Consider the following 576,716-nt stretch of genomic DNA (forward strand, 5'->3'; position numbering starts at 1 on the left):
AACTGAACTGCTCCCTGGTGCTTCTCGAATGACTTGAGAAAATAATCTCGGATCTTCACATGAACTGCTCACCAAACATTATTCCATGAACTGTATTTGGTATAAGCTGTCACTTTTATTTCTAGATTTTATGATTTGTGAACAGAGTATCGAGTACTTGTCACCCGTTGCTCAGTATCTGGATAAAGTTGATGTGTCACAAATAAATACGATTTCAAAATATATCTATTTTATGAGGAAATAGATACAATGCGATGTTTAGTTATATTCCAGATGTATGTATAATGTCGTTTTACCATGTTTATAGTTCTAGTTTCGGGACGTGGCAAAATGTTGCAGATGTGATGTTAAATTTAACTCCCTCACTCTAGTTTCTCATTGATATGTGATACAGGACATTGAATGTAAATATATGGCATTTACCATATTCGACGTAATAAGCGCCCCGCTCTAATAAGCGCCCACGGCGATATTTGCTGATATATTGGCTGGTGAACAATCCCAATTAGCACCCCTTCCGATTGATTGATCAATGTACACAAGACTTATTTATTCGCGTATAATACGCACTCGTGTGTTATATGCACCCTTAATTATGGGTGATTAAATTCTGGGAAAATATATCTGTCGTACATAAACATTTCAGGCTGTCACCATAAACCACGAAATTTATCTTTCAACTCTGTTTTTTTCACCAAAATAATATTCTAATAAGAGCCCCCTATTTTTAATTTTGAGAGCGCCCTGGGCGCTTATTAAGTCCAATACGGTGATCATGTTTGTTTGAACATATTGGGTGCAAATAAAAGAGAAATCCCAACATGACTGTGTGCTTAATAATCCGTCAGTAAAGACAAGGACATAAAGGTGATGCAGTGCATATACTGCCAAGTACCAGTCTTGGAAGAAGGGCTTGCTCCTTTGTGACATGTTGTGAACAGTTACGAAACATGTCATTATTTAATTGGTTCGTTTCTGTATTTCAAAATGAGAACCCTTTCTGTACTCGAACATTTTCATGGGAAAATTTATGCAGGATACAATTTTTGAAAATGGCTTTTCTATTTTGAAATACAGTCAGCAGTGCTGAACTCTTCTCCTGGTGGAATGTATAGTGAGCAGTTTCCTAACTCTGTAGATAACTTTGATTCATGGATCCCAGTAATTATTGTGATATCTCGTAAATTATGTCTCGTATGACGTCACACAGCGGTACTTGTACTTTTAATTATACCCCGGACAAAATGTCGAGGTATATAGTTATACCAAGATTCCGTCCGTCTGTCCGTCTGTCGGTCCGAAAACTTTGTCCGCGCGACTTCTCTTAAACTATTCAGTGGATTCATCTCAAACTTAGTACATATAATCTGTTTCTTATGGATTGGTGCAGTCAAAAGAAAAAAAATGTTTTTATTAATTTTCCATTTTCTTATGAATTTTTCAATCCCTAATGTCCATCTGAAGACTTTGTCCGCACGGTTTCCCTTAAACTATTCAGTGGATTCATCTCGAACTTAGTACATATAATCTGTGTCATATGGAGGGGTGCAGTCAAAAGAAAAAGATTGTTTTCATAAAGTTTCCATTTTTTTATGAATTTTTCAAACCCTAACGTCCGTCCGAAAACTTTGTCCGCGCGATTTCTCTTAAACTATTCAGTGGATTCATCTCAAACTTAGTACTATAATCTGTGTCTTATGGAGGGGTGCAGTCAAAAGAAAAAAAATGTTTTTATTAATTTTCCATTTTTTTATGAATTTTTCAAACCCTAACGTCTGTTCGAAAATGTTGTCCGCGCAATTTCTCTTAAACTATTCAGTGGATTCATCTCAAAATTAGTACATATAATCTGTGTCATATGGAGGGGTGCAGTCAAAAGAAAAAAAATTGTTTTTATTAATTTTCCATTTTTATATGAATTTTTCAAACCCTAACCAGGGTTTCCCCTGATGCAGTATTCTTGCGTATATGACTCTCAATTAAGGAAAAATACGTCCAGAAATTAATGACTGCGTCATGACTGACTCAATTTCAAAATATCTGTATTGTTTACCAGCTTTGGAATGAAAATATTAATACTACTCACCTGAACTTAATTTATAAACATTTTCTGAAGACAATATATGCAAACATCTTAAAATTTACGTCTAGTTTTTAATTAATCGTCGTTTCAAAATATATTTATGCATCAAAGTGAACGTAACTCTCACACTCCATGTGGCTTCGATGACAGCACGTGATGTAAACAAAGGAAATTCCGCAAATGGACAAGGTTTTTCATGTTTCGGCATATTTTCTCACTAAAAGTTAACCATGACATATGTTTATCTAGATGTGTAGACTCGTAAAAAATGAAACAGAAGAAAATATTATCATTGTTGCAGTGAATAATGTGACTTGGCACGGTTACAGTATGTGGTTAAGCAGAACCTATGGAACAGGGTAAACAGAAGTTGTAAGTATCGGAGGGACACATGTTTTTGCCGAAATTTAGGTAAACATTATTGAATGAAATTTTAAATAAAATTAATAAAATAGATGACAAACATAAGGTCAGATATACAGAGAACACATTTTTATTACCAGATAGTGTAACAACAGGATTAACTTGCGTAATTCAATTCGGATTTGTTATGCTATTTCCGATGACGGATCATGACAGACTGAAGAAAAGTCTGTGCGTATTATACACGAGAGATATCTTTTTCAGGATTTAATAGCCCATAATTAGGGGGGTGTATTATACGCGAATAAATATGGTATATACGAAATGTAAAGCTTTGGGCGTGTTTGTTGTTGCTAATAAACTGTATTCAACCAGAAAATATTACGAGTGTTCACAAGTCTTCAGTTCAACTTCACTTTTGCACTTGTTAACACACACTCCCATGCCTTGCTGACAAAAATGTTCTGGATTGCTGCATTTCACATTAGTGTAGTAAAACCAACATTGAAATAAACAGCCTAGATCACTAATACATGCACCAAATTTTAGGTTCACAATGTGAAAAAAGAAAAGGGGGTCGGGGTGGCATGGGTGGCATGGGTGGCCCAGTTGTCTAAGGTGCCGTGATTCGCTGTGCAAAGTTGCATCCCTTGGGCATGCCAGGAACCTATGATTGTGGGTTCGAATTCTGGTGTGCTCTGATTATGTTTCTAGGTTTGTCAGCACCATACCTGTGCTTGTGGGTTTCACCGAAGTGGTAAACGTCTGAGACATGCATCACTTCGGGCTTTCCTCCCACATTAAGCTGACACGCCGCGATATAAGTGGAATACTGTTAAAAGCGGCGCTAAACCAAACTCACTCACTTTAAAAAAAAAAGATACTGCTAGCACCAGACTCCTCACATCTCACCGCCTGCATGTCTAATTGTCACACACAAGCTGGGCTGTCATACATAGAGATATATTACTACAACTGGTCCACTAATCATGGTGATGTCACATTTTGTGTGCACATGAATTGATGATGAATGCAAATGGTTTCGGTAAACAAACTTTTCAGTCACGAGTGGAATCTTCAGAATTTTCTTTAGTTTAATAGATGAATGAAATAATCAGTGAGTATTCAAAATGAAATTGCACGTTTAGACCATGAATTTGGTGCACATTCTTTATATCCATGAATCATATAATGTTGGAGGCGTCACGGGTGGCCCAGTTGTCTAAAGTGGCACATTTCACTCTGGAGACTTGCATCCCTTGATGTGCCAGAAACCAATGATTGTATGTTCAAATCCCAGATCCATCCTCAGGGATGGAAACTAGCACTATCCAGCCATCCTAGACCAGTTTTGTTAGTGTTATAGGTATCCTGTGCTGGTAGAAGTTCAATCATTTTGGGGATTATTGCTGTATGTTATCACAATTTGGGTAAGTAGACATTCTTCGTTAATTTCAATCAGCGCCCTGATTATTTTGTCAGCATCATACCCATGCTTGTGTGTTTTGTCATAGTGGTAAACATCGAAGATTTGCATCACTTTGGGCTTTCCTCCCTCTTGAGTGAATGAGTTGAATTTTATGCTGCTTTTAGCAATATTCCAGTAATATCATGGCGGGGGACACCAGAAATGGACTTCACTTTGTACCCATGTGGGGAATCAAACCCTTGTCTTCAGCGTGATGAGCAAATGCTTTAACCACTCGGCTTTGCCACCACCATCCTACCTCGTAAAACTGATAGCTGTGATGTAACTGAAATACTGTTTAAAGCGGCATTAAATCCAATTACCGTATTCGATCTAATAAGCGCCTACGGCGATAATTGCTAACATATTGGCTAGTGAACAATCCCAATTAGCACCCCTTCCGATTGATCAATGTACACAAGACTTATTTATACGCGTATAATACGCATTCGTGTGTTATATGCACCCTTAATTATGGGCAATTAAATTCTGGAAAAATATATCTGTCGTACATGAACATTTCAGGCTGTCAGCATAAACCACGAAATTTATCTTTCAACTCTGTTTTTTCCACCAAAATAATATTCTAATAAGAGCCCCCTTTTTCTAATTTGGAGAGCGCCCTGGGCGCTTATTACATCGAATACGGTACTCAATTTTCATCACGCTGTGATAACCTAAATACTGCTCAATGGGGCTTGTAACCCTGCTCAAGGACAGGGTAGGCCCAGTCATCTAATGCTGCAATTTGCTCTGCAGAGTTGCGTCCTTTGGGCAAGCAAGAAACCTATGATCGTGATTTGAATCCCAATTCTCTCCGATTATGTTTCTAGGTTTGTCAGCACCACACCAGTGCTCGTGGGTCTCATCAAAGTGGTAAAACATCCAAGACCTGCATCACTTGGGGCTTTCCTAGTTGACATGCTGTGATAGGACCCAATTGGGTGGATCGATGCTCATGATGTCAATCACATCAATCACTGGACTGTCTGGTCCAGACTCGATTATTTACAGACCGCCGTCATACAGCAGGAATATTGCTGAGTGCAGTATAAAACAACATAACAACAAACAACAAACAGACCCAACTCACTAAAACCCACCTCACACACTCAAACCCACCTCACACACTCAAACCCACCTCACACACTCAAACCAAACTCACACTCAAACCCACCTCACACACTCAAACCCACCTCACACACTCAAACCCACCTCACACACTCAAACCCACCTCACACACTCAAACCAAACTCACTTGGTTTTTTGGCCAGGATGGAAACAACAAACAACGTGAATAAAGCAAATGTTTATTACACATACTGCACATCACAGGTTCAACAACAAACAACAATGTATAGAATGGACCAATGTGGCTGTCCACTTGTAGAGTATCGGGGAAGCATGCAGTACATTCGCTGTGAAACCGTATCTATGTAAACCGCTCCGCTTGTACAATCTGACACCTACAGGTCGCTAATACAAAGCCATGATTCACACCTTCATAAAGTTATAAAGTTCTACTAAAAATCTGGTGCTCAAATTGCACTTAGCTTCACAAGCTCCATCAGATGCAAATTACTGACTATCATGGACATTTTCAATACCAACTAGCTCTCAAACCATTTATACTACCCAACAGAAGTTAAAGAACACCTGATACTGTCAGACTGCCTCCGTGGTCTAATGGTAGAGCGTCCGCCCGGAGAGCGGAAGGTCCGGGGTTCGATCCCCAGCCACGTCATACCAAAAGACGTTGAAAGATGGTACTTGTTGTTACCCTGTCTGGCGCTCGGCATTAAGGGGCTAAAACAAGGACTGGTCGGCTCGGAGTCAGTATACTGTGTCTGAGTTGGGTATTCATGTTTAACTGCGGCATGGTATCTCAGTGTGCTAGCACTATAACTCAGCATCAGTCCGGACTAGTACAAGCAGCCACACGCACACGCACACACACACGCATGCACGTCGCTATATAAGTGCAATAATCTTGGACGCGACATTGAACCCCATTTCACCTCACCTCACCTGATACTGTCGTTATGGGGTGCATCAGATGTTCTGTAACTTTTTTGGAGTAGTATATCTTCCAAGTACACCAAATATTTCAATTCACAAATGTATTTGGTCGAAACTTGACGAATATGTAAACACGAAAGCGTTGAATTTACTACCTCGATCTATCTAAAAATAGTAACAGCTGCCAAGGCAATAAACTTGACCCCTTCGTGTTTTTAGACTCCTACATTTAAATAGGAACGGTTTGGCGGTATTCTAAGGAGAATGGTTGGGAACAAGGAACATAAAAGTTTCCATGATATTCTGAAATTGTACGAGCTTATGAAGGCCAGTGCAGTGTAGAATGTTATGAAGGCGTGAATCGCTGTATATGGGCGGCCAGTGGATGTCAGATAGTGTAAAAGAGGAGCAGTAAATACCGTATTCGTCGTAATAAGCGCCCACGGCGATATTTGCTAATATACTTGCTAGTGAACAATCCCAATTAGCACCCCTTCCGATTGATTTGATAAATGTACACAAGGCTTTTTTATTCGAGCCTAATACGTTTGTTATATGCACCCTTAATTATGGGTAATTAAATTCGGGAAAAATATATCTGTCGTTTATAAACATTTCAGCATAAACCTCTTTGAACTCTGTTGTTTTTCACCCAAAAAATGTTCTAATAAGAGTCCCCTAATTCTAATTTGGAGAGCGCCCTGGGCGCTTATTATGTCGAATACAGTACCTACAATGTCGCAGCTAGCAGTAGACTCTGACATAGCTCAGGACAGTGTGCCATCTTCGCAGAAGAATCCTGTCTCGTGGAGGTGGAGTCAGTGTACATGAATAATAGGATTGATATTATGCAAAACTGCCAGTGAAATTATATTGATACAAACATGTCGATCATGTTTAAATCTGCTTTTTAGTTTTTTAAGTGCATCTAATCCAAGGTGTCACCGACAGTAAGTAAAATATCTAAACTCTGGAATGTTGACAGAATACATAGCAATTCACCTGTACATTGTGAAGGCTTGCGAAACATGATAATATATAAATTTTCATTATTGATATTTGGGTGAGAAATTTGTTGAAATAAGCAACTGGAATCTCAAGGTCAAACCTGGTGTGATAGAGGGCTATAGAATACAATACAGATACTTTATATATTTGGATAAGTAGCCTTCAAAAGTTTACTTTCTCTTGGACAAGCAAACATTTTTGTCTTTTCTGTAATTTGCAATTAGGAAGGTCACAGGTGGACCAAATTGCTTCAAATCACAATGCAGAGTTGTGGCCCTTAAATGAGGCAGGATCTGCATGTCTCTCTGGACTTTGCCCCTGCATTTAGCAGGCACTGTGATATGAAGGAGTTACAGTGCTAGATTCAACTGCCTTGCTTTGTGACCAGCTGATTGATTATGTTGTCTTGTTTGTATCAATATAATATTCACTACCCTGACATGGATTTTAGTAACAAACAATGAAGCCATTTGGAAACACTGTATTGGGAAGAACCATATGAATAAGATGTAATACATTGTATGAATGACATGTAAAATAATTGTTCAATAAATGTATTTGTTCATAAAAATACATCAGATTTGTTTTTCATATACAAGTGTCAGTTTGGTCAGTGAAGTGTTTTTTTGACTGTAGTTTCATTTTCTATGATTGCTGCTTTTAAAAATTTATTTTGATTTACCATATTCGCTGTAATAAGCACACCCTACTAAGACTGAAGATTAACAGTTTGTACACTACAGCTCCTTTGACATTTTTTAATGTTGACTACAGTTTTCACTGTGACAAGGCCATGGTTCTAACCAGAAAGAATAAGGAATTGTTTAAATGAAAAACACAAAAACAGGTTGTTTTGGTCAAGGGGAAGGGGTGGGTGGTGGGTGGTGTGAATATTATTTTCTATTATGCATATCAATTCACAGCAGTGATTCACAGCTAAGATTCAGGACATCAAACATGAAACACTTTTGTCACAATGTCTTTGCTTCTACAGCATCAGTGAACTGAGCCTCGACTATCCTGGGTATTTTATCTCCATTCTGTTTTCTAGATACCCTGGGCCCACTTGCACAAAACGATCTTAGCGCTAAGACTATTGTAAGCCTATGTTAAAGTATGGGAGTTAACATCATCTTAGCGCTAAGATCGCTTTGTGCAAGTGAGCCCTGGACCCATTCATAACCATAGCTTCGTTTGGAGTCGAGTGAGTGAGTGAGTATGGTTTTACGCCGCTTTTAGCAACATTCCAGCAATATCATGGCGGGGGATACCAGGAATGGGCTTCACAAATTGTTGGAAATCGAACCTGGGTCTTCGGCGTGACGAGCGAACGCTTTAACCACTAGGCTACCCGACCACTCCTGTTTGGAGTTGAGTTCAAATGACATGATACTAATAATATCCAGCCAATCAAATTACCCTCTTCTTTCTTGATCGAAACAAGTTACAATATCATGAGTGTTTGCCTTGCCTATCCTATCTTAAATATTACCCTGCTTAAGTCATTTATAACAATTTTCTGATTTGAATAAATGTATCGAGGACTCCTATAAAGCCACAATTTTGAAATTAGATCTATGCCATACTCTTTAAGAAGTAAGTGGGAAAGTTTGGTTTTACACCACTTTTAACAGTATTCCAGTTGTACAACAGCATGTCATTTTATTGTTGAAGGAAAGCCTGAAGTGATGCATATCTCAGAGTCAGCCATTTATGACTTTGGTAACACCTACAGCACAGGTATGGTGCAGACAAAATCGAAAAATAATCGGGGGGAACCGGGATTCGAACCCACAATCATGATTTCATAGAAATCAATTTCATTGGTTGATGATTTTAAAGCTCACAGGACCCGTGAAGATCCGGGGTAGAATAGGTCTTCAGGAACCCAAGCTAGCTGTAAAAGGCGACTTTGCTTGTCGTAAGAGGCGACTAACAGGATCGGGTGGTCAGACTCGCTGACTTGGTTGATGCATGTCATCGTATCCCAAATGCGTGGATTGATGCTCATGATGTCAACCACTGGATTGTCTGGTCCAGACTCGATTATTTACAGGCCACCGTCATATAGCTGGAATATTGCTGATTGTGGCGAATTTAATTTCCCATAATTAAGGATGCATATAACACACGTATTATACACGAATAAATAAGTCTTGTGTGCATTGAACATTCGTAAGCAGTGCTAATTGGGATTGTTCACTAGCCAATATAGTATCAAATATCGCCGTGGGCGCTTATTAGAGCGGGGAGCTTATTACGTCGAATACGGTAATACTCAAGTAGAGAATACTTGAAACAACTCAGCCCTATATTCATGATGCATGTCATCGTATCCCAAATGCGTGGATTGATGCTCATGATGTCAACCACTGGATTGTCTGGTCCAGACTCGATTATTTACAGGCCACCGTCATATAGCTGGAATATTGCTGATTGTGGCGTTAAACAACAAACAAACAATCAAACAAAAATCAAAGCTCACAGGCAAGAAATACTGAGATAAGAGAGACTGAGATGTCACTCCTAAAACGAAGCTATGATAGTGAATGGATGTTATTATCCAAAAAGAATAGATGTATACATTGGGGATGTACCGGTAACAATCTTTTTATTGGTGTCTTGTCATATGCCATTGTGTGCCAGCAATGTTGCAAGCAATCTGCTTTTGTTGCAGCTTAACAAATACATTTACCTTATTCGACATAATAAGCGCCCAGGGCGCTCTCAAAATTAGAAATAGGGGGCTCTTATTAGAACGTTATTTTGGTGAAAAACAAGAGTTGAAAGATCGTAAATTTTGTGGTTTATGCCGACAGCCTGAAATGTTTATGTACGACAGATATTTTCCCAGAATTTAATTTCCCATAATTAAGGATGCATATAACACACGTATTATACACGAATAAATAAGTCTTGTGTGCATTGAACAATCGTAAGCAGTGCTAATTGGGATTGTTCACTAGCCAATATAGTATCAAATATCGCCGTGGGCGCTTATTAGAGCGGGGAGCTTATTACGTCGAATACGGTAATACTCAAGTAGAGAATACTTGAAACAACTCAGCCCTATATTCATTACGAGGAAATAAGTCACGTCAGATGCACATGAGAGTATACTCAGGTAAATGTTGTGTTTTCAAAAGTTGAAAACAAAAGCTGTATTCTACTTAACTTTTCTGATTTTTTCTCCGAATGGTCCCTCCAACTGATCATGGAGACAAGAAAAAACATGACGTATGGTATAGCCTTTGAGAGGGGAAATGAAAGCAAAATTTTCTTACCTGTCTTTCTAGATTAATAGAATTATTACAATAAGGCCACCCATTTTTAATTTAATATTTTACAGATTTATTTCGGTTTTCCACATTAGGGCGGTCGAAATAAAAATAAAAATAAATAGCTATGTCAATCATTTACTTATCAATCTCATTAAAATCAGATCTTAGCTCTCCATACCGCTAACACAAAGATATGAGGACATCCCATTACAGCTCATGTCAGACCAATCTTGCGTGAACTTTGATTGACCAATGGAATGACTGACAAGAAGTCAACATTGGCCAATCAGAAAGCAGCCTACTCATGCTTTACGGCACTAATTTCAACATATTTTGACAAATTCTCGATTAACAAAAACTAAGAGCATGTTTTTCTTGTGAAACATTGAATGGTTATTTCAGTACAAGCAGCTGATCATGTTAATTAATCAAGTTCCCACCAACCATCCAAAGATCAATAATTCTTACAAAACTTCTACCTCTATTACATATCGGCCATAAATCCTATATTTTGGCTTAAATCAAACAAACATTTTCAGATTTTCAACAGACGTCCTCTTCACTGTCAATTAAACACAATTAGTTGCCGCCAAGTTGTCTTGTAAGTTTCCCACCAACCATCCAAAGATCAATATTGGTTTAATACTGACAAGAGGAAAGTTATTGGTAAATTTTCCTACAGTTGGTTTTGAATTATTTCTTGTACCAAATAAAAAGAAATCACAGTTCCCTATTCAGAAAAGAAAAACGTAAGAGCATGTATTCACCTGAATACTCCATAATGTGACTACAAACGATACAATATCTGCCATTTTGTTGTTAAATTATCACAGAGGTTGAGGAAAATGTTATGTACCCAGAGAAATCCTCATCTACAGACATGATAAAACTGACTGTCCAGTTTGACAGAAAACCTGTATTGACACCAAAAAGGGCCCATGAATGACTTGTGAGGTTAACTATTCAGTATTTTATACTTTTTGATAACTTGCCACTGGCCGTGTCCATAGGTACTGACTAAACCATAACACCTGGCACTGGGTCACTGAAGTGAGGACTGAGGATTGTTTTACGCAACTTTCAGCAATAAGGTTTAGGACACCAGAAACGGGCTCCATGCGTATTCATGTAGAGAATCGATCCCGGGCCTTCGGGGTGATGACTGAACGCTTCAACCACTAGGCTACCCCATGCCCTCTATGTCATGGTAAGTGCAGTTGGACAAGACTGGATAAAGAGGGAACCAAGCCCCTTGCATCTCATGGTATGAAGTGATGGATTTGAGGCCATGGTCAACACAGCTGGTCTTCTGGGAATCTGACATACTATGAACTGCATGGAGTGAGTGATTATGGTTTTACGCCGCTTTAGCAATATTCCAGCAATATCACGGCGGGGGACCCCAGAAATGGGCTTCACAAATTATACCCATGTAGGGAATCGAACCCGGGTCTTCGGCGTGACGAGCGAACACTTTAACCACTAGGCTACCCAACCGTCCCCTGAACTGCATGGACTGGGCAACAAGTTGAAAAAGTTGTTTATTTACAAGAAAGATCATATTTTGGTTGGTGGTATTTTTGGGGTGGCGGGCAGGTCTCGAGAAAAAAGAAATCTGTTGCCTTGCATAATTCAAAGGAATATGACTGCCATTTTGATAGAATAGCTTTGAGCCTTTACGCAAACCAAAGCCTAGTCAATAATAAGCATAACATCATGGCATTATAGTGAGCCCATGGCAACAAAACCTGTCCCTGGGTTTCTATGCTATGGCGTTATTGCGATCCCATAGAGACAGCATTTATCCCTAGGTTTTCATGGCATTACTATGATCCTATAGTCACAGCACCTATCACGAGGTTTGCATGTTGTTATAAAATGGTATCACTGTGAACCATAGCTACAGCACCTACGCCTTAGGTTTGCATGGCGTTACATGAACCATAGCCGCAGCATCTAGCCTTATGTTTGCATGGCGTTACTATTATCCTAATGCCACAGCACCTAGCCTTAGGTTTGCATGGCGTTACTATGAACCATAGCCACAGCACCTAGCCTTAGGTTTGCATGGCGTTACTGTTATCCTATAGCAACAGCACCTAGCCTTAGGTTTGCATGGCGTTACTGTGATCCTATAGGCACAGCACCTAGCCTTAGGTTTGCATGGCGTTACTATGATCCTATAGCAACAGCACCTAGCCTTAGGTTTGCACAGTGTTACTGTGAACCATAGCCACAGCACCTAGCCTTAGGTTTGCATGGCGTTACTGTGATCCTATAGCCACAGCACTAGCCTTAGGCTGGCACAGTGTTACTATGATCCTATAGCCACAGCACTAACCTTAGGTTGGCACAGCATTACTATGATCCTATAGCCACAGCACCTAGCCTTAGGTTTGCATGGCGTTACTGTGATCCTATAGCCACAGCACCTAGCCTTAGGTTTGCACAGCGTTACTGTGATCCTATAGCCACAGCACCTAGCCTTAGGTTTGCATGGCGTTACTGTGATCCTATAGCCACAGCACCTAGCCTTAGGTTTGCATGGCGTTACTGTGATCCTATAGCCACAGCACCTAGCCTTAGGTTTGCATGGAGTTACTGTGATCCTATAGCCACAGCATCTTGCCTTAGGTTTGCATGGCGTTACTGTGATCAATAGCCACAGCACCTAGCCTTAGGTTTGCATGGCGTTACTGTGATCCTATAGCCCCAGCACCTAGCCTTAGGTTTGCATGGCGTTACTGTGATCCTATAGCCCCAGCACCTAGCCTTAGGTTTGCATGGCGTTACTGTGATCCTATAGCCACAGCACTAGCCTTAGGTTTGCATGGCGTTACTATGATCCTATAGCCACAGCACCAAGCCTTAGTTTGCATGGCGTTACTATGAACCATAGCCACAGCACCTAGCCTTAGGTTTGCATGGCGTTATAGCATGGGGTAACTGTGATCCTATAGCCACAGCACCTAGCCTTAGGTTTGTATGGCGTTATAGCATGGCGTTACTGTGATCCTATAGCCACAGCACCTAGCCTTAGGTTTGCATGGCGTTACTGTGATCCTATAGCCACGGCACCTAGCCTTAGGTTTGCATGGCGTTACTATGAACCATAGCCACAGCACCTAGCCTTAGGTTTGCATGGCGTTACTGTGATCCTATAGCCCCAGCACCTAGCCTTAGGTTTGCATGGCGTTACTGTGATCCTATAGCCACAGCACTAGCCTTAGGTTTGCATGGCGTTACTATGATCCTATAGCCACAGCACCTAGCCTTAGGTTTGTATGGCGTTATAGCATGGCGTTACTGTGATCCTATAGCCACAGCACCTAGCCTTAGGTTTGCATGGCGTTACTGTGATCCTATAGCCACGGCACCTAGCCTTAGGTTTGCATGGCGTTACTATGAACCATAGCCACAGCACCTAGCCTTAGGTTTGCATGGCGTTACTGTGATCCTATAGCCACAGCACCTAGCCTTAGGTTTGCATGGCGTTACTGTGATCCTATAGCCACAGCACCTAGCCTTAGGTTTGCATGGCGTTACTGTGATCCTATAGCCACAGCACCTAGCCTCAGGTTTGCATGGCGTTACTGTGATCATATAGCCACAGCACCTAGCCTTAGGTTTGCATGGCGTTACTGTGATCCTATAGCCACAGCACCTAGCCTTAGGTTTGCATGGCGTTACTGTGATCATATAGCCACAGCACCTAGCCTTAGGTTTGCATGGCGTTACTGTGATCCATTGCATGGCGTTATAGCATGGCGTTATAGCATGGCGTAACTGTGGACTCTCACATACACATTTAAAGGGTTCATAGTGCAACAGAAGTAACAGAAAACAACAGGAAAACATTTGGTCCGTGGCGCCAGTGTCTTGTATTTCCCCAAGGAAACAATGTAACACTGGGTCCATGGACACAGCAGCAATCACATAATGGCATGGTGTAACAGCAACAATCAGTCCATGGTCGACATGGCAACACAGCAATGTAAAAGAGCATTGGGTCCATGGTTGACAAAACGCATTTACATGGCCTAAAATAACAAAATACACTACTCAAAAGAAGTAAAAGAACACCTGATTCTTTCAAATTACTAATGCTTACATAGTAACTAAACAAATCGGGTTTTCTTTTTCTTTTCTTGAGTAGTATAGAATTCAGTGAAGCAGATTAAATGAGAGCAATGTTAATATACAAATCCTTTGTGGCAGCACTGAATGGCATGGACACAGGAAATCAATGTTTATCAACAAGACAATTTCTAAAACAACACTACATCACCACATATTGCAGATCTGAATAACTTCAGATATCCTGAGATCCAAACAATCTTTACAACGGAAATTTACAATTATTAATCACAACAAATAACATTCTTGTATTCAGTTGAATATTTGTACAATTTACTTTCTTAGGTCAACAAGGACACAGATACTAGACTATTTTGGTTAGTATCTTCGTGACTAAACTAACATACACATGGCATCGTCAATGAAAACAGGGAATGAAAGACGAAATGAAGGAGTGCTTAACTATTGTAGACAACAAACTGTGGACGTCTCAGACATGAGACAACCCAGTAATTGTGATTCTTGTCTTGATGAGTAATACATGTATATCACTTTTTGATTTTCTGCCTTTTACAAAGATCAACTGCCCCAGCTGAATATCAATGATGGTTTTACGCCGCTTTTAGCAATATACCAGCAATATGGCGGGGGCAACAGAAATGGGCTTCACATATATCCGATTAGGGATTTGAACCTGTTCCTTCGAGGTGATGACCGAACACTTTAACCACTAGGCTACCCAACTGCCCCCAGTCGAATATGAAATTGCAGATTCAAAAGATATATATTGTTTATGACCATATCATTTGCAATGTCAGCCCCAATATCGCGGGACTATATATATTCTTTCATACTTATTATATCTGGACAATTGTGAAGTAAGGATTATGATAAAACAGGCAAGGTAAAATAATACTGTTCATCAACCCCAAAATGTCTAAGTTTTAAATTGTCGACTCCCTGACGCTCTTCATGTAAGTATATTGCAGGTTTGTAAAATCCCATGTTTTTCCTAGGAAGAAGAATTGGTAAAGGTTTGATTTGATTGATTGCGTCGCTCAATTTTCTTGCAATCGTACCAGATGCTGAACAACTCCATCTCAATATGTTCCTGGATATTTGTTGATGTGGTCCATGAAAAGCCTTCAGCCATAATGAACAGTCCAAAGTCCGTCCGAGATTCACGATTACATTTTTTGCTATACATGTCACATACCATGGTTACATAATGGCCTCCATTCTAAAACAGAAGCAGGAAAACCTGGCTCGAGACATTGCAATCAATCTGCACACCCTGACATCCTCAAAGATAAATGTGACAGAAGTCATTTTGCCCTTTAGTGTGTCCTGTGTCACGTCATCACCTAATGGAGAGGAAAATCCAGAACTGCCGTTTCTTCATATTCAGTTTATCTTCCTCTTGTTTTCAAACTTGTATCGGCCAAAACACTGATCTCAATGAAAGACATCATACTTTATAGAGAATCATTCAAATTCAATCTGGTTATAATTTTTTAGGACCTAAAAAAACTTTTAAGGAACTTAAAAACCTAAAAATAAGTTGGATAAAACCTAAGAATAAGAATGAAGCAAGTCTACCAAGTCATTGCCACATCAGATGATAAGTAAATTATGCTAATATACTCCTCAATGTTTGTTAAGGACCAAAATAGTCATCTTTAGTCAAATATTGAGCAGTACATTTCATTATATCCTTCAGCTATAGCAATACTAATAATTATCGTTTTCAAGCACAATGCCAGTCATAATTTCCATGACCTTACGTATATATTTCTTGAATGAAATAAAAATAACCATACTCATCTATACAAACATTTTGTTGTATTTGATTCATCTTTACCAAGTCTCATTGCAATAATAAACATCTCGGATGAATCATGTTTTTAGTTTGCTAAATGTCCATCTTCTTGGGATGAGAGGTGACGGTCTTGGTGAGGATTTGATTTTCTTGAAGTTGTTGTCACTAGCAGATCGTGGCATACCCTTGGGAATGTCTAAATGTTCAACCGATGGAAACCGCAGCAATGGGGCTCTTGACAAAACTTCAGAACTCCTTGCACATTTTAGTTTTTTCTTTCCATTTGACTGATCTTTATCGTCAGTTTTGTCTGAATCAAGGACAAGATCACTCCTCGTGAGCCGATGCTTTGTATTTGGGGTTAGTGGCATTGAACTCAAGATGCCATCATCATCACTAATACTGATAACAATTTCAACTTCTTCAGCAACAGCAGTCACATTTTCTGCGTTTTCATTTTCATGAATAGGACAAGCAATTAACTTATTGTTTTCATTAGCATCGCTTTCACCTTTGATTTCATCACAACAACTGGTCTCTTGAGTATTTTCTCTTATTATTCCAGCAGACTTATCAAACACTTCATCACTTCCACAAGAATTGTTGTCCTCCATCTTGTTTTCATGTGAAGAAAGTCGGCCATTTGTAATCAAGGGAGCTAACTCTACCATACTGCCATTTCCAACTTTGTTAGTTGTCCCCCCTGTTGTTTCTCTGAATTTAAACAGCCCTCTCCCCTGAAACAAGGGACTACCCCGTGGCGTTTCATTCTTTTGTCTAACACTGACTATTTTTCCCTCTTTCATTATCACGGAAGTCCCATCTTGATGAATAATTGAAGTTCCGTTTCCATGTTTAGATGCATTTCGCATGAGTTCTGTGACACTTTTTTCCCTCTTAAAATTTGCCCGAGGATTTTTCTTGATGTGACTGTTGAGACTAGTCGTAGAATGGTACATAAACTCCGTCTCGGGGGAGGAAGGGGAACGCGCAGTGCTCCGTCTACTTGAGAAGAGGTTTGACAAACGTCGAAATGTCATCATCCCACCGTCGTCATGTAATGTGTCTGTAAACACAAAATGATGCAAATATTACATTGGACTTAACAGGGTAGCACCATACACACCATTTTTAATAAACACACAATTTGATACGCATAAAAAAAACCTTCATTACCATCATAAATGTCATTCCAAATATTTGAAAAAAAGTTTTGCTGAAAAACAAACACATGATTAAAAAATAAAATTCAATATAACCCATAACGTTGTAATAATAGGTATAAAAATCTAATATTATTTTGTTACCTGTCATAACCACGTTCAATAAATATCCTGTATAATATTTTTTAATTTTAATAAATTCAATCTCTCATCAAAACACAAATATTTTTACTTTTGGTACCAAAAAATATTTGCAAGATTCTGAAAGGATATGAAATACCTACATGCAAAAAAGGAGACATAAGTCAATATTATATATGATTGATAAAATTATCACAACAAAATTCGCATTCGATGCAAAACAGAAAAAATAATCTATTGAAATAAAGTATTATACAACACTTAAAACACTAACGAAGCAAAATCATCCTCAACATAAGTACATAATAAATACCAAAACCACAAAAAATAATTGTCATGCATAAAGAAACATCCATTTGTAATATGTATATAATAAATATGAAATCATAAATATTCGAGGGCAATGAAAGTCACCAACTCAAATAATAAAATAAAAGAGAAAAAACAGGCAATGACTGTAAATAAAAAATATACAAACAAAATGAAGTACCATAAGTGTTACCACAATATTCATAGTGATCCAAGCTTATTGTGATCACAGGGCATCAATGAATGGACTGCTTTGAAAAAATCAATGTCACTGTGTTAAATATGTTTGGGTCAGGCCAGACGAATTACTTGCTTACATGTCTGTCTGTGACATTCAAACCATTTAAAGAGAAATATAGAAATGATATAATAAAACCAATGTGTCGTACCCATGGTAACTTTCTTTTCTCAAAATTCACAGCTTCATTGACATAATGACTAAGTTTGTTCTTTCCAGCTCATTCGAGCTAAGATTCACTGGCAAAAATATGACCTTTTCCTAAAATAAAATGATCCAAAACAAGAAACTACCATATTAAATGGCACAATGCAGTAATAAATATACGTCTAGTCATTTAAAAAACTTCCAGTACAGATGATATATATACCCCCCAACACCCCAAAAAAGCAACAAAAAAAACCAACAACAAAACACACCAAAAAACAACAACAACAAAAACCAAAAAGAAACCATGTAATAAGCAGGTCTGGCTGTATCTCAAAACACTAATTTCATCAAATCACATCAGTATACCTATTACATCAGACTCGCATACTAGCAGCAACAACATTAATGGTGATATTACGTCGCAGAGTCGCAGAGTGACAGAGTTGCAGAGAGGAACTCAGTGTCTCTGTTTATTCTCACAGTATTGGAATGAGATCACAATCAATAAGATGCTGACTAATGTGGTGTCATGTTGTTCTCTTCCTGGGTTGTTCCTTTACCTTGTTAAGGGCAACAGGTGGCTACATAGCTGTGCCTCCATCTGGGCCCACTTGCACAAAGTGATCTTAGCGCTAAGATGATCGTAACTCCCATACTTTAGCATAGGCTTACAATAGTCTTAGCGCTAAGATCGTTTTGTGCAAGTGGAGGTTACCTTTGGATGGGACCTTAAAGCACTGGCTTTACAGCTCATCAGTGCTTGCTTCGTGTGGGAGTGAGTGAGTGAGTGAGTTGGGTTTAACGCAGCTTTTAACAGTATTCCAGTCATATCACGGTGTGCCAGTTTAATGTGGGAGGAAAGCCCGAAGTGATGCAGGTCTCAGACGTTTACCACTTCGGTGAAACCCACGAGCACGGGTATGGTGCTGACAAACCTAGAAACATAATAGGGGCGAACAGGGATTGAACCCACAATCATAGGTTTCTGGTAAACCATGGGTATGGTGCCGTCAATTCTAGAAACACAATCAGGGTGAATCTAATGATTGATGATTGACCTCAATTGATTGTTGATTGTCCATAAACCTTCATCCCTGCATAACCAAAAATAAACACACAAATTGTTGCGCCTTCGACAACAGGGCCACCGGTTCCCAATGGAGTGACTGTGGGTGTGGTCGCCTATCATCGTCTGTGATACTGACTATTTGTTTGTATGCCGCACTCAGTACTACTAACAACATTCCAGCAATATAACAGTGGGGGACACCAGAAATGTTCTTCACACATTGTACCCATGCGGGGAATCGAACCTGGCTCTTTTCGGGAAAAGTGACTATGCTTGTCGTGAGAGGCGACTGACGGGATCGGGTGGTCAGACTCACTAACTTGATGCATGTTATCGTATCCCAATTGCGTGGATCGATGCTCATGATATCCATCACTGGATTGTCTGATCCAGAGTTAATTATTTACAGACCGTCATAAAGCTGAGTGCGGCGTTAAACAACAAACAAGCAAACAAACAAACTCATGTCCGAGAAGACTTTGTCCACTTTATAAAGACGTTTCAGGGTATATACTTACTCACCTGATGAAATAGTAAATATATACTCCGAAACGTTGTTCCTCATAATTAAGAAGGCGACATCCATTAACTCTCTTCCTTATGCGTCTCCCTTCTAAATGCCATTCAAAGACTTGACACTTTAGAATGGGTTTGCAGTGGCAAGGGGCTTCATACACAATGATTCAAAAAATTATTATTCAAAGCTTGAAAAAAAATATCTAATTCATCAAAAATAGAAAGTTAGATCACAGGAGTCCGTATCTAAAAATAGACGCCCTCATGCATATTCATGACCATCTCCACACGCAAGCCCAGGCTCACGAGATGGTCATGAATATGCATGAGGGCATCTATTTTTAGATACGAACTCCTGTGGTTAGATAAATATAAATGAACCTTAAAATGGTTCTGTTTATATTTTGATTGTGGCATTCTGCAAGCAAGCATCAGTCGAATCAGTAAACCACAACAAAAAAGATCTCGTGATTCCTGGAATCATAAACATATTCATTTTCCATTTGCTAGACACAATATCATTTCCAAATTTATCTTCAACAAATCCATTTCATGTTTGACAGCATTGGGATGAAGCCTGTTTTCTTATGAGGTTTATATTAACTGCTTAAATGTTTAGAGAGTAAAGCCAATTGTTTAGCCGTAGGATGCATTCTACATAAATATTTAAAACTTATACCTGCGTAACACCCTACATAAAACAGCAGCTGGCGAGCCCTAGGGTTATATAAAATCTTGAACAATTCCTACATTCAAGCTCACTTCTTCCATGAGAATTCCCCGAGAATCTAAAACAAATGCTTTCAAAGAACACTTTCCTCAAGGACCAATCTTTGTCTTTCATCGTCTGAAGTCTCATCCTGAACCAACATTGTAAAGTTCAAGCAGCTGTGGTGTCATAAAACAAAGTATTTTTTACCAAATGCCAGGAAAAGGGAAGATTAACTGGTGGGAGACATCAGATATACAAGACACAGATTTTGTCATACAGAAAGACAAACATATTTGTATAATCATCATTTTCTGCACACATCATAGCACACTTTCCAAAGAATTGCTCAAATCTCCTTAGATCATGACAGATCTACATTACTATTAATATTGGTCAATGGATCAGTGTGCACTCAATTTTCATTCTCAGCTCCCTGGGGGGTATACAACCCAAGCAGCCTATGAGGGGCTAGAAGGTGAACAGTCACATTACCATCTCATCCTACCAAGTACCCAAGTCATCTGCCTTTGGAGACACCATGTGTTCCATGTGCTTTAGTGTGGGGCAGGACCGAAGCCTTAGAAACTCTCAAGAGTCAAACGTGTGACCCATCCAACAACTTCTGGCAACTGTCCCTGCTTAACTTGATTTGTGACCTGTACACTGTACACACTGGCACATACCATCATTCATAGACACACACATTTTCACTCAATCCTGGCTCTACATAATGGGCAACTGTGACGATCTGGGTTAGAATTTGTCTTCAGCAACCCCTACTTGTTGTAAGAGGTAACTAACAGGATCTGGTGGTCGGGCTTGCTTTCTTGGTTCAGGCATGTGATTGTATCCCAATTGAGTAGATTAATTACAGACCGTCGCCATATGGCTGGAATATTGCTCAGTGTGGAAAAACCAACCAACCAACCAACCAACCAACCAACCAACCAACCAACCAACGCTCTACATAATAGTGAGTGAGTATGGTTTAACGCCACTTTCAGCAATATTCCAGCAATATCACGGTGGGGGACACCAGAAAATGGGCTTCACACATTGTACCCATGTCAGGAATCGAACACGGGTCTTCGGCGTGACAAGCGAACACTTTAACCACTAGGCTACCCGACCACCCCCCCCCCCCCCCCCCCCCCCCCCTCTACATAATAGGCATTATTTTGGCTACATGTACATTATCAACTTTTGGATTCTACATTGCCCTGGGTGGTGAGTTTTATTTGTAACAGGAGACACAGGAATAAAAATACAAATTAATAGTTTCTATGACATTTGTTTTCTGACAAATTCCATATTTTAACCTCTAATATTCTCCATTCATCTCAAAATCTGACTATTTCCATTTGTTTTTATTAATGTAATAATAAATTAGAAAAAAAAGTAATTAAAGGTCTGTGATACTGATCACCCAAAAATATTAAAAAAACATTTTATCATTCCAATACCAGATGGGTCCTCATCTCACTCATCAGTGATGTAGTTGACGAAGACATTCGCAAATCTTGAAAATACATTACGAACACACGCAATAATCAGAAAGACATTTATCATATCTGTACGTGCATTAGTAGAATCTCCTGACTGCTGTAGGTTTTCTCACATAATTTGATAATTATGACCTGGGTCCTTGCACAGGACTTAATTAGGGGAACAACGATAATTTGGAAATTTGTCAAAAATCTTTATGAGAAGAAAAACAGTTTGGAATATTCAGACTGCGACTACATCACGTAAATGCAATAAACCGCATGGCTTTCTGTCAAAAACATCTCTCTGAGTGGTGGTGATTTTGAGGCAGCTAAGTGTCGAGTAGGCAAGATTTCCAACCAATCAAAAAACACTTTGGGATCTACACAGAAAAATGTGTTATGAATTTGGCTGGGAATTGCTGTTACTGCATCCTCTCCACACTTCTTAGAGTGATGAACGATGGAGGGACTCTCTCTCATAAACTGACATTGGACGCTGATGTGCTGATGGATGTCTGGGTTGTTGGAATTTGTTCACAGTGAGTGAGTGAGTGAGTGAGTGAGTGAGTGAGTGAGTGAGTGAGTGAGTGGATGCTGTTTTATGCTAGTCAGTAATACTCTAGGTATACTACTCAAAAGATTTTGTTTGTTTGTTGTTTAACGCCGCACTCAGAAATATTCCAGCTATATGACGGCTGTCTGTAAATAATCAAGTCTGGACCAGACAATCCAATGATTGACATCATGAACATGGATCCACGCAATTGGGATCGATGACATGCATCAACCAAGTCAGCGAGCCTGACCACCTGATCCAGTTAGTCGCCTCTTATGACAAGCATAGTCGCCTTTTACAGCAAGTATAGGTTGCTGAAGACCTGTTCTATCCCGGATCTACTCAAAAGAAGTTATGGACCACCTGATTCTTTCATATTACTATCATGACCACAGTCATATGGAAGAATCAGGTGGTCCTGAACTTCTTTTGAGCAGTATATATTATATGCTGTAAATAAAAAAGGCTATACACAAACCAATGGTTGATACAATTGTTTTGTTTGGTTGTTTTTTTAAGGCTGCACTCAGCTTTATTCCAGCCATATGACGACAGTCTGTAAATAATCAAGTCTAGACCAGACAATCCAGTGATTGACATCATGAGCTTCGATTTATGAAATTTTGGTACGATGACAAGCATCAACCATGTCAGCGAGCCTGACCACCTGATCCCGCTATCTGCTTCTTACAACAAACATTGTCAACTTTTATGGCAAGCATGGGTTGCTGAAGACGTATTCTACCATGGATCTTCACCGGTGTAATTGACAACAAGCAAGCTGCTGATGACTATCAATAAGGTCACACATCATAGCCATCAGGTCCTTGTTAGCTGGCATTAGACCACCCACTGTATCACCAAGGCTCGCATTTCACATTTCAGTAAACCTACACTCACCCCTGGAGCCAATCCCATGGTTCTCGTGATCTCAAATGACCTTCCCCTGATTTTAATCAGCCAATTTGATTTGCTGTGCTACTCACAGTCTAACGGACCAATCTGAATTCGAGGTGAGGTGAGGTGAGGTGAAATGGGGTTTAACGTCGCGTCCAAGATTATTGCACTTATATAGCGACGTGCATGTACGTGCATCAGTCCAGACTGATGCCGATTAATAGTGCTAGCTCACTGAGATACCATGCTGCAGTTTACATGAATACCCCACTCAGACACAGTATACTGACTATGAGCCGACCAGTCCTTGTTTTAACCCCTTAATGCTGAGTGCCAGACAGGGTAACAACAAGTACCATCTTTTAACGACTTTTGGTATGACACGGCCGGGGATCGAAACCCAGACCTTCCCCTCTCCGGGCGGACGCTCTACCACCACACCATGGAGGCGGTCTCTGAATTCGAGTTACAAGCCAGCCTTAATGGTTTGCGATATCAACAACACGGTGGCCAGTCCCATTGATTATGATATGTTATGAGAAATTCAACATTGAAAAATTGACTGACATGCAACAGAAAGCCCTCAATAAACTTTTAGATGGGAAGGATGTCTTCATGTCCATTAAAACTGGTGATGGTGAGTTTACCCATTTCGTTTCCTCATCTTGACATTTGATTTGTTGGGAAAATGTTACTGAACATCAAGTGCAGGTAATTTGAGATCACAAGATCCACGGGAATAGATCCAGGGGCACAGTGGGTCTATTTATTCCTTGACTCCAATCATAGAGAATGGGGTACTGGGGACCTATTCTGTCTTGGACTGTGATTTTAGAGACAAGCATGGGGTACTGGGGACCTATTCTGTCCTGGACTGTGATCTTAGAGACAAGCATGAGGTACTGGGGACCTATTCTGTCCTGGACTGTGATCTTAGAGACAAGCATGAGGTACTGGGGACCTATTCTGTCCTGGACTGTGATCTTAGAGACAAGCATGAGGTACTGGGGACCTATTCTGTCCTGGACTGTGATCTTAGAGACAAGCATAAGGTACTAGGGACCTATTCTGTCCTGGACTGTGATCTTAGAGACAAGCATGGGGTACTGGGGACCTATTCTGTCCTGGACTGTGATCTTAGAGACAAGCATGAGGTACTGGGGACCTATTCTGTCCTGGACTGTGATGTTAGAGACAAGCATAGAGACAAGCATGAGGTACTGGGGACCTCTTCTGCCCTGCTGTCCCCTCAGGGAGACAAGTTTGGGGTACTCAGTTTGGTAACCCACCACCCTAACATAACAGTAAAATATTCTGGCATTTGCATGAAAGGGCTGAAACCGATTTCATATGTTGATCTTCTCATCTCCAACATATCCTCAATGTCTTCTTTAGAAAGATCTGTGCATCACATATGATAAAATAAAATATATAAATGGTAATTTGATCCCCATAAAGGACAAAGATCTGAAATTGTCATGAAGTAAAACCTTTTTTATATTCTGTTGGGATGAATGAATGATTACTTGTTACAATGATACACATTTTCACCATTGTTGAAAGGACAGACAGGCATGCAGGTTATCATACACATATGAAGGCAATCAGCAGACAACAGATAGCAAATGGATTTGACAGAGGTCAAGGAAACAGATGAAGGTGACATTGCAGACGTTCAGACGATTTACTGACCAACTCCATGTGGGCCTGGAGATGAGTTGAATAGAGTTGGTTATTTCGAAATAGGCTGGTGCAGACGATTAGCAGACATGGTACAGATATAGAGACAGACACAGAATAAGGAGACTGATAAGGGGACGACTATTCAAATATTCTGCAGGTGCCTTGCGTGTTTGTCAGAGAATATTTTGTCCATCATTGCTTGATGACATACAATGTTTTTTCTCCTAGAGGAGTTGAAGAATTGCTTTTTTTCAAACAGATTTGATTTCAGGAAGTCCAACAAACAATTATGTTTTGTGTGTAAAACTGGAGTCAAAAATATTTTCAGAATATTTGTGGGAAAATATGATTTAAAGAAAACCCCAAACACCCAGGCCCCAGAACATAAAATATTGTCAGTAGAATAGCATGCAGTGGTTATGGGAGGTATATTACACTGGCTGGTCGACGGACAAGTACAGACAGACAGACAGACAGACAGACAGACAGACAATCATACTGCCAATCGAAGAGACACCTTTGAAGCCAAGACAGTGTTTTGCAGACAGTGCGGGGAGCTAAGACGGTGTTTTGGGTTGTTGTAACTCTCTCGGTGCATCCTTCACCTCCCCTGCATGGAGCTCTGCAACAGGAGGGCCACGTTACCATAGCAACACACATACAGAATGGGTGGGAGCAATCAACATTGCAGCCAATTATATAAAGCATGCAGGGAAATAGGATACACACCCAGAAACTGCCTTACCTTTCAACAAGCTGGTGCACAATTAGTGTAACAAACTTGAACATGTTTAACTTTGTAGTCTTCATAACTGGGCTTTTGTATCATGTCCCTAGGAATGAAACTCATTCACTAGATGGCAATACAGCTCAATATACACATTTAAACACGATGAAGGTAAGGCGGGGACAAGTCTAAAATTTCAACCCGGGTACCCGACCTGCTCTTACCCGACCCTACCTGGGTATCCAGTGTAGGTCTCAAGTTGGTACAAAACGTTCAATTGGGACGTTTTTACTGGAGCCCAGGCAAATTTAGATACACTGAAGCTGAGTGAGACTTTGTCTTTACTCAAACACATAAAAATCAGAAGGAATATGTGCATAGTCAGAACGAAATGCGAACATTAGCGAATTGTACTTAACGTTACCATGGAATTTTATTGTCATTGTAAAAAAATATATATCACATGACTAACCATGGGTCCTGGTTCTCCTGTGGGTCCCCGGGTCCTACTCAGGACCCACCCGACCAGAGTACCCGATTTACCCATCCCAGGTCTAGTCTACATTACCAAGCCACTTTCATGCTGCGTTTTTGCTTCTTTTTTGTTTGTTTGTTGTTTTACGCTGCGCTCAGCAATATTCCAGCTACATGACGGCAGTCTGTAAATAACCGAGTTTGGACCAGACAATTCAGTGATTGACATCATGAGCATCAATCCACGCAATTGGGATCGATGACATTCATCAACCAAGTCAGCGAGTCTGACCACCCGAGTTAGTCGCCTCTTACGACAAGCATAGTCGCCTTTTACGGTTGCTATGGCTGCTATTCTACCCCGGATCTTCATTGGTGTCCGAAGTAAAAATATCTTATTTACAAAAAGATAAAACTACTATAAACATAAAGGTGTGCTACTATTTATTTATTTCTTGAGGGTAGTTTTCAATTTTTTATGAAAAATAAAGAGGAAAACATTGGTCTGAAATGCTCAAATTGAATTCCAAAGCAATTCTGGCAGTTGACCAAGAGGTCACCCTGACTGTGTTAGGTATTGCGAACAATCTGTCTTGAAATACCAAAATTGATAGATCTTCATGAATCAACAACACAACAAACCTTGCTATGACAATTACCAGTCAAAACAACAATATTTGATTAATGGTCCAAAACAAACAAAGGCATCAGCCCTGTCAAACCTGACTCATCACTACCATGAAGACACACAGACCAACAAATCAAGAGAACACTGTTTATGGACCACTAACAGATGGCCAAAACACATCTCTTCACTTTCAAGAACATGAAAACAATAGCTTGGCTACCGACGATAAACTAGCAGACTGGATGGAAGTGAATAGAAAAATACAGCTGGGTGCGAAGCCCTCCTACGGGGGATATTTGAGTGACTCTTTGTGTTTTCTCTGTCAGTGGGGAGTTAGATTTGTTGACAAAGTCAGCTCAAATTGGAATCTTTTCTTGGTACAGAACCCTTCAACATATGGAACTTAGACGGATCAAAGACTTGCCTTTCTCTGAATGTCGGCATCACCTGACATACAAGAACAGTCCTATCTTACCATGCTATAGGGTTGAACTGAGGTGTGAAAGAGAGAAAAATTGAATAGTGTTAAATAAAAAAGGGAAATTGACTTGTCGCAGTTATTGAACAATGAGATTTTTACTGTTTGAAAACAATATACATCAAAGGGAATCACTATTGATATTTTTTTAGGAATAAAAAACATGAATATCGATTCAAATGCTCAAAATGTCCACAATATTAAATTACACATATTGACTTTGCACACAAATACTGTTCTCTCAGGAAGTCTAGCATGTTCAGAGAACAATTTTGATTTAAATGATCCGTGTCTTATGTACGTGGAATATTGCCGACTGTTGTGTTTAACAACACGCACGCACGCACGCATCTGCTCTCAAATACACCCAAGTGACCAAACCTGTCATAGATCTAACTCATCCAAACCTGTCATAGATCTAACTCATCCAAACCTGTCATAGATCTAACTCATCCAAACCTGTCATAGATCTAACTCATCCAAACCTGTCACAGATCTAACTCATCCAAACCTGTCACAGATCTTACTCATCCAAACCTGTCATACATCTAACTCATCCAAACCTGTCACAGATCTAACTCATCCAAACCTGACATAGATCTAACTCATCCAAACCTGTCACAGATCTAACTCATCCAAACCTGTCATAGATCTAACTCATCCAAACCGGTCATAGATCTAACTCATCCAAACCTGTCATAGATCTAACTCATCCAAACCTGTCATACATCTAACTCATCCAAATCTGTCATAGATCTAACTCATCCAAACCTGTCATAGATCTAACTCATCCAAACCTGTCATAGATCTAACTCATCCAAACCTGTCACAGATCTAACTCATCCAAACCTGTCACAGATCTTACTCATCCAAACCTGTCATACATCTAACTCATCCAAACCTGTCACAGATCTAACTCATCCAAACCTGACATAGATCTAACTCATCCAAACCTGTCACAGATCTAACTCATCCAAACCTGTCATAGATCTAACTCATCCAAACCTGTCATAGATCTAACTCATCCAAACCTGTCATAGATCTAACTCATCCAAACCTGTCATACATCTAACTCATCCAAATCTGTCATAGATCTAACTCATCCAAACCTGTCATACATCTAACTAATCCAAACCTGTCATAGATCTAACTCATCCAAACCTGTCACAGATCTAACTCATCCAAACCTGTCATAGATCTAACTCATCCAAACCTGTCATAGATCTAACTCATCCAAACCTGTCATAGATCTAACTCATCCAAACCTGTCACAGATCTAACTCATCCAAACCTGTCATAGATCTAACTCATCCAAACCTGTCATAGATCTAACTCATCCAAACCTGTCACAGATCTAACTCATCCAAACCTGTCATAGATCTAACTCATCCAAACCTGTCATACATCTAACTCATCCAAACCTGTCACAGATCTAACTCATCCAAACCTGTCACAGATCTAACTCATCCAAACCTGTCATAGATCTAACTCATCCAAACCTGTCATAGATCTAACTCATCCAAACCTGTCATAGATCTTACTCATCCAAACCTGAACCTATACAAACAAACAAGATGATCAGTTAAAAAATGTCTACAGATCTCTGAAATATTATTTCAAACTTCAGCTTTTACGCCTATTTGATGATATCTTAACATGGATGGGTATCAGCTGCTAATTCCTGTGTAACATGTTTAGGCACCTACTGAACCATATTGATGGCTTTCTGGCTGCCTAATGTCCTGAATGAGGCTGCCTATTCAATTAATGTGCAATACAATTGCCTCACTGTACTCAACACAGGAAGAGTCATCCCACAATAGCATCGTAAGAGAAAACCATAAAGGACATGGATCATGAAATTTACGGTAAAATATGAAAATTGTTCTCATTCAAAGCTGATATATCAATTATCTTAAATGATGGACTGTCCTGGTAACTACTATTACCTTATGAGGAAAATACATTGAAAATACATTTTAAAGTAAAAATACCCATGTTCTTTAATTAAATTTAAAAATATCCTCATAGTTCATGAGATGGAATACAACTTACTGAAGGGGTTTGTTTGTTTGTTTGTTTGTTTGTTTGTTTGTTTGTTTGTTTGTTGTTTAATGCCACACTCAGCAATATCCCAGCTATATGATGGCGGTCTGTAAATAATCGAGTCTGGACCAGACAGTCCAGTGATTGACATCTTGAGCATCGATCCATGTAATTGTGATACGATGACATCCATCAACCATTATTCCATTAACTGTTCTAAGAAATACTAGTAATAATAACATTCCATTTTGACAGCAGGCAGTAAATATGGACCAGAAAATCAAGTGATTGATATTGTGAGCAACAATCCACACTGTCATGGTTACACAATGGCATGCCCTCAGCCAAGTCACCAAGTCAGAATCAGAACGCCACTTTCTCAAGCTGTATGGCACTAGTTTCAAACTGGTGACTTCCATTCCAGACTATACTTTGAAAAATATGTTGACAAAAGTTCTTGATTCAAAATTTAAAAGGGGCGTTCGGGTAGCCTAGTGGTTAAAGCCTTCCCTCGTCACGCCGAAGACCCGGGTTCGATTCCCGTCATGGGTAAAATGTGTGAAGCCCATTGCTGGTGTCCCCTACCGTGATATTGCTGGAATATTGCTAAAAGCGGCGTAAAACCAAACTCACTCACTCAAAATTTAATAAAAAAACAAAAGGATATTCTGGAAATTCTAATAGATTGCCTAGATTGTATGGCAGTACTTTCCACGGGACATGTTAAGTCCCTTCAGTTCAATTATTGTTCCCACTGAAGTGGGATAGATAATGATTCTGAAGGAACCTGTCGTACAGCCCGTAACTGTCGTGACCCGTGAGGATTCGGGGGTAGAATAGGTCTTCAGCAACCCATGCTTGCCGTAGAAGGTGACTATGCTTGTCGTAAAAGGCGACTAACGGGATCGGGTGGTCAGGCTTGCTGACTTGGTTGATGCATGTCATCGATCCCAATTGCGTGGATCGATGCTCATGATATTAATCACTGGATTGTCTGGTCCGGACTCGATTATTTACAGACCACCGTCATATAGCTGGAATATTGTCCAGTGCATTCAGTGTAAGGTACATTTTGGCATGTTCCCCACTAGAACTGTCGAACATTTGCAACATACCAACCACAAGTTTGTATCTCGAATTAATGATGTAAGGCGCGATTCTCTGGATATTTACAATATTTTCTGAATGAAATAGATCTAGGGGGAGTAATTCCAAGTTTGTTTTCTGTCGTCTGCTATTTTTCTATGAATGTTAAAAATTAACGAAGAGGACAAACGCCTAACTGTGGTACATGTTGTCAAGCCCAGACAACATAAACTATCATAGATGGCGCATCAACCCATGTCTCCTTCGAGACCGGTGGAAGATTTATAACATTAGCCCTGCAAAAGAAGGTGACACTGTTCTTTTTCTTCCCTAGTCGTACAAGATTCATACTTGCCAGGTGATTTCACCATGGAATCATGCTGTTAACATAACAACAAGTTAGATGAAACTTACCTCTTCGTTGTGCCATATTAATGAGCGCATTACGAAAGAAGGACTGATAATTCATGCTTCAAAGGGCTTTAACAAATGATAATGAAGAGAGGTCGCTACAATAAACCGCGGAAACAAAAACTGAAGCTGAAAACCACATGGTGCATCCACTAATAGTGTGAGGTAATACTGAACTAAGGATGTTGAATAAACAAGAACTAATGAATCAGATCGCTGAAAATCACACGTGTTGACAACCAAGGGAGATAACTCTACCTGTCATTGTTGTTCATTATCGTTATCTTGGGGTTCTGAGCCGCAAGAAAAACAAAGCATCAATTAATGTTCTACATATGAATATCCAGTTAACACCTTCATAAAGTGTTTTAGGTTTCTAATCATGAAATATTTAAAATAGCACACGAAATAGTTAAATTATTTTTTACATGTACATTGCAAACTGTATAGAAAGTTAATCAACCTTCAATGACATCACCAAATTAAATATGCGCATAAATCTGCATGAATATTATAACAAAGTAAAAAAACATTACAGTGCGTAAACATGCAAATCTATATGGGACCTGAAAATAAACAATTCTACAGTTATATGGCAACAAAAATAATCAATTTGGGAGGAACACTTACAAAAAATAGCTGATGTATAATGCCGACCTTAACTATTTGCATATTTAAATGAACATATGCAACAGTCATTGGTTTGTATATAAATCAAAAGGAGAAATAAATCAACTACACGCTTGTTACTGGGCTGCAAAAAATATACATGAATACAAATACTGTGAGTAATTCATACGCAAATAAAGGGTTATGCAAATTATTTATTAAATTTGGTTATTTAGTTTATGTGACATGCAAAAACTGATGCAGCCACGTCCATCACTTAAACTTAACAACCATGTTCTTATATTAAATATTAAATATCCTCATAGTTCATATCATGGAATACAATAAAGTGAAGGAAGCACCACGATATTACATAGTACTCATTTCAGATTAAAAATTATTTCATAAATTGTTCTATTTAATACTAGTTTTAATACATCTTTAATACATCATAAAAATATATGTAATTTGATGAAATTTGTCTTTCATATAAATGCATCACGAAAGTATGCATATTCTAATAGCCTACTTGTTAGAAATGAGAAAATACAAAGCCATTTTTCAGGACAACTCAAAAATGCCCAAAATTATGATAACCCTGTTTATGCTGTCTTCAGTGGTACATTGTCCAAGAAACATAATAATTGGTCTTACTGTTACTAAAAGCCACATGACCAATGGTCACATTTTGAGGCAAAAGATCTTGTTTTGTCAAATTACTGAAGTACATATTGTTAAATGTATACAAAACATAAAAGTAGGTCAAGATTAAGCATGTCCAACATACTGGCAGTTTCTATGAAATACATCCCCCCCTGCTCAACCACCCCACACCCAACTAACCATATGTCCAAAATCAAAAATAGGTCAGGGTAACCTACATTGCATAAAATAGGTTTTGGACATGTGGAACAATTATTACATGTACTTCAAAAGTAGGTCACAGTGACCCACTACAGATATAATTAATCATTATCTTTTCATCAGTAAGATATTAGTCCAATGAAATCATTACAATAGCCATTTTTCACCAAAAGAAATTCCAAAAATAGCCAGAATAGGGCAAAGTACCCTTCGAACATGTTTCAGTGATAAGGTCATGGTCAAGGTCAAGGTCAAGGTCATGGTCAAGATCAAGGTCAATGAAACCCACAAAACCAGAATATTATTTATGAAAATCATTTCAACAGCTGTCATGGTAATGGCCATTTTTCAAATAAAAATTTGAATGTAGCTATCTAGATAATGATTACAAGTTCAAGCTGAAAACTGCAAACCTACCTTATTCGTTTGACAAACAATATAACCTGAAACATTCATCTGTAACCATGGATTTACAGTGGAGGGGATAAAATAATATCAGACAGAAATATTTATATTTTAAGGACCAATAAGAGCGAGATTGAATTTTTGTTTGAGACAAACAATTATTTTGTTTATGGAGGATCTGTTTAAGGAATATTCTGGTAAGTTGATATAAAGACAAAAATAGCTGAAATAATCTCAGTGCATTCCCCCAATATCGTGAGTGAGTGAGTGAGTTGGGTTTAACGCCGCTTTTAACAATATTCCAGTTATATCACAGCGTGTCAGCTTAATGTGGGAGGAAAGCCCGAAGTGATGCAGGTCTTAGACGTTTACCACTTCGGTGAAACCCACAGGCACGGGTATGGTGCTGACAAACCTAGAAACATAATCGGGGTGAACCGGGATTCGAAACCCACAATCAAAGGATGCAACTCTGCACAGCGAATCGCGGCGCTTTAGATGACTGGGCCACTCGTGCCCCCTCCCCCAATATCAAATGGTCGGTCTCTTAGTGGTAGCCAACCCAGTTATAATTCATTCTCAGGAGCCATAGTGGACCCCTTATTCCCCGCTGTAGCCTCTTGACATGACACACGCACGTAAACGATCTGCTTTCCATCCCTAAAGGGAACATTAATCATCTGCAAATTTCTGATCTATAATCAAGTGAGTTGTAACATTGAAACCAATATTTGGCTTGCACAGACGGTTTCAGAAATTCATGTAAACAATTCAACCTAATTACAGATTTTATTTGTTCCCTAAATCAAAATATGAAGAATAATTTTGAAAAATGCGATCAAAACAATTTGAAAAAAGATTGTTAATAAGTTGAAATGTCCCAATTTTAATTGTTTACAGTTCTTAATTTAGTCAATACATTTGTCTGATGACTCCTCGCCATCTGCAAATCAATATTATACTCATGGGAAGAAATAAGGGAACAGTTGTAAAGGAAGCATGTGTTTCACAGAAACAAGCAGATGAAAAATGGCGATAGGGCCATATTACCAAGAGACGTGGTTATGCATGTTCCATTGGAAAATCATGAAAATGGAAGAATTTGTTTTAATGAAATAAAAATGATGATGATGATGATGATGTTGACGATGATGATGATGATGATGATGGTGGTGATGGTGATGATGGTGATAAGAAGATCACCCAAACCCTCTTTGCCGCATTCATTTATTTTAATCTGTTTAATAATAATAATAATTACAGCCAAAATTTTTGTTCCCTTATTTTTTTCCAGAAGCAAATAAAGAACATGGCGAGATAAAAAGAAAGATATGCTGCACAGGCTAAAAATATCCTCACACCTGAAATAAATTTACATGGTGTCTCTCTGAAATATGAAACACAAATATGGCACATACGTGAAACAGGGTAAAACAACACGCCCAACAATTGTACTTGTTTAATAGACTCAAGCTTAAAGAAAAACTCTCACTGAAGCACGAGGGCACAAACACAACAGCGAAAACACCTCTTCAATCATGCATGTATAAAAGTCTCAAAAAAGCACAGCAGCTTAAAAGTCCTACATATACATTTGTACCATATACTCACATGACTACACTTTGTCATGAAACAATGTAATATACATGATACACAGGTAGTTTTGATGAATATATTGTTAGTTCTTACTACCATGCCACTACCGACACCACAAACAGGGACTGACCATTTTATAAGGAATACGTAAGGATAAAAAAAATACAATACAATTTATTTTTTGGTCATCCTTTCCAGAGAGGCAGTTTCATTGTTTGCACCCATGATAAAATTGTTTTTTTACAGGCATTTAAATGCTCATTTTGAAAAATGGAGCAAATCTGGAGAAAAATTACGAAAACATAAAACAGTCTGTCCTCCACATAGCTTTGACTGAAAAAAACCGAAGTATACAGAATTAAATAATAGCGCCTGCAATACTTTGATTTCAAGGCTTTAATTTCAGTACCACTGAGAATAGGTATGGGGCTGACAAACCTAGAAAAAATAATTGGGGCAATCTGGGATTTGAACCGAGAAACTTAAGTTTTCACACATCTAAAGGATCTAACTCTGGACATGGTTTAGCAGGCCCTTCGACAACTGGCGAGGCATGCATTGTGATCTAATAGTCTAATATGTATAGTGGCTTAATTCAGACAGGCTCTAAACACACCAAAATGTGTCTACTTCAGCTACAAGCTATAGCATGCATTGCAAACAAAAACCAAAACGTGACAGGAGGCCAGAACGCTGCTTGCAATTTCAACCAGCTGAAACTGATGATACTTAACATAAAGTGCTTCATCCTTAATGCATAGACAAGAAATAGCAAGGAACAGATATGACAATAAGTGAGCACGATGACGTGTCCTGTATTAACACTGTAAGCCACAACTCTGGGAACGCGGTGGATTACAAATGTGACTTGTTCTAACCTTCGCGAGATAAATTGGAAAATTTAACGGCAATATTTCATTTGTATTGAAATTTGAAAAGAGTGAATGTCATTTTAGGCCACAATACTGCAGCATTATGATGTCAGCTTTTAATAAACCAAAATAAAGGATAAACCAGTGGATATTTCTAAGCAACCATCCACGGCATTGATACATGGCAGCCAATCAACCAGGTCCCATATGCCTACTAAAGTACTCACGGAAATGAAAAAAAAACTTTTTTTTTTTACCTCAGATCTTAAATAAATGCAGTTAATATACAAAATATGTAAATATTCAAAGAACTAAATTAGTACTACATGTGTAATTGGGCCGTGGCACAAATACAGCGTATCAAATGTTTTTTTTGCCTTTTTACACGTAAAAGTGTGTAAAAATGTGAATAAAACAGACTATTGTGAAACAGGGCATAACCAGGTGTAAGTAGATCAAGGTGACCTATGACACCTTGACGACAGGTGAGAACAGATGCAGAATGCCTATAGTCTGTTTCTGCTATGTCAATTTGGACTTAGTTATATTTTTTAATGTTGAAAGTGCCGACAAATTACCTCCTGTAAAGTACATTTTGTATTGTTCGCTGAGATCAAACTAGCAAATCCAGACTAGTACTTTTCGAGTTGTTTTGTTATTTCGTATTTACAGCTACGTAACACTTTGTGTCGATTTTTAAATTGAGAAAAACAATTTTTTTTCATTTCCGTGAGTACTTTAGTTGACTCTTGAGACCAGTATTTGGTATTTGGTTTTCCTCCGTCTGGATTCTTATTGGGAAAAAGACACAATTATACCACCAGGGTGTGCTATGTCCATTGTTTCGGAGAGTTGTTACTCTTCGCAATGAACATGCAACATGCCGAGGTTTGGCCGATTTAGACGAGCTGGGAGGTGGCCATGGTTCATAGGATTGCATTGCCATGTAAAATGCATTGCGTTTGTGACCCCTGTGGTTCAAGTAGGTTATCGCCCCGCCTCGAGCATTGAAAGTTCAAATCACCCTTTAGGAAGGTGTTAACCTACACTTAAACAAGGTGAATAATTTCAGGCAAAATTACCATTCACTTTGTTTGTCGTTGGTATCACGCAGATATCCATTCAGACGACAAAATGAAAATGATACCTGATTGGTCATTTAAGCACCCATTCTTTGATCTGAAACTTCGACAACACTGGAAATTATTTGTATATCCTCAAGAGTTGTGTGTGTGTGTTTGTTTGTTTGTTTGTTTGTTTGTTGTTTAATGCCACACTCGGCAATATTCTCCAAGAGTTGTGGTTACAGAGAATACAAGACATAACCATATTCCACCTGGTTCGAGAACTTTCGACTGTAGTCCCATGGTGGAGCAATCACCAAATTTTCTTGAATGGCCACCTGAAAACATTTACATGCTTCATTCAAATACTTGGTCAACCTTTCCATAAACCTTTCTTAAAGGAGGAGTTTCCATGCTTACTATGAGGAATAATGTCTTTCGGTAAACTTTTGTTCGAGTCAAGTCTGGCGAAAATTATCTCCTCATTAATGGTAAATGAAGAACCATTCATTGGCCATGAAGTTAGATGAATCCCAGTTTGGTTGGTTTGTTGTTTAACGCCGCACTCAGCAATATTCCAGCTATATGATGGCGGTCTGTAAATAATCGAGTCTGGACCAGATAATCCAGTGATTGACATCATGAGCATCGATCAACGCAATTGGGATTGATGACATGCATCAACCAAGTCAGCGAGTCTGACCACTCGATCCCGTTCGTCGCCTTTTACGACAAGCATAGTCACCTTTTACGGCAAGCATGGGTTGCTGAAGACCTATTCTACCCCGGATCTTCACGGGTCTCATCCCAATTGGGTATTGGATGGTATAAGGGACTGGCGACATCCTGTCCATGGCCAAAGCGTGATGAAACGGAATGATGTTTCTGGTTTAAAAACACTGGTGTGGTTTTTCTTTGAAGGACAACTAATCTAGGATTAAACATTATGAAATATTAGCTCTCAAACCACCGGACATTTATGTACATTTAGTCAAGTTTATAGATTAATATCTTCAAAAGACTGTGTCACTAGACCAGGGAAACCTGTATTATTAATGGTGGCCTTCGACTGTGGGGTAACTATAAGATCACGATAGGAAAATAATTATGAAAAAAATACGAACCAGCGAAAAACAGTGAAGATTTGTTACATATAATTCTGTGTTGGTTGCTCTCAAAAAGCATTCCCTTGTTTTGAAAACCAAATTTTCATTATGGTTATATATGACCTGGTTGTCCTCTCAAGAAAACATACCGGCTGTACTAAAGCTATACACAAGCATGGAAACTTCTCCTTTGAATTTGCAGTGAGTCAAATATGCTGACCAATACTACACTCTCAGTTTGGTGAAGGGTTCTAACAAAGGATGAACAGGACCTAATAAAATGTTTCCAATAAATAATTTGCAAAATATTTTGAATTCTCTTTGTATTAAGTTTACTTTTCTATATATACACCTGAAAAAAAGTAAAGCACACCCCTTCTTCATTTTAATATATCTTGACGCCATGCATCTTTCGGAAAAAAGTACATACCATATTTACCGTAATAAACGCTCCAGGTGTTTAGAAAATTCAATAGAGGGTGTTTATTAAAATCATACCCAAATAAATTTTCCATGCATCTTTCCAAAATAAGTACATATCATATTTGCTCTAATAAGTGCCCCAGGTGTTTAAAAAATTGACAAAGGTGGCGCTTATTAAAACCATACACAAACTAAATTTGTTGTTGAGATTGAGAGGTAGAGAACAAACCTCAAACATCCATGAAACTAAACGGTTACTAACAGTTACTAGGAGAGCCACATCCCTTTCTTCACTGCTATGTTTACTATAATAGTGAGTGAGTGAGTGAGTGAGTTTGATTTTACGCCGCCTTTAGCAATATTCCAGCAATATCACGGCAAGGGACACCAGAAATGGGCTTCACACATTGTACCCATGGCGGGAATCGAACCCGGGTCTTTGGCGTGACGAGCGAACGCTTTAACCACTGGGCTACCCGACCGCCCTACTATAGTAAGATCAGTAATGTACCAGAAAAAATTGATTGCCATGTTTCTCAGGGGACGTACGGTAATTAAGCTATTCCATTGATTTCATTTTGATAAATGTTTAAGATCTCAAAAACTGACTATTTAACATGGAAATATTTAATATCAGTAAGCAGTGATTATCTTTTTCCCAGGTGTATATTTTTCTTTTTATCTTGATACCAGACCTTCAACAAAGGAAGAGTTCAGCCACATCAAATAATTACAAGTCATTCCACTATCTTAACAAAGGAAAGTAAATGTTCCAATCCACACACCCCCCCACCCCACCCCCCACCATCCGACTTCCAATAACTCAGAAAACCTCAAAGTCTTCAAGAACAGCTCAACATAATCTAGTCACCCTGCAATGCAACACCTGCATTTACCAACACCGTATTCAACTATTTGATGCACCAAACACAGTCTTGCCAACAGAAATATGCAAAAAAATACACGCTTGATATACCATATTCAACGTAATAAGCGCCCAGGCGCTCTCAAAATTAGAAATAGGAGGCTCTTATTAGAATATAATTTTGGTGAGAATAAAAAACACAGTTGAAAGATTGTAAATTTTGTGGTTTATGCTGACAGCCTGAAATGATACAAAAAATGTATGTGTGTATTATACAAGACAGATACATTTTCCAGATTTTAATTGCTCATAATTAAGGATGCAAATAACACATGTGTGCGTATTATACACGAATAATTAAGTCTTGTGTACATCGATCAATCGGAAGGGGTGCTAATTGGGATAGTTCACTAACCAATACATTAACAAATATCGCCATGGGCGCTTATTACGTTGAATACGGTATACGCAAATATTCTTCTTAACAGACTGAACAGTTCACTAGATTAAACTGATTTGCCACACCCTTTGCTTGTAGTGAGTGAGTGAGTAAGTATGGTTTTACGCCGCTTTTAGCAATATTCCAGCAATATCACGGCGGGAGACGCCAGAAATAGGCTCCACACATTGTACCCATGTTGGGAATCGAACCCAGGTCTTCAGCGCGAAGAGCGAACGCTTTAACCACAAGGCTACCCGGCCACCCCTCCCTTTGCTTGCAATTTATATACACCCAAGGCTCGATTCCACAAAGCTATCTTAGCACTATGATTATCGTAAGCCTATGATAGAGTATGGGAGTTACGATCATCTTTAACACTAAGATCCCTTTGGTAACAGGGCTCTCATTTGGTTGATTACTGTTTCCGTCTCAACACTGCTTGAATATTTATCAATATTTGAAACAACAAGTAATTAATTGTTATGGCTATACTACCAGGGTAAACTATATATTAATATATGTATATACATTATGAACAATATCTTCTACAACTATGCATATAATTATACACAAACATGAAAGGGAGGCAGATATTGTATAACAAGCTATATAGCATGTTCCAAGTGTACAAATACGCGGCACATTCTCGCACAATCAAGACGTCACAAATGTCGTGTAAGATGAACAACTTGCAGTTGCGAAACATTCGTTTCTATTTTATTTACAATTGTCCAAAGACGGAGCGAGAAATTTTAAAATGGGGTGTATTAAATAAAATCTAGGCTTTATAATATTATACTGAGCGAGAACAATTGGGGATCATGAATTTTTTGGGGATATGTTTTTGTCGTGCGCACACAATGTCATAAAAATATCCCCCAAATATTCATGATCCCTAACTTTTTTTTGTTCAGCATATTATTGTTGTACTGACAGTCGGGATTTACCTAGGATATCGCAGTGGCTGATATGAGGGCAACACAATGTCAGTAAAAATACACAAATAGGACAAATAATGTCTTATTTGTGGTATGCTAAATGTTTTAAACAGTGATTCATTGCTAAAATAGACCCGTGCAGATTCCGGGGTAGAATAGGGCTTCAGCAACCCATGCTTGCCGTAAAAGGTGACTATGCTTGTCGTAAAAGGCGACTAATGGGATCGGGTGGTCAGGCTCGCTGACTTGGTTGATGCATGTCATCGATCCCAATTGCGTGGATCGATGCTCATGATATTAATCACTGGATTGTCTGGTCCAGACTCGATTATTTACAGACCGCCGTCATATAGCTGGAATATTGCTGAGTGCGGCGTTAAACAACAAACCAACCAACCAACCAACCATTGCTAAAATATTTTCAAATTTTAGAAGCAAGGGTCTGTTCCACAGAACAATGAGTGAGTGAGTGAGTATGGTTTTATGCCTTTTTAAGCAATATTCCAGCAATATCAATGGCGGGGGACACCAGAAATGGGCTTCACATACGTGGGGAATCGAACCGGGGTCTTTGGCATGATGAGCGAACGCTTAAACCACTGTGCTACCCCACGGCCCCAACAGAACAATGAGGTTTTTTTAATTTGCCTGGCTAGGTACTCACAGGAAAATCCTAGATAAATCCACTGACAGGTTCAAATCTGATTACTGAAACAACCAGCAGAGATCCCCCTGATCTCTAGCTCCCCTTTAGATCTAGTAGATGTGCTATATGATTATACTGGCCTAGGATACAGTTTGTTAAGTTGTTTAACACCAGTGGTTTTGTCATATTCAAAATGTCTTATTTACATAATTGTAAAAATAGATGTCAGGTTTATGATTTGATTAACAGAATTGCATTGAGCAAGACTCTCAAACCATGTTGATGAATCTTTTTTCCAATTTAATCTGAGGAACAGTGCTTAACAAAGTAATGATTAATCAACAACATCCAGTACAACACCATGCTCCACCACAACAACATCATCAACACCATGCTTGTACGCATCGTTCGATATTCTGGTTTGTCTGTTAGTAAATTATATTTAGACTTGCATTGGAGTGTGTTCAAAACTGATGTTATCGTCGATCTCCTACCAAAGAATTGAGAAGTCCTCAATGGAATGGAGTATATCCTTGATCAAAACATTACAAAATTGCATCAGATACTACTCAAATAAAGTCAAGGATCACCTGTTTCTTTCATGTTACTATAGTTAATCTGGCATGGCATAGGGTGATCCTTAACTTATTTTCAGTAGTATATTACAATGTTCACGGGTTTGAAAAGAGTCTACACAGTGTTTTGAGAAGCACAAAATCCACTTTTTCTCATTAATCAATTATCACTAATTTGACATATTAAACAACTAAAATATAAATACTCAAAATGCATCGATCATGTATGCAAAGGATACAACATTAGCTATTATAAACATTGGAATTTCAAATTTCATTTTCACAAATGGTACCAATGATTGCATCTTCCCTAGGCAAGGGAGTTTAATTACTCTAACAATCCAGTTGCTATGCAAATCCTGTAATTCACCAAAATCTGCACTGCAGTTTACAAACTGGAAGTCGATTTCGTTACATGATTTTGATTGGAATCGTTACTCCAGCCTAAATAATACTCAATAATTACAGCTTAGTTCGACAAGGGTGGAAACATGTGTACTGACAACTTAACGTCAACAGATATTTTCCAAATCTTTTCATGTTTTTAATAAAGGCGCTAAGGTGATTTGATGCACTTCGGGAAGAAAGGCGTGTTTTACAAGACAAGATCTTGATTATAAATCATTGGGCCTGTTTTATTACAAGGTAGATCTTGATTATAAATAACTGGGTGACGCCATTTTGTTTGAAGCAAATGTATGTGATACGAGAGGTGGAAACTGATTGGTCAATAAGAAGGACATAGAAGGGACATAACTCGTACTAGCCACTGGTGGTGCTACGACCGAACACAGACATTCCAGCCTAGCTCGGCAAGGGCGGAAACTGCACTTCTACAGTCAGTTAACTCCCTTGTTTCGTGAAGATGCAATGATTGTTTCGGATAAATTTTAAGATCTGCAGTGTGATACTTTCCACAAGGGTCCTGTGACTGTATTTCAATAAAGACAATTTTGTGAAAATGAAATGCTATTAAAAAACACCAAATCCTCTTCTAAGCCACAAAATGAAATGCTAAGGCCATTATAAATTAATTACAAGATATATTTCATCCAAGCCTGCCCCGATACCAAAAACCCTACTCACGCCAATTACTGACCCGAAGCATTACCTACATAGAAACTTGCTACTGGTGAGCCTTCCATTGACCCTTGATACACATACATCAAGGATTGACAAAGCCACTCGTCTGATCGTCCAAGATAAGTGAAAATCCTGCCTGTCTGTTACAAATTTTGATGAAAATCTAATAATTAACTTATCGTGGCCTGAGCAAGGAATCGTGACTAGAAGAGGTAGTATGTAACGGTCAAGACATTTTTTTTCAATGACAGTACATGCCAAGTCATCACCAAACCACATCACACAATGAGAAAATACAACACTACATGCCCTTCACCTTGGCATTGCACACGAAAAGCGGGTACAGTCAACAGTGGAGTCGGAACGTATCGTTCGTATCGTTCGACATCGAAGTGTACCCATTGGTCCTGAAGATACACATAATACTACACCTTAAACAGAGCTAAACACAATCTATCCTCAATCAGGGCATGCAACTAAATTCCTTTTGCCCCTAGTGTGGATAGATATTCATAATTTCAGACTGATGCTGATTTTGAAAATTATGTTCAGAACTCTGGATACTGTTTTTGATTTCACAAATATGAGATAATATTCATATAATTTCATGTTTGGACAACATGGACAAGTCCACCTTGCGGAATGTTTCTTGTAGCCAGTGTAATCTGTGATTACAGACAACCAAACTACCAAATTCCAAAATGGTGCCAAAATGTCTCAACCTTAAACAGTCAAACCCCGTTATCTCAAACTCTGTTTTCTCGAATGTACTGATATCTGGAACCTAATCTACAGTCCCAACCACCTCACTATAGAAATACATATACATTTGCTTATCTCGAAATTGAGATAAAAACATATTGAAACTTGGTCTGGGTCCCAAGTTGACTTCACAATAGTATTTTGTACTTTTATCTTGAAGTTGGCATTTGCCCAATAATCCTACACTAACATCTGGTCTCTGAAATGAACATATTTACTGATAAAAACAGTTGTTAAAATTATAGTTATGAAATTTAATAAAAAGTAGCCAAGAGACTCTCTTCATTTCTGATACTGCAGTAATCTAGACTTGCTAAACATTAAAGACTTGCATTGGCTATATTGGATATGACAGACTTACTAAAACATCCAAGAATATCTAGAACCTTGCGTCACACATCTAACATCGCTGATAAAGTGCAGTGCAATTTGAACCATTTGTTCACAAAATTACAGACTATAAAGTGCTTGCTGTTACTGTATTGAACGTAATAAGCGCCCAGGGCGCTCTCAAAATTAGAAATAGGGGGCGCTTATTAGAATATTATTTTGAGTTGAAAGATCGTAAATTTCGTGGTTTATGCTAACAGCCTGAAATGTTTACATACGACAGATATATTTTTCAAGAATTTAATTGCCCATAATTAAGAGTGATATAACACACGAGTGCGTATTATACACGAATAAATAAGTCTTGTGTACATTGATCAATCGGAAGGGGTGGTGATTTGGATTGTATACTAGCCAATATATTAGCAAATATCGCCGTGGGCGTTTATTAGATCGGGGCGCTTATTACGTCGAATACGGTATGCCTAATAAGGTACATGAACGCTGTACATAATTTATCACAACTGTTAAAAATCATTTACGGTGAAATACATTTCCACTTGTCATTATATACATGCTTTGTGTTTCTTTTGTATGCAATAATATTGCTATGTATAATACTGTTACTTGATCTGTCAGGATGTCTGGATATCTCAAAGTTACAACCCCCTCCCCCGATAGGTTTGAGATAACAGGGGTTCGACCATACACATTACACTCAAGTTCTTCAAGGACTCAATTCTCATATACTGACGTTTTCAAAAGTAACCTTGCCTTTTATCTGTATCTTGTCATGTGGGTCTGAATATCAGTCTGCAATTTTTAATCTTAAACACATGCACATATTAATATCATAAATCCTGTAAAACAAAATGAAAAATAAAAAACTATCATCCAAAGAAAACCCCAAAAATTAACAAAATTCAGATGTGAAAAAAATATGAGAAACGTAACCACACGTTTACAGGTGTCAGAAAACGATTGCTGTCACTGCTAACATATTAAACACATAGATGACATGTTCATCATGCAATAACAAATGAACTTAGCACTAAATCAGAATGAACACGTACTGACAATATTAATTGACGTGTTGAATGTATGTGCTTAGGTAAAAAACTGCATCCATTGCACAAACAAAACTAGTGCTACGTGCAGTTACAACTTCAACATGAGTACAACAGTCACTGTGTTCCTCACACTTATCTCGGTGTTAATAGATGAATGTTCCCACTTTTTGTCTGTAGTTACCGTTCCCCACTTTTATCCCCTTATCAATTACACTGCAGTTGTCAAGTTTTATACGGACTGTTCCCGAGTTTATCACAAAGTTTATATGAAATGTTCCCAAGTTTTATCCATCCGTTTTTAAGTAGACGACTATTCCCCAGTTTACCACAAAGTGTACATGAAGTGTTCCCCAGTTTTATTCATACATTTTAAAGTAAATAACTGTTCCCCAGTTTACCACAAGATTTATATGAAATGTTCCCCAGTTTTATTCATACATTTTAAAGTAAATAACTGTTCCCCAGTTTACCACAAGATTTATATGAAATGTTCCCCAGTTTTATTCATACATTTTAAAGTAAATAACTGTTCCCCAGTTTACCACAAGATTTATATGAAATGTTCCCCAGTTTTATTCATACATTTTAAAGTAAATAACTGTTCCCCAGTTTACCACAAGATTTATATGAAATGTTCCCCAGTTTTATTCATACTTTTTAAAGTAAATAACTGATCCCTAGTTTACCACAAAGTTTATATGAAACGTTCCCCAGTTTTATCCATACATTAAACAGATGACTGTTCCCCGGGTTATCGCAAAGTCTACATGAAATGCTTCCCAATATTATCCACACTTAAACATAAGCAGATAACTGTTCCACTGTTTTACAACAATATCAACTGAAATGTTCTTCAACTTTCTCAATAAACTAAACTAAACTAAACGTTTCTGAACATTCACGACTATAAAATTTAAAATATTCCTATGTTTGATAAATAAGTTAAGATATATGTGCCCTGGATAAAGTATATGAACATTTCACAATTTTTGCCCAAGTTTGGACCAATTGTTGTGATATGCTACCTATAAGTTGCGATGTCTGTTCCCCTGTTTTTAGTTAAATAGACAACAATTCCCCAGTTTTATCATATCAATTTTAAGATGTTTTTGTGCTGCAAAATATTATCCCAAGACACACGATTCCTAAGACTAACTAAAGTCTATCAAAACTAAACTACTTCTAAAGGTTCCAGGCTGCAAATAAGTCTGATATTAGTTGTCTGTTCAATAGTATCTACAGATCATGACAATATATGCTTCCGTGTCCTTAATGCATGACGAGGATACATACCAAGTCTTTATTTTGACCCCCGTCTTTGGTTTACCACATATACTATATGTTGGAGAAAAACAGTTAAAAATCTCATTCTTAAAACATTAACTCTTCCAATCTAATAAAATAGTGAAAATAAAAAACATATTTAAAAAATAATTAATTGACAGTCTTAACCTTTCATCCCTTGAGTGACACCATTGCTAGCATCAGATCTAAGAAATTGTTTCTAGTTTCAGAAGCCTTACTTTACTTGTTACAACATTCAACATTGAGTAGGTGAGGTGAGGTGAAATTGGGTTTAACATCACGTCCAAGATTATTGCACTTATATAGCGACGTGCATGTACGTGTGTGTGTGTGTGTGTGGCTGCTTGTACTAGTCTGGACTGATGCCGATTTATAGTGCTAGCCCACTGAGATACCATGCTGCAGTTTAACATGAATACCCCACTCAGACACAGTATACTGACTCCGAGCTGACCAGTACTTGTTTTAGCCCCTTAATGCCGAGCGCCAGACAGGGTAACAACAAGTACCATCTTTCAACGTCTTTTGGTATGACGCGACCGGGGATCGAACCCCGGACCTTCCGCTCTCCAGGCAGACGCTCTACCTCTAGACCACGGAGGCGGTCACATTGAGTAGGAATCCAGAGAGTCGGGGCATGTTGATTTATGCACAGTCAGCATTATTCCCAGAAATATACCGCAGCTTGTCAATAATTGAGTCTAGGACAGGTGAACCAGTGGTTGATAATATGAGTACCAACCAATGCATCAGGGCATTATGACAACAGGACAAAGATTGTATGTATACCTGCTTTCCTGGTGAATAATACTGATAGGAACATATGGACAAAATAAATGCCATCATTCAGACCAGACTCAAAACAAAGCTACAGTATATGAAATAGTCCTTGGTACTTATAGTAATAGAACTGAGACATACTCACACACATAATGAGTGAGTGAGTTGTGTTTATCGCCGCTTTTAACAGTATTCCAGTTATATCACAGCGTGTCAGCTTAATGTGGGAGGAAAGCCTGAAGTGATGCAGGTCTTCGACGTTTACCACTTTGGTGAAACCCACGAGTACGGGTATGGTGCTGACAAACCTAGAAACATAATCGGGGCGAACCTGGATTCGAACCCACAATCATAAGCTTCTGGCGTGCCCAAGGGACGCAACTCTGCATAGCACATTCCGGCGCCTTAGACGACTGGGCCACCCGTGCCCCCTCAGATATAATAAACTGCTTGTGTTTTTATAATCTCACAAGCTATATTCAAGACTAAAACTACAGACACACATTACTGAACGAGTGAGCAGGGTTTAATGCCAATTCAAACAGTTTTTCTGTTATATCACAGCATATCAATTTGATGTGGGTGAAAGCTCGATGTGATGAACATTTTAAATGATTACCATTTTGGTAAAACCCACGGGCATGGGTATGGTGCTGACAAACCTACAAAAATAATCAGGTCGAACAAGGATTTGAACCACATCATAGGTTCCTGGCAAGCCTAAGGGATGTAACTCTGTACAGAGAATTCTGATGCCTAACACGACGAGGCCAGCCTTGCCCGAACACATTATGAAAGCAACTTGCAAAACTAATGACTTTCCAATTACCACAGGGATGAAAAGTTAAGATATAGTCAATAGTATTTACAGACTTAACAACCCTGACGTTGTTCAATAACATTTTGATAGAATTAATTCATCTTTCTTTTGTTACAATCAATTAATTTCATACCATGTCCTTCTGATGAAACCTAATGTCTGTGAAATCAATTCAAGATTATTATTTCACAACTAGTCATCTCAGCAACTCACCAAACAACATGGTTAAACAAAAAAATCAAATGATTATTTTTTAGGTCAGGGATCATCTCAAAATTTCATAAACGAATATTAGACATACTTTTACATTCAAACCAAACAGCATAATTTTTAGAAATATTATTTCAAAGTGTAGAACTTATGTTTTTGTGTGGATAATTCCATCATGACAAACTGAACAATATTTGTTTGACAATAAATCAACAATTGTGTTAGTGTTACTGGGGAGCCGTTTATTACATTTGCTCAAATCTAACCGGAAAAGCTCTTACCATCAGTGATGACATATTGTGGGTTTTGGCACAATATCTCTTTGTATCCTTCTCGGAACGATGGACTGCGGAACGCATAGATGATGGGATTACAGGCGCTGTTAAGATAGCCAAACATGTACGCCTGTAAAGGAGAAAAAAATGATAATTAAAAGAAGTTGAAACTTATCAAAAAATTTGTTTTTACTTTTACAGGTGAGAGAGGATATGGTTTATAGGCACTTTTCAGCAATATATAATTCCCTCAATATCACAGCTTTCTTTCAAGTTACTCAGCAATATTTCAGCTGTATGGTTGCGGTCTGTCAGTAACCGAGTCTGGATCAGATAATCTAGTGATTGATATTGTGAACAATGATCTATGCTGTTGGGGTATGATGACATGCATCAACCAAGTCACTGAGCTTGATCACTTGAGCCACTTGGTTGCCTGTGACGACCAGCATAGGATGCTGGGCACCTGCTCTAACTGGAATTCCTCATGGAGTCATTGGAAACTCCAAAGTCTTAGATGTTTATCACTGTGGGTGGGTTGGTGAGTGAGTGAGTGTGATTTTGCGCTGCTTTTAGCAATATTCCAGCAATATCACGGTGGGGGACACCAGAAATGGGCTTCACACATTGTACCCATGTCGGGAATGGAACCCGGGTCTTCGGCGTGACGAGCGAACGCTTTAACCACTAGGCTACCCGACCGCCCCCACTGAGTTTGTATCATTGTCTACAGTGTTCTGTGTCACTGACTAAATAAACAGTCTGTGAAGTTATTGTTGTTGACTTATTTACATATGAGAATTGACTTCAATATATTTTTCCATTTAGGAGACATAACGGTAAAATTCTGCCGGCACCCTTTGCGTGAATCTGCTAAGAGAACTTATACAGTATGCACACTGGTTTTTACGTTGATACTTCTATAAAAGCAAAAAAAGTCAATTCTTAAATGAACACACGTTGAAGGAAAATTTAACGAAAGACCTACATTTTCAAAGACAATGGGCCATTTTAACATTGTGCTGTATGGGCAAGTGTGGTGTACTTCTGGAATATTTGAAAATTTCAGATACAGAGCCCATGTCAGAAACTTCCTAGAGTGAACCCTCCATGCATCAACCAAGTCAGCGAGCCTGACCACCCGATCCCGTTAGTCGCCTCTTATGAGAAGAATAGTTGCTGAAGACCCAATCTAGCCCCGATCTTCCCAAGTCTACTCACCAAAGGATTAATGTAGATGGAGAAGTGCTTCTTGTCCTTCAAGCTCGTCACATATATGGTGTAGATGTTGTAAGGTATCCAACAAGTAATAAAACACGCCAACACAATGAACAAAGTGACCGCCACCTTTTTCTGTTGAGCAAGTATCACATCTTGTTCCAGTGTAGTATTTTCCTGAAGCCGTTTCGTGTGAGCCCGTATTACCTTGAACATTTTTAAGTAGCAGTACACAAGAATTAACAGCGGAATAACAAAATTAGTTATCAAGATAATAGCATGGTGGGTGTAGGTTCGTACATCGTGGGGATATACAGGGCCGCACTGGGACGTGCCTTCCTTATAGGTCACGTTGTTCAGTCCTACGACCGTGATGGTGCCACTCACTCCCGCCCAGATCCATGTAAATGCCATCATCAGGAGAACACATCGTAACGTAAAAGAACTGCTGAACGGACGCGTTATTGAGTAGTACTTGTGAATACTGATGTACATGAGAGTATGAATGGATGCTACTAGACAAAAAGGGTTAATGAAACCGTGAATCACACAAAACTCATCTCCAAACTTCCACGTTCCAGCGAGGATTGTCGTGATGGCTGCTGGCATCGCCAGACAACCAACAAGGAAGTCGGCCACCGCCAAGTTCACCAAAAACAGGTTGGTCCGAGTTCGCATCCCACGGTGTCGGACCACTACCAGGATCACCATGGCATTTCCCACGACTGATAACAAGGCGGACACACACAGAATTGAGGAGACTATCGAAGAGAATACAATTCCCCATTCCCTTTTAACCGGATCTGTGCTGTTAGCCGATAAATTCCCCCAAACTGGAGTCGTGAAATTTTCGTCAAACATTTTTCGATTTTATGTTCCTTTATAATAATTCACACATGGATTTGCGCTTTACTTTTGATAATTCCACAGCACCTACATCACGGACAAACAGGGAAAATCAAGATCAGATATTTCATAAATCCATTACAGATGCATTTCCTCAGAAAAACTCTTGCATAGATAATTCCATGAATCCATTGAATGTTTGGAATCTTCCAGTGGAATACTGTGTTTAACAGAGATCAGAAACATGCCATTTCAACAAATTGATTGACAGGTGTCACTCAATGTCATTACAACTCTGTAGATGTCACGACCTAGATGTGTCAATCTGCTAACTGTATCGCCACATCCCCGTTTCCGATGATGACTCCTTGTCAATCCATCCTCCGAACCGTCCTCTGCTATTTGCACTAATAACACAAATTGATTTCCAGCGACAAGATAATCTACTTCATTAAAAGAAGCATTTCCTGAACGAATCCATCAAACAAAATCAACCGAATCATCCAATCGTCACACTTTTCTCAACTTTTGTCACGATTCCTCGTCTTTCGAACAAAGCGATATTCTCCTGAGCCACCAATGAGTGTCAGCTCACATGACACAAACTATCCTCATTCATGAAGAATCAAAATCAGCTAATTTTCCAAACGCTTCCGCAGTGTCACAATCCAATTCCAAATCACTTTTCCCACAATGCCTCACACATAGCTGTTCATGAACCCAAAGTAGAGAACACGATATTGCGACTTGATATCCAAACTTCACCGGACGTCCTCCGTTAATACCTCGCGAATACCATCAAGTACTGTTCATCCTTCTCTGCATCATCGATGTATTTGCTGTGTCTGTAGCTGCCAATCATCGCAAGTGACGACGGTTAGCGCTGAGTTCAGTCACAAGTAACCCAGTCCATGGTCCTGTCGCTGCCCATCGCAATCTGTCGAAGAAATCAAACATTCATCACAATGCATACTGGGAGCCCAAACACATTGTAAGTCATAATTAGCAGTTACAAAGGGCTGCCAGCCCTACACTGAAATAAAAGCCTTATGGCCCTCAATAACATATTGATTAAACCCTATCGTCCCATTGAAAGATCGCCTTGATACATTAGGCAGGAGTTTATCATAGCTCTTAGTGGATAATGCTTGCATCAAATCTGTATTTAGAAACCTCTGTCACTGGTAAAGCATTGATTTCGGGCAAAACTTTGACATCAGAATTTGTTGTCGATTATATTCTGTTTTATGTAGTAAGAGGAAGATGTGTGTTATGTAATTAAAATGTTTTTCATCACTGGTAATGACTTCGATATGAATGGTGGAAACAGTCCTCACTAGGAGGTGATTATTTCAATAGGTCATCTTTTGTATAAAAGACATGTTGAAGAGGGGTATAAAATATATACCGTATATCGCTGTGTATAAGGCGAGTTTTTCGTACCTAAAATGAGGGGGTTAAGAAGGGGGGTTGTCTTATCCACGGAGTCGAAGATCTCACATTTTTTTCCACTGGCGATGTCAACCGGCATCCGATAGCCAGCCCAGCATTTGACAATAAAACTTCGCATTTCGTCCTAAATAACTGTTCCAATAACTATTTCCATACATAAACATGATTTGTATCTCTTTTCCTTGAATAAAGTTTAATAATTTCTGCAAATAAAGTTGAAATGACCCTTGCCTCGATGCAGATTGTCAAACCATCTGACACGGTAAAACAATATATTTATATATATGATGCAACTCTTAGGTGAAGTTGGTGAGTGAGTGAGTGAGTGAGTGAGTGAGTGAGTGAGTGAGTGAGTGAGTGAGTGAGTGAGTGAGTGAGTGAGTGAGCCAATGACGACCTGGGGACCTGTTTTAACCTGAAACCCTCATGGAGTCAATTTTTGGAGATGGATAAAACGTCAATGCCACAGAAAATTCATTCTCAATTATCTGCTGAAACAGATTCCATTTGGCGTAAAAGGCAAAATAGAGGTGAAAATGATGTGAATGGATCACTGAAAATCAGTGATGACACCAGGTGTTTGACAAAATGGATAAACATGTCCGACGAAAGCCCAAAGTTATGTAGGTTATAGATGTTTAACACATGCACAGGTATGATGCTCACAGATAAGGATAATAAAAACAGTTTCCAATGACAAGCAGATCCTGGTATGGCTAAGGGAGGCAACTCTTCAAAGTGAGTGGTAGTGCCTTAATACCATTCAACCACCAGTTGCGCTAGTGATTACATGACACAATCGAGACTACTTGAGCTTAATCATGGGAACCCATTTTAGAGATTTAATTTTAACAGATTGACCAAGCACAAACCCTCCAAAATCTGAGATTAATTCAAAATTGAATTTGTCTATCTGGTCTCATTTGGTCGAGGAGAAAAATAGAATAGATGCTTCTGTTCAAACTGCATCTGTTCATGTCTTCATCTGTTACTACAGTAAACTACGTTTATAACGAACACGCTTATAATGGACTGACGGATATAACAAACATTTTTTTTGGTCCTGTCAATTTGCTGTGTATATTCCGTACATTTGCTTATAACGAGCTACGGTTATAACAAATTAAAATTAGTGGTCCCTTTGAGTTTGTTATAACAGTAGTTTACTGTATAAGGGTAATGCTATTTTTCAGGGCATTATCATCTCCAGAAGCCCGAGGTCTTCCATTACCTGCCCGAAGAAGGAGGGCAGTTGAAAAGACCGAGGGCTTTTGCAAATGATAAAGCCCTGAAAAATAGTGTTACGATTATTATAGCTAAAATGGATAGAATTTTTTATCTAATAAACTTAATCAACAATATCGGTTTTGAAACATTTAGTGCAATCAACACGAATTTCACTGAACCACTTTTACAAATATGGAAACGTCATAGAACAAACCAGATGACGTCACTATTGAACGTGAGGTCACCTTTCCCTATCCTATGACGTCACCTAACAACGGACGTGATAATGACCAATTGTCAAGCAATATGAGGGCATTATCAAGTTACAGTGGCCCGCTCATTTCTGATAACATGCGGGCAGTTTAATGATAATTCTCTCCATAGCCATAATTAGCCATAATGACAACTATATAGTGGTATATCTGGTCAAACTCTGCAAGAAAACAAACCCTTCTCTTCCAAGAGAGTAAACCTCATTATGCTTTCGACCAACTGGCCTGATTTTTTTTAGGACAAAAATCTGTAAAATCCCCCAAAACCAAAATCTGGTCTTATGTTATCTAAACTAAATTCTTGTTCAGAAGAATGATCTCGACTGGTCACTCATTTCAAGTTCATGAAGAAGAGACCTGTGTTAAGTTAGACGAAAACAATGATTCCACTTCTGAAGCGAACTTGTGAGTGAGTGAGTGAGTTGGGTTTAACGCCGCTTTTAACAGTATTCCAGTTATATTGCGGCATGTCAGCTTAATGTGGGAGGAAAGCCTGAAGTGATGCAGGTCTCAGACATTTACCACTTCGGTGAAACCCACGAGCACGGGTATGGTGCTGACAAACCTAGAAACATAATCGGGGCGAACCAGGATTCTAACCTACAATCATAGGTTTCTGGCGTGCCCAAGGGATGCAACTCTGCACAGCGAATCGCGGCGCCTTAGACGACTGGGCCACCCGTGCCCCCAGTGAACTTGTGGTGGCGAATACGTCCAGGGTATTAATACCTGATACACAATACCTGGATAATCGAGGATCAAGTCAAACTGGTTTGTGAATAACAATTCTCTCATTATGAAATGAATATCCAGAAGTGAGAGGACTTTTTGTAGGATGTGACAATCAATTAACCAATCAGGCATTAAGACACGCATCTCCTAGCAACCATTGTTACTAAGTCAAACAGAAACATAATCCTTCATAATAGGAAGTGGGAAAATCCCAAACTGGTAATTTCAAAGCAATGGTGGTTTTTCTAGAAATGACAATAAAACTGGCGATTTGCTGAGGAAGGAAGTCCATTCATCGATAAGAGATATTGGTTTCAGTTTGATATGAATGCAAACCTTTGAAGTATCAGGTATCAAAGGCTCTGATAAGACATACAGGGTTGTTGTTTTAAAGGACAAGATTGCAATTTCATGGAAAAAATATTGGAAAATATTAAGTGTTCTTTTGCCAAATATTTCTACAATATTTCAATAGCAATTACATTGTTGGAAATAATATTTCATTCAGAGACACCAAATGCAAACATTTAAGGCTCACTAAATGGGGGTCAATTAAAATCAAATTAAATAAAAATGTAAAAATTGTAATACTGGTGAGGTACCGTGGGCTTAACACTACTTATGGTCATTGTTTTCTTTGATTAGGGGCTGGGGCGGTCGGGTAGCCTAGTGGTTAAAGCGTTCGCTAGTCAGGCTGAAGACCCGGGTTCGATTCCCGACATGGGTACAATGTGTGAAGCCCATTTCTGGTGTCCCCCGCCGTGATATTGCTGGAATATTGCTAAAAGCGGCGTAAAATCATACTCACTCACTCACTGATTAGGGGCTGACCATTTGATATTTTTGTGTGGAAGGGGACAGATGGGGTTTTGTTTCGAGATTAGATAGATTTTTCAGCTACAGCTCTAAATGGTTGGTCCCTTGGTATAACGCCACACAATATACCTTGAAATAATACCACACTATACACCATGATATAATGCCACATTATATACCTTGATTATATCCCTTGGTATAATGCCACACAATATACCTTGAAATAATACCACACTATACACCATGATATAATGCCACATTATATACCTTGATTATATCCCTCGGTATAATGCCACACAATATACCTTGAAATAATACCACACTATACACCATGATATAATGCCACATTATATACCTTGGTATAATGCCACACAATATACCTTGAAATAATACCACACTATACACCATGATATAATGCCACATTATATACCTTGATTATATCCCTTGGTATAATGCCACACAATATACCTTGAAATAACACCACACTATACACCATGATATAATGCCACATTATATACCTTGGTATAATGCCAAACAATATACCTTGAAATAATACCACACTATACAACATGATATAATGCCACATTATATACCTTGATATAATACCACACAATATACCTTGATTATATACCTTCATATAATTCCACACTATATACCTTGATATAATGTCACACAATATACCTTGATTATATCCCTTGGTATAATTCCACACAATATACCTTGAAATAATACCACACTATACACCATGATATAATGCCACATTATATACCTTGGTATAATGCCACACAATATACCTTGAAATAATACCACACTATACACCATGATATAATGCCACACTATATACCTTGATTATATCCCTTGGTATAATGCCACACAATATACCTTGAAATAACACCACACTATACACCATGATATAATGCCACATTATATACCTTGGTATAATGCCAAACAATATACCTTGAAATAATACCACACTATACACCATGATATAATGCCACACAATATACCTTGATTATATACCTTCATATAATTCCACACTATATACCTTGATATAATGCCACACAATATACCTTGATTATATACCTTCATATAATTCCACACTATATACCTTGATATAATGCCACACAATATACCTTGATTATATACCTTCATATAATTCCACACTATATACCTTGATATAATGTCACACAATATACCTTGATATATCGTCACACAATATACCTTGATATGCCACAATATATACCCAATATAATGCCACACAATTATACCTTCACATACTGCCACACAATATATCTGGATATATTGTCACACAATATACCTTGATATGTCACACAATTTACCTTGATATGTCACACAATATACCTTGATATAATGCCAAACAATATACCTTGATCTAATGCCACACAAAATGCCTTGATACAATGCCACATAATATACCTTGACATAATGCCACACAATATACCTTGATATAAAGTTACATAATATACCTTGATATAATGCCACAAAATATTCCTAGAAATAAAGTCACACTATATACCTTTACATTATGTCACAAAAAATACTTGGACAAAATGCCACAATATATACCTTGATATAATGTCACACAGTATGCCTTTATATATGTCACATGATTTACCTGATTTCAAATTCAATTTTAGTTCGTCTCAGAAATCCTCTGAATCTCACTCTGTTATTTCATAATTTCACTGTCATTTCACTTGAAATGTGTAACATCTGTAAATACAGTCCTCAAAATATCTCAGGGCCTGCAGGAAAACTGTCTAGTTCCTATGGAATAAACATTTTACTGTGGACCTAATGTGGACCTTGTATGAGTGCATTGAAATCTGGGCCACATTTCACCAACTGATGTCAGTCAAGGTTCAAGTACACAGTGGCAGCACTAAGTTCTCTCTGTAAATGTAAGCATTGTCTATCCTGGCTGAAGTGTGGCAGCTACGACTGGTCTAGCGCTAAGCACTCTCTGTGCATGTCCCAGACCTTCTGAAACACCTATGTCTATCCTGACTAAACTGTGGCAGCTACGACTGGTCTAGCGCTAAGCACTCTCTGTGCATGTCCCAGACCTTCTGAAACACCTATGTCTATCCTGACTAAACTGTGGCAGTTACGACTGGTCTAGCGCTAAACACTCTCTATGAATGTAACCATTGTCCATCTTGGCTGAAGTGTGGCAGCTACGACTGGTCTAGCGCTAAGCACTCTCTGTGAATGTCTCAGACCTTCTGAAACACCTATGTCTATCCTGACTAAACTGTGGCAGTTACGACTGGTCTAGCGCTAAACACTCTCTATGAATGTAACCATTGTCCATCTTGGCTGAAGTGTGGCAGCTACGACTGGTCTAGCGCTAAGCACTCTCTGTGAATGTCTCAGACCTTCTGGAACACCCATGTCTATCCTGACTAAACTGCGGCAGTTACGACTGGTCTAGCGCTAAACACTCTCTGTGAATGTAACCATTGTCCATCCTGGCTGAAGTGTGGCAGCTACGACAGCTCTATACTTAGTACTCTCTGTAAATGTCCCAGACCTTCTGAAACACCCATGTCCATCTTGGCTGAAGTGTGGCAGCTACAACAGGTCTAGCGCTAAGCACTCTCTGTGAATGTCTCAGACCTTCTGAAACACCCATGTCTATCCTGACTAAACTGTGGCAGTTATGACAGCTTAGCACTAAGCTTTCTCTCTGAATTCGCCCATCACCCTACAGACATCGGCAAGAATACACCAGCTCCTCATTAAAGCCAAGTACTTCTCTACCAATTAGGAAGGAACGTCCCAAGGCTAATATTTCCTAAATGACTCCTGTCATTCACATACTACTTTCTCATTTCTGATTAATTCTGACGATCTGGAGTTTCAGATGTGCAAATCATTTAATAGGACGTACATAATTCAGGTGAGAAAAGTCGAAACTTTGGCAACTGCTTGCTTGTCAGAGTAATCTTGCAATGGTCCCTTCACTAGAAGGCTTGTGTCTTGCTGATCAAATTGAGCAACAACTGTTCACCGTCACTGACATCTTTAGGGGGTTGTGCAAGCTCACACTGTACACAAATGAGACAGCTAGACATGGTTGCAACGTTACAGGGCCATCAGGCAGAGACTCGAAGTCTGAGAGACAAGGCTTGGGAAAAGGGCAGTACTGGCCAGTTTAATTCAAGTCATTCAAACACCAGTGTGTTCATCTGTTCAATCACATTTTGTAATGTGAGGTGAGGTGAAATGGGGTTTAACGTCGCGTCCAAGATTATTGCACTTATATAGCGACGTGCATGTACGTGTGTGTGTTTGTGTGGCTGCTTTTACTAGTCCGGACTGATGCCGATTTATAGTGCTAGCTCATTGAGATACCATGCCGCAGTTTAAAATGAAAACCTCACTCAGACACAGTATACTGACTCCGAGCCGACCAGTCCTTGTTTTAGCCCCTTAATGCCGAGCGCCAGGCAGGGTAACAACAAGTACCATCTTTAAACGTCTTTTGGTATGACGCTGTCGGGGATCGAACCCCGGACCTTCCGCTCTCCGGGCGGACGCTCTACCACTAGACCACGGAGGCGGTCTCCATTTTGTTATGTACATCAATCAGACATTTCAGAATCAGTTTAATTTCACAGGGACACTGTTTTCATTTTACACAATTTACAACAAATGCCACTCTGAAATTGGGCAATAGACATCACAAAACAATCTTATCATTATGGCTTATCTTATCAGTATGTTCAAGTATCCTGAGTTACAACCATCTTCTCGGTAAGACCTGGGCCCAGTTCCACAAAGCCATCTTAGCGCTTAGGTGATGGAAACTCCCATACTTTAACACTGGCTTACGACAATCATAGCGCTAAAATCGCTTTGTGGAACGGTGCCCTGGTCCCAGTTCCACAAAGCAATCTTAGAGCTACGACATAGTAAGTCTATGTTAAAGTATGGCATTTACGATCACCTTAGTGCTAAGATGGTTTTGTTGGACAGGGCCCTGGACATTGATCAGAAAGGCAGCGTGAATGTTGTTTTATGCCTCAGTCTGTAATATTCTATCATGGCAGCCTGGGAATGGTTAAGTCTGTACCAAGCATGAGCAACAATCCAAGTCACCAGAGTACAATGACACACAATTAGTCAGGTACTGGTCACCAAATCAAAGAGATCATCCAGCTCTCAAAGTAACCTAGTCAGGAGGCCATGCTCTGAATTGACGCTCAGTTCAAAAGGCTAAATACAATGTGGCCATGCTTTGTTGTTTGTTTGTTGTTTAAAGCCGCACTCAGCAATACTGTAAATTAATTGAGTTTGGACCAGACAATCCAGTGATTGACATCACGAGCATCGATCCACGCCATTGGGGTACAATGACATGCATCAACCAAGTCAGCGAGCCTGACCACCCGATCCTGTTAGTCGTCTCCTACGACAAGCATAGTCGCCTTTTACGACAAGCATGGGTTGCTGAAGACCTATTCTAACCCGGATTTTCACAGGTAAATGTGGCCATGTAATGTATAAACCTAGACTCAAAAGATGCTAATCACCGTTATTATTCCTCATCTCCATTGTATTGAACACTTAATGTCAAACAACCTGAACAAGCTGTTATTCCTATTGTTTATAACTTAGTCCATGTCAGCCTTGGCAATACAGTCAATTATTACTCAGGAATTTGAGTCGAGTTTATAGTGACACACAACATGAGCTTATGACATGTATGAGCATGTGTCTTTTATACGCTACATCTAGTCTTTATTTATTGTTAAGTATGTTTCTTACAGTTACAGATTCACGTAATTGGACTATGGTAGTTATATTTAGAATGCAAGGGCAGTAACTCGCACCGCACATACCATCTACGCATTGCGATGCGCATGTTCCTCGGTTGTTTTGTTCACAATCGTCATTGTTCTGTTTAACACCATTGTATTGAAGTTGAAGGGACCAACGTAAATAATTCGAGTTATCCGAGGTTTGACACAACCGAAATTGATGACAAAAGAAGGAATACACAGGGACCAAGATCTTTTGGAAATATCTACCTGCGTAAATAAAACTGGAATATATCACACTCTTCCTTGATGCTGTGTTCCATCAATCCCATACATCATATGCGACCCACCAGGAGAAAAGGCACCTCATGGTTGCTAGGATACAATTGTGCTGTGACGTCAGAAAGAAAGACGTTTGAGGTCAACTTACTTCTGTTAAAATCACCAAACGAGGGGACTGCACAAGAAGATAAAAACATTGTGTCAAAACATTTCAGCATACATGTCTACCTTCAATTGACATTATTTCTAAAAACTGCGATTATTACACAGTTATAAGCAGGGGTCCGGAAAATTTAAAATCCCAATCGGACATTTACATTTATGCCACGCCCCCTTCAAACAGCGTATTTTAGTACGACTTTTTACACACAAATTACAAGTTGTTACGTATTCATAATATGATGAATTATGAATTGTTTCAATTTAAATTGTTTAATTCACCGGACAATTAATAACAAATAATATCATTTTAGATATATATGGAAAACATACGTTTGTTTCTGTTATAATAACGATCTGTTAACGTTGTGAACGGTCTAATTAATATTCATGAGTCTGCTCAAGTGTACGCGTTGTAACATTTGGATCGAGACTATTATCCCATATTTGGTTATCACGTGACCTCACGGGAAAAGTTTTTTTTAAAACTAAAGATTATTTAAAAACAAGACAGATAATATAATCATAAATCCTAAACTATCGTTGATAGCAATAGTTATTTGAATACTTTTTCATCTGTACTTAATTTAAATGTCCGGTAAGCAATATTTTAAACCGGACATTTGAGATTCCCAATCGGACATGTCCGGCGCATATGACGGTTTCCGGACCCCTGGTTATAAGTCTGAAAATAGGACTTTGCAGAAAATTAGTCAAAATGTTTGATGCTACGTAACAATTCTCTGTAACAAATATGAATTGACGGTTATGGATTGTATTTCTGGGGTCCTAAAATACTGTTGTTTTGAAATATAATACTAAGTCAAAATGTGATTTTTTACCCATAAGGTGCATATCAATCCCTGCACATAATAACACTGTTATGCAAGCACACCATGCTCGTCAGTGACCATCGTAAGTCTACCTTACAGAAGGTGGTCATGGCAGTCAAACCAACATGCCCAGGGCCCCGTTCCACAAAGCGATCTTAGCGCTAAGTCAATCGTAACTCCCATTCTTTAACACTGACTTACGACAATCGTAGCGCTAAGATCGCTTTGTGGAACGGGGCCCAGGGCTGTTCCACAAAGCGACCTTAGCGCTGCGACTGTCGTAAGCCCATGTTGAAGATTGGGACTTACGATCACCTTAGTGCTAAGATCGCTTTGAGGAACGGGGCCCAGGAACCTGTTCCACAAAGTGATCTTAGTGCTAAGTTGGTTGTAACGCCCATACTTTATCATAGGCTTATGATAACATAGTGCTAGGATTGCCATGTGGAACAAGACCCAGGGCCCTAAAATTGTTCCGGAATCATCATCAACTCAACGAATGTGTTGTGGTCATCACACGTCTGACCTCTGACCCTCTGGTATTGACCAGCTTGGTTGACTATATCGAATTTGTAATGACATACTACTTGTCTCAAAGCTGAATTCGTCTTCATCAATATTTGTGGAAGTTATTGTCCCAAACCAAGCATCACACAATTTCGGCCTGGCCATGTGATCTCTGACCTCCACAGTGAATATATATTTGCCTGGTTACCGAAAGTGACCTGTATGCAATGAATGATTGATCAATGATTGATCAATATTTGCTCAATTTATCATCCCAAAACCAAAGATGGTCACAAGATGACTGATGACTAACCAGCGTGTATGCCTACCTTGAAGTGTAGTGACATCAATGTATACAAAATCACAATGAAAACTCATAATCAACTCAAAATCAGAAAAAGATGTTATTAGGTGCTCAAGTCGATCTCTAAAAAATGAGATGTTATTAGGTGCTCAAGTCCATCACCAAAAAATGAGATGTCTCTATGCACAGTTTTTCTTTAAACCAACACAATTACTACTTAAAAGAGGTATCTCCATACATTGTCATTACCTGGCTCGATACCATTAATGTCTGTTCTGTCATGAACCACATAAAGAACTTAATAGATTTTCATCCCGACTCACTACAAAAGAAAATCACCAGTACCACTCTTTCTTCAAGTAATGAATACACCTAGACGTGCACAAGTCTCTAAGGAGTGAGTGAGTGAGTTGGGTTTTACGCCACTTATGACAGTATTCCAGCTATATCACAGCATGTCACTTTAATGTTTGAAGAAGCCCAATGTGATGCAGGTTTACCACTAATTCCCAGGAGCTTTGAAGATCCAGGGTAGAAAAGGTCTTCGGCAACCCATGCTTGCCGTAAAAGGCGACTATGCTTGTCGTAAGAGGCGACTAATGGCATCGGGTGGTCAGGCTCGCTGACTTGGTTGATGCATGTCATTGTATTCCAATTGCGTAGATCGATGTTCATGATGTCAATCACTGGATTGTCAGACCCAGATTATTTACAGACTGCCATCATAAAGCCGGAATATTGGTGAGTGCAACATTAAACAACAAACAAACAAATTCCCAGATTACATAAATAATGTAGTTCCTATAAAAGACTGGCATCCTAAGATACTGTTGGCTTACCTAGACTTGCCTATTATAAGGACAGATTTATTTTAAGTCCATGGACTTATCATTCAGTACAGTCTTGGAGCAAGGCTAGAGAACACTTTATACACAGTCTTACCAGCTTGTATGTTTCATGGGAATCACATCCCTTGACAGCGAGGTGATGTACTGGTACACACATGCCTTCAACAGTATATTTGAAACAAATTACCAAAAATAAAATTCCTCCCAACACACAGTTTTGGAAAATTTGGATGATTATCTAATAAATATTTATTGTGGCCTACTGGAATTTAGTGTTTCCTGTACTAGAAGAAAGAAAAAATCCATGCATTCGTCACCACGCGCCCCTTTCCGTAACCTGCAAGAAGACTTGTCCCCCTATCGATGAATGTTATGTGCGAAAATATGACAAACCAATCAGAATGCCCATATGACTTCAAGTTCCTCGTCAAAGAATCCCTAAGAAATAATTTTTGATTTTACATATGTCTTGTATCTAAAGTTATACACAGTTAAATGTGTTCAATCATACTGTATAATTCTGCACGCCCCGATGTGCTTTAAATTGCATCTGAAATATATATAATATATGGGGGAAAATATGTGAACCATCACGCAACGAGTTGACAATTGTTTCAGGTATGCCCATTTGTGTTAAGACGGAGCCCGGTCACAAAAATGGCCATGAGAAGGGGCACGAGTCGCTATACAGCTTGTGAGTTGGTCACGAATGGAGGAAATCCATGAGAAGGTACACCATGTTCATAATGGTCTTTCAACTCAAGTCATGTGTTGTTTAACAATGAGTCTGTACTCACTGCACTTGTGCTGACAAATCAAGCTTGAAAATCACTGAATATGGTATGAGTTGTTTACAAATTGTGACTGTTACCCTTCTCGCACCTCAAAAGACTGCGTGGGTTGTATACTCCCCAGGGAGCCGAGAATGAAAATCGAGTGCACACTGATCCGTTGACGGAGGTAATAATGTTGTGCTTCGAGCAAACTCCATGGTGTGGAACTGACATATTATAATCTACATTATAATTATTTGTATTTTTATCATGATTATGATTATTATTATCATTACAAATTAATGCCTGTTTTTGGAAACACCCCTATTTGCTACTTCAACTTATTATCATTATACTTTTACTCAAATCAGGCAGGGTGATCGAAATAAAAACAAAATTTTAAGAATGAGTGAGTGAGTGAGTGTGTATGGTTTTACGCCGCTTTAAGCAATATTCCAGCAATATCACGGCGGGGGACACCAGAAATGGGCTTCACACATTGTACCCATGTCGGGAATCGAACCCAGGTCTTCGGCGTGACAAGCGAACGCTTTAACCACTCGGCTACCTGACCGCCCCTTTAAGAATGAACTAATACACAGCTTTCAAATGGCTGTGTGCAAATACAGGATTCAGCAAGGGAACCAGGCCATGTTTATGCAGAGGATAAAAAATGAAAAGTCAAAGGTCACCGCCCTGATGTTCGGACAGATGGACACACAGACAAATCTCCCCGCCCTGCTTCATGACGGGATAATAATAATAATAATAATAATAATAATAATAATAATAATTTACAGATTAAAATAAACAAATCCTCATTGCTGCATTTATTTATTTTATTCTGTAAATAATAATAACAACAAGGCCCACATACAGCCTCTAAAGTATCCAGCCCAACAAACCTGATCTTGTCCTTTTTAATAAATCCATTGAACTCATTTATGTCATTGAATTTTTTGTCCCTTTTGACACTAATGTGATTGACAAGATTCAGGAAAAACATGGCAAATATGCAGACTTCGCGTTCGAAATGTCACGCTTGCATCCCAAGAACAAAGTTGTCCGACTCCCGAACTTCTCGGTGCCTTAGGTTTGGTACCTCCCAATCTGTTGACTGACATTGGGAGAGACCTGGGTTTGCTACCAGGAATACAGCCCTTCTGACAATCTGGGTAATGCAGAAGGCTGCAGGGTTGGGGAGTCTCCACATTCTCCGAAAACTTCTGGTTGGGTTTGACTAGGCAGCGCTTCCTGGGAGAAGTCCCATTTTCGCTGTCTGGGCTGCGTGTAGAGGGGGGCAAGGGCCCTGAGCTGATGATGAGCCTGACTGTGCCAGGATCACCCATACCCTCTTTGCTGCATTTTTTATTTTAATCTGTACATAATAATAATTATAACAATAATAACAATAATAATAATAATAATAATACAAAAAAATCAATAAAAAAAATCTTAAAGCATGCTCAAAGGTACATAATTTGGAAATGAATGAAAAAGACTTCACTTACGAACACAAATGGCGTCTAAAGTCCATGTAACTACAGACAACACCAGGTAGGTACATAACCCCTTACGTTTAACCTCCTTGTGTGTATTCACTCACCTTCAACTGATATCTATGTTTGCGAAACTTATCATGCTAATGCATATGACCCCGAAACAGCCCATGGTGACACACGTGTAGTGAAAACATCCCAAAATACACATTCAATATTTCAGTGTAACGTTCACACAAGTCACATAGGCTAACAGAACCAGGATAAAGGGAGGGTATTGAACATTTTGAATATATTCAAATTAATTTCACTTTCATAAACATGAGATGTATGTATTTGTGAATGTCCCATTTGACTTCTATGTACTCTTGTTTGTTTGTTTGTTGCTTAATGCCGCACTTAGCAATATTCTAGCTATTAAATAATCGAGTCCGGACCAGATGTCCAGTGATTGAACACAAGAGTCATCAGAAAGATGACATATCCCCCCGGCAGCTGTCTGTAAAGTAACAACAAATAAATGTGCTATTCTGTATTCTGTGTGTTTTTTTTATGCAAACAAATGACAAATTACAAGAAACAATGACTACAGCGTACAGTCACGAAGTCATCTATATCCCCCGCCCATTTAACACGTTATGGTCCCAAAGCAGGTAAGTGACCCAACATTTCTTTTAGCCCATTTCAAAATAGCTGCAATGGAAATTCTAAAATAAACATTTCTAAAACTTATTAACTTCCTTAATATCAAATGGCACCAATTCAGTATGTGCAATGTTTGGCAAGGAAATATTTAACAGGTTATTTGTTTTACTCCATAAGTGAACCCACCCTATATTAAAACTTAAATCCATCTTGTTGCCATGGGAACATGCAAAGTTTTGTTAGAAAGTTTTTAAAAAGGTTTTGAGTTATGCTCCGGCAACGAACTCTACCCTTGAGAACCTAAGTCCAACTTGTTGCCATGGAAACGTAAAAAAAGAAATTGATAAAATTCCTAAATAGCAAAAGGCACAACTTCAGTGTGAGACTGATGGATTTGCCAAGTTTCGATCAAATACACTGAATGGTTTTCGAATTCTGCCCCGGAAATAAACCCCATCCCCAATTGAGTCTGTGTCAAACTTCATTCCATAAAAATTAGAAAAATCCCAAAATATCAAAAGGGGCCACTTCAGTATGTGCCTGATAGATTTGCCAAGTTTCGATCAAATACACTGAATGGTTTTGGAATTCTGCCCCGGAAAAGGAAATGATTACGGACGGACAGATGGACGGACAGACAGACTGTCTGATCGCTATATCCCCCCGCATTATATGCCGGGGGGATAAAAATGAACTCGTGACCACGCAATTGGGATACGATGACCTGCATCAACCAAGTCAGCGAGCCTGACCACCCGATCCCGTTAGTCGTCTCTTATGACAAGCATTGTCACCTTTTACGTATTCTAACCTGGATCTTCACAGTTCTGTTCTATATAACCTTAACAAGAGATTAATTTGGCCCTGGGGTGGAGTCAAGTGTTAGCTTGTTGCACTGAAGGCCTGGGTTCAATTCCCCACATGGGTACAATATGTGAAGCCTATTGCTGGTGTCCCTCACCATGATCTTGGTCACACACTGCTTAAAATGGTGTCGTGAGTATAGTTTTATGCCACTTTTAGTAATGTTGCAGCAATATCATTGGGGGGGGGGGGGAGAGAGAGAGACACCAGACACCAGAAAAGGGTTCACACATTGTACCCATGTGGGAAATTGAAACCGGATCCTCGGCCAGAGAGCAAATGCTATAACCACTAGGCTATAAAACCGCCCATAAAACTGGTGTACAACCCAACACATAACACAATAAATGGTTTAACGTCACGTTCAAGATTATTGCAGTTATATAGTGACATGCATGTAAGTGTTTGTGTGTGTGTGTGACTGCTTGTACTAGTCTGGACTGATGCCGATTTTATAATGCTAGCCCACAGAGATACCATGCCGCAGTTTAACATGAATACCCCACTCAGACACAGTTTGCTGACTCAAAGCCGACCAGTCCTTGTTTTAGCCCCTTAATGCTGAGTGCCAGACAGGGTAACAACAAGTACCATCTTTTAACATCTTTTGCTATGAAATGGCCAGGGACAAATTTGGCAATAATATTCTCTATCATGATGTCCTGCATAACATGTTTTGGTCTGGATCAGGCAAACTACACTGTTAAGAAACTAAACCAGCTGAGGTTTGAAGAGAGGGCGAATGTAGCTTTATGCTACAGTCAGATAGTTTCAGCGGTGGACAATAAATAATCAAGCCTGAGAGAAGCAAGGGGACCAGTGGTTGACAGCATGAAGTACAATACACATCGTTTGGGTAGTGACACCCAATCAACTAATAATCACCATGGTAACCAACTGACCCTCAATACCGAAGTGTTCCAACCATCACGGGATTAGTACTTGGGACCTATGCTCAAGGGAACAAGCATAGGGACCTCGGGACCTCAAAATAAACAATTCTCTAACCACATCCATCTAATAAATATTACAGTGAGTGAGTGAGTTAGCATGGTTTTACGCCGCTTTTAGCAATATACCAGCAATATCATGGCGGGGGGACACCAGAAATGGGCTTCACACATTGTATCCATGTAGGGAATCGAACCTGGGTCTTTGGCGTGACGAGCGAATGCTTTAACTGCTAGGCTACCTGACCGCCCCAATAAATATTACAGCCACACTGATCAACAAAGGTTGTTGTTGCTTTCGGGGCGGTCGGGTAGCCTAGTGGTTAAAGCGTTCGCTCGTCACGCCGAAGACCCGGGTTCGATTCCCGACATGGGTACAATGTGTGAAGCCCATTTCTGGTGTGCCCCGCCGTGATATTGCTGGAATATTGCTAAAAGCGGCGTAAAACCATACTCACTCACTCACTGTTGTTGCTTTCGGTGTTTAAGAGGTCGCCTTCTGCCTTAGCAATTTGAGCCTCTTTGGGACTCATGTGTGTGAGTAGGGTACATATGTCTCTTGTGAGTTTAAGTACTGATAAAATTTCTGTTTTTGCACTGATAAGATTTCTATTTTCGATATTGATCGGATTTCATTTTTATATCTTTGGCTGCTTTGTCTATAGACATATAGGTGAAACAGATTCATATTTAAAAACACTTCCTGGTTCGGCTACATCATTATCATCATAAAATACAAAACATCAAACAAAATACAAATATATACATCTATTGCAGCACGAGACTCACCCACAAGACTAAGACTGCAACACAATTGTCAGAATACAGTGCATAGTACTTACACCAGTAATCTTGGCAAATCAGGCAATGGCAATTCCAATCCACATGCTATCACACCAATTACTATAGAAAGTTGTGACCATGAAATCCGATGCCTTGTTTTGTTTGGACAATACCTAGCAGCTACCACTCCAGTAAAGCTTGCATGCTGTTCAATCTTATCTTGAATGAGATGACATGTTTTACAAGCCATTAGGTCTAACCATGTGGTTAGATTGACGTGCAAGTGAGTGTAAACATTACATCATGTATCTGGGTCACGGCTCACTGCCGATGTGGAGAACACAGTGTTTGTGTCCAGAACGCATGAATGACTAGTATCCCGGTATGCACATTAATAGACTTCTAGTCTGGCGACATGACTGGAAATTATGTCATAAATGTTTTTGTACACAAATCCTAAGCAAATCTAGATCAAACGAGTGAGTGAGTGAGTGAGTGAGTGAGTGAGTGAGTGAGTGTGTGTGTGAGTGAGTGAGTGGTTGTTTTGTTTAATGCCGCACTCAGCAATATTCCAGCTATATGATGGCGGTCTGTAAATAATCGAGTCTGGACCAGACAATCCAGTGATTAATATCATGAGCATCAATCCACTTAATTGGGATCGATGACATGCATTAACCAAGTCAGCGAGCCTGACCAACTGATCCCGTTAGTCGCCTTTTACGACAAGCATAGTCGCCTTTTACGGCAAGCATGGGTTGCTGAAGACCTATTCTACCCCGGAATCTTCAGGAGTGAGTGAGTGAGTGAGTAGGGTTTAAGGCCGCTTATAACAGTATTACAGTTATATCACGGTGTGTCAACTCAATGTAGGAGGAAAGCCCAAAGTGATGCAGGTCTCAGACGTTTACCACTTCGGTGAAACCCACGAGCACGGGTATGGTGCTGACAAACCTAGAAACATAATTTGGGGCAAATCGGGATTCGAACCCACAATCACAGGTTTCTGGCGCGCCAAAGGGACACAACTCTGCACAGCAAATCACTGCGCCTTATACGACTGGGCCACCCGTGCCCCCTAACTAGCAAATGAGTGAGTTGGGTTTGACACTGTCTAACATTATTCCAGTTATTTCAGCTTCATGTGGGAGGAAATATATAAGGGAGAGATTCGGATTTGAACCGATAATAGGTTATCCTGGCGTGCCCAAGGTACGCAACTCTGCACACTGCACAATGCACAATGAATTGGACTGGGGGGTGAGGTTTGATTGGTCACATGTATTTCTTGATGTCCCAAAATGAATTATTGAAATAAAAAAGGGAATAAATAGTATACCAGCTCCTCATAAGAGCCCATAGCCATGAATCTGAAACTCCTGTCTTCTGATTTTCCCGGTTAGATATACCGGCCTGCAGGGATTCATGGGGAGAGTCTATAGGCCCCCGGTGCCCTGTTATTTTGAGTGAAAGGGCTGATGTTCTGTAGCCAGCAATATAACACTTTTATCACCACAGTCTGTAAAACGATCAAGTCTTTTACTAGAGCCATGAAACTTTTATGGATAACATATGTGTTTCTGTTACAAAAAGCCTATGCATTTAAAACTTCCAATTTTCTAAATGCCTATCAAAGACTTAATCAAGGCCGATATTCCCATATTGATACACCTTGGGTCCAATAAAGAATGAGTGAGTGAGTCTGGTTTTACGCACTTTGAACAGTATCACAGCATGTCAGCTTTAATGTGAGTTGGTTGGTTGGTTGGTTGTTTAACGCCGCGCTTAGCAATATTCCAGCTATATGACAGCAGTCTGTAAATAATCCAGTCTGGACCAGGCAATCCAGTGATTAATATCATGAGCATCAATCCACGCAATTGGTATTGATGACATGCATCAACCATGTCAGCGAGCCTGACCACCCGATCCTGTTAGTCGCCTTTTACGACAAGCATAGTCACCTTTTAAGGCAAGCATGGGTTGCTGAAGACCTATTCTATCCCGGAATCTTCACGGGTCGCTTTAATGTGAGAGGAAAACCTGAAGTGATGCATGTTTCAGGACAAACCTGGAAACATAATCTGTCCGAACAGGGATTTGAACCCACGATTGTATGTTTCTGGCGTGCCCAAGGGATGCAACTCTGCACAGCAAATTGCGGCTGTTTAGACAACTGGGCCATCTGTGCCCCTAGTAACGAATGAGTGAGTTGGGCCTAACACCGCTGGCTGGAAAGCTAATTTGGCACAGGTTGTTTGTTGGTTTGTCGTTTAATGCCGCACACAGCAATATTCCAGCTATATGATGACGGTCTGTACATAATCAAGTCTGGACGAGACAATCCAGTGATTGACATCATGAACATCGATCCCACGGCACAGGTTGTAGTTGTTGCCCACTTTGGTGCATGAAACCCTCAAGCAAGGGTGCTGACAAACCAAGGATCATAATCAGAACGAAACAGGGATTCAAACCAACAATCACTGGATCCTAGGGCTACCAAGGCATATAACTCTGCACAGCGAATAAAACCACTTGCCTCACCTGGTCATGTCATAGGGCAGAAAACATATTTGATAAGTACCGGTACTTCTATATATTCTTGATCAGATGATCTAATCTGATGAGTGTAACTGCCAGAAAGCTTATCATGTGTGCAGCAGTCTACTATAGAATTTACACCCCCATTCATACACTCCCATCCTACAGATTAAATGCTAACCCCTGAGGCAAGATTGTTTGACTAACCCTAAAGACGTTTATAAGGGGGTGAATTAAAAGCTTCCCTAATTAGGACAACTCTGTTTGCACTAATCCCAAAAGAGGTCGTAAAGGAAGATGAGAACAGTGATGGAGACCACAGGGTTAAATGAGCTCCTGTGAGGAAAGCGAGTGAATGTTGTTTTGTGAAAAAGTGCGCAATATTTCAGCTTTATCACTGTTATCTGTAAATAATGAAGTCAGGGCGAGGAAAACATTTGATTAACTGTGGCTACATATCTCCTCATCCGTAACACACATCCCCTTCAAATTACCTTCAACAATTAAAAGAGTTTTTCTATATTTCACAACTGGAGGCTTAGAGTCTGATCGTTCTGTTAGAAAAGTCTGTCATAATGTAGGATTTACAGTAGCCAGACTCCCAGTCCCTAGACACTAATACAAATGACTCCAACTCAAGTCAAGAATGACTTGACCGCCTCCGTGATCTAGCGGTAGTGTGTCCACAGACACACACACATGTCCATGCTCGTCACTATATACCTTATACGTGGAATAATCTTGGACGTGACGTTAAACCCCATTTCACTTCACCTCACCTCGAATGATTTGGGAAACGATCATATGCATCAACCAAGTCAGCGAACCTGACCACCTGATCCCGTTATATGCCTCTTACGACAAGCAAGTCGCCTCTTTGGGTTACGGAAGACCTAATCTACTCCAGCTCTTCACGGAAGTTATACATAGAAGTTTGGGATTTATGGAAATAAGGATGGGGAGGTGTGGGTAACATTTTATCAGGTGTACAGAAAAGACATCCTTACTTCCTTCTGGACTCCTTCCTTGTCGACTTTTACCATCTCCAGCAGCCCCATCACACATCTACACCTTGTCTTGGTATGTTGTCTCAACACACTGTCCAACAGACGCCACCGTCACACATCTACACCTAGTCCTGGTGTGTTGTCTAAACACACTGTCCAACAGACGCCACCGTCACACATCTACACCTAGTCCTGGTGTGTTGTCTCAACACACTGTCCAACAGACGCCACCGTCACACATCTACACCTTGTCTTGGTATATTGTCTCAACACCCTGTCCAACAGACGCCACTGTCACACATCTACACCTTGTCTTGGTATATTGTCTCAACACACTGTCCAACAGACGCCACTGTCACACATCTACACCTAGTCCAGGTGTGTTGTCTAAACAGGCTGTCCAACAGGTGCCACCATCACACATCTACACCTTGTCCTGGTATGTTGTCTAAACAGGCTGTCCAACAGCCGCCACCGTCACACATCTACACCTAGTCTTGGTATGTTGTCTCAACACACTGTCCAACAGACGCCACCATCACACATCTACACCTTGTCCTGGTATGTTGTCTCAACACACTGTCCAACAGACGCCACTGTCACACATCTACACCTAGTCCAGGTGTGTTGTCTAAACAGGCTGTCCAACAGGTGCCACCATCACACATCTACACCTTGTCTTGGTATGTTGTCTAAACTGGCTGTCCAACAGACGCTACCATCACACATCTACACCTAGTCTTGGTATATTGTCTCAACACACTGTCCAACAGACGCTACCAGCACACATCTACACCTAGTCCTGGTGTGTTGTCTAAACAGGCTGTCCAACAGATGCTACCAGCACCAGGCAGGAAGTAAACATTGACCAACTGCCCCAACCTGATGTAGCCATGACGTAAGCTGTTAAGGTCCAGCTGGGGACCATGTGTAACATCACTGTGGCTAGCAGTCTTTCCTGTTTGATGAGAGGATTAACTGTAGTGGCAGTATCCTACACCATCTGTCTCTCTGTAATTAGGTTCGAATTGGTCTTCGGCAGCCCATGCTTGTCATAATAGGTGACAAACGAGTCAGCAAGAACGGATAGTCAAGTCCACACTTGATAATTACAGACCACCGTCATACAGCTGGAATATTGCAGAGTGGAGCGCAGAGTTAAACCATGGACTTGTATAATATAGGTCCGTGGTTAAACAAAGAAAACATGACGACCACAAAGCTACCCCACAGCTTCAGTGAAAGAAAACCTGACGACCAAAAAGTTACCCATCAGCTCCAGTGACTGGGAGACCCATGAAGATCTGGGTTAGAAAAGTCTTCAGCAACCCATGCTTGCCGTAAAAGGTGACTATGCTTGTCGTAAGAGGGAACTAATGGGATCGAGTGGTCAGGCTCGCTGACTTGGTTGATGCATGTCATCGTATCCCAATTACGTGGATCGATGCTCATGATGTCAATCACTGGATTGTCTGGTCCAGACTCGATTATCTACAGACCGCCGTCATATAGCTGGAATATTGCTGAGTGCGGCGTTAAACAACCAACCAACCAGTGACTGTCTACATCACAATGAACTATGACAACCCAAGTCACTGAACCTGACCACTCAATACTCTTGGTCGGTTCTTATGACAAACATGACTAACTGGCTATCTATTCTCCCAGAATCATGATGTGACAATGATATTCCAGCGAAACACAAAGAATGAGAAACACATAGCCCTATGTAAAGTTCCATACCCACCCCTTAAAGGTAACTAATTGTGTTGTCTGGTTCGTCATTGCCACAACAGGTACGACAGAAATGTACCCCGGGTACAAGTCAATGTACACCAACCAAAACACAACACATGGTGCACTTGCAACCGAACCTACAGACTTGACTATTTATATACCGCCCTCATATAGCTGGAATATTGCTGAGAGCGTTGTAAAACAACAACAAACAAACAAAACACAAACAGACAGGAAAAGCCCTGGTTTTAATGTTTCACATACTGTATATCTTATTCAGGGCCTCGTTCCTCAAAGTGATCTTAGCGCTACGATGATCGTAAGCCTTTGTTAAAGTATGGGACTTTCAATCACCTCAGCGCTAAGAACACTTTGAGGAACGGGGCCCAAGCCTTATATCTCTAAAAGGGTATCATTATCAGCACTGTCACAAGATAGGTTGGGGGTCTTGTTCTCTATCAGAATCCCAATGGGATCAATCGCATCTCTACTGAATGGCTCTTGAGGGCCCTCTTCGTACACCACCTGTGATCCACTATTGACACAGGCAACAGTGAACGGCTGTCATGTGTACAAAAACAGCCTGATCAGAGTCCTCATATTTCCCACTTCAGTGATAAATCTGTATGACCAGAGCATGAATATCTTCATTGCAAGGCACACAGCACATTTCAACCGGCTATGACACAGTTATCCCACTGTGAGTTTGCCTAAGACCTCTACTGAGTGACTAGACAAGACATGCACTCAGGAACAGATGAGACATGTAGTTACGATTTTATATATTTCCTGAATGAAAATACAACAAATATTTGTCCTGCAATGACACTGCAGAAAATGCACGTCATGTGTATTATGTGTAAATATTGCAGGTTACTTTGACTGCTGTTAGAACCTGCTCAGCTCTATGTCAAGACTCCTTAACACGTGACAGTTGTGTAGTGCATGTACTGTAAGCCAGTACTTGGGACAGTATTTCCCCTCAACACTTAACAGTTGTGTAGTGCATGTACTGTAAGCTAGTACTTGGGACAGTACTTCTCCTCAACACTTAACAGTTGTGTAGTGCATGTATTGTAAGCTAGTACTTGGGACAGTACTTCTCCTTAACACGTGACAGTTGTGTAGTGCATGTACTGTAAGCCAGTACTTGGGACAGTATTTCCCCTCAACACTTAACAGTTGTGTAGTGCATGTATTGTAAGCTAGTACTTGGGACAGTACTTCTCCTCAACGCTTGACAGTTGTGTAGTGCATGTATTGTAAGCTAGTACTTGGGACAGTATTTCCCCTCAACACTTAACAGTTGTGTAGTGCATGTACTGTAAGCCAGTACTTGGGACAGTACTTCTCCTCAACACTTAACAGTTGTGTAGTGCATGTATTGTAAGCTAGTACTTGGGACAGTACTTCTCCTCAACGCTTGACAGTTGTGTAGTGCATGTACTGTAAGCCTTTACTTGGGACAGTATTTCCCCTCAACACTAACAGATGTGTAGTGCATGTACTGTAAGCCTTTACTTGGGACAGTATTTCCCCTCAATACTTGACAGTTGTGTAGTGCATGTTCTGTAAGCCAGTACTTGGGACAGTATTGACATCATGAACATCAATCCACACAATTGGGATTCGATGACATGCATCAACCATGTCAGTGAGCCTGACCACCCGATCCATTAGTCGCTTCTTACGACAAGCATAGTCGCTTTTTACGGCAAGCATGGGTTGCTGAAGACATATTCTACACCGGATCTTCACAGGTCTTGTGATATTGGTGGTAGTGATTGATTGCAAAATGTCAAGGACAGTATTTGCAGTATGGCCAGTGAATAAAATGAAGTCCTACACCCAAGTCAGCATTTAGCTTAATGACATATCATACCCGTGTTATTTTCAGGTGAACAATTGACTTGCCTTTGCACATGTTTGTGATGGGTGCCACCAGGGGTGTAGGATATGCCCACCTTTCACAAACACCTGGTATCATCACTTGTTGATAGTGGATTATTAAAACTTGCTCATGATTGAGTCAGAATCGTACAATCGACTCTGCTTTTAGCAGCGATTTATTATAATATGTAACATGTTTTGTCGCTTTAATTATTTATGACATATCATGGCAGGCTGCTACACATGATCAGTAAACTAATGGTCGACAGTATGAACATACATCCTTTTTTCTTTCCTGGACAATGACATCCTCAACCAAGTCACAGGTGAGAATGTTGTTTGACACCTCACATTGCAATATTTCCATCTATAAGATGACAGCCCGTAAAATATTTTTCTGTTGTGGTTTTTATTTCAAGCAGGGATTTTATCCAGGACTCAAATGAGTGTCCTTGACAGTTAAAAAAGGAAATATTCTTGTTTATTTAATATCAAAAATTTAGTTTTGAAAAGAATCTTAATGTTGGATTCAATACAATTATGTAACATTAAACCACTTCCTCTTTATTGGTCATGTTTTCACATTGACTTAGACATCTCATTAGTTATAAATATTGACATTAATTAAGAAATTGTGTATTCCCATTTGGGATTTTTTACTGACATCTACTGCAGACTCACATCAGCCTCTTGGCAGGTCTAAATAAAACCATGACAAGAATTCATTTCAGAGCAAAATACACCCTATTTATTTTTTCAAATTTGGATTTCAGTATCTTTGAAAACGAAGAACATATGTTCAAAATAACCTAATATATCAATCAGGAATAATTTGGTAAAATCTGACATGAACTGCCTGCGATGTGCATGAACCAACACCAACTGCCAAAGAAGGATTCCCATCGCCTATAGGAAAAAAGGCTATCAGATGAAAAACATCAATCCAAATTCCATATCAATCATTAATGCCAATAAAGCCATTCACAGAAGTCAGATCTTATTACTGATACAAGTGTCAAATGTCCCTGAGAACTGGCCCCATTACATAGAGCACCTCTCCATCAATGCGTCCAGTTTTAGGAATCACTGGAAACATTAAATGTGACCCTTAATGTGTGAAAGCCAAATCAACTAAATAATTTATTTCAAACATAAGACATTCCAACAGTGGAAAATAGATTGTGGTCGTCATATCCTTACTTCAAAATGGATTATTTGGATCAATCGGTGTCCTGACCATAGCCCTTAATACCATCCTTATATCTTAGTCAAATATTGACCCTAGCCTAACACGATGACCCCAGACTACATGGAAACACTTAACACTGATAGCTTAAGTAGGTAGTACCTCACTTGTGAGACACATGATCTGTTTGACACACCGTTTCATGGTTTACTCAGCAGAGTGGCCCAGTGATTACATATTTGGAAATAGTCATGTGGAAAGTAATACATCCAGATCATAGCTGTGCAGAAAGTAGTAGATTTGTTTGATAGTTGTGAAAATAGTAACATATTTGTAATGTGGTATGTTTGATATATACTGGTTTAAAATCCTTCATATGCATGAACAAAATCTCCCTAAATTAGCTTATAACATGCTTCTACAAATAGATAACATGGGAAAGAATACTTGGACATCTGAGAAATCTTTTATTTTCGCATGGTTTTGGTTTGATATGGCTGTCAGTCAGTTGGAAATGAAAATATGTTTCTTAAAGAATTTTGAAATTGGTCTGTAAATATGTTCTACCCAGAATGGCATTTCACATTAGAGGATAGTTCACGTTATGAATATTACAAAACTTTAAAGACTTTACTTCAACCAGAAATGTATTTATCAGTACTCACTACGGAAAACTTAAGAAAACATTTAATTAAATATTGACTTGGTTTACTAGACCTATTTGTAAATGAAGGAAGAAAACTGGCCATTATAAAACTGAAAAGAATTTGTCCATTATGTTATCTAGGGAGAGAAAATGAATTCATTTTGTGTTTGTCGGTCCATTTTACAATGATCTTCAAAGAAAATACATAAAAGATTATTTAATTGCAATGTCACCGATAAACACCTTTGTAGTTATTCTGACAACAAAGGAATCTAATATATTAAATCTCTCTCTTTATATTAAGCATGCATTAGCCAAAAGAAATGAATTAATCAAACAACGTGTATATCCCAATGTGTAATATTTATGAATGTATCTACATGTGTAACTCTCTCTTGTATATGGACCGGAGGCCTTTTGTACAATAAACTTCTTTTGACTTTGACAAATTGGTTACACAAAAGAGAGGCCAAGTGATTACATATTCAGAAATAGTAATGTGGAATGTAATATCTCAAGATCACAGTTGTGCAGAAGGTAGTAGATTTGTTTGATAGCAGTAAAACAACAAGAAATATTTATGAGTGGTATGTGTGACAGATGATTTACTCAGCAGAGTGGCCCAGTGATTACATATTTGGAAATAGTCATGTGGAACGTAATATATCCATATCAACTTCTAAAAGAAAGAAAGATTAACATTATTAAATTACATGAGACATAATTGCAGTTACGAGAAAGAAATATCGTTTGACATATTAGCATTTAGTGATTAGAACTAAATGCCTTTATGTTAGGCTTGGCACAGTTGCTAATATTATTACAGCGAAATACCTTCATTCCGTGCGGCTACGTGCCGTTTTGCATGGTGCCATCGTCTCTGGCCTAGATCCGCTCTTGGCACGTCCGGTAAAGGAGCGTTTGTTTATATTTTCTATGACCTGTTGTAGCGTGGCATCAGCTCACGCAGCACTTGCTCTCCAGCTTTCAGCCGTACAACACATAGTTATATTCGCGCATTCATCTATAGTTCGTTGCAATTACCATTCAGAATGCCACCAAAAAGACGGGCCGCCTTAAATCACCGCCTCGTAAGGAGCGGGAAAATAGCCAGGAGGGAACCAAGTGTCCGGCAAGCGACATCGGCTACTGGTAAGTCACGGAGATCAGCTAGATCTCCATTGCACGGACCCCCCTTGCCAAGTGTACAAATAGCTGCTAACTTGCTAGTTGAAGCAGATGATTCGGACAATCCAAACGTTCTCCCGCGAGTCGATCACGGAGACATCGAAGAGCCCCAACAAGTGGGATCGCCCGTTCCGTCGATGTTAGCTATATCGAGCCAACTCAACAGCATACTGGATATGCTAGGCAAACGGATGGCCCAAGATACTTCTCGGAGCTTTACTGGCATGCGAGGGGTAAGTACCAATGATCTGGGGGTAACGGGGTCGGTGGTGTCAAGAAATCCCGACGTGTTGTCATTTAGCAGTGCACACTCGGGCGAGCCGGGAGTTTCCCGTGACGTCACACCACGTGCAGAGTCAGGAGCGGGGTCAACCAATCAGGGAACAGGGGATTCCCTGACCTTCCAGGCGGATGCTATCAGCGCTCACGTCCGTCAAGTTGTACGGGAGAGAGTATGGAGAGGGGAGTTTGTGGAGTTGACTACATTGTTGCCAGGCGCACAGTCGCATGACGATGACGATGCATTTAAGATGCAGATGGATTCGTCGGGTAATCTGCGATTCTCGCCGGCCAAGCCGGCTAACGCCAGGGCATTAAGCATAGGCCAATGGACGTCAGCTTTCCACATATATATGAGCATTTACGTGGTGAAACATTTTTGTCAGTCCACCATACAGGGCATGTTGGCATACATGGAAACAATCCGTAATGCCGCAGTCCGCTCCGGGGGTTTTGGCTGGTCAAACTACGACCAGCAATTCCGACACCGTATGGCACGAGACCCAATTCGGGAGTGGGGCAAGATAGACGGTGAATTGTGGTTGAAGCACATGACACCGACTATGTCCCGTGTTCAAGAAAATAAGACTGAACGCTTTACAGTGCCTTTCAGCAGGGGCCGTGACTTTACAGTCAACGCATGCTGGGACTACAACAGGTCAAGGTGCGCCAGGCCAGAATGCAAGTTTATTCATAAATGCTCCAATTGTGGCGAACAACATCCCGCCTATTCTTGCTTTCGCGCAAAGGGGGGTCGTAGACCCTCGGTGCTTGTGGCGGGGTGCTGGTGGACTGCATTACAAGTTACATTTGGCGTCTTGGGATACATCCCAAATTATAAATTATTTAGGATAGGGTTACCCGCTTTACAGCAGGAACCAATTTATCCATTCTGCTTTACAGCAGATGGCTTAGTGTCCGCTTTACAGCGGATGGTCAGCTTGGCAACAATAGTTGCCCTCGCTCATGGTTTGGCAATGGTACTTGCCTGGCAGCGATAGCTGCATAGCAACATGGGTTGCTTGGCAACGGTAGTTGCAGGGCAGCGGGCGCTGCATTGGTAAGCAACATGGGTTGCTTGGCAACGGTAGTTGCAGGGCAGCAGGCGCTGCATTGGTAAGCAACATGGGTTGCTTGGCAACGGTAGTTGCGGGGCAGCGGATGCTGCATCGGTAAGCAACATGGGTTGCAGGGCAGCGGTTGCTGCAGTTGGGGTTGCTTAACATGGGTTAAGCTCATTGCCGTAGTCCACCAGTACCTCCACATCCGCGACCATTTCATCCAATTATATCTCTTGTCTTAATTTGAAGCTCCGCTATCATGCATGATGGCGGAGCCTGTCATAATGGAGCCATGTACTTATATAACATTTACTCAGCAAACCGGTCATGTGATTGTATAATGGGAAACAGTTTTATGGAAAGTAACATATCCAGATAACAGTGCAGAAAATAGTACATAGTACAAAACATGGCACTGTGAATGGCAATACACACTTCGGAAATCTTTCTGAAGATGTTCAAATACTTGATAACAGACAAAAGTGAAAGTGGGCACTTTGTACATTAATTTTGGTAAAAAAAATTTGATTATTCTTGGTGAGCTCCATATGTGGAAAAAACCAAAGACACGATAATGTGGTGGTCTGACGGAAATCTGAACTGCTGCAGAACTTAGTCAGGTTCTTGGGTCATTGTTTACACCACTCTCCTACCCAGAGTTCCTTGCGGCTGGCAGCCAGCCAGCATAGTACCTCTGCCACAGGCCAGCGCCATGTGACGATTCGTCACATCTTTCACAGTCCATTCAAGATATTGAATATGCTTTTCATCCGTTTCATGTATGACAAGTCAACACATTTTCATAAACAAACGTCAAAGAATGGTTACGGTTCATTAAGAAAGTATCCTAATACGTGAAAATCTATTTGTTTTTGCGTAGTTATTCTTTGTTTACATTGGTTGTAAGGCTCCACGTGCTGTTATCGAAGCCTAACGGAGAGCTGGCGATACGGTCTTTTTGATGCATAAATATATATTGTCATGCAACTCACTGTCGCAGTTGTAGTAGCATATCTATATAATTATGCAAAACAATATGTTAAGCGACCCCAAATACTTGCATTAGTCCGTTCTACATTGATTTCTGAAAAAGCGCATTTGTTTACAAACAAGAGAAAAGTCCGGTCACATGATATGCAAATTAGCCTGTGGCAGTGGTGTTATGCTGAGTCACCACTGCGCCGGAGTGTGTGTTTACACATGATGACCTCGCCAAGAGGATCTATTTGTGTAATAATGCTTTGGGTATATGACTACATATTTTACTGAAGCTGTATAATTGTGCATATTCTGAAGCCTAATGTGCTGCTTATAGACAGTTGTGTAGTGCATGTACTGTAGGCCAAAAATGGGGACAGTATTTCCCTAAAAGAATGCATAATTCTACCGTATATGACCATAGATAAGCCGAATTTTGAGGATTAGATAAAAGATTTTGAGAAAGGGGTCGGCACATGAAGGTTGCACATTCATCAAACTCTTTTTTTGTTGGTTGAAAAAACTACATCATATTGCTTCAGGTGCATTGCTTCTTGTTATGTTAGATACAGTTTTATAAAGATTACCGTGTGTATTGTCTCATAAACTAAGCCGGAAATAGCAATCAGCTGTACACACGTTTTCTCCCAATCTACTGACAATTATGATATTACCCAATAATATCACAGAAATGAATTTTGATGCAATGATCGGAAAAAATAGTATCTTGACAACTATTTTACTACCACCCTGAGACAATCAAGCGATGGACCAGGCAATCCAGTGACACAACAGTGCATTTCCCGATTTTGTTGAAACTAGAAACAATATGTTATATATTAAAAAAGGGAAAAAACAAAACTGATATGCATAATTCTCAGATAGCCTAATATAACGAGAGGTGGGGGCGGTCGGGTACCCTAGTGGCTACGGCGTTCGCTCGTCACGATGAAGGCCCGGGCTCGATTCCTGACATGGATACAGTATGTGAAGCCTATTTCTGGTGTCCCCAGCTGTGATATTGCTAGAATATTGCTAAAAGCTGCATAAAACCACATTCACTCACTTCTAGTTTTTTATGCATATCCCTTTGATTGCATATCAGAAATAAATAAATAAAACATGCATGCTACAATTGAATTTCTCTTAATCATTCACACAGCCACACGTTTTATACAGTCATGCCCCGCTTATACAGACTTCAGATATCCGGAAAGCTCGGTTCCCAGACGATTTTCATTCAAAACGAAATAATTACTATATAAATTTACCCGTTTATACAGAAATTCAGTTTCCGGTACCGGATGGTCATTTTCATACACAAAACACTGAAATGCACACAAAATTGTCTCACTTACCCGGACAATACACTTCCGCTGGTGGTAATCCTTCCGCTGGTGGTAATCCTTTGATTCGTGAGAAGTCAGTTAACCAAGTGACACTGAGTTACGTTTGAGATGAGCTTGTTTATTGTACATGTAATCCAATTCGATAAATATGGCGTCTGTCAGCAAGTTTGGAAACCATCAGTAAGCACTATGGCACTGAATTTCGACATACCATAGGAAAGTCGACAATTGGTGACATTTTAAAAGACAAGTCGTAATGTGCCCGTTAATGTAACTTTTCCAGTAAGAAGCTGGTTTCAGTTATACGGAAATTCGTTTATACGGACGAATTGTGAAATGACGCAAGTGTCCGTATAAACGAGGCACGATTGTAATGAGAGGAGGGGGCGGTCGGGTACCCTAGTGGCTACAGCATTCGCTCGTCAGGCCGAAGGCCCGGGCTCGATTCCTGACATGGATACAGTATGTGAAGCCTATTTCTGGTGTCCCCAGCTGTGATATTGCTAGAATATTGCTTAAAGCTGCATAAAACCACATTCACTCACTAATATACTGTGGTGGTGATCTGGAAATCATCTAGTTTTTTATGCATATCCCTTTGATTGCATATCAGAAAAGACATGTCAGTTAAATAAAACATGCATGCTACAATTGAATTTCTCTTAATCATTCACACAGCAACACGTTTTGTTGTCGCTTGGAGTCTCACAGTGAACGATACTTCTCAAAGAGGTTAAAGAACACCCACATTTTCCATATGACTACAGTTAATCTGTCATGGCCTCTATCTGTAATGGTTTCTATGCTCATAAGGTGCAAACACAATATTTTGCTGCAGTAAAACACTGATTAATGCCAAAATATGACAAATTAATGCATCAACATTCTGCAAATCTCTCAAAGCAAATAAAACCAATCAATATAAAATAACTTCACATATATAAGGGGGCAGGGTGGCCCAGTCGTCTAAGGCGCCACGATTCGCTGTGCAGAGTTGCGTCCCTTGGGCACGCCAGAAACCTATGATTGTGGGTTCAAGTCCTGGTTCGCCCTGATTATGTTTCTAGGTTTGTCAGCACCATACCCATGCTCGTGGGTTTCACCAAGGTGGTAAATGTCTGAGACCTGCATCACTTCGGGCTTTCCTCCCACATTAAGCTGACCCACCGTGATCATGATGTAACTGGAATATTGTTAAAAACGGCCTTAAACCCAACTCACTTACATATAAACTAGTATCAATAACAAACCCTTACATGTGATACACACATACACAAATATTTTAATACCCTTTCAATCATAAAAAAGGGTATTGCTCAGTAGCATTGAATCAGGTGTTGCACAAGTAAATAAAAGAATCACCTTATGAAATATTAATAATGAATTATCGGCACAAGAGCCTCCAGTATAAATACTGTAAACATCAAAATATACCTTCAGAGACGATTTCCACATGTTTCAAGTCTGCATGTATCCAGATGCTTCAGTTGTGTAAGCTGTTCCAATATAAAGACTTCGGCAAACATTCCCAAAGCAGCTGCCAAACTAATTTAATCTACTAAGAAAAGCATGAACTCATCGGCGACTCACAATGAGCGGGTTCCAAGTGCAACAGCATTATCACAATACACTATAACAGTTCATTCACAACTCTGTCCGCTCAAAAAGTGCACCGAACTGTCAGAGCCCTCCAATCATCAAGGAAGCCATAAATCTCCAGGAAATAGGAGCATTCACAATGAATATCCTGACATACAGAAATGGCCTGTGTTGTGTCAAGAATTTGATCACACATCCACACAAGTCGAGGCATGTACTGTCTGAACTTAAACATTACCTGCATTGATGAAGTGAGCCTGTGATAAAAAAACATGCATGATCTCCATCCAAGTTGTGAGACATGCAAACACTCCTTTGCAGAAACCGATCTAATAATGCACTTGTGGGCTCCTCAGTCAGCCCTACCACCCAAGACACTGTACGGAGCTGCGATATCCATCCTATATTGTTTTTTATCCTTACCATTTTCTTGTAGCTAAAGTTGCCAGGGCTTGGGCACATTCTTGCCCTTCACATGGTATGGCAGACTAGAAACTTCTGTAATGCTATACGCTAAGTGATAGGAACTTACAATCTTCAGAGTTATCTCCCTTGTTTGACAGTACCTGCTGCAGTATATATAACACCTTGATTAGAGTACAGATGTCTGTTTATATGAGTCACAATCAAAGCATGAAATTGTATGAAATTGGTTTCAGTTTTTATGGTTTTATAGAGGTGGTGTTTTGGTGGTGTGGTGTGGTGTGGTGTGGTGTGGTGTGTTTTGGTGGTGTTTTGGTGGTGTGGTGTGTTATGGTGTGGTATGTTTATGTGGTGTGGTATGTTTATGTGGTGTGGTGTGGTGTGGTGTGGTGTGGTGTGGTGTGGTGTGGTTTGAATTGTGTGGTGTGGAGTGGTGTAGTGGCGTAGTGGCGTGTGTTGTGGTGTGGTACATGCTCAAATATTAGCAAATACCAACCCAAAAACTTGAAACTCTGCCCTTTTCACACATTTCCCCCTTATATCTCCCATTTGGGGAGGTTGCGAGGTGAAACAGGGTTAAAAGTCATTAATATAGAGATGTGTCTACAATTTGCTTGTTGTAAGTCCAAAACATGCTGTAAAAGAACCAAAGTCATTTTCTCATTCATGAGGAAATGCTACACAGCGGCAAGGATTTGCAAATATATTCTTTACCCCGGTCAGTGGATCAGCGTGCACTTGATTTCAATCTCAGCTCCCTGGGGAGCATACAACACAAGCGGCCTGTGAGGTGGGAGCAGGTTAACGGTCACATTACCATCTCATCTCACCGGGTTCCCGTTCACTGCTGGGTGAACAGAGGCACATTTCAAACAAAGTCACATGCCCAAGGACACACCACATGTGTTACATGTGTTTCGATGTGGGGCAGGACCAAAGCTTTGGAAACTCCCAGTAGCCAAGCTGCGGAACTGGGTCACCCATCCAACTGCTCTCTGAGACAACAGCTAGACAAGCACTTAGTCAATGAAAATACGTATTATAAATAATAATAAAAAAATTCTTCAAAAGAACCTTTCCTAGACTTGGTTGGTTTGATCTAGACTTGCCAAGGCTTTTAGTATATTTAAATACCTGAAAAATATAAATTCAGCTTGATTTGTGTGCTGTACACAAGACCATATGGTGATCAGCTGACAAACCAAACATTGAACAAAGGAGGAGACACTACCTGTCTCAAGGCTTTGGAATCCTTTCCTCCTTTAACAGACTCTTCCTGTCCATGATTGAAAAAACCCAAGACACATAACATCCTAGAACCACCTTGTTGTGCAGGAGTTGATGTCCCCAGACGGATCCATCTTGACCCTGCGTGAGGTGAAATGAGGTGTAGGTGAGGTGAAATTGGGTTTAAAGTCGCGTCCAAGTTTATTGCACTTATATAGCGATGTTCATGTACGTGTGTGTGTTTGTGTGGCTGCTTGTACTAGTCCGGACTGATGCCGATTTATAGTGCTAGCTCACTGAGATACCATGCTGCAGTTTAACATGAATACCCCACTCAGACACAGTATACTGACTCCGAGCCGACCTTGTTGTAGCCCCTTAATGCCGAGTGCCAGACAGGGTAACAACAAGTACCATCTTTTAACGTCTTTTGGTATGACGCGGCCGGGGATCGACCACTAGACCAAGGAGGCGGTAAATGAGGTGTTGCATAACATATATGATTATTGCACTTCCATAGGAATGTGTGCATGCATGTTTGTTGTTTGAGCCCATTAATGCTGAATGACAGGCAGGGTAACAACAAGTGTCATCTTTTAACGTCTTTTGGCCTGGGATCGAATCTCCGACCTTCGACTCTCCGGGCAGACGCGATTAGGTGCCTCACTCTGGCAGTGTGGGTTTGAATCCCGGATGGGACTCAACCCAATAAAGCCTTAGACGACTGAGTCACCCGTGCCTCCTCTTTGCAAAAGAACAAAGACAATTTGATAACAAGAAATTAAACTTAGCTGATCTTTCCAAACCATTATCAAGCTAGGTCCAGTCACATGTGTTTAATTTCAGGTAGAATTTTGATGTTTTTTAATGTCAAGTGCCATCCCACTGCGAGAGAGATTAGAAGCACTCAGTTCATCCAGGATACTTGTTGAGGTAAGGACCAGTATATATACGTCAGGTTTCTTATCAACAGTCCATACCAAAACTGTTACCCCCATTGAAATCTGTATTTTTCATCTTTGACACAAATTATATAAATATTTACTGGTAATTTGAACAGGATACAAATTCTCACCAAATTAATGTTTTATTTTGGTATGATTGGACAGAAATTATCCACTTCTGAATAAGCAGACACACCTAGCTGCTGATTGGCCATTCAAACCTGCATTTCTTCCAAGAATAATCGTAAATTAAATCAGAAACCACATCTTCATCACAAGCATGAGACTGCCATAATTGTGTTTCTGATGAATTAAGATTCTGGCACACCTATGTCAGTGTTCCCGTTTACCGGTAATTACCAGTTTTTTACCGGTAAAATTAGGCTTGGACTGGTAATTCATGTAACTGCCATTACCTGTGGACCGGCAAATAAAGTACTTATAAATCTTTGTTGTTCAACAAAACATTGGTGATATTCATATAAGTACATTTTTCGTACAAAGTCAGCTTGTCTGTTACCATCAGCGTTTCCACTTGTCTATTTCTAGGTTAAATATCCAGTTGTAGTGACTTCGTCTCAAAATATTAAAAAATAAGGCGAAAATTGTGACTTAAGTTTGTGTGAATGACGTATAGATCTAACTATGTTACTTCAGAGATGACATCTTTGCACTGAGGTGAGGTGAGGTGAAATGGGGTTTAACGTCGCGTCCAAGATTATTGCACTTATATAGCGACGTGCATGTACGTGTGTGTGTTTGTGTGGCTGCTTGTACTAGTCCGGACTGTTGCCGATTTATAGTGCTAGCTCACTGAGATACCATGCCGCAGTTTAACATGAATACCCCACTCAGACACAGTATACTGACTCCGAGCCGACCAGTCCTTGTTTTAGCCCCTTAATGCCGAGCGCCAGACAGGGTAACAACAAGTACCATCTTTTAACGTCTTTTGGTATGACGCGGCCGGGGATCGAACCCCGGACTCCGGGCGGACGCTCTACCACTAGACCAAGGAGGCGGTAAATGAGGTGTTGCATAACATATATGATTATTGCACTTCCATAGGGATGTGTGCATGCATGTTTGTTGTTTTAGCCCCTTAATGCCGAGCGCCAGACAGGGTAACAACAAGTACCATCTTTTAACGTCTTTTGGTATGACGCGGTAGGGGATCGAACCGCGGACATTCCTCTCTCCGTCTTTGCACTGAACATGAAGTTGAAAGAATTAAAACCAAATAACTTTCATACGTTTTTTTATTTGTTGAAAGCTGGGACTGGCAAAAATGAGTGGGGACTGGTTTATTTTTAGAGTTGTCAGTCAACAAGGACTGGCAGTTTCAAAAGCCAGCCGGAACACTGCTGAGCAAACAGGGCAACTCTTGCCTACCAAAAATAAGATTCACAACCACATAAAACAATAACCCATATAAATTATGCAAAAAGATTTGTACAATTGGTGACAAAACATTTCCATAATCATAAGAAATCTCATAAGAGTCCAACGTACAACATTATCATAAGCATGTGTTTATGAATCACTATCAGACAGTGAATGAATGAGTTGGGTTTAAGGTTGCTTTTAACAGTATTCCAGTTATATCACGGCGTGTCAGCTTAATGTTGGAGGAAAGCCCGAAGTGATGCAGGTCTCAGACGTTTACCACTTCGGTGAAACCCACAAGCACGGGTATGGTGCTGACAAAGCTAGAAACATAATCGGAGCGAACTGGGATTCAAACCCACAATCATAGGTTACTGGCGTCCCCAAGGGATGCGACTCTGCATAGCAAATCGTGGCGGCTTAGACGACTGGGCAACCCATGATAGTGATCAGATAGTGATGATACCAGGTTTTCGCGAAAAGGTGAGTGTATCCTGCCTGCCTTATGTATCAGTGGCACCCGTCACAAACACATGCTGAAATCCTCAGTACCCTATTCAAAGAAACAATATTTACTCCAGATCTCAGATGTAACATCTTTCAGGTCTCAAGAACAACATTAAGAGTGTTATTTAATCCAATAAATGAAATTATTTTGTGTATTCATTGTATTAACTTAATAACCCTTGGTCACAACAAACGTCCGCTCCTGTCGTGTCCATCTCTCAGGAGAGAACACAACTCAATCAGACAGAATACCACGCTGATAACATCAGTTGAGCAAGTGTATTAACGTATCAATATGGCACCGATTCCCAGACAATTACCTCTCAAAGACATGGCAGCTAATCTGAGAGTGTCTGGGAATCTGTCAGGAGCCTAACCCCAAAGGAATCGAGCCAAACTATTCCTCATCTAGCCATTAGCTATTGGTGTGTAGGTGTCTCTTACTGCTGAATACGATAAATGAGTTTGTTTGGTTTAACGCCTCTATGAACAGGATTTCATTTGCTTCATACACGTGAAGATCCGGGTTAGAAAGGGCCTTCAGCAACTCATGTCTGTCGTAAAAGGCGGCTATGCTTGTCATAAGAGGCAACAAAGGGGATCGGGTGGTCAGGCTGGTTGTTGAATGTCATTGTATCCGAATTGCGTTGATCTATGCTCATGATGTCAATCACTGGATTGTCTGGTCGAAACTCGATTATTTACAGACCGCCGTCATATGGCTGGAATATTGCTGAGTGTGGCGTTACAAACAAACAAAACAAGTTACATCATGGCATGTCAACTGGATTAAGCGCCACAAACAGCTTTACAGAGTTGTGTCCCTTAGGCATGCCAGAAACCTGTGAGGATGGGTTTGATTCTCTGATTTGCCCTGATTATGTTTCGAGGTTTGTCAGCACCATCCCCATGCTCTTAGGTTTCACCAAGGTGGTAAATGTCCAAGACCTGCATCACTTCAGGTTTTCCTCCCACATAAAACTGGCACTTAAATCACCAGTGGTACAATACTCAGAAGCCCTTTTGAAACATGGATGGATCAGAGCTGATACTCACAGAACTTTTCTTCAGAGTATATTTTTAATGGTCCAACCGTCAGAAGGATAAAGGTTGAAGTAGCATCGCATCTGTCATAGTCTAGCTTGACAAATTGTATAAACCAGCAAATGGAAATGGCTTCACTTGAGACGAAGAGATGAATCCATTAAATGTTTAGCTTCCCTTGACTGCCTGAGCTTCTGTGCAAAGGAAATTGGTCTAACTGGATTAACTATGGCTGTCTACACAGCGGAAGAATAGGCAAGAATATCAAGTGAATAAACCAGGTCTTCCTCTTGTCTCAGGGATGAAAGCAGAAAACAAATCATGTGAATAATATTTATCTCTGTGTTAAAGGGGCACTGGGATGGGCCAAATTAGAAATGCCAGCAAGTTTGATTCATGTCTGCTAAACCCACTTGTTTGTGCTTATTGAAATATTATTATGTACTGTATTCGTTAAGGGCATTTTGAAAACTGGCAAAGGTGGCTTATCAAAACCATACAAAACTTTGTTGTCAATGATCGAGCGGAAGTGAACGAACTTAGTTCAAATGTCGATATTTTATCAATAATAGTTACCCACTGCTGTTTTCAGTAGAGAAGCTGTAAAAGATACCAAAATGACTGCCAAGGACATTTTTGGCCTTACGAGTGGGTGATCAGAAAGATTACTTCTGGTAGTCACGGGGCGCTTATTGTAGCAGGGGAAATACGGTATAGAAGTGATGCAGCTGATGATGACAAAGCCAGTAGTATGTCTCAGTTTAACACATGACAATAACAAAAACATCCAGATATGGACTGGAAACTGGTGCCAGGCCACTGAGGTGATGTAAAATGGAGTTTAAAGTCGAGTCCAAGATTATTGTACTTAAAACGTGCAGGTGTGTGTGTGTGCTTGTACTAGTCCAGACTATTGCCGATTTATAGTGCTAGCCCACTGAGATACCATGCCGCAGTTTAACATGAATACCCCTCTTAGACACAGTAAATTGACTCTGAGCTGACCAGTCCTTGTTTTAGCCCCTTAATGCCGAGTGCCAGACGGTGTAACAACAAGTACCATCTTTTAACATCTTTTGGTATGACGTGGACGGATCGAACCCCGGAGCTTCCGCTCTCAGGGGGGCGCTCTACCACTGGACTATGGAGGCGGTCTTGAACTATTTTGAACAACGTGCAGTATCTGAGCAAAGTGAATGTATGATCAAACTGTTGCTACCAGAGTAAGATGTTCTGTTGTATGTGTCTAGCCATATAATGGTTTCTAAATGATCCTTTGACACACAAAAGATAACGCAAAATACATCCGTTATTGTATGCTTTGACAGATAAGAAAGAGTAGGTAAACAAGCCATAGGCAGATGCATGGAATGGACGCTTTAGAAGCTAGCAGCTGATGATAGATAAGGAACCATCTTTATAGGAGAACAACCATATAATATTCGGGAGGGTTGCCTGTTTTTTTTGTTTGGACATGATATTTTTCAGTCTGCACTTCAAGACACTTCTCTGAAAGGAGTAAAATAACAGTTTTCTTTTGAGCCAGAGCAAATAATTTTTCTCTGTGTGTGTATGTGTGCGTGCTTGTGTGCAAATGTCTGAAACTTGGGGACAAATCTTCCAGTATTTTCAGGCCCCCCCCTCCCCTTCAATTAACATGGAAAGTTTTTGTGTTTGTTTGTTGTTTCATGCAGCACTCAGCAATATTCCAGCTATATGACTGCAGTCTGTAACTAATCAAGTCTGGACCAGTGATTGACATCATGAGCATCAATGGAATACGATGTCATGCATCAACCAAGTCAGTGAGCCTGACCACCAAATCCTGTTAGTCGCCTCTTACGCCAAGTATGGGCTGCTGAAGACCAATTCTTACCCGGATGTTCACTGGGGTCAAGCATAGGTTGCTGAAGACCAATTCTAACCCGGATCTTCACTGGGGTCAAGCATAGGTTGCTGAAGACCAATTCTAACCCGGATCTTCACTGGGGTCAAGCATAGGTTGCTGAAGACCAATTCTAACCCAGATCTTCACTGGGGTCAAATAGGTTGCTGAAGACCAATTCTAACCCGGATCTTCATGGGGGACAAACATAGGTTGCTGAAGACCAATTCTAACCCGGATCTTCATGGGGGACAAGCATGGGTTGCTGAAGACCAATTCTAACCCGGATCTTCATGGGGGACAAACATAGGTTGCTGAAGACCAATTCTAACCCGGATCTTCACTGGGGACAAGCATTCTGAGGTCACTGAAGACCAATAGTAACCTGGATGTTCACGGAAATAATGAGGGTCTACAGTGAGACAGGATGTAGATGTATATCAGTTTGGTGAAATGCCAAGGCAGGGAGTGTATGGCATTGATCACAGCTAGAAACTAAATGAGGTAGGACATAGGTAGATACTTAATCAGGTTGGTCACAGCTGGAGATTATATCACACAGGACATAGGTAGACACTAAATCAGGTGTTCACAGCTAGAGACTAAATTGGGTAAGACAAAGGCAGACACAATATCAGGGAAGTCACAGGTCACAGCTTGTTACTTCTGGAGACAATTCATGACAATTATTTCCTCTCTATAATACACAAGATTACAACATTGACCTTCTGTTGATCAGGCTGATAGACAATATACGTGGCAATGCCAGTCAGCCTGTGCATGAGTGAGTGAGTATGGCTTTATGCTGCTTTTAGCAATATTTCAGCAATATCACGGTGGGGGACACCAGAAATGGGCTTCACATATTGTACCCATGTCGGAAATCGAGCCCGGGTCGAGCGTGACGAGCGAACGCTTTAACCACTAGGCTACCCGACCGCCCCCAGTCAGCTTGTGCCACAGCGTACATCATCAAGTCATAAACATGGGTGAAAACTGCTTCCTCCACATTAACCTTGACAGGTGTACCGATATCATCAGCGTTTTATGTCAGAGGAATATCAAACCCACATCGCAATCTCCTTGAATCTTTGCTGTTTCCTCATCACCATCTTTCAGTCAATCGTTCTCATAAAAGAAAATGTACTTTTTATCAATTTGATGTAATCAGTGGGTTAACCCAATGACTCCAAAAAAAAGATAAAAAAAATATAAAAATAATTCAAATTGATAAAATTGATAAAAAATAAGATTTAAATTGAAATATAAAAGAAACAAGAAAACAGTGTTATCACTATCCCCTGCCACGGGGCTCATTAGAAGTTTGTTTGTTCATATAGTAGTTATTGAAGCTAATGTTAACTATAACACAAGAACGGTTTTCGACGTAATAAGCGCCCCGCTCTAATAAGCACCCACGGCGACATTTGCTAATATATTGATTAGTGAACAATCCCAATCAGCACCCCTTCCGATTGATCAATGTACACACGACTTATTTTTTCACGAAAAATACGCACTTGTGTGTTATATGCACCCTTAACTATGGGCAATCAAATTCTGGAAAAATATATCTGTCGTACATAAACATTTCAGGCTGTCAGCATAAACCACAAAATTTATCTTTCAACTCTGTTTTTTTTCACCAAAGTAATATTCTAATAAGAGCCCCCTATTTCAAATTTTGAGAGCGCCCTGGGCACTTATTATGTCGAATACGGTATAATAATAATCATACCAATCACTGTTGATATAATAACAACTTTCTGGAATCATATGAACGAACCCATTGACTCCAAAATATAACCCTAGTCACTCGGACACTATCTACAACATAATGAGCTAAAAGCGTACTGGATTAATTGTAAGGAAATTCCAGCATTCCGTCATGACATAGAGTGTCCACCCGGAGAGCGGAAGTTCAATGGTCAATTCCCTGCCTGTGTCATACCAAAAGACATTAAAAGATGGTACTTGTTGTTACCCTGTTCGGCATTCACGGGATAAAACAAGGACTGGTCGGCTCGGAGTCAGGATACTGTGACCTATGATACTATGATTCAAGGTCAACAGAGTCTATTTAGTGTGTTCTTGTCACATGATCATCGGACTGAGTGAAAAGCCATTATTATCTATGCAAGTCACTATGTGAGGAAAAATGGGGTTTACAGCACATCCAAGATTATTGCACTTATATAGCGACATGCATGCACATGCGTGTGAATGTGTGTGGCTGCTTGTACTAGTCCGGATTGAAGCCGATTTATAGTGTTAGCACACTGAGATACAATGCCGCAGTTTAACAAGAATACCCCACTCAGACACAGTATACTGACTCTGAGCTGACCAGTCCTTGTTTTAGCCCCTTAAAGCCGAGCAAGTAACAACTAGTACCATCTTCTAACGTCTTTTGGTATGACGTGGCCGGGGATTGAACCCCGGACCTTCCGCTCTCCTGGCGAATGCGCAAATCACTATGGCACCAGCTATTTATTGTTCTTGGATTTTTATTTCAAGACATACAACTTTTTTCTCTGAAAGGAGAAACTGAACGATTTCTTGTTGTGTAAGCAGGACATCCAGAAAAATGGTTGGTTACCAGGATGCAGCTGTGCAAATATCTGTAAGTTCTTCCGCTGAATTTCAACCCTTCATTCACGAGTAATTTTCCAATTTGTTCACAGGGTGAAAGACAGAATAAAGAATACAGAACTTACCATATATATGTCACCATGCCAACACCAGACCGGCGCCAATATCACAGTACCATTTTCGAACTGAAACCAAGACAGGAAATAATCAGTGTGAGACTATAAACTAACATGAGTATTCAATGAAAACCCTACAGAGGCTGGAATCAGACATCATGGCCCCAAACAAGCATGAACTACATCAAGCAAGGATAATTAGAAATACAAACCTAACCATTTAACATTCTGGATGTTTGACAATATATACATAACCTTGTTAAGGGCTGCTGAGTCAGACATGGTGGCCCCTAACAAGAACACAAGATACTAATTCTACATAATCTCACAATGAACAAAATGATATTGTGATGGAAATCATTACATATCCTGGTTCAGGGCTCATGATCTGGACAGTAGGGCCCTTATGTAGTGTAAAGCTGATTAACTGAGATGTAAAACTGAAGCATTCATAATTATGCCTGACTAGTCATATTAACCGAACAGCATGACAGAGTATTTCTGTCACAACAGCCTTCCCTGTGGAGGATAACTGAATGTTTTACATGATTTATTTAAAGAGAAACCTTTCTTATCGTACCGAAAAGGTCAAAGCTGAGTTTCCTGTCATTCCCGTAGAGCAAGTTTCCTTTTCATTCACTCATATTTCATTTTTGTTTTTGATCATAAAACAATGTACAAAATTCCCCAAAATTTCACTCAGACAACCAGACTGCAGTATTGCAAAGTTACAAGATGAGACAAAATTTTGCCAGTCTGGAATTTTTGACTAACGAACAAAGTAAGAAATGGGATACATAAGTATAATACTGTTAAATTTTAGTTCACAGAAAAATACCCTTTTCAAAACTGACCGTCCATCAGCAAAATAGATTGTCTCGGACTGTCGGGCAGGTGGGAATTTTAAACATTGCATCAAAGTCATGAATTCTTGTGTCAAACGCATAGGAGGTGCAAGGCTACATTTTCTTTTTTCATGACTTTCGGATATCTTGCTAACCGACTAGCTTGGGTAGATTCAATCAAAACCACAACTATATGCAAAGCTCAATATATTTGTGTTTATGTAACATAAAGTACACCGAAACACTTTGAAAATGCATATTCACATTTTTGTAATTTCTGACAAAATGGCCACAAAAATTGAATTAAGTTGTGTGTATTTTGGCATGAGATAAAAAATAATGTAATGTCACAGTCATCGGTCTGTCATGTACATATTTACGGCTAAAATCGTTTTCTTGTCTTTCAGGTTAAAGTTGATTATGCGTTTTCATTGTGTTTCAGTAAAATTTGGGACATTGAATACCATCTTCCCAAGGCAAGAGAGGCAAGGCAAGAGCGTGGGTATGGTGCTGACAAACCTAGAAACATAATCGGGGCGAACCAGGATTCGAACCCACAATCATAGGTTTCTGGCGTGCCCAAGGGACGCAACTCTGCACAGCGAATCGCGGTACATTAGACGACTGGGCCACCTGTGCCCCCGCAGGCATTTATAGAAACTAGAGCGGGGCGCTTATTACGTCGAATACGGTATAACAACCGCTGCCGACGCCAGCAGGCATTTATAGAAACTAGAGAAAATCATGGGTAAGATATGTTCTGAGAATTCAATAATCTAAACTTGGTACAAATTGATTTATTAAGAGACGTGAACTTTAAGGAACCTGAAAGATACACAAGTACCAACACGCCCACACATCGGAATAGTGCTAAAAGCTTTGTAGGAGGGACCATGTCAAATCTGAGAACTTTGTTTGCAATCAGCATTCACGTCAGCCCTTAAGGGACTGACAAAATGCTTGACAGATGTTCTTCTTGCATAAATACACACTGATTCTTTCAGTAGTTTGAGGCAGGAAAGTGAATGTGATGTTTATTATGACAAAATCTTCGTTTGTTGTTTAACAATAAATTCAGCAATATCCCTGCTTTATGCCAGCAGCCTGCAAAGAACTATGTCTGGACGAGACAATCCAGTGTTTGACCACCTTTTCCATTTAAAAGCCTTGTAAAACAAGCATTGATTATCAAAGGCCAATTCTAACCTTGAATCCAGTGATATTATGAGCAACGATCAGGGTACAATGACAAGCATCTAACCACAGATCCACTAACATCCCTCGTAATGCAAGAACAGATTACTGGGACCAATTCTAACCTTGAATGGGAATACTGGGAGTGTGACATAAAAAATAAAAACATAATTCAAGAACTACATAAAAAAATAAAATAAAAAAATTAGCATAAAATGTCCTTTATTTATTGGAACCCATAATGGTAAGCACACAAATAATTCCCATTCCCACTTTTGACAAGACCCCCTCAACATCATCAACACTGAATGTAAGGGATAAATCAAGACCTGCTTGAGCCCGTACACACAGACTGGACACAATGCAGGGCTAATAGGATATGCATCCCACTCCTGTAGTGGACCTAACACAATAATATGAAATAAGAAACGAAAATCAACAAGCAGCCTCTCATGAAGAAAGAAATACGAGAAAAGCCTTAAATCTTTAACATTAGTCTGGGAACCTTATCTGTTCAATGACGTATTGTTCTGATCACCTCACTGCATAGATTATTACCTGCACTGAGCAGCTGTGACCTGAGGAATGATAATTTCATGGAGATTTATTTCCACCAGCAGGGGTTGTGTATTGTTCGTTTGGCTTTTCCACTGACCTTATATCGTTTTTAATAACTGACAGTTATTAAAAGTCTGATGACTTTTGCGAGAAGCCTTTGTGTACAAATCACATATCAATCTGCAGAAAGTCACCAAATTCTCACGGTGATATTATTGAGTCGTTACATTGGTGTTAGATTGGAATTCAGTGAGTGAGTGAGTATGGGTTTATGCTGCTTTTAGCAATATTCCAGCACTATCATGATGGGGGACGCCAGAACTTGGCTTCACACATTGTACCCATGTGGGGAATCAAACCCAGGCCTTCAACGTGATTACAAACGCTTTAACCACAAGGCTACCCCTCCGCCCCCAAGTGAGTGAGTGAGCAATATTTCAGTTATATCGCGGCGCCTTAGACGACTGGGCCACCCGTGCCCCCTCTGGAATTCTGGAATAACCTTTAGCGGCTCATACATCTACAAACGTACGAAGTCTCAATCGTATCCAGGCCACTTAAGGGGGCACGGGTGGCCCAGTCACCTAAGGCGCCGCGATTCGCTGTGCAGAGTTGCATCCCTTGGGGGTTCGAATCCCGGTTCGCCTCGATTATGTTTCTAGGTTTGTCAGCACCATACCCGTACTCGTGGGTTACACCACAGGAGTCCGTATCTAAAAATAGACGCCCTCATGCATATTCATGACCGTCTCCACAGATGGTCATGAATATGCATGAGGGCGTCTATTTTTAGATACGGACTCCTGTGGTTACGACGAAGTGGTAAACATCTGAGACCTGCATCACTTCGGACTTTCCTCCCACATTAGCTGACACGCCACGATATAACTGGAATACTGTTAAAAGTGGCGTTAATCCCAACTCACTCACTCCAGGCCACTTAAAGGTTGACCAGAAGCTTAGGAAAACATCAGTCTAATTCAGTTGCAAAATAATTATGATGATGGTGACAATATGATGGTAATAATCTAATTTCACCACCCATCACTAATGGGTATGCTGAAACCACTGGATGTGTTATTCCAAAGGATCAGTGCGCATGACAAAGGTGCCGACACTGATGAAAACATGTTGCCTTAATCTTAAGCCTTATAAATTTGTTAAGTCCAGGGCCCACTTGCACAAAGCAATCTTAGCGCTAAGATGATCGTAACTCCAATACTTTAACATAGGCTTACGATAGTCTTAGCGCTAAGATCGCTTTGTGCAAGTGGACCCAGGACTAGTGCAAAACTTATTTTACTGGCAGACGTGCTAGACTGAGACAATAACAAGGAAATAACCAACGAGTTACAAGAAAATACAGATTATCTATGCTGAGGAAATGAATAGTGTTAATAATGAGCCTTTGGAGAGGTACTTTCAGCATTCATTCACGAGGGACAGATAATCCGAAATTCTGAATTATGAGTAGGTTATTACATACACAGTAAACTACGGTTATAACGAACCCAAAGGGATCACTAATTTTAGTTTGTTATAACCATCGTCCATCATAATATTCGTCAGTTTGTTATAATCGTAGTTTACTGTTATTCATTGACATTTTAAGACAGAAACCAAGAAACAGCATATGAAATGTTAACCTTATAGATAAACTTCACTAAAGGCAGGCATTGTTCAGATGACGTAATGACGTAATGTAATCGGGAACAATGGATGACATCTCCACGGTGGCCCATTAGGGACATGGAGTCTGCTTTTCAATATTTTGATATTTCACTTACATTTATCATAACCTTTGGCAAATTAACACTCTTTGTCATACAAATATGTGATAAATCATGTATAAAAACAACCGAAAACATGGAAAATGTACTTTAAGTAGCTATTGAATCGCTGAAATGTGAAGCAAAAATGTCAAAAACTAAAATGAAAATGTCAAAAACAAAAACGAAAATGTTAAAAACTAAAATGAAAATACAGAAAACTATTTCCACCGCGGTGATAACAGTCCCACCGCGTTTTTTGGTTTTTGACATTTTCATTTTAGTTTTTGACATTTTCGCTTCACTTTTCAGCGATTCAATATCTTCTTTATACATGATTAATCACACATTTGTATGGCAAATCGTGTTAATTTGCAAAAGGTTACGATAACAGTAAGTGAAATATCAAAATATTGAAAAACAGACTCCATGCCCCTTATGGGCCACCATAACATCACATAACATTTATTGCAACAATGAAACACTGTGACACCCTATGGCTTCAACTGACCAATCAGCATTGAGAATCGCTAAAATGCAAATGTGAAAATATTGCAGACAATCATTCTACCCTTATGGCTAATATTACAGAAATAAATAACACCAAAATTACCCAAACCCTTACACCTGAGAGCTGGGATACCAGTCCACTAAGGGCAAAGCGATGATATTCCCTAAGTCATAATACATCACTCCTATCCGTGCATAGGATCATCTCCAGGATTAAAGCCAATCCGTCCGAACCAGTTCCATTATAAGCGATGTCTGTCCAGAACAATAAAAATCCCACAAAGCCATATAATCTTTGCTTGGTGAATTTTTTCAGAGGAACAGTTCTCAGATAACTCACTTCTTCCCATCAGCGCTAATACATTCCTCCTCAGGGAACCCTACAATGCACTGGGGAGATCCAGAACTGACAATCCTCCCACTAAAAATCCAATTTCTCCTACAATACGAGGGAGTGGTATATGTTTAATTTTGTTCTCCAAATGAGATTACGTTGTTATGGCCACTTCATGTTAGGTTTTACATAAAGAAGAATCCTGGTGATAATAGCATTGTAGTTGTGTTTATGGCTCTCCCGAAGGAACAGATGAGCGATCAATGACTTTTTTTTATCCTCCTCAAAGCAACAGTTCACGCTGGATGGCAGATCCACAACAGACATAGCATACGAAAAAATGAATAAATATTGTTTTATGTCCCATCAGCAATTTCCCAGCAATATGCGGCGAGGCCATAGCATACGAAAGTGGGAGGCTAATTTGCCAATGCACTGGCTGTCATTCTTGATATCTTGGACAACTGAAGGATCTACCATTTAATATTCAAAACATGCAATATTTTCTATGAAAAGAGGAACCAATTGACAATTTTTTTATTGACTATTTTTAAAAAACCCATATTTTTTAGGGTAATTGAAAGGAGAAATTATAATTTCCATTTCCTTCTGGAACATGATGTTTTTTCATAATCTTAGACCTCCACCCCATGTTTCTAGTTTTGTCAGCACCATACCCATGGGTTTCACAAACGTTATAGACGTCCAAGACCTGCATTACTTCAGACACTTCATGTACGTTGATATTACAAACTTTCACACTATGATACAACTCGAGTACTGTTCAAAGAGACAATAAACCAAACCCCGAGGGCTGCATGTCAATCTTGCTGTTGTGAACTAGTCAGACCCATGTTTTACTCAATCCCGAAGGATAACAGGACTATCTTGTGCTTGGTACCAAGGATTAAGACCAATGTCTTGCTTGGTACAAAAGGTTAAAAGTTTTGGATCTTGCTCTGTAGTAGAGGATAAGATACCCATATCTTGTTCCATAGCGGAAATAAGAGAGCCACATCTTGTTCTATAAGAGGATAAGATACCCATGTCTTGTTCTATAAGAGGAGAAGATACCAATGTCTTGTTCTTTTAAAGGATAAGATATCCATGTCTTGTTCTATAAGAGGAGAAGATACCCATGTCTTGTTCTATAAGAGGAGAAGATACCAATGTCTTGTTCTATAAGAGGATAAGATACCAATGTCTTGTTCTATAAGAGGAGAAGATACCCATGTCTTGTTCTATAAGAGGAGAAGATACCCATGTCTTGTTCTATAAGAGGAGAAGATATCCATGTCTTGTTCTATAAGAGGAGAAGATACCCATGTCTTGTTCTATAAGAGGATAAGATACCCATGTCTTGTTCTATAAGAGGAGAAGATATCCATGTCTTGTTCTATAAGAGGAGAAGATACCCATGTCTTGTTCTATAAGAGGATAAGATACCCATGTCTTGTTCTATAAGAGGATAAGATACCCATGTCTTGTTCTTTTAAAGGATAAGATACCCATGTCTTGTTCTTTTAAAGGATAAAATACCCATGTCTTGTTCTATAGCAGAGAGAGCCACATCTTGCTCTATAAGAGGATAAAATACCCACATCTTGCTCTAAAGCAGAGGACAAAATACCCATGTCTTGTTCTATAGCAGAGAGAGACACATCTTGCTCTATAGAAGAGGATAAAATACCCACATGTTGCTCTATAAGAGGATAAGATAACCATGTCTTGTTCTATAGCAGAGAGTGCCACATCTTGTTCTATAGAAGAGGATAAAATACCCACATGTTGCTCTATAAGAGGACAAAATACCCATGTCTTGATCTATAGCAGAGAGAGCCACATCTTGCTCCATAAGAGGATAAAATACCCATGTCTTGTTCTATAGCAGAGATAAGAAAGACACATCTTGCTCCATAAGAGGATAAGATACCCATGTCTTGTTCTATAGCAGAGAGTGCCACATCTTGCTCTATAAGAGGATAAAATACCCATGTCTTGTTCTATAGGAGAGATAAGAAAGACACATCTTGCTCCATAAGAGGATAAGATACCCATGTCTTGTTCTATAGCAGAGAGTGCCACATCTTGCTCTATAAGAGGATAAGATACCCATGTCTTGTTCTATAGCAGAGAGAGCCACATCTTGCTCTATAAGAGGATAAAATAACCATGTCTTGTTCTATAGCAAAGAGAGCCACATTCTGCTCTACAGAAGAGGATAAAATACCCATGTCTTGTTCTATAGCAGAGAGAGCCACATCTTGCTCCATAAGAGGATAAAATTATCATGTCTTGTTCTAAAGCAGAGATAAGAGAGACACATCTTGCTCCATAAGAGGATAAAATACCCATGTCTTGTTCTATATCAGAGAGTGCTACATCTTGCTCCATAAGAGGATAAAATACCCATGTCTTGTTCTATAGCAGAAAGAGCCACATCTTGCTCTTTAGAAGAGGATAAAATAGCTATGTCTTGTTCTATAGCAGAGAGTGCCACATCTTGCTCTATAAGAGGATAAAATACCTATGTCTTGTTCTATAGCAGAGAGAGCCACATCTTGCTCTACAGAAGAGGATAAAATACCCATGTCTTGTTCTATAGCAGAGAGAGCCACATCTTGCTCTTTAGAAGAGGATAAAATAGCTATGTCTTGTTCTATAGCAGAGAGTGCCACATCTTGCCCTATAAGAGGATAAAATACCCATGTCTTGTTCTATAGCAAAGAGAGCCACATTCTGCTCTACAGAAGAGCATAAAATACCCATGTCTTGTTCTATAGCAGAGAGAGACATATTTGTTCTACAGAACAGGATAAGATACCCATGTCTTGTTCTATAGCAGAGAGAGTCACATCTTGCTCTATAAGAGGATAAAATACCTATGTCTTGTTCTATAGCAGAGAGAGCCACATCTTGCTCTACAGAAGAGGATAAAATACCCATGTCTTGTTCTATAGCCGAGATAAGAGAGCCACATCTTGCACTACAGAAGAGGATAAAATACCCATGTCTTGTTCTAATGCAGAGAGTGCCACATCTTGCTCTATAAGAGGATAAAATACCCATGTCTTGTTCTATAGTAGAGAGAGACACATCTTGCTCCATAAGAGGATAAAATACCCATGTCTTGTTCTATAGCAGAGAGAGACACATCTTGCTCCATAAGAGGATAAGATATCTATGTCTTGTTCTAATGCAGAGACAGCAATGTCTTGCACTACAGAAGAGGACAAAATACCCATGTCTTGTTCTATAGCCGAGATAAGAGAGCCACATCTTGCACTACAGAAGAGGACAAAATACCCATGTCTTGTTCTATAGCCGAGATAAGAGAGCCACATCTTGCACTACAGAAGAGGACAAAATACCCATGTCTTGTTCTATAGCCGAGATAAGAGAGCCACATCTTGCACTACAGAAGAGGATAAAATACCCATGTCTTGTTCTAATGCAGAGAGTGCCACATCTTGCTCTATAAGAGGATAAAATACCCATGTCTTGTTCTATAGTAGAGATAAGAGAGCCACATCTTGCACTACAGAAGAGGACAAAATACCCATGTCTTGTTCTATAGCCGAGATAAGAGAGCCACATCTTGCACTACAGAAGAGGACAAAATACCCATGTCTTGTCCACATGATGCTTCATATGAACATTATGTAGAGCTCCGGACCCAGTTTAACACAATGATCCCAGCAATGCTGCTGGTGACCGTAATTTTACAATGACAGTGGTGAGAGTCATAGCCCTAAGATGGCTTCCTGGAACATGACTCAGATCCACACAAACAGCATTTCATACAGCAGCTCTAGCAAAACTTGGGGGAAAACATAGTGACAATCAGGCAGGAACACTGAACGTCTCTCACCTGAACGTCAAAGGGAACACCTGAACGTCATAAGGAATAGACTTGCAACTCTGACGTGGGAAAATCCTCAACAAAGTGAAACTTGTTTGGTGCTATCAACCCTTCTTTCTTTCTACACTGGTTGAGAGGTCACATCAGTTGAGAGGTCAGATCGTGCTAGTTCTGCACACAAGGTAATATAATCATACTAAAAACAGTTGGGTGGAAGGAAGGTGAAGTCAGACCTCACAAACGTTTTGGATCGGCTGCCAAAATTATAGGGCAGGTGTTCCAGTGAAACAAGATCACAATTGTAGGAGGCAGCACTTCAATGAAACATTATGGGATTGTTCCCGTAGGTGGCAGCACTTCCCTGCTGCATGATGGGAACATATTGACACTTCCTATCTGAGTTTATAGCCCATCCTAAACCTGCAATGATAATAAAGTGGGCAGACTTTGTCTGGCGATAGTAATTACAAATGAGCAGATAAAAAAACAAAGAAGTTTTTTTTGCAATCATTGCAACAGCATCAGAGGAATATTATTTGTGTTTTGTAATCTCTGCTGCCTATCGCAGCATACCAAAACACTGATAGCTATGTGTGTGTCTGGAGATAGTCGTAATGGGAATTTCATCAGGGATTAAATACCAAGTTGTTGAAAACATATCAACAAGTAAATTTCTTCTTGGGAAAAACTTGTGTACATATCCTGGTAAAACGGTAGTTCAAGATAAGACCTGATTGTTTTCAGAGTCTATTAAAAAAATACTACCATAGTGACAAGGAAGGGGTGGGTAGAACTCCATTATTAGATCTCGTTCATGCCTTGTGGGTGGATAGTTTTGAGATCGAAGTTCCATTTTAGTGAGTGAGATTGATTTAACGCAGCTTTTAACAGTATTCCAGTTATATCACGGCTGTCAGCTTAATGTGGGAGGAAAGCCCGAGGTGATGCAGGTCTCAGACGTTTACCACTTCGGTGACACCCACGAGCACAGGTATGGTGCTGACAAACCTAGAAACCGGGATTCGAACCCACAATCATAGGTTTCTGTCGTGCCCAAGTTCCATTTTAGTTCAGAGATTACCCTTGGGTTTTCGCCCCACACCTTCTCTTATCATAAACATAGTGAGTCGCATTTAAAACCGTTTGGATCAGTACTTATATTACTTACTGTATTTTCTTGAGTATAGTGCGCACCCATGTATAATGCGCACCCCCCTCTAGCGGGTTCAATATTTTGGAAAAAAAGAAATTTGAATATTATGCGCAGAAATTTTTTACACCGTACCCTTTCAGCGAAGTCCAGCAAACGAACGGGTGCTGAGAAACTTCGTCAGTACAAATTCGAAATTTGAGATAAAAAATCACCAGACATGTTTAATTACCGTTTAAATAGTAATTATTGTTCTGCTAGGCATTGTTTTATATTTAGGGATTAAGATTACCGTGCGTATTTTCTCGTAAACTAAGCTGGAAACAGCAATCAGCTGTACACACGTTTTCTTGGAATCGACCGGTGATACGGTCAAGACACACCCAATGATATAACTTTATAAGATTTTTAATGCAAGGATCGGCAACAATTGTATCTGAAACTATTTTATTTATCAGGAATAATATATTCCATTATTTTCTTAATTATATGCAACCTTTACTAAACATACTTCAAATAATAATAACCCTAAGCGAAGCAGCTGACCGCTATTCCCGGGTATTATTTTTTACATGGAACATGTCTGACCAGTCACCGTCAAGGCTCACGCGCACGTGATCACGTGATCGCGAGAATTTCATGTTGACATAGAATCGTCAAACAAAAACAAATATGACTTTTGACGAGTCAAAGTATGTCATTTATGATATATGTATCCATTCTCTGTCAACTAAAGTTTGTTCCAAGGCGCCAATAGCGGTATTCTGACCGTGCTTGCTGTTAATAACGGTGAGTTGTGCGATCTTCCGATCGCTTCACACACGATTTCGCCGAAATTAATAAAAACAATATTATAAGGAATTTTGAAAAAAATCAATGAAATAAGTTACAAACATAAGTCCAGATATACAAAGAACACTTTTTATAGCCAGACAGTGTAATTACATAATTATTTTGCGTACTTCAGTATGGATTTGTTGACATTGTATTTCCGGTGTATCGTGCTCACGGTAATGTCTTTCCATGGGGGAAAAAAACATCCAAACTCATAATTCGTGTATAATGCGCACCCCCTTCTACACAGCTGTGTTTTTTCGAAAAAAAGTGCGCACTATACTCAAGAAAATACGGTACATTTTACATTACCGTATTCTATGTAATAAACACCCCGCTCTATTAAGATATTTGCATATATATTGGCAAGTGAACATTCCTAATTAGCACCCCTTCCTATTGATCAATGTACACAAGACTTATTTATTCGTGTATGATACGCACTCGTGTGTTATATGCACCCTTAATTATGGGCAATTAAATTCTGGAAAATATATCTGTTGTGTATGATACACACATATCATATACAACATAATAAGCGCCCAGGGCGCTCTCTAAATTAGGAATAGTGGGCTCTTATTAGAATATTAATTTGGTGAAAAAAACAGAGTTGAAAGATCATACATTTCGTGGTTTATGCTCACAGCCTAAAATGTTTACATACGCCAGATATTTTCTTCCAGAAATTAATTGCCCGTAATTTAATTTAAGTTATATTTACTTTTACACTCAAAACACTGGTTATTAGAGTTTACAAAAATTAAAAAGTTTGAAGAATGATTTTGGATAATAAACAGAATCTCTCCGAGTACCTTATGCTATCAACTATAACAAGACAAGTCAATAACAGTTTAAATTTCTGAGGCTTGCCAAGTGTCGATATAGTTGATATCAAAAGACATTTGGATGAGCTTCTCTATACATAATTTTGTTCATGAATACATGGTATCTGATTAGTTCTGTCCAACTATTCTACATACAGTCTGACTCACTTGTTTTAGGATCAAGGCTTGCCATAGTTTCAGTAGAATCGGTGTCTAGACTGTCTCGTTATTTCACAGCTGGAATTTTGAGAGCTTTCTCTTCAGATTACATTCACACATAATGAAGGCAGTACATACATGATTAACCTGTAGTTTGCATATTAAAGACTTTGTTTTGTACGGAGCTTAACGGTTCAAAGAAGGCATGCCATCCATACCATACATTCTAGATGAGACTTGTGACATAATCCATTGACTATCCCAGGACACAGACTCAATACATGTATAGAGAATCTCACCCGAGTGTCTTTTGATATCAAATATATCAACACGAGTTGATAAAAGTGGAAAAAGTTTGAGGCTTGCCGAGGATTGCCACTTTTATCGAGTGTTGATATATTTGATATCAAAAGACGCGAGGGTGAGATTTTATTTATCATCCAACATCATTCTTCCAACTTTTTCAGTTTGTAGAAAGTATTAAGCAGTGTCTTAAGTGTAAAAAGTACTGCTAACAGCTTAAGTAGCAGAGCCATTAGTGATGTCATTTGATTGTGACGTCATGGTAACCAATGACGTCACAATGGTCTGAAAAAAGCATTGTGATGCAATTTCATTGCAGCGATATCTACAGTGTAGATATCGCTTGGTCTCACCCAAGCGATATCTCCTGTGGGAGCCAGTTTTGGATGATAAATTTCTCTTTCCATCCTGAAAAGAATGTCTTGTGTCAGGAACTCGTTCAAACAGATAGGTTGTGCTTCTTGAGATGGGTGAGTGAATGAGTGAATGTTTCTCTGTTTCTAGCATCATACCATGCTCATGGGTAGTGACAAATCTAGACTTGCTTTATTTAGGGCTATAGCATACAGCAAGGGCTGGGCGGAAGGGAAAATATTATGGTTCAGGGACTGTGAGACAGACTAGCACACTATCACAATGTCAACTCAATATTTTACACAGTGACACTAGTTTTGAATAAGGGACTGGTCATGTATTATGGGGGAGGGGCGTGCGCATTGGTCTTAGGACTGTATCATATTTTTCCCTGACACCCCTCCCAATGATAAATGCTGCGAACCCTAAATAATGTTCAAATTAATAATGTTTGTATTTTGAAAAATAGAACTGTGTCATCTTTTCATGTGATAAATTTTAGAGCCGATGTAATGGCTTAAACTACTTCTCCATCTTTGGCAATACTGCTATTCACAAAACCTTCCACTGGAAGAGTGAATACTTGTAAGAACATCCTCCGAAACTATATAGTCTCTCATACAGCAGCAACTTCTCACACAGATGAAACAATAACATCCTATAACTACCAAGAAAATCCACAATTCTACTGAAAATGAAAATTCTTTTGGCTCCTTGTGTTCCTCATAATAAAGAAGTTGACATCCATATATTCAAGTGTTCCTCATAATACAGAAGTTGACATCCATATATTCAAGTGTTCCTCATAATACAGAAGTTGACATCCATATATTCTCTTCCTTAACTTCTTTGTATATATGGATGTTAACTTCTTCTTCCATATATTCTCTTCCTTGTGTGAATCACTTCTAAATGCCTTTCAAAGACCTAACAAAGAAGTTGATGTGCAATCACAGCTTAAGTATCATGTCTGCCACTTCGCAATGCCTATCAAAGATTTACACTAACCATAAAGAAATATTTGGAAGAAGATTTTTTCATCCCATGTTTCCTTCAATACACCCACACATTCAACTACTCACTCTCATGCAAGAATGCACATACAACCATAATCACAGGAGCATGGAAGCTCCTTAACGAAACCCAGGTAAACAAGCAAGGTATCACGTTTCTCACTTCTCTGAAGTCCTACAGCTCGTACTTGATGTCAGATCGACTAATTGCTAATATGAATCTAAAGATATCCCGCAGATTTATGATGTTAATACAATCAAGGCCTACGCAGATATAATTAGAACATCACGTTGCGATAATTGTAGGACCTCAGGAAACTTTGATGCTTCCCTGCAGACCAAACTTCATCCGACCCTTGCAGCTCATTTTCATCAGCTGCGACACATCTTGAATCTGACCCCTGCACAATCTTCAAGCATCATTAATCAGCAAAGCTAATGTGCTTGAGCAGTATTAAAGGGGTACTACCACTGCTTTAGACTTATAATCCATGTTTGTTTGTTTGTTTGTTTAACTCCACACTCAGCAATATTCCCGCCATATGACGACAGACTGTAAATAATGTCTGGACCAGACAATCCAGTGATTGACATCATGAGTGTGATTTTCTTGCGTACACAAACACTACAATGAGTATCGATATATCCCCATGTTATAGGTTTTAAGATGCTTAAGATACATAGATTGTTTCCTCGCTTGTCACAAGAAGAAACATAAAACATCTCACTCACTTATAAAAGACATCTTTATCTTAAAATCAAGCCATCACATGAGTATTTACAATGCCTGTGTGATGCCACAACCGTCGTTATAAAAGGAGTGCTCGCAATAAACATGGCCATCTGAAAATGTATGATGTCCGAAAACATATAATCCGACAATATATATACGCAACTGGGATATAATGTCATGCATGAACCTAGTCAATAAGTCTGACCACCTGATTCTTTGAGTCTTGTCTGATGACAAGCATAGGTTGCTGAAGACCAATTCTAACCCATCTTAACTTAGAGGGAGAGAAAGAAGGAGGGGAGTGGAGACAAGCATGGGTTATAAAGACACATTATAATCCAGTTTTTATGACACAATAAAGGACAAGCCTCGGAGGATCTGCGTTATTTAAGAAACTAGCAAAACCTTTAGAAATTCTTATGAAATTTATCAGATGTGTTCATTTGAATGAGAACTAGTCTGTTCATTTCAACACTTCCAGGTTTTGGACAGCACTAACAGTACAGGTTATGGTATGTGTTGAAAAGGCTAAGAACAGAGCAGTGGTAGAAACTAACAGTTTTCTTCAACTAGTCCTTATAATGATAACATATAGCAAAACCCTTAAAAAGGGCAAATTTCTACTAGTCCTTATCATCCCTTAACCATTAGGCAGTTTGGCAAGGACTTTAGTTGGTTGGTTTGTTGTTTTACGCTGCAGTAAGCAATATTTCAGCTATATATACGGCGGTCTGTAAATAATTGAGTCTGGACCAGACTTCCAGTTATTGATATCATGAGCATTGATCCACGCAATTGGGATCGATGACATGCTTCAACCAAGTCAGCGAGCCTGACCACCCGATCCCATTAGTCTCTTATGACAAGCATAGTTGCCTTTTACGGCAAGCATGGGTTGCTGAAGACCTATTCTACCCTGAATCTTTACGGGTGCAAGGACTATCGGACTATAAAGTGCCAATTTCTAACGCTGTAGAGCTTATTTAACCTCATCCTGTCTGTGTTTTCTAATGCTGAGTCATATGGAAAATAGCTAGGTAGATTCACCTCTATTTATAGTATAGAATGGTTTTGATTAAACTTAAAGCAGATATGACTCAATAATGATGCAGGGCTACCAGTGCTGGTGTGTTGAGTCTTACAGTGATTGGCAGTGTCAGAAAACAAAGAGAGTATGGTTTTACAATCGTAAGGAATGGATTATAAGTTCAAAACTTAACTCCCAGATTAAATAAATAATAAGAACAAGTTGTCCCTATAGAACACTGGCATCCTTACATGTACTATTGGCTTATCTAGACTTGCCAATCATAAGGATAGAGTTACAAGACATCCATGGATTTATCATTTAGTACAGACTTGGGGCAAGGCTGGGTTTCACATTAAAAGCACTATACCAGCAACAGCACGGCAGGGGACACCAGATATTGATTTCGCACATTTACCTATGTGGAGAATAAAACCTGGGCCTTCGGCGTGACGAGCGAACGCTTTAAACACTAGGCTACCCAATGTCCAAGAAAACAAACGGATGCTTGAGTCCTGGGTTTAATAGTGTTTAAACTTAACTTTAATATTTACCTTGAATATTTTCTTAATCCATTTTAGGGGTGGTCGGGTAGCCTAGTGGTTAAAGCGTTCGCTCGTCATGCCGAAGACCCGGGTTCGATTCCCGACATGGGTACAATGTGTGAAGCGCATTTCTGGTGTCCCCCTGCCGTGATATTGCTGGAATATTGCTAAAAGCAGCGTAAAACATACTCACTCACTCACTCAAGTGGTGGAATAGAAAAGAGCATGCTCGATTGACCTCAAAAGTTGTGAAATGCACCAAGAGCTGGGGCTGCAGAAATATTGCTCGACATAGAGGGAAAGTTGACTATTTGCATCTGAATGTGAAGGCTGGATCTGTTGGGATATTGAAAACAAAAATGAAATTCGAGGTGTTAGTTAAACGCTCAAAACATTTCCAATGTCAGTTCAACCTTTCAATCTCCTTTTTTGTCTTGTCAAGGACTATCATTGTCGTAAAACCATACTCACTCACTCTTTATCCATTTTAAGTCTAGATGTACTTGTGCACTGTGTCACAGTTCCAGGTAAGCTGTGTATTTGCATAAAATAAACAAAATAAATCACCATAACTCAATTAAGTTTGAGTTGCTTGTATACAAATATGCATGAAAAGAAATACCTCAAAACCCTACAATGTTCGCAATTACCCAATGCAACCTTTTCAGTTACCCATATATCTTTACAGATCTATACTGACTGACTGAAAGCGGGCATCATACGTACATAAACTCTACTGCAGTGCATAATGCCAAAGATCTATATCTCTCTTACTGTAGTACAGACATGGGTGTCGCTGTTGCGAGCTTATGCGACATGTGACACACTTGGAGCAGCACATGAAGACATACAAATTAGAAGTCATCTGAAAACAATTTAGACAGAGATATTTTTCAAAAAGATCTACCATATTCGATGTAATAAGCGCCCTGCTCTAATAAGCGCCCACGGCTGCTAATATAATGGCTAGTGAACAATCCCAATCAGCACCCGTTCCGATTGATCAATGTACACAAGACTTATTTATTCGTGCATAATACGCACTCGTGTGTTATATCACCCTTAATTATGGGCAATTAAATTCTGGAAAATTATATCTGTCGTATGTAAACATTTCAGGCTGTTAGCATAAACCATGAAATTTACGATCTTTCAACTTAAAATAATATTTTAATAAGCGCCCCCTATTTCCAATTTTGAGAGCGCCCTGGGCGCTTATTACGTCGAATACGGTCTTCACTGGTTTAAAAATATCCAATACACTGCACCCCAGGGAGTAAAAGGAAATTGATATCCAGTGTGTATGTTTGGCTGTTTGATGCTTAACGCCGCACTCAGCGATATTACAGTCTTGCTTGACAATGGTGTAAGGATCTGTATCGAAATGTCGCCTCTACAGTAAGTAAAAAAGTTGTTATCTGTAAATTGCATCTTCTTTGTCATCCGTCAACTTCTAAATGATGCCCATCAAACAATTGATGGTAGTATGTAAATAACTGAATCTGGACCAGAAAATCCAGTGATTGATATTGCAAGCAACAACCACACCCTTAGGGTATAAAGACATGCAATGAATCAAGTCACCGAGCCTGACCACCCTTTCCATCTAGTGGCCTCTAATGGCCAGTCAAGGCCAAGGATGCTAGGGGCCTATTCTAACTTTAGAACCACAGGGTCATCAGAACCCAATGTGACCAACAAAATGTGAGTCATTACTTCATAGCTCCCCAAACCATCTGGTTTCATCCATTTAAAAAAAATCCAGCAATATCACGGTAGGGGAGTGAGTGAATATGGTTTTACGCCGCTTTTAGCAATATTCCAGCAATATCACTGCGGGGGACACCGGAAATGGGCTTCACACATTGTACCCATGTCGGGAATCGAACCCGGGTCTTCGGCGTGACGACGAACGCTTTAACTGCTAGGCTACCCAACTGCCCCTATCACGGTAGGGGATACCAGAAATGGGCTTCACACATTGTTACCTGTGTGGGGAATCAAACCTGGGCCTTTAGCGTGATGAGCAAACACCTTAACCAAAAGGCTAACCCCTAACCACCACTTTTTACCATACACCACACAGAGCAGCTTTGACATTACCAGTATCCTATATGTAAAAGTATGATGGAGCTATTTCCTTCATAAAACAAATCCTTCACTCATTACTACAACATGTCCAATCTGTGAAACATGATTAGGGTATCCTCCCACAAGCTCAACCACACGGCGCCACCGATACCCAAACTAATGAACTCCCTGGTACGCCAATCCCAGCAGCATTAGAGGAAATATTCCGCAGCGCCATCATAACGCCCGAGTTACCTATCTCCAGTAACACATGTCTATAACCTGTATCTACATGCTGTAACAATATCCAACAAAATACGAACACCACTGACCTTGTTGATGATGGGGTCGAGGCGAAGAAAGAAGGAAAGTAAATAAACAAACGGGGAAATATCAGCACTTTCGGCCCAGGGGAGTGGTTTAACCAATACCATGGTGAACTGGTGCTGGATACAGAGGCTGTTTGTCATAGTTGATATGGTGCCAAGAGTACAAGAAATGCTTGATGAAATTCTGTCTTCTACAAGGAGCTCTGCTGTCCCATATGTTTTTAATATTAATCATCCATATAATTCTTGTATGTGCTTAAAGCATTAATTCTAGGGTTTAGTGGGCAGAACCAAAGCAATGATAATTTTGTATTCTCTACGTTACAAGGAGCTTTTCCATCCTTTGGTCTGTAATGGTAATCTTCCATATTATGGAGTTTTAATTAACTCTAGTGTAATTTGCAGGAAATATTCCTATTTAGAAGGATATTGTTTTGTGATAAAACTGTCAGCAGGTCATTACCGTGAGGTCAGAAGGCATTCCTGAGGCAGTATCATGAGAGTGAGTGAGTGAGTGAGTGAGTGAGTGAGTGAGTGAGTGAGTGAGTGAGTGAGTGAGTGAGTGAGTGAGTGAGTGAGTGAGTATGGTTTAATACTGCTTTTAGCAATATTCCAGCAGTATAACGGCAGTAGTATCATAAGAATAAAAAATCAAGAATTATTATTGTACAGAACACCCTCATAGGACAGGGTACAAACGAGCTACATTTGGGAGTAAATATAAATATCATATGAGCATCTGAACAAACAAATCTCATGCCTGGCCAGTGTAGGAGGAACTAAGTTTGCATCACAACCATATCGTATTCCCTTGAGAAATCTTCAATCTGGTCAGAATTGACCTGCTGTCTAATGGACTGTGACAGACACCAGCTGTAACCAGGACAGAGCTATGTGGTGGAGGATCTGAGGCAGGAGGTATGAAATAGATTAGTTGATTTTCACATATTTTCTGCGAAGTTCTGCATTCCATTTGGATAACATTTCGTATCTTGAGACTAAGTTTTAGTCCAGGCTATTTAACTACCCTCTCCTTACTGGTTTATATTTACATTTTGTCCTTGTGATTTTTTGTTCTTAGATTTGCATATAAGTAAGAAATTACATTTTAGTTGTTTGGTTGCAAATTTGTAACAAATAGAAAAAATGTGGGGGATTTCACAGAAATGTATGAAAATCATGAACAAATGGTCAATTTCCATTCATCAAGTAATCTCTACCAATAGAAGATAAGACCAATGAAGATCCGGGGTAGAATAGGTCTTCAGCCATGCTTGCCATAAAAGGCATCTATGCTTGCAGTAAGAGGTGACTAACGAGATGGAGGGGGGGGGGGTCAGGCTTGCTGACTTGGTTCATGCACGTCATTGTATCCCAATTACTTAGATCGATGCTCATGATGTCAATCACTGAATTGTCTGGTCCAGACTCGATTATTCATAGACTGCCGTCATAAAGCTTGAATATTGCTGAGTGTGGCGTTAAACCAAAAAACAATAGAAGATAACAGGGACAGTATAACATATCTGAACAAGATAAGAGGGTGGGTTTAACTGAATGATCAAACTACAATATACGTTAACCATTACACAAATTTGGTAACACGGATCTCACAACATATCGACATCCTTAAAACAGCCAGGATGTTGTCAGATTGTTTTGAAAATTAGGGCTGTATCGGAAGTACAGAGGTGATACCCTAAGGATCTCCAAAACATATTTGGAATTTGGGGACTTCGGCCAGCTTAAATGTATGCCCATGAATTTCATTTTCTTTCTGTCACTTTGTCCAATTTCCTCCCACCCCTACCCCTGGCCTTTCTTTGTCTGTATAGAGTGAGTGAGTGAGTTGGGTTTAACGCCGCTTTTAACAGTATTACAGTTATATCGTGGTGTGTCAGCTTGGGGGGAGAGCCCGAAGTGATGCAGGTCTTAGATGTTTACCACTTCGGTGAAACCCACGAGCACGGGTATGGTGCTGACAAACCTAGAAACATAATCAGGGCGAACCGGGATTGGAACCCAGAATCATAGGTTTCTGGTATGCCAAAGGGACGCAACTCCGCACAGCGAATGCCTGTGCCTTAGACGACTGGGCCACCCGTGCCCCCTTGTCTGTATTGAGATTACTGCGCCCCGGGATTGCTCTTTCCGCAGATACCATACTTTTAGGGATTTCTGACATTGGGCTTGAAGTATAAGGGGTTAAAAATCACTGAAAGAGTTGATCTTTTCATCACGTTAAAGGGCCAAAAAGTCATTATTCGGTGGTTCTGATTTATTTTACTGACACTGTTAATTGCACATTTCCAAGAGCTGTCCATATATCTGTAACACATCTATAACCAAACAGGGTCAATTGAGTTAGTGAGTGAGTATGGTTTTACACCGCTTTTAGCAATATTCCAGCAATATCACGGCGGGGGACACCAGAAATGGGCTTCACACATGTCAGGAATCGAACCCGGGTCTCCGGCATGACGAGCAAACGCTTTAATCACTAGGCTACCCCGCTGCCCCCCAGGGTCATGTGACCAGCCCCAATGCATTATGGTTAGTACTACCTTTGAACCCGGTTTGGATGCGCAGAGAGCATAACGTAATTACCCTACCACCATCTCTACAGGTTGTCTTGGTACATCCTTCTACACAATCAAGCTTAGTCACCATAGAAACGGTTCTACACAAATTAATTCCCTAATACCTTGAAACTGATGAAACTATTGACTGTAGGTGTTATAAGTGCATTTTGCACAAGAGGGAAAATCATTAACATCTGCTCTTCATAGGGGACTTTGGAATGAAGCCGTTTTGCTTTGATTGAGTTTGAAGCAGTGAGGTGAGGCAAGGTTTCCAACTTTGTCTGCAGCCCTTTATTGAGTTTTAACCTCCTCCGTGGTCTACTGGTAGAGTGTCCACCCGGAGAGCCGAAGGTCTGGGGTTCGATCCCCGGGTTGTCATACCAAAAGACGTTAAAATATGGTACTTGTTGTTACCCTGTCTCTCGTTCGGCATTAAGGGCTAAAACAAGGACTGGTTGGCTCGGAGTCAGTACACTGTGTCTGAGTGGGGTATTCATGTTAAATTGCGGCATGGTGTCTCAGTCGGTTAGCAGTATAAACTTGACATTAGTCCGGACAAGTTCAAGCAGACCCAGACCCAGACAGACAGACAGACAGACAGACAGACAGACAGACAGACAGACAGACACACACCTGCATGCATGCATGTCACCATATAAGTGAAATAATCTTGGACTCTTAAACCAGTGAGCACATCTAAATCTTGCCAAAGCACTATGATATTTCTTTACAGTTATATAACTAGATACTGCTCAGGATAAAAATGAGATTTCAACAAAATAGCTCTTGCTATCAGCCACTGGTTTGCGTAGCTCTAAGAGGATTATTTACAGACCCATAGCTTGATATCTGTCCTGCACCATGATTGTGGAATATATATTTTTGTTAAATATTTTTTATTAAAAGCCGAGGCAAGTCTAGATCAAACTAAACCAAGTCTAGTTTCCTATTATTAAAACGCAAGGCAAGTCTAGATCAAACTAAACCAAGTCTAGTTTCCTATTATTAAAACCCAAGGCAAGTCTAGATCAAACTAAACCAAGTCTAGTTTCCTATTATTAAAACCCAAGGCAAGTCTAGATCAAACTAAACCAAGTCTAGTTTCCTATTATTAAAACCCAAGGCAAGTCTAGATCAAACTAAACCAAGTCTAGTTTCCTAATATTAAAACCCAATGCAAGTCTGGATCAAACTAAACCAAGTCTAGTTTCCTATTATTAAAACCCAATGCAAGTCTAGATCAAACTAAACCAAGTCTAGTTTCCTATTATTAAAACCTAATGCAAGTCTAGATCAAACTAAACCAAGTCTAGTTTCCTTGCTTCCACATGAAAACAGCTGAGGAGGAAAGGCTCTTTTGAACAAAAATGAATTACAATTATTTTAAATAAATGTTTTCATAGACTTAGTGTTAGTCTTTCAGCTTGCGTGTGGGTGGCGTAATTCATTCATGAACCCTTGACATTAAATTCAAAATTATCTCAACCTGATCCGAAACAATTATATTCTGAGGAAACCTGTGATATCACAGTAAAACAAGATCCTGGGTAATTAACGACAACATATCACAAATCCACGCCAAGTTTCATCAATCATATAAAACATTCATGATCAAATAATACAGTGTACACTTGTTACGTACAGATAAGATTAGTCTTCATCAACAGTTTACTTTATCTACGATGCTTTCCAAACAACTTAAATGGTTTGGAATTTACAAAAACACCTTTTTTCAACATCCCAATCATTGGGACTGGGAACCTGCTTTCATGTTGATGAAGAGGCACTGCACTTGATTCTCCTGGTGTTGTGAGATTGGGAAATATCAAAAGAAGTCCAAAACAGAAATAAATGGAGTATTATCTTTCCCCGTGCTGATAAACCTACATAAATAACTCTCACTCCCCCACACGAGCCATCCTGTTTCATGAGACTCGCCAAGAATATCTTTCCTGGAACTCAAACATCCAATAATTGCCAAAAATATCTTTCCTGGAACTCAAACATCCAATTATCATGTTCCATATGTCATTGATGTGATGGTGAATTGAATTTGCTTTCTCGTATTTCATGTCACACTTTTGCCTTGCTATGAGCAAGTTGGGTTTAATTCTGGTTTGAGGTGGTGAGGTGAGGTGAAATGGGGTTTAACGTCGCGTCCAAGATTATTGCACTTATATAGCGACGTGCATGCACGTGTGTGTGTGTGTGGCTGCTTGTACTAGTCCGGACTGTTGCCGATTTACAGTGCTAGCCCACTGAGATACCATGCCGCAGTTTAACATGAATACCCCACTCAGACACAGTATACTGACTCCGAGCCGACCTGTCCTTGTTTTAGCCCTTTAATGCCAACGCCAGACAGGGTAACAACAAGTACCATCTTAAAACTTCTTTTGGTGTGACGCGGCCAGGGATCAAACCCCAGACCTTCCGCTCTCCAGGCGGACGCTCTACCACTAGACCACGGAGGCGGTCAATGCTGGTTTGAACAGTATTCCGGTTATATCACCATGTGACAGCTTGATATGATGCATGAGCTTTTTGTTTGTTTGTTTGTTTGTTTGTTGTTTATAGCCACACTCAGCAATATTCCAGCTATATGACGGCAGTCTCTAAATAATCGCGTCTGGAACAGACAATCCAGTGATTGACATCATGAGCATAGATCCATGTAATTGGGATCAATGACATGCATCAACCAAGTCAGCGAGCCTGACTGCCCGATCCCCTTAGTTGCCTCTTACGACAAGCAGGGTTGCTTTTCACAGCAAGTGTGGGTTGCTGAAGACCTATTCTACCCCGGATCTTCACGGGTCGTAACCCATGAGCAAGGGTATGTGGAGACGGACCTAGAAACATCATTGGGGTGAACCGAGATTCAAACCCACTCATAGGTTTATGGGGTGCCCAAGGGATGCAAGTCTTCACAGGGAATTGATGCGCCTTAGACGACTGGGCCACCTGTGCCCCGGCCTTGCTAGGAATGGAACTATTGAATTAGGTCAGTTAGTGAGTTGGGTTTGATGCCGCTTTTAACAGTATTACAGTTATATCGCGGCGTGTCAGCTTAATGTGGGAGGAAAGCCCGAAGTGATGCAGATCTCAGACGTTTACTTCTTCGGTGAAACCCACGAGCACAGGTATGGTGCTGACAAACCTAGAAACATAGTCGGGGTGAACTGGGATTCGAACCCATAATCATAGGTTTCTGGCGTGCGCAATGGACGCAAGTCTGCACAGCGAATCGCGGCGCTTTAGACGACTGGGCCACCCGTGCCACCACTGTTGAATTCAGTGTTGTATCAGAAATTTTCACATGATTATTATGCCAAATTAATTGACGGCTGATTTGATAATTCATATACCTTGCCTGATATGACAATACAAACTAACTTTCTTTCAAACATTTTTATTGCAAACTTTTGCAAAATAATACTGAACACCCTTCTATTAATTCTATTGACAATAAATTTAAAACAAATTCGTAATGTTTTCTATTTCATTTTTTATTAATTATCAACGTATACACATAGAAAAAAAATTTCTGACGAAATTCCTTATCTGTTAAAAATACACACCTTGCGTTGATATCACCAAATGTGCAAAAACTATCTGATCCAGTTTAGATAGGAGAGAGAGCATGGTGGTTTGGGAATATGATTTGCAATGCAGGGACTCCAGAGTATTTCTAACACATGGTTTCGCTCAAGCTCCATTTACTAATAAAATAGGAGAGTCTTACCCAGAGCCAGAGAACAGAAAGCAAGTTGATTATCTTATCAAAATAAAACACCCTCTTCGGAAGTAATGCGTTTCTATTTCAGGGAAATATTGTTAAATATTGGCTCCTTATGCTTTTAATGTTGAGGAAATTACTGGCTGCTACGCTATCTTATCAATTTAGAATATCATTCTGAATAGTGCTCCTTCATGTGTTGTAGCAAACGTTCTTAAATAAGGCCTCCAGCATTTCTATATTCAGTAGCAGGAGGACATCAGAATGAAGGCTCTTTGGAGAAGAATCAGGTGAAGAAACGCGAGTTAAATGGCAACAGTGGTAATATATCAACTTTGCCATCATCAACTCATGCATTTCAACAGAATCCTTCCTGAACAAAATACTTGGTATAATATTTTTTTCCCTGACAAAAAAAAAAAAAATTGTATTTTTTTATATTAAAAGACATCAACTGGTCCGAATCAACTTCATGGAAGAGAGTAATTTCTAGCATGATGGGTTTGAAAAAACAGCAAGCCATGTGCAACTTTTGAAAAAAACATGTTCTAAATACAACCAAAACTTCAATGACTTTGGCAGGACACACTGTACAGGGCAAGAACCTTCAGCAGGTCCAGAAGCCTTGTGTGTCAAATTGGAAACGTGTTATAAAGTGCCTGACCAAAATGGAGAGCTTTAATTCCATCAGTTTCAGAAAAAACAGACGATTCCTGTTTGCAAGTGCAGAAACATCAAATACCCTCTGGCCTCTTCATTCATCACTCTGCTTAAAAAAGCATACCTCCTAAACACATATTGACACACTAAAGAGAGTGTCAATACAAATTCGTCAAGGAAACATTTCTGAATTTGGATTTAAAAAGTTTCGGTTCATGAACCTCCACCTTGTGAGTTTACAGCAGAATTAATCCTAGGATAAAAAGAGGACATGATTTGTGTGAGTGAATGTTGTTTGAAGTAAATTCTTTGTTGTTTACACCCCACTCAGCAATAATCCAGCTCTATGATGGCAGCCTGTAAATACCGTATTCGATGTAATAAGCGCCCTGCTCTAATAAGCGCCCACGGCGATATTTGCTAATATATTGGCTAGTGAACAATCTCAATTAGCACCTCTTCCAATTGATTAATGTACACAAGACTTATTCATTTGTGTATAATACGCACTCGTGTGTTATATGCACCCTTAATTATGGGCAATTAAATCCTGGAAAAATATATCTGTCGTATATAAACATTTCAGGCTGTCAGCATAAACCATGAAATTTACGATCTTTCAACTCAAAATACTATTCTAATAAGGGCCCCCTGTTTCTAATTTCGAGAGCGCCCTGGGCGCTTATTACGTCGAATACGGTAATCGAAATTAGGACCAGGCAGAAACAGTGATTGATATCATGAGCAACAATCCATGCTGTTACACTGTATAACCATCCTATGCATTACGTCGCCTCTTACCAATTTTAACCTGAAATCCAACGCCTTCCCAATTTAGCCGCCTCCTACAACTAGCAATGGGGTACTGGGAACTAATTCTCCCCATCTCCCAACAGGTATACTCTTCATTCGTCACCACTCGCCCCTTTCCGTAACCCGCAAGAAGACTCGTCCCCCTATCGATGAATGTTATGTGCGAAAATACGACAAACCAATCAGAATGCGCGTATGATTTCAAGTTCTTCGTCAAAGAATCCCTCAGAAATAATTATTGATTTTACATATGTCTTGCATCTAAAATATACCAAAGACACAATTAAATGTGTTTAATCATACTGTATAATTCCGCACGTCCTGGTGTGCTTTAAATAGCATCTGACATATGTATATAATATATGGGGAAAATGTGTGAACCATAACACAACGAGTTGACAATTGTTTTAGGTATGCCTGTTTGCGCTAAGACGGAACCCGGTCGCAAAAATGGCCACGAGAGGGGCACGAGTCGCTATTCGGCTTGTCCCTGAATAACACGAGTTGGTCACGAATGGTATACTCTTAAGTGTCGTGGATGTTATCAGTCTTGATAGGTTTCCAACAAAGAACATTAACATCCCTATTTGTATTCTGACTCCAAACCTCTACATCCGTTTGGCAACAACACAAGCGCCACAGGTGCATTTACAAATAATAACTTCAAACTGATAGTTCCAAAAGAACAGACTGAGAATTGAAAACATCCTGTAACAAAACTCAAAACTCATCCCATCTATATAACTTCTGAAATTGTAATACGCAAAAATGTGTTAAGTGTTATAAAAGCCTTGAGACAAATATAGTCTTGAAAAGACGCAGATCCTTGGAGACTCATAAACTCTACTCAATAAATACAAAACTTGCTAGTGCCTACAAGTAAGAACCGACGCAGTTCCATCAACTTGAGAAAAACAGCATAAATAAAAAACGTAGTTCCGTGTTCACAGGTGCAGTGATACAGATATCAGCTGGGGCACCTTTCATAAATACCATATTCAACGTAATAAGCTCCCCGCTCTAATAAGCGCCCACGGCGATATTTGCTAATATATTGGCTACTAAACAATCCCAATTAGCACCCCTTCTGAATGATTAATGTACACAAGACTTATTTATTCGTGTATAATAGGCATGTGTGTGTTATATGCACCCTTAATTATGGGCAATTAAATTCCTGAAAAATATATCTGTCGTGTAAATAAGCACACACTTTTATTTTGGGGCTGTCAGCATAAATAATCAAATTTACGATCTTACAACTAATTTTGAGGGCGCCCTGTGCGCTTATTATGTCGAATACGGTAGATAATGATGCATTAAAAACATTGCAACTGTACTGCAGGTCACCATGTAGTGAGTGAGTGACTATGGTTTTACGCCGCTTTTAGCAATATTCCAGCAATATCACGGCGGGGGACACCAGAAATGGGCTTCACACATTGTACCCATGTCGGGAATCGAACCCGGGTCTTCAGCGTGACGAGCGAACGCTTTAACCACTAGGCTACCCGACCGCTCCAGGTCACCATGTAAGTAGTCAACAGTTTAAAAAACAAAGACAGGTATAGAACAAAGTTACTGTTACTATTGATATTCAAATATGTTCTGCGTTAAGGCTGATAACTAACACTACAACCTATAATATTTATTACATGCCTATTGACCACTGCATAATTCTTCTTCATATCATGTTTGCTGGGGCTAAAGAAGCTATCAGGATTGCTGGGTGTCATTTCTTACTTTATCATTGCACCATCACCATCGATGTTTACATGCTAATCATGCCAACAACATCATTGTTTACATGCTAATCATGCCAACATCATTGTTTACATGCTAATCACGCCAACAACATCATTGTTTACATGCTAATCATGCCAACAACATCATTGTTTACATGCTAATCATGCCAACAACATCATTGTTTACATGCTAATCATGCCAACAACATCATTGTTTACATGCTAATCACGCCAACAACATCGTCATTTACATGCTAATCACGCCAACAACATCATTGTTTACATGCTAATCATGCCAACAACATCATTGTTTACATGCTAATCACGCCAACAACTTCGTCATTTACATGCTAATCACGCCAACAACATCGCTGTTTACATGCTAATCACGCCAACAACATCGCTGTTTACATACTAATCACGCCAACAATGTTTACAATGCTGCTGCATCCCAACAACAACCCATGAAGATTCAACACAACAGGTGCAGCTGCACCAAATGTAAATCTTCATACTTTTGGTTCACAATGATGTGGCTTATAAACATCCCCCATCACAAACAGAATCCATCTAACAGGCTTCTTCACCCATGTTCCAGATTATGGGATGAAGCTGACATGAAATCTCTCCATCCCTTAGGTATTTCAACTGTCAACTTCACTCAGCATATTCAACACTGATGTCTGACAAACTTACCGACAAAATTCTGTTCTGAAGTGAATGAACAAATGCAACAATATTTGAGTATCCAATTTTGGATTTCTAGTATTATCTTTGCAACAATTAGCTGTTAGAATCTTTTGACTGTGAGATGAGAAGACTTGTTTATTTACAGACAAATGACCATGTTGTATTAAGTTTCCAAAGTTGTGGGCAAATGTCGACATGGATACAAACCTAGCTTGTTACCAAGAGTTAATTGAGAAGGTGTCCTTTACTGCTGTGTCTGCTGCAGTGGTGTCTGCTGCAGTTGTCCGGCACTCTACTTTTTGTTCTCAAATCATTGCTGCAAGACCAATGTGAACATTGTCCTTTAACTATTCTGTCAAACCAGTTCTGTTCCATTCAACCAGAGCTGTTGTCCTCAAAAATGTTTTGTTGAACCAGTGCTGTTGTTGACCTAAAAGTTCCATCAAAATGTTGTCTTCTAATGGTTCCAAACCAATGCTGTTGTCTTCTAACGGCTCCAAACCAATGCTGTTGTCTTCTAACAGTTCCAAACCAATGCTGTTGTCCTTCTAATGGTTCCAAACCAATGTTGTTGTCTTCTAACTGTTCAAAACCAATGCTGTGTCTTCTCACGATTCCAAACCAATGCTGTTGTCCTCTAACGGTTCCAAACCAATGCTGTTGTCTTCTAATGGTTCCAAACCAATGCTGTTGTTTTCTAATGGTTCCAAACGATTGCTGTTGTCTTCTAATGGTTCCAAGCCAATGCTGTTGTTTTCTAATGGTTCCTTCAAACCACTGATATTGTCTTCTTATAGTTCCAATTTAAGGCTGTAGTCTTCTCATACCTTCAAACCAATCCCAAACAAATTTGGAAACCCCTTCTGTCTGTAATAACCTCAAGGATCAATCCAGAGTGTGTGTGTGGCTGCTTGTACTAGTCCGGACTGATGCCGATTTATAGTGCTAGCCTACTGAGATACCATGCCGCAGTTTAACATGAATACCCCACTCAGACACAGTATACTGACTCCGAGCCGACCTGTCCTTGTTTTAGCCCCTTATTGCCAAGCGCCACACAGGGTAACAACAAGTACCATCTTTTAACGACTTTGGTAATACCAGACTCAGCTGGGGATCAAACCCCGGACCTTCCGCTCTCCAGGCGGACGCTCTACCACTAGACCACGGAGGCAGCCTCTTGTTACATGGCCAAGACATGGCACAGTGTGTTACAGTGCCAGACCTTCCGATTGGCAAGGTTCTGAGTGCACACAGTACACTAATCTGATCGAGCATAATCATATTTTTTACATTTTTCACCATCAGGGTTATGCTGGATCTCATACCTTGGTGGCAGACATATATGTTGATTGAGGCAGTCATAAAGACATTATCAGGGGAAGAGATGTTAAGTGCTAGTGTGAGAACATTGAACATCTGAAGACTTGCCTTGGCACATGCTGTAGTCGCACTGAAGCATCTTGGTAAAACATCTTGTAAAAAACAGGAACAGAATCTTGAAGGTAGGATATCTCATTCAGCTGATGTGGAATTATTTGGTTTGCGGGTCATCCAAATACTGTAAACAGCTTTATTTCTGCGCTGTTAAAATATTGCGAATACCACACCAAAGACAATACTGCGACGAGATATTTTTGCGAGTTGCCGTGTTGAAATGACCCCTCGATTACCAAACAATAGACAGCTTCTCTCCGAAACTAGTTAATCTGAGCCGGTCGTAAATGTTGACTGGAAGGGATTGTGACCAATTATCAAATACGATAATTGACTCAACTCAGTGTCATGTCATGTGTGGACAAAATTGTAAAGGACACTGATGCAATCAAGCGAGGTTGGAAGAAGTCAGGATTACTGTGAGGTAACAGTGACACTAATTGGTCTGTTTACACTGTCATTTGTGATGTATTGTGTGACCATTCTGCATTCATTTGTGTTTTTAACTTATTGAGTAACTTGTGGTTCTGGTTGATGATTTCAACATTTGATGACGTGTTGCAATGAATAAAGTATGTATGTATTAGTCATACTTATTTTTGTGTTTTTAATTTTTGCAATTGAGTCTCGTTCGCAAAACTCGCAATAATAAAACGGTCGCAAAAAATTCCCTGTTTACAGTACCCTATATTCTTGATTCCAAGAACAAATTCTGCTTCTTTTTAAAAACTGGCCATAAATCATTTTCCCTTTAAACTATGTCTTTGCATATGTTGATAATGTTTAGCGTGTCATCTTACGCATGATCCGTGTTTAAGCCAGTCTAATATGACATCATTCAGTTTGGAAATCATCAAGTACGATATCTTCTCCTTTTTCCAGAATACACTAATGTTAGTTTTACACATTTACTACTTCATTCATATCGACAAGCATGGGTATGATGCTGACAAACCAAGAAACATAATCAGGGCCAATTAGGAATTCCAACCCAGATCGTGGTGTCACCTAAGGGAAGTAACTCCGAACAGCCGACTATACAGTCCTTTTAAAGTACTGGTTATTTATCATTTGCACTGGAACCTACTTTTTTGTATATTTTCATGACCTTGCCTGTGAACATGTCTTACATGACCAGTGATCATAGGATTCTGGCACACCTAAGGGACATCACTCTCAACAGCTGATTATACAGTCCTTTTAATAAACCTACTGCCACTTTTGCCTATTGTGTTGTGGGTATGTTCCTATCTCGTAGTAACCTTGAAAACCTTGTTTGAGATACTACCTTAAAGTGAGACCTACTCAAAGGTTTTCTATTTGAAAAGACCTAGGTTTTACAATTAACGTTTTATAAATTGGCCTTTGGATGCGAATATAATGTTGATTTTTGATTGGTTAAAAGTCACATTTTTGGGGACAATTCCTAGACGTGAATTGAACCTGCAACCTCACATATCATGTTAAGTTTTCTAACCCACTGTTTTCCCACTGAGCCACTGCGTACGGTGATGAAAGGGTGTTCAATCTTACATGTCATGACGCTAGTTGTGTGCTTGCTGCACATGGTCTTTCGCACGCTTTGATAGCAACACACTGTTTTGTTTCACTATAGGGTAACCCGATGTTTTCTTATTTTATCTGGTATTTCTTGCATTTAGACGGTTCATAAGTTGAATAAAACACGCATTCTTGGTTTTGGTTGAAAAAGTAAAAGCTCAAGCTCGGACTCAGGCTTTTCCATCGCTCGCAGTTTTACATTTTTGAACAAAACCTCAGTGTTGTATGTTATCCTTAGCTTACTAAGAACTGGTTATTTATCATACACTTAAAAACATTTTTTTTAAATATTTTCATGGCCTTGCCCTGAACCTATGTTACGAGAACCTCCACTGATACCACCCAGGAAAGTAATAACTCAGTAATGTGGACCCTGTTTGTCTGGAAACCCTGTAATGTGACCAACAACTCTTGGCAATAACTATTTCAAATAAAACGGACATAAAGTACATGTGATTCATAAATAAAAAAAATTGGTTAATGTGGACCATTTAACCAGCAGCAGTACTGTCTGGTTTATCAAGGTTTCACTGTCCTCTTTAACATGAAAAGCACAAAGGGAGACAACTAAAACTTGACATCATGGTCAATCATCCACTGTGCCCTTCTATCCAGAGTCAGTTATGATTAAAGTAAGGCAAGTCACACAGTACTGACAGACCCATGATAAAACTCACAGCAAATCAGGGATTCAAACCAGGATCAGCACATCCTGGCATGACAAAGGGACACAACACAACAGCACAGCAAATTGCAGCACCTTTAACCACTGAGCCACATGGGCCCCTTCCCAGCATAAGACATCATTAAAATAGCATAAAGTACTCGAGTTTAATATCAAATGTTTAAGTTAAAAATTAATCCATACAAAATCCCTATAAAAAACGCTATCACTTTTGTAAAAACACAAAAAGATAAACCATTAAATCATAACAAATCGTTAAAAATTATTTCATGTTGAAAATATTTAAATGACATCCGCCGCTATAATGTTGTCCCTCATGTGAAAATTATTAACAAAAATCAAATAAAATTCTTCAATTTCTCCCAAGAAGACATTATGCTTCATGGTGCATCCTTAATTGACGTCTATTTTCAGCTTGCTCTACTTCAGAGGGCTCCATCAAATCAATCTGCACAACTTCTTTTGTGTGGGAACAAATGATGCTGATGTTATTTTTAACCCCTGACATCTGGCCAAAGTCTTTTAATCTCAATAAAGGATCCTCGAGAAAACCAATTTTATTTCATTTCGATTATCTTATTTACCCAGCGGCTATTTCTTGTTCTGCACTGACCGTATTCAAACACTTTAGACTCACACATCCCTTCACAGTCCTGAAAAAATTCCATCAATGAATCTTGTTACCACTTTTCCATTAAACCTTTATGCTGTAAATCATATTTACATACCGGTAGTAATATGGGTCTTATTCGTGTAATCATCATTTACAATTTCACTTAATATTCCTTGCTATAAAAATTTGAGAACATTTATCTGACTTTGAAACTGAAATTTCAATCAATGATCTCCCAACTGTTAACGGCAATTGAAGCAATTTTTACAAGTTCTGAAAATTGAAAAATCAAATTGCATGATTTTCCACAAATTCACTTAAACCATTCAAAATTCCTTCCATCTTGATCTTAAAGATATTCATGAAAAACATATTCTATCGACTCATTTCAGGCTAGAACACAAAACAATCACGTTATGCTTTTCACATAAAAAAGTTTTGCGACTCTACAAAAATGATTCTAACTTTTACTCAATCTCATAAGAACATATGCACATTTATTGGTTTAATCACATTCCAGGATCTAATTATTTGCGATATTGTATGAAATTTGATCATGGTACCGCTCCGTTTAACTTAGGGGATTGCAACGGATGATGAGCAAGCTTACCGAGAGTCACAATTTGATGAAATACACATCCCTGATCTGTCAATATTATGTCTGGAGGTTGTCTATTACAGAGAAATAGTTTCATATGAAGAAGACATTTCCGTCAATCAAATAGACATATCACCTAAACTGAAAAATTTGTAATATTGTTATTTCACCCCTCATATAAAGGCAGCATTATTGACAGTCAGTCTGGGGGCTGGTAGATGATAATTTGAATGTCTTGTAAAATTACATTTGGATTCTGCAATATTATTTTAGACAGAAATATGCCTTCATAAATGTATGTATAGACTTCTCGTCAAATCCAAATATAGTATCAAAGTGTTTCTGGAGAAAAAAACGATGGAATGATAGAATATCCACTTGACAGAACATTTGGCTAAAATTCAACTGTTAGATACTTTAGAATCATTTTGAATCCAATGGTTAGATTGGGGTGAAATGATACAGCAAGGTCATGATATGATACATATCATGATACATAGGTCACGATACGATACATATCATGATACATAGGTCACGATATGATACATATCATGATACATAGGTCACGATACAATACATATCATGATACATAGGTCACGATACAATAAATATCATGATACATAGGTCACGATACAATAAATATCATGATACATAGGTCACGATACAATACATATCATGATACATAGGTCACGATACAATAAATATCATGATACATAGGTCACGATACAATAAATATCATGATACATAGGTCACGATACAATAAATATCATGATACATAGGTCACGATACAATACATATCATGATACATAGGTCATGATACAATACATATCATGATACATAGGTCACGATACAATAAATATCATGATACATAGGTCACGATACAATAAATATCATGATACATAGGTCACGATACAATAAATATCATGATACATAGGTCACGATACGATACATATCATGATACATAGGTCACGATACAATACATATCATGATACATAGGTCACGATACAATAAATATCATGATACATAGGTCACGATACAATACATATCATGATACATAGGTCACGATACAATACATATCATGATACATAGGTCACGATACAATACATATCATGATACATAGGTCACGATACAATAAATATCATGATACATAGGTCACGATACAATAAATATCATGATACATAGGTCACGATATGATACATATCATGATACATAGGTCACAATACGAATTGTATCACGATACATAGGTCATGTACAATACGTATCGCGAAACAAATATTTACGTCAAATCGCGTGGAAACTTCTTGACTTTTATTATTCCAGAGCTGGTTCAAAAGGAAAAGCTTGCTGTAGACACGTTTGTAGTTGTTATTTGTATTATTGAACTGGAAATACTAATTACTGCACACTTTGCAAAATTTGACTAACAAAAAATCTGGGGAGAGGGGTGTGTGTGTGTGTGTCATAAATCAAGCAAATTTAGCAAGTGTATCATCTTGTATCGATACAGAAATAAAAGGTACTGTGTATTGTATTGATGCATGAAAACTAGCGATGCATTGCATTGAAGTTCTCTTGCATTGACAGTCTATATTTGCAAGTTTGTGCAATTGTTATTCTTTCATGGATGTCCCAGAAATAAAGTTGTCTTCTTTAAAAATACATATCTACAAAACAAAAAGAATAAATTCCATATGGAGCCCAGAACAATCCTTAATTTCAGGAGCTGGAGCTGAGGCAATCTAGACTTTAGTTGGATGTTGGACTCCTTTGCAAAACATTTCTCTTGGGTCTGGGAGGCTGACATGTTTTGCAACAGTTAAAAAAGGATGATTTAAAGAAATGCTGCATTTGCATGAAAATATTTATCTTTTGATTTATATGTTTTGTTGCATGTCATTGATCCCAATTGCGTGGATCGATGCTCATGATATTAATCACTGGATTGTCTGGTTCAGACTTGATTATTTACAGACCGCAGTAATACAGCTGGAATATTGCTGAGTGTGGCGTTAAACAACAAACCAAACCAAAACCTAATTAATTCTTTGAAGCGAAGACTGAGGTCTGACGTATGATTCTGTAAGGTAATACGTTATTAATGCTCAGAAGCCTATAATTTTAATTAACGAAACAATTCCATCTGTATTCTGTAGCCATCGATTCCTTGACTTCAGCGATAGTCTAATGAGGAAGGGATTAATTCCTCATGTGGCACCTAACACTCTGGTACGAAGACTCAGTGGACAAAATGAATGAGTTCACACAACCAGTGTTGAAAATAACTCAAATGTAACATGCCAGACAGACTAGTTATTAACTCGACAAAACGATATCCTGCAGTAACTATCTCTAGCCAACTATTACAAGTCCCTTTGGCTCCAAATGAGAACGATGATTGCAAAACAACACAAACTAGAATAGCCTATTAAATGTCAACATGGTTTGTGCTGTTCCTCCTACCATTGTGCCCCCCTCCGTTCAAGATGTCAACCCGACACATAACAGTGAATGAGTGAGTGAGTTGGGTTTAACTTCGCTTTTAACAGTATTCCAGTTATATCGCGGCGTGTCAGCTTAATGTGGGAGGAAAGCCCGAAGTGGTGCAGGTCTCAGATGTTTACCACTTCGGTGAAACCCACGAGCACGGGTATGGTGCTGACAAACCTAGAAACATAATCTGGGCGAACCGGGATTCGAACCTACAATCATAGGTTTCTGGCGTGCCCAAGGGACGCAACTCTGCACAACGAATCACGGCGCCTTAGACGACTGGGCCACCCGTGCCCCCTGTTTACATAACAACATGATAGTTTCTTAAACAACTTTTCCAGTGATGGGATTAAAAATAACAAACAGCAGATATTGTTTGGTACAGAGTATTCAGTGCCGTGTAGCCTATTGACATTTAGACTTTTCCAGATTTAGTGTTTTTTGCAATTCATCGTTCGCATTTGGAGCCAAACAGACTGTTGGCCAGGGTTTCAACACTGCAGTTTTTTCAATTACATATCAACGCGTTAGATATATATACTAAAAGCAGAGTCGATTGTATGATTCCGACTATGAATCACTGAGTGAGTGAGTGAGTGAATATGGTTTTACGCCGCTTTTAGCAATATTCCAGCAATATCACAGCGGGGGACACCAGAAATGGGCTTCGCACATTGTACCCATGTCGGGAATCGAACCCGGGTCTTCGGCGTGACGAGCAAACGCTTTAACCACTAGGCTACCCGACCGCCCCTTGAATCACTGTCAAAGATGGATGACACCTGCCGTTCCGTTGAAGGATACCCCATCTTGACTCCAGTTGATGAGCACAAATATGGTGCTGGCAAACCAAGGATCTCAATGATGGGGATGTGGGATTCGAACCCAGGACCCTAGGTTTCTGGGATGCCTTTGGGCACGTGACTCTGCAGTCAATAAGAGCACCTACAGCGTAGCATGTGGGCTAATTGTGAGTGAGTTGGGTTTAACGCTGCTTTTAACAGTATTCCAGTTATATCATGGCGTGTCAGCTTAATGTGGGAGGAAAGCCCGAAGTGATGCAGGTCTCAGATGTTGCCACTTTGGTGAAACCCACAAACATGGGTATGGTGCTGACAAACCTAGAAACATGATCAGGCGAACCGGGATTCGAACCCACAATCATAGGTTTCTGGTGTGCCCAAGGGACGCAACTCTGCACAGGTTAAAAAATGAAAAAGAAATACTTAAATTTTGTTTTCTCGAAAGGATTCATATTTTGTATGTTTGAATCACATGTTAAAAGTTTGGGCATTAAAATGTTGTAGGAAAGCTTGAAAATAATGACAATTAGTGTATTGATCAATAATTTGGACAAGTTCTGCAATTTTTCTGCAATTCTGCGGCAAGTTACATTTTCTGAAAATCTTTCTGCAATCGTGGAATTGCAGCATTTGTCAAGGACTGACAAACACATGCTTAACATATAGTCGGATTTAAATAAAAGGTACGGTTATAAATCACATCTACAACTGAGTAAGCCTTAAGATTGCTTAAATGGACAGGGCTCTGCCCTGGAGTCTGTATTTCACAAGTCATGACACCAGACGATCAAAATACCAAATTTTGGCATTATACACCAGACTGACACTGAGACAGTAGAAAATAATCCAGGATCTATCAGGTGACACCCGACATCCTAAAGGTCAAGACTCTCAACACAATGTACAAGCGTCTAGACGTGCATTCCATATAATGAGCACAAATGGTCCTGTTGATATTTACAAGGCAACAGAGGTGAAAATTCAATGAACAATCAACCTGCGACATTTTGTAATGTATACCCACAGGACTACTACAAGAGGAGGGATTCCAGCCCGGTGCACCACTTCACGAGAAAATGCAGTAATGTGCAAAATTGATGCAACGCCATACGACAGTTGACACACAGATGCAGGGAGACAAAAGAAAGTGATGACACTTGGATTTGACAAGCACAACATTTGTTTTAGGATTATTTCCCTGTGTGATGATATGACCTTTTGTATCAGCAACTTAAGGAAGCCTGGAGGATTAACCGGAAGAAATTATCCAAATTATCCAAATTAGGAATCTGACGTACAAGTGCCCATTGAGTTCCCAGAGAGTTGAGGCGGTGGGTTAGGCTGGAGGTTAAAGTATTCGGAAGAATGGGTTCAAATCCCAACATGGTAACGTATGATGCCACTTCTTGTGTGTGAAATGTGAAGAAATTATCCAAATACTCATCCGATTAAGAATCTGACGTACAAGTGCCCACTGAGTTCTCAGAGAGTTGGGGCAGTGGGTCAGGCTGGATGTTAAAGTATTGGGAAGAATGGGTTCAATTCCCAACATGGTAATGTATGATGCTACTTCTTGTGTGTGAAATGTGAAGAAATTATCCAAATACTCATCCGATTAAAGTCTGACGTACAAGTGCCAATTGAGTTCTCAGAGAGTTGGGGCAGTGGGTCAGGCTGGATGTTAAAGTATTCAGAAGAATGGGTTCAAATCCCAACATGGTAACGTATGATGCCACTTCTTGTGTGTGAAATGTGAAATGGCTGGAATATTGCAAAAAGTGGCTTAAAACTGTTGATATGTGTTTACAGGAGCACAATGCTCTGGAAAATTGTCAGTAGCGTCAAAATTCATTTTAACACCCATTTCTTATTCTAGTATGTTAAACTAACACAAAGCCTATGTTTTATTACAGGAATCATCCAAAAAAATCCTGTCAATATTGTTATTCACAAACCAACAAATTGGTTGCAGCCTTCAGAACATCATATAATCTAACCCTTGCATGTTGCGAGAAATCCCATTTCTGCCACAGCAGTTCTGCCAACACTTGTTCTTATTTCAAAGGAAAAGGGATATAATTCTTTCAAACACTGCATGCTCCATTAGCAGACATCAGATAAGCTTGTTAATAGACTGGAGCTGGTTTCCTTATCTCCTCAACAACACCCACCCACCCTCAGGGGCAATCCTATAGATAATGTCAAACTGGATAAACACATCCATCAGTCTCCCACAGCCCAGATCAGCCAAGAGTTGCTGCCAGACTATATTACATACAAATTGAACCTCCCGAAAAGTTTGGACTTTTTTTTAGACTTGCACAAGTCTCTAAGGAAAGATTTCATAAGAAAGTATCAGTAGAAATTTAAATAATTTTGTTCATTTATTTGTTGTTTAACGCCACACTCAGCAATATTCCAGCTATATGATGGAGGTCTGTAAATAATTGAGTCTGGACCAGACAATCCAGTGATTAATATCATGAGCATCGATGCACGCTATTGGGATTGATGACATGCATCAACCAAGTCAGTGAACTTGATCACCTGATCCTGTTAGTAGTCTCTTACGACAAGCATAGTCGCCTTTTACGGCAAGCATGGGTTGCTGAAGACCTATTCTAACCCTGATCTTCACGGGTCGAGTTTTAAATGAAATTAACAGCAAGATTAATAACAACAATACAGTTACTTTTTTCTTTGAAATACCTTTTGTCGGCTTATCTAGACTTGCAAACGACCTAGATACCAAACTGGAATGACATGAATTGTTCATTTGCTTGCTATTTTGATACCACACTCAGCAATATCACCAATGGTTGATATGATGAGCAACATCCTAAACTGTTTGAGTACAGTGACAGTCACAATCACCATCCAACAATCTGATCCAATTTAGTCTCCTAACTAAGACAAGCAGTAGAGTGCTGGGGAGCTACCGGTATTCTAACCCCGGTCCCATGGGACATATTCTAACCCTGGTCAAATCGGACATATTCTAACCCCGGTCAAATGGGACATATTCTAACTCTGGTCAAATGGGACATATTCTAACCCCGGTCAAATGGGACATATTCTAACCCCGGTCCCATGGGACATATTCTAACCCAGGTCAAATGGGACATATTCTAACCCCAGTCAAATGGGACATATTCTAACCCCGGTCAAATGGGACATATTCTAACCCTGGTCAAATGGGACATATTCTAACCCCGGTCCCATGGGACATATTCTAACCCCGGTCAAATGGGACATATTCTAACCCCGGTCAAATGGGACATATTCTAACCCCGGTCCCATGGGACATATTCTAACCCCGGTCAAATGGGACATATTCTAACCCTGGTCAAATGGGACATATTCTGACCCGGTCAAATGGGACATATTCTGACCCCGGTCCCATGGGACATATTCTAACCCAGGTCAAATGGGACATAGTCTGACCCCGGTCAAATGGGACATATTCTAAACCTGGTCCCATGGGACCGGGGTTAGAATATGTCCCATAGGACCAGGGTTAATAATAATCAAGTCTTGGTCGCCCCAGTGGTTGATATTATGGGCAGTATTCTAAACTGTTTGAGTACAGTGACACACTATTACCATCCGACAATCTGATCCAATTTAGTCTCCTTCCTAAGACAAGCAATAGAGTGCTGGGGATCTATTCTAACCCCGGTACCATGGGACATATTCTAACCCCGGTCCCATGGGACAACAACGATTTCCCCCAAATATTAATTAAAACTTATGTGCAATATTCTGACCCAGTCAAATGGATTGTATTCTAAGCCTGGTTCCATGGGACATATTTTAACCCCGGTCCCATGGGGCATATTCTGACCCCGTCAAATGGGTTGTATTCTAACCCTGGTCCCATGGGACCTATTCTAACCCCGGTCCCATGGGATCATACTTTACTGTAGCCAAAGAACACATTGTGTTTTAACAGTATCAATATGTCCTGCTGTTTTGGAAGGGAGAGTTAAGGCTATTCATGTTAACAGGGCAAATGGAGAGACGATTGATGGACAAAAACAATGACTTTCTCTAACATGGATGATTCTGTGATGATCAATCTATGTTATTGTCCAGTGGAAATGACAGTGCGATGATCATTCTGCGGAAAGATTCCTGGAGATGTCTTGAAATGGTGTTAAATACACCATGGGTATACTTGGGAGATGGCACCGGAAATTGGTTTATCAATCAACTTGTCTTCTACAAATGGAGCAAAACATCACCAATAGGCTCTGTAGCTCACTTGTGCAATGTGTTGACCTTCAAATTGAGTTCATAAATAACAAGTACCGTATTTGACATAATAAGCACCAGGGCGCTCTCAAAATTAGAAATAGGGGGCTCTTATAAGAATATTATTTTGGTGAGAAGAAACAAACAGAGTTGAACGATAAATTTCATGGTTTATGCTGACAGCCTGAAATGTTTATGTACGACAGATATATTTTTCCAGAATTTAATTGCCCATAATTAAGGGTGCATATAACACACGAGTGCGTATTATACGCGAATAAATAAGTTGTGTACATTGAACAATCGGAAGGGGTGCTAAATGCCAATATATTAGCAAAAATCGCTGTGGGTGCTTATTAGAGCGCGGCGCTTATTACATCGAATACGGTAAGTATTCCCTTATTCCATCACAAGATGGAGACTACTTCCTTCTGTTATTACTTACAAATGCAGATTATAGTGGGTGAGTGAGTATGGTTTTACGCCGCTTTTAGCAATATTCCAGCAATATCACGGCGGGGGACACCAGAAATGGGCTTCACACATTGTACCCATGTCGGCCCAAAGCTTTAACCACTAGGCTACCTGACCGCCCCAATGCAGATTATAAGATGAATTTGTTTCTATGTCACAAAAGCAATTATTTTCCCTCATGTATGACATTTATAACAAGAGTGATATTTATGACATGAGGGTAATAATGTCTTTATCTTATAATGTCACTCTAAAAATAATCCACGTTTAAGAAGTAATTTCAGTAATACCATAACTAGAATCACTCATGCAAAATTAAGCATCACAGGCCTTGTGGTTCAAAGGAAATGTCAAAACTATAAATGTTTACAAATGACAAATTGACATTTGAGTGAGTGAGTGAGTATGGTTTTACGCCGCTTTTAGAAATATTCCAGCAATATCACGGCGGGGGACACCAGAAATGGGCTTCACACATTGTACCCATGTCGGCCCAAAGCTTTAACCACTAGGCTACCTGACCGCCCCAATGCAGATTATAAGATGAATTTGTTTCTATGTCACAAAAGCAATTATTTTCCCTCATGTATGACATTTATAACAAGAGTGATATTTATGACATGAGGGTAATAATGTCTTTATCTTATAATGTCACTCTAAAAATAATCCACGTTTAAGAAGTAATTTCAGTAATACCATAACTAGAATCACTCATGCAAAATTAAGCATCACAGGCCTTGTGGTTCAAAGGAAATGTCAAAACTATAAATGTTTACAAATGACAAATTGACATTTGAGTGAGTGAGTGAGTATGGTTTTACGCCGCTTTTAGAAATATTCCAGCAATATCACGGCAGGGGACACCAGAAATGGGCTTCACACATTGTACCCGGGTCTTTGGCGTGACAAGCAAACGCTTTAACCACTAGGCTACCCGACCGCCCCCCTGGTACTAGTACGTTTATGTGTAAGAATGGGAGTTCTGAGCATTTGTCCACTAATATCATGCCATGTCAACTTAATAAAGACGAAAGCCCAAAATGCTGCAGGACATTTACCACTTTGGTGAAACCAACAAGCATGGGTATCGCGCTTACAAACCTAGAAACATAATCGGGGTGAGTTGGGATTCAAACCCTCACGTCTGGCATGCCCAAGGGACGCAATTCTGCAGAGCGAAATGTGGCACTTAGACGACATGCCCCTTGTGGAAATGGGCCCAAATGGAACTACAAGGGTAAGCTGAAGAAATACACTCCCTCACCCCACCAAAATTATTTCAAAATAATTGTTTAATGTGAAGTTAACATGAAATACAGCTTTTCCATTGGATGAGTGAGTGAGTGAGTTTGGTTTAACGCCGCTTTTAACAGTATTCCAGTTAAATCACGGCGTGTCAGCTTAATGTGGGAGGAAAGCCCAAAGTGATGCAAGTCTAAGAAGTTTACCACTTCGGTGAAACCCACGGGCACGGGTATGGTGCTGACAAACCTAGAAACATAATCGGGGCGAACCGGGATTCGAACCCACAATCATAGGTTTCTGGCGGTCCCAAGGGACGCAACTCTGCACAGCGAATCGCGGTGCCTTAGACGACTGGGCCACCTGTGCCCCCCCCATTGGATGAGAGGCGAGTCACATGTTCATAAGGTTAAACATTCACAAACATAAAAATGACACATTTTGACGTTCATATGTTTTTCATGAGACTGTATTCTTGAAATGAAACTCTGACGGACTACTTCCACATACCTGGGGGAACCCATACAACATAATATTGTGTAAAGATACATCCTTCGCGGTAAAAAAAATAGTGATATAAATAATGAGCAGAAATTGACTTTGACTTTGTGTGAGTTCATTCAAGTATGATTCTTGATAGACTTCATCGTTCAACTTCAAGTTCAACAATAAAACAGTTTGGCCCTCACTCTGTGAAGGTTCACACTCCAATGAACTCACACAAAGTGAAAGTCAGTTCTCAATTAATTAAAGTCCCAAAAGTGCTCTGAAAATATCGAGAACACATTCGAACAATATACTTCCTGCACAATTCAAGTCTGATCACAGGAAACAGGGTTAAGCTACAGTCTGTCAGAACCATGGCCATATATAAAATTAAGAGCCAATTTTCTTCAAAGCTGATGACAGTAACGATTAATCCAGTTCCAGAGCTTGATGTCAATGAAGTGCTGTTTTCCTGTTAATCTAATTAACACAACAAAAACCCTTTAAAATCAAATAAAAGGAATAGATTTTGTTATTTTCCTTTTCAACACTGAAAGATTGGGTACTGTCCTGCCTTGAATCATTTCTGTTGTCGATTGTGTTGAGTTATTGCCAAAAAAACACCAAAATAACATTTTCAGTTCCTGCTGTGGATGAATTAATGTGCAAATCAACTGGTTAAAAAACAAAGTGATATTTTCATCAGGAAACACAGACGCTTCAATTCAGCAGCATACAAAGAGTCAACGAGATTGCATGATCTCAAGTAAAAAACAGTTCCCCATTCAATGAGCATCAAATGGAACAGCTTAAAAGCCATCTGTTTCTCCAGCTTCTCGTACCAGGGTCTTGTAAGGCAACCATAAGACCAGACTAAATTATGTTCCCTGTATACCACAGATTTTGTAAAACCTTCAAAATATAATACGGTTTGCAAATATGCTGTTTAATAGGGCTGGAACGAGTCCTAATTTTCTACCCGGGTACCCAACACTCTATTATCTGACCCTACCCGGATATCCACTATAGGTTTCAAGAGTTGGGTACAAAATGTCTGATTGTGAACTGTTTTACCGCAGCCCTGGCAAAAATTATTTAGATACACGAATAAAATGATCTGATCATGTATACTCTGTGGTTGATAGACGCTTTATCCTTACTCGAACATATAAAAGTCAGAACGAATGCCTGCATAGTGAGAAAGAAATGGGAACATTAGCTATACTTGTAGTGTAACCATTGAGTTTGATTGTTAGTGTCATTAAACAGTATATAACGTGACTAACCACGGGTCCGGGTAGTCATGTGGGTGCCCGGGTCCTACTCAGGACCCACCCGGTCCGAGTACCCCAGTTACCCGACCCAGCCCTACTGTTTAACATATTTTTGTTGAATCTCCAATTTGAAGAATTATTTTAGCCTTAATTTACCAAAATTATATTTGATAGTTTATATTTTCCCCTTCTATCTGTTGGATTATTGACTAAAAACACCCAAAAGAACATGAGACAGGTCTGATCTATGACTTGGTCAAGGGGTAATATATACACAGTACAGAGGTCACAGATACGGTCAAAGAGGTCAAACATATATGGTCAGGTGGTCAGGTGGTCACACATACACAGTCAAGTGATACAAAATACAGAAAAGAAGTAAAGAAGATCTCAGACGTTTACCACTTCAGTGAAACCCACGAGCACGGGTATCGTGCTGACAAACCTAGAAACATGATCGGGGCGAACCGGGATTCGAACCCACAATCATAGGTTTCTGGCGGTCCCAAGGGACGCAACTCTGCAAGCGAATCTCGGCGCCTTAGACGACTGGGCCACCCATGCCCCCTATATAGTCAAAGAAGTCACATATACTCTGTAAAGTGGTCACACACATAGTCAAGAGGTCACAGATATAGTCAAAGAAGTCACATATACTCTGTAAAGTGGTCACACACATAGTCAAGAGGTCACAGATTTTGTCAAAGAAGCCACATATACTCTGTAAAGTGGTCACACACAGTCAAGGGGCTTCAGATTCCAAGTTAACAGGTCAAAGATAGACAATCAATCAAGCGGTCCCAGATACTCAATCATAAGGTCAAATACACAGTCAAAATCACACATACCCTGTCAAGGGATTTTCATACAAGACCATATTCAAGAATGAATTACGTGAAATCATTGATGTGTTCTTCGTGTTTTCGAAGTGTCAACTTGAATCACACAGTTTAGCAAAATGAAATCTCAATGTTTGAATGTAAAGCAGACTAAGTGTTTGGCAAAATATCTATGGCAAAGTATGCCGCTATCTTGGATGAAGATAAAATAAACATACGACAGGATGGGGTTATCTCAGATTTACGACAAACCTAAGATATCTCAGGGCTACGATAGTTTCGAAAGTAGGCGGGGTGGTCGGGTAGCCTAGTGGTTAAAGCATTCGCTCGTCACGCCGAAGACCCGGGTTCGAATCCCGACATGGGTACAATGTGTGAAGCCCATTTCTGGTGTCTCCCACCGTGATATTGCTGGAATATTGCTAAAAGCGTCGTAAAACCAAACTCACTCAATCACTCGAAAATAGGCTACGATAGCCTACGATTTCCTTGCGATAACTTTACGATAATTTTAGGGCTACGATTGTTTCGAAAATCTAGGCCCTGTAGTCTTCATTTCTCTAACCTCATATGAATCCTTAGAGAGCTACCAACAACAGGCTTGATGCCTGTTATTAAATCTTGTGTGGCACAGTATCAATACATACCTTACGGTTCTATTAGTAAACCAACAGGCTCGGGCAAAGGTGTGTGGCAAGTATACCAACGGGGACACATATTCCTGTTTAGGGCTGGGTAACAAATGGAGAGGCCCTGATTCTGTATTTACAAAGCAAATGTACCAATACTGTTAAGTGTATTTGTTTTGTGGAACTTTACACCAGTGACATCTAGATATTGTCAAGTTCCACATTCACCACTCTATCTTACATACTGTATTTACCGTAAAAGTCTGGGTGTTTAGGAAATTGATAAAGCGGAGTGCTTTTTAAACAATAGCGACCCAACCCTTTCCGTATTCTTAATTTTGTTTGTTTGTTTGTTGTTTAACGCCGCACTTACCAATATTCCAGCTATATGACGGGGCTCTGTAAATAATCGAGTCTGGACCAGACAATCCAGTGATTGTATCATGAGCATCCATCCACGCAATTCACACAGGGATCGATGACATGCATCAACCAGGTCAGCGAGCTTGATCCCCTGATTCCGTTAGTCGCCTCTTACGACAAGCATAGTTGCCTTTTACCGCAAGCATAGGTCGCTGACAACCTACTCTACCCCGGAACTTCACAGGTCTTTATTCATAAGAAATCTCTTCCAAAAACAGTGGCTGATACAATTTCGAATATATCATGAGCATGTGTTTATGAATCACTATTAAATTGTGATGACACCGGGTGTTAAGGAAACGGTGAGCATATCTGCCCAACCAATTTCACTCATCATAAACACATGCATGGGCAAGTCAATTGTTAACCTGAAAAAACATGGGAATATATGGCCAAATAAGGAATTGCAGCAGACATCATTTTTGACACTGATGCGTCAAATTTGGAAATGTCCACCCTATGTCTACCATAAAACTTTGTGAAAATTTTACTGAGGCCTTGAATGGTATGACGGTCTATATGAAATCTTGGAAGAAAGAGTATGCTCGATTGCACCTAAAAATTTGTGAAATGTAGACCCCAAAGGCTGGAGCTGCAGGAATATTGTTCAACATTCCCAATGCTCAGTTTCTTGACATGCTATTTCCCATATTAACATGACACGGGTAATAAGACTTTTGAAACAAGAGTCATCAGGAGATGACATATCCCCCCTGTTCTGGTGCAACTCGGAAATGGAATTTCACTACTTATACCCACTTTTGGTTCCTAGCCATTGGCTTCCTTCAGTTCAGTGAAGAAAAGAATAATGCTGTTCAGTATTTTTCAAAATCCCAAATCATCAAAGCCACCATTTCACTACTAGTCTGATCTGTATAGCAAGTTTCATCATGAAATATTCAACGGTTTTAGATTTCTGCTCTAGCACTACCCTCAGTCATGTACCCTGGATCTTCATGGGTCCTAGAGGTTAATGACCAAATTTTCATAGAGAAAATGTCCTGCTTTCACACATGTTGCTTATAAAGATGTCCAGAACTAGACTGGAAATGGACCATTGATTGATTTGGCTGTACCAGCCCCACACTCAGGCGCAGTGGTGACTCAGCATAACACCACTGCCACAGGCTAATTTGCATATCACGTGACCGGACTTTTCTCTTGGTTGTAAACAAACGCGCTTTTTCAGAAATCAGTATAGAACGGACTGAAGCAAGTATTTGGGGGCGCTTTACATATTGTTTTGCATAACTATATAGATATGCTACTTCAACTGCGACAGTGAGTTGCATGACAATATATATTTATGCATCAAAGTGACCGTATCGCTAGCTCTCTGTTGGGCTTCGATGACAGCACGTGGAGCCGTACAACCAATGTAAACAAAGGATAACTACGCAAAAACAAGTACATTTTCACGTATTAGAATACTTTCTTAATGAACCGTAACCATTCCCTGACATTTGTTTATGAAAATGTGTAGACTTGTCAAACATGAAACGGATGAAAAGCATATTCAATATCTTGAATGGACTGTGGAAGATGTGACGAATCGTCACATGGCGCTGGCCTGTGGCAGAGGTACTATGCTGGCTGGCTGCCGGCCGCATGGAACTCTGGGTAGGAGAGTGTACCAGCCCCACACTTTGTAACACATATTCCATAGTGTGCGTGAACTTTTAACAATATCTCATTTTTTCAAACAGAAGTGTCAGATAACATCAACATTAAAGAGATCGTAAAAAGAAATATTAATCTGCTTTGAAAATAGTCTAAGCATGGAAAACTATATAAATTGCAAACTGGTGAAAAAGTTGGTGCAAATCTCATCCTGGTCCATCTTTCCTCTTGAAAACATGTACCTTTTGAATATGAAATGGTGATTCCCTCTAAAAAACATATCGGCTGCTCAGGATATATCCTGAATAATTATTTTCCAGACACAAAAAAAAACTTTTCCATATAAAAATAAGCCTCCATGTAAAACATGATATTTCACAGGAAATATCAATTTGCCACTTTCATAGCGTTTGGGCAACATGGACACTTTCAAATAAGGAATCAGATTAAAAGTAAATTCTGAAATTATTTCTCCATCATGTCTGGTCCACCTACAGTTGATGAAGAGGAAACAGAAATTACATCAAATAACCCGCACCATGTTATCATGAAGCACACTCAGGCTGAATCAATACATCATTCCATAACGGCTGGTCCCGGAAGAATTAAACCGCAATCAATGTTAAGGGCAGGGGACGCAGTGGCGCTTTTGCATTATTTCAACAAGGCTGTTATTCCTGATGAATCAAAACCTGTCACAAACAAACCGCAAAAGATTAATCTAGATTCATGATGATGATGATGACGATAATAATAATAATGATGATGATGATGATGATGATGATGATGATGATGTGGTTATAGAAATGTTTAATGTGGTTAATAGCATGAGCAAACTGCTACATCAATATTATCAGAGGTGGTGATGGTATGATGATGATGATGATGATGATGATGATGATGATGATGATGATGATGACGACGACTTGGGCGCTTTATGTCATCAGAAAAAATAATTAAATGTGAAATTAATGCACACGAAAGGTATCAGTATCTCTTAGATAAGCTAACTTCATTTGTTTCTGAGAAAACTTGTCCGCATTGGACATACTATGCGCTAAGAAGAATAACATGGATTAAGAGCAATAACTCTGTTAAAAAAACAATTTAAGGGACAAAATTTCGAACCCAGTCTAAAAAAAATGTATCTGTTAGATAAGCTTGCAAACTTTCATTCACGTAACTTTCTGAGAAAACATGTCCCCATTTCACGTAGTATGCATGAAGTTGAAAAACACGGAGCAAGGGCCAAAACTCTGTAAAAAATGAATTTACGACACCAATTTTTGAACTCTTTTTAAGATCATGACCAGTAACATCAGTGTGTAAAATTTCTTTTCTGTGACTAACATAGTTTTGGAGAAAATTTGTCTCCCTTGAGAAGCGGACGGATGAACGGACAAACTCAGTTCCTTTTTCCCCAGCCCTGCTTCATGGTGGGGGATAATAATAAACACAAATGGTAGGTCACCTGGTTAATAATAAACACAAATGGTAGGTCACTTGGTTTTCATGTATATTCAAAAAATTTAATAACACACCATGTCATCGTAGAGCTAGGCTAAGGGTAGTTTTAACCACATTAAATTTACCATTTTAAACCTCATGCTGTAAGTTCAGTTCCTAATTTGATTTAATGCAGTTAGTTATACAGGCAACCTAGCTCTAAAATAAACCATTGATGATGATGATGATGATGATGATGATGATGATGCCGATGATGATGATGATGATGATGATGATGATGATTATGACGATAATTACAATTAATAATAAAAATAACACGAAAAAGAAAATAATCTAGTGTGATTATCTCCTATCATATGGACTTAATAACTATTTAAATTGATAGAATGGATGGTGAGTGAATAGAAATATATGACCTTAGAAGATGGGCTACTGAAGCCTCTATGTGCCCTGGAAGACCTATCACGCAATGATTATGATGATGATGGCAAAACATGAAGTCAAGAATAAAAACCAAGAGCATGTGTCTCAAACAATACAATATTCTGTCACAGATTTGAAATGAATAAAATAAATGTTGAGATCAATTTGATATCAACATTTTTAAACCATCCTTGCTTTGAAACGCATGCCCAAAAACACAAATCCCTCATCATAAAAAATACATATTTCTTGCAGTATTTCTCTACCTTCAAACAGCCATTGGAAATAGGTCACTAATGGCCAAATAACAATAACCTCAACAGTCTATCATGTGAATCCCATGGGACAAGCTCGCAGTTAGCAACGTACAGCTTTAACCTTAAAGGGACAACTTAGAGGAGAGTATAAGACCCTTCAAGCAATCTTAGTTCCCTTGGAGAGAATCAATGACTGAGACATGGAGACTGAAGATGGCTGTATGGCTCCGATAATGTCCCTGATTGCCCTATCTTGCACCACTCTCTGCACCTACTCTGCAGGCGAACGCTGAGTCGGTTCACATCGCCCAGACGAATATTTAGTTGGATGTTTCAGCTTTGTTGGAGTATCTACAGGGAGACAGTAAATGGAAATGTTAACAGTTGTGTAACACGATGTTGTAATGGACGCTGTTTGACCGGTAAAGTTGACGTGAGTGAAGAGGAATCGGAGTGGAATTGAATTGGTGAATCAGATTTTGTGTGAGAACTTCTTGTGCTATTTATCCTCATCTTCATTGTCATTTCTTCATCATTAGCATCACCATCATCATCTTTGCCATTGTTATCATCATCATCATCATCATCATCATCATCATCATCACCTTTGAGACTGTCATCATTACCATTATTGGCATCATCATCACCATTATTGGCATCATCAGCAGCAGCAGCAACAGCTGGAGGCTAAATAATCTATCAAACACACTACCTACTGATGGCGACTTAAGATTTGTCTCATTAGATGCAGCAGCAACCCCTGTACTACCATGACAAAGCCATGGCTACAGATGGACTGCAACATTAAATTCAGGACCTGCTCACACGAGGACAAAGGCCTCAAGCAACTATTAGGGCAATGACCCTTAACATCTCAATGGAACCATCAAGTCCAGGCCCCTGTATGACAGGCACCATTGCCTGCAGGTCCTTAGGGTTCTGAGCTGAAGACAGGCCCCTTGAGAATCTTGCTCTTGACATGGTGGGCTTGCTCTTAAATTAGGGTGGTCTTCATCTTGAGCAAATGGTGGTCTTGATCTTGAGAAAATGGCGGTCTTGCTCTTGAGAATATGGTGGTCTTGCTCTAAAACTATCGTGAGAATATGGATCCGGATCTTCTGCTTTTGAGAATATGGTGGTGCTGCTCTTGAGAATATGGTGGTCTTGCTCTTGAGAATATGGTGGTCTTGTTCTAAAACTATCGTGAGAATATGGATCTCCTTCTATTGGGAATATGGTGGTGCTGCTCTTGAGAAATATGGTGGTGCTGCTCCTGAGAATATGGTGGTCTTGCTCTTGAGAATATGGTGGTGCTGTTCCTGAGAATATGGTGGTCTTGCTCTTGAGAATATGGTGGTCTTGCTCCTGAGAATATGGTGGTCTTGCTCTTACACTATGGTGGTTTTGCTCTTTTTCTGTGAGACAATCAGTCTGTCGATTGCTCGCCATGCCAGCCTCAAAGTACATCAACTCAGCATGAAAAGAATGTGGCGTCACAAGTAAGTGACGTGACAAGCAAGTGACGTGGCAAGCAAGTGACATATCAAGCAAGTGACGTATCAAGCAAGTGATGTGCCATCAGTCCTAATGTATATGATATTTGTACAGATCAACCAACCAACTGGCATCAGTTTTTACAAGTAGCAACTGGCCAATCAGACACCTAGATTCTTTAACGAGTAGAGACAATATCCAAGACAAGTTTCCTATTGCCATGCCTCTAGTGTTGAAGTATTTTTATGGGGAAAGAAACATGAACAGCATGTCATCTGAATACATCAAATGAAAACCTAATGGAGGACTGCAAACCGTAGTCATTCTAGATTCCATTGAGCATATTTACGTTAGATGTAGGTAATTATCATCTAGATGGTGGGAAGCTACTGGAATCTTGGCATGCGATCAGACACACTGCTGGATGGGTCTGTCCTGGGCCCACTTGCACAAAGCAATCTCAGCGCTAAGACTATTGTAAGCCTATGTTAAAGTATGGGGGCAAAGATCATCTTAGCGCTAAGACTATCGTAAGCCTATGTTAAAGTATGGGGGCTAAGATCATCTTAGCACTAAGACTATCGTAAGCCTATGTTAAAGTATGGGGGTTAAGATCATCTTAGCGCTAAGACTATCGTTAGCCTATGTTTAAGTATGGGGGCTAAGATAATCTTAGCGCTAAGACTATCGTAAGCCTATGTTAAAGTATGGGGGCTAAGATCATCTTAGCGCTAAGACTATCGTAAGCCTATGTTAAAGTATGGGGGCTAAGATCATCTTAGCACTAAGACTATCGTAAGCCTATGTTAAAGTATGGGGGTTAAGATCATCTTAGCGCAAAGACTATCGTAAGCCTATGTTTAAGTATGGGGGCTAAGATCATCTTAGCGCTAAGAACCTGTGGAGATATGAAGCTAGGCCAATATGGATTTGGTTGTACAGTCCTGTTCAAAAAGCAGCAATCTATGTGGGTGAGTGAGTGGGGTAGGTGAAACTAACTAGGTGAGTTGATTGGTGAGTTGATTGGTGAGTGAGTGAGTGAGTGAGTGAGTGAGTGAGTGAGTGAGTGATTGAGTGATTGAGTGAGTGAGTGAGAGTGAGTGAGTGAGTGAGTGAGTGAGTGAGTGAGTGAGTGAGTGAGTGCTGACTGATTGGGTTGATGGGCACAGGTTTTAAAAACAAGACAGCAGCCCCACGAAACCACTACTGACGTTTGCATGGGTCTGGATTCCTAATTGAAACTCGGGAGTACCCATCAGACACAGCCACACCAACACAGCCAGAACACCTCATCTTCGACCATTGGATCGGAAAAGACAACACTTCCTTCTACACAACACACCTGGAACACGGCCACAACAGTTTAAAAAACAAAAGGAACTATAAAGTATTTCAGCTCTGACATATATGACAAATCACACTTAATACCAGAAACTGTGGGAGCATTACCATGTTATCAAGCAACATATTATAAAAACAGTGTTGGGCAGGATCTACATTTCAAGCCCTTCCAAGCCACAAATAGCTCACACTACACTTCTTGCCATGAGAGTTATTAAAGACTTTTAAAATAAACAGATTAATTTTTCAGCAGACAAGGCAAATTCCAACCGAGCAAATAAGGTTCTATGAACAGCTTACACTTAACCTTTTCACAAATATAGACACCCACTTTTCTTACCAACATATTTTAAGTACTTCAAATATTTGCAAGCCTTTGGTGTTCCCAGTCTAGCCTTTGATACAACAGCCGCCTTAAGGTTCTTAAACAAACTACAAGCAATCAATAGTTGCATCGAAAACAGCATCAGAGCGAAATGGACATTCATCCATGATATACAATATCAAGGATATATCAAACCCCTGCATCAGATATGTCTGTATAATAAAACTGTACCAATCAATTTATCATCCTACGACACGATATGTCAACATTCCTACTCCTACGCCAATGACTTTGATTCCAGGTTTCAGTCTAAATCATTCCAAACATTTCTATAATCCTTTCAACTTTTCAGTTATATCAATAGTTTTTGCATTTAATCAATTATCCACCAAAAATAATCAGACAGCAGGCAAAGGTTTATGATGGTACTGAATCAATTTATGTGGCAATAAATTGATATGAAAGTTTCAGAAATGATATATCACAAGCAAGAATCACATTTGGCACTAGATAACTTTGATGGCTATTCTTTGACAGGAATGAAATATATTGTAAGAATTCAGATCCAGAAAGATGCAATAATTACCCTATAAACATCACAAACTATACAAGACCTCTAAAACTTTCTTCTTTAGGGTACTTGTTCACATTCTTAAATTTGAACATTCAATTTGATAAAGGCAAGATTTAATTTCAGATGAAAAAACTTTTTTGTTTCCTTCCTTGATGTCATCGACCTTCTTGCATCTACAAAATGAATATGCAATTTGAGAAAGACAAGATTTAATTTCCGGCTTCAGTTTCAAGTTGAAATCAGATAGTCCCCACTGTGGGGCTCGGAGTGAGTATGGTTTTACGCCGCTTTTAGCAACATTCCAGCTATATCACGGCGGGGGACACCAGAAATGGGCTTCACACATTGTACCCATGTCAGGATTCGAACCCTGGTCTTTGGCGTGACGAGCGAACGCTTTAACCACTAGGCTACCCGACCTCCCCAGTTTTAAGTTGAAATGTCATCGACCCTCTTGCAATTTACAAAATGAACATTTAATTTGATAAAGGCAAGACTTAATTCCACATAAAAATATGCAATCCAGATAAATAACAAACTGGTAAATTGGATTCTGCAGTAAAACCCTGTTAGTCCAGACTGTAGTTTCTGGGGAAATCCTGGTAAAAGAATGATTAGTAAGTAGTGAGTGAGTGAGTGAGTATGGTTTTATGCCGCTTTTAGCAACATTCCAGCAATATCACGGCAGGGGACACCAGAAATGGGCTTCACACATTGTACCCGTGTTGGGAATCGAAACCCGGGTCTTCGGCGTGACGAGCGAACGCTTTAACCACTAGGCTACCCGATTGCCCCGATTGGTAAGTAGTGATGACCCTACAACTACATATATACATTCCCAACACTAACAAGCATGAAATGCTCATATTCCCAGCAAATATTACATGTCCAGTTGAGTGCAAGGCATAGAGCCCCCTGGGAATGAGCATTACCGCCATTTTCAGTCTAAGTCAAAGTCGTTGCTGTGGGAACTCGAAAAATAATTTTTCTAAAAATCCCAAATTATCAAAAGGCACCAGTCTACCACAAGACCTATCTATGTCCCAAGTTTGGTGAACAAATATTGTATTGTTTTCAAGATCTGCTCTGGACACGAGCACTACCGCCATTTTCAGTCTAAGTCAAAGTCGTTGCCATGGAAACTCGAAAAATAATTTTAAAAAATCCCCAAATCTCAAGTTACCAGTCTACTACAAGACCTATCTATGTCCCAAGTTTGGTGAAGAAATATTCTACGTTTTCAAGATCTGCTCTGGACACGACCACTACCGCCATTTTCAGTCAAAGTCATCTGAAAAATCCTGAACTATCAAAAGGCACCAGTTCACCAATAGACCTATCTATGTGCCATGTTTGGTTAAGATATCTCTCATGGTTTTTTAGTTCTGCTCCGGAAATGAAACATGACGGACAGATGAGCGGGAGGACAGATGGAAGGCCACAGACGGACAGCACCCATTCATATCCACCTTCCACTTTGTGGCGGGGAATAATAATGTGGGTCTTGACGTTTCCAGATTAAGGTATATGGACTATTTGTTTGTTCGTTTGTTTGTTGTTTAACACTGCTCTCAGCAATATTTCAGCTATGGGGCAACAAGTGAAGGTATGGTGCTGACAAACCAAGGATCATAATTAGAGTACTTCTAGGATCCGGACCAGTGAAGATCCGGAGTAGAATAGGTCTTCAGTAACTCATGCTTGCCATAAAAGGCGACTATGCTTGTCGTAAGAGGCGACTAACGGGATTGGGTGGTCAGGCTCGCTGACTTGGTTGCAGCATGTCATCGATCCAAATTGCGTGGATGGATGCTCATGATATTAATCACTGAATTGTCTGGTACAGACTCGATTATTTACAGACCGCCGTCATATAGCTGGAATATTGCTGAGTGCAGTGTAAAACAACAAACCAACCAACCTTGTGAACAAGCAATATATCAACAAAATATCCTTTCAACAAACCTTATGAGAAAAATAATCAAAACAAATTATCAATTGCACCCTTAATGACAACCTCAAAATGATGGACAACATGCTTATTTTCATCATTTTATCATCACCAGACAAGGTTAACATTTAACTGAGGATACAGTGATAAAAAAATTCTTACCTTCATGTAAACAGATCCCCAAACAATGCCACACAAAGTTTACACTAATGCATCACATATGCCCCAACCGCAATCAATGAATCGCCTTTAAGAAACAGCAGTCAGAGAGCTCGCCGAACTACCACCTCCAGCCAAACGGCAGCTCTGTATCTCGCAGCTCCGTATCTCACGGCCGACCTGCAGTTATACCAACACCATCCCACGAGCAGAACTCTTCACTAATGAGCAAGAACACTCCACATCATAAATCCACGTCTCTCCAAGACATTCAGCCCTGTGCTTTTATTTTGGAATAAATAGTTCCTGGAAGGGAATGGTTGGGTGGGATGTTTGCATCCCATGATTGTGGTTGTAACCTCACCTACCCACTTTGCTAAACTCTGTTGTGAGCAGGCTTGTCATTGGACACCTGGAATTGACAGGATAACGAAATACCTGACAAATCGGTAATCCTGGTGCTCAGACCTCAGAGGAACAGAGTTGAATGACCTGCTGATTACACGGAACTGGTTTCATTCCTGTGTCAGGATGCTAACTTGAATGTGGAAAATTTAAGTTCTTGGGCATGTGTGGGTGGGTTTGGGTTTAAAAATAATCTTGACACAGTTACAAGAGTTCTGTATTATGAGTTAGTATGTAAAGTTAGACTTGACTTTAAATGTTGAAAAACAGCTGTAAAAACCACGTTTTCTATTTAGCTTGGTACGTGCTTGCTTGATAAACAAAAAACAGACATGATAAAAAAGTTAAATAACTGTGATAATACAGATATTTACAAGAGTTGAGGTGAGGTGAAATGGGGCTTAATATGTTCTTCAAGATTACTGTACTGATATAGGACGTTCTCTCTCTCTCTCTCTCTCCATCTCACAAACCACCTTTCAAACAGATTACTGTACTGATATAGGACGTCCCCCCCCTCTCCCTCTCTCTCTCGTGCCATCAAACCACCTTTCAAGCAGATTCCCCCCCTCTCTCTCTCTTTTTCCATCTCTCTCTCTTTCTCTCTCTCAAACCACCTTTCAAGCAGATTCCTTTCTCTCTCTCTCCCTCTCTCTAAAACCACCTTTCAAACAGATTACTGTACTGATATAGGTCGTTCCCCCCCTCTCCCTCTCTCTCGTGGCATCAAACCACCTTTCAAGCAGATTCCCCTCTCTCTCTCTCTCTCTCTTTCCATCTCGCTCTCTCTCTCAAACCACCTTTCAAGCAGATTCCTCTCTCTCTCTCTCTCGCTCTCCATCTCGCTCTCTCTCTCAAACCACCTTTCAAGCAGATTCCTCTCTCTCTCTCAAACCACCTTTCAAGCAGATTCCTCTCTCTCTATCAAACCACCTTTCAAACAGATTACTGTACTGATATAGGACATTCCCTCTCTCTCTCATGGCATCAAACCACCTTTCAAGCAGATTCCTCTCTCTCTCTCTCTCTCAAACCACCTTTTAAACAGATTCTCCGCCCACAAAACCATGGAGGCGGTTCCAGTAAGGAAGAAATACAATCAACCATTTGCACTCAGTAAGTGAGGTACCAAAGCTGAAGAACTGACAGTGCCTGCAGTTGCTCTCCATGTCGTAACAACGTTTCACATCCCAATGAGTATACTCTGTCTGATAGCGTTTCATCATTCTGACCTTTGTGGGGTGTTTTCTTCAATTTCAAGCAAGGTTTGGATACAATTAGTTTAACTATGACAGAGAAAAGTCTCACAAACAACTTTAGGAAACTATAAGTACCAATGTTGTTTTCCAAATTTCGTGGTCAATGTTATGTCAGTTTGAGTGCATATAGTTTTACACCCCCTTTAGCAATATTCAGCAATATCATGGCAGGGGACACCAGAGATATATGTTTTCAAATTTTCTTGGTCAATATGCAAAGATCATGAGTGAATGTGTGAGTGTGGTTTTACGCAGCTTTTAGCAATATTTAACAAAATCACGGCAGGGGATACCCAAAATTGGCTTCACACATTGTGCTCATTTGGGGAATCAACCTGGGTCTTCATATTGACAAGCGAACGCTTTAACCAACAGGCTACCCTACCGCCCCTCAAAGGTGCATGAGAATGACGTAAACAAATTTCTTGAACTAAAGGTTTGGAAAAAAATCTAGAAACAAAAATAACATAGTTTCTATTAAATCTTCTTATATATTTATCTCATATATCTGTCAGTTCCAGAAACTAGCCAGTCCCTCTTTGATTCTTACACAAGGAAATGTTTCACAATTGTTCTCATAACTCTTTGTGTGATCCTTGAAGAGATCGGATAGGGAAATGTTTCATGATTGAAAAAAGTGCCTCCTCATAAATTAGGTTAGCCTTGCTCCAAGGCTGTACCGAATGATAAGTCAATGGGTGTTTTGTAATTCTATCCTTATGATAATCAAGTCTAGATAAGCGGACAGTACAAGGTCTAGCGGAGCCAGTCTCCAAAAGAAGGGACAACTAGTTATTATTATTATTTGTATGATCTAGAAATTAGGGTGACCTTGTGAAATGTGGCTTTATGTGAACTCGGGCTGGTTCCTTGTGAAATTATGTTGGTTCCATTTGAAATCATTATGTCTTCTTTCGAAATTATGTTGGATCTTTATGAAATGATATTAGCTTCAAGTGAAATAATGTAGGATCTTTTTGAAATTATGATGGCTTCAAATAAAATAATGTTGCATCTTTGTGAAATGATATCAGCTTCAAGTGAAATAATGTTGGATCTTTTTGAAATTATGATGGCTCAAATAAAATAATGTTGCATCTTTGTGAAATGATATCAGCTTCAAGTGAAATAATGTAGGATCTTTTTGAAATTATGATGGCTTCAAATAAAATAATGTTGCATCTTTGTGAAATGATATTAGCTTCAAGTGAAATAATGTAGGATCTTTTTGAAATTATGATGGCTTCAAATAAAATAATGTTGCATCTTTGTGAAATGATATTAGCTTCAAGTGAAATAATGTTGGATCTTTTTGAAATTATGATGGCTTCAAATAAAATAATGTTGCATCTTTGTGAAATGATATCAGCTTCAAGTGAAATAATGTTGGATCTTTTTGAAATTATGATGGCTTCAAATAAAATAATGTTGCATCTTTGTGAAATATTAGCTTCAAGTGAAATAACGTTGGATCTTTTTGAAATTATGATGGCTTCAAATAAAATTATGTTAGATCTTTATGAAATGATATTAGCTTCAAGTGAAATAAAGTTGGATCTTTTTGAAATTTTGATGGCTTAAAATAAAATATTGTTGTAAATCATGTCAGTTCCATGAATATTAATTTGGTTACCAAAAAAATAACAACAGGATGACAAGATTGCTCCTTCCCCAATTATCAAAAAAACAAACAAACAAACTTTAAGTCTGACTCAAATACAACCTATTCCCAAAAAGACAACTAAAACAAATTCTATAAAAGACTATCGATGCCTGTCACTGCTGGCAGTACAAACTCTGATTATGAGCTTGCGTCCATGGTTAAACTTCATGTTTAATCTCTATGGTGATAAAAGTTGCCGTCAATATGACATCAACTGACAAATCAAATGTTACACGATCATAAAATGTCATCTGCTACAGAACTGTCGCGACGGTGGTAGCCATTCGAGACAATCAAACACTGAATGAACTACTCACGGATGATAAAGGCCAGAGCATATATCTACTATTCAGATGGAATCCTACTTTTCAATTTTCACTCAGAGGGCCAGGTGCTCAGGCCTCTTCTGCTGCTGCATTAAAATAATGAGAGAGTTTATGCTTTACGTCACATCGGCAATATTTCAGCCATATCGTGATGACTGCATTAAAATAAACCCCATGACTACGGGTATACCGCTGACAAACCCAAGTATCATAATTAGGTTGAACCAAAGATCAGCCGATCCTGACACGGCTGAAGGACATACATTTGAGCAAATCAGCAAATGAAAATCATTATTAGGGTAAAGTTTGTACATGCAAAATCCATCATACAGTCACAGGTATGTTTATTGTGATTTGAAACCTCCGACTGAAATCAAATCATGTACTTTCAATAACGATAGAATAACATTTAAAGCTACATGTTTTAAAGAAGACATTATCTTACCTCTATGTCAGACTGTTTATTGCTTCACGTGATCTTGATAAAATACTATGTGGGACGCAAAAACACATATACACACTTCAGGATACTGCTGCAACGAATACTAATACCCCGACAACAATGAAATAAACGCTTTGAAAAAGGAATCTAGTACAAAGTGACCCACTCATTTATGAAGTGAGTATTAGTTCCAGGTTTGGGTATCAGTTGCTTTCTTCCGTAACGGATGCGTACTTCCCTGTATTTTGCAAGAACAAACAATACATAATAGTTGACAAATTGTATCAAGTACTTATTGAAATTTTGCTCAAATCAAACCTATACTTAGAGGCAATTTCAAAATAACGCAACAAAGAAAGTATTTACTTTAAATTAGAACATCACGGTGGGGAGACATCCGAAATGGGCTTCACACATTGTACCCATGTAGGGAATCGAACCCGGGCCTACGGCGTGACAAGCGAACGCTTTAAGTACAAGGCTAACCTCCACCCCTCCCAGATCTTGTTTGTTTATTTGTTTGTTTGTTGTTTAACGCTGCATACAGCAATATTCAAGCTCTTTGACAGCTGTCTTTAAATAATCAAGTCTGGACCAGCCAATCCAGTGATTGACATCATGAGCATCGATCCAATTCCTTACTGCTGCCCACCCATGCTCACCCCTTCTAATCCCAGCTCACTCTTGCTCAACCCTGCCAAATGTTTCTCAACCCTGCTCACTCTTGCTCAACCCTGCTCACTCTTGCTCAACCCGACTCTGTTGTTCAACCTGCTCACTCTTGCTCAATCCTGCTCTGATGCTCAATCCTGCTCTGTTGTTCAACCCTGCTCTCTGTTGTTCAATCCTGCTCTGATGCTCAACCCTGCTCCCTCTTGCTCAACCCTGCTCTGTTGTTCAACCTGCTCACTCTTGCTCAATCCTGCTCTGATGCTCAATCCTGCTCTGTTGTTCAACCCTGCTCTCTGTTGTTCAATCCTGCTCTGATGCTCAACCCTGCTCCCTCTTGCTCAACCCTGCTCTCTGTTGCTCATCCCCGCTCCCTCTTGCTCAACCCTGCTCTCTGTTGTTCAACCCTGCTCTCTGTTGTTCATCCCTGCTCTCTGTTGCTAAATCCTGCTCTGATGCTCAAACCTGCTCCCTCTTGCTCAACCCTGTTCTGATGCTCAACCCTGCTCACTCTTGCTCAACCCTGCTCTCTGTTGCTCAACCGTGCTCACTCTTGCTCAACCCTGTTCTGTTGCTCAACCCTGCTCACTCTTGCTCAACCCTGCTCTCTGTTGTTCAACCCTGCTCACTCTTGCTCAACCCTGCTCTCTTGCTCAACCCTTCCAACTGTTTCTCAACCCTGCTCACTCTTGCTCAACCCTGCTCACTCTTGCTCAACCCTGCTCTTTGTTGCTCAACCCTGCTCACTCTAGGTCAACCCTGCTCTCTGTTTCTCAACCCTGCTCACTCTAGGTCAACCCTGCTCTCTGTTTCTCAACCCTGCTCACTCTTGCTCAACCCTGCTCTTTGTTGCTCAACCCTGCTCACTCTAGGTCAACCCTGCTCTGTTTCTCAACCCTGCTCACTCTTGCTCAACCCTGCTCTCTGTTGCTCAATCCTGCCCTGTTTCTCAACCCTGCTCTGTTTCTCAACCCTGCTCTGTTGCTCAACCCTGCTCTGTTGCTCAACCCTGCTCTGTTGTTCAACCCAGCTCACTCTTGCTCAACCCTGCCCTGTTGCTCAACCCAGCTCACTCTTGCTCAACCCTGCTCTGTTGCTCAACCCTGCTCACTCTTGCTCAACCCTGCCCTGTTGCTCAACCCTGCTCACTCTTGCTCAACCCTGCTCTCTGTTTCTTAACCCTGCTCTGTTTCTCAACCCTGCTCACTCTTGCTCAACCCTGCTCTGTTGTTCAACCCTGCTCACTCTTGCTCAACCCTGCCCTGTTGCTCAACCCAGCTCACTCTTGCTCAACCCTGCTCTGTTGCTCAACCCTGCTCACTCTTGCTCAACCCTGCCCTGTTGCTCAACCCTGCTCACTCTTGCTCAACCCTGCTCTCTGTTTCTTAACCCTGCTCTGTTTCTCAACCCTGCTCACTCTTGCTCAAATATGCTCTGTTGTTCAACCCTGCTCACTCTTGCTCAAATATGCTCACTCTTGCTCAACCCTGCTATATTCCTTCCCACTTCTGCCAACCACTCCCAAACCCCTTCCAATCCCTAAACACCTGTGAAGATGCAGGGTATAATAGGTCTTCAGCAACCCATGCTTTCCGTAAAAAGGCAACTATGCTTGTCGTAAGAGGCGACTAACAGGATTAAGTGGTCAGGCTCGCTGACTTGGTTGATGCGTCATCCTATCTCAATTGTGTGAATCGATGCTCATGATGTCAGCCACTGGATTGTCTGGTCCAGACTCGATTATTGACATGCCAGTGTCATATAGCTGGAATACATCTGAGAGTGGCGTTGAACAACAAACAAACAAACAAACAAACAAACAAATGTGATTTAAGATTTTAACATGAAGGAAATCATGTCATTGGACACACCTCAGCCACAACACACACATGGGCCAAGTGACACAGGAAGGAAAATCATTGATCTTGGAGCTATGTTTAGCCACACCACAAATATCATCACAATACAATAATATCCCTGACAACAGAAAAATTATCTTGGGAATGTTTCAATGACAAATAAAAATTCTGCTTCCTGTGATTGTCTCACTTACTCCTATTGTGACATCATATCCATGAACTGTTGAAACCACAAAAGGTTTTATAGATTGTTTAGGGAACAGGTGGCCCAGTCATCTGAAGCACCGTGATTCGCTGTACAGAGTCACGTCCTTGGGCACGCCAGAAACCTATGATTGTGGGTTTGAATCCTAGTTCGCCCCGATGTATGTTTCTAGGTTTATCAACTTAATACCTGTGCCCATGGGTTTCACCAAGGTGGTAAACGTCTGAGACCTGCATCACTTGGGGATTTCCAGCGAAAGGCTGACACACTGTGACATAGATCGAATACTGTTAAACCCTATCCTCACTCACTCACAGTAAGCAATCTTGTAGCTATGGCCCTCATCTGTAAATAAACTAATCCACTCACTCACTCACAGTAAGCAATCTTGTAGCTATGGCCCTGATCTGTAAATAATCTAATCCACTCACTCACACATAGTAAGCAATCTTGTAGCTATTGCCCTGATCTGTAAATAAACTAATCCACTCACTCACACATAGTAAGCAATCTTGTAGCTATGGCCCTGATCTGTAAATAATCTAATCTGGACCAGACAATCCGGTTTTGCCATCATGAGCATCGATCTTAGCAATTGTGATATGATGACATACATCAACCAAGTCGATCCCGTTAGTTTCCTCTTACAACAAGCACGAGTTGCTGAAGACCAAGAGTGTTCATGACTTCACAATAAGAGCTAATAGACTTGCAGACAATAACTAGTATTTAACCATTATGATGACTTGGCACTATTGTTGCTGCAGCTGATTCTGAGCCAGGAATTCACTGAAAAAACTGATACAACTATAGGTCATCACACAAGTTGCAGATAAATCATATATCAACTACCGTATTCGACGTAATAAGCACCCAGGCTGCTCTCAAAATTAGAAATTGGGGCTCTTCTCAGAATATAATTTTGGTGAGAAAAAAAAACAGAGTTGAAAGATTGTAAATTGAAATGATGCAAAAGTAGAATCTGAGCTTATACTATACTATATATATAATTTCTTGAATTTAATTGCCCATAATTAAGTGTGCATATAAGACAAGAGTGAGTATTATAAACAAATAAATATGTTGTGAACATTGATCAATCGGAAGGGGTGCTGATTCGGATTGTACACTAGCCAGTATATTAGCAAATATCGCCGTGGGTGCTTATTACGTTTAATACAGGAAACCATGCTTTAAAATCACTTAAATATGTTGTTTCTGGAAGTAGAACCAATAAGTCCTGTTGACTTATTCTACAGATGCTGATGTTTTCTCCTTTACGGACGATAATAGTTCCATAATAAACAGAACTGTGTGTTACTTAAACTTGTTATTCAACTTAATCACTCGCCAATTGAGTAAGTGAAGGTGTGCGTGATTGAATGATGTACAATGCAACCCGTCAGCACATATTCCACATGATGGTCAAGACTGTACATAATCGCCCATTGGCTGATGGGATGAATTATTGAGTTAGGTATTGTGCCAATTTTAGCAAAATTACCCTACTGACCACCCCCCATTTCATGCCCCCCCCCCCCCCCCCCCTCCCCCCCCCATCCTTCACCCCTCAAGATGGAGGTCATGACATAAGCAAGACTATTTGATTTGAACCAGAGCAATTACCAAAGAAACTCCCCTAGCTTAGAATCCATTAACATAATTAAGTCAACATGGAAATTTAGAAACATCCTTAATTCAACATGAAAAGTGCATTAGTAGTAAAATCACTCAACAGAAGGAGTACAGAGGGATGAAAGGGCAAGAGAATCTGTTCTCACATCAAACCATTCTTAATCTTTACTTTTGCAAATTATTTTTTTACAGCAAAGAAAACAGTAACAAGGGAAAAAGTGAGCAGTGCTCATTACTAACAGTGTCTCCCCTAAAAGTACAGGAACTGTACCCCCCACTGGAAAAGAATCCATGAAGTAGTTTTCAAGTTATAGGTCACGCAAATGTTGAGTGAGTGAGTGAGTTGGGTTTAACGCCGCTTTTAACACCATTCCAGTTATATCGCGGTGATGCAGGTCTCAGACGTTAACCACTTTGGTGAAACCCACGAGCACGGGTATGGTGCTGACAAACCTAGAAACATAATTGTGGCGAACCGGGATTGGAACCCACAATCATAGGTTTCTGGCGTGCGTAAGGGACGCAAGTCTGCACAGCGAATCGCGGAGCCTTAGACGACTGGGCCACATGTGCCCTCCACAAATCTTGAAGTACAAAAGAACATTCTAAGTTCGAAACATGTAAAAATTCATGTGACTTCAGAAAATCAACACACCAAATCAAACTTTGCACTGCACCTCTTCTTTTAGCATGGAAACTGCTCGTAACATTTGAAAAGAGCCCACATAGAAGTTTCCAAATTACAGGTCGCACAAATGTTTAAGTAAAAAACTTTCAAGTAAAAATATGAAAAAAGCTATATTTTTTCAGAAATCCAAATATTGAAATCAAACTTCGAACAACACTTTTCCTCATGGTATAGAATGTATTCACCAAGTTTGAAAATAATCTATGCAGCAGAATTCAAGTTATAGGTCATACTCAAAAATGTTCTTGGAAGAAAGGTCTGACGGAATTCATTGTATAACTACCCCTGCACTGTTAGGTCAGTGCCCCATTCCACAAAGCCATCTTAGCGCTAAGGTGATTGTAACTCCCATACTTTAACACTGGATAACGATAGTTGTAGCGCTAAGATCGCTTTGTGGAAAGGTGCCCTGGGGTGTAAAAAGGTTTAATATTCATTTTGAGTTTCTGAAAAAATAAAGACAATATGTTGGAAATATTTTATTTAGCCCATTGATTGATTTTTTTTAAATGTCTACTGTTATACAGAAAGACAATTGAGTTTAAGAGATAAAATTGTTGATGTTTTCTTAAGAAGCAAAAGTGTTCTACATTTGTTACAGTGTTGAGCAAACTGTGTCTAATGCAAATTTGAAGAGTATTTCAGTATTTCTACATGAAAGCTTCTTATGGAGGGAAAACTGATGTGATGATCAAAACCTTTATTAAAGCATGGGTATGGTGCAGACACACCAATAATAATTTTCAGGACAGATCTGGGATTTATATCCCTGATTAGCAGATCCTGGCCAGGCTAAGGGGCACAACCAAGTGGTGTTTAAAACGTATGTGAAAGCATAGGTTTGGTGCAGAGTACTGCAGACATAACAAAAATAATTTTCTGGACAGATTTTGGATTTTCACCTTGTCAGCAGATCCTGGCAAGGCTAAGGGACACAACTCTGCACAGCAAAGTGCTGTCCCTTCAACATCTGCTTACACATGTATCAAGGAGCAAAGATCTATGTAACTCAAGACTCAGTCCTCCAGACCAATTTATCTTCCCAACAATTAGGAATTTGTTGCAATGCATGTGGCACACGCTATCCCACAATTAAAACCCTCTATCTCCCGGCTGCTTCCTACACAGGCCATCACCTGCATCTTTATCAGCATCAGTGTGAGTAGTGCCATCAATTAATCATTCCACCTGAGTGTCAACAAGCTCATCAAAGTGCTCGCTTCTTGTGTCTCCCATCAAGAAATGTTTACTGTATTCTACCCAAAAGAGCATGCACATGGAATTTCTGGGAACAGATACACCCAGCCCATCCTGCTGTAGACCCACCCACCCACACCCTGATGCAGACCCACCCACCCACACCCTGGTGTAGAGCCACCCACCCACACCCTGATGCAGACCCACCCACCGACACCCTGGTGTAGAGCCACCCACCCACACCCTGATGCAGACCCACCCATCCACACCCTGGTGTAGAGCCACCTACCCACACCCTGATGCAGACCCACCCACCCACACCCTGACGCAGACCCACCCACCCACACCCTGATGTAGAGCCACCCACCCACACCCTGATGCAGACCCACCCACCCACACCCTGGTGTAGAGCCACCCACCAACACCCTGATGCAGACCCACCTAACCCACACCCTGGTGTAGAGCCACCCACCCACACCCTGATGCAGACCCACCCACCCACACCCTGATGTAGAGCCACCCACACCCTGGTGTAGAGCAACCCATCCACACCCTGATGCAGACCCACCCACCCAGACCCTGGTGTAGAGCCACCAACATGCCCTGTGGTAGACCCCCCACCCTACCCACCAACACCCTTATTAAGGCACCAAGTCCATATTATCTCCTACACCCACACCAGTCTCTAACAATTTTGCCTAAATCCATCAAATATTAATTTTATCATTTCTACAACACGCTCATTCCAAAGCCTTATAATTCATTTCTTGTAGCTCGCTCTGGGTCCTTGGCAAACACAGACACAGTATTCAAGAACGTGAGGCTGTGATTTCTATCCAGCCAAATATTCCTTGTCATGACTTCCTCATCATGCTTTTCCATAGGAGGTCATTTTCTCTCTGTGTACTTTAGAAATGGAATAATTGAGCAATCTTGTTGCTGAACACAACCATGAAATTGCTGAAGACTTCTATGAAGCCATCAAGCATTTCTCCTTGCGCGTTTATTATCTTCACTTCCCTTCTGTACAGAGCGGAGCCATAACATGTGCTGATTGAAGTTTGAGGTCAACTGTCACAAAATGGCTGTTATTACTCGGCCATTTTGGTTTTATATAAAAGTCAAACTTTACAAGTCTTTGTATTTTTTTAAAACGAAAAAGGATTGTATCTGAAAGCTCAAATTGTGTGAATAGAATCTCTGACTGAAATTCGACTACAACGATTCTTGGGAAGAATATGTCAATGTCTTTCATTCGTCTGTGAGTTGGGTTCACCGCCGCTTTGACAGACCTGGAAACAATCAAGGGGGACTGGGATTCGAACACATGTCATAGATTTCTTGTGTAGCCAAGGGACATAGCAGCGAATTATATGACTAGGCCACTTGTGCCCTCAATTCCATGTTGAGAGACCATGATAGTGATTTGTTGGTTGCACCGAGTACTGATTATAAATTGCCATATTTGGAAGGGAGCCCGCCCACCAATAGGAGTAACTCTTGACCGGCTGACCGAGTCACTGTAACCCTACAGCAAATGGTTGAGGTGAGGTGAGGGGAAAATGGGGTTAAACATGACGTTTACATTATTGTGCTTGTATAGCAATGTGCATGTGTATGTCTGCTTGTACTGGTACTGACTAATGCCGATATTATAGTGTTAGCACACTGGGGTTCCATGCCACAGTTTAACATGAATTCTGAATTCAGACACAGTATACTGACTCCGAGCCGACCAGTCCGTGTTTTAGCCCTTTAATGCCAAGTGTCATGCAGGGTAACAACAAGTACCATCTTTCAACGACATTTGGTATGACGCAGCTGGGGATTGAACCCCCGACCTTCTGCTCTCTGGGCAGACACTCTACCACCAGACCACGGAGGCGGTCACAGCTAGTTGAGATAATTTGGTGATAAAAATTGTGTGCTGATGCCAAATTGACTTTGAAACCAAACGTGTCAGTCAGTTCTTACAACAAGAAAGGGACAGTTAGGACGTATTCTTTGACATTATCAGCGGTATTCAATAGGAATACTCCAAGAGTTCCTGTATGTTTAACGTCGCGTCCTAGATTATTGCACTTAAATAGCGACTTGCATGTACGTGTATGTGTTTGTGTTTGTTTGGCTGCTTGTACTAGTCCGGACTGATGCCGATTTATAGTGCTAGCTCACTGAGATACCAGTTTTAACATGAATACCCCACTCAGACACAGTATACTGACTCCGAGCCGACCAGTCCTTGTTTTAGCCCCTTAATGCCGAGTGCCAGACAGGGTAACAACAAGTACCATCTTTTAACGTCTTTTGGTATGACGCGGCCGGGGATCGAACCCTGGACCTTCCACTCTCCTGGCGGACACTCTACCACTAGACCACGGAGGCGGTATGCGACCAATAGCTTGTCATATGAATAGTGTCTGCGTAAGAACACCTTTCCAAAAAACATTGTCATTCGAGTTGTGTAACAGATTGAAATAAAGAGTGAGTGGATGGGTGGAGTGAGTGAGTGAGTGAGTGAGTGAGTGAGTGAGTGAGTGAGTGAGTGAGTGAGATTTATGTTAAACCTAGAAACAGGATGACAGAATCTGATCAAACTAGTGTCAAACCGTGGACTGCCAACTATACACTCAATACTCTGCAATTTATTCATTATCAGTAAATTATTTGTCAAAATTTTAATTTATTTTGTTCCCCGACAACCTATATTGAACTTTGAGCCAAAAAGGTTTTTAAACCAACTAATGTAAAAAAGGTATGTAAAAAACAAATTGTTTCACTGATAATGGTTACCATTTATGAGATGTCTTGATGAGGTGTACAGATAATCAAATAATTTTTGTCTGACTGAAAAAAAAAAAACATTCGCAGGAGATCTCAATAAAAAAACCCATTGTTCTAATTATCAATTTAGTCTAAATATCAAGCCGAAAATATACACCTATTAATGAAAAAAATAATATTACTTGCGATCATTTAATTCGAAAGTACTGATCGCTTCTTAGCAGGACAACTATTTACATCTAATCATCTAAAACAATAAATAAATTCAATCAACATTTTTTTACTGAATTACCAGACTCAATGCAAATTCTCTTTCATCAGCCCATTAAATGATCAATAAATAGAAAGTCCTGTTTTTAATTTGCATTTCCTCAATTGATAAATTATGAGCAATCAAATATTTAGTATTAAATCACACAAAAGTAGTCCTTGGGGAACTATTATGTTGAATAATCAATGACAGTATCTAAGACAGATATTAGATTGAGGCCATGTGTTCACTGGCAACGGAAATGAAACTAGGTATTGATTCTGCTAATGAAGGACATAATAGTTTTCTATATTACATTTTTTACTCAATAATCGTCATGGAAACAACAAACAATTTTTTTAATCTATTTGGATCCTATATGTACCCCAGATTTGGTAGACGAATATTCATGTTTCAAAAAGCATAATGACCAAACAACCAAATAAATTTGGATCGAAATTTGAAATTTCCGCAATTGACAACTTTTCAAATAAAAAATGCAAAAAGAATAGTTATTGTGTGGAATTCATATATATATATATATACATATTAACTCTTAAAAAAAAGTAGGGGATCATGAAATATACACGTTCATACAAGGTATTTAACCAAAGATAAGTGTTAATTGATGACAAGAACGTGTATGTCGGTAAAAATTAACTCCAAATCACATCCTATAGTTTGCACGTATCTCATGTAGGGGATCATGAAATATACACGTTCATACAAGGTATTTAACCAAAGATAAGTGTTAATTGATGACAAAAACGTTTTTGTCGGTAAAACTTAACACCAAAACACATCCTATAGTTTGCACGTATCTCAAGCAGTAGAGCCACACACGGGTGTCATTCCTAAATTTGACACTTTCAAGGAAGGTCTATTAATCTCTGTGGACCATTATTTTTGTCAATCTTATAGATTCTGCTTATCATACAGTTGCGATTTAGTTGATTTCATTCATTGTTTGTGTATGAACTCTTTAGGCCAGGCGTTTTATATTTTTCGGATGCCATTTTGAGAAACTAAAAAAAAATCAATCAGATTTCCTTCTTTTTCCCCTGCCAATACCTGCGTAGTCAGTTATTTTATTAAATTCATATGTTTTTTATCAAAAGGTGATAATAACAAATAAAATAACTGACAACGCAGGAAATCTTATTTTTTTCCTTTTTTACATTTTCTAAAAAATTAGAGTTGGTGGGTCCGTAATCCGAAAAATATAAAACGCCTGGCCTTAGTAACACTAGTGAGTTGCAGCAAATAAATCGACAGTGAATTGCAGCACTTTCGACGACTGGGCCGCCCATATCCCCTGGGTAATACAATGGTAATACCATGGTAACCAATGACGACTTACGACTTATTACATATGTCCCTTGTGAAATAATTTTGAAAATTGCCTTGCCAAGCATTAGAAATTACATAAGCAAATAGGATTACGTGAGTTGGGTTTAATAGTATTCCAGTTATATCACAGCGTGTCCGCTTCATGTGGGAGGAAAGCCAGAAGTGATGCAGGTCTTAGACGTTTACCGGTTTGGTTTGTTTGCTTGATGTTTCATGTCGCACTCAGCTATATGACAGCGGTCTGTAAATAATCGAGTCTGGACCTGACAATCCAGTGAATGATAACATGAGCATCGATCCATGCAATTGAGATACAATGACATGTATCAACCAGGTCAGAGAGCCTGACCACCCGATCTGGTTAGTCTCCACTTACTGCAAGCATGGATTGCTGAAGACCTATTCTAACCCAGATCTTCACGGGTCTTGCACGTTGGTGAAACCCAAGAGCGTGGGTATGGTGCTGACAAACCTAGAAACATAATCGAGGAGAACTGTGATACTCAAATAGGATTCCTTGTGAAACGTGAACAGATCGGTCATATTCTTCAATCAATCAAATGGCGTCATTGATATGTGATTCCTTACTCGACTTAGACGTTATGATTCAGTTACATAACAGATGTAAAAACATGTACGACCAGCTCAGTTACATTCAGCAATATCTGTCGTCACTGATGCATGATGGGGCTTGCATTGTGTCGAGTGTAGTGCCATATGGGGATTATTATGATTGATAGGGTTCTAAAATGTTTTGCAATGTTCCTGGAATATCAAGGCGGAATTACAACTCACATTGAACCAATCTGCGGAATCGAATCCAGGCCCTCGGCATGATGATCAAATGCTTTAACCATGAGGCTACCCCTACACCCCTGACGCTACTGCTGCTGCTAACGTCAAATTTGAAGATGAAGATGATGATGATGATGATGAGAATAATTATTGAGATAAGTTGGAGATTATGATTATGATGAAGATGAAGATGAGGATAATGATGACGATGATCATGATGATGATGAAGATGAGGATAATGATGAAGATTATGATAATGAAGATGAGGATATTGATGAAGATGAGGATAATGAAGATGAGGATAATGATGAAGATGAGGATATTGATGAAGATGAGGATAATGAAGTTGAGGATAATGATGAAGATGAGGATAATGATGAAGATGAGGATATTGATGAAGATGAGGATAATGAAGATGAGGATAATGATGAAGATGAGGATAATGAAGATGAGGATATTGATGAAGATGAGGATAATGATGAAGATGAGGATAATGATGAAGATGAGGATTATGAAGATGAGGATAATGATGAGGATAATGATGAAGATGAGGATAATGATGAAGATGAGGATAATGATGAGGATAATGATGAAGATGAGGATAATGATGAGGATAATGATGAAGATGAAGATAATGATGAAGATGAGGATAATGATGAGGATAATGATGAGGATGAGGATAATGAAGATGAGGATATTGATGAAGATGAGGATAATGATGAAGATGAGGATAATGATGAGGATAATGATGAAGATGAGGATAATGATGAAGATGAGGATAATGATGAGGATAATGATGAAGATGAGGATAATGATGAGGATAATGATGAAGATGAGGATAATGATGAAGATGAGGATAATGATGAGGATAATGATGAGGATGAGGATAATGAAGATGAGGATATTGATGAAGATGAGGATAATGATGAAGATGAGGATAATAATGAAGATGAGGATAATGATGAGGATAATGATGAAGATGAAGATAATGATGAGGATAATGATGAGGATGAGGATAATGAAGATGAGGATATTGATGAAGATGAGGATAATGATGAGGATAATGATGAGGATGAGGATAATGAAGATGAGGATATTGATGAAGATGAGGATAATGATGAAGATGAGGATAATGATGAAGATGAAGATAATGATGAGGATAATGATGAAGATGAGGATAATGATGAAGATGAGGATAATGATGAAGATGAGAATACTGATGAAGATGAGGATAATGATGAAGATGAGGATACTGATGAAGATGAGAATACTGATGAAGATGAGGATAATGATGAAGATGAGGATACTGATGAAGATGAGGATAACAATGAAGATGAAGATATTGATGATGAAGATGAGGATAACGATGATGAAGATGAGGATAACGATGAATGTGGATTATGATGAAGGTGACTATAACAAGGATGTAGACTACGATGATCATGGTGGACACTGACGTTGATTCACATGGACATGAAGTTGCTCTTAGTGATATGGTGTCCATGCATTAATCCTCTATGCAATATTGACATTAACGACAGAGGCTGAGATTATTATTGAACCTCCAGGCGCTGACCACGTAATAACATACAAGAATCACCATGGGGCTTCCTGACCTGCACCATCAACATTTTTTCATCCAAATTTCTGTCTGACCTTTAACTGAGTCTGTTGGGAAATCATGCTTAAAGGAAACTTAGAAATTTGTATTTTTGCACAAAGGCATAACATTTCTTTAACTACAGACGTGACCTTTGATAGTGTTTGCAGATAAGCTGACAAAGAATGGAAAATGTAACCAGCCTCTTTAGGAAGATTTAAACTTGTCCCAAAGTTGGTTCACGCTGCTAGCTTACCGCTTTTAGCCAACGGCATCACCCAAAAAATGTGGTGTAAAACGGTATCACATCCGGTCCTGATGTGCATGCATGGCATCCTTAAATACGAACATAATTAATTATGACGGATGTCTCCACCAAGTTTGTTTTGTGAGAACAAACTGCTCTGCTGACGTTTTATTTTGATAGAGCGAGTTTACTTCACAAACAAACTTCAAGTAGTCCACTATTTGATCTGCATTCAATACTGAATACTCAATATACTGCCATGCTATTTATTGTCCAATACAACCAACAAGACATCGGCCTCCGCCTGTCTACTCGTTAAGTAGATGGGAACCCAGGCAATACAAACTTTCTAAAGGCTTGGAAGCTCCAGTACAGGGCTGTCTTTAACATAGTTATGGGTACCTTCTTACAGGGGTAAAAATTATCTTACTTTTTCCAAATTCACAATTGAAACAAAAAATAAATTTGGATAAAAAATACAACTCCAACTCATTCGACAACAATCCATTATTAGCTCACTTAGTTGAGTGAGTATATGCCGTGGAGCGCTGTCCGTCCGCCGATAACTTTTGTATTGATGACATTTCCTCTGATCAATGGAGCTGAAGCTTTGCATGGTTAATTCCAGCTATGGTGTCTCTGAAACTGCTCACAGGATTCTGATCTGATTTGAAACATGGCCGCCATGACGGCCATATTGAAAATGACATTATTGGCCATACCCCAGCCATTTCCGCTGTATCATCATGAAATTTGATAAGCAGCAAGGATGTGGTTTTCGGAATAGCATTGTTTTATCCTGTTTCGACCTGTTACCTCAGATATATCCCTGTTTTTCTTGTGTTACTCAATTTTCAACATCTCTTCTGAAACGACAAGGCCTTTGGATCTGAAATGATCCCAGGTATAGTGTAAAAGTGCTCACAGATTTAAGATCTGAATTTACACATTTAGAAACCCTTCAATGGCCATCAGCTGGCCATCTGCTTTCAAAATGTACTGAAATTTGCTATAAGTGAAGTCAGTAGGGGCACTTAACATGCATGTTCTGTCTTATGCAATGTTCTGACTTCTGACCTTGATTTAACCTTTGCAGCATAGTAGCTGGTGCCAACAAAGTGAAAATGCTGTCTTGGGCAATATAAATAAAAGTAGGTGCAAAATTATCAAATTATCTGCACACTGTGTCATTATGCAAAATTGTGAATTTACAAAAAATTACAAATAAAGTGAACAAAATAAGACTTTCCAGATGTTAAAAAGAAGAAACATGGTTTTTTTCCAATTTGACTAGTTTGTCAGTTAATACTCAGCTGGCCAAAGCCAAAACAGCCATTGCTTTGGTTGTCAAGGCAAAGACTAGGGAACGACGGCACTTCAAAGTGCGGTCTGTTTCTTGTGACAAACTACTTAAAAGCAACATGACCATGAGACCTGACCCTGGGTCAAACCTGACCATGAGACCTTACCCTGAGACCTGACCCTTGGTAAGACCTGACCCTGAGACCTGAACCTGGGTCAAACCTGACCCTGGGTAAGACCTGCCCTGAGACCTGACCCTGAGACAAGACCCTGAGACCTGACCCTGAGACCTGACCCTGAGACAAGACCCTGAGACCTGACCCTTGGTCAAACCTGACCATGATACCTGACCCTGAGACCTGACCCTGGGTAAGACCTGACCCTGAGTAAGACCTGACCCTGGGTCAAACCTGACCCTGAGACCTGAACCTGGGTAAGACCTGCCCTGAGACCTGACCCTAAGACCCGACCCTGAGACCTGACCCTGAGACCAGACCCTGAGACCTGACCCTGGGTCAAACCTGACCATGATACCTGACCCTGAAACCTGACCCTGGGTAAGACCTGACCCTGGGTAAGACCTGACCCTGGGTCAAACCTGACCCTGAGACCTGAACCTGTGTAAGACCTGCCCTGAGACCTGACCCTGAGACCTGACCCTAAGACCTGACCCTGAGACCTGACCCTGAGACAAGACCCTGAGACCTGACTCTGGGTCAAACCTGACCATGATACCTGACCCTGAGACCTGACCCAGGTGGGTCAGACCTGACCCTGAGACCTGACCCTGAGATCTGACCCTGAGACCTGACCCTGAGACAAGACCCTGAGACCTGACCCTGGGTCAAACCTGACCATGATACCTGACCCTCAGACCTGACCCAGGTGGGTCAGACCTGACCCTGATACCTGACCCAGGTGGGTCAGACCTGACCCTGAGACCTGATCCTGAGACAAGACCCTGAGACCTGACCCTGGGTCAAACCTGACCATGATACCTGACCCTAAGACCTGACCCTGAGACAATGATTCGTGACAAATATATTTTTTTCTTTCTCCAATATTTGGAGCAAATTTTTCTTTAACTCATTATACGTACCGTATTAGACATAATAAGCGACTAGGGCGCTCTCAAAATTAGAAATTGGGGGCTCTTATTAGAATATTATGTTGGTGAAAAACAACAGGGTTGAAAGATCGTAAATTTCGTGGTTTATGCTGACAGCCTGAAATGTTTATATATGACAGATATATTTTTCCAGAATCTAATTTCCCATAATTAAGGGTGCATATAACACACATATTATACCGAATAAATAAGTCTTGTGTACATTGATCAATCGGAAGGGGTGCTAATTGGGATTGTTCACTGGCCAATATATGAGCAAATATCGCCATGGGCGCTTATTAGAGCAGGGCGCTTATTACGTCGAATACAGTATTTGTGCCAAAATAAGGTTGAAGTGTCATCAAATTATTACTTCACAAGTCAGGTGAGCTTCAGAGCCTTGTGGCTCCATATTTCATTATTTCACTATGCAGTCATGTATGATCCAAATAAATTAAATGTTTATATTATAGAATCATGAAAAGTAATATTGAAATTGAGGCGTACCTCTGTAAACTTGAGTTTAAAACATTTAGAATTGTACTAGCACGATTTAGATGTTCCTCTCACAACCTGTATATAGAGACTGGTAGATATAATCACACTGATAGAAGAGACAGAATATGCATATTGTGCACAAATTCAATTGAAGTTGAGTTTCACTTTCTCCTGGTATGTCAAGCTTACAAACATTTACATGATAAATATTTGCCATTTTTCTACTGTGTACTACCGAATGTCCATAAGTTTGTAGATCTTTTAACTTCATCTAATGATACTATGTTATGTAACCTGTCAACATATGTTTATCACGTGATGTCACATAGAAACGGAATTGTTAGTTAACAACCACGTCACCTACATGTAAATACGCATTGTATTATAGGCCTGTGGCCTTTTAAGTACTGAATAAAACTGATTGAATGTGATTCATACAAAACTTGAGCTATAAAATTTAAGGCCTTTCTAACACCTCGAACTTGGTAGCCAAATTCAAAGCCTTTTCAAGGCAATTCATCAAAGATAAGGCTTGCATTGCTGAACTTCAAACCTAGTGTTGTTGGGTTCAATAACCCAAATGCCAACATCTTCCCACATCCAATCAAGACACCATTAATATTTGCTTCTTACGACAAGCAAAGTGAAAATGCTGTCTGGGGCAATATAAATAAATGTAGGTGCAAAATTATCAAATTATCTGCACACTGTGTCATTATGCAAAAATTGTGAATTTACAAATTATAACAAATAAAGCAAACAAAATAAGACTTTCCAGATGTTATGAATATAAGGCTTACATTCAAACCTAGTGTTGTTGGGTTCAATAACCCAAATGCCAAAATCTTCCCACATCCAATCAAGACACCATTAATATTTGCTTCTTACGACAAGCAATATACAGATCTTGCTGGAGACTTAATCTAACCAGGTCCCAGACTTTGAAATTCATGCTAGTCCACTACCCAAGACTACTAAAGTGTGCAGAAGAAAAACAAAAGTACAAATCCAAAGATTGTAGTTCTCACTGACTAGTAGCTGAACCAATTCTCAATCCTTCAATTTTGTTATAAATTGTGACTTAATAAAGGTGATAAAACTGTTCGATTGTTTAACGCAACACTCAGCAATATTCCAACTATACGTCAGTCTGTAAACAATCGAGACTAGATTAGACAATTCAGTGATTGGCATCATGAGCCACGATCCATACAAAAGGGATACAATGACATGCATCGACCAAGTCAGCGAGCCTGACCCCCCGATCTCGTTAGTCGCCTCTTACAACAAGCATTTTATGGCAAGAATGGGTTAATGAAGACCTATTCTAACCCGGATCTTCCTGGGTTACCTGTTGTAAACAAGGTAAACAGGTAGTCCTGCACCATGTCTGTGAAATATATACATTTTCTAAAACAAAACCAATCTAGATTTATATAAAAAAACATCCACCCAGCAGTCTGAAATCAGCATCAGGTAAATTAATTGTTGAACTAGATACAAACTTTTAGGACTAGTGAAATAAGGAACAAATGTTATATTTTGGGAAAACACAGATTCCAGTACATTTTTGGGTTGAGTCCCATATTGGATTCGAACCCACACTGCCAGAGTGAGGCAGCCAGGACACTTGTCAGAGGGGTACACAAAGTATGTGAGCTGGACTACCAATTGCCGGACTATCATTTTTGAGGAAGCCTTGGTGGCAGAGTGGGTTAGATCGGTGACTTTGTGTGCTGGCGATAAGGTGCCTCAATTTGGCAGTGTGGATTCGAATCCCGGATGGGACTCAACCCCCAAAAGTACTAGAATCTCTTTATTAAGAAAGTGTTATCCCAAATATTACATTTGTTACATTTGACCCCAATGGCATTGTGTGTTCATTGTAAAAAATTCCATACTAGCACTATGGATATCCTGAAATCCCCAAGTTGCTAAGGCTTAGGCTACATGGTTATTTTCAAATAAAATATGGACATATTGAGATGCTGCACTTACCTCAGACGAGTGATACAGCTTACATGATCACCATGGCAATGTCCTGCTGTGGCAGAGTCCACTTCCTGACTGTCGGCTGCCGCTCTCACAGTAAACAATAGTTGTCCTGTGAGCAGTGTCCGATTTCACAACTAATCATTACTGTAATCCAAGTGGCATTTCCTGTAGCGAGAAGATCAGCGTTGAGTTACATCTGACCATCTTAATCAGAAATAAGGATGCAGAAACCTCAGAGTGACAATTCAGTGGGGAGTGGCAAGCGAATGAGAAAGGTCAGCAGAATGCCGATGGTCACATTGGTTGGAGTGAGTGAGTGAGTGAGTGAGTGAGTGAGTGAGTGAGTGAGTGAGTGAGTGAGTATGGTTTTAGGCCGCTTTTAGCAATATTCCAGCAATATCACAGTGGGGGACACCAGAAATGGGCTTCACTCACACTGGTTGGAGGATTATGAAGTACTGACCAAATAAAACAGTGGTTACTAGCATGAGCAAACTGCTACATCAATATTATCAGAGGTGGTGATGTGATGATGATGATGATGATGATGATGTTGTTGTTGGTGATGATGATGATGATGATGGTGATGGTGGTGGTGATGGTGGTGGTGATGATGACGATGATGATGTTGTTGTTGGTGGTGGTGGTGATGGTGGTGGTGATGATGATGATGATGATGATGATGATGATGATGAGGGTGATGGTGGTGGTGAACTAAGCCTTTCAAGGATCACCTCATTTTTCTTACAAAGGACCATCAGAATAGTGCTAGCAGATTTTTGTCTCATATTGAACAGAGTGGAAAATTATGGTTTGAATACATAAAAGCAAATGTGTGGAATATAATTGATTGATCCTGGAATTCAACCATTAAACCAATGAATACTATTAGATTCAACCGATGCCACACCACTTCTGCTATTACAAAAGTGTTCACATTAATTGCTCACTAAGTCAAGGCAGAATGGCAATAAACCTGCTGTGTTATTATTTTAGAGGTTTCAAACTCCAATTTGAAACCTCTGGCTTAAGCATTTGGTTTCAAGTGTTTGAAAGCTTAAAAGTTTAAAAAACCCTCTTGGTTTCAAGTCTCAAATCTATATCTGAAACCCTTAAAATGAACACACAATATGTTTATCTCCTAATTTAAACTCCATCATCCAATCCTTGGTTGATATGCTAGTAGTACACGGACAAAGTAATTGTCTTAAACGACAAACAACAAGAAATCCAGCGCTAGTGCCATATGGGCTGGAAAAGGAAAACAAACGATTCCTCTTGGGGGCAAAGGTCATTTAATAATGCCAAATGTTTAATCGAAACATAAAACCTCCAAACCCCCCAAGAGGATTAACCTGGTGAAAGTTCTGTGGTTTGACTTAGTTCACTATCCCTGCACTGAGAGATTGAGCAAGTTTCTCATGCATTGCATCATACACTGTAACATAGCGCTCATATGCATTGGAGCGCCAATCACCACGTAGCTTTATCAGCAAGGGTGGAATGCCAATGTCAAATGCATAGGAACATCCGCCTCTGCGGAAAGAGTGACCGCTGTATGCACCAGAATCATAACCACATTTGTCCACATAATATTTCAATGTTTTAACAAAACTTTTGTAAGTTAAACTCTTGAGGACTCCACTTCTGTCCACATATGAAAACAAAGGTTCATTTGAAAGTTGAAGTTCTTCACTATATTGTGAAAGCAAATGTTCAAGTGCTTTAACAGGACAAAGCACAGAGTCGGGTACCCTAGCCAGCGGTAACTTTAACACTCGCTGACCAAACTGTATAGTTTTTGTGTGTCTGACAGTAATCATGGCACTATCTTTGTCAGGAGAAATCTTGGCATCGTGCAGACTCAAGTAGGTCTGCTTTCTTGAACCACTGCCTCTAGTTTCAGGGAGCATGGTAGATTTCCTCAAGAAACAGAAAAACGCAATGATGCAGGCTGCCTAAAAAGCTACCAGGAATGGTTCTGACATGTCCATATGACTGTGCATCCGCCTTAGTATATCTGGTGTTATAGGAAGTTTTTGTTTCGTTGGTGAGCCTTTTAGTCTTAAGATACCTTTGTGCAGGGCCTTTTGTTCCCATGTCTCCAAGGGTTTGGTAACCCCACCTCAAGATGAAGCAGGCGAATGATATTCATATATCCTGGAATACTAGTTGATGAAAGGGATCTTGTTAGGAACACTCTGTAAAGCAGTACTGTCATGCGGTCGGCTGGAACTGGTGTCCTACTAAAGTACAGACAGAATCTCAGATATGCAGTTTTCATTGAGGAATATGTGCGCTTAGTAGTTTCGGCATATGTTGCCCGTCGAAACTGCTGCATCTCGCTATATAGGTGTCGCCACTGTTGAGCCACTTGCCCTGTAGATAGGACAAAGTTAGTTTGGATACGTGTGAGGATGCTGGCACTAGAATATACTTCCTGTAACAAGTTTCACAACACAACCAATAGAACGGAATAAACTGTATTGATTTATAAAGAAATGTAACATTGTGCAACCTGCTCAGAGAGTCAGCTGCAAGGTTATCTTTGCCTGGGATATATCTGGCTGAAAATTTAAAGTTATACACAGCAGAAAACCAGAATATCTTGCGCAGCCAACGCATGGCTAATCGGTCACGACTAGTACCTTTGTTAAGGGTATGCATAGTATAAGTATTGTCTGTGTAGACAATGATATGTTTGTCTGTCCAGGTTACACACCAGCGTTTGACTGCTAAATACACAGTGAACAACTCTTTCACATTGATGTGTAAATGTTCAACAAATGGGAAGTCTGTATGCCAATTATAATAGACCCAGTCAGGGCCGAAACATGCTGCGCCACCATCACTGCAGGCATCCGTGGAGAACTTTGCTGCGGGCACCGGTTCATTTTCATTAAATTTCACAGTACCATTAAAACATTCACAAAATTCATGCCACCACTTGATATCAGCCTTTGTGCATACATTCAGCCTGGTATGGTGATTGGGTTTTTTAAGGGTATTACATAAGTCAATTAATCTGCGCATAAATGTGCGCCCTCCATGAACTACCTGTGCTGCCCAATTCAATTTACCTACAATTTCCTGAAGTTGACGCTTTGTTGCTTTCTTTTTCGTCACCCACTTCCCTAATATGTGCTTCAAGTCAAGCAATTTATCCGCAGGTAAGGATAAGGTACAGGTAGTAGAGTCAATCTCTATCCCTAGGAAAGTCAGTTTCTGAGTAGGTTCAACCGTTTTGCTTTCATTTATAGCAAAACCTAGATCAGTCAATAATCTTCTCAATGTCCTGAAGGCTTTCCAACACTCAGAGTTTGTTTTTGCAATGCATAGAAAATCATCAAGGTATACAACTACCACAAAACCTCTGCGCCTTAACATTCTACGAACAGATGACGGCTAAATATCTCAGGGCTCTTGGAAGCTCCAAATGGGAGCTTTGTGTCAATCATGTAGACTGGAAGTCTTGAGTTTTTGAACTGCCACAGCAGGCCGGTAGCTTCATAGCAGTCAGGATGTAACGGCACCACACGGTAAGCATTTTTCAGATCCAGTTTTGCCATGTATCCACCCCTCGTCAGAAGTTTGATTGCTTCGTCAATGGTTTGATATTTAAAAGATTGTGTCGTTGCATAATCATTGAGGCTGAGATCAAATGGTCTAGAGCAATCATGAATTAAGCGTACCTTCCCAGTGCCTTTTGGTATTGCTCCCAAGCTACTAACAAGCTTTGGTTTTCTGTCTACAATAACATAATTGCCTCGGCTGATTTCCTCTGAAATTTGGTCTTCAACAATTGTTCGTACAGACTCATCTGTGGCAGACTTGTAGTTTTTACAAAGAACATCACTAATTGTTACATTTTTATCAATAATCCAGAAACCATTTTTGATCCCATCAATCAAAAACTCACAATCACTGTCCTCTTCTAATTCCCTTTCCCACACGTCAGTACAGTTCCCTATTGGGCTGGAGACTTTATTGTTTATAGGTACGAAACCGTGGTGGGATATCCTGGTGTTCAAACTGGGGATGCCTTTGCTTGCAGCCTGGTACTATACATGTGTGTGCATACTTGCAGTTTGGGAACTTACAACCCGAGGGGTGCTGGTAATTAATGCAAATGGATCTGCCTGACTCATCTGTTGGACGATTGTCACTCTGAGAGCTGGAATGGGCATTCTGAAATGAGTTTGCTTTTCAGGGTTGGAATGTTCTCTTTTCTAAAAAGTAGAATAGGTCATGGAACGATATTTCACTCCAGCCGCACTGGGTCTGTGCTTGTCTCAATCTGTGTGCGTTGTCAAGAAGCATAACTGAAGGGATAGTATATGTTTGACAGAGATCCCCAATTTGAGCTGTGTATTCCAGATAGTCCTTAATTTCATCAATACCTGCTTTCCTGTGGTCGATCAATTTTGACAAAATACGGACATTGGCTGAAACCCACTGTGATAATGGCACATGTTCTGGAAGGGGTTTCCCCCTCGACGACCTTAGATACAGCTGTGCTGACCCATCACCTACTATAGGCGTCTCTTCGCTGGTCATTGATGACCTGGGCTTAGATACAAAGTCAGGAATTAGAAGTGGTTTCTCACCTCGTCCCTGTAGTGAAGCATTTCCGGGTTGTCCCATGTCTAACGATGTGGTGTGGTCTAGGAAGTCTTTGAGGTGTACATCCGACAAGCTGTTTACAAGGTCACTCAACTGTTTGTCACCCGCAAGTGTTTTTGTTGTGACAGGCGACGGCAGCGACTGTACTGGTTGCGGCGATTTCAACTGTTTTATTGCTTGAATTAGGATGTTCCGCTGACCTACGGACAATCTTAGTTCAGTAATGTCATCTAGTGACATCAAGCACAACGCAACTGGACTATCAATGTCTTCGTCATTCAAAATTTGTGCGGTCTTACTGTTCAGATGGCTGTCACTGCACCATTGTCGAAAGTCGAACTGACTTGGCTGTTCGTTTCCTTCGCCTTTTTTATTCACAGACATTCTTCTTTGAGTGAATTTAAACAAACAGACTGAGAAAAATCACCTGCACAACGTGTAGTTTGCAAGTTACGTTTGGCGCCTGTGACGTGTCCCTTGCAACAATAAAAAACAAATACCGCTTACAGCATAATCAGCAACTGACAGTCTGGATTGTCTCCCCTTGACTGTTAAATAAATGGACAGTAAATCAGATGCCATGGCATTGCCGTTTAAATTAAAATAAACTAAGGTTTATTTCTCACGAAACAATTTCAGTGTTTTTTTCCAAATCCAGATCCCTGTCTCTCTGGCTATGAAAATCATCAAAACGGAATCTGAAATTGGTCTGGCCTTATAAACGCACTCTCTAGGCCTTAAATCTTTCTCTCTGACGGAAATATGGAGCAAATGGGTCCTCCTGTTTATTTCCTGCTTCAAGTCATGCCACGTTATTTATCATGCTATTTGTGACCATACAAATACATGCTATAACTGGTTGTTGAGGGCAACAGTAAAGACATTACCGTATTCGACGTAATAAGCGCCCCGCTCAAATAAGCGCCCATAAATTTTATAGCTCAAGTTTTGTATGAATCATACATGACTGCATGGTGAAATAATGAAATATGTAGCCACAAGGCTCTGAAGCTCACCTGACTTGTGAAGTAATAATTTGATGACACTTCAACCTTATTTTGGCACAAATACCGTATTCGACATAATAAGCGCCCTGCTCTAATAAGCGCCCATGGCGATATTTGCTAATATATTGGCTAGTGAACAATCCCAATTAGCACCCCTTCCGATTGATCAATGTACACAAGACTTATTTATTTGCGTATTATACGCACTCCTGTGTTATATGCACCCTTAATAATGGGCAAATAAATTCTGGAAAAATATATCTGTCGTACATAAATATATCAGGCTATCACATAAACCATGAAATTTATCTTTCAATTCTGTTTTTTCCACCAAAATAATATTCTAATAAGAGCTCCCTATTTCTAATTTTGGGAGCGTCCTGGGCGCTTATTCGATGAATATGGTAGCAGGTATGACTCAGACTCTGTCTTTCTAAATCCTAATAACAGCATTATATGAAGCAAGCCAACAGCGCCATAGGGAGAGTTGAACAGTAATTAACATTCCACATAGAATTGGTCCACCATATTTATGAACCGACGATTGACCATATTTTCTTGAGTATAGGGCCGCCTCCGTGGCCAAGTGGATAGAGCGTCTGGCCAGAGAGCGGAAGGTCCGGGGTTCGATCCCCGGCCGCGTCATACCAAAAGACGTTAAAAGATGGTACTTGTTGTTACCCTGTCTGGCGCTTGGCATTAAAGGGCTGAAACAAGGACTGGTCAGCTCGGAGTCCCGGCTGTCTCATACCAAAAGATCTAATAGATGGTACTTGTTACCCTGCCTGGCACTCAAATTTAAGGGGGTAAAACAAGGACTGGTCAGTTTGAAGTCAGGATACTGTGTCTGAGTGGGGTATTCATGTTAAACTGCGGCATGGTATCTCAGTGGGCTAGCATTATAAATCAGCAGTAGTTCAGACTAGCAGACGCACGCAAGCACGCACCACACGCACATCTGAGTGGGATACCCATGTTAAACTGCAGCATGGTATCTCAGTGGCTAGCATTATAAATCAGCAGTAGTCCAGACTAGCAGACACATGCATGCACACATGCATGCACACAGGCACGCACGCAGGCTCGCAGGCACGCACGCAGGCACGCACGTCACCATATAAGTTCAATATTTTAGACGAGACATTAAACCCCATTTAACCTCTCCTTCAGTACAGTGTGCACCCAAGCATAATGTGTGCACTTCCCTGAAGGAGATTCGGTATTTTGGAGAAAAAAATAATTTTTCAAGTATTTTGCACATTAAAAAAGCTATCATATCCATTCAGTGAGTTCCGGTAAACAAACAGGTAAACGAACAAATGATAAAAATGTGAAATTTGAGATAAAACATCACCATACATGATGATTTAAAACACTCAAAAAATTGTTTAAACAAAACACCCAATCGTCAAGTATTCAATCAGCTGAATGAACCACATGACATCTGATTTCAAAGTCCATACTTGTTGTGGATGACAAAAAGCCACTTTAACCTAATACCTGTGTTTATACAACAACAACTTTGATTTCACTCAGTGCAATTCAAGAGCATAAAAACGTCAAGTCAATACAGAAACTAAAGACACTTTGTACTGCCATATCGAGTCAAAGCAAATCAGCACGGGAATAAGTGCAACAGTGTCAGAGCACCACAATATATTCCGATGGCATGACTTCCTGCCATGCTGGTACATAGAGAGGGCATTGATGTGTCAAAGAAGTGAACACTGTTTGGGGTAGATATTAGTCTGTCTTACAGACCCTGATACAAATATATCAAATACAGCCAATGCAAGTCTATAATGTTTGGTAAGTCTAGATTACTGCAGTATAGTCTGTCTTACAGACCCTGATACAAATATATCAAATACAGCCCATGCAAGTCCATAATGTTTGGCAAGTCTAGATTACTTCAGTATACTCTGTCTTACAGACCCTGATACAAATATATCAAATACAGCCCATGCAAGTCTATAATGTTTGGCAAGTCTAGATTACTGCAGTATATTCTGTCTTACAGACCCTGAAACAAATATATCAAATACAGCCCATGCAAGTCTATAATGTTTGGCAAGTCTAGATTACTGCAGTATAGTCTATCTTACAGACCCTGATACAAATATATCAAATACAGCCCATGCAAGTCTATAATGTTTGGCAAGTCTAGATTACTGCAGTATAGTCTGTCTTACAGACCCTGATACAAATATATCAAATACAGCCCATGCAAGTCTATAATGTTTGGCAAGTCTAGATTACTGCAGTAAAGTCTGTCTTACAGACCCTGATACAAATATATCAAATACAGCCCATGCAAGTCTATAATGTTTGGCAAGTCTAGATTACTTCAGTATAGTCTGTCTTACATACCCTGATACAAATATATCAAATACAGCCCATGCAAGTCTATAATGTTTGGCAAGTCTAAATTACTGCAGTATATTCTGTCTTACAGACCCTGATACAAATATATCAAATACAGCCCATGCAAGTCTATAATGTTTGGCAAGTCTAGATTACTGCAGTATAGTCTGTCTTACAGACCCTGATAAAATATATCAAATACAGCCCATGCAAGTCTATAATGTTTGGCAAGTCTAGATTACTGCAGTAAAGTCTGTCTTACAGACCCTGATACAAATATATCAAATACAGCCAATGCAAGTCTATAATGTTTGGCAAGTCTAGATTACTTCAGTATAGTCTGTCTTACATACCCTGATACAAATATATCAAATACAGCCCATGCAAGTCTATAATGTTTGGCAAGTCTAAATTACTGCAGTATAGTCTGTCTTACAGACCCTGATACAAATATATCAAATACAGCCCATGCAAGTCTATAATGTTTGGCAAGTCTAGATTACTGCAGTAAAGTCTGTCTTACAGACCCTGATACAAATATATCAAATACAGCCCATGCAAGTCTATAATGTTTGGCAAGTCTAGATTACTGCAGTATAGTCTGTCTTACAGACCCTGATACAAATATATCAAATACAGCCAATGCAAGTCTATAATGTTTGGCAAGTCTAGATTACTTCAGTATACTCTGTCTTACAGACCCTGATACAAATATATCAAATACAGCCCATGCAAGTCTATGATGTTTGGCAAGTCTAGATTACTGCAGTATAGTCTGTCTTACAGACCCTGACATCAATCCAGAGTGAGTGAGTGGATTTTGTTAAATGCACCTTCAACAGAATTTCAGTCACAGTGCCAGCTTGATGTGGGAGGTAAGCCAGAACTGATGCAAGTCTTCGGACAGTAAATACTTTGTTGAAACCCACAAGCACAGGTTCATTGATAAAGAAAACAGGGTTTAGGCCACCTTTGAGCCCACAAAAATTCAACTTTCTTTGACATTAAATTCTTCCTGGCCCCTGACTGAAGTATTGAATTCTCCAAAACTATAGACTCAAAGAAACTGCAGTCCCTATAATACACACCAACTGAAGAACGTTCCTGGGAATGTTCCTAAATGTTACCAAAATAGCATATATCTGTACCTCAAAGCTCTACTACCCTACTGGCAAAGTTGTATAATGAAAAGTAATGGAAGATAATTTTGACATTATTTCCGTACCCCGATGATAACCGATCCGGTTAAGAAGAATCCAAATTCAATTATCAGTCAATTTGGTAAAAGCTGAGAAATGCAGACCTTTATGGATTGGTGTAATGTATTCATTACTGCAGCCCCCTGACACTGATTCGACTTTGTTGTAGACGTGCTTTCTTCCGAGTGACAGATCGAGATACAAGAATTATGAGATTCCTTGTCCAACATTTCATGTCTTCCTTCACCTGGTCTCATTATCCGCGAGCTGTTTGACATATCGCGACAAGTCAATACATTGAATATTCATTGTGTGGCACTTGGTCGAGGGTTCCGTCAGCAGACAGAACATCAAATATAGACGACGGAACTTTGATACTTGTGATCAGGGGTGATTAGACATGTAGTAGACGATCTCTGTGTACGTGTCTATCAAAACGATCTCGGCGTCATTTAAGGCGAGGAATGACTGTGTTGAAGTATTAAAGGCTGTTGAAGGTGATGGGAACGCAGATGAGTGCTTCCAAACTAAATCCAACAATTTGGTTTGTCTGTTTCAGGATAGCATGTTTATCAGAATAATTTCAGTTGCTACAGGTGATGTGATGTGATGTGATGTGATGTGATGTGATGTGATGTGATGTGATGTGATGTGATGTGATGTGATGTGATGTGATGTGATGTGATGTGATGTGATGTGATGTGATGTGATGTGAATGAGCTGGGTTTAAAGCCGATTTTAACAGTATTACAGTTATAACGCCGCTTAATGTGGGAGGAAAGCCCGAAGTGATGTAGGTCTCAGACGTTTACCACTTCAGTGAAACCCGCGAGCGAGGGTATGGTGCTGAAAGACCTAGAAACATAATCGGGGCGAACCAGGATTCGAACACACAATCATAGGTTTCTGGCGTGCCCCCTCTCACTCTGTCTCTCTCTGCGCAAGAGTGAGTGCAGGTAAATGCGGCTAACTTATCACCAATGCAGCAGGTGCAGGTTTAATTCCCTTCCTGGTTACCATAGGTCAAGCCTGTACAATGACCCCATCTGCCTCCCGTTTACACTGACAATAAAACGACCAACAGACAAACAAACCAGGACCACCAATGACCAACGCTCTCGTCATCCCCATGAGGTATGTTTCAAACTCATTTAATTGACTTATCACAAGACAGAAGCAATCCCATGATGGCCTGCAGTAACTTTCCCTTGCCCACTTCCAAGCCTTGAAAGCTTAGCACTGCCTTGGCTAAACAAAGTGAGGGATAATTGTCATCAATCCTTATTTTCAATGACATTGACAGGCGCTGGTAAGCATCCAATTCCTACAAATAATGAGACCAATTTATAATTATAACCAGAGCTTGGTGCAACAGGACTGTATCTACTTATGTGTCCTGAAAATAATGAATTGTCACATTATAGAAAGCCATATTGACACTTGTAAAATGTTAAACCATCTTTATTAGTTTTCTCCTTGTGAGCCAAATGAATTCGCATCAGGTATTCACAGAATGTACAAAGACATAAGTATTATTTCTGTTTGTGTATTTTTCCCTGATGCTGAAACCCACTGACCCAGTGGTTGTTGTTTTTGTGGCAGCAATGGGATGCTAAAACCCACCGACCCGGGGGGGAGGGGGGCACTTTTTCCTAGTAAGACCTCATCTCGGGTATGAGGTAGGTAGGTTTCTGAAGAACGATTCTGACATGGATGTTCATGGGGGTAGACAAAAGCATGGGTTTTTAAAGTACGATTATGACATGGCTGTTCATAGGGATTGGCAAGCATTGGTTGCTGAAGAACAAATCTGACACAGATGTTCATAGGGGTAGGCAAGCATGGGTTTCTGAAGAATGATTCTGACATGGATGTTCATAGGGGTAGGCAAGCATGGGTTTCTGAAGAATGATTCTGACATGGATGTTCATAGGGGTAGACAAGCATGGGTTTCTGAAGAATGATTCTGACATGGATGTTCATAGGGGTAGACAAGCATGGGTTTCTGAAGAATGATTCTGACATGGATGTTCATAGGGGTAGGCAAGCATGGGTTTCTGAAGAATGATTCTGACATGGATGTTCATAGGGGTAGACAAGCATGGGTTTCTGAAGAATGATTCTGACATGGATGTTCATAGGGGTAGACAAGCATGGGTTTCTGAAGAACGATTCTGACATGGATGTTCATAGGGGTAGGCAAGCATGGGTTTCTGAAGAATGATTCTGACATGGATGTTCATAGGGGTAGACAAGCATGGGTTTCTGAAGAATGATTCTGACATGGATGTTCATAGGGGTAGACAAGCATGGGTTTCTGAAGAATGATTCTGACATGGATGTTCATAGGGGTAGACAAGATTGGGTTTCTGAAGAACGATTCTGACATGGATGTTCATAGGGGTAGACAAGCATGGGTTTCTGAAGAACGATTCTGACATTGATGTTCATAGGGGTAGACAAGCATGGGTTTCTGAAGAACGATTCTGACATTGATGTTCATAGGGGTAGACAAGCATGGGTTTCTGAAGAACGATTCTGACATGGATGTTCATAGGGGTAGACAAGCATGGGTTGCTGAAGAAAGATTCTGACATGGATGTTCATAGGGGTAGACAAGCATAGACAAGCATGGGTTTCTGAAGAACGATTCTGACATGGATGTTCATGGGGGTAGACAAGCATGGGTTTTTTAAAGAACGATTCTGACATGGATGTTCATGGGGGTAGGCAAGCATGGGTTGCTGAAGAACCATTCTAACCATGATCTTTGAGAAGGTGGACACGCATGGCTTGCTGAAGACCAGTCCTAACCAAGATCTTCATAGGGAAGACAAGCATGAGTTTCTGAAGCCCAGTTCTAACCATCTGAAGTCCTTTCAGAAATCACAAGAGTTTGCCACTAACATGGCTATACCCCCCGCCCCTGTTGCAGAATTTATGACATAATTAAATCTAAACAAACCCTAACCTTTTTTAACCGAGGTGGAACTTGTCATGGAAATTGTAAAAAAAGAAAGAGTTTGGAACCTAAGTCCATCTTGTTGCCATGGAAACTTAAAAAAATAAATAATTTCTAACATTTTTGAATAGCAAAAGGCACCAGTTCAGCATGTACCTGACAGACCTGCAAAGTTTGATGAAAAAATATTGAACGGTTTATGAGTTATGCTCCGGAAACGAAACGTGACGGACGGACGGAGCCCGTTTCTATATCCCCCGCCAACTTTGTTGGGCGGTGGATAATAAGGAAAGATTAGGGTCAGTTAAGACAGGACCTTAGCAGACACAATCTATTGAGTCCTTATAACAAACACATTGAGAATGTAAGCACATAATTAACACTGCAAGTCCCAGGGAACACAAAAAGTAAATGCTGGACAGTTTGGATCAAACTTGTAGACAACATCTTACACATAGCTGAGAAGTCTATTCTGGGCCCCGTTCCTCAAAGCGATCTTAGCGCTAAGGTGATCACAAGTCCCATCATAGGCTTACGATCTTCAGACCATGATCTTCAGACCATCATCGAAACCCTGTCTATAACTTGCTATAAGCTTCTGAGCATGTACAGTAATATGTCTCCCTATGCTCATGCCTTCCACACCCCAAAAGACCCAGACCTTTAAAACTGGGAGATCCCCGGATTTCACATCTATCCCTGAGTTCACAAAACTGCTTAACCTTGAACCTATTTTTCAAGAAATTAAAACAAGAACTATTTTAATCAAGTCAAGTCAAGTCTTTTAACTCCTCCAATATCAGGTTGGTTGGGTAGCCTAGCGGTTAAAGCGGTCGCTCGTCACACCAAAGACCCGGGTTCGATTCCCAACATGGGTTCAATGTGTGAAGCCCATTTCTGGTGTCCCCTGCCGTGATATTGCTGGAACATTGCTAAAAGCGGCGTAAAACCATACTCACTCCTCCATCATTAACTTCAAACTGATGCTTTTCTAAGTAACAGACCATCAGTAAAGTCTTCGCTTTTTAGACTCCTGCATCTTGTCACATGGACCTCGAAAATCTATAAAAGTGATGTAGATAACTGTTGGCTACTGTGATATCTATACCTGGATCCTGTTGTTTTGCTGCTTCCTTGAGTAGGCTACAGTTTTCTCTGGTCCCGTGTAGCCTGAGGTGAGGTGAAATTGGGTTTAACGTCGCGTCTAAGATTATTGCACTTATATAGCGACGTGCATGTACGTGTGTGTGTGTGTGGCTGTTTGTACTAGACTGGACTGATGCCGATTTATAGTGCTAGCTCACTGAGATATCATGCTGCAGTTTAACATGAATACCCCACTCAGACACAGTATACTGACTCCCAGCCAACCAGTCCCTGTTTTAGCCCCTTAATGCCGAGCGCCAGACAGGGTAACAACAAGTACCATCTTTTAATGTCTTTTGGTATGATGAGGCCGGGGATCGAACTCCAGTCCTTCCGCTCTCCAGGCGGACGCTCTACCACTAGACCATGGAGGTGGTTCCGTGTAGCCTGACACAGAAGGACTCAGTCAGGGGACAATGAACAAGAGAGAACTGGATTCTCAGAAACAGATATAAGTATCACTGCATAAATGTCAGGACAATGAACTCAGTTGAAATCCATATCAATGTTGTCTTTAATTAAATCCAGTCACTGATACCAACAGCTCACCTCACCCTTTGCAGAGGTTGACAATGTCCCGTCCAGTTGTTTAATCAGTGTGTTCACTTACTCTGGTAGATGCACTAATGAAATATGATTGAGAGTCCAGGTGTCATCCCATCATTTGGCACACAGGAATAATTAATTTAGTCATTCATTATTAAAATGAATTCATCATCGTTATGATATTGACACTGGTGTGTTAATTCCCCTCACATCCTGGATGTGTTGTTTAACGTCGCACTCAGCAATATTCCAGCTATATGCAGTCCGTAACTAATCAAGTTTGAACCAGACAATCACATCCTGGATGTAGTTAGGCCAGGTTTCGCTGAAATATGGCGTCAGTCTTACAGAGTTTTGGCTACATAGGCCTTGTGAGTGAGTGAGTGAGTGAGTGAGTGAGTGAGTGAGTGAGTGAGTGAGTATGGTTTTAGCACTATTCCAGAAAAAGCATTGGGGGGGGGGGGGGGGGTGTTTGCACCAGAAATGGGCTTGACACATTGTACCCATGTGGTGAACGAACCCAGGTCTTTGGCATAACAAGCGAACACTTTAACCACTAGGTTACCCCACCACCCACCTTTGTAGTTCAAAGAAGAGACGAAAATGCAAAAGTTAACAATAAATGGACGACACCATGCCACACTCTAAGTTCCACTGGACTTTCTTGTCAGGTGACACAAAAGTGTGGTCAGTACCGTATATGACCGCGGATAAGCCGACCCCGTAGATAAGCCAAGGTGTTAACTTGACCATTGAAATATGAAAGAAAATGATATGACACGCAGATAAGCCGAACCAGGAATTGAAAGGCAAAAAACACTGCGAAGTCGGACTGCAAGACATGTGCCAGTACTCGCAGATGTTCAAAAATATAAGATGAATAACGCTGTAATTATATTGAAAAAGTCGTTATTATTTCTAATAAAGATTTAACAAACCAGTCATCCACTTTCATAATGTGGGAAGCTGTTTCTCGTGGGTTTTTTTAATCTCATAATGATCGTTATATGTTGCCATCAACAACGAAGCGTCATTTTGTGAATCGGTGTATATAGAATTATGAACCCGTGAGAAAATATATCAGCTAGAGCGAAGACTTGCAGTTTGAATTCAGGATCGTAAGCATGGCGTTTTCGTTTCAAACTCATGATGAAAAGGCAGTCAGTAAAAATATACCAACTTTTATAACCCCCTTTACACCACTATTGTATGTTAATCCAATTGAATTAAATAAACTATCATACTATGAAGACATTGAATGACCATCACTTACTCACAGGCTTCTCCAGTTTATTAAACTAATCTCTCGAAAACAAAGGAATTAAGCCCCTACTCCCAACACGATCGCTAAGCACCCACAACTTGAAAATGTTTGTGTAAACAACATGACAATACCAATCGGCCCGTTATTATCAATGCTCATTTCCTTGTGTACCGTGTTGCTTTTTAAACAACAGGAAGCAATCACAGTGGTCACCGTTTGTGACGTCACAGGAAACAGCGCTATCACATGTTTTTGCAAATGGCGAACGGAATAACTCGCCAATACAGTTGTTTATTTGCCTCTTTCAATAAAGGTAGACACTTGTTCACTATCAATTTATGAACTTTGCAAAACGTACGTAATAGCTATTGGCGATTTCATCTGGGGATTATATATTACAGCTGTGAATTACATATATTGTTACATGTAATGATTGTGGAGTTTACGAAGAACGATAAACTTTGAACATTCAATTGAAAACTTATTATCGGAAGTAGTAACATGCATAACATTTTTTTAATAATGACAACATTGGTGTATAATAATAACTTTATTGATAATTTATAACAATAATGGCTCTAGTCGTGGCAACTTCCAAACTTTCGGGAAGTTGTGATCTATCGGACCGTCATTCAGGCGATGTTTCTGACAGATCACGATCTGAAAAATACTATCATGAAAGTGTATCCTGTGGATAAGCCGACCCCTTTCTACAGAATCTTTTTTCTGGTCCTCAAAATTCGGCTTATACGCGGTCATATACGGTAGTTAGGTTTTGGGTGACTTTGATAATTAATTGGGTTGGTGGTTTGAAAAAAGAAAGAAAATCTGGTCTCATGCTTCTGGTTGTTTAAATAATAACTTGAATTTGACACCAGAGACTCAAATTTCGGCATTATTTCTGTTTCTAAGTATTAATAATTGTACCAAGAGTGTTTCATATCTGCACACTCGGTACACCAACAAAAGGACTTGGGTTTTACATTACAGGGTGGGTGATCTGACGAGCCTTTGTTTATGCTAGGATAAAGGAAGGTTTTTTCTACACAGTCAATTTGCTTTAGGGGCCAAGTTTGTTTGTTTGTTTGTTTGTTTGTTTGTTTGTTGTTTAACGCCACACTCAGCAATATTCTAGCCATATGATGGAGGTCTGTAAATAATTGAGTCTGGACTGGATAATCCAGTGATTGAGATCATGAGCATCGATCCACGTGTTTGGGATACAGTGACAAACATCATCAATAAGGTCATTTAGCCTGACCACTTGATCCCATGGTAGCCTAACAGTTAAAACATGGGCTCATAATGCCATAGACAGGGTTTCAATTCCTATTGTTAAATACCAATGTAGGAATTCCATTCCTGTAACCCCTACTGTAGCCCATACTGTGATACATGGATGGATTAAAACTAAAAGCAGCTTTTTATGGCCACAAAGGGTTCTTGTTTAAAAATAATATACTGCTTGTGTACAGTCCCCAGAGGTGTAACGATTGATAAATCAATGAAATACAACTGTCTATTGGCCAAAGGCAAGCTATAATTTCAATAGTTAACATGGCAGCCAACAATCAATTGTATTGACGTACATGAAAATTTACTTCACCGCTTGTTCTAACCAACATACACCTTGTTTGAAGAAACTGATAATGATCCATTCAGAACTTGTAATACTGTATTTTCCCTAATAAGCACCCTGTGTGCTTATTCTATGAACTGGTGGGTAATGAAGGCCTAATATAGACCTGGCCCTGACCTGTTGTATGCTGCTTTGTACCTGAAGCTTATTGGAGAGCGCCGTCTATTGGAGGCACAGCGCTTTTTAGGGGAAATACTGTAAAAATACTTTAAATCAGTGTAAATCTATGTTCAGTTTATTTCGCAACAACTTTCCAAGCAGTCTATCAAAACAAGGATATTTCAGCCATACTAGGCTTTGAAGTCAAATACTGCAGCAAAATTTCGAAGAAGGTGACGATTTTCATGACAGCTCAATGATACCATTGTGGTACCATTGTGCTACTATTGTGTTACCATTGTGCTACTATTGTATTACTATTGTGCTACTATTGTATTACTATTGTGCTACTATTGTATTACTATTGTGCTACTATTGTGTTACCATTGTGCTACTATTGTGCTACTATTGTATTACTATTGTGCTACTATTGGGCAAGCAAATTGGGCAAAAAATTGTTATCTTGTTTTAAACTTGTACTTTCTTAAGAGTTATTATTTTCACAGACTCTGAGGTTTGTTAACACTGCATTCATTGCAAGAATATATAAGTGAGCATTAAAACTGATTATTGGACCTGATGTCAGTGAAATACAAGTCACCCCAACAAAAGCTATAAATAAACAATAACAATGCAGTAACAGGAACTGGCAAATTCCTTTTTCCATTTGGAAACTGTACTGACACTGATGCAGACTTTGTTTGTTTGTTGTTTAACACCACACTCAGCAATATTCCAGCTTCATGACATCAGTGTGTAAATAATCAAGTCTGGACCAGACAATCCAGTATTTAACATAATAAACATCGATCCAAGCAATTCGGATATGAAGACATGCATCAACCAAGTCAGAATCTGACCACTCTGTTCTGTTGGTCCCTCCTTGTGACAAGCATGGGTTGCTGCTGACCAATTCTAACCCAGATCTTCATGGGGACAAGCATGGGTTGCTGAAGACCAATTCTAACCCGGATCTTCACGGGGACAAGCATGGGTTGCTGAAGACCAATTCTAACCCAGATCTTCATGGGGACATACTGAAGACCAGTTCTAACCCAGATATACTCAGGGGACAAGCATGGGTTGCTGAAGACCAATTCTAACCCAGATCTTCATGGGGGACAAGCATGGGTTGCTGAAGACCAATTCTAAACCCAGATCTTCATGGGGGACAAGCATGGGTTGCTGAAGACCAATTCTAACCCAGGCCCTCACAGTGACAAGCATGGGTTGCTGAAGACCAATTCTAACCCAGATCTTCATGGGGACATGCTGAAGACCAGTTCCAACCGAGATCTTCATGGGGGACAAGCATTGGTTGCTGAAGACCAATTCTAACCCAGGCCCTCACAGTGACAAGCATGGGCTGCTGAAGACCAATTCTAACCCAGATCTTTATGAGGAAAAGCATGGGTTGCTGAAGACCAATTCTAACCCAGATCTTCATGAGGACAAGCATTGGCTGCTGAAGACCAATTGTAACCCAGATCTTCATCGGGACATGCTGAAGACCTTCTAACCCAGATCTTCATGGCGAAATGCTGAAGACCAATTCTAACCCAGACCCTCACGGAGACAAGCATGGGTTGCTGAAGACCAATTCTAACCCGGATCTTCACAGGGGACAAGCATGGGTTGCTGAAGACCAATTCTAACCCAGATCTTCATCGGGACATGCTGAAGACCTTCTAACCCAGATCTTCATGGCGACATGCTGAAGACCAGTTCTAACCCAGATCTTCATGGGGGACAAGCATTGGTTGCTGAAGACCAATTCTAACACGGATCTTCACAGGGGACAAGCATGGGTTGCTGAAGACCAATTCTAACCCAGATCTTCATCGGGACATGCTGAAGACCTTCTAACCCAGATCTTCATGGCGACATGCTGAAGACCAGTTCTAACCCAGATCTTCATGGGGGACAAGCATGGGTTGCCAAAGACCAAATCTAACCCAGATCTGCACGGGGACAAGCATGGGTTGCTGAAGACCAGTTCTAACCCAGATCTGCATGGGGACAAGCATGGGTTGCTGAAGACCAAATCTAACCCAGATCTGCACGGGGACAAGCATGGGTTGCTGAAGACCAAATCTAACCCGGATCTGCACGGGGACAAGCATGGGTTGCTGAAGCCCAGTTATAACCTAGATCTGCACGGGGACAAGCATGGGTAGCTGAAGACCAGTTATAACTCTGACGTTCACATCAGGGACCTTAAGGGCCCTGTCCACATAAATCTCTAGTGTTGTAAGTAACACAGTATTGTAATAGTAGAAAGTATGCCACTAACATTGTTCTTCCTCTTCATGTGGCTTACCCAGTCTCATCTTCCCGAGGCAAGAGCATCACTGGCCTTCTTTTATCAAAGTCTTGTTTCAACCCTTGCCACATCCTGTGCTAAATATGATTGGACTATCGCACATATGGATCAGAGAACGTTTCACAAAATCAACATCCAAAAGTGGTACCCCTTCGTTTGAAAGTGATTTCCAGCAGCCTGTCTTTGTCGACACGACTTTCCATCATTTAACGCACTTCTAGACTCGCACATGGTCCCATTCTATGTTCCAAGTCGCATACACGTAAAAATTACGTAAAATATGTACGTGAAACATCATGGCTGACCCAAGGATGCAGCTTTACACACGGAAAATGTTCAAACTTCAACATGAGTAGCATATGTTTCCATATCTATAATTTATGTATGTACATAATATCATTTAAGGTCTGAATTGAATGTTTTCTGCATTATATAAATATTATCTATGTATAAATACTATCATATCAATCTTTCACAATGGCACACATCTCTGTTATTTGCAGTATGAACGCATGGCATTTTTTCCCAGGGGCATAACTCTCATCCAAACTCTTAACTCTAACCAAAAGCTCCATCAACATTATGTTCATGATCATTTCTTAAGACTAAAACTCGGAGCTTGCTGCTTGTCCAGCTGCTCTAATTAGAAGCAAAATCAATGTATGGAAAACTCTAAAACAAATTACAGCCCTCACAAATCACTGAGGACTACAATCATTCGATATATTTAATTATCCTCATCACAATTTAGTAGTCTCGGACAAGTGGACAAGCAAATCAAATTAATGGTGACCTATTTTACGTATTGAACATATCAGAAGTCCAGATAACTGTTTGAGCAATTGAGTTTTTACTCCAGGGTTTCTATTTCAATTGGGTTATTACAACTTCATCGGGTAACCAATATTTTTTCACTCATCTATTTATAACTCTATTGGGGTTTTCCCAAAAAAGAGAGAATATTTTAAGTTTAAAAAAAAAATGAAATAATGTTTTTGATGTATATAACCATGATAACTTCTAAATATATAGGCTTGAGCTCGTAACTGTGTACGGATATTAGCTCCTTTGTACGCATGCTGAAAAACCTTTAATGGGTATTTACGGGTGCTGTTTATATACTTTTGAGTTTTTCATTTAATGCATGCGTTTCTGTATGCATGTCAATTGAAAGTAATTGGGTTTGGAATATTCGGTGGGGGGAGGGGGGGTATTTTACGCAAATACACAGCGTTTCTGTAGCTCTGACATATATACAGACCAACGCAGCATTTCTGGAACTCTGTGCCATTCTGGTAACTTGTAGAAATTATTAAATAATGTAATTGCCACTTGTTCATAATGGAATGCATTATCACTAACTATCTCAACTCTCTATTAGACACCAAGTGTGCCAATCGACCCAACATAAACTGGAGAGGCCCGCCACAAGATTGATCCAGTGCTATTTGTGGGACACTTTGATTGGCGACAGGAATCTTACTGCCAGTAGGGATGGTCTTGTTCAGCTTTATGGGCTCAGAAATGCAATGAACTCTGACGATTGGGAAAAACAGCTGCTGTGAACAATAAACAATTCAAGCGTAAAGCATAACAGCCCCTACTCAGCAGCCATTTTTATTATGCCTCCAATGAGGGGAGGGCTTGAACTTTATGGGGAAGAAAGTGTTGCCACGGTGACTGTGATGAATATATATATTCCCCAGCATCTCCAGCAACTCTAGAAAGGTATAAGATAACACATGCTGGTATGAAATGTCCATTGCCAAGAAATGTTTTTAATTTTAAAACAGTATTTCATTTGGTCATGATTTTAAATTTTACGATTCAGCAAACAGATCTGCACACTCTGAATATTTCAAATCAGAACATTGCGCTGTGATGAAAAGTCTGTTCTTGTAAACTAAGTATCTATTAGGGGTCGACTCTTAAGACCAGCATAGGTTGCTGGGGACCCATTTTCCCCATGGGGACTGCTAATCGTGAAAGCAGACTAAAATGGTTGGTTGGTTTGTTGTTTGACGCCACACTCAGCAATATTCCAGCTATATGACGGCAGTCTGTAAAAAAAATCGAGTCTGGACCAGACAATCCAGTGCTTGACATCATGAGCTTCTATCCATGCAATTGGGATACGATGACATGCATAAACCAAGTCAGCGAGCCTGACCACCCGACGGACTAAAATGAGGATTGGGTGTCTGAATGTTGCTAACTTTACCCTTTTGGAGTGGATCATTGCTCAGTCTATCAACCACTGGTTTGTTTGTCCATGGCTTCATTATATACTTAGTACATAGATGTAGCTGACAGCAGCATAAAAAATATTCATTTCTTCATTAAGATTGTTTTGTTTGTTTGTTGTTTGACGCCGCACTCAGCAATATTCCAGCCATGTGACGGCGGTCTTTATATAATTGAATCTGGACTAGACAATCCACTGGTTGATATTATGTGCATCGATCCATGCAATTGGGATACAATGACATGCATCAACCAAGTCAGCGAGTCTGACTACCTGATCCCGTTAGTCGCCTCTTACGAAAAGAATGAGTTGCTGAAGACTAATTCTAACCAGAATCTTCACCTTCAATAAAAAGATGAACAAGGACCATGAGACACTGATTCCAACTCATCGTTTCCAAAGAAATCTTGCAATGTGTAACAAAATCTGTCAAATCTTCATTCAAAACATCAACATGAACTCAAAACAAACCATCATTCCAACAAAATTAGCACCATAATATTTTGAATCTGATGCCTTTTCACAACAACAAATCCCCAGGAATGATCTAAACCGGGGGAATCCCCAAACACATATGCTCAGATCAATATTTGGGGGAACAGGGGGCCTGGTCATCTAAGATGCCGCTATTCATTGTGCAGAGTTGCCTCCCTTGGGCATGCTAGAAACCTATGATTGTGGGTTAGAATCCTGGTTCACCCAAATAATGTTTCTTGGTTTGTCAGCAACGTACCCATGTTCTCGGGTTTCATTTTATCACTTTGGCTTTCCTCCCACATCAGGGGGGCACAGGTGGCCCAGTCATCTAAGGTGCGGCGATTCGCTGTGCAGAGTTGCGTCCCTTGGGCTCGCCAGAAACCTATGATTGTGGGTTCAAATCCTGGTTCGTCCTGATTGTGTTTCTAGGTTTGTCAGCACCATACCCGTGCTCGTGGGTTTCACCGAAGTGGTAAACGTTTAAGACCTGCATCACTTCGGGCTTTCCCCCCACATTAAGCTGACACGCCGCAATATAACTGGAATACTGTTAAAAGTGGCGTTAAACCCAACTCACTCACTCACTCACTCACTCACTCCCACATTAAGCTGACATGCCTTGATGTAACTGGGACACAGTTCAAACCAGTTTTAAACCCAACTCACTCACTCACACTCAGATAAGCTCAGATCAATATTTTGTGAAACAGTGAGCGTGTGACAGAATTCTGGCCCCTTGCTCACCCTCGTCAAGCTCCTCACAGTGATAGCATATTCCCAGTGGGTCCTACACTATTGCTGCCAGCAGTCACAACTCCCCACTGTGCTAGGCCCCCATGCACGTCACTAATCTGAACTCGCAAACTGTTTTGTTTGTTAGTTTGTTTGTTGTATAACGCCGCACTCGATCAGCAATATTCCAGCTATATGACGGCAGTCTGTAAATAATAAAGTTTGGACCAGACAAACCATTGATTGACATCATGAACATTGATCCACTCAATTTGAATACGATGACATGCATTAACCAAGTCAGCGAGCCTGACCACCTGATCCAGTTAGTCGCCTCTTTCGACAAGCCCAGTCACCTTTTACGGAAAGCAAGGGTTCCTGAAGACCTATTCTACCCCAGACCTTCCCGGGTCTCAACTCGCAATAGACTGACCGTTGTTCACAAACAAGTGATTACTCCTGAAGCCAAATACTCTTCCCCAGCTTAAATATTTTGTTTGTCAATTTGAATTTCTATTTCATTTCAACTATGTAATTAGCATAGTGGCAATGTAAGGGGAAAGTGGGTGCTTTTCCGTTCTCAATCCATTTAACTAATGAAAGAAATAAATACATCTGTCAAAAAGCAAGCTCATCAAAACCCTTTCCCGAATTCATGATAAAGGCATTCCCAATTAATAAATTCAAAACAATATGAAACATTGCTACAATCAGTATTTTAATCAGTATTAAACACAAAGAATTTAAAATTCCAACTTCTAAATGCCTCTCAAAGAAGTTCAAAGAATTTGTTCACACAAGACATCATACATCACAGCATTCACAATGCTTAACAAGGAAACTAACCTAAAAAACAGGCAGCCAAGCTTTTCTCAAATAACAAACTTTCCGGTTCTTCGTAAGCATGTTTTTCTAGCCCTCTGTGTCGCCGATCTGGTCCGTCTACCACTGTGCCTTCATGGCGTTGCAAGTACCATAAACAGCAGGCAGACTATTCAGTCAGACCCAAATATACTCAAGCATTCCACTGTATACAAAAAGTTTCAATCAGCTATGCCAGGCTATTTACCTGACACAGAAACCAGGTGGAACACAGCCTGATGATGCCTGGTGCTGACACTGAGATGGAGTAAACCGTTGGGAGTTTCTTTTTTACAATACCGTATTTCCCATACTTACAGTCTACTTCACACAAACCAGGTGGAACACAGCCCGATGATGCCTGGTGCTGACACTGAGATGGAGTAAACCGTTGGGAGTTTCTTTTTTACAATACCGTATTTCCCATACTTACAGTCTACTTCACACAAACCAGGTGGAACACAGCCTGATGATGCCTGGTGCTGACACTGAGATGGAGTAAACCGTTGGGAGTTTCTTTTTTACAATACCGTATTTCCCATACTTACAGTCTACTTCACACAAACCAGGTGGAACACAGCCTGACTATGCCTGGTGCTGACACTGAGATGGAATACCACTCACTTTTTCTTACAATGCTATATTTCTTATACATTAAGTCGCAGGATAAATTGTATTCAGAAATCAAGTGGCACTTTGGCTGCTGATGCCTGGTGCTCACATAGAGTGTTTTTGCAATACCATATTTCCCCTTCATTAAGGACTGGTTTAATTGTTCAGAGAAACAAGGCAGAAATCAAACGCCTGGTGCTGACACAAAGATGGATTAAATCTCACTCAGTATTTTCACAATCACACATCTACAATACTCTAAGTTTTGCGACATTTGTAGGTTAGAACATGGAAGACTTCTTGACTTCTAGACAATAAGAACTGTGAGATCTTTTTGTCTGGGCAATTAAAACTGGGAGATCTTTTTGTCTAGACAGTTAGAACTGGGAGATCTCTTTGTCTAGACAATTAGAACTGAGAGATCTTTTTGTTTAGACAATTAAAACTGGGAGATCTTTTTGTCTAGACAGTTAGAACTGGGAGATCTTTTTGACAAGACAGTTAGAACTGGAAGATCTCTTTGTCTAGACAATTACAACTGGGAGATCTTTTTGTCAAGACAATTATAACTTAGTGATCCATTAATTTGAACTTTTACAACTGACAGATCTGTTAATCTGGACAATTACAACTGGGTGATCTCTTCATCTGGACAATTTGGCTTGTGGCCCAAACAGCCAGAATAGCGAGGCATCATTGTACAGAAATTACTAAGAGCTGTTTAAAGTGCCCTGTAAATGAAGTAAAATAATTTAACTTTCACATTGCTGTAAGAAAATGTTTACTGCAAAGTTCAGTTTTGTTTCACGTCTTATTCACCTCTTGAGAAGTTGAAGAAAATAATTGTTCAACAACTAGAGGTACACGGTCTTTTCACAATGTGGATTCATTTTGTTTGTTTGTTGTTTAAAACGCCACACTCAGTCTGGACCATACAATGCAATGTTTGACAATTAGGATACGATGACATGCATCAACCAAGTCAGCGAGCCTGATCTCGTTAGTAGCCTCTTAAAAGTTATGACAAGCCCAGTCACCTCTTACGACAAGCATGGGTTGCTGAAGACCTATTCTAACCCAGCATCCCCCAAGGTATGATACTAATCAGCCAGCCACAGCAACATAAGTTCTGCCCATACTAAACAGCCATTATGACCAACAGATCCACACTTTATTCCCTTGCTGTCAACTATCAGTGCCCTTTCTGCCCAGACACTGGGGACCCGTGAAGATCCGGGATAGAATAGGTCTTCAGCAACCCATGCTTGCAGTAAAAGGCGACTATGCTTGTCGTAAGAGGCGTCTAACAGGATCGGGTGGTAAGGCTCGCTGACTTGGTTGATGCATGTCATCATATCCCAATTGCGTGGATCGATGCTCATGACATCAATCACTGGATTGTCTGGTCCAGACTCGATTATTTACAGACCATACCTGGAATATTGCTGAGTGCCACGTAAAACAACAAACCAGACACTGGGTTATGTCAACCTCTGAATCTATTCCAATACACCAAAATCACTATCAATGGACTTTCTATTGATGTAGAGTAAGTTTACAACTAAGCAACCATTATGCCTCTGTCTTAGATAATGCCATAGCACAAGTCTGAGAATGCAAATTCCAAAGAATCCCGACTGCCTTATCTCACAAGCTTTATCTGTCTTCTCTCGAAAATTACAGTTCTTAAAATCACAGAATGAAAGCAAGACCTTGGTCAAACTTGGCCATGAATTCTAACAGAATATAAACAATAAAATACCACCACTAGGAATGTTGAAGAGAACCCGCCACAACCATGCCACCAATTCCTGCAGGTTTTCCAGACACCATAAACTCCCAGCAGTGCTATCAGCTTCCATACACTGTCAAGCATGGCCAACAGGCTCCACACACTGTTCCAATTTGCCAACAGGTGACCACAAAATCGTGTTTCATGTTTATTGCTCTTTTTATCCGCTATTATTAACTCATAACTATTTTTGTTCCTGGAGACATTAACACTTAAATTATGATGTAAAATAACCGCCTGTTTAAGACCTGTCCTTTCATTGAAATACACAGAATCACAAATACACAGAGACATGATGCTGGCTCACCATACAAAATGGAAGCAGGAAATATTTCTACCAGTGTATATGGTATATTAGATGGTATCTTTATTGGAAAGGTATGCCAGCATTTTATATACAAAGCTGTCCCATTAAGTCAATAGGATCAACTTACCAAACACAGAACTACCGGATTTAACATATTAAGAGCCGTTATGGAAAATAGTGTGAATGAAAGGACAAATTTAAAGTTTACAGTTTAAATTTGGATAATGATTAGTACCATGAAGGTCTGAAAACATTGAAATCTAACTTATTCTCTAAAATTGGTTTTTTCTTCCTTCTAAATGAAAAAAATATTTCTATTTTTTTTTATGATTGTTTTAAGTTAAATATACACTGGTGACATAATCACCATGCAAGTCAAGGTCAATGTCAAGGTTGTTGTTGAGTGAGGTGTGTTTAATGTCACTCTGCGGAGAATTTCAGTTGTATCACAGTATGTTACATTATTGTCAGAGAATACCCACAAGCATCCCCTGAAGATCGGGGTAAGATTGTTATTATAAATTTTTGATTGGGTTAGAATTGGTCTTTGTCAGAGTTGACTAACGGGGTCCAGGGGTCAGACTCACTGACTTGATGATGCACTGTATCCCATTTGTGTTGATTAAGGCTGAGAATGTCAGTCACTGAATTGTCTGGTCCAGACTTGATTATTTACAGACCATTATGATATAGCTGTAATATTGCTGAGTGCAGAGTTAAACAACAAATAAACAGTTCACCTAGAATCAAACCTGATGAAACCCTATCAATGAATTGCCACACCCCTGGGCCACTCGTGCCCATCCTGTGAACCGGGGAACTCTTCAATTAATAAAGATAAGAAAAACATATTCAGAATATATTTTGCAAAAGCAGATGCCCACCAAAAAGTTAATAGTTTATGCATACTTGATATATGCAGTATGTTTGTATTACTAGAGTGAACGTTTGAGTGAGAAGTATGTTATTTTCTGTAAAAAAAACCAACTAAGATGTACTGATAAGTTGTGCTATGTGTCATGGGCTTTCTGCTACCCTGGGCAGAAGCACATGTTATGTAACAGGTAATTCTTTTTGAAAACAATCAAAGAAAAAAAGTTAAAAAAACCAATGAATTTAAATAATTCTTCAAAATTCTTTCACGAAAATTACCAGCAGATGCAGATGCTGACATCCCACCGTGTGAGTGAGTGAGTGAGTTTGGTTTAACGCCACCTTCAACAGTATCACAGCTACATCACGGTGTGTCAATTTCATGTGGTAGGAAAGCCAGAAGTAATGCAGTTCTCGGACGTTTACCACTATGGAAAAAAAACATGAGCATGGGTATGGTGCTGACAAACCTAGAAACATAATCAGGGAGAACAGGGAGTCTAACCCACAATCCTAGGTTCCTGGAACACTTAAGGGAAGCAATTCTGCACAGAAAATGAGACAACTGGGCCACCTGTTCCCCCCCCCCCCCCCCCACTTTAAACAAACTTCGTTGTTTCTTTGTTAAACAACAAAATAATAGAGTCGAGACCATGCAAACCAGTGATTGATATCATGAGCATCAATCCACGCCATAGGGGTAATCAACAACATCACTGTGCCTGAGCGACCCGTGAAGGTCCAGGGTAGAATAGGTCTTCAGCAACCCATGCTTGCCGCAAAAGGCAACTTTGCTTCTCGTAAGAGGCAACTAACGGGATCGGTGGTCAGGCTCACTGTCTTGGTTGAAGCATGTCATCGATCCCAATTGCATGAATTGATGCTCATGATTTCAATCAATGGATTGTCTGGTCCACACTCGATTATTTACAGACCTCCGTCTTATAGCTGGAATATTGCTGAGTGCGGATAAAACAACACACCAACCTACTGGCCTGTCAGCACCCATTTAGCTGCTTCTCGCACCCAGCAGAGCTTGCTGGCAGAGCTCCAAATAAAGCTGTGCACTGGCATAAATATACACAAAATAAATCACCATTAACTAATTAATTTCAGTTGCTTGCATAAAAAATCTATTAAAAAAACACAGCAGGATAACAACACTGTTCGTAATTACCAAATGCATCCTTTCAACTTGTAAACTCAAATATCTTTAAACATCTTCATGTACTGATCGAACACAGGCATCACACACACATGAACTCTAATCTACTGTTGTGAATAATGCATAAATAAGGTGCTTATTGTTAATTAAACATGTATATTGATGTTGTGAGATCATGTGACATGGCTTACATGCTTGGGGCAGCACACGAACATGTACAATTAGAAGTGACATGAAACAGCATATTAAGCTGGATTATTTACAAAAAAAATTCAAATATGGACCCAAGGAGAAAAAATATTGAATACCCAAGGAAAACTATCAATACCCAATGCGAATTATATGTTGTGTGTCAAATACTCAAAGGATCAAAACATTATTTAGAGCTCTGTTGCAAGGACCAATTCTGACCCGGAATCTCCACTGGCGAGTAATATTACTTTATCATAGGGTGAGGTGAGGTGAGGTGAGGTGAGGTGAGGTGAGGTGAGGTGAGATGGGGTTTAAAGTCGCGTTCAAGATTATTGCACTTATATAGCGATGTGCATGTACGTTGTTGTGTTTGTGTGGCTGCTTGTACTAGTCCGGACTGATGCCGATTTATAGTGCTAGCTCACTGAGATACCATGCCGCAGTTTAACATGAATACCCCACTCAGACACAGTATACTGACTCCGAGCCGACCAGTCCTTGTTTTAGCCCCTTAATGCTGAGCGCCAGACAGGGTAACAACAAGTACCATCTTTTAACGTCTTTTGGTATGACGTGGTCGGGGATCGAACACCGGACCTTCCGCTCTCCGGGCAGACGCTCTACCACTAGACCACGGAGGTGGTTTGGTGCACTGTTGCATCGTGAGTTTTCTTGTGACAATACAATTTCCGAAATGTTTTTTTTCTGTATGGTTACAAGAAGATACGTTGCTAAAATATATCACTTACATGTTTTTCACCCCCATCCTCATCCCAGCATTTTTGACAGTTAAAGATCGTAAAATATTTTGAAATTAGCTATTTAAGTTCACAACTAAAAACAGCCATTATGAACAAGTGTCTACAGCTAGCTGCTCCTTTGTAATCTCCTCTGAAATATTAAAAGTCAAGAATTTTCCATGTGATTTGACATAAATATGCGTATCGCGATACGCATCGTATCATGACCTATGTATCGCAATATGTCTTGTATCACGACCTAGCTGCATCGTTTCACCCCAACTATATTATGGACATACAGATTTGATCGACGTTAGGTGGCCCAGTCGTCTAAGGCGCCGCGATTTGCTGTGCAGAGTTGCGTCCCTTGACACGCCATGATATAAGTGGAAAACTGTTAAAAGCGGTGTTAAACCAAGCTCACTCACACACTCACTCATTGCAAGTCATTGCATCCCTATTGCGTAGATCAATGCTCATGATGTCACTCACTGGATAGTCTGGTCCAGACCGCTGTTATAGCTGGAACATTGCCGAGTGTGACTTTACACACCAAACAAACAAGAACACAAAACTTATTTTCAGAGTTTTATACAAACCACGTCATCAATATGACCGACATCCTGTGCTACATCCTCTGGGAGTGCCATAATCTTACCCTCTTGGTTTCAAATCCGAGATTCCTCAGATCTGTGTCGGACATAATTGTTATTTCCGACAAACCATGCAGGCTGGTAAAAACGTAACCAGCCATCTTGAAAATTTCAGGACCCTTTGTATATATATACAAGCAAGAGTAGAATTCATTTTTCTCAGATTTACTTAACTCTTCACGATTTAACACATTTACAAAGGCAAAGTTATCTCTTGCTCCAAGGTATGTGAGTCACATCAATGTCTGATTCAAAATTATCAGTTTCAGTGTAACAATTTAATTTTCCACTAGACAGTCGTCAAATAGTAATAAATTTCACACAGGCTGACAGAAATCTTAAAGATCAGCTACGGGATAGCTGCATGCAGCTGTTTTCGATAATGCTGACATCCCACCTTTTGAATACAACATCTAACAAGCATAACGGTCAAAATGACATGCTACGGATACCATTATATTCTTGAAGAAGCAGAATCTTGTTTATTTACAACATGATTTCACAAAGAGATTGCTGCAAAATCACTTCCCCTTTAGAGACGTGATACAACCCGATGTTTATGAATGGTTGTATTGGGTGTAACAGGAAGAGCTTTCTTTCTAACCTTCTGTGAGATTTTGTTTACCTTCTTTTCATTGGTGGGGGCACTGGTGGCCCAGTTGTCTAAGGCGCCGCGATTCGCTGTGCAGAGTTGCGACCCTTGGGCACGCCAGAAACCTATGATTGTGGGTTCGAATCCCGGTTCGCCACGATTATGTTTCTAGGTTTGTCAGCACCATACCCGTGCTCGTGGGTTCACCGAAGTGGTAAACGTCTGAGACCTGCATCACTTCGGGCTTTCCTCCCACATTAAGCTGACACGCCGTGATATAACTGGAATACTGTTAAAAGCGGCGTTAAACCCAACTCACTCACTCACTCACTCTTTTCATTGGTCATTTGCTGCTCTGAAATCAAACAGTTCATGAAGTGCTTGTGACCAGAGATCCGGAAATTTTTTTTGTCAATCGGACATTTGCACTTTGGTCATGCCCACCTCATATGTATGTTTGAACAAAAAAAATAAACTCAAGCGTCACTTTCAAAACATATATAGTGTTCCCTCACTATTCTGGCCTTTAATACTTCGGTTATAGCGCGCGGCAACAATTGGCTCACAAAATTGCCTTACATTTTTTATAAACTCAAGGTTTCCACTGACACTATGTTTTTACCCCATCTCAAAAAACATTATCAGCTGATCACCGCAAGCATGTAACACCGGAAATACCAGTCAACAAATCCAAACTGAAATATGCAATCTCATTATTATGCTATCTGGTTAAAAAATTGTGTTCATTGTATATCTGGACTTAAGTTTGTAATATATTTTATCAAATTTTTTTTTCATTCCATATTCTTCAGTTAATTTTGGCGAAATCGTGTGTGAAGTGATCGCTAGATCGCACAACTCACCGTTATTGACAGCAACCACGGTCAGATTACCGCTTCTGACGCCTTGAAACAAACTTTAGTTGCCAGAGAATGGATACATTTATCATAAATGCCATACTTTGACTCGTTAAAAGTCATATTTGTGGCAATGTGACTCTTATATGTCAGCATTACATTTTCGCAATCGAAATACATGTAGCGCGGGAAGTCCAAAGGGTGATTGGTCAAATTGGTCCATACATAGAAATATCCTGCAATAGCAATCAGATGTACCAAAGTGTTACGTTTATGGTTCTTATAATTATAAATGTATATAGTAAAAGCCGCAACTAAAATAACACGATTTTAAAAAATATCATTCCTGATAAAATAATAATTTCAGATACAGTTTGTTCCGACCTTTGCATCAAATTTCTTTGAAGTTGTATAATTGGGTACTTTTTGACCGAATCACCGGTAGATTGTTGCGAGAACGTGCGCACAGCTGTTTGCTATTTCCAGCTTAGTTCATGAGAAAATACACACGCTAATCTTAACCTCTGCATATAAAACAATGCCTTGTTCACCTGAATTCGCTGAAGGGATAGATCTACGATGTGTTTTATAGGCTACAACACTTGATAAATACATAGATCTAATATATAGAATTTCAACCTATCGGGATGTCGGTCAGTGTGCCTGTGGTGATTGATGTTGACCGAATTTTAGAATGTCCGGTTTGCGCTATTTCAAATCGGACATTTTGCAGTCACAATCGGACAGGTCCGGTGCACAGACCGATTTCCAGATCCCTGTTTGTGACAAAGATAGAGACAAAGAACAGGAAACAGATTTTGCTGGGCATAGTTTTCAAGGAACTCAATTTAACAGTAACAGTAACACACTGAAGAACAGCAACTGTTTTTTTAAGACCTTATACAACAATGACAGGAACTACTGAAGAACATAATTGTAGCAGGATGTAATTATTGTGCATTTTAACTTACATATTTTAAATTTAGGAAATAATTGAGTTACGTATGGTAGTAGCTCCTTAAACAAACCTGAGCACTCTCTACTGATCCTTAGTTACGGTATGGGGTGTAGTTAAGTAAGGTCTTTAGTGCTCTGGGCCCTGTTCGACAAAGCCATCTAAGTGCTAAGGTGATCGTAACTCCCATACTTTAGCACCGACTTACGATAGTTGTAGCGCTAAGATCGCCTTGTGGAACGGTGCTCTGGTCCAGCCGCAGCTTGGCCAGTGATTGCTTACAGCTACTGATGTCAGTAATGAAGTGTACAGTAGCATTTTAGTACACTTGCAGGTTTACGCCGCAATATTCCAGCAATATCACGGCGGGGGACACCACAAATGGGCTTCACACATTGTTCTCATGTCTGGAATCGAACCCGGGTCTTTGGTGTGACGAGCGAACGCTTCAACCACTTGGCTACCCGACCGCCCTTAGTACACTAAGTTTTGTGTCAAAGCGACTGATTTACGACAACCATTGTCTGAATGAACATTTAATTCCAAAGGCTCATTACCCTGGAGCCATGACATCTATATGCCTTGAAACACTTAATTGCCATTATTTATTAGATGCTAATCCTAAATGTTAATCCCCATTGTATTGTACATCGACTGTCTGCCATCATGAACGAGATGTGCAAGTATGTCACTGATGAATAACTGTTGTTTATATTTATGACTTACTAAATGTCAGGTGACCTTGGCTATATAAGCCTTGGTACAGAGATGAAAATCAGAGAGAGAGATGGAAAGAAGAAAGGTCTTACCCTTAGCCTAGTATGGTTAGGCTGGGTGCTCCGGGGCACCGAGACAACAACCACTATCACTATGTGCTGACCTGGCACATAATGTCTTTTGTATGTATATCTCTACCTGTATAAAGTAAAATTGTATATACCGTAAGCCATCGTCTCCAAGTTGTCACTTCCTACTGAGAACCGTACGTCGACCCCTTGCATATACGAGTATGCAAATAACATTAATCAATGTCACATTAGCGCTTTGTTAATTGTATTAGTGAGTTGATTATTATGTACATAGTTCTATGATAGTGTTGGTACATGTCCTGATATGTACCGGGTAGTGCATATCAGGGCTGGCACGGGTAACTCGGGTACTCAGGGCGGGTGGGTCATGGGTAGGACCCGGGTACCTACAGGACTACCCTGACCCGTGGTTAGTCATGTGATAGATTTTTTAATGACAAAAACTCACTATAGCTCTTTCTGACGATGCACACATTCCTTTTGACTTGTATATGTTTGAGTAAAGATAAAGCTTCAGTCAACTTCAGTGTATATGCATGACCTGATTGTTTGATACATGTATCTGAATAGTTTTGGCCAAGGCTGGGGTAAAAGAATCCCCTTTCAGACATTTTGATCCCAACTCTTTGAGACCCGACGCAGGTACCCGGATAGGGACGGGTAATAGGGGGTGAGGTACCCGGGTAGTAAATTTGGACTCATCCCAGCCTTACTGCATATACATATATATATTACCATATTCGACGTAATAAGCCCCCAGGGCGCTCTCAAATCTGGAAATAGGGAGCTCTTATTAGAATATTATTTTGGTGAAAAAAACAGAGTTGAATGATACCGCTGTTACAATGCCATCTTGGTGGGATGGAGAGTGTGTGAAGGTGAAGCCCCAAGTTGAACCCCGACAGTGACGGTGCGTACAACTGACTGACTGAGTATGGTTTTACGCCGCTTTTAGCAATATTCCAGCAATATCACGGCGGGGGACACCAGAAATGGGCTTCACACATTGTACCCATGTCGGGAATCGAACCCGGGTCTTTGGCGTGACGAGCGAACGCTTTAACCACTAGGCTACCCGACCGCCCCCGGTGCGTACAAAGATGTCCCGTCATCATGACAGATGCGTGGCGGAGGTAGATTGTGACTCCTATTGACTTTAACTGTGATATGTGTTCCGTGACAGATTGGGCACGTACTGTAAGTGAAATTTGAGCAGACATTTCATTGTTGATGTTTTGTTTAAACTGAGAAAAACTCATCTTCCCAAGGCAAGGGCGTTATCGGACTATAAAAGTCCAGTTTCCACCCTTGCCGAACTAGGCTGGTGGCTATGACGAGTAATGTTCCTTCTATGTTTCTCCTATTGACCAATTAGAATCCATCTCTCATTTAACTTGCATTTGAGTCAAACAAAATGGCAGCGCTCAATCAAGATAATCTGCTCGTTAATAAAGATCTATATTGTAATAAAACGGGTCTTACCCTGCGAAGTTCATCAACTCACGTGAGTACCTTCATAAAAGACATGTAAGAATTTGCAAAACATCTGTCGACGCCCCAATGGCGGTACACATGCTTTGCAAATCCTGCAGTCGACCAAAATTTGTACCTTGTAATCCATGTTGTTTACGAACCATATGTCTAGTTCGTAACTTGATTTTGATTGGTATATCCATAGACTCGTTAGTTCAGCCAAAATGTTACTCCATAATTGCAGCCTAGTTCGGCAAGGGTGGAAACTGGATTTTTGTAGTCACTTAATTCCCTTGCCTCAGGAAGATGAGAAAGACTGCGCACTACCATTCATACCATAAACACATAATCATCATATAAGATTGTTTCATCAGCTGAGATTGTTTCTGAAGATTGCAAGCATTGGTGATTTACACATAATATTATTAGTCCATGTTAATACAATATGTTTGTGATGTTTATATTTATTAGTTCTGCAGAATATATGTTTGTTCCGTTATTGACCAGTCTGCGACTGGGTTTAGTATTTACACAATCTCATTTAAATCAGACCTAAGTTCTCGCTACCGCTGAACAAAGATCTGAGGACTTCCCATTAGGGGTCACGTCAGAACGACCTTTCATCTGACCAATCAGAGCATTGCTTACCAGATAATGAAAGTGACAGTCGGAATGTGATTTCTAATCATGCAGACTCGAAAACTTTAACTCCGAACGATAGTTACGGGGTTTAACGACTGAATCCATACAATCTAGACCAACTGTTAGCCATTCCAGAATGTTCTTTTGTTCAGGTTTCAAATTTATAATCGAGAATTTGTCAAAATATGTTTCGAAGCGTAGTCGCCAATTTGAAATTAGTGCCATAAAGCACGAGAAAGCTGCCTTCTGATTGGGCATTCCATTGGTCGGTCAAAGTTCGCGCAAGGTCGGTCTGATGTGACCCGTAATGGGATGTCCTCAGATCTTTGTTTAGCAGTAGCGAAAACTAAGATCTGATTTTAATGAGAATGAGTATTTACAGCACTTTGTATTGCCTGCTGCCATCATACTTTGTTAGCATATGCTACAACCTGTCATGTTTGACTAGTTAGTTTAGATTAATAAGTTTACATATTTAGTTAGTAATAAATTTTGTGTATTTTGTGGAAGGATGTAATTTCCTTACCTCCCTCATATTAGTGAGTGAGTGAGTGAGTGAGTGAGTGAGTTGAGTTTAACGCCGCTTTTAACAGTATTCCAGTTATATCGCAGCGTGTCAGCTTAATGTGGGAGGAATGCCTGAAGTGATGCAGGTCTCAGACGTTTACAACTTCGGTGAAACCCAGGAGCATGGGTATGGTGCTGACAAACCTAGAAACATAATCGGGGCCAACCGGGATTCGAACCCACAATCATAGATTTCTGGTGTGCCCAAGGGACGCAACTCTGCATAGCGAATCGCGGCGCCTTAAATGACTGGACCACCCGTGCCCCACTCCTACATATTAAACAGTGGTTAGTATTACACTGGTTTATAATGTAAGGTACAACACCACACATATATCTGTCTTTTGGTCTGTGAAAACTTGGGTTTGTATATACCGTATTCGACGTAATAAGCGCCCACGGCGATATATGCTAATATATTGGCACGTGAACAATCCCAATTAGCACCCTTTCCGATTGATCAATGTAAACAAGACTTATTCATAATACGCACTGCTGTGTTATATGCACCATTAATATGGGCAATTAAATTCTGGAAAAATATATCTGCCGTACATAAACATTTCAGGCTGTCAGCATAAACCACGAAACTTATCTTTCAACTCTGTTTTTTTCCACCAAAATAATATTTTAATAAGAGCCCCCTATTTCTAATTTTGAGAGCGCCCTGGGCGCTTATTACGTCGAATACAGTATTATGGGTTAACTAACTTGTGCACATTAAAATTTTACTAATTTATAAGTATTAATACTACCACCATTCAGAACAACAGCCACACACAACACATACAGTCAAGTCTCGTTAATCTGACATGGTTGGTTGAATATGTTGGAATAACGAGTATGTCCGAAAAACAAAATTAGGCAGTGTCACCATTCATGATCGAAAATCTGACAACTACACAATAGATAACAATACAAACACATAATAGAATAAGGAACAATTCAGAGAGGTTATCATGGGAGTGTGTTTGGGGATAGTAAATATCCTGTATTTAGGAATAAACATTGTATTTAGCAAGCCCTGGCAACATCTAAAATATTAAAAAAGTAAGTTAGCACGCAATGTACTTGTGGATTTCTCCACATCCTAGTGCTGGGTCGATAGTATTACAGTGTTTTGCTATCATTTAGTTTGATTTGTCTTGTAGTTTGATATTTCATCCTTGAACCATGTCTCAGTCGTTATCTGAAGGACTTGATTCCTTTCTTGAACGTTTCAAGGAGTATAAGGTGTGATACCTTAAGGCAAGACTGAAGATGAACTGTGTGTGGGCGTGTGCATGAGAGTGAGTGAGTGAGGTTTTACGCCGCTTTTAGCAATATTCCAGCAATATCACGGCAGGGGACACTGAAATGGGCTTCACACATGATACCCATGTCGGGAATCGAAACCGGGGCTTGTGCATGAGTGTGTGTTTGAGTGTGTGTGTGAATGTGAGAGTGTGTGTGCATGAATGTGAGTGTGTGCATGAGTGTGTGAGAGTGTGCGTTCGTATGTGTGAGTGTGTGTGTGTGAGAAAGTGTGTGTGTGTGTGAGAGAGAGTGTGAGTGTGAGAGAGAGAGAGTGAGTTAGTGAGTGAGTGAGTATAGTTTTAAGCCGCTTTTAGCAATATTCCAGCAATATCATGGCGGGGACACCAGAAATGGGCTTCACACATATGTGAGAGAGAGAGAGAGAGTGTGTGTGTGTGTGTGTGTGTGTGTGTGTGTGTGTGTGTGTGTGTGTGTGAGTGTGTGTGTGAGAGTGTGAAAGTGAGTGAGTGTGTGTGTGTGAGAGAGAGAGAGAGTGTGTGTGTGTGTGTGTGTGTGTGTGTGTGAGTGAAAGTGAGTGAGTGTGTGTGAGAGAGAGAGAGAGAGTGTGTGTGTGTGTGTGTGTGTGTGTGAAAGTGAGTGAGTGTGTGTGTGTGAGAGAGAGAGAGAGTGTGTGTGTGTGTGTGAGTGTGTGTGTGAGAGTGTGAAAGTGAGTGAGTGTGTGTGTGAGAGAGAGAGTGTGTGTGTGTGTGTGTGCATGTGAGAGGGGTGTGTGAGAGAGAGAGAGTGTGTGTGTGTGTGTGTGTGCATGTGAGAGGGGTGTGTGAATGTGTGTGTGTGCGCGTGTGTGTGTGTGTGAGAGTGTGAAAGTGTGTGCATGTGTGAGTGTGTGTAAGAGAGAGTGTGCATGTGTGTGAATGTGTGGGTATGTATGGTGTGTGGTGTGAAGTGTTGTTGTGTGCATGACTGTGTTTGGTTGGTGCATGCGCGGTTCGTGAGATCTATTCATGAAGCTACAAGCTGCCCCACTGAAAGCCCGATGATGTCGACATATTGGATATACGTGCCCAGTGATCACCTGGCATTTGTAGCCCGAGACAAAGGAAGGATGGGCCATCAGCAGCAAATGTCAAACGATTTTGTCAATCACAGGAAATGACAGTTGCTAATAATGGCAACGAAAGTGATTTAATCTACACAATATCTAAAAGCGATTTTGCTAAAGTTGTATTGGGAATATTTGATAGAGTTTCAATACAAAATACATAATAAAGGTCCACCGGTTTTAACAAACCAAAAAATCTTGTATGACATACTAGCTTTGTCTCTTTGTGGTAACAAATCTGGACAAAACACTAAAAAGGCTAAAAGAAGATTTTTTAAAAATAATTTTGTGGTCAGTTTAATATGCTGTGTCAATGATTATTTTCAGAGCAAAAAATATTATTTTGGTTTTGCCAGGTAAACAAATTTTGTTTGAATATATCATGCCTGGATTAAAATAGAAACGTGTTTACTTCCCCGGCATTGCTGCACTTTGCCTGCCTACTGGTAAGACAGAGAGGAAAAAGAAATGGCTGCATTCTATATGATGGTGGTCTGTAAATAATTGGGTCTGAACCAGACAATCCAGTGACTGATGTCATGAGCATCGATCCCGCAATTGGGATACAATGATATGCATCAAGCAAGTCACTGAGTTGGACCACACACTCGATTTAGTTGCCTCTTGTGACAAGCAGAGGTTGTTGGGAGCTATTTTCTTAAGAGGAATCCACATTGGTCCTGTCAGAGAGATATGAGATGAGAGAGACGGCTAAAAAACATTAGGTTACTCCCTTTAGATCCTCCAGAATTACTCTCAACAAATACATTTAGGCCCAAGTGAGTGAGTGAGTGAGTGAGTGAGTGAGTGAGTGAGTGAGTGAGTGAGTGAGTGAGTGAGTGAGTGTTACGCTGTTACTGGACATGGCGTTATCTCCCATGGGGAGGGATGTCTGCCAGGAAGGCGGACTTGGAGATTGGAGCAGTGATGTAATTGTCTTCCAGATTACTAGTCCTTGTTTTTTGTACAAAAATACCATCCTGTTGGAGTGAGTGAGTGAGTGAGTGAGTGAGTGAGATAGTATGTTTTTTGTGCGACTATAGCAATATTCCAGCAATATCACACGGCGACGGACACCAGAAATTGGCTTCACACATTGTACTCATGTCGGGATTCGAACCCGGGTCTTGGTGACCAAACGCTTTAACCACTAGGCTACCCGACCGACTCCTGAGTCTAAGAAACAATGCAACTATGGGTCTGTAATACATTATTGCTCCAGGGGTCATGAGGGGTCTGAGGCACTGCAATACACTGTTCAGAGTTACCAGAAACCTATGATCGTGGGTTGGAATGGTGATTTTCCCCAAACCAGTGCTCGTGGGTTTCAGCAAAGTGGTAAACGTCTGAAACATGTATCACAACACCATGCCTTGATGTAGATACTCGTATATATAACATGCACCACTGCAACCTGGTATTGAAAAATGCAACCTCATTCTCATGTCAATATGCACCAAGTGCATGTCAAAACATTTCAAATGTCACATTAACCCTTACCTTTCCACACAACAATGATCTTTGAACACACTCAATACCTTTAAGCTTTAGGAACCATTTCATCTACATCACTACCGTATTTGATGTAATAAGCGCCCCACTCCAATAAGCACCCACGGCGATATTTGCTGATACATTGGCTAGTAAACAATCCCAATTAGCACCCCTTCCGATTGATCAATGTACATAACACTTATTTATTCGTGTATAATACGCACTCGTGTGTTTTATGCACCCTTAATTATGGGCAATTAAATTCTGGAAAAATATAATTGTCGTATATAAACATTTCAGGCTGTCAGCATAAACCACGAAATTTACGATCTTTCAACCCTGTTGTTTTTCATCGAAATAATATTCTAATAAGAGCCCCCTATTTCTAATTTTGAGAGCGCCCTGGGCGCTTATTACGTCGATTACGGTAATCACTGTGTTATGTGTAATTTGTCAGGCTATCTTGGGCTGGATGCTGTCCAGCAGTGAGTACTTCAAGGTCATCTGCATATGTTCCTGTCACGTTTTACAGCAGTACGTCATTAATGCATGTATTATCATGACGTCAGAGATCTGAAATTTTATATATTATGACTAGTTTGTGCACGTTAGTTTCAACTTTCATAAACTTATTGGATCAGGGTGCAACCTGGATTTGTGTGGTGCAACTAGGTGTTCATGACCACATGCACCTGGTGCAAGTTAAATCAAGTACCGTATTCAACATAATAAGCGCCCACGGCGATATTTGCTAATATATTGGCTAGTGAACAATCCCAATTAGCACCCCTTCCGATTAATCAATGTACACAAGACTTATTTATTTGCGTATAATACGCACTCATGTGTTATGTGCATACTTAATTATGGGCAATTAAATTCTGGAAAAATATGTCTGTCGTACATAAACATTTCAGGCTGTCAGCATAAACCACGATATTTATCTTTCAACTTGGTTTTTATCACTAAAATTATATTCAAATAAGAGCCGGGGTGGTCGGGTAGCCTAGTGGTTAAAGCGTTCGCTCGTCACGCCGAAGACCCGGGTTCGATTTCCGACATGGGTACAATGTGTGAAGCCCATTTCCAGTGTCCCCCGCCGTGATATTGCTGGAATATTGCTAAAAGCGGCGTAAAACCATACTCACTCACTCACTCACTCACTCAAATAAGAGCCCCCTATTTCTTATTTTGAGAGCTCCCTGGGCACTTATTACGTTGAATACGGTACTTTAAATTGAGCCCTGCCTTGGGCAATCCACATCAAGCTGAGTCACCATGATAAAACTGAAATACTGTTCAAAGCAGCATTAAGCTAATCTCACTCACTCACTCACAAATGTCCAGAGGTATCTTCATGTCATTTCATACAAGGCTTTTGGTTCGGTTCGATTGTTGCTTAACGCTGCACTCAGCAATATTCCAGCTATATGATGGCGGTCTGTAAATAATCGCGTCTGGACCAAACAATCCAGTGATTGATATCATGAGCATCGATCCAGACAGCTGGGATCGATGACATGCATCAACCAAGTCAGCGAGCCTGACCACCCGATCCCGTTCGTCACCTCTTACGACAAGTACAGTCGCCTTTTACGGCAAGCATGGGTTGCTGATGACCTATTCTACCCCGGATCTTCACGGATTTCATACAAAGTGATGAAGTTCAAATTCTTTATCTTAAACTGTTTCATTCCCATTATATTTTCCTTTTTCAAATTTAAACATTTTTTCAGTTATTCGTGAACATTTTGATAAAAATATCGAATTTCGGCTTATTGTTATTGTTAAGTCCAAATCTGGAAATAAATTATAGTCTCAAAGTTTGCTAATTCTTAAAAATAATCAATAGTTTTTCTATTATAAACACTATTAAAGAACCATAATTGAAAGAAGTGATATCGGCTTAACAAAAGAACTGTTTGTTTGTTTGTTTATTTCTTGTTTTAAGTTGCACTCAGCATGGTACATGGGTACAATGTGTGAAGCCCATTTCTGGTGTCCCATGCCGTGATATTGCTGGAATATTACCAAAAGTGGCGTAAAACCATACTCATTCATTCATTCATTCCAGCTTTATGACAGCCAAAAGAACAGAAATGTTTATTCATAAAATGGTCCCCAAATCACTTCAGTGTTCAGTACATACCAATCTTTAGTGTATACAAACTGATCTACAATTCACACAGACCACTCAATAGAAGTTAATGAACACCCAATTCTTTCATATTACTATAGCTAATCGGTCATGCCAGGACAGACTAACCATAGGAATATTACACGAAAGAATCAGGTGTTCCTATCTTCTTTGGTCGAGCATATGCGATTAATCTAGAAATAAAGAGACTGAACAATTTGCATGCAATATTTCGTTCTGAAACACGACAAAACTAACCTGTACTTTAGAATAATCCGAAACTGAAATATTCCCGTTCACACACCAGAGCAGCAACAATTAGAAAATCTGTATTTCCGTCATGCAGTCATCATCCCTCTTGCTTATCTTTATCCTCCATAACTGTCCTGGATGCTTACATTTCGCAAAACGTAGTGACCTTTGACACGTGACCTTCTTCTGATTACATCAACCACAAGGCTGCGATGCTCCTCACTTCCTGTTAGTGTTTGGGTCATGAATTTCAAGTGGCGACTCCTTGTAAAGTCTGCCTTTCATAACAGTCGGTAAGCCACAATACTTTGTGGGCAACAAGCTACTTGATTCAAGGGTAACATTTTCAGTAAAATAGTTTAAAAGTTAGTTTTTGTTATTTAAAAGTATTTGGTTTGCGCAGAAAATATCAAATTCAATATGATGAATAGTTTTGAATCCAATCCATCGATTAAATCTTTTTATGTTTTTTGTTATTTGAAGGTACTGTTTTAGGTTGGAAAAATAAAATACCCTTTGTTAAATAGTTTCCAGTTTTGAATCCAATCCATAGATTAGAATTTGGTGGTTTTGTTAATTGAAGGCTCTGCTTAAGAACGGGAAAAATTAAAATTCTCTGTGTTAAATAGCTCCCAGTTTTGAATCCAATCCATAGATTAAAATTGTATCTCTTTGGGGAAAATTAAGTTTCAAATTTGATTCAGATCCGTAGAATCATTAACTTTTATGAACTTCAAGCCTTGTTAGTGAATGCAGATTATACCATAGTCAGTACTATTCTAGTTAGTTTGGTCTGACATGTCTTATTGGACAGTATTCCAGTTATATCATGGCGTGTCAGCTTGATGTGGGAGGAAAGCCCCCAAGTTGTGCGGGCTGACGGAAGTACAGACAAATTTGTTTACTAAGCCATCGCCACATGTTGCCTGCCTACTGAGAAAACAAAAGGTGCAAAATAACTGAATTCTTGATTAAACCACCAGGAAACATTAAACTTAATTCTTTTATAGTCAGGCAACAACATTAACAATTTTAAGATCTGTATATTTAACCATGCTAAATTTAATATTTGAAACTCCATGCTTCAAATTCGGTTCGTAATTCAATTTGCCTGGTTAAATATACAGGGAAGCTTTAATTGAAGAGTATTTCAATATTATCAGGGTATGTCAGCTTGATGTGGGAGGAAAGCCAGAAGTGATGCAGGTCTCAGACTTTACCAATTTAGTGGAGCCCATGAGCGCTATTATGGTGCTGACAAACCCAGGATCCCACTCAGGGAATCTGGGATTTACAACATCAGGAGCATGAGAACAGAGATGGAGTGTTTGTTTGTTTGTTTTTTGTTTAACGCCGCACACAGCAATATTCAAGCTACATGACAGCGGTCTGTAAATAATCGAGTCTGGACCAGACAATCCAGTGATTGATATCATGAGCCTCAATCCACGCATTTGGGATGGATGACATGCATGAACCCAGTCAGCGAGTCTGACCACCCGATCTCGTTAGTCGCCTTTAACAACAAGCATCGTCGCCTTTTACGGCAAGCATGGGTTGCTGATAACCTATTCTATCCCGGATCTTCACTGGTCTAGAGCAAATATTCTCAGATTTAATCATTTCTCAATCCCACCATTTTCAATAGATGAACATCAATTAAGCCTGTCAGCAAACCAAATTATTCAGTTGGTGAATTTGTTTATTGTTTAATGCCGCACTCGGCAATATTCCAGCTATATGCTGGCGATCTGTAAATAATTAGAGTCTGAACCAGACAATCCAGTGACTGACCCTATGAGCATTGGGCTACGATGACATGCATCAAACAAGTCAGCGAGTCTGACCACCAGACCATGTTTGGCGCCTCTTACGACAAGCCTGGATCTTTAGTGGTCCCCATGCAAAGTGATCTCAAAGCTATGTTCCAGTCTATGTTAAAGTATGGGAGTTACATATGTCTTAGTGCTAAGATCACCACAACAAATGAGACTGAGGAGCTTGAACAAGGTCCTTTTCCACAAAATGATCTTAGCACTACAGCTGTCGTAAGTCTATGTTAAAGTATGGGAGTTACATATGTCTTAGTGCTAAGATCACCACAACAAATGAGACTGAGGAGCTTGAACGAGGTCCTTTTCCACAAAATGATCTTAGCACTACAGCTGTCGTAAGTCTATGTTAAAGTATGGGAGTTACATATGTCTTAGTGCTAAGATCACCACAACAAATGAGACTGAAGCTTGAACAAGGTCCTTTTCCACAAAATGATCTTAGCACTACAGCTGTCGTAAGTCTATGTTAAAGTATGGGAGTTACATATGTCTTAGTGCTAAGATCACCACAACAAATGAGACTGAAGCTTGAACAAGGTCCTTTTCCACAAAATGATCTTAGCACTACAGCTGTCGTAAGTCTATGTTAAAGTATGGGAGTTACATATGTCTTAGTGCTAAGATCACCACAACAAATGAGACTGAGGAGCTTGAACAAGGTCCTTTTCCACAAAATGATCTTAGCACTACAGCTATGTTAAAAGTCTATGTTAAAGTATGGGAGTTACGATCGTCTTAGTGCTAAAATCACTTTGTGGACATACAACCGGGCCCTGGATGATAGTGTTTCATCGTACCAAACTGTTTAATAATGCTCATGCTATCAACCACCAGTTTGCCTGACTGGACTCAATGATTCACAGCGTTGATAACACTGGTATGGTACTGCCACACCCGCTAAATCAGAAAATGTACAACTTTATGAATAACAACTACTGGTGTATTCCGATGCAGATTGAAAAGCAGTGGCGTGGCATGGCGTGGTGTGGCGTGGTGTGGCGTGGATATAGCAATGTTTCGATGTGGAATGGAGTGGATATAGCGATGTTTCAATGCAGATTTGAGTGGAATGGATATAGCGATGTTTCGATGCAGAGTGGAGTAGATAAAGCGATGTTTCGATGCAGATTTGAGTGGAGTAGATATAGCGACATTTCGATGCGGAGTGGAGTGGAGTCAAATGGAGTGCACTCCAGCTTGATAATGATAAACCTTGCTATATGCAATAAACCAGGAGTTGTTATACATAAAAATGTACATTTTTCTGATTTACTCACCAACTTCTGGAATGCCAATAAAAGCTTCGCTAACTCTGAACATCGCCAGACTTGACTTGCGAAGGATCAAGCTGGTACGCCGGTCATTACCAGACACAAGTACAACACAGTTAGCAGGCAGTTTACGAGACATCAGGGATAAGTGCTCGCCTTATGATGATTAACCTTCTATTGAGTGGACATAGAGCGAGCTGGATTTAGTATTGAAGACCATCACCAGGCCTGAGTTCACTAACCCTGATTTGAGTCAGCACAGTAGAGGGAGCTGTACCTAGGCTTTCATTATCTGATGGTTTTGTTGGATTGTCAAACCGTGGCAGTTCTATGATATGACTTGCCAGTGTGTCAAGGACTTATGGATAATTGCTGTCATTAAAAAACTTACATCAAAACACCAAAAATCAATGATGAATACGGAATCTTATTTGAGTGAGTGAGTTGGGTTTAACGCCGCTTTTAACAGTATTCCAGTTATATCACGGCGTGTCAGCTTAATGTGGGAGGAAAGCCCGAAGTGATGCAGGTCTCAGACGTTTACCACTTTGGTGAAACCCACGAGCACGGGTAAGGTGCTGACAAATCTAGAAACATCATCGGGGCGAACCGTGATTCGAACCCGTTATCATAGGTTTCTGGCGTGTCCAATGGACGCAACTCTGCACAGCGTATCGCGGCGCTTTAGACGACTGGGCCAGGAATCTTATTTGAAACCAAGTTTATGAAACATTATTGCTTGTTTGTTGTTTAATGCCCCACTCAGCAATATTCCAGCTATATGATGGTGGTCCGTAAATAATCGAGTCTGGACCAGGCAATCCAGTGAAGTCAGAGGCAAAGTCAGCGAGCCTGACCACCCGATCCCGTTAGTTGCCTCTTACAATTCGCCATTCTCCCCATGGGGACCGCTATCTTGAAAGCAGACTAAAATGAGGATAGGGTGTCAGAATGTTGCTAACTTTACCCTATTGGAGTGGATCATTGCTCAGTCTATCGACCACTGGTTTGTTTGTCCATAGTTTGATTATATACTTAGCACATAGATGTAGCTGACAGCAGCATAAAAAATATTCATTCCTACATTAAGATTGTTTTGTTTGTTTTATGTTTGACGCCGCACTCAGCAATATTCCAGCTATATGATAGTGGTTGGTAAATAATCGAGTTCGGACCAGACAATCCAGTGATTGATATTATGAGCATCGATCTACACAATTGGAATACGATGACATGCATCAACCAAGTCAGCGAGCCTGACTACCTGATCCTGTTATTCGCCTCTTATGACAAGCATGGGTTGCTGAAGACCTATTCTACCCTGAATCTTCACAGGTCAGTTTATGAATCAGCCAAAAAATATATTAAAAAATAGATAATTTGTAAGTTTATGAATCAGCAACAAACAAATTATCTGAAGGCAACAAAGTTTTATGTGAATAATACAACTGATACATATATTATTTCTATACAACTGGAAAAATTTCCTCATACTTAAAAGCAACATAATAAATACTATTATTCTTAAGGTTTCTTAAAATAGTCGAAAGCCCACAAACTCAGTTAACTGGCTGAGCGTCACACTTTCTTTACAAGAACATTCAATGACCTAGATTGAATCTGCAATCTGTTGAATATTGCTTCTCACTTTTTTCCCACTGAGCCACCGGCGCAGGTGATGAAAGGTTATTCAATCTTACATGTCATGACTTCCGTTGTCAGCATGCTGCACATGGTCTTTCTCTAGGCCGCTGTCATCGATTTCAGTTTATACCATGACTACTGTATTCTTTCACTGTTAGGTGTCCCAATATATTTTTTTTCTTTCATTAAGATGGTTCATAAGTAAGTTAAAACACTTTGGCTGAAAATGGAAAACCACTTTCCTTCGCTCAAGGTTTTACATTTTCAACCAAAACCTTAGAATCATGTTGCAACTCTAACATTAACTGCCCAATTACCCTCAGTAATAAACTTACGCAAAAGAAACTCAAGATTCTATCAAAAACACCACTGCAACGTACATTCTCAAGATGACAGCTACGATTGAAATCATGCATTGCTCGTCGCCAAGAATAGCCAAAGCAAAAATGCCAACTTTTCCATGAAACCTGCTTCAAGAAAAGAAGTTAATTATCTTAGTATGACGAACGAGGGTAATTATAAGATATAATTTTCCTTCACAGTGTGGTAAACAAACAAAACAACATCTCAGCACAAAACATTGCGCATGCAAGGAATCAGTGATGGAAACCACTGCCTTGGCACTTGGCCATGTGGCCAGATACAGTGGACTAGACATTATTCAAGTCTCTTATCCTATCTAGTTAGTCGTATATTTGAAACTTACAGTGAATCCCCTCCTTATCTGGACCCCAAATACCCGGAAACCTTGCCTATCCGACAATATTTACGTAAAACGAAATAAATACATTACTTACTTACATTGGAGATTTTACATGCGCTTTCCGACTGAGAGTGTATTTCGCACACGGGCCCGCCAGGCCATTTAGTGATGTTCGAAAAGGGAATTAAAAGGGTGGGTGCAACCCGGAATGGGGCTTTTAAGGGTTGTTTATGTTGTAATTTGGAGATTTGGAGATTTGGAATTTTAAATACAACATACAATGTTTCTTTAATCCAGAAATTCGTTTTCCAGAATTGACAGTGAATTTTAATAAACAGGAGTGCAAATTACTCACTGTTCTGTCCCAATCACCGGACCGCGATCACACTTGCCACGCTGGACCATGTTTGTTTCGCAGTTCATCACCCAAGTGCCAACATCAAGTGATCACGGTGTTACTTAGTCAAATGTGTTCATCGGTAGTTGGGCAGTCCTTGTCATATGACACTGAGATGAGGTTTGTGATGATCCCGCCAATTAACATGCAGTAACAATAGAGCTTTTATGAATGGGTAGAATTTGGGTAGGTGGGTGACGCTACCCAGTTAAGAAGGACTCAGGTATCTGGAAACTCATTTTTCCATGCGATATTTTTAAAAATGCAAATGTCCAGATAAGCAAGGTTCAATTGTACTTCATAAAGTTTGTGCACATATTTAGGAATGTTGCTGAATCAGTGAAAACATTTCTTCTGTACAAGCTGACTGCAGTTTGAATTAGGTAAAGGAAGATTTATTAATCCTGACAAGGAAATGATTATGCACAGACAGATATGCTGATTTAGGAAGAGTAAATACAACAAAACAGAAGGAAAAAACGAAGAAAAAAGACAAAAAGTGAGCATGGCTCACCAATACCCCTTACTTCGAGTACAACATTTCGAAGTTCAAAACATCAGAAAAGTAACATTTTCTCACACAATCCGTTTATCGAAATCAAACACTGCACTGCACCTCTCTATTGATATAGAGTTAGTGAGTTTGGTTTTACGCCGCTTTTAGCAATATCATGGCGGGGGACACCAGAAATGGGCTTTACACATTGTACCCATGTCGGGATTCGAACCCGGCTCTTCGGCATGATGAGCGAACGCTTTAACCACAAGGCTACCCGACCGCCCCTATTGGTATAGAAACAGTACCCCCAATTGGATAGGAATCCACAAAGAAGATACAGGTTCACAAATGATGATGTAAAAAAGTTTTAAAAATTTTAAAAACATGAAAAAAACAAAAAAATACCCAAACAAATACACATATCAAAAGTAAACTTTGCACTGCACCTCTTCTATTAGTATGGAAACTGTTCCCTAAATTTGAAAAAAATCTATGTAGTAGTTTTCAAGTTATAGGTGGCACAAAAAATGTCCTCAGATGGATGGATGGACGGAGGAACGGAATTCCTTGGTATAACTATATATTCCGGCCTCCTTTCGGAGGTTGCTTTTTTCTATATGAAAAAATATATACTTGATACAGTTATATATATAATCATATTACTGTATTTGACTTAATAAGCGCCCCACTCTAATAATTGCCTATGGCAATAATTGCTAATATATTGGCTGGCACCCCTTCCGATTGATCAATGTACAAAAGACATATTTATTCGTGTATATATGCATTCTTAATTATGGGCAATTAAATTCGGGAAAAATATGTCATACATAATATGCACAAAATTTTCTTTTGTATCATTTCAGGCTGTCAGCATAAACCATGAAATTTATGATCTTGTGATTGGTTTTTTTCACCAAAATTATATCCTTATAAGAGCTTCATATTTCTAATTTTTAGCGCTCCCTGGGCGCTTATTACATTGAGTACGGTATATAATTATATGCATGTATGGACAATGATGAGGTGTGTGTTAGGGTAGAAGAGGTCTTCAGCAACCCATGCTTGCTGTAAAAGGCGAATATGCTTATCGTAAGAGGCGACTAACGGGATCGGGTGGTCAGGCTTGCTGACTTCGTTGAAGCATGTCATAAATCCCAAATGCTCATGATATCAATCACTGGATTGTCTGGTCCAGACTCAATTATTTACAGACCGCTGTCATATAGCTGGAATATTGCTGAGTGCGGCTTAAAACAACAAACAAACACGAACATGTAGGTTAGCGAACCCTAGTTGTCAGCATGGACAGACAAAGAATTGCTACATTGTGGACCTAATAACTGACTATCCATCTTGTGACCGATGAATCCCCATCCTGGTCGGTGCCTTCAACAAGGCACTGGGGTCCATTCAGACTTGACATCTAGCCAGAGAGTGTGTGTGTATGGTTTTACGCCATTTTTAGCAATATTCCAGCATATCACGATGGGGCACACCAGAAATGGGCTTCACACATTGTACCCATGTCAAGAATCGAACCCGGGTCTTCGGTGTGACGAGCGAACGCTTTAACCACTAGGCTACCTGACCACCCCCATCTAGCCAGAACAAATCTACATCGAGAACTAGATTTGCCCAAAGGAAAACCAACATGATGGTTAATGGTTTAAAGCCACTTTAACAAATACTGAACAAAAAAAACTGGGATCATGAATTTTTTGTGGATATTTTATGAAATTGTGTGCTCAGTGTTCACTACAACAAAAATTCCCCAAAGATTTCATGATCCCGAACCCTTTTTGTTGTGTCTACTCCAGTTCCATCGTGTCACCTTAATGTGACTAAAGACTGAAGTGATACAGGTCTCTTACATCTAAGGGATTTGAAACCATGATGATAGGATTCTGGCACACCCAAGGGACGTAACTCTGCACAGCAATTCATGCACCTCAGACAACTAGGCTACCCATTCGAATTCTGAATCAAAAGTTGAACTGAATCTGCCACAGAGATAACACATAAGCAACAGACTTACTGTCTGATGGATTCGGTTCTGCACGTCCCAACTGTGAATTCTTCCAGATGTAATAACCAGAAGACCTGCAAGCAAGATGGAGAAATACATCAGTGAGTGAGTGAGTGAGTGAGTGAGTGAGTGAGTGAGTGAGTGAGTGAGTGAGTGAGTGAGTGAGTGAGTGAGTGAGTGAGTGACTCCCCAACACTGCAGCCTTCTGCATTACCCTGATTGTCAGAAGGGCTGTATTCCTGGAGCAAACCAGGGTGCTCTCCCACTGTCAGCCAACAGATTAGGAGGTACCAAACCTAAGGCATCGAGAACAATGGGGAGTCGGACAACTTGGTACTTGGGATGCAAGCATGACATTTCAAAAGTAAGATCTGCATATTTGCCATGTTTTCCTCATTCTTGTCAATCACATCATCATCATCATTATTATTATTACAGTGGACATTAAATCAAAAATCACAGGGATACTTAAACCAGGGATACTTGATTGAAACCATCAATAAAAATACAAAGAATTAAAAAACATTTTAAAGTCTGTTAATTTACTGAAAACTACCAGTGTTTAATCATTTCATTCAACACTATGGTAATACACGGCATCAGGGGATAAAAAGCTACAGTTAATCAATACACACACAGAAAGTTTTAATGCCATCTTACCCATCTAACTTCCCACAAGTTCAAACAGAAAATCTCCTTTCAAATTTCATCTACATCACACAAATTCAAAAACAGGGAAAGTTCAAAATTCCAATCCATAGCGCCATGAGACTTGCACATCCTCAATGGTAAAGAGACATTGGTCGTCATACGATATGGACCATGCTTCAGTGATAACCAGTCATTACTGCTGTGGAAGAACTGGCCACATAGACAACAAACAAAGCCATAAGCTCTCCCTGATATATTATTAGCTAACCTTTGACACCCAAAGTACTGCTTTTAGCGTGGCGCTGGCATTTCCAAACGCGGGATATTCCATCAGCGTTAATCAATTTGAATGTCAGATTCATAAACAGACTGAAATCCGTCTTTTCTGAGGAAGAATATTTCTTAATGGTTCCTCTTTCCTTTTCATCACTTCCTTATAATGTGGTCGGTTCGGTCGCAGTTCAAACCAACGGATATTTTGAGCCATTAAGTATTTACTCACATGTACTTATTCTCATCGGTTATTTCAATATTTCTTTAAGTCAGTATATTTACTTCACCTTTTCCGTGGTGTTTGAGTAGTCTAAAACCAGTAGATATTTTCGATTTATATTCCTACTTCAATTGCAATCTTCAAGTAAACAAATATTGTGGATGTCACCATTTATGGCACAGAATTTGCAACCCCCGCAATCATTGGTTGCCTTATATTGGGAGTCATGTGACATGCACTTCAAGCTAGCATTACAGCAATGTACATGTCCAAGTAGACTTGCACAAGTCTCTAAAGAAATAATTTTTAGTTCAAATTATAATTTCTAGATTATATAATAAGAAGTTGTTCGTTTCAGAGAAGGATGTCTCCTAGCTGTGCGCTTATCTAGACTTGCCTATTATGAGGATAGAATTACTACACATCTGTGGACTTATCTTAAGAGCCTTGGAGCAAGGCTAATGTCTAAGATAAGCCAGAGGCGGCACAAACTGTCAATTACCGTATTCGACGTTATAAGCGCCCCGCTCTAACAAGCGCCCACGGCGATATTTGTTAATATATTGGCCAGTGATCAATCCCAATTAGCACCCCTTTCGATTGATCAATGTACACAAGACTTATTTATTCGTGTATAATACTCACTCGTGTTATATGCACCCTCAATTATGGGCAATTAAATTCTGGAAAAATATATCTGTCGTATTTGAACATTTCAGGCTGTCAGCATAAACCACAGAATTTATCTTTCAATTCTATTTTTTCCCCCACCAAAATACCAATCTAATAAGAACCCCCTATTTCTAATTTTGAGAGCGCCCTGGGCGCTTATTACGTCGAATACGGTATTCATGTACACGACGTCTCCATTCGATTTGTTGACAAACATGAGTGGGAAATTACAGGTACCCAAGCTGAGGAGTGAGTGAGTGAGTGAGTGAGTGAGTGAGTGTGGTTTTACGCCGCTTTTAGCAATATTCCAGCAATATCACGGCAGGGGACACCAGAAATGGGCTTCACACATTGTACCCATGTCGGGAATCGAACCTGGGTCTTCGGCATGGCGAGCGAACGCTTTAACCACTAGGCTACTCAAGCTGAGGCTGAGGAGGAAGCAACAGTGGGTAATTAAGCACAGTGTTGTTCTATTGGTTTTTTGTTTAATTTTCTATCAGTATCAACTGAAAAGTAATTGGGTTATGGTGATTAGTTTTTGCACTTAACGCAGAGATGCATGTTGAGGAGAGATAATAAAAAAACAACAAAGCATTGTTTCGGTTCATATTCATGAACAAATCACATGAACACCACATGCTTCGCGGATATCAGATCGTGGCATTCGTTTCACGTGCAGAAAATGGATTCTGACACATGAGGCATTGCAATCGTCAGTGTCAGCTTTTCTTTCATTGGAGTGAGTAGTATGTTTTATGCCGCTTTTAGCAATATTCCAGCAACACCAGAAATAGGCTTCACACATTGTACCCATGTCGGGAATCGAACCCAGTTCCTCGGTGTGACGAGCGAACGCTTTAACCACTAGGCTACCCAACCGCCCCCTTCGTTCATTGGAGCAAGACACACTTTACCTTCGTGGTCGTAGACCAATTTTGGTGGTCTGTATAGATACTAGATGGTGAGGTGAGGTGAAATTGGGTTTAACGTCGCGTCCAAGATTATTGCACTTATATAGCGACGTGCATGCACGTGTATGTGTGTGTGTGGCTGCTTGTACTAGTCCGGACTGATGCCGATTTATAGTGCTAGCTCACTGAGATACCATGCCGCAGTTTAACATGAATACCCCACTCAGACACAGTATACTGACTCCGAGCCGACCAGTCCTTGTTTTAGCCCCTTAATGCCGAGCGCCAGACAGGGTAACAACAAGTACAATCTTTTAACGTCTTTTTGTATGACGCGGCCGGGGATCGAACCCTGGACCTTCCGCTCTCTGGGCGGACGCTCTACCACAAGACCACGGAGGCGGTCAGATACTAGATGGACCAATATTTGTGGTCTTTATAGAAAATAGTTGGACCAATATTGGTGGTCTTTAGAAATGTAAAGTGTGTACATGCTCCTATAGTTAGTGGTTCATTCCCACATTTGTGGTCATGGACCTTCCATTTTCAGTTTCTTAATTTTCATTTATTCCACAAGAGAATCACGTTTAGCTCCCCATTAATGTATAATTTCAAGTGGATTCAGAAGGACAGAAGGTGGACACGTGATTGTCGCCTTCCACTGGGCAACAACGCATCTTCTTTTGAGCAGAGACAGTTAAATACCATATTGCTTCCAATTGTTCACTTTCAGTAATGGTTCAGAGAAGATTAGGTGAGGTGAGGTGAAATTGGGTTTAACGTTGCGTCCAAGATTATTGCACTTATATAGCGACGTGCATGCACGTGTGTGTGTGTGTGGCTGCTTGTACTAGTCCGGACTGATGCCGATTTATAGTGCTAGCTCACTGAGATACCATGCCGCAGTTTAACATGAATACCCCACACAGACACAGTATACTGACTCCGAGCCGACCAGTCCTTGTTTTAGCCCCTTAATGCCGAGCGCCAGACAGGGTAACAACAAGTACCATATTTTAACATCTTTTGGTATGACGCGGTCGGGGACTGAACCCCAGACCTTCCGCTCTCCGGGCGGACGCTCTACCACAAGACCACGGAGGCGGCACCAGAGAAGATTAGCAGCATCCTGGACTATCTAAGGTCTCTTATCTCTATTCCGCTGTGTTGGTTGGTTTGGTTTGTTGTTTAACGCTGCACTCAGCAATATTTCAGCTATATGACGGTGGTCTGTAAATAATCGAGTCTGGACCAGACAATCCAGTGATTGACATCACGAGCATCGATCCACGCAATTGGGAAAGATGACATGTATCAACCAAGTCACCGAGCCTGATCAGCATAGTTGCCTTTTACGGCAAGTATGGGTTGGTGAAGACCTATTCTACCCCAGAATCTTCACGGGTCCTATTCCACTGTGAGTAAGTAAGGTAGTGAGTGAGTGAGTGAGTGAGTTGGGCTTAACACCGCTTTTAACAATGTTCCAGTTATATCACGGCGTGTCAGCTTAATGTGGGAGGAAAGCCTGAAGTGATGCAGGTCTCAGACGTTTACCACTTCGGTGAAACCTACGAGCACGGGTATGGTGCTGACAAACCTAGAAACATAATCGAGGCGAACCGGGATTCGAACCCACAATCATAGGTTTCTGGCGTGCCCAAGGGACGCAACTCTGCACATCGAATCGCGGCGCCTTAGACGACTTGGCCACCCATGCCCCCTGAGTGAGGTAGTAAGTATGGCTCTGTGTCGCTTTTAGCAATAATGAAATGAGCTTCACACATTCAGCATGTCAAGCGAATCCTGTAACCCCCGGGGTGCCCCACCACCCACTGCAGGATGCTAACAACCTGGACCCATTCACGGCCATCATTTTGAGGTGACCTCCTCATCTCCATCTCTCTCGTCACAGAATTTCTCTCACTCGTGAATAAAATTTTGACTGGATGGCAAGTTTGAGTATCAAATAGCAGAGATAAGAAAGAAAACTGAGTACACAGTGATCCATTAGCTAGGATGATAATACCGCATTTGACGTAATAAGCGCCCACGGCGATATTTGCTGATATATTGGCTAGTGAACAATCCCAATTAGCACCCCTTCTGATTGATCAATGTACACAAGACTTATTTATTTGCGTATAATACACACTCGTGTGTTATATGCACCCTTAATTATGGGCAATTAAATTCTGGAAAAATATATCTGTCGTACATAAACACTTCAGGCTGTCGGCATAAACCACGAAATTTATCTTTCAACTCTGTTTTTTTCCACCAAAATAATATTCTAATAAGAGCCCCCTATTTCTAATTTTGAGAGCGCCCTTGGTGCTTATTACGTCGAATACGGTAGTTTGTTCAGGGGATGCTTGGGACGGATCATGGGATGAAACAGAGAAAAAAAGATCATGGAGTTCAGCGCTCTATAAATGGACTAGTATCATTATTTATTATTATTATGTACATATTAGAATAAAAAATGCAGCAAAGAGGGTATGGGTGATCCTTGCACAGTCAGGCTGGTTAGGCTCATCATCAGCTCAGGGCCCTTGCCCCCTCTACACGCAGCCCATGCAGACAGCGAATGCGACTTCTCCAAGGAAGCCCAGTCAAACCCACCCAGAACTTTTCAGAGAATGTGAAGACTCCACAACACTGCAGCCTTCTGCATTACCCAGATTGTCAGAAGGGTTGCATTCCTGGCAGCAAACCCGGGCACTCTCCCAATGTCAGTCAACAGATTGGGAGGTACCAAACATAAGGTACCGAGAACAATGGGGAGTCGGACAACTTGGTACTTGAGATGCAAGCGTGACATTTCGAATGCAAGGTCTGCATAGTTGGCATGTTCTTCCTCAAACTTGTCAATCACATTAGTGTCAAAAAGGTACAGAAAATTCAATGATATAAATGATTTCATTGGATTTATCAAAAAGGACAAGACCAGGTTTGTTGGCCTGGATACCTCTGAGGCTGTAAATGGGCCTATTCCAAAGAATTTCGTATATTTATCATTTTCCATGACGCCCTCTACATATTCTGGGTCATACCATGGGTGGACCTCTGTGTCAAAACCACAATCATGGCAAAGACGGTAATAAAATGATCGAGCTACACCATCATGTCGTTTAAGATACTGTGTTTGTGCCAAAGCTGGGCATCCACTGACAATGTGTTGGACAGTCTCATTAAATTCATTACATAATCTACATTTCATTATTATTATTATTATTATCATTATTTCACTGGACAATCAAGAATGTATTAACAGAGTCATGACTTTGAAAAGTTTTAATGAATTAGGCAATAACATCAAGAAAGGACACAGAGAAATCAATTCCATCATATTCTTCAAAAGCTCTTCAGAATATACCTTCAAACTAAGAATATGTCCTTGACATTCAATCAAGTGCGAACAGCAGAAGTGTTCAAAAACTAAACAGGCCATAAATCAACCATTCATTATTGGTCACACTGCGGCCATAGGAATTCCTCTTGCATGTTCTTCAAGTCGTGGCTGTGAATTCAAAACCACCCTTGAGGGAGACCAATTCCACATTACGGGTTTTAGTTGAGTTAAATGGATCCACAACACAAAGAGGCAGACAGGAAGGGAACAGGGGATTCTTCAATAACACTCTTGCATGTCCCAGTGTCAAATTGGGGTTTTGTACGTATAGATTTCATAAAAATTAACAAGTTTTGGGCCTTTAAATGCCAACTTTAGCTTGCGATCAGGGTTTGTCTGTCTCCGGCATTACATGCATGGCTTGAACATTGTCCGCGAGGGCTCTATAGTTATTGCAGAGCCTTACAATCTACTTGCTATTCAAATTTGAGTCATTTAGAAAAATTCATTCTGCCGACAAGTAGAGTTGGCCGACGAGTTTGTCTAGGAAAATGGTGAAAGCTGAAATATTGAGACATCGGATAGACTGGTGGTTATTCTTTGCAGGAGCAATCAGTGCTGGTTTTGTTGACTTCAAACACGCCATCAAATTGAAAAATATTTTAACTGCTTCTGAGGGAATACACCCTAAATGACATGCACTATCTGTCAATCTTTCTATCATCAACAAATCAGCAACTGGAATGCGTTTGCATTTCTTGCATATAAAAAATATCAAGAATGCCACAAAATCAACACGCCAACACTTATTATGAGCTGTAACTCCACCATACAGTGACAACTCTTTAATCCAGATGGTAAAATTCTCACTGAAAAAACAAGATTGACGGAACTAAGTAATGTTTTATTTGTTGTTTGACGCCGCACTCAGCAATACTCCAGCTATATGATGGCGGTCTGTTAATAGTCGAGTCTGGACCAGACAATACAGAGATTGACAATTGTGATACGCAATTTGGATATGATTATATGCATCTAATAAGTCAATGAGCCTGACCACCTAATGCATGTCATAAGTGGCAACTAACGGGATCCTATGGTCAGGCTCGCTGACTTGGTTGATGACTGTCATTGTTTCCCAATTGCGTAGATTGATGCTCATGATATCAATCACTTGAGTGTCTGGTACAGACTTGATTATTTACACACCGCGGTCAAAAAGCTTGAATATTGAGTGTGGCGTTAAACAACAAACAAACAGCAAATGTCCAGAAGGTGGGGTTTTCAGATTAACAGAGTCAAGATTAATAAGGTTCCACTGTATATAGTATCGTGATAATTCTTAACTTCAACCAATCAGGCGACAGCTAGCTTCATTTACTTTACATATTTAATACATCCAAACCTCGATCATCAAAAGGTTCTTTCCGTAATTTTGGATTTTCCAGAATCCAGAATAACAAGGGTTCAGAGTATGAAGTATCATCAGCCATTTTCAGTTAAATTGATCAGGTGACAGGTAATCTCATTGATGTCTAAATCATGTGCAAATAACTATTCCTTCCATCCCTTGGGAGGTTCTTAATTAACAAGGTCCTGACTAGCAAGGTTTCAGTGTATATAGTAGCATAAGCCATCTTGTAATTAGCCAATCAAGTCACAGCGTCATTGATTTTATGACATTCAAATGGCTTGCTCTCAAATACAGAACACGCACTTCCGTTCTGGAAAACATTTGAAACCTCTTTATTGAATGCAACTACCTTCACAGGAAAGTTTATGCACTTCCTGTCTGGGATAAACATGCTTCCTGCAATAGGCTGTTGTCGACATTATTCAAGGTTTTATTTTCAACCAATGACGTAGCAGCAAATATATAGTCTCTAAACCATGCCATCAATGTATCTGAATCCTTTTTTAAGCATGACCTTGACCTTTAATATCAGCCAGTTATATGAAACAAGCTTGCATGGGTAAGGAGTGAGTGAGTGCTTTGGGTTTTATGAATTAGGTAATTAGGGTAAAGAGTGAGTGAGTGAGAGTGGGAGAGTGAGTCAGAGAACGAGTGAGTGAGTGGGAGAGTGAGTGGGAAAGCAAGCCTGCTTGTTTGCTTGTTTGTTGTTTAACGCCGCACTCAGCAATATTACGATGGTCAGTAAATAATCGAGGCTGAGCCAGACAATCCAGTGATTGACATCATGAACATCAATCAACGCAATTGGGATCGATGCTCATGATGTCAATCACTGGATGCATCAAGTAAATGAGAGAGTGGGAGTGCAGGAGAGCATGTAAATGAGTGAGTGAGCGAGTGAGTGAGTGAATGAGCGAGTGAATGAGCGGTTGAGCGAGTGGGAAAGCAAGTTAATGAGTGAGAAGGAGAGTGGGATAGCGAGTAAATGAAGGAGTCAGAAAGCGAGTGAATGAACAAGGGTGTAAGTAACAGAGAGAGTGAATCGGAGAGTGAGTGAGTCAGCAAGAGAGCAAGTGAGTGAGTGAGTGAGTGAGTGAGTTGGAGAGCGAGTCAGAGTGCGAGTCAGAGAGCGAGTCATAGATCAAATGAGTGAACAGGATAGCAAGTTGGGGAACAAGTGAGTGAGTGAGTGAGTGAGTGAGTCAGAGAGCAAATGAGTGAACAGGATAGCAAGTGAGTGAGTGAGTGAACAGGATAGCAAGTGAGTGAGTGAGTGAGTGAGTCAGAGAGCAAATGAGTGAACAGGATAGCAAGCTGGAGAGTGTGAGTGAGTGAGTGAGTCAGAGAGCAAATTTGTGAACAGGATAGCAAGTAAGTGAGTGAGTGAACAGGATAGCAAGTGAGTGAGTGAGTGAGTGAGTGAGTCAGAGAGCAAATGAGTGAACAGGATAGCAAGTTGAGGAGCAAGTGAGTGAGTGAGTGAGTGAGTGAGCGAGCAAGTCAGAGAGCGAGCAAGTCAGAGAGCGAGTCAGAACAGCAAGTTGGAGAGAACGTAAATGAACGAGCGAGCGTGGAGCCTTTCCTTCCAAGGGGACCGCGTAGTACTTTGTATATTATGTGCAACACAATGCAAACGTGTGTACATATTTGGACTGGATTACACAGCAATTAAATCAATGTCGGTACACTGTCCAATGAATCATCAATAATTGCACATAATGAGGTCTAATTAACTACAGATGCAATTTTCCTAACAGGCATTGTTACTGTCAGGCTGGATGTTATTTTAAAATTGTGTATCTCTCATAAAGAACAGATAACGCTGAAGAATTTTCAAGGATAGGCAATTATACTAACCATCATGACAAACATTACAGTTTAAGTTTTAGGATCCAAAACACTACGGCAGGGATGTTAACAAAGTCACATGTAAGAACACACATATCCCCAGTGTTAGATCCATCCATTGGTTGTCTATTGCAAAGTGAGTGAGTATGGTTTTATGCCACTTTTAGCAATATTCCAGCAATATCACGGTGAAGGACACCAGAAATGGGCTTCACACATTGTACCCATGTCGGGAATTGAACCCGGGTCTTCGGTGTGATGAGCAAACGCTTTAAGCACTAAGCTACCTGACCGCCCCTATTGCAAAGAGACTTGATCTTTACTTAAGTGTAGTGAGTGAGTGAGTACGTTTTTTGACCAGTCACCGTAGGGACTTTCTGCGCTATATGTATTTCGATTGCGAAAACGTTATGTTGACACATAATAGTCAAATTGCCTCAAATATGACTTTTAACGAGTCAAAGTATGGCATTTATGATATATATATATATATCCATTTTCTGGCAACTATGGTTATTTTAATTTTAAACATATACAGTAAATGTTGCAGTTACAATAACTTTATAGATATTGGTATATATTATTTCTGATAAAATAATAGTTTCAGATACAATTCATCGATCATTGCATCAAAATTCTTTGAAATAATATTTATTGGGTATTCATTAACTGAATCACCGGCAAATTGGTAGAAAGTATACTACAGCTGATTGCTATTTCCAGCTTTGTATACAAGAAAATAAACTTGGTAATCTATATTTCAGCATATAAACAATGCTAGCAGAACAGAAAATACAATCTAAACGGTAAACCATCATGTTTAATGATAATATATTTCAAATTTCTTATATTTATCGTTTTTATTTCACAAGTTTGTTACCACCTGTTCGTTTACCCGAATTCTCTCAGGGATAATACATATTTTTTCACTGACCAATAGCTTCAGCCTTTCAAGTCGTATATGCATTAATCAACAACAAAAACCCATGACAGTTTGGCTGCAGCTGTTTATTGAAGACCCTTGTTATAACATATGGCTCCTCATTCTTCGATCCTCCGATAGGTGTTGCTTCGCGCAGTGCAGTGCAGTAAGTGAGTGAGTGAGTATGGTTTTACGCCGCTTTTAGCAAAATTCCAGGAATATCATGTTGGGGGAGACCAGAAATGGGTTTCACACTTTGTACCCAGGTCGGAAATCAAACCCAGGTCTTCATCGTGACAAGCAAACGCTTTAACCACTAGGCTACGTGACCGCCCCTTACTTAAGTGTAAATGGAACAGCTCCATCTTATCTCAAGGATATTGTCCATATGTACAAGCCATCTAGGATCTGGTGACAAACTTTAACTTGTCATTCTCACACGGAAACTTAAATCCTTCGTTGCCCGAACTTTTGAGGTACCTCTTGCTGCCACGAACCATGGTTGAAATCCATCGATCACAGCAGCTCTTGACACCTTCTACCATAGCTCATTCACCTGCTGCCACTGGCAGTTACCACAAATACATCTACAACAGCTTCAACTGCCGCCAATATTACTTACACATCGCACAAAAGATTAGTCGGTTGGTTGTTGTTTATGCAGCACTCAGCAATATTCAAGCTATATGATGGCAGTCTGTAAATAATAGACTTTGGACCAGACAATCCAGTAACCCAGAATCCCCAAAGACCTATTCTAACCCAGAATCCCCATGGACCTATTCTAACCTGGAATCCCCACGGACCTATTCTAACCCAGAATACCCATGGACCTATTCTTACCCAGAATCCCCATGGACCTATTCTAACATGGAATCCCCAAAGACCTATTCTAACACGGAATCCCTAGAGGCCCATTCTAACCCAGAATCCCTGAAGACCTATTCTAACCCAGAATCCCCATGGACCTAACCTAACCCGGAATCCCCATGGACCTATTTTAACACAGAATCCCCGCAGGCCTATTCTAACCCAGAATCCCCATAGGCCTATTCTAACCCAGAATCCCCACCGGCCAATTCTAACCCAGAATCCCCACAGGCCAATTCTAACCCAGAATCCCCACAGGCCAATTCTAACCCAGAATCCCCACAGGCCTATTCTAACCCAGAATCCCCATAGGCCAATTCTAACCCAGAATCCCTACAGGCTATTCTAACCCAGAATATCATGGACCTATTCTAACCCGGAATCCCCAAAGACCTATTCAAACACAGAATCCCTAGAGGCCGATTCTAACCCAGAATCCCCATGGACCTATTCTAACCAAGAATCCCCACAGGCCTATTCTAACCCAGAATCTCCTTGGACCTATTCTAACCCACAATTCCCACAGGCCTATTCTAACCCAGAATCCCCACAGGCCTATTCTAACCCAGAATCCCCATGGACTTATTCTAACCCAGAATCCCTACAGGCCTATTCTAACCCAGAATCCCCACAGGCCTATTCTAACCCAGAATCCCCACTGGCCTATTCTAACCCAGAATCCCCACAGGCCTATTCTAACCTGGAATCCCCATGGACCTATTCTAACCCGGAATCCCCACAGGCCTATTCTAACCCAGAATCCCCACAGGCCTATTCTAACCCAGAATCCCTACAGGCTATTCTAACCCAGAATATCATGGACCTATTCTAACCCAGAATCCCCATGGACCTATTCTAACCCAGAATCCCTACAGGCCTATTCTAACTCAGAATCCCCATAGGCCTATTCTAACCCAGAATCCCCACAGGCCTATTCTAACCCAGAATCCACACAGGCCTATTCTAACCTGAATCCCCATGGACCTATTCTAACCCAGAATCCCCATAGGTCTATTCTAACCCAGAATCCCCACAGGCCTATTCTAACCCAGAATTCCCACAGGCCTATTCTAACCCAGAATCCCTACAGGCTATTCTAACCCAGAATATCATGGACCTATTCTAACCCGGAATCCCCAAAGACCTATTCTAACACGGAATCCCTAGAGACCCATTCTAACCCAGAATCCCCATGGACCTATTCTAACCAAGAATCCCCACAGGCCTATTCTAACCCAGAATCCCCATGGACCTATTCTAACCCAGAATCCCCACAGGCCTTTTTTAACCCAGAATCCCCATGGACCTATTCTAACACAGAATCCCCATGGACCTATTCTAACCCAGAATCCCATAGGCCTATTCTAACCCAGAATCCCCACAGGCCTATTCTAACCCAGAATCCCCACAGGCCTATTCTAACCCAGAATCCCCACAGGCCTATTCTAACCCAGAATCCCCACAGGCCTATTCTAACCCAAAATCCCAATGGACCTATTCTAACCAAGAATCCCCACTGACCTATTCTAATCCAGAATCCCCACGGACCTATTCTAACCCCAAAATCCCCATGGACCTATTCTAACCCAGAATCCCCACGGACCTATTCTAACCCAAAATCCCCATGGACCTATTCTAACCCAGAATCCCCACTGACCTATTCTAATCCAGAATCCCCACGGACCTATTCTAACCCAAATGCCCACAGACCTAGTCTCACCCAGAATCCCCACGGACCTATTCTCAACCTGAATCCCCTTAGACCTATTCTAACCCAGAATGCCCACTGGCGATATTGTGAGCAACAATCCAAGTAGTCAGGATACAATGATACACAATCAGCCACATCAGCTGCCAGACAACCCAATCCATTCCATCACCTCGTATGACCAGCATAAGTTGCAGAGGATCAATTCCAAACCGGAATCCCCACAGGGACTGCAACATTGAAAAGCTATTGAAAATTCACATAATTTGAACATAAATTGTCCTATCCTATTCCTACCACAGACCAGTATTCCAAATGAATGGCATTACGACAAGGCCCACTGCAGATCAAATCTCATTGCTGCTGTCAACAATAATGGTTCCCAACTAATGGCAATAATCCTGTTCTTGACACTGGTCAGGAAGAAGCATGTACTGCTATATTGGGTACTATCCATAACAAATCCTTTCATGTCCACTTGTCTCATGCAGTGGTGTGGCGGCGCCTCCATATGGCTTCGTTTAAACTAATGGGGCCTGGAAACTGTACATCATGTCTTCAATTGTTAACTTACTGAGGCTTTAGAACATAAGATATTCTAGTCTGCTGAAAGAGATCAGGAAATGGGAGAGCTGCAATATATTGGGTATTACCATTCTATTTCCAGGGGGATCATGGATGTTCAATAAAACATTTATTGATTATTTTTTTTGTCTCATAGGGAATATTTTTATGACCTATTCTAATTAGTTGAAACAAGAGAAAAAGTTTTTAAAGTGGTTTTTCCAGAGATGAAATATTTTCAGAACAAGAAGCAGCACTCTCATCCACAACCACGAGTTCATAAATTCTCAAGGCTATTTTGAAAGTCCTCTTCCTGATTGATATGCACATATTGTAATTATAAATGACTGATAATGAAAAAAAAATCACACCGGTTCCCTATCAGGAGACAAACATTTGTCGTCTGCTACACTCTACTAAGGAGAAAGACCACCTCTGTGGTGTAGTGGCTAGAGCATCTGCCTGGAGAGAAGAAGGTCAGTGGTTCAATCCTCTGGGGGGGCGGGCACGGGTGGCCCAGTCGTCTGAAGCGCCGCGTTTCGCTATGCAGAGTTGCGTCCCTTGGGCACGCCAGAAACCTATGATTGTGGGTTCGAATCCCAGCTCGCCCCAATCATGTTTCTAGGTTTGTCAGCACCATACCCGTGCTCGTGGGTTTCACCGAAGTGTTAAACATCTGAGACCTGCGTCACTTCAGGCTTTCCTCCCACATTAAGCTGACACGCCGTGATATAACTGGAATAATGTTAAAAGCGGCATTAAACCCAACTCACTCACTCACTCACTCATTCACGATCCTCTGGCCACATCATACCAAAAGACTTTAAAAGTTGGTACTTGTTTTGGACCCTGCATGGCATTAAGGGGCTAAAACGAACACTGGTCAGCTCGGAGTCAGTATACTGTGTCTGAGGGGGGTATCCATGTTAAACTGCGACAAGGTCTCTCAGTGGGCTAGCACTATAAAACTAGCATTTGTCTGGACCAGTACAAGCAGCCAAACACAACTACGCATGCACATCTCTATGGGAGCGAAATGATCTTGAACATGATGTTAAAACAACATTCACCTCACCTCTGCTAAAGAAACTGATTTTGACCATTACAAGAGTGGGTTAGTTGGTTTTATTACCGCTTTGAACATTATTCCAGTTACACCACGGAGTATCAACTTAATGTGGTAGGAAAACGATGGAGGTCTCAGAGGTTTACCACTTCGGTGAAACCCACAAGCACGGGTATGGTGCTGTCAAACCTAGAAACATAATCGGGGCGAACCAGGGTACATTATTAGAGCCTATTTGTAGAAACACAATCACCCCCTTCCATTCTATCTAACCCTCAGATACCCTTTACCCATCCCATGTTCAGCCCTGCCTTTAAGAGACTTGAAGTTTCCTTATACTTAAGCGTTCCTGTAAAGGATTATTTTTATTTAACATTAAAAAGAGATCTTTTACCCTGCCTAAAGATCTGAAGATACTTCCAAGGGAGTTCCCATCAGATGAACTTTATGAAAAGCCAATTAGCATCTTGGCTTCTAAATTCTGGGTACGAGGGCGAGACACATTCCAACTTGCATATTTGACGTCTGCATCATGAAAAACCAAATAAAACAACAAGTTCCAAAAGTTCAAAGTATAGAGACGGATCCGCCTCTGAATCTGCCTCTGAATCTGCCTGTATCCAAAAGGGAATAAAATCGATCGCATATTTGTGTTTCATGTGGTTTTACATTTGTACAAATCAAAATAAGGTGGTGAATGAATGAAACCATATCATTTTAGAAAATCGACAACTGATTGGCTCAAAAACCTACACATAATTTAGATTTAGAAAGTTTGCTCTGGGTTCACATGATGCAACTTCCTGTAGAGGTTCTCTCTTAATGCGGGGCGGCCGGGTAGCCTAGTGGTTAAAGCGTTAGCTCGTCACGCTGAAGACCCGGGTTCGATTCCCGACATGGGTACAATGTGTGAAGCCCATTTCTGGTGTCCCCCGCCGTGATGTTGCTGGAATATTGCTAAAAGCGGCGTAAAACCATACTCACTCACTTACTCTCTTAATGCAGAATAGGTATCGAACAGGTAAACGATCTGATCTTTGAGATTGTCTTGGGGACGACATGTTAGTGTATTAGATTATTAGCTTTCCGGCAGAAGAATCCTTCACAGACATCGAGAACCAGGCTTTTTTAATGTACACACTCACGAAAGGTATTTTCTCAGAGCCACAAGACAAAGTGCACCGTTCATACGTCTGAATTGCAAATGCTCGCCAGGTTGTGTTTCGCTCATTTCTCTTGAAATCACCACAATCAGCTCACATGCCATGATTCACTAAACAGTCAATCTCCTTGTTTACATTCTGCACACGAAATCACAAGCACAAAGATTCTTTTTACATTACAAAAGCGATATCTATAATTGGGTCTGGTTTCCTGGTACTTTCAGGACATCAGTGCAGAGATCATCCATGTTTCACCAACAAATTCCAGTCCCAGCAAAAATTCATCACCAACATCAAAAGTCAAAATGTTACGAATAACAGATGAACTGATTGCAGTTAAAAAAAAGCCAGCATGATATAAAATACTGACATACCACACACTTAGGTTGCATAACTGAATTACAGTAGATAGAGAAATAGGAGAGCCTGCTAATAGGTGTAATAGGTCTAGATGACATTTCCAATATGCTGCTATGGCAGCTATGTTGGAGGGTGGGATAGCCTGTCTCACAGCCTCTGAACCATATTATTTTCCCTTCCGCTCCACCCTTACTGTTATGCAAAATTCTAAGTCTAGATTTCACTGAATCTCCCATCTCAGTGGGGCTCCTTTTCAATTTAAATGGAGTTATTTGTTTCTATCAATATTATATATTTTCGGATACAAAGTCTTAGTCTGGAGGGTAGGACTGCCTTGTATTACCGGTGTAGCGGTTTACTGCAATAGGCTTTTCAAATGTTACATACTGCAATATTTTCTCTGTGTTCAGGTACATTGGGTGAAAACAATAATATACTACTCAAAAGAAGTTAAGGACCACTTGATCCTTTCATATTTCTACAGTTAATCTGGCATGCCATGATGTATTAACTATAGTAATATGAAAGAATCAGGTGGTCCTTAACTTCTTTTGAGTAGTATATAACAAGTTTCATTATTATTTGTATCATTTAACCTGAACTCTACACAGAATTTTATTTACAAATGATCTTTCCCTTCAAAATTGATTGACAAAATGGCAGAAATGCAGAAGTGGTTTTTCTCTCACGTTGTTATCTCCCCTGTGTCCATGACTACAAAATGGCGGCAACTGACCATGCTGAGTTATATTTTCTTTAGTTTGTAGAAAATAGGATCTGCATGTACAATCAGTGTAAATCAATGTAAAACACTTTAGCTCCAAAAATATCGCAAGACGTATCACGATACAGAAACCTGCATAATTGTTTTGCCAATACACTACGAAAGCCTAATGATGCCACTTTGGTGGCACAATTTTTTTAATTTTGGAGTTCTTTCTCGTTTCTGCAATTATTTTCTCGTTATTTCAACTTTATTTCAAATAAATAGAGGTTATCATGCAAGTGTGTTTGGGGATAGTAAATATGCTGTATTCGGAATAAACATTGTATTAGCGAGGGAAAGTTAGATGTACACACAGCAACAAAACGAAACAAGGTAACAATTCATATTTCGACCAAAATCCAACTGTTTTCATTTGGGGAAAAGGTTCCAAGCCGCACAGGTCAACATGCACAAATATGGAAACTGATCCCGCTTGGCTTGTGTCCTCGCTAAATTGTTTCGCAATTTGTCTCAAAAGAAAATTTAACAATTCAAAACAAATTCATTTTAAAATTCACATAGGTATCGGCGCTTAAAAAATTATGAAAGAATAACCTATGGTTTGTGATTGAACAGGTATTCCCTTCATGTGTCTCAGTTTTATCACCAAGATGGTCTAAGTCATGATTTCAAAAATGTTTGTTTATTTGTTTTTAAACGCCGCATTCAGCAATATTCCAGCTATATGACAGCAGTCTGTAATAATCGAGTCTGAATCAGACAATCCAGTGATTGACATCATAAGTATTGATCTATGCAATTGGGATGCAATGACTTGCATCAACCAAGTCAGCGAGCCTAACCAACCGATCCCATTAGTCGCCTTTTACGGCAAGCATGGGTTACTGAAGACCTATTCTCTACCTGGGTCTTCACGGGTCTGTAAAAACATAAAAAGTTCAACAATGTCGGATGATAAAATCACAAACCTTGGGTTGTGATGACCATAAGGAGAACCTTGAAACCCTAGCAAACTACTTCTAGAAATGCAACTTTTAATATAATACATAATATGACAACAAATACTTGCCAAAATATCCATGGAAATTTGAACAAGTGCAACGAAGCTGTTGATATCCTAAATCTGTTATAGTCCTCAATCAGTTGAACGAGCCAACAAATCTGATGTTCTCAGAAGACTCTACAACTGATAACTAGTCTTCCAACAAGCAGTATGATGATTATCTTGCAGCGTGTCCATCAGTAAGCATGCACACCAGCATTGTCGCATGCCACTTCCTCATCTCGGAGCTGGGTGGTGTCACAAATGCATTACGCTGTTACTGGACATGGCGTAATCTCCCATGGGGAGGGACGTCTGCCAGGGAGGCGGACTTGGAGATTGTGGCAGTGATGTAATTGTCTTCCAGATAAGCAATCCTTGTTTTTTGTACAAAAATATCATCCTGTTGCAGTGAGTGAGTGAGTGAGTGAGTGAGTGAGTGAGTGAGTGAGTGAGTGAGTGAGTGAGTGAGTGAGTGAGTGAGTGAGTGAGTGAGTGTTACACTGTTACTGGACATGGCGTAATCTTCCATGGGGAGGGAAGTCTGCCAGGGAGGCGGACTTGGAGATTGTGGCAGTGATGTAATTGTCTTCCAGATTACCAATCCTTGTTTTTGTACAAAAATACCATCCTGTTGCAGTGAGTGAGTGAGTGAGTGAGTGAGTGAGTGAGTGAGTGAGTGAGTGAGTGAGTGAGTGAGTAAGCGGGTGAGTGAGTGAGCGAGTAAATGAATGAGAGGGAGATAGAGGATATTTAATGCGTTTTCTCAAATACCACTTTTATCTCATCAAGTGAAGTGGGGAGAGTCTAATATTTTCACGAGTGACGCAGTCATGGCTAGTAAATGAATGAGTCGGAGAGTGAGTGAATGAACAAGGGTACGAGTAAATGAGTGAGTGCATCGGAGAGTGAGTGCATCTGTGAGTGAGTGAGTGAGTGAGCGAGTAAATGAGTGAGAGGGAGAGTGGGATAGCGAGTAATGAGTGAGTGAGTGAGTGAGTGAGCGAGTAAATGAGTGAGAGGGAGAGTGGGATAGCGAGTAAATGAATGAGTTGGAAAGTGAGTGAATGAACAGGGGTACGAGTAAATGAGTGAGTCACAGAGAGAGAGTGAGTGAGTGAGCGTGTGAGTGAGAGTGAGTGAGTCAGTGAGTCAGTGAGAGTGAGTGAGTGATTGAGCAGGAGAGTGAGTGAGAGAAAATATATAAAGATGTTTCCATCAACGGTGAAATGGTTCACTATATTGATCATAAAACTGAAGACAGAACTTCACAATTCACAGACAGTCACTCCAACTGCATTTGTGGACAACACTAACTTTCATTTCAAACAAAGGGTTTCATCAAATATCCGAACAAAACACTGACATTATGCCCTGAATTTAATGAAAGAATAATCATTTTCAGGATGAGCAGAACAACAATGGCTTTGCGTATAAGATACAGGAGCTCATCTTTCATTTCTGGCGAAAATCGGCTTGGCTGATTAATTATAATTGTTTCTCAGGTAATAGATTATTGGCCCCTGTCGACTATCACTGTCACCGTTTGGAATTTCTCCCATCACAACAACATGAAATGGCATTTATTGGATGAAAACAATCTTGTGTCATCTGATGGTAATCTTTATCTCACAAACACCACGAACTCATTATCAGACCTTAGTTCTCGCTACCGCTAAACAAAGATCTGAGGACATCCCATTATGGGTCACGTCAGACCAAAGGTCTGATTTTAATGAGATTGTTATTTTCCATTCTGCTACATAATGGGGTATTAAGAAAAATGCTGCAAAGTTCATCCTAAGGTCACTGTCACTCATGGTGTTCTTATTTATCTACAACCATCATGATACGGTGTCATGAAACACTACAAGTTGTGTATACTGGACATGTGGAATTTTACAAAATCAACATCACTAAGAAAAGTGTTTGCAAAATCCAATCAGCCTCTTCACTGCTATTTCTAGAGTGAGTGAGTGAGTTGGGTTTAATGCCACATTAAAACGTATTCCAGTTATGTCATGGTGTGTCAGTTTACAGTGGGAGGAAATCCCAAAGTGATGCAGGTCTCAGACATTTACCACTTCGGTGGAACCCATGTGTATGGGTACCAAGAAACATAATTCAGGGAAACGATTCAAACCCACGATTATAGGGTTCTGGCGTGCACAAGGGATGCAACTCTGCAAGCAAATTGTGGCACCTCAGATGACTGGACCACTCTGCCATTTCTAGAAGGCATTCAGGGTTCTAGAAGGCATTCAGGGCTCTAGAAGGTATTCAGGGCTCTAGAAGGTATTCAGGGCTCTAGAAGGCATTCAGGGCTCTAGAAGGCATTCAGGGCTTGATATCGATTTAGCTACAAAAAAAATGCACCAGTGCAAACAATTATTGAAAAATGCAAACCAATAATTATGTCCACATGCACCAAGTGCATGTCAAAAACGTTCAAATTTGATTTGTGCCACAAACAACATCAAATGTAATACATGACAGAAAGTTTTATTACATGCAAATATTTACATATAAACATTTGGCATAATGTGGGGGCTGCCTGGGTTACCTAAGCCGGTCCTGGGTCGTGCTGACCGGACGGTACCAAAATAGCGTAATGTTCTTTTGGAGTATGGAGTGGTTTTAATGTAACATGATCCAGACGGAATGAAACAAATTTAGTTTTTTTTAGAAATTGTGTTGAATATAAAAGTAATGGGGTGACTGACCTGTAATTGGTAGATTATATTACCATGCCACCACACTAATCACTGTGTCATGTGTAACTTGTCATGTTTTCTTGGGCTGGAGTAAGTGAGTGAGTGAGTTGGGTTTAACGCCGCTTTTAACAGTTTTCCAGTTATATCACGGCATGTCAGCTTAATGTGGGAGGAAAGCCCGAAGTGAGGCAGGTCTCAGACGTTTACCTCTTCGGTGAAACCCACGAGCACGGGTATGGTGCTGACAAACCTAGAAACATAAACGTGGTGAACCGGCATTCGAACCCACAACCATAGGTTTCTGGCGTGCCCAAGGGACGCAACTCTGCACAGCGAATTGCGGCGCCTTAGACGACTGGGCCACCCGTGCCCCCTTAAACCGCCTGAGAGTGACCCTATCTCAGTAGTACTGATCAAGGAGAGGGGGAAGAGAGAACCAGCCAAATATGATACAAATAGTTAGATTATCCAACAACAGTGATCGCTCACTACAGCAATCAGCGGTTTATTCCAATGTCGTGTTATTTTAGTTGTGGCTTTTACTATATATATTTAAAGTTTTACAGAACCATAAGCGTAGCACTTTGGTACAGCTGATTGCTATTGCAGGATATTTTTACGTATGGAACAATTTGACCAGTCACCGTAGGGACTTCCTGCGCTATATGTATTTTGATTGCGAAAACGTTTGGTTGACATATATTAGTCAAATTGCCTCAAATATTACTTTTAACGAGTCAAAGTATGGCAATTATGATATATATCCATTTTCTGGCAACTATGGTTATTATAATTTTAAACATATACAGTAAATGTTGCAGTTACAATATTTTTTATAGATATTGGTATATATTATTTCTGATAAAATAATAGTTTCAGATACAATTCATCGATCATTGCATCAAAATTCTTTGAAATAATATTTATTGGGTATTCATTAACTGAATCACCGGCAAATTGGTAGAAAGTATACTACAGCTGATTGCTATTTCCAGCTTTGTATACAAGAAAATAAACTTGGTAATCTATATTTCAGCATATAAACAATGCTAGCAGAACAGAAAATACAATCTAAACGGTAAACCATCATGTTTAATGATAATATATTTCAAATTTCTTATATTTATCGTTTTTATTTCACAAGTTTGTTACCACCTGTTCGTTTACCCGAATTCTCTCAGGGATAATACATATTTTTTCACTGACCAATAGCTTCAGCCTTTCAAGTCGTATATGCATTAATCAACAACAAAAACCCATGACAGTTTGGCTGCAGCAGTTTATTGAAGACCCTTGTTATAATATATGGCTCCTCATTCTTCGATCCTCCGATAGGTGTTGCTTCGCACAGTGCAGTGCAGCACAGCGAGAAAAGTGCCGAACACGAGTCACACCAGTCCTTTTTAGTCCATAATAAGCAAATAATTGAATCCGTCTGATCCATATTTCTATAAGTTTTGTTTCCCTTACAGATCAAAGCCAATATTTTCTTCCCCCCAAATATTCTAAGTTACTTGATGTTATGTCAAGTCTAAAGTTAGTGAGATATTAAACTAAGCATACAACCTTAAACTTTGAACATCTAACATAAAAAATCCAAAATTGAGCAGTCAAAATGTGAAGTAATTTTGATCCAGTTCTACAACTATCAGTGGAAAATATTAGGGCTATCACAGCGAGTGACATGCCTCTGGCATGTCGGATGGACATCGGTGCTGCAGACGCATGCAAGCTCCTCGTTTGTCACAGTCAAACTGACAACTTAGGGGAAACACACATGGAAATGTGGCTATTTGGACACCGATCAAAAATAATACTGTACAACACATGCTCCTCTAACAGTCAAGTTAATATAGCTTACCGTATTCGACGTAATAAGCGCCCCTCTCTAATAAGCGCCCACGGCAATATTTGCTAATATGTTGGCTAGTGAATAATCCTAATTAGCACCCCTTCACATTCATCAATGTACACAAGACTTATTTTTTCGTGTATAATACGCACTGGTGTGTTATATGCACCCTTAATGATGGGAAATTAAATTCTGGAAAAAATTATCTGTCGTGTATAATACGCAAAGACTTTTCTTTAGTATAATAACCCAAAATGATGAAGATTTTAAACATTTACCACTAGAAACTATGGTGCTGAAAAATCCAGAAACATAAATAACAGCAAATCTGGGACCCAAACACACAATTGGGTGAGTGAGTGAGTGAGTGAGTGAGTGAGTGAGAGAGTGAGCAGGTGAGTAACTGAGCAGGTGAGTGAGTGAGTGAGTGAGAGAGTGAGCAGGTGAGTAACTGAGCAGGTGAGTGAGTGAGTGAGCAGGTGAGTGAGTGAGTGAGTGAGCAGGTGAGTGAGTGAGTGAGCAGGTGAGTTAGTGAGCAGGTGAGTGAGTGAGTGAGTGAGTGAGCAGGTGAGTGAGTGAGTGAGCAGGTAAGTGAGTGAGCAGATGAGTAAGTGAGCAGGTGAGTGAGTGAGTGAGTGAGCAGGTGAGTTAGTGAGTGAGTGAGTGAGTGAGGGAGCAGGTGTGTGAGTGAGCAGGTGAGTGAGGTGAGTGAGTGAGCAGGTGAGTGAGTGAGTGAGTGAGTGAGCAGGTGAGTGAGTGAGCAGGTGAGTGAGTAAGTGAGCAGGTGAGTGAGTGAGTGAGCAGGTGAGTGAGTGAGTGAGTGAGTGAGCAGGTGAGTGAGTGAGTGAGCAGGTGAGTGAGTGAGTGAGCAGGTGAGAGTAAGTGAGCAGGTGAGTGAGAAAGTGAGCAGGTGAGTGAGTGAGTGAGCAGGTGAGTGAGTGAGTGAGTGAGTGAGTGAGCAGGTGAGTGAGTGAGTGAGCAGGTGAGTGAGTGAGTGAGCAGGTGAGTGAGTAAGTGAGCAGGTGAGTGAGTGAGTGAGCAGGTGAGTGAGTGAGTGAGCAGGTGAGTGAGTGAGCAGGTGAGTGAGCAGGTGAGTGAGTGAGTGAGTGAGTGAGTGAGTGAGTGAGCAGGTGAATGAGTGTTGATTTAAATGTTGTCAGATTGATCTAGTCATGTCATCAGGTTGATAAAGAGGAGAACCCAAAGTCTTGGACGTTTACCCCTTTGGAAGAGAACATAATACACAGGGCAAGTCAGAGATTTGAACCCACAGTCACTGGATTCCAGAGGGATTGAAGTTGTTTCAATTATCGGACATGCCCCAACAAAGAGATATACCCTTGTCAGCACAATTGTAACATCACCCGGTCAACATGGTCAAGCAGTGCAATCAGCAAATCAATTTCCAAGTTCGCAACAAATCTCCTCACAGCAATCAGTTGTTCTCTGCGATCTAATCTTGCATGCTCATGTAGGTGTCACACCATGAGATGGAGTTTGATTAATAACGTGCCCTCATCTCAATGTTCATCACTGATGTTAACATACCAACAAGTAGAGGAAGTTGATATGGGTTTGTTACCAGTGCAAGTTAATAATCTATGGTGGCACGTGGTCCTGTGTATAGCGCACAGGTCACGTCAGGTGAAGTTAAGCAACGTTGGTTGTGAAGCGTCCTTCGATGAGTGACTGTGTTCAGCAGATTGACTCGTGAGTTTCTAGGGCTTCGGCCCTGCCCCACACTGAAGCACGTGTTGCACATGCGATGTGTTCTTTGGCAAGTGACTTTCTTCGTGATATGCCTCTTTTCACCCAACAGTAGAATGAGAGGGTGACTGTGAACCTTCTCACCCCTCACAGGCAGTTTGGGTTGTATACTCCCCAGGGAGCTGAGAATGAAACACGAGTGCACACTGATCCATTGACAGAGGTAATGATAATGTAGTGCTATGAGCATACACTTGGTGAATGGAATACTGCGCATTATGAATGCAATTATTTATTTATTTATTTATTGTCTGAAATTGGAGACCATAGACTGTGAACTATCAGAGTCATCATTCAAACAGTTTGTGCAATAAATACATTTATTTATTTATTTATTTATTTATTTATTTATTTATTTATTTATTTATTTATTTATTTATTTATTTATTTATTTATTTATTTATTTATTTAATTTAATTTATTTATTTATTTATTGTCTGAAATTGGAGACCATAGACTGTGAACTATCAGAGTCATCATTCAAACAGTTTGTGCAATAAATACATTTCATCATTTTCATAACAAACAATACTTGTCCACCATGAGTACGCCTTTTAAAAAGAAAAGGCACAAAGAAAACTCCCAGTTCATGCAGGGACAGGAAATACACTGACACTTCCATCTCGGGAATAGCACCGACAATGTCACATCATTATGAACATTGTTCAAAGTCAACTTTTCCATTTAACAGTCCCTAAGAAATTTTAAAAGAGAAACGGAGATCTTAAAATCAAATCAATTCAAATGGTTCTGACAACAACCAGTTCAATGCAAACATATACTAACACTTAGTCTATGAAAATTTTTCCTTAAAACAATTGTAATTCATTTAGTTGAATAGAACCTGTCATCCATTGCTGTTTTCTGTACAATCGAAGAAACTTAGTAAGATTTGGTTGAGTTTGATCTCGACTTGCCTCAGCTTTTAGTTTAAAATAAGTTATAAATATAAAAATAAATATATCAATTCTAGGCATGGCTCAAGACTACTGCACACAATTTCCATGTATAGTTAAAGGTTAACCTCCCTCTGAAGCAGCATCCTTCAAATCACCACCATTCAAATCAAGAGGGAAGCAATTTTCAAATAAGGCTGTCATGGTGTTATCATGATAACTACAATTTACTCCGACTGTCTACACATCCCGCTCATTAGTAGGCGAGGTCTGGGTCAATAACGTGTTCACACTATCCCTGTGATCATCATGCCCGGTAATATTTCAATTAACTTGTGATATGTCCGCGATCATGTTGTCGAGTACCATCAGATGCTTGGTTTCTACCGACCACTCTCATTAAATGGTCTGACCTCCATCTCGATGAAGAAAATAATACCATTTACACAAACAACTAGTCAGGTCAACAAGGTCCTATTACAAAGAAGATTAATGGATTAAACTAATCCTAAGTTTGAGCATCACATGCATTACCATGTGTTCTCCGATACAGCAGCAGGCAAGGAGCATAAAAGTAAAGGAGATGCTGTTACCGTGTCTCTTTAATCAAGGACAGAAGATGGATGATAGTATCAAGTCTCTGGTAGTGTCTCCAGCATGGATGGTTAGCAAGCAGCATTGTGTTGTTCAGACATGGTGGCTACGCTGGCTATATATGTGATGGACGATGGTATCAAGTCTCTGGTAGTGTCTCCAGCATTGATGGTCAGAAAGCCACACTGTTTGGTTCCGACATGGTGGCTATGTTTGCTATATATGTGATGGATGATGGTATCAAGTCTCTGGTAGTGTCTCCAGCATGGATGGTTAGCAAGCCACATTGTGTTGTTCCGACATGGTGGCTACGCTGGCTATATATGTGATGGATGATAGTATCAAGTCTCTGGTAGTGTCTCCAGCATGAATGGTCATAAAGCCACATTGTGTGGTTCCGAAATGGTGGCTACGCTGGCTATATATGTGATGGATGATGGTATCAAGTCTCTGGTAGTTGGTAGTGTCTCCAGCATGGATGGTCAGCAAGCCACATTGTGTTGTTCCGACATGGTGGCTACGCTGGCTATATATGTGATGGATGATAGTATCAAGTCTCTCGTAGTGTCTCCAGCATGGATGGTCAGAAAGCCACATTGTGTGGTTCCGACATGGTGGCTATGCTGGCTATATATGTGATGGATGATAGTATCAAGTCTCTGGTAGTGTCTCCAGCATGGATGGTCAGAAAGCCACACTGTGTGGTTCCGACATGGTGGCTATGCTGGCTATATATGTGATGGATGATAGTATCAAGTCTCTGGTAGTGTCTCCAGCATGGATGGTCATAAAGCCACATTGTGTGGTTCCGAAATGGTGGCTACGCTGGCTATATATGTGATGGATGATAGTATCAAGTCTCTGGTAGTTGGTAGTGTCTCCAGCATGGATGGTCAGCAAGCCACATTGTGTTGTTCCGACATGGTGGCTACGCTGGCTATATATGTGATGGATGATAGTATCAAGTCTCTGGTAGTGTCTCCAGCATGGATGGTCATAAAGCCACATTGTGTGGTTCCGACATGGTGGCTACGCTGGCTATATATGTGATGGATGATAGTATCAAGTCTCTGGTAGTTGGTAGTGTCTCCAGCATGGATGGTCAGCAAGCCACATTGTGTTGTTCAGACATGGTGGCTACGCTGGCTATATATGTGATGGATGATAGTATCAAGTCTCTGGTAGTGTCTCCAGCATGGATGGTCAGAAAGCCACATTGTGTGGTTCCGACATGGTGGCTACGCTGGCTATATATGTGATGGATGATAGTATCAAGTCTCTGGTAGTTGGTAGTGTCTCCAGCATGGATGGTCAGCAAGCCACATTGTGTTGTTTCGACATGGTGGCTATGCTGGCTATATATGTGATGGATGATAGTATCAAGTCTCTGGTAGTTGGTAGTGTCTCCAGCATGGATGGTCAGCAAGCCACATTGTGTTGTTTCGACATGGTGGCTACGCTGGCTATATATGTGATGGATGATAGTATCAAGTCTCTGGTAGTTGGTAGTGTCTCCAGCATGGATGGTCAGCAAGCCACATTGTGTTGTTTCGACATGGTGGCTACGCTGGCTATATATGTGATGGATGATAGTATCAAGTCTCTGGTAGTTGGTAGTGTCTCCAGCATGGATGGTCAGCAAGCCACATTGTGTGGTTCTGACATGGTGGCTACGCTGGCTATAAATGTGATGGACGATGGTATCAAGTCTCTGGTAGTGTCTCCAGCGTGGATGGTCAGAAAGCAACATTGTGTGGTTCCGACATGGTGGCTACGCTGGCTATAAATGTGATGGACGATGGTATGAAGTCTCTGGTAGTGTCTCCAGCATGGATGGTCAGAAAGCAGCATTGTGTTGTTCCGACATTGTGGCTACGCTGGCTATATATGTGATGGATGAGTGGTATGATCTCTCTGGTTGTATCCCAAGTATGTCAAGTCAAATGGGGTTTAAACGCTGCATTCAAAATGATTGCACTTAATTATAGCAACGTGCGTGTGTGCGTGCATGTGTGTGTGAGTGTGGCTGCTTGTACTAGTCCGGACTATAGTCGCTTTTAGAGTGCGAGCCCACTGAGATACCATACAGTAGTTTAACATGGATACCCTACTCAGACAATGCATACTGACACCAAGATGTAAAACATGGATTATTTTGTTTCTGAAAGGAGAGGCTGATCAATCTTACTTTTTCCAAAACACATTAATTTTCAGGGTATTTAACATGCCCAGCGAACAATTCATCTTTGGGGGCAAAACATGAACCCACAAATTAAGTTTTTCAATTTTTTTCCGGAATAAATTTATGTTCTTTAAAAAAATTCCTGCCCACACAAATATCAATGGTTCGTCCCTAACCACCTTCAAAAGCATGCACATAAACTGCTACACAAAATGGAGAAGCTATTCGTTACTTTAAACATTTTGGAAATATACCTGTGTTTTCAGATTTGTGTCATTCAGTGTCTGGAAAATGTCAGTGTCAATATCCAATGTTATAGTCACCTCAGCCTACAGATTACAAGCTTTCCTTTGCATTTTATGACTGTGCCAATCTAAAACTAAACATAAGCATCTTATTTATTAAATGCAATTATTGCAAATACAATATAAGGTTTATTATGTACAAGGATTCACACTTATTAATCCCATGCTAGTGAGCAATAAGGCAGCCCATGAAATAAAGAAAGGAGAAATAGTGTGTATATGAATAATAAAAAATACAAGTGTCAGTCACTTTCATAAATACATCACATTGACTTCCTTCTTTAAACTTCACGTCAGAATGTTAAACCTTCCAAGCTTCATGTAATAAGGAACACCTGAAAATCTGAAAATGCATGCTTTTCTACATTATCAATGCAATACGTTACAGCAACTGCTGCACATCACATTTCTCTGTGTGCACTTCGCTGCTGCAATACCTCTTTCTATGTGTACCTAGCTGCTGCAAGACCTCTTTCTATGTGTACTTAGCTGCTGCAAGACCTCTTTCTATGAGTACCGAGCTGCTGCAAGACCTCTTTCTATGTGTAACTAGCTGCAAGACCTCTTTCTATGTGTACTTAGCTGCTGCAAGACCTCTTTCTATGAGTACCGAGCTGCTGCAAGACCTCTTTCTATGTGTAACTAGCTGCAAGACCTCTTTCTATGAGTACCGAGCTGCTGCAAGACCTCTTTCTATGTGTAACTAGCTGCTGCAAGACCTCTTTCTATGTGTACTTAGCTGCTGCAAGACCTCTTTCTATGAGTACCGAGCTGCTGCAAGACCTCTTTCTATGTGTACTTAGCTGCTGCCAGATCTCTTTCTATGTGTACTTAGCTGCTGCCAGATCTCAGGTTTGTCAGGTCCAGACTCAATTATTTACAGGCCATCGTAACATAGTTGGAATATTGCTGAGTGTGGTTTTACACAACAAACAAACACGGCTAAAAGACATCACACACGTTTCCATGACAACTAGTTAGAAGTTTTTTTTTATAAATATTAATCAAACATAGCATATAATGTACGCGATATTCATGAGGCCATGGAATACAATGTTATTCAAACTTTGGAGACAATATTTATCAAGAAAACAATTCACACACAATGAAAAACCGAGATGAGTTTCGTGCTTTGAAACCCAAATGTTTCTAAACAATATGATTGAAACACACACCCACTGGTTAATATACTCAAAAAAATCTTTAAACAAAACTGGTAAAAATAACAAAATGATAATTGATATAAGTCGAAACCATGACATGAAGCATTTATGCTATTGATTTATTCGCTGTTTGAACAGCAAGAAAAATATTGGTGAACGTTTGCAATGAAAGTTGTTGCAGTTCTATCAATATAATGGCCATCGATCTCAATGGCAATAATGAATTAAAAATGGTAGAAGGTTGAAAAAATGTCCCTGAATTCAGACACACTCAGACACATTTTCCATAAATAACACATGAAAGTTCATATAACTATTATGCATTTATCCAAAAAATAGAAGTGATGTCTTAAACTTTTCTCACTCACAAATTGTAAAGAAAATGGGAGTGTGCAGCAATCTCATATGTTGAATGTTATTAAAATGTTATCACTGGAGTGAGTGAGTGGGTGGGTGAGTGAGTGAGTGAGTGAGTGAGTGAGTGAGTGAGTGAGTGAGTGAGTGAGTGAGTGAGTGAGTGAGTGAGTGAGTGAGTGAGTGAGTGAGTGAGTGAGTGAGTGGGTGGAGTGGGTGGGTGGGTGGGTGGAGTGAGTGAGTGAGTGAGTGAGTGAGTGAGTGAGTGAGTGAGTGAGTGGGTGGGTGGGTGAGTGGGTGAGTGAGTGAGTGAGTGAGTATGGATGGTTAATAAATAATAATACACATATATAGGGAGGGTCATGATAAAATGGACATTTAATTATAAAATATAAAGTGCTTTTGCATTTTATCTTTTCAGGGAGGGTTGATGTATCACAAAAGATGATGAAAATGTCAATAACGTACACTTACATTGAAAATAATCACCAGAGCTCCTGATAACTTTTTGAGCAATTGGGTTTTTACTCTTGGGTTTCTATTTTAATTGATTTAATTTTTCATTGGGTAACATTTATTTTTCACTCATATATTCATCACTATAATGGTTTTTTCCCCAAATTAGTGAATATTTTAAGATTAGAAAATAATGAAAGAATGTTTTAGATGAATATAACTGTTGACTTGACTCGGAAAGTAAATTAGCTCGGAATTGTGTTTCGAAAATTAGCTCTTTTGTACGCATGCTGAAAAAGTTTCATTGTGTATTTACACGAGCTGTTTTAGACATTTGAGTTTGTTATTTAATGCATGCGTTTCTGTTCGCAAGTAAATTGAAAGTAATTGGGTGTTGAATATTTTTGGGGGTATGCACTTCTGCTTTTTCCTCTTGTCAATATGTTTTAGAGAATGTGATTCCATAACAAATATCAACAACTTCCAAGTATGGGTATGGTGCTGACAAACCTGGAAAGATAATCAGGGCGAACCGGGATTCGAACCCACAACTATAGGTTTCTGGCGAGCCCAAGGGACGCAACTTTGCACAGCGAATCGTGGCGCCTTAGACGACTGGGCCACCCGTGCCCCCTTAAACCGCCTGAGAGTGACCCTATCTCAGCAGTACTGATCAAGGACAGGGGGAAGAGAGAACCAGCCAAATATGATACAAATCCCAACAAGCATGAAATATTCATATCCCCCACCAACATGACATGTCCGGTTGTGTGCAAGGCATTAGCCTTCCGGAAATGAGCACTAGTGCTAGTTTCAGTCTAAGTCAAAGTCGTTGCTATGGCAACAGAAATAATATTTTTTTCAAAAATACCAAACTAGGCACCAGTTCACCACTAGACCTATCTATGTGCCAAGTTTGGTTAAGATATCTCTCATGTTTTTTAGTTCTGCTCCGGAAACGAAATGTGACGGACAGACAGACAGCATCCATTCCTATATCCTCCTTCCACATCGGGCAGGGGATAATAAATGACCAGTCCCTCAACTCTGTTGCAGTGTATACTGCACAAAAGGGCTATCTATTCTATGTCCTGCTTATTACAACCGACAAATGTATCCCTGTTAGGAGCTCATGCAGAGTGAGACACACTCGGGGCAGGTGAGATGAGGTGAGGTGAGGTGAGATGAGGTGAGGTGAGGTGAAATGGGATTTAACGTCGTGTCCAAGATTATTGCACTTATATAGCGATGTGCATGCACGTGTGTGTGTTTGTGTGGCTGCTGGTACTACTCCGGACTGATGCCGATTTATAGTGCTAGCTCACTGAGAAACCATGCCGCAGTTTAACATGAATACCCCACTCAGACACAGTATACTGACTCCGAGCCAACCAGTCCTTGTTTTACTCACCAGTCCCTTAATGCCGAGCGCCAGACAGGGTAACAACAAGTACCATCTTTTAACGTCTTTTGGTATGACGCGGTCGGGGATCGAACCCCGGACCTTCCGCTCTCTGGGCAGACGCTCTACCACTAGACCACGGAGGCGGTCTCACTTGGGGCAGACCATGAACAGAAGACATTAGAAGTTACCACAAACAGCAATTTAAGCAGAATACTTTTTAAAACGTCTACCCATGGGTTTTAAAAACAACCAATATACTGGACCCAAGGGAGTAAAATTATACTGAATACCACCCAAAAAATTATCAACGACACAATGTGATCGATAACATGGGACTAAATACTCCATTGCTTAACAAATTATCTGGAGCCATAGAGATGACAGTCAGGAATCCCAATCAAAAACTACAAAACACTGGGATTTCTCAGGCATTTTGAACTAAGTGCCCATGGCAGCTAGCAATGGGGGAAAAACTTATTTTGTCCACAGTTGTGAATATTCGTTTACGGATGTCAGCTGGTATGATCTTGTTGTTGTTTTTGTTGTTTTTGTTGTTTTGTTGTTTAACGCCGCAATATTCCAGCTATATGACAGCGGTATGATTTTGTAATCACTGTACAACTTGAACTATCATGTATGGGAGTGTTCTAACGACAGAGCTCCAGATAACTTTTTGAGCAATTGAGATTTTACTCGAAGGTTTCTATTTGGATTGGGTTATTACATATTTCATTGGGTAATCAATATTTTTTTTACTCTATTGCTTTTTTTCCAAAATGAGTAAACATTTTAAGATTTCAAAAAAATAAAATAATGTTTCAGATGTATGTACCAGTTATAAATATAGGCTTGAATCAGAAGGTAAATTAGCTCGTAGTTGTGTTTCGGAAATAAACTTGTACACATGCTTAAAAAGCTTCATTGGATATTTATGTGTTGTTTTTAAACATTTGAGTTTTTCATTTGATGCCTGCATTTCTGTACGAAAGTTAATTGAAAGTAATTGGATTGTAAATATTTTGGGCGTTTTTTTATGCAAATACACAGCTTATTTGTAGCTCTGAACGACATAATGTATATAGCGAGAATCAAAGATATGATGTTACATTACTATAGTCGTTGTATAAAGCGCCCTGTTCAAATAAGGGCCCCCTGACTTGCGTCAATGAAATAAGCGAAAGACCAAAAATGTACAACTGACAGAAAATGACAGTCCATATGTTCTTGTATATATTACAAAGTTTTAAAAAAAAAAACCAGCAGTGTAGGAAGGGTGTATTACTGCCCAGAAACTGTTATCAAAAATGTTTTAATTTTGTTGACTCTGTGCGATTATTATGGTGATTACAGTCTCAGGCATATGCATGATGGTGAATACAGTATATGGTATATGCATGGTGGTGAATACAGTATGTAGCACGTGCATGCTTGTGAATACGGTACGTAACTTCTGCTAGCTGGTGAATATGGTTTATAACGTGTATGCTGGTGAATACGGCATGTAGCTTGTGCAAGCTGGTGAATATGGTTTATAACGTGTATGCTGGTGAATACGGCATGTAGCTTGTGCAAGCTGGTGAATATGGTATGTAGCACATGCATCTGGTGAATATGGTATGTAGCACATGCATCTGGTGAATATGGTATGTAGCACATGCATCTGGTGAATATGGTATGTAGCACATGCATCTGGTGAATACTGTATGTAGCACATGCATGCTAATTAATATGGTTTATAACATGCATGCAGGTGAATTCGGTATGTAGCTTGTGCATGCTGGTGAATATGGTATGTAGCACATGCATCTGGTGAATATGGTATGTAGCACATGCATCTGGTGAATATGGTATGTAGCACATGCATCTGGTGAATATGGTATGTAGCACATGCATCTGGTGAATACTGTATGTAGCACATGCATGCTAATTAATATGGTTTATAACATGCATGCAGGTGAATTCGGTATGTAGCTTGTGCATGCTGGTGAATATGGTATGTAGCACATGCATCTGGTGAATATGGTATGTAGCACATGCATCTGGTGAATATGGTATGTAGCACATGCATCTGGTGAATATGGTATGTAGCACATGCATCTGGTGAATACTGTATGTAGCACATGCATGCTAATTAATATGGTTTATAACATGCATGCAGGTGAATTCGGTATGTAGCTTGTGCATGCTGGTGAATATGGTATGTAGCACATGCATCTGGTGAATATGGTATGTAGCACATGCATCTGGTGAATATGGTATGTAGCACATGCATCTGGTGAATATGGTATGTAGCACATGCATCTGGTGAATACTGTATGTAGCACATGCATGCTAATTAATATGGTTTATAACATGCATGCAGGTGAATTCGGTATGTAGCTTGTGCATGCTGGTGAATATGGTATGTAGCACATGCATCTGGTGAATATGGTATGTAGCACATGCATCTGGTGAATATGGTATGTAGCACATGCATCTGGTGAATATGGTATGTAGCACATGCATCTGGTGAATACTGTATGTAGCACATGCATGCTAATTAATATGGTTTATAACATGCATGCAGGTGAATTCGGTATGTAGCTTGTGCATGCTGGTGAATATGGTATGTAGCACATGCATCTGGTGAATATGGTATGTAGCACATGCATCTGGTGAATATGGTATGTAGCACATGCATCTGGTGAATATGGTATGTAGCACATGCATCTGGTGAATACTGTATGTAGCACATGCATGCTAATTAATATGGTTTATAACATGCATGCAGGTGAATTCGGTATGTAGCTTGTGCATGCTGGTGAATATGGTATGTAGCACATGCATCTGGTGAATATGGTATGTAGCACATGCATCTGGTGAATATGGTATGTAGCACATGCATCTGGTGAATATGGTATGTAGCACATGCATCTGGTGAATACTGTATGTAGCACATGCATGCTAATTAATATGGTTTATAACATGCATGCAGGTGAATTCGGTATGTAGCTTGTGCATGCTGGTGAATATGGTATGTAGCACATGCATCTGGTGAATATGGTATGTAGCACATGCATCTGGTGAATATGGTATGTAGCACATGCATCTGGTGAATATGGTATGTAGCACATGCATCTGGTGAATACTGTATGTAGCACATGCATGCTAATTAATATGGTTTATAACATGCATGCAGGTGAATTCGGTATGTAGCTTGTGCATGCTGGTGAATATGGTATGTAGCTTGTGCATTCTGGTGAATATGGTATGTAGCACATGCATCTGGTGAATATGGTATGTAGCACATGCATCTGGTGAATATGGTATGTAGCACATGCATCTGGTGAATATGGTATGTAGCACATGCATCTGGTGAATATGGTATGTAGCACATGCATCTGGTGAATATGGTATGTAGCACATGCATCTGGTGAATATGGTATGTAGCACATGCATCTGGTGAATATGGTATGTAGCACATGCATCTGGTGAATATGGTATGTAGCACATGCATCTGGTGAATATGGTATGTAGCACATGCATCTGGTGAATATGGTATGTAGCACATGCATCTGGTGAATATGGTATGTAGCACATGCATCTGGTGAATACTGTATGTAGCACATGCATGCTAATTAATATGGTTTATAACATGCATGCAGGTGAATTCGGTATGTAGCTTGTGCATGCTGGTGAATATGGTATGTAGCTTGTGCATTCTGGTGAATATGGTATGTAGCACATGCATCTGGTGAATATGGTATGTAGCACATGCATCTGGTGAATATGGTATGTAGCACATGCATCTGGTGAATATGGTATGTAGCACATGCATCTGGTGAATACTGTATGTAGCACATGCATGCTAATTAATATGGTTTATAACATGCATGCAGGTGAATTCGGTATGTAGCTTGTGCATGCTGGTGAATATGGTATGTAGCTTGTGCATTCTGGTGAATATGGTATGTAGCACATGCATCTGGTGAATATGGTATGTAGCACATGCATCTGGTGAATATGGTATGTAGCACATGCATCTGGTGAATATGGTATGTAGCACATGCATCTGGTGAATATGGTATGTAGCACATGCATCTGGTGAATACTGTATGTAGCACGTGCATGCTAATTAATATGGTTTATAACATGCATGCAGGTGAATTCGGTATGTAGCTTGTGCATGCTAGTGAATACGGTATGTAGCACATGCATCTGGTGAATACTGTATGTAGCACATGCATCTGGTGAATACGGTATGTAGCACATGCATCTGGTGAATATGGTATGTAGCACATGCATCTGGTGAATATGGTATGTAGCACATGCATCTGGTGAATATGGTATGTAGCACATGCATCTGGTGAATATGGTATGTAGCACATGCATCTGGTGAATATGGTATGTAGCACATGCATCTGGTGAATACTGTATGTAGCACGTGCATGCTAATTAATATGGTTTATAACATGCATACAGGTGAATTCGGTACGTAGCACATGCATGCTGGTGAATACGGTATGTAGCTTGTGCATCCTGGTGAGCATGGTTTATAACGTGCATGCTGGTGAATACTGTGGAACATCTGTATGCTGGCTAAGGGACACACTGCACTGTGTGTTTAAGGGTGAGGAGGCCAGACAGGCCCTTGGAATAGCACCACACATCACTGTCTATCAGAAGAATAAAAACATTTGTCAGGCATCAATAACATGCTTCGGATAACATCATCTTCGTTTCATGACAATATGTGATCAAAACCTCAACACAAAGATTATCTCGATATAAACTAAACCCTTGAATATTGATGTGGAATTGTTTGAAAAGAAAATGTTCATATCACGCATAGAACTCTTTGAAATCCTGCATCAACGTAAAATCAGACATCAAACTGACACGTTCATTGCTCCTAAAACTGGGGTTTACTACAGATAAACAACCTTGTTTCAAGGCACCATTTACTTTGCAAACATGTAGCAAATTACATTATTTTTAAAGCCAATCATCACTCTTTTTCTTTACATGATCTGCAAACTTGACTTAAACCCAGAACATTGATCATTAAGCTGCGCAGATCCTGCAAATGTCTGCCTTCATGTGATCAACATTGGTTTATGAGAAATATCAATGCTATTAATCTCAGTCTCAATCATTTTAAAGAGCCAAATATTCCAGGAAAGTTTGGTGGATTTAAATGAACTTTGTTGAATGTTGCCATTACTATAGGGATGTTCATTTCATAAATGCTCTGGCGCCAAACCAAACCTACCCCGTTAATCAGATCAGTGAAATGGGTTCAATGACACGTTCTAGATTTCACATGCATGTTTGTGTGGCTGCTTGTACTAGTCCATACTGTCAGTTCCATAGTGCTAGCCCACTTAGATACCATGCCACAGTTTAGTATGGATGCCCCACTCATACCGATGAGATGACACCTTGTGTTATCCCCTTATTGCCAATCGCCAGGCAGGTTAACAACAAGTACCATCTTTTGATAGATCACGACCATGGGATGGAACCACCGACCTTCCGCTCTCTGGACAGATCATTGGAATAAGCATGTAAGTTATACTTATAATACACTCCGGGCATAGAAATGCTGTTGTTTGTAAGAGTACCACAGGGTATTCACAACGATGTTTCAGTGCGCACATTGGAATTGAAGTCATACTTTTGATCCATCTTCGGTGAATGTCACCAGGAATGAGTGAGTGAGTGAGTGAGTGAGTGAGTGAGTGAGTGAGTGAGTGGGTGGGTGGGAGGGTGAGTGAGTGAGTGAGTGAGTGAGTGAGTGAGTGAGTTTTACACCGCTTTTAGCAATATCCCTCCAGTTTGATAACGGTGTAAATCTACATCAAAATGTCGCTATATGCAATAAGTTGTTATCCATAAAGTTGTACATTTTTCTTAATATCACGTCAGGGGACGATAGGTTTTTGTTTTGTTTGTTTGTTGTTTAACGCCACACTCAGCAATATTCCAGCTATATGACGGTGGTCTATAAATAATGAGTCTGGGCCAGACAATCCAGTGATTGACATAATGAACATTGTTATACGCAATTGGGATCAATGACGTGTATCAACCAAGTCAGCGAGCCTGACCACTCGATCTTTTTGTTTGTTTGCTTGTTGGGTAACGCCGCACTCAGCAATATTCCAGCTATATGACGGCAGTCTGTAAATAATCGAGTCTGGATCAGACAATCCAGTGATTCACATCATGAGCATCGATCCATGCAATTGGGATTGATGACCTACATCAACCAAGTCAGTGAGCCTGACCACCCGATCCCGTTAGTTGCCTCTTAAGACAAGCAAAGTCACCTTTTACGATAAACATGTGTCCTGAAGAAATATTCCACCCCAGATCGTCACGGGTCAACAAACAGTTGTAAGTTGTATAGTTTACATCTTCCTGTTTAATTTGTGGATCATACTGTGCATTAAGTGTGCCCCTAGAGCAATCACATGTTCATCATTTTCATGTGTTTGTTAAGTTGTTTTTTCAATCCAAGTGTTCGTCAAGTTCATTTGTGCGAAAGTCTATTTATTGCTGGCTTCATATAATAGACATTGTCAGAGGATATTGTTAAAATTATATTTCTAAGTGTGCCTCTCAGAAACCTCTTTACTGTGCCATTACAATTTTAACTGTGGCATCAGCACTAAAATTAAAGGAATTCCCAACCCTGATATTTAAGAAATAAACGACTCGTGGTCATTGTTAATCGTACAATAAAACACTGCAGTGGCTGCTCGTTGTTGAAACAAATTAATTAATTCTTCCAATATCTCGTCTGTCCAAAAAAGTTTACCATTTTGTACTCATTTTGACTTGACTCACTGCACTTCCGGTTGAAAGGGGGTAAATGTTCCTTGCAATTGGCTAAATTAAATCAACGTTGTCAAACTTTGATCAAAGTTTTAGAAGAAATAGGATCGGTTTCTATTCCATCAAAGTCCTGTCAACAACTTTGTTACACTATCAAAAACTTGGTCAAAATGGACTTTGACCAAGTTTTTTATCAAAGTTTTTGATAGTGTAACGGGGGCTTTACTGTCTACAAACTGAAAAAGTTGGAAGAATGATGCAGAATGATAAATAAAATCTCACCCTCTTGGCTTTTGATATCAAATATATCAACACTCAGCAAGACTCAGAGTTTAAAACCTTTATTCATGCATATGAGATTTGCAGGTGCTTAATTCAAAATAAAGCTCATATTTCAGCTCACAAGTCACATCTGCAACATGCCCCTTCGGCCTTATAGGTCATCCAGCTTACAAAATGCAGTTAACACAATCACCAGCGATACGCTCGACCGATCAGTTTCCCAATAAACAGATGTTGTCAACAATTGTTTTCCTGACATCACTTGAAATAATCAATGTCACATTATACCTAGTTTCCCTTACAGGGGTCAGTTATTCATGTATGTAAAGTAGCAGACTTTTTACATTCCAACACTTTGTTAAACAAGATTTTTCTAAACTTTAAAGTCAACTTTACAAAACCAGCTTTCCCTCCCAGCTCCGGACAGGGCTCCTCCCTTCCTCTTCCCTTTCAGCTTCAGTAAGTGTAAACACCTGTTCCGAACATGTCAGTTCTTTGGAGGATATTCTATTTGTTTAGCTTGATGGCGCTGACATTCTTGAAATATACGGCCAAAAAATCAATATAAGTGTTCTCCTTTTGAAAATTAGGGATTTTGTTTGTTAGTTGTTTTTCCACCTGCACTCAGCAATATTCAAACAATATGAAGGCAGTCTGTAAACAGTCAAGTCTGGACCAGACGATCCAGTGATTGACATGTGCATTGATGACTCGCTGACTTGGTTGATGCATGTCATCGTATCCCAATTGCGTGGATCGATGCTCATGATATCAATGACTGGATTGTCTTGTCCAGCCTCGATTATTTACAGACCACCATCATATAGCTGGAATATTGCTGAGTGCGGCATTAACCAACAAACAAACAATATGTGTCAGGTGACCTTGGATATAGCCTTGGTCAAGAGATGAGAATGGGAGAGAAGTCTCACCCTTATCTAACTAGGGTTAGGGTTAGGGTAGGTTCTCCAGGGCAACAACACAACAACACAACAACCACCACCACCATGTTCTGACCTGACACAGCGCTTCATGTACCTTCTTAAAGTAATGGCAATTACTGTAAATCTTGAAATTAATTTGTCTCCAAATTAATACAACTGCTAACCCCCAGCCAAAAGGGGACACGGGTGGCCCAGTCGTCTAAGGCGCCGCGATTCGCTGTGCAGAGTTGTGTCCCATGGGCATGCCAGAAACCTATGATTGTGGGTTCGAATCCTGGTTCGCCCCGATTATGTTTCTAGGTTTGTCAGCACCAAACCTGTTCTCGTAGGTTTCACCGAAGTGGTAAAAGTCTGAGACCTGCATCACTTTGGGCTTTCCTCCAACAAAAAGCTGTCATGCCATGATATAACTGGAATACTGTTAAAAGCAGCGTTAAACCCAACTCACTCACTCACTCACCCAGCCAAAAATACGACTCAATATCAATGCGATTCCCCCATCCCATCCCCGGTGGAAAGACACATATCCTTAGCTTAATCCAACCTTACCTTAATCCAATCAAACAGCAAATAGCACAGCTTATTAACACTGAGTAGAGCACTTCCGTAAAAACAATAAAGTGTTTTCCTAAAAACAACACACAGTTTATATGTTGTTTCTGTTGACTGCAATAAGGAAGTTTTAAGGAAGACAATAAAATTATTGAACCAACAACAACGAAACGAACAGAATTTATGGATGTCAACTTCCTTATCATGAGGAACACAACGTTTCGGACTATATGCTTACTCCTTCATCAGGTGTAACTGTTCACTGATTGGTATGCGGAAAAGGTGTCCACAAACTTGGAGGCGGATGACAAGAGGAGTGTGATGGCACCTATCTGTGCGTGTTGAGTTGTGTTGGCCTTTCACGAAGTGTTGCGTGGGTGACGTCTGTCTGGACTGCTGGAGTGGTCAATGATGCCTAGTTTGACACGAGTGGGTGGAACTCTTGACCATAGAAGTGATAACTCACCGGATGCCCATTGTGTAATTCCTATTCTTTGAATGACATTGTTATATACTTGTTACAACTGCTGCTCAATAAACCATGTTCGGTTTATATTCAAGTTGGTATTTCCCTTATCCAAAGTGTGCAGTGCATCTTTTTGTTGACAGTCATTTTCGAGACATAAATGCGAAGTTTCATTAATGCGAACAAAGAATACTTGTATTTTTCGCATTGAATTCACGCTCGTGTTAACTTCAAGATTTACAGTAAGTGATTCCAGACATATAAATACCATGGCTACGGGGTTATTAGCCTAAGGAATTAAATGTTCACTCAGAAAATGGTTGTCCCAAATCAGTCACTATGACAGTTCCACCAGAATCAGGGGCGGTCAGGTAGCCTAGTGGTTAAAGCGTTCACTCGTCACGCCGAAGACCTGGGTTCGATTCCCGACATGGGTACAATGTGTGAAGCCCATTTCTGGTGTCCCCCGCCGTGATATTGCTGGAATATTGCTAAAAGCGGCGTTAAACCATACTCACTCACTCCACCAGAATCTCACAGGGTAGGACACCATTAACTTGACATATCATTTCTATACTGATTGAAAACAACACTTAGAGCGATACAACCCACTTGCACAGGGTAGAACACCATTAACTTGACATATCATCTCTGTACTGATTGAAAACTACACTTAGAGTGATACAACCCACTTGCACAGGGTAGAACACCATTAACTTGACATATCATCTCTGTACTGATTGAAAACAACCCTTAGAGCGATACAACCCACTTGACACATGCTATCAATGTTGTTGTCATTATCAGTCTGAGAGTGTTGTGTCAATATGTGTGAATCACGAGTTCCACACATCTAGACAGCAAAATGCATGTAAATGATACCAAGTGCTTGTTGTAACATATCTCAATTGACACATGATAATTTTCGTTTAATTCATATTTCGAAACATCTCCTTCATGTCAATTATTATTTATTCTTTACAGTTATTACAGATACAAGTTGATTGATGGCATATTATCTTTTATATTACTTTGTGGGTTTTGAGTGAGTGAGTGAGTGAGTGAGTGAGTGAGTGAGTGAGTGAGTGAGTGAGTGAGAGTGAGTGAGTGAGTGAGGTTTTATGCCGCCTTAGCAATATTTCAGTAATATCACGGCGGGGGGCACCAGAAATAGGCTTCACACATTGTACCCATGTCGGGAATCGAACCCGGGTCTTCAGTGTGACGAGCGAACGCTTTTAACCACTAGGCTACCCGACCGCCCCGAGTGAGTGAGTGAGTGAGTGGGATTAAACACTGCTTTGAACAGTATTCCAACTTCTTCATGGTGTGTGAGCTTAATGTGGGATTGGTTTGTTGGTTTGTTGTTTAACGCCGCACTCAGCAATATTCCAGCTATATCATGGCGGTCTGTAAATAATCGAGTCTGGATCAGACAATCCAGTGATTCACATCACGAGCATCAATCTACACAATTGGGATACAATTACATGCATCAACCAAGTCAGCGAGCCTAACCACCCGATCCTGTTAGTCGCCTCTTACGACAAGCATAGTCGCCTTTTACGGCAAGCATTGGTTTTGAAGCTTTATCTTTACTCAAACATATACAAGTAAGAAGGAATGCGTGCATCGTCCGAAAGAAATGCGAACATTAGCGACTTGTAGTGTAACCACTGAGCTATTGTCAGTTTTTGTCATTAAACAATATATCACGTCACTAACCACGGGTCCGGGTTGGGTACCCAGGTCCTACTCAGGACCCACCCGACCCGAGTACCCGAGTTACCCGTCCCAGCCCTAGTGCTAACAAAACTAGAAACATCATACCAAAGGGACAATTCAGCACAGTGAATTGTGGCGCCTTTGATAACTGGGCCACCCGCATCCATATCTATTTTGAGAACAACTGTATATTTGGTTTGTGTAATATGTTTTCTGGTTTGAACTGTGTTCCAGGTACATTGCGGCGTGTCAGCTTAATTTTGGAGGAAAGCCCGAAAGTGATGCAGGTTTTAAATGTTTACCACTTCGGTGAAACCCACGAGCATGGGTATGGTGCTGACAAACCTAGAAACATAATTGGGGCGAACCGGGATTCGAACCCACAATCATAGGTTTCTGGCGTGCCCAAGGGACGCAACTCTGCACAGCGAATCACGGCGCCTTAGACGATAAAACACTTTTAATTAAGGTCATGTGATTGGAGTTACATCCCTTTTACTTAAACCTAATCAGTGATCTGCGCTCACTCTAAATAGACAATCACAATTGACCATTTGTGGCCAAACACACTTAACTGTAATTATCTCATTGATTCTGAGAGTTCAAACAAACTTTCTTGACAACTATGTTCCAAGAAAAGGCTTGTCAAAGAAGATTTGGCAACATGTTCGGAAAGGTCGATTTCTGATATCGAGTTTCTAGGGCTTGGGTCTTGCTCCACAGCGAAGCACACGCTACATGTGTTGTCTCCTTAGGCAAGTGTTAACCCAGTAGTCACTGGGAACATTGTAGGATGAGAAGCTACTATGACATTTAACCTTCAAGCACCTCACAGGCAGCTTGGGTTGTATACTCCCCAGGGAGATGAGAATGAAATTTGAGAGCACACTGATTCACTGGTATCACCAGGGTAATAATGTTGTAGCACTATAAGAATATCTGGCGAGGAATTTGACAATGGTAATGGTATTGGTATTGGTATTGGTATGATGATGATGATGATGATGAGATAATGGAGACCATATGTGATGATGATGATGATGATGAAGACCATACGATGATGATGATGAAGACCATACAATGATGATGATGATGATGATGATGATGATGATTTAATGGAGACCATGTGATGATGATGATGATGATGATGATGATGATGGAGGAGACCATAAATTGCCCCTCCATAAAACTGTAGCACCATCAACATGATTAATTAACTCACAGGTTCATTATTGTAGACAGGGGAACCAACAGCTGTGATCACCATGGCATCGAGTTCGTCTCCCCATCTTTTGAGATGTAGAGTGTGGACCATACAATCTAGTGATGCTCATGATGTCAATCACCGGATTTTCTGGTCTAGACTCAATTTCTTACAGACCGCTGTCATACAACACCAAGACAAGCTCAGACACAGCATTAACTTAGGATAGTAGGAATTTATCTAGGATTTTAGAGTCAAGCAAATCAGGGGATTGATCTCAAAATAGGGATACGGTGACATGAATCAACCAAGTCATTGAGCCTGTCCACCCGATCCCGTTGCTCACTTCCTATAACAAGCATGGGTTGCTGAAGACCAATTCTGACCCGGATCTTTGCGGGGCTTTTGGGATACAATGACCTGTAATCAATGAGTCAAGTTACCGAACCTGACGACCTGATCAATTTAGTTGTCTCTTACAACTAGCATATATATATCTTAATTGACATAATAAGCGCCCCCCTCTAATAAGCACCCACAGCGATATTTGCGAATATATTGGCTAGTGAACAATCCCAATTAGCACCCCTTCCGATTGATCAATGTTCACAAGACTTATTTATTTGCGTATGATACGCACTCGTGTGTTATATGCAACCTTAATTATGGGCAATTAAATTCTTGAAAAATATATCTGTCGTACATGAACACGAAATTTATCTTTCAACTTTCACCAAAATAATATTTTAATAAGAGCCCCCTATTTCTAATTTTGAGAGCGCCCTGGGCGCTTATACCGTTGAATATGGTATAAAAAACTTGACGTTTTAACACCTCATGCCCCAACCCTCATTTTAAAACAAAATCACCAATGTAATTTAATACTATCTCGTAATTTTTCCATTCATGCACTTAAGATCTCTCAAAAAAATTCCACCCTGACAAATCACTACCTTACTATATTTGTTGTCAGTCTATACAACAATCAACCCTCCTTTAAATAGCTGTTCAAAAAATATAATCTGAGTGTGGATGATTTAGATTATTCCAGACCAAAAACAATTAATTATAAGTTGCATATATATTTAGCATTACAATTATAAATAAGCAATATGATCCACTCTCAAAATAGTGTCCATAAACATACTCTCCCATATTTGATGCATTGAGTTTGTTTGTTTTGTTTGTTTGTTTGTTGTTTAATGCCGCACTCAGCAATATTCCAGCCATATGACGATGGTCTTTAAATAATCGAGGCTGGGACAGAAAAGTATTTGACAGAACCAAATTTCGAACTCAGTCTTGACAAGTGTCTCCAAGATAAGCATGCAAACTTTCATTCTTGTACAACCCTTTGAAAGGAATAAAAAGTGTCAAAAAAACAAACAAACAAAAAACAAAACAAAAACACTTGTCCCCATTTCACAAAGTATGCACTAAGTTGAAAAGCATGGAACAAGGGCCATAACTCTGTGAAATATGAATGTGCTACACCAATTTTTGAACTCATTTGAGGTCGTGACCAGTAACATCAGTGTGTAACATTTCATTCCTCTAACTTGAATAGCTTTTGAGAAAATTTCTCCCTATTGAGAAGCGGATGGACGGAAGGATGGACGGACAGACGAACTCCATTCCAATATCCATCTAACATTTTCATCCCCACCTGCCTCAATACCAAGTCTGGACCAGACAATCCAGTGATTGACATCACGAGCATCAATCTATGCAATTGAGATACGATGACATGCATCAACCAAGTCAGCGAGCCTGACCACCCGATCCCGTTAGCTGCCTCTTACAACAAGGAGTGGTTGCTAAAGGCCAATTCTAACCAAGATTTTCAGGGTACCATTTGATGAAGAAAATGGTCAAATCACTTTGCGTGTTGCCTTAAAAAGTCTTTCTTTACTTGATGTAATGCACTATATAAATAGTCCTACTGGAAATATATGCTTCAGGCAAATCACATCCTTTGACATTTTCATGTTTAAAGATGCCTTGAACTTTATATGATTAATATGAAATAAAATACCTACTTATATTTTAGAACACTTTGTAAGAAAATCAAATTCATGTAGATATTTATTGTGGCCTGAAGATGAAGGTTGACCAAGTTCTTACATCTTATTTTGATCCTTTTCACATATAAAACACATTAAACCAACACTGAGAAAGTAAAACATAGCTTGTGAAGCAGTACAGCCCAGAGCCCTGTCTCCATTTCATGCTTCGATAGTGTGTTACAGTGAAACTTATAAATATTAATCATATTCAACAGGAAAATGAATGTCCATCTTTTTCTTGACCTTCCCAAAACTTAGGTTGTTTTGTCATGCCGGTCACACTCTACTTGTCATGTTTTTGTGTGCCCCTCTTCCATATCCTGTAGATATCGGGGTTAAATATCCATAAATAAATATATACAAGGAATTCTCGGTTAGAAAAGTCCCCGTCTAACCATTGACGAAACATTAATCACTATTTGTCTGGGAAGATTTGATTGGAAATGTTGGTAAATGCAGTGTGAATGTAGTATTAATTATGAGAGAGAGAGAGAGAGAGAGAGAGAGAGAGATTTTCTTTGCACCGTGACTCAGATATTTATATTAAAATATTTGTCAGACATTGTGTAACAATTTACCCACTGTTGTTTAACAGTGTAACAACGGTGTAACAACGGTGTAACAACAGTGTAACAACAGTTTCAAACAGTGAGATAATCCCCATCATGATAATCACACAACAATTATCTCTTGTCATCACCAATCCCTCACGACAGCGTAACACGACGTAACACCCTCTTTGACAGATGCGATCCCAATACTTGTTCAGCCATGTCTGATGTTTTCACACGTGTCTGCGAGCAGTGCTTGAATCTAGCCGAGGCAACGCCATATCGTCAACCGGCACTGTATCACGAACAAAACACACCTTCTATTATTCTTCACCAGACGAAGTCTATTCTCGAGCACATGTGCAGTGCAAACTTGTCTCACTACCGAACTTTCGCTACCGCGTTTCCGGGTTGAACATTTCGAAACGTCCCAAACGCGGCAAGTGGCTATTTCAAAGTATTCAATTGGAAATCTCGGTAATACTCATAACTGACCCCGTAAACAACACATAACGGCTTACCTCAAGTGTAGCGAGCTGTCCACGACGTGGCTACTGTCGGCCAATTAGCTTGGATTACATGCTCCGGAGACAGGTCGCCTGTCAACAACGATACCATTTGTCCCGGGCCGCAAGCACTCGGAAAACCTCGGCTACCGTAGTCATTCGGAAAATTAATGGCATTTTCTCCAGGTCGAATTTGCGTTTGTTGGTGTTTGTCTCTATCGTTCTGTTTGACATTGGACGTGAAGTTACCTAATTTAAGAGGAAAGCATTAGAACACTAAAGCTATTCATAATGTTAACAACAACTCCCAGGATTTGACATTGGACGTGAAGTTACCCAATTTAAGAGGAAAGCATTAGAACACTAAAACTAACTCATAATGTTAACAACTCCCTGGGTTTGTTAAAGTATGAACAAAGACATATTTCGACTGTTTTAAAAATAACCAAAAATTATGGTGTTTAAATAGGCATAAGTATACAATTTGTTGCGAATACAGCAAAGCCAAGAAATGCAACCACTCCAACAACAGAAAGACAGAGAAAGACACAGACACGACACATTGGGAAAAAAAAAACACACACGACACACAGCCACTACACACAGAAAGACATACCGACACACACACACCACACACAGAAAGACACACACCGACGGACAGACACACGTACACACACACGACACACAGCCACTACACACAAAGAGACATACCGACACACACACACCACACACAGAAAGACACACACACACGACACACAGAAAGACATACCGACACATACACACCACACACAGGAAGACACACACCGACGGACAGACACACGTACACACACACGACACACAGCCACTACACACAGAAAGACATACCGACACACACACACCACACACAGAAAGACACACACACACGACACACAGAAAGACATACCGACACATACACACCACACACAGGAAGACACACACCGACGGACAGACACACGTACACACACACGACACACAGCCACTACACACAGAAAGACATACCGACACACACACACACCACACACATAAAGACACACACCGACGGACAGACACACGTACACACACACACACCACACAGGTTCACACAGAGGTACACACACATGCAGAAACACGGTCACACACCCATACACACAGATATAAACACACATACCCTTCACAACCTTCCCCGTACATTGTTGGTTATTATAAAGAACTTAACACATCCTTTGATAAGGCAAGCTGTTCCCACATTACGTGATTCGTCCACACTGCATTAACCGCAGGATATAGTCATGCTTCATACCCCGTGTTATGAAACAGCCGCATCGTTTTAGATGAAACAGTTATTCTGGAGTTAAAAAATTGTAAGTGTTATAAGGATTCGGTTGAATGCATCTGGTGATCGTTCCAAGCGATACAACAAAGCGTATATGTGTCGATCAGAAATGGGTTTCTCGTGTCAATCCCACTGCAGTTGTATATTTCACAATCATGTACATGGCCCATAGCGATCAGCTGATTTCATCAATTGTCACTGCTCCCTATATAACTCAACCGTGTGGATGTAGATTGGAATTACAGTGTATTTGTTGGCCATTGATTCGTTATGGGCATGGAGTGAAGTAATTGTGACAAACAGGTCCAAATTGTCCGACTCCAAGTGGTGCTTTGTTTGACAGCCAGCTTGATTGACAGACAGAAATAGGTCACTCGGCGTATATATCACACCGCCTGGTGACATATACACACGTACATAAATTGTGTATTCATCAAAGCAAAGGCAATCTTTGATAGGGCAAAGAATGGGTAGTGTTATAGGGTATTGTCTTTTATTAGAAAAGGGTGATTATCGAGACTGGGCGATGGATGGATAGTGGAGGGTGGTGGTGGGTGATGGTAGGTGAGGTGATGGATGGTGAGGTGATGGTGGGTGAGTTAATGTTTGGTCAGTTGATGGTGGGGGATATGATGTTTGGTCAGTTTATGGTGAATGAGGTTATGTTTGGTCTGTTGATGGCGGATGAGATGATGTTTGGTCAGTTGATGGTGGGTAAGATCATGTTTGGTCAGTTGATGGTGGATGAGATGATGTTTGGTCAGTTGATGGTTGGTGAGATGATGTTTGGTCAGTTGATGGTTGGTGAGATGATGTTTGGTCAGTTGATGGTGGGTAAGATCATGTTTGGTCAGTTGATGGTGGATGAGATGATGTTTGGTCAGTTGATGGTTGGTGAGATGATGTTTGGTCAGTTAATGGTGGATGAGGTTATGTTTGGTCAGTTGATGGTGGATGAGGCTATGTTTGGTCAGTTGATGGTGGATGAGGTTATGTTTGGTCAGTTGATGGTGGGTCAGTTGATGGTAGATGGGAAGATGTTTGGTCAGTTGATGGTGGATGGGAAGATGTTTGGTCAGTTGAAGGTGGGTAAGATCATGTTTGGTCAGTTGATGGTGGATGCGAAGATGTTTGGTCAGTTGATAGTGGATGGGAAGATGTTTGGTCAGTTGATGGTGGATGAGGTGATGTTTGGTCAGTTGATGGTGGATGATATGATGTTTGGTCAGTTGATGGTTGGTGAGATGATGTTTGGTCAGTTGATGGTTGGTGAGATGATGTTTGATCAGTTGATGGTGGATGAGATGATGTTTGGTCAGTTGATGGTTGGTGAGATGATGTTTGGTCAGTTGATGGTGGATGAGATGATGTTTGATCAGTTGATGGTGGATGAGATGATGTTTGGTCAGTTGATGGTGAATGAGATGATGTTTGGTCAGTTGATGGTGGATTGAAATATGGTTGGTCAGTTGATGGTGGATGAGATGATGTTTGGTAAGTTGATGGTTGGTGAGATGATGTTTGGTCAGTTGATGGTGGATGACATGATGTTTGGTCAGTTGATGGTGGATGATATGATGTTTGGTCAGTTGATGGTGAATGAGATGATGTTTGGTCAGTTGATGGTGAATGAGATAATGTTTGGTCAGTTGATGGTGGATGAGATAATGTTTGGTCAGTTGATGGTTGGTGAGATTATGTTTGGTCAGTTGATGGTGGATGAGGTTATGTTTGGTCAGTTGATGGTTGGTGAGATGATGTTTGGTCAGTTGATGGTTGGTGAGATGATGTTTGGTCAGTTGATGGTGGATGATATGATGTTTGGTCAGTTGATGGTGAATGAGATGATGTTTGGTCAGTTGATGGTGAATGAGATGATGTTTGGTCAGTTGATGGTGGATGAGATAATGTTTGGTCAGTTGATGGTTGGTGAGATGATGTTTGGTCAGTTGATGGTGGATGAGATGATGTTTGGTCAGTTGATGGTGGATGATATGATGTTTGGTCAGTTGATGGTGGATGATATGATGTTTGGTCAGTTGATGCTGAATGAGATAATGTTTGGTCAGTTGATGGTGGATGAGATAATGTTTGGTCAGTTGATGGTTGGTGAGATGATGTTTGGTCAGTTGATGGTGGATGAGATGATGTTTGGTCAGTTGATGGTGGATGAGATGATGTTTGGTCAGTTGATGGTGGATGATATGATGTTTGGTCAGTTGATGGTGGATGATATGAAGTTTGGTCAGTTGATGGTGGATGATATGATGTTTGGTCAGTTGATGGTTGGTGAGATGATGTTTGGTCAGTTGATGGTGGATGAGATGATGTTTGGTCAGTTGATGGTGGATGAGATGATGTTTGGTCAGTTAATGGTGGACGATATGATGTTTGGTCAGTTGATGGTTGATGATATGATGTTTGGTCAGTTGATGGTGGATGAGATGATGTTTGGTCAGTTGATGGTGGATGATATGATGTTTGGTCAGTTGATGGTTGGTGAGATCATGTTTGGTCAGTTGATGGTGGATGATATGATGTTTGGTCAGGCGATGGTGGATGATATGATGTTTGGTCAGTTGATGGTGGATGATATGATGTTTGGTCAGTTGATGGTGGATGAGATGATGTTTGGTCAGTTGATGGTGGGTGAGATGATGTTTGGTCAGTTGATGGGGGATGATATGATGTTTGGTAAGTTGATGGTTGGTGAGATCATGTTTGGTCAGTTGATGGTGGATGATATGATGTTTGGTCAGTTGATGGTGGATGATATGATGTTTGGTCAGTTGATGGTGGATGAGATGATGTTTGGTCAGTTAATGGTGGATGATATGATGTTTGGTCAGTTGATGGTGGATGAGATGATGTTTGGTCAGTTGATGGTGGATGATATGATGTTTGGTCAGTTGATGGTTGGTGAGATTATGTTTGGTCAGTTGATGGTGGATGATATGATGTTTGGTCAGGTGATGGTGGATGATATGATGTTTGGTCAGTTAATGGTGGATGATATGATGTTTGGTCAGTTGATGGTGGATGATATGATGTTTGGTCAGTTGATGGTTGGTGAGATCATGTTTGGTCAGTTGATGGTGGATGATATGATGTTTGGTCAGGTGATGGTGGATGATATGATGTTTGGTCAGTTGATGGTGGATGAGATGATGTTTGGTCAGTTGATGGTGGATAATATGATGTTTGGTCAGTTGATGGTGGGTGATATGATGTTTTGTCAGTTGATGGTGGGTGATATGATGTTTGGTCAGTTGATGGTTGATGGGAATATGTTTGGTCTGTTGATGGTGGATATGGTTGGTTATGTTTGGTCAGTTGATGGTGATATTTCGTGATAGTATGTTCGGTGAGGGGTTGGTGGATGAGGTGATGTTTGTTGAAGCGAACTGCTTTTGATATGCTTATGGAACTTTGCACTTTGTGCGATATCCAAGTTTGCATATCTCGCCAGATGGACACTGTAACCATTGCAGCTTAGCCACGCTCGAGCAACTAAGAGGGATAGAATTAATACTCTACCTGTCTTTGTCTTCAATATCGCGCAAAAGTTCGTATCCACATTTAGCAAAATTATTATTTTTCTCACACGTGTTGTTTATACGTATTTTATAGGAGGACTGTGAAACTCTTTTAGATTTGCTCTGATAATATATATGAAATAGTTAAAAGGGAGATTGTATGATAAAGTCAAACCATACATTGATAAGGTCCTTACGGTATACACTGCTTATCTTGGTAATCATCTGTGATCCTAATGTCTTGCAAGTTATTCCGTATGCATTACGGTGATTGGTGGGTGATGGTGGGTAAGGTGATGGTGGAGTGAGTGAGTGAGTGAGTGAGTGAGTGAGTATGGTTTAGGCCGCTTTTAGCAATATTCCAACACAAACCAGACACCAGAAATGGGTTTCACACATTGTGCTCATTGGGGAATCGAACCCGGGTCTTTGATGTGACGAGCGAACGCTTTAACCACCAGACAACCCCACCGCCCAAGGTGATGTTGGATGTGGCTGAAGTTGGGCGATGGTGACGTACGGTGATGTGATGGTTGTGTTTTGTGAGTTGTTAGTCAGGTGACATTTGGTGATGTTGAGCTATGTTGGTGGCGGTATGTTTGTTGAGGTGTTGGTGGGTGAGGTGATGGTGATTTGAGTGATGGTAGGTGAGGTGATGTGGACGAGATGATGGTGGGTGAGGTTTTGGTGGGCGAGGTGATGGTGATTTAGGTGATGGTTGGTGAGGTGATGGTGATTGAAGTGTTGGTGGGTGAGTTGGTGAGGTGCTGGTGGGTGAGGTGATGGTGAATGAGGTGATAGTTGGTGAGGTGTTGGTGGGTGACTTGGTGAGGTGATGGTGTGTGAGGTGATGGTGATTGAGGTGATGGTGGGTGAGGTGATGGTGGGTGAAATGATGATGATTGAGGTGTTGGTGGGTGAGGTGATGGTGATTGAGGTGATGGTGGGTGAGTTAAAGGTTGATAAGGTGATGTCGGGTGAGGTGATGGTGATTGAGGTGATGTCGGGTGAGATGAAGGTTGGTGAGGTGATGTCGGGTGAGGTGATGGTTGGTGAGGTGATGGTGGGTGAGTTGAAGGTTGGTGAGGTGATGTCGGGTGAGGTGATGGTTGGTGAGGTGATGTGATTGAGGTGATGGCGGGTGAGTTGAAGGTTGGTGAGGTGATTGCTGGTGAGGTGATGGTGGGTGAGGTGATGTCGGGTGAGTTGAAGGTTGGTGAGGTGATGTCGGGTGAGGTGATGGTTGGTGAGGTGATGGCTAGTGATGTGATGTCGGGTGAGGTGATGTCGGGTGAGTTGAAGGTTGGTGAGGTGATGTCAGGTGAGATGATGGTGATTGAGGCGATGTCGGGTGAGGTGATGGTGATTGACGTGATGGTGGGTGAGGTGATGGTGATTGAGGCGATGTTGGGTGAGGTGATGGTGATTGAGGTGATGGTGGGTGAGGTGATGGTAGGTTGGTTGAAGGTTGGTAAGGTGATGTCGGTTGAGGTGATGGTTGGCGAGGTGATGGTGGGTGAGGTGATGGTGATTGAGGTGATGTCGGGTGAGGTAATGGCTGGTGAAGTGATGGTGGGTGAGTTGAAGGTTTGTGAGGTGATGTGGGTTAGGTGATAGTGATTGAGGTGATGGTTGGTGAAGTGATGGTGGGTGAGTTGAAGGTTGGTGAGGTGATGGTTGGTGAAGTGATGGTGGGTGAGTTGAAGGTTGGTGAGGTGATGGTGATTGAGGTGATGGTGGGTGAGATTATGGTAGGTGGGTTGAAGGTTGGTGAGGTGATGTCGGTTGAGGTGTTGGTTTGTGAGGTAATGGTGGGTGAGGAGATGGTGATTGAGGTGATGTCGGGTGAGTTGATGGTTGGTGAGGTGATGGTGGGTGGGCTGATGTTTGGTGACGTCATGGTGGGAGAAGGATGATGGTGACGTCTCTGTAGGGAACGGATGATGGTGACGTCATAGTTGGTTATGAATCCAATATGTACAAAAGATGAAACATTTGTGGTGTACCACCCACGCTCACGAATGCAGGTACGCACGAAAATATACACACGCGTCCACACCCACGCATACGCACGCACACATATACCGCAGCTGATTCGTAAACAACATGTACTCGTATATATACTTTTTGAAAATAAAATAAATTCAACATCGGCTATTATCCATTCCCATCTATGATGATTAAATAGAGATAATTCTTTACATACACACGAGTCTAATATTCCGAATGAGTAAATGTGACAGCTGAAGAAGACATGACGATTATTTACACCAGAGGACAATAAACGGTCACGCATGACTTTCACACTGGAGTCAGGCATGCGTAAAGAAGCGCTATTAGTAGGTAATACATACACTCGTATCCGTCTAACCCCATACTTAAGTGATCCGCCCGAGGAGGCCTTTTCTATGACGAATACCGATATCCCGATAAAGAGCGAAAGTTAACATAAAATAACAACGGGATCGCGCTATTAACAGCCAATAAGGGGAGGGCGTGTCGGCCTTTGTATGAAGAGATGTTCAGTCGTGGTGACATTTTGAAGAGATATAAAGTAAGTCGGGCTTGACCCCGCTCTATGCAATTTTCCAGCAATATCACGGCGGGGGATAACAAGTATATTGGCACCATATGCACGGGTGGCCCAGTCGTCTAAGGCGCCGCGATTCGCTGTGCAGAATTGCGTCCCTTGGGCACGCCAGAAACCTATGATTGTGGGTTCGAATACCGGTTCGCCCCGATTATGTTTCTAGGTTTGTCAGCACCATACCCGTGCTCGTGGGTTTCACCAAAGTGGTAAACGTCCGAGACCTGCATCATTTCGGGCTTTCCTCCCACATTAAGCTGACACGCCGTGATATAACTGTAATACTGTTAAAAGCGGCGTTAAACCCAACTCACTCACTCACTCACTCTTTCTTTGGGTGATTATTGTTGAAAATATCTACACATGGGATGTAGTCCTTATATCGAACCAGAAAACGATGTGTAGATGTAGCTGGTTTGTTTTCGCTCAATGTCACGAAAACACCGAAAAACTCGACTTTAAAACAAGGAAAAATTCGCAACACAAGAATGCACCACAAATATCCTCTAATAGGATGTAGCATACCTAAACATCCTGATACTTGACACTTATCAGATTTGGAAGCGTGATTTCGTGAAGTAAACAACCCAGCGATAAGCCATAATACAAGGGCACTATTCTCGTTTAATAGACTCGGAGAGCAAGCATGGGGTACCGGACCTGTCGACTGGGAACAGTGTTTGTTTGTTTGTTGTTTGACGTCGTACTCAGCAATGTTGCCGGTATATGATGGAGGTCTGTAAATAATCGAGTTTGGACCAGACAATCCAGTGATTTACATCACGAAAATCAATCTATGCAATTGGGATACGATGACATGCATCAACCAAGTCAGCGAGCCGGTCCACCCGATCCCGTTAGTCTCCTCTTACGACAAGCATAGTCACCTCTTTCGGCAAGCATGGGTTGAACCTTGACCTTCACGGGTTGACTCGGAATAATGACGTGAATCTTGTCACGGACAGATTCTGGTACTCGGTGTCAGTGAGAAACACACAGAATTACATTGAATATATATGACAATCTGTCTAAACCTTATCTCATAAAACTCAGACCTATCAGGGACTATACAAAAAGCGAAATGAGACGCGGTCGTCGGCTACGAACGCCGACGCTTCAAGTTCATTTTACCTTTCAGACGTCACATCCGTAGGCGTATAAAATCGCCCATAGCTGCCAAAACCATCGGCTTTTAGACATGAAAACCAAGCACGCCTTGTCGTACGATCACTTGTATTGACGGGAATGCATTTAGGTGTCGGAACGGGGGTAAAATAACTGTTGTGAGGCTGTTAAGTGTCTTAAGATTTTTGTATGCTTTTTGTTATCATCCAGACCTGTCGGTCCATATCTTCTGTTTGCATTTGATGTAAATACAGCGTTGTCAACGACATATCAGCAACAATAGATCCTGTTAGCCGGAGTAAACTTTGTTGACACAGAGCATTGAATTCATGTCTGGAGTCTGGTTTTATCATGTACTTTTATTTCAGTTGGGTTTAGAAGAAAACTTCCTTTTTATCTATGTTACTAATAGAATATAACATTGCGCTAAGCCCAGTGATTTGAAATATGAATACCAAAAGCCCTACCGAGGTGCTAAATTTCGTTGTACAGAGTTGCGTCCCCTTGCTGCCAGGATCTGCTGGTTGTGGGTTCGAATCCTCCGTCTGTCAGCACCATACGTGGTCGTGGATATCACCAAAGTTATAAACATTTACGATCTGTATTACATTTGCTTCAATTTTGTCTCCATCATAAAAGGTGGCCACGGGAGGCCCTGTCGTCTAAGGCGCCGCGATTCGCTGTGCAGAGTTGCGTCCCTTGGGCACGCCAGAAAGGCAGAAACCTATGATTGTGGGTTTGAATCCCGGTTCGCCCCGATTATGTTTCTAGGTTTGTCAGCACCATACCCGTGCTAGAGGCTTTCACCGAAGTGGTAAACGTCTGAGACCTGCATCACTTCGGGCTTTCCTCCCACATTAAGCTGACACGCCGTGATATAACTGGAATACTGTTAAAAGCAGCGTTAAACCCAACTCACTCACTCACACTCCATAATAAAACTGATACTCAACGATATGCCAAATTACCGGGCCATTGAACCACTTGTACTCACGTTTCTAAAATCCAGTTTATTATCCCATGTCAACTCTCCCTGCATTCTTAGTGCCAACGAAATGGGTTGATTCAAATCGCAATTGGTATGAAATAGCAATGGCTTAAAAAACGAACACTATTTTTCTTCTTTGCAAACATTCAGAACAGGCCATGGTTCAGCTCTCCGCCCTCTATCCACTTATTTTCAGAAAGAGGAATAGAATGCCAATTTACCAGTCACTTCAGACATTCTGGTTGAAGGTATCCTTGCTCCCACAAAGATATGTTCCTTTTCAAGAGTAACGCCCTAGCCGCAGATTGTGCTGGGAAATTCCTTGTGCAAGTGATGCACGTGCCTCGATTGGCAAGACACGTATTGCGGCTTTGGAACCCGGATGTTAGATTCAACGGTACAAGAATTTCGCATTTATATTTTGGACTTTTGAACTTTGGAGATTAGTAGCAATCTTCATGATAATAATTGGGTTTTTCATAATGTTTAAACAAAATGAAGTTTCAGGTACAATTCCAGAATATATTTGGTAAAGAAATACAAATAAGTTGTTTCCGGTTCGAATTCAAAAATCGCCAAATTTGATCCTTGGTTTGTCTGCATCAATGTCGACGACATAGGTCTTGTCCCGGCTTTCTTCCCACTTCAAGCTGACACGCAGTGATATTACTTAAATTATGTTCAAAGCAGCGTTAAACCCTCACCACGACGTCAAGTGTAGGGTAACCTACTGACCAGAAGACTTCACTCTCAACTATAAGGGGCGGTCGGGTAGCCTAGAGGTTAAAGCGTTCGCTCGTCACGCCGAAGACCCGGGTTCGATTCCCGACATGGGTACAATGTGGGAAGCCCATTTCTGGTGTCCCCCGCCGTGATATTGCTGGAATATTGCTAAAAGCGGCGTAAAACCATACTCACTCACTCACTCACTCAACTTACTAAAGAGGAGTGTCCCACCATCTGGCCTACATTTGGGACTCTTGAAATGTCCAATATGAAAACTTTGATAGTTTGTCATTGAAAATAAAGTACATTGCCAAACACTACAATGAGTGAAAAAAAACCGGTTTAAAAAATAGAACGACTCCTTGACTCAACATAATTACTGTCACCAATGTTTGATCATTAATATGTTTGAAAATAAGTTTTGGTCAAAGACTTGCTCGTAATCAAGTATTAAAAGAATGCTTTTTTGAAAAGTGCCAAATTCAGATTTACTTTGGCACATAACCTATGGGCGTTGTCAATGCAAGTGTTGAAACGAGCAAAACCGATTTTCTTTCATATTAGCACATCTGAAGATGATCATAACACTTCTGAACCTTCTTATTATTTCTTAAATTATACAGTTTAAGCAGGCCCTAAGGGTTCTTGTCATACCTTAACATAATCAAGTGGCATAATGTGTTTCTTCTCACGAGGGCCGCCTTTTTCAAGACGCATGTTTGCAACAAAGCGTAGATGTGCCTTTAATTCCATTTAAGCATCATGGTGTTTGAAATATAGGAATTCTGCAACCGAGCATGAAAGAAGCAGCAGCCGGATTTTGTTTGATAATGACATCCCCAAGTTGTAAATTTATCCTCATTCATGCATGCACCTCGCGAAGATCCGGGTTAGAAATGGTCTTCAACAACGAATGCTTTCTGTAAGAAGAAGCTGACGGAATCAGGTTGTCCAGCTCGAACACGTGTGTGATGCATGTCATCGTATCCCAAATGCGTAGATCGATGCTCATAATATTAATCACTGGGTTGTCTGGTCAAATATTTACAGATTGCCGTCATAAATGTGGAATATAGAGTCCGTCGCAAACAAACAAAATCTCAGTTACATGTCGGTTTGTCAGGACCAGTCCCAGCCTAAAACCTAACTTACTCACTCACTCACTGTGTGGACATAAAACTGTGTGACTCGCTGATTGTATGTCACTAATGACGTCGACACCCAATATTTGTAAAAAGTCCCGTGAAGATCCGGGATAGAATAGGTCTTCAGCAACCCATGGTTGCCGTAAAAGGCGCCTATGCTTGTCGTAAAGGCGACTAACGGGATCAGGTGGTCAGGCTCGCTGACTTGGTTGATGCAGGTCATCGATCCCAATTGCGTGGATCGATGCTCATGATATCAATCACTGGATTGTCTGGTCCAGACTCGATTATTTACAGACCGCCGTCATATAGCTGGAATATTGCTGGATGCGGCGTAAAACAACAAACAAACAAACAAACCTTAACAGACGCCAATTGTTAATAGATCGAAGTGAATCGTGGATTGTAGTATCACCACCCAATGCTTGTCCTTTCTAAACTCCAATTGTTAAATGATCGAAGTGAATTGCTGTAAACGAATACGGCGTTAAACACCATTCACTCACTCATTCTATGGGTTCAAAGGAGCTGAGCGAACCTACCTGAAAACTGAGCCATTTTTAAATATCCCTTTGTATGTGTTGTTTGAGATCACACTCAGAAAAATATCTTCTGTATGACCGACGCCTGTAAATAATCGAATCTGGACCAGACAGTCCAGTGATTGATGTTATGAGCCACGCCCCGGGACGAAGACACGCAATCAACCAAGTGACAGCCTCACCCAGTAAGTTTTGGTTTTGGTTTGGTTTGTTGTTTAACGCCGCACTCAGCAATAGTCCAGCTATAAGACGGCGGTCTGTAAATAACCAGACCAGACAATCCAGTGATTGACATCATGAGCATCGATCCACGCAATTGGGACCGATTACATGCATCATCCAAGCCACCGAGCCTGACCACCCGATCCCGTTAGTCGCCTCTTACGACAAGGATAGTCGCCTTTTACGGCAAGAATGGGTTGCTGAAGACCTATTCTACCCCGGATCTTCACGGGTTTCATCCAGTAAGTCGACTCTAACGGCAAGCATAGGTTGCTGGGGATTCTAAACCGGAATTCCCCATTCCCACTGTTCCATAACCATTCCGGCTCCGATACATATGTTTACTGCAGGAACACTTAACATGATAATGGAAAATATCCGAGAACTAACGGAACGTAAAGATTAGACTAATATAATATGTATTATTCAGGAGACTATATACAGACTTATGATGGATATTAATTTGTGTATAGGTGATGTGATACCACACTGCTTTCCCGAACACGCCGTGCACGATACATACATTGAGTATCTACACTAATGCACATAACTACCGTATTCGACGTAATAAGCGCCCAGGGCGCTCACAAAATTAGAAATAGGGGGCACTTATTGGAATATAATTTTGGTGAATTTTGGAGTTGAAAGATAAATTTCTTGGTTTATGCTGACAGCCTGAAATGTTTATATACGACTGATATATTTTTCAAGAATTTAATATAAGGGTGCATATAATACACGGGTGCATATTATATGCGAATAAATAAGTCTTTGTACATTGATCAATTGGAAGGGGTGCAAATTGGGATTGTTCACTAGCCAGTATATCAGCAAATATCGCCGTGGGCGCCTATTATAGCGAGGCGCATATGACGTCGAATACGGTACTTACCTTTTTATCGCGGGGCAGTTCCGGAAATGTACTTGCGGCACATTTACGGAATTACTTTGGTACGCTTGCGGAATGAGTGTGGTACGTTTGTGGAAATAATGCAGTACGTTTGCTGAATTAATTTGAATACGTTTGCTGAAATAATGCGGTACGTAATTGTATCGAAGAAAAATCTCATCGATGCTCATAATGTCAGTCACTGGGTATTGTCTTCTCCAGACTCGATTATTTACAGACCGCCGTCAAATCAGTTAAACATTGCTAAATGCGGTATTAAACTATACACACAAACGAAAAAAAATCGCGAAAAATTCGCAATAAGAGGAAAGTATTTGTGAGCAGTAGTGTACATATCTATGACACATCACCAATGTTCACATAAACACGTGTACGTTATCGGGACTCAAATGACGATACTGGTTATGTGTTAACGACCGAGAATGAAGAGAGAACGCATTTTCACAAACTATGGACAGATATCACTTATGAAATATTGGCACCCGCGTACCAGATAAACATTTCATGGTATCCTGCGCACTGTGTGTGTGTGTGTGTGTGTGTGTGTGTGTGTGTGTGTGTCTGTCTGTCTGTCTGTCTGTGTCTGTCTGTCTGATTGTACTAGTCCCGCCCGATGTCGATTTGATAGTGCTAGCCCACTGATATTCCATAACGCAGTTTAACATGACTACCCGACTCAGACACTGTATACTGACTCCGAGCCGACCAGGGGCGGTCGGGTAGCCTAGTGGTTAAAGCGTTCGCTCGTCACGCCGAAGACCCGGGTTCGATTCCCGACATGGGTACAATGTGTGAAGCCCATTTCTGGTGTCCCCCGCCGTGATATTGCTGGAATATTGCTAAAAGCGGCGTAAAACCATACTCACTCACTCACTCACTCCGAGCCGACCAGTCCTTCTTTTAACCCCTTAATGCTGAGCGCCAGACTGAGTAACAATTAACAAGTACCATCTTTTAACGTCTTTTGGTATGACGCTCTACCACCAGACCAATTATCTTGAGGTTATTTTGTAAAGGTGAAGAGGCGGCTTTAAGATATGTTGAATCTGTCATGTTTATCTTGGAGATATACCGCTTCCGTGGTCTAGTGGTAGACGTCCGCCCGGAGAGCGGAAGGTCCGGGGTTTGATCCCCGGCCGCGTCATACCAAAAGACGTTAAAAGATGATGCTTGTTGTTACCCTGTCTGGCGCTCGGCATTAAGAGGCTTAAACAAGGACTGGTCGGCTCGTAGTCAGTATACTGTGTCTGAGTGGGGTATTCATGTTAAACTGCGGCATGGTATCTCAGTGAGCTAGCACTATAAATCGGCATCAGTCCGGACTAGTACAAGCAGCCACACACACATGCACGGCGTTATATAAGTGCAATAAACTTGAACGCGACGTTAAACCCCATTTCAGCTCACCTCACCCTACCTTGGAGATATATTGTGTTTACGGCTCGCCAAGGAAAAAAACCTTGTTCTTAGTTGACAAAAGAGAGGCAGATCCCAGGTTAAACGTTGAGCGATGTAGTTGATGGTGAAGTCAGAAAGAGACATTGTGTTTGGTTAACGGAGGAAATTTATCGCCTCTTGGTTTACCATAGAGGTACATTAGATAATAATTGTCAGTGCAAGAGAATAACAAGTCCAGAGTATCGGGCGAAACAGATTACAATTTGTTGTAAATGCCAAAAAAGCTGTGAAAATTATATGAATGGACCACTGAAAACTAGTAATGACTCCAGGTGTTCGTGCCGTAAAAGGCGACTATGCTTGTCGTAAAAGGCGACTAACGGGATCGGGTGGTCAGGCTCGCTGACTTGGTTGATACACGTCATCGATCCCAATTGCGTGGATCGATGCTCATGATGTAAATCACTGGATTGTCTGGTCCAGACTCGATTATTTTACAGACCGCCGTCATATAGCTGGAATATTGCTGAGTGCGGCGTTAAACAACAAACAAACAAAGAAAATAGTAAGCATGTCCTGCTCTACCGGCAGAACCCGCCACTCACACAGTGTGCAATAGGGGCGGTCGGGTAGCCTAGTGCTTAAAGCGTTCGCCGTGATATTGCTGGAATATTTCTAAAAGCGGCATAAAATCATACTCACTCACTCACATTGTGCATCTCGAGTAAGAAGCATGTATTGAACAGCAGAACTCCTGCCACGCGACGACAAACAAACCACAATTAAGGACTCAATGAAGCAGAACATCCTGTGACACGATAATGCATTAACTAATTTTTTTAAAACTTATCAAAAGATACGTCAATTTTGAATTTACGTTTTTTGTGTACACGTGCAGAGATGCCTGTTATCAAAGAAAAAATGTTCAAGAAAATTGTATATATTGGAGTATATATTGAAGCCCATGGTTAACCAAAACACTCCGATACTTCTTGTGAAAGTATACGCTGTAGGGTACCGTCTCACAGGTATCGATTACTGTCTGTCAGTCACGTAATGATAGGTCACGTTGTGTTTGTATAGATATGGACAGTGTAAGCTCCACCTTCGCATGCCTGTTGGTACTGGCGTGAGTGAGTGAGTGAGTATGGTTTTACGCCGCTTTTAGAAATATCCCAGCAATATGACGGCGGGGGACACCAGAAATGGGCTTCACACATTATACCCATGTCGGGAATCGAACCCGGGTCTCCGGCGTGACGAGCGAAAGTTTTAACCGCTAGGCTACCCGACCGCCCCTGTTTGTAATGGAACTGTCCGTATCAGAGAACATGCAGCGCAATATACAATAAGGGATGTCGATTAAATATCTATGTGTTTTATACTTTGAAGTTAATAATTAGCACGGAAGAAACGAGCTGGGCCAGGGACATATTTCAAAATTCCATATATAAATAAGTCTTGGAAAGGTTACAAATGGTAATAAAAAAAAGCAGTATTTTGATCCGGGAGTGATGAATCTTTTTCAAGCATTCTGTATTTCTAAACATTTTCTATAAATACACAAACTAATTAAAAAACCACTATCTGTATATTTCAACAGTAATCTTTATTAAAAAAAGTATGATTATAAATTTTCTTACATTTGTTTTTGTTTACAAAATAACACACTCATATTTAAATACTGTAACTGAAATCCAGTTACATATTTTGAACTTATTAATGGCAATAGTTGTTCGGTTACCCATTATTTTTTCCACTGCTTCGCAACATATGATATGACCAAGTCCTTGTTGCCATTTATGGAAGAACAGGGGTTCTTATATGTTTGTTTGATGTTTAACGCCGTTTAATATTCCAGCTATATGACGGCGGTCTGTAAATAATCGAGTCTGGACCAGACAATGCAGTGATTGACATCATGAGCATCGATCCACGCAATTGGGATACGATGACACACAATCAACCAAGTCAGCGAGCCTGACCACCCGATCCCGTTAGTCGCCTCTTCCTACAAGCATAGTCGGCATTTACGGCAAGCATGGTTTGCTGAAGACCTATTTTAACCTTGATCTTCACGGGACGGTTCTTATAATAATAACGTGGCTACTTATATTGCGCTAGCCTTCATACACTGCAGCTAACATTATTACACCGGTCAGTGTGAACTTGATTTTCATTCTCAGCTCCCTGGGGAGTATACATCCCAAGCTGCCTTGTCAGGCGCAAGAAGGTTAACAGTTACTTTTCTATTTCATCCCACCGGGTACCCATACCTACTGCAGGGCAAACAGCGGCACATGTCGAACAAAGTCACTTGGACAGGTAGACACCAAATGTACTACATGTGGTTCAGTGTGGTGGTTGGCCCAGTCGTCTAACACGCCGCAACTAGCTGTGCGTAGTTGCGTCCCTTGGGCACGCCGGAAACCTATGATTGTGGGTTCGAATCTTTTTTCGCCTAATATATGTTTCTAGGTTTGTCATCACCATTTCCGTGCTCGTGGGTTACACACAATTGTAAGCGTCTAAGGCGCATAACTTCGGGCCCTCCTTCCACATTAAGCTGACACGCTATGATATAGATGCAATTCTGGGCAAAGCGGTTTAAACCAAACTCACTCACTTACACATTCTAATTAAACCAGGGGCGGTCTGGTAGCCAAGTGGTTAAATCGTTCGCTCGTCACGCCGAAAAGAGGTAAAACCATTCTCTCTCTCTCTCTCTCTCTCTCTCTCTCTCTCTCTCTCTCTCTCTCTCCCTCTCGTCACAGTATACTGACGAGGTGACCACAAGTACCGTCTTTGGTACGTATCGAACCACCATGCTCTATCCACTCGACCAACCACACAAGCGGGCTCATGCAGAAAGAAGATAGAGTTAATAATGCATATACGTGAAAAATACCATGCATCTGAAAATATAAAATCTCTCTCTCTAATTAAACCAAGTATAGGGGAAAACAAACTTTACGAGTTTCTTGTTCACCTAAGGGAATTTCAACCACGCGAAATATGTGCGTATGACGCTTTTTCAAGACTGTGGCAAACATAGGGAGTCGGTCATGATTGCTGAGTCAACTCGCGAGCAAACACCAACCAGCGTCGCAGATGTCCCGGACATAAAACACTTCGATAGTTTTAGACTAGTACACGATCGGGGCCGTGATTGTATGCCTATAAACATGTAACATGTATTCTGTAACAAGGCAGCGTGGCTTCGCTACATCGAAAATATGCACATGGAAAAAAGTTAAGCACCACTATATTTAGGAGATAAACCTGCTGTGTTTTCAAATTTGATGTGGTTCGACTCTAGATTAGATACCTCCTATTTTAATTTTGAGTCGAGCGCTCACGTTTGATAGGCTGTTCTTCTGACATCGAACGAATACACTATTCTTATTGGTTATCGGCAACCTTTGTCATTTGCATCGATGCGTAGGCTGTCGATAGATCGAAGTTTTCATACGCGCGTGTCTTGTGTGAAAAGGCTTAAAAGAGGTATGAGAAAGAAGAAAAGAATACCTCCTTGTAACCAACCAGTCAAGCATTCTTCAATGTTATGGTGGAGTTCCTATATACAGAACTTCCTTGTATCTTTTGGAAATAAATACAAGTTACATAGAGCTCATTTTGGTAAATGTCCATTAGGTCTTGCCTTTTTTAGAAGCTTGTACCACCTCTTGTATCTTTCAGAGTAAGCAAAAGGGTTAGTCAATTCAATCACTCTCATTTCTCTTTCATTGTGGTAAAGAAACGATATGGGAGTTTGGAAGCCAATTCATTCCATTTTTTAAGAGCAACTTCTAACAAGTCAAAGATGACTTTGGACTGACTCTGTCTTACAACAGCTCGATAGACTTGATCATAGTCTGAAAATAACTCACATATATCCTTGAAAAGATTTGATATGTTCCATTTCTCTTGAAATTCTCTCCCGCATATCCTGATGATGACTTCTTCAAAATGTCCTCTATCCTCTGTAATGATCCGTAAACAATCCAGTTCCTCTTCCATGATAGACACGTCAAGCTCTTGCTTCACGTATTGTCCATCTTCTTTATCTGCATATAATTGAACATAATGTGAGTGAGTGAGTGAGTTGGGTTTAACGCCGCTTTTAACAGTATTCCAGTTATATCGCGGCGTGTCAGCTTAATGTGGGAGGAAAGCCCGAACTGATGCAGGTCTCAGACGTTTACCACTTCGGTGAAACCCACGAGCACGGGTATGGTGCTGACAAACCTAGAAACATAATCGGGGCGAACCGGGATTCGAACCCACAATCATAGGTTTCTAGCGTGCCCAGGGGACGCAACTCTGCACAGCGAATCGCGGCGCCTTAGACGACTGGGCCACCCGTGCCCCAACATAAGGACAGAACCTTGACATGTTGAAACTAAAACAATTACCAAGAGTCTGAAACTGACCTGTAGATGTACTAGATGATTATGAGCAGTTTCAGGATAAACAAGTCTACATAGAATCTAATAACAATAAAGAAGATTGGATGATTCAAACTCATTATGAGAAAGCATGTGATTATAGTCTACGAAATGAGGTTCGTTGTTTTTCAAAATCCCTGACCAGGTAACACCTTTCATTGTCTTCACTCGATGAACAGTTAAGACGCAGTGCCGTAAAAGGTATAGTCAATAAACACCCTATGGATAGATTAAAACATGAGAATATCACAACACAATGAAATTTGTTAAGTGGTGTTTTAGAGATAGTACATCACAACGGCCAGCTGACCCGATGCTTGTGTCACCGAACCCACGAATGTTAAACAGGAAATGTTAAGACAATATAGAACAAATTATGTTACAATTTGACACCGCCTCCGTGGTCTAATGGTAGAGCGTCCGCCCGGAGAGCGGAAGGTCCGGGGTTCAATCCCCAGCCGCGTCATACCAAAAGACGTTAAAAGATGGTACTTGTTGTTACCCTGTCTGGCGTTCGGCATTAAGGGGCTAAAACAAGGACTGGTCGGTATCTCAGTGTGTTATAAATCGCTATAAATCGGCATCAGTCCGGACTAGTACAAGCAGCCACACACATACACGTGCATGCACGTCGCTATATAAGTGCAATAATCTTGGACGCGACGTTAAACCCCATTTCACCTCACCTCACCTACAATATAATTTAAAAATATTTTTAAATCATTTTAAATACTTATTATTCTGACACTTTTAAACGTAGGCTAGAATAATCACGTATTAATCTTGTACCTTCTTTAGTAAGTATGACAGTACTTAATATGATAGTAAGTAGTTAATATAACATACTTTGAACACACTCACCCTCAAGCCAACGCCAAGCTCAGACTATATTGTCTCACTGGTTTGATTTCGATGTTTTTCATTTTACAATGAATATGATTAATCTTTTTTGTTTGTTTTTATTAAGTGACTAAGTGTTTACAATATGATAATTGATAGACTTCAAACATTTTTAATACACAGAGGTACATGTGTACACGGAGGTACACGGAGGATGTCTAACAGAGACATTATTTAAGTAAAAAGTGATGATCATAACTAGTTGCGTTGAAAATAATATAAGATATCAAATTTTCAATGTGTACAAGTACACTGTATGTTCCTTCAGATAGTACAAGAACACTGTATGTTCCTCCAGATGGCACAAGATCACTATATGTTCCTCCAGGTGGTACAATAACATTGTGCCTTCAGATGGTACAAGAACATTGTATGTTCCTCTAGATGGTAAAAGAACATTGTATGTTCCTTCAGATGTTACAAGAACACTGTATGTTCCTCTAAATGCTACAAGAACGTTGTATGTTCCTCTAGATGGTACAAGAACACTGTATGTTCCTTCAGATGGTACACGAACACTGTATGTTCCTTAAAGAATGGTACACGAACACTATATGTTCCTCCAGATGGTACAAGAACACTATATGTTCCCCCAGATGGTACACGAACACTGTATGTTCCTCTAGGTGGTACAAGAACATTGTATGTTCCTCCAGGTGGTACAATAACAGTGATCCTTCGGAGGGTACAAGAACACTGTATGTTCCTTCAGATGGTACACGGACGCTGTATGTTCCTCCAGATGGCACAAGAACACTATATGTTCCTTCAGACGGTACACGAACACTGTATGTTCCTTCAGATGGTACCAGAACATTGTATGTTCCTCTAGATGGTACAAGAACACTGAATGTTCCTTCAGATGGTACACGAACACTGTATGTTCCTTAAAGAATGGTACAAGAACACTGTATGTTCCTCCAGGTGGTACAAGAACACTGTATGTTCCTTCAGATGGTACAAGAACACTGTATGTTCCTTCAGATGGTACAAGAACACTGTATGTTCCCCCAGGTGGTACAAGAACGCTGTATGTTCCTTCAGATGGCACACGAACACTGTATGTTCCTCCAGATGGCACAAGAACACTGTATGTTCCTCCAGGTGGTACAAGAACACTGTATGTTCCTTCAGATGATACAAGAACACTGTATGTTCCTCCAGGTGGTACAAGAACACTGTATGTTCCTCCAGATGGCACAAGATCAATATATATTCCTCCAGATGGTACACGAACATTGTATGTTCCTCCAGGTGGTACAAGAACACTGTATGTTCCTCCAGATGGTACAAGAACACTGTATGTTTCTCCAGATGGTACAGAAAAGTGTATATTCCTCCAGATGGTACAATAACACTGGATGTTCCTCAAGATAGTACAAGAACACTGTTTGTTCCTTCAGATAGTACAAGAACACTGTATGTTCATTCAGATAGTACAAGAACACTGTATGTTCCTCCAGATGGTACAAGAACACTGTATGTTCCTCCAGATAGTACAAGAACACTATATGTTCCTCCAGATAGTACAATAACACTGTATGTTCCTCCAGATGATACAAGAACATTGTATGTTCTTTCAGACGGTACAAGAACACTGTGTGTTCCTCCAGATGGTACAAGAACTCTGTATGTTCCTTCAGATAGTACAAGAACACTGTATGTTCCTCCAGATAGTACAAGAACAATGTATGTTCCTTCAGATGGTACAATAACACTGTGTGTTCCTCCAGATAGTACAATAACACTGTATGTTCCTTCAGACGGTACAAGAACACTGTATGTTCCTCCAGATGGTACAATAACACTGTATGTTCCTTCAGATGGTAAATAACACTGTATGTTCCTTCAGATGGTAAATAACACTGTATGTTCCTTCAGATGGTAAATAACACTGTATGTTCCTTCAGATGGTACAATAACACTGTATGTTCCTCCAGATAGTACAAGAACACTGTATGTTCCTTCAGACGGTACAAGAACACTGTATGTTCCTCCAGATGGTACAATAACACTGTATGTTCCTTCAGATGGTAAATAACACTGTATGTTCCTTCAGATGGTAAATAACACTGTATGTTCCTTCAGATGGTAAATAACACTGTATGTTCCTTCAGATGGTACAATAACACTGTATGTTCCTCCAGATAGTACAAGAACACTGTATGTTTCTCTGGTACAACGACTCTGTCTGTATGACGCTGTGTCAGCTTAATATTGAGGAACCCATGATCATAGGTTTCTTGCATGCCCAAGGGAAGCAACTCTGCACAGACAATTCATGCGCCTTATATTCTTCAATTGTTTTAAAGATATCTTGAATTATCTTAAATTATATTTAAATTATAGATAACTTGGATTTTATAGAAGATATCTTGAAATGAATTGAAGATATCTTAAAACTTGTTTTTTGATATCAGGTAATGAATTAAGGATATGATGGAGCCATTCCATCGCATGCACAAAAGCAGGAGAAGTTTCTGTCTTTTAATATGAGTATTTATATGGAAATATGTGGTATATATTAAAGAAGACCCGATTTTTTCATATGACTATTGCTGACCTGTCATGGCTGGTGGGTATTGCAACACGCGGCCTTCGAATCGTGGTTGTTCTTAAACTTGTTTTGAATGGTATATATATATATATATATATATATATATATATATATATATATATATATATATATATATGAGAAACGATGCTGAACTTTTCCCGTGACTATATTGGTCCGATTTCGTGAAGCCGGTTTCTGTAGCTTGGATTGGATGAAATCTTTGGATATGTCTCTAGGTGCAATTTTATAATTCGCTTTTTTACAGCACACGGTCATGGCAAAGTTAATTCACATATACATAGTAAGGGCTTGAGGTTTGGATTTCGCATGTGCAGCATGTATACGGTAAACAGTTAAGTTGACACGAGTGAATGTTTTTCAGGTCAGTGAGACATTCACACCTCGAAATGTGCGAACACGGTCTCGTAGTTGTAGTTCAAGTAGGGGTTGTCGCAAGACATGGTGTTGATGTTGTTGGTGAAGGTAGATGAATACTGTCTGCCACCACTGACAATTGACACGAGGCGTCATTAGCTGACTAGACTGACGCCAACGCGCCATAAAACATGTCCTCTCAATTTACCGAGGGTCTTCTGACGTGTTTGACCAACGTCATAAGCGACTATTTTGAGAGTGGATATTATTGCTTAATTATCACTGTAATGCCAAATATATATACAGCTTATAATTAATTGTTTTTGGTCAGGAATAATTTACATCATCCAAACTCCAAAATGTGTTATCAAGGGAGGGTTCGAACATTGTATAGACTGACGATGAATATATGCTCTTCAAAAAAAGAAACGCAAAGCTAGATTTGTGTGAGGTAGGAAAATACATTTATACGAGGAACCGTACAAGGCATTGAGCCAAAATGTTGTGGAGAGAACACTTGGTGATTGTAGTCATCTCAGTTATCGGTGCATACGAAAAGTCCAAGGTGAAGGTCAGCTACCATCAATAACGCGTATGTCCTTGTTGGAATCTCCTGCCCATGGAAGAGACGAGTATGCGAATCACATCCTGGGGAATGGTAGCCCACTCGGCCTGCAAAGCAAAAGCCAACTGCTTCAACCTCTGGGGTTATGGTTGACGTCGGCGTAGCCGTCTATCCAATTCATCCCATAGGTGCTCTATCGGGTTCAAATCAGCGGATCTGGAGGGCCAGGGGAGAACATCAACGTTAACGTTGTTGTGTAGACAGGCTCTTGTGATCCGTGCTTTTAAGCGGTCGGGAGTTGTCCTGCTGGAATACACCGTTGCCATTGGCTGCAATTAGGAGGACGTGTGGTAGGAGAATTTTGTTGATGTATCCTTGGCCGTAAGATTGCCCTGGATATGGAACAAACCTGTCCTGAATGATGAGAGATAGCCGCCCACAACATAACGCTACTCCAAACCTGTCCACTTCCTGTACGCAGTTTCCGGCGTAACGTTCTCCCCGACGTAGACCCGTGCTCTTCCATGCGCTCAATGGAGGAGAAATCTTGATTCGTCGCTGAACCAGGCATCTCTCCATCGCAGTTTAGGTCAAACCCTGTGTTGACGACACCAATGCAATCGTTGTTGACGAAGTTGTCGACTCAATGTGACGCGTCAAACAGGTCGTCTTGCTCGTAAACCTGCTGCTCTTAAACGGTTTCGTATGGTCTGGTCGAAGATTCTGCGCAGTCTGGGAATTTGGGATGCGTTTGAGGTGGCTGTGTTCGTCCTTTCACGTAGGTGGCGCAGTCGGATGTTGCGATCTTGGGCAGGGGTGGTTACTCATAGTCGTCCCGACCTTGGCCGATCATGTGTTGACCCATGCTGTTGAAACCGATCCCATAGCCTTGTGGTGGTGCTGGGCGCTACATTGAAAATCCTGGCTACAGCTGATCGGGATTCCCCCTGCCTGTCACTGTTCGATTGACGCAGATGCCAGGCAATCAAAACCCTGCACTTTAATACCGTTTATAGTGCTGTTGCACGTGAAGTACATGCAGCTCCATGGCCCTTTTGTTAATGCACTTTTGTTTCCGGTTTGCATGTCCTTGTTGTGATCATTTTGATCCGGGAAATTTGTCACCGACACGAAAACACATTTAACCTCTTCATTTTGCACCTCTTGGTTCGCTAATTTTGCTTTTATGGCCAAAACAATCCGCATTGAGTTTCTATTTTTGAAGAGTATATTTAGCTAGTGATGTGTTTGGTTAAAATGGTTTGGAGAGATCTTAAGTGCATTAACTAAATGAACTAATTACGACAAAGTATTAAATTACATTGGTGATATTGTTTTAAAATTAGGGTTGGTGTATGTCAAGTGGCACCGTTTTCATTTGTATAACGGTTAACTGTATCAAATCTGTGAGAGTCTGCGAAACAAGAGAGTGAGTGAGAAAGTGAGTGAGTGAATTGGGTTTAAATCGCTTTGAACAGTATTTCAGTTATGTCACAGCGTGTCTGCCTGATGTGGGAACCTAAAGTGATGCAGACCATTAGGCTTTTTCAGTTTATTTTCTTCATCGACCCGTGGGGTTTCCGGGTGATGAGGCACGGGTGGCCCAGTCGTCCAAGGCGCAGTTCGCTGTGCAGAAACCTAAGATTGTGGTTTCTAATCCCGGTTCGCCCCGATTATGTTTCTAGGTTTGTCAGCACCATACCCGTGCTCGTGGGTTTCACTGAAGTGGTAAACGTCTGAGACCTGCATCACTTCGGGCTTTCCTCCCACATTACACTGACACGCCGTGATATAACTGGAATACTGTTAAAAGCGGCGTTAAACACAACCCACTCTCTCTCCGGTTGAGGATACAAAGTTTAGGTTCCCAGCAACCTGTGCTAGTTGTAAGAGGCGACAAAATGGATCAGGTCGTCAGGTCCGGTAACTCGACTCATTGATTACATGTTATTGTATCCCAAATGTCCCCGTGAAGTTCCGGGTTAGAACTGACCTTTAGCAACCCAATACGTAAAAGGCGACTAAATAGATGAGCTCGTCAGGTTCGGTAACATGACTCATTGATTACAGGACATTGTATACCAAATGTCTTAACTGATTGTTTTCACAATCCACTTATATGAGTGAAGATCCGGGTAGAGAATGCTTGTCGAAAGTGGCGACTAACAGAATCGGGGTCAGGCTCCCTGACCTGATCGATTGATGTCATCGTTTCCCAATTGCGTAGATCGATGCTCATGATATCAGTCAGTGGATTGTCTGGTCAAGATTCGATTATTAACAGACCGCCCTAATTTAGCTGGAGTAATCTGAGTGCGGTGTTAAACAAACAAACAAACAAACAAACAAACAAACAAACAAACAACTATGACTCACATAGGTAAGAGTGAGTTAGTGACTCTTGTTTTATGCCGCTTTTTACAATATCAAAGCAATATCAAGGACCCGGACCATCGGCGTGACGAGCGAACGCTGTAATCACTAGGCTACCCAACCGCCGCACATGGGTAAAACCAAAACGTGTCAAACAGGCTGTTTTAGAGGTTCCCGGGAAGCATTTTTCAAATATTTCAACATAAACAATCTGATTTTCTGAGTCATGTTATGACTGAGGAACCAGGATGTTAGTATGAGATCAGCATTTTTTTAATGTTTAAGATCTTAAAATTATTTTCCTAACATAAACATGTGCTCAATAAATTTGTTAAAATTTAAAAAAAATAACAACGAACTATTCTTTAGACACTTTAATATAGTTTGCAAGAAAAAATCAGATTTTTATTTCCCTACAATGTTAGGCATATGTATTTTACTCCTGTAAAACAGGGGCTTCATCTTTTAGAAAAAAAATCCTTGTTGTCCAGGTATTCTTCCAATGCACGTGGAAACAATGCTTGAGTTTGGTTTGACCTCCCCATGCCAACAGATTACTCCGAGCACGGAGTCATGACAGTCTTTCCCAATCCCTCTTTTGTATCTATTTAGGGATATTTTCATTCCAGTCGAAATACCTCGATGTGACATTTAGCAGGAAGCTGTAGTCTGATGCTTGAAAACCTGTTTGACCCCACTCATTGGTGTTCTTTCTAGTTCATGTGTTTCACTGTTTAATTACGCATCAGTCCGACATATTCAAGTAAAATCAAGGCGGTCTGTAAATAATCGAGTCTGGACCAGACAATCCAGTGATTGAAATCATGAGCATCTATCTATGCAATTGGGATACGAAGACATGCATCAACCAAGTCAGCGAGTCTGACCACCCGATCACATTAGTCGCCTCTTACGACAAGCACAGTCGCCTTTTACGACAAGCATGGGTTGCTGAAGACCTATTCTACCTAGACCTATTAGGCTTTCCTCCCACATTAAGCTGACACGCCGTGATATAACTGGAATACTGTTAAAAGCGGCGTTAAACACCACTCACTCACTCACTCACTCGAGTCTGGGCCAGACAAACCAGTGGTTGACATTATGAAGACTACGTCGCTGAACCTGAATGCTTGGAGATGAAGGACCTATGTTACCTAGACTTATTAAAGTCTCATCCGGGGCTTTATGTTCTAACATAGACTAACGGTAAGTCTCTGAAAATATATTATTTTGATAGAAACAAAAAACTACATTTAAATTGAAAAGGAGACCCAGTGAGATGGGAGATTCAGAACTGAACCATTGGGAAATCTAGACTTGCTTCATTAAAAGCGATAGCATTACAGTAAGGGCTGGGCGCGAAGGGAAAATAACGTGGTTCAGGGACTGTAAGACAGACTAGTTCTAACAGTGTATAGTGTATTTCCTCATTCCAACCTCTTCGTCTGTCTGTAATAAGGGAACATTTCCGTGCTAAACTTACCATTCACAGCGAAAGCAAATACCAAGCAGGTGTCAACGTCACGTAATCTGTATGGGTACAATACGAGATTTTACAACACTTCATTCACTTATCAGTAATCTATTTGGTCGGCTGTTGAAAATCTCGAAGAACACTCCCATAAGAGGTTTGGCTGAGGTTCATTTCATCCTGGAAGAAGTACTAGGTTTCAGCGTTTGGTACTCTCTTTCTCTCTATGCCGGAATCTCAGTCAACCTCGGTGACACAGGAAATCAGTAAGGTTAAACACGTCATGAAAAGAACATTTTCTTATCAGATGACTCCGATATTTGATCCCGTGACCCGACACAGCTGACATTTGCACTCCTGACAACGACACTCAATGTATTAGTGACTTATTATCCCCCCGGCATATAATGCGGGGGGATATAGCTATGGGCATGTCCGTCCGTCTGTCTGTCCGAATCGTTTCCGGAGCAGAACTCGAAAACCGTTAAATATTTCTTCATCAAACTTTGCATTTATATAACAGAAGTGGTGAAGATGTGCCTTTTGCTATTTTGGATTTTTTCCAATTTTTTTATTTTTCCATTTTCATGAAAGCATGCTGGACATAGGCTTACTATGTGAGTAATGTTTGTTTCCGAAGCAGAACTAAAAAACTGTTGAATATTTCTCCATGTTACTTTTCATAGGTTTAAACTACATATTGAACTGGTACCTTTTGCTATTTAGGAATTTTATAAATTTATATTTTTTACGTTTCCATGGCAACAAGTTGGACTTGGGTTCCTAAAGGGTGATGTTCATTTCCGGAGCGTAACTCAAAAACCATTAAATATTTCTTACAAAACTTTGCATGTCTACCAGGCACATACTGAACTTGTGCCTTTTGCTATTTAGGAATTTTATAAATTTCCATGGCAACAAGTTGGATTTAAGTTTTCATATAGGGTTGGTTCACTTATGGAGTATAACAAATAAACTGTTATATGTTTCCTTGCCAAACATTGCATGTCTATATATAAAGCACATACTGAACTGGTGCCATTTGATATTAAGGAGTTTTAGAAATGTTTATTTTAGAATTTCCATTGCAGCTATTTTGACATGGGCTAAGAGAAATGTTGGGTCAGTTACCTGGTTTGGGACCATAACTTGTTAAAATGGGCGGGGGATATAGATGACTTCATTGACTATACGCTTGTTTAGTTATTGTTTCTTGTAATTTGTCATTTGTTTGCATAAAAAACCCCACAGAAACACACTTGTTTTACTTTCCATTTCATATGGATGCGACCATGGTGGATCTTTTGTGGGTAAATAATGTATGCTTCTTCAAGAACATTCAACTCTTGACTCATTACAAACAGAATAGCACATTTACTTGTGGTAACTTTACAGACAGCTGCCGGGGGATATGTCATCTTTCTGATGACTCTTGTATTGATAGAAACACCACTAATATTCACGCGAATTTTTTGTTTACATAAATATTTAAACAATTACGGGTAGTCTTCTACGTGTAGTGGGTGAGTGAGTGAGTATGGTTTTACGCCGCTTTTAGCAATATTCGAGCAATATCACGGCTTCACACATTGTACCCATGTCGGGAATCGAACCCGGGTCTTCGGCGTGACGAGCTAACGCTTTAACCACTAGGCTACCCGACCGCCCCCTTCTACGTGTAAACACAACCAAAGCCATTCCTATCTCCCGAATCCCTGGAACAGTGTTTTCTCTTAACAGTATTTTAAAGTCTAAACAAACAAAAATGCTATGATATTACAGCTATGCTAATTTCAACTCTTGACTTGTTGAAACTATTTTCGTTTACCTTTTGTTCAATGTTTGTTTGTTTGTTGTTTAACGCCGCACTCAACAATATTCATCTATATGACGGCGGTCTCTAAATAATCGAGTCCGGACCAGACAATCCAGTGACTGACATCATGAGCATCGATCTACTCATCAGGGATACGATGACATGCATCATCCAAGTCAGCGAGCCTGATCCCCCGGTCCCGTTTGTCGCCTCTCCAGACAAGTATGGGTTGCTGAAGACCAATTCTTACCCGGACATTCCCGGGTTTAGTTCAATATCGAGGAACCTGAACTAAGACATTTTAAATACAGTTTGACTAGTTTGAAAATATATTAAACAAATCTGGATAGACAATTGTTATTGTGTGCATCAATCCACGCCGTCGGGGTAGGAAGACACGTCATCAACTACGTCACCGAGCCTGACCAGCCGATCCATTCGTCACCATTCGCCACTTTCCGTAACCTGCAAGAAGACTCGTCCCCCTATCGATGAATGTTATGTGCGAAAATACGACAAACCAATCAGAATGCGCGTATGATTTCAAGTTCTTTGTCAAAGAATCCCTCAGAAATAATTTCGGTTTTTACATATGTCTTGCATCTAAAAATATACCCAAGACACAGTTAAATGTGTTCAATCATACTGTATAATTTCGCATGTCCTGATGTGCTTTTCGTTGCATCTGAAATATAAATGATATATGGGGAAATATATGTGAACCATTGCGCAACGAGTTGACAGTTGTATTAGGTGTGCCCGTTTGCGCTAAGACGGAACCCGGTTGCAAAAATGGCCACGAGAGGGGCACGAGTCGCTATTCGGCTTGTCCCGGAATAACACGAGTTGGTCACGAATGCAGCCGATCCACAGTGTCGCCTCTCCCAACCAACAAAGGGTGTCCCGGAATCCCTAGAGGACATCAGGCGTATTGAATTTCTGAAGGCTTCTTAAATAAGAATAATAAAATGTGACTTTCTCACCGTTACTTCTTGTGTCCTTTGTTTTGACTCGTTTAATAACTCTGAAAACTATGTTTATGTTTCTTCGAGACCCCCTGAAAAAGATTAATTGGAATTATCACAAGATGAACAAGATGTCCATAAAATCCAAAATCCGTGACGAGTTCGTTATTGTGTTGACAGAGTTATCTCCCATTGTCTGCCGGGAACGTGCAAGCTCCATCCCTGGGCGTGAAACGTTCGTCACCCATGGTTTGGAGATGTCAGCGAATGGGATATCGCTGAAAGGAGCTTTAGGACTTGGCATGATGAAAAATGGTAACCCCACTGAGAGAGCAGTGCATTTATTACAGGGATTAAAATGGATTAATTCGGGATGGATTGTTTATATCGGAAACTATTTATATTGGTTTATTGCTTGTCACCGTATCCCGACTGCAGGGATCGATGCTCCGGATGTCAATCACTGGAGACTCGATTATTCACAGACCGCTGAATATTGCTGAGTGCGGCGTAAAACCTGAATATTAAAAAGCAAAGTACATCTGCAGTTTAACATCATGTGTGTGTTTTGCTTTTAATAATTCAGTCATATTACAACGTGTCCGCTTGACGTGGGAGGAAAGCCCGGAGTGATGCAGGTCACCCTTTAGCACAGGTATGTAGTCAATCATGCAGACCTTAGAGTCTATAATTTATTTGATAAAACAATCATTCCTTTCTCCTCCCCTTCTGAACTTTAGCAGCCTATTGTCATTCCCTTACACCTCAAAGTTTCCCCCAAACTATTATTTTCATTAAGCGCTAAACATAACTGTATTTCGGGTAATATACGTTGGACTATGTTAGAGCCGATTGATCACATACCAAGCAGTGTCATGGGTGGGTGGAGGGGATGGGAGTGGTTACAGATCACAGTTTTATTTGAATCAAGCAGGGGACAAATATTTGCCCCCCACCCCCCGGATAGCAAGTGAGTGAGTGATGGTGGTTCTAGCGAGTCCAGACATATTTTGGGGGAGGGGATGGGAGAGAACGCTATATATCCACCAGACTACAGCACTACCCACAGGATAATAAAAGAGTATGCAGATATGCTTGGTTAAACGACAATTTGTCCCACGACCTGTCAGCATTTCTATATTTTGGGGAAGGCACAGGAAAGAAGAGATGCTGGCTTTAGACGTTTATGAACGAGCACGGGTATGGTGCCGACAAACCTGGAAACATTAACAGTGCGAGTCTGAGATTCGATCCCACGACGATAGGTTTCTGGCACGCCAAAGGGATCCAACTCCGCACAGATAATTGCTCTGCCTTAGACGACTGGATCCCCCAGGGCACCGCCCCACAAAGCGATCTTAGCGCTACGACTATCGTAAGCCAGTGTTAAAGTGTGAGAGTTACGATCACCTTAGCGCTAAGGTGGCTTTGTGGAACGGGGCCCTGGTCACGAAATGTACAGGGTCAGGCAAGGTCGTCAAACAGTGATATTGTGCATTTGGAGATAGGGTAAGATTTATGTCAACTTCTATCGAAAACGTTTCCGCATTACCACGTGTAAGATTCTTCAGCTGTAAGATTCTTAAGTTGTAAGATCTTGTAACAAAGGTAATGGTTGACCCGTTCCGAACCACGGGATTGCCTGCTGCACACCGAGAACCAATGTGTTCACTGCATACAAATAACAAAAATAACAAACAACCATATGGTCAAATTACAAAAATATTTTTCAGTGAAAAAAACCCAATAAGTTAGTAAAACTGTCACCACAAGAGCTTTTGCAGATTATTGTCAGCAATGCACGAGACGTCAGGCAAACGAGGTAAATAAATTTAAATATACCAAGTTTGTACAAAATCCTCCAAGGAAATTTGAACGTTTGTCTTTGCACACATTTGACCAGTTTTCGTTTCGCTTTAGTTTGACCGATCCTGCTTTTGTAGTACAGGGGCGATTACTCGAGTCTTCCCGAACATGCGTGTTGCACATAAAATGGAAAAAAAACCGGTAGAGCGTGTCGACGCATTTTGACTTTGATGAAGAAAAAAATATGATTTTGTTGCAGAGTGCCGTTGACATCATGCTCTCGTTTCGGGTTTTGAGACACTGGGATTCAAGTCCTGTTTTTTCAACCATTCGTTGTTTCCCCATTGATATATGGGTGACATATAGTTGCTCTAAATCACACATATAATACTATTTATCCGACATGACCCAATACTTCGTGTTAAACGTCATATCAGCTTTCTTGGGTGAAGCTGATTGCTTGGTTACTATTGCCGAGTGACTGCGTGTCAGTTTGGTTTCTGGCACTCATAAGGTAGTTCATTATCATCCGGGTCTTTTTCACATGGTCGAACTGAGGTAAGGATTCCACCATGTGGTACCGCACGTGCTTGTGACCTTTGACCTGCACGCGCTGATCAGCAAACTGACACAGTTGTTTCCGGATCCATACCTTTCCACCTGGACGAGGCTGAGACTCGGGAGTTTCCTGAAATAAGGAAGATTCAAAATGAAGCTTAGTGAGTGAGTGAGTGAGTGAGTGAGTGAGTGAGTGAGTGAGTGAGTGTTGTTTCCTGTCAAAAATCGAATCTAGGGTATGGGGGAGTTTTGAAAAGTATAATTTTGTTTGCGAAAGTTAAGGCCAAAAATAAGGTTAACTCATGTTTTTGAATCAGTGACAGAAAAAGATAAAACGATTCCAAATCCTTTAGAATATTATATTCCCTTAGCTAATGGCAGGGTGGATAATGATCAAATTATTGTTTTTTTTACTATACAAACTGATCATTCACACTATCAAAAGGGTGGCGGGGTAGCCTAGTGGTTAAAGCGTTCACTCGTCACGACGGAGGTCCGGGTTCGATTCCAACATGGGTACAATGTGTAAAAAACATTTGTGGTGTTCACCGCCGTGATATTGCTTGGATACTGCTAAAAGCGGCGTACTCACAAAATTCACGATTGTTGGAATTCGGAACAGTAACAACCTCCGTACCTGTATATGTCCAGTGTACCGCCGCAGCTTGGGTAGTTTCAGGGTCATCTTGTTCTTGTTGCCGTATTTGAGATGAAAAGACCTGATCCTGGACTCCAGATAGCTGAGGGAGTTTTCGCTTGTGTCGTAATCCGCATACGAAGGCTCCTTGTCAGCTAACTGAGTCGAGATGCGATCCTGAATCCTCTCCTGTATGATCTTCCTTGCAGGCTCCCATCTGGACCTAACTGAACTGGTGCTGGACCTTCGAGTGGACAGGGGTACATACGCTAGAGTTGGGAGATGGAATTCCTCCTCCGGTTTCTCTTTCGAGGGTTCGATGTTCAAGGGTTCATAACCTTTGGCGCTTTTGGGTCGTTCGAGCTCAAGTTCGATAATCTCCTTCGGGGATTCAAGATTTGGTTTTCTGCTAACTGCACTTTCCTTTCGTTCACGAGACAGAAGCTGTTCTGCCGTATCTTCTCGTATTGGTGGTAGGACGTTGTTGCTTTCAGTCAGCTGGGGTCCCCGTGAAGACGCTGGTGGAATCGGTCCATGGGTTAGCTTAACGCTATGCTCATTCAACTGATGCATCATATTCTGATCCTTTTCTTTACCTTCACTCGAAACACTCAAGGGAGATAATCCTCTTCTTGGGGTGGACTTACCACTGTTTGGTTCCGATGGAGGTTTTGGAACAAATTTGGAGTTGAACCTCTTCTGTGAAGAGGATCCATCACTCTTAACGGACTCCTTGTCATCGGTATCCGTGTTCAAGGATCCCGTTGATCCAAACTTCCCCTTCTTCCTGGAGAAACTCGTTGCTCTGCTTCTGGAAGGCTCAGAGAAGCTTGTCCTCCTGCTGACGGTCGTCTCAGATACGGCATCAGTTCGGACGGAACCATTGGATCCGGCAGGTTTCTTCTTCCGGGGCTGTTGGAACATGAGCAAGTCGTCATCCAACATCTGCTGTAGACTCTCCACAATCTCTCGCCGGCTTCTTGGCTGACGTCGGTTCGGGTTTCTTATCTTCTGTTTATGTTGAACATTGAAACTAGACCCCCTTTTCCGGATATTCTCTCGTATTCTAGCTTTCTCCTGCATGAGATTCTTATAATAAACAGCCCCTGGAACCTGGGGATCCACAAGTGGAGACTTTCCTTCCAAAAAGTTATCCAGGATGTATTGCCTTTCGTGATTAATATCCGGAGCAACCTTGGATTCTTTCAACGGAGGTAGTCTCTTAGCTTCCGGTAACGACCCTTCAGTCAGTTTATAGTGGAGAAACTTTAAAAGAGGTATGTGTTGTGCATATTTTAAGTCCTTACGAATAGCTAACTTAGATTCCACAAGCTTTTTCATCATTTGAATAGTGTTTGGATTCTTTCTTCCAACAAGTCGTTCAAAGTTTTTCATGTCTAGAATGAATACTTCAGTGTCAGTGGAACACACGACAGTCTGCATGTAGGTTCCTAGACCCAGACATATTTCGGTGTCCCCCAGGACCTCTCCGTTCTGGACCCCACACAGACTCACAGACCTCTCGTGCAGCTTCCTCTCTACCGCCACGTAACCCTGTCTACGCCGGAGGTCCACGTTGTCCACCTTCATGGGGAGGGCGTTGGGGTCGCGGTATTTCCTTAGTATGGCGTTCTTCCTTGGCTCCCTGTGGAACAAGAGACACTCGTGTAATTACCAGATGCTCTGAGTGAGTTTTGTTTTGTTTGTTTGTTGTTGTTTAACTCAGAAATACTCCAGCTATATGACCAAGGTCTGTAAATAATGGAGTCCATGAGAGGAGATTATTCTTGTCGCAAGAGGCGACTAACGGGGTCGGGTGGTCAGACTCGCTGACTTGGTTGATGCATGTCATTGTATCCCAAATTCGTAGATTCGTAGATCGATTATCTGGTCCAGACTCGATTATTTACAGACCGCCGTCATATAGCTGGAATAGTGCTTAGTGAGGCGTTTAAACAACAAACACACACTGATATAGTTACGTCCATGCACATGTGTGTGTGTAGGTGGCTGCTTGTACTAATCCTAACCAGACACAGAATACTGACTCCGAGCCAACCAGTCCCTGTTTTATTCTCATCATGCCGGGAATCGGACCACCGCTCTACCCACTACACCACGGAGGCGGTCAGTTCACTTTTGAAGCCAATCAAATTTTCAAAACTTAAAATCTACCAATTCAAATAGAATTATTCACTTATCTCAACCAATCAAGTCTAATCACTCACGTACCTCAACCAATCAAATTCAATGGAGTAGATATCAATAGCAGCTTCAAAGGGCCAGAGGTTAGGGTACTGGTGACGATGACGGGTGGGCTCCATGAAGAACTTGGCCTGGCCTCTGGAAAACAAGGAGTAATACGGTCTCTTATATTGGCATCAGTAGAACAGAGACAGGGCAGTGACGTGTAGGCTGCTTGTAGACCTACAGATGCACCTAGTACAGTGCCCGCAGTCGGAGTCGCTACCATGGATACCAGACACGAGTAGGCACCAATCACAAATCAGGGCTCGACTGTCTATGTATAACATGCATCGGTGCAACCTATTATTAAAAAATGAAACCTATTTATTTATGTCTACATGTGCATGTAAAAAATCTTCAAATTTGTGTCTTTCTCACCCTTACTTGTCTACACTAAAACAATATTGAACACATTGAATACCTCTAGGATTTATTCACCACATTACTCATAAACCTGTGTTATGTGTAATTTGTCATGCTTTCTTGGGCTTGACGTCATCAAACTGTGGGTACTTCAAAATTATGTACTGTAGCCTGAACGGTCACGGAAGTTACCAGCGTTTCAAGTAAGGATGTTTAGATTATCTAACTAATGATAATCATTATGTATTATAGGAAGGTTACCATTGATGCAAAATATGTACTGTAACAGTTAGTACCAACTATATTAAAATTCATGACAGTGTTATCAGAGATCTGAGATTGTATTATTTAGAGAAGTTTCTGGGACCAGGGTGCAATCTGGTTTTGTCTGGTGCAACTAGGTTTTCATTTCAACAAGCACCTGGTGCAAGTTAAATTAATCAAGTTCCTTAAATCGAGCACTGTAGGTAACCACAAGTTAAACAGGTAAGCAGTGGTTGGGAGGGACTTTTGAATGATATTACCAGCCATTGATAGCCAAGTGGTATCCAGGGTGCACATGAGCCATTCATTGATAACACGTTTTGAAGTCATTGTTTCTACCTGGTGATTTTTAATCACAGTTTCGTCTGTCAAGGTCGACATTCCATGCTACCGTTGGCATACTTTAATGAAAACAAATCGCCGTTCGTTTTCCCACCTACCAACTCTAACCAAGATCATGGCTGTAAAGGTTAACAGACGTGCCAACGTAAAATTTCCCAGCGTTAATCCCCAGCAACCTATGCTTGCCGTTAAAGTCGACTTACTGGGTGAGACCCGTGAAGATCCGGGGTAGAATAGGTCTTCAGCAACCCATGCTTGCCATAAAAGGCGACTATGCTTCTCGTAAAATGCGACTAACGGGATCGGGGTGGTCAGGCTCGCTGACTTGGTTGATGCATGACATCGTATCCCAATTGCGTGGATCGATGCTCAAGATGTCAATAACTGGATTGTCTGGTCCAGACTCGATTATTTACAGACCACCGTCATATAGCTGGAATATTGCTGATTGCGGCGACAACAAACACACAAACGAACAAACAAACATTCAGACAAATAACAGAGAATGATAACCCGATCAGCGCCTGCTCTTACGACGAACATGGAGAAGGGAACCTTTTCTGATCGGGGTCCCTCGGGGTTCGATACTCAGCAGTGCCGGCGCCGCGTACCCAGGGAACCCGGCTGGATACTCATCTACATGTGAAGCGACAACGGAACGGAGGATGACTGTGTCCGCAGTATTTTTATGTAGGAAATTCAAAATGTGTTTTTGCGGTATAAGATCCTGGCATGTGAACCGACGAATTTTATATTAATGAATTTATATAGGACACGTTCCAATTTATAACTGCGCTTAGACCATGATAGGTTATAATACAGTAAACTACGTTATTACGAACACGCTTATAACGAACTGACGGATATAACGAACTGTTTTTTTTTGTCTCAGCCATTTGCTGTGTATGTGCTGTATGTATGCTTATAACGAAGAACGGTTATAACGAACTAAAATTAGTGGTCCCTTTGAGTTCGTTATAATTGTAGTTTACAGTATTATCTCTGTCACTGGATCAGTGTGAACCCGAGTTTCATTATCAGCTCCCTGGGGAGTATACAACCCAAGCGGCCCGTGAGGCGGTAGACTGAGTAAATTGGGATTTACATCGCTTTTAACAGAATTCCAGTTTTATCACGATGCGTCAGCTTCATGGAAGACCCGACATGATACAGGTCTTAGACATTTAGCACGTTGATGAAACCAACGAGAACGGGTAGGCGCTGACAAACCTAGAATAATCAGGGCGAACCGGGATTCGAACCCACAAATCATTGGTTTCTGACGTGCCCAAGGGATGCCTCTCCGTACAGCGAAGTACTGAGCCTTGGGGAGACAGGGGCACTTGAAGAGTATCATTGAACAGGGGCATCATTCGAACAAAATTCACATGTACTATCAAAGGCAGACTAACCTGAGTATGAAATGAAGGCCAGTGATTGGCTCCCCTTGTTTTACCAGTGTACTCTCGAAGCCATATTGCTCCTTCCGTAAACTGAGAGTGAGGAGTCGCTTGAAGCGCTGCGACATTTTAGAGAAGAACGGATGTTTCTGAACAAAATGGCGGCATTCGGCGTACGACCTCTCTTCATATTCCTGAAACGAACCCCATAGAATTAAGACTTGCTGTAAAGAGAAAACGTAAAAGTGAAAATACGTGATATTTATTAAATTAAATTATGTGTTGCGGTGAATCGATTATATTGATACGAACTTAAAATAACGTCTATGTGAAGAAGCTGTTTATGTTTTTCAAACAGTGTATATTATAGTGATACATGTCAGCATGAGTGAGTGGGTGAGTATGGTTTTACGCCGCTTTCAGCAATGTTCCAGCAATCACACAGATGAGACACCACAACTGCGCTTCACACATTGTACCCCTGTAGAAATCAAACCTAGCCTTCTGCGTGACGAGCAAACGCTTTAACCACCAGAGCGAATGACAATAACAAGATATGTCACCATTGCTTGTTTGAAGAACATACCATTTTTTTTAATATGTTTGTTTTTAACGAAAGAAATGTATATGTCTAATTACAAACTGGAAAATCCTCAACGAAAATTAGAAGAGTTTTATGTCACGTGAGTGAGTGAGTTCGGAAAGCCCGAAGTGATGCCCACGAGCAGGGGTATGGTACTGACAAACCTAGAAACATAATCGGGATTCGAACCCACAATCATAGGTTTCTGGCGTGCCCAAGGGACGCAACTCTGCACAGCGAATCGCGGGGCCTTAGACGACTGGGCCACCCGTGCCCCCTTTTATGTCACGTGCTTTTAAATATATCACATTATGATAAATAAGAGCGTGATAACCGATGTTTACCTTGAGTATACTACATAAATACACCACTAAAATATAGTTAAGGACCACCCGATTATTTCATATTCCTATAGTTAACCTGTCATGGCATGACAGATAAACTATAGTCATGTGAAAGAATCGGGTGGCCCTTAACTTGTTTTGAGTAGTATATGTTGCGCTAAATGTAAACACAGAACAAGGATGTTTCGCTCACGTCTCTGTCGTCGCTGTCATCGTCGGCATTTTCAGACATGGTCAGACTTCAGAACCGACACTCTCTTGACAGCCAAACGTCTACTTATGTGTTACTACTGATAGGTTCAACATACCTCAATTTACCCAGGGGTCAAGAGGTCACGGTGGCAAAGATTTATCAGAATAGAAAGATCAAATCTCGATGGGACAATGAAGTGGCGGTGTAACAGCCTTAACCTTATTTCTGTCTTTATCTGTTTGATAAATATTTGAAGTACAGATATAGTCGACGCCAACAAGAAACTTCGGTTATACTAACATGTAGTCTCTGAAATGAACATATCTTACAAAAAACAGTTGTTAAATTATCTTAATAAAATATATTAAAAAGGATCTCAGAGACACTCTTTATTTCCTGAAACCGCAGTACACTATTATAGACTTGCATGGGCTGTATTGAATATATTTGTTTCAGGGTCGGTATGACAGATTACTGTTCAATGAATGAATGAGACAAATGAGGTGAGTGAGTGAGGCTTCGCTCTTCTTTTAGCAATATTCCAGCAATATCAAGGCGGAGGACATCAGAAAGGGGCTTCACACATTGTACCCATTCGGGGAACAAACCCAGGACTTTGGCGTGACGAACAAACACTTTAACCACTTGGCTACCTCACTGCCTCATATGGGCTTTAAGGGTGAGTGAGTGAGTGAGTGAGCTATATCATTGAGTGGCAACTTTAAGTGGGAGCACCGTTTCCGTGGCCTATTGGATATGGCATGGGAGAGCAGAAGGTCGGTGGTTCGATTCTCTGGCAATGTCATACCAAAATACGTAAAAAGATGGCATTTGTTGTTACCCTGCCTGGCGCTCGGCATTAAGGGGATACACAAGGCTTTGAAACAAGGACTGGTCGGGTTTGATAAACTGCAGAATGACATCTCAGTGGGATAATTATGATGATGATGATGATGATGATGATGATGAAGATGGTGATGATGATAATGATGATGTGTCAAAATGACGCAGGTCGTAGACGTATTCTTTTTAAAGAATCCGGCAAATATATGTACAGGAACGACGGATACCTTTAATGAGGAGTTGAAGAGTTCTCTGTCGACCACGAGGAAGTCACAATCGTTGTCGGTGATGATGCTGGCGTTACGGATGTTGTCTTCACTCATCAAGGCCACCTCACCGAAACTCTTCCCCGACTCTGAAACCATAGGGAAGGTGAGAGAGTGAATGAGTGAGTGAGACAGACGAGACGGCAAATACGATATCTTAGCACAGGACAGGATAAATGTGATATCTTAGCACAGGATCGGTAAATATGCTATCTTAGCACAGGACAGGATAAATGTGATATATAAGCACAGGATCGGTAAATATGCTATCTAAGTGTGAGGTCCTCCGTCGTGATATTGCTGGAATGTAGCTAAAAGCGGCGTAAAACCATACTCACTCACTAACTACTGTACGAGGTCATAAAGGGCAAAGAGTGTATATGCTTTTTTTTTAAAACCGGAATGAGCAAACTTAAATATAAGTGTTAAGTTCCGCCATATAAAGAGTAATATCACCGGTCTTGTTGGCTCCTCAGCTTACTTACTATTTGGGATTTGCTCTTTTAACTTAGTAGAAGCGCAATGAGGCAAAAGGGAAGTACGAATTTGTATATGACGAGGTGGGTAAGGTGAAATGGCGTGTAACGTCGCGTCCAAGATTATTGTACTGATATAGCGACATGCATGCACACGTGTGTCTGTGTGTGGCTGCATATACTTGTCGGGACTAATGCCGATTTTATAGTGCTAGCCCTCTGAGATACCAGTTCAACATGAATACCCCACTCAGACACAGTGTACTGACTCCGAGCCGACCAGTCCTTGTTTTATCCCCAAATGTCGAAAGCCAGGCAAAGTAACAAAAAGTACCATGTACCAAACGTCTGTTGGTATGAAGCGGGTGGGGATCGAACCCCCGACCTTCCGCTTTTTGGGTAGACGATCTACCACTAGACCACGGAGGCGGTCTGTATATGACGAGTGATTGGACCATCGGTTGTAAAGGGGCGGTCGGGTAGCCTAGTGGTTAAAGCGTTCGCTCGTCTCGCCGAAGGCTCGGGTTCGAGTCCCCACATAGGTACATTGTGCAAAGCCCATTTCTAATGTTCCTCGCCGTTATATTGTTTGAACGTTTCTATAGATTCAAAATTCTGATCCGGAATTGGTCGTGTAAGCTAGCTTTATGGGAGGGGTTTACTAGCTTTACCAAGGATGCTGTTCATTTTAAGAGTAAAACATTACGATTAGAATTTAGGCCTTGAGCTGAACATCCACTGAAAAGAATTTTGTCGGATGGAAGAGTTATAGTCTGTTAATCCGCCATCCCCCAACCTAAGTAATTAAGATTTCTGACGTCATCGAATGTGTGAACGATGAATGACGATTTCGTGCTCACAATGTGAGACTAAGGCACCGTTCAACAAAGCGATTTTAGCTGTAAGAAGGTCGTAACTTACTGTAACGTAGCTTTACGACAGTCATAGCGCTACGACCGCTTCTTGGAGCAGGACCCTCGCTGATAGAGTGTCACTGCACCCGACGGCAATGAGCGTTGCTCATGTTGTCAACCCCTAGTTTTGTTAGCCCTGATTTGATTTTACACAGGCTATCTTAGTCTGTCATACAGACCCTGATACAAATATATCCAATTTAGCCCATGCAAGTCTGTAATGTTTGGCAAGTCTAAATTACTGCAGTATCAAGAAAATGAAGAGAGTCTCTCGGCTCCTTTTTATTATATTTTTAAGATAATTTAACAACTGTTTTTTTCTGTAGTTTCATTTCAGAGACTCGATGTTAGTCTAAGGCTACCTATTTGGAGGTGAGTGAGTGAGTGAGTGAGTGAGTGAGTGAGTATGGTTTAACACCGCTTTTAGCTATATTCCAGCAATACTACGGCGGGGGACACCAGAAATGGGCTTCACACATTGTACCCATGTCGGGCATCGAAACCGGGTTTTCGGCGTGACGAGCGAACGCTTTAACCACTAGGCTACCCGACCGCCCAGACTTGGAGGTGAGGTGAGGTGAGACGAAAGGGGAGACTAACGTTGCGTTCAAGATTAATTCACTTGTACAGCGACGTGAATGCACGTGTGCGTGAGGCTGTATCCCATTGAGATACCATGCTGCCTAACATGGATACGTCTCAGACGTACTTTATCTGTCTTTATCCTGTCCTTTATCCCCTAATGCCGACCTCCAGGCAGGGTATGTACTATTATACTCACTTCCAAAAAAACTGCACACCCTAAAGCATGAAATGTCCGAAAAGGAAAAGGAAATATATATGAGCGTTTCTTTTGGAAGTGAGTATATATACAAATGGAGAACTGTTGATGCGGCGTAATTCAACATTCACTCGTCCATTCACCATCCATGCGAGTCACATGCTTACCAAAGTGTATGATGAATTTCCCATAGGAAGACCTGTCCCCTGCCCTGCGTCTCTTCGTCTCCGCGGTTGATGCCCCCACCCCTCCGTGCTTCTTGGGGGAGGAAGGGACCGGCGTGAACCCCTCATCTTCCCCTGTCATGGACGGGTCGATGTATACCGATATCCTTCCGCGGAGGATGATGTACATACTGAAAAAGTAGTTCCCATGTTTTTTCACCCGGTTTCAAATAATTAAAATAGTTCTTTTGTATAGACTGCAAATTAAAGTACGCGCGCTGGTGCATCTGTCTTGCATTTTGCTTTGAGGGTATTAATGGTGTATAGGTCATGTGGAGGTCTGAATGCATTTTTACCAGCAACGGGACATCACTCTGCCAAATGGTCTATATTTAACATGCATAGTTGCTGTTGGAGTGATAATTTCCTGTTATTTTGCCTGGTGACGACCATGACCCTGATTGGGTCAAGGTCACATGTGAACGTTGACCGTTCGCATTGATTAGTATCAGTGAACCACAGATACGAAGCTGTCGTCTCAAAAATGTCTTACCAGTCTCCCAACTCGCCTTGCTTGATGATGACGTCATTAGGGGGCGACTTCCGGTAATGGCAGTTTCGTATCAGGTTTTTGAGAACCGCTGGAAGAAAGATTGATAAAATAATTTCATTTTACAGTCACCTATCTGAGTCTCTATCCATTGAACTCAATGACAAGAGGGATGACCTACACTCGGTGGAGCAGGACAAACGTGACGTCTTCCGGAGCACTGGTGTCCCATGTGAGGTTCAGTGATCAATTCATATAATTTTCACCACTATTTTGTCTTTTATGCCTAATGGAATATGAAGTAAGGATAAGAATTTATGGATGAACAACTTCTTAATTACAGTGAGTGAGTGAGTGAGTGAGTGAGTGAGTGAGTGAGTGAGTGAGTGAGTTGGGTTTAACGCCGCCTTTAACATTATTCCAGTTATATCACGGCGTGTCAGCTTAATGTGGGAGGAAAGCCCGAAGTGATGCAGGTGTCAGACGTTTACCACTTCGGTGAAACCCACGAGCACGGGTATGGTGCTGACAAACCTAGAAACATAATCTTGGCGAACCGGGATTCGAACCCACGATCATAGGTTTCTGGCGTGTCCAAGGGACGCAACTCTGCACAGCGAATCGCGGCGCCTTAGACGACTGGGCCACCCGTGCCCCCTCTTTATTACAATTAAAAGAGACCGCTAAACAAAGATCTGAGGACATCCCATTATGGGTCACGTCAGAACGACCTTTCGCGAATTTTGACCGACCAATGAAATGACTGACAAGAAATCGACATAAGCCAATCAGAAGGCAGCTTTCTCGAGCTTTACGACACTAGTTTCAAACTGGGGCCTACGCTTCGAAACATATTTTGTCGTATTCTCGAACAAAAAAATTAAAACTGATAAGAAGAACACTCTGGAATGGCTTATAGATGGCCTAGTTTGTATGGATATAATCATAAAGCCCGTAACTGTCGTTCGGAATACCCCGTGTTACATATTTCGTGGTTGCATAGTTAGAAAACAGATTCCGAGTGTCACTTTCATGATCTGGTAAGCGACGCTCTGATTGATCCAATGAAAGGTCGTTCTGACGTGACCCCCAATGGGATGTCCCCAGATCTTTGTTTAGTGGTAGCGAGTACAAAGATCTGATTTTAATTAGATTGTTACGCCCACTGAATCTGTTTCGGCGAATAACCAAGACTGGCTATTCTCTTGCATTAATGTTTTATAAAAGTACTGAGTATGGTTTTACGCCGCTTTTAGCAATATTCCAGCAATATCACGGCGGGGGACACCAGAAATGGGCTTCACACATTGTACCCATGTCGGGAATCGAACCCAGGTCTTCGGCGTGACGAGCGAACACTTTAACCACTAGGCTACCCGACCGCCCTTTATAAAAGTATAATGGAAAAGGTCGTGACGCTTTTATTTGACATCATTATGGTATTCAGAACATACCTCTGGTTAGGTGGTATACGGTATTCGACCGTTTACGTAACCATGGCAATATTTCAGCCACATCCTGATCAGTTCGTTGGGCCGGTGGCTTTGAGATGACCTCTATCACGTGATCTACGAAGTGTGCCATGGCGTCACGTTGACTCCTTTACGTCACGTGGTGTGTATGGATTTGACGTCAGTGTGTGACGTCACCCACTATCCTCCAAACTCGGTACTCCATTGTCACCAGCGTTGTGTCTGTTAAAGAAAATAATAATTTATAGTATAATCCCATTTAACTGGGGATCGATCGATGTCACGTGACGTATTGTTTGACAATTGATACAGGATCATAGTGTATGATCATCGGAACCGAAAATCAATTGTGTTTTGAAATGAATCATTTTATTCTCTAGAAAAAAATAAGTAGGATGGCGACTTCAGTTTAACCAAGCTTATCTTAGAGATTTCATATTACCAAGGAAAGGGTTTGTTGCTGTACAAATGGTATAAAACATTAATGATAAAAAAGAAATATTGAAAATGAATGTTATGAGAAGATGTGATACAATGCCGTTTTTAAAAAATAAACGAGCACGACTGCTAGAAATAGCATTAATCACACGCCAACTGTATTAAACCTAAAACATATAACATGAAATAGTAAATTTAACTTTAATATAAATGTGATAATATACTATAATTTAATATAAATCAGATAATATAATATAATAAAATATGATATAATATAATATAATATAATATAATATAATATAATATAATATAATATAATATAATATAATATAATATAATATAATATAATATAATATGATATAATATAATATAATATGCACATGCCTGTTCATATAAACGTCCCGGGTATCCAAAATATGTTTACCAAAAGGATCTCATTGCATTTCTTTGTTGGACGACTCTGAAGTGTAGGTCGATGTCGCCATGTCAATCCCCTCCAACGTTCAACAGGCAACACACTCATAGTGTAATATCAATCCCTAACGACCAGTCAAGCGTGTCGTTGGACCACATGTAGTGACCTTTACCCGACCCAAGTATCAATATCCATTATGTCGTTTACCCTTCAACTACCAGGGCCCTTTGCGGAGGTTTCCAATAGAACCTCGAACATTAGAAAGACTTTGTGTGTGCTACAACAAGCGAAACGAGGTTTTGATTCTTGTAAATATTGTGAGTGCAAGTTCTACGTGTCCCGTTAAATGAATGCGAGGGTTAGTGGTGATTCTTACAACTGTTTCGAGGCGTTTGTCTATAGTTGTTGCCTTAAGTACAAAGTTGGTTTTCGGGGGTGGTCGTTTCATGGTGTTTGAAGGGCTCTGTTTGTGTGTTTGTGTTTGTATTTGGTTGGCAGGATGCATAGAAAACCTTCATACGTGTCCTTTATTCAGGCGATAAACATGATGTATTCGATGTCAGGACTTTATATTTTGGACCGACAGCGTTATGAGAATAATAAAAGGGTTTATCGATTTATTCAAATACGAAGGCAATCCATCAGATCTTAGAAAACGGGGTGTTAGTGTGTGTCGGGGTATGTATATTTGTGTCTGTGTGTGTATATGTGTATAAGTGTGTGTATATATGTGTATGTGTGTGTCTGTGTATATATGTGTGTGTGTCTCTGCGTGTATATATATGTGTGTAAGTGTGTGTATATGTGTTTGTGTGTGTAAGTGTGTGTATATATGTGTATCTGTGTGTGTATATATATGTGTGTGTAGGTGTGTGTATATGTGTGTGTGTGTGTATGTGTATATGTGTGCGTAAATGTGTGTATATATGTGTGTCTGTGTGTATATATGTGTGTGTCTGTGTGTATATGTGTGTGTCTTTGTGTGTGTCTGTGTGTATACATGTTTGTCTCTGTGTGTATATGTGTGTGTATAAGGGTGTGTATATATGTTTGTGTGTGTATGTGTGTATATATGTGTGTCTGTGTGGGTAAGTGTTTGTGTATATGTGTGTGTATATGTGTGTCTGTGTGTGCATATATGTGTGTATATATGTGTGCGTATATATGTGTGTGTTTATGTGTGTCTCTGTGTGTAAGTGTTTGTATATGTGTGTGTGCATGAGTGTGCAAATTGTGTGTGTATGTGTGTGTATATGTATGTATGTATGTATGTATATGTGTAAGTGTGGGTATATTTGTGTGTCTGTGTATGTATATGTGTGTGTCTGTGTGTGTATATGCGTGTGTATGTGTGTGTGTGTATCTATGTGTGGGTAAGTGTGTGTGTGTATGTTTCTGTGTGTATATGTGTGTATGTCTCTCTGTGTGTGTCTGTGTACATATACGGGTGTATGTATATATGTGTGCCTGTGTGTAGGTGTGTATATATATATTTGTGTGTATATGTGTGAGTGTGTAGGTGTGTAAGTGTTTGAATATGTGTTTGCCTGTGTGTGCATGTCTGTCGAAGTGTGTGTATATGTGTGTATGGTGATGTCCTGTATGTACTGTCCTATCTGTGTTGATTGCATCCAACGGACTGGAGTCCACTTATATGGAGAATCATTATGTTAGGCTGCCAACGTTATATTTTCCTGTTATAATGCTAAGAAAACTCATATAATCTCTCTCTGTCTCTCTCTCACTCTATCTCCCTCTCTCTCTCGTAAAAAGTGGCTGGGTAATTTTGTGTAAAAGTAAAAATTTGCAACCGCATGACCCCTACCATGTTTAAAAGGTGCGTAAGTGTGCAAGATTTATTCAAATACGAAGGTTATCCATCAGATCTTAGAAAACGGTGTGTAAGTGTGTGTAAATGTGTGTCGGTGTGTGTATATATGTGTCTGTGTGTATATGTGTGTGTGTTTGTGTGTGTCTGTGTGTATATGTGTGTGTCTGTGTTTGTCTTTGTGTGTGTATGTGTGTGTAAGTTTTCATTCCACGGACTGGAGTCCACTTATATGGAGAATCATTATGTTAGGCTGCCAACGTTATATTTACCTGTTATGATGCTAAGAAAACTCAAATGATCTGTGTGTGTGTGTGTGTGTGTGTATATATATGTGTGTCTGTGTGTCTATGTGTGTCTGTGTGTATATATGTGTGTATATGTGTGTGTCTGTGTGTATATGTGTGTGTATGTGTGTGTAAGTTTTCCACGGACTGGAGTCAACCTATATGGAGAATCATTATGTTAGGCTGCCAACGTTATATTTACCTGTTATGATGCTAAGAAAACTCATATGATCTCTGTGTGTGTGTGTGTGTGTGTGTGTGTGTGTGTGTGTGTGTGTGTGTGTGTGTGTGTGTGTGTGTGTGTGTGTGTGTGTGTGTGTGTGTGTGTGTGTGTCTCTCTCTCTCTCTCTTTCTCTGTCTCTCTCGTAGAACGTGTCTGGGTAATTTTGTGTAAAAGAAAAATTATTCAATGAAGGCTTTGGTAAAAAAACCGCATGACCCCTACCATGTTTGAAATGTGATAAATCTATGCCGTAAAAAAGCAAATGTATTGATTCGCAAATATATCAAGTGTAAGAAACCCATCAGCAGTTGTGTATTATGCGATTTCCTATCAATTTAAAAAAAGCTTTGACTCAAATAGTTGTAAGTTAATACAACCATGCAGATATATTCTTTGAGTACTGACTTAGCACCAGTACACGCCATTTGTTAAATATTATCTACTTAAGATATTGCTAATTGAACATCAAACACATGATAAAGTCAACTGAAAATCAAGTTTCTTTTGCTCCTTCTTTTACATAAATATAAATATTTGCGAAACCGCCAACTGTTTAAAAAGGGAACATCTAGTCCATTAAAACGCGTACAAATGCGAAATACGCCCAGTGTTTAAATGGTTTACCGACCAATCTCAATAAAAAAGTATTTTTCTAAACTCTCCGGCGGATTAAATGACTCATGATACATGTTTGTATAGTAAACATTATAAACAACAAAATATACATTTCCACAATGCTTACTTTCCATAATCAATGAATATATTTATACATTCTTTCGATTCGGCGCCGTTCAATACTCAGCAGTGATTATGTGTTAATAGGCAAGGAGTCAGGTTTCAACACTCCCGAGGCCTATTAACGTCTTGTGTGTAGCACCGACATTATTGACTTTGCAGCATTGAGAGAGCAGTGATGTCGAGACTATTCAAAAAGTGTTAACCTTTGACGAATTGTTGATATAATCAATCTCAGTGCATTGCCATCGTCAATAACCCTACACGAAAAACCTATTATCAATGTGAAGAATTATTCAAATATTTTCTTATTCTCAGTGCGATCTTAATGCAATACCGGTTTCTAGAGACGGTACGTGGATTCATCCAATATAAGAACTATATTGATTAGGCAAAGCTAACAGATTAATATCTCTTTGGAATAGATGTTTTATGCAATTGAGGTGGTATTTGTGTTATGAAGTATATATACTTGTGTTACTGTAATTAGTAAATTAATTACTTTTTTGCCAAAATGGCCGGGTTTTTTAATCCAAGAAATACGCAAAGACATCAAGTCTATTGCAATGAACAACAAAAATAATAAAACAAGGTAATGACATTATTTTAAATTTATTTATGCACATTTAGGTTTTTCATCCGATACATCAATTTGAAAATCAAATTAAATTAAATGTTGAAATCTATTTTTTGTCTATTTTTAGAGGGAGTAAATTTCATTTAATTCCAACAAAATATTTAGGGTGTGTCGAGAACTAAGACGAAAATTTCCAAGAACGATTAATTTATTATATATTTACATCTGTTTGTTTGTTGCTTTACGCCGCAGTGAGGAAAACCTCCAGCGACATCACGATGACCTGTACATGATCGAGTTTGGATCTGAAAAACAAGTGACTGGTATTATGAGCAACGTCAGACGCGAAGCTTGATGACACGCAATGCACCAAGTCACTGAGTCTGACCACCCGATCAATTTTGTCGCCTCTCACCTCAATAGAGAGCAGGGGACATATTGTCTTATCTACAGGAGAGGTGAGGTGAAATTGAGTTTAACGTCGCGTCCAAGATTATTGCACTTATATAGCGACGTGCATGCACGTGTGTGTTTGTGGCTGCTTGCAATATTCCAGACTGATGCCGAATTATAGTGCTAGTCCACTGAGATACCATGCCGCAGTTTAACATGAATACCCCACTCAGACACAGCATACTGACTCCGAGGCGACCAGTCCTTGTTTTAGCCCCTTAATGCCGAGCGCCAGACAGGGTAACAACAAGTACCATCTTTTAACGTCTTTTGGTGTGACGTGTTGGGTGCCCAAACAGTAATTGACTCAGTGGAGTTTTCAAAAGATTTTATGGTAGACATGTGGAGGACTTTTCCACATTTGACGCATAAGTGACATAAATGTCCGATGCAATTTCCTAACTTGACTCGCACAATGTGTTCCCGTGTTTTTTTAGGTGAACAATTGACTTGCCTTTGCATGTGTTTGCTCACCTTTTCACGAACATCTGCTACCAACACTACTTCATAGTGATTCATAAACACATACTCACGATACAGTCGGAATCGCAAAGCTTATAGCAGAGATAACTTGTGCTATCGAAAGGGTTTTGTCGCTTTTATTGTAGCAGGGCGTACTACAGATGACATCCTAGCCTTGTCAGCCAATTCCCCGAGGCAAGGCCTCGGACCTCGGATCAAAAGTCCGTGGTTCGAGTCTCATTATGGCTGCTACATACCTCCTATGATAATGTGTTATGAAATCCTACCTCTTTTGTTTGCATATGAAGTAGCATTTTTTTTCCATCTGCTAACCTTATATTTACCAGTTATAGTTTTATTCCTAAGAAAACTCCCATAAGAGGTTTGACTGAGGTTCACTTCATCCTTGAAGAAGTACTAGGTTTCAGCGTTTGGTACATACTAAAAAAAATTTATCGTGAGTGTTTAATTTTTTTCTCTCTGATATGTAAAGAGTGTAAAGTTTGAAAGCCAAAAAGCCGACGAGTCCTTGTTTTAGTCAATTAATCCCGAGCGACCAGGGCAGGGCATTCAATCCCACAGAGGGTTGCAGACTGGCTTTTCATGTCCTTCAGTGTCATACTACTATTGCTGTCATTAGTTTCGGTAACTATTTATCCAGCGCCATCACGACCACTCCCACAATCATATTAACAACAACCACCACTACCATGCCACGCGACAACTATTACAAACACTATCGCTACCACGACCACTCCCACATCCATAAACATCACCTTTACTGCGACCAAATCAACTCCCACTACAATCAACCAGAACTCATCAAGCCTGGGTGCAGAGCTGAGGGGATAGCATCTGTGACCTACATGACCAACGCAACTGCAATGGAAACTGAGTTAAATAATATGTGCACATTCGTGTGCCGCATACTGAACAACTGCCCCTTTATAAGAAACTTTTGTTGATAAAACTCAAATTTTGGCATAAATTATCATTCCAATATCTCGTAAGTGTTCGTTTATGAAACCATTAACTCAGAAACACCTTCATTTACCATAAAATTAATTATTTCAGCGCTTGTGTAGGTTAGGAATGGACATTTGTACAATTGGCGGCCATTTTGGACGCCATTTTGGATTTTGAGAGAGGGAGCTTATTGAGGCCGGGCATTGCAACTGATTATGTTTACAAATGATCCAGCAACCATGCCAAGTTTCATGCTTTCTAACCTCATCACGATCTTTCACCTAAGCAAACTGTTAAACCAGCTGCCTCTTAGGTCTAGTGGGTGGAGCATCTGCCCGGTCGCGTTATATCAAAATGCGTTAAAAGATGATACCTTGACGCTCAGCATTAAAGGGATGAAACAAGGACAGATCGGCTTGGAGTCAATATATTGTATACTTGGCCTGAATGGGATAAACATGTTAAACTACGGCAGGGAATCTCAGCCCTATAAAACCAGGAGTGCTTGCGTTCGATTTCACCGCCTCTGTGGTCTAGTGATAGAGCTTCCGCCCGGAGAGCGGAAGGTCCGGGGTTCGATTCCCGGCCGCGTCATATCAAAAGACGTTAAAGATGGTACATGTTGTTACCCTGTCTCGCGCTCGGTGTTGAGGCCTTAGATCAAGGACTGGTCGGCTCGGAGTGAGTATACTGTGTCTGAGTGGGGTATTTATGTGAAACTGCGGCACGGTCGGCTAGCACCACGCGCTCGGCATCAGTCCGGACTAGTACACGCAGCCACATACACACACACACGTGCATTCACGTCGCAAAATAAGTGCAATGATCGTGAACGCAACGTTACACTCTATTACACTTCACCTGCGTTCGATTTCAAAACACTGGACAACCAGATGAACCCGAGTTGACCATTGGCGAAATTTAACAACGGACTTATATTAATTATATTAATAAGTTCGTCGTTTAAACCAAGAAACATTCGATGACCAATGCTTGCACATAACTGATTTACGTCATATACTCTTGCCCCAGGTTGCCGATACCTTCTGAACCCCTGGGTTACGGTAATGGATAGCAGCCTCCAAGTGACGTCATCGTTAAGGTTAAATTCATTCATAAATTCAATCATGAATAAAATGTTTTAATGAATATAATTAGCTAGGTAATGATAGTACATCATGTATTTTGACATGCGTCCAGGAAATTGAACTTTCGATATTTGATTTATATACTTAGAATCAATAATGCAACTGTGATGATGAATTTGGGTCTCTGGTGTTCTACGAGTTATTTTGAGCTTCTTGACTTTTTAATGCTTTAAATAAAGGGACAATGGCAGCTTTGTCAAGCAATTGAACACGCGTTAACGTCTCATAGTTGTGTGGGGGCGGTCGGGTAGCCTGGTGGTTAAAGCGTTCGCTCGTCACGCCGAAGACCCGGGTTCGATTCCCGACATGGGTACATTGTGTGAAGCCCATTTCTGGTGTCCCCTGCCGTGATATTGCTGGGATATTGCTAAGAGCGGCGTAAAACCATACTCACTCTCTCACTCATAGTTATGTGTTATGGCACATGACTGATGTGTTTCTCCTGGCAGCCATTAATAACAAGGATGTATCATATGCATTTTTACCGCCTCCGTGGTCTGGTGGTAGAGCGGCCGGGGTTTGATCCCCGGCCGCGTCAAACCAAAAGACGCTAAAAGATGGTACTTGTTGTTACCCTGTCTGACGCTCGGCATTAAGGGGCTAAAACAAGGACTGGTTGGCTCGGAGTCAGTATACTGTGTCTGAGTGGGGTATTCATGTTAAACTGCGGCATGGTATCTCAGTGAGCTAGCACTATAAATCGGCATCAGTCCGGACTAGCACACACACACACACACACGCACGCACGCACGCACGCACGCACGCACGCACGCACACACACACACCTTTATTTCGAGTACCCTAACCCTGGTTAATTTCGGTTTATTCAGATCAACCCTGGATGTCAGAAATATGGTATTCTCGGTTAATTCAGGTCACTCACGTTGTAATATAGACGAACTGCTTATTCTCTGAAATTGTACAGTTTTGATAGAAACATATAACTCAATTTAAATTTAAAAGGAGCTCCAGTGAGATTGGAGATTCCGAACCTGAACCTGAGGAAAATCTAGACTTGCTTCAATTCGGCCTATTGCATTACAGGGGACTGGGAGAAAGGGAAAAGTATATCGTTCAGGGACTGTGAGACAGACTAGTTGTAATATTCCTTCCTTACAAATGTCCGTTCCAAATAGTAATCGTCCAGGGAGTGTCCGTAAAGCAGGGTGTCCAGGCTGACGAGGATTCACTGTATCGTAAACACATATCACAAACCCCAGCGCAGGGATATCTATGTCTGAAATTAAGCTGGTGACGTCACCAGACAGTCAGTATCCGTAACCTTTGGCCTTTAGATATAGCTTGACTCGTGAGGTCGTTCATCATTCACCTCACGTCACTGATTGCGTCAAGCACATAATGCCGAGTCGATACGGCTGGCGGCTGTGTCACCGATGATTGTGGGGTATTATGACTACAAAGATAGAGACATTGTCCCGCTAAACATTGTTATTTTACCAAGCTGATTTTTTCCTTGTCGGGTTTTGTTTTGCAATATAGCAAAGCTGGCCGTATCGACTACTCACGTCCATGATAATTTATCTGCGGTTCCGTCGGGAGAGGTTGGTTGGTTGGTTTGTTGGTTTAACGCCGCAATCAGCAATATTCCAGCTATATGACGGCGGTCTGTAAATAATCGTGTCTGGACCAGACAATCCAGTAATTGACATCACGAGCATCGATCCACGCAGTTGGGATACGATGACATGCATCAACCAAGTCAGCGAGCCAGACCACCCGATCCCGTTAGTCGCCTTTTGCGACAAGCATAGTCGCCTTTTACGGCAAGCATGGGTTGCTGAAGACCTATTCTCTCCCGGATCTTCACGGGTCCGTCGGGAGAGGGTTAGTATGGGTGGTGGTAGGCTTGGATGGTTCGGGTGGCGAGATTAATGGGGTGGATCTTTTTCTTTAAAGGTATAATTTGACCACTGGTCGGTGAATTAAATTGAGACAGAACAGTAAAATGTCATGACACTTCATGGATGACGTTCGTGATTATTGTTTTCGACTTTTTAAAAGTCTCCACATGTTAAATCTTTAGCGGCACTTTGAACAGTATCTAAGCTACATCGCAGTGTGCCCGACGTGGAGCATATTTTAGACGGTTTTCGCTTTGGTGAAACCTACGAGCGCGGAAATTGTGATTAGCGTGAATCTAGGATTCCAACCAGAATTAGCGGATCTTGGCACGGTTAATGGGCGCAACTGTGCACGCAAATTGCGACTCTTAGTTTACTTGGTCAACCGTGCACCCATTAAATAGAAAGGTGACAGGATTAATCATCATCATCATCATCATCATCATAATAACAATTTACCAAGAGAATTGTCATGTCGCTACATTATTATTACAACGGTATTTTGATCAGTTTGCACTCGAATTTCATTCTCAGCCCCCTTGGGAGTATACCAAATGAACTGCCGTGTGGGGTGCTGGTAAGTTTACATTACCCATCTCATCCTAACGGGTACCCACTCGCTGCCGGGTACCTAAAGGCATGTTTCGAACTAAGTCTACTGCCTAAGGAGACACCACATGTAATCTGTGTTTCCGTGTTGGGCAGAACCGAAGCGCTAGAAACTCTCAGGAGTCAAGCTTGCGCATGGTCACCAATCAGCCTCACCAATGTTGACTTGCCTTTGCATGTGTTTGTGACGGTCGCCACCGGTGGGGCAGGATACGCTCGCCTTTTCGCGAACAGCTGGTATCATCAAAATTTGATAGTGATTATTAAACACATGCTCATGATACAGTCGGAATCGTACAATCGAATTTTTATATAAAATAATTGCTTTTTGAAAACGACAAGGGTTTTGTCTCGTTTATTAACTTGGCCTGATTGAAAACCTGTATGCAGTACATAGGATAACCTGCCAACCCAAATGCCCATGGTAACTACAGTAGTGAGAACAACAGATTCGCTGGAATCATTCAGTGTTCATATTACCTAGGGGCGGTCGGATAGCCTAGTGGTTAAAGCGTTCGATCGTCACGCCGAATACCCGGGTTCGATTCCCGACATTGGGTACAATGTGTGAAGCCCATTTCTGGTGTCCCCCGCCGTGATATTGCAGGAATATTGCTAAAAGCGGCGTAAAACCAAACTCACTCTCTCACATATAACATTGTTTCAACTCACGAATTCTGTGTGTTTCCCTTCAATTTGTAGGCCTTCTACAGTCCAGTCTCCCTAAGCAATATATCCCAACGTCTTTAGCTTTTCGATTTCCTCTAAAGCAAATGCCATCAATCCTTTGATATCTGAACAACTGAAGTCCCGTTTTGACCTTAAACATGTCACCGAGGCCCCCCGGGAAGCTTTAAAGAAAAGCGTTCATGCAAATAGCGATGGCGTTTGTCGATCATAACGTGCAAAAGGCGATTATTTGCCATCTAATCGATATTTGATCAACAGTTTTGTTAGTGATCGATCAACAGGCCCGTCGTACCTGTAAACTGAAGATCAAAGGGCGCCGACACACTCTACGCAGGTGTAACTATATACCCTATATAAGAGTAGGTAAACACATATTTGTAAACAATAAGAACGCGGATCAATAGGGTTTAGAAATATGTTGATTTTCTGTGATTAGAAATATTTTGTCTGAGAGTAAGAAACCAAGCCATTGCACAGAGCATTGCTTTAGCATAAATGACAACCCGGGTATGCACTATGTTATGGAATTAATCTGTATTTAAAGTGAGTGAGTGAGTGAGTACGGTTAACGTTTACACCGCTTTTAGCAATATTCCCGCAATATCACGGCGGGGGACACCAGAAATAGGCTTAACACACTGTACCCATGTCGGGAATCGAACCCGGGTCTTCGGCGTGACAAGCGAAAGCTTTAACCACTAGGCTACCCGATCGCCCCTGTATTTAAAGAAGGGCAAGATAACTTTAGCTTGTTTTCTTCAGAAAACAGTTGCAGTGTCATTAAATCAGTTGAAATGATTGTATATTTGAAGATTTAAAACTTTTCATGTATGTGGTGTTGTTCATAGTAATTGCGTGTTCGGTATGTCTTTGTATGTATACTCAACAACAAAAGTTCCTGTGACACCAATATTTTAGTGTATTTTTCAAACAAGTAAAGTTTGGTTTTCAATATTGTAGTACATGTATGGAATCAACTCACAAAAACGCAACTGCTACAGAAAAGCATGCATTTCATGCAAAAGTTGACTTTTATGCAAGCCCCATGCATTTCACTACCCAAGAATGGGTATAAAAACCTGTGCGTTAACGGGATTCCATATGCATTGTTTAGCATCGTGCTGACAACAACCACTCAGAAAAAAAAAATAATTACGCAATTATTCAACATTACGAAAGGCCACGCCTGTCAGAAAACGAGCGTCTGCGAGCCATTGGTACGCTTGAAGCAGGATGGAGTCAACGTGATGTTGCAAGACAATTTAACGTCCACATAAACACCATTTGGTGTTTATGGCAACGTTGGCAACAGACGAATGCAGTCAGAGACAATCCTCGGAGTGGCAGGCCACGCGTTACCAATAATCGACAAGACAACGGGATTCGAACATCCCTGGCCTTCGACGAATATCTTCACAAACCGTACGTCGTCGCCTCAGATGTGCAGGGATTGTCGCCAGAAGACCCGCCAGAGGTCCCATTTTGACAGAAAACCACCGTCAAGCACGTCTACAGTTGTGCAGACAGCGTCTACGCTGGACGGCCATGCAGTGGGGACAAGTTCTATTCACCGACGTGTCTCGTTTTCACCTTAGCCACAGCGATGGACGGATTCGAGTGTACCGACGTCGAGGTGAACGTTACATCAATCATTGTGTCATGGAAGAAGATCGGTTCGGGGGTGGCAGCGTTATTGTATGGGGTGGGATGAGACGAAGATGTGTTGCTTGCATCGCAACCAGAGGTGGAGACACACGCTATTGATTTGACATTTTGGCATGTTCATGTTTTTTAAAATAAAATCACGCATTTTCTGAAGACAGCATTGCAAATTAAACCATTGAATACTTACATGAGTCTTTTACCTGTTGCAAACCGAAATTTGTTTCAGATTTGGTAAAAAACATAACTTTGCATTAAATCTTATTCAATGTCACAGGAACTTTTGTTGTTCAGTATATCTTAAGCGTTGTTATGTATGTGTACTTCGTTTTGGGTGTAGTTTGACGTCAGAATGTTAAACATATTTACAGTTTTATTTGCGTAACCTTATGCATGTTTGTTTTGTGTGCAAAACGTTTATTGCTGCGTGTGCGGCATTGTGTGATGTGAAACACTTTGTGCGTATGTGTTTGTTTACGTGAGAAATGGCGAGGTATAACCTGTTTGACAACTAGCCACTTTTCTTTCTAATATATCTTCGTATGATATTCATGAATAAGTAGAGTGTACTTTCCATTGAAGGGACCATGATAGATCTATTTTTTGTCATCAATTTATTCCGCACTTGTTTGCCACGGGCCTTTTTGTACGAACGAAATACAATTTAGGTGCAAACAGTATAAAATAAATTTCTTTGCTTTTCTTATCAACAAAATGCAGTTTTAACATAATTGCATATTATCCAAGTTGGAGTATTTATGTTCTTAAAGGGTTCGCATAAAACAATGACTTTGCTGCATTCACGTTGATGATAGGGTCTTGCGATGTCAGACAGAATATTTGGAAAGATGAAAACATTCGATTTTATGAAACTTTGGCTCAGATGGCTACAAGCTGGATAAATTAACAAAAAGTGAGATTCATTTTCGATATGGTTTAAGTTACAAACTTTAAATTTCTAAGTTCAAGAGGAATACTAAAATGTCGCCCACGTTCAATTTCCAAATTGTGAGAACTGAGGCGAAAACGGGTCAAATGTGGTCCTGAATTTATTTACAGTTACACTACACATACAGTAGAGTAGATCTATTACTACACCCATGATTGGATCAGTCTGCACTCGATATCATTCTCAGCTCCCCGAGGAGTATACAACCCAAGCTGCCTGTGAGGCGATAGAAGTTTAACAGCCAAATTATCTCATCCTACCGGGTACCCATAAACAAAGGCATATTTCGAAAAAAGTCACTTACCTAAAGAAACACCACATGTGTTCTACGTGCTTCAGTGTAGGACAGGACGCGTTCGAGCGGTCATTTCACATGATGAAACTAGTATGGCTTTTTAAGTAAATGACCAATGTTTCGAACTTTAAGAGGAAGTACGTACAATAAGGACTCTAACAGAACTTTGTTCCACCTGTGTTCTCTGTTTCATACATGTCTGCTTATAGTCAACTACGGTCAAAGACTTGCTTATTTTCAAATTAAAAAAATATTGTTAAAAACTCTAAAATCAGCTTTTTGACTCATTCCTGCCTTACCTCTACATATAGAATAATTATAAGTTAAAAACATGCAAGTGTTGAAAAGACAAATGGCTAATTATCATTCAAAATAATGTTTTGTGGTTGCTTAAAGCGCTTATACGATACAGGAAAGTTAAAGTAAAACTCAAGAAATATACACGTATACAGTTCAGTGTAAAACATTTGATTATTTTTGTAGAACCTCACTCTATCCTGCCCTCTATCTAGGAGTTGTGTGTACTTGTATATGCAACACATGTAATCGAGAGGAATTATGTACACAGCTATAAAAATAATTCGTGGGTATATTTATTCCTTACAGCCTTGCTTGTGGCTTTCGAACAAAAATAATGTGCGCAAAAACATTTACATACTATTCAAAAGAGGTTTCATGCTACCATAGTTAAGACGTCATGGCAGATTGACTATAGTAATATGAAAGAATCGGGTGTTCCTTAACATCTTTTAAGTAGTATATATTACGTTTTATATAAAAAAATGCTTTATGTTCGTAATACAAACGCTTAATAGTTTTACGTAAGGTTTTGTAATACACTTTTTTCCTTCACATATTCAGTTTAAGAAATATGCCCTTCGATAATTAATTTTGAATGTACACTTCACTCATGAAAAGTCATCAACAAGCGTATCCGATATTTTGTACACACGGACTCAAGAATCTCCACAGATATACATGTATATCTCGTGCCTTATTGGAAGAGTGAGTAATGTGCCACTCGCTGCTTATGCATATGCAGACTGGGTCTTGGTTGTATTTGCGCTGCATCACGTTTGTGTCGTGAAGAGCGTATTCTTTTCTCGATCATCTATTTCTATCGAAGAAACCCACTGGTCTGGATTTGGTGATGAAAGACAGAGCATAATGACGGGCAAATCTGGATTCGTACCACGATCTGCGGATCCTAGAACGAATAAGGGGCATAACTCTGGAGTTATTATCGGCTTAGGGTTTGAATGAAGAATCACGTCGCACCGTGAACATTGTCATTTACCAAGTCTACTCAACACAAAGGCTTACCGTTATACTTTCGTATTGCATTCTGTGAGCCTAGGGGAAATTGTTTTTGCACAGTAGCGTAGTGTTAATCTTGAATGAACCCACACGGAACTCATTTTATGAGGAGGATTAAATATATGAAGGTGTAAACGAAGAAATAAAAGACCCATGCCTTGTCAAGCTGTGTATTGTAACATATTTAGCACAGAGTCTAGTTAAGCGGTATTACATAGGCAGTATGTCAAGCTGAGAAGTAGCTGTGAGATTAATTCGTCTTTATCGGCCAGGCTAGAGCCTAGGTAGAGACACCTACGAAAAAAAGAACACTGTGTTCGAATGGACTATAACGTGTAAATGTTACGCTGACACTGCAGCGTAAATTCAACAGCATGAATCACTTTTTTGGTTGTCGAACTTTTATTGTTTACCGCATGTATTGCATGAAGTTTATGTATTGTAACGAGCATGATACAGCCTGTGTTAACCCATGTCACTTTGCCCCATATTTACCGTTATTACTAAAAATATTATGGAAACATTTTTGAGCGATGCTCTTGGGAGGATTTAACTTTTACATAGTACTGTGATGAAAAATTGGTGCTGATTTAGGGACATTTAGTAATTCTTAATTGCAGTATAATTCCCTATAACTATTTTCAATTACCGGTTTCAAATGGAGGTTTACAGTATATCTAGAAGACTAGTCCCTTAAGAACCATAAGATCTACAGCATATATCGATATCTCGATCTCCTGGATCTCAACAGTGCAACTCACTCACGACGTCCGCTCTCTCCAGCTTGAATAATGCGCTAAACAACATTCACTCTCATTCTAGTTTTCGAACTGCTTAAAAATAATCTTAGTCATTCGATTGTAAACTTATCACATGTTCGCAAATATATCTGTTGACATTGGTCGCAATGTATTTGAAAAATGAACTTTACACTTATCGAGCTAACGACTGATAGCGTGTCCTTGTTAAGGCAAATCCTACACAGTGAAACTGGTGAGACAGACAGTGTAATCATAATTCTCTTAGCCTCACGTCACAACAGAGCTATGTAAAATCAATGTTTTCGAATTAACGGGCAATGTGTTTACATGTGTATTTCCACAACAGAGCTATGTAAATTCAATGTTCTTAAATTGACGGCCAGTGTATCTGCATACGTGTGCGTTCGTGAAACGAAATTGATTATGATTTGTTTGTTCGTTTGTTTGTTGTTTAACGCCGCACTCAGCAATATTACAGCTATATGACGGCGGTCTGTAAATAATCGAATCTGGACCAGACAATCCAGTGATTAACGTCATGAGCATCGATCCACGCAATTGGGATAGGATGACATGCATGAACCAAGTCAGCGAGCCTGACGACCCGCCGATTATGAGCCAATATATATATATTTTGAACAATTATTGCGCAATAGTATTTATTTGCCATAGGGTTAGAAATAACTAGTTCATAAAAATCGAATGTGCACTAGTGCAAATATCATTTCACGCGCAACAGTGTATTGTTTTACCTCATCTGGAAGGCATTGTTGACGTCATTCGAACCTTATTGTGACGTTGGGTTGGATAAAGTCATGCTAGAAAAGACGTCATAGCTGAAGATTATTGACGTCATTCGACATTTGTGGTTTTCTAAGACGGCTGATTAGCTCAAAAAGTTGTAAAAAAATACTGTGTAATAAAAATCAAATACAGTTAAGTACGGTTATTACGAACTCAAAGGGAATACAAGAATTCTGACACTTGTTTCGTAAAACCAGTATGACACATTTGCTCATACAATAAACTATATTTATATTTTCAATATAATAGGTGAGTGAATGCAAATAAACGTCGTTCTGACATAGAACACGATTAACAGAGTACTTCCAATGAGATATACAGGAGATCATAAAACGAAAAGTATTAATTATGTGCCAAATTCTATTGCATGTACACATTTTCAGAAACGATATATTTGTTTCCCAATATAATGAGTGGGTGAGTGAGTGAGTTCAAATAAAACATCGTACTTACATAGGTTATAAAATATGTGAATACATCAAATCATACATTTTACGATATGAACCGTGGCACAAAAAGAAATGTGTTAAGTGCCAAAGTATATTTTTTTAAATTATTGAGAACAATACTTTTTTTCAAATATTTATCGAGTATATTTTTCGAATAAATCGATGGCGCGATAAAGCTGTTCCCAAAGAGCACATATTGATACATGCCCATGTTTAGATTTATGTTTCAATTTAGACGTCTTTTCCAGCTCAACCTATGTTGTTTTGGCATATTTATCTTCGTCATTAATGATCAGAAAGACTAAGTTTTAACCCCGCGTAAACAACGTTAATCAACAGCCCCGGCTATATGTGTTATCGACGCTGAAACTTATTGCCAGCCGTCGGTATGATGACAAGAGTGTGTGTCAAGGGGCGGTAACTGGTATACCGTGGTGCATGCACCTGTGATTCATTGAAACACGACTCTAATAGTAACACGGTCATATTTAAAGCAGTATTCTGTGTTTGTACTGCCCCGTAACACGGCTCTAATAGAAGCAGTATTCTGTGTTTGTACTGCCCCGAAACACGGCTCTAATAGAAGCAGTATTCTGTGTTTGTACTGCCCCGAAACACGGCTCTAATAGAAGCAGTATTCTGTGTTTGTACTGCCCCGTAACACGGCTCTAATAGAAGCAGTATTCTGTGTTTGTACTGCCCCGAAACACGGCTCTAATAGAAGCAGTATTCTGTGTTTGTACTGCCCCCGTAACACGGCTCTAATAGAAGCAGTATTCTGTGTTTGTACTGCCCCGAAACACGGCTCTAATAGAAGCAGTATTCTGTGTTTGTACTGCCCCGTAACACGGCTCTAATAGAAGCACATTCCATGAGGACACAGGAAAGTATAGTAAACTGCATATGCCATTAGAAACGGGAAAGTGTAAAAAATGCGCATACTATCAGGAAACAGGAAATTGTAAGAAACTGCCAACACCATTTGGGAACAAGAAAGCGTGACAACCTGCATGTTCCATTAGGAAACAGGAAAATGAAAGAAACTACAGATGCCATTAGAAATCTGGAAAGAGAAACCACCTGCATACGCCATTAGGAAAAGGAAAGTGTAAGAAACTGCATATAACATTAGGAAAGGGGAAAGTAAAAGAAACTGCATATAACACTAGGAAAGAGGAGTATAAGAAACTGCATAAAATATTAGGAAAGCGGGAAGTATAAGAAACTGCATATAACATTAGGAAAGTATAAGAAACTGCATATAACATTAGGAAAGCGGGAAGTATAAGAAACTGCATATAACATTAGGAAAGAGGAAGACATAACCTTGTTTCTACAAGAAAGTGTAGGAAACTGCAAATAACATTAGGAAACAGGAATGTATGACAAAATGCAAATACCATTAGGAAACAGGAAAGTGTGACAAACTGCAAATACCATTAGGAAACAGGAATGTATGACAAACTGCAAATACCATTAGGAAACAGGACTGTGTGACAAACTGCATATACAATTAGGAAACAGGAATGTATGACAAACTGCAAATACCATTAGGAAACAGGAATGTATGACAAACTGCAAATATCATTAGGAAACAGGAATGTATGACAAACTGCATATACCATTAGGAAACAGGAATGTATGACAAACTGCATATACAATTAGGAAACAGGAATGTATGACAAACTGCACATACCATTAGGAAACAGGAATGTATGACAAAATGCAAATACCATTAGGAAACAGGAATGTATAACAAACTGCATATACCATTAGGAAACAGGAATGTATGACAAACTGCAAATACCATTAGGAAACAGGAATGTATGACAAACTGCAAATCCCATAAGGAAACAGGAATGTATGACAAACTGCATATATCATTAGGAAACAGGAATGTATGACAAAATGCAAATACCATTAGGAAACAGGAAAGTGTGACAAACTGCAAATACCATTAGGAAACAGGAATGTATGACAAACTGCAAATACCATTAGGAAACAGGAATGTATGACAAACTGCAAATACCATTAGGAAACAGGAATGTATGACAAACTGCATATACCATTAGGAAACAGGAATGTATGACAAACTGCAAATACCATTAGGAAACAGGAAAGTGTGACAAACTGCAAATACCATAAGGAAACAGGAATGTATGACAAACTGCAAATACCATTAGGAAACAGGAATGTATGACAAACTGCAAATACCATTAGGAAACAGGAATGAATGACAAAATGCAAATACCATTAGGAAACAGGAAAGTGTGACAAACTGCAAATACCATTAGGAAACAGGAATGTATGACAAACTGCAAATACCATTAGGAAACAGGAATGTATGACAAACTGCACATACCATAAGGAAACAGGAATGTATGACAAACTGCAAATACCATTAGGAAACAGGAAAGTGTGACAAACTGCAAATACCATTAGGAAACAGGAATGTATGATAAACTGCAAATACCATTAGGAAACAGGAATGTATGACAAACTGCACATACCATAAGGAAACAGGAATGTATGACAAACTGCAAATACCATTAGGAAACAGGAATGTATGACAAACTGCACATACGATTAGGAAACAGGAATGTATGACAAACTGCAAATACCATTAGGAAACAGGAATGTATGACAAACTGCGTATACCATTAGAAAACAGGAAAGTGTGACAAACTGCAAATACGATAAGGAAACAGGAATGTATGACAAACTGCATATACCATTAGGAAACGGAAAGTGTTCGAAACTGCAAATACCATCAGGAAACAGGAAAGTGTGACAAACTGCAAATACCATAAGGAAACAGGAAAGTGTGACAAACTGCATATACCATTAGGAAACAGGAAAGTGTGACAAACTGCAAATACCATAAGGAAACAGGAATGTATGACAAACTGCATATATCATTAGGAAACAGGAATGTATGACAAACTGCATATACCATTAGGAAAAAGGAAAGTGTGACAAACTGCAAATACCATAAGGAAACAGGAATGTATGAGAAACTGCGTATACCATCAGAAAACAGGAAAGTGTGACAAATTTGAAATACGATAAGGAAACAGGAATGTATGACAAACTGCATATACCATAAGGAAACAGGAATGTATGACAAACTGCATATATCATTAGGAAACAGGAATGTATGACAAACTGCAAATATCATTAGGAAACAGGAATGTATGACAAACTGCATATACAATTAGGAAACAGGAATGTATGACAAACTGCAAATACCATAAGGAAACAGGAATGTATGACAAACTGCAAATACCATTAGGAAACAGGAATGTATGACAAACTGCATATACCATTAGGAAACAGGAATGTATAACAAACTGCAAATACCATTAGGAAACAGGAATGTATGACAAAATGCAAATACCATTAGGAAACAGGAATGTATGACAAACTGCATATACCATTAGGAAACAGGAATGTATGACAAACTGCAAATACCATTAGGAAACAGGAATGTATGACAACCGCAAATACTATAAGGAAACAGGAATGTATGACAAACTGCATATATCATTAGGAAACAGGAAAAAGTGACAAACTGCAAATACCATTAGGAAACAGGAAAGGAAAAGAAACTGCAAATACCATTAGGAAACAGGAATGTATGAGAAACTGCAAATGCCATTAGGAAACAGGAATGTATGACAAACTGCATATACCATTAGGAAACAGGAATGTATGACAAACTGCAAATACCATTAGGAAACAGGAATGTATGACAAACTGCAAATACCATTAGGAAACAGGAATGTATGACAAACTGCATATACCATTAGGAAACAGGAATGTATGTCAAACTGCAAATACCATAAGGAAACAGGAATGTGTGACAAACTGCATATATCATTAGGAAACAGGAAAGTGTGACAAACTGCAAATACCATTAGGAAACAGGAAAGCAAAAGAAACTGCAAATACCATTAGGAAACAGGAATGTATGACAAACTGCAAATACCATTAGGAAACAGGAATGTATGACAAACTGCAAATACCATTAGGAAACAGGAATGTATGACAAACTGCACATACCATTAGGAAACAGGAATGTATGACAAACTGCATATACCATTAGGAAACAGGAATGTATGACAAACTGCAAATACCATTAGGAAACAGGAATGTATGACAAACTGCAAATACCATTAGGAAACAGGAATGTATGACAAACTGCATATACCATAAGGAAACAGGAATGTATGACAAACTGCATATATCATTAGGAAACAGGAAAGTGTGACAAACTGCAAATACCATTAGGAAACAGGAAAGCAAAAGAAACTGCATACACCACTTGGAAACAGGGAGGCATAACATTGTTTCAGTGGAGTGCCTCCTTAACCCCTTTGAGTAGCAAACGTGACACACAGTACAAAGGTGAATACATGTTTTACAGCACTGAATGTAATGAGTGACATAAAAACTTAACGTTAGTCCTTATGTTTTCAAGGCAATGTTATCAAAGGCCCCTTAAAGGTACCTTATCGTGTGTACTATTTCTTGCTTGCCTCGGACATTCACCACCGTGACAGACCAAGGATCATAATCGTGACGTATCTATGATTCACACAGAAGATAAGCAGATCCTGGTACCGCTAAGGTGGTGAGGTGAAATTGGGTTTAACGTCGCGTCCAAGATTATTGCACTCATATAACGACGTGTATGCACGCGTGTGTGTGTGTGTGTGTGTGCGTGTGTGTGTGTGGGCGTGTGTGTGGCTTGTACTAGTCCGGACTGATGCCGTTTTGTAGTGCTAGATCACTGAGATACCATGCCGCAGTTGAACATGAATACCCCACTCACACACAGTATACCGACTCCGAGCCGACCAGTCCTTGTTTTAGCCCCTTGATGCCGAGCGACAGACAGGGTAACAACAAGTACCAACTTTTACCTTCTTTTGGTATGACGCAGCCGGGGATCGAACCCATGACCTTCCACTCTTCGGGCGGACGCTCTACCACTGGACCACGGAGGGGTGGTTCGGCTAAGGGATGAAACATTGCACTAAAGTAAATGCCATATTGTTTCATGTGTGTCACATTACATTTCAGCGTATTATTGTAGTAGTTGGTGTTGAGGGATTTATTGAATGGTGTTTTACTCCTTGAAGTTTTATTGGGACAGATCAACCTAAATTGGGAGGAAAGCTGGAGGTGATTGAGGTGATTGAGGTTTATCTGGGATTCGAAACAACGATCATTAAACCCTGGCACGCCCAAGGCACGCAACTCTGCAGGCTTTCATATCTCGATATCCTAATCTAATGTTTAATGTAGTATTTATGAATATTCATATTGAGGATCACGTTGTCATACATTTCAACATCAAAATAAAAAGGTTGTCTTGAAAAGATTCGTCGTGATTAAATAACGAAAAAGGATCAAACGACAACATTTTTTACACTCTAACAGACACTTAAGTAACAAAAAAGTAACTTAAAGATAACATTCCCCAGTCTTTAAGACAGTTATTATTTACGTTGAGTATATACTGTTTCGAAATCCCCATTCAACCTGCCTTGACACCACTTGCTTAGGAACTCAATGCACACGTTCGTGAAGCATTGAAACATTGTAGAAACAGGTAATGTTGCGACGAAACATTTCACTTGAAAGCTCTAAACATTTTAAAACTATATCCCCACTCACCTGTTTCCTATGCTTCAGGTAAAGCCAAGAGTGTACCTGTGTTCCCCCGCACAGGTAACCACAGGTAGCACGGCTTGATTACAGGTATGTAGACACTACGGTTTCCACGTGTGGGCAGGTATTGTGTCGACACACAAGTAAGCTCTTTACGCTACCGTCTCTGTCATCGACGAGTCGGAAACCAATACGGTAAGGTCAATTAAGACGCCACTTAGGAAAAGAAAAAAATCGAAAGGAGCCATTAGATTCAAAGAGAAAATACGGATTTGATTACCTTGAGTAATGTTTGCTTGAAGGTGTGGATTATTATGATTTAAGAAGCACTTTGAAAGATGTCAGTGAGAGGGTCGTTTTTGCGCTGACAGTAGAAAGTATGATATGCGCTTGTTTTAACACGTTCCATTGTTGGAGAACTGGTGGGTATTCTTGGGCAAAAAGGTAACCAGCACCCCATATTTGTCTCCTCGTGGAGATTTGGGGTAAAATAGGTCCCCTGTCCCCCATGCTTCGCTCTTTAGGGAATCCGGGTCAGAATAGTCCCCAGTACCCCATGCTTGTCTCTCTGGAGAGGTTATTGTTCAAAATATGTCCCGTACCCATGCTTGTCTCCATGTGGGTATTCCAGGGCAGAATATGTCCCCAGTGCAACGTGTTTGTGTCCAAGTGGAGATTTAAAATAGGCCCCCAGTACCCATGCTTGTCTCCATGTGGGTATTCCAGGGCAGAATATGTCCCAAGTGCCCCGTGTTTGTCTCCCAGTGTAGATATTGAGGTGAAATAGGTCCATGGTATCCCATACTTTTCTCCCCGTGGTAATTTCGGGGCAGAATAGTCCCCCATACCCCATGCGTGTTTTTCCGCGGAGATTATGCGGCAAAATAGGCCCCCAGTACCCATGCTTGTCTCCATGTGAGTGTATTCCAGGGCAGAACCGGTCACGCGTACCCTATACATGTCTCCCGCGGTAACTCCGGAGAAAAATACAATGTAGGTCCCCAGTACCTTATGTTTGTCTCCCCGGGTGATTCTGGGGCAGAATTGGTCATAGGATTAAATGGGAAAAAAATGAGGGTCAACCTGGTTCAAATGGACGTCATCGTACCTGGCGTAATGGGTCGTTGCTAAATCAATCACTGGTCTGTCCAAGACTCAATTATTTTAAAGCGACGTATAACAAATTCTACCTAACTTTATTCCATTGTGAGAGAACTTAATGGTTAATTCAGAGAGAATGGCAAATCGTATAACGCTGCTCAAACTTAACCACTCTCCCTCTTTCTCTCTTATGTTAACTCTCTTTCTCTCACACACTTTTACTCTCTCTCTTACTCTCTCTATGTCCATCTCTCTGACACTCTCTGTGTGTCCGTCTCTCTGACACTCTCGCGCTCCCTTTCTCCCTCTCACACTCTCTCACTCCAGCTACGATAATATATATATTATCGAAATACAACTACAATACTGATACGACTATTACACAACATTCGCACTAGCTAAACTACCCGAATAGTAAGACCAACACCTCATGCTATAGCAACAGTGTCACACTAGTGGGACAACTGCTAGTAATTCACAGCTATCGCACTAGTTAATGCCCCCAGTTGCGTCCATAAATGAAGGCTATTCGGGTCCAAACGCCTCTTACCTCTTAGTTGTCCTTCACACAGTCTTCTAATGCCCAGGGAATGGAACTCTGCATTCCGAATATTCATATATGTAAACATTAATTACGACCGATGGCATTCCAATAAAACCACTGTACATCAAATCCCACAGAAACATCGGCAAGCATTTTGGCAATTCCAGTTCTTCAAAAGTCTTGTATGATCGTCAATATAATACACATATTAAAGAACGACCGCGATCTTTGACCTGTAGTCCCCATCGCTACGTTGTATTGTGCTGTGTCGTGATAAATATCTTTTCACAAGCTGTCCAACCCTAAACTGAATCAGAACATTATTACGTCTGTGTAATACATTCCAAACCAGTACCACGTCAACTTACAACACCGGTCGCCTTCCGTCCAAATCGGTCTCATATTCCACACATCACTGTCGCGGCTTTGTCCTCGAACAAGCTCGGAATGAATCTCTCAATCGCTGCACAACCTTGCGATCCCCGAAGACACACTTCCCAGCCCATGTTCCATATAAACGTAAATTATATTTCTATATCAATCCCGCACAAAATAATAGCCCCGCATAAAAAGTAATTATTTTATATCGAACTAACAGTACAGCTTCGGGTATGTTCAATAGGCTTTGAGCGTTTCCATTCACCTCTCAATGGCTTTGATAGAATGTATTAGCTGCTAGGTGGGGTGGCTGTAGGCAGAAAGCCTAAGTCTCCGCGGGGCTTTATAAACGGATAGGGTGGTTAATATCGCCCGCAGCAATACAGTCTCACCTTGACTTGTGACCATCGTACTTCGCGCTTATTGTTATGATGGCAGAGTGTCATGCATGAAGGAGGGTGTTTGTAAGAATATTGTTGACGTTGGTGTATGTTAATACCAGTACGTGACATATCATACGGAAGTCACGCTTGACTGATTGGGCGATTGAAATAGTGTTTCTAACGGTTGTTTTGCAGCATAAATCGCGGAACGTTGTTAATCCGAAGTTGTGGGGCTATCCAGATATATACTACTCATCCTTTAATAGGGGAAATATTTGGATATACACTTGACATATTATGTGAATCAGTGGCATTACCATCTATTTATGATAACTTGGCTTCTATTGTCTATTGCTAATCGGGGGCACGGGTGGCCAAGTCGTCTAAGGTGCCGCGATTCGCTGTGCAGAGTTGCGTCCCTTTGGCACGCCAGAAACCTATGATTGTGGGTTCGAATCCCGGTTCGCCCCGATTATGTTTCTAGGTTTGTCAGCCCCATACCCGTGCTCGTGGGTTTCACCGAAGTGGTAAACGTCTGAGACCTGCATTACTTCGGGCTTTCCTCCCACATTTAGCTGACACGCCGTGATATAACTGGAATACTGTTAAAAGCGGCGTAAAACCCAACTCACTCACTCACTCACTCATTCATGTTTAATATCGGTGCATTTTAACAAGCCCGTATATTCGTGCTGCATGCCCATTTCGTGCGATTTGATCGTCACAGCCAGCACATTCGTAATGGCAGCTTAGAATTAATGCATGTGCTTACAATTTGCATTGGAGAAAGTAGGTAAGTAAACGTTAATTCGTTTCAAATAGTCTACAGTTGATCTAGTGGCACACACACACACACACACACACACACACACACACACGTGTCGCTATATAAGTGCAATAATCTTGGACGCGACGTTAAACCCAATTTCACCTCACCTAGTCTACAGTTGAAAGAAGACCGAGACGTCATAAGTGTAAATGTGTCAGAAAAAAAGGATAATGATAATATGGTTGCTTACACTGTTAAAATAATTTCAATATAATCTTAAAATCGATTCCAAATGCCTGAGTCAAGAATATATGTCTTTGTAGAAACAGATATACATGTATTTAGTGTCTTTGTGGGGAAAACTTTGGCGCAGCAATACGCCGTGCAGAGTTGCGTCCCTTAGCCATTGCGGATCGGAAATGGGCGAGGTCGGCCGATTGGGCCTCAAATCTCTAATGATAGCTGCGAAATCATAGCGATGTTCTGTTCTGCTGCTACAGTTTTACGATCGTGCATCTACTGGTCTCTGATACAGAGCTACATTCAAATCTCGACATCAACGTTCTAAGTGTAGCATAACAAAATTGAGAAAATTTTGGAGTAAACGTCAGTGAAAAATCTCTCATGGAAATGCGTGTGAGAGCTTATCTTGTGGTTTACCATGAAAAGTTACTTTTGGATTATCTGCCCTTGGGTAGGGATTAGTGAATAAAATTGCGTTAGCGGAGGAACAGTCTCATTAGTGGTCCTTTTTAAAAATTAAAGTATAGAACATAGGTTCTAGTCTGTTCCCCAGGCCAAAGGGGATATATTAAATAAGGAGTCCAACTCAAGTCTAGAATGATTTAGCAAGTCTAGATTACCTCAGTGATAGGAAATTAAGGAATGCTATGTATTCCCCGCATAGGTGCAATGTATGAAGCCCATTTCTGGTGCCCCCCCCCCCCCCCCCCCCCCCCCAACGATACTGCGGGGTTACTGCTAAAAGCGGCGCAAACGCATACTCACTCACTCTAGTAACGCTTACTCACTCACTCTAGTCGTGCCTTTCTATCGATGAATCGATGTTAGTGAGCTCAAACTCCATTCACGCCACAAACCCCGATGTTTATACAGTTTGGCCCTCATTCATACTCCAATGAACTCACTCAAAGTTAATTCTTAAATAAATAAATAAATAAATAAATAAATAAATAAATAAATTGAATGTGATTCCATGATACGTGATTTAAAAAAATCTGTTGAAGGAAAATCTGGAAAATTAATATTTTGTCCTCTGGTTTAGTCTCAAAATAAACATGCTTGTCCTAAAAATACAGTTAAGTACGGTTATAACGAACTCAAGGGGACTACTAATTTTAGTTCGTTATAGCCGTAGTTCGTTATAAGCATATATACAGCATAACTACAGCAAATAGTCGGGACCAAAAAAGTTAGTTCGTTATATCCGTTAGTTCGTTATAAGCGTGTTCGTTATAACCGTAGTTTACTGTATCTACCTTATGAAACAAGCATTCAGTTGTTCGGCTTCTGTCAGAGTGGGACATAGGTTGGTCTCTAATTAATAGCATTGAGACCCGTCATTGGATATAAGGTCTCCGCTCAGCCCAAAGTGAGACGCAATAAGTGCAAATAATGCACGGCTGTTGTGATATCACTGTTATCGTCGTTTAACAAAGGCCAAGATAACGGTCAAACGGGGAAGGTGTAGACACACTGCGACAGACGCGACCGGTGACCCTGATCTATATGCTCAACCCGTGTGCACATGTAAGGTAAATGGTTATTAGTCAGGACAGAGGTAGGTTCACGTTGATATACTTATGATTTCAATTTAAATCACCGAATCCATTTTGAGAGGTGGGGGTGACGTGAGGTGAAATTGGGTTCAAAATTATTGCACTTATATAGCGATGCGCATGCACGTGTGTGTGTGTGTGTGTGTGTGTGTGTGTGTGTGTGTGTGTGTGTGGCTGCTTGTACTAGTCCGGACTTATACAGGTTTTACAGTGCTAGCCCACTGAGATACCATGCTGCAGTTTATATTGAATATCCCACTCCAACACGATAACAAACAAAGCCATACCAACAATATTTGGCGGCAGTCGTGAACCTATAATGTTTTAGTTTGTTTATGTCTTCAAAATGTGTATGCCTGTTTTCTGCAAAGCACAATATAAAAATGGCCGTCCTGTTGTATACATGAATATCAATATCAGTAAAATGGTCAATTTTACTCGGACGTTCCGTCTTGTAGTCACTGCATGGATGACGCCATTGTGCCGTCCTTTCCTGGAATTAGTTTTACCCGACGACACAGGGAACCGTTGTACTACTATGGCTACCATGTAGTTATAAATTAAATCACGAATACCATTCGTGACCAACTCGTGTTATTCCGGGACCAGCCGAATAGCGACTCCATTCTTGACCAACTCGTGTTATTCCGGGACAATAGTGAATAATGACTCGTGCCCCTCTCGTGGCCATTTTTGCGACCGGGTTCCGTCTTAGCGCAAACGGGCATACCTAAAACAATTGTCAACTCGTTGCGTAATGGTTCACATATATTTCCCCATATATTATATATATTTCAGATGCAATTTAAAGTACACATGGACATGCGGAACTATACAGTATGACTGAACACATTTAACTGTGTCTTGGTTATATTTTTAAATGCAAGACATATGTAAAATCACAATTATTTCTGAGGGATTCTTTGACGAACAACTTGAAATCATACGCGCATTCTGATTGGTTTGTCGTTTTTTCGCATATAACATTCATCGATAGGGGGGACGAGTCTTTTTGCAGGTTACGGAAAGGGGCGAGTGGCGACGAATGTAGCGACTCGTGGCCCTCTCGTGGCCATATTTGCGACTGGGTTCCGTCGAAAACGCAAACGGGCATACTTAAAATAATTGTCAACTCGTTGCGTAATGATTCACGTATATTTGCCCCATGTGAGAGAGAGAGAGAGAGAGAGAGAGAGAGAGATTTTTATTTCCTCCAGATGCCATTCCGAAGATTACAATGAAAATATATTCAATTACACGCAGTTAACACAATAAAAAAAGGCGTAACATATTTACAATTAAACACAGTTTATCAAATTCAGATACCTAAATGATGACAGATTTTCACTAGAAGATATATATCAAAAGATGCCTTAGTTTGTACAGATACGAGGAGAATTGAAGTATAATAGTTTCCCAGGTGTATTGATCCAGATTGTGAGTAAATTTTGTTTCAGCCCCAAATAAGACTGATAACATATCTGTTTCATCTTGCATTTCAAAATCAACATATTTCTGAACGTCAAGTACGTCAATGAGAGAAGAGAAAAACGCATTTCTTTCTGATATCAGCGCTTCACAATGTAAAATAACGTGGCTGTCATAGTCAAAAGCATGCCTATTACAGAGCATGCACTCTTTCGAAAGTTTACTACGTGATGAGACTTTCACACAGAGTTGTAAAGCAGGTCGATATTCCGGGTACAGAAAAGCTAATTGCCAAAGTACATGGTATGTTAATTTCGTATGAATTCTCTTATAACGGGACATGCGTTATTTGATACATTTGTGAGCCATGATTGTTCTTCGTATTTGCATATAGTTTCGTTAACACGATTTCTCCATTTCAATTTTGGAAGGAAAGTACCGTACTGAGTATATGCACGAAGGTAGGGACTCAGATTGTATTTATCAAGTGTTGATTTAAGATCTCCACAGATTGTCTTTGAATTGACAGGCCTTGCAATGGACGCGCAAAAATATCTTTTGCAAAGTTATTACAGTTCAGATTGCATAAACGACCAAGAAAAAAAAGTTTGCATTTATCAATATATGCAGTAATTGTCCAAAGTCCAAGGTTCGAAATAGTAGATTCTGAAGGAGATCTTTTATCAAGACCCTGTACAATGCGTGCAAAATATCTTTGCGTGCCTTCCAACAGAGCGGCATGTTGACCCTTGATGTCATAGAGTAATTAACATCCATAAAGGCTGGTTGTGAGTATCATTCTGAGCCATATTTTCACGCTTGAAATTGGATGAAGATCATAACTATTTAATCCTAAAGATCTTAGGGAGTTAATATTTTGTCTTGCTTTCTGACAGTACTTTTCAATTCTTGTTTTACAGGACAGATTGTATGTTAGAAGTATTCCACCATACACCGTAGAGTCAGTTGTAGTGATGTGTATATTACCAAGTTTACAATGACAGTTATATCCCTTGCGTTTTGCTTTGGTGAACACAATTATTGCACTTTTTGATGTATTATATGTTAGGCGCCACCTTGAGGCATATGTATGTACAATATCAAGGGATGTTTGTAAGCCTCTCGGTGATGCGCTAATAAGTGTAGTATCGTCGGCAAGCAAGACTGCAGGAATATCCATACCATATGCACGAATGCCACATTGTGCTTGTCTAAGGGCTGTAATGAGGTCATTTATAAAAACAAGAAAAAACCAAGCAGTGATTACCCTGCCTTGGCCAACACCTTGTTGAACCATATATCTGTCTGATTGTTCACCTTGGTAGGAAATATAAGCATAACTATTTGTATAACAATGATGTAGTAATTTCCATGTATTACCTCTAATGCCCAGTTTATGTAGTTTGTAAAATAATCCATCGTGCCATATCCTATCGAATGCTTTTTCATTATCTAAGAAAGCTGCATAGACTGCAGAGTCCCTTTGTATGTAATACTGAATGCCTTCGATCAAAATAAATACTGACATAATAGCTCCATGTTCTTTTCTAAAACCAAACTGTAGCATATCAGGAAAGTCTGGGTTAAGTCTACATAGTTTGTCTTCTATACGTTTGAGCAGTATTTTTTCAAAGAGTTTATAGAGACATGATTTGAGAGTAATACCTCTATAATTTCGAGGGTCAGATTTTTCATTCTTCCCCTTATATATTGGTATGACCATACCAAGTTTATAATCATAGGGTACATATTGTAGTTTCATATGATTAAAAAGTATACGAAAGGAATAAATAAGATGTTCTCCTTCATAGATAATATGTTCATTTGTAATCTTATCCGGACCTGGGAATTTATTCCTGCTGAGGGATTTGACGGCCTCTCTTATCTCTTGACATGTAAATTCTTTATCCAATTCCCCATCAGGCCTCTCGTACTTGTTTAAATATCTGTACCTTACTAGTTATATCTTCTTTAAATACATCATCAAATCCTTCGGAATGGTAGGGTTTGGCTAAATCTGAAAAATATTTACCCCATTATCTGCAAATAGCTGAGGGTGTAGAACCACATTCATCCTTATAGTTAAGTATAGGTATCTCGGCCACCCGCCCTCGTTGTTTTCTAACAGTTTTATAAAAAGAATTTATATCAAGTTCAGCTGACCTCTCAATTTCCCTTAGGGTATTCTTTTTGTTGGACCTTTTCGATTTTCGAAGTGTCTCTTTTCAGTTTTATAAGAGATGCGCGAATCCGAGTTTTCGTCCCTGGGTTTACCGTTATTTAGCCATGCACGTCGAGCAGCCCTCATACGGTAATGTGCATCATTTAGTCCATCAGGTTTCCAGAATGGTTTAAGAAAAGGTTTATATTCACATTTAGGGATACATTTGGAACTTGCAAGTAAAAGGCATTTACTTATATGGTCGCTATATGTGTCAACATTTTCAGGCTGACAAGACAGATTACAGTCGTGAAAGGAGTTAAGATATGTACCAAGTTCACACTGGTATCTGAGTATATCGTCTTGACTTGCTTTGTTCCATTTTGGAACAGGGGGGTTAATATTGAGATTATTTCGACCAAAGGCTCTCAATGACATAGATAATAAACAGATAATAAACATGGGAGATGATCTGACACCGTATAAGGGCATGTATCTATAACATGGAGATCGGTAACATGGTCTTTTATCCACGAGGGTACCAGGATATAGTCAATCATACTCTTTAAGGTGTTATCCTTGGATCTACATGTATAACGTGGGGAATGGGTTGCGAGCTCACTAATGGTGTGTAGGAGGTGTCTATCAGATATAGCAGTGCCAACTAACTTATCCCGGGCAGAGAGATTGTGCTTACAAATATCTGCATTAAGATCGTTTTTTCGCATATAACATTCATCGATAGGGGGGACGAGTCTTTTTGCAGGTTACGGAAAGGGGCGAGTGGCGACGAATGTAGCGACTCGTGGCCCTCTCGTGGCCATATTTGCGACTGGGTTCCGTCGAAACGCAAACGGGCATAGTTAAAATAATTGTCAACTCGTTGCGTAATGATTCACGTATATTTGCCCCATGTCATATATATTCCAGTAGATATTTCAAACATATCCGCACTTGCGGCAATTATACAGTATGATTGAACACCTTTCACTGTATCTAGGGTATATTATTAGATGCAAATAATTTTGTACTTGAAGTCATATGCGCATTCTGATTTGCTTGTCGTATTTTCGCACATAACATTCATGGACGGGGGACGGGTTTTCTTGCAGGTTACGGAAACGGGCGAGTGGTGACGAAAGTACAGATATCCGAACATGTTTAATCCGGGATATATGTCAGATCTCGGAACCTATCGCTGCTACAAATGCAAATCCTCGACTTTGAGCTTTATACAGTCGGGGGGCGGTCGGGTAGTCTAGTGGTTAAAGCGTTCGCTCGTCACGCCGAAGATCCAGGTTCGACATGGGTACAATGTGTGAAGCCCATTTCTGGTGTCCCCCGCCGTGATATTGCTGGAATGTTGCTAAAAGCAGCGTAAAACCATACTCACTCACTCACTTATACAGTCGGGGACATCATCCATTATGGGTCCGCATCATAACTTACATCAAGATAATCGACATGTGATGTCCATTCAATGAGAAGGTGTCCAGGTCCCATACCCTGTCAGTTTCACTACCAACCTTTCCATGCCTTTGTTTGGCGGATACTAGTGTGGTCCCCACTCTGCACCTTCATACATAGCTAGACTTCAGAAATATGTCTCCGTTTCACGTTTTCTCCATCATTTTTTTTTTCAAATTCAGCTTTAAATTGGTATGAAGGACTTCCTTAACTTAGACCATCCTTTTTTAAAAATGGAATGGCCCCATGTCTATTCAGGTCATGAACTGCCATACTGACCTGATTGGCAGAAAACGAAAAAAGCATGGAGGCTTTTGCAATTTTCTGAAAACTATTCCGTACGAGGCAGCTCTTTTGAAATAATGATAAACGTCCAAAAGGAGCAGTGCCAGGGCAAATCATACGAGCATACCACCCGTTACCAGATCCACCGGGGACCACTACCTTCAGGATTTGTACCTTAGGAACCGATTCGTGATGGTGACGTCATCATCTGCGAGCACCCTTTTTCGTCGAGTCAGCGGGACAGGGTCTAGGAGCTCCTATTCGGGCTGATAGACCGTTCCGTCCTAAAACGCCAACGTGGACGTCAGAGTCTTAGAGGTGCACACACTGAAAATCAGTGGCAGAACAGGAACTGGCAAAGAGTTCTCTTCTCTGTCGAGAGTTGGTTCCAACTCTTCAGGGCTGATGGGAGAATCAGAGTACACCGCCGGCAAGGGAAACAGGAGGCATGTTTCTGTGTTCGGGAGGTCGCACTGTTTGGTGCAGGTAGCGTAATGGTGTTGGAAGGATTCCGTGGTGGCGTTAACACAGATCTGGTCGTTTTCGGTGCCAAACTGACTGCCCAACGCTGTATCGATCAAGTGCCTTGTCCTGCTGTCCTTCCATTTCTGTGGCACTACCCAGACAACCTGTTCCAACAATGTCAGACTGCACTCGGTAAGGATTACGATCAACTTTCTGTACGCCAACGTCTTGTCCTGGTCGCTGAGATCTCCCGACATCTCCCCCATAGAGCATCTTTGAGATTTTCTGGATCGCTGGTGTAGAGCACGACCATTTCATTCACTTACAAGACAAGGCCTTGCTCAAGCACTAGTTGAGGAATGGCAACGGATTCCAGTAGCCCTTATCAGACGTGTGACGTTCGGCGACCAGTTATAGAATGTTTACATGACAATGGAGCGTTGACCGATCTGTGATCTGTGATGCCTCCTCTTCAAGGTGACTTCATTGTGTATAAGCGCTGACCACGTGTTAGAATACTGAACATTTGGCCCCACCTTTATAACTGTGCCCGTGACGTCATTATCTGTTTACATTATGACAATGTCTACATAACACATGCAGCTATGCCTTCAAAGGCTTCAACATAAAATTATTTTGTTTTTAATAACTTTACTGTCTCTTTCCTGTACGTGGACACCTAGACATACGTTGAGGCAATAACGATTCTACGCTGGACAAGGTGGAGGTGGGCCACAGCATCTGCAGAATGAAAAAGAGAGCAATTATACCTCTTAAAATCTTTATGGTAGTTTCAGATGTGTTTGTTTCGAAAAAGAATGAGAAAATGTTTACACGCTTCAGTGACGCAATTCTAATCAAATTGTGGCATTCATCACAACCTGCATCTTTCGGTAACCTGTAAGACCAGTTGGTCTCGTATGTGAATGGCGGCACCTTTGAATGACTGGATCAACTGGATCAACTAGATCAAGAATTAACAATGTGTATGATATCTTAACTTTGGACACATTCACGTCTACTTTTCTAAGCGATTTGTGGAACCCAGATTGTCAGTAGTCTGTATTCCTGGCAGCAAACTTGGGTACTCTCCCAAAGTCAGTCAACAGATTTGGAGGTTCCAAACCCCAAAGGCATCGAGTAGAATTTGGAATCAGACAACTTAGAAAAGGACTCGACAAGGAGAATTTTTAGAGTTGATTCTCCATTGGCAAGAAGTTAAAAGTCATCCATGTAAAGGGTGCGAGTAAGGGGTGTTGGTGATCTGTGCTGAGGAATATTTGCTTTTCTGTTTGTCACTAAATCCTTTTAGCTTTTTGCTAAGCAAAGAGGATAGTTATAATCCTGGGGCGGTATTCACAAAGCTTCTTAGAATTTTCTGAAGCCCTAACTATCCTCTTTGCGTAGCAAAAAGCTAAAAGGATTTAGTGACAAACAGAAAAGCAAAGGAGTAGAAGAGTCGCCCTGAAATATTCCTCTTCTAATAGAAATTGGTTCCAAAGTCACCTCCTGCTCGTGTCAATACATTCCAGCGACTTCAAAATGCAGAATCATAAGCTTTTCTGAAGTCTATCCAACACATTGAGGGGTTACGGTGGTAACCTCTTCAAGGGTCATTTTCTGAACCAGCAATTGATCCTTACAACCCCAACATCCCTTTCTGGCTCCTTTCTGCTCCATGTAAATACTGTCATTGGAAGCGTTGTATGATGACACACGATCAGCCACTGTAAATATTTTGTACTGTGTGTTCAGACAAGTTTTTAAGGTCAGTCAAATATTGTTCGACCTTTGCACAACATGAGTGGAACATCCCCTGTATCCACAAGAGTGAAGAGGTGAGTGAGTGAATGAGTATGGTTTTACACCGCTTGTAGCAATATTCCAGCAATATCACGGTATATTACAACAAGCACTTGGTATCATTTACATGCATTTTGCTGTCTAGATGTGTGGAACATATTGACATAACACTCTCAGTCTGATAATGACAACAGCATTGATAGCATGTGTCAAGTGGGTTGTATCGCTCTAAGTGTTGTTTTCAATCAGTACAGATATGATATGTCAAGTTAATGGTGTTCTACCCTGTGAGATTCTGGTGGAGTGAGTGAGTATGGTTTAACGCCGCTTTTAGCAATATTCCAGCAATATCACGGCGGGGGACACCAGAAATAGGCGTCACACATTGTACCGATGTGGGGAATCGAACCCGGGTCTTGGTCGTGACAAGCGAACGCTTTAACCACTTTGCTACCCCACCGCCCCTGTATGCATAAGAGAACTTAAACAGTGCAGTAATTGTGTTCGGACACACACGGGAACATTTTCCCAAACCGGTTTCGAATACCACCAGGCCTTGGCGCCGTATGGGATTTAGACTTTTTAATTAATTTTTTTTCAGGAAACAAGGTGTAATGAAACACAACAATGGTGACATTTTATTCTTGTACCTTATTACTGTAGTCCTCTCCCCTTAGTTCCTCGAGGTGGCGGGGGCACGGGTGGCCCAGTCGTCTAAGGCGCCGCGATTCGCTGTGCAGAGTTGCGTCCCTTGGACACGCCAGAAACCTATGATTGTGGGTTCGAATCCCGGTTCGCCCCGATTATGTTTCTAGGTTTGTCAGCACCATACCCATGCTCATGGGTTTCACCGAAGTGGTAAACGTCTGAGACCTGCATCACTTCGGGCTTTCCTCCCACATTAAGCTGACACGCCGTGATACAACTGGAATACTGTTAAAAGCGGCGTTAAACCCAACTCACTCACTCACACTCCTCGAGGCGGCAGTTATCTGGTATACGTATTGACCACAACTGTGTCCAAAACCTTTCACTGGAATCAAATGGTGGGTCTTTCCTCATCAATGCCAGTGTTTGCACTTAATTGCCCATAAATATGTTTTTCATCAGTTTTGAACAGCTTATTTTGTTTTATGAAATTATTTTTATTTTATTGTCCCACTTTCTTTTTTTTCTGTTCAAATCTTTAACTTTGCATTCAAGGAATCAAGATTTTGATTTAGAATTTTCTCTTTTGTTGTCTCACACTTTGTATTTAGTTGTGTATCTGTCCGCGTTGAGAGTGACAGAATGTAATTGAATTTATCAAGCTGATTCTGTTTGAAATGATTGGTTCAGTTGTTTGATTGGCCTCCGTTTCTCAATCGGTAAATCACAGATTTGATTATAGAATGACATAAATAAAATATGCAACGCATCATTAGAAAGATCATTGACAGAAGAGGGTTCGGAATCGGGAGAAAACTCAAAATCTTCGAGGCCACCAGGAATTTCATTTTGTGACCCATATGTGGGTCACGATTGACAACTGCGTCAGGTAATTTAGGGAGATTAATGCGAATGATCATCCGCAATTTCGGGTCTTCTACTGTTGGAGCTGAGGGGTCATGCAAAGGTCGACTGTTGGCAGTTAACTTACCAGGTTCACGGCGCATTTATTATGTTAGTCGCCGGAGCTGGTCAGGGATTTTTGTTCTCTCAGGTTTGCATACATTGACATGGCTTTGTCCCAATGCTGCTTCCATAATTTGCCATTTACTCCTGGTATTTCTGTGTGGACCAGAAGTGTGGACTTCATTTTTTGCGTCCAAGATATTCTTGGATGGGTTCTGTGCCTCCTCCTAGGGCAAGTCCCATCTCCAGTTTGGTTGGTTTGTACCGGAGGGAGGTTGACTGGGCTGTGATCTGTTGATCTGTAACCCAGTTACAGTTGGGGTTGGGGGTGTGTGGTGGGGTGTGTGTGTGTGTGTGTGTGTGTGTGTGTGTGTGTGTGTGTGTGTGTGTGTGTGTGTGTGTGTGTGTGTGTGTGTGTGGTGTGGTGTGTGTGTGTGTGTGTGTGTGTGTGTGTGTGTGGAATTAGGCGACTATGGTTGTCGTAAGAGCCGTCATGTAGCTGCAATATTGCTGAGTGCGGCGTTAAACAACAAACAAACAAACAAACAAACTTCAGGGGAATAAATCCTCAATATCTAGGCCCACCACGGAGGGCACTTTTTACAAAAATATTATTATTATTGTTAACTGATCAAGAGACCGATCATAATAATATTATTCTAGTACAAGCTTATCAAACCATTGCAATAATTGACCTTTGTTCGACATTTCGACCTTTTCTGATAAACACTGTTATGTTACTAAACCTGGGATGCTCAGTTAATTAATTTATCATCTTTATGCGATTTTTGTCTTCCAGGACTGTCAAGTTCAACTTTAAGATGACGTACGACATGAACCTTCCCAGAATCCCCCCAACCGGGGATCGCAAAACCCGGATTGTGCTTAACTGCGTCTTCACTGTAGGAATCGTCCTGGGAAACCTGCTGGTGCTACTCCTAGTCGTCGGTTCCAAGAAGCTGAGAAGGTCATCCAAGTACATCTTAGTCGCCAGCCTCGCTTTCGCCGACCTATCAGATGGAGGTTTACTCCTGCCCATGTGGACCGACATCTTGATTGACCAGAGAGTCAACTACAGCTGTTTGGCACGCTATCTAGCAGGGGCCTGTGGCGACAGCGTTGCTACAGTTTGTAGCCTTTCTGTAGTAGCCCTTAATACGGACTTCACATTTCGCAGAGCGGTCACCCAGTACCGTGGTAAGTTACGAAGCGTCATAACAACCGTCCTCCTCATGCTGTGTTGGATCGGGCCGTGTGTAGCGTTAGGGCCATTCATTGCCATGGGGATGCGAAACTCCGAGCCTGCCCACTGTTTCTTTACCTTGGATGAAAATTCTAAAATTTTCATGTATCTGGCGTTTTTTATTCCGTCCGGAGCAATTATTATTTCGTCCGGATTTGTGATATTTGTACACTTTAAGACAAAAGCGGGAGGTTACTCTGCCGACACAGCTTTTCCTTGTGACGTTTTCGTTACGGCGTGTGTGACGGTGGGATTGTATCTCCCCTTCGCCGTTCTACAGCTGGACACTTACGACTGTCATCCTAATGAGTGTTATATGTATTTTGTTTCAAGATTTTTTATTACTGGAAATCTTGTGTATGCGAAGTCGGCCATACTTCCTTGGATTTGGCTGTGTAGTAAAGATTTTCGAGACGAGGTCAAGGACATTTTCTGTGTCAGGTCAAGGTCAAATAATGATAATGTTGGCACCATTGATCACTAATATGCTTAATGTTGAAATTATATTTATGCACTACGGAAGTACTTATTTATTTGTGTGTGTATGTGTGTGTGATTGTGAGTGTGTGTGTGAGTGTCTGTCTGTCTGTCTGTCTGTCTGTCTGTCTGTATGTATGTATGTATGTATGTATGTATGTATGTATCGCACTCATTAAATTTTAACTCATACTTAATTGGTTAACACAAATAGAACACGGTTGGCACAGTCGTTCATGACGACGCAATTCGCTGCGCAGAGTTACCTACCTTCGGCGTGCCAGACACTTATGATCGTGGGTTCGAATCCCTGATTAGCCATGATTTTATTTCACGGTTTGTCAGCAACATAAACGCGCACGTGAATAATCGAGTCTGGACCAGACAATCAAGTGATTGACATCATGAGCATCGATCCACACATTTTGGATATGATGACGTGCATCAACCAAGTCAGCGAGCCTGACCACCCGATCCCGTAAGTCGCCTCTTACGACAAGCATAGTCGCCTGTTACGGCAAGCATGGGCTGCTGAAGACCTATTCTACCCCGAATCCTCTCACTGGACCTGGTTACACCATAAAAACGTGAAAGGATAATTCCACAATATTCTGATATATTCTGTATTAATAAACTGTTCATATCAATACGAAAAACCGTACACCTATTCTGACCCGTGACGATCAAGGTTCGAATAGGTCTTCAGCAACCCATGCTTGCCGTGACGATCAAGGTTCGAATAGGTCTTCAGCAACCCATGCTTGCCGTGAGAGGCGGTTGATGCCTGTCATCGTATCCCAATTGAGCATATCGATGCCCATGATGTCAATGATTGGATTTTCTGGTCCAGGCTCCATTATTTACAGACAGCGTTATATAGCTGGAATATTGCTGAGTGCGGCGTTAAACAACAAACAAACAAACAAACAATGCTGAGTGCGGCAAACAAACAAACAATACAGAACAGCTCTCGCCCTCACACTCCTATTTTGCAAAGGAACGGCATCACTATAATAGTAATAGGAAGAGAAGCATAAGAAAGGAATGATGAGACCTGATTGGTCCACGTGATCTTGATACTATGCTGTGTAACCCGCCTTGGAGAGGAATACATTTTTCAGAGGGCGAATAAATCCCTTATACCCTGCCACGAGCAAGGCAGGCTGCGTGTGCATTTCTGAGAGGCAGAATAGCCGCACGTTTTCTCCGAGTCAATGGAAGTCACGTGACAAAGCGCAAGCTAACCACAACTCAGCCGAACAGCTGTTTTCCATCAACTTTGAATTCGTTTGAATTATTTTACAATGTCATATTAAAACATGTCGATAACATCAATTTGTAGCAGGATCACTCGGCTATATGGGGTTTTACACGTCCCGCGTTAGGTTTTATGCCACTCGCCTCCGTTATAGTGTCAAGTGTATCAGTTGATGAAGACACGTAACTTAACGAACATTTGCCGGCCGCTTTAGTGACTTTTCTAAATTGTCATGAATATTTTTTTGGGTATAAGTGAGTTTACATTCCTTTGACATTGGCTCGGGACCTGTGAACAAGATTCACAAAACCAGTGTTTGATAGCATGAACACCGATTCATGCCATCCAGGTTACATTGTAAATACCAGTTCCTGATTTACATTTTTATAAATTGTGTTCTGTTGAAGGAAGGCGGGGAAGAAGAGATGAAATGAGATTTAACGTCGCGTCCAAGATTACTGCACTTATAAAGTGACGTGTACGCACGCGCGCGCGTGCCTGCGTGCGTGCGTGTACTGGTCCAGACTGATGTTGATTTATAGTGCTAGCCCACTGAGATACCATGCCGCAGTTTTACATGGATAAATGTAAGTTGGCTTAGGGCGTTTTGTTTAAAACGATTCCTTCCTTCAACGACCGGTGTTTTTATGGTACTTCAACATTGTGGAGTCGCTTTTCGACATTACCGACATAATTCATATACAAATTGCCATCTGCCATGAGACGATAATGATGATGATTCCCTTATCTAGATAATGGTTATTCTTCCTGTAATATCTCATATTGTAATGGCTTTGTTTCAACCATTCTACGGACTAATTATTTGTGAGTGTTATTAACGCTTGTCAGTGTTATTAACGCTTACAGTGAGAAGATCAGACTATAAAATGGTTACGAATTTGAAATATTTTATCATATTAGTTATCCCCCTTTACAGATTCCGAATTACAAGGAGAAAGTTTATTTCTAATTATTACATCTCATTATTGTGACAATATTGAATTAATTACTTTTCTGTAGAGACAAGACCTGTATTTGGAATTGGGTTCTCTCATATGATGGTCATCTGAAGGTCACTTGGTGACAATACGTTACATTATTCTACTATTGTGTATCTTCTATATTACTTACTACGTTCAATTAGTATCGTTGTTTCAATGTGTGCTCTCAGTCCATCCTATAATAATTATATACGTTGTCCGTTCTGGTGTTATTAACTACAAAGCTTTTGCTGAATGTTGTTTGTTAGAATTTTATAATAGTTTATCAAACTGTACTGTTGAAGCAGTCCATGAGTTTTTGCGATTTGTTCGTGTTTATTAATGTCTTTTTATTATTATATTGGTCTAAGCAAGTGAACCTGTAATGAATAGTCCAGAAATTCAATTCCTGTCGTTATGATCCTTATATGCAGATATGCATATGCCAGAAGACTATTATTGTCTACATAGTCTTAGTTTTTTTACAGGCAGAAGTCTTAGATGCAGATGTCACATTTTTATATGTATACTTCTCAAAAGAAGATAAGGATCACCCGATTCTTTCATAACGGTAAAGTTAATCTGTCATGACATGAGAGATTCACTAAAGTAATATGAAAGAATCAGGTTATCCTTAACTTCTTTTGAGTAGTATATTAATATTTCTATCGTTGGTATGGTACTATTCACTTGTTGATCGTGAATTACCAGTATTTTTAAGTGTTGTAGATGATGGCCGTACCCCATTCTATAGGGCGGAGCGTCAAGCACTTCCCCCGTTGCGTCTGGTCCACGCAAAATCATTAATCCGGCTTCAGGCTACACGCTTGCTGTCGAGGGTGTACGCTGTCCTATCACCTCTGCCGCTAACCACAGACCGCAAGCCACAGAGGGTTATCCATATCTGTCAGCACCCCCGACGTCTATATCTACAGGTGCTCACGACCCCCGCATACACGCTGTGACCCTAGAGCAAGTCACAAATCAAAAGAGAGATGAGCAATCTGGCACGTAGGCTTCTGTATTTTTCCGATTACGACACACATGAGTTCATGGTCAGATCTAACTTTTAACGAATCAAAATGAGGTATTGTAACATGTGACAAAGACAGGCAAGGCCCGAACACTATAAAATGTTACTTTTACATTAGGAGAGGAGAGCGCGGTTTGCAATCGATCGAGTCGAATCCCGATCGTTCTAAGTTTTCCCCATTTAGTGACGAGTCTGGCCAGTCTGATCCTGTCCTGTATTGATAGATGGGCTGAGAGTAAGTAAAACTATGTGAGTATAAAGTTGGTGTTGCGTTTCTTTATTATGCGAGTATGAATGCTGACAGAGACAACTTTGAGTAAGCGTCGTTAGACTATTCACTCCTTGACGGAGCCGAGCCGCTGCGGACAAGGCGAGTGGCAAAGTCATGGCGTAATTGACCATGATGACCAGGAGCGGCAATACATTTAGTAACTGTACTAGGGTCGCACTTGACGCCCGAACGCAGTTACGACATTAGGACGGAAGTGTTTGTCTGTTTGTTGTTTTACGCCGTACTCAGCAATATTCGAGCTATGCCACGACGGCCTGTAAATAATCCAATCTGGACCAGACAATCCAGTGATTGATATAAGAACAACATCAAGGCCGTTTGGGCATGATTACACTCAATCAACCAAGCACCGAGCCTGGCCAACCGATCTATTTTAGTCCCCTCTTACGACCAATCGTGTATGAAGGGGCCCAGTGCTAACCCTAGGGGTACGAAGGAATGGTTAGGTAGAAAAACAAAGGCTGCGAGCCTTATTGTAGACAAGGTCAAACAAACACTGAGAATATTTAGCTATCTGTAATACACGTTATCTCTACAGCACTCCTATGAGTGTAACGAGCTTGATAAAGAGCTATGTACGGATTAGTACAGCTAAACATGATGAAATAACAACAACTATAAAATAATTATCAAAGTGAGTTGGGTTTAACGCCGCTTTGAACAATATTCCGGTTATTCCAGGCGTGTCAGCTTAATGTGGGAGAAAATCCCGAAGCAGGTTTTAGACGTTTACCACTTTGGTAAAAACCAACGAGCACGGGTATGGTGCTGACAAACTTACAAAAAAATCGCGTCGAACCGGGATTCGAACCCTCAATCATAAGTGTCTGGTGTGCCAAAGGTGCGTAACTCTGCACATTGAATTGCGGCGCCAGTGCCACCAACTGATTAAAGTACTATTCATGATGTAATAATTGATTTTATTACTTGCCCGTGAAGAGATCACCCGTTTAATAAACATACAGCTGTATTACACATTGTGTAATACCAAAACGCGTGCTAATGTACTCTCGGAACACGTTTCACGAACAAATATTGAAAGCTCTCAACATCCCTTGGCTTATTCAACGACATTGCGTGTGGAGATAGTAGATCACTGAGAGGAGCTTATGCACAATCGATGACCCCAGCAACCTTGTTGCTAGGTTGACGTCACATGGCATTGTTCCGCCGATGGATCTTGCAACAAAATTCCATAATTTACGTCATCGGGTATTGTGACGTGATTGTAAACTTTGTGGTGCAAGGCCCAGAAGGCGATCGTATTGTAGTGCAACGACAGTCGTTAGTCTAAGTTAACGTATGTGAGTTGCGATTAGCCCTACGATAATTTTGTGGAACGGACGCCTGAATTCTAAAGGTGGACCGTTGTATGGTATTAAATTCATACGTTTCAACTTTTGACGTGTTTGAAGTATTATTCTGTTAAACTCAATTGGACTATGCCGTGGATCGTGTAGGTGTTAGCCTATTCATACTCATCAGTATAATTCTAAAAACGTTATAAATGGCAAGTGAATAGTTGCTCGTCAGATACCACAACTATTCACTCGTTTCATAAAATTGGTATTACACGGGAGCTTGTTTAGTATTCTATATTTAATATCGGTACGCATGAACCCCAAAAGGATGTGCCAGTGAGACATAGCCTGTTTTGAAGTTTTCTGTTTTGCATGTTGAAGATCCGAGTTAGAGGAGGTTCTTAACGACCTGTACTGCTTGTACATGCACAGTGTGAGAGGCAACTTAATGGATCGGGTGGTCAGGCTCGGTGACTTTTGATCGCGTGTCACTGTACCCTGATGACGCAGATCATTGTTCATGATGTCAATCACCGGATTGTCTGGTTCAGACGTGGTTATTTACAGGTCGCCGTCAAATAACTGGAATGTTGCTGAGTGTGGCGTTAAACAGTATATAAGACGTCAGTGAATGTAGAGAATAGCCATCTTCGATTCTCCAACGAAACAGTTTCCATTCGGCGTAAAGGGCATACAAAGTGTGTAATGCGTGTGTGTGACTGTGAGTGAGTGAGTGAGTGAGTGAGTGAGTGAGCGTGTGAGTGTGAGTGTGAGTGAGTGAGTGTGAGTGAGTGAGTGAGTGAGTGTGAGTGTGAGTGTGTGAGACTGTGAGTGTGAGTGAGTGAGTGAGTGAGTGGGTGTGTGTGTGTGAGTGTGTGAGACTGTGAGTGTGAGTGAGTGAGTGAGTGAGTGAGTGAGTGTGTGTGTGAGTGTGTGTGAGTGTCTGTGTGTGAGTGTGTGTGTGTGTGTGTGTGTGTGTGTGTGTGTGTGTGTGTGTGTGTGTGTGTGTGTGTGTGTGTGTGTGTGTGTGTGTGTGTGTGTGTGTCTGTGTGTGTCTGTGTCTGTGTGTCTGTGTGTGTGTCGGGGGGAGGGTGTGTGTCTCAGCCTAAACATTTTTGTTGATGACTCAGCATAATTGGCAAATGTAACTGAGACTCAAGGCCTTCAGTCAACTATCGAAACATCGACCCGGTTTATGTAAATAACAACTTCAATATTGAAACCAGCGGTGCTTACGACTAGTGCATAAATCAGATCAAATGTGTCGTATTAAGGAAACTTACCCGTAGAGATTCTGGGTAGAACTGTTACCCCATGTTTGTCACCCTGTGTAGATTCTGGGTAGAACTGTTACCCTATGCTTGTCTCCCTGTGAAGATTCTCGGTAGAACTGTTACACCACGGTTGTCTCCCTGTGGAGATTCTGGGTAGAACTGTTACCCCATGCTTGTCTCCGTGTGTAGATTCTGGGTAGAACTGTTTCCCCATGCTTGTCTCCCTGTGGAGATTCTCGGTAGAACTGTTACCGCGTGCTTGTCTCCCTGTAGAGATTCTAGACAAAACTGTTACCCCATGCTTGTCACCCTGTGTAGATTCTGGGCAAAACTTTTACCTCATGCTTGTCTCCCTGTAGAGATTCCTGGTAGAACTGTTTCCCCATGCTTATCACCCTGTGTAGATTCTGGGTAGAACTGTTACACCATGCTTGTCTCCCTGTAGAGATTCTGGGCGGAACTGTTACCCCATGCTTGTCACCCTGTGTAGATTCTGGGCGTAACTGTTACCCCATGCTTGTCACCCTGTGTAGATTCTGGGCGGAACTGTTACAAAATGCTTGTCACACTGTGGAGATTCTGGGTAGAACTGATACCCCGAGCTTGTCACCCTGTGGCGATTTTAGGGTAGAAGAGATACCCCATGTTTGTCTCCCTGTATAGATTCTTTGATAAAATTGTTTCCTCATGCACGTCACCCTGTGTAGATGCTGGGTAGAACTGTTTTCCCATGCTTGTCTCCCTGTGGAGATTCTGGGAAGAACTGTTACCGCGTGCTTGTCTCCCTGTAGAGATTCTAGACAAAACTGTTACCCCATGCTTGTCACCCTGTGTAGATTCTGGGCAAAACTTTTACCTCATGCTTGTCTCCCTGTAGAGATTCCTGGTAGAACTGTTTCCCCATGCTTATCACCCTGTGGAGATTCATGGTAGAATTGAAACCATATGTTTGTCTCCCTGTAGAAATTCTGGGTAGAACTGTTATCTCATGTTTGTCACCCTAGATTCTGGGTAGAACTGCTTCCCAATGCTTGTCTCCCTGTGTAGATTCTGGGTAGAACTGTTTCACCATGCTTGTCTCCCTGTGTAGATTCTGGGTAGAACTGTTTCCCCATTCTTGTCACCCTGTGTAGATTCTGGGTAGAACTGTTACCCCATGCTTATCTCCCTGTGTAGATATTGGGTAGAACTGTTTCCCCATGCTTGTCACCCTGTGTAGATTCTGGGTAGAACTGTTACCCCATGCTTGTCTCCCTGTGTAGATTCTGGGTAGAACTGTTACCCCATTCTTGTCACCCTGTGTAGATTCTGGGTAGAACTGTTACCCCATGCTTATCTCCCTGTGTAGATTCTGGGTAGAACTGTTTCCCCATGCTTGTCACCCTGTGTAGGTTCTGGGTAGAACTGTTTCCCCATGCTTGTCTCCCTGTGTAGATTCTGGGTAGAACTGTTTCCCCATGCTTGTCACCCTGTGTAGATTCTGGGTAGAACTGATACACCATGCTTGCCTCCCTGTGTAGATTCTGGGTAGAACTGTTTCCCCATGCTTGTCTCCCTGTGTAGATTCTGGGTAGAACTGTTTCCCCATGCTTGTCACCCTGTGTAGATTCTGGGTAGAACTGATACACCATGCTTGCCTCCCTGTGTAGATTCTGGGTAGAACTGTTTCCCCATGCTTGTCTCCCTGTGTAGATTCTGGGTAGAACTGATACCCCATGCTTGTCACCCTGTGTAGATTCTGGGTACGACTGTTTTCCCATGCTTGTCTCCCTGAGGAGATTCTGGGTAGAACTGATACCCAATGCTTGTCACCCTCTGTAGATTCTGGGTAGAACTGATACCCCATGCTTGTCACCCTCTGTTGATTCTGGGTAGAACTGTTTCCCCATGCTTGTCTCCCTGTGTAGATTCTGGGTAGAACTGTTACCCCATGCTTGTCTCCCTGTGTATATTCTGGGAAGAACTGTTTCCCCGTGCTTGTCGTTAGAACTGACTTATGAGGGTATATGGTTTCATCAATCGTCACCCATGTAATTTTGCTTGATGCAGCTGTTACATTGCGGCGAAATACTACACTCACTCACTCACATCAGATAAAACTATTCCTCCATACAGTATTTTCTACAGGTTTCATAGTATAGTAGGGGTACAAATAGAAACAGGAACACAACAGGAACAAGAAGACAACAGGAATATCATAACAAGAACAGCAGCAGAAATATTTTGAAAGATTTATTTCAAACGGCAATTGTAGTGAATGATCTCGCAGTGCCTCTTATTTATCTTGCACAGTTACTGAATGATTTTGGGCACCGTTCACAAGTGAAAACGGATACAAAAACGCCATACCATACAACAGTGCCAGAATACGAACTAAACGCTGATCCCTTGGAGTCAAAGGTCTATTCTAAAAGCGGTAGCCTTTCACAAGGTAAAAAGGAAACAAAAACGTCATCATACATAACACTGAAAGAATACATTCCAACCTTCTTCCCTAGGAGTCACTGATTTTATCTAAAACCAGGCACCGTTCACAATTACGTCATGTTACATAACACTTCCAGAATACGATTCAAACTTTCAACCGAGGAGCCACTGGTCTATTCAAAAACCGAGCCACCGTTCTCAAAATATGAAGGACACAAATACGTCATGTTACATAACACTTCAAGAATACGATTCAAACTTTCAACCGAGGAGCCACTGGTCTATTCAAAAACCGAGCCACCGTTCTCAAAATATGTAGGACACAAATACGTCATGTTACATAACACTTCCAGAATGGGATTCAAACATTCAACCGAGGAGCCACTGGTCTATTCAAAAACCGAGCCACCGTTCTCAAAATATGTAGGACACAAATACGTCATGTTACATAACACTTCCAGAATGGGATTCAAACATTCAACCGAGGAGCCACTGGTCTATTCAAAAACCGAGCCACCGTTCTCAAAATATGTAGGACACAAATACGTCATGTTACATAACACTTCCAGAATGGGATTCAAACATTCAACCGAGGAGCCACTGGTCACAGTTCACAGTTCACACATTACCCGAACTTTCGACCCAGCACGTTCCCTGTATATCATAGGTAACAGTTTCACATGTGCGACCCCAAGACAGATCCTTATCAAGCCAGGACTAGGAACACAACTCGACACACGAGCTCGGCCCGCAGGACTCTCTGGTCTCGACTCACAATGAATATTCTTGTTATTTGTAGTTTATTGTTTGCTTGGGGTGAGGCCGCTTCGCTAAATGCAGGTTGGTACCTTTTATAATGTCCATTATTTCAAAAATGACTCTCTGGATTTAGGCTGACATGTAAACAATATGGTTTGGTCTTTTTCTCTTTAAATGTTTTTTCATGAAACATATAATGAGTTTTACGCCGCTTTTTAGTAATATTTCAGCAATATCACGGCGGGGGACACCAGAAATGGGCTTCAAACATTGTACCCATGTAGGGAGTCGAGGCTTCCCCACCGCCCCTCATGAAATATATAAAGATAAATTACATTTTCAAGTCATAGCCTTGACTGTTTTCTGTCTTACAATCTCTGGACCATATTATTTCCACTTCCGCCCAGCCTTTTCTGTAATGGAAAACCCCAATAAAGCAAGTCTAGAATAGCTTCAGAATGTTCCATCTCACTGGGGTTCCTGTTCAATTTAAATGGAGATATTTGTTTCTATCGAAATTATATATTTTATATGTTTATATATTACCTTGATTTTTGGCTTTGTATTTTAATCAAACATGCGTGTTTGTTAGTGTGTTTAAGTGAATTGTCCTCGTTTGGTTTATAAAGGCGAGGCGTTTTATCAGTGTAAGATAAGATCTCCGGGACTCTCGCTGGTGTCCAACATCTGGAGAATTTTGAATAACTTTCTGAGTGGATTATTCTGTGTCTAGTTATAACTGAGTATCATTTTCCCATAATTTTGAACGTGACTGTTCAAGACACTGTTTCACTTACAACTTCCTGGGCAGATTGTAGTAATTTACTACCATGTTTTGGATGCAACCCCTTCAAAGAAACGCATGCTTGTTCCAGTGTCGGGGTCGTGAGTTAATCAGTCCTGTTTTCTGGTCCAAATTAAATTAAATTTTCTATTCATTTCAGATAAAAGAGCAAATGGAGGTAGGCAAAAATTATCATATCATATCATATCATATCATATCATATCATATCATATCATATCATATCATATTATTTGAAAGAAATAAGTGACACGGTCAATATGTTTTCCATGGAGGGCGTGGCGCTGTTACTTGTAACGGTATCGTGCACGTGAATTCCAAGCAAAGGCACACTACCTGTCAGAAATAGTGGGATCGTCCAAAGCACATAGGGCACATGCTGTTCATATTTCAAGCTGCGCATCTTAAACACCTAGGAAATGAAATTTTAAACAGAAGTTCTCCAAAACTTACCTTCATGGTAAAGGTTGTAGGAACCAAGGGTTGGGACGTTTACCACTTTTGTGTAACTCAAGAGCATGGATATGGTGCTGGCGAACCAAGGGTCATATTCGGGGTACATCTGGTACATATTCCAGCTGTATGACGGCGGTCTGTAAAAAATCGAGTCTGGATCAGACAATCCAGTGATTGCTACCATGAGCATCGATCTTCGCAATTGGGATACGATGGCATGCTTAAAGCATGTCAGCAAGCCTGACCATCCGATAAGATTAGTCGTCACTCACGAGAAGCATGGGTTGCTGAAGACCAATTTCACCGGTTTGCTGGGTATGTGAAAAGAATTTTTTGAGTGTATGAAACAGTATATATTCAATTCTAGACCAAGCAAGCGGGTGGTTGATATTGGGATACCAGCCCTGGATCATCATCATCATCATCATCATCATCATCAGGGGGCACGGGTGGCCCAGTCCTCTAAGGCGGCGCGATTCGCTGTGCAGAGTTGAGTCCCTTGGACACGCCAGAAATCTATGATTGTGGGTTCGAATCCCGATTCGACCCGATTATGTTTCTAGGTTTGTCAGCACCATACCCGTGCTCGTGGGTTTCACCGAAATGGTTAACGTGCATCACTTCGGGCTTTCCATCCACATTAAGCTGACACGCCGTGATATAACTGGAATACTATTAAAAACGGCGTAAAACCCAACTCACTCACGCACTCATCATCATCATCCTCATCCTCCTCCTCATCATCATCCCTTCCTCTCCTGTGACGTACGTTAAACAAACTATTCTCGTTTCTCAATGAAGACGTCGGCTGCTTGTACAATGGGGTCTTCGAGTTCCTGGGAAGCAAGTTCGGCAGTCTTGACGGCTGTAACACATGTGTGTGCACCGTGACAGGGATTCAGTGTACCGCCACAGCGTGTTCGGGAGCCGTAACAGCCAGACCAGTCACAGGACCCGTGTCTGTACCAGGCACAGGTAAATACATTGAAAAAACGATAATGCTAAAAACAATTCCTGTTTCGTTATTTCCCCCTTACAAAATTGCGCTTTTTGATGCCGTTCTGACGACTTAAAAGTCATCGCCGTATACACTTGATTATCGAGGATGCATACAGTGGGTCCTGATTTATTTCCAAGGCAACATAAGTATTACTCTCTTCTTTATGTTTTCATTTTGGGCGATTGGGCAATTAGGTTGAAGTGACAAGGATATCGAAGTAAAACACTAAAATCAACATTTTGCTATACCTTGACGAACAAGCGCTGTAGTGGCGGTCGGGTAGCCAAGTGGTTAAAGCGTTTGTTGTCATGCCGAAGACCCGGGTTCGATTGAAGACATGGGTACAATGTGTGAAGCCCATTTCTGGTGTCCCCCGCCGTGATATTGCTGGAATATTGCTAAAAGCGGCGTAAAGCCTGCCTCACTCACTCACTCACTCACTCACTCACAAACACAAATTCGATTACATTTCATTCAATTTCAGTGGTGGTGGGGTTTGAAAACAATATTTTCCCCAGCTGTACCCAACAGACTAGGGCGGCAGGGTGGCCTAGTGGTTAAAGCGCTCGCTCGTCACGCCGAAGACCCGGGTTCAATTCCCGAAACGGGTACAAAGTGTGAAGCCGTTTTCTGGTGTCCCCTTTATATTGCTGGGATATTGCTAAAAGCGGCGTCGGGTAGCCTAGTGGTTAAAGGTTCGCTCGTCACGCCGAAGACCCGGCTTCGATTCCCGACATTGGTACAATGTGTAAAGCCCATTTCTGGTGTCCCCGCCGTGATATTGCTGGAATATTGCTAAAAGCGGCGTAAAAATACTCACTCACTCGTTAAAAAGGAATATCATATGTTGTTACGCATCCTCGTGGTGCATCAGTATTGATTGAAATTACATGTTTTGCACAAATTGAACATATTTTTCGGACATCAGGAGCATGCTTACACCCAGTGACATCTCAGCTGTACCAGAATGGTCAAACATACCCGTCATCTGATGCTTGTAACACCTGCACGTGCACCAACGGGAACATCGTGTGCACGCACAACACGTGCACAGGACAAGGTATGGGTAATGAGGGTTTCTTTGAAAAGCATGTGGCTATTTCCTTGATCTACTTGTGTCTATTAACTTGAGGATAGGGGACGCTCTGTAATAATGTTTGCAACACAATGCACGCTGCAAGTCCAAATACTGATGTTATGGCAATGTCCATAAGGATATTATAGATGTGTCGTTGGGGTAGCCTTGTGGTTAAAGCGTTCGCTTGTCACGCCGAAGACCCGGATTCGATTCCCCACATGGCCAAATGTGTGAAGCCCATTTTTGGTGTCCCCCGCCGTGATATTGCTGGAATATTGCTATAGCGGCGTCAAACCATACTCTCTCACTCACTCACTCACTCACTCACTCACGTTAAAAGATGGGTCAGAGGGGTAGCCTTGTGGTAAAAGCGTTCGCTCGTCACGCCGAAGGCCCGGGTTTGATTCCCCATATTGGTACAATGTGTGAAGTCCACTTTTGGTGTCCCCCGCCGGAATATTGCTAAAAACGGCGTAAAATGATACTCACTCACTATTACAGATGGAGGGTTACAATGTTATAATGCAGAAAATCAATCACTGACACTCGGTTGTATATAACATGGAATCTACAATTTGGATTACAACTTATGTGGTCATACATTTTTGCTTCCTTCCGGACGCGCAAAATAAGTTGTAAACGAACTTTTCTTACCGACATGTTTTAATATGACATTGTAAAAGAATTTAAACAAACTCAAAATTAATAGAAAACACCTTGCGCTATGCCACGTGACTTTCATTGACTCGGAGAAAGCGGGGTGTAAGGGATTTATTCTGTCTCTCAGATATCCACGTGAAACCTGATTTGCTCGTGGCGGGGTATAAAAGATTTATTCCCCCGCTGAGAAATGTAAGGGGGTAACACAGTATATTATCAAGATCACGTGGACCAATCAGATCTCATCATTCTAACATGGAGGTATGATGAAGTGATTTATTTACACCCTTCACAGTTTGTACGCATATATGCGGCATTATTACCCACGTGGTGAAGATACAGGTGGTAAGATACTACAGTCCGTTTGACTCCAAATGAGAACGATGAATTGCCAAATAACTCGAAATCCAGAAAAGTGTATGAAACATCAATACGGTACTTGACCATGAATACCCTGTACCCAACAAAATCTGAATTTTGTTTATTTTAAGACCCATGACGGATGAAGTTCTTTAAGAAACTATCATGTAATTTTGTGCAGAAATGTGTACATGACACGTAGGGGGGACAAACCGTGGAAGGCACAGCGCAAGCACGCATGCACTGCACGGTCTGTGGTAGGGGAAATGACAGAGTGTTAGAGGGGCCGTCTCATGATAATTTCAGTCGCTATCTGACTCGCTCATGCCATAGATCTCGGAACTGCTGGTGCCTGAACCGACTGCCACTATTATAGGTTGGACTGATGCTGGCCGTAGTCCATCTCGTGACCAATAACGTGGCTCTATCTCGTCAACGACTGTGGCCACGCAACGCCTCCATGTTTCTTCTGTTACCCGACCAAGGGATTCCTTGACGAGTTGTTCAACGTCTCGTAATTTGAACGTTGTGTTCGATCGTCCAACGTCACCCTTGACGATGCCCAATACCAACTCGATTGGATTCAGGTCGCAGTGATAAGGTGGCAGTCGTAAGACAGCGTGACCCTGACCCTTAATGTGACTGTCAACTTTATACACGGGGTCAGGTTTCATAGTTTTGATGATTTCATAGACAATGAGAGACTTGGTAGGCAAAGCAGGGACTAATTTATCTTTCACCCACTCCAGAAATACATTGCCGTTCATTTCTGTGGGGTAGTCCCTGTTTTCTTTGGCCTTGGCTCTAAAGGCGAGGTCACAGTCTGGGAGAAAACACTGACTAGCAGAACCAGCATGGAGAACTATGAGTCTTTCACCCTTTCCCATTGGCTGGCTGTGTGTGACGCATTTACCCATGTCTCATCTAAGAAGACGGGCTCATATCCTTCTTCACGTTTCTGCTTGATGGTACGAAGGTAATGATTTCGGAGACGAACAATGTCAGACCGTTCACACAACACAGCCCTATTTTCTCCAGTTATCTTTTTGTATTTGTAACCAAATGTATGCAACAGCTGCCATAGTTTGTACTTTGTAACACGTAAATCATGGTCAGTTTCAAGGTGTTTCTTCGAAATTCTTAAGGACAGGTACTTATTTTCTGAGTGCAGTTTAACAATTTCACGTCTGACTTGATCCCTCTTAAAACTGTCTAATTTATCAACTTTGCGTGGTTTTGACATGTTCCCTACCTCCTTGGCCTGACTATTTGTATCTCGGCGACTAACAACATTTCAAAGTTTCTGAGGGGACATACCAAGAGCTTTTGAAGCTCGTTTCAAGAATTTATTAATTGCATAAAAAGGCTTTGCTCTTTCTGCTTCACTTCTAAAGAAATCATACACATTCAACATCAACTGTTTAACATCTGCTGAGTAGCGCATCTTGTCACTGAATGAACACGGTCACTGTGTAGCACGTGCAGACCGTGCTTGCGCTGTTCCTTCCACGGTTTGTCCCCCTACGTGTTATGTACATATTTCTATACAAAATTACATGATAGTTTCTTAAAGAACTGCATCCGTCATGGGTCTTAAATCAAACAAAATTCAGATTTTGTTGGGTACAGGGTATTCATGGTCAAGTAACGTATTGATGTTTCATACACTTTTCTGAATTTCGAGTTATTTTGCAATTCATCGTTCTCATTTGGAGTGAAACGGACTTTAAATTCGCACGTCACACGTGTGTCCCACAAGGTTGACCTTGTTTTATTCATTTGATTGGATAACCGTGACCTCCGTCACAACGGGACTACTTTTTTCATTTACAAAAAAATCGCGAGACGTCATTCATTTTGCAACAACAATGCAGGCAGAACTGAAGCAATCTCATGAGCGCGAGAGATATTTACTAACACTTTATTAAACCAAACAACATAGTCACACGCATCAAATTCGGTTTGCATTCTATGTATAAGTTATGCATTGAGCTTCCATAGACATTATACAATCGAGCTATATCCATTTACGAAGTACGCCTACCGATCAATAGATCGAGGGTCCCCATCAGCGTGGCGCACCCGACCGCTTTAGCAACTTTCAATTTGATTGAACGTAAAGGGATAAGCGTGGTGAAATGAAGTCAGTTTAAGCTATCTGGACAGATATCTAGACTTACTTGGGATGATCCGGTTGTGCCATTGCAGTGTCCCCTTCAAAGCGTATTTTGTGGCACTGTTTCGGGAGTTGTTTGTTCACGACTGCACTACTAGTACTAGATCACTCAAAGTGAACATTTCCAATACAAATCATTCGAAAACTCCGCAGAAGTGTGACTGATTTCTGATTATAATACCCAAAATAGCACAAATGTGAACAATAACATTCCCTATCTCTAGCGTAAAACGCCGTGTGTAGATCACGGTTGTCTTTTCTTATTCCGGTGGTGACCTTGCCCTTCGTACGATGCTGTCACTAACATGCAAGCAGCCTTGAGTTTGTTGATTTTCACGTCTTCAGTATAGGGTAGTACAGTTAACATGAATGTCTATGGCGAGGACTCTAATTTCCCTCTTCCAAAATGGTACGGACGTGATATTAATTCAGCTGATAGATCAAGGAAACCGAGCAATTTTAAATACACAGACGGGAGTGCGAGTTACCGATTGTTGGTCCTATATTCAAAGCGCGGTGCTGTGACTTTCCAAATTTTCTCATAGGTGTCCTGGGTACTAACAACATGACGCTTGAATTTCCATAAGCTGAAGAAATTCTTCTAAAAGGATCTTGAGCGTCGGTGCTGTTATGTTTGCAAACACGACTGCAGGCGCATGTTGTTAATGCGTATGCACAGAAATGTCAACAATGCCCATATTTGGGCATGTATCAATATTCATGCGCAACCAGATTTTGCAACCGGTTTCAGTTAGGTCTGTCAACGAAATTTCTCATTCGTGTTATTCCAGGACAAGCCGAACAGCGACTCGTGCCCCTCTCATGGCCATTTTTGCGACTGGGTCCCGTCTTAGCGCAAACGGGCATACCTAAAACAATTGTCAACTCGTTGCGTAATGGTTCACATATATTTCCCCATATATTATATATATTTCAGATGCAATTTAAAGCACATCGGGACGTGCGGAATTATACAGTATGATTGAACACATTTAACTGTGTCTTGGTTATATTTTTAGATGCAAGACATATGTAAAATCTAAAACTATTTATGAGAGATTATTTGAGAAAGAACTCGAAATCATACGCCCATTCTGATTGGTTTGTCATATTTTCGCACAAACAGTCATCGATAGGGGGACGAGTCTTCTTGCAGGTTACGGAAAGGGGCGAGTGGTGACGAATGCGAACTTTCTATGGTATCTGACCTCGCTTTCGCTCGATCAGATACCATAGAAAGTCCACTCGTTTCGTAAAAATGGTATCTAACGAGAATGCGTGTAGTATTCTCTATATATGCGTCTTGCAAAAATATGTAATGTGTGTGCGTGTGCGCGTGCGCGTGCATGCGTGTGTGCGTATGTGTCTGTACGTACTGAAAAAAGCTCAAACTTATCAAAATACTACTTTGTTGCATCAGCAGAAATCAATGATACGATCGGACAACATGCATCTAACTCCACGTATCGTATTAACAGATCACTTGATTAAAGCATTGACTATTGTTTAAAAAAGACATACTTTTATCTATTTTCTGCAACATGTACAGTTAGATATCTGTTATTCATTTACTAAATTAATAGATATTCCCCGAATCGAAATGACTTTTTGTTTGTTTGGAATGTCAATATCTCATTAAAGTGACATCACTTTATACCAAACTTACTGTATTTCGAAGGCGGCGGTATGAAGTGTATCCTTTTTGGCCGCCCTGAAATGTTTAATTTTAATGTTACGAGAAACAGATGAAGAGTATTATTTATGGTTGACCAATAGTCCCCCACCACCACCCCCACCCCCACCCTTCTCCACACAGTGAGTGAGTATGGTTTGACGCCGCTGTTAGCAATATTCCAGCAAGATCACGGCGGGGGACACAAGAAATGGGCTTCACATATTGTACCCATGTAGGGAATCGAACCCGGGTCTCCGGCGTGACGAGCAAGCGCTTTAACCACTAGGCTACCCCACCGCCCGACACAGACACAGAGACACACAGACAGACAGACACTTGGACGATGAATATGCATGAATTTCGCTGAATGTCCTGTGCATGACGATACACTTAAGCAGAAAGGGAATTCTTTCGACTGTAATATTGGGATTCCCTGACATTCCTTACACATAAAAGTAGTCCGCTTCGGTGGGCGTGGTTTAATTGTTTTACCTTCTTTGGGAAATGAATGCAATAACACGGGACCGATTCGGCTAATCAGAATGCAGAAATAACAATGAACACATGCGTCTTTGTGATGCATCATCAATGCTTGAATGTCATTTTTGGACAAATTGTACGTATTTTTCTGACCCGCATTTTGCGGACTTCCACAGCAGGCACGTGCGTGAACCCAGCAACATCTCAGCTGTACCAGAATGGTCAAACATACCCGTCATCTGATGCTTGTAACACCTGCACGTGCACCAACGGGAACATCGTGTGCACGCACAACACGTGCACAGGACAAGGCATTGGTAATTAGGGTTGACGTTTGGTCTGGTTTTCGTTTTACGCCGCACTCAGCAATATTCCAGCTATATGACGGCGGTCTGCATATAATCGAGTCTGGCCCAGACAGACAGACAGACACAGACACAGACACACAGACACAGACACACAGACACACACACACACACACACACACACACACACACACACACACACACACACACACACACACCAGTCGCTATAATCATGACGTTTTCCTCGGGGTAAAAGTCAATATAATTTAACTCGAATGTCATGTTTTGCACAAGTTGAACGTATTTTCTTGTCCTGCATTTTGCGGACTTCCACAGCAGGCACGTGCGTGAACCCAGCAACATCTCAGCTGTACCAGAATGGTCAAACATACCCGTCATCTGATGCTTGTAACACCTGCACGTGCACCAACGGGAACATCGTATGCACGCACAACACGTGCACAGGGCTGAACATAGGTAATGAAGAATCGTCAATCCAAATGAATGACGTCTGAAAAATGGCCATTTTGTCTGCCTGGAAATTATATAAGTTATTAAAAACTTTAAAATGTTGACATGAAAATTATGAATTATGAAAAACTAGCCTTTCTTTCAATCCTACACTTGCATGTTTCTTTTTTATCTCTGGAACGATTAAATCTGGTGTGTGAGTAAGTTGGTTTTAACGCCACTTTGAAAATTATTCTAGAAATTTCACGGCGTGTCAGCTTGGCTCAGTCGTCGAAGGTGCCTCAATTCAGTCATCTTCCCAAGGCAAGAGAGTAAACTGACTTTAAAAGTCCAGTTTCCACCCTTGCCGAACTAGGCTGGAATTACTGGGCACGATCGTAGCGCCACCAGTGGCTATTACCAGTTATGTCCCTTTTAAGCCTCTCCTATGGTCCAATCAGATTCCACCTCTCTCATCACTTGCGTTTGCTTCACACAAAATGGTGGCGCCGTGTCAGGACGATCTGATCGATAATCAAGATCTATATTGTGATAAAACGGGTCTTACATCGCGAAATGCATCAAATCACGTGAGCACCTTGATTAAAAACATGAAAAGATTTGGAAAATATCTGCTGACAACGAGTTGGCGGTGCACATGTTTTGCAAATCTTGCAATCGACCGAAATCTGCACGACAGTTTACGAACCGGATTTCGATTTCGGTGCGCGATTGTGATTGGACTATGCATAGACTCGTTAGTCCAGCCAAAATGTAACTCCATAATACCAGCCTAGTTCGGCAAAGGTGGAAACTGGACGTTTATAGTCAGTTAACTCTCTTGCCCCGGGAAGATGCAATTCAGTGTGGTGAAAGGTGAAATGGCGTTTAACGTCGCGCTCAAGATTATTGCACTTATATAGCGACTTGCATGCATGTGTGTGTGTGTGCGCGTGTGTGTACATGTATGTGTGTGACTGCTTGTACTAGTCTGGACTAATGCATATTTTATAGTACTAGCTCACTGAGATACCATGCCGCAGTTTAACATGAATGCACCACTCAGAATACAGTCAGTCAGTATACTGACTCCGAGTCGACCAGTCCTTGTTTTAGACTCTTCATGCAGGGTAACAACAAGTACCATTTTTTAACGTCTTTTGGTATGACGCGGCCAAGGATCCAGCCCGGGACCTTCCGCTCTCTATCACTAGTGTACGGAGGCGGTCTCAATTCAATGTGCACAGATTCGAAACTTACATGTATCAGAAACGAGTCGGTCACACAGACCCTGAAGGAAACATATCCAATAGAGTCAATGCAATTCTATAATTCTATAATAATTCTATAATATAATAGAAGTCACGATCACAGCTGTTTCAGGGTCTCTGGGCCGCCTCCGTGGTCTTGTGGTAGAGCGTCCGCCCGGAGAGCGGAAGGTCCGGGGTTCGATCCCCGGCCGCGTCATACCAAAAGACGTTAACAGATGGTACTTGTTGTTACCCTGTCTGGCGCTCGACATTAAGGGGCTAAAACAAGGACTGGTCGGCTCGGAGTCAGTATACTGTGTCTGAGTGGGGTATTCATGTTAAACTGCGGCATGGTATCTCAGTGAGCTAGCACTATAAATCGGCATCAGTCCGGACTAGTACAAGCAGCCACACACACATACACGTGCATGCACGTCGCTATATAAGTGCAATAATCTTGGACGCGACGTTAAACCAAATTTCACCTCACCTCACCTCAGGGTCTCTGAAAGTGAAAAGAATCGCTGGGTTCCTTTTTACTGATATAATGTATTAAGATAATTTAACAACATGTTCGTAAAATATTTTCATTTCAGAGACAAGACGTTATCTATACCGGAAACCTATGTTTGTGGTTTCGAATCCCGAATCGCTCTGATTATGTTTGTAGGTTTGTCAGCACCAGACTTGTAAACGCGTAAGACCTGCATCACTTCGGGTTTTCCTCCCACATTCAGCTGACACGCTGTGATGTTACGTAACTGGAATACTGTTCAAAGCGGCGTTAAACCCGAGTCACTCACTCACTCACTCACCTATTCGATTTTCAGGAGTCAATCTTCATCCCGGCGGAAACTCGCACACCGGAAGTACTTGCTATGACAACTCGCAACACCTGTTTCACAACGACGGCGATTCATACACGTCACTCGATGGCTGCAACACTTGCACGTGCAGCACGGGTATTCTGTCGTGCACGAACAATTTGTGCAACACGGGCGTCGGTACGTATTGCGAGAAGCATTTTGTTTGTTTGTTTCAAAAATTGTTTATTGTTTAACGCCGCACTCAGCGATATTCCGGCTAGATGACGGCGGTATGTAAATAATAGAGTCTGGACCAGACAATCCAGTAATTGAGCAAGAGCATCAATCTGGGATACGTGAACATGTATCAACCAAGTCAGCGAGCCTGGCCACCCGATCCCGTTAGTCGCCTCTTACGACAAGCATAGTCAACTTTTACGGCAAGTAGAGGAGCGAATGAATGAATATCAAATTATGTATCAGAATTAAGGGGTTTCACAAAATGTATATATTCCATGTTCGTCTGACAAAAAATAATCCTCATTATTTGGCAGGATCTCATTACAAAAAAGCCAAACGGCGCCAATTCACAGAGACGGTTTCCTAGCCGTGTGGGTAAAGCGTTCGCTCGTCACGCTAAAGGTCCGGGTTCGATTGCAAATGTTGGTACAAGGTATGAAACCCATTTCTGGTGTCCACCGCTGTGATATTGCTGGAATATAGCTGAATGTGGCCATACCAACTCACTCACTCAGGATAAACTACTACTACTACTACTACTACTACTACTACTACTACTACAAACACTACTAATACTACTACTTACCCGTGAAGATCCGGGGTAAAATACGTCTTAAGCAACCCAGGCTTGCCATAAAGGGCGACTATGCTTGTCGTAAGAGGCGACTAACGGGATCGGATAGTCAGGCTCACTCACTTGGTTGATGCAAGTCATAGTATCCCAATTGCGTGGATCGATGCTCATGATGTCAAGCACTGGATTGTCTGGTCCAGACTCGATTATTAAAAGACCACCGTTATATAGCTGGAATATTGCTGAGTGCGGCGTTAAACAATAAACAAAAAAACTGCTACTACTACTACTACTACTACTACTACTACTACTACTACTACTACTACTACTACTACTACCACTACTACTACTAATTATTATTATTATTGTTATTTTCAGTCGGTGCGTGTTATGACATCGGCACCAACAAGTATTACAGTAACGGGCAGATCGTCAGGGCGTCTGATGGCTGCAACACGTGCACATGCAGTAGCAATAAATTCACGTGCACACGTTTAGTGTGCTCGCCTATTGGTTGAATGTTATCCTCACTCGATAAAGTCGAAATATATCTGTCAATATGTGTTATTGTTTTATTCTTTTTATGATTACGGGGCTAAAACCGACTTGTAGATGCACTGCCCCGTCTCTGTCAAGGCTGGGGATAATAGTGACCCATAAACACATGTTCATGATATCCTCGGAATCGTACAATGGACTGCCTTTAGTGAGTGAGTGAGTGAGGTTTTACGCCGCTTTTAGCAATATTTCAGCAATATCACGGCGGGGGACACCAGAAATGGGCTTCACACATTGTACCCATATCGGGAATCGAACCCGGGTCTTCGGCGTGACGAGCGAACGCTTTAACCACTAGGCTACCCGACCGCCCCGCCGTTAGCAGAGATAGGCACCACAGCATAGAATGTTGTTTGTTTGTTGTTTAACGCCGCACTCAGCAATATTTCAGCTATATGACGGCGGTCTGTAAAATAATGGAGTAAGGATCAGACAATCCAGTGATTAATATCATGAGCATCGATCCATGCAATTAGGATCGATGACATGTATCAACCAAGTCAGCGAGCCTGACCACCCGATCCCGTTAGTCGCCTTTTACGACAAGCATAGTCGCCTTTTACGGCAAGCATGGGTTTCTGAAGATCTATTCTACCCCGGATCTTGAGGGGTCGAAAACTATATGAATGAATCACTGAAATACACATGCATACACTCATTCTCCGTTTTTCTTTTTTGATTCCATATTCAAAAACAGATCAGTTTGTTTGTTCTTTAACGCATCACCCTGCAAGTTATGGCATTCGTAACTCGTGGTAGTGGCTATAAAAAGGCAAGCATAAGCCAATAATTTGTCATTCAATTGTCAACATTTTTCAAGTTCGAAAATGCCGAGACTCAGCGCCGCCGATCGAAATATCGCCATCAAAAGAGGCGAATCGCAGTCTTCTGTTGCACCATTTGCCGCCTTTGTGATCGATACACACAGTTCAATTCCGCTGCAGACTGTCCGAGAACCCCCCGTCCAAGAGTTACCACACCTGTACAGGATCGCTACTTTCGACTGTTCCACCTACGTCATCGCAATGCCACAGCTACGGAGACTGTAGGACGCATCCCTGGTTTGAGGGGGCAACCGGAACCATCTTCGCGAGGTTGGAATCCGACCCAGAAGACAAGTTATCGTCCCTGTTTTGCAACAGATCCATCGACAGCGACGCTTACGTTGGTGCCATATATTGCAGCCTTTGAATTTGAGAAACAGGAGACGAGTGTGATTTCGCCATGAATCACGATTTCTTCTTCACCGGCGAGATGTAAGACAAAATGTTTATCGTCGTCGAACTGAGCGTTTGGCCCCACATTGTGTACGTGAATTCGACAATTTCGGTGGCGGTAGTGTCATGGTGTGGGGGTCTCTATCCTACACCAACAGATCTGACTTGATTATGGTTCAGAGAAATTTGACAGCAAATCGCTACATGAATCAAATTCTTCAACCTCACCTTCTTCCAATCAGGGGCGGTCGGGTAGCCCAGTGGTGAAAGCGTTTGCTCGTCACGGCGAAGACCCGGGTTCGATTCCCGACATGGGTACAATGTTTGAAGTCCATTTCTGGTGTCCCCCGTCGTGATAGTGCTGGAATATTGCTAAAAGCGGCGTAAAGCCATACTCACTCACTCACTCACTCTTAGAATCATTGACCGCCAGAGGGAGCTGTTTCAACAGGACAACGCTCCACCGCACACAGCTCGTGTCACGGGCGTGGTGGTGGTGGTGGTGGTGGTGTAGTCTAGTGGTTAAAGTGTTTGCTCGTGACGCCGAAGACCCAGGTTCGATTCCCCACATGGGTACAAAGTATGCCTATTTCTGGTGTCCCCCGCCGTGATATTGCTGGAATATTGCTAAAAGCGGCGTTTAGCCATACTTAATTACTCACTCTTTGGGCTTCAAGGAGTCAAAAATGTGTGTAAAGATTAAATCATGTTGCTTCATGCGAAGAATTCTGTTAAAGTAACACTCGTTCTCATTCGACTTTGATTGGAAAAGATCCTTTCAATGTTGAAAGTCGTGAACAGACTGATGAATATGTGTGCCTTACTCTATTTACATACCTTAGACCCGTGAAGATCCGGGGTAGAATAGGTCTTCAGCCACCAATTCTTGCTGTTAAAGGCAACTATGCTTGTCGTAAGAGGCGACTAACGGGATCGGGTGGTCAGGCTCGCTGACTTGGTTGAGGCATGTCCTCGTTTCCTAATTGCCTGGATCGATGCTCATGATGTCAATCATTGGATTGTCTGGTCCAGACTCGATTATTTACAGACCTCCGTCATATTGCTGGAATATTGCTGAGTGCGGCGTTAAACAACAAACAACCAAAACACCATACCTTAATTACACATATTAGTTAATTGTCAGGTGAACGCATAGTAAATTTACATATACACACGTATGTATAGTTACACATGTGCAAATTCATTTACGTGAGGGGCGGTCGGGTAGCCTAGTGGTTAAAGCGTTCGCTCGTCACGCCGAAGACCCGGGTTCGATTCCCGACATGGGTACAATGTGTGAAGCCCATTTCTGGTGTCCTCCGCCGTGATATTGCTGGAATATTGCTAAAAGCGGCGCAAAACCATGCTCACTCACTCACTCACTCACTTACGTGTGTCGCTGTTAGTCGCCTCTTACGGCAAAGGCAATAAATAGCCTCTTACGACGAGCATGCGTTGCTTGAGTCCGGCTCTTCACGAGTCTGAAGCGGCAAACAGAATCCGACAGCCGTTATTTAATGACATGCTCCCCGTCCCACATAACGATGTTAGCGGTACGTCTATGGGCAGTCTATGTAAAAATTAGTGAGTGAGTGAGTGAGTTGTGTTTAACGCCGTTTTTAACAGTATTCAAGTTATATCACGGCGTGTCAGCTTAATGTGGGAGGAAAGCCCGAAGTGATGCAGGTCTCAGACGTTTACCAGTTCGGTGAAACCCACGAGCACGGGTGTAGTGTTGACAAACCTAGAAACATAATCGGGGCGAACCGGGATTCGAACTCACAATCATAGGTTTCTGGCGTGCCCAAGGGACGCAACTCTGCATAGCGAATCGCGGCGCCTTAGACGACTGGGCCACCCGTGCCCCCTCTACATACATGAATGGACTTTTTAATTCCTATTGTTAAATAAAGAGCGGTCGGGTAGCCTAGTGGTTAAAGCGTTCGCTCGTCACGCCGAAGACCCGGGTTCGATTCCCGATATGACTACAATGTATGAAGCCCATTTTGGTGCCCCCCGCCTTGATATTAATGGAATATTGCTAAAAGCGGCGTAAATCCATACTTACTCACTCTATTGTGTAAAAGTAGTTATGTCTGCGGTAAGGAAAGATAAGTATTTCTTAAAAATTATTTGCCGATAAGCGGTCGAAGCATCCGAGTATTCAAAAACGCCTGAGTGTTATACTTATGATGGGCATATCTTAGGGCAGATAGATTTAGTCAGTGTTGTTTGCATGAGTGAGGCACATGTCCCTAAGCACTGTGGTGTTGAAGCGTCGGATCCGACAAGATCGAAAATCTGAATAACATAGAATCCGATTGCTGCTTCTCAAAACAGGCGTACCACGTCTGTAATAGAAATATATGAAACAATATTCTGTGAATACCAGATCTAAAGAGCTGTCAAAAAGTACCCCCTCTTTTAATAATCTTACTTTTCACATAGACAAATGAATGCATTTCAAGTGAGTGGAGTGGAGTGGAGTGGAGTGGAGTGGAGTGGAGCGGAGCGGAGCGGAGCGGAGCGGAGTGGAGTGGAGTGGAGTGGAGTGGAGTGGAGTGGAGTGGAGTGGAGTGGAGTGGAGTGGAGTGAGTGAGTGAGTGAGTGAGTATGGTTTTACGCCGCTTTTAGCAATATTCAAGCAATATCACGGCGGGGGACACCAGAAATAGGCTTCACACAATGTACCCATGTCGGGAATCGAACCCGGGTCTTAGGCGTGACGAGCGAACGCTTAAACCACTAGGCTACCGGACCGCCCCTGCATTTTTAGGACACAAAATCAAAAAAACGAAACCCTTGGGGAAATATCATCAGTGTTTTTTAATGCCACGACAGCAAAAATCGTTATATTGATAGGAATAATCTCAAGACTTGGCATCGACTGAAATGAAACACTGTTCTGAGTCTTTTTTAATACTGGAAAAGAAGAATACAAAAATTTCAGACTCTGGTCTCAACTTCAACTTATTATTTTAATTGTTTGTTTGTTTTTTAACGGCCCACTCAGCAATATTCCAGCTATATGACGGCGGTCTGTAATCGAATCTCAAGTGTTTAATTGACTTGCCTTTACTTGTGTTTGTGACGGTTGCCACCGGTAAGGCAGGATACGCTCTCTTTTTCCTGAGTGAGTGAGTGAGTTTGGTTTTACGCCGCTTTTAACAATATTCCAGCAGTATCACGGCGGGGGACACCAGAAATGGGCTTCACACATTGTACCCATGTCGGGATTCGAACTTAGGCACGACGAGCGAACGCTTTTACTACTAGGTTACCCGACCACACCCTATTTTTCCTGAACACCCGGTATAGTCACTATCTGATAGTGATTCATAAACATCACTATGCTTATGAAATACTCGGAATCCTACAATGGACTCTGCTTTTAGCAGAGATTTCTTATGATTCTTGAAATGGTCTTTTTCCTTGTTTGTTACAACGCTTTGAACTGTTTCAGAATGTATCATAGAATGTCAGCTTAATGAGAGAGAGAAGCCCGAAGTGTCTCGGGTCATAGACGCCCGGGGGCACGGGTGGCCCAGTCGTCTAAGGCGCCGCGATTGGCTGTGCAGAGTTGCGTCCCTTGGGCACGCCAGAAACCTATGAATGTGAGTTCGAATCCCGGTTCGCCCCGATTATGTTCCTAGGTTTGTCAGCACCATACCCGTGCTCGTGGGTTTCACCGAAGTGGAAAACGTCTGAGACCTGCATCACCTTGGGCTTTCCTCCCACATTAAGCTGACACGCCGTGACATAACTGGAATACTGTTAAAAGCGGTTAAACTGACGCCTGGTCTCCGCTCAACAAAGCGACCATGGTGCTACGGCTGTCTGTGATAAAGTATGGGAGTAACGAACACCTTACCATGGGCACGCCGGAGGCGCTGCTGTTCACTGAACGTGGGTTCGAATCCCGTAAACTCCTGAATATATTTCTAGGTTTGACAGCACCATACCCATGCTCCAGGGTTTCACCAAAGTGTTAAACGTATGAGGCCTTCATCCTTTGCAGCCTTCCTCCCACTTCAAGGTGTCACACCTAGATATGACTGAAAACCTTTTCAAAGCGGCGTTTAACCCAACTTACTGACTCACATTATCGGAGACCGCCTCCGTGGTCTAGTGGTAGAGCGTCCGCCCGGTGAGCGGAAGGTCAGGGGTTCGATCCCCGGCCGCGTCATACCAAAAGACGTTGTACTTGTTGTTACCCTGTCTAACGCTCGGCATTAAGGGGCTAAAACAAGGACTCGTCGGCTCGGAGTCAGTATACTGTGTCTGAGTGGGGTATTCATGTTAAACTGCAGCATGGTATCTCAGTGTGCTAGCACTATAAATCGGCATCAGTCGACGCCCGGACTAGTATAAGCAGCCACAGAAACTCACACACACGTACATGCACGTCGCTATATAAGTGCAATAATCTTGGACGTGACGTTTAACCCCATTTCACCTCACCTCACTTTATCGGAAACAATAGCCGTGAAGTATATATACCAGCACCTCACCTGAAGACAGATTGTCGCAATGGTCGGAACAAGAAGAGATGTCCGAATACCCGAGGCTTCGCCCAGTCGTCTGGACATACCGTACACCTGCACTGCCCCTGGGGTGTTGAGGGGTCTTGCTGTTGAGTAGGTGGGACCCACAGGATATGTTCAGATGACCCACAGAGAACCCCACCAGCGGCACGTCAGACCAGGACACCTCGACAGGCTTTCCGTCTCAGCCTCACGCTGTCGGTGTTGTTGAATTGGGGCTGACGATGAGGCTGACGTACATTTCTTCGGAGCCATTACCGTTAGCCTCCATGGTGTCAAATATGTAATGAGACGTGTTGAAGTCAATTGTTGGGTATCGATCGATAGGCGTTACGATCACCGTCATGGGAATTTACAGAATCCTCTTGTAAGACGCCGTGTGGACCTGGCCGCTGTTCAACCAGAAATTGATATCGCGGGATGTCGCAAAAGATCCGTAGTCATATTCATGGATACGTATCTTGGTATTATCCTCACTGGCCACGATTCGCAGTCTGTACCCATTTGTCTGTCCCGCCATGTCCGACACGAGGAAATCCTTGCCCTACAGAGTAGGAGGCGGAACTTGGATGATCCCTTGGTTCGCACCCATTTGCGGTTGTCGCGTTGGCCAGAAACAAACACGACGCTCCGGCAAACATAGCGAAAGGTTTGTTTCCTGTTAGATGCGATCCGGCTAAGTCGCACTGCTCATCACCAAAGTAATCTACGTATTCTCTACTGAGTTGAAATACATCCCCTTTGCCAAGAGTGACTGTGAAGTTGCTTCCGTCCTTCACCTTCGTGTTGTTGAACTTATAAGAACATTTCGTCTTCACGCGTACATTGATGACGGTGTTCGCATCCACGCCCGCCGCAGACAGCAGAGCGTTGTTTAAGGCACCGGGGACAAATTAGTCTGTACTCAAAGATTTGTACGGAATACCATGGTACACATTTGACGTCCCCTGCTTTCTGCTTCATATAAGGTGTACAGTATTACCGGAACTGTACAGTGTACGTGTACGCCTTTAGGTGTTATCTGACTGCGCAGAGACTCTTAAATTACTTCCGGTACAGCCGACCTGATAGTCCGACCCGGATGTAGAATCTCGTGTTGTTTAATGTGCGCACTCGCACTTGGACTGACCTTATATCGATAACACATGTTCCTTCTTTTTCAAAGCTGGGGTGGCTGGGTAGCCAAGTAGTTAAAGCATTCACTCGTGATGCTGAAGGCCCGAGTTCGATTTCCGGCATGAGTTCGAGTGAAGCTCATTTCTGGTGTCCCTAAACCCTGATATTGCCGGAATATTGCAAACAGCGGCGTAAAATCATACTCACTCTTATTAAAACAAGACGTCAGTTTCCCCTATTCCATATTCAAACTTAAAGTTAGCGATTGTTTTCTTTGTTTGTTACCTATTCCTTTTCCTTATTCAAACTAACATATGTCTCCCATCATGATATGGCTGGAATAGTACCAACACCGGCATAAAACCATACTCACTTACTAGTGAGCCATTAAAGTTCAGCAACATTATTTTTATGTCACGTCAACACACACAATAATCGAGTCTGGAGCAGAGGGGTTAGTGACATAATCGGCGATCCCACCAGTCAGTGAAACCACGTGATCCAAATACTTGTAGGTCTTTACACGACAGTCATGGGACAATGGGAAACTATTCTGTCCAGGAATACCCATGGGGAGACAAGCATGGGGGAGCTGGGGATCTCCTCTGTACAGGAATCACCACGGGTGAGGCAAGAAATAGGTACTGTGAACTGTTCTGCCACTGAATTCCAACAAGCAGACACGTATAGGTTACTGGGACTTATTCTGCAAAGAAATTCCCATGGGGAGACAAGCATGAGGCGTTGGGACCTATTCTGCTTTTGAATTACAATGGGGAGACAAGCATGGGGCAGTGGGGACCTATTCTGCTTTGGATTACCACGAGGAGCCAAGCATGAGGCGTTGGGACCTATTCTGCTTTTGAACTACCGCGAGGAGACAAGCATGGGGCAGTGGGGACCTATTCTGCTATGGAATTCCCATGGGGAGACAAGCTTGCGGCAGTGGGGACCTATTCTGCTTTTGAATAACAATGGGGAGACAAGCATTGGGTAATGGGGACCTGTTTTGCTCTCGAATCCCCAACGGAAGACAATCATGTGTACTAGGGACCTACATGTAATTCCAACAGGGAGACAAGCATTGGGCAGTAGGGACCTGTTCTGCTTTGAATTACCATGGGGAGACAAGCATAGTTTAGTCGGGACCTATTCTGCTTTGGATTACCATGGGGAGACAAGCATAGTTTAGTCGGGACCTATTCTGCTTTGGATTACCATGGGGAGACAAGCATGGGGCAGTGGGGACCTGTTCTGCTTTTGAATTACCATGGGGAGACAAACATAGTTTAGTCGGGACCTATTCTGCTTTTGAATTACCATGGGGAGACAAGGATGGGGCAGGGAGAGACAAGCATGGGGCAGTCGGGACCTATTCTGCTTTGGAATTACCACGGGGAGACAAGCATGGGGCAGTGGGGACCTGTTCTGTTTTGGATTACTATGGGGAGACAAACAAGCATAGGGCAGTGGGGACCTATTCTGCTCTGGAATCCCCACGTAGAGACAAACACCCGTCACTGAAGACCTATCCAGCCACGGACTTTACATGAAGAAACAAACATGGGATATTAGGACATTTTCTGTCCTGGAATCCCCATGGGAAGCAAGCATGGGTTATGGGGGACCTATTCTGCCATGGACAAAGTTAGCGGTGCAATTGTAACGCATGTGCACAGCATACAGACGTTAAGGGACGTTGGGGGTAGCCTAGTAGTTAAATCGTTCGCTCGTCAAGCCGAAGACCTGGTTTCGATTCCCGACATGGGTACAATGTGAGAAGCCAATTAGTTGTGTCCCCCGCCGTGATGTTGCTTGAATATTGCTAAAGGCGGCGTAAAACAAAACACACTCACTCACTCATACAGACGTTAAGGTCATATGTTAATATTACGGACAGGAAAGGACACAGTTTGCCGCCTTGATCACCACGAACAACGAGTCAGACGGCCATGACCTTGGAGATAACAGCCAGCCAGTCATACAATGAAACACAATATAAACATGCATATATGTTTACAGTACAGGTGAGCCTCGTTATTCTGGAAACCCCTGATACCATACGATTTGGGGCACGTACTATATAGTATGTGTGTGGTGGTGGTGGTGTGTGTGTGTGTGTGTGTGTGTGTGTGTGTGTGTGTGTGTGTGTGTGTGTGTGTGTGTGTGTGTGTGTGTGTGTGTGTGTGTGTGTGTGTGTGTGTGTGTTGTAGGGGTGTGTAGGGTTGGGTGGTGGTGGTAATTAAAACAAGCGTTATTCAGTCAACTTTATTTTCCAGTCGATATTTTACCAGTACCGTCCGGGTGAACAAGGCTTCATCTTGAGAGAGTGACATCTTTCACACAGGTACAACATAAATAATACTAAAGACATTAACAATTTGAACATTTTAAACATTTATTTTGTTACTTAAATGAACGGCAAATCTATCGATCTAGCGCAAAATCGTGTCCCGGCAGGATTAGTTGGATATTGGTGTCAAATTCAAGATACCGTTATCACCTACCTGATAAAGGATGAACTCCCCCTTAACAATGGATTAGGACTAGATCTAACGATTGAGAACACACCAGACATTGTTTGTGTGTTTGTGGGTGTTCTGGAGTCATGCCTCGTAGATGGAACAGTAGATTCGCGCTGATCACAAGATAACCTACTTTTCTGTCTTTGAGAAATGGCAGGCGACTGACGATACAATTTCAATACGTATGTAAAAACAGTTAAGGGGCTGTAGAATTTCTGAAAAATCGTACCGTCTTTTGTTTCATTAAATGACATCGAATGAAAACGTCAAGTTCCAACTGGTATTATTACAATTAGCTTCAACTCGAATGTCCATGTCATTGTTGTTTATTTCTCGTTTACGGTTAATTGATAATGTTCAAAGCTATTGGGACATACAGATTAGTTACCAAAGGGACTGATAATTTTGTAACATCCCCAAAATGGCAAACGTCATATACATCACTAACCTCACAACATCACAAACATCACAAACATAATAAACATAACAAACATCATACACATCACTAACATCATAAACGTCACTAACATCATACACATCACTAACATCATAAACGTCACAAACATCACAAACGTCACAAACAGCACTCATCTCACAAAAATCCTTAACCTCACAAGCATCATAAACACCACTTACATCATAAACATCATAAACATCACTAACATCACTAACATCACTAACATTCCTAACATCACATACATCAAAAACATCACTGACCTCACAAGCATCACGTACATCATACACATCACAAACATAAAACATCACAAACGTCACAAACATCACTAACATTCCTAACATCACTAACATTCCTAACATCACATACATCAAAAACATCACTGACCTCACAAGCATCACGTACATCATACACATCACAAACATAAAACATCACAAACGTCACAAACATCACTAACATTCCTAACATCACTAACATTCCTAACATCACTAACATTCCTAACATCACTCACCTCACACACATCACAAACGTCACAAACATCACTAACATCACTAACATCACTAACATCACAAACCTCAAAAACACCACTAACCTCACTAACCTCACAAGCATCACTTACATCATACACATTACAAACATCACAAACGTCACAAACATCACTAACATCAGAAACAGCACTAACATCATAAACATTCCTAACATCACAAACATCACAAGCATCACAAACATCACTAACATCACTAACATCACTAACATCACAAACCTCACACACATCACAAACATCACTAACATCAGAAACAGCACTAACATCATAAACATTCCTAACATCACAAACATCACAAGCATCACAAACATCACTAACATCACTAACATTCCTAACATCACTCACCTCACACACATCACAAACGTCACAAACATCACAAACATCACTAACATCACTAACATCACAAACCTCAAAAACACCACTAACCTCACTAACCTCACTAACCTCACAAGCATCACTTACATCATACACATTACAAACATCACAAACGTCACAAACATCACTAACATCAGAAACAGCACTAACATCATAAACATTCCTAACATCACAAGCATCACAAGCATCACAAACATCACTAACATCACTAACATCACAAACCTCAAAAACACCACTAACGTCACTAACCTCACAAGCATCACTTACATCATACACGTCACAAACATCACAAACATCACAAACGTCACAGACGTCACAAACATCACTAACATTCCTAACATCACTCACATTCCTAACATCACAAACATTCCTTACATCACAAACATCACTCACCTTACAAACATCACAAGCATCACAAACATCACGAACACCACTAACATCACTAACATTCCTAACATCACATACATCAAAAACATCACTAACGTCACAAGCATCACGTACATCATACACATCACAAACATCACAAACGTCACAAACATCACTAACATTCCTAACATCACTAACATTCCTAACATCACTCACCTCACAAACATCACTAACGTCACAAACATCACAAGCATCACAAACATCTCAAACATCAATAACATTACTATCCTCACAAACGTCATAAACATCACTTACCTCACAAACATCGCTTACATCATAAACAGCACTTACCTCACAAACATCACTAACATCACAAACATCACTAACATCACAAACATCATACACATCACAAACATCACAAACATCGCAAACGTCACAAACATCACTAACATCACAAACAACACTAACCTCTGTCACCTCACAAACATCCTTAACCTCACAAGCATCACAAACATCACTCACATCATAAACATCACAAACATCACTTGCATCACTAACATCACTAACATTCCTAACATCACAAGCTTCACACACATTACTAACCTCAGAAGCATCACTAACATTCCTAACATCACTCACCTCACAAACATCACTAACCTCACAAACATCACAAACATCACTGACATCACAAACATCGCTTAAATCATAAACATGACTAACATCATAAACATCACTAACATCACAAACATCACTAACATCACAAAAAATCACTAACCTCACAAGCATCACCCACATCACAAACATCACTTACATCACTATCATCACAAACATCATAAACATCACAAATATCACAAACATCACTGACCTCACAAACATCGATATTTTGAAATACCATATTTGCAACATGTACCTTGTAAATTTAACTACATAATATTGTCGACATGGGTTCAGAGAGCAAAGCTCGAGTTACGTAATACCATACTAATCCTGGAGATGTCCAGAAGCGATAATGGCGGTAATGTGGTAACGTAATGTGGTATGTTGTGTGTACCTCGTGACAGCCGATACCTGGTTCAGAGATGAGTCTCTACTTTGAACCCTGTTATCAAACAGCAGTCATCGGATGACTCCTACAGCTCAACCACGACGAGACGACAGACACATTGCGAGCGAGGACAGGGCAAGTGAACTCAGTTCTTTGCGGAAACTTTCATTTAAACAGTTACTTATATTGTGACAAATTTGAAAATATAATGTCCCTTGTTACACGGCTGCTATTTTCAAGAGGACAGCCTCCTTGGTCTAGCAGAAGAGCGTCCGCTCCGAGAGCGGAAGGTCGGGGGTTCGATCCCCGGCCGCGCCATACTAAAAGACGTCAAAATATGGTACTTGTTGCTACCCTGCCTGGCGCTCGGCACTAAGGGGCTAAAACAAGGACTGGTCGCCTTCGAGTCAGTGAACTGTGTCTAAATGGGGTATTCATGTTAAACTTTTGCATGGTATCTCAATTGGCTAGCACTATAAACTCGGCATTAGTTTTGACTAGTGCAGGCGTCCATACCCACACACACGTGCATGCACGTCGCTATATAAGTTAAATAATCTTGAACGGGACTTAGGCTTGTGTGTTTACTCTGACAGGCTAAGATAGCCAACATGTACGGTGGCCCATAAGGGACATGGAGTCTGTTTTTCAATATTTTGATGTTTCACTTACCTTTATCGTAACCTTTTGCAAATTAACACAATTTGTCATACAAATATGTGATAAATCATGTATAAAAACAACCGAAAACATGGAAAATGTACTTGAAAGTACATATTGAGTCGCTGAAATGTGAAGCGAAAATGTCAAAAACTAAAATGAAACCACAGAAAACTATTTCCACCGCGGTGTAAATATTATCACCGCGGTGGAAATAGTTTTCTGCATTTTCATTTAAGTTTTTGACATTTTCGCTTTTGTTTTTGACATTTTCATTTGAGTTTTTGACATTTTCGTTTCACTTTTAAGCGATTCATTATCTTCTTTACACATGATTTATCACATATTTGTAAGACAAATTGTGTTAATTTGCAAAAGGTAACGATAAAAGTAAGTGAAATATCCAAATATGGAAAAACAGACTCCATGTCCCTTATGGGCCACCGTACATGTTTGTTTTTATTGCATGTTTAAGGCCAGAATGTGCATACATGAAATGTAATGGCTGATGAGTGCCTAGTTATTTGCAAAAACAATAATGTTACTGTAGAATTCTATGGGAAAATATTTGTTTATGTGTAACACGTGATCAGCGCCAGTCTGATCCATCCTAATTAGGTAGTACTGTACTGAAGCACACGAGGGTACCCTGATATGTTGCACGAGACCACCGACACAGATACAACCTTCTCTGGGTACAGTAAGTCAGTGCTATTTTTTGTTACCGTGTTGAATTTTACGGCTATATTCTATGCTATCGTGATGTCCTATGATTCAATGAGCTAAGGATTTAATGACAAATAGCATTTGCAACATTGTCTCCGTAATTAGGGATTTGCGGAAGTCTGACCCGTGGAGATCAGGGGTAGAATAGATATTCAGCAACCCATGCTTGCGACAAAAGGCAACTATGCTCGTCGTAAGAGGCGAACAACGGGATCGGGTAGTCAGGCTCGGTGACTTGGTTGATGCATGCCATCGTGTCAGAATTGCGTGGATCGATGCTCATGATGTCAATCACTGGATTGTCTGGTTCAGACTCGATTATTTACAGACCGCCGACATATAGATGGAATATTGCCGAGTGCGGCGTTAAACAACAAACAAACATTTGGCAGTCCAAGCTAGTTTGATTATAATCATTCAAACTCTGTTTGTCTGCTTTTTTGTTATTTTATGATAAATGCCATATTTGATTTATATCAATTTGACAGTTTGTGATAACGATAATGACACAGGACGATATATCTAATGTCCACACAGTGCACGTGTTTTACCGTCTACATCTGGGGAGCGGTGGGGTAGCCTATTGATCACGCCAAAGACCCGGGGTGCTATGTGTTAAGCCTATTTCCGGTGCCATCCTCCGTGATATTGCCGTCCGAAAGGGCTATGAATATTCCCTCGTGCTGTTATGTTTTATATGTAACGTGAACTCGTGGCATAATTATGAAATATAAGACGTCAACGCCAGAGAATAACCAGTCTCGATTATCTGCCGAAGCATACTCCACTGGGCGTAAAAGGCAAACCAGTGAGAAATTAGTGAGTGAGTGAGCGAGCGGGTGAGTGGATAACTGAGCGAGTAACTGAGTGAGTGAACGGGTAAGCGGGTGAGCAAGCGAGAGAGTGAGTGAGTGAGTGAGAGAGTGGGTGAGTGGGTGGGTGGGTAGGTGAGTGAGTGAGTGAGTAAGAGAGTGGGTGAGTGAGAGAGTGAGTGAGTGAGTGGGTGGGTGAGCAAGCGAGAGAGTGAGTGAGTGAGTGAGTGAGAGAGTGAGTGAGTGAGTGGGTGGGTGAGTGAGTGAGTGAACACCAGGAGTGGGCTTCACACGTTGCACCCAAGTAGAGTGCCGTGAAGAGCTAACTGCTGGGTTGCTCCAGGAGTGGCTGTAAGCCTCATAGTCTTCGATTTCATTTGAAAAACAAACTTCGGATACAATAACACTTTGAGAACACCCCCTACAAAAAATGTTCTCAGTCTCTTTTCTTTCGATAAACAATTCACGAAACATTATGAATTTAATGTCTAAACCATGTGGGCTTAATCCGCACTTACCAGTATGGGTTTGGTCGGTACTTACAAATAGGGGCTTAATCTGTTCTTACCTAAATGGGATTAACATGTTCTTGCCGATATGGGATTAACATGTACTTACCCATATGGGCTTAATCTGTACTTACCCGTATAGGTCTAAAATGTACTTACCCATATGTGCTTAATCTGTACTTACCCATATGGGTCTAATATGTACTTACCCATATGTGCTTAATCTGTACTTACCCATATGGGTCTAATATGTACTTACCCACATGGGCATAAACTGTACTTACCCATATGGGTCTAATATGTACTTACCCATATAGGCTTAATCTGTACTTACCCATCTGGGCTTAATTTGTACTTATCAATCTGGGCTTAATTTGTACTGACCCATCCGGGCTTAATCTGTACTTACCCATATAGGTCTAAAATGTACTTACCCATATGGGCTTAATCTGTACTTACCCATATGGGTCAAAAATGTACTTACCTATATGGGCTTAATCTGTACTTCCCATATGGGTCTAACATGTACTTACCCATATGGGCTTAATCTGTACTTACCCGTATAGGTCTAAAATGTACTTACCCATATGGGCTTAATCTGTACTTACCCATATGGGTCTAATATGTACTTACCCATATGTGCTTAATCTGTACTTACCCATATGGGTCTAATATGTACTTACCCACATGGGCATAAACTGTACTTACCCATATGGGTCTAATATGTACTTACCCATATAGGCTTAATCTGTACTTACCCATCTGGGCTTAATTTGTACTTATCAATCTGGGCTTAATTTGTACTGACCCATCCGGGCTTAATCTGTACTTACCCATATAGGTCTAAAATGTACTTACCCATATGGGCTTAATCTGTACTTACCCATATGGGTCAAAAATGTACTTACCTATATGGGCTTAATCTGTACTTCCCATATGGGTCTAATATGTACTTACCCACATGGGCATAATCTGTACTTACCCATATGGGTCTAATATGTACTTACCCATATAGGCTTAATCTGTACTTACCCATCTGGGCTTAAATTGTACTTACCAATCTGGGCTTAATCTGTACTTACCCATCTGGGCTTAATTTGTACTTACCAATCTGGGCTTAATTTGTACTGACCCATCCGGGCTTAATCTGTACTTACCCAGTGGGTTTAACCTGTACATACTCTTATGGGTCTAATATGTACTTACCCATATGAGTTTAACATGTACTTACCTATATGGGCTTAATCTGTACTTACCCATATGGGTCTAATATGTACTTACCCACATGGGCATAATCTGTACTTACCCATCTCGGCTTAATTTATACTTACCAATCTGGGCTTAATTTGTACTTACCCAGTGGGTTTAACCTGTATATACTCTTATGGGTCTAATATGTACTTACCAATATGGGTCTAATATGTACTTACCCATCTGAGCTTAATTTGTACTTACCATATAGGTCTGATATGTACTTACCCATATGGGCTTAGTCTGTATTTAGCCAAATAAGTCTAATCTGTACTTACCCATATGAGCTTAATCTGTACTTACCCATGTGGGTCTGATATGTACTAACCCATATGGGCTTAATCTGTACTTAGCCAAACAGGTCTAATATGTACTTACCCATATGGGTCTAATATGGACTTACCCACCTAGGCTTAATTTGTACTTACCAATCTGGGCTTAATCTGTACTTACCAAATGGGTTTAATCTCTACTTACCATATGGGTCTAATATGTACTTACCCATATGGGCTTAATATGCACATACCCATATGGGTCTAATAAGTACTTACCCATATGGGCTCAATCTGTACTTACCCATCTGGGTCTAATATGTACTTACCATACGGGCTAAGTCTGTACTTAGCCATATGGGTCTAATATGTACTTATCCATATGGGCTTAATCTGTACTTACCCATATGGGCTAAGTCTGTTCTTACCCATATGGGTCTAATATGTACTTACCATACGGGCTTAGCCTGTACTTACCCATCTGGGTCTAACATGTACTTACCATACAGGCTTAGTATGTACGTACCCATATGGGCTTTGTACTTACCAAGATGGGTCTAATATGGTCTTACCCATATGGGCTTAGTCTGTACTTACATATTTGGGCTTAATATGTACTTATCCATATGGGCTTAATCTGTACTTACCCAATGGACTTAATCTGTACTTACCATATGGGTCTAATATGTACTTACCCATATGGGCTTTATATGCACTTACCCATATGGGTCTAATAAGTACTTACCCATATGGGCTCAATCTGTACTTACCCATATGGGTCTAATATGTACTTATCCATATGGGCTTAATATGTACTTACGCATGTGGGTCTGATATGTACTGACCCATATGGGCTTAGTCTGTTCTAACATATACGGGCTTAATCTACAGTTACCTACAGTAATAAGATGGCTTTATCTGTGACCCAAAGGGGCTGAATTTGTACTTACCCATGTGGGCCTAAAATGTACTTACCCATATGGGCTTAATCTGTACGTACCCGTTTGGGGTATAATCTGTACTTACTCATATGGGTCTAATATGTACTTATACATATGGGTTTAATCTAAACTTACTCATATGGGTCTGATATGTACTTACCCATATGGGTTTAATCTGTACGTACCCGTTTGGGGTATAATCTGTACTTACTCATATGGGTCTAATATGTACTTACTCATATGTGTCTAATATGTACTTACACATATGGGTTTAATCTAAACTTACTCATATGGGTCTAATATGTACTTACCCATATGTGTCTAATATGTACTTACCCATATGTGTCTAATATGTACTTACACATATGGGTTTAATCTAAACTTACTCATATGGGTCTAATATGTACTTACCCATATGTGTCTAATATGTACTTACCCATATCGGCGTAATCTGTACTTACCCATATGTGTCTAATATGTACTTACCCATATGTGTCTAATATGTACTTATACATATGGGTTTAATCTAAACTTACTCATATGGGTCTAATCTGTACTTACCAATATGGGTCTGATATGTACTTACCAATATGGGCTTAATCTGTATTTGCCCATTCGGGGTTTAATCTGTACATACACATATAGGTCTAATATGTACTTACCCATATGGGTCTAATATGTACTTACACTTATGGGTCTAATCTAAACTTACTCATATGGGTCTAATATGTACTAACCCATATGGGCTTAATCTGTACTAGGGGGCACGGGTAGCCATGTCGTCTAAGAGTTGCGTCCCTTTGGCACGCCAGAAACCTATGATTGTGAGTTCGAATGCCGGTTCGCCCCGATTATGTTTCTTGGTTTGTCAGCACCATAGCCGTGCTCGTGGGTTTCATCGTTAGTGGTAAACGTCTGAGACCTGCATCACTTCGGGCTTTCCTCCCACATTAAGCTGACACGCCGCGATATAACTGGAAAACTGGTAAAAGCGGCGTTAAACCCAACTCACTGACTCACTGACTCACTTAATCTGTAATTACCAATATGGTTCTAATGTGTTCTATGAATTTAATGTCTAAACCATGTGGGCTTAATCCGCACTTACCAGTATGGGTTTGGTCGGTACTTACAAATAGGGGCTTATTCTGTACTTACCCATATGGGTCTAATATGTGCTTACCCATATGGTATTTATCTGTACTCACCCATATGGATCTAATATGTACTTATGTCCCATATGGACTTAATATGTACTTACATTTATGGACTTAATCTGTATTTACATATACTGGATTAATCAGTACTTTCCGATATGGATTTATTCTACAGTTACCTACATTGGTAAGATGGCTTAATCTGTGACCCATATCTTACACATTATTCTTGTTTCAGCACACTGGACCATCACAAGAGAAACACGTTGGCTTCAAGTAACGTCAACGAATCAGTCAATAAGAAATTCTTCCTTTTAGATAAAATTGTGGCTTCCGCGTTGACTGTGTTGACTGTGTTGCCAGCACTGATCACATTCTGACTGCTTTTATGACCATGTGTATATAACTGACTTCAGTGATTGTAAATACCTCAATGGCCAGCATCTTTATAAGAGTGAACAGAATGTTTCGTTTCAAATGTCGACCAAAACATTTATGTTTCGTATCCCTTTTCGGGTTATGTGTCATAGTTCTGTACAAAATGTTCGTGTTGCTGACCTCCCCTCCGCACCTCTACAAGGTTGCCATGGCAACGATGAAAGAGAATTACGTCATAAAGGAGGACGCTGATGACAATGCAGAATGCTCGAAACATATACAAAACATTAACTCCTACGTCGTAACATTTCATGATGTCATAATAGATCCCAAAAAATCTATTAAAATGCGATGGAGCCCTAATCAGCTTAAACTGGAGAAGGGTTTCTTTACGGTGCCGTGTGTCGGCGCTTCGCCATTGGTGCGGTCAACGTTCTATGGCGGGTTGTCTCCCTTCCCCTCATGGGTCACTGCCATAGATATTACGTCATATGCCAGAAACAAATTCGACGAAATCGATGCCGTTGAGGGATTTACTATTGTCATAAAACGAAAGCATACAAATAATGTATATCTTAAAATACTGGATATGTATAATACATACGTCACAGTGAGAATGATGAGACAAAAACCGAAAGATGTTTACATTCTTTTGATTGATGCTCATTCGGATGAATCAAGCGTTAATGAATGGAATGTGGTCTTCGGGGAAGCAACTCAAATCAAAGACATTCCGAAGAAGCTGAAATATGAAAACGTTGTATGGGGCATTCCAGATGGACTTGGGCCGATTGCGACATATGACCTCCCCCTTCCGTTTTTGGACGATTTTCGGCATCACGTGGTCACGAGCGGAGGGGCTGTTACAAGCGATGACATTGTTTGCCCGGGCTTGAGAATATCCATTTTAGCAGCAAGTTTAAAGACTGACAGCCAAACGGGTAAGGTCCTCCAACATTCTATATCCAACAGTGATGATATAACCGAACAATTGCACAGGGTGTTTTCGGATTGCGATCTCATGATCATCAATACAGAGTCAATGAGCATGCGCCAACAGATCCAAGCGTTTGCTAAGACGGACATTCTGATTGGTCCACATGGTCACGATCTCGCCAACACGGTGTTTTTACACCAGGGTGCTGGTTTGATCGAACTGTTCCCTACTAGGTATATGTTTATTTCAGACACACGATTTCGACAACTAGCAGTATGGAGTAAAGTGTATTATTCCAGTTGGTTTAATCTGGAAATGATGCTCCGAGACTCCGAGGTAATGACAGTGGACCCGAGTGTCGTGATTGATATAGTGAGGGAGATGAGGAGAATTCTTTGTTCAAAGTGAAATGTTTGAGTGAAGTTTTAAGTGAAAGTTACCTACTTTTATTGAGGCATTAAATATCTCTAAATTCCACACTTTGTTAAAACTGAATAGTGATACACTGATACAGTACGTGGACTTTACAGGCTAGAATTTATTGTATAAAAGATGTACATTTTTTTGAAAACCATGTACCACAATTGTATTGACATGACATGTATATATAAATGATGTACCTGCTGAGATGAATAAAAAAAATAAAAAAAATAAAAAAAATTTAAATATCTCTAAAATCGCGAGGGTAACGATCGTGTCAAGCGGCGAGATGGAGCTTGGACCGTTAACATCTAAGGGAGGTCACTCTAATTTACGAGCTGTAAGGTTGTGGGGTGAAATCGAATCGGGTTCAGCATCGCGTCAGAGATTATTGCACTTATATAGCGACGTGCATGCACGTGTATTTGTGGCTGCTTGTACTAGCTCACTGAGATACCATGCCACAGTTTAACAAAAATACCCAACTCAGACACAGTATACTGACACAGTGTGTGTGTGTGTGTGTGTGTGTGTGTGTGTGTGTGTGTGTGTGTGTGTCCCAAACTTCTGTGTCACGTTTGGATACCTTTACATATGACATTGATGTCATTTTAATACATTTTTAGAATACCAACTTAACGGGTTTTGATGAAAAATTGATGAAGATCGGAACACTGTAAATAGTTCTAAATGGACAAACGTACTGGTTCACCTCATATGGGGTTGTGAAGTAGAGGTAGCAATAGAAAGGGTACACCGTTGCCATGAAACAGTCGATCACAGACGGTAGGTGATCGATTTGGCTTTTGTATTACAATGTGTAGTTCACATTGATAAAAAACATATGAATTTCGTCAGAAAATTAATGCAGGACACGAATAAAAAATAAAATATTTTATATGAAAATATGTAGTAAATGGATTTTTCTTGGTGTATCTTTCAAACATTGCTTATCTATTTGTTTCTTGTTTTATGCCGCACTCTGCAAATGTTCCAGCTTCATGACGGCGGTCTGTGAATAATCGAGTGTGCATCGATCGACGCAATTGGTAAACGATGACATGCATTAACCAAGTCAGCCTACTCGGCCAACTACAATGATTAACGTGATGTTTTCGGTGACCATTATTATTTCATGTTTGTTCAAAATATAAATAAGTCTAAATAAAAATTATAATGAAACGTATTTTAGATTTCTTCTTTTTGCGCACTTGTATTTATAATGAACATAATTACCATATTGCTGCTACTCATGGGTTTGTGCAATGACTTCACATCATCATGTGATTCAACACATTCAGTTGTTGACCGCCTCCGTGGTCTAGTGGTAGAGCGTCCGCCCGGAGAGCGGAAGGCCCGGGGTTCGATCCCCGGCCGCGTAATACCAAAAGACGTTAAAAGATGGTACTTGTTTTTACCCTGTGTGGCGCTCGGCATTAAGGGCTAAAACAAGGACTGGTCGGCCTGGAGTCAGTATACTGTGTCTGAGTGGGGTATTCATGTTAAACTGCGGCATGGTATCTCAGTGGGCTAGCACTATAAAATCGGCATTAGTCCGGACAAGTACAAGCAGCCTCACAAACACGTGCAAGTGCAATACTCTTGGACGCGACGTTAAACCTCAGTACACCTCAACACTTAGTAACGAGCCATAAATACTTGATGAAAATTGTTTTACAGTTGCGTTTGAGTTCAACGTTTCAGTATGAACTGGCGTTAGAAAAACAAGCTGTCGTGAATACTGCCCCTTACCCCGAAAGCCACGTTTTCGCATCCTCTAAAAATGCAATAAAATACAGATGTAATCAAAATGTTATTTTGTGTAGTTTTACACCTATTTTAGCAATATTTATATCGTTTCATATTCGGACATCAAGGTACACCATGTTGGGAATCGAACCCGGCCCGAGGTGATGCTGATAAACCGAGGAACGTCATTAGGGTGAATCTGGGATTCGATGCCACGAGCACAGGTTTCTGGTACACCTAAGGGACGTAACTCTGCACGGCGGCTTGTGTCGACTGGGTCACCAGTGTCCCCTTCGCGCTTTAGAATGCATTAAAGTAACGAAATTGTTTTAAAAGTATATTTATTGCTCCATGCTGCTCTTCACTTCTTTCTTTATCTTCTGCAGTATAAACACCGGAGATAGGGCGCGTCCCCGCCCAGGACAAGGATCATGAAAGTGGTCCTAGCTCAAATTTTGCTAAGCACGAATTTTGTCTTAAGTTTTGAAGATTTTGCTCAGCTAGGATTCTAAGTCTAAGGCACGTTATACCGTACTACGGTAATGGCTGGAACTCTTTAGTGAAGGGAGATGCGAAATTCGGGTTGTTTGTAAACACAGTTGTCGCGTGTCGCGTTTGGTCTGTCGTCTTTCTTGCTACACATCTTCTCTTAGGTCTACTCAGGGGCTGTCTTAGGACTTACGATCAAATTTTATCTTAGACTTAAGATATTCTTATAGATTAAGCTTCATGTTCCACGATTTAAATTTAAATTTGGTATCATGATCCCGGAGCAGGGTCCAAGCCCCGAAAATGCTCCAGGACGGGGTGGCTCCATATTCCCACAGTGCATACTACTTCCTCTTCACGAATACGTTAGGCAAAGCGTTGAATTTTGAAAGAAATGTGTCCTGGTGATGACGAAACAATTTTGCCAGGATTAACGTCATTGCTGACTGGTCGTAACGGTGACATTTGTTGTACTTTCGGATTTTAAGGTTGCAGTATAGACCTTTTCGACTTGGAACCGAGCACATGCAGTTGGGGTGCATTGCACACATCGCCCAGGATTTAACTATTATTTCTTGAATGAATTTCTCGTTGTGAAAACACAAAAATCCACCAGTAGTTTCTGGGACGTCGGCATATTCACATGGTTCTGCTTTAAAATGGTTGAACGTTTTTTTAGACGTTAGTTGAGCCGTGCTCAAAATGTTTCGATAGGTCAGCATCCCTTTCTGTTGTATGTCCATCAACATGGGCTTGATTGCCGATTGGTTAGTGAACCGTATGGAGCTGTCCACCCAGATTAATATGTCCGTTGACGGCAGGTTAGCCTGAAATCCAACATGTGAAGAGGTAGTGAATTGGGTGTAAAAGCCACTTTGAAAATCGTTATCCAGTTATATGAGTGAGTGAGTGAGTGAGTTGGGTTTAACGCCGCTTTTAACAGTATTCGCGGCGTGTCAGCTTAATGTCGGAGGAAAGCCCGAAGTGATGCAGGTCTTAGACGTTTACCAGTTCGGTGAAACCCACGGGCACGGGTATGGTGCTGACAAACCTAGAAACATAATCGGGGCGAACCGGGATTCGAACCCACAATCATAGGTTTCTGGCGTGCCCAATGGACGCAACTCTGCACAGCGAATCGCGGCGCTTTAAACGACTGGGCCACCCGTGCCCCCTCCAGTTATATGAAGCCGTGGGAGGAACTAATAAAGTTCTTAGACGTTTATCTTTTTTGGGAGTGAGTGAGGTCGACTTTACCACAATGGAAAATTACAATATATCCCAAATATACAATTTTGTATATTTGACATATCCAAAAATATACAATTTTGTATATTTGACATATTCGAAAATATACAATTTAGTATATTTGACATATCCAAAAATATACAGTTTTGTATATTTGGTATTTCCAAAAATATACAATTTTGTACATTTGGTATTTCCAAAAATATACAATTTTGTATATTTGGTATATCCGAACGATATCCAAGGTTTGTGTATTTAGATAGATTTTACCACTGCTGCATTCAGTTTCTTTTTACTTTAGTAAGGAATACTTTTGTTTCATACAGAATGTGGTTGATACTGATAACAATCACTAATCATTATGTACCGGACAGTATTCTCGTGACAATAATATTTTGTACTATTTTCATGATGACAACTATGTTTAGAGGGTTATTAAATAATTTGTTTTAAATTATGTTGATAGCATTTTACATGATGAAGAAACAGAACATTTGAACAGACTTTTGTAACAGAAAGATCAATTATAATATATATATAATGTGTACACCAGCTGTTTTTACAAATAAGAAGACGTATACATACAATTTGTTCAGAGTAGTTTTGTCCAATGATGATAAAATAAATATAATAACATGAATACCGACTTTTGTATATGAATATATACAATCTATGAAAATATTAATTTTTTTAATTACGCAATACATAATGTACATTCAAACCGAGGCACATTTCATTTGAACCATCACCTATCTGTCCCTTGGCAACACAAACATTACATCTTTCTATTCACATTTTCCGAGTATCTTTATAAATTTACACTTAATACGTTGATGGCATGAATGATACGGGACCAGTCACTATACATTGTCGGATGCGAGGCTTAACTGCTTTTGCATTTTTTAGTGGTACTTCAATTGATAGCAAATGACCCCATCCACAACAACAATGCGCGGCTACGAAGAAAGAAACAATAAAAAAACCTTTCTTATTTTCTACCTTTTTGTATATTTTTATTGTCTTTTCTGTTACTTAATGTATCATTTATCAATTTATCTAACTCCCAATATTACACATGCAAAATGATATCAACATTTTGAATAACATTTGACTGTTTTAAGAACCCATGTGAATTATTCTTTATGTGTTGTTTAATGTTACTTCAAAATTATTCTTTCTTATATATACCTTTTCACTATCAACTTGTATCGTAAGTAACCCTGGGCTTACCTCCCAAACATCTTCATCAGTAAGGAAAAACAAGAGGAAGAATAATAGCCTTTTCAGAGTTATGTCACGATGATTGCAAAAAACACAAAAAAAAAACCCATTAATTTATAATTATACAAGGAAACATATATGGGAAAATTGTTTAATAGTTCGACAAACAGTTGTATACACTGTAGAATTGTGATACCTCTACCTAAGTATATAAAAAGGATGTTCGTTTTGTTCATTGGCATGTGTTAATTGTAAACAAGGATTAGTGTGACAGGATTAGTAAGCTTGTCATCTAAAATAAAGCACTTCTTCGATTTGCATAATTAGAACAGAGTTAACGAAGACAGCTAACATCAGTGTAGAGTTTGAGCAACTAAAGATGAGGCGAACAACTCAATGTGACTGTATGAACTTGTGGAATTTGAATAAATAAACGAACGCCCGTCACAAATATGCAGTCAAACATTGAACACACAGATTCGTAGATTTTTCAGTCGTACATTTGAGGGTGAACGTGAACGAAGTCGTTCAGGATGCCTTATAGCGATAAGTCTTCAGAACACACAGTGAGCTCAGATTAGTTTATTGATGATGATACTTGCATATTTCATTAAATGAATGTTAAATAAATTCATTGAATTTCACATTATGACAACATCAAATCATATATGTTTTTAATGCAACAGGTTTAAAGCATTCAAAATTGTACAATCATGAATATTAAATACAGCATGATTATACATGTGTGTCGCTACTTGTTCATGTGAGGAGGACCCCCCTCATGCCAAATAGAATGTCACCAAAATTATGGGTCCCAGCATCTCGAGCCAACAAACTATTGTATCTATTATTCACCTATTATTTCTGTTTATTTATAAGTTAACTGTGTTTGCGAGGGGGTCCAGACAATTCCCAAAATGGACAATTCCAAATACTACTGCGTATACTATTAATACCGATTTAGAGAAAATTACCAAATTGTTGAATGCAAGTAAAATTTAATCCAGAGAAAACAAAAACTATCAATTTCACGTTGAAGTCGGCCCAAAAGCAAAACCTAATGTTAAAATGAAAGGAATTGATATTTATGAATTTGGAGATAATATTTCCGTCAGATTGTTTATGTCATTCTAATATTGACGATATAATTAACAAGGTACGCCCTGTGATTAATTGCCTTAGAAGTCTTAAATAACTTTCTGGCGTCCGCAGCCGTGAAACATACTCACTCAGTTAATACCTCCTTTCACGGAACTCGTTAGAAGTTATGTACAAGTGTTCATATTGCCCATATTTGATTATTTCTCCTGTATTTGGAATAATTGTACAAAGAACAAGAATCCTAGAAGTTTTCACTAAGTCTTAGATTCATTAGGGACTATGTGTGGGACTACAAAGGGAACAAGCCATGAGAAACATTATAGAGAAACTAACTCAGTCAAAGGAAGATTATTAAACCCTATTTTACAAGATGGTAAATCGGTTAACACCTAAATTTATTTTTCTGGCCTTGTTCCACAAGACGCCTCTGCTGTTAGTGATTACCCGGTACATTTTAAGAAATCCGATCAATGTATAGTGGAAGAACAGAATGCTATGCCATGTCGATCCTACCGGATACCATTAAAAATTGGAATAGTTACCTGATATAGATACCTGATTTGGAACTCAAAGAATGATAAAACTTGGACTATACTACAAATTTACAGTTCCCCAAATCATGGTACCAGATTCTGTCACATAATCCTTTATCACCCCAGACTCGGTTGAAAGACACATCTAAGACGACGCATCCTTTTTTTGTGGCTATCCCAATGAACACATCCTGCATTATTTTTTCACATGCCCAAACTGCACTATTTTTAGAAACGATTTATCTTTCTATTTTAAAGGTTAGGGTTTAAATTCAGTGCTTTATGGGAATGGAAATGAAACATAATCTGTCAGTTTAGCTATTTTGAATTCACTCCACGTGTACATTCTATGTAAGACTTAATATGCACTTTTACACTACCGGTTATAACCTGGATACTATTATGAACGGAAACAATGAACTTGCTCACTCTGAAAACCAGAAATTAGTAGAATCCGTCCACGATTTCATCATCAAGACAAAACGTTTCAGCTCTACACAAATTAATAATAAAATTAACCGGACAATAACCTAATGATTGACTATTACTTTTGTTACAAACGACTTGTTAGACACACACGAGCTGTAACTTTCTATTTATGTTCACTTTGTATTTGATGTAATACGTACAAACATATTATTTAAATAATGTCTATATCGATGACGTCACATCCTTCATTTCAACATGTAATATATGTTGTATGGGGGCGGTGTTAACATAAGCTGTAAAGCTTGTTCACCAATCCCAACTCATTTCAATGAAAAAAAATATGTTTAAACCACATTCTATGTTCTGGTAGATTTGCACTTATGTAATAACTTAAGAATTAATTCATACTATAAGAAATGTATTAAGTATTAAATAGTTATATATGTATTATGTATGTATATATATTAACCAAGACATATCAATATTACAAAATATAATTTTGTTTCTGGAGCGGTATTTACCAATCCAGATTCATTTACTGAACAATATGTTTAAATCATGAACAATTCCCCGCTCACAGTAAAACATTTTCCCACACCGCACTTTTTGTTCTGCTTTTGTAAGAATTAATAAAAGGAAGTGTGGCTGGGGACTTTTGGGATATTAAAAATGAATATAGACTCCCATGTTGTCTGACTGTAGAACTTAGCAATCACCGGTTGTGACCATGTTGACAGGATGTCATTCGGGTTTCTGATATTGGACAACTTTTAATATTTATTCAATGCAGATCAGAATGAACATGCCTTAATTCGGATGTTTCAAAGTGGATATAGGTGATAACGTTTTACGGAGTTTACACATAAATATGAGGTAACAATTCTTTTGGGATGTAAAGACGTCGTTGTTGGAGAAGTGCTTCACATCTAAAAGATAGTGATACTCAATCTACACGCACATGCTCACAATGTATCTGTTATTCTGAATACCATAGATCACACACAACTTACAGAAAGGTCCAAGGAAGCCAGTAGTAGTATAGGGAATGGGGGTTCTAGCTCACTGCCATCTTGACCAGATTCATACCCAAACAATGCTACTACAGAGGTAATTTTTTATGCAAATTATGCAATGCGATCTAATGATCGTCATGCGACTAAGCTAATTTGTAATGAAAAGGGGCCCTCCGAAATGCCACCTAGACCAGATTCATACCCAAACAATGCTTCTACATAGGAAATGTTTTATGCAAATTATGTGATGCTATCCAAGGATCGTCATGGATTGTATTAAACAAAAGATTATTATTAATTTCAATATTATTTGATAATGGATAAAATTTACTATAGTCGGCGGGGATTATGGAAAGGTATAGGAGAAATACAAAAACTAGCTGCAGCGGCTAAGGTATCTAAAGATGTTGCCAAGGATTGGTTAAAGCAATATGGCAAATATACTTACCAGCCACGCGTTATATACCGAGGATAAAGTTTGATATTTTCACAACGAATGAAGTTCATCAGGCCGACCTCTTGTTTCTTCCTCATGATAAGGTAAAACGCAAAACATATAAATGAGCTTTAACCGTAGTTGGTACAAAGAGGCTGAACCATTAACCTCAAAAGATTCAACAGAAGTAGCTAATGCACTGAGCTGCAATTATCAGCTGTTGTATCAGCGCTGAATAATGAAGTAACAAGACTAATTGGGAAGAAACCATCCAATGCGGTTAAAATGAAATCTGTGACGTCCGAATCTTCAGCACCGTGGAGAGGCAAAGCACAAAAACATCTTGATAGAGTAAGCATGAGATATTTATACCAGCCTGGCCAACTCGAAGGAGGCCAACATCGTGCAAATGATCCGATTTGGTCTCTTAAGATATATAACATTAGTCAATTGGTTATGAAAGAAGGCCATGTTCAGTATTTGAAATATGTAGTGGTTTTGCCTTCCGTGCTAACGTCCCAGCCGCTACTTTTCTGGGGTTCTTAGTCACTCTCACCTGTGGCATTTCCACATTCACTTGTGGCGTTTTCGCATTCACTTGTGGTATTTCTGCCTCCATTATTATTTGGTGGGCGCATATGTTTAAATTGAGAATACTTATCCATTATTATACTGGTGGTAAAGGGTGCTTGGAACATTTCGTATCTATGGTAAAACTCACAGCTTACTGCAGTTACAGCATGTGATCTTTCTCGAGAGATTCCCAAAGATACAGACGATTTTCTAGCGGGATAGGAAGAACCGTACTAGCTACAGCTTTGGATGGTTGTACCATAGCGGAACCTATTGTTTTTATCACGGTAGCTCCCAGTCTAGAATTGTAATGCACGTAATTTTCCACCAAGTTTTGGGATCATTTTCCACCAGGTACAAAAGCCGCAAGTCTTTCTCAATGCTGTTCTGTAGATTTATCTACTGTAGGTTCTGGCTCATCTTGGTGCAGTTTTTCGAGAAGTTTGTTGCTTTTCATCTTTTGAATGTAATACACTCGTTGGTAATTAAGTCTAATATCATGAAATATGAAATATCCAATACAGCCCGAAATAATATACTGCTGCAAAAGAATTCGGATTTCGAACCACATTATTACATAAACGGTTGCTAGTGTTGAATTTACCGCATTTTTGCTAAACTGTTGCTAAATTTTGCTAAGCAGTTGCTAAACTTTGCTAAGCAGTTGCTAAAAATTGGTTGGTTGGTCAGTTTTGAATATGAGTTTAGAGTCCTTCGTTTTCTGACTTTATCTCGCTCGAGCTTGGTAGAAATAACATAATTTTCGCGTAGACATTCCTCAAATGAATCGCGGTCTTTGCAAGAAAATAGGGCAACCCATCTTGTCTGCTTACTGAGATCTTTCAGGACAGAGTTGTATTTTTTAGTCAGTACCCAAACACTGTGCTCCATATGTGGTCCGGAGAATGCTAAATATGAAAGCATATCTTTCTTTTTGGTAAGTTCTTTACTCGCACTGCAGTCGTCTACTATGAAAAGTGTTGATTCTCCTTTGTATTTTTCGTGACATACTCGTTAACATTCTTGTAAATGATCACCCGGATCATCTTTATCCTTCATTACCCAATCTCTTGATTGGTATGTTTTATTAACGTTTATAGTCGGGTACAGAATAATAATATGCACCAAAAATTGTGATAATGACTTTGTAAAAGATCTAGAATAGGAGCTGTTTCTCGTTTTCTGTATAGTAGCGCCCTTACTAGCATTCTCTATTCTCCGCCCACTACCATGTAGTTGGTCGTCATCTGTAGTTCACATGTAAGGAATTCAGCCAGTGATACATCCCCAAGAGCCAGATCTTTTGCAACCGCGTTAACTTCTGGGCTACGTCTTATAGAAGGGACCTTTTTAATCACATCCCACTGTTGATATGATCGCATACCTTGACTATATAGTTGATTAAACACTCCCTCGATATTCTACTTTTATAATCTTGGGGTTGTAGAACGCCTCGGTATGGTTCAGAAGGGTCCTTGAACAACATTACAATACCCTTCAATGATCAAGCGGGCACGTTTAGATTGAAATTCCACGTTGTATCACTTTTGTCCCGGGAAATCTTTCAATGTCAGAGAACGCGATCGTACAAAATGGCTAAACTTCCACTATACTGGTTACGAATTTATCTTGCCAATTCAGGATCTGTTATCATATCATACTCCAGTGAGATATTATCAGTGGAATAGCTATCTACATCATCAGTGGTTTTGATTACTCTGTGGTCATTAAAAGTGAGTTCATATTCTAACCTATCACCTAGGGATGCTTTGCAGAAGGGCATGTGACTGTCTAGTAGTTCAAAGTCAAGCGGAATAAAGAATCAGTCACCTAATGCATCAGCAACAGCCCTATCTTCAACGATGGTATTATCACCACTATCAGCACCCACACACAGTCTCATTGAATTTTTATTACCAACACCTTGATACAGTATGTTTTCCCGTTCTTTGGCTGTTACTCCAGAGATACATGTAACAGAAGTATACATCACTGTCGTCAATACTCAAGACCTCATTACAACTAATTTTAATTGTGATTTTCTTTGCAATTGCACGGCCTATATTCTGAACAAGGTCCCTCTTAACATCAGTAGTAGTCAAACTAATTGTAAATGATAGTCGGGCAGTTCCTGGAGCTAACATATCATGAGCACCAAGATTTGGAAAGCAAACCAGAAGTGTTTGATTCTGATCAATGGTACTCGGGTTATTAGTTATAGTTACAGACTGGGAAATTGCTTTGACTCCTAATGGATCCCGAAGACTACGTTGTGGATTTTACTTGCGCCTGCATTGTGAAGACATTCTTTATATGGAAATTATGTTTAACACAATAATGGATGATATTAATCAGGATAGGATAACCTAACTGATACTACTGCAGTCGATGGGGGGGGGGGGGGGGGGGGGGGGGGGGGGGACTGACCAAACCAACTTTATGAATCTTAATGAGGAACTTTTGCAATCAACTGTTAATGATTATTACAATGTCTTAAAAGAAGACAAAAAATATGTTACTCCCATTGGCCATGACTATTCCAAGTTTACAATAGATAGTAATGGAATATTGTGACTGCATGACCCTCCAGATATCGATCTTATGAATTCTCATACTCGGAAACCCTTAGAGTTTTTACAATAGCAGGACGCTGTGGTGGCATCAACATTATTCGTAATGAATTAGTTCTTGTAGACTATGACAATTCACAAGCAAAACTTTCTGCAAAGCTTACTGTGGGTCTTCAGACTGTGCGGACTGAACTTGGTGCAACGGCTGCTGCCATAGATAAAGATAATTTGGAGGACATACCACAACACACAATGGAGGCCTCGGATGGTCTCCAAGAAATCTTAGCAACCTATGATAATTCTACATTACAGGCACCATCCTTGGAGTACTGTATTAGAGAATTACAAGGTCTTGACAAGGCAATGCAAACAATGCGGGGATCACTCATCAATAATATAGCCAAGCTAGATGAACTTGACAAGCTTATAGCTTATGAGAAAACTGAACTTGCACAGGCAGATGATGAATTCAGTAGATGCCATGTTGCGGAAAGATTGCGTAACTTGGAACTACCACCTATAGAGAAGCACTTCGCTCACAAATCAGTTGAATTCGAGGAACTATTGATCAAGTCCTCAATGAATATACTACACTGGCCAAAAGAATTTAAACATGTTTCAGAGAACAGGGGATAACCATTGCCAGTATTTTAATCACATTGGGATTTATCATATCAATTTTGTCTCTTGCGTTAACTGGAGGTGGTGGTACAGGCGGCGGCACACCTCCTAGTGATAAGGATGGTGTAAAAAGGTGGATGAAGAAGCATTTAAAGGCATCAGGAGAAGCACTAGGAAAGCTCGCTGGGAAAGCCGCGTCTGCACTTCCTGGTATAATAGGGAGTATTGTATCCAGGCTCTTGAATTTATTAGCCAAGACCACCACTTAGCTTTATCAAAACTTGTGGGCAGTGAATGTTTGTCAGGCTGTTATATGTAACCACTAAAGACTATTTATCCAAATCATGAGTAACCTTGCTGTGACTCCACCTACTATGAGCGCTGTTTTTTCATTGATATGTTGTTGATTTTGGGCCGCAATATGTGGCTGTTGCACTTCTGTTTTTGGTTTAATTACAGTAGATGACAGTGGCTTGATTATTCCTGTTTCGCCTGTGTTTGGTTGCATTTTAATATAGTGTTAAGATCTGAATTGAAACCTAGTGTTTGTTTGTTGGTAGAAAATATGTAGGGGACCATAAGTGAAAATTCCAATATATACAAAATATACAATTTTGTATATTTGATATTTCCAAAATATACAATTTTGAAAGGATTACCTACACATATACCCTAAATCCTTTGTCAAACAGAAAGAAGTCGTATAGATATAATATCTAACTGGTACTAAAATTCACTATCAATCTCCTCTGATAACGAACTGTTACATTTAATATCCCCAAGCACCAACACTCAGTATGCTCATGGAGTAATTATCAAAAACCCGAATAATATCCTGTCTACATGGTCACACCCGGTGATTGTTAAGACATTCAGACAATATGGCAGTCTGTATTCATTTCTTATATCCCAAAGGTCCCCACCAAGCTTCCTATGTACATATTGTATTAAATAATACATTAAAACAGAACAAAAACGATTGGTCAACAGTTTGGTGCGGTCGATTGAAAGGTGTTCAATTACTAAGGAAAGCTATTTAGCTGTTTAATACTTAATACATGTCTTAAAATATGAATTAATTCTTAAGTCATAACATTAGTGCAAATCCACCCGAACGTAGGATGTACATGGACTGATTTCAAAATAGCTAAATTGACAAATTGTTTCCCATAAACCACTGAATATAAACTCACTTAACCTTTAGAATCGTTTCTTAATATATTGTCTTTTAAGCCGATGGAAGTTTAAATCACTACAACCGAGTCCGATAAAGGATTATGTGACAAAATCTGGTATCATGGCTTAACTGTATATAAGTAACACTGTCCAAGTTTAATAATCCTCTATATCAGATGACTATTCCAATTATCAATGGTATCAGGTAGGAATGACTTGACATAGCATTCTGTTCTACAACATATAGCCTGTAAATTGGTTCGATTTTTTAAAATGTAATCACTAACAGCAAAGATGTTTTCCATCTTGTAAAAAGGTGTAATGGCTATGTTAGTTTCTCTATAAATTTTCTCGTGGCCTGTACCCCTTATCGCCCCACAAATAGTCCGTATTGAGTGAGTGAGTTACAATTGAACGTCTCATCGGCATTATTTAAGCGTCCGTAATGAATCTTAGTGTAAACTTTCTAGGATTAATTCTTGTTCTTGGTACAATTATCCAAAATATGGGCAATATATGCTTGTACATAACTTCTAATGATTTATGTGAAAGGAGTTATTTAACTGAGTGAGTGAGTTTGGTTAACGGCGGTGGACACAAGAAAGGTATTTAAGACTTCTAAGGCAATTAACCATAGGGCTTACCTATTTAACTCTATCGTCAATATCAGAATCTGACTGAAATATTATTCCAAAAGTCATAAATATTAATTAACACGTCCCATTTTAATTCTGGAAACCCAAAAGTCCAGAAACTCTACGCTCTTTGCCCAGTCTCGGTTAAAGGTATTTACAAAATTAAACATGCCGTTTTCATGGGAACATACCAAGGAAGAAAAAATGAAAAAAAAAATGTTTAAAAACTCAATATTTAGACTATGTCGCCCATGGGCCTGCCCATGGGCGAAGTCTGGCCCATGGGTAGGCCCATGGGCAGGCCCATGGGCGAGAACATGTTCCTTTACTTAAAACTCATGATTTCTTTCGCAAATACATTAAATGTATTTATTGAAGTATCATGACACAAAATTTAACTCATTTTAACTTAATTCAACTATTTTATAGCGATATTGAAATATTTCGCCCATGGGCGAGAAAAAGGTTTGGCCCATGGGTAGACCCATGGGCAGGTCCATGGGCGAGAATATGTTCCTTTACTTAAAACTCATGTTTTTGTTTCGCAAATACATTTAATGTATTCATTCAAGTATCATGACACAAAATTTAACTCATTTTAACTTAATTCAACTATTTTATAGCGATATTGAAATATTTCGCCCATGGGCGAGAAAAAGGTTTGGCCCATGGGTAGACCCATGGGCAGGCCCATGGGCGAGAATATGTTCCTTTACTTAAAACTCATGTTTTTGTTTCGCAAATACATTTAATGTATTCATTGAAGTATCATGACACAAAATTTAACTCATTTTAACTTAATTCAACGATTTTATAGCGATATTGAAATATTTCGCCCATGGGCGAGAAAAAGGTTTGGCCCATGGGCGAGAACATGTTCCTTTACTTAAAACTCATGATTTCTTTCGCAAATACATTAAATGTATTTATTGAAGTATCATGACACAAAATTTAACTCATTTTAACTTAATTCAACTATTTTATAGCGATATTGAAGTATTTCGCCCATGGGCGAGAAAAAGGTTTGGCCCATGGGTAGACCCATGGGCAGGCCCATGGGCGAGAATATGTTCTTTTACTTAAAACTCATGTTTTTGTTTCGCAAATACATTTAATGTATTCATTCAAGTATCATGACACAAAATTTAACTCATTTTAACTTAATTCAACGATTTTATAGCGATATTGAAACCCGGCCTTACCTCTCAAAACGTTTTGACAGTTTATCATACGAATTCATGTGCGTGTACTCCAATTCATTGGAGTTATTTTCCACAACATTAAATTTTAGTTAGTTTCTATTTCATTTCCCATTTTATGTCCCGTTGATACATCACACTGGGCAATTACGTGACACTAGGTATGCAATATACAGGTACGCGTGCGCGTATTTTAATGAAAAAAACTATTCGTATTTTATTGCATAACGTTTGGCTGAATATCTTACATTCTAACGAAATCTCGAAATAATTATTTAATTACATGTGGTTTCGAACTGACCAGTAGGAATTATGTTTCAATGCGATTGAGGAAAACGTGAGTGAATATTGTGACACTAAAGCAACTTTTAACTGCATTGTCAATTTTGGTATGAAAATGGTAACAGTTCAGAAAAAACAACAGCCTTCTTATGATAATTCTCATTAGTACGTTGTATCTAATTACAGTGTCGGCCTTATTTACAGGTGATTCTACAATACTTGCTCTCAGTCAATTACGATCTACCTCACCACGCGTGAATAAACAGTTATGCAGGTGTTGCTGTGGGCAAATACCTAGCCTGAAAATGTTTATTTTTTTTGGATACATGTATTACAAATGTTCGTTGATATGTGGATATATTAAGCACCAAGACACAAAAAGTTTATGAAAGATGAATTTGTGCCTTGATATATATTCAACGCGAACGAAGCTTGTATTTTCTCCGCGATCCTGATGTGTATCATCGTTTAATTGGTCATTCATTAAAAGTATGTTGTGAGGCGATATCAAAGGAGCCGCTCAATATACACAGTGTCGTCCGTTTCGCGTGAACTACCACCCTACCCTGTCAGTAAGAGTTATGTAATCGGTACACAAATATATTTGGTGCGATGTCAGTGTGGAAGGAGTTTGAATTACGTCCGCCACTTGCCACAGAAATCCTCAAAGTATAGAAACAATAAACAAGGTCAATCCGTACTAATTACCTAGTGACGCACGTAACAACGACTGTCAATAGGGAAAATGGTGAAAACAAATTGAAATAGATTTTAATAAAACATTATTGTACTAAATAACTCGCAAAAGCGGTGCCTAAAATTGTTTGACCGTGTTAAGTGTGTTGTAAACTGACGAATAGCAAGTAATTGTCATGCTGTACGCATGGTTCCATATACAAATTCAGTTATACAACCGGTATGAAACTGAGAACTGAGATACCAAGTACAACCTGCATTCACACACGGAAGCAATATACTTGTGTGTATGCCCTCTCCTCTAAAAAATGTATCACTAAAGTATTTGCATTGTAATAAATATAGTAATGATAAAACTTGGTAATTTGGTAGGTCTCCGACAGATATGATTTTCAGTTTGTTTACACCTTTGATTGATACGGATTACGTACCTGTAGTCTAGTCACTGTCTCTAATGTATCTGCTTGTTAGAAATTTCAAATGTCTTGTTATAGCACTGTTCCTAAAACACGGCAGTTTCTTTTATCGGGTATAAATAGTTGATTCGTCTTGTCACGCAGTCATTTTAACTTGATCGAATGATTTCCACAAAAAATTACGGTAGAGAGTTTTGTATTTTATTATATTTTTAGAAGATGCTTACATCACTGTATCTCAGAACGTAAAACTGATAACATTCAAACATGTAATTAGTACACAGTTTATTGTTACATATAATTTCCTGCATATTCCTTTTTGAACAAAAAGCCTACATGTATACTGATATCGGTGTCCACTGTTAAAAGGGTATTAGTGCAGTCAGCCATGGTAAATGGAGAGACAATAAAAAGGTGATTAATTATAGTCTGTTGCAGAATATGCGGTATAAGTGTAGTCATTGATACATATACAGATGAAATACACGATATGATGCAGTGCAAGAACAAATTAAGATACGGTTTCTATTAAAAATAATTATACGATTTTGGATTTAATTAGCATGTTTAAATTTTCAGGCCAACACGGCTGAGATACAGCATCGGCATACTCAACTGGAGTTGTTTTCTGCCGGTCGTAAGTTCATTGTTTGACTGAGCACACTCGTGTCGGGGTTGCGATATTTTCTTCTCTTTGTTGGCAGCCTGCCACCGGTCTGAATTTTGAGAAAGGTCTCAGCATGGGACTGTTAATTACTTCTTAATGATGTCTACAAGCTTACAAACTTGTAGATGTTGGGTGCGGTTAGGACCAAACTTTTTCAGCTCAGAGTGTTAGTGGTCCTGGAACCCATAGTGTCAAACAGGTTCTGCACAAAACGTCCATCAGATTCTACTGTTCAGCAACATTGTCACTGAATTTCAGAACTCTGGCATGATATAATAATCAAGTATTTCGAAGGTGAACGAGGGGAAAGGCAGACGCACGTGGATTTACCCTCAGGTTATTATTGTCTGGAGTTCACATTTTGGGGCATTTCATATACTAATTGAACAGAGTTCACCTGCACATGTCCACTTTAGTGATACAGACTGTAACCAAAAATGCAATGAGCCGTAGCTCTTAATCCCTTATAACAACGGTAACAACAACCAGGGTGAGGACACAGTAAGGTTAAACCGTGTCCAACAGACAATCTGAGGTGGCTGAGGTGGTTTTTAAGCGCATAGTTATGTTTTTACATATTGAAATAAAAGGAATTTAAAAAATTATATTTAACAAACCTACACATTACCAAATACAAAACTTTATAACCCTTTCTAGACTTCGTTCCAATTAACCTGGATCATTCAACTCGCTCGCGAAGGTCGTATGCGACTTTAAAGTGAATACGTCTACAGTGTACAAGTAACTTTTAACTGTATCATATATACTCATGATAAGCATTTATTTTCGTTCCTAATTCGAATGAGCACATTCTGAGGCTAAATCTGCAAAAGGACAGATAAAATATTTCTTTGTACAATGCAAACGATACAAACGTAGCGGCTGATAATAGAGACAATGATTTAATAATCTGCAATATATCAAGTGTTCTCGTTCAATCTATTGTACATATTGAAGTGATTGTAAAGTTTCAAGGAGTACTAAAATGTTGTGGTATTATGAATGTATTTAGAATATGAATAGCGAAAAACAGTCGCCATATCGGATGTACATGTATAACTTGTCTTCCAACACCACGCTTGTGCCGAGGCCCAAGGTCATAAAACTAATCGGTCCCATAAAAGGAGCAAATAGTTTCGCAGATACTTCTTGCTATGGTTCACTCCCAATTGTCAGACGACCTAATCATCAGTCAGACCAGTCAAGTGTGACCAGCGTACCTGCCTGGCTTTACCTCCTAATTACTGAACTGCCCAATACTGTCATGCTGTGGGCAGAGTAAGAGGCCTCGTTGGGTGATACAGACTAACCAGATTATGATTGTGTTTGTAAGTTGCGTTTAATCCGTGTCGGGTTGCAGTTGTTTTATTAGTCAAGACTAGGGGTAGTTTTTTCAATGAAACCTTTTAGCCGTTGAGTTTGTTTTGCATTCATTTCATTAAATACATTGTTAGGTAGAATAATAACACGTTGTATGGATTAAACATCTCCCTAATCTGAGTATAATCTCACATGTACTCTAAGTACCGTACTATATTACTTTGCGGAGACACTGAGTATATTTTTTTAGTTGGCATTGTATGCTGTCTGAATGACTTTACACAAATCCCTGCATTCAATAGACCCGTGAAGATCTTCAACAAACCATTCTTGGCGTAAAAGGGCGACAGCGCTTGTCGTAAGAAGCGACTACCGGGATCGGGTGGTCAGGCTCGCTGACTTGGTTGATGCATGTCATCGTATCCCAATTGCGTGGATCGATGCACATGATGTCAATCAATGGATTGTCTGGTCCAGACTCGATTATTTACAGACCGCCGTCATACAGCTGAAATATTGCTAAGTGTGGCGTTATACAACTAACAAACAAACAAAACACAAAAAGAGAAGGTGTATGAGTACTTAAACTTGCAATAGATATGCGAACCCTACGTACACACATGAGTCCCATTCGACAGTCTACAACACACGAATAACTCTCAAACAAGTTTGGGTACCCCTTCTGTTCAGGCAAGTTATTTAGTTCGATAATTTTGTATTAAAATCCTTTTCAATTTGTTTTCATCCTTTTTCCCTATTCCATGCATGTTTATGTTGCTACATCTTATTGCTCATGTTTCCAAGTATTGTAAAACACTTTAATGTTTCTCCTTCTTAATCTAACGTTATAACATGTCCGGTCATTGCCATCATCTAATACACAAGAGATGATACCAAGACATATTTTATTCGGTTTTATGGTCTATGCGGTCTTACAATTGATTTTATTAGTCTTTAAATCTTATGTCTAGTAAATATTTTCACAAACAGGGCTGTTAACTGATATAAGGAATGTAACATCCAGTTGAGGACTGAATACGACGTACGTTAGTCTGGTAACGACATTTCTACAATTAATATTTTGAATAAGCCGTTAATACGCCAGTTGTGACAGGGATGATGGTATGGTAGATGTAGCAGACATATTGACAGCCGTTGTTACGCGAGTCACTAGGTTATTAGTACGGCATTGGCCTTGTTGATTGGTACTATACTTTCTGTGGCCACTGGCGGACGTAATTCAAACATCGCACCAAATATATTTGTGTACCGATTACATAACTCTTACTGACAGGGTAGGGTGGTAGTTCACGCGAAACGGACGACACTGTGTATATTGAGCGCCTCTTTTGATATCGCCTCACAACATAATTTTAATGAATGACCAATTAAACGATGATACACATCAGGATCGCGGAGAAAATACAAGCTTCGTTCGCGTTGAATATATATATCAAGGCACAAATTCATCTTTCATAAACTTTTTGGGTCTTGGTGCTTAATATATCCACATATCAACGAACATTTGTAATACATGTATCCACAAAAATATACATGTACAGGCTAGGTATTTGCCCACAGCAACACCTGCATAACTGTTTATTCACGCGTGGTGTGGCAGATTGTAATTGACCGACAACAAGTATTGTAGAATCACCTGTAAATAAGGCCGACACTGTAATTAGACACAACGTACTAATGAGAATATGAGAATTATCATAAGAAGGCTGTTACGTTTTTCTTAACTATTACCATTTTCATACCAAAAGTGACAATGCAGTTAAAAGTTGCTTTAGTGTCACAATATTCACTCACGTTTTCCTCAATCGCATTGAAACATAATTCCTACTGGTCAGTTCGACACTGCTTGTAATTAAATAATTATTTCGAGATTTCGTTAGAATGTAAGATATTCAGCCAAACGTTATGCAATAAAAGACGAATAGTTTTTTTCATTAAAATACGCGCACGCGTACCTGTCACGTAATTGCCCAGTGTGATGTATCAACGGGTCATAAAATGGGAAATGAAATAGAAACTAACTAAAATTTAATGTTGTACACGCACATGAATTCGTATGATAAACTGCCAAAACGTTTTGAGAGATAAGGCCGGGTTCATTAAAGATGTTGGGTGCGGTTAGGACCAAACTTTTTCAGCTCAGAGTGTTAGTGGTCCTGGAACCCATAGTGTCAAACAGGTTCTGCACAATACGTCCATCAGATTCTACTGTTCAGCAACATTGTCACTGAATTTCAGAACTCTGGCATGATATAATAATCAAGGATTTCGAAGGCAAAAACTTTTCTCGCCCATGGGCGAAATATTTCAATATCGCTATAAAATCGTTGAATTAAGTTAAAATGAGTTAAATTTTGTGTCATGATACTTAAATAAATACATTGAATGTATTTGAGAAACAAAAACATGAGTTTTGAGTAAAGGAACATATTCTCGCCCATGGGCCTACCCATGGGCCAGACTTCGCCCATGGGCAGGCCCATGGGCGACATAGTCTAAATATTGAGTTTTTGAACATTTTATTTTTCATTTTTTCATTAAATTTTGTGTCATGATACTTCAATGAATACATTTAATGTATTTGCGAAACAAAATCATGAGTTTTAAGTAAAGGAACATATTCTCGCCCATGGGCCAAACCTTTTTCTCGCCCATGGGCGAAATATTTCAATATCGCTATAAAATCGTTGAATTAAGTTAAAATGAGTTAAATTTTGTGTCATGATACTTCAATAAATACATTTAATGTATTTGCGAAACAAAAACATGAGTTTTAAGTAAAGGAACATATTCTCGCCCATGGGCCTGCCCATGGGCCTACCCATGGGCCAAACCTTTTTCTCGCCCATGGGCGAAATATTTCAATATCGCTATAAAATCGTTGAATTAAGTTAAAATGAGTTAAATTTTGTGTCATGATACTTGAATGAATACATTAAATGTATTTGCGAAACAAAATCATGAGTTTTAAGTAAAGGAACATATTCTCGCCTATGGGCCAAACCTTTTTCTCGCCCATGGGCGAAATATTTCAATATCGCTATAAAATAGTTGAATTAAGTTAAAATGAGTTAAATTTTGTGTCATGATACTTCAATAAATACATTTAATGTATTTGCGAAACAAAATCATGAGTTTTAAGTAAAGGAACATATTCTCGCCCATGGGCCAAACCTTTTTCTCGCCCATGGGCGAAATATTTCAATATCGCTATAAAATCGTTGAATTAAGTTAAAATGAGTTAAATTTTGTGTCATGATACTTGAATGAATACATTAAATGTATTTGCGAAACAAAAACATGAGTTTTAAGTAAAGGAACATATTCTCGCCCATGGGCCTACCCATGGGCCTACCCATGGGCCAGACTTCGCCCATGGGCAGGCCCATGGGCGACATAGTCTAAATATTGAGTTTTTAAACAATATTTTTTTCATTTTTTCTTCCTTGGTATGTTCCCATGAAAACGGCATGTTTAATTTTGTAAATACCTTTAACCGAGACTGGGCAAAGAGCGTAGAGTTTCTGGACTTTTGGGTTTCCAGAATTAAAATGGGACGTGTTAATTCCTTTCATTTTAAGATTAGGTTTTACACCTGGGAAGACTTGAACGTGAAATTGAAAAGTTTCTGTTTTCTCCGGATTCAACTTTACTTGCTTTCATTTGGTAATTTTCTCCAAATAGGCATTAATATTTTACGCAGTAGTATTTGGAATTGTCCATTTGGGGAATTGTCTGGACCCCACCGCAAACACAGTAAACAGAAATTCCAATGTGAATAACATGTACAATAATTTGTTGGCTCGACATGCAAGACTCCATAATTTTAGTTATAATGTAAAAGTCATAGTAATATTAAATTATATTTTAAAAAAATCATTAATGTATTTGACATGAATGACGAAGGGACACACATTGTATTTTATAATCGAGCAGCTTTGCCATGATCTCTCAACAAGGGATGCTTTATGACTCGTCTAGGCCTCAGTCCTGCTGCTTTCAGGCAGTTCTGGTGCTGAAACGACGATTGGGCAACCACAGCTGTTTCAGACGAGTACTTGTTAAAAAGGGTTCCTCGGCGTTTGAGACGAAGAAGATCCCTGTCTGCTTGATGTGTCATCACAGGAGGTCTTCCGGATCTGGAACGGTCCTGTACATCACCGGCCTGACCATGTTTCTCGACTAAACGGCTTACCACAGTGTGATGATACCCCAAATTCCAACCAATGGCATTACATGACATTCCTGCGTTATACATTGATTATTATTTGCCATCTTGTGGCGTTTGATAATCGCCTTCATGCCATGATCACACAATGTCATGGAATAACTGTTTAAAACCGAGCTTAAGAAAGCAATTTTAACGTTTGGATATACTGCTTTTAGAGATACTCGAGGGTAGCAAGCTGCACGGGCATACCATGCATGGCACGTAAGCTTTCGTCACGCATTACTCATTACATCATCTCGAGAAAACATAATTCTTCCCATAATTATATATTTCATGACTGTTACAAACAATAATGAAATATATTAGGATGTGCTTAACTTTTTTCTTTGTGTATATTTCCCTATCAAGAGTTGTGCATCCATCTTGTACAACTGATAATATTAACGCGAAAATCCTTCAACTCTGATAAGAGCTATTCCAGTCAAAGATGAAACATACAATAGTGTAGAACAGAATCTTTCTCATAACTGAATAAGAAGTTAAGGCGGGGCATTATTACAGGGCTCAAAATGTCTGTATTAGATGTGAAACGTCAACCTGTACATATGGGACATTTGAGTGTGTCATTCCATATTATAAATAATGGTTGATTCTTCAGGTCCTGGAACGCATTAACCAAGACAATGTAATACATTGGCACTTTCCGATCTTGGAGACACAAGGATTTGATAAACCCGGTATCGAGGCAAGATAATGTGTACAAGCAGAAAGAAGTTATATTCACAGCACCTATATAATGTCCCTTCTACTAATTTAGGGGATTTAATTGATGTCGACGTTAGTGGACTCCATAAAAACACTTTATACGATCTTGTTCGTGCCGAAAACAATAAATGGATTATGCTCGAAACAAAAATCGAATGATTACTGAATATGGTTCATTGCCCCATCATATGTGATGACGGGTAAGGCACATCATTTAACTAAGATAATTAATAGTGGCCATGGGATTGTACTCGGGGCTTATATCACCTCAAAATGAAAGAGTGTGTTAGTCGCTCCCCTGCAAGATGACCCAGGCTATATGTTTTTGAGTTGTCCAGCATTAAAGATATCAGCTTGAATTTGGTTACTGAATTCAATGAAGTATTTAAAAACTTGCAGAATATGCCCAGTGGTGCTACACTTCTTATTAAAGCCTTTGAGATATTACCGGGTCTAAGAATTAAATGGTTTAAAAGTCATGAACGTCAACGTTGTATTATCAGCATGGGAAACAAGTTCATTAATACAAACTTCACTGACATCCAGGCCTCTAATAAGAGGAGCATTTCACTTACTAAGATATTTATGCCATATAATATACACCTAATAAGGGTGATGTATACTCTCAAGACATTAGTGAAATAAAACATCAAATAGCGAAGGACCAATTAAACACTCTTGTATGATATAATAATTTATAATATGGGTTTATATCCAGTGCTTGATGAAGCATCTGAAAAGATGGATACTGTTGATTGATTTCGATTTCAACAAATAAGTGAAATAAATCATCAAATAGAGAAGGAGCGTGATTCTAGAATTTGATTGTACAAAAAGTATCTCAGAGCTGTAAATGCTCTCGACGGAGTCGACACTGCACTTGTAACAGCTAGCACGGGACTTGGTGTAGCTGGTGTTATCAATTATCAACTATAATCGCCATGCATTTCATCCTTTGCATGGAGATAGCAGCCGGAGTCTCTGGACTGGCAGGAATAGCTCTTCAATTTATTTCTCGTAAGTTGCAAAAGAAACCATTGAAACATGATAGTATTCTTGTATTGGCCGAAGCAAAGTTAAACAGCCTTGAGGATCATATTTCAACAGCACTGGCTGATTGCAAGATATCCGAGGAGGAGCTTCATTAAGTGTTGTCAGAACTCACCAAATACAACGCAATGAAGCAGGAGATTCGATCAAATTCTCGTAAGACCAGTGGTATAAGTGAAGACAAGAAAAAAACCTTCATAGAACAGGGGAAACAACAAGAGCGCCAAGTATTCCGTGCCCAAAACAAAGAACTGGTTCGAAATTAGGAATAATTTTTTTCCTCGATACGCATCTTGATCTATGATGATCATTGGATCGCATTGCATAATTTGCATGAAAAATACCTCTGTAGTTGCATTATTGGGGTATGAATCTGGTCTAGCCGACAGTGCGGTGGAACCCCTTTTCATTACAAATTAGCTTAGTCGCATGACGATCATTAGATCGTATTGCAAAATTTGCATTAAAAATGACCTCTGTAGAAGCATTGTTGGTGTATTAATCTGGCCTAGGTGGCAGTGAGTTAGAACCCACATTCCCTATACTACTACTGACTATCTTGGACCTATGCGTAAGTTGTTGGTGCTCCATAGTATTCAGAATATCAGATACATTGTGAGCATGGTTTGTTTTCTGTTGAATGAACAATTACTTTTACCACAGAACAATTGTCAAGATGACATGCAGTAGGAGCGTATTTTGAAATGAGGATTAAGTTTGGTTTTTCCCGTATTTTCTCACAATTATCCGTACATTTTCTCTCAGTACCGATTTTCATATCTCTCTCAGTTTTGTTTGCGATCGTTCGGTCATTGGGGTTATCTACGCTGCCCAGCTACATCAACGGGGAACAACCCACGTTCCTCCTAAAAAATAACGTCATCAAGTTGCGTGCACATGAACAATAATGGAACAGTGTTTTATCGTGAGATGAACCACGTTTCATTCTTCAGTGTTCTTTGTGATTTGTAGCGTAGCTATCTTGTATAGTAACATACATAACAGAGTTGTTAAGAGTACTTTGATTAGGAGATTTTGGCTTTTCAATTCTATTGGAGAAGGTACAATATAACTGTGCGTATACATGTGCTCAGCGTTGCATATTCACCTGTATTATCAACGGCTTCCATGAATAACACCTCAGATCTTGTAAATATTTAGGCATCAGATGGAGAGGAAATGTTCTCAGCTCACAATCACACTGTTCCTGTACCTGGTGTGACAAAAGTAATCATGACTGTGGCGTTGAGTAGCTGAGTTGGTAAGTTGGTGAATGGATAGGCGAGCGAATGATTGAGATGACTGGGTTGAAGAATGGATGGTTGGAAGAATGAATGAATAAATTGATGAGTGTTTGTTTGTTGTTTAACACCACACTCAGCAATATCCCAGCTACATGACGGTGGTCTGTAAATAATCGAGTCTGGACCAGACAATCCAATGATTGACATCATGAGTATCGATCCACGCAATTGGTATACGATGAGATGTATCAACCATGTCAGCGAGCCTGACCACCCGATTCCGCTAGTCGCCTCTTACGACAAGCACAGTCGCCTTTTACGGCAATCATGGGTTGCTGAAGACCTATTCTACCCCGGGTCTTCAAGGGTTGAGTGAGCGAGTGATGACTGAATGGGTTACAAGAAGTGAGTGTGAGTGAATGAGTGAGCGATAAAGTGAGTAAATGAGTGGGATGCTGAGCACGAATAAATAGGTGGGTTCATTTTCTCCTCCCACCCCCCAACCCCACCCCACCACAACCACCCGCAACCAAAAGAATGAATGAATCTGTGAATGAGTGATGAGAAGGTGGATGGAGTTGCACATTGTCTTAATGCGTACATCCAACACCATCCTAATTAATTGTAGTCCAAAGAAGTCCCCGCGCCCTATGGTCTATCATCCTCTAAGTTTCAATGTCTAAGGCAACCGTTAAAGGTAGCTATCGAACGATACCCAAAAGCTGGAAGACCTAACACGTTACACGTGACCAATGGAATTACCTGTCTCCAACCAAAACAAGTGTGCACCAATTTGGAAGAAATTCCACGTGACTTCAGAAAAGCCCCGTTGTGGGATAAACAGTGAATGGGTACCTCTTGCTATATATGCCACACCTTTAGTCGTTCATGCTTCTTCAGACCAAGATCGTAGTAGGCGAAGGTAAAGTTGACAAGTTGGGGAAAGACTATTTCCTGCAGGTTCTTAATCAAATCCAGAGACTCTGAGAGGTGATTGGACGATGCACCTGTGACGAACGTTACACGTGACCGGAAGTGGGTGGGACTTAGGTGACCAATTATCTTAGAGAAGAGTCTTTCATTTATTCCCCTTCCAACGTCTAACACATCTCGCAGATCGTCCATGGCAGTTGATGGATTCGGGGAGGTACAGTTTAAATCCATGCAGGGTACACCTGCAAATCATACAATACGTATTATCTCATTTAATTGACTGTATTGACTGGGGTTTGTGCTCAACAACTTGGAGCCAAATGTTGGGCCCTTGAAACCATATTATTAACTTCTAGATTGAGTGAGTGAGTGAGTTGGATTTAAAGTATTAACAGTATTCCAGTTTTTACACGGTGTGTCAACACGGGTCAAGTGCTGGCAAACATAATCGGGGCGAACATCAAGTGCAAACATAATCGGGGCGAACCGGGATTCGAGACCACAATCATAGGTTTCTGGGGTGCCCAAAGGACGCAACTCTGCACAGCGAACTGCGGCGCCTAAGACTTTTAGATTGATAAACATAATAAAATTGGAGACCCGTGAAGATCAGGGTAAAGAATAGATCAACCCATGCTTGCCGCAACAGGCGACTCTGCTTGTCCTAAGAGGCTGGCTGACTTGATTGATGCTATTCATCGTATCCCAACTGCGTTGATCGATGTTCCTGATGTCAGATTGTCTGGTCCAGACTCGATTCTTTACAGGCCGCCGTCATATAGCCGGAATACTGCTGAGTGCGGCGACAAACAAAGAAGCAAACAAACAAACAGACAAACAAATGATATATACTTACTTTGAGCGCCTTCATCAGAACACGGTACTGGGAGTGGATTGTCCTTCCATAGTCCTTTTTGTTGCAAATCTGCCGTGCAATTATATTGATATTCAATGGACAAATTAAGAAACTATACCTCTCAGTTGAATATTTTCATGTTTGATTTTCAATTGTAAAATATCTTAAGATAGCGATATAATATAGACAATAATGAACTGATGGGTATGTTAGACATTTTATCTATGAAAATCAATAAATTTGCTTTCTTCGGCACAAATAAACAACATTTAAACATAGTTGGGGTCACGTGCTTACAAATTCAATTCTTACTCTAGTTTTCATTGAACTAATTTACAATTATTTGTACACAAAACTATCCAGGCAAAGATATTTGTTTCTGTAGCCGAAACATATAATCTAGTCTTCCTTCAAAATTAATAGTGAGTGAGTGAGTGAGTGAGTGAGTGAGTGAGTGAGTGAGTGAGTGAGTGAGTGAGGCTTTACGCCGCTTTTAGCAACATTCAGCAATATTACGGTGGGGGACACCAGACATGGGCGACCATCTCTATAGAGATTCCGAGTGTTTTAATGATGTTTCATATGTTCGCATCCCTGCTTCAACACTCATTTACGTCCCATCGACGTGCCAGAACCCTATGATCGGGGGTTCGAATCCCAGGTCCGCCCTGATTATGTTTCTGGGTTTGTCAGCACCGTACTCGTTCTTTCACCAAAATGGTAAAAATCTGATACCTGTATCACAAGGTTTTCGTCCTTAATGAAGCTGTCATCAGTGCACCTCTTCAAAGAAGTGTTCAACGAAACTCACTCACTTTGTACGTCGGTGAAAATGAGCAATATACATTTATAATATATATATCTACATACCTCTGATCTTGTCAGTATATACCTGCATTAGTTCCTCCCAAGCTGCGGTGTGGAATTCTATAAGAACCAACAAACAATGGAGATTAGGAAAGGAAGACTTGGTGCATCGGTGATTTTGAGACTGATTTTCAGGGCTCCATTCATATATTTGTCACCTCTGTTTGCCTTTTACGCCCAATGCAATCTACTACGGTTTATATGAGAGGGGGTTAATATTGTATAACATTAGCCATATCAGTCAAGTTTGGACCAGGTAAACCAATGATTGAAAGCATGAGCTACTACGATCAACGCTACGATTTTGACCACCCAGTCCATTTCAGTCGACTTTTACGACAAAAGCGAAAGCGTTTACTTCGAAACAAATGCAGTAACACCTCGTTAAGCATGTTTTATCCGTAGTTCGAGACGAACAGAGTACCGTTTTCAACCATGCAGATTCAGAGACTCCTTAACCCATCTTAATCACTAGAAATACTTTGAATTAATGAGGATTCACTTTCACAAATTAGTAAAAACTATGACAAAGTAGACACAATTGATAGATACTACTACTACTACTACTACTACTACTACTACTACTACTACTACTACTACTACTTCTACTACTACTACTACTACTTGTAGTAGTACGATTCAGACTATATCATGATCATGTGTTTATTAGAAAATTAGAAAATTAGAATTGTTACAAATAACAGTTTCAAATTTCCTTTCAGTTACAGATTACAAACTTGTTACAATTTTCTTACTGTACATATGCAAAAAAACATTTATAACGGATAAGAGCTCTCGTCCAATGAAAGATCGATCTCCATTTGATCAAGTGAAGTAATTTAAATTCTGATTAATGTAGTTATACAGTGTTTTTAAGGGATGCGTGCTGCACGTTACATCTTTTTTCCTTTTTAACAAATGCCTCATATACTAGGAATAAAAATAATGTCTCAGAGTCATTTCTTCCAGGCGGTGCGTCCAAAGTATACAGTTCGTTACTTTTATTAATCTAAAACAAAAAAATGAGCTCATGTTTATGTTGGAAAAATATTTGAGCTCCTAAACATTAAAAAATAAAATCATGCTAATCTCAAACCAAAATCCGCCCCACCTCTTCTACCCCCTTTTGAAAAAATCAAATGGTTGCTCTTAGTTTGTTTGTAGCGCAGCGCAGCAGCAGCAACAGCAGCAACAGCAACGCGCATGTCTGCATCCACATCTACGCTCTCTCGTACTATTCATCTTACCTCTACTTGTACTCGACTTGCTGTGAGCAGTGATTTCATCGTCCAGATATCCGGCTTCGTTGTTGACTGTTTCCGTAAAACAAATGTTCTGACTGTGAATCGTAAGGAAAACACCGAACCCTTTCGAACTGTATCAAAATCTATTATCTCAATAAGTACTTTGGGAACGTACAAATTTGATTTAAAACAAATCCTGTTGGTCTAAAATTTTATTTGGGATATGACGAGGTTTATTCAGATTTACAAACATCGACATTTTTCAATGTTAATGTTATCTTTTGAACAAAACAAGAAGTCATCAAGACGACACGTCTTTATTATGTACATTTAGGAATCAGGGCGACCAGAGTTATAAAACAATCAGACACATGAAGAAATAGTTTAAGTGATTTAGTTTATTTTCAAGCTAATAAAAATAATAAAACATTTGATCAAGTGAAGTAATTTAAATTCTGATTAATGTAGTTATACAGTGTTTTTAAGGGATGCGTGCTGCACGTTACATCTTTTTTCCTTTTTAACAAATGCCTCATATGCTAGGAATAAAAATAATGTCTCAGAGTCATTTCTTCCAGGCGGTGCCTCCAAAGTATACAGTTCGTTACTTTTATTAATCTAAAACAAAAAAATGAGCTCATGTTTATGTTGGAAAAATATTTGAGCTCCTAAACATTAAAAAATAAAATCATGCTAATCTCAAACCAAAATCCGCCCCACCTCTTCTACCCCCTTTTGAAAAAATCAAATGGTTGCTCTTAGTTTGTTTGTAGCCCAGCGCAGCAGCAGCAACAGCAGCAACAGCAACGCGCATGTCTGCATCCACATCTACGCTCTCTCGTACTATTCATCTTACCTCTACTTGTACTCGACTTGCTGTGAGCAGTGATTTCATCGTCCAGATATCCGGCTTCGTTGTTGACTGTTTCCGTAAAACAAATGTTCTGACTGTGAATCGTAAGGAAAACACCGAACCCTTTCGAACTGTATCAAAATCTATTATCTCAATAAGTACTTTGGGAACGTACAAATTTGATTTAAAACAAATCCTGTTGGTCTAAAATTTTATTTGGGATATGAAGAGGTTTATTCAGATTTACAAACATCGACATTTTTCAATGTTAATGTTATCTTTTGAACAAAACAAGAAGTCATCAAGACGACACGTCTTTATTATGTACATTTAGGAATCAGGGCGACCAGAGTTATAAAACAATCAGACACATGAAGAAATAGTTTAAGTGATTTAGTTTATTTTCAAGCTAATAAAAATAATAAAACATTTGATCAAGTGAAGTAATTTAAATTCTGATTAATGTAGTTATACAGTGTTTTTAAGGGATGCGTGCTGCACGTTACATCTTTTTTCCTTTTTAACAAATGCCTCATATGCTAGGAATAAAAATAATGTCTCAGAGTCATTTCTTCCAGGCGGTGCCTCCAAAGTATACAGTTCGTTACTTTTATTAATCTAAAACAAAAAAATGAGCTCATGTTTATGTTGGAAAAATATTTGAGCTCCTGAACATTAAAAAATAAAATCATGCTAATCTCAAACCAAAATCCGCCCCACCTCTTCTACCCCCTTTTGAAAAAATCAAATGGTTGCTCTTAGTTTGTTTGTAGCGCAGCGCAGCAGCAGCAACAGCAGCAACAGCAACGCGCATGTCTGCATCCACATCTACGCTCTCTCGTACTATTCATCTTACCTCTACTTGTACTCGACTTGCTGTGAGCAGTGATTTCATCGTCCAGATATCCGGCTTCGTTGTTGACTGTTTCCGTAAAACAAATGTTCTGACTGTGAATCGTAAGGAAAACACCGAACCCTTTCGAACTGTATCAAAATCTATTATCTCAATAAGTACTTTGGGAACGTACAAATTTGATTTAAAACAAATCCTGTTGGTCTAAAATTTTATTTGGGATATGACGAGGTTTATTCAGATTTACAAACATCGACATTTTTCAATGTTAATGTTATCTTTTGAACAAAACAAGAAGTCATCAAGACGACACGTCTTTATTATGTACATTTAGGAATCAGGGCGACCAGAGTTATAAAACAATCAGACACATGAAGAAATAGTTTAAGTGATTTAGTTTATTTTCAAGCTAATAAAAATAATAAAACATAATTATTTACATAAATATCTTCCTGACGTCCACAGCACCACTGTTGTGAACACCACGAAACATATTGAACCTGCAAAAGAGTTTAAATGTTCAAACATAATTATAAATTGGTAAACTTATCATGATCAGCAATAAATACAAACATCGTCAACAACTTGACTGAACAGCCGCACACTTTCCAACGACTATAATAAATTGTTTTATGATAAAACCATGAAGGCTTAAAACGATTCTTAAATGTTCACTGAAATATATTTTTGAAACAAAAATAAAAGGCATCTTGCAACAATGTATATTTTGTGGCAGACAGTTTATTTGTTTTCACGCATAATTCATTTTTAAAGCATTTTATTGGACAGTTTTCTTTTTCGATAAAATCCCAGTATTCACCTTGCTTAGAATCAACTGCAACAACAATAGCGTAACGCCATCATAATAGTGCGGCGTTTAACAACAAACAATCAAACAAAAACTATCATTAAACACCTTCCAACAATGAGAAATTAAACTTTTATTTTCTATATATTCAGTTTTATTTATAAAATAATTTGATTTATAATTTAATCATTGCGTTGCTTTCTTGTCTGTCATTCAATGCACATGTTCAAACCCCTAAACTTTTAATATTTCATTTTTCACAAATGGTTACGTTAGTGAGTTGCCTCGATCTTTTGTTACCTACTCACACGAACAGATTAAAATAATTTGTTTGTACTACCATATTTCAATTTATTTAATTCATAATACGAAATTAATAATTCATTTATCACAGTATAGATCATATTCGTATATATCACTATCTGATGTTAGGGTTTTATTGCAGAAATTACAATGAATTCAAAATGTAGAAAGATACACAATTTGCCATTATTTAAAATTATTTGAAACTTTGAAACTATACAAAGTATAATAATTAATATGATTAGAATGCCTGTAACGGACAGTGTTTAAGAAAGAAATATTATTCGATAAGTCCCATTTTTCAGATATGCCCTTCAGTTGTATTATTGTATATTTCCAGATAGATGTTTACATTGTAGTTCTCATTATTTGTGGATAATTTAAAAAGCAACATAGAAAATATATATTCTACTATGACGAAAGAATACAGAGCATACAATAACTCGCAATTGTTCAAAAAGAGATTTCAAATCACAATAACATATCTGATATAATCAGAGGTGGAGATGCTTTAATCTCTACATTGTGCCCTTGTCCGTGAGCCCTCGTTCTATTCAGCAAACAGCCCAAACCCGAAACTCCACAATATATCCGATTACACTAACCATGATGGCCCCTGCTGCATTCTCCCAAACGTCAGTTCTCCAGGCGATACTGACACCCTTGTACGTCTCCCAGACCATAGAGAATAAATTTAAAAGGATTCCAGCTCAAGTCTAGAACGATTTGGCAAGCCCAGATTGCCTCAATTCTATCCATGGAAGAAGCGTTAATAAAACAATATTGTTCTTGGCTCCTTTAGATTATATTTTTAACTACGATTTTTTTTACTGACACCGGTACTGTCCCTGTTGAAGCTTTTTATAGCTCGAATAAGAATTTCGAATTATCGTACATTGTTCGATGTCAATACATCAATGACAAGTTAGGATATAATATAGTAATCGTTGATGACACGCTACACTATAATTAACATTATAATCAAGTTGACTAGTATGTGCATTACTACTTTATTCGCTTGGGTCTACGTCACAGCTCATACCACACAATAACAAGACCAGTTTGCCCCCCGCCGTAGCTCCTGGATTATGGTTATAACGGAGTATACCCAGATCGCCTAATTTCCTAAACCAATTAATACCCACATTGTCTAATTACTAGTGAGCCCAGATTGCCTAATCTGTGTGATCACTAATCCATGCGCTCTCCCGGAGTAGGCCAACGTTGAGCAACGGGGAAGTCATAGCTGATTAAGCCTTAAACCAACACTGCTCTTTAGTGGGAATATTAGCGGTGTATAGCTTGCACATGAGTAAAGAATCTTAAACCACTGAGATAGAGAGATCAGTAAATTTTGCCTTTCTCAAATGAAGAGAAGGATATACACACATATAACAGGAAAATGAGATAAATCCAACCCAGCTTTAATGAGATAAATCCAACCCTCCGTGTGCGACATACGCTTGCAGTCGGAAAGCGCACGTTAAATCTCCAATATAAGTAAGAAAGTAATCCAACCCTTCCAACTACAGGTATATTTCACTGTTATCTTGTCTTGGGAAAGTATTTGAAAGACTCATTTTTAAAAGAATGTATAATTACTTTCTGGAGAATAAGCTACTTTCCAAATATCAATCGGGATTCATGCCAAACAATTGTACTACATATCAATTAATTGAAATTTACCATCACATTTCTTATTCACTTGATGATCATAAATATTTTTGTATGATATTTTGTGATATTTCTAAGGCATTCGACAGGGTATGGCACAAAGGTATATTGCATAAATTTCAACAATATGGTATAACTGGTAAATTATTAGCTTGGTGTCGTAGTTATCTGTCAGCCTGTTGCCAAAGAGTATTTATTAATGGTAGTTTATCAAGTAAAACATTCACTAAAGCAGGTGTCCCACAGGGCTCTGTACTGGGGCCGTTCCTATTTCTAGTTTACATAAATGATATTACTGATCAGCTTCAAAATATTACTAGGTTATTCGCCGACGATACATGTATAGGAACTTCATCTACTGATATGGTAATTGAAGACAGACTAAATCAAGACCTTCTCTCTCTCCACCAGTGGGCAAGCACATGGCTTGTAAACTTACATCCAAACAAGACAAAATACATGCTTTTTAGTCACAAACAGGTACAGGATTATCCAACTATTTGCTATGCTAACAGTGCCATTGAACACGTTGAAACCCACAAACACCTGGGGGGCACGTTATCTCAAGATACGAAATGGACTGCACATGTTTCAATTATTGCTAGGTCAACAGCGAAAATGGTTTCAGCTATGCGTAAACTTAAATATAAATGAAATAGATATAATCTGTCCAAAATCTATCTGACATTTATAAGACCTATTCTGGAATACTCGTCGGAAGTATGGGACAACTGTTCTGCTTATAACAAAAATAAACTTGAATTAATACAACTTGACGCTGCCAGAATTGTGACTGGCTTGACCAAATTTGCCTCGAGAGAAAGTTTATATTTCGAAACCGACTGGCTACCACTAAAAGAGAGAAGAAAAATTAAAAAACTTACGACAGTGCACAAAATAATAATAAATGAATGTCCCTCATATCTAAAGGATTTGTTACCCGACAATAGATCAGCTGCTTCAAATTATAACCTATGTAACAAACAGAACATGTCTGTACCTTTTGCCAGAACAAGTACATTTCAGGAATCATTTATAATAGACTCTCTAAAACAATGGAATTCACAAAATGAAAATATTAAAAATAGTATCTCTGTAGCTGAATTAAAAACTAAAATTTATCCAATTGTTATTAAATCTCCAAATTATTTCAATTATGGAAAGCGTAAAATTAATTTTATCCACACAAGACTTAGACATAGATGTAGCAATCTAAATGATGATTTATTTAGGGTTAATTTGTCAGACACTATTTCTTGCCTTTGCGGTTCGCCATGCGAAAATGCTTTTCACTATTTTCTTGAATGTAAAAAATATTCTTTAATAAGACAATTTTTGTTTATCAACTTTAGGAATATAGGGACTCAGCCAAATTTAGAAACAATTCTTTGTGGTAACAAAAATCTATCTGAAGAACAAAACAACTTAATTTTTAAATATGTCCATAAATTTATTGTAGAAACAAACATATTTTAAATTGTATCCTAATACAACAAGAACTATAACAAGAATTCTATTTCACGAGCTACTTTCAAACTATCTGGATTTTACAAGTGATTGGTACATATAATACATGGTTGTTTCAACACTCGGATTTTGATGTAAAACAATAGCATTCCCTGTAACTATCACAGCTTAGTTACATTCAAGATTTCCCACCCTTCACATAAATTTAAAATGTCTATTACATGTAGTTTATTAACTACTGTGTTATTTTATAAATATATCATGTACCATTGTATACAAAAAAATGTAAATTCATCATATGTATATATGTAGATGTATGTGTGAGTGTATGTAGGTATATGTGTTTGTGTGTAATACTGTATATATATATATGAATATGTGTATGTTATTATATTTTCTCATTACTTGTAATTTCTATGCACTGTACATTTATTCTGCACCACAGAATTCACATACCACAATATAATGAAATGTCTATGGGAGAAGGCCTCGTAAGTGTGTCACTTGTGCCTAATCCATTTGGTTTTCCGAAATAAAATATGTTTAAATCAATACCGCCGCTGGTAGTTTAATTTGTGAAAAACAGCAGGACATTCAGCTGTCGGGGCTATGGGTCAGTGGGTGATTGACGGTTTGTGATGGCGCCAGCTGGGGTAGGAGACGACACACTTTCCAAATTATTTCTCAACCTTATCTAACGCTAATTCAACAAAAGACACAGAGACACATAGTTTTTGATAGAGGCTACTTGTTATAATATTTTGTTAATTAAAATATGTAAAACTATGTATCTCTGGCTGTCTTGTCATCCCTTCATTCAGTAAAGTGGACTGTTCCAACTACCCACATTACCTATAATTATAAATCTCATCCAGGCATGGCATACCCACATCACCTAATTGTATTTTGGTACCTTGTGGGGAGAAATTAGGCGATCTGACACCGTTATATCATCTAACATGGCCAACTCTGCTCTTAAGTAAACAAGAACCTAATCAGTGAGGGGTCCTTTATCATCCATATTTGACTGCTTATAAAAATCTTATATCTCTCCTCACAGCTGGTTATTATATATTTTATATGAAAGCAAGTTGTTTTAACGCCGCTCTCAGCAGCATTCCTGTGATATATGATGGCGGTCTGTTGTATATGAAATAAATGCAAATTGAATCTTGAATCTTGAAAGTTGCAGCTTTTCCGCAAATCAGTATCACATGCAGTATACAGTATATCAACTGCAATATACTGTATACAACATGCAGTATACAGTGTGTCGCGAGCTCCGCGCTGGGCTGGAGCACACATTTCCTGCCCCTCTCCCTTCTGCAAACACCTCATTGGGGGTGTAACGAGGTCACAGGTCAGGCGTGAACTCGTCAGTTGTCTAATACGGTCAAGAGTAAGATCTTCCGGACTATCACTGCACTAGAGGAATGTGGATTGTTGATGAGGTACAACGTGTTTGGAACTGGGAGTTGAACACTAAGCACTTATAGAGAAGAGCTCACTATAAAACGTTATGGACTCGCGGACGGACTTGTGTTTTCAATTCAAGACGTACATGTATCAAGTTGAACTTCTACGACAGATATAACTTGGTTACCGCTTCCTAACTGTAACATTAACTGAACTTTACGCCTTTTATACATATTTGTGATGGGGCGACAATGCGACAACGAGTCATATTTTGACATTGAAAAATGTCGCGTTACGGCATTGTCGCCCTTTTGTAAAATATAGAAAAAGATTATTCAAAGAGCGACAATGCGACAACGCGACAATGCGACAAATGGCCAAAATATCGCGTTGTCGAATTGTCGCGCTTTGGTTAATTTCGACACGTTTTGCTTGTTTTTGTAAGGGCGTCAATGCGGCAATACGACAACGCGACAATGTCCCTTCCAAGATTCCATAGTGATCCGTGCAAATAAAACTGAGTTATGAAATAGAAGTTTAACATGCCAGTTAAAAGATAAAGTGTAAAAAACGCGCTGATGAGTTCATCTGCATGCCGAGTCTATACGCTGTGATGAACAATAATGCTCTGAGCCAATATATTTTGTCAAATGTATGACATGTATTACCTGTAGGAACATATTGCTTATACTCGTCCATGTTTTTGACGGACAATATAATTTACATGCTCGGTAATAGTGAGGACGGGCATCATTGTGTGTTTCCGTGCTTTGTTCAGGTGAACAATTGACTTGTCCTTGCATGTTTTTGTGACGGGTGCCACCTGTATGGCAGAATACCCTCACCTTTCGCGAACACCCGTTGGATGGCCTGAACCACTTCGGATTTTTATCCCACATCAGTCTGATACACCATGATATAACTAAAATACTGTTCAAAGTGGTGTTTAATGCGATCACCGTAGTGTGTTACTGCAACTGTCCAAATTTTGTGTAGTGATGTTATGTAATATGTAAAAAAAAGCATATTCAATTATCCAATTGATTTGATTAGAATATACTTGCGTCAGTGTATTTTATTAACGCCCAAAACCGTATTTGTTAAACACATATAATAACAGATCATATACACGCATGGTGCCTTGACTTACTATTAGCTTTAATAGGCCATTCCGGAATAAAATAGTTCCCCCCAAAGCGAGGAACATCTGTTTTAGTTTGTTTACAAGAAATGTATTCCAAAAATTATCCTCATTAGATGAGAAGGTCCGTTAAGAACTACCTCAGTAAGTCAATCACAATGACAGAGCGTCGTAATACATTTACATCAAGTACAAAATGGCCGACACGATAAACGTGACGGGAAATATTTCAGAATTTGTTAATTAACCTGTGACGATTTCAAGTCTTTGTCATCACTGATCAATTGGCCGACCATTGAAAGGTGATTGTAAAGATGTGTCAAATAGATACTAAGGTAAATTCCTTGGGCATCACGTGCGTCGGGGGACCAGCGCCATCTGATTGGCCGTTAACAGTTGTAGAAGAGGGAGCAAAAAGCATCGTTTTTCCGTCCATTTTACGCTTGAAAAACTCGACGCTTTTCCGGACACTTTCTAGACGCTAACCAATTAATCAATTTTAATAAATTTTTAGTCGTTTTTCCGTCCAATGACCATATACGGAAAAAAACGACGTTTTCGTGTTTGCAGTGTCAGCAATAAATACAAACATCGTCAACAACTTGACTGAACAGCCGCACACTTTCCAACGACTATAATAAATTGTTTTATGATAAAACCATGAAGGCTTAAAACGATTCTTAAATGTTCACTGAAATATATTTTTGAAACAAAAATAAAAGGCATCTTGCAACAATGTATATTTTGTGGCAGACAGTTTATTTGTTTTCACGCATAATTCATTTTTAAAGCATTTTATTGGACAGTTTTCTTTTTCGATAAAATCCCAGTATTCACCTTGCTTAGAATCAACTGCAACAACAATAGCGTAACGCCATCATAATAGTGCGGCGTTTAACAACAAACAATCAAACAAAAACTATCATTAAACACCTTCCAACAATGAGAAATTAAACTTTTATTTTCTATATATTCAGTTTTATTTATAAAATAATTTGATTTATAATTTAATCATTGCGTTGCTTTCTTGTCTGTCATTCAATGCACATGTTCAAACCCCTAAACTTTTAATATTTCATTTTTCACAAATGGTTACGTTAGTGAGTTGCCTCGATCTTTTGTTACCTACTCACACGAACAGATTAAAATAATTTGTTTGTACTACCATATTTCAATTTATTTAATTCATAATACGAAATTAATAATTCATTTATCACAGTATAGATCATATTCGTATATATCACTATCTGATGTTAGGGTTTTATTGCAGAAATTACAATGAATTCAAAATGTAGAAAGATACACAATTTGCCATTATTTAAAATTATTTGAAACTTTGAAACTATACAAAGTATAATAATTAATATGATTAGAATGCCTGTAACGGACAGTGTTTAAGAAAGAAATATTATTCGATAAGTCCCATTTTTCAGATATGCCCTTCAGTTGTATTATTGTATATTTCCAGATAGATGTTTACATTGTAGTTCTCATTATTTGTGGATAATTTAAAAAGCAACATAGAAAATATATATTCTACTATGACGAAAGAATACAGAGCATACAATAACTCGCAATTGTTCAAAAAGAGATTTCAAATCACAATAACATATCTGATATAATCAGAGGTGGAGATGCTTTAATCTCTACATTGTGCCCTTGTCCGTGAGCCCTCGTTCTATTCAGCAAACAGCCCAAACCCGAAACTCCACAATATATCCGATTACACTAACCATGATGGCCCCTGCTGCATTCTCCCAAACGTCAGTTCTCCAGGCGATACTGACACCCTTGTACGTCTCCCAGACCATAGAGAATAAATTTAAAAGGATTCCAGCTCAAGTCTAGAACGATTTGGCAAGCCCAGATTGCCTCAATTCTATCCATGGAAGAAGCGTTAATAAAACAATATTGTTCTTGGCTCCTTTAGATTATATTTTTAACTACGATTTTTTTTACTGACACCGGTACTGTCCCTGTTGAAGCTTTTTATAGCTCGAATAAGAATTTCGAATTATCGTACATTGTTCGATGTCAATACATCAATGACAAGTTAGGATATAATATAGTAATCGTTGATGACACGCTACACTATAATTAACATTATAATCAAGTTGACTAGTATGTGCATTACTACTTTATTCGCTTGGGTCTACGTCACAGCTCATACCACACAATAACAAGACCAGTTTGCCCCCCGCCGTAGCTCCTGGATTATGGTTATAACGGAGTATACCCAGATCGCCTAATTTCCTAAACCAATTAATACCCACATTGTCTAATTACTAGTGAGCCCAGATTGCCTAATCTGTGTGATCACTAATCCATGCGCTCTCCCGGAGTAGGCCAACGTTGAGCAACGGGGAAGTCATAGCTGATTAAGCCTTAAACCAACACTGCTCTTTAGTGGGAATATTAGCGGTGTATAGCTTGCACATGAGTAAAGAATCTTAAACCACTGAGATAGAGAGATCAGTAAATTTTGCCTTTCTCAAATGAAGAGAAGGATATACACACATATAACAGGAAAATGAGATAAATCCAACCCAGCTTTAATGAGATAAATCCAACCCTCCGTGTGCGACATACGCTTGCAGTCGGAAAGCGCACGTTAAATCTCCAATATAAGTAAGAAAGTAATCCAACCCTTCCAACTACAGGTATATTTCACTGTTATCTTGTCTTGGGAAAGTATTTGAAAGACTCATTTTTAAAAGAATGTATAATTACTTTCTGGAGAATAAGCTACTTTCCAAATATCAATCGGGATTCATGCCAAACAATTGTACTACATATCAATTAATTGAAATTTACCATCACATTTCTTATTCACTTGATGATCATAAATATTTTTGTATGATATTTTGTGATATTTCTAAGGCATTCGACAGGGTATGGCACAAAGGTATATTGCATAAATTTCAACAATATGGTATAACTGGTAAATTATTAGCTTGGTGTCGTAGTTATCTGTCAGCCTGTTGCCAAAGAGTATTTATTAATGGTAGTTTATCAAGTAAAACATTCACTAAAGCAGGTGTCCCACAGGGCTCTGTACTGGGGCCGTTCCTATTTCTAGTTTACATAAATGATATTACTGATCAGCTTCAAAATATTACTAGGTTATTCGCCGACGATACATGTATAGGAACTTCATCTACTGATATGGTAATTGAAGACAGACTAAATCAAGACCTTCTCTCTCTCCACCAGTGGGCAAGCACATGGCTTGTAAACTTACATCCAAACAAGACAAAATACATGCTTTTTAGTCACAAACAGGTACAGGATTATCCAACTATTTGCTATGCTAACAGTGCCATTGAACACGTTGAAACCCACAAACACCTGGGGGGCACGTTATCTCAAGATACGAAATGGACTGCACATGTTTCAATTATTGCTAGGTCAACAGCGAAAATGGTTTCAGCTATGCGTAAACTTAAATATAAATGAAATAGATATAATCTGTCCAAAATCTATCTGACATTTATAAGACCTATTCTGGAATACTCGTCGGAAGTATGGGACAACTGTTCTGCTTATAACAAAAATAAACTTGAATTAATACAACTTGACGCTGCCAGAATTGTGACTGGCTTGACCAAATTTGCCTCGAGAGAAAGTTTATATTTCGAAACCGACTGGCTACCACTAAAAGAGAGAAGAAAAATTAAAAAACTTACGACAGTGCACAAAATAATAATAAATGAATGTCCCTCATATCTAAAGGATTTGTTACCCGACAATAGATCAGCTGCTTCAAATTATAACCTATGTAACAAACAGAACATGTCTGTACCTTTTGCCAGAACAAGTACATTTCAGGAATCATTTATAATAGACTCTCTAAAACAATGGAATTCACAAAATGAAAATATTAAAAATAGTATCTCTGTAGCTGAATTAAAAACTAAAATTTATCCAATTGTTATTAAATCTCCAAATTATTTCAATTATGGAAAGCGTAAAATTAATTTTATCCACACAAGACTTAGACATAGATGTAGCAATCTAAATGATGATTTATTTAGGGTTAATTTGTCAGACACTATTTCTTGCCTTTGCGGTTCGCCATGCGAAAATGCTTTTCACTATTTTCTTGAATGTAAAAAATATTCTTTAATAAGACAATTTTTGTTTATCAACTTTAGGAATATAGGGACTCAGCCAAATTTAGAAACAATTCTTTGTGGTAACAAAAATCTATCTGAAGAACAAAACAACTTAATTTTTAAATATGTCCATAAATTTATTGTAGAAACAAACATATTTTAAATTGTATCCTAATACAACAAGAACTATAACAAGAATTCTATTTCACGAGCTACTTTCAAACTATCTGGATTTTACAAGTGATTGGTACATATAATACATGGTTGTTTCAACACTCGGATTTTGATGTAAAACAATAGCATTCCCTGTAACTATCACAGCTTAGTTACATTCAAGATTTCCCACCCTTCACATAAATTTAAAATGTCTATTACATGTAGTTTATTAACTACTGTGTTATTTTATAAATATATCATGTACCATTGTATACAAAAAAATGTAAATTCATCATATGTATATATGTAGATGTATGTGTGAGTGTATGTAGGTATATGTGTTTGTGTGTAATACTGTATATATATATATGAATATGTGTATGTTATTATATTTTCTCATTACTTGTAATTTCTATGCACTGTACATTTATTCTGCACCACAGAATTCACATACCACAATATAATGAAATGTCTATGGGAGAAGGCCTCGTAAGTGTGTCACTTGTGCCTAATCCATTTGGTTTTCCGAAATAAAATATGTTTAAATCAATACCGCCGCTGGTAGTTTAATTTGTGAAAAACAGCAGGACATTCAGCTGTCGGGGCTATGGGTCAGTGGGTGATTGACGGTTTGTGATGGCGCCAGCTGGGGTAGGAGACGACACACTTTCCAAATTATTTCTCAACCTTATCTAACGCTAATTCAACAAAAGACACAGAGACACATAGTTTTTGATAGAGGCTACTTGTTATAATATTTTGTTAATTAAAATATGTAAAACTATGTATCTCTGGCTGTCTTGTCATCCCTTCATTCAGTAAAGTGGACTGTTCCAACTACCCACATTACCTATAATTATAAATCTCATCCAGGCATGGCATACCCACATCACCTAATTGTATTTTGGTACCTTGTGGGGAGAAATTAGGCGATCTGACACCGTTATATCATCTAACATGGCCAACTCTGCTCTAAAGTAAACAAGAACCTAATCAGTAGGGGGTCCTTTATCATCCATATTTGACTGCTTATAAAAATCTTATATCTCTCCTCACAGCTGGTTATTATATATTTTATATGAAAACAAGTTGTTTTAACGCCGCTCTCAGCAGCATTCCTGTGATATATGATGGCGGTCTGTTGTATATGAAATAAATGCAAATTGAATCTTGAATCTTGAAAGTTGCAGCTTTTCCGCAAATCAGTATCACATGCAGTATACAGTATATCAACTGCAATATACTGTATACAACATGCAGTATACAGTGTGTCGCGAGCTCCGCGCTGGGCTGGAGCACACATTTCCTGCCCCTCTCCCTTCTGCAAACACCTCATGGGGGGTGTAACGAGGTCACAGGTCAGGCGTGAACTCGTCAGTTGTCTAATACGGTCAAGAGTAAGATCTTCCGGACTATCACTGCACTAGAGGAATGTGGATTGTTGATGAGGTACAACGTGTTTGGAACTGGGAGTTGAACACTAAGCACTTATAGAGAAGAGCTCACTATAAAACGTTATGGACTCGCGGACGGACTTGTGTTTTCAATTCAAGACGTACATGTATCCAGTTGAACTTCTACGACAGATATAACTTGGTTACCGCTTCCTAACTGTAACATTAACTGAACTTTACGCCTTTTATACATATTTGTGATGGGGCGACTAACGAGTCATATTTTGACATTGAAAAATGTCGCGTTACGGCATTGTCGCCCTTTTGTAAAATATAGAAAAAGATTATTCAAAGAGCGACAATGCGACAACGCGACAATGCGACAAATGGCCAAAATATCGCGTTGTCGAATTGTCGCGCTTTGGTTAATTTCGACACGTTTTGCTTGTTTTTGTAAGGGCGTCAATGCGGCAATACGACAACGCGACAATGTCCCTTCCAAGATTCCATAGTGATCCGTGCAAATAAAACTGAGTTATGAAATAGAAGTTTAACATGTCAGTTAAAAGATAAAGTGTAAAAAACGCGCTGATGAGTTCATCTGCATGCCGAGTCTATACGCTGTGATGAACAATAATGCTCTGAGCCAATATAGTTTGTCAAATGTATGACATGTATTACCTGTAGGAACATATTGCTTATACTCGTCCATGTTTTTGACGGACAATATAATTTACATGCTCGGTAATAGTGAGGACGGGCATCATTGTGTGTTTCCGTGCTTTGTTCAGGTGAACAATTGACTTGTCCTTGCATGTTTTTGTGACGGGTGCCACCTGTATGGCAGAATACCCTCACCTTTCGCGAACACCCGTTGGATGGCCTGAACCACTTCGGATTTTTATCCCACATCAGTCTGATACACCATGATATAACTAAAATACTGTTCAAAGTGGTGTTTAATGCGATCACCGTAGTGTGTTACTGCAACTGTCCAAATTTTGTGTAGTGATGTTATGTAATATGTAAAAAAAAGCATATTCAATTATCCAATTGATTTGATTAGAATATACTTGCGTCAGTGTATTTTATTAACGCCCAAAACCGTATTTGTTAAACACATATAATAACAGATCATATACACGCATGGTGCCTTGACTTACTATTAGCTTTAATAGGCCATTCCGGAATAAAATAGTTCCCCCCAAAGCGAGGAACATCTGTTTTAGTTTGTTTACAAGAAATGTATTCCAAAAATTATCCTCATTAGATGAGAAGGTCCGTTAAGAACTACCTCAGTAAGTCAATCACAATGACAGAGCGTCGTAATACATTTACATCAAGTACAAAATGGCCGACACGATAAACGTGACGGGAAATATTTCAGAATTTGTTAATTAACCTGTGACGATTTCAAGTCTTTGTCATCACTGATCAATTGGCCGATCATTGAAAGGTGATTGTAAAGATGTGTCAAATAGATACTAAGGTAAATTCCTTGGGCATCACGTGCGTCGGGGGACCAGCGCCATCTGATTGGCCGTTAACAGTTGTAGAAGAGGGAGCAAAAAGCATCGTTTTTCCGTCCATTTTACGCTTGAAAAACTCGACGCTTTTCCGGACACTTTCTAGACGCTAACCAATTAATCAATTTTAATAAATTTTTAGTCGTTTTTCCGTCCAATGACCATATACGGAAAAAAACGACGTTTTCGTGTTTGCAGTGTCAGCAATAAATACAAACATCGTCAACAACTTGACTGAACAGCCGCACACTTTCCAACGACTATAATAAATTGTTTTATGATAAAACCATGAAGGCTTAAAACGATTCTTAAATGTTCACTGAAATATATTTTTGAAACAAAAATAAAAGGCATCTTGCAACAATGTATATTTTGTGGCAGACAGTTTATTTGTTTTCACGCATAATTCATTTTTAAAGCATTTTATTGGACAGTTTTCTTTTTCGATAAAATCCCAGTATTCACCTTGCTTAGAATCAACTGCAACAACAATAGCGTAACGCCATCATAATAGTGCGGCGTTTAACAACAAACAATCAAACAAAAACTATCATTAAACACCTTCCAACAATGAGAAATTAAACTTTTATTTTCTATATATTCAGTTTTATTTATAAAATAATTTGATTTATAATTTAATCATTGCGTTGCTTTCTTGTCTGTCATTCAATGCACATGTTCAAACCCCTAAACTTTTAATATTTCATTTTTCACAAATGGTTACGTTAGTGAGTTGCCTCGATCTTTTGTTACCTACTCACACGAACAGATTAAAATAATTTGTTTGTACTACCATATTTCAATTTATTTAATTCATAATACGAAATTAATAATTCATTTATCACAGTATAGATCATATTCGTATATATCACTATCTGATGTTAGGGTTTTATTGCAGAAATTACAATGAATTCAAAATGTAGAAAGATACACAATTTGCCATTATTTAAAATTATTTGAAACTTTGAAACTATACAAAGTATAATAATTAATATGATTAGAATGCCTGTAACGGACAGTGTTTAAGAAAGAAATATTATTCGATAAGTCCCATTTTTCAGATATGCCCTTCAGTTGTATTATTGTATATTTCCAGATAGATGTTTACATTGTAGTTCTCATTATTTGTGGATAATTTAAAAAGCAACATAGAAAATATATATTCTACTATGACGAAAGAATACAGAGCATACAATAACTCGCAATTGTTCAAAAAGAGATTTCAAATCACAATAACATATCTGATATAATCAGAGGTGGAGATGCTTTAATCTCTACATTGTGCCCTTGTCCGTGAGCCCTCGTTCTATTCAGCAAACAGCCCAAACCCGAAACTCCACAATATATCCGATTACACTAACCATGATGGCCCCTGCTGCATTCTCCCAAACGTCAGTTCTCCAGGCGATACTGACACCCTTGTACGTCTCCCAGACCATAGAGAATAAATTTAAAAGGATTCCAGCTCAAGTCTAGAACGATTTGGCAAGCCCAGATTGCCTCAATTCTATCCATGGAAGAAGCGTTAATAAAACAATATTGTTCTTGGCTCCTTTAGATTATATTTTTAACTACGATTTTTTTTACTGACACCGGTACTGTCCCTGTTGAAGCTTTTTATAGCTCGAATAAGAATTTCGAATTATCGTACATTGTTCGATGTCAATACATCAATGACAAGTTAGGATATAATATAGTAATCGTTGATGACACGCTACACTATAATTAACATTATAATCAAGTTGACTAGTATGTGCATTACTACTTTATTCGCTTGGGTCTACGTCACAGCTCATACCACACAATAACAAGACCAGTTTGCCCCCCGCCGTAGCTCCTGGATTATGGTTATAACGGAGTATACCCAGATCGCCTAATTTCCTAAACCAATTAATACCCACATTGTCTAATTACTAGTGAGCCCAGATTGCCTAATCTGTGTGATCACTAATCCATGCGCTCTCCCGGAGTAGGCCAACGTTGAGCAACGGGGAAGTCATAGCTGATTAAGCCTTAAACCAACACTGCTCTTTAGTGGGAATATTAGCGGTGTATAGCTTGCACATGAGTAAAGAATCTTAAACCACTGAGATAGAGAGATCAGTAAATTTTGCCTTTCTCAAATGAAGAGAAGGATATACACACATATAAAAGGAAAATGAGATAAATCCAACCCAGCTTTAATGAGATAAATCCAACCCTCCGTGTGCGACATACGCTTGCAGTCGGAAAGCGCACGTTAAATCTCCAATATAAGTAAGAAAGTAATCCAACCCTTCCAACTACAGGTATATTTCACTGTTATCTTGTCTTGGGAAAGTATTTGAAAGACTCATTTTTAAAAGAATGTATAATTACTTTCTGGAGAATAAGCTACTTTCCAAATATCAATCGGGATTCATGCCAAACAATTGTACTACATATCAATTAATTGAAATTTACCATCACATTTCTTATTCACTTGATGATCATAAATATTTTTGTATGATATTTTGTGATATTTCTAAGGCATTCGACAGGGTATGGCACAAAGGTATATTGCATAAATTTCAACAATATGGTATAACTGGTAAATTATTAGCTTGGTGTCGTAGTTATCTGTCAGCCTGTTGCCAAAGAGTATTTATTAATGGTAGTTTATCAAGTAAAACATTCACTAAAGCAGGTGTCCCACAGGGCTCTGTACTGGGGCCGTTCCTATTTCTAGTTTACATAAATGATATTACTGATCAGCTTCAAAATATTACTAGGTTATTCGCCGACGATACATGTATAGGAACTTCATCTACTGATATGGTAATTGAAGACAGACTAAATCAAGACCTTCTCTCTCTCCACCAGTGGGCAAGCACATGGCTTGTAAACTTACATCCAAACAAGACAAAATACATGCTTTTTAGTCACAAACAGGTACAGGATTATCCAACTATTTGCTATGCTAACAGTGCCATTGAACACGTTGAAACCCACAAACACCTGGGGGGCACGTTATCTCAAGATACGAAATGGACTGCACATGTTTCAATTATTGCTAGGTCAACAGCGAAAATGGTTTCAGCTATGCGTAAACTTAAATATAAATGAAATAGATATAATCTGTCCAAAATCTATCTGACATTTATAAGACCTATTCTGGAATACTCGTCGGAAGTATGGGACAACTGTTCTGCTTATAACAAAAATAAACTTGAATTAATACAACTTGACGCTGCCAGAATTGTGACTGGCTTGACCAAATTTGCCTCGAGAGAAAGTTTATATTTCGAAACCGACTGGCTACCACTAAAAGAGAGAAGAAAAATTAAAAAACTTACGACAGTGCACAAAATAATAATAAATGAATGTCCCTCATATCTAAAGGATTTGTTACCCGACAATAGATCAGCTGCTTCAAATTATAACCTATGTAACAAACAGAACATGTCTGTACCTTTTGCCAGAACAAGTACATTTCAGGAATCATTTATAATAGACTCTCTAAAACAATGGAATTCACAAAATGAAAATATTAAAAATAGTATCTCTGTAGCTGAATTAAAAACTAAAATTTATCCAATTGTTATTAAATCTCCAAATTATTTCAATTATGGAAAGCGTAAAATTAATTTTATCCACACAAGACTTAGACATAGATGTAGCAATCTAAATGATGATTTATTTAGGGTTAATTTGTCAGACACTATTTCTTGCCTTTGCGGTTCGCCATGCGAAAATGCTTTTCACTATTTTCTTGAATGTAAAAAATATTCTTTAATAAGACAATTTTTGTTTATCAACTTTAGGAATATAGGGACTCAGCCAAATTTAGAAACAATTCTTTGTGGTAACAAAAATCTATCTGAAGATCAAAATAACTTAATTTTTAAATATGTCCATAAATTTATTGTAGAAACAAACATATTTTAAATTGTATCCTAATACAACAAGAACTATTACAAGAATTATATTTCACGAGCTACTTTCAAACTATCTGGATTTTACAAGTGATTGGTACATATAATACATGGTTGTTTCAACACTCGGATTTTGATGTAAAACAATAGCATTCCCTGTAACTATCACAGCTTAGTTACATTCAAGATTTCCCACCCTTCACATAAATTTAAAATGTCTATTACATATAGTTTATTAACTACTGTGTTATTTTATAAATATATCATGTACCATTGTATACAAAAAATGTAAATTCATCATATGTATATATGTAGATGTATGTGTGAGTGTATGTAGGTATTTGTGTTTGTGTGTAATACTGTATATATATATGAATATGTGTATGTTATTATATTTTCTCATTACTTGTAATTCCTATGCACTGTACATTTATTCTGCACCACAGAATTCACATACCACAATATAATGAAATGTCTAAGGGAGAAGGCCTCGTAAGTGTGTCACTTGTGCCTAATCCATTTGGTTTTCCGAAATAAAATATGTTTAAATCAATACCGCCGCTGGTAGTTTAATATGTGAAAAATAGCAGGACATTCAGCTGTCGGGGCTATGGGTCAGTGGGTGATTGACGGTTTGTGATGGCGCCAGCTGGGGTAGGAGACGACACACTTTCCAAATTATTTCTCAACCTTATCTAACGCTAATTCAACAAAAGACACAGAGACACATAGTTTTTGATAGAGGCTACTTGTTATAATATTTTGTTAATTAAAATATGTAAAACTATGTATCTCTGGCTGTCTTGTCATCCCTTCATTCAGTAAAGTGGACTGTTCCAACTACCCACATTACCTATAATTATAAATCTCATCCAGGCATGGCATACCCACATCACCTAATTGTATTTTGGTACCTTGTGGGGAGAAATTAGGCGATCTGACACCGTTATATCATCTAACATGGCCAACTCTGCTCTAAAGTAAACAAGAACCTAATCAGTAGGGGGTCCTTTATCATCCATATTTGACTGCTTATAAAAATCTTATATCTCTCCTCACAGCTGGTTATTATATATTTTATATGAAAACAAGTTGTTTTAACGCCGCTCTCAGCAGCATTCCTGTGATATATGATGGCGGTCTGTTGTATATGAAATAAATGCAAATTGAATCTTGAATCTTGAAAGTTGCAGCTTTTCCGCAAATCAGTATCACATGCAGTATACAGTATATCAACTGCAATATACTGTATACAACATGCAGTATACAGTGTGTCGCGAGCTCCGCGCTGGGCTGGAGCACACATTTCCTGCCCCTCTCCCTTCTGCAAACACCTCATGGGGGGTGTAACGAGGTCACAGGTCAGGCGTGAACTCGTCAGTTGTCTAATACGGTCAAGAGTAAGATCTTCCGGACTATCACTGCACTAGAGGAATGTGGATTGTTGATGAGGTACAACGTGTTTGGAACTGGGAGTTGAACACTAAGCACTTATAGAGAAGAGCTCACTATAAAACGTTATGGACTCGCGGACGGACTTGTGTTTTCAATTCAAGACGTACATGTATCAAGTTGAACTTCTACGACAGATATAACTTGGTTACCGCTTCCTAACTGTAACATTAACTGAACTTTACGCCTTTTATACATATTTGTGATGGGGCGACAATGCGACAACGAGACATATTTTGACATTGAAAAATGTCGCGTTACGGCATTGTCGCCCTTTTGTAAAATATAGAAAAAGATTATTCAAAGAGCGACAATGCGACAACGCGACAATGCGACAAATGGCCAAAATATCGCGTTGTCGAATTGTCGCGCTTTGGTTAATTTCGACACGTTTTGCTTGTTTTTGTAAGGGCGTCAATGCGGCAATACGACAACGCGACAATGTCCCTTCCAAGATTCCATAGTGATCCGTGCAAATAAAACTGAGTTATGAAATAGAAGTTTAACATGTCAGTTAAAAGATAAAGTGTAAAAAACGCGCTGATGAGTTCATCTGCATGCCGAGTCTATACGCTGTGATGAACAATAATGCTCTGAGCCAATATATTTTGTCAAATGTATGACATGTATTACCTGTAGGAACATATTGCTTATACTCGTCCATGTTTTTGACGGACAATATAATTTACATGCTCGGTAATAGTGAGGACGGGCATCATTGTGTGTTTCCGTGCTTTGTTCAGGTGAACAATTGACTTGTCCTTGCATGTTTTTGTGACGGGTGCCACCTGTATGGCAGAATACCCTCACCTTTCGCGAACACCCGTTGGATGGCCTGAACCACTTCGGATTTTTATCCCACATCAGTCTGATACACCATGATATAACTAAAATACTGTTCAAAGTGGTGTTTAATGCGATCACCGTAGTGTGTTACTGCAACTGTCCAAATTTTGTGTAGTGATGTTATGTAATATGTAAAATAAAGCATATTCAATTATCCAATTGATTTGATTAGAATATACTTGCGTCAGTGTATTTTATTAACGCCCAAAACCGTATTTGTTAAACACATATAATAACAGATCATATACACGCATGGTGCCTTGACTTACTATTAGCTTTAATAGGCCATTCCGGAATAAAATAGTTCCCCCCAAAGCGAGGAACATCTGTTTTAGTTTGTTTACAAGAAATATATTCCAAAAATTATCCTCATTAGATGAGAAGGTCCGTTAAGAACTACCTCAGTAAGTCAATCACAATGACAGAGCGTCGTAATACATTTACATCAAGTACAAAATGGCCGACACGATAAACGTGACGGGAGATATTTCAGAATTTGTTAATTAACCTGTGACGATTTCAAGTCTTTGTCATCACTGATCAATTGGCCGATCATTGAAAGGTGATTGTAAAGATGTGTCAAATAGATACTAAGGTAAATTCATAGATTGCTGTAGATTGTCACTACGATAGTTTGGATTTTTGGGTTGTTGTTTTTCTCTAGGATGGGTATCCTTGAACGGGCATGCACCCAAACTCTATGACTTATCCCAGAGTATGCTAAGACGCTACGTTCAAAATTAAAGGGTCTAAATGATGAAAAACAACGCTTCTGTATGAATTCGTACTTGGGAATTCCCAGGGTTTTCCCCAGGAATGTGGAAGTAGTCAGTGTTTACGTAATTTCAAGAATACAGTCACCTGATAAACGTCATGTGACCCACCTCTCGTCCTATGGAAAAGCCGTATATCGTGTAAACTTCACATTACAAAATTAGTTACTGTTATAACCAAATGAAACACAACCCATTAACCGATAGAGGTAACTGTGCATAGCGGAGGGATATGTTATCTCAATAAACTTGGTAGCATGGTTTGGTTTGACTTCTTGGCGCGTGTCTGAATTCCATTAACATGTTACATATACTAAAACTGACTAATCAGCAAATCTCGCTGCACTGCGCGCGACAGATACTAGAGCAAGGCATGCCAGAAATACGAAACCTAATGCTTCCGAAAAGAAGCCTTCGGCATCACGTGCGTCGGGGGACCAGCGCCATCTGATTGGCCGTTAACAGTTGTACATGGCGGAGCAAAAAGCATCGTTTTTCCGTCCATTTTACGCTTGAAAAACTCGACGCTTTTCCGGACACTTTCTAGACGCTAACCAATTAATCAATTTTAATGTATTTTTAGTCGTTTTTCCGTCCAATGACCATATACGGAAAAAAACGACGTTTTCGTGTTTGCAGTGTCAGCAATAAATACAAACATCGTCAACAACTTGACTGAACAGCCGCACACTTTCCAACGACTATAATAAATTGTTTTATGATAAAACCATGAAGGCTTAAAACGATTCTTAAATGTTCACTGAAATATATTTTTGAAACAAAAATAAAAGGCATCTTGCAACAATGTATATTTTGTGGCAGACAGTTTATTTGTTTTCACGCATAATTCATTTTTAAAGCATTTTATTGGACAGTTTTCTTTTTTGATAAAATCCCAGTATTCACCTTGCTTAGAATCAACTGTAACAACAATAGCGTAACGCCATCATAATGGTTTGATAGAACAGAATGATTTTCGAATGATAAAATAATAAAAACGCAAGAATGTATTTGTTAAATGTTCACTGAAATATATTAATGCATAATTTAAAATAAATATTTTAAGCAGTAAATAATCAACACGTGTAACACCACCTACATCGTGCAGAATGCTTATCTAACAATAGGATTTTCGCAACTGTGATAGACTGATTTTTGTGTGATAAAATTAAAAAAGCTTTGATTTAAAATATAATTTAAAAAAATGATGAACAGTAAACAAAAGCACGTGTAACACCATCAACAGCGTATACAATGCCGATCATCAAATACTTTTTATGCTTGTATATACTACTAAATATTTGATAGAGTTATTCTAAGTGTCAAGATGGGGGAAAATGTTACTGGATGACGTACGGATAGAATGCATTTGGGCATGAAACTGACGCAAGGCATGTTAAGCTTCATTTTAAGTAATAAAACACAAAAGTAAAGATTAATATTTATCATCCAAAACTGGCTCCCACAGGATATATCGCTTGGATGAGATCAAGCGATATCTACACTGTAGATATCGCTGCAATGAAATTACATCACAATGCTTTGCAGACCATTGTGACGTCACTGGTTACCATGACGTCACAATCAAATGACATCACTAATGGCTCCGCTACTGAAGCTGTTTGCAGTACTTTTTACACTGAAGACACTGCTAATTACTGTATTCAAATTGAAAAACTTGAAAGAATGATGTTGGATGATAAATAAAATCTCACCCTCGTGTCTTTTGATGTCAAATATATCAACACTCGTTGATAAAAGTGGCCTCGGATTTTTTTCCACTTTTATCAACTCGTGATGTATATTTGATGTCAAAGACACTCGGGTGAGATTCTCTATATGTTGTCTCCGACTTTCGTAAGAGTGTGAGCTGACACAGTATCCCTATCAGGTGCGTGCGTGCGTGCGTGCGTGCGTGCGTGCATGCGTGCATGCGTGCATGCGTGCGAGGTTTAGAAGATTTTCACAATAACGATATTGCAGACTTTAAACAGCGGGTGTTTGTGTTGCGACTCTGAATTGAAACAAGTTCATCTTTGTTGTATGTAGACTTTACGTATCTCCCAACACGATGACAAAATGAGTCCAAAGTTCACTTAAATGCATGATTCTGAAAATTATTACTTAACTACTGATAAGGATACTCAGCCATCTCAACGCTTACGAAAGTCGGGAGACAACAACCTATATAAATGTTTACTTTTGTTTATTATAAAAATGAAGCTTACATATATCTAACATGTACTCTGGTGTTCGAAGCCCGGAATCAACCCAAACAAAGACGAGAATCTGTACTTTACGAAGAAAGTGTTATCCCAAACATAACATGTGTTACATCTGACCACTTTCTAAATGTGTATTCATTGTGCATTCACTGACCTGTATCTATCGGAGACACCCCAAACAACTTTGAGTTACCAAGTTTCTTCCATTTCTATACTGAACCGCAAAAGAAACGTCACCATGAAACACGTAGTTGCGGCGACGTGCCAAATGAGGTATGGCGTTTGGTCTCAAGACTTGATCAATGAACCGAGCTGCTTTGACACCATTGCTTCTCCCAGGACCGATGCCCTGGAAGACCACAGGGCCGACCCTCTGTGCATGACCAATTCCTACCCATCCCATGATGCTCGGGCCACCTCACGTGTCTCTCTCAACAACACAAGAATCAGAATAACGTTCCCCACGGCGTCGCCAGACTCTCTCTCTGTCTCTGCCATCTGCTGTTGAGATACGGGTAATGGCCTTCTCCACTGCTGGTGGCGCCAATGCTAGTGCTGTGTTGCCCACTGAAGGCGGTCCCGGCGATGACGTTGTGTCAGAATGGGTACTCGGTGTGACCTGTGACAGTGGAGGTGTCTGCTCGTCAGTCGTCGACGCACGGTGTCCGCATTAATGTGTCGCTGGTGTGTCCCCATGGTCTGTCGTGCAGTTTCCGCAGCAGTAACAAAGCGATCTTGAAGATGCTGTCGCACAAACTGACGATCCTGACGTCGGGTGGTGACCCTTGCTCTTCCATTACGTGGTCGGTCATCTGAGCCTGCATATGGTCCTTACGTGGACTTGAAATGCATTGGCTACTTGCCGGGCGGTTAGTCCAGCTTGCAATCGTCCAAGGGCTTGGTGTCGGTGATTTCTTGTCAATCTTGGCATGTGGTAGCAATTCAATTACGAATGAAAGTTATCCGATCTGAGTGGATTTTTATAGGGCAAGAAACAGGGGAACGCATGTGCATTTCAGTTTGCACGGAACTCACGTGCATCGGGTTACCATGGCCGTTGCCGTGATGCGTTTGGGCGATCGATTTTATTGTAATCGGCTTTGTTTTTTTATCATCAAATTTCATATTTCCGCACAAGGTAATGTTAAATTTTAGAAACTTTGACAAAAAATACGCAGATATTTAAATGACAACATTTCATGCAATGTTACTTGGGGTGGCGTTTCTTTTGCCGTTCAGTACATATTTACTACAATTTAAATACTTTAGTCTTACATGTTTCATAGGAAAGGGCATACATACGGTATTAACACTTGGCTTCTCAGTTTCACAATGCTTTACACAGGGGGCATATTTGAGTCATATGTGTATATGAAAGCGTGCGTATTGCATGAAAACACCTGCAAGTCTTCAGTCTACGAACAAGTTTGCATTGTGTAATCAATATCCTGAAACAGCTTGTGCACATGCACAACCGGTTTGTTATATAAATCTTTTTCAATTTGTTTCCGCCATTTATTTCTATACCCTTTCAGTGACTGATTTAATGACATATTTGTGTGTTCCGAAATCTCGTGTATCATGAAACACTTACGGAATCTTGATAAAATGCCATGAATCCCGCCTTGGAGGGAAATAATGTCTCAGCGGGAGAATAAATCCCTCATACCCCGCCACGAACAAGTTCTTCTTCCCGAGGCAAGTGAGTTAACTGACTAGTTTCCACCCTTGCCAAAATAGGCTTGCATTATGGGGTTACATTTTGGCTGGACTAACGAGTCTATGCATAGTCCAATCACAATCGCGCAACGAAATCGAAATGAGATTTCGGTCGATTGCAGGATTTGCAAAGCATATGCACCGACAACTTGTTGTCAACAGATATTTTCCCAATCTTTTCATGTTTTTAATCAAGGTTCTCACGTGATTTGATGTACTTGGCGATGTAAAACACGTTTTAAGGCAATATAGATCTTGATTATCGATCAGATCGTCGTGACCGGGCGCCGCCATTTTGTTTCAAGCAAATGCAAGTGATACGAGAGGTGGAATCTGATTGGGCCATAGGAGAGGCATAGAAGGGACATAACTCGTAATAGCCCAGGAAGATCGAGCACAAGAAAACCAGCCTATTTCGACAAGGGTGGAAACTGGACTTATAAAGTCAGTTAACTCTCTTGCCTCGGGAAGATGGAACAAGTTAGGCTGCACGTGGATTTCTGAAAGGCAAAATATATCTTTTATACCCCTCAAAAAGCCTCACGCATTTTCCAATTAAATGAAAGTCTTGATAACGTCCGCTCAATCGAACAGCTGTTTTCTATCAATTTTGAATATGTTTTAATTCTTTTACTGTTTCATGTTATAAATTATGGCTCGTGGTATAAAACCTAACGCAGGATGCATAAAACCCCATGTACCCCTCGTGATCCCGCTACAACTTATATTAACGTTTTCCTTCCTTATCTAAAGTTATAACCATTCAGATCACAACCATCATCTAATACATATCAGATGACCCCAAAACATATTTTATTTGATTCCATTCTTGGCTCGTGCTTAAGTTGATTAAATCTTATGTCTCGGGTTCATTTCTAGGAAAAGGACTGTCAGCTGATATTAGGAATTTAACAGCCAGTTGATCTTCCAGTTAGCTTACCTTCTGTTTTTATCAAATAATTAGAGGACCGTAGACGAAAAACGTCAGTCTGTTAACGAAGTTATACAATTAATACTTTCAAAAAGAGGACTGTATGCGACATACATCAGTCTGTTAACGAAGTTTTACAATCAATACTTTGAAAAAGAGGACTGTATGCGACATACATCAGTCTGTTAACGAAGTTTTACAATCAATACTTTGAAAAAGAGGACTGTATGCGACATACATCAGTCTGTTAACGAAGTTTTTACAATTAATACTTTCAAAAAGAGGACTGTATACGACATACGTCAGTCTGTTAACGAAGTTTTTACAATTAATACTTTCAAAAAGAGGACTGTATACGACATACATCAGTCTGTTAACGAAGTTTTTACAATTAATACTTTCAAAAAGAGGACTGTATACGACATACGTCAGTCTGTTAAAGAGACTGTTGTGATGAATTGCGATATCTAACATCACGTATGTAATAAGCAAACAACAAACTCTTTTACAAAATAAAAAACCAAAAACTATATACAATAGTGACTCTTCAGGATCTGACTGAATGAGCATGTTTCTATGTGTTCTGGGGGCACGGGTGGCCCAGTCGTCTAAGGCGCCGCGATTCGCTGTGCAGAGTTGCGTCCCTTGGGCACGCCAGAAATCTATGATTGTGGGTTCGAATCCCGGTTCGCCCCGATTATGTTTCTAGGTTTGTCAGCACCATACCCGTGCCCGTGGGTTTCACCGAAGTGGTAAACGTCTGAGGTCTGCATCACCTCGGGCTTTCCTCCCACATTAAGCTGACACGCCGCGATATAACTGGAATACTGTTAAAAGCGGTGTTAAACCAAACTCACTCACTCACTCACTCTATGTGTTCCAATAGCAACAGGGCGTACAGTTGGACTACTACGTTATTTTACACAACGTACTAGTGAGAATTCAACAATCTCATGAGAAGGTTGTTCTGAACTGTTCTCGAGTTAAAAGCAAAAGGGTTAATGCATTAAAATATGGCCCTCGTGCCACAATGTTCACTCAAGTTTTAATTAATCGGCGGAAGAGCACATGTTCCGGTTGCAAACATCCCCACACCCCCACACCCAAACATTACCGATGTACATGGTATATAATTATACATTAGAAAACTCCTCAAAACCGCGCTGTACTTGTTGTTGGAGTTAGTTATCGTCTGTGGCTCAGTTACATATGTATAGCGTACAATTTCTAAAGCAAAATGAAACATGATGAAAAACAAATGTTCTTGGATCAGTATAAGGGAAATGAGGATAACTGATTCTCAAAACCACTTCCATGGCTGATCCCAATTCATAACATAAATAGGGGGATTAAGAAAGTTGAGATTTTTAACTACATGGATTTATTGTACGTAAATACCAAAGGCCAGAACAAACAAACTTGGTACATTAATGTTCATAAACTAACAACATTTACAAACATATTTAACTTCAATCATTATAAGTTAGTTTGGTTAGAGAGTTGCACATGTATTATAAATGTATGTTGTGTTGTTTTTGTCATACTGAACTGATCATTCCAAACATACTGTAGATATTGTTTTTCATGCTGTGTTTTGTTTTGGAGTCGTGATAAGGATATACGCCGCGATATTAAATAATCCAGGGATATATCGACAGGATCCGTATATATTATAAGTTTTAGCAGGATCACGAAAAGCTTGTGCTATGTCAAGTGACTTTCATGGGCTCGGAAAGAGCGTGAGGCTTTTTGCCTCGAAGCCGAGTATAAGGGATGCATTCTGCCTTTCAGAAATCCACGCCCAGCCTGTCTTGCTCGTGGCGGGGTATACGGAATTTATTCTGAGAAATGTATATCCCTCCAAGGCAATATACATAGTATTTTATTTATGGAGACACAGTCCGTTTACAGGGTGTTCATTGCCGTGTACCGTATTGACACTTAATAGACTGTTCCCGATTTTGAGTTATTTTGAAATTCATCGTTCTCATTTGGACCAAATGGACTGTATGATAAATTTAGATGCACGAGATCACATGTTTAGCTATGCTTCAACAACCTCCCAACACATTCATGAAAATGTAATTTGAATGTGTTGTTTATTATTCTGATAAAACACAACGAATATTATCCGTTCCTTGTAAACAGCTTAATAGACAATATCTGAAATGTTTCATGCGCTATGAGTGACGGAGTATAGTAACCTGACTCTTGTATCATAGCGCAAAAGGCCAAATATGGACAATCTTGAAAGATGTATTTGCATACGCAAAACATATCACGATACAGGTTGCTAGGCATCACTTCTAAGTGACCAAATATTCGGTAAAGAAGGTATGTCAAGGTGTGGGAAACTACTAGGATGTACTGACGATTGATGTACATAACACATTAATTACAAATAAATACATCATATTTATCGGTCTTATTAGCCGTCTGTCTGATTATAATAACTGGGCGGCAAAAGAAAGTATAGGTCGAGTTCCATGATCGATAAAAAAATAACAAGAAGAGGTTTTGTTGTGAATTATAATATAATCTAGGGAGGGGTAACAAATGATTGATCAACCACAGTCTGAATGAAATTGTCCAATCACAGGTAATGTAAGCTCAAGATAAACAATGGTGGGGTAAGAAATTTCATTTTCAAAAGTTGTCTGAAATGTCACCAAATAATTGTCAGACACACTACAAGTTCATTGTCGACACAGTTGCCTTCAATAGCATGTATGACCTCCAGCTGCCTCAATGCATGCTGTGATACGCCGCCTCATCGATGACGTCAGTCTTCTGATGACGTGGACTGGGTTCGGTTGCCACTCGTCTCTCAGGGCCTGCTGCAATTCTTGTCTGTTGACGGGAGACTGATCGCTTGCTCTAATCTGTCTGTCAAGATGGTCCCACAGAAGTTCAATAGGACTCATATCGGGTGAGTGGGCAGGCCAGGGCAAAACGTCAACGTTCTGCTGGTTTAGAAAGTTCCGAGTCAGTCTTGCAGTATGGGGCCTGGCATTTTCGTGTTGAAACAATGTCCCCTGTTGTTGGTTTTGTAAAAACGGAAGCACAACTGGCTGCAACACTTGGTCCAAGTACCGCACAGCGTTCAGGTTTCCAAATCACCAAATCAGTCTTCTGATCTCCACAAATACCGCCCCACACCATGACACCTCCCCCGCCGAATGGTTGGACCTCTCGAATACACGCCGGAGCCAAACGTTCCCCTCTGCGTCGATAAACTCGTTCTCTGCCGTCATTTCGAAACAAGTTAAACCGACTTTCATCAGTAAACAGCACTCGACGCCAATTTCTTACTTGGCCTTCGAACCCGCCTTGTCCATCGCAGTCTCAGGCGTCGATGTTGAGCAGTCAGTACCATTCCTCGGAAAGGACGATACGCTCGGATTACAGCAGGACGAAGTCGTCGTAGTACTGTACGTTGGCTAATGGGATGTCCCAACGCTGTTACTGCCGTCGCCGTAGCCGTTACGAATCTGTTTCGCAGGTGAATGAGCCGTATCTGACCGTTTTCGAGTGGTGTTGTCACTCGGGGTCGTCCGGTTCTAGGCCTGTCCTGTGTCATCCCTGTCTGGTTGTACCGTTGAAACAGCCTGGCTACTGTCAATGGTGTACAACCAAACCTTCTGGCAATTTGGACCTGTGTTGCCCTCATTTCGGCCATACCGATGACTCTCCCTCTGCTCCTGTGACAGTCGTGGTATTTCTTTTGTGTGCTTTCATCACGTGTGGTTATACCCTGCAGACGAACGCATGTATTCAGCTAACATGCACGTGCAGTTTATACCATAGACGGGAAACCTGTTTCATCATTTGTTTGTCACCGCACGAGCGCCGTCAAAGGTGACGCGTTCGGGTGAGGTGCATTTTGGTACCTGTTCCTGGGCAGTCATATTCCCAATACCCACTTTCCACTAGTTATCGCTGTTAGGAAAATTACGAATTGCCAACCTATACTTTATTTTACAGCTTAGTTTAACTTGTACACTACGTGCAACACATATTTGTACGCACGTCTACTCGCGATATATTAGTTCTCTTTAAAGATTACCATTACAATTGGATTTAAGGATAAGTACATAATTGGTTGCACAATTGGTGTAAGTTTCTGTTTACAGCGATGTAAGATGTGTGGTGAAAGTCACTAGATATACTGACGTTTCTCAAAACTATTAATGTGGCAATGCCAACTTCGAGAAAAGGATACATAATTCTATGGTTAAGTCAAAGTTAGGAGCCAGTCAAAAGTTTGAGATAGCACTGTGTATTTATATCTCGAATTCGAGATAAGTGGGCAAATTTATATGTATTTATATAATGAGGAGGTCGGGACCGGAGAATACATATTGATTCGAGATAAAGGTGTTCGAGATAACGAGGCTCGACTGTATTAATTCTACTGTAATATCACCATGATATTTAACACACAAAGGCCTATATTTAATAGTTGGTTTTCATTAAAATAACGTGGGAATTGAAATATATGTGTCTAATGCAAATGTGTATATACTGACTGAGTATGGTTTTACGCCGCTTTTAGCAATATTCCAGCAATATCACGGCGGGTGACACCAGAAATGGGCTTCACACATTGTACCCATGTCGGGATTCGAGCCCGGGTCTTCGGCGTGACGAGCGAACGCTTTAACCACAAGGCTACCCGACCGCACAAATGCGTATATAATAATCAGCTTTGCAGGTGTAATGCACTTAAGATTGTTATCAACGTTATGTGGCCACACCAGTCGGGACGTTTCTCCATGCATGCTTTTACCCCAGTACATGAACATGTACTTACAACAACTGTGATGTCACCAGCGTCAAAGTGGTATTTATGTAAATACATGTACATTTAGATTTGTACAAGACAAGAGACACAATGTAAGTTAGATATATTAAATTAGATATTCGTGTCAAAAAGAGTTTTTATTTTTAATGACAACATTATTATAGCTTTACAAACTTGTGTTTACATGTGTTGATCATATATTACATTTACCTGCAGTTCATTCACAGTGTAGAATCGTAGTATACATTAATATTAACATTGCCATGGCCCGCTGGTATTTGACGGCGATACAGTCCATAGTCATAAAACAACAAAGTAGTTTTCGCAGAAATCCGCGGATATCCGTTGATTATTCACGAATTATTCGCAATTTTTCGCGATTTGTCCGCGATTTAGTCGCCACTTATCCGCTGATTATTCACAAACTTTTTCATTGTAGTGTAAGATCCTTTTCGTACGACAACATCTCCAAACAAGCAGTCAGATTTATCCCCCATCTGGACGCTCAGGTTATCCCTATGAAATGTTGAGTAGAGTAAATAATATGATATGTTGCTATAAAGGCACTAAAACGTTCTTAAACCTTCACTAAATATATTTTGAAATAAACCCTTTACTTACGTTTAGATTTACCCCTCATTGCAGTTCTTGTTTTATCTTGTGCACGAGGAAACCGACAATCCACGTGTGTTGTCAACAACCTGAATCAATATTATGATATCAAGTTATATCGGAACAGCTGCTATCTGGAAAACTGCCCAAGCAAGGGATTGTTTAAAAAACCGGTGGAAAATCGACGAGAAATGAAGTCGGTAAATGTGAGTATTCTTTTCGTGATCGAAACACACTGCAAACACGAAAGTCTTTTTTTTCGTACATGGTCATTGGACGGAAAAACGACCTTATTTGGACGTTTTCAAACCATCGTTTTTCCGTCCAAATAATCAATTTTATCTTTACAGGATAAAATGGTTACAAGATGTTTCTCTTGAGAAAACCGCTTTGATAGTACGAATCAGGCATTCGAAGACGGATCAGAGAGGGAAAGGTACAATTATGAACATACGAATCGTTCCAGGAAGCAGGATGTGCCCTGTCACCTGCCTTCGTCAGTATCTGGAAGTCCGACCACCAGGTTCAACTTACCTGTTTTGTCATTATGACATTCAGCCAGTCACTAGATACCAGTTTTCAGCTATTGTGTCCAAATGTGTAAGGCTACTGGGTTTAAACCCCACCCTGTATAAATCCCACTCCTTCAGAATCGGGGCGGCTTCCTCTGCAGCAGACAGCGGTGTACCTGCAGAAAAGATACATCAGTGGGGTCGCTGGCAGTCTGCTGCATACGTTTCTTACATTAGAATTTTCTGAGCAGTATATTTATGCTTTCATTCCATTAATGTACTTTCTTACACAGTGGAAGTCATCACTAAACCCTCTTAACTAACAATCATCATGATCAAATGTCATGTACTTTTCATTTTAATGCATTCATGTATATGTTGTTTTCCTAATTACTTCATTTCATTCTAATAATGTTATTACCTGCTTTACCAAGGTGTTTGGCTATTGTATGTTGTATGAAAAAATTGTTCATGCATTAATTAAGTCTTTTTTTTACAGATGTTTGGATTGTAGGCTCATCATTTGTCTATTGGGCTCAGCGGCAGAGTTTCAGATTAAAATTAGGGAGGCATCTCGGCTTACATAAATTGGGGTTCACCTTAAGTTGGTTTGGCAAGAGAGGAATGCACTGGAGAGAGCTCAGACAGCTATTCCTGACCCAGCTTGAAAGGAAACCTCCTCCAAGTGTCATAATTCTCCACTTAGGTTCAAATGATCTGGTAAGCTCCCCTATTAGGAATTTGGTTCGAAGTGTCACAGAGGATGTCACATATTTTGCTCAGATACTTCCTTTCACAGTCTTTGTATGTTCTGAGTTACTGCCACGACAGTATTGGCACATGGCCGCAAATTACAAATCGGTGGAGGAAGCCAGGAAGCGCTTGAATAGAGCAGGCATGAGTGCAGTTCTAAGGGTTGGAGGGCGAGCCATAAAGCATGGTATTCGGGCACAGGATTTGGGGATGTACAGGCATTATGGTGTCCATCTTTCAGATGTAGGGCTTTCCATATTTGTCAATACCTATCAGGAGGGTTTGGAGTACTTCCTTCTGGATGACCGGTGTTTACTGGCAATTAATATGAAGTTCTTTTTCTGCGCTAAGTATTGGAGGGTCTGTGTATAGACACAGTCCTGTGGCTTAATACTTGCGGGTTGGGCATAGTAATTTCCGGAGGCCTTCGATGAGCGCTACCCGCGAGGGCCTAGCTTGCTAAATGACACGCTGGTTGACCTCCTTTGGTGTACCCTGGGGGGATCAAAGTCATTTCGCCTTTTGATGAGTTGTTATGTGTTTATCCTCTCGAGTCGCGCTTTTCTGTTTGTCCTATTGCCTTCGGGCCGGCATTCAGTAATTTTGGTTCGCCCAACCTGCAGGGTTATGCAAAATATCATCCCCCTGTAATTTCATGAATAAAGCCGTGGCCATACTCCACACTTCACTTTACATAATCCTTTGGTTATTTATTCATCTAGTATGCTCTAGATTGGCATTATCTTGAAATAACGTCATTATTTGACATCGGAATATACTGTGAGAGGACGATATCACCAAAGCTCCTCCCTGTCTTGATTGACCATGTCTATCAAGCAACAGCGTCTACCGGTATTTCTACTTCTCAGATTTCATTGGTCAGTTCTCGCGTGTTAGATGACAGGGTCGAGTTTGACGTTGTACTCGAAGCGCTTAGCGGAAGTACTGAAATCAATCGTTCTGCGCATGCGGATTTCTAAATGCCTTGCTCAAATTTTCCGTTCTGTGCATGCGCGATTTCGCGTATTGTTTCCTAGGTTTGATGTCACCACTATTTGACAATGATTCATAAACACAGTCTCGTGATAAGTTCGGAATGGTACAATGTCGCTTAAATTTATGGCACGCACTTGATCGGCACGCATTTCCCATTAACTCATACAGTGATAACGGTAATAATTTTAGTCCAAATAATTAGGAAAGCGTAAGGCTGAGGAGTATAGGAAAAGGATTAATTTTATACTTTCGCAAGTTATATAATCGTCAAATACGCAAACGAATGTCAACCGGCTTTTAAAACTAAATTTTGTAGAAGGTGATCTTGGTGTATATTGTCAGATATTGTATGCATATACATTTTTCCGATATTGCTTATTTTAATGTTTATTAATAGTTTTAAGGTTCGTCCGCCTAATTGATTGGATTCCACTTTCTCATTTGTACATGACACTTAAGCAGTGTCCTGTTACTGTAAACAGATTAGTTTCAAATTCCAAACTGCTAAGGTCTATTCACACTAGAGCTTATAATTAGTCTCTAAAACTATATAGTTTTGAAAGAAACAACTCCATTTAAATAGACCGATCCAGTCTGTCAATCAAAATTGGCGCATGTGTCAGTTTGAGCCAATCAGAAGGCCAGGCGCGCTTTGCGGATTTGTCATATTTACTTCCGGGGTCAAACCATACCCGAGAAGCGACGTGGCTATGGTTTGTGTTACTTTCACTTGCGATATTCATTAGGTATCGCTGGGATTAGATGTATACCTTTACCCAAACACACAGGGTCGGGAGAAAAGTGTTTGTGGCTGATCAAGATGTGCGGTAGGCCTCACCACCAGTTAAATGTCGCCACCATCTTCCACGGGACCCACGTCTGCTCGAAGGTGAGAATTTGCACGATTTTTCGCATTTTTGCACATATGCATACTCGATACGTGTAAATGACAACACGTAGCAAGTTATGATTTTACGCATGTTATAAATAAGCATAATGCTTGTAACTACAAAATCGTTTTTGAATTATGTATTTTGGCAACATCGGGCATTGACTTAGCAGGTGACACAGTGTAAACAAATATGACAGTGATCTGATTTCGGTTAGTGCAGAACGAATTCTACTATTAATTACATTGAAGTACAATTTAGTGGAAATTGTATTCCTCTCTCTTAGATATGATATATTTTGTTACAGATTTTTAGATATGATTTAGTTTCAAAATCACAATAAGCCTATCTATTAATATTGCAAATTACTCGAGCATAACATTGCAAATTACTCGAGCAGTAATGAATCTTTAGACATAGAGATATAATCATTGTAAATGGGTTTCGTTCCACAAAATCTTTCAATTTAATTCATAAGGGTCCTCATTTAATCATGATTTGACTATTTCAGTATTTCTATGAAGAGACAGGGCCTATGCAGTAATGAATTACCTGAGAAAATTATTGGTTTAGAATTGTTTGCAACATAAGTTATTCACTGGTAGTGGAAGCTTACTGATATACATGTTTGTGAATATAATAATTATTCCAAACAGTTATTTAATTGGAACGTCGCTATATAAGTGCAATAATCTTGGACGCGACGTTAAACCCAATTTCACCTCACCTTATTTAATTGGTGCCGTATAAAAGTAAGATTAATATGATTTATTTGCACTAACAACACTAAATGTTTGATGGTAGAACATCCACCTAGTATAAAACTCAGTTTGTTGGCTCTTTCTTTTGGACATGATATCATTTAAAAACATCTTTTTAAATAACATATTTTTAAAAAAAGATAGTGTTGAAAGTGATTACCTGTATCATAACGCAAGATACTTATTTCAAGATACAAAGAATTTGTAAAAACAAAGGCAGAATCTCTCTGCCACTCCTTGATCAGCCATTATCCAGAGTGCCTGATCAATTCTGATATAGAATAAATTATATTATTCTTAATACATTTCATATATACTCAACAACAAAAGTTCCTGTGACACCAATATTTTAATTTTTTGTTCAAACAAGTAAAGTTTGGTTTTCAATATTGTAGTCAAGTCACAAAAACGCAACTGCTACAGAAAAACATGTATTCCAAGCAAAAGTTGTCTTTATGCAAGCCCCATGCATTTCACTACCCCAAAATGGGTATGAAAACATGTGCGTTAACGGGATTCCATATAACGCCTGTCCGAAAACGAGCGTCTGCGAGCCATTGGTACGCTTGAAGCAGGATGGCGTCAACGTGATGTTGCAAGACAATTCAACGTCCACAGACACACCATTTGGTGTTTATGGCAAGGTTGGCAACAGACGAATGCAGTCAGAGATCATCCTCGGAGTGGCAGGCCACGCGTAACCAATAATCGACAAGACAACTGGGTTCGAAGACCCACCAGACATCCCATTTTGACAGGAAACCACCGTCAAACACGTCTACAATGGTGCAGACAGCGTCTACGCTGGACGGCCATGCAGTGGGGACAAGTTCTATTCACTGACGAGTCTCGTTTTCACCTCAGCCACAGCGATGGACGGATTCGAGTGTACCGACGTCGAGGTGAACGTTACGTCAATCATTGTGTCATGAAAGGAGATCGGTTTGGGGGCGGCAGCGTTATGGTATGGGGTGGGATTACAGCAAGACAGAGGACCCGACGCAAAAAGATTGGGGAAAAAACTGATAACGTATAATTTCCTTACAGGGGAAATAATTTACTGCTTTAATTTTATCAACTATTCATTTATGTTTATTCATTAGAAAACCCGCTGACTCTATGCCTTTCAAGTTATATTGTTTTTACTTAGAGCACCAGAAAACGTGGCAAGGTAACTGTTGACAATTTATTTATATACTGAACAACAAAAGTTCCTGTGACATTGAATAAAATTTAATGCAAAATTATGTTTTTTACCAAATCTGAAACCATATCGGTTTGCAACAGATAAAAGATTCCTGTAAGTGTTCAAATTGTTTAATTTGCCATACTGACTTCAGTAAATGCGTGATTATATAAAACAACATGAACATGCCAAAATGTCAATTTACATACTATACATAACGTTAAAATCATTTTAAAATAATGTAAAACAATAAACAATGCAATGTGTATTATGGTACGTAGCAGCAATACATTTGATGCGCTTAGGATTAGGTGGCTCCCATCTGTACCATACCCAAGGCTCGTTCAGGTTGTTCGACTGTGAGTCGTGGCATTTTTATTTTATTTTTATCACTGTGGATGTCTGACTTGCCGTTGCAATCGTTTTTTGCCCTTACCCGCACGTGCATTTGCAGTTGTCCGTGGTGCACGTGTTTTTCACTTTTTCGCGTGTCATCTCGCAAACATGTAACAGACGATTTACATTTTCTGCATATACTATTGTTGTATTTAGGTTATGTACATTTGTTTTAGATAGACATCATCGAAAAAAAAATTATACTTTGTCTGAAATTTATATTTTCAGTTGGTAAAGTTTCTTATGGACGTCAGTTTATATACCTTAGTAAGATTTGTTTCTCTTTACTTTGATCAACGAACAGCTTTCACAATGTTAGCAGTATCACCTCATTTCCAATTTAGGAATAGGTATATATGTTAGTTTTTAAGTTTGTGCCTCAGTCTGAAAATGGCACATCTTTAAAGAGCTGAGTTCGTTACTTCACAGAGAGGCGGTCAGCAAGTACTACATGCTGGTTACCGGTACAAGTTGAATGTCAAGCGGCAACTTGCTGTTCACTGGAAGTGTATCACCATTAGCTGCAATGGCAGATGCAGCACCATTGGCGACCACATTACATCAACCAAGCCTCACAGTCATCCACCTACCGAGAATGTAGAAAACATCCGCATCATCACCAGAATGAAGGAGCAAGTGAAGACAGACATCACCCCTTGATGTTGTGAAAACATTTGAGTTGTAAAGATAAATGTACAGTGCTATGTACAAGCATATTCATCTATTACCTTGAGTTTTTTATTTTATAAGTGATATCACATACTGAGTTGAGCCTGGCATAAATATCAAGTCTTGGATATCCATCTGCTTGCTTATTTTAATGGCAGAGTAAAAAAAACGATTTTTTTCATCTTTTTGCAGTACTCTAAAACTGTGTGGCAGTCGCGGCGCGTTAGACGACTTGGCCACCCGTGTCCCCCTCTGGATTTAGAATTCCATGATTTGGTATTGGCTGATAGAAGTTCGATTTTATGATATCATTTGCTTGTTTTTACAAACTTGATTTCAACTGTTAATCTTCCTTCTATGAAATCATAATGCAAGTTATGCACTATCGGGCCATTGTTTCATTTTGGTGTCAAGTTAGTATTTGCCACGGTGTCAGTGTAACAAGCAGATGCGGATTCATGTTTCAAACTGATGATGAATATCTAAAGTCACGTCAGGCTCTCGTCGCAGTCTCGTTCTCTTCACGTCAGGACCGCCACGGTGGTCTAGTAGAGCGTCCGCCCGGAGAGCGGAGATCCGGGGTTCGATGCCTGGCCGCGTCATACCAAAAGATGTTAAAAGATGGTACTTGTTATCCTGTCTGGCGCTCGGCATTAAGGGGCTAAAACAAGAACTGGTCGGCTCGGAGTCAGTATACTGTCTCTGAGTGGGATATTCATGTTAAACTGCGGTATGGTATCTCGGTGTGCTAGCACTATAAATCGGCATCAGTCCGCACTAGTACAAGCAGCCACACACACACACGTACATGCACGTCACTACATACGTGCAATAATCTTTGACGCGACGTTAAACCCCATTTTACCTCACCTCACGTCTTCACGTCAGCAGGCGCAACGCCATATATATGTACATGTAGGACCATTAAGCAAAGACTGTTAGTTTGGTGTCAGACACTCTCAATAACGGTGATGATCATGACTCCAGTAACGGCAGGGCAACAATAGCACGTTAGCTGTCCCTCGTCATTGTTCATCAGTGGATTATTTCCGAATGGAATGGGGGAGCCACTCGATGACCAATATCAGCTAAAAAATGGACGACGTTTACAGTTAGTTAGTTAGTTAGTTGAGGTCTTCAGCAACCCATGCTTGCCTCAAAAGGCGACTATGCTTGTCGTAAGAGGCGACTAACGGGATCGGGTGGTCAGGCTCGCTGACTTGGTTGATGCATGTCATCGATCCCAATTGCGTGGATCGATGCTCATGATGTCAATCACTGGATTGTCTGGTCCAGGCTTGATTATTTACAGACCGCCGTCATATAGCTGGAATATTGCTGAGTGCGGCGTTAAACGAACCAACGAACAAACGAACGAACGAACAAATTTTATTATGATAAACGTGTACATGTATGCTATATGTTGCGTCTCTATGGAATGATGGGTTAATTTCATTTACTTCATCAACAGTTACTTTTCTATTAAAAATGTAGTAAAACCGCGCATGTAATATTAATGTTATTTCCCTCCATTTTTCAATGATGATTTATTTGTGTGAATAAGTTATATATGCAATGACAATGGTAAAAGGGCAAACTATCTATCCGTGGTAAACATTTACATTTTTCTCAGCATCCCCTCTGATACCTTGAAGCTGAAGATATGTGCGTTTCGTAAACGTACCTGGGATTTAAATTCCCTTTTGACCTTTTTTACGCTTTCGCCATCTTGGATCGCGTCCAAGATTATTGCACTTATATAGCAATGTGCATGCACGTGTGTGTGAGTCTGCTTGCGCTTAGTCCGGACTAATGCCGAGTTTATAGTGCTAGCCCACTGACATACATTGCCGCAGTTTAACATTAATACCCTACTCAGACACAGTACACAGACTCCGAGCCGACCAGTCCTTGTTTTAGCCCCTTAATGCCGAGCGCCAGACAGGGTAAGAACAAGTACTATATTTTGGTATGACGCGGCCGGGAATCGAATCCCTGACATTTCGCTCTCCGGGCGGATGCTCCACCACTAGACCGCGGAGGCGGCCCGGTACATATATAGGTCTCCTTTGACCATTAATCATTATACTGGATCACAAAGGGTCCTCAGCTCCTCGTAAGGAGGATAATTTGCAAGTTTACAGATGCATATTTTTATTATAAAAAACCCACCAACAGTGGTACATAGGCAATTATGTGCAATGTTAAAATATATACGTACACAGTCGAGGTGACACTTATTATCTAATGTTTAGTTTGGTTCAATAATTGTAAAGCAAACTGACAGTTGTTTTTTCAGATAATTCAGATTAGGACATTAAATATTTCTTTAGAGCGGGTATATTCGATAATTCGTGATATTTATTTGGTATATTCAGTTATTGATGTCTTTGGTATCAAATAGCATATGCATACACTCACTCACATCCCAAAACATCAAAACGTAACTAAGCACATATTTGTAGAAGCAACATAAATTAATGTACTATTTTCTAAACAGGAACTATTTGAACAATCAAACTGTCTGTTTGGATAAAACTATAGCTCTAAGCATCAGATTTCCTTATCATTTTAACATTCTAAACAGCAAAGTTGATCAAATAAGAACTTAATGTAATAAAACAACTGTATCAATTAAAAGCATATAATCATGATTAGCATTCGCGATTTAATTGCTTTAAATTATGTCATAGCCTCTGCTTCAAGGCTGAACTGACTGACGTGTCCATGGATGTATAGCAATTCAAGTCTTTTATGGGGACATTTGTTTGTATTATTATATCATCCAGGCATTATGATTTAAACCATCTGTTGCCCAAAGAACTGTCCAAACTCTCTCATACCGACATGTCTACCACGTGTCCCCCAAACACTGCCATTTTGACAACACGCATGCTTCCAAACTCTCTCATACTCTCATGTCTGCCACGTGTCCCCCAAACACTGCCAGTTTGACACACACATGCTTCCAAACTCTCTCAAACTCTCATGTCTGCCACGTGTCCCCCAAACACTGCCATTTTGACAGCACACATGCTTTGAAGGTTTTGAGCAATAACATACTTTAAGGGGTCCATTCAGTTATCTCATAACCACTAGTTCTTTTGAGTGAGTAAAATTATTTCAGTTATATCACGGCGTGTCAGCTTAATGTGGGAGGAATGCCCGAAGTGTTGCAGGTCTCAGACGTTTACCACTTCGGTGAAACCCACGAGCACGGGTATGGTGCTGACAAACCTAGAAACATAACCGGGGCGAACCGGGATTTAAACCCATAATCCTAGGTTCCTGGCGTGCCCAAGGACGCCACTCTGCACAGCGAATCGCGCCCTAGACGACTGGGCCACCCGTGCCCTAGTTTTGTCAAGAATATCCGGCTTGGTCCAAGACTTCAAAATAATTACTAACATCGTTTTTTCTAACGTCCGTATGTTTTCTGGAGGAAACAAACGTGTCTTCATAACCCCTGAACAACTTGGCGAGAATAATGTTGATAGCCGATTGCTCAAATCTGTGACATTTGCCGTAGTGACGCACCCTGGCGTCACATCCTAAACTCCATAATGGGAAATTGGTTGGACACATACAGCTTCCATCCATCGCACAGGCCGCCCATGGTTTCACAATAGCCTCGCGTACAAACATCTCATTTTTGAAGAGAAGTAAACCGGTTTGTTTTTCTGTCACATGGGCAAAGTTGCATGCATCCTCGTCGAAGTAATCAAACATTGTCTGATAGGTATGTTGTGCGACGGAATGGGCTCCATACAGAGTCATCACTCCTTTTGTCTCTAATTCTTGGAGCATTTCCTGTATCACAGACTTTTGGAATCGGATTGACGAATCGACCCAAATCAGTATATCACTTGTTGGGAGGTTAGCCTGAAATATAATTGAAGCAACACGTGAGTTAATGTTGAATAACGCCTTAGTCAGCAATATATTAACCAATCGCGACGGCCTGTAAAGGGCTGCCTATATGATATTCTCGGAGGGGCCTGGAATGTTTAGAAAAAAAAGATAATTTGTTCCGGAAAATACTGGAAATGAATATTGTTCACTTGATGACCTGAAAGAAATGTGTTGGTGATGTTGTAAAGAAATTGTTTGGCTTCTTTAAAATGAAACAATTAGATGTCTTGAATTGAGCAGTGTGATCAACACATAACATTTTCGGTCCTTAAATACTCGAGTCTAGGTGAGGTGAAATGGGGTTAAACGTCGCGTTCAAGATAATTGCACTTATATAGTAACGTGCAATCACGTGTATGTGGTTGCTGGTACTAGTCCCAACTTACACAGGGTTTATAGTGCAAACCAAGATACTATGTCGCAATTTACATGAATAACCCATTCCAGTCCTTGTTTTATCCTCTTAATACTGGGGGCGGTCGGGTAGCCTAGTGGTTAAAGCGTTCGCTCGTCACGCCGAAGACCCGGGTTCGATTCCCGACGTGGGTACAAGGTGTGAAGCCCATTTCTGGTGTCCCCCGCCGTGATATTGCTGGAATATTGCTATAAGCGGCGTGAAACCATACTCACTCACTCTTGATACCGAACGTCATTGGAATGACGCAACCGGGCTCGAACCACCGACCTTACGCTCTCCGGGCAGACGCTATATCCATTAGACCAAAGAGGCGGTCTAGTCGCCTCTAGCGACCAACCTCCGAGTTCCAGAGACATAACCAGGTTGGCCAACAGTCTCAAATATTGGGTCGTTAACTGACAAATCGCAAGGACAGAGTGTCATAGTCACCTGCACCAAAAACGCCTTCCACGTATAACAGAGAAGATTCTGCAGTCGCCATGGCAATAGATGGAAGGGAAAGGTCCGAACCTCGCACTTACAATGGGCCACAAACTGAAAAATAAAAAAAACACACAAAAAAACCGCATGTCAATATTTTTTAAGAAAAGACATTTATCACAGAAGTGTGGGCTACCCACAGCGTTTCCAATTGAAGGGTCGAAACTCGGTGTTCAGCGTGACAAGCATTTAAGCTGACGCTTTAACCATAAGGCGAAGCCACAGCCTCTGGTGTCCATAGTAAACGAAGGGAGTAATGCTTTGTTTTGTTTGTTTGTTGTTTAACGCCGCACTCAGCAATATTCCAGCTACATGACGGCGGTCGATAAATAATCGAGTCTGGACCAGACAAGCCAGTGATTGACATTATGAGCATCGATCCATGCAATTGGGATACGATGACATGCATCAAACAAGTCGCGAGCCTGACCACCCGATCCCGTTAGTCGGCTCTTACGACAAGCCTATTCTATCCCGGATCTTCAGTAAGTAATGCAAGAATATAGTAGTATAAGTTTGTGTTCTTTATTTGTTTATTTGTTGACAACGCACACAGCAATATTCCAGCTATATGACGGTCTGTAAATAATTGAGTGTGGACCAGACAATCCAGTGACTGACATCAAGGGCATCGATCTAAATAATTGGAATACGATGACATATGTAAACTAAATTTTAACGACTAGTAGTAGTTGTAGGTGTTATATAGTGGGGTGGGGTAGCATAGTGGTAAAAGCGTGTGCTCGTCACGCCGAAAACACGGGTTCGATTGCCTACATGAGTACAATGTGTGTAGCCTATTTCTGGTGTTCCCCGCTGTGATATTGCTGAAATATTGCCAAACGCAACGCACAACCACTCATTTTCTGTCAATGTGAGAATTGAGGACTGAGAAAATTCCTTCCTGGAATTCCCACAGGGAGTTACTGTAATGGAGTACTCAAGAAAACAAACCTCTCTTCTCTCATTGTCACTCAGACCAAGGTCATAGAAGACGAATGTGTAGTTGTTGACATAAGGAAACACATGGTTGTGCAAGTTCTCCACCAGACCTTGATTCTCGCTGAAGTGATCGGACGAAGCAGCGGAGAGGAACAGTACTCGTTTACCAGTCTTCCGGGCACCGAACAGATCAAAAAGCAGGGCGAACACCTCAGGGTCGGTGTTCCTCATGGAGAACAGAAGGCCATGAAGGTTCTGTTCCGGAGTTGCAACTGGGGAAGAACACTTCCGATCCACGCATTCTCTGTCTGTGTGAAGAAAGACGTGATTTTGTACGCCTGAGACTCGTTTCCAAGTGATAGGGTTATTTTATAACGGTGGTTTAAATAAATTACTGTGAAACCTCGTTAATTCCGCCTGTATTATTTCTAAAGAAATCGTCCGGTTAATCAGATTTTCTTATTATCAAATCCTGGTTCAGTAAAGGTCCCTGCAATCGTTGTTGTTGGTTGTTTAACGCCGCACTCAGCAATATTCCAGCTGTATGACGCCAGTCTGTAAACAGGACCAGACAAGGCAATCCGGTGATTCACATCATGATCATCGATGCACACAATTGGGATACGATGACATTCATCAACAAAGACAGCAGGCCTGACCACCCGATCCCGTTAGACACCTCTTACGACAACCATAGACGCCTTTTACGGCAAGCATGAGTTGCTGAGGACCTATTCTGACCCAGATCTTCTCGGGTTAGGTCCCTTCAATCACGTATTGCCCGGAAAGGAGGAGTTTCCAGATTAACAAGGTCCGGACTCAAGAGATTCCAGTGTGATAGAAAGTATACTATTGATCTAACTTTTAATTATCCTATCGTAAACGGTTAGCAAACTATGGACATAAAGAGTGCTGTGGATCTGAACTCATTTCACAATAAATCAATCATGACCGAAAAGAAATTTGGTTCCAATGGTCCTCGGTGGTCTTTATTGCAAATACACGTTGTCCTGTGTACTGCACACATGTCACAAATCAGGCGAGTAGGTGGATGGGTACCCGGTAGAATGAGATGGTAATGTGACCGTAAACCGCCTCATTCGGCAGCTTGGGTTGTATGATCCCCAGGGGGTAATAAAAGGATCGAGCCACTCCATCATGTCGCTTAAGACACTGTGGTTGTGCCAAAGCTTGGCATCCACTGACAATGTGTTGGACAGTATCATTAAATTCATTGCATAATCGACATTTCATATTTACATTTTGATGCAAAACCACACATTGACGGTTTCGAGTGGGAAGTGACTGGTCTTGAGAAGCGAACAGAAGGCCTTCTGTTTCACTTTTCAGGACAGCCGACTTCATCCAAACGAAGGACTCTGCAGGGTTGCCGATCTTCTCAACACACTGCACTATATCGATTCAGTGGTCGTTCAGATAGCCACTCCCAGAAAAAATTGTATTATTGTTGTTGTTGTTACATACCTGCAACTTTCTCCTTGCTGCAGGGTTGGAAGTTTTTGTTCGCTTTCCAGTAACCAGCGGATCGGACTTCTGACAACATCAACAATGTGTGATCATTTCTTAGTCCATTTGTCAATGGGGTCAGTTATTTATGAATAGCTTACCCAATATACCTGAGCATACGTGACTACGAGTTCCTAAGAGCTTTTCCAAACGCGTTATACGTTAGCGACTGTACTGGACGTGATGCACAAAACGTAGCTGAAACCATCTCCCCGAGGCAAGTGAGTTAACAGACTTTAAAAGTCCAGTTTCCACCCTTGCCGTACTAGGTTGGTATTATGGAGTTACATTTTGGCTTGACAAACGAGTCTATGCATAGTCCAATCAAAATCGCGCACCGAAATTGAAATCCGGTTCGTAAAGTGTCATGCAGATTTCAGTCGACTGCAGGATTTGCAAAGCATGTGCACCGCTAACTCGTTGTCAACAGATATTTTCTAAATCTTTTCATGCTTTTAATCAAGGTGCTCGCGTGATTTGATGCACTTCGCGATGTAAGACGATCACAATATAGATCTTGATTATCACTCAGATCGTCTTGACTGGGAATCACCGTTTTCTTTGAAGCAAATGCAAGTGATACGAAAGGTTGAATCTGATTTGTCAATAGGAGAGGCATAGAAAGGTCATAACTCGTAATAGTCACAGGTGTCGCTACGATCGAGCCCAGGAATTCCAGCCTAGTTCGGCAAGGGTGAAAACTGGACTTTTAAAGTCAGTTACCTCTCTTGCCTCGGGAATCATACGCTATCTATCACAATGAGGTTGTTTATCTCAAGCAAAAAAATTTTTGGAAAGCGCATTTTGCAGGTTTTGTCATTGCTGTAAAGAATAGTTCTTATCGGCGGAATGGCTTGTTTTCACTTTATAAGTATCAACATACGTTTATATATTTTTTATATATAATATTTTTTATACAGTTTCCTGTGTACCTTAAATTAAAACCCTCAACATGTTCAATATAATTTAACAAAATAAATTTTGTACATGAATGTCCAGTGATAGTGAAAACATTAACGTGTGAAACAAAATATAACTGTCAGTGAGAGAGTAAATATTGCTTAAAGCCACAGCATTATTGCAGCTATTCGCGGTGACACCATCAGTCATAGAAATTATCACAGGCCAGTGGTTTTCTCCACGAGGCAATATTATACCAGCTAGCATATTCATCAAAACAAAATTCTCAAAGACCAATTTGCAGCATTCGGCTAAAATAAGATTGTCCGATGTTTTTACACGACACCATAGTCGCTACTTTAGGCCATACAAATTTAATTATTCCCTGGCTTGTCAGCTTGAAATGGGACGAAACCAACCACTTAATGACTGTATAGGTAATTGGCCAAGCGTCGCAATCTCGCGTTCTCGCGTTTTTTTAAAAATATTTACATATAACTGTATAGGCAATTGACACGAAAACACGAGAACGCGAGATCCCGACTTTGGTCAAGTGTTGCAATCTCGCGTTCTCGCGTTTTTTGAAAATATTTACATATAACTGTATAGGCAATTGACACGAAAACACGAGAACGCGAGATCTCGACATTGGTCATGTGTTGCAATTTCGCCTTCTCGCGTTTTTTTCAATGGTGACATATGACGGTTTGAGTGGAACAGCGCTAGCCAATCAGAATTCGCGTAGGAATTGTGATATTATAATAAACATTTTCCCGCAATAAATTCTGAAAATGTCGAATCGTGTACATGTATTGTTACTTGCACACCGGATATGTTAACGTTGGTTTGTTTGTTGGTTTGCTGTTTAACGCCGCATTCAGCAATATTCCAGCTATATGACGGCGGTCTGTAAATAATCGAGTCTGGACCAGACAATCCAGTGATTAATATCATGAACATTTACCTGCTATTTTTCTCTTATATTCCTCCAAGAGATCGTGAAAAGGAACCTGTTCGAGATGAACTGAAACAAAGGATATTGTAAAGAATGTGTGTCTGGGTCAGTGATTACATTGGTATTCTTTCAAATTGCACTTGTCAAAACCCCAGCAATATCACGGCGGGGGAGTGAAAGAGTGTTGATTAACGCTGTATTTGTCAATATTCCAGCAATATCACGGTGAGTGGGTGAATGTGAGTGTGGATTATTGCTGTATTTGTCAATATTCCAGCAATATCACGGCGGGGGAGTGAAAGAGTGTAGATTAATGCTATATTTCTCAATATGCCAGCAACATCACGGCGGGTGAGTGAATGAGTGTGGATTATTGCTGTATTTGTCAATATTCCAGCAATATCACGGCGGATGAGTGAATGTGAGTGTGGATTACTGCTGTATTTTTCAATATCCCAGCAATATCACGGCGGGTGAGTGAATGAGTGAGTGTGGATTAATGCTGTATTTGTCAATATTCCAGCAATATCACGGCGGGTGAGTGAATGAGTGAGTGTGGATTAACGCTGTATTTGTCAATATCCCAGCAATATCACGGTGGATGAGTGAATGTGAGTGTGGATTATTGCTGTATTTTTCAATATTCCAGCAATATCACGGTGGGTGAGTGAATGACTGAGTGTGGATTAATGCTGTATTTGTCAATATCCCAGCAATATCACGGCGGATGGGTGAATGAGTGAGTGTGGATTAACACTGTATTTGTCAATATTCCAGCAATATCACGGCGGATGGGTGAATGAGTGAGTGTGGATTAACGCTGTATTTGTCAATATCCCAGCAATATCACGGCGGGTGAGTGAATGAGTGAGTGTGGATTAACACTGTATTTGTATATTCCAGCAATATCACGGCGGATGAGTGAATGAGTGTGGATTAATGCTGTATTTGCCAATATGCCAGCAATATCACGGCGGGGGAGTGAGTATCTTTGTTTTTGCATTAAACAATTTCACTGTGATAGGGGACGCCAAGAACAGGTTTCCCACAATTCCCTGTTGGACTGACTGTTTGTTGTTTAACGCCGCACTAGGATACGATGACATGCATCAACCAAGTGAGCGAGCCTGACCAGCCGATCTCCTGTAGAAGCCAGTATGGGATGATAAATAACGCCACCATATCGAAATAGAAGTAGCACAGCCAAAACAATATGTTATAGTGAGTGAGTATGGTTTTACGCCGCTTTTAGCAATATTCCAGCAATATCACGGCGGGGGACACCTGAAATGGGCTTCACACATTGTACCCATGTCGGGAATCGAACCCGGGTCTTCGGCGTGACGAGCGAACGCTTTAACCACTAGGCTACCCGACCGCCCTTCAATATGTTATAGAAAAGGATAATGCAACCAACGATAAGAAAGATTTAAATAGAAAGACAAAGGAGCAATTGTAGAAGAAGGTGGTGTATAAAAGGCGAACACAAAATAATAAACAAACGAATGATGACCGATACCGCTAAACAAAGATCTGAGGAAATCCCATTACGGGTCACGTCAGAACGACCTTTCGCGAATTTTGACCGACCAATGAAACGACTACCAATAAGTCAACATCAGCCAATTAGAAAGCAGCTTATTTTAGCTTCACGGCACTCGTTTCAACCTGGTAACGTCCATTACAAACTACGCTTGAAAAATATGTTGACACAGTGCTCGATTACAATTTTGAAAACTGAACAAACGAACAATCCGGAATGACTAACATACGGAAGAGATTGTATAGTAGTGCTTCCCACGTGCTGTGCAACGCCTCCTCCGTTCAAATGTTTATCCCACGGAAGCGAGAGATAGACGATACTTTGACGGAATCGACGGGCCGACGTACGGAATACCCTGTATTAACGTTTTCGAGGTTGCATGATTAGAAAACACATTCCGACTGTCGCTATTATGATCTGGTAAGCGGCGCTTTGATTGGTCGGATGGAAGGTCGTCCTGACGTGACCCGTAATGGGGTGTCCTCAGATCTTGGTTTAGCGATAGCGAGAACTAAGACCTTATTTTAATGAGATTGTAAAGGAGTTGTTTATGCCGCCATCAGCAATATTCAATCTAATCTAAACCAGATATAAAGGTAGCTTCAATACTCTGATTTAGGCGAACGATTGGCAGGCCGTGATATAGCTAGCAGCGAGATAGTGAATTGAGTTTTAACGCAGCTTTGAACAGTATTCCATTTCAGTATTCCAGTTTAATGTGGGATCAGAGTGAAACGTACTTCTAACCCACAATCATAGGATTCTGGCATGCATAAGGGACGCAACTATGCATAGCGAATAAAGTCGTCTTAGACGACTGGGCTAGCCCTGCCTCCGATATAGCTAGGATCTGATTTTCCTGGGTCGTTTATCAACGCATGCATAAATGCTCATTGGTACACGTGAATTACCTGTTTCGGTACTGAGTTGACGAAGGTGTGTGAAATCCAGTGGAGCCGATGCGTCTGAAATGTGTAAACATGTAAAAACCAATCAGTAAATAATTGATGAACACATCAGTGGTAGAGCGTCCGCCCGGAGAGCGGAAGATCCGGGTTTCGATCCCCGACCGCGTCATACCAAAAGACGTTAAAAGATGGTACTTGTTGTTACCCTGTCTAGCGCTCTGCATTAAGGGGCTAAAACAAGGACTGGTCGGCTCGGAGTCAGTATACTGTGTCTGAGTGTGGTATCCATGTTAAACTGCGGCATGGTATCTCAGTGAGCTAGCGCTATAAATCGGCATCAGTCCGGACTAGTACAAGCAGCCACACAAACACACACACGTACATGCACGTCGCTATATAAGTGCAATAATCTTGGACGCGACGTTAAACCCCGTTTCACCTCACCACCACACGCACAATATAAAACACTCACATGAATAGATGACTATGGTCAAGATGCAGCTCAAACAGAGGACGGCCAGGCATGCCTTAAATTTTGCTGAAATTAATAAAAACAAAATATTTTATTCGCGGTTATGCGAATGGTATATCGCCTCTATCCTATTCGAAATTCTACCGAGGCCTCATTATCATATTTAGATTTTAACGTTCAATGTGGTTTGAAACTGAAATCAAAATGACGTTATTTTCACAAATGTGTCTATAAATAAACAGAATAAATTGATGAAATTGATTACATATCTTACTGAACCACATCCATTATCATAATATATCAGATCGAATGCAAAACCTGGTCGAAAACCCTAAAAATGTTAAGTTGCCATCAGTAGAAGGGAGGTAACTCGAGAAGTCTTATTCCTCAAGTATCGTCACCATGAAATGCGAGCTGCAGGCTCATTCGTCACCACTCGCCCCTTTCCGTAACCTGCAAGAAGACTCGTCCCCCTATCGATGAATGTTATGTGCGAAAATACGACAAACTAGTCAGAATGCGCGTATGATTTCAAGTTCTTCGTCAAAGAATCCCTCAGAAATATTTTTTTTGATTTTACTCATGTCTTGCATCTAAAAATATACCCAACACTCAGTTAAATGTGTTCAATCATACTGTATAAGTCCCGATGTGCTGTAACTTGCATCTGAAATATATATAATATATGTGGAAATATATGTGAACCATTACGCAAAGAGTTGACAATTGTTTGAGGTATGCCCGTTTGCGCTAAGACGGAATCCGCTCACAAAAATGGCCACGAGAGGGGCACGAGTCGCTATTCGGCTTGTCCCGGAATAACACGAGTTGGTTACGAATGCTGCAGGTTTTGCGGTTATAGTTAATGATTCATCATTGACGTTAAGGGCGTGTCATCTTCTCCACATGTTCATTCATTTGGAAAGGTGATGTTAATGGCGTTTCCTTGGCAACAACCCACATCCCGGGAAAGTTTGAAGATTTACATGTACATCTTTGCGTCATTCGTGACCAACTCGTGTTATTCCGGGACAAGCCGAATAGCGACTCGTGCCTCTCTCGTGGCCATTTTTGTGAGCGGATTCCGTCTTAGCGCAAACGGGCATACCTCAAACAATTGTCAACTCTTTGCGTAATGGTTCACATATATTTCCACATATATTATATATATTTCAGATGCAAGTTACAGCACATCGGGAATTATACAGTATGATTGAACACATTTAACTGTGTCTTGGGTATATTTTTAGATGCAAAACGTATGTAAAATCAAAAAATTATTTCTGGGGGATTCTTTGACGAAGAACTTGAAATCATACGCGCATTCTGATTGGTTTTTCGTATTTTCGCACATAACATTCATCAATAGGGGGACGAGTCTTCTTGCAGGTTACGGAAAGGGGCGAGTGGTGACGAATTCTGTGTGTCGGAAGGACTTATGGTATCTCCTCACTGATGCCGCCACACGTAAATCGCTTTAGTGTCGTGGGCTAAAAGCTTCAATTTGATTGGATGGTCAAAGCACTCACTAATATTCCAGCTGTATGACGACGGTCTGTAAATAACCGAGTCTTGACCAGACAATCCAGTGATTGACATGAGCATCGGTCTACGCAATTGGGATACGGTGACATGCATCAACGAAGTAAGCGAGCCGGGCCACCCGATCCCGTAAGTCGCCTCCTGATCTCAGTGAGATTGCAGTTTATAATCTGGTCAATGTGGTGACACGACCCAAATTGTTTGAGAGATTACAGACTCGGAGATTGAGGTCTATGTGAGATATTAGACTACATGTATTTATTTAGTGCGTAGGAGTTTTCAAACAGTTGGCTATAACTCACTGTCCACGCCAGTTGCTACCCGTTTTGAGCAGATTGCTTTTTCTCATTGTTGCGAGACAACTAATTGTGTTTCGAGGCGAGTTATTCAGTATTACAGTTACATCTTGGCCGGGGTGGTGCACATCTCTCTCTCTCTCTCTCTCTCTCTCTCTCTCTCTCTCTCTCTCTCTTCTCTCTCTCTCTCTCTCTCTCTCTCTCTCCCTCTCTCCCTCCCTCCCTCCCTCTCCCTCCCTCTCCCTCCCTCCCTCTCTCTCTCTCCCTCCCTCTCCCTCCCTCTCTCTCTCTCTCTCTCTCTCTCTCTGCCATATAGCTGGAATATTGCTGAGCGCCGTGTCAACAACAGACAAACAATAAAACGGAAGTGAACGTCCAATATGCAGCTTACCTCTCATCTTTCTGCCCAGCGAGATCACACAGTCGCCAGCCCTGCGAGGCACTGTTGACAATATGTGGCATGCCATGACTTCCCTTGTCCCAAGTGACACACAAAAACACCCAATGATTACTCCCTAGCCAACAGATGCATGCCGGGAAACACGTCGGGCGACTCTTCCTCTCTCGCTTGCAACCACGTCGCATCTCACATGATTAAAAATCCATTATTTGTGCCATTTCTAGTGGCACAGATACTAGACTGTCACACAGACCCTGAAACAAATATTTCCAATATATCCCATGCCGGTCAAAAAATAAAATAATTGTCAAGCCTACAGCAGTTTCTGAAGAAATGAAGAGACTCTGGACTCCTTTTTTATTATATTTTATTAAGATAATTCAACAAAAAAAATTTTTTCTGTAAAATATGTTCGTTTCAGAGACTTGATGTAAGTCTACCACCATACCACAATATTGTCTCCAAAATAACAGTTATGAAAGCTTTATAACATTTTAGGTATGTGATGACGTACATGAGCTGCATGTGCATAGCAAGTGGTATAAACATGACCTGGATTACAGAAGCAACACATTTCAATGAGGAAAATAAGATAATTCGGCTTCTGTAGGTGAGGTAACGTATCTCTGTTGACCGGCTGTATCCATGTTATAATACCAACTACATTTAACGAATTATTAAAATTGGGATGATTTGCGAAATTCGCAGGCTCTTTTTAAGAGCACTTCACACTTCATTTAAGCTGAGCACGTAAGAGTATTACCTTATCGCGTGGTTGTGAATTCGCCACCGGATTAGGGAGCATCCATTTGGTTCTCTGAGGTTGGTGGGACATTTTCTAAAAAAATAATCAAGCCGTTTTATTGAAAATAAAACCACACGTGTCTCGCATTGTAGGTAAAATAATGTCCTCAACTTGCAGACTATATTTATGTGTCCAACAAACACAGTTCGTTATTTTTATTTATGTAAACAAAACGAGCACCTGTTTATTTTGGGAACATAATTAAACTCCTAAATGCTGATCCTAAACCAAAATCCCAAAGAAAACTCCCCTCCCTACCCCCTAAGAAGAGTGAGTGAGTGAGTGAGTGAGTGAGTGAGTATGGTTTTACGCCGCTTTTAGCAATATATTCCAGCAATATTACGGCGGGGGACACCAGAAATGGACTTCACACATTGTACCCATGTCGGGAATCTAACCCGGGTCATCGGCGTGACGAGCCAACGTTTTAACCACTAGGCTACCCGACCGCCCCCTACTCCCTAAAAAGAGCAACATTTTTTTAATGGTTGCTCCTTTAAACTACAATCGTGGATCAGACTCTGACGACACAATGTAAGTGACCTGTGGTCCAGCTACCCCGCAGTTGATTTTGTCTCGTCTATCAACGGCCAAAGTCCTTTCTGGGGCCAGTGACTGAGTGATCATGAGTAGTCTGGTGATCAAACTGTTCACTCGCCACATTAAAAACCCGGTTCCGGAAATGAGTATAATATATGCAGCAACGTTTTGGTGAAATATGCTGAAATATTGTTAAATGATACAAAACCTCACGTCCAAGCAGCTCCCGATTAATTAATGTCAGGACACATTGGTATTAACGCGTTGTCAATGTACACATTGATTTCGTTGTGGTTGGACCACATGCCCAATTGCAGCCACTTGATCCGATGGATTTTGATGCATGTATTGCACGAGCGGCACGCGCGGCTAAAGCGGGTGTTTCCGACTTCAGTAGTCCAGCACCATGATCGTGGAATATATTTATTTTATGAAAAAATAAAATCTAGAAATGCATACAAAAGCAAGTATAGCCAGCTCAAGCTAGCTCTGTTCCACATCAGCATAGGGAATTTTTATTTTATTTTTAGAGTCAAGACGGATATTGTGTTATATAAGATTTCAGAGACTAAATGTTAGTCCGACTTCAGCGACGGGCGGGGCGTTCATGTTGTTGTTAGCTTTAGGGGGCAGTTCAAAAGTCCAACGTCGGATTTAATCTTAATTTAAGCAGCTCTCACACTTTTTGCCCATTCGTCCCCACTCGTCCCTTTCCGTAACCTGCAAGAAGACTCGTCCCCCTATTGATGAATGTTATGTGCGAAAATACAACAAACCAATCAGAATACGCGTATGATTTCAAGTTCTTCGTCAAAGAATCCCTCAGAAATAATTTTTGATTTTACATATGTCTTGCATCTAAATATATACCCAAGACACAGTTAAATGTGTCCAATCATACTGTATAATTCCGCATGTCCCGATGTGCTTTAAATTGCATCTGAAATATATATAATACATGGGAAAATAAATGTGACACATTACGCAACGAGTTGACAATTGTTTTAGGTATGCCCGTTTGCGCAAAGACGGAACCCGGTCGCAAAAATGGCCACGAGAGGGGCACGAGTCGCTATTCGGCTTGTCCCGGAATAACACGAGTTGGTCACGAATGACTTTTTGCCGAGGGGATTGCCGAGCTCTCCCGAGTCTAACTCGGTTCGGACTCGGAAAGAGACTACATATAAACGATTATTATACGAGTACGCTACGAGTGTGTTACGAGCCCCATAGGAGGTGAGGTGAGGTGAAATTTGGTTTAACGTCGCGTCCAAGATTATTGCACTTCTATAGCGACACGTGTGTGTGTGTGTGTGTGTGTGTGGGGGGGGGGGGGGGGGGGGGGCTGCTTGTACTAGTCCGGACTGATGCCGATTTATAGTGCTAGCTCACTGAGATACCATGCCGCAGTTTAACTTGAATATCCCACTCAGACACAGTATACTGACTCCGAGCCGACCAGTCCTTGTTTTAGCCCCTTAATGCCGAGCGCCAGACAGGGTAACAACAAGTACCATCTTTTAACGTATTTTGGTATGACGCGGTCGGGGATCGAATTGTACCGAGATAGGCGTTAACCACTCACAACTGTACCAACAGTGTTCATATACTTATCAATACTGAAACGATCATGTTTTTTAACACTGAAAACGTTAACATATTTTCAACTCAAAAGACACATTTTTCAACATTTAAACGAACATATTTCTTAACACTAATCACTTACGTGACTTTTTTCTCAAAACTAACCCTTACAAATATTCCACTTCTCACCAACGTGTAGACATATTTCTCAACACCGAAAACTAAATGCATTTTTTAAAACTAAATATTTTCTCTGACCTCTACAACTATCACAGCTCCGTGTACACATATGACAACACAAAAACCTTCAAACCATTATTTTCCCCAACAATACTCACCCATATGTAGCCTCATCCTAAAATTGTTCCAGTCATGGTAGAGTTAATCCTCGTGGTTATTATCCCCTCGACAATACCTCTGATATCCAATCACAAACGCCAAAGATTCCAGTCATATCACGGCGTGTCAGCTTAATGTGGGAGGAAAGCCCGAAGTGATGCAGGTCTTAGACGTTTACCACTTTGGTGAAACCCACGAGCACGGGTATGGTGCTGACAAACCTAGAAACATAATCGGGGCGAACCGGGATTCGAACCCACAATCACAGGTTTCTGGCGTGCCCAAGGGACGCAACTCTGCACAGCGAATTGCGGCGCCTTAGACGACTGGGCCACCCGTGCCACCTTTTAGCGCCTTGAACAATAGGCTAACCTCGCCACTTTACGAATCCGCAAAATCATAGATTTGACTTTGAATGCAGCCTTAGAACTCGCTGCCTCTACACAAAGATCTGAGGACATCTCATAACCGGTCACGTCATTGTATAAATGTAATAACCATACGGAGATCCAATTTTGTTAGTGGCATCACAAGTCGCACTCAACATCGCCGTCAGAAATGACGTTGCCAAACCAATTATCTTTCTTTTTCACATAATCATTTGCACCCTTTTTCCTTAACTCACTGTAGATATTTGCACCAAAATAAGGTTAAAGCGTCATCAAATTATTACTTTATAAGTCAGGTGAGCTACAAAGCGTTGTGGCTTTATGTTTGCAAAAGGTACTTATTTTGTGTACTATTTTAAGTAATGAGTACAATATCATAAACGGATTTGCAGCGTTCGTACACGCTTAACTTGTCCACAGTGATAACACGACGTCAACAAAACAATCGATAACTTTTCGTGGTCTACTGTGTAGCAATCGTCATTGTTGGAGTCTATGTGCATAGCTGGTACACGCCGTACACGACCAAATTTGAGGATTATTCTTGACAAATAAAACCCAATAGGGCTATTAAAAAACGTAAAATGTATGGATCTAGGATCTGTAGGTTTACAAATTAATAAATTATTTCAGAGCGGACTATTTCAAAGTCTAACAGTTGGTAGATGGTATCATATAGACAGTAGTATAATCATGGCTTTTGTTGATGCAGAATATGGAATGATATTGTAGAATGTTGAGGGATATGGGATAGTATTGCAGTATGTTGGACAATACGGAATTATATTGCAGTATATTGGAGAATATGGAATGATATTGTAGAATGTTGAGGGATATGGGATAGTATTGCAGTATGTTGGACAATACGGAATTATATTGCAGTATATTGGAGAATATGGAATGATATTGTAGAATGTTGAGGGATATGGGATAGTATTGCAGTATGTTGGACAATACGGAATTATATTGCAGTATATTGGAGAATATGGAATGATATTGTAGAATGTTGAGGGATATGGGATAGTATTGCAGTATGTTGGACAATACGGAATTATATTGCAGTATATTGGAGAATATGGAATGATATTGTAGAATGTTGAGGGATATGGGATAGTATTGCAGTATGTTGGACAATACGGAATTATATTGCAGTATATTGGAGAATATGGAATGATATTGTAGAATGTTGGATAATATGGAATAGTATTGTAGTATTTTAGTTTTCTATGGTTGATAACACAGAACGACTTGCCATCTATATCATGCGTTTTTCTTCATTTGTTACATTCTTTGTAGAGGGTCGAGGTTGCATTGGCGCCCACTCGCTTAAGTAGCTGCAAATCGCTATACAGAGATTCCATTGGAATCCCTGATTCGTACCGATTATAACAATACTTTTACTCGTGGACTTCAACAAAGTGGTAAACCCTTGTCATTTAGTGTTTTCATCCGACATTATGTTGACACTGTCAACGCGCATGTTGACGGGGAATTGACTCTTGGGGGCAAAATCGACATCACTGTCCCGGAACGTTTTATGCACAACATGTAAACAATAAACAACAAATACACAATGAGCGGAATACCAATGACGTTCCTCTGGACATTGGACATATGGGTGTGATGAACCGATACACGTGATTATAACTGAATTACTGTTCAAAGAGTACTTTACTAATTCATATTTTTTTCATATCGCTGCATGTAACTTTTACTATAAAACGTCAACGCCAGAGAATAACCAGTCTCGATTATCGCCGAAATAGATTCCATTGGGCGTAAAAGGCAAATGGGGTGAAAATCATATTTATGGATGACTGATAAGCAGTGTTCATACCAGGTTTTTGGCAAAAAGACAAGTTATATACAGTTCTATGTAGTAATGGTGATCTTGGGTCAAGCAGATCAAGAAATATTAGTGTTATCGGTACACAGTTTGTGTATACGGCACACACCAATGCTATCAAGCACATGACATATTTATAACAGAAAGTCAATAGAAATGAGGGGCGGTCGGGTAGCCTAGTGGTTAAAGCGTTCGCTCGTCACGCCGAAGACCCGGGTTCTAATCCCGACATGGGTACAATGTGTGAAGCCCATTTCTGGTGTCCCCCGCCGTGATATTGTTGGAATATTGCTAAAAGCGGCGTAAAGCCAAACCCACTCACTCACTCAATAGAAATGAGTTTATTTAGTAATATGATATACATGAATCAAGTTTTTATAAAATGATACAGTTACTATTTTAGAGAAAACTTTATCCAAACGGTTAAGGCCTACAGTTTCAAGGTTATGTCCGAATGGAAACTTAGAGGTTAACCTTGAAATGGTTTCGCTCAGGTCTAACTTTTGTAATCAGTCTATGACCATAGCAAGTAAACTTTGATGACCCAATATGTAGATTGGGTAATCAAAGTTTACTTACGACGATGTGATACAGGGGCGACTGAGCTCAGTTCAAACACCCTGGTGCCATCTGGAAGTAATTAGTGGCTGACCCCTCACTGACAACACTTGACCTGTGCGCTGGGCAGCACACATTATCTTCGGCTATCCTTGGCACTTTCCGACTCTCTTCCGATTGCATTACAAAATGGCCGCACCGGATGTAAACAAGCCATGGCTCCGTCGTCTGCTTCATGTATACCTTAACACTGTTTGGCCGACTATACATTAATATCATCCTATCCTATATGTTTGTAAAGTAATAGTAACACATACTAGGATATATATATATATATATATATATATATATATATATATATATATATATATATATATATATATATATGCCTGATATAAAAATTATCAGGCAATTCGATATTAGTGTAAATTCTAAACTTTGGCTATTTACTGCAAATGGTTATTTCGTTCTCTTGGCGTCTGGCGTTACGCAATCTCAACCAAGCGTTTTACCAAGCGCAGCCAAACGCTTCTGATAGAGAGAAAATAGCTCTACTGTGACGTGCAATGTAATGTGACACTATGAAGTGGTAGGTTGGTACATATATTCTATCAATCTAAACTCATTCCCTGATACACATGTGGTGTTTTAGTGTGTTTTGCTTGGCTGGGTCAATCCTGTTAAAAAACGTATTTCTGATTATAGGGTGTTGAGTGTTTTCAACATATAAAAAGCTGGTTTGCCGTAATCCCGCACACAACATCGATCGATTGCTAGGTTGACGAGATGTATTGCAGTTCCCCCCTGAATGATGGTGCGAGTGGCGAGGAATGCGGCAACGCATCCACTGTCCACTGCCTCGATAAACGTCACGTTGTGGACGGGACGTGATAAGAATGCAATGGAGAAAAACATAGTGTACGTGGCCTTACTGCAAACTAGGGTTTACTGAGCAAACAATTTGTGTGTGTGTGTGTGGGGGGGGGGGGGGGGGGGGGGCAGACAGACAGTCAGTGTTAAGAATGACTCGTGTGATTGAAGACAAACAAATAAGCCCTGGGTATCAGCTGTAAAGGTGTTTCAGCATGTGTATGGTGTGCGCGTGTGTGTGTTTATTGTGTGCGTGTGTGTAGTGTGTATGGTGTGTGTGCGAGCGTGCGTACGTGTGTGCGTGTATTGTGATATGCGCTTGATATAAACACTTCAGAATCAATAATACATAAATGATGATTTTCAATCACTGTTTTGTGTTCTACGCGTTATTAACTCAATTTTCATGCATTACATACGAAAGGTACAATGACAGGTTTGCTGAGCAATGAAACACTTGTTAACCTGCCACCTGTCACCTGTCACATGTGTGCTGTTTGTCCTTCTGGCCGCCATTTTATGTTTCCATCTGAGGTTTCATTTTATGAGTTGTATTTCGGATATTTCCCTCAGTAATCCTTCAATATCAATAGCTAACTCCGGTCGAATCAAGTCTACACTCCTTGCTTGAAATGTGGTAACCGCGGTTGAGGCAGGTCACTCATATCTTAACAATCGAAAACACGTGATGAAAACACAGCCGAGTTACACAGTCTACGCGCGGCTTTAAAGATGGAGAGATTTTACAAACGCTTTAAATACACATGATAAATAGAGCGCTCATTTCAATCACATGCTCCTGATGCAAACCAATAACATCGGTATGTATACCTGCTGTGCTGATCCAAGCCCGAGCTGCAGGAATAGAACAAAGAAAGGCGGCCGCCATCTTAATTTGTTCGTCAAAATCGTGTTCTTACCATTTTAAGAATACTTGAAACACCAAGCTATCATTCGACTCTGAACCACTCGCGGAAGCCTCCGACATTGATCTGCGTTATTCCTGTCTTCTTTATACGTCAGCAGACATCTCAAAGCGATCGGATGCGGAAGGATCGCAATTCCCTTCTGCTCGCGGATTGGCTGACATTGTGAACAACACGAGCTAGTGCGCGGATGAGAGGGAAATTCAAGATCGGGAATTCAAAATCGGGAATTGAAGATCGGGAAATTCAGATGCATGATCAACGCTTTTAACGATTCACTTTTGTTTGCATGTCGGAGAAAACATTTATTTCCCGATAACCATGGTCTCTTTTTGGAGAGGTTCTCACAAGTTATTTTGTAAGCATAAAATATATGGACATAGGTTCTAACGCCGTTACAGGGTGTGTTTGTTTGTTGAAGTACAGAGTATGGATGAGAAGCATATATGCAAGTATGAGATAGAGTTTATACTCCACTGTAACAACACCCCAATGTATTCAACTGTATAAACTAATATGTATATACTTCTCATCCATACTGGGGGCATGCCAGAAACCTATTTTTGTGGGTTCCAATCCCGATTCGCCCCGATTATGTTTCTAGGTTTGTCAGCACCATACCCGTACTCGTGGGTTTCACCGAAGTGGTAAACGTCTAAGACCTGCATCACTTCGGGCTTTCCTCCTTCATTAAGCTGACACGCCGCGATATAACTGGAATACTGTTGAAAGCGGCGTTAAACCCAACTCACTACCCACTATCCTTACTTACTCGGCACAGTATACTGACTCCGAGCCGACCAGTCCTTGCTTTAGCCCCTTAATGCCGAGCGCCAGACAGGGTAACAACAAGTACCATCTTTTAACGTCTTTTGGTATGACGCGGCCAGGGATCGAACCACGGACCTTCCGCTCTCCGGGCGGACGTTCTACCACTAGACCACGGAGGCGGTCTTCAATTTAGATGACACTGAGCCACAAACACGCCCAATGTGTGTTTTTTCCATCCTTTCTGTCTGACATAACTGCATGTGCTTCAGTTGAGTATTTACATGCTATGTATGATAGATTACCATAGCGAAATTTTGCAGTATGGGGCTGTTTCAGAAATTAATGAGTAACAAACAAAGATATAGCAATTTTGTCAGCCCGTTCTTAATGTTTCTTATTCAGAAACGGACTGACGTCAGTGGAAAATGATAAAGAGTCCTTGAATTTCAAGTTCTGTGCATACGTAATGTTGTCAGACATTTTGAACAAATAATTTAAGGTTATATACAATGTGGAAAAACTATATACACTTTATAAAAAAAAACCGAGTTGTTTTGAGTCCATTTTCACTTTGAAATGAAGGCTGCATCACAAGCTCGAGTGAGCACCGCAAACTGTACGACGGGGGTCTTCACAAGCAGCACACGATCATCACGGACCACCCCATTCGTGACCAACTCGTGTTATTCCGGGACAAGCCGAATAGCGACTCGTGCCCCTCTCGTGGCAATATTTGCAACCGGGTTCCGTCTTAGCGCAAACGGGCATACCTAAAACAATTGTCAACTCGATGCCTAATGGTTAACGGATATTTCCCCATATATTTTATATCTTTCAGATGCAATTTAAAGCACATCGGGACATGCGGAATTATACAGTATGATTGAACTGATTTAACTGTGTCTTGGGTATATTTTAGATGCAAGACGTATGTAAAATCAAAATCATGCGCGCATTCTGATTGGTTTGTCGTATTTTCGCACATAACATTCATCGATAGGGGGACGAGTCTTCTTGCAGGTTACGGAAAGGGGCAACTGGTGCCATTGCACAAGATAGAGTACACTCTGAAAACAAAATATAGACTATTGAACACGTCAATGACTTACATATGTTTTTAGATGAAATCAGTTCGGGACAACTTCTAAAATGTATTTGGTGGTATTGCAAACCTTATGATCCTATCGGGGGGCACGGGTACTGTACAAGTTATTATAATCAGACAGACGGCTAATAAGACAGATAAATATGATGTATTTATGTGCAATTAATGTGTTATGTAAATCAATCATCAGTGCATCCAAGTAGTTTCCTACTCCTTGACATGCCCTCTTTACCGAGTATTTGGTTACTTATAAAGGGGGGCACGTGCACGGGTGGCCCAGTCGTCTAAGGCGCCGCGATTCGCTGTGCACAGTTGCGTCCCTTGGGCACGTCAGAAACCTATGATTGTGGGTTCGTATCCTGGTTCACCCCGATTATGTTTCTAGGTTTGTCAGCACCATACCCGTGCTCGTGGGTTTCACCGAAGTGGTAAACGTCTGAGACCTGCATCACTTCGGGCTTTCCTCCCACATTAAACTGATACGCCGAGATATAACTGGAATACTGTTAAAAGCGGCGTTAAACCCAACTCACTCACTCACTCACTCACTATGATCCTATTGAGAAGATAAAGCCTTATAAGTAACTGCTGTGTCCATAAAAAACGTTACATCAGTAACATATTTCACAACTAGTATCCGTCATAGAAAATGTATTGTTGTTCTCGGGATACTTCTTCATTATAAACTTATTCATTGGGATCGCTATTAAGTCAGAGACTTCTTTCTATAGGCATTAAAACATATTGTGAGGTTTTACTTTCCAGTCGGGTTAAATCTTATAAACAGGGGCGTTTTAATGTCCCGGGGTATTTTATTAATATAACTTCCGTTCAGATTGTTACATGTAATGAAATGTAAAATCAAATGACAAATGTTTTCTTTATATTCCCGAAGATCGAACTCGCAACCTTTATATCTGTAGCCCAGTAGGTGTACCACAAGGCTAAAGAGGTGTTGTTAAGCCTCACTGGTTTTTAGAATGTCCTTTTCCAGATCCATACGCCAGCAACAGATATTTTACGCGCGTTTCCTAAGGTTCATGGAAAGTATGTCCGAAACATAAATTTTTTCGGTTTATAAGCATGGAAAAACACTTTCCCTCGGTTTTGGTAGACAGAGCATGCCCTGGGGGTCGGGAAAAACCGCGGGGGCTTCGCCCCTTTGGTTTTTCCCTCTCCACAGGGCATGCTCTGTCTACCAAAACCGAGGTGACCGTTTTTTCTCCAATACATATACAACACAACTCTGTCTGCAGGTCCACAACGTTTTATTGTGCATGGGAGCTTCACTAGCTGTTTCGTGTTCAGCTCCCAGATCTCAACTGCCAGCTCGCGCCGGTCCTGATGGATATATCTCTTTCTAACATTCATTACTATTCTTTATAAGGCAATACAGCTATGCCATGTAGTATCTCGTCCATAACCCTCATGCCTCACGTGCAGTGGTCGCCCTGGTGATCTTACTCTTGGCCTTATAAGACAACAGCATGAAGTTGCAGTCCCACAACTCCAAGAATATGTATGGCCTGCCTCCCGCATCCCTGGCCGGTCACTCCCCCGCGAGGGGTTTGCTTGAGGGAGAGGGGGAGGAAATGTGCGCTACTGCCCAGCGCACACTGCTCGCGGTCCATTGTATATTACCGTATGTGGTATACTGTATATTTCTCTTGAAATACTGTATACTGCATGTGATATACGCTCTACTGCCCAGCGCACACTGCTCGCGGTCCATTGTATATTACCGTATGTGGTATACTGTATATTTCTCTTGAAATACTGTATACTGCATGTGATATATGCGCTACTGCCCAGCGCACACAGCTCGCGGTCCATTGTATATTACCGTATGTGGTATACTGTATATTTCTCTTAAAATACTGTATACTGCATGTGATATATGCTCTACTGCCCAGCGCACACTGCAAGCGGTCCATTGTATATTACCGTATGTGGTATACTGTATGTGATATACGCTCTACTGCCCAGCGCACACTGCTCGCGATCCATTGTATATTAGCGTATGTGGTATACTGTATATTTCTCTTGAAATAATGTATACTGCATGTGATATATGCCCTACTGCCCAGCGCACACTGCTCGCGGTCCATTGTATATTACCGTATGTGGTATACTGTATATTTCTCTTGAAATACTGTATACTGCATGTGATATATGCTCTACTGCCCAGCGCACACTGCTCGCGGTCCATTGTATATTACCGTATGTGGTAGACTGTATATTTCACTTGAAATACTGTATACTGCATGTGATATATGCTCTACTGCCCAGCACACACTGCTCGCGGTCCATTGTATATTACCGTATGTGGTATACTGTATGTGATATACGCTCTACTGCCCAGCGCACACAGCTCGCGGTCAATTGTATATTACCGTATGTGGTATACTGCATGTGATATATGCTCTACTGCCCAGCGCACACAGCTCGCGATCCATTGTATATTACCGTATGTGGTATACTGTATATTTCACTTGAAATACTGTATACTGCATGTGATATATGCTCTACTGCCCAGCACACACTGCTCGCGGTCCATTGTATATTACCGTATGTGGTATACTGTATATTTCACTTGAAAAACTGTATACTGCATGTGATATATGCTCTACTGCCCAGCGCACACTGCTCGCGGTCCATTGTATATTACCGTATGTGGTATACTGTATATTTCACTTGAAATACTGTATACTGCATGTGATATATGCGCTACTTCCCAGCGCACACAGCTCGCGGTCCATTGTATATTACCGTATGTGGTATACTGTATATTTCTCTTAAAATACTGTATACTGCATGTGATATATGCTCTACTGCCCAGCGCACACTGCTCGCGGTCCATTGTATATTACCGTATGTGGTATACTATATGTGATATACGCTCTACTGCCCAGCGCACACTGCTCGCGATCCATTGTATATTACCGTATGTGGTATACTGTATATTTCTCTTGAAATAATGTATACTGCATGTGATATATGCCCTACTGCCCAGCGCACACTGCTCGCGGTCCATTGTATATTACCGTATGTGGTATACTGTATATTTCACTTGAAAAACTGTATACTGCATGTGATATATGCTCTACTGCCCAGCGCACACAGCTCGCGGTCCATTGTATATTACCGTATGTGGTATACTGTATATTTCACTTAAAATACTGTATACTGCATGTGATATATGCTCTACTGCCCAGCGCACACTGCTCGCGGTCCATTGTATATTACCGTATGTGGTATACTATATGTGATATACGCTCTACTGCCCAGCGCACACTGCTCGCGATCCATTGTATATTACCGTATGTGGTATACTGTATATTTCTCTTGAAATAATGTATACTGCATGTGATATATGCCCTACTGCCCAGCGCACACTGCTCGCGGTCCATTGCATATTACCGTATGTGGTATACTGTATATTTCACTTGAAAAACTGTATACTGCATGTGATATATGCTCTACTGCCCAGCGCACACTGCTCGCGGTCCATTGTATATTACCGTATGTGGTATACTGTATATTTCACTTGAAATACTGTATACTGCATGTGATATATGCTCTTCTGCCCACCGCACACTGCTCGCGGTCCATTGTATATTACCGTATGTGGTATACTGTATATTTCTCTTGAAATACTGTATACTGCATGTGATATATGCTCTACTGCCCGGCGCACACTGCTCGCGGTCCATTGTATATTAGCGTATGTGGTATACTGTATATTTCTCTTGAAATACTGTATACTGCATGTGATATATGCTCTACTGCCCGGCGCACACTGCTCGCGGTCCATTGTATATTAGCGTATGTGGTATACTGTATATTTCACTTGAAATACTGTATACTGCATGTGATATATGCTCTACTGCCCGGCGCACACTGCTCGCGGTCCATTGTATATTACCGTATGTGGTATACTGTATATTTCTCTTGAAATACTGTATACTGCATGTGATATATGCTCTACTGCCCAGCGCACACTGCTCGCGGTCCATTGTATATTACCGTATGTGGTATACTGTATATTTCTCTTGAAATACTGTATACTGCATGTGATATATGCTCTACTGCCCAGCGCACACTGCTCGCGGTCCATTGTATATTACCGTATGTGGTATACTGTATATTTCTCTTGAAATACTGTATACTGCATGTGATATATGCGCTACTGCCCAGCGCACACTGCTCGCGGTCCATTGTATATTACCGTATGTGGTATACTGTATATTTCACTTGAAATACTGTATACTGCATGTGATATATGCTCTACTGCCCAGCGCACACTGCTCGCGGTCCATTGTACATTACCGTATGTGGTATACTGTATATTTCTCTTGAAATACTGTATACTGCATGTGATATATGCCCTACTGCCCAGCGCACACTGCTCGCGGTCCATTGTATATTACCGTATGTGGTATACTGTATATTTCTCTTGAAATACTGTATACTGCATGTGATATATGCTCTACTGCCCAGCGCACACTGCTCACGGTCCATTGTATATTACCGTATGTGGTATACTGTATATTTCTCTTGAAATACTGTATACTGCATGTGATATATGTCTACTGCCCAGCGCACATTGCTCGCGGTCCATTGTATATAACCATTGTGGTATACTGTATATTTCTCTTGAAATACTGTATACTGCATGTGATATATGCTCTACTGCCCAGCGCACACTGCTCGCGGTCCATTGTATATTACCGTATGTGGTATACTGTATATTTCACTTGAAATACTGTATACTGCATATGATATATGCTCTACTGCCCAGCGCACACAGCTCGCGGTCCATTGTATATTGCCGTATGTGGTATACTGTATATTTCTCTTGAAATACTGTATACTGCATGTGATACTAGTATTTTCGTTCATGTTGAGCAGGAAATTGTTGGTTTACCCAACCATCATCAACAATCTTGCAGTCATATTCGCGTCGAAACTGAGTCTAGAGGATAATTAAGAAGGCAATTAAACCGTGACGCTCGGAACGCATTCAGTCAAATGTTGTAATGTTGCTTTTGGTTATGAGAAGTAATTTCGGCGTGGTTACGGCAATCGTTACTATTTCTGACAAATGATTTCTGATTTCTGTTTTCTGTTTACTGATTTCACTGGGATTGGTTGAATAGATGTATTTCAATAATTAATTCATACACGATATGTCACGATAAATGGTATGTAATGTGCACAGATTATATAATCATATTATGATAATAGATGTAATCAAATTACCCATCGTTAACTGAGTCTGGTCTGTAGCGATTGAACTGCATAGACGTTTAAGATATTCCTTGTGTTTCTCCACCTGCAGTTGCAGACGGTCACACAAAGACCGCCTTCATTACTTACTTATATTGGAGATTTTACGTGCGCTTTCCGACTGCAGCGTATTTCGCACACGGGCCCGGCCAGGCCATTTAATGTGTTTCCGAAAAGGAGAAAAAGTTGTTTGGCAATCCAGTAGGGGTGTTTTAGTGGTTGCATATATAGAATTTTGGAAATTTTGAGATTTGGAAAAACGCCAAGAGGGTTTGGGGGGCGAACTAAGGGACCTGAGTATGGAAGTTTGTTAGTTTGATTATGTGGTTTGGTTTTGGTAGTTTATAGGGGTTTTAAATGCGATTTATTAGTCCTGTTTTGATTAAGTATACGCCTAAGGCTTTGAATTTTTCTATTTTTTTATGTTTTGGGTTTAGTATTGCTTCTGGAGTGAGAGCCTTGTTTAGATTGAGGGTGGTTTGTAATGGGGTTCGATGTGTTAGGTAGTGTGTGCAGTGGATGAGTGCGTGTTCTGGAGTTTCTAGTTGTTTGCAGTGTGGGCAGTTACCTGTAGTGTGTTGTATTATTTTTTTTAGGTGTTATATAGGTTGGTGTGTCCTGTTTGGAGTTTATTGATTACTTTTTTTTGATGGATGGATAATTTTTGGTTTGGTTAGTGGTTTGCTGAGTACTTTTATGATTTGGCATTTTGAGTTTAGATATAGGTTATGCCATTTTTGGTTGTTTACACTTTTAATTTCTGATTTTGAGATGGGTAAGTTTAAGTCCAGGTCCAAGGACCTAACCAGCCGATGCCATGACTAACTGGAAAATATAGCAATCTCGATAAATAGGTGTCATCTTTAAGCTTTGTGGAAGAAACTTAGCATCCATATTTTTTGCTAAGTTTAGGAATAATCTCTGAGAAAGGTTTGATGAATAGGAAGATATGCGCGGAGTATATCTATGTATTATACCTAACAAGTTATACAGTGTCAAACTTTGTGATAAATCTGACAATTCTTCTTTCATTATAGCATAACAACCCTCTACATTCGTTTCAAGATGGAAGCCCTTTACGTCCAAGTTGAAAATATATAGAACAATTCTTTAGAAAGCTTACGGAGAGAAGAATACATATATAGACGGGGAGATACTGTAACTTCTGTCTAATCTATTTAAAAAAAGTAAAAAGGAACCTAGTCCTCCTTTGCTATCATATATTGCACGCCCCGTTGAACAGGGGGCACAGCAGGCGACAGGCGTCCAATTTCTTGCACATGTTGTCAAAAGTTGCCAACGTTTATGCGTATATACAGAGTTGAGCGGACGGCGTTTTCTTTTGGTTTCAAGGAGTCAAAATTTTGTGTACCAATTAGATCAAACACATGTTGTTTCGCGCGAACAATTTCGGTGAAGTAACTCTCTTCTCAATCAACTTGGATTGGAAAACAACCTTTTTTGTGTTGAAAGTCGCGAACAGACTGACAAATATATGTGCCTTACACAATTTACATACTTTATTTACACACCTAAGATGCTTTTCACGTGAACGCAAAGTAAATTTACATATACGCACGTATGTATAGTCACACCTGTGTAAAATTACTTACGTTAGTAAATGTTGTGCGTGTGGACGGGGTAATACGCCGTTTTTAGCAATATTCCAGCAATATCACGGCGGGGGACACCAGAAATGGGCTTCACACATTGTACCCATGTCGGGAATCGAACCCGGGTCTTCGGCGTGACGAGCGAACGCTTTAACCACTAGGCTACCCGACCGCCCCCAGTCTTAAGATGCAAAGTGTACGCAATCAATGCTCACTCGTAAGATTAACTTCTTCTATGCATTCTTGACGGCGCTTACGATAACGGAATGAATGAACTTCTGCGATCAGTTTTATACAGATTTCAAATTTAATGGACATTAAAAGACCACGCCTCAACTGTTTCTGGAGTTTGAAAGTGATAGAAATAAAAATGTTGTTTACACAAGTAGTACAAGTAGTACGCCGTGGCGTGTAGAGGGCGTAATAGTGGTGATCTTGGGGGTATTGTGGCTTTTAATGAACAGCTACAGGGATTCATTAGTTCTTAATCTGATACATGTGCCTATTAATGACATACACAGACAGGGACTACAACAAGCAGAGCCATGTCTATTTGGATCTATGTTTTCTGTTGACATGTATATATCCTTCGTGGATAAACACGACAGCATATACATGTATTGTCAAGTGGTACTATCGGTCGTTAACAATGTAACATAAATATCTGAGGTAGGTGTGGTTTTACAAACCTATGTTATCAGCATTAGAAACTTGCATAACTATACAACTATATATTAACAGTGTGGGTTCGAATCCCGGACGGGACTCAACCAAAAAGAGTACCCATGCTTGCCGTAAACGGCAACTATGCTGGTCGTAAGAGGAGACTAACGGGATCGCGTCGTCAGACTTGGTTGATGCATGTCATTGTATTCCAATTGCGTGAATCGATGCCGATGATGTCAATGCCGATGATTGTCTGGTTCAGACTCGAGTATTTACAGACCACCGTCATACAGCTGGAATACTGCCGAGTGTGGCGTTAAACAACAGACAAACAAACAAACAAACAAACAAACACTGATGTGCTGGGCTTATACTCCAAATTGCTGACGGCGGCGTTAAACACCATTCAACCACCTCACCATCAACGCACCACGCACCACGCCTTGCCATTTGTATCGCTCAATTTCTGAGTGCGGCGTTAAGCAACTAACAAGAAACTACAAAAACCCGGTAAAACATGACATTCATTGCATCTAAATAAATAACAAAACCACACAACATGAAATGGGGTTTAACGTCGCGTCCAAGATTATTGCACTTATATATTATACTTATACACGTGTGTGTGTGTGTCTGCTTGTACTAGTCCATTCGTCACCACGTGCACTCGCCCCTTTCCGTAACCTGCAAGAAGACTCGTCCCCCTATTGATGAATGTTATGTGCGAAAATACGACAAACCAATCAGAATGCACGTATGATTTCAAGTTCTTCGTCAAAGAATCCCTTAGAAATAATTTCTGTTTTTACATATGTCTTGCATCTAAAAATATACCCAAGACACAGTTAAATGTGTTCAATCATACTGTATAATTTCGCATGTCCTGGTGTGCTTTTATTGCATCTGAAATATAAATGATATATGGGGAAATATATGTGAACCATTGCGCAACGAGTTGACAATTGTTTTATGTGTGCCCGTTTGCGTTAAGACGGAACCCGGTTGCAAAAATGGCCACGAGAGGGGCACGAGTCGCTATTCGGCTTGTCCCGGAATAACACGAGTTGGTCACGGATGGTACTAGTCCGGACTGATGCCAGTTTATAGCGCTAGCCCACTGAGATACCATGTGGCAGTTTAACATGAATACCCCACTCAGACACAGTATATTGACTCCGCGCCGACCAGTCATTGTTTTATCCCCTTAATGCCGAGCATTCTACATCATCTATTCTAACGACATCAAACTGATATGTAATATACTATAGGGGAGCAGGACATGCTTACCCTTTTCGCGAACACCTGGTGTCATAACTGATTTTCATACATATATATTTCATCTATCTGTACACAATCTGAGGCTAGGCTATCAACCCTTGGGGGCGGTCGGGTAGCCTAGTGGTTACAGCGTTCGCTCGTCACGCCGAGGACGCGGGTTCGAATCCCGACATGGGTACAATGTGTGAAGCCCATTTCTGGTGTCCCCCGCCGTGATATTGCTGGAATATTGCTAAAGGCGGCGTAAAACCAAACTCACTCACACACACTCACTATCAACCCTTGAGCTACATTCGCTTGTTAATCCGACTAGACCTCGCCATGAACTCATAATCAATAATTACAGCTTATATCTTATACTGGAACCAACCATGTGAATATTCCGAGTCAGAATAGGTCCAGGGCGACCACATGGATCGAGTGGTCAGTCTTGGTTACTTCTGATAGCGCGTAATCGTACTAAGACAGGGTGTGTCTTTGGTTAAAATGTCAATCACTTGATTGTCTGGCCCAGACTATTACTTACAGACCGCCGTCAAATGTGGAAGTTTGCTGAGTGCGGCGTTAAACAAAAACAAACAAACAAACAAACAGCAAATTATAGTTGAACAAGCTGCGACCAGCTGTTTATTACTTATTAGCAAGCATGCAACTTCACAGAACGTTTGAGGGCCTGCTGAAGCCCGACACGTAAAACCAGAGATAAAACAACCAATAGTTGGAAAACTCTCTGGAACCGTGTCCCCTCAACGAATGCAACAGCAGTGCTACTGGAGGGTTTACAGTAGAAGAATATAATTTATCATCCAAAACTGGTCCCCACAGGAGATATCGCTTGGATGAGATCAAGCGATATCTACACTGTAGATATCGCTGCAAAGAAATTACATCACAATGCTTTGCAGACCATTGTGACGTCACTGGTTACCATGACGTCACAATCAAATGACATCACTAATGGCTCTGCTACTGAAGCTGTTAGCAGTACTTTGTACACTGAGGACACTGCTAATTACTGTCTACAAATTGAAAAAAAGTTGAAAGAATGATGTTGGATGATAAATAAAATCTCACCCTCGTGTCTTTTGATATCAAATATATCAACACTCGTTGATAAAAGTGGCAAAAACCTCGGCAAGCCTCGGAATTGTTCCACTTTTATCAACTCGTGTTGATATATTTTATATCAAAAGACACTCGGGTGAGATTCTCTATGTATCCAAAAGTGCGGAGATGAAAAGTTATGTGACGAAAACAATGGAAGCCAATACAATTCTTCTGACTGACATGATCAAAATGGAAAACAAGAAACTACAAACAAGAATGGACGGTCTCTTTAAAAGTTTGAACTTTAACGCTAACAGCATCAAAGAAAACAAGAAAAAAATTTCAAGAAGTGGTTACCGAATATGACCAGAAATTAAACCAGTCTTGCTTGACAACGGTATAAGGATCTATACCGAAACGTCGCTTTTTACAGTATTAAAGAAGTTGTTATCCATAAAATTGTGTCTATCTTGTCATCCGCCAACTTCAAAGTAATGCCTATCAAACAAGTTAAATATAAATAAATGAACATTTTGGAATATATTACCCATCACTACATCTTCAAATACATCAAGAATAATCGGAAGCTCTACAGAAAACACTGCAACTAAAATGATGTTGTAAATATTCATATTCATATTCCAATTCCCGGAAGATGCAGACGATTTTATCCAAGCGTTAGTCGACCAGACTGTGTTGAACCAAAGAGTAGTGGACAAGGCATGAGTGATCAAGAAAGAGCAGCCCCAAAGGCACAAATCGTGGCTGCATGAGTAACTCCGTTTGGATCAACGCTGTCAAGACCTTTCCAGGCATGACCAACACCGCCAAAAGCAGCACAGTCTGGTCCAACCCGTTCGGTGCACCCCACTTTGACTACTTGTGGGTTTTGCAGACAAGAATGAGCCAGAAAGTAGAGATTCTGGCAGTTGTGGACCAGGCCTGGGTGATCAAGATATAGTCACCTAAAGGCAGAAAACTAGACTGTCTGGATAGCCCCGATTGGTTCAACGCTGTCAGGATCATTCTATACATTGCCAACCCCAGTCAGATCAGCTCAGTCTGGGCACATCCGCCTCAAGCATCACTCTTTTGGCAGTGGCTGTTCATACATCAGAAAGTACCTGTTAAACGGAATGAGAACGTATATCATACAATTCCAATATCCTTCAAAATTGTTTTGATTCTGTTTGCAATTTAACTATCTTGCACCATTTTCAAATTTCATTACGAATAATCGGAGGTTCTATCAAAAACACTACAACTAAATTGATGTTCCTAATTTTCACTTACCAAGTCGAGGAAGATGCAGACAATTTTGTCCAAGCGTTAGACGACCAGACTGTGTTGAAGCAGAAAGAAGTGGACAAGGCATGGGTGACCAAGAGAGTGCAGCCCAAAAGGCACAAATCCTGACTGCCTGAGTAACTCCGGTTGGATCAACGCTGTCAAGACCATTCCAGGCATGACCAACACCGCCAAAAGCAGAACAGTCTGGTCCAACCCGTTCGGTGCACCCCACTTTGACTACTTGTGGGTTTTGCAGACAAGAATGAGCCAGAAAGTAGAGATTCTGGCAGTAGTGGACCAGGCCTGGGTGATCAAGACACGGTAACCCAAAGGCAGAAAACTAGACTGTCTGGATAGCCCCGATTGGTTCAACGCTATCAGGATCATTCTATACATTGCCAACCCCAGTCAGATCAGCTCAGTCTGGGCACATCCGCCTCAAGCATCACTCTTTCAGCAGTGGCTGATCATACATCAGAAGGTACCTGTTAAACGGAATGAGAACGTATATCATACAATTCCAATATCCTTCAAAATTGTTTTGATTCTGTTTGCAATTTAACAGTTTTTCCTTCATTTTCAAATTTGAAATTTTATTACGAATAATCGGAAGTTCTACCAAAAACACTACAACTAAATTGATGTTCCTAATTTTCACTTACCAAGTCGAGGAAGATGCAGACAATTTTGTCCAAGCGTTAGACGACCAGACTGTGTTGAAGCAGAAAGAAGTGGACAAGGCATGGGTGATCAAGAGAGTGCAGCCCAAAAGGCACAAATCCTGACTGCCTGAGTAACTCCGGTTGGATCAACGCTGTCAAAACCATTCCAGGCATGACCAGCACTGCGAAAAGCAGAACAGTCTGGTCCAACCCGTTCGGTGCACCCCACTTTGACTACTTGTGGGTTTTGAAGACAAGAATGAGCCAGAAAGTAGAGATTCTGGCAGTAGTGGACCAGGCCTGGGTGATCAAGACACGGTAACCCAAAGGCAGAAAACTAGACTGTCTGGATAGCCCCGATTGGTTCAACGCTGTCAGGATCATTCTATACATTGCCAACCCCAGTCAGATCAGCTCAGTCTGGGCACATCCGCCTCAAGCATCACTCTTTCAGCAGTGGCTGATCATACATCAGAAGGTACCTGTTAAACGGAATGAGAACGTACATCATACAATTCCAATATCCTTCAAAATTCTTTTGATTCTGTTTGCAATTTTACAGTTTTTCCTTCATTTTCAAATTTGAAATTTTATTACGAATAATCGGAAGTTCTACCAAAATCACTACAACTAAATTTATGCTCCTAATTTTCACTTACCAAGTCGAGGAAGATGCAGACAATTTTGTCCAAGCGTTAGACGACCAGACTGTGTTGAAGCAGAAAGAAGTGGACAAGGCATGGGTGATCAAGAGAGTGCAGCCCAAAAGGCACAAATCCTGACTGCCTGAGTAACTCCGGTTGGATCAACGCTGTCAAAACCATTCCAGGCATGACCAGCACTGCCAAAAGCAGAACAGTCTGGTCCAACCCGTTCGGTGCACCCAACTTTGACTACTTGTGGGTTTTGCAGACAAGAATGAGCCAGAAAGTAGAGATTCTGGCAGTAGTGGACCAGGCCTGGGTGATCAAGACACGGTAACCCAAAGGAAGAAAACTAGACTGTCTGGATAGCCCCGATTGGTTCAACGCTATCAGGATCATTCTATACATTGCCAACCCCAGTCAGATCAGCTCAGTCTGGGCACATCCGCCTCAAGCATCACTCTTTCAGCAGTGGCTGATCATACATCAGAAGGTACCTGTTAAACGGAATGAGAACGTATATCATACAATTCCAATATCCTTCAAAATTGTTTTGATTCTGTTTGCAATTTAACTATCTTGCACCATTTTCAAATTTCATTACGAATAATCAGAGGTTCTATCAAAAACACTACAACTAAATTGATGTTCCTAATTTTCACTTACCAAGTCGAGGAAGATGCAAACGATTTTGTCCAAGCGTTAGACGACCAGACAGTGTTGAAGCAGAAAGAAGTGGACAAGGCATGGGGGACCAAGAGAGTGCAGCCCAAAAGGCACAAATCCTGACTGCCTGAGTAACTCCGGTTGGATCAACGCTGTCAAGACCATTCCAGGCATGACCAACACCGCCAAAAGCAGAACAGTCTGGTCCAACCCGTTCGGTGCACCCCACTTTGACTACTTGTGAGTTTTGCAGACAAGAATGAGCCAGAAAGTAGAGATTCTGGCAGTAGTGGATCAGGCCTGGGTGATCAAGACACGGTAACCCAAAGGAAGAAAACTAGACTGTCTGGATAGCCCCGATTGGTTCAACGCTGTCAGGATCATTCTATACATTGCCAACCCCAGTCAGATCAGCTCAGTCGGCACATCCGCCTCAAGCATCACTCTTTTGGCAGTGGCTGATCATACATCAGAAGGTACCTGTTAAACGGAATGAGAACGTATATCATACAATTCCAATATCCTTCAAAATTGTTTTGATTCTGTTTGCAATTTAACCATTTTCCTTTATCTTCTAATTTGAAATTTTATTACGAATAATCGGAATTCCTACCAAAAACACTACAACTAAATTGATGCTCCTAATTTTCACTTACCAAGTCGAGGAAGATGCAGACAATTTTGTCCAAGCGTTAGACGACCAGACTGTGTTGAAGCAGAAAGAAGTGGACAAGGCATGGGTGATCAAGAGAGTGCAGCCCAAAAGGCACAAATCCTGACTGACTGAGTAACTCCGTTTGGATCAACGCTGTCAAAACCATTCCAGGCATGACCAACACCGCCAAAAGCAGAACAGTCTGGTCCAACCCGTTTGGTGCAGCACACTTTGACTACTTGTGGGTTTTGCAGACAAGAATGAGCCAGAAAGTAGAGATTCTGGCAGTAATGGACCAGGCCTGGGTGATCAAGACACGGTAACCCAAAGGCAGAAAACTAGACTGTCTGGATAGCCCCGATTGGTTCAACGCTATCAGGATCATTCTATACATTGCCAACCCCAGTCAGATCAGCTCAGTCTGGGCACATCCGCCTCAAGCATCACTCTTTCAGCAGTGGCTGATCATACATCAGAAGGTACCTGTTAAACGGAATGAGAACGTATATCATACAATTCCAATATCCTTCAAAATTGTTTTGATTCTGTTTGCAATTTAACCATTTTCCTTCATTTTCAAATTTGAAATTTTATAATGAATAATCGGAAGTTCTACCAAAAACACTACAACTAAATTGATGTTCCTAATTTTCACTTACCAAGTCGAGGAAGATGCAGACAATTTTGTCCAAGCGTTAGACGACCAGACTGTGTTGAAGCAGAAAGAAGTGGACAAGGCATGGGTGATCAAGAGAGTGCAGCCCAAAAGGCACAAATCCTGACTGCCTGAGTAACTCCGGTTGGATCAACGCTGTCAAAACCATTCCAGGCATGACCAGCACTGCCAAAAGCAGAACAGTCTGGTCCAACCCGTTCGGTGCACCCAACTTTGACTACTTGTGGGTTTTGCAGACAAGAATGAGCCAGAAAGTAGAGATTCTGGCAGTAGTGGACCAGGCCTGGGTGATCAAGACACGGTAACCCAAAGGAAGAAAACTAGACTGTCTGGATAGCCCCGATTGGTTCAACGCTGTCAGGATCATTCTATACATTGCCAACCCCAGTCAGATCAGCTCAGTCTGGGCACATCCGCCTCAAGCATCACTCTTTCAGCAGTGGCTGATCATACATCAGAAGGTACCTGTTAAACGGAATGAGAACGTACATCATACAATTCCAATATCCTTCAAAATTCTTTTGATTCTGTTTGCAATTTTACAGTTTTTCCTTCATTTTCAAATTTGAAATTTTATTACGAATAATCGGAAGTTCTACCAAAATCACTGCAACTAAATTGATGTTCCTAATTTTCACTTACCAAGTCGAGGAAGATGCAGACAATTTTGTCCAAGCGTTAGACGACCAGACTGTGTTGAAGCAGAAAGAAGTGGACAAGGCATGGGTGATCAAGAGAGTGCAGCCCAAAAGGCACAAATCCTGACTGCCTGAGTAACTCTGGTTGGATCAACGCTGTCGAAACCATTCCAGGCATGACCAGCACTGCCAAAAGCAGAACAGTCTGGTCCAACCCGTTCGGTGCACCCCACTTTGACTACTTGTGGGTTTTGCAGACAAGAATGAGCCAGAAAGTAGAGATTCTGGCAGTAGTGGACCAGGCCTGGGTGATCAAGACACGGTAACCCAAAGGAAGAAAACTAGACTCTCTGGATAGCCCCGATTGGTTCAACGCTGTCAGGATCATTCTATACATTGCCAACCCCAGTCAGATCAGCTCAGTCTGGGCACATCCGCCTCAAGCATCACTCTTTCAGCAGTGGCTGATCATACATCAGAAAGTACCTGTTAAACGGAATGAGAACGTATATCATACAATTCCAATATCCTTCAAAATTGTTTTGATTCTGTTTGCAATTTAACTATCTTGCACCATTTTCAAATTTCATTACGAATAATCGGAGGTTCTATCAAAAACACTACAACTAAATTGATGTTCCTAATTTTTACTTACCAAGTCGAGGAAGATGCAGACAATTTTGTCCAAGCGTTAGACGACCAGACAGTGTTGAAGCAGAAAGAAGTGGACAAGGCATGGGGGACCAAGAGAGTGCAGCCCAAAAGGCACAAATCCTGACTGCCTGAGTAACTCCGGTTGGATCAACGCTGTCAAGACCATTCCAGGCATGACCAACACCGCCAAAAGCAGAACAGTCTGGTCCAACCCGTTCGGTGCACCCCACTTTGACTACTTGTGGGTTTTGCAGACAAGAATGAGCCAGAAAGTAGAGATTCTGGTAGTAGTGGATCAGGCCTGGGTGATCAAGACACGGTAACCCAAAGGCAGAAAACTAGACTGTCTGGATAGCCCCGATTGGTTCAACGCTGTCAGGATCATTCTATACATTGCCAACCCCAGTCAGATCAGCTCAGTCTGGGCACATCCGCCTCAAGCATCACTCTTTCAGCAGTGGCTGATCATACATCAGAAGGTACCTGTTAAACGGAATGAGAACGTATATCATACAATTCCAATATCCTTCAAAATTGTTTTGATTCTGTTTGCAATTTAACCATTTTCCTTCATTTTCAAATTTGAAATTTTATAATGAATAATCGGAAGTTCTACCAAAAACACTACAACTAAATTGATGCTCCTAATTTTCACTTACCAAGTCGAGGAAGATGCAGACAATTTTGTCCAAGCGTTAGACGACCAGACTGTGTTGAAGCAGAAAGAAGTGGACAAGGCATGGGTGATCAAGAGAGTGCAGCCCAAAAGGCACAAATCCTGACTGACTGAGTAACTCCGTTTGGATCAACGCTGTCAAAACCATTCCAGGCATGACCAACACCGCCAAAAGCAGAACAGTCTGGTCCAACCCGTTCGGTGCAGCACACTTTGACTACTTGTGGGTTTTGCAGACAAGAATGAGCCAGAAAGTAGAGATTCTGGCAGTAATGGACCAGGCCTGGGTGATCAAGACACGGTAACCCAAAGGCAGAAAACTAGACTGTCTGGATAGCCCCGATTGGTTCAACGCTGTCAGGATCATTCTATACATTGCCAACCCCAGTCAGATCAGCTCAGTCTGGGCACATCCGCCTCAAGCATCACTCTTTCAGCAGTGGCTGATCATACATCAGAAGGTACCTGTTAAACGGAATGAGAACGTACATCATACAATTCCAATATCCTTCAAAATTGTTTTGATTCTGTTTGCAATTTTACAGTTTTTCCTTCATTTTCAAATTTGAAATTTTATTACGAATAATCGGAAGTTCTACCAAAAACACTACAACTAAATTGATGTTCCTAATTTTCACTTACCAAGTCGAGGAAGATGCAGACAATTTTGTCCAAGCGTTAGACGACCAGACTGTGTTGAAGCAGAAAGAAGTGGACAAGGCATGGGTGATCAAGAGAGTGCAGCCCAAAAGGCACAAATCCTGACTGACTGAGTAACTCCGGTTGGATCAACGCTGTCAAAACCATTCCAGGCATGACAAGCACTGCCAAAAGCAGAACAGTCTGGTCCAACCCGTTCGGTGCACCCCACTTTGACTACTTGTGGGTTTTGAAGACAAGAATGAGCCAGAAAGTAGAGATTCTGGCAGTAGTGGACCAGGCCTGGGTGATCAAGACACGGTAACCCAAAGGCAGAAAACTAGACTGTCTGGATAGCCCCGATTGGTTCAACGCTGTCAGGATCATTCTATACATTGCCAACCCCAGTCAGATCAGCTCAGTCTGGGCACATCCGCCTCAAGCATCACTCTTTCAGCAGTGGCTGATCATACATCAGATGATACCTGTTAAACGGAATGAGAACGTACATCATACAATTCCAATATCCTTCAAAATTCTTTTGATTCTGTTTGCAATTTTACAGTTTTTCCTTCATTTTCAAATTTGAAATTTTATTACGAATAATCGGAAGTTCTACCAAAATCACTACAACTAAATTGATGCTCCTAATTTTCACTTACCAAGTCGAGGAAGATGCAGACAATTTTGTCCAAGCGTAAGACGACCAGACAGTGTTGAAGCAGAAAGAAGTGGACAAGGCATGGGTGATCAAGAGAGTGCAGCCCAAAAGGCACAAATCCTGACTGCCTGAGTAACTCCGGTTGGATCAACGCTGTCAAAACCATTCCAGGCATGACCAGCACTGCCAAAAGCAGAACAGTCTGGTCCAACCCGTTCGGTGCACCCCACTTTGACTACTTGTGGGTTTTGCAGACAAGAATGAGCCAGAAAGTAGAGATTCTGGCAGTAGTGGACCAGGCCTGGGTGATCAAGACACGGTAACCCAAAGGAAGAAAACTAGACTGTCTGGATAGCCCCGATTGGTTCAACGCTATCAGGATCATTCTATACATTGCCAACCCCAGTCAGATCAGCTCAGTCTGGGCACATCCGCCTCAAGCATCACTCTTTCAGCAGTGGCTGATCATACATCAGAAGGTACCTGTTAAACGGAATGAGAACGTATATCATACAATTCCAATATCCTTCAAAATTGTTTTGATTCTGTTTGCAATTTAACTATCTTGCACCATTTTCAAATTTCATTACGAATAATCGGAGGTTCTATCAAAAACACTACAACTAAATTGATGTTCCTAATTTTCACTTACCAAGTCGAGGAAGATGCAGACGATTTTGTCCAAGCGTTAGACGACCAGACAGTGTTGAAGCAGAAAGAAGTGGACAAGGCATGGGGGACCAAGAGAGTGCAGCCCAAAAGGCACAAATCCTGACTGCCTGAGTAACTCCGGTTGGATCAACGCTGTCAAGACCATTCCAGGCATGACCAACACCGCCAAAAGCAGAACAGTCTGGTCCAACCCGTTCGGTGCACCCCACTTTGACTACTTGTGGGTTTTGCAGACAAGAATGAGCCAGAAAGTAGAGATTCTGGCAGTAGTGGATCAGGCCTGGGTGATCAAGACACGGTAACCCAAAGGAAGAAAACTAGACTGTCTGGATAGCCCCGATTGGTTCAACGCTATCAGGATCATTCTATACATTGCCAACCCCAGTCAGATCAGCTCAGTCTGGGCACATCCGCCTCAAGCATCACTCTTTTGGCAGTGGCTGATCATACATCAGAAGGTACCTGTTAAACGGAATGAGAACGTATATCATACAATTCCAATATCCTTCAAAATTGTTTTGATTCTGTTTGCAATTTAACCATTTTCCTTTATCTTCAAATTTGAAATTTTATTACGAATAATCGGAAGTTCTACCAAAATCACTACAACTAAATTGATGCTCCTAATTTTCACTTACCAAGTCGAGGAAGATGCAGACAATTTTGTCCAAGCGTTAGACGACCAGACAGTGTTGAAGCAGAAAGAAGTGGACAAGGCATGGGTGATCAAGAGAGTGCAGCCCAAAAGGCACAAATCCTGACTGCCTGAGTAACTCTGGTTGGATCAACGCTGTCAAAACCATTCCAGGCATGACCAGCACTGCCAAAAGCAGAACAGTCTGGTCCAACCCGTTCGGTGCAGCACACTTTGACTACTTGTGGGTTTTGCAGACAAGAATGAGCCAGAAAGTAGAGATTCTGGCAGTAGTGGACCAGGCCTGGGTGATCAAGACACGGTAACCCAAAGGCAGAAAACTAGACTGTCTGGATAGCCCCGATTGGTTCAACGCTGTCAGGATCATTCTATACATTGCCAACCCCAGTCAGATCAGCTCAGTCTGGGCACATCCGCCTCAAGCATCACTCTTTCAGCAGTGGCTGATCATACATCAGAAGGTACCTGTTAAACGGAATGAGAACGTATATCATACAATTCCAATATCCTTCAAAATTGTTTTGATTCTGTTTGCAATTTAACAGTTTTTCCTTCATTTTCAAATTTGAAATTTTATTACGAATAATCGGAAGTTCTACCAAAAACACTACAACTAAATTGATGTTCCTAATTTTCACTTACCAAGTCGAGGAAGATGCAGACAATTTTGTCCAAGCGTTAGACGACCAGACTGTGTTGAAGCAGAAAGAAGTGGACAAGGCATGGGTGATCAAGAGAGTGCAGCCCAAAAGGCACAAATCCTGACTGCCTGAGTAACTCCGGTTGGATCAACGCTGTCAAAACCATTCCAGGCATGACCAGCACTGCCAAAAGCAGAACAGTCTGGTCCAACCCGTTCGGTGCACCCCACTTTGACTACTTGTGGGTTTTGAAGACAAGAATGAGCCAGAAAGTAGAGATTCTGGCAGTAGTGGACCAGGCCTGGGTGATCAAGACACGGTAACCCAAAGGCAGAAAACTAGACTGTCTGGATAGCCCCGATTGGTTCAACGCTGTCAGGATCATTCTATACATTGCCAACCCCAGTCAGATCAGCTCAGTCTGGGCACATCCGCCTCAAGCATCACTCTTTCAGCAGTGGCTGATCATACATCAGAAGGTACCTGTTAAACGGAATGAGAACGTACATCATACAATTCCAATATCCTTCAAAATTCTTTTGATTCTGTTTGCAATTTTACAGTTTTTCCTTCATTTTCAAATTTGAAATTTTATTACGAATAATCGGAAGTTCTACCAAAATCACTACAACTAAATTGATGCTCCTAATTTTCACTTACCAAGTCGAGGAAGATGCAGACAATTTTGTCCAAGCGTTAGACGACCAGACTGTGTTGAAGCAGAAAGAAGTGGACAAGGCATGGGTGATCAAGAGAGTGCAGCCCAAAAGGCACAAATCCTGACTGCCTGAGTAACTCCGGTTGGATCAACGCTGTCAAAACCATTCCAGGCATGACCAGCACTGCCAAAAGCAGAACAGTCTGGTCCAACCCGTTCGGTGCACCCCACTTTGACTACTTGTGGGATTTGCAGACAAGAATGAGCCAGAAAGTAGAGATTCTGGCAGTAGTGGACCAGGCCTGGGTGATCAAGACACGGTAACCCAAAGGCAGAAAACTAGACTGTCTGGATAGCCCCGATTGGTTCAACGCTATCAGGATCATTCTATACATTGCCAACCCCAGTCAGATCAGCTCAGTCTGGGCACATCCGCCTCAAGCATCACTCTTTCAGCAGTGGCTGATCATACATCAGAAGGTACCTGTTAAACGGAATGAGAACGTATATGATACAATTCCAATATCCTTCAAAATTGTTTTGATTCTGTTTGCAATTTAACTATCTTGCACCATTTTCAAATTTCATTACGAATAATCAGAGGTTCTATCAAAAACACTACAACTAAATTGATGTTCCTAATTTTCACTTACCAAGTCGAGGAAGATGCAAACGATTTTGTCCAAGCGTTAGACGACCAGACAGTGTTGAAGCAGAAAGAAGTGGACAAGGCATGGGGGACCAAGAGAGTGCAGCCCAAAAGGCACAAATCCTGACTGCCTGAGTAACTCCGGTTGGATCAACGCTGTCAAGACCATTCCAGGCATGACCAACACCGCCAAAAGCAGAACAGTCTGGTCCAACCCGTTCGGTGCACCCCACTTTGACTACTTGTGAGTTTTGCAGACAAGAATGAGCCAGAAAGTAGAGATTCTGGCAGTAGTGGATCAGGCCTGGGTGATCAAGACACGGTAACCCAAAGGAAGAAAACTAGACTGTCTGGATAGCCCCGATTGGTTCAACGCTGTCAGGATCATTCTATACATTGCCAACCCCAGTCAGATCAGCTCAGTCTGGGCACATCCGCCTCAAGCATCACTCTTTTGGCAGTGGCTGATCATACATCAGAAGGTACCTGTTAAACGGAATGAGAACGTATATCATACAATTCCAATATCCTTCAAAATTGTTTTGATTCTGTTTGCAATTTAACCATTTTCCTTTATCTTCTAATTTGAAATTTTATTACGAATAATCGGAATTCCTACCAAAAACACTACAACTAAATTGATGCTCCTAATTTTCACTTACCAAGTCGAGGAAGATGCAGACAATTTTGTCCAAGCGTTAGACGACCAGACTGTGTTGAAGCAGAAAGAAGTGGACAAGGCATGGGTGATCAAGAGAGTGCAGCCCAAAAGGCACAAATCCTGACTGACTGAGTAACTCCGTTTGGATCAACGCTGTCAAAACCATTCCAGGCATGACCAACACCGCCAAAAGCAGAACAGTCTGGTCCAACCCGTTTGGTGCAGCACACTTTGACTACTTGTGGGTTTTGCAGACAAGAATGAGCCAGAAAGTAGAGATTCTGGCAGTAATGGACCAGGCCTGGGTGATCAAGACACGGTAACCCAAAGGCAGAAAACTAGACTGTCTGGATAGCCCCGATTGGTTCAACGCTATCAGGATCATTCTATACATTGCCAACCCCAGTCAGATCAGCTCAGTCTGGGCACATCCGCCTCAAGCATCACTCTTTCAGCAGTGGCTGATCATACATCAGAAGGTACCTGTTAAACGGAATGAGAACGTATATCATACAATTCCAATATCCTTCAAAATTGTTTTGATTCTGTTTGCAATTTAACCATTTTCCTTCATTTTCAAATTTGAAATTTTATAATGAATAATCGGAAGTTCTACCAAAAACACTACAACTAAATTGATGTTCCTAATTTTCACTTACCAAGTCGAGGAAGATGCAGACAATTTTGTCCAAGCGTTAGACGACCAGACTGTGTTGAAGCAGAAAGAAGTGGACAAGGCATGGGTGATCAAGAGAGTGCAGCCCAAAAGGCACAAATCCTGACTGCCTGAGTAACTCCGGTTGGATCAACGCTGTCAAAACCATTCCAGGCATGACCAGCACTGCCAAAAGCAGAACAGTCTGGTCCAACCCGTTCGGTGCACCCAACTTTGACTACTTGTGGGTTTTGCAGACAAGAATGAGCCAGAAAGTAGAGATTCTGGCAGTAGTGGACCAGGCCTGGGTGATCAAGACACGGTAACCCAAAGGAAGAAAACTAGACTGTCTGGATAGCCCCGATTGGTTCAACGCTGTCAGGATCATTCTATACATTGCCAACCCCAGTCAGATCAGCTCAGTCTGGGCACATCCGCCTCAAGCATCACTCTTTCAGCAGTGGCTGATCATACATCAGAAGGTACCTGTTAAACGGAATGAGAACGTACATCATACAATTCCAATATCCTTCAAAATTCTTTTGATTCTGTTTGCAATTTTACAGTTTTTCCTTCATTTTCAAATTTGAAATTTTATTACGAATAATCGGAAGTTCTACCAAAATCACTACAACTAAATTGATGCTCCTAATTTTCACTTACCAAGTCGAGGAAGATGCAGACAATTTTGTCCAAGCGTTAGACGACCAGACAGTGTTGAAGCAGAAAGAAGTGGACAAGGCATGGGTGATCAAGAGAGTGCAGCCCAAAAGGCACAAATCCTGACTGCCTGAGTAACTCCGGTTGGATCGACGCTGTCAAAACCATTCCAGGCATGACCAGCACTGCCAAAAGCAGAACAGTCTGGTCCAACCCGTTCGGTGCACCCAACTTTGACTACTTGTGGGTTTTGCAGACAAGAATGAGCCAGAAAGTAGAGATTCTGGCAGTAGTGGACCAGGCCTGGGTGATCAAGACACGGTAACCCAAAGGCAGAAAACTAGACTGTCTGGATAGCCCCGATTGGTTCAACGCTGTCAGGATCATTCTATACATTGCCAACCCCAGTCAGATCAGCTCAGTCTGGGCACATCCGCCTCAAGCATCACTCTTTCAGCAGTGGCTGATCATACATCAGAAGGTACCTGTTAAACGGAATGAGAACGTACATCATACAATTCCAATATCCTTCAAAATTGTTTTGATTCTGTTTGCAATTTTACAGTTTTTCCTGCATTTTCAAATTTGAAATTTTATTACGAATAATCGGAAGTTCTACCAAAATCACTACAACTAAATTGATGCTCCTAATTTTCACTTACCAAGTCGAGGAAGATGCAGACAATTTTGTCCAAGCGTTAGACGACCAGACAGTGTTGAAGCAGAAAGAAGTGGACAAGGCATGGGTGATCAAGAGAGTGCAGCCCAAAAGGCACAAATCCTGACTGCCTGAGTAACTCCGGTTGGATCAACGCTGTCAAAACCATTCCAGGCATGACCAGCACTGCCAAAAGCAGAACAGTCTGGTCCAACCCGTTCGGTGCACCCCACTTTGACTACTTGTGGGTTTTGCAGACAAGAATGAGCCAGAAAGTAGAGATTCTGGCAGTAGTGGACCAGGCCTGGGTGATCAAGACACGGTAACCCAAAGGCAGAAAACTAGACTGTCTGGATAGCCCCGATTGGTTCAACGCTGTCAGGATCATTCTATACATTGCCAACCCCAGTCAGATCAGCTCAGTCTGGGCACATCCGCCTCAAGCATCACTCTTTCAGCAGTGGCTGATCATTCATCAGAAGGTACCTGTTAAACAGAATGAGAACGTATATCATACAATTCCATTATCCTTCAAAATTGTTTTGATTCTGTTTGCAATTTAACTATCTTGCACCATTTTCAAATTTCATTACGAATAATCGGAGGTTCTATCAAAAACACTACAACTAAATTGATGTTCCTAATTTTCACTTACCAAGTCGAGGAAGATGCAGACGATTTTGTCCAAGCGTTAGACGACCAGACAGTGTTGAAGCAGAAAGAAGTGGACAAGGCATTGGGGACCAAGAGAGTGCAGCCCAAAAGGCACAAATCCTGACTGCCTGAGTAACTCCGGTTGGATCAACGCTGTCAAGACCATTCCAGGCATGACCAACACCGCCAAAAGCAGAACAGTCTGGTCCAACCCGTTCGGTGCAGCACACTTTGACTACTTGTGGGTTTTGCAGACAAGAATGAGCCAGAAAGTAGAGATTCTGGCAGTAGTGGATCAGGCCTGGGTGATCAAGACACGGTAACCCAAAGGAAGAAAACTAGACTGTCTGGATAGCCCCGATTGGTTCAACGCTGTCAGGATCATTCTATACATTGCCAACCCCAGTCAGATCAGCTCAGTCTGGGCACATCCGCCTCAAGCATCACTCTTTTGGCAGTGGCTGATCATACATCAGAAGGTACCTGTTAAACGGAATGAGAACGTATATCATACAATTCCAATATCCTTCAAAATTGTTTTGATTCTGTTTGCAATTTAACCATTTTCCTTTATCTTCAAATTTGAAATTTTATTACGAATAATCAGAATTTCTACCAAAAACACTACAACTAAATTGATGCTCCTAATGTTCACTTACCAAGTCGAGGAAGATGCAGACAATTTTGTCCAAGCGTTAGACGACCAGACTGTGTTGAAGCAGAAAGAAGTGGACAAGGCATGGGTGATCAAGAGAGTGCAGCCCAAAAGGCACAAATCCTGACTGACTGAGTAACTCCGTTTGGATCAACGCTGTCAAAACCATTCCAGGCATGACCAACACCGCCAAAAGCAGAACAGTCTGGTCCAACCCGTTCGGTGCAGCACACTTTGACTACTTGTGGGTTTTGCAGACAAGAATGAGCCAGAAAGTAGAGATTCTGGCAGTAATGGACCAGGCCTGGGTGATCAAGACACGGTAACCCAAAGGCAGAAAACTAGACTGTCTGGATAGCCCCGATTGGTTCAACGCTATCAGGATCATTCTATACATTGCCAACCCCAGTCAGATCAGCTCAGTCTGGGCACATCCGCCTCAAGCATCACTCTTTCAGCAGTGGCTGATCATACATCAGAAGGTACCTGTTAAACGGAATGAGAACGTACATCATACAATTCCAATATCCTTCAAAATTGTTTTGATTCTGTTTGCAATTTTACAGTTTTTCCTTCATTTTCAAATTTGAAATTTTATTACGAATAATCGGAAGTTCTACCAAAATCACTACAACTAAATTGATGCTCCTAATTTTCACTTACCAAGTCGAGGAAGATGCAGACAATTTTGTCCAAGCGTTAGACGACCAGACAGTGTTGAAGCAGAAAGAAGTGGACAAGGCATGGGTGATCAAGAGAGTGCAGCCCAAAAGGCACAAATCCTGACTGCCTGAGTAACTCCGGTTGGATCAACGCTGTCAAAACCATTCCAGGCATGACCAGCACTGCCAAAAGCAGAACAGTCTGGTCCAACCCGTTCGGTGCACCCAACTTTGACTACTTGTGGGTTTTGCAGACAAGAATGAGCCAGAAAGTAGAGATTCTGGCAGTAGTGGACCAGGCCTGGGTGATCAAGACACGGTAACCCAAAGGCAGAAAACTAGACTGTCTGGATAGCCCCGATTGGTTCAACGCTGTCAGGATCATTCTATACATTGCCAACCCCAGTCAGATCAGCTCAGTCTGGGCACATCCGCCTCAAGCATCACTCTTTCAGCAGTGGCTGATCATACATCAGAAGGTACCTGTTAAACGGAATGAGAACGTACATCATACAATTCCAATATCCTTCAAAATTGTTTTGATTCTGTTTGCAATTTTACAGTTTTTCCTGCATTTTCAAATTTGAAATTTTATTACGAATAATCGGAAGTTCTACCAAAATCACTACAACTAAATTGATGCTCCTAATTTTCACTTACCAAGTCGAGGAAGATGCAGACAATTTTGTCCAAGCGTTAGACGACCAGACAGTGTTGAAGCAGAAAGAAGTGGACAAGGCATGGGTGATCAAGAGAGTGCAGCCCAAAAGGCACAAATCCTGACTGCCTGAGTAACTCCGGTTGGATCAACGCTGTCAAAACCATTCCAGGCATGACCAGCACTGCCAAAAGCAGAACAGTCTGGTCCAACCCGTTCGGTGCACCCCACTTTGACTACTTGTGGGTTTTGCAGACAAGAATGAGCCAGAAAGTAGAGATTCTGGCAGTAGTGGACCAGGCCTGGGTGATCAAGACACGGTAACCCAAAGGCAGAAAACTAGACTGTCTGGATAGCCCCGATTGGTTCAACGCTGTCAGGATCATTCTATACATTGCCAACCCCAGTCAGATCAGCTCAGTCTGGGCACATCCGCCTCAAGCATCACTCTTTCAGCAGTGGCTGATCATTCATCAGAAGGTACCTGTTAAACAGAATGAGAACGTATATCATACAATTCCATTATCCTTCAAAATTGTTTTGATTCTGTTTGCAATTTAACTATCTTGCACCATTTTCAAATTTCATTACGAATAATCGGAGGTTCTATCAAAAACACTACAACTAAATTGATGTTCCTAATTTTCACTTACCAAGTCGAGGAAGATGCAGACGATTTTGTCCAAGCGTTAGACGACCAGACAGTGTTGAAGCAGAAAGAAGTGGACAAGGCATGGGGGACCAAGAGAGTGCAGCCCAAAAGGCACAAATCCTGACTGCCTGAGTAACTCCGGTTGGATCAACGCTGTCAAGACCATTCCAGGCATGACCAACACCGCCAAAAGCAGAACAGTCTGGTCCAACCCGTTCGGTGCACCCCACTTTGACTACTTGTGGGTTTTGCAGACAAGAATGAGCCAGAAAGTAGAGATTCTGGCAGTAGTGGATCAGGCCTGGGTGATCAAGACACGGTAACCCAAAGGAAGAAAACTAGACTGTCTGGATAGCCCCGATTGGTTCAACGCTGTCAGGATCATTCTATACATTGCCAACCCCAGTCAGATCAGCTCAGTCTGGGCACATCCGCCTCAAGCATCACTCTTTTGGCAGTGGCTGATCATACATCAGAAGGTACCTGTTAAACGGAATGAGAACGTATATCATACAATTCCAATATCCTTCAAAATTGTTTTGATTCTGTTTGCAATTTAACCATTTTCCTTTATCTTCAAATTTGAAATTTTATTACGAATAATCGGAATTTCTACCAAAAACACTACAACTAAATTGATGCTCCTAATGTTCACTTACCAAGTCGAGGAAGATGCAGACAATTTTGTCCAAGCGTTAGACGACCAGACTGTGTTGAAGCAGAAAGAAGTGGACAAGGCATGGGTGATCAAGAGAGTGCAGCCCAAAAGGCACAAATCCTGACTGACTGAGTAACTCCGTTTGGATCAACGCTGTCAAAACCATTCCAGGCATGACCAACACCGCCAAAAGCAGAACAGTCTGGTCCAACCCGTTCGGTGCAGCACACTTTGACTACTTGTGGGTTTTGCAGACAAGAATGAGCCAGAAAGTAGAGATTCTGGCAGTAATGGACCAGGCCTGGGTGATCAAGACACGGTAACCCAAAGGCAGAAAACTAGACCTTCTGGATAGCCCCGATTGGTTCAACGCTATCAGGATCATTCTATACATTGCCAACCCCAGTCAGATCAGCTCAGTCTGGGCACATCCGCCTCAAGCATCACTCTTTCAGCAGTGGCTGATCATACATCAGAAGGTACCTGTTAAACGGAATGAGAACGTATATCATACAATTCCAATATCCTTCAAAATTGTTTTGATTCTGTTTGCAATTTAACCATTTTCCTTTATCTTCAAATTTGAAATTTTATAATGAATAATCGGAAGTTCTACCAAAAACACTACAACTAAATTGATGCTCCTAATTTTCACTTACCAAGTCGAGGAAGATGCAGACAATTTTGTCCAAGCGTTAGACGACCAGACAGTGTTGAAGCAGAAAGAAGTGGACAAGGCATGGGTGATCAAGAGAGTGCAGCCCAAAAGGCACAAATCCTGACTGACTGAGTAACTCCGTTTGGATCAACGCTGTCAAAACCATTCCAGGCATGACCAACACCGCCAAAAGCAGAACAGTCTGGTCCAACCCGTTCGGTGCAGCACACTTTGACTACTTGTGGGTTTTGCAGACAAGAATGAGCCAGAAAGTAGAGATTCTGGCAGTAATGGACCAGGCCTGGGTGATCAAGACACGGTAACCCAAAGGCAGAAAACTAGACTGTCTGGATAGCCCCGATTGGTTCAACGCTATCAGGATCATTCTATACATTGCCAACCCCAGTCAGATCAGCTCAGTCTGGGCACATCCGCCTCAAGCATCACTCTTTCAGCAGTGGCTGATCATACATCAGAAGGTACCTGTTAAACGGAATGAGAACGTATATCATACAATTCCAATATCCTTCAAAATTGTTTTAATTCTGTTTGCAATTTAACCATTTTCCTTCATTTTCAAATTTGAAATTTTATAATGAATAATCGGAAGTTCTACCAAAAACACTACAACTAAATTGATGCTCCTAATTTTCACTGACCAAGTCGAGGAAGATGCAGACAATTTTGTCCAAGCGTTAGACGACCAGACTGTGTTGAAGCAGAAAGAAGTCGACAAGGCATGGGTGATCAAGAGAGTGCAGCCCAAAAGGCACAAATCCTGACTGACTGAGTAACTCCGTTTGGATCAACGCTGTCAAAACCATTCCAGGCATGACCAACACCGCCAAAAGCAGAACAGTCTGGTCCAACCCGTTCGGTGCACCCCACTTTGACTACTTGTGGGTTTTGCAGACAAGAATGAGCCAGAAAGTAGAGATTCTGGCAGTAGTGGATCAGGCCTGGGTGATCAAGACACGGTAACCCAAAGGAAGAAAACTAGACTGTCTGGATAGCCCCGATTGGTTCAACGCTGTCAGGATCATTCTATACATTGCCAACCCCAGTCAGATCAGCTCAGTCTGGGCACATCCGCCTCAAGCATCACTCTTTTGGCAGTGGCTGATCATACATCAGAAGGTACCTGTTAAACGGAATGAGAACGTATATCATACAATTCCAATATCCTTCAAAATTGTTTTGATTCTGTTTGCAATTTAACCATTTTCCTTTATCTTCAAATTTGAAATTTTATTACGAATAATCGGAATTTCTACCAAAAACACTACAACTAAATTGATGCTCCTAATGTTCACTTACCAAGTCGAGGAAGATGCAGACAATTTTGTCCAAGCGTTAGACGACCAGACTGTGTTGAAGCAGAAAGAAGTGGACAAGGCATGGGTGATCAAGAGAGTGCAGCCCAAAAGGCACAAATCCTGACTGACTGAGTAACTCCGTTTGGATCAACGCTGTCAAAACCATTCCAGGCATGACCAACACCGCCAAAAGCAGAACAGTCTGGTCCAACCCGTTCGGTGCAGCACACTTTGACTACTTGTGGGTTTTGCAGACAAGAATGAGCCAGAAAGTAGAGATTCTGGCAGTAATGGACCAGGCCTTGGTGATCAAGACACGGTAACCCAAAGGCAGAAAACTAGACCTTCTGGATAGCCCCGATTGGTTCAACGCTATCAGGATCATTCTATACATTGCCAACCCCAGTCAGATCAGCTCAGTCTGGGCACATCCGCCTCAAGCATCACTCTTTCAGCAGTGGCTGATCATACATCAGAAGGTACCTGTTAAACGGAATGAGAACGTATATCATACAATTCCAATATCCTTCAAAATTGTTTTGATTCTGTTTGCAATTTAACCATTTTCCTTCATTTTCAAATTTGAAATTTTATAATGAATAATCGGAAGTTCTACCAAAAACACTACAACTAAATTGATGCTCCTAATTTTCACTTACCAAGTCGAGGAAGATGCAGACAATTTTGTCCAAGCGTTAGACGACCAGACAGTGTTGAAGCAGAAAGAAGTGGACAAGGCATGGGTGATCAAGAGAGTGCAGCCCAAAAGGCACAAATCCTGACTGACTGAGTAACTCCGTTTGGATCAACGCTGTCAAAACCATTCCAGGCATGACCAACACCGCCAAAAGCAGAACAGTCTGGTCCAACCCGTTCGGTGCAGCACACTTTGACTACTTGTGGGTTTTGCAGACAAGAATGAGCCAGAAAGTAGAGATTCTGGCAGTAATGGACCAGGCCTGGGTGATCAAGACACGGTAACCCAAAGGCAGAAAACTAGACTGTCTGGATAGCCCCGATTGGTTCAACGCTATCAGGATCATTCTATACATTGCCAACCCCAGTCAGATCAGCTCAGTCTGGGCACATCCGCCTCAAGCATCACTCTTTCAGCAGTGGCTGATCATACATCAGAAGGTACCTGTTAAACGGAATGAGAACGTATATCATACAATTCCAATATCCTTCAAAATTGTTTTAATTCTGTTTGCAATTTAACCATTTTCCTTCATTTTCAAATTTGAAATTTTATAATGAATAATCGGAAGTTCTACCAAAAACACTACAACTAAATTGATGCTCCTAATTTTCACTTACCAAGTCGAGGAAGATGCAGACAATTTTGTCCAAGCGTTAGACGACCAGACTGTGTTGAAGCAGAAAGAAGTCGACAAGGCATGGGTGATCAAGAGAGTGCAGCCCAAAAGGCACAAATCCTGACTGACTGAGTAACTCCGTTTGGATCAACGCTGTCAAAACCATTCCAGGCATGACCAACACCGCCAAAAGCAGAACAGTCTGGTCCAACCCGTTCGGTGCAGCACACTTTGACTACTTGTGGGTTTTGCAGACAAGAATGAGCCAGAAAGTAGAGATTCTGGCAGTAATGGACCAGGCCTGGGTGATCAAGACACGGTAACCCAAAGGCAGAAAACTAGACTGTCTGGATAGCCCCGATTGGTTCAACGCTATCAGGATCATTCTATACATTGCCAACCCCAGTCAGATCAGCTCAGTCTGGGCACATCCGCCTCAAGCATCACTCTTTCAGCAGTGGCTGATCATACATCAGAAGGTACCTGTTAAACGGAATGAGAACGTACATCATACAATTCCAATATCCTTCAAAATTGTTTTGATTCTGTTTGCAATTTTACAGTTTTTCCTTCATTTTCAAATTTGAAATTTTATTACGAATAATCGGAAGTTCTACCAAAATCACTACAACTAAATTGATGCTCCTAATTTTCACTTACCAAGTCGAGGAAGATGCAGACAATTTTGTCCAAGCGTTAGACGACCAGACAGTGTTGAAGCAGAAAGAAGTGGACAAGGCATGGGTGATCAAGAGAGTGCAGCCCAAAAGGCACAAATCCTGACTGCCTGAGTAACTCCGGTTGGATCAACGCTGTCAAAACCATTCCAGGCATGACCAGCACTGCCAAAAGCAGAACAGTCTGGTCCAACCCGTTCGGTGCACCCCACTTTGACTACTTGTGGGTTTTGCAGACAAGAATGAGCCAGAAAGTAGAGATTCTGGCAGTAGTGGACCAGGCCTGGGTGATCAAGACACGGTAACCCAAAGGCAGAAAACTAGACTGTCTGGATAGCCCCGATTGGTTCAACGCTGTCAGGATCATTCTATACATTGCCAACCCCAGTCAGATCAGCTCAGTCTGGGCACATCCGCCTCAAGCATCACTCTTTCAGCAGTGGCTGATCATTCATCAGAAGGTACCTGTTAAACGGAATGAGAACGTATATCATACAATTCCATTATCCTTCAAAATTGTTTTGATTCTGTTTGCAATTTAACTATCTTGCACCATTTTCAAATTTCATTACGAATAATCGGAGGTTCTATCAAAAACACTACAACTAAATTGATGTTCCTAATTTTCACTTACCAAGTCGAGGAAGATGCAGACGATTTTGTCCAAGCGTTAGACGACCAGACAGTGTTGAAGCAGAAAGAAGTGGACAAGGCATGGGGGACCAAGAGAGTGCAGCCCAAAAGGCACAAATCCTGACTGCCTGAGTAACTCCGGTTGGATCAACGCTGTCAAGACCATTCCAGGCATGACCAACACCGCCAAAAGCAGAACAGTCTGGTCCAACCCGTTCGGTGCACCCCACTTTGACTACTTGTGGGTTTTGCAGACAAGAATGAGCCAGAAAGTAGAGATTCTGGCAGTAGTGGATCAGGCCTGGGTGATCAAGACACGGTAACCCAAAGGAAGAAAACTAGACTGTCTGGATAGCCCCGATTGGTTCAACGCTGTCAGGATCATTCTATACATTGCCAACCCCAGTCAGATCAGCTCAGTCTGGGCACATCCGCCTCAAGCATCACTCTTTTGGCAGTGGCTGATCATACATCAGAAGGTACCTGTTAAACGGAATGAGAACGTATATCATACAATTCCAATATCCTTCAAAATTGTTTTGATTCTGTTTGCAATTTAACCATTTTCCTTTATCTTCAAATTTGAAATTTTATTACGAATAATCGGAATTTCTACCAAAAACACTACAACTAAATTGATGCTCCTAATGTTCACTTACCAAGTCGAGGAAGATGCAGACAATTTTGTCCAAGCGTTAGACGACCAGACTGTGTTGAAGCAGAAAGAAGTGGACAAGGCATGGGTGATCAAGAGAGTGCAGCCCAAAAGGCACAAATCCTGACTGACTGAGTAACTCCGTTTGGATCAACGCTGTCAAAACCATTCCAGGCATGACCAACACCGCCAAAAGCAGAACAGTCTGGTCCAACCCGTTCGGTGCAGCACACTTTGACTACTTGTGGGTTTTGCAGACAAGAATGAGCCAGAAAGTAGAGATTCTGGCAGTAATGGACCAGGCCTGGGTGATCAAGACACGGTAACCCAAAGGCAGAAAACTAGACCTTCTGGATAGCCCCGATTGGTTCAACGCTATCAGGATCATTCTATACATTGCCAACCCCAGTCAGATCAGCTCAGTCTGGGCACATCCGCCTCAAGCATCACTCTTTCAGCAGTGGCTGATCATACATCAGAAGGTACCTGTTAAACGGAATGAGAACGTATATCATACAATTCCAATATCCTTCAAAATTGTTTTGATTCTGTTTGCAATTTAACCATTTTCCTTCATTTTCAAATTTGAAATTTTATAATGAATAATCGGAAGTTCTACCAAAAACACTACAACTAAATTGATGCTCCTAATTTTCACTTACCAAGTCGAGGAAGATGCAGACAATTTTGTCCAAGCGTTAGACGACCAGACAGTGTTGAAGCAGAAAGAAGTGGACAAGGCATGGGTGATCAAGAGAGTGCAGCCCAAAAGGCACAAATCCTGACTGACTGAGTAACTCCGTTTGGATCAACGCTGTCAAAACCATTCCAGGCATGACCAACACCGCCAAAAGCAGAACAGTCTGGTCCAACCCGTTCGGTGCAGCACACTTTGACTACTTGTGGGTTTTGCAGACAAGAATGAGCCAGAAAGTAGAGATTCTGGCAGTAATGGACCAGGCCTGGGTGATCAAGACACGGTAACCCAAAGGCAGAAAACTAGACTGTCTGGATAGCCCCGATTGGTTCAACGCTATCAGGATCATTCTATACATTGCCAACCCCAGTCAGATCAGCTCAGTCTGGGCACATCCGCCTCAAGCATCACTCTTTCAGCAGTGGCTGATCATACATCAGAAGGTACCTGTTAAACGGAATGAGAACGTATATCATACAATTCCAATATCCTTCAAAATTGTTTTGATTCTGTTTGCAATTTAACCATTTTCCTTCATTTTCAAATTTGAAATTTTATAATGAATAATCGGAAGTTCTACCAAAAACACTACAACTAAATTGATGCTCCTTATTTTCACTTACCAAGTCGAGGAAGATGCAGACAATTTTGTCCAAGCGTTAGACGACCAGACTGTGTTGAAGCAGAAAGAAGTCGACAAGGCATGGGTGATCAAGAGAGTGCAGCCCAAAAGGCACAAATCCTGACTGACTGAGTAACTCCGTTTGGATCAACGCTGTCAAAACCATTCCAGGCATGACCAACACCGCCAAAAGCAGAACAGTCTGGTCCAACCCGTTCGGTGCAGCACACTTTGACTACTTGTGGGTTTTGCAGACAAGAATGAGCCAGAAAGTAGAGATTCTGGCAGTAATGGACCAGGCCTGGGTGATCAAGACACGGTAACCCAAAGGCAGAAAACTAGACTGTCTGGATAGCCCCGATTGGTTCAACGCTATCAGGATCATTCTATACATTGCCAACCCCAGTCAGATCAGCTCAGTCTGGGCACATCCGCCTCAAGCATCACTCTTTCAGCAGTGGCTGATCATACATCAGAAGGTACCTGTTAAACGGAATGAGAACGTATATCATACAATTCCAATATCCTTCAAAATTGTTTTGATTCTGTTTGCAATTTATCCATTTTCCTTCATTTTCAAATTTGAAATTTTATAATGAATAATCGGAAGTTCTACCAAAAACACTACAACTAAATTGATGTTCCTAATTTTCACTTACCAAGTCGAGGAAGATGCAGACAATTTTGTCCAAGCGTTAGACGACCAGACAGTGTTGAAGCAGAAAGAAGTGGACAAGGCATGGGTGATCAAGAGAGTGCAGCCCAAAAGGCAGAAAACTAGACTGCCTGAGTAACTCCGGTTGGATCAACGCTGTCAAAACCATTCCAGGCATGACCAGCACTGCCAAAAGCAGAACAGTCTGGTCCAACCCGTTCGGTGCACCCCACTTTGACTACTTGTGGGTTTTGAAGACAAGAATGAGCCAGAAAGTAGAGATTCTGGCAGTAGTGGACCAGGCCTGGGTGATCAAGACACGGTTACCCAAAGGCAGAAAACTAGACTGTCTGGATAGCCCCGATTGGTTCAACGCTGTCAGGATCATTCTATACATTGCCAACCCCAGTCAGATCAGCTCAGTCTGGGCACATCCGCCTCAAGCATCACTCTTTCAGCAGTGGCTGATCATACATCAGAAGGTACCTGTTAAACGGAATGAGAACGTACATCATACAATTCCAATATCCTTCAAAATTGTTTTGATTCTGTTTGCAATTTAACTATCTTGCACCATTTTCAAATTTCATTACGAATAATCGGAGGTTCTATCAAAAACACTACAACTAAATTGATGTTCCTAATTTTCACTTACCAAGTCGAGGAAGATGCAGACAATTTTGTCCAAGCGTTAGACGACCAGACAGTGTTGAAGCAGAAAGAAGTGGACAAGGCATGGGTGATCAAGAGAGTGCAGCCCAAAAGGCAGAAAACTAGACTGCCTGAGTAACTCCGGTTGGATCAACGCTGTCAAAACCATTCCAGGCATGACCAGCACTGCCAAAAGCAGAACAGTCTGGTCCAACCCGTTCGGTGCACCCCACTTTGACTACTTGTGGGTTTTGAAGACAAGAATGAGCCAGAAAGTAGAGATTCTGGCAGTAGTGGACCAGGCCTGGGTGATCAAGACACGGTAACCCAAAGGCAGAAAACTAGACTGTCTGGATAGCCCCGATTGGTTCAACGCTATCAGGATCATTCTATACATTGCCAACCCAAGTCAGATCAGCTCAGTCTGGGCACATCCGCCTCAAGCATCACTCTTTCAGCAGTGGCTGATCATACATCAGAAGGTACCTGTTAAACGGAATGAGAACGTACATCATACAATTCCAATATCCTTCAAAATTATTTTGATTCTGTTTGCAATTTTACAGTTTTTCCTTCATTTTCAAATTTGAAATTTTATTACGAATAATCGGAAGTTCTACCAAAAACACTACAACTAAATTAATGTTCCTAATTTTCACTTACCCAGTCGAGGAAGATGCAGACAATTTTGTCCAAGCGTTAGACGACCAGACTGTGTTGAAGCAGAAAGAAGTGGACAAGGCATGGGTGATCAAGAGAGTGCAGCCCAAAAGGCACAAATCCTGACTGCCTGAGTAACCCCGGTTGGATCAACGCTGTCAAAACCATTCCAGGCATGACCAGCACTGCCAAAAGCAGAACAGTCTGGTCCAACCCGTTCGGTGCACCCCACTTTGACTACTTGTGGGTTTTGCAGACAAGAATGAGCCAGAAAGTAGAGATTCTGGCAGTAGTGGACCAGGCCTGGGTGATCAAGACACGGTAACCCAAAGGCAGAAAACTAGACTGTCTGGATAGCCCCGATTGGTTCAACGCTGTCAGGATCATTCTATACATTGCCAACCCCAGTCAGATCAGCTCAGTCTGGGCACATCCGCCTCAAGCATCACTCTTTCAGCAGTGGCTGATCATACATCAGAAGGTACCTGTTAAACGGAATGAGAACTTATATCATACAATTCCAATATCCTTCAAAATTGTTTTGATTCTGTTTGCAATTTAACCATTTTCCATTATTTTCAAATTTGACATTTTATAATGAATAATCGGAAGTTCTACCAAAAACACTACAACTAAATTGATGTTCCTAATTTTCACTTACCAAGTCGAGGAAGATGCATACAATTTTGTCCAAGCGTTAGACGACCAGACTGTGTTGAAGCAGAAAGAAGTGGACAAGGCATGGGTGATCAAGAGAGTGCAGCCCAAAAGGCACAAATCCTGACTGCCTGAGTAACCCCGGTTGGATCAACGCTGTCAAAACCATTCCAGGCATGACCAGCACTGCCAAAAGCAGAACAGTCTGGTCCAACCCGTTCGGTGCACCCCACTTTGACTACTTGTGGGTTTTGCAGACAAGAATGAGCCAGAAAGTAGAGATTCTGGCAGTAGTGGACCAGGCCTGGGTGATCAAGACACGGTAACCCAAAGGCAGAAAACTAGACTGTCTGGATAGCCCCGATTGGTTCAACGCTGTCAGGATCATTCTATACATTGCCAACCCCAGTCAGATCAGCTCAGTCTGGGCACATCCGCCTCAAGCATCACTCTTTCAGCAGTGGCTGATCATACATCAGAAGGTACCTGTTAAACGGAATGAGAACGTACATCATACAATTCCAATATCCTTCAAAATTGTTTTGATTCTGTTTGCAATTTAACCATTTTCCATTATTTTCAAATTTGACATTTTATAATGAATAATCGGAAGTTCTACCAAAAACACTACAACTAAATTGATGTTCCTAATTTTCACTTACCAAGTCGAGGAAGATGCATACAATTTTGTCCAAGCGTTAGACGACCAGACTGTGTTGAAGCAGAAAGAAGTGGACAAGGCATGGGTGATCAAGAGAGTGCAGCCAAAAAGGCACAAATCCTGACTGCCTGAGTAACTCCGGTTGGATCAACGCTGTCAAAACCATTCCAGGCATGACCAGCACTGCCAAAAGCAGAACAGTCTGGTCCAACCCGTTCGGTGCACCCCACTTTGACTACTTGTGGGTTTTGCAGACAAGAATGAGCCAGAAAGTAGAGATTCTGGCAGTAGTGGACCAGGCCTGGGTGATCAAGACACGGTAACCCAAATGCAGAAAACTAGACTGTCTGGATAGCCCCGATTGGTTCAACGCTGTCAGGATCATTCTATACATTGCCAACCCCAGTCAGATCAGCTCAGTCTGGGCACATCCGCCTCAAGCATCACTCTTTCAGCAGTGGCTGATCATACATCAGAAGGTACCTGTTAAACGGAATGAGAACGTACATCATACAATTCCAATATCCTTCAAAATTATTTTGATTCTGTTTGCAATTTTACAGTTTTCCCTTCATTTTCAAATTTGAAATTTTATTACGAATAATCGGAAGTTCTACCAAAAACACTACAACTAAATTGATGTTCCTAATTTTCACTTACCAAGTCGAGGAAGATGCAGACAATTTTGTCCAAGCGTTAGACGACCAGACAGTGTTGAAGCAGAAAGAAGTGGACAAGGCATGGGTGATCAAGAGAATGCAGCCCAAAAGGCACAAATCCTGACTGCCTGAGTAACTCCGGTTGGATCGACGCTGTCAAAACCATTCCAGGCATGACCAGCACTGCCAAAAGCAGAACAGTCTGGTCCAACCCGTTCGGTGCACCCCACTTTGACTACTTGTGGGTTTTGCAGACAAGAATGAGCCAGAAAGTAGAGATTCTGGCAGTAGTGGACCAGGCCTGGGTGATCAAGACACGGTAACCCAAAGGCAGAAAACTAGACTGTCTGGATAGCCCCGATTGGTTCAACGCTGTCAGGATCATTCTATACATTGCCAACCCCAGTCAGATCAGCTCAGTCTGGGCACATCCGCCTCAAGCATCACTCTTTCAGCAGTGGCTGATCATACATCAGAAGGTACCTGTTAAACGGAATGAGAACGTATATCATACAATTCCAATATCCTTCAAAATTGTTTTGATTCTGTTTGCAATTTTACAGTTTTTCCTTCATTTTCAAATTTGAAATTTTATTACGAATAATCGGAAGTTCTACCAAAAACACTACAACTAAATTGATGTTCCTAATTTTCACTTACCAAGTCGAGGAAGATGCAGACAATTTTGTCCAAGCGTTAGACGACCAGACAGTGTTGAAGCAGAAAGAAGTGGACAAGGCATGGATGATCAAGAGAGTGCCGCCCAAAAGGCACAAATCCTGACTGCCTGAGTAACTCCGGTTGGATCAACGCTGTCAAAACCATTCCAGGCATGACCAGCACCCCCAAAAGCAGAACAGTCTGGTCCAACCCGTTCGGTGCACCCCACTTTGACTACTTGTGGGTTTTGAAGACAAGAATGAGCCAGAAAGTAGAGATTCTGGCAGTAGTGGACCAGGCCTGGGTGATCAAGACACGGTAACCCAAAGGCAGAAAACTAGACTGTCTGGATAGCCCCGATTGGTTCAACGCTGTCAGGATCATTCTATACATTGCCAACCCCAGTCAGATCAGCTCAGTCTGGGCACATCCGCCTCAAGCATCACTCTTTCAGCAGTGGCTGATCATACATCAGAAGGTACCTGTTAAACGGAATGAGAACGTATATCATACAATTCCATTATCCTTCAAAATTGTTTTGATTCTGTTTGCAATTTAACTATTTTGCCCCTTTTTCAAATTTCATTACGAATAATCGGAAGTTCTACCAAAAACACTGCAACTAAAATGATGCTCCTAATTTTCACTTACCAAGTCGAGGAAGATGCAGACGATTTTGTCCAAGCGTTAGACGACCAGACAGTGTTGAAGCAGAAAGAAGTGGACAAGGCATGGATGACCAAGAGAGTGCCGCCCAAAAGGCACACATTCTGACTGCCTGAGTAACTCCATTTGTATCAACGCTGTCAAGACCATTCCAGGCATGACCAACAGCGCCAAAGGCAGAACAGTCTGGTCCAACCCGTTCGGTGAAGCACACTTTGACTACTTGTGGGTTTTGCAGACAAGAATGAGCCAGAAAGTAGAGACTCTGGCGGTAGTGGACCAGGCCTGGGTGATCAAGACACGGTAACCCAAAGGCAGAAAACTAGACTGTCTGGATAGCCCCGATTGGTTCAAGGCGTTCAGGATCATTCTATACATTGCCAACCCCAGTCAGATCAGCTCAGTCTGGGAACATCCGCCTCAAGCATCACTCTTTCAGCAGTGGCTGATCATACATCAGAAGGTACCTGTTAAACGGAATGAAAACGTATATCACACAATTCCAATACCCTTCAAAATTGTTTTGATTCTGTTTGCAATTTCACTATTTTGCCCCATTTTCAAATTTCATTACGAATAATCGGAAGTTCTACCAAAAACACTGCAACTAAAATGATGCTCCTAATTTTCACTTACCAAGTCGAGGAAGATGCAGACGATTTTGTCCAAGCGTTAGACGACCAGACAGTGTTGAAGCAGAAAGAAGTGGACAAGGCATGGGTGATCAAGAGAGTGCAGCCCAAAAGGCACAAATCCTGACTGCCTGAGTAACTCCGGTTGGATCAACGCTGTCAAGACCATTCCAGGCATGACCAGCACTGCCAAAAGCAGAACAGTCTGGTCCAACCCGTTCGGTGCAGCACACTTTGACTACTTGTGGGTTTTGCAGACAAGAATGATCATGAGCCAGAAAGTAGAGACTCTGGCGGTAGTGAACCAGGCCTGGGTGATCAAGACACGGTAACCCAAATGCAGAAAACTAGACTGTCTGGATAGCCCCGATTGGTTCAACGCTGTCAGGATCATTCTATACATTGCCAACCCAAGTCAGATCAGCTCAGTCTGGGCACATCCGCCTCAAGCATCACTCTTTCAGCAGTGGCTGATCATACATCAGGAGGTACCTGTTAAGCGGAATGAGAACGTATATCACACAATTCCAATATTCTTCAAAATTGTTTTGATTCTGTTTGCAATTGAACCATTTTACCTCATCTTCAAATTTCAATACGAATAATCAGACGTTCTACCGAAGACACTACAACTAAAATGAAGCAGCTGGTATTCACTTACCAAGTCCAGGAAGTCCAAGCATTAGTCGACCAGACAGTGTTGAAGCAGAAAGTATTGTACAAGGCATGAGTGCTCAAGAGAGTGCAGCCCCAAAGGCACAAATCCTGACTGCCTGAGTATCTCCGTTCGGTAAGGATCATTCCACATTTGGAACACCATTTAGATCAGCTTAGAGTAGGCACATCCGCCTCAAGAGTCACTCTTTTGACAGTGGCAGATCATACATCAGAAAGTAGTTATTGAACGGATTGATAACCTCATATGGTCATAGTTTTAACAGCAGTGACGTCGTTCCTAGAAATAACAATATGACTCGCCTCCAATCTCTCACTCTCACTGTAGGCAATTCGTTTGATAAAAGTACACAAATATCGTTCTTAGGAATGACATCATCACTAGATCACTATCTGTTGTTGTTGTTGTGAAATGCCGGGTGTAAATGCATCATCTGCCAGATGTGTCAACTCGTGCTGTGTAATCGTATTGAAACACGATAACATATCTATTAGTTACGGTGGCCCATAAGGGACATGGAGTCTGTTTTTCCATATTTTGATATTTCACTTATTTTTGTCGTTACCTTTTGCAAATTAACACAATTTGTCTTACAAATACGTGATAAATCATGTGTAAAGAAGATATTGAGTCGCTGAAAAGTGAAACGAAAATGTCAAAAACTAAAATGGATATGTCAAAAACAAAAGCGAAAATGTCAAAACTAAAATGAAAATACAGAAAATTATTTCCACCATGTTGGAAATATTATCACCGCGGTGGAAATAGTTTTCTGTGGTTTCATTTTAGTTTTTGACATTTTCGCTTTTGTTTTTGACATTTTCGTTTTTTTGTTTTTGACATTTTCGTTTTGGTTTTTGACATTTCCATTTTATTTTCTTACATTTTCGCTTCACATTTCAGCGTCTCAATAGCTTCTTGAAAGTACATTTTCCATGTTTTCGTTTTTTTAATACATAATTATCACATATTTGTATGACAAATTGTGTTAATTTGCAAAATTTTACGATAAAAGTGAGTGAAACATCAAAATATTGAAAAACAGACTCCATGTCCCTTATGGGTGACCGTAATCAGTAGATATTCTTCACGTAAATAACAACGTTACTTTGGAACATGATACCCTTAATTCCAGTTGAAGGTCAGAGATATAAATGTGCTTTACCCATATTGGTCCGTCATCAGCGAATAGGTAGATACTATGCTAGTCTATATATGTAAAGTATGTTTAGAAACTTTGAAGTGCTTTGACAGTTATTAACACGTGTCGTGTTAGCCCTGTGACATTCGCGAATATCCACTTCCAGGAATCATCCTGTGTTAGTTGAATGAGTTAAGGTTAATTAGGGATGCCCAACACGTTAATTAATGAAAGAATAGTAGTCAAAACACTGTCATTTCCTGCCCAGGACATAGGAACCCAACATTCTACATTATGAGGCTGGTGAGAAACCTTCTCATAAAAAAAACACAGTTTCCTACGAGTGAATCTACGAGACTCTTAGTATGTAGTCATAACTATCAGTTTATTACATTGTTGAAGATGCATTTTAATTCAAACTCAATTAATTGAGCAAAACTATACGTTTGTGGAGATCTGCCTACATATGCACATTTCGTCTTTATATTCTGTAATCCATTTTTAGTATTACCCGCCGGCCCGTCCCGGTCCGACTTTTAGGCAATCCCCTCGTACACCAATCAACAAAGATAATATGTGCGTGTTGTGGCAGTCTTTTCAATTATACATTTCTAAGTTTTTGAAAAATCCCCAGGACCAAGTTACAGGTTGGACATATCGACAATTAGTTACCAAAGGGTGGAACAACACTTAATTTAAAAAACCAAACAGCCCCCCTAATTGACACTCAATATAGGATTGATGCAATATCATACTGCCCTAAACCTGGTGTATCAGTGGATACAAGCGCGCAGGATGTGTAATACCGCATGTTGTTTAAACTGTCGGTTGACATTTAAAGGTGTGATTCGCTACTTGATAACAAGTATGAAAAACATTGTTGCACTTGGCAACACGTATGACACATGGCGAGGTGCGGTAGTGACCCTGATATAAGATATCTATACTCAACAACAAAAGTTCCCGTGACACCAATATTTTAACGTATTTTTCAAACAAGTAAAGTTTGGTTTTCAATATTGTAGTACATGTGTGGAATCAACTCACAAAAACGCAACTGCTACAGAAAAGCATGCATTCCATGCAAAGGTTGACTTTTGTGCAAGCCCCATGCATTTCACTACCCAAGAACGGGTATAAAACAAGTGCGTCCATGGGATTCCATATGCATTGTTTAGCATCGTGCTGACAACAACCACTCAGAAAAACAACAAAATTACGTAATTATTCAACTTTAGGAAATGCCACGCCTGTCCGAAAATGAGCCAAACCTTCGACGTCAGTGTTCCACAGACACTCCAGGAACTTCGAAACATTCTCCAGCAGATATGGACAGATATCCCACAGGACTTTGTGCTACGCCTGGTCCATTCCATGAGACAAAGATGTGTTGCTTGCATCGCATCCAGAGGTGGACACACACGCTATTGATTTGAAAATTGACATTTTGGCATGTTCATGTTGTTGTTTTTTATGAAATCATGCATTTTCTGAAGTCAGTAAGGCAAATTAAACCATTTGAACACTAACAGAAGTCTTTTATCTGTTGCAAACCGAAATTGTTTCAGATTTGGTAAAAAACATAACTTTGCATTAAATCTTATTCAATGTCACAGGAACTTTTGTTGTTCAGTATATGTAGAAATCACGGAACATAATGTAACGAAGCCCTGTTTCCGCAAACTGCTCACCCTGCACCGCTCATGTCTTTCGGCAATTGCTGTTATAATTTTTGATATAATGTCTGCGCTGCTAATGGCCCAAGGGGGATTTCCGTGGTGGGGGTGGTTAAGAACAATGAAATCGATGATCGAAATTGAATGATAATTCATTTTGACTGCTGCTACTCCGGTTTGTTTGTTTACATCGCTGTTTCAAAATGGCGCCCTCGACCGTTGAGGGAACTATGGATAAAAATGTTTCCCTTCACTGTTTTTTTCTTCCAAATGGTTTCTTTTTAATCGCACACCAGCCTGGCTCCCTGGGTATGCTGCGTGGCGCTACACTGACCCAGGCAAGGACTGCACAATGGCCGCCTCCACTAGACAAACAAACATGGCGGACATTTAGATATAAATCCATTGATGCTTGAGAGGAGGTGGTATCGCATTCATATTGAGTCGCATTTTTGTCTAGGGGCCAGCGGTCGCATTCATTAATTTCACGTTTTACAGTATTTACTATAGAAAAACTCTAGAACGGGTGGTTTAATTTTTTTCTTAGCATTTTCATGAATGCTCTTGCAATGTATATGTCACGAGAATAACGTCCGTTGTTACTTTTAGTGAAGAAAAACATTGTTCAAGCTGGTTTGAGACTCGAAAGTGGTTGTCACATCGGTGAAATGTAAACAATGACACACACCCCATTTTCAACAGTGATATATGCGTTTATATTTCGTGTCAGCTCACTCTTATCACGAAATCGTATACATAATACATGGAATTAAACGACCACTCAATGAAATACCATTGACATCTTTATTTGAGCAAATTTGATGAAGTAAATGTCGCCGATTATGCCCCGTTTTCTCCCATTGTGAAATGGTGGTTTAGCGGAACTATTGAACGCCCAGCATCCGGAGGGCTACCAGCATTGAGACCAACACTAACATCGTGAAGTTTATGCCTAGAAGATTTCACACAATCACACAATCCTAGGCTTTTTAAAACCTATTGAAGCAGTAAACTTTGTTTTTTTCATACTTTCTAGTTTCTATAACTAAGCAGTATGAATATGGTCCATAGTGGACTTCTGTTTTCTCAAACAGTCTTGGACATCATTCAAAACACCGGTAGATTCTGCCCAAGATTATATTCTTTGATTGAGGACATAACAGTAAATCATATAAATTGTATTTGTGAGGTTTAATCCTCTGTACGATAAGGGATCTGTAGGGTTCAATGTACAGCTCTTTGGTAAAGGGTTAATCAATCCCTTCCACCACTTCGTGTGAATATTACCAGTGCTAAAACAAATTAATTTATTTTATGCAGCGCTAATATAACATTTTGTGACTTCAAACATTCAGAAGGAATGCCATCTATGTCAGGCGCCTTGCCACGGTGACTTCTGTCGTTAAGCACTAGCTACATTTTTATGTTGGCTTTGAAAATAACATGCATCCTCATCATTTTGTCTGTCATTATGGGCAATTTCACTTCACGTACCAGCATCCCCATTCAGCAACTGACAGCAATCTCTCTTCCATTTATCTAACACTATATTCCATTTCTCCTCACTGTACATGTACCATCCTCTAACACAACTTTCATTGGAATCTTCTACCATCCTATGTTATGAGTGCCGTTGTATATTTGTGTGGATCACAAGGGGTCCAGTTTCGGTGGACGGCGTCATGCTTGATTGAGTTAAGCAAGCTGTCTGACGGGGAGAAGCGTGCTTGTGGGGTGATTTGAGTGTGATTGGCCCAACTGATTGGTGTTGGCCGATCAACCTTTTGTTGTGTGCTGAAGTAGATAGCTTACTTGGAAATTTGTTTACAATATGAGGGCAAGTTATCAAACAGAAAAGGGGAAGGAAAAAGAATTGGAGAGGGAGAAATATGGTTTAACTGAACGAGGGCAGTTCAGCCCAGCGTTATGTCCGGAGACAAAGTTAGAAGGTCATGTCGACGCTTCAAAGGAGGAAACTGTTGTTACCCAGTTATCCCGTGAACTGTGATATATAAGTTTGGAACAATGTGAAATGGAATTCATTGGGAATGTGATGTAAAGAAATCTGAGGTGACTGTTATCTACATTGCACATTTGCCATATTGCTTTGCCTAAATAGATGTGTATGAGTGCCTTGCCCAGTTACTGAGAATTGTTATATACTTATCTTTGTTTTAATTATTAAATCTAGCTTTAAACTTCAGAGATTGTTGTGTGATTCATGTAATTGTTATTTGTGGCATTAGCGGTAACCCCTGCCGTTCATACCACACGTAACACCTACCACAATGGATTAGAATGTCTGGTCTGTGTTGCAGGTGATCAACCGTTCCTTCCAATTCTGTTGTCTTCTCTTGGTCGCCTGTCTCCATCATGCTTCTGTCACTGTTGTGACTGTTCTGTCGTCTGCTCTCTGTCTCCCGCCAGCCATGCTGTCACGTCGACTAGTTCTATCTGTGTTTCTGTCCGTGTGTCTTACCAAATAATCAAACACTTACCTACCAAACTACTCCAAACTTTACTTAAACTATACAACCTAGTTTACCTAAACGGACAGGTCCCATCCTCATGGAAGGAAGCTCTAGTAATCCCAATACCTAAACCAAATAAACCAGCAGATCAGGCAAACTCCTATAGGCCCATATCCCTAACCTCAAATCTCTGCAAAATAATGGAACTTATGACTAAAAATAGGCTACAGCACTACCTAGACCAAAACAACATCATAAACCCCGACCAAAGCGGCTTCACTCCTGGCCGATCAACTCTCGATAACCTTGCCCGACTAGAACAGGATATAAAAACAGGACAGCTAAACAAGCAATACACCATAGGCATATTCCTCGACTTCTCTAAAGCTTTCGATATGGTATGGCACCACGGGCTAATACAAAAACTAAAAAAAATAGGACTAAAAGGCCAAATAATAAACTTCATCCAAGATTTCCTAAACAATCGCAAAATTACCGTGGGTATAGACCATACGCTATCGGACCAGTGTCCCCTAGAAAATGGCACTCCCCAGGGCAGCATTCTCAGCCCAACCCTCTTCAATATAATGATAAATGATCTATTCGAGGGCTTATCCCCTAAACTAAACACTTCAAAATTCGCGGATGATGGAGCCCCATAGATCCGCACTAAAAGCATTAAAATGGCAGAAAACTTAATCCAAAAATCTCTAAATAAAATACAACAATGGGCAGACAAATGGGTCTTCTCCCTTAACTCAGATAAAACAACAGGAGTAGTATTCAAACATAAAAACATGAAACCTGCCTACCCAATCCTCCAGCTAAACAACCAAACAATCAAATTCCAAAAACAAACCAAATTCTTAGGACTTATTTTCGATCAACACCTCACCTGGGAGGCTCACGTCCAAAACCTAAAAACTTGATGCAGCAAAGACCTTAACACATTAAGATGTCTCACCGGCTCTAACTGGGGAGCCTCCAAAGATACCCTCCTCTCACTATATACAACACTAATTAGATCAAAACTAGACTACAGCTGCGCCATATACAATACCCTAAACAACTCTCTATCTAAAAAACTTGACTCAATACAATACCAAGCCCTTAAACTAATTACACGCACCCAACATGGCACCTCCTACACCTCACTTCAGGCCCTTACAGGAGAAATGCCACTAAATCTACGCAGGGAACATCTAAGCCTTAATTTCTGGGCCGCGTCCCAAACAAACCCTCTCATCCAAAACCTAATTAACCAAAACATTAGCCCAAGAAACCAAGCTCTAGCTCGCAAACACCCCTTACTCACCCCAATATCCCAAAGAATAACTAACTACCTCAATGAACACCAAACTCAAATTCTTAAACAAAACTGCAAAAAATCAAATATCTTCACCCCTAAACTCAAAATACCCCAAATAGACACAACGCTAACTAACCAAATAAATAAACAAACCGACCCAAACATAGCTAAAACCACCACACTTTCATACATACACGAAAATTGGCCAAATTGGTGTCACATATACACTGACGGATCTTCAGACCCGATCTCCAACCACACAGGTTTCGGAGTCCATACCACACAACCAGTTATATCCACACAATCTTACCGACTCCCTAACAACCAATCTATATTCACGGCCGAACTTATGGGCATGGCCTCAGCCCTGCATAACCAACAATCAAAAAAAAAAAAAAAAATCCTAATTCTCACTGACTCGCTTAGTGGACTACAAGCCCTCCAAAACAAAAATACCAAAAAACGACCTAAATTAATAAACCAAATACTTAAAAGCTCCAACGACCTAACAAAAGCAGGCAAACAAATAACCTTCTTGTGGATCCCCGCCCACGTAGGAATTTACGGCAACGAAAGCGCCGATAAAGCAGCTAAATTATCTCTCAAAATACCAGAAATAAGCCTAAACCTACCCATCTCAAAATCAGAAATTAAAAGTGTAAACAAACAAAAAATAACCAAAAAATGGCATAATCAATATCAAAACTCAAATAGCCAAATCCAAAAAGTGCTCAGAAAACCACTAGCCAAACCTAAAATCCTACACCCCTCTAAAAAAATTGACAGATTAATTACAAAACTCCAAACAGGACACACGAACCTAAATAACCACCTAAAACAACTTAAAAGACACACCACAGGCAACTGCCCCCACTGCAAACAACCCGAAACCACAGAACACGCACTCATCCACTGCACCCACTACCAAACACACAGAACCACACTACAAACCAACCTCAATCTAAATAAGGTTCCTACTCTAGATGAAATACTAAACCCTCAAAATAAACTAGAAAACTTCAAGGCCCTAGGCGTATTCCTAATCAAAACAGGCCTAATTAAGCGCATCTAAAAACTAATTAATCTACCAATCCAAAATCCAATAAACATACAAACACCCACCTCAACCGGCTCCCTTAGTTCCCTCCTCCACCCACCTCGGCATTTATTCCAAATTTTAAAATTTAAAAAAATCGATATAAGCAACCCCTAAAAGCCCCCTCTTGTGTTGCACACACCACTTTCACCCTTCTCGGAATACACTAAATGGTCTGGCCAGGCCCGTGTGCGAAATACGCTGCAGTCGGAAAGCGCACGTTAAATCTTCTATACCAGTCAGTCAGTCCGTGGGTTTGTTATCATTACGTGATCGTGTTAGCTGCAACCGTGCACCCCTCACCGAGAGCGTGTCACCCCCAACCACCGTGGCTTTTGTTCTCTGATTTGATTCGAACTGACGCTGACGGGTTTTATCGGTCATAACATAGACCTAGTTCCTCGTATCTTTCAGCTTTGGTTTTGATTTCAAGATTTCAATGTTATCCTCACGTGACAAGTTGCAACTATCAACTCTAGGTAGGGAGTATCTGTCGATAGTTTTCTCTAAGCTTTGTCTATCACTATACCTCTTGGTTTCAAGCCGACCTAGATCATGGCATTGACTTTATTTCTAAAATTCCCAGGCTCTGTTTCTGCAACATTTATGAGCACAATGTTCAGTTTTATGACGTCTCGCTCTTTATCAACAGCTCTGTTTCTCAGCTCACTGATCTCTCTGTGGAGCAAGTCTCTTTGCGCTGTATTTTCTCAACACTGTCTAGTCTGTCCTGCACTCTTTTCACTTCTCTCGTCACATCTTCCCGAATCTCTATCAGTTTGGCATTAAAAGTCTATTCTTGCTTTCATAAAACACTGCCCATACTCTCCTCGAATCTATCTGATATGTAATATTCATAGTGTTTTTTTGGTCTTACTTGTGTTGATTTTTTATCAGTGTCTGTATTTGACTATCAATCAATGGTAGATATCGTGAAATCTCCATCATAACTAAGATAATAAATTATTCTATAGTCTCATCCTAATTTGGCAAAATTTTAATTTCAATATGGCTCTCATTGTAACGAGAGCAAGCAAAGAACTATTCAAATCAAGCCTGATTCAGCTCCTTCATTGAACTCAGTAATCAGTAATTCAATAAACAAGCGTTGTATAATAACTTGATATTTGGTGAATATCTTAATTGTATAAAATCCTATTGTTACTTTATCTTGTATTTGGGACAGTGCGGTAGCCTACTAGTAGTGTTTAAAGCGTCCGCCGAGGGCCCGGATTCAATTCTCCACATGGGCACAATGTGTGAAGCCCATTTCTGGTGTCTCATGTCTCGACATTGCTGGAATATTGCAAAAAGCGGCGTGAAAGTATGCTCACTCATTATATTGTATTTTGAGATCTTTTACATGACTTGCATGATTGAAAGTTTTGATCATTTTGATTATTATGAAATGTTCTGTTTTTTCTGTATAATAATCTATGTTACTTAGTTTTGCACTGCCTTGTTTACCCTTCCTTATATTTTGATGTAATGCAAACATTCAAGAAAAATTCAGGTGAGCCTCGTGGCTTTACAAGATCGGATACAATTTTGTATTTTCTGCACACTTTATAGTTTGCGATGATTTATTTTAATGTTTCAAGATCAGTTGAATATCAGTTGCTTGAAAAATAACCCTTTCTTAATATATGTGTCTTTATTATATACATATGAATGAAATACTGGAATTTATCAGTGACGATAGATCAAGTTATCAGTCACTAGTGACTGATATAAAAAAGGTATATCAGTCACTAGTGACTGATATAAACAAGGTGCCGGAACTACTTTCTCCTGAATCAAAACATTAAAGTCTTATCTATTTAAACAGGAATGTTTAATTTTGACAAACAAAAATGTCCACGGAACTTAATACTCGATATGAAATAATATATTTCGCATAACATATATCAACAGGGCTAGTTTTATTCACGAACTATATTCTTTACGCAAACCCCCTTTATACGGCGCTGGTAAAGGGGCGACAGGGAGAACTAAGTAATTTATCAGACACTGTTTTTGAAAAAATATATAAATTGTAAGTAATAAAAATAAAACATTTAGATCAGCTTAGAGTAGGCACATCCGCCTCAAGAGTCACTCTTTTGGCAGTGGCAGATCATACATCAGAAAGTAGCTATTGAACGGATTGATAACCTCATATGGTCATAGTTTTAACAGCGGTGACGTCGTTCATAGAAATAACATTATGACTCGCCTCCAATCTCTCACTCTCACGGTAGGCAATTAGTTTGATAAATATTCTCGTGAATTGGGGAGAGTCTAATATTTTCACGAGTGACGCAGTCACTCGTGAAAATATTAGACTCTCCCCACTTCACTCGATGAGATAAAAGTGGTATTTGAGAAAACACATTAAATATCCTCTATTTCTTCATTAAAGAGATAAACGTCAAGTAGGAGTTGTATATCGTACAATAAAACCACACTGCAGGGAGATAGATCAATGAGAGGCGTACATTGTACGATAATCAACGATTATCAATCAAACATATGAGAGATCAATATTATGTACAGCCTCTTTAAGGATGTTAACAAAATGTAAAGCTTTAAAAATGTACAACCGGCTTTAAATAATGATGACTCCCTGAATAGAATTCGACCTCGGCAGTGTGTGTGTGTGTGTGTGTGTGTGTGTGTGTGTGTGTGTGTGTGTGTGTGTGTGTGTGTGTGTTTGTGTGTGTGTGTTTGTGTGTGTGTGTGTGTGTGTATGTGTGTGTGTGTATGTGTGGCGTGTGTGTGTGTGGCGTGTGTGTGTGTGTGTGTGTGTGTGTGTGTGTGTGTGTGTGTGTGTGTGTGGCGTGTGGCGTGTGCGTGTGTGTGTGTGTGTGTGTGTGGCGTGTGTGTGTGTGGCGTGTGTGTGTGTGTGTGTGTGTGTGTGTGTGTTACATTTGGTCTTTCCCGCATATCCTCATATTTTGCATGTCGTTTATTTGTACTTTCTCCCAATAACCCCTGTCATATCTCTCCCACTTTTGGATCAATGCGATCGTTCTGCCATTGCGTGTATCTACGTTGCCAAGCTGCATCTACATCTACAACTCACTACACACCGCCCTCTCAAAAATAACGTCGCTCAATATATGACGTCCTCAAGTTGGGAGCTCATGCTCGATTCTCCAGAAATGACGTCATGAGAGAACAATGTTTTATTGGGAAACAAATTACGCTTCGTTCGTCATTGTTCTTTGTGATGTATCGCGTTGCTATGTTATATTTGTAAATAACAAATATCTATTGACGTTATAAATTGTTTCAGTTACCTGATGTCAAATTGACACCAGCTACATTTAAGCAGCAATGTAATGTAATGTAACGTAATGTAATGTAATGTTATGTAATATAGGTAGGGCTCCATTTATACTGTAATGTAATGTAATGTAATGTAATGTAATATAGGTAGGGCTCCATTTATACTGAAATCCGAAATAATTCTTGTCGTCAAGGTTTTGTTTGTTTGTTGTTGTTTAACGCCGCACTCAGAAATATTCCAGCTTTATGACGGCGATCTGTAAGTAAAACAATTAGTGATTGACATCATGAGCATCGACCAACGCAATTGGGATTCGATGACATGCATCAACCAAGTCAGCGAGACTGACCTCCTGATCCCGTTAGTCGCCTTTTACGGCAAACATGGGTTGCTGAAGACCTATTCTACCGGATTTGCAAGGGTCCGAAAGCTATAAATATACACACTGTCATTTAGAAAGAGATCAAAAGTAACAAATACTTTCTTAGTAAAGTACAGATTCTAGTACATTTTTGGATTGAGTCCCCTCCAGGATTCGAACCAACACTGCCAGAGTGAGGCAGCACACAAAGTCAACGATCCATCTAGACCACATACTTTATGTACTCTCTGCTTTCGGCAATTTCAACTGTTCCAGTGCCAAAGAAGCAGCCTTGTGTAACTGATCCACTTTCTGCCCATCAAGATATATCCAAATGTCCGTTGACATGCACTGCTTAAAAACCTCCAGCAAAACCAACTGCCTCCAAGTATCAAAATCCCCATTGACCTCCTTTGAAGTACACCGCCTATCAAACGTAGTTTCCTTCTCCCTTGCAAACTCAACAAGAGTACAGCCATCCCTTTTCTTAGCAGACCTAGACTTTTGCCCGAAGGCTTCAGGAACCAATTCATTGACCTTCACTTTGTGTGAGTTCATTGGAGTGAGGGCCAAACTGTATGGACGTGAAAGTCAATTCTTATAATTTTTTATCACAATTTCTTACCTCAAAGGATGTAGGCCAAGATCTACATACAATTGTATTTAGTACGTGTGACTTCAGGTTTACACTGACAGCCATACAACAACCAGCTATATCGCGGAGTAAAAAAGTTCCTCAAAAAGAGAGGTGACATGGGCGAATGGATGCACAACTTGCTCTTCAGAAACATCTTACGCAGCACATGTGTTCAAATCATATCCTCACTAGATAAAAAAGGTCTGTAAAGAAGTACCTCAGTAAGTCGGTCACAATGACAGCGCGGCGTAATACATTTACATCAAGTACAAAACGTCGAAATAGCCGACACGATAAACGTGACGGGCGAGATTTCCGAAGTTGGTAATGAACCTGTGGCGGTTACATGTGTTAGTCATCATTGATCAACTTGCCGATCATTGAAAGGTGCATAAAGATGCGTCAAACAGACACTAAGGTAGATTCATAGATTGCTGGAGACGGTCAATGTTAGCCTAGGCACGGATTGAGTCGATGCTACAATAGTCCCGATAGTTTAGATGTGCATTTCTTCGTTTGTTCATTAGGATAGGCCGCAGCGAGGATATTAGTGAACAATCATGCAGTCACGCTCTCTGACATTTCTCAATGTATACTGAAACGCTGAGACCAAGAATAAAGGTTCTAAATGATCAGAAAGAACGATTCTGTAAGTTTTCGTGCTAGGGAATTCCCAGAGGTTTCCCTAGGAATGTGGAAGTAGTCCGTCAGTGTTTACGTCATTTCAAGAACACGATCTCGTGTAAAACGTATGAACGTCAAATTGTGTCGTTCATACACTTAAGAACGTCAGTTTCGCGGTTAGGTCAGGTGACCAACCTCTCGTCCAATGGAAAAGCCGTATATCGTGTAAACTTCAAATTCAATTCATTATTTATTTACAGACCGCCGTCATATAGCTGGAATATTGTTGAGAGCGGCGTAAAACAACCAACCAACCAACCAACCAACCCAACGGACAGTACAGAGTAATCAATAGTTACACAACATTATAGATTGTTCATTTCAGCCACGGTGACATTTTGCATCCATCTTTTCCACCCTGTGAACCATTAAATGAATCTTAAATGTAACAATATAACATTGCCGAACACGTTACATTGGTATAGAAAGACTTGAAGTGTAGTACACCTTGAAGCATTTCACCTCGTATATCAACCGACAGGAGCATGTACCAAAGCCAGTCTTTATAAACTAACACGTGTCCATGCACCAGTGAATTGCTGGACAGCAAACCTGATTTGTAGTTTAAACATATTCTATTCAAATGAACTTGAAAGGAATTGGTAAATGTGCCTAACTAACTTACTGATTAATACCGCTCACTGTTATTGAAGACGTCAAAACATAAAGGTCACACAGAAACAATACCAATTATAAAGTGAGACGATCTGAATTCTCCTCCTAATTAGCAGAATTTGGTGTCGCCAGCCATAACTGCTCCTTATTTCCTGTTTCTACACGTAATTAATGTGTATAAGACCTACCACCTGCTACATATCTCCTGTATCTAGTTAGCATGTACTTCCCGTATCTGCCCCTATCATTCAAGATTATTTCCCGTGTAGCATGTCAAATGAAAAGACTAATTGGCACATTGGATTTCTTCAGAAATAGCTCCTCTTGGTCTAAAGTAACTAGTAAGCAGATATATCTTTTAACATTTGATGCTAACAAACATCCTGAAACAACACCGCTATACAACCACACCTTGATACAAATGAACCCCAACACCACCACACCCCATCCCCACGGCACCCCAACACCACCACACACTTAAACCATCACACCCCATACCCACGGCAACAAAACACCACCACACCCCTAAACCATCACACCACATTCCCACGGCACCCAAACACCGACACACCCCTAAACCATCACACCCCATCCCCACGGCACCCCACCACCCCCACACCCCTAAACCATCAAACCCCATCCCCACGGCACCAAAACACCACCACATCCCTAAACCATCACAACCCATCCCCACGGCACCAAAACACCACCACTACCCCTAGACCATCACACCCCATCCCCACGGCACCCAAACACCACCACACCCCTAAACTATCACCCCCCACCCCCACGGCACCAAAACAGCACCAAACCCCTAAACCATCACACCCAACCCCCATGGCACACCAACCACCACTCCCTTAGACCATCACACCCCATCCCCACGGCACCCCAACACCACCACACCCCTTAACCATCACACCCCATCCCCGCGGCACCAAAACACCACCACACCCCTAAACCATCACAACCCATCCCCACGGCACCAAAACACCACCACACCCCTAAACCATCACACCCAATCCCCACGGCACCAAAACACCACCACACCCCTAAACCATCACACCCAATCCCCACGGCACCAAAACACCACTACACCCCTTAACCATCACACCCCATCCACACGGCACCAAAACACCACCACACCCCTAAACCATCACACCCCATCCCAACGGCACCAAAACACCACCACACCCCTTAACCATCACACCCCATCCCCACGGCACCAAAACACCACCACACCCCTAAACCATCACACCCAATCCCCACGGCACCAAAACACCACCACACCCCTTAACCATCACACCCTATCCACACGGCACCAAAACACCACCACACCCCTAAACCATCACACCCAATCCCCACGGCACCAAAACACCACCACACCCCTAAACCATCACACCCAATCCCCACGGCACCAAAACACCACCACACCCCTTAACCATCACACCCTATCCACACGGCACCAAAACACCACCACACCCCTTAACCATCACACCCCATCCACACGGCACCCAAACACCACCACACCCCTAAACCATCACACCCCATCCCAACGGCACCAAAACATCACCACACCCCTTAACCATCACACCCCATCCCCACGGCACCAAAACATCACCACACTCCTAAACCGACCATATCTCACCACCACCACACACCAACACTACTACATCCACACACCACCTCACACCAACTTCATCACACCTCGATTACCACAACACTTCGACACTACCACACCCTAACACCATACCCCAACACCACCACACCTCGATGCAACCGCACCCAAGGAACAGCACAACCCGACAACACCATACCCTAACACCACATCCCAACATCAACACGCCTTAACATCACACCACAACTCGACACTTCCATACCTTAACAAAACAACCCAACACCACCACACCTCGAGACAACCGCACATAAAAAAACACCACAACCCGACAACAACATACCCTAACACCACACCACACCACACACCAACACCACAACACCTCGATACAACCGCACCCATCTAGATCTCCACCACACCGAAACACAATACCCCAACATCACCACACCTCTATACAACAGCACACAAAGAACACCTAAACCCGACGACACCATACACTAACACCACACACAGACACAATGACTCTCTGACACCACCACATCCCACAAGCATTACACCCCGACACCATCACACCCCCACCCCACCATATCTCACCCCCACCACACACCAACTTCATCACACTCTAATACCACAACACCCGACACTATCACACCCTGACACCCCATCTCCACGACACCCCATCAAACTTTAAAACCACCACATCCAGACACTGCCCCAGCACTATCACACTACAACAACATCACACCAGAGCACCGTCACACCATCAGACCCCGACATCCCATTTCAACGACACCCCGTCACGATACCACCCAAACACCAACACACCACATCATATCACACCCCAACACCACGACACCCCTAAACCACATCACACTCATAAACCTCTCCACCCAAGAACTACCCCATCACAAAACCACAATCACATCCGACATAATCACACCCGACACCACCACACCTCAACACCACCACACCCGACACCACCATATCCAGATACTATCACAATACAGCACCATCACACCTCTACAACACCACACATTAACACCACCACACCACCACACCCGACACCACCTCACCCAAAGAACACCACCACACCCGACATCACCACACTCCAAAACCACCAAACCCGACACCAGACACCATAACACCCCGACACCACCACGCCACCACACCACAACACCACCAAACCCCAACACCATCACACCCCAATACCACAACACCACAACACCACCAAACCCCAACACCACCACACGCAACACCATCAAACTCGACACCATCAAACTCGACACCATCACACCCCAACACTACCACACTACATACACCACCACACCACCACACCACAACACCCAAACACCACCACACCCTAACTCCGCCAAATCCCAACACCGCCAAACCCGACACCATCACACACAGATACCAGCACAAAACAACACCTCCACACCTCCATATCATCTTGAGTATGTGTTATGGAAGAACGCAGCAGATCTTCTTTGAGCTTGTTTTGATGTCTGAGATAGATATATCCATTATTATCATTATTCTGATCAGATATCAATTCCAAACCACAAGAACAAAACGCGGACGTACCACGATTTGAGTCGGGATCAAAGGTCATATTAATCGATGCCTATTGTTTAACTGATTTCCGTCGAGTTGGCTCAATGAATATTTTGGATTTAAAACTAATTTCTTTTAATTTAGAACGAGACACACAATTGCAAGTGGTATATTGCTAAATATTCAATTCATGCACCTGCAATTTTGCGGGACACAAACTTACATCTAATTATCGGCAGCATCTGCTTCGGCCATCAGTACATCTGTGTTGCTATTTTTTTATGTTAAATGCGATTATTTGCATCGATTCCATCAAAAATAAATGCTATTGCGTAAAAATTACAATAAGAGAATGTTCATAATTTTTTATCAATTAAAAGATTAAATCTTCAATATATAAATTTATCGCAAAGAGGTATGAATAAAATATATTATCTTTATGGCTGCTAACAAATGTTTAAATCTGTCGGGTCGCTTACTTCGGAGACGTCCATGGTATAACATTACTCGAGGTCAGTTATTGATTACACAAGGCAGGGTCTGCCATTGGTCAGCTGCACTCGCTACCATGTACAGGCGTATGTTGACGCCACTTCACTGAAGAGTGGACAGCACACCAACATGGACAACACATCAGCCGTGAGTTTTAACATCTCTGACATTTTACCTCCTCAGGAAATAGCCGCAGAATGCAACGCTACTAACATGTCATCTGGATGCGACGGTCATGACGCTAACCAAACTAATCATTGGTTTGATAGCATTCTGCACATAACAGAAATCACTTTCACATGCTGTGATGTTTTGAACGTACTTGGTAACGTTGTCTTGATGTTGCTGATCTGCAAGGCCAAGACAAAGATGGAAGCTTCAGGACGCCTCCTCATGAACCAGGCTGTTGCTGACGCAGGAACTGGACTATCCTGGCTTGTTATGAATGGGATCATGTACACCAACCCTCACAGAGATATCATGCAGACGGCCATCCTTGTACAAGGGTTCGTTATGTTCGTCTTTACTTGTGTGTCTGGACTGTCATTGGCCATGACACTCTTCGCCCTCCACATAGCCATCTGCAATCCTATGCTCTACAAAGTCCACAACAAACCAAAACTAATCACTATCTACCTTGTAGTATCCTGGCTGGTGGTGATTGGATTTTCGAGTCTGGTATTTGCAGCAGACAACTTCTTCATTCAGGAACATGGTTCTTTGTTATATATATATAATGTTAGTAAACAAAATGCCTGGTTTCTATGTATTATTGTGTTCGCTAACATCCTTTTGCCACTTGCAATGGTAATCATCGCCTTCGCACGCATATGCCTCCATATGCGCAAGAAAGAGATGTTCAACGTTTCCATCACATCCGCCTCCGCTACCAAGCTTTATGTCCGTCAAGCAAAAGGCGCCCTTCTCGTATATATCACCTACATAGTAACATTTATCCCTATATGGGTTTTTAACTTCTTCAAAATTCATTTTAAAAGTGACAATGGCATTCATCTCTTCATTATTGGAGCCAGCCTTGTTTTCCTGAACTATGCGTACCTTGTCTTCAAGCTACCCCTGTTTCTGTTAGCCTTCAAATCCTACCGTCGAGTTGCCTCCCAAATCTTCTGTCAACACCTAGCATCGGGATCTTCATCTGTGTCCTCTGGCGATCGAGGCAAATTGCCACAAAGGAAATACGAGACCACAACAGACACCAACCACAGGCTTGAGGACACTGGCCATCACCGATCTTCAGAGGCTGCCAGATCTACCCCGATACAGATGGATGAGACAACCGAGATGAAGGGGAATATTGGAAGAGTTAACCATGGCTTCACCAGCACCTGCTCTTTGTACCATGGGGACACGGCGGGAACAATCAGTGCAAACGATGACGTCAGTTCCACTACAAACAATGACGTCAGTAATAGACCGGTAAGTAATCAATTGGTTTTTTTATACCGAAATTCATTTATAAAGTGTTACTGTTGTTACTGTTATAAAAGATTTGACCGAGACTTTCTTCAGAAAGTTCGGCGAGTCGTGTATGGCACTCGCAGACACCATGTTGTTCTAGCAGACGAAGTCACGTGTTATGGATTAACCAATGAAATTCTTAATATAAGTATAACAGTTTTGTTTCGTTAACTTGGGAGATTGCGTGTCACCGTACCCCGACGGCGAAGAACGTTTCTCAAAATATCAATCAACGGCACATCTGGTCTAGATTTGAATGTAAACAATATTATTTAAAGGTCGCCGACTGGACTATAACAAACAACCTACTGCGACTTCAGCAACTACTACCATTATTAGACCGCATCCGTGGTCTAATGGTAGAGTGAGTGAGTGAGTATAGGTTTACGCCGGTTTTAGCAACATTCCAGCAATATCACGGCGGGGGACGCCAGAAAGGGGCTTCACACATTGTACCCATGTCGGGAATCGAACTCGGGTTTTCGCCATGACGAGCAAACGCAATAACCACTAGGCTACCCGACCGCCTCTCTTGTGGTAGAGCGTCCGCCCGGAGAGCGGAAGGTCCGGGGTTCGATCCCCGACCGCGTCATAACAAAAGACGTTAAAAGATGGTACTTGTTCTTACCCTGTCTGGCGCTCGGCATTTAGGGACTAAAACAAGGACTGGTCGGCTCGGAGTCAGTATACTGTGTCTGAGTAGGGTATTCATGTTAAACTGCGGCATGGTATCTCAGTGAGCTAGCACACGGCATCAGTCCGGACTAGTACAAGCAGCCAGACAAACACGTACATGCACGTCGCTATATAAGTGCAATAATCTTGGACGCGACATTAAACCCCATTTCACCTCACTACCATTATTATAACTACTATTACTACTAACCCTAACAATAACAAGATAATATCCGTAATGATCATTTTAAAAGCGTACATGCGTACCTGGATGCAGCTCCAAATCACATGATATATTATATCCTTCAGTGTGAAAGACTGGATATTTCACTGCAGTGAACATAACACGTTGACGGAACTGTTGTCATACAAGAGTTACCTCCCTTATATTATCTCCCTTTATCTTCAGTGTCTGTTCTGTACACAAACTGTTGACGACCTTTTTTCGTTAGTTGAGGCAAAATAATGACAGACGGTCATTAATGGAGTTAATATCACTTCTTGTCGTTTGTTATTCTCTTGAACACGTTTCGTTATAAACTGTAAACTTCTCATTTAACTTGTCAATCAAGACTGTTCGTTTCGCAAAGCGCCATTTTTGTTACTTGACCAGCGTGTATTCTTTCGCTTCCAGCAGCGGTTTCCTAGTTTTCGAGGATATTTTTTGTATATAATCATATCCAAATGTATGATAAAGTATTTTCGAATCCCTATATATTTTTTGATACTTTAGTTTATATTTTTTAAGACGAAACTATTTTTTAAGTCGCAAATACAAGGAATGGTGAAACGTCCCTGTGGGTAGGGAGAATTTACGTTTCAAGGTTTTACATTTGTAATGAAATATTTCATTTTCCGGTAGATATCTACAGAAAAAAGTATCTAATAAATAGGATATTTCATATGTCTCGTGAAATATCCTCTATATATAGACCAATTATATTATGTCTTGTCTCGTGCAAAGAGGACAGGTAGGGTTATCCTGTTTCTAACTCCAAATTACTTCTGCATTTTACTTTCTGCTACCTACTGTTATGTCCTTCCTATTAGTTTTTACCATCAATATGTACGTAACTGTCCCTCCGTCAATAAAGACGTAACTCCCCCTCCATCAATATGTACGTAACTGCCCATCCATCAATATGCACGTAACTGCCCCTCCATCAATATGCACGTAACTGCCAATCCATCAATATGCACGTAACTGTCCCTCCATCAATATGCACGTAACTGCCGCTCCATCAATATGCACGTAACTGCCACTCCATCAATATGTACGTAACTGTCCCTCCATCAATATGCACGTAATTGCCACTCCATCAATATGAACGTAACTGCCCCTCCATCAATGTGTACGTAACTCCCCCTCCATCAATATGTACGTAACTGCCCCTCCATCAATATGTACGTAACTGCCCCTCCATCAATATGCACGTAACTGCCCCTCCATCATTATAGACGTAACTGTCCCTCCATCAATATGCACGTAACTGCCCCTCCACCAATATGCACGTAACTGCCTCTCCATCAATATATACGTAACTGCCACTCCATCAATATGCACGTAACTGTCCCTCCATCAATATATACATAACTGCCACTCCATCAATATGCACGTAACTGTCCCTCCATCAATATGCACGTAACTGCCAATCAATCAATATGCACGTAACTGCCCCTCCATCAATATGTACGTAACTTCCCCTCCATCACAATGCACGTAACTGCCCCTCCATCAATATGCAAGTAACTGTCCCTCCGTCAATATGCACGTAACTGCCCCTTCATCAATATGCACGTAACTGCCCCTCCATCAATATGTACGTAACTTCCCCTCCATCAATATGCACGTAACTGCCGCTCCATCAATATGCACGTAACTGCCACTCCATCACTATGCACGTAACTGCCACTCCATCAATATGCACGTAACTGCCACTCCATCAATATGCTCGTAACTTCCCCTCCATCAATATGTACGTAACTCCCCTTCCATCGATATGCACGTAACTGCCACTCCATCAATATGCACGTCACTGTCCCTCCATCAATATGCACGTGACTGCCCCTCCATCAATATGCACGTAACTGCCCCTCCATCAATATGTACGTAACTGCCCCTCCATCAATATAGACGTAACTGCCCCTCCATCAATATGCACGTAACTGCCCCTCCATCAATATGCACGTAACTGCCACTCCATCAATATGCACGTAACTGCCCATCCATCAATATGCACGTAACTGCCACTCCATCAATATGCAAGTAACTGCCCTTCCATCAATATGCACGTAACTGCCGCTCATTCAATATGTACGTAACTGTCCCTCCATCAATATGCACGTAACTGCCCCTCCATCAATATGTACGTAACTGCCACCCCATCAATATATACTTAACTGCCACCCCATCAATATGCACGTAACTGCCACTCCATCAATATGTACGTAACTGTTCCCAGACTAGAATATTGCTATGTCTATTTATAAAGTCACTTCCCTCTCAATACCAAGTTTTATTCAAAATCATTGATAACAAGTATCGGATATTAACATTAGCTCTCTGTCCCATGGCTATAAAAAGTTTAGATATAACCTTATCATAAAGTAGGATTTTACATTCTGACAACGAGCAAAGTCTCTTTGGATTTGCGCTTCACCACAAAATCTAAGTGGCATCCAAGAAAATTAACTTGTTTAGATTCAAGAAAACATTTTAGCCCTCGGTTATTTCTGAAATAAATAAATAATCAGTCCTGAATTATTTTGTTTGAAATTTTAAGTTAACTTGATAGATTGTCTGAGATTCTAGTTGGATTACGGATGCCTTGTTATCTTCTCAGTCGTATCATCTGTTAAACAGAGATTATTAGCCGAGTGTGTTTTTGTATCGTAAATGTCCTATATCAGGAATACGAATTGTATTATACGATCCTTAATTATGCTTCTGTTTTATTCCTGAGGAATATAAAGCCTGAGTGAACCGCCCCATTTTATATAGTGCCAACTGATTTGCATCAATGGTTGTTTACATATTAAGCACTCACACATAGGGACACCACTATCTAATGATATAGGGAACGTTCTACGTATGGTTGAATCATTGCTAAAACGACGTAAAACACACTAACTCACACTCCATGTAAAAGATAGAGTATCAAAACATATTGTGATATGTACAATCAAATCAATTTCGATACAAAACTGACACGTTCATGCCTTCTTTTATTACCGGACTCTCGACAGCATCCTTTCAATGAACTCATCGTTTCATAAGTGTATGCTGCATCTGAACATTTTCCTGTAGCTGTTGTTCTCTTACAGGTTGCCACCTAAATGGTTGTGAACAGCGCTACACTCCAACAAGCTGTCTCCAACTGCATGGGGACTGCATTCTGGACAGACTCTTTCTGCTAATGCTGACAGGGAAGTAAATGAAGCTTACACACCTGTTTGTACACACATTCCGTTTTATCATATTCAAATTGGGATAAGACTCGTGCAAACTGGCAGTCCCAGCAAGTGTGGTCCACTTCGTTCAAACACAAATCTGTCTGTCTTCTTCCTCTTAGTTTATCATGTATATTAATCTTGCAGGCAATAATTAAAACGCCTGGTGCTAGACAAATGGCCATCAGAGCCCTGAGTGTAGTCCCCCTTTAAAGTGTCTGCAACGGTTACATCAATTCTAAGCCCTTGTGAAAGGTTGATGCATGTACTTCAACAACCAGAGTCATGGGTCCAAATACTCGTATGCGGCTTGGCTGGCTTCTTATGAGTAAATGTGATGTGGATCTATTACATGTTTATGGTTTGTTCTTCAGGGTTCTGTGATCTTTGAACTGAATGTATACGTGAATAGATCAGGCTTAGATGACACAACCCTCCACCCTCCCACACAGCCCTTGAAACTCCTACCTCCATCCTCCCTCCAACACAACCCTTGCAACACCTGGCTCCAGCCTCTCACACAACACCGGGTACTCTAGCCTCTAGCCTCTCACACAACACCGGGTACTCCAGCCTCACACACAACACCGGGTACTCCAGCACCCAGCCTCTCACACAACAGCGGGTACTCTAGCATCTAGCCTCACACACAACACCTGGTACTCCAGCCTCTAGCCTCTCACACAACACCTGGTACTCCAGCCTCCAGCCTCACACACAACACCAGGTACTCCAGCCTGCAGCCTCTCACACAACACCAGGTACTCCAGCCTCAAGCCTCACACACAATACCTGGTACTCCAGCCTCTAGCCTCTCACACAACACCGGGTACTCCAGCCTCACACACAACACCGGGTACTCCAGCCACCAGCCTCTCACACAACACCAGGTACTCCAGCCTCCAGCCTCTCACACAACACCGGGTACTCCAGCCTCCAGCCTCCAACACAACACATTAAACGCCACCCTCCACCCTGCCACACAGAACTCAGAACCATCCTCCCACACGCTGGAACTCACACCTCTACACTACAAGTACACCTGAACCTCATTACTCCTCCCACACATGTATACCCGAGACTCGAGACTCCACCCACACATTATGTACAACTGAAGCTCAATTCTCCACCCTAACAGCATGTGCACCTGCGGCCTAAGACTCCACCCACGCAGGAGGAAAACCTGAAGCTCAAGTTTCCACCTTCACAACATGTACACCTGAAGCTCAATTCTCCACCCTAACAACATGTAGACCTGAAGATCAAGCCTCGACCCTCACAACATGTACAACTGAAGCTCAAGCCTCCACCCACACCACATGTACACCTGAAGCTCAAGACTCCACCTTCACAACATGTACACCTGAAGTTTCAGCCTCTACCCACACAACCTGTACACCTGAAGTTCAAGACTCCACTTACACAACATGTACACCTGAAGCTCAAGCCTCCGTCCAAACAACATGCACGCCTGAAGCTCAAGACTCCACCTTCACAGCATGTACACCTGAAGCTCAAGACTCCACCTTCACAACATGTACACCTGAAACTCAAGCCTCCGTCCAAACAACATGTACACCTGAAGCTCAAGCCTCCGTCCAAACAACATGCACACCTGAAGCTCAAGCCTCCGTCCAAACAACATGCACACCTGAAGCTCAAGCCTCAACCCTCATAACATGTACAACTGAAGCTCAAGCCTCCGTCCAAACAACATGTACACCTGAAGCTCAAGCCTCCGTCCAAACAACATGCACACCTGAAGCTCAAGACTCCACCCACACAACATGTACACCTGAAGCTCAAGACTCCACCCACACAACATGTACACCTGAAGCTCAAGACTCTATCCCCACAACATGTACACCTGAAGCTCAAGACTCCACCCACACAACATGTACACCTGAAGCTCAAGACTCCACCCACACAACATGTACACCTGAAGCTCAAGACTCCACCCACACAACATGCACACCTGAAGCTCAAGCCTCCACCCACACAACATGTACACCTGAAGCTCAAGACTCTATCCCCACAACATGTACACCTGAAGCTCAAGACACAACCCACACAACATGTACACTTGAAGCTCAAGCCTCCGTCCAAACAACATGTACACCTGAAACTCAAGCCTCCGTCCAAACAACATGTACACCTGAAGCTCAAGCCTCCGTCCAAACAACATGTACACCTGAAGCTTTAGCCTCTACCCCCACAACATGTACACCTGAAGCTCAAGACTCCACAATTTCAGTTTACATTTATCAAAGTCTGTCTTGCTGATATTAGTATATGTTCAAGTTATGTTTCACTGGCTGTGATACCCCTTGTGGTCAAAACAAGCCACGCCTTTGAGTGTATTTACTGTCATCACCTTCATGATTAACACGTGGTTTGTTGTTAAGTATCTAGACAAATGTCGTTTGTTTGAACTGGTATTCGTCCGTTTGTGAATGGGAATGTTTTGGTGTTTTGTTTTCGAGTTTTGCCGCCGTCGCCGTCGCTCCACTTTCCTTTTTGAAACCACGCGGAGTTTAGACGTTTCATGGAAATCCTATCATGTATATCTACGTTTTGGCACATTGTCAAGTCATGTCAGTGATCAAGGTCATCCTAAGCGTTATAGTCTGATGAAAATCAATGTCACATTTCACTAAAATGTCCTTTTCTCCCGATTTGTTTTAAGTTGTATGCATATAGTGATTATTTTGTTTGACTACCTATGCATGACAAGTGAAAACAATCTTCAAATATCAGTGGTAGGTCACTGTGACCTCTGTTTAATGGAAACACGTGCTACATGTTTCGTTGTTACGTTGAATTCCACCAAAGGACATTGTACATGATTATATGCTTGATTGCCCTTTGAAATGTTCTTGAAATATATGTAACTGATTCTGACGTTTAGATTTACTTTCTATGTCATGCACTCAAAAAATGTTTAATGTTCGTGATAACTCAAGTGTTCACTGTGATTGGCATTCAAGTGGTCAGGTTTTGAGCGACCGTAATTAAAGTTCAAAGTCACTGGAGTCACTGGAGTTGTCATTCCTAAGGTATTGAGATGCTTCTTTGTGTACTGAACAAACCCTCTGTGTTTGTCCGAGATGTTTGTAAGAACAAGAACCCATGTTTTCAACTCAATGAAGGATGCGATTGGCTAAATTTGAGGACCAAGATCAGTGCAACCGGAAGTGCATAAATCGTTATTATTAAGTTATCTAGAGTTTGGTATAATTTTTGTTTTTTTGGCATATGCGTTTTTCTGAACCCGGGAGCAAAGTCGTGAAACCGGAAGTTCATGTAAATGAAACCGACAAAATCATTTCCATCATCAAACGAACTCGACGCGTTTTTGGGTAGAGATTTCTTATGATAATGGAAGGGTTGTATTGTTAGTGTAGCTATTGAGGCATGGGACTTTCTGTTTTAAAGTACCGCTGCTTATGGTATGTATGTCCTCAAACCGGAAGTGCATATAACTTTCTTATTTAAGTTCAGATGCCTTAGATATGTGTTTTTCCAAACCGGATGTAATATCACTAAAAATTGCATTTAATTGTTTCATTCATGTTTTGAAAGGCATAGTAGTTTCTGCTTTAAAATGGTCGTGCATTAGACATGTTTTCCCAAAACAGAAATGATGTCATTAAACCGGAAGTGCATATAACTGTTCAATGAAGTACCTTATTGCATGGGACATTTCTGCAGCATAATTTTGGGGCATTCGGGAAACGGTGGAGACGGGTCTGCTTCTGGGTTTATGTCGTGGAGATACCTTTCTTGTTTTGTGAAATGTTATAAATTTTGTCTTTTGTATGTGCTTAAATCATCATACTGCTTCCTCAAATCTGTCGATTCAATTTCTACTGGAATTCCCGTGGACGCATCCGTGTACGCTGGTCATCAATCAGAACACATGGTCCAGAGTACCCGGATGCCGCAGATGAAGACCAGTATTAACTTTACAAAACTAGGTAAAATCGTAAGAAATAGCAGTCAACTAGTGACATCGGGAGTTGCTGCTTATTTAATATTATGAACTAGTTTTCCCATATTAGTTTGCTTGATAAAGCCCTGAAGTGAATAACGTAAGGAAGATAGGATTATTCGTTTTCAGCACTTAACGTAAACAACAATCCCTTAACACAAGGAACATCCCACTGCAGAATTGTGAATTTGTATTGGTGGTATGTCTTGGTGTTTGAAGAAAACCATTTGCCTGTCAAGAATTAAATTAATTGATTAATTAAAACATGTGTTATCATTCTAGATATATACCAGTGTTGTTCTTTGGTCTTGTGTAGTGTGTTAAACAAATAGTCACTTCCACTTTCATTTCATACCGGACTGTACACAATAACACCGGTATTTCCATCATGCATAGAAAGTTTTATTGTCATCTAATCAAGACAAAAGGTCACTTGAGCCACCTCAACACCATAGGACATCTTGGTCAGCATTGGTGGGAATCCATATTTCACAAGGTCAACTGTTCACGTGACTTCGATGTAACACAATTCGGTGGCAGTCTGACCCTCATATAAACCTTGCTAGATATCAAATTATTTTGCAATTTACAATGAAATCATTCAATATCACCCCTCTACTGCAGTCCAAGGTATTACGTAGGTAACGGAATAAGCCGAGTGGATCCGAATCCAAAGGTGCAAAGGTCCAAGTGATCTTATGATATACCATCTGTCAATCCGTTGTCCATCCCTCTGTAACATGCAAACTTCACTTCGATTCGATACCATTCATCATTGACGGAGAGAGGTATCAAATTTGGGGACGGTATCTGAGTTTAATGATGCTGCTGTACCAAATGTGGTCGTACAAGAATGTTTGTAAAAATACAAAATTTTATTGTATTGATTTGTGTGTGAAGGTAACTTGGATGCTAGGTCAATGTCCTGCCGTCCTCGCTCAACATGCAGATCACGTTAACGTATTTGGATGAAATACATTTAGTGTCACCACACGTTCTTACTTTTTGGCTAAACACTTGACTGCTTGTACCTAACAGGGCATGGACATATGATGCGTAACAATGACTTGGCTCAAGAACTATATTTTGACAATTGTCACATTGTCCTTTCTGTTGCATTCCATATGCCCCAAAGGCAATTGCATGGATCTTTATATAACCCAGCTGTCTGCAATATGACAAATAAAAATGATTTGGAAGTGAAATAGGCTGTGTTTGTTTTTGATTTTGGTTTCGGGACCAAATGTATTCTGTGTGAAGAGACACTCGTCCATTTGCCATCAGCGTCAGTAGGTCGAGGTGGAAAGCGTCATGACCATGGCGAGCTCTTGGACAACTGGACAACAGCTGTTGTTTGTGTTTGTTCGTTTGTTTATTGGTTGGTTGGTTGTTTAACGCCGCACTCACCAATATTCCTGCTATATGATGGCGGTATGTAAATAATTGAGTTTGGACCAGACGATCCGGTGATTGACATCATGCGCATCAATCTATGCAATTGGGATACGATGACATGCATCAACTAAGTCTGCCCAACAGATCGTTTTTCTGAAGACCAAATTTAACCCGGATCGTCACGGGTTCTGACTAAAGTAAAGATATTAGTTTACAAAGCAAAAAAAATAATGAATATTAAAGAACTACATAGCTACCTTATTAGTGAAAATTTTGGAATACAACCCCAGACATACACAACTTCTTTATATATTTTCGAAATTGGGATATGAAAACACAATTTGCGTACATAAGATTTCTTGAAATATAACTGAAACACTTACAGGTGTGGGGATTCCCCATGGTATTTTCGAAAACATTTGGGAAGGTCAATACATCAAATTAAAAAACAAATATATTATCAACAGAAAGGGAAGATATACAGAAACAATTTAATGTTTTATTACAGCTGTTGTGGCAGAAATATACCCACCATACTCATCAAGCTACGCAACAACTATCCAATATATCTAAAAAAATATATAATTTCTGAAACTTAAGTGAGTGACTCAGTTACGTTAGGATTTTACGCCGCATCTAGAAATATGTCAGCAATATCAAGGCTGGGACACGAAAAGAAGACACATAGGTACAAGCAGTATTGCGGCGGTCCGTAAGTTATCGAGTCGGGACCAGACAATCCAGTGATTGACAACATGAGCATCGATCCTCGCAATTGCGATCGATGACATGCATCAACCAAGTGAACGAGCCTGACCTCTTGATCCCGTTAGTCGCCTCTTAGGGCAAGCATGGGTTGCTGAAGACCTATTTTAACTCGGATTTTCACGGGTCTGTTGGTGTTGACCATCGACCACCACGATAAAGGTGAAACTGCTTATTACGGACTACTGTATAAATGTGTTTAGTGTTGACTACAGACTACCTCGATAAAGTTGTCACTGTTTATTACAGACTACCGTATTAACGCTGTTGGTGTTGACTACAGACACCTAGATAAAGATGTCACTGTTTATTACAGACTACCGTATAAATGTGTTTAGTGTTGACTACAGACCACCTAGATAAAGGTGTCACTGTTTACTACAGACTACCGTATTAACGCTGTTGGTGTTGACTACAGACACCTAGATAAAGATGTCACTGTTTATTACAGACTACCGTATAAATGTGTTTAGTGTTGACTACAGACCACCTAGATAAAGGTGTCACTGTTTACTACAGACTCCCGTCTTAACGCTGTTGGTGTTGACTACAGACCAGCTCGATCAAGGTGTCACTGTTTATTACATACTACCGTATTAACGCTGTTGGTGTTGACTACAGATCACCTCGATAAAGGTGTCACTGTTTATTACAGACTACCGTATTAACGCTGTTAGTGTTGACTACAGACCACCACGATAAAGGTGTCACTGCTTATTACAGACTACCGTATGGACGCTGTTGGTGTTGACTACAGACCACCTCGATAAAGGTGTCACTGTTTATTACATACTACCGTATTGACGCTGTTGGTGTTGACTACAGACCACCTCGATAAAGGTGTCACTGTTTATTACATACTACCGTATTGACGCTGTTGGTGTTGACTACAGACCACCTCGATAAATGTGTCACTGTTTATTACAGACTACCGTATTAACGCTGTTGGTGTTGACTACAGACACCTAGATAAAGGTGTCACTGCTTATTACAGACCGCCGTATGGACGCTGTTGGTGTTGACTACAGACCTCCTCGATAAAGGTGTCACTGTTTATAACATACTACCGTATTAACGCTGTTGGTGTTGACTACAGACCTCCTCGATAAAGGTGTCATTGTTTATTACATACTACCGTATTAACGCTGTTGGTGTTGACTACAGACCACCACGATAAAGGTGTCACTGTTTATTACACACTCCCGTCTTAACGCTGTTGGTTTTGACTACAGACCACCTCGATAAAGGTGTCACTGTTTATTACAGACTACCGTATTAACGCTGTTGGTGTTGACTACAGACACCTAGATAAAGGTGTCACTGTTTATTACAGACTACCGTATAAATGTGTTTAGTGTTGACTACAGACACCTAGATAAAGGTGTCACTGCTTATTACATACTACCGTATGGACGCTGTTGGTGTTGACTACAGACCTCCTCGATAAACGTGTCACTGTTTATAACATACTACCGTATTAACGCTGTTGGTGTTGACTACAGACCACCTAGAAAAATGTGTCACTGTTTATTACATACTACCGTATGGACGCCGTTGGTGTTGATTACAGACCACCTCGATAAATGTGTCACTGCTTATTACAGACTACCGTATGGACGCTGTTGGTGTTGACTACAGACCATCTCGCTTAAGGTGTCACTGTTTATTACAGACTACCGTATTAACGCTGTTGGTGTTGACTACAGACACCTAGATAAAGGTGTCACTGTTTATTACAGACTACCGTATAAATGTGTTTAGTGTTGACTACAGACCACCACGATAAAGGTGTCACTGTTTATTACAGACTACCGTATTAACGCTGTTGGTGTTGACTACAGACCACCACGATAAAGGTGTCACTGTTTATTACAGACTCCCGTCTTAACGCTGTTGGTGTTAACTACAGACCACCTAGATAAAGGTGTCACTGCTTATTACAGACTACCGTATGGACGCTGTTGGTGTTGACTACAGACCACCTCGATAAAGGTGTCACTGTTTATTACATGCTACCGTATTAACGCTGTTCGTGTTGATTACAGACCACCTCGATAAAGGTGTCACTGTTTATCACAGACCGCCGTATGGGACGCTGTTGGTTTTGACTACAGAACACCTCGATAAAGGTGTCACTGTTTATTACATACTACCGTATTAACGCTGTTGGTGTTGACTACAGACCACCTCGATAAAGGTGTCACTGTTAATTACAGACTACCGTATTAACGCTGTTGGTGTTGACTACAGACACCTAGATAAAGGTGTCACTGCTTATTACATACTACCGTATGGACGCTGTTGGTGTTGACTACAGACCTCCTCGATAAAGGTGTCACTGTTTATAACATACTACCGTATTAACGCTGTTGGTGTTAACTACAGACCTCCTCGATAAAGGTGTCATTGTTTATTACATACTACCGTATTCACGCTGTTGGTGTTGACTACAGACAACCTAGATAAAGGTGTCACTGTTTATTACATACTACCGTATTAACGCTGTTGGTGTTGACTACAGACCACCTCGATAAATGTGTCACTGTTTATTACAGACTACCGTATTAACGCTGTTGGTGTTGACTACAGACCACCTCGATAAAGGTGTCACTGTTTATTACATACTACCGTATTAACGCTGTTGGTGTTGACTACAGACACCTAGATAAAGGTGTCACTGCTTATTACAGACTACCGTATGGACGCTGTTGGTGTTGACTACAGACCACCTCGATAAAGGTGTCACTGTTTATAACATACTACCGTATTAACGCTGTTGGTGTTGACTACATACCATCCTCGATAAAGGTGTCATTGTTTATTACAGACTACCGTCTTAACGCTGTTGGTGTTGACTACAGACCACCTCGATAAAGGTGTCACTGTTTATTACATACTACCGTATGGACGCTGTTGCTGTTGACTACAGACACCTAGATAAAGGTGTCACTGCTTTTTTACATACTACCGTATGGACGCTGTTGGTGTTGACTACAGACCTCCTCGATAAAGGTGTCACTGTTTATAACATACTACCGTATTAACGCTGTTGGTGTTAACTACAGACCTCCTCGATAAAGGTGTCATTGTTTATTACATACTACCGTATTAACGCTGTTGGTGTTGACTACAGACCACCTAGATAAAGGTGTCACTGTTTATAAAGACTACCGTATTAACGCTGTTGGTGTTGACAACAGACCACCTCGATAAATGTGTCACTGTTTATTACATACTACCGTATTAACGCTGTTGGTGTTGACTACAGACCACCTCGATTAAGGTGTCACTGTTTATTACATACTACCGTATTAACGCTGTTGGTGTTGACTACAGACACCTAGATAAAGGTGTCACTGCTTATTACAGACTACCGTATGGACGCTGTTGGTGTTGACTACAGACCTCCTCGATAAAGGTGTCACTGTTTATAACATACTACCGTATTAACGCTGTTGGTGTTGACTAAAGACCTCCTCGATAAAGGTGTCATTGTTTATTACAGACTACCGTATTAACGCTGTTGGTGTTGACTACAGACCACCTAGATAAAGGTGTCACAGTTTATTACATACTACCGTATTAACGCTGTTGGTGTTGATTACAGACCACCTCGATAAATGTGTCACTGCTTATTACAGACTACCGTATGGACGCTGTTGGTGTTGACTACAGACCTCCTCGATAAAGGTGTCACTGTTTATTACAGATTACCGTATAAACGAGGTTAGTGTTGACTACACACTACCTCGATAAAGGAGTCACTGTTTATTACAAACCGCCGTATGGGACGCTGTTGGTTTTGACTACAGACCACCTCGATAAATGTGTCACTGTTTATTACAGACTCCTGTCTTAACGCTGTTGGTGCTGACTACAGACTACCTCGATAAAGGTGTCACTGCTTATTACAGACTACCGTATTAACGCTGTTGGTGTTGACTACAGACCACCTAGATAAAGGTGTCACTGTTTATTACATACTACCGTATTAACACTGTTGGTGTTGACTACAGACCAGCTCGATAAAGGTGTCACTGTTTATTACATACTACCGTATTAACGCTGTTGGTGTTGACTACAGACCACCACGATAAAGGTGTCACTGTTTATTACAGACTCCCGTCTTAACGCTGTTGGTGTTGACTACAGACCACCACGATAAAGGTGTCACTGTTTATTACATACTACCGTATTAACGCCGTTGGTGTTGATTACAGACCACCTCGATAAAGGTGTCACTGTTTATCACAGACCACCGTATGGGACGCTGTTGGTGTTGACTACAGACCACCTCGATAAAGGTGTCACTGTTTATTACAGACTACCGTATTAACGCTGTTGGTGTTGACTACAGACCACCTCGATAAAGGTGTCACTGTTTATTACAGACTACCGTCTTAACGCTGTTGGTGTTGACTACAGACCACCTCGATAAAGGTGTCACTGCTTATTACAGACTGCCGTATGGACGCTGTTGGTGTTGACTACAGACCACCTCGATAAAGGTGTCACTGTTTATTACATACTACCGTATTGACGCTGTTGGTGTTGACTACAGACCACCTCGATAAAGGTATCACTGTTTATTACAGACTACCGTATGGACGCTGTTGGTGTTGACTACAGACCACCTCGATAAATGTGTCACTGTTTATTACATACTACCGTATTAACGCTGTTGGTGTTGACTACAGACACCTAGATAAAGGTGTCACTGCTTATTACAGACTACCGTATGGACGCTGTTGGTGTTGATTACAGACCTCCTCGATAAAGGTGTCACTGTTTATAACATACTACCGTATTAACGCTGTTGGTGTTGACTACAGACCACCTCGATAAATGTGTCACTGCTTATTACAGACTACCGTATGGACGCTGTTGGTGTTGACTACAGACCTCCTCGATAAAGGTGTCACTGTTTATTACAGATTACCGTATAAACGAGGTTAGTGTTGACTACACACTACCTCGATAAAGGAGTCACTGTTTATTACAAACCGCCGTATGGGACGCTGTTGGTTTTGACTACAGACCACCTCGATAAATGTGTCACTGTTTATTACAGACTCCCGTCTTAACGCTGTTGGTGTTGACTACAGACCACCTCGATAAAGGTGTCACTGCTTATTACAGACTACCGTATGGACGCTGTTGGTGTTGACTACAGACCACCTAGATAAAGGTGTCACAGTTTATTACATACTACCGTATTAACACTGTTGGTGTTGACTACAGACCACCTCGATAAAGGTGTCACTGTTTATTACAGACTACCGTATTAACGCTGTTGGTGTTGACTACAGACCACCACGATAAAGGTGTCACTGTTTATTACAGACTCCCGTCTTAACGCTGTTGGTGTTGACAACAGACCACCTAGATAAAGGTGTCACTGTTTATTACATACTACCGTATTAACGCTGTTGGTGTTGATTACAGACCACCTCGATAAAGGTGTCACTGTTTATCACAGACCGCCGTATGGGACGCTGTTGGTTTTGACTACAGACCACCTCGATAAAGGTGTCACTGTTTATTACAGACTACCGTATTAACGCTGTTGGTGTTGACTACAGACCACCTCGATAAAGGTGTCACTGTTTATTACAGACTACCGTCTTAACGCTGTTGGTGTTGACTACAGACCACCACGATAAAGGTGTCACTGCTTATTACAGACTACCGTATGGACGCTGTTGGTGTTGACTACAGACCACCTCGATAAAGGTGTCACTGTTTATTACATACTACCGTATTAACGCTGTTGGTGTTGACTACAGACCACCTCGATGAAGGTATCACTGTTTATTACATACTACCGTATTAACGCTGTTGGTGTTGACTACAGACCACCTCGATAAATGTGTCACTGTTTATTACAGACTACCGTATTAACGCTGTTGGTGTTGACTACAGACACCTAGATAAAGGTGTCACTGCTTATTACAGACTACCGTATGGACGCTGTTGGTGTTGACTACAGACCTCTTCGATAAAGGTGTCACTGTTTATAACATACTACCGTATTAACGCTGTTGGTGTTGACTACAGACCTCCTCGATAAAGGTGTCATTGTTTATTACATACTACCGTATTAACGCTGTTGGTGTTGACTACAGACCACCTAGATAAAGGTGTCACTGTTTATTACATACTACCGTATTAACGCTGTTGGTGTTGATTACAGACCACCTCGATAAATGTGTCACTGCTTATTACAGACTACCGTATGGACGCTGTTGGTGTTGACTACAGACCTCCTCGATAAAGGTGTCACTGTTTATTACAGATTACCGTATAAACGAGGTTAGTGTTGACTACACACTACCTCGATAAAGGAGTCACTGTTTATTACAAACCGCCGTATGGGACGCTGTTGGTTTTGACTACAGACCACCTTGATAAAGGTGTCACTGTTTATTACAGACTCCCGTCTTAACGCTGTTGGTTTTGACTACAGACCACCTAGATAAAGGTGTCACTGCTTATTACTGACTACCGTATGGACGCTGTTGGTGTTGACTACAGACCTCCTCGATAAAGGTGTCACTGTTTATAACATACTACCGTATTAACGCTGTTGGTGTTGACTACAGACCTCCTCGATAAAGGTGTCACTGTTTATTACAGACTACCGTATTAACGCTGTTGGTGTTGACAACAGACCACCTCGATAAATGTGTCACTGTTTATTACATACTACCGTATTAACGCTGTTGGTGTTGACTACAGACCACCTCGATTAAGGTGTCACTGTTTATTACATACTACCGTATTAACGCTGTTGGTGTTGACTACAGACACCTAGATAAAGGTGTCACTGCTTATTACAGACTACCGTATGGACGCTGTTGGTGTTGACTACAGACCTCCTCGATAAAGGTGTCACTGTTTATAACATACTACCGTATTAACGCTGTTGGTGTTGACTACAGACCTCCTCGATAAAGGTGTCATTGTTTATTACAGACTACCGTATTAACGCTGTTGGTGTTGACTACAGACCACCTAGATAAAGGTGTCACAGTTTATTACATACTACCGTATTAACGCTGTTGGTGTTGATTACAGACCACCTCGATAAATGTGTCACTGCTTATTACAGACTACCGTATGGACGCTGTTGGTGTTGACTACAGACCTCCTCGATAAAGGTGTCACTGTTTATTACAGATTACCGTATAAACGAGGTTAGTGTTGACTACACACTACCTCGATAAAGGAGTCACTGTTTATTACAAACCGCCGTATGGGACGCTGTTGGTTTTGACTACAGACCACCTCGATAAATGTGTCACTGTTTATTACAGACTCCTGTCTTAACGCTGTTGGTGCTGACTACAGACTACCTCGATAAAGGTGTCACTGCTTATTACAGACTACCGTATTAACGCTGTTGGTGTTGACTACAGACCACCTAGATAAAGGTGTCACTGTTTATTACATACTACCGTATTAACACTGTTGGTGTTGACTACAGACCAGCTCGATAAAGGTGTCACTGTTTATTACAGACTACCGTATTAACGCTGTTGGTGTTGACTACAGACCACCACGATAAAGGTGTCACTGTTTATTACAGACTCCCGTCTTAACGCTGTTGGTGTTGACTACAGACCACCACGATAAAGGTGTCACTGTTTATTACATACTACCGTATTAACGCTGTTGGTGTTGATTACAGACCACCTCGATAAAGGTGTCACTGTTTATCACAGACCACCGTATGGGACGCTGTTGGTGTTGACTACAGACCACCTCGATAAAGGTGTCACTGTTTATTACAGACTACCGTCTTAACGCTGTTGGTGTTGACTACAGACCACCTCGATAAAGGTGTCACTGTTTATTACAGACTACCGTCTTAACGCTGTTGGTGTTGACTACAGACCACCTCGATAAAGGTGTCACTGCTTATTACAGACTGCCGTATGGACGCTGTTGGTGTTGACTACAGACCACCTCGATAAAGGTGTCACTGTTTATTACATACTACCGTATTGACGCTGTTGGTGTTGACTACAGACCACCTCGATAAAGGTATCACTGTTTATTACATACTACCGTATTAACGCTGTTGGTGTTGACTACAGACCACCTCGATAAATGTGTCACTGTTTATTACATACTACCGTATTAACGCTGTTGGTGTTGACTACAGACACCTAGATAAAGGTGTCACTGCTTATTACAGACTACCGTATGGACGCTGTTGGTGTTGATTACAGACCTCCTCGATAAAGGTGTCACTGTTTATAACATACTACCGTATTAACGCTGTTGGTGTTGACTACAGACCACCTCGATAAATGTGTCACTGCTTATTACAGACTACCGTATGGACGCTGTTGGTGTTGACTACAGACCTCCTCGATAAAGGTGTCACTGTTTATTACAGATTACCGTATAAACGAGGTTAGTGTTGACTACACACTACCTCGATAAAGGAGTCACTGTTTATTACAAACCGCCGTATGGGACGCTGTTGGTTTTGACTACAGACCACCTCGATAAATGTGTCACTGTTTATTACAGACTCCCGTCTTAACGCTGTTGGTGTTGACTACAGACCACCTCGATAAAGGTGTCACTGCTTATTACAGACTACCGTATGGACGCTGTTGGTGTTGACTACAGACCACCTAGATAAAGGTGTCACAGTTTATTACATACTACCGTATTAACACTGTTGGTGTTGACTACAGACCACCTCGATAAAGGTGTCACTGTTTATTACAGACTACCGTATTAACGCTGTTGGTGTTGACTACAGACCACCACGATAAAGGTGTCACTGTTTATTACAGACTCCCGTCTTAACGCTGTTGGTGTTGACAACAGACCACCTAGATAAAGGTGTCACTGTTTATTACATACTACCGTATTAACGCTGTTGGTGTTGATTACAGACCACCTCGATAAAGGTGTCACTGTTTATCACAGACCGCCGTATGGGACGCTGTTGGTTTTGACTACAGACCACCTCGATAAAGGTGTCACTGTTTATTACAGACTACCGTATTAACGCTGTTGGTGTTGACTACAGACCACCTCGATAAAGGTGTCACTGTTTATTACAGACTACCGTCTTAACGCTGTTGGTGTTGACTACAGACCACCACGATAAAGGTGTCACTGCTTATTACAGACTACCGTATGGACGCTGTTGGTGTTGACTACAGACCACCTCGATAAAGGTGTCACTGTTTATTACATACTACCGTATTAACGCTGTTGGTGTTGACTACAGACCACCTCGATGAAGGTATCACTGTTTATTACATACTACCGTATTAACGCTGTTGGTGTTGACTACAGACCACCTCGATAAATGTGTCACTGTTTATTACAGACTACCGTATTAACGCTGTTGGTGTTGACTACAGACACCTAGATAAAGGTGTCACTGCTTATTACAGACTACCGTATGGACGCTGTTGGTGTTGACTACAGACCTCCTCGATAAAGGTGTCACTGTTTATAACATACTACCGTATTAACGCTGTTGGTGTTGACTACAGACCTCCTCGATAAAGGTGTCATTGTTTATTACATACTACCGTATTAACGCTGTTGGTGTTGACTACAGACCACCTAGATAAAGGTGTCACTGCTTATTACAGACTACCGTATGGACGCTGTTGGTGTTGATTACAGACCTCCTCGATAAAGGTGTCACTGTTTATAACATACTACCGTATTAACGCTGTTGGTGTTGACTACAGACCACCTCGATAAATGTGTCACTGCTTATTACAGACTACCGTATGGACGCTGTTGGTGTTGACTACAGACCTCCTCGATAAAGGTGTCACTGTTTATTACAGATTACCGTATAAACGAGGTTAGTGTTGACTACACACTACCTCGATAAAGGAGTCACTGTTTATTACAAACCGCCGTATGGGACGCTGTTGGTTTTGACTACAGACCACCTCGATAAATGTGTCACTGTTTATTACAGACTCCCGTCTTAACGCTGTTGGTGTTGACTACAGACCACCTCGATAAAGGTGTCACTGCTTATTACAGACTACCGTATGGACGCTGTTGGTGTTGACTACAGACCACCTAGATAAAGGTGTCACAGTTTATTACATACTACCGTATTAACACTGTTGGTGTTGACTACAGACCACCTCGATAAAGGTGTCACTGTTTATTACAGACTACCGTATTAACGCTGTTGGTGTTGACTACAGACCACCACGATAAAGGTGTCACTGTTTATTACAGACTCCCGTCTTAACGCTGTTGGTGTTGACAACAGACCACCTAGATAAAGGTGTCACTGTTTATTACATACTACCGTATTAACGCTGTTGGTGTTGATTACAGACCACCTCGATAAAGGTGTCACTGTTTATCACAGACCGCCGTATGGGACGCTGTTGGTTTTGACTACAGACCACCTCGATAAAGGTGTCACTGTTTATTACAGACTACCGTATTAACGCTGTTGGTGTTGACTACAGACCACCTCGATAAAGGTGTCACTGTTTATTACAGACTACCGTCTTAACGCTGTTGGTGTTGACTACAGACCACCACGATAAAGGTGTCACTGCTTATTACAGACTACCGTATGGACGCTGTTGGTGTTGACTACAGACCACCTCGATAAAGGTGTCACTGTTTATTACATACTACCGTATTAACGCTGTTGGTGTTGACTACAGACCACCTCGATGAAGGTATCACTGTTTATTACATACTACCGTATTAACGCTGTTGGTGTTGACTACAGACCACCTCGATAAATGTGTCACTGTTTATTACAGACTACCGTATTAACGCTGTTGGTGTTGACTACAGACACCTAGATAAAGGTGTCACTGCTTATTACAGACTACCGTATGGACGCTGTTGGTGTTGACTACAGACCTCTTCGATAAAGGTGTCACTGTTTATAACATACTACCGTATTAACGCTGTTGGTGTTGACTACAGACCTCCTCGATAAAGGTGTCATTGTTTATTACATACTACCGTATTAACGCTGTTGGTGTTGACTACAGACCACCTAGATAAAGGTGTCACTGTTTATTACATACTACCGTATTAACGCTGTTGGTGTTGATTACAGACCACCTCGATAAATGTGTCACTGCTTATTACAGACTACCGTATGGACGCTGTTGGTGTTGACTACAGACCTCCTCGATAAAGGTGTCACTGTTTATTACAGATTACCGTATAAACGAGGTTAGTGTTGACTACACACTACCTCGATAAAGGAGTCACTGTTTATTACAAACCGCCGTATGGGACGCTGTTGGTTTTGACTACAGACCACCTTGATAAAGGTGTCACTGTTTATTACAGACTCCCGTCTTAACGCTGTTGGTTTTGACTACAGACCACCTAGATAAAGGTGTCACTGCTTATTACTGACTACCGTATGGACGCTGTTGGTGTTGACTACAGACCTCCTCGATAAAGGTGTCACTGTTTATAACATACTACCGTATTAACGCTGTTGGTGTTGACTACAGACCTCCTCGATAAAGGTGTCACTGTTTATTACAGACTACCGTATTAACGCTGTTGGTGTTGACAACAGACCACCTCGATAAATGTGTCACTGTTTATTACATACTACCGTATTAACGCTGTTGGTGTTGACTACAGACCACCTCGATTAAGGTGTCACTGTTTATTACATACTACCGTATTAACGCTGTTGGTGTTGACTACAGACACCTAGATAAAGGTGTCACTGCTTATTACAGACTACCGTATGGACGCTGTTGGTGTTGACTACAGACCTCCTCGATAAAGGTGTCACTGTTTATAACATACTACCGTATTAACGCTGTTGGTGTTGACTACAGACCTCCTCGATAAAGGTGTCATTGTTTATTACAGACTACCGTATTAACGCTGTTGGTGTTGACTACAGACCACCTAGATAAAGGTGTCACAGTTTATTACATACTACCGTATTAACGCTGTTGGTGTTGATTACAGACCACCTCGATAAATGTGTCACTGCTTATTACAGACTACCGTATGGACGCTGTTGGTGTTGACTACAGACCTCCTCGATAAAGGTGTCACTGTTTATTACAGATTACCGTATAAACGAGGTTAGTGTTGACTACACACTACCTCGATAAAGGAGTCACTGTTTATTACAAACCGCCGTATGGGACGCTGTTGGTTTTGACTACAGACCACCTCGATAAATGTGTCACTGTTTATTACAGACTCCTGTCTTAACGCTGTTGGTGCTGACTACAGACTACCTCGATAAAGGTGTCACTGCTTATTACAGACTACCGTATTAACGCTGTTGGTGTTGACTACAGACCACCTAGATAAAGGTGTCACTGTTTATTACATACTACCGTATTAACACTGTTGGTGTTGACTACAGACCAGCTCGATAAAGGTGTCACTGTTTATTACAGACTACCGTATTAACGCTGTTGGTGTTGACTACAGACCACCACGATAAAGGTGTCACTGTTTATTACAGACTCCCGTCTTAACGCTGTTGGTGTTGACTACAGACCACCACGATAAAGGTGTCACTGTTTATTACATACTACCGTATTAACGCTGTTGGTGTTGATTACAGACCACCTCGATAAAGGTGTCACTGTTTATCACAGACCACCGTATGGGACGCTGTTGGTGTTGACTACAGACCACCTCGATAAAGGTGTCACTGTTTATTACAGACTACCGTATTAACGCTGTTGGTGTTGACTACAGACCACCTCGATAAAGGTGTCACTGTTTATTACAGACTACCGTCTTAACGCTGTTGGTGTTGACTACAGACCACCTCGATAAAGGTGTCACTGCTTATTACAGACTGCCGTATGGACGCTGTTGGTGTTGACTACAGACCACCTCGATAAAGGTGTCACTGTTTATTACATACTACCGTATTGACGCTGTTGGTGTTGACTACAGACCACCTCGATAAAGGTATCACTGTTTATTACATACTACCGTATTAACGCTGTTGGTGTTGACTACAGACCACCTCGATAAATGTGTCACTGTTTATTACATACTACCGTATTAACGCTGTTGGTGTTGACTACAGACACCTAGATAAAGGTGTCACTGCTTATTACAGACTACCGTATGGACGCTGTTGGTGTTGATTACAGACCTCCTCGATAAAGGTGTCACTGTTTATAACATACTACCGTATTAACGCTGTTGGTGTTGACTACAGACCACCTCGATAAATGTGTCACTGCTTATTACAGACTACCGTATGGACGCTGTTGGTGTTGACTACAGACCTCCTCGATAAAGGTGTCACTGTTTATTACAGATTACCGTATAAACGAGGTTAGTGTTGACTACACACTACCTCGATAAAGGAGTCACTGTTTATTACAAACCGCCGTATGGGACGCTGTTGGTTTTGACTACAGACCACCTCGATAAATGTGTCACTGTTTATTACAGACTCCCGTCTTAACGCTGTTGGTGTTGACTACAGACCACCTCGATAAAGGTGTCACTGCTTATTACAGACTACCGTATGGACGCTGTTGGTGTTGACTACAGACCACCTAGATAAAGGTGTCACAGTTTATTACATACTACCGTATTAACACTGTTGGTGTTGACTACAGACCACCTCGATAAAGGTGTCACTGTTTATTACAGACTACCGTATTAACGCTGTTGGTGTTGACTACAGACCACCACGATAAAGGTGTCACTGTTTATTACAGACTCCCGTCTTAACGCTGTTGGTGTTGACAACAGACCACCTAGATAAAGGTGTCACTGTTTATTACATACTACCGTATTAACGCTGTTGGTGTTGATTACAGACCACCTCGATAAAGGTGTCACTGTTTATCACAGACCGCCGTATGGGACGCTGTTGGTTTTGACTACAGACCACCTCGATAAAGGTGTCACTGTTTATTACAGACTACCGTATTAACGCTGTTGGTGTTGACTACAGACCACCTCGATAAAGGTGTCACTGTTTATTACAGACTACCGTCTTAACGCTGTTGGTGTTGACTACAGACCACCACGATAAAGGTGTCACTGCTTATTACAGACTACCGTATGGACGCTGTTGGTGTTGACTACAGACCACCTCGATAAAGGTGTCACTGTTTATTACATACTACCGTATTAACGCTGTTGGTGTTGACTACAGACCACCTCGATGAAGGTATCACTGTTTATTACATACTACCGTATTAACGCTGTTGGTGTTGACTACAGACCACCTCGATAAATGTGTCACTGTTTATTACAGACTACCGTATTAACGCTGTTGGTGTTGACTACAGACACCTAGATAAAGGTGTCACTGCTTATTACAGACTACCGTATGGACGCTGTTGGTGTTGACTACAGACCTCCTCGATAAAGGTGTCACTGTTTATAACATACTACCGTATTAACGCTGTTGGTGTTGACTACAGACCTCCTCGATAAAGGTGTCATTGTTTATTACATACTACCGTATTAACGCTGTTGGTGTTGACTACAGACCACCTAGATAAAGGTGTCACTGTTTATTACATACTACCGTATTAACGCTGTTGGTGTTGATTACAGACCACCTCGATAAATGTGTCACTGCTTATTACAGACTACCGTATGGACGCTGTTGGTGTTGACTACAGACCTCCTCGATAAAGGTGTCACTGTTTATTACAGATTACCGTATAAACGAGGTTAGTGTTGACTACACACTACCTCGATAAAGGAGTCACTGTTTATTACAAACCGCCGTATGGGACGCTGTTGGTTTTGACTACAGACCACCTTGATAAAGGTGTCACTGTTTATTACAGACTCCCGTCTTAACGCTGTTGGTTTTGACTACAGACCACCTAGATAAAGGTGTCACTGCTTATTACTGACTACCGTATGGACGCTGTTGGTGTTGACTACAGACCTCCTCGATAAAGGTGTCACTGTTTATAACATACTACCGTATTAACGCTGTTGGTGTTGACTACAGACCTCCTCGATAAAGGTGTCATTGTTTATTACATACTACCGTATTAACGCTGTTGGTGTTGACTACAGACCACCTAGATAAAGGTGTCACTGTTTATTACATACTACCGTATTAACGCTGTTGGTGTTGATTACAGACCACCTCGATAAATGTGTCACTGCTTATTACAGACTACCATATGGACGTTGTTGGTGTTGACTACAGACCTCCTCGATAAAGGTGTCACTGTTTATTACAGATTACCGTATAAACGAGGTTAGTGTTGACTACACACTACCTCGATAAAGGAGTCACTGTTTATTACAAACCGCCGTATGGGACGCTGTTGGTTTTGACTACAGACCACCTTGATAAAGGTGTCACTGTTTATTACAGACTCCCGTCTTAACGCTGTTGGTGTTGACTACAGACCACCTCGATAAAGGTGTCACTGCTTATTACAGACTACCGTATGGACGCTGTTTGTGTTGACTACAGACCACCTCGATAAAGGTGTCACTGTTTATTACATACTACCATATTAACAGTATTGGTGTTGACTACAGACCACCTCGATAAAGGTGTCACTGTTTATTACAGACTACCGTATTAACGCTGTTGGTGTTGACTACAGACCACCACGATAAAGGTGTCACTGTTTATTACAGACTCCCGTCTTAACGCTGTTGGTGTTGACTACAGACCACCTAGATAAAGGTGTCACTGTTTATTACATACTACCGTATTAACGCTGTTGGTGTTGATTACAGACCACCTCGATAAAGGTGTCACTGTTGATCACAGACCGCCGTATGGGACGCTGTTGGTTTTGACTACAGACCACCTCGATAAAGGTGTCACTGTTTATTACAGACTACCGTCTTAACGCTGTTGGTGTTGACTACAGACCACCTCGATAAAGGTGTCACTGCTTATTACAGACTACCGTATGGACGCTGTTGGTGTTGACTACAGACCACCTCGATAAAGGTGTCACTGTTTATTACATACTACCGTATTGACGCTGTTGGTGTTGACTACAGACCACCTCGATAAAGGTATCACTGTTTATTACATACTACCGTATTAACGCTGTTGGTGTTGACTACAGACCACCTCGATAAATGTGTCACTGTTTATTACAGACTACCGTATTAACGCTGTTGGTGTTGACTACAGACACCTAGATAAAGGTGTCACTGCTTATTACAGACTACCGTATGGACGCTGTTGGTGTTGACTACAGACCTCCTCGATAAAGGTGTCACTGTTTATAACATACTACCGTATTAACGCTGTTGGTGTTGACTACAGACACCTAGATAAAGGTGTCACTGCTTATTACAGACTACCGTATGGACGCTGTTAGTGTTGATTACAGACCTCATCTATAAAGGTGTCACTGTTTATAACATACTACCGTATTAACGCTGTTGGTGTTGACTACAGACCACCTCGATAAATGTGTCACTGCTTATTACAGACTACCGTATGGACGCTGTTGGTGTTGACTACAGACCTCCTCGATAAAGGTGTCACTGTTTATTACAGATTACCGTATAAACGAGGTCAGTGTTGACTACACACTACCTCGATAAAGGAGTCACTGTTTATTACAAACCGCCGTATGGGACGCTGTTGGTTTTGACTACAGACCACCTCGATAAATGTGTCACTGTTTATTACAGACTCCCGTCTTAACGCTGTTGGTGTTGACTACAGACCACCTCGATAAAGGTGTCACTGCTTATTACAGACTACCGTATGGACGCTGTTGGTGTTGACTACAGACCACCTAGATAAAGGTGTCACAGTTTATTACATACTACCGTATTAACACTGTTGGTGTTGACTACAGACCACCTCGATAAAGGTGTCACTGTTTATTACAGACTACCGTATTAACGCTGTTGGTGTTGACTACAGACCACCTCGATAAAGGTGTCACTGTTTATTACAGACTCCCGTCTTAACGCTGTTGGTGTTGACAACAGACCACCTAGATAAAGGTGTCACTGTTTATTACATACTACCGTATTAACGCTGTTGGTGTTGACTACAGACCACCACGATAAAGGTGTCACTGCTTATTACAGACTACCGTATGGACGCTGTTGGTGTTGACTACAGACCACCTCGATAAAGGTGTCACTGTTTATTACATACTACCGTATTAACGCTGTTGGTGTTGACTACAGACCACCTCGATAAAGGTATCACTGTTTATTACATACTACCGTATTAACGCTGTTGGTGTTGACTACAGACCACCTCGATAAATGTGTCACTGTTTATTACAGACTACCGTCTTAACGCTGTTGGTGTTGACTACAGACACCTAGATAAAGGTGTCACTGCTTATTACAGACTACCGTATGGACGCTGTTGGTGTTGACTACAGACCTCCTCGATAAAGGTGTCACTGTTTATAACATACTACCGTATTAACGCTGTTGGTGTTGACTACAGACCTCCTCGATAAAGGTGTCATTGTTTATTACATACTACCGTATTAACGCTGTTGGTGTTGACTACAGACCACCTAGATAAAGGTGTCACTGTTTATTACATACTACCGTATTAACGCTGTTGGTGTTGATTACAGACCACCTCGATAAATGTGTCACTGCTTATTACAGACTACCGTATGGACGCTGTTGGTGTTGACTGCAGACCTCCTCGATAAAGGTGTCACTGTTTATTACAGATTACCGTATAAACGAGGTTAGTGTTGACTACACACTACCTCGATAAAGGAGTCACTGTTTATTACAAACCGCCGTATGGGACGCTGTTGGTTTTGACTACAGACCACCTTGATAAAGGTGTCACTGTTTATTACAGACTCCCGTCTTAACGCTGTTGGTTTTGACTACAGACCACCTAGATAAAGGTGTCACTGCTTATTACTGACTACCGTATGGACGCTGTTGGTGTTGACTACAGACCTCCTCGATAAAGGTGTCACTGTTTATAACATACTAACGTATTAACGCTGTTGGTGTTGACTACAGACCTCCTCGATAAAGGTGTCATTGTTTATTACATACTACCGTATTAACGCTGTTGGTGTTGACTACAGACCACCTAGATAAAGGTGTCACTGTTTATTACATACTACCGTATTAACGCTGTTGGTGTTGATTACAGACCACCTCGATAAATGTGTCACTGCTTATTACAGACTACCATATGGACGCTGTTGGTGTTGACTACAGACCTCCTCGATAAAGGTGTCACTGTTTATTACAGATTACCGTATAAACGAGGTTAGTGTTGACTACACACTACCTCGATAAAGGAGTCACTGTTTATTACAAACCGCCGTATGGGACGCTGTTGGTTTTGACTACAGACCACCTTGATAAAGGTGTCACTGTTTATTAGAGACTCCCGTCTTAACGCTGTTGGTGTTGACTACAGACCACCTAGATAAAGGTGTCACTGCTTATTACAGACTACCGTATGGACGCTGTTGGTGTTGACTACAGACCACCTCGATAAAGGTGTCACAGTTTATTACATACTACCGTATTAACAGTATTGGTGTTGACTACAGACCACCTCGATAAAGGTGTCACTGTTTATTACAGACTACCGTATTAACGCTGTTGGTGTTGACTACAGACCACCACGATAAAGGTGTCACTGTTTATTACAGACTCCCGTCTTAACGCTGTTGGTGTTGACTACAGACCACCTAGATAAAGGTGTCACTGTTTATTACATACTACCGTATTAACGCTGTTGGTGTTGATTACAGACCACCTCGATAAAGGTGTCACTGTTTATTACAGACTACCGTATTAACGCTGTTGGTGTTGACTACAGACACCTAGATAAAGGTGTCACTGCTTATTACAGACTACCGTATGGACGCTGTTGGTGTTGACTACAGACCACCTCGATAAAGGTGTCACTGCTTATTACAGACTACCGTATGGACGCTGTTGGTGTTGACTACAGACCACCTCGATAAAGGTGTCACTGTTTATTACGGACTACCGTATTAACGCTGTTGGTGTTGATTACAGACCACCTCGGTAAAGGTGTCACTGTTGATCACAGACCGCCGTATGGGACGCTGTTGGTTTTGACTACAGACCACCTCGATAAAGGTGTCACTGTTTATTACATACTACCGTATTAACGCTGTTGGTGTTGACTACAGACCACCTCGATAAATGTGTCACTGTTTATTACAGACTACCGTATTAACGCTGTTGGTGTTGACTACAGACCACCTCGATAAATGTGTCACTGTTTATCACAGACTACCGTATCAACGCTGTTAGTGTTGACTACAGACTACCTCGATAAAGGTGTCACTGTTTATTACAGACTACCGTATTAACGCTGTTGGTGTTGACTACAGACCACCTCGATAAAGGTGTCACTGTTTATTACAGACTGCCGTATTAACGCTGTTGGTGTTGACTACAGACCACCTCGATAAAGGTGTCACTGTTTATCACAGACTACCGTATTAACGCTGTTAGTGTTGACTACAGACTCCCTCGATAAAGGTGTCACTGTTTATTACACACTACCGTATTAACGCTGTTGGTGTTGACTACAGACCACCTCGATAAAGGTGTCACTGTTTATTACAGACTACCGTATGGACGCTGTTGGTGTTGACTACAGACCACCTAGATAAAGGTGTCACTGTTTATTACATACTACCGTATTAACGCTGTTGGTGTTGACTACAGACAACCTCGATAAATGTGTCACTGTTTATCACAGACCGCCGTATGGGACGCTGTTGGTTTTGACTACAGACCACCTCGATAAATGTGTTACTGTTTATTACAGACTACCGTATTAACGCTGTTGGTGTTGACTACAGACACCTAGATAAAGATGTCACTGTTTATCACAGACTACCGTATTGGACGCTGTTGGTGTTGACTACAAACCACCTCGATAAAGGTGTCACTGTTTATTACATACTACCGTATTAACGCTGTTGGTGTTGACTACAGACCACCTCGATAAAGGTGTCACTGTTATTACAGACTACCGTAGTTACGCGGTTAGTGTTGACTACAGACTACCTTGATAAAGGTGTCACTGTTTATTACAGACTGCCGTATTAACGCTGTTAGTGTTGACTACAGACAACCTCGATAAAGGTGTCACTGTTTATTACATACTACCGTATTAACGCAAACTCAACTGAATACTCGTGCATGATTTAAATGGCGCACTATATATAACTCACTCACTCACTCCGCAAACTCTTCTTTTTATCAACTGAATACTCGTGCATGATTTAAATGGCGCACTATATATAACTCACTCACTCACTCCGCAAACTCTTCTTTTCATTAACTGAATACTCGTGCATGATTTAAATGGCGCACTATATATAACTCACTCACTCACTCACTCCGCAAACTCTTCTTTTCATCAACTGAATACTCGTGCATGATTTAGATGGCGCACTATATATAACTCACTCACTCACTCCGCAAACTCTTTTTTTTATCATCTGAATACTCGTGCATGATTTAAATGGCGCACACTTGATTATTGTAAGTTACAGTACACTTTACTGTTAAACAGAAAAATTTAAATTGAGGATTAAAATCTTTATTTATATGTTGTAGCAAACAGAAAAAACAAACAACTGCACAACCAATAAGCGAAACATCTAGCAACATCTTAATAACACAGTACTTACACAATAAAAGTAAAGTAAATAAAATACGGAAAAACTGAGCATATCAGCTAAAGTTGAACGAAAAACAATTCAAAAGTCATTCAGAAATGTTAAATAATGTTAAACACACTTCTAAAAATATTTCAGCAAACAATTATGTGCAAATGTTTATTTATGTTGACCCAAGACACAGTGTATAAGACTTGCAGGAAATCAGAAAGCCTGTCTGTTGTTGTCAACTCTTCGCAAAGTCCAACTCGAACCTACCTCGCATCAAGAAACTG

General features: G+C 40.6%; 8 protein-coding genes and 3 long non-coding RNA genes across 39 annotated transcripts; 3 read left to right on the forward strand and 8 right to left on the reverse strand.

Annotated features, from left to right (window-relative positions):
- Nucleotides 1–9,853: 9,853 nt before the first annotated feature.
- Nucleotides 9,854–268,671, reverse strand: LOC124130871 (RYamide receptor-like). 7 transcript variants are annotated; one of them, XM_046493911.2, is made up of 8 exons: nt 268,572–268,671; nt 221,997–222,061; nt 171,655–171,816; nt 93,324–93,383; nt 49,151–50,930; nt 47,936–48,059; nt 36,572–36,637; nt 9,854–17,184 (listed from the first exon to the last, which is right to left on the reverse strand). In XM_046493911.2, exons 5-8 carry the CDS (start codon nt 50,006–50,008, stop codon nt 16,196–16,198), a joined length of 2,037 nt encoding a protein of 678 aa, XP_046349867.2. In that variant the 5' UTR covers nt 50,009–50,930; nt 93,324–93,383; nt 171,655–171,816; nt 221,997–222,061; nt 268,572–268,671; the 3' UTR covers nt 9,854–16,195. The 7 variants fall into 7 exon arrangements, with proteins under 7 accessions (XP_046349867.2, XP_048244406.1, XP_046349866.2 ...); XM_048388449.1 differs by lacking the exon at nt 36,572–36,637; XM_046493910.2 differs by lacking the exons at nt 221,997–222,061; nt 268,572–268,671 and adding an exon at nt 213,616–213,786.
- A 2,260-nt stretch (nt 268,672–270,931) lies between these two features.
- LOC125374623 (global transcription regulator sge1-like) lies at nt 270,932–271,968 on the reverse strand (the record flags this gene model as incomplete). Its single annotated transcript, XM_048385604.1, has 2 exons — nt 270,932–271,151; nt 271,827–271,968. Coding segments are annotated over 2 exons (312 nt in total), but the record flags the coding sequence as incomplete, so codon positions are not given.
- A 28,279-nt stretch (nt 271,969–300,247) lies between these two features.
- Nucleotides 300,248–337,668, reverse strand: LOC124130870. Of its 5 annotated transcripts, XM_046493907.2 has the most exons (10): nt 336,999–337,668; nt 335,354–335,563; nt 312,724–312,963; nt 311,273–311,360; nt 310,723–310,910; nt 308,346–308,473; nt 306,168–306,349; nt 303,772–303,882; nt 301,540–303,184; nt 300,248–301,032 (listed from the first exon to the last, which is right to left on the reverse strand). In XM_046493907.2, the coding sequence occupies exons 3-10, from the start codon at nt 312,851–312,853 to the stop codon at nt 300,778–300,780; spliced, it is 2,727 nt and encodes a 908-aa protein (XP_046349863.2). In that variant the 5' UTR covers nt 312,854–312,963; nt 335,354–335,563; nt 336,999–337,668; the 3' UTR covers nt 300,248–300,777. The 5 variants fall into 5 exon arrangements, with proteins under 5 accessions (XP_046349863.2, XP_048244410.1, XP_046349865.2 ...); XM_048388453.1 differs by lacking the exon at nt 335,354–335,563; XM_046493909.2 differs by lacking the exons at nt 335,354–335,563; nt 336,999–337,668 and adding an exon at nt 334,597–334,656.
- Nucleotides 337,669–338,486: 818 nt separating this feature from the next.
- On the forward strand, nt 338,487–351,301 carry LOC124130863 (5-hydroxytryptamine receptor 4-like). Of its 3 annotated transcripts, none has more exons than XM_046493900.2 (2): nt 338,487–338,546; nt 350,344–351,301. In XM_046493900.2, the coding sequence occupies exons 1-2, from the start codon at nt 338,512–338,514 to the stop codon at nt 351,269–351,271; spliced, it is 963 nt and encodes a 320-aa protein (XP_046349856.2). In that variant the 5' UTR covers nt 338,487–338,511; the 3' UTR covers nt 351,272–351,301. The 3 variants fall into 3 exon arrangements, with proteins under 3 accessions (XP_046349856.2, XP_048244417.1, XP_046349857.2); XM_048388460.1 differs by lacking the exon at nt 338,487–338,546 and adding an exon at nt 340,148–340,323; XM_046493901.2 differs by lacking the exon at nt 338,487–338,546 and adding an exon at nt 340,148–340,297.
- A 9,193-nt stretch (nt 351,302–360,494) lies between these two features.
- On the forward strand, nt 360,495–373,458 carry LOC124123090 (kielin/chordin-like protein). 9 transcript variants are annotated; one of them, XM_046493892.2, is made up of 8 exons: nt 360,495–360,669; nt 361,533–361,550; nt 362,648–362,821; nt 363,775–363,912; nt 369,452–369,592; nt 369,917–370,057; nt 372,111–372,284; nt 373,279–373,458. In XM_046493892.2, the coding sequence occupies exons 1-8, from the start codon at nt 360,510–360,512 to the stop codon at nt 373,416–373,418; spliced, it is 1,086 nt and encodes a 361-aa protein (XP_046349848.2). In that variant the 5' UTR covers nt 360,495–360,509; the 3' UTR covers nt 373,419–373,458. The 9 variants fall into 9 exon arrangements, with proteins under 9 accessions (XP_046349848.2, XP_046342308.2, XP_046349850.2 ...); XM_046486352.2 differs by having other exon boundaries at nt 369,920–370,057; XM_046493894.2 differs by having other exon boundaries at nt 369,452–369,586.
- A 13,470-nt stretch (nt 373,459–386,928) lies between these two features.
- LOC124130879 lies at nt 386,929–394,876 on the forward strand. Of its 3 annotated transcripts, none has more exons than XM_046493929.2 (2): nt 386,929–387,004; nt 392,211–394,876. In XM_046493929.2, exon 2 carries the CDS (start codon nt 392,406–392,408, stop codon nt 393,693–393,695), a length of 1,290 nt encoding a protein of 429 aa, XP_046349885.1. In that variant the 5' UTR covers nt 386,929–387,004; nt 392,211–392,405; the 3' UTR covers nt 393,696–394,876. The 3 variants fall into 3 exon arrangements, with proteins under 3 accessions (XP_046349885.1, XP_046349886.1, XP_048244471.1); XM_046493930.2 differs by having other exon boundaries at nt 386,942–386,999; XM_048388514.1 differs by having other exon boundaries at nt 386,952–387,008.
- A 931-nt stretch (nt 394,877–395,807) lies between these two features.
- Nucleotides 395,808–456,258, reverse strand: LOC124128293. The gene is made up of 10 exons (XM_048388527.1): nt 456,203–456,258; nt 425,379–425,438; nt 424,942–425,007; nt 424,089–424,154; nt 423,236–423,301; nt 421,992–422,048; nt 421,122–421,190; nt 420,209–420,507; nt 419,197–419,301; nt 395,808–396,772 (listed from the first exon to the last, which is right to left on the reverse strand). Exons 1-10 carry the CDS (start codon nt 456,219–456,221, stop codon nt 396,290–396,292), a joined length of 1,290 nt encoding a protein of 429 aa, XP_048244484.1. The 5' UTR covers nt 456,222–456,258; the 3' UTR covers nt 395,808–396,289.
- An 8,235-nt stretch (nt 456,259–464,493) lies between these two features.
- Nucleotides 464,494–484,670, reverse strand: LOC124128294. 3 transcript variants are annotated; one of them, XM_046491677.2, is made up of 10 exons: nt 484,503–484,670; nt 477,415–477,489; nt 476,643–476,905; nt 474,414–474,479; nt 473,945–473,998; nt 471,500–471,559; nt 469,594–469,662; nt 468,121–468,416; nt 467,116–467,220; nt 464,494–466,238 (listed from the first exon to the last, which is right to left on the reverse strand). In XM_046491677.2, the coding sequence occupies exons 3-10, from the start codon at nt 476,716–476,718 to the stop codon at nt 465,720–465,722; spliced, it is 1,245 nt and encodes a 414-aa protein (XP_046347633.2). In that variant the 5' UTR covers nt 476,719–476,905; nt 477,415–477,489; nt 484,503–484,670; the 3' UTR covers nt 464,494–465,719. The 3 variants fall into 3 exon arrangements, with proteins under 3 accessions (XP_046347633.2, XP_046347635.2, XP_046347636.2); XM_046491679.2 differs by having other exon boundaries at nt 484,414–484,670; XM_046491680.2 differs by lacking the exon at nt 484,503–484,670 and adding an exon at nt 478,205–478,349.
- Nucleotides 484,671–496,332: 11,662 nt separating this feature from the next.
- LOC124128296 lies at nt 496,333–503,951 on the reverse strand. The gene is made up of 10 exons (XR_007219231.1): nt 503,481–503,951; nt 502,822–503,303; nt 502,164–502,645; nt 501,513–501,994; nt 500,854–501,335; nt 500,196–500,677; nt 498,889–499,370; nt 498,230–498,711; nt 497,571–498,052; nt 496,333–497,401 (listed from the first exon to the last, which is right to left on the reverse strand). It is a non-coding gene; the product is annotated as an uncharacterized LOC124128296 (long non-coding RNA).
- Nucleotides 503,952–504,177: 226 nt separating this feature from the next.
- LOC125376750 lies at nt 504,178–510,784 on the reverse strand. 3 transcript variants are annotated; one of them, XR_007219232.1, is made up of 11 exons: nt 510,703–510,784; nt 510,052–510,533; nt 509,393–509,874; nt 508,734–509,215; nt 508,076–508,557; nt 507,418–507,899; nt 506,767–507,248; nt 506,108–506,589; nt 505,449–505,930; nt 504,791–505,272; nt 504,178–504,621 (listed from the first exon to the last, which is right to left on the reverse strand). It is a non-coding gene; the product is annotated as an uncharacterized LOC125376750 (long non-coding RNA). The 3 variants fall into 3 exon arrangements; XR_007219233.1 differs by lacking the exon at nt 507,418–507,899; XR_007219236.1 differs by lacking the exon at nt 504,791–505,272.
- Nucleotides 510,785–510,791: 7 nt separating this feature from the next.
- LOC124128326 lies at nt 510,792–527,333 on the reverse strand. 3 transcript variants are annotated; one of them, XR_007219237.1, is made up of 26 exons: nt 527,123–527,332; nt 526,466–526,953; nt 525,815–526,296; nt 525,164–525,645; nt 524,505–524,986; nt 523,846–524,327; nt 523,188–523,669; nt 522,530–523,011; nt 521,871–522,352; nt 521,220–521,701; nt 520,562–521,043; nt 519,904–520,385; nt 519,246–519,727; nt 518,588–519,069; nt 517,937–518,418; nt 517,278–517,759; nt 516,620–517,101; nt 515,962–516,443; nt 515,304–515,785; nt 514,646–515,127; nt 513,988–514,469; nt 513,330–513,811; nt 512,679–513,160; nt 512,020–512,501; nt 511,361–511,842; nt 510,792–511,184 (listed from the first exon to the last, which is right to left on the reverse strand). It is a non-coding gene; the product is annotated as an uncharacterized LOC124128326 (long non-coding RNA). The 3 variants fall into 3 exon arrangements; XR_007219238.1 differs by lacking the exon at nt 515,304–515,785 and having other exon boundaries at nt 527,123–527,333; XR_007219239.1 differs by lacking the exons at nt 515,962–516,443; nt 516,620–517,101; nt 517,278–517,759; nt 517,937–518,418 and having other exon boundaries at nt 527,123–527,333.
- Nucleotides 527,334–576,716: the final 49,383 nt, after the last annotated feature.

The sequence above is a fragment of the Haliotis rufescens genome, unplaced genomic scaffold (genome assembly GCF_023055435.1).
Source record: "Haliotis rufescens isolate VD_foot unplaced genomic scaffold, xgHalRufe1.0.p SCAF_10, whole genome shotgun sequence".
In the NCBI taxonomy this organism is placed as follows: Eukaryota; Metazoa; Mollusca; class Gastropoda; order Lepetellida; family Haliotidae; genus Haliotis; species Haliotis rufescens.

Coding starts and splice junctions, on each gene's coding strand:
- LOC124130871 (XM_046493911.2), bottom strand. CDS start 50,008: ATGTTTGACGAAAATTTCACGACTCCAGTTTGGGGGAATTTATCGGCT. Junction 48,060..49,150: donor CCATCTACATTAATCCTTTG/GTGAGTAGACTT, acceptor TCTCCTTTACAG/GCGTACATGTTTGGCTATCT. Junction 17,185..36,571: donor GTCGAAAGTTCTCGAACCAG/GTGGAATATGGT, acceptor TTGTGTTTACAG/ACACATTACATGACGACGGT.
- LOC124130870 (XM_048388453.1), bottom strand. CDS start 312,853: ATGGCACACTTCGTAGATCACGTGATAGAGGTCATCTCAAAGCCACCG. Junction 306,350..308,345: donor TCTTCAACTCCTCATTAAAG/GTATCCGTCGTT, acceptor GGTTCGTTTCAG/GAATATGAAGAGAGGTCGTA. Junction 301,033..301,539: donor GGTACACTGGACATATACAG/GTACGGAGGTTG, acceptor TCCTTATTTCAG/GAAACTCCCGAGTCTCAGCC.
- LOC124130863 (XM_046493900.2), top strand. CDS start 338,512: ATGCATGTGCTTACAATTTGCATTGGAGAAAGTAG. Junction 338,547..350,343: donor ATTTGCATTGGAGAAAGTAG/GTAAGTAAACGT, acceptor TTTGTCTTCCAG/GACTGTCAAGTTCAACTTTA.
- LOC124123090 (XM_046493892.2), top strand. CDS start 360,510: ATGTGCGACCCCAAGACAGATCCTTATCAAGCCAGGACTAGGAACACA. Junction 362,822..363,774: donor CGTGTCTGTACCAGGCACAG/GTAAATACATTG, acceptor TTCGGACATCAG/GAGCATGCTTACACCCAGTG. Junction 369,593..369,916: donor GTGCACAGGACAAGGCATTG/GTAATTAGGGTT, acceptor GGACTTCCACAG/CAGGCACGTGCGTGAACCCA.
- LOC124130879 (XM_046493929.2), top strand. CDS start 392,406: ATGGCCAGCATCTTTATAAGAGTGAACAGAATGTTTCGTTTCAAATGT.
- LOC124128293 (XM_048388527.1), bottom strand. Junction 424,155..424,941: donor CAAGTCGAGTACAAGTAGAG/GTAAGATGAATA, acceptor TTACGGAAACAG/TCAACAACGAAGCCGGATAT. Junction 396,773..419,196: donor GGAAGCCGTTGATAATACAG/GTGAATATGCAA, acceptor GTTGGATTTCAG/GCTAACCTGCCGTCAACGGA.
- LOC124128294 (XM_046491677.2), bottom strand. CDS start 476,718: ATGGCATGCCACATATTGTCAACAGTGCCTCGCAGGGCTGGCGACTGT. Junction 473,999..474,413: donor GACCATAGTCATCTATTCAT/GTGAGTGTTTTA, acceptor TACACATTTCAG/ACGCATCGGCTCCACTGGAT. Junction 466,239..467,115: donor GGAAGGCGTTTTTGGTGCAG/GTGACTATGACA, acceptor ATTATATTTCAG/GCTAACCTCCCAACAAGTGA.